Source organism: Vulpes vulpes, chromosome 13, assembly GCF_048418805.1.
Source record: "Vulpes vulpes isolate BD-2025 chromosome 13, VulVul3, whole genome shotgun sequence".
In the NCBI taxonomy this organism is placed as follows: domain Eukaryota; kingdom Metazoa; phylum Chordata; class Mammalia; order Carnivora; family Canidae; genus Vulpes; species Vulpes vulpes.
The window spans coordinates 1,471,168-1,877,003 of NC_132792.1; the positions used below are offsets into that span (position 1 = coordinate 1,471,168).

At 49.5% G+C, this 405,836-nt stretch overlaps 2 protein-coding genes and 3 long non-coding RNA genes across 48 annotated transcripts; 3 read left to right on the forward strand and 2 right to left on the reverse strand.

The window, feature by feature from the left end:
- Positions 1-8,382: 8,382 nt before the first annotated feature.
- Positions 8,383-59,101, reverse strand: DENND3 (DENN domain containing 3). 3 transcript variants are annotated; one of them, XM_072733809.1, is made up of 23 exons: positions 58,905-59,095; positions 52,173-52,425; positions 51,256-51,371; positions 48,905-49,047; positions 45,839-45,950; positions 41,430-41,549; positions 40,914-41,132; positions 37,576-37,691; positions 35,180-35,335; positions 33,672-33,768; positions 32,102-32,205; positions 31,594-31,787; positions 29,400-29,921; positions 25,919-26,178; positions 25,121-25,291; positions 24,053-24,182; positions 21,846-21,953; positions 18,879-19,018; positions 15,801-15,955; positions 14,464-14,597; positions 10,251-10,369; positions 10,035-10,172; positions 8,383-9,955 (listed from the first exon to the last, which is right to left on the reverse strand). In XM_072733809.1, the coding sequence occupies exons 1-23, from the start codon at positions 59,004-59,006 to the stop codon at positions 9,755-9,757; spliced, it is 3,810 nt and encodes a 1,269-aa protein (XP_072589910.1). In that variant the 5' UTR covers positions 59,007-59,095; the 3' UTR covers positions 8,383-9,754. The 3 variants fall into 3 exon arrangements, 2 of the variants coding, with proteins under 2 accessions (XP_072589910.1, XP_072589909.1); XM_072733808.1 differs by having other exon boundaries at positions 10,035-10,169; positions 58,905-59,093; XR_011996484.1 differs by lacking the exons at positions 8,383-9,955; positions 10,035-10,172; positions 10,251-10,369; ... (11 more) ...; positions 35,180-35,335; positions 37,576-37,691 and having other exon boundaries at positions 41,041-41,132; positions 51,260-51,371; positions 58,905-59,101.
- Positions 59,102-62,430: 3,329 nt separating this feature from the next.
- On the reverse strand, positions 62,431-71,224 carry LOC140595123 (uncharacterized). Its single transcript, XR_011996485.1, has 2 exons — positions 71,089-71,224; positions 62,431-70,135 (listed from the first exon to the last, which is right to left on the reverse strand). It is a non-coding gene; the product is annotated as an uncharacterized lncRNA (long non-coding RNA).
- A 32,677-nt stretch (positions 71,225-103,901) lies between these two features.
- LOC112909218 (uncharacterized) lies at positions 103,902-106,194 on the forward strand. Of its 2 annotated transcripts, none has more exons than XR_003233076.2 (4): positions 103,902-104,073; positions 104,410-104,703; positions 105,032-105,197; positions 105,606-106,194. It is a non-coding gene; the product is annotated as an uncharacterized lncRNA (long non-coding RNA). The 2 variants fall into 2 exon arrangements; XR_003233077.2 differs by having other exon boundaries at positions 104,426-104,703.
- Positions 106,195-124,439: 18,245 nt separating this feature from the next.
- Positions 124,440-128,782, forward strand: LOC112909205 (uncharacterized). Its single transcript, XR_003233064.2, has 3 exons — positions 124,440-124,658; positions 125,677-125,897; positions 128,597-128,782. It is a non-coding gene; the product is annotated as an uncharacterized lncRNA (long non-coding RNA).
- Positions 128,783-136,929: 8,147 nt separating this feature from the next.
- PTK2 (protein tyrosine kinase 2) lies at positions 136,930-399,202 on the forward strand. 41 transcript variants are annotated; one of them, XR_011996488.1, is made up of 36 exons: positions 136,949-137,085; positions 163,150-163,254; positions 192,476-192,793; positions 225,648-225,874; positions 236,341-236,507; positions 248,782-248,869; positions 260,232-260,311; positions 262,222-262,284; positions 276,529-276,583; positions 287,252-287,392; positions 287,923-288,000; positions 294,127-294,234; positions 295,807-295,924; positions 302,205-302,235; positions 305,015-305,067; positions 316,281-316,364; positions 317,349-317,366; positions 323,396-323,452; positions 324,866-324,886; positions 325,983-326,080; positions 335,071-335,155; positions 336,332-336,432; positions 338,084-338,199; positions 339,107-339,207; positions 342,354-342,443; positions 345,165-345,369; positions 359,344-359,455; positions 367,459-367,545; positions 370,891-371,028; positions 372,053-372,184; positions 384,096-384,158; positions 387,603-387,642; positions 387,979-391,412; positions 392,576-392,731; positions 393,971-394,051; positions 397,934-399,202. XR_011996488.1 is itself a non-coding variant. In XM_072733824.1 (36 exons), the coding sequence occupies exons 3-36, from the start codon at positions 192,694-192,696 to the stop codon at positions 398,144-398,146; spliced, it is 3,414 nt and encodes a 1,137-aa protein (XP_072589925.1). In that variant the 5' UTR covers positions 136,949-137,085; positions 163,150-163,254; positions 192,476-192,693; the 3' UTR covers positions 398,147-399,202. The 41 variants fall into 41 exon arrangements, 39 of the variants coding, with proteins under 39 accessions (XP_072589945.1, XP_072589925.1, XP_072589943.1 ...); XM_072733824.1 differs by having other exon boundaries at positions 387,979-388,085; XM_072733842.1 differs by lacking the exons at positions 316,281-316,364; positions 317,349-317,366 and adding an exon at positions 193,822-193,945 and having other exon boundaries at positions 387,979-388,085.
- Positions 399,203-405,836: the final 6,634 nt, after the last annotated feature.

A 405,836-nucleotide genomic window follows, 5' to 3' on the forward strand; every position in this document is an offset into this window, starting at 1 on the left:
ACTAATTTAATTTTTCTGGGTGATGCATGTTAGGATTTTCCTGGGAAGGGTGGGACACCTCAGGTAGGACATAGGTGGACAAAAACAATTTATTTGTAAAACAGTTAAACTCCTCAGGAGAGCTCCCGCCTCTGGCCTGTAGCTCAGTCTGGAGAACGCACTGGTGGTCATTACCCTCTCCACTGGTTCTTTTACATCATCGTGTTACTTGGTTTTTCCAACAAAATGGAGAAAAGGAGACTGTATTATAATTCTTAGATCGGGAAACTACTCTGAGAGGTACCAGAAGGTGGACACACGGTGTTCTATTCCAGGTCCTTAGAAATGATGGGAAACACACGCACACACACACACCCTCGGACAAGAGGAGGGATCCTGGAACGATGGAAACCCGACAATCAGGCTGACGACAACAGATCTGAAATGCTCACAGGGTACCTTTGCGCAGGGCGGGGCCGGAGGTTCCCTGCAGAGGGGGTTTGGGGCGTCACACATGCCCCATCCCTGCCTGGAGGGAGGTGAGGAAGCCCGTCCCATCGCAGCTTCTTGAATATCAGGCCCAGGAGGCTTTGGACTTGGCCGGGTCCACACAGTACAACGTCGGCAGAGCTCAAGCATCATCTCGATCGGAACACTACATCGGTAAAGTGTGTAATTCCAGATTGATCATGATTTGTTCAATTTCAATTTTTTTAAAAGATTTTATTTATTTATTCATGAGAGACAGAGAGAGAGAGAGAGGCAGAGACACAGGCAGAGGGAGAAGCAGGCGCCCTGTAGGGAGCCCGACGTGGGACTCGATTCCGGGTCTCCAGATCATGCCCTGGACTGAAGGTGGCGCTAAACCGCTGAGCCGCCCGGGCTGCCCTCATCCTTTTTTGTTATTGCTGGATTTGAACTTCTAAAATGTCGTTAAAGATTTTAATGTTTATGTTTATGAAGGGAAATGGTATCGTATTGTTTTGTTTTTCCTTGGTAATGTCAGGCTTTGGTCGCAAGGTACTATTGGTATCAAAAAATGAGATAGGGAAGCATTTACTCCTTACTTTTAGGAAAAAAAATTACTATATAACTTATGCTTTTTCCTTGTATGTTTAGAAGAGTTCATCAGTGAATTTTTTTAAAAATATTTACTTATGAATTTTAGAGAACCAGCGAGTTGGGGGGGGGAGGGCATGGAGCAGAGGGAGAGAGAGAATCCCAAGCAGGCTCCAGGCACAGCGTGAGCCCAACGCGGCCCGTCCCCTGACCCTGAGATCAAAATCAGGAGCTGGGCGCTCACCAGACGGAGCCACCCAGAGCCACCCAGACGTCCCCACTGGTGAATTCTTTGTGAAATTGTCTTTATGCAAAGGTTCTAAACCATGGGTTTAGAGGAGGGAGGAGAATAGAAATGAGGCTGTTGAGGCTGTTTCTTCTGGAATGAGCTTTGATAGTTTGTGCCTTTCAGATAGTGTTTCCGTTCCAGCCAGATGTCAACTTTATTGGCATCAAGTTCAAAATACTCCTTTATTATCTTTTTCAACAGCTGTTGGATCTGTAGTGATTTTTTGTTGTTGTTGTTCTGGTTTTTAATTGAGGTGAATTTACATATGGCGACAGGCAGTGTGCACGTCTGTGGGTTTTGACATACGCACCCTCCTCTCACAGTCTGTGTAGAACATCTTCACTCCAGAAGGTCCCCCCTTGAGGCCTTCTGATTCAATCCCATCCTACGTTTATGTTGATTAGATATTGGGCAACCACCGGTATGAACTCGGTCACCGTGGATTGGTTTTTGTCTGTTTGGGACTAAATATGAGTGGAAACAGAGTCTGTGGCCTTCCCGCCTGGCTGCCTTCACTCAGCTCCCTGCCTCTGAGTCGTGCACACTGCTATGTGCGTGGCCGGCCAGTGTCTTCTCCCTGACGTGGAGTGAGGACTCCACTGTGAGGACGCGCCACATCCGCTCTCTGGATGATGGTGTTGCCAATACACGGTTATTACAAATTAAGATGCTCTGAGCATACTCGGTTTTCATTCCTCTCAGGTGATAAACGAGGTGTGGGGGGCGCCGGGGGGGCTCAGTCGGTTAAGCATCCCACTCCTGATTTCGGGTCAGGTCATGATCTCAGGGTCATGAGATCGAGCCTCACATGGGGACCATCATTTTTTTTTTTTTTTTTTTGTATATTTAAAAACACGTTTGTCACTTTACTTGCAGTGAAATTATTTTACATCAGGAATACTGCTGACGACAAAACAATGCTCAGGGGCGCCTGGGTGGCTCAGTGGTTGGGCATCTGCCTTTGGCTCAGGTCATGGTCCCAGAGTCCTGGGATAGAGCCTCACATCGGGCTCCCTGCTCAGTCTGCTTCAGTGGGGAGTCTGCTTGGGGTTGTCTCTCTCTCCCTCTAAAATAAATAAATCTTAAAAAAAAAAAAAAAAAAAAAACAACCACCAAGTGGAATTAAGTAACTGGCAAGCAGTTCTCCCAAAGTGGTTATGCTGCTTTTATCCAGCAGTGGGCGACTGCTGTCTTGGTCGGTCCATTCCATTGGTTTCATATCCTCACCTATGTTCACTATCGTGACCCTTTAATATTAGCCATTCTAGGGACGATCAGATGGTATTTCATGGTGGTTTAATGTCTTTCCTAAATGACTATTTTAAGCATCTTTTCAAATTGGCCATCCATATACCTTCATCGGGAAAGTATCCTTTGCCCATTTTTTAATTGAGCTGTTTGTATTGATTTGTGGAAGCTCTTTATATATCATGGGTATAAGTCTTTGTCAGGTACAGCAGTGTAAATATTTACTCCCAGGTTTTTCTTGTTTTGTTTTGTTTTTTACTTTCTTAATGTATTTTAATGAGGTCCAATTTATCAATTTTTTCCTACTTAGCTATTATTGTGTTCTCTTTAGGACATCGTTATCTGTACCAAGGTTGCAAAGATATTCTATGCTTGCTTCTAGAACTTGTAGCTTTACATCTAGGTGAACCACCTTGAATTAAATTTTTTGAAGTGAGATTAAGGCTGAGCTTCTTCCTTTTTCCATATATTGGTCCAGTCGTTGCAGCACTATCTGTTGAAAAAAATTTTCCTTACTGAATTGTCCTGGAATCTTTGTTGAATCCCAGCTGACTATATGCTTATGTATCTAGATCCTACATTCTGTTCCATTGATCTATTTATGCCGAATCCCATGCTCTTACCCTGCTAATCACTGCAGCTCTAGGGGGAAGCTTTAAATCACATAGTGTCCGTTCTCTAGCTTTGATCTTTTCCAAGGTTATCTTGACTATTCAACTCTGCATTTCCATGTATATGTGCATGTGTGCGTGCGCGGCTATCACACTGTCCACATACTTTTTTTTTTTTTTAATTCATTCAGAGAGAGCGAGAGAGAGGCAGAGACACAGGCAGAGGGAGAAGCAGGCTCCATGCAGGAAGCCCGATGTGGGACTCGATCCCGGGTCTCCAGGATCACACCCCGGGCTGTAGGCGGCGCTAAACCGCTGCACCACCAGAGCTGCCCAACATACATATTTTTAAATTGTGCTGGGGGACACCTGGGTGGCTCAGTGGTTGAACATCTGCCTTCAGCTCAGGGCGTGATCCCGGGTCCCGCATCGGGCTCCTAATGTGATAGGCATTAAATCAGTACTTTGAAGACTAGGCTAGTGTTTGATTTTTAATAATTTTTTTAATCGCTGACTTACTGATATAGTTTTCCATATATTTGGGTAATTATCAAGTAATCTGAAACATTTGGCTGAAAAATACAACACTTTTGGTTTAAAAATTAGCATCAGTTGCCACAGTAATTCTTACACTATAACCAAAGACCAGTTTTTAAAAGGAAACACCTTTACCCAAACCTATTCCTGGGTTATTTTTGGTACTATTTTTTCTGTCTTACCTGGAAATAATTTACAAAAATAATTTACTGAAATTGGCACTAAAGAACAAAAGTGGAGAGGAGTCAGGAACAGGATAAGAAGAGGTATGATTGGGGACCCCTGGGTGGCTCAGCAGTCTAGCGCCACCTTCGGCCCAGGCCGTGACCCCACGGTTCCCGGATCAAATCCCGCATCAGGGAGCCTGCTTCTCCCTCTGCCTGTGTCTCTGCTTCTCTCTCTGTGTCTCTCATGAATGAATAAATAAAATTTAAACATAAATCGTATTGGGATTCGATTTAGAATTACATTGAATCTACTGGGTTGACTTGCAGAGAACTAACATCTTTGTAACTTGCAGAGAACTAACATCTTGATAATATTTCATCTAATCCATAAACCTAGTATATTTTTTCATTAGGCCTTTCAAAGTTTCCCTCAGCGGTGTTCCTGAGTTCTCAGTGTACAGGTCGAGCACATCTTTTTCATTAAATGTATTCCTCTTTGATATGCTTTTAATGCTCCTGAGTCCTACTGTTACACTTTACAATTGTTTCCTGTTAAAATACAGAAATGCAACGATGATCCTATATTGACCTTGTATCCCACAATCTTGCTGAATATGCTTGCTCTGGTACTTGCTTAAATAAATAGATTCTTTAGGATTTATGTAATCAGTAATGCTGGCGTGAATAAAGGTAGTTTGTCCTTCTAGTTCAATCTTTTCATTATTTATTGTTGCCTTCGTGCCGCGGCCAGGACCTGCAGCGTGGTCTTGAGTGGGGGGGTGAATGTGAGCCCCAGCGGGGAGCAGCCAGGGTACCGTGCACCAGGACTGTGGGTTCCTGGAGGTGCTCTGTGTCAGTGTGAGGAAGCTCCCTTCTCAGTTTGCCAGGATATTTATCTTGAACGATTATTTTATTGTTTTTTTCCGGCATCTGTGGAGGTAACTACTGTGGCTTTTCTCCTTTATTCTGTTAATGAGTGGAATTTGCGGGTTGATTTTCAAATGTTAATTAGCCTTGCATTCCTGGGACAAGCCCCACAGGGCCACAGTCTTATTCTTTTAAAATGTTGTGGGATTCAATTGGCTAATACTTTGGTCAGGAATTTCGCATCTATGTTCACAAAGGGAACCGATGTGTAATTTTATTATCCTGTAAGATCTTGGTCAGATTTTAGGACAGCATCATGCCCGTCTCCGAAAGGCTTCAGGAAGCGCGCTCTGTCCTCCTGAAAGACTTCTGTGATTCTCGTAATCCATCCCCAAGAGTTTGTTAGAACTCAGTAATGCAGTCCACAGGGCCTGGGGGTTTGTGTGGGAAGGTTTTTGACTAAAGTCAGTTTCCTTGACAGACGTAGAACTGTAAGACTTTCTATTTCTTTTTTTTTTTTTTTAAGATTTTATTTATTTATTCATGAGACACAGAGAGGCAGAGACACAGGCAGAGGGAGAAGCAGGCTCCATGCAGGGAGCCCGAGGTGGGACTCGATCCCAGGACCCTGGGATCACACCCCGAGCTGAAGGTGGTGCTAAACCGCTGAGCCACCCAGGGATCCCCAAGATTTTCTATTTCTTCTTGCATTGGTTTCATAAAGTTGTTTCCCAAGAAAACTGTACATTTCATCAAATTTATTATCATGAATTTGTCCACCTGCTGTTTTGATGTCTAGAAGATTTCAGCCTTTCTGTTTCTGATATTGGTAATTTGTGTTCGCCCCTTTTCTCTTGATTGCTTTTAGTAGAGTTTACCAATTACTTTACAGAACCAACTTTTGGCTTTGATTGCTTTCCATTTCATCGATTTTGGTCCTATCTTTATTATTTCCCTCCTTTACATATTTTGGATTAAATATACTTTTTTTATTTTTTAAAGATTTTATTTATTTATTCATGAGAGACACACACAGAGAGAGGCAGAGACAGAGGCAGAGGGAGAAGCAGGCTCCATGCAGGGAGCCCGACGTGAGACTCGATCCCGGGTCTCCAGGATCAGGCCCTGGGCTGAAGGCGGCGCTAAACCACTGGGCTACCCAGGCTGCCCTATACTGGAATTTTATTTTTTTTTAAGATTTTCTTTCTTTATTGAGACACACACACAGAGAGAGAGAGAGAGAGAGGCAGAGACACAGGCAGAGGGAGAAGCAGGCTCCATGCAGGGAGCCCGACGTGAGACTCGATCCCGGGTCTCCAGGATCGCGCCCTGGGCCGAAGGCGGGGCCAAACCGCTTCGCCACCTAGGCTGCCCCTAAATATGCTTTTATTTTCTTGTATTCTTATGATGGAAGTTTAATTTTAAACCCTTCTTCTAATAGAGGCATTTAAAGCAATAACTTTTCTTCTAATCACTGCTTTAAACTACATCCCACAAATTTTCTAGTTCACAATTTCCTTTTTGATATTTTTATTCGACCTATAAGTTATTTAGAAGCAATGTTTAATTTCCAACACTTTTATTGGGGATTTTGAGGTAATTATTGCTATTGATTGCTGATTTAAGTTTGGTGTAGCCTGTTCACACTCATTTTATGGCCCAGCACACAATCTGGCTTGATGTACACCCCACGGACACGTGGAAAGAAGGGGTATCCTGCTGTGGGGTGTAACGTTCTGTGACGCCGGGTCACGCTGGTGGACGGTGTTGAACCTTCTGTGTCATTGGTTTTTGTTTTCTGCTTCTATCAGTTACTGAGACAAGGGTGTGAAAATCTGCCGACGACCAGCGTGGGCTTGTGTTTCCTCCTAAGCTCTACCCTGCTGGCTTCAGGGACCTTGAATGTCTATCAGGCGCACATCCATAGAGGATTATTACGTCTTGTGAATTAACAACAGTCTCACCAGGAACTGACTTGCCTCTTTAGCGTGACTCACACCCGCCAGTGCCTCGAGTCGGGGTCTGCTCTGTCCGACCCAAACAGCGACGGCGCGACTGCGCCCAGGGCACGGTGTGCTCACTTCACCCCTGGGGCTGGTGTACACAACGTGCGTCTCCCGTAGATGTGTGTGTGTCTGCGTCTTCCCAGGACACCTGTCATTGTGTTTAGGGCCCGCCCTCACCCAGGATGGCCTCCTCTCCAGAACTCCGGGGCCACACCGCAGGCTCCGGGGTCAGGACTCGGACTTGCCTTTCCGAGGGCACTGCAGCCACGGTCACGGGTTTACAGGCTCTGAGTACGTTCACGAGCGCCCCGCGAAGCAGCCTGGCCCGCCTACTCTCCGGGCTGTTCCTGGGCCCAGCGGTCCAGGGCCCTTCTTAGTCACCAGCCCAGCCCAGGACTTCACGGGCAAGGCCTGGACCAGGGTCCCGGTCCTCAGGCCTCACCCCGGTCCTCGGGCCTCACCCTGGGCCTCGGGCCACCTCTGTTCCACGGCACAGAAACCCAGAGCTCTGGAGTCCTGCGCGTGCTCGGGGTCGCCCTAGAGCTGAGCAGTAGCAGCACAGTGAGAAACTAGTTTCCGAGTGTCTGAGCCTCTCCCCCCCAGGCGATCCCATGGCGTTGCCGCACGAAATCCAAACAATTCCGGGCAGCAGAGGCAGCGGGGCAACTCTGCCTGGCTTTCTATCCACGCCCTCCCCAGCCATGCAGAGAAAGCGCCCCTTTATCTTCCTAAGGAATCTTCTAGAAATAGAAGCCATGCACTTTTAATTCAGATGCTACAATCACATCTGATTGCAAGGTTGTCCTCTGAGAGCAGCTGATGCGTCCACATCTTCAGAAAGCAAATCCTAAAGACGGTACCAGGCGATCATCTGTGCGACTTCCGCAGTAACAGGAGCGGGGCGAGCTCTGGATTGGTGTTTTTTTTTTTTTTTTTTAAATTTTTATTTATTTATGATAGTCACACAGAGAGAGAGAGAGAGAGGGAGAGAGAGAGAGAGGCAGAGACACAGGCAGACGGAGAAGCAGGCTCCATGCACCAGGAGCCCGACGTGGGATTTGATCCCGGGTCTCCAGGATCGCGCCCTGGGCCAAAGGCAGGCGCCAAACCACTGCGCCACCCAGGGATCCCTGGATTGGTGTTGAGAGCCGAGCCCGCACCCCAAAGCTCGCTTTCTCGTCTCTTGTTTGAAGTACAGCTGCAGAGCTGAAATCATATTAAAGGAGACTGGCTTCTCGTTCAAGATAAACGCTTTTTTTTTCCGTACCAACTTAATCCAGGTTTCTGAAGCCAAGGGAGGGAAGGCACCGTCTGTCTAATGAATTCCAGCTCATCTGGGGCTTTCCCGTGACAAATCGTTCATCACGGAACCTCTTCAAAGCACAGAGGAAACACCAGAGGCATAAAGCGCCTTTCCACTCTAACCACCCCCGCTGGCCACTCTATCACCGTCAAGTAAGACCTTGGAAATAATCACCACGAATAAAGGGAACGAAAAGTGCGCATTAAAATAACCCGATGGGCGCTGAGAGGGCGTCAAGAGCAAACCCAGCATGTTCCCGTGTTACTCTGCAGCTCTCCCTCCCGCTAATGTGGGTAAAGTAAGAGACAGGAGAGCGTTTAATAAACAAAGGAGTTTATTATTGATGAGGTGAAAATACCTGGTTATGTGTGGACTGACATTAAATAATTTATGAGTATTTTTGACAGGATGGACTGTAGTTGTTCATGTGTTTACAAAAGCAGAATTCAACGTCTGTCCTTTGCTGCGGCGGAGTCCTCCTCCTGGAAGTCGGGGACACGCCCTCTGTAGGCACCTGAGGCCGCCGGGCTGTCCCCGGCACCGCACCCCCAGAACACCCCAACATCTGGGTCGGTGATCTGGACCTTGCAGATGCAGGCCAAGGTCTGGTCGAAGCTTTCATCTGGGGGTTCCAGGTGCTACTGAAGCTCGGCCCTGTCTCGGGGTGAGTGAGGTCTGGTGCGGCGTCTGTGTTCCGGCAGCCGCCCCCGTGCGGCTGAGCTCTGCTGGGTCCTTCGGGGACAGGCCGCAGGCCCACACGCTGCTGTGAGGCGGATGCTCCCTCCACATCCGGGAACTATGCCAAAGCCTTCCTCGGCTGGACACCGAGGGAGTGAATCTCAATATTGTAGTAAAAATGTGTAAGAGGTTCTTTTTTCTCCCAAATATTTACTTTAGCGAGTAGGATCGTCTTCAGTTCAATAACACAGCACCATCTAGGGAGACACACGGTGCACACAAGCTGCGGACGGTGGAAATGCCGGCCCTGTGAGCGGCAGTGACTTCTAGAACACTCGATTATACATTCTGCTATTTTAGGTGGAACTACAGATGAAACTGTGATCTTTGGTAGGAAAGTCTCCCTCGGTTTCTTCATCATAAAAACTTGTCATTAAAGGAAAAAAAAAACACAACACAGAGCTTGCCCCAGCTAGCCCAGCCCTGTCCCCTCCGCGGGCCCCTGCTCGGCATGGGCACAGCGAGAGGAGGCACAGATGTGTTCAAGCACAAAGTGGTCATTTAAACACACCTCCTCTCACGGCTTGGCTGGGAACGAGGTCAGCTTAAGGCTGTGGGTCGCCCCTAAACCCGACGCTTACTCTACTTGTGCTGAATGAAGTAGAGGAAACGCAAACCAGCGGCCTGAAGCTGGCAGGTCAGAGGTGGTGCTTTGGCTAAACCGTTCCCTGCCCTGGTGCTGGCCCCTGCTCGTGGGCTCCGGAAGGTTCTAGACAGCACGCACCGCAACTTCACAGCAACCTGACCCCGCTGCCTGCCTGCGAAGCACCAGCCCAAAACGCTGTGGGTACAGTTCAACTGGGACAGTAGAGAGCCGTGCAGCCACACCGCCCCTCGCCCCCCCCGGGGCCCCAACTGGCTCCCCGGCCCACCTTTTGGGGGAGCATGGGGGGGGGGGCAGGAGGGCGGGGCCCGCAGAGCACAGCCCCACTCGGCCCGTCTGCTCCCGTTTACTCGACCTTCCAGATGGCGATCTTCCCCTCGCCCCCGCCCGACCCGCTCAGCACGTATCTGTCCTCCGCCGAGCAGAGCGTTGTCACCCTGTCTATGTGGGCCACCAGCTCCTTGGCCACCGTCTTCCTCTCGGCGTCGATCACGTAGATTTTCCCCCTGGCCAGGCCCTGGGACAGGCCGGTGCCGCCTACCCAGATCTGCCAAGGACAAACGAGGGTGGTGGGGAAGGGAGGCCCCTGGAGGTGCGCTTGGGGACGCTGGGGGTGCTCGCCTTACCTGCTGCTTCACTCTGATCATGCAGCTGACCTCGGAGCAGTCCTGAAGGGGGACCCGGTGAGGGGGCCGCGTCAGGTCCGCCAGGCTCCAGATGTAGATGCTGGCCAGTCCGGCGCACGCCACCCAGAGCTGCTCCTGCTGAAACACAAGTCCCCGTGAGGCTGCTGGCGGCCACGGCACCCGAGCCGGCTCGGACGGCGCTGCTGGGACAGGTACCTGGGGGAGGAGCTGGAAACCCACGAAGGACGTGCTCATCTCCTTGAAGTTCTCGCCGACCTTCAGTTCTTGACAAAGGAGCCCGCTGGTCATCATGGCCACGATACTGGTCCCCGTGCCTGTAGACGGAAGGAGCCAGCGTGGGGGACGGGGACGCCCGGGCACAGGGATGAAGCAGTTGGAGCCGTTGTCCTGAGCCGGCGCTGGCCCAGGGCTCCCAGCGACCTCGGTGACCGTCAGCCCCACCCTCGCCCCTGACGGGGGCCACCGCCCGCAGCCCCACCGGGGACCCAGCGAGGGCCCGGGGAACCGTCTTGCCCGGTTTGGGATCTCCTCTCCCTGAAGCCACAGCCAGTCCTCCCGCGTCGGGGATGAAGGCGACTGTGCCACATGCCCCTCAGCGCTTCTGTTTTCTCTGAATCCCTCTAAGAAAATGTCTCATTGTGAACTAAGAGTCGCCACAGTGCCGGGGCTGCAGGTGTGGGGACAGTGGCGCGGGGTGGGAAGCCAGGCCGCGGGGCGGACCAGGGGCACGCTCAGGCCCGGGCCAGGTGTGCAGGGCTGTCTCCCTCCTGCGCTCCCTGCACGGGCCCCCTGCCCCCAGCTGAACCCACCCCGTGTGCCGGCATCGGGGAGACAGGAGGGGCCGGGAGGGCACAGGCCCACCTCTGGGAGCGCCAGCCGGATGCAGGGGGCAGCTCTGACCCGGGGACCTGGGGAGACACCAGTCAGAACCTGCCGCTCTGGCTTCCTGCGGCGGGTGAGCGGCCTACAGGTCCCCCTCTGGCCCCCGGCCACGCCACAGGGGCCCCTCGCCCACGGCCGCTGGGGTTTCAGTCCTGGACTGTGACAGCTGCCGGCCAGGTACACCTTCGTCCACTTGGGCGAACTGGTGAGGCCCTTGCGATGCTGCCACTGGTTCGGGAAACACAGGCCGCCCTGGGGAGAGTGTCCTGCCCCGGGACCCTCCTCAGCGCACCCGACACGCAGCCCCAGGAAGTGGCCCTGGCAGGAAGGGACGCAGGACAGGGCAGGGCTCGAGGGCGGGAGCCGCGGAGCAGGGCCACGGTGCCCCACGCGCGGCCCTCTGAGGACGATGGCACTTTGCCTCTCGCATCTCGCGGCCGTGAGCGAGCCCGCGCGAAGGCCTTAGTCTATCTCACTTTTCAAAGACCGACTCCAAGGGACCAGCCGTCCGGCGACAAAGCCTGGATTTGAACCTGTGTGCAGCCACCTGAAGGCCGCAGCCTGGGCCCAGGGGTGTGGGCCTGGGGGGGGCTCCCTCCTGGAAGGTGACCCGCACGCAGGCACGGGGCGCCCGAGGGAAGACACGGAGGACCGAGGCAGCGCTGCTGGACCAGAGCGGGGTCGCGGCCCCTCAGTCAGGCCCTGCCTCCGTGCACAGACGTCCTGCTCTGAGACCTGACCTGGTCCCCGCCTCTGCGCTGGGGACATCTGACCAAGGACCGGGGTTTCCGCTTGTTGCTCTCGTTCAGAAAGAGACTCATGACAACACTTCTCGGGCACCTGCTCTCGGTTTTCTGGAGAAACCCCACTTTTCTCGGGGTTGTTAAATAGGAAACTACTCAGTGTATGAAGTTAACTTAGAAAATAAACAGGGTTCTGTGCTCTGTCCTCTCCCTCACTGTATGCAACGGGCACCATCCCGCCGGACACACACACCTGACAGCCTGACCCCCCTCGAGACCGACCAAGCCTGAGGCACGTGGTCCTCGAAAGGCGGGAGGTAAACTCGCAACCTGCACACACTCCCAGGGCTTCCCCGAGGGCGCCCCCGGTTCTCACTGACGCTGCAGTCAGTGCCCCCTGCTTGAGGGTACGGTGTGGGGCTGCCAACGCGGCTGGAAAGAGGAAATACCCCAAAATGAGGGAGCCCACAAATGCACGTATGGATTCTCAGATCCTAGTCTGACTCCTAAACTGTATAAAGAGCAGAAAGCAGAGTTGTGGCTCCCCAAGCCAGAGAGGCTTCGTATAAAGCCCACGTGTTCCTGGAGGGTGATTACAGCCAGGACAGGTGTTACGTGCTCCAAGACTAAGGTCACAAGTGAAGTGCATTTACCCCACAAAAGCCTAAAACCAAGCCTCTGCACAGGGTTAAAATGACTGGCCAGTAAGTCATTTAATGACCATCTAGAACGAGCCCTAACGGTCTTTACAGAAGGACATGACCCAGTCTCTCCTTGCTGTGTCATCAACAACACCCCAGACACAATAAACTCCGTCGTGTCAAACGTGAGGGAATGACTAAAGCCCGACGGAAAGGGCAGTGCACACAAGCAGACCCACAGATGAGCCAGGACCCCGCAGAGAAGGGCTTTAGACCAAAACTACGAGTAAGTTAAAAAACTTACAGGAAGGGCAGCCCGGGTGGCTCAGCGGTTTAGCGCCACCTTCAGCCCAAGGCCTGATCCTGGGGTCCCGGGATCGAGTCCCACGTCAGGCTCCCTGCATGGAGCCTGCTTCTCCCTCTGCCTGTGTCTCTGCCCCTCTCTCTCTCTCTCTCTCTCTCATAAATAAATAAAATCTTAAAAAAAAAAAAAAAAAAAAAAACAAGAACCAGGAAGGTGCGGAGAGGATGGTGGACATGAAGAATGCAGGAGAGAAATCGGAAATTCTCGGGCTGAAATGAAAATCTGGACAGGTGCAGCTGCAGACAGGACACAGGAAGGAAGGAAGGGCCTTCACCAAGGTGAAGCAGAGGAGGAGGAGGAGGAAAAATTCTAGCCATGCCTGAGATCTCCCTGAGTATCAAATAGCCTCCTGTATATATTAGAATATCATTATATTATTTGTTTATATTATAATATTACATAATTCTAGAATAAATACGTATGCATTTATATGTACATACACACATGTATGTATATATATAATGAAAATCCCAGAAGATACAAAGGAAAAATGGATGACAAAAATACTAGGAGTGGGGCCCCTGGGTGGCTCAGAGGTTGAGGATCTGCCTTTGGCCCAGGGCGTGACCTCGGGGTCCTGGGATCAAGTCCCACATTGGGCTCCCTGCGTGGAGCCTGCTTCTCCCTCTGCCTGTATCTCTGCCTCTCTCTGTGTCTCTCATGAATAAATAAATAAAATCTTTAAAAAATTCTCTCCTGCCTTCTAGACTAACAGGAGGACAGGTGGGAGGGAGAAGGAGGTAAGGACGGTGGGCTCGTGCCCACAGCTGTTGTAACAGTGCTAGAGGGGGCTGAGCAGACTGACGCACAGACATTTCTGCAGACACGGGGACGGGACAGGACGGCCTCCAGGCCACCATGCGATGCTGCCGCACATGGCCACCCCGGTGCTGACGGCTAAAACCAGAACAGGTTTTGGTGAAATAGTGCGGCAGCTTCGGAGGAGAATCTGAGGGTGTCTCAGGGTGAACACGGGGTTAACCCCCGGATGACCACGGACCATGAGCTCTGAGTCCGCCGCAGCAGGAGCGAGTGCAGGCAACATCACGGATGCTCCTGAGCACGGGGGGCTCCCTGAACACCAAGGGCCCCTGCCGCGGGGGTCTGTGCAGGGAAGGTTCGGGAATGGGCAGCTCCCCCCCCCCCCCGGCCCCTGACGGGAGCAGCCTTCTGCTGAGATGGAGACGTGCCACGTCTGGGTCGGTGGCTGGTTATGTGGCGTGCACCTTGTCACCAGCCAACAAACACTCATGGCTGTGCACCTGACCCCAGTTAAATTCGCTTCCAGTTGAAAACCCTGCCTTCACGACCACCCCCTGGTGTCCGGCATGCGCCGGGGAAGTCAAGGTGCGGGCCACGCTCGTGCCCCAGGATGCTCAGAGATGCAGGACGTGCGCCACCAGGCATAGCCTCCACGCCTCCTGTCACACCCCGGGCAAATGCCTGGCCTGGGGCCCGTGGTGACGCAGCCCTGCCCCACCTGTGCACCGCTGGGGGACATGGGCCACACACCCCGTTACAGGGCCATGGCTGGAAGGGGCACGATGATTCCTGGGAGCATGAGGGCCAGGTTCACGCTCCCAGCAGGACCCAGCGAGCGCAGGAGGCCGTGGAGGAGGGGAGCCCCGGGGAGCTGAACACAGGAGGGGAGCGGGAGCCAGCGAGCACAGCAGGGGCTGGAAGGCTGGGAACGTGCTCAGCGGAGGGAACAGGCCGCCAGCTCCCGGGGAGCCTCTGCCGAGAGCAGGGCCCGGGTGGACACGAGGGCCGGGACTTACAGCACCACAGGCAGCCGTCATGCAGGCTGATGGACGAGAGCCCGCCGCCCGGCAGCTGGAACCTGCTGGTCACACGCAGGGTGCTCACGTTCCACGCCAGGACCGTCCCGTCCGCACTGCACGAGTACACCTTGCTGGTGGTGCAAACAGACAAGTGAGTCGGGCTTGGAAACACCTTAACCCAGATGAGCGTGACGCTGCTGCGACAGAAAGAGCCACAGCAGGGATGATAAGTGACGCCCAAGAAGGGCGATCCGTGCCACCAGAGAGCACGTGGGTCTGACGAGACCGACCCGGCAGAAGAAGACGGTGTCCCGGGGATGCCTGGCCTTGCCCCTCAGCGTCTGCCGCCGTCTGTGCAGAACCGTAACAGGGCCGCGGGGCCGAATCAAGCCCCGACCCAGGACGAGGCCCAGCAGGGCGCCGTCCCCGCCCAAGGTCACCATCAGTGCCCCGTGGGCCGCCCACGGCTGCAGGAGGGGGTGGGCGCTACCCGGGGTGGGGTTAACTTTCAGGTTAGCGCCTTATGTTCTGAGCCGGGCCTGACTGCAGACGATGGTGCCCCCAAACCCCGGGGATGAGGGGGCGGGGAGGGTTGACGGAGGGGACAGTGGAGCCGGGGGACCCGCGCCCCAGGCCAGGCTGCCTGCGTGAAGTTGGTGACCCGCATGGGTCATATGCTCGCTGAGCCTCCGCCCCCTTCACCAAAGGAGGGGACCCTCCTCGTTCTCGTGTCTCCCCTGGGCACCTCCCGGGTGCCAGGCCCTGTCCTGACTCGGAACACACAGCAGAGAGCAGAACAGACCGGGTGCCTGCCTTTGAGCGGACGTTCCTCTTACAGTGAAGACGGGGAAGGAAGCAAACATGCCTACGGACTGAACCGCAACCCCCAAAAAGGTACGCTGGAGTCCTCCCCGCCCAGGACCTCAGGATTGGGAGGAGGCCTCCACGGGGGCGCCCAAGTTCACGTGCACAGGGAGACCCTAACCCACATGACCGGCGTCCTTACAGGAAGGAAGTCTGGACACAGGAAGCGCCGTGTGGAGACACCACGGGAGTGAGGTGTCTGAAGCCACAGGTCTCGGGCGGAGCACGGACACCAAGGACAGGTGAGGAAGGCCACGTGCCACCTGCCACCGAGCACCAGGCTTTCCCCGGAGCTGGCCTACGGGACAGACCCACTGCTCTGTGCTCGGGACCAGAACGAACAGGAACATCCCCTGACTTGGCTCACGCAGGCCTGGCCCTGTCGGCAGGCGCCCACGGTGACGTCCCGCTAGGGCCCCCGACCCACCCGGGACCGAGCAGCCCCTTCTCCCGGCACAGCCCGGCCGTACCTGGGTGTTCCGTTCTGAGCAACGAGGTCCGTGACACTGGAGCGGTGGTCGGTGAGCTGCTTGTTGCAGGACATGCTGTGGATGTTGATGATGTAGATGACCGAGTCCTCCGAGCCGACCCACACCTGGTTCTGCTCTGCCATCACCATGCAGTTCTGATGGCAGGACAGGAAGAAACGGGAGGTCGTCACGTCCCGTGAAGCACAGCGGTCCTAACCCGAGTCCCTGCAGACGCGGCGCCTCTGCTCTGGGGGGACCCTGGGGGGACACGCGCCAGGCTGCTGGAGCCCCGGGCACACGCTGTCCACTGACCGGCACATAAACTCGTCGTGTGTTTACCACTCGACCTGGAAGGCCCGACAGCGCACGGCCGCGCAGCTCCCTGCTGGGGCCTCTCTCAGCAGCAGAAATCACCAGGAAAACGCAAAAAGGCAACAACCACTAAATAGGCCGTGAGGACACTTGTGTAAGGTATGAGCTGACACGGGGCAGCGGGGCCACAGCTGGTCGGACCTCCGCTGGGAGCGTGCGCTTCGACGGCCCGTCTCCCCGCGGTGACGGGGGTGCGCGGACGGCCCTGCACGCGCCGTTTGTTCAGTTACAGGTAACGGTCGAGCTGCAGAACTTGCCCGCGCCGAGTCTGCAAATAACCAGGACCGTTTGGGAGCTACATCAGAACCGCTCCGCAGCCGGGAGGGCTCCCGGGGACTCGGCTTGGCAAGGCCCGCCACCGACGGTCGCACGGAGGCTGTCGGCAACTCGACACCCAGGACAGCCAGGACCGAGACGCCGAGAGCGCCGGGCCCCGCACGGGAACGCATGGGGCGCAGCCGCATGCACCTGAGGGTCGCAGCGCGTGCAGCCGCGTCCCCGACGGGTGCTCCTGGCACCTTCCTTCCTGCCAGCTTCCCGCTGCCTCACTTTCTGGTTTATGAGCCACTTTCCCTTCTCCGTCCTCCCGACGTGCTACGCGGCCCTGGTAGCTGAACAAACGTCGGAGATTTTCAAACACGAGTGGATTTCAAAGAGTAAAGCCTGCGTCGTGTCGGCGGGGTGAGGAGCAGGTCTGCCGGCCGACAATCACGCGGGGGCGGCCGAGGGCTGCTCCTCGTCAGGTCAGGAGACAGAGCTTTGTAGAAATTGGAAGTTTATTTATTTATTTTCAAAGATTTTATTTATTTCAGAGAGAGCGTGCGCGCGAGCCAGGGGAGGGGCAGAGAGGGCAGCACAGCCCCGCTGAGCGGGGAGCCCGACGCGGCTCGACCCCAGGACCCTGAGATCACAACGCGAGTCACACGGACGCTTAACCCACTGAGCCCCCCAGGCGCCCTGAAAATCGAAAGTTTTAATTTTACCAATGAAATTTTTGCCGATGACCATTGCCGCAAGTTAGGAAAGGATGCTAGCTGACTAACTACCTTCACAGTCAGTCACTTGAAAACGCCCTCTCTGGGGCGCCTGGGGGCTCACTGGTTCAGCGTCTGCCTTCGGCTCGGGTGACGATCTCGGGGTCCCGGGCTCCCGGGCTCCCGTCCGCATCGGGCTCCCTGCTCGGTGGGGTGTCTGCTTCCCTCTGCCTCTGCCCCTCCCCCGGCTTGTGCTCACTCACGTGCACTGTGTCTCTCTCACACAAATAAAATCTTAAAAAAAAAAAAAGTTTACTTGTTTGGTATAAAAAAATACTGAAAGCAAAAAGCCCTTTCTTTTGAGGCATCTACCTGAGAACTGGTATGATTCTAGTAAAATGTCTTTCTTTAGCGGCCCAAAGATCGCTGAGATGAGCTACTTTGAACTTCCACTTTCAGAGGCGGCGGCGTTTTCCTGAGATAATGACCCGAGCGTCTCCTTGTCAAACAGTACAGGGAATCTCGGGGAGACGAGCACGAAGGTGTTTTCACACCCCCCCCCCCCGGGATAACTCCCTGCCCTCCCGACCCGTTGCCCGGCCTAGCTGGGGGCAGCAGAGGTCGCCGCACCACGCAGCCTTTGGATTTCCCGTTAGTCGGTTATGAGAAAATCTTTGAAACGCATACGACTAAGATTCAACCAGAAAAACATAAAATTTAGCACAAAAACAATTTCCTCCATTTCTCCTCGTGCTCGGTCTCAAGCATTATTAGACTGTAGTGAATACGGTATCTTGGGTCCTGTCACTTTGCCACCTGGGGCTGGCTGCGTGGACCCGGGGGCGGGCGGGGGGGTAATTCAGTGACCGCTTACTGCCTTGCTCACAGGACGCTCGCCGATCATGAGCCCAGCCCCCAGCAACACCTGCATCTGAATTCACGGTATTTCTGTTGTTCACAGCAGTTGTGGAAGCCCAGACTGTGCCCCAGGTTGCCACATTATTTTGAAAGGATGGAACGTGGCCACCCAACCTGATACCTGGTGGTGCTGACCACGGAGGCGCCGAACCCCCACGTCAACGGAGGCAGGAGGGCGTGAGGACTTCTAGCACCGCCTCTTGGGGCAGCAGCTGCTTTTCTAACCTCGGAGCAGTGGGGGGGGGCGGTCACTGAGCTGGACACCAGGCAGAGCCCTGGAGCAGCGGCGCCTCCCCACCTGCAAACTCCGGTGCCTGTGACATGTTCCCACCGTGCAGCTCGCCCCCCTGGCGGCTACAGGCCTCACACAGGACCTTGGGCCGAGGGGCGGGGGTGCTGTTCTGCACACGCTGATGTAATCAACTTCATTTAAATGAAAAAGTCATCAGTCTAAAAGCTCAAGCCTCCGTATCCTGCCCATACGGTTCAACCTGTTGCTGGTTTCCAACCCCAAATGCGTGAGGATAATGCGCGTGTCTGCCCGGGGCCAGAGATGTACGCGCGAGCTACGACCCTGCCCTCCGCGTCCCTGGAATCCAGCTTCAGATTCCAGGCTGCGGGTGGCAGGAGCCACCGTCTGGTCACATAAATAAGAACATTTAAAGGATGAGACAAGTTCAGATTTAGCTGAAAACCTCACGATGCCGTGGAACGACACGCATCCCGCTGCCGCGTACAGTGGACATTTCCATCCTTCCAGAATCCACAACCCGATGTGGGCAGTGGCCTCGTCCGCGGCCCTCCGCTTACTCACCAACTTGGAGGCGCCCACTTTGAAGCACTGCTGGTGAATCGTCCAAGAGGAAGCGTCAAACACGGTCACCTTGCCTTCGTCCAGGGCACACCATAACTTGGGGCGGGCGTCCTCCACTTTTTCTGCTGGGTCTAGATGCCCTGAGGAAGTAAGCAAGCCACACACGTTGTTGGAGGGAAACCCTCCGACGCGCAGCCCGACGGGCGCCCTTCCTCGGGCACCGCTGAGCACCTGCCGAGGGCCGGGCGCCAAGCTGGGTGCCGGGGACAGGAGGGGGAGCACATCCTGAACCACCGTGCCCCCGGGAGGGGACGAGCTGGCTTCAGTCGGAGGACCACACAGACGATGACTGCTGACCGGGGACCCGGCCAGGGCGGCTTTGTGGACCCGGGGTCTGGGGGATGGGTGAGCCTCGGGAAGACCAGCGCCCCCAGCAGAGCAGCAGAAGCAGGTGTGGGCCAGGGACAGAGGCCGGCGAGGAGGGTGGGGGCAGAGTGGGGCAGGAGCCCCCGAGCCGTCCCAGGGCACCCCCTCCAAGGGCGCACCAGACTTCCTCTTGCTCCACATCCGCACCCACACTCGGTGGTGACAGTCCTTCATTTTGGCCACCCTGACGGTGCGGATATTTGGGCTTTCGGACCGTGGCTGATTTGCGTTTCCCTGATGGCACATCGGGCTGACGGCCCTGACGGCCACGTGGAGGAGATCTTCGTGGCGAGCTGCTAGGTCCCTTGCTGTGTTTAATCTGGGTGGTGCTATTTTTGATCTGTAGCCATTCTGTACGCGTGCTGGACGCGAGCCCGCCTTGGTTCTGCTGTGCTGCCGGCACCCTCTCCAGGTCTGGGCCGACTCTGTTCACGCTCGGGAAAGTGTCTTTTTGAACAGATTGTATTAGTTACTTGAGCGAGCAAGACAGCAGGGGTGGTGTGTGTGTCAGGGGCGCGCAGGGGGAGAAGCAGCCTCCCCGCTGAGCAGGGAGCCCAACACGGGGCTCGATCCCAGGACCCCGGGATCATGACCTGGGCCGAAGGCAGATGCTTCACCCACTGAGGCACCCAGACGCCCCAAAAGTGTCTTCTTAAAGCCCGTAATCTCAATAGTCCAATCCACCAACCTCTTCCTTCGTGGCTCGTGCTGCTGTAGGCTTCCCCCTTCACCCCAAGGCCATGCTCCTCTACGTCAGCTACTAGAAGCTGGCCTGCTTTGGCCATTTATGTTTGTTCGTGGTTTCCATCGACTTGGAACTGACTGCGTGTGACCGGAGGTGCGACCAAGCTTCGCGTTTTCCATATGGATGCACGACGTCCCAACCGATGTCACAGGTGAGGACTGCCTTTCCCTCGAACCCCCACTCCGTCAGTCACCTCTGTCACAAGTCAAGGAAGCACAAAGGTGTCGATCTCTCTGGGACAGTCACTCCACTGGCTTCCTGGGCCTTGGGGACATACCGCCCTACACACTCCTCGAGCCCACCAGGCACTGGGATGCTTTGAGGCTGGGCTTCGGGGCCGGGGGCTGGCTCCTTATTGTTCGGGGAAGCCTTGGAGCCTGGAGCCACCATGAACGGGTTTACCAGCGCTCCCCTTCTCAGCAGGTCCTGAGCTCTCTGTCCCTCTCTCCCGTCAGCGCTGCCCAAAGCTCTGCTCCGTTCCTCAGGCACCACTGCCAGGGCTGGCAGACGCTCCACAGGACAAAGCGGTTCCATCGTTCTTCATGGCGGTTTTCCACGTTGGCCGTCCTAGATGTTCCCGGAGGGAAGTTGGTCAGAGCTACCTAGTCGGTCACGACAGGAGGCCCGGGGTCCAGGTAGCGTTCACGTACAGGAAACCAACTTAAGTCTAGAGATACTCATTTATCCAGACACCACGATGAAACCGCTCTGTGGTGTCGCAGCCAACGGGAGCCGTGACCGGATCAATCTGTACGTCTCCAGCGGAGTGGGGCCGCCTGTGCTGTCCTCCTTCACACTCGGTCTGTCACTGTGCGGGGTCTTCGGGACGATGGGTGAAGAGAGAAAATGCTCCCCTCCTGCTGGAACACGGCTTTGCCAGCAAGCTGCCCACGTGGGACCAGGTGGCCTGGGGCACAGCTGCGGAGTCAGGGGCACGAAGGGCACCCCATGGCGCTCACTGGCTCACCTCACGCCCCAGTGAGTTGAAGCAAAGCTCCCGACTGTAAGGTTCTTTTCTGCCCAGAACGAAGTCCTTTATTTTCCCCCTGGTGAGCCCTGCGAGCGACCTTCCCGCCGCAATTCTTTACAAGTCAGCCTTAAATAAAAGCATCTTGGTTCACGCTTAGACCCGCGGCCGCGCTCACTGTCTGTACTTCATCCTGCCGCAGCCTGGAGGGAGCCGGGAGGTCCGCGTGTGGGAGGAGGGACGCGCAGCCGCACCAGATGGACAGGAACCGTGTCGTCACTTGTCCAGATGTGCAAACCCACGCACCTACAATTCCTAAGACGAGATCCCGGGTGCAACCGCTTGTGGTAATAGGCCCAGGATAAATGCCCCCAAAGGACAGGGTACGAGTACGAGCACTTTCTAGACTATAAAGTGCTGTGCAATGTGAGGAACAGCTGGGTTGGAGCTGAGTCTCCATGGAACGTGTGCCCCATAGGAGTCCCTGCAGGCTCCCCCCGGCTCCGGCCTCCACGATGCAGGGTCTCCGTGGGCTCCCCCCGGCTCCGGCCTCCACGATGCGGGGTCTCCGTGGGCTCCCCCCGGCTCCGGCCTCCACGATGCGGGGTCTCCGTGGGCTCCCCCAGCTCTGGTCTTCACGAGGTAGAGTCTGCAAGTGGCTCCCCAGCTTCCGCTCCTCACTCAGGGCTCCGCCTCAACAAGCAGCAGCCCGCCTGGCCCCCACTGGCCGTACATCACGTCTGTCCCCTTCACGTGGGGACTGGCCTGGAACATAAACCCAAACTCCCCAAGCGCTGAAGAGAGCAGCAGGAAGCCAGCAGCCCCTCACCTGGAGTATACAGCAGGACGTCCACGGCGTGTGGGCAAGTCTCTCCCGCTGAGGGGTTTATCTTGTGCTTCAGGGTTTCCGAGGTCGTCCTGGGAACTGGCGTGGACACTGAAATGCAAGGCGCTGTTAGTGTCACGACCCGGGGACACCGGCATTCTCCCACAGCTGACGCCCCGCCTTCCCCAGGATGTTAGTTTTGGGGGAAGAGCCTCGTAGGCTTGAAACCAGACCCTACAGTGAGGCCTCCCGCCCTCGCAGTGTGTGCGGACGGCGGGCGAGTGGGACACGGCTCCCTCCTCAGCAGGAAGCTGTGTGGTCTGACCCGTCCACACTCGGCCGGACCTGAGACGCTCCTCAGTGACCAAATACTCTCAAGACAAAAGCGAGAGAACTCGCCCACGAGCGGTCTCCCAGCCTGGGCGCGTGGACGTGTCGGGCCACCGCTGCGGCTGCCGTGGGGACAGTGGGCAGCGTCCCTGGCCTCGCCCGCAGGTGCCTGCAGCGCCCTGCACAGCCACCACTGTCCCCAGCGTTCCCAAGTGGCTCCCCCAGGGATGGCGTGTGGGATTTCAGAGTTTCATTTTTAAACCTCCCATCCTGGGGGGCCCAGGGGCTACTGAGGCCGGGGAGCAGCGCTGTTCCCTCACAAGCTCTGCACACCAGAGAGCAGTTCCTGGTGGTCACAAGGGGTCAGGACACCGAGCCTAGGAGCCGGCCTTCGCCACACGGAACAGGGTGCACAGCGAGAGGAAGTGGGCGCGTGTCGGCTGCCACCACGGCGACAGTCGCCCGTTTACGATGGAGTCGGCTTGTGCGTAAGCTCCCGATGAAGACGAGGCGTGTGTGTGGACGGAGACAAACAACCGAACGGTGAGTGACACACGTGGCAAAGAGCAAAACGGGCCGAAGCGAATAAACCCGGAACTGAGATTCTGGAGCAACGTTTTGAGAACCCGAGTCTCCAGCTGTGCACCCGGGAGAGGTGACAGCCCGTTTGCAGCGGCATTGCTCACGACAGCCAAATGCTGCAACAGCCCAACCGGTCAGCCGACGACACATAAACAGGGGTCCACCCACACGACGGGCAGTATTCAGAGAGGAGTGACACGGGCCCCGGCGTCGGGGGCAGACCCGAAGCCCCGTCCCAAATGAAAGCAGCCACCCACGGGAGGACACGTGTTGTGGGATCCGTGTCTGTCAGCTGCCCAGACCAGGGAAATCCAGACAGGGTGGATCTGGGGGCCCGGGGGCTGGGGGCGGCTGCTAAATGCTACGGGGTTTCTTGCTGGGGTGATGAGGATGTTCTCAGGTTCGCTCTGCAGCTGCTGCCGCACAAGCGCGTGAATACGCCACCGTCATGAGCGCGGCACGTAAATTCTCTCCCGGTAAAGCCCTGATGTAAGGACCACGCACCCAAACAGGACTAGAGACCGTCTTAAACACACCCCTGTGTTCTTCGCCTGCGTGTCATGAACGTGACGCCGCTGGCTGACCCAGCGCAGGGCGAATGTGGCTCCGAAGGGAGGTGACAGGTGAACCGGCCTCTGTTTTTTTCTCCTTTATGCAAATTGCAAAACCGTTGGCTTTAGATCATTTAGAAGTTAAAATAGAGGGAAGTAGCTAAAATAATAAACTAATTCTTACCCATTCGCTATTTCCGAGACTTGAAAAATCCACCCCCCACTCCCGCCCCGTATGGCTCCCAGCACGTGAGAGCCAGATTCAAACCTACGCGCAGGTGACCTGAGAATTCCCGTCCGGGGAAAACTGAGCACACCGGGGGCCTCCACGCGGGCACCAGCGCGCACACCGGCCGCGCACAGGGGTCCTGCAAGCTGTCCTGGGGGCACGCTCCCGACTGCAGAGCTCCGCGAGCTCGCCGCCACCCGGAGCCACTCCGCAGCCGTCCGCGGACCCCGACTCCACTTAAGCAGCCAGCGGAGATCTGTTGCTGGCGACCAGGAAGCCCGACAAACAGCACCGAGCGTGCAGGGGGTGTCACTCAGACCTCAGACAGGCCCTGGCAGGCACAGGGCGCCCAGGGGCACGTTGGCGGGAACAGGAAAGCAGAACGGGTGCTACTCAAAAACAAACTTGAAAGCGTAAACGGGAAGAAGGGGGACGTTGCGGATGCGTTCTATGGTCAAGCAGATACAAGCCCGAGGGCGCGCTCGGGACACCACGGCCCCGTCACACGCTTCCCTTACTTTCGTTCTTCATCCTGTCGAAGTGAGACAACTTGGAGGCGGCGTAGATGGCAGCGGGCGACTGCAGCGTGCCGACCACGGCGTCCATCAGCAGGACGTGCGTCAGCGCCTGCTGGATGTACTGCGGGTCCTGCGGGGGAAGGGGCTCCTTTCAACACGGGCTCGGTGCGTCCCCGTTCAGGGCCACTGGGCAGGGTACACTCGGAGCTGGAACCGCTGTTGCCCATCGCGGTTGAACACTGGTCGGTCCAACCAGGGGCCGCGGGCGTGTGCCGCAAGGGGCCAGGCAGCTGATCCCCAGGCTCCGCGGACCTGTCACCCCTGTGGCAGCCACTCGCCCTGCGGCCAGGGCTCAGCAAGAGGCGCTGCGTGGCCCGTGGGCTTTAGTCTGTACGGGGTGGTGCTGAACAAAGCCGCGGCCGTAAAGTCAGAGCGTACCCGGCCTTGGATGGGGTGGCCGCCCTCGCAGTGGTGGTCTGGGCCCCGGGGCCTGGGGACGCCCCCCGCGTTGCCCCACGGACCATGGGCTGTGCCCCCTTCACGGCCCCTGCACTACCCCGTGTGAGCCCCCACCCACGCTCTGGTCGTGGCTTCGCTGTCCTGTCCTGCCACTTACACCGCACAGACGCCTCGCCCCAAGGAGCCTCCGTGCGTCCGTCCGTGGCGCCCCCTTCACGACCGTGAAATCTTAACTCTGTGCACTCAGAGCCATAGCACGGCCGAGTAAGCGAAGGCACACGGATCGCGAGGCTGTAAAGCTGCCTCGGGGAGGACGCCAACTGCCCCCTGCCACGACCCTGGTCCTGCGGAGCGTCGGAGGACTCGCCTGGAGCGGGGTGTGCCCAGGAGACCCAACTCAGACCTGAGTCCAGCCCCGTCCCTCCGCGGTGTCCCCAAGCGCCACCGGCCACCCGCTGGGTTACACAAACCACAGCGCCTCCGGGGCCGCTGGCAGCACCTCTAGCCCGACCCAGGCTCTCGGGACCAAGCCCGAGCCCCCCGAGCTCACGAGAGCCGCGTGGGAAGAGGGAGCCGCGGGTTGGGATGCGCAGGTGCCGCGTCCCGGACCTTGTGGTCATCGGCCAGCTTCTTCCCGGCCCACATCTCCTTCACCATCAGGTGCCACAGGTCACACTCCGTTTTCAGATTAGCTTCGAACACTTCCTTCTTGGACATCACTTTAATTTTTAGAGTCGGAATTCTCAGAAGCAGAAATGCGACCGTGGTGCTTCTCACTTCCTGGGGAGACACAACAAGTGGAGGCTGGTCAGTGCCACAGGCCCTGGCAGGGACTCGGGGTCTGCGATGGGAGGCGGCAGGCCCGAGGTTGGGCAGCAGCGGCCCGAGTCCCAGCCGCCCGTCCTCACCACGGCGGAGGGCCCCCATCATGGGAAGGCAGGCCCGGGAGGCAGGGGTGGAGCCGGCTGGCCAGGCTGCAGGCCCGGTCCTGGGCAGGAGGAAACGGACGGCCAGAGAGCGGGGCCTCCGTGCCACCCTGCTGTCGGCACAGGTCACAGCGGGTCGGGGACCCAGGCGCGTCCCCTAACCGGCGGGCCGTAGTGGCACCCGTTAGCTCATCAACACATCCCCACGGGGCGACGTCCGCGGGGCTCAAACAGGGTCCCTCTGCCTCCTGAGACGCCTCTCCCTGGAATTCCAGGACGGAGTCTGGGGTGGAGGACGGGGTGGGGGACCTGCCGGCCGCCCCCGCCCCCCCACCTCCCCTCCCCGAGCGTTCAGAGCTGGGCTAACTCGTGTAACCAGCCTGTTGAACGTGAGGCGTGAGGCGAGGACGCAGCAGCATCCCACCAGCATCCCAGGCAGGAGGGGCGGGGGGGGCGCCCCCAGGCAGCGGGCGGCGCTCACCTCGATGTTCCTGAAGGTGGAGATCTCCACGTAGCCCGGCCTCCCTTCCGTCAGGAGGAACAGGCGCTTCTGGGTCATGGCGATCTTGCCCACGCCGCGGTTGGTCTTCACGGAGCTGGACAGCTTGTACACGCACTCGTTCTTATCCAGATGCTCCGTCACCGACAGCGGCAGGCTCACCTCCTGGGCCTCCGCCTCGGCCTCCTTCCAGCAGTTGTAGAAATCCTTGAATGTTTCTGGGTCAATCTGTTTCTGGTGTCCTGGGTTTTGTAAAAAAAAAAAAAAAAAAAGATTTCTTACGGCCCCGGACACGGCGGCCAGCGGAGGACGGCCAGCTCCCCTGGACTGCGCTGCCCACACCGGCCAGCAGGTGGCGCCAGCACTCAGGCCCCCCCCCCCCCTCCCCCAGGGTGGCCACTCCCTCCGGGGGATGGGGACAGACCATGACCTGAGCCCAGCAGCCCCTGCAGCCCCTGGGTCACGCTTGTTACGGTGGCCATGCCCCGGGTCACCACTAGACCTGGTGGGAGGCATCCTGGGGCCACGAGGGGAGCAAGTCCTCAGATGATGCTGATGCTGAAGAGGCCAGCCCCTGGGTGGCCCTCCTACATCCCTGGATCGAGCCTTGCCTGAAGCCAGCCCTATCTCTGTATTCTTTGGCCACGTGAGCGAGTCTTACCACTTGTCACCAAGGCAACCTCAGCGGATACGACAACCTTTCTAAATGCCCAGTGGTCACGGGCTCTGGCACCAGAGACCTAGGTCCGAAAGCCAGCTCTGCTGGTTAGTGCTGTGACACCCAGGAAGCCGTGTAACCAACCTACATGCTGATCCGCAGAGCGCAGATGGGCCCCCGCCTCGCCCCCGCCTGCCGAGACGTCTGGCCGTTCTAACCCCACCTTGGCCAGGTTCCGCCTCGGCCCGCATCCTGACCGGCGTGTCCCTCTCCCTGCCCCCCTTACGTCCCACACGGCCTGGCCTTTGGAGCCGCCCGCCCCCACGGCCTGCCGCACCAGGCGCCAGAAGGCCCCAGATACAAGTAGGAGCTGCCGCTCTCTCGTTCTAACACTTCAGGGCTCCTCATCTACACGCGGCCCGAGTTCCCCAGGACTGAGCCCCTCATCCCTCCACACCCCACGTTCCAGTCATACCACGGAGACCCTGAAACAGACTCTACGTGCCTCTGCACACACTGGTCCAGAAAACTCCTACGCATCCTTCAAGACCCACATAAAACATTCCTGTGCTCCCTTCCCGGCCAAGCCAGTCGTCCTGGCCGGGCAGCTGCCAAGCCGCACACACGTTTCGGGCCGGCACTGCCACGCTGCACGACACATGCGCCACCCTACACGGATCCGTCTTGATCCTCCCGCCCCCTCAGGACGCCGACTGTTCACAGATCAGGAAACCGAGGCACAGGGAGGGAAGCCCTTGCGGGCAGGGTGAGTGTGGAGCCGAGCCCCGTGGCCAGGCGGATGCTGCGGTGTGCGGGGGGCTGTGCCTTCCTGCCGGTGCCGCGGGAGCCCCGTCCTCCCAGCCAGCCTCGCGGGAGGCCGACCTGAGAGGGACAGGCAGCCTGGGCCAGAGCCCTCCCGGGCGGCAGCGGAACCCAACGGCGCACATCCGAGAGCTCCTCGCGCCCATGGGGGCTCACTGGTCCCCAACTCTGCACAGAAACACCAACGGTTCCATCCCGCACCATCACCCCATCGCGCGGCAGAGGCGATGTCACCGCAGCCCCAGGCCCCGCGGCCACACAGCACACACCTGGCCCCGCAGCCGCACAAGCAGCCACTTCAGTCTGTCCCACGACGGGAGCATTGAGCTTCGACTCCTCTAATGCGCAGCTGTTAGGCCGGAACGTGCGTGAGGAGCTGCCCTGCAGCGGCTCGCACGTCCCAGCCCCAGGACCACTCCCTGGTGGCGTTTACGATGTGAAGGGGACCAAAGCGACAACGGGAGGTCAACGGCCCCGTCCGCGTCGCCCACGCCCACGGATGCCCTCGGGGCGTCCTCTGCGTCCCTGCTGGCACGAGCCCGGGAGTGCTGGGCACTGGCCACGTGTCCAGCCGTAAAACCACGTTCCCCAGGCGGCCACGTGCTGCAGGACACGCCTCTGGCCGCGGGAGCGGGACCAACCCTGCTCCTCCTGTGGGGGAACAGCGCTGTCCAGGGCCCTCGGCGTCTCGTGCCGCGGGGCAGCCGTCAGAGCACGGGTCTCTCGCTCCCCAGTTGCTGGACGCCGCCTCCCTCGGGCCTTCTGCCAACTGGCTGCCCCGCGTCCTCGTAAGGGCCCCACAAAGGGAAGGGGCAGGGTCTCCCCTGAGAGGCGTGTCACGGGGGGTCTGTGCTCCCCCTGCCTGGCTGCCCGGGGCCTGGCTGCCCGGGGCTCTCTGTCCCCCTGGACGCAGCTCATCCACCCACACTGTCCCCCCCACGGGTGCCCCCTGGGTGCCCGGCCCGACGAGCTCCACTGCGCCCTGCCCGGGCCAAGGCGGTGTCACATCTCCGTGGGGAGGTGACGGGGGGCCGGGCTGCCTGCACCTGGGTCAGACCGACGGCCTGGGGCCGTGGACAAGCCTCCACTGTGGGAGAAGCAGCACACGTGTGCATGAACAGGGGGCACGGCCGAGCCCAGGGGAGACGCTGCCAGGCCCACGTTCCACAGAGGACGCGTCTGCCGAGGACACAAGGTGGCCCCACTGTTCTAAGGAGAAGACGACGATCCTCAGACAGAAATGGACAGAAGACGCTGGGACGGCTCCCGGACGCTTGTCCAACCCACAGAACACAAGAGGCAGCACCCAGCGTGGCGCGGGGCGGCAGGAAGTGGGCGTCTTACAGGTGGTGCAGCCCCCGAGGGCGAGGGCAAGGGCAGCTCTCAGGATGGGGGCACCAGCCCCGGGGAGACCCGTCCACAGCCACCTGGGGAAGCAGCTGCGGCACAGGTCACCAAGGCCTCTGATGGGCCCCTGATGGCCAAACAGGCAAGCGCACTGTGCTCTGCCCCTGCCGTGCCCTCGGGAACCCGGCTCCATAAACCAGACGTGCAGGTGAGGGGTGAGACGTGATGCTGAAGGTCACCGAGGTGCACCGACACGGCAGGACACAAGTCCGCGTCACTCGAGACCACACAGACCTACGTACCACCTTCAGACACGCCCATTTAGCAAACACATAAGGACACGGTCGGAAGGGCGCGCTCGTGTTGGGGTCGGTGGTTCCCGAGGAGGGAGGGGTGGAAGGTCCCCAGGGGACCAGGTCACGAGGGACCACACGGCATTCTGGTCGTGCCGCTGGCTGCGCGGGAAGCGGTCCCAGTGCGGGAGGGACGGCACGCGGGGAGCGGGTGCCCCGGGGGCCATGGAGCCTACAGCGGCTTTGGGGTCTCTGGCCGCACTCCCCACACCCTCGGGCAGCCCCTCCGCGGACTGTTCCCCACGTACCGACACCCCACGGCGGGGCCACGGCTGCCTCTTACCCACGGTCAGCGCCTCGAACAGCCGGTGGATGGTGTTGGTGTCCTTCACGATGCCCGACTCCTGCACCCTCTTCACGAAGTCGTCCAGCTGCATGTGCTTCTTGGGCAGCTCGAAGTTCTTCACGCGGTCGTCCGGCTTGGGGGCCTCTCCGGGCTTGTCCACCACCTCGCTGATGAGCCGCCGCAGCTCAGGCACACGCTCGGCCTGGGTGCGCTGGGGGCCCGACAGGGACCCCACCGTCCTCCGAACGAGATCGGCAGGAAAGATCCTGATGTCCGTCTTGTACAGGCTCTGAAAGTCCAGCAGGGCGTCCAGCAGCTGCCCCTGCATCAGGTGCACGGCCCCGCGGAGGTAGTAATACCTCGCCAGGAGCACGGAGCTGTCGGGAGCCAGGAGCCCCATGGCCTTGCTCAGCAGGGCGACGCAGTCGGAGTAGTAGGCCTGCACGCACTGGCTCACCAGCGGGAAGTGGATCTCCGGGATCTTGAACGTGTAGGTCGACGGAGGAGTCACGTTCAGGACTAGAAGGGAAACGCACACCGTCAGCTGACCCTAAACCCCGCCGTGTCCCCGTCATCTAGTCTGGCTCGACGTTTCTGCGCCCGGGGGCCACGTGAGGCCAGAACCTCTGAGCCTCTTCCAGGAAGCTCCACGTGCCTTGAGCTGGACGACGGCCCCCCGAGCCCCCCACTTTGCTTCCACGGCACCCTAGGATAATCGTGTCTGCTAAGACATCAGTGCTAAATGGAAACATCCGGTAGTGAGTCTTCAGGGGAGGGTCACGTGTACAACCTAGGCCGGGGAGCACGGCCGGCCAGCGTGAAGCCCCGTACGCTGGCGGCTTTGTTTGGCTTGACGGCCACGCTGACACACGGCCACCACCGTGGACCCGCCTCATGAACGCGCATGCTGTGGCCCTGCTCGTCCCAGGTGCGGCGCTGCTACGTGCCGGAGCCGGCCAACCCAGCCGCGTCTCACGGATTCTGTCCATGTCACCTAAGGGCCCCCCCAGGAGGCCAGGGGGCCAGGCCAGGCCTGGAGGAGGGCCACCCCCCACCCCAGGGAGGTGGCATCACCGTGAAGCCTGGAAGGGCTGGGAGGCTGTGGATGAAGGTTCAGAGGGCGGAGAGGGCACAGCGCCCACCCACAGGGCAGTGAGACAGTGACAGGCACCCCTGGCTGGCAGGAGAGCAAGTACAGGCCCGGAGGCGAAGTCCCCGGCCCAGGGCACACGGCCTGCACGCGCCGTGGGGGGCCCAGACCCAGCAGGTGCTGCCTGGACGCCTGCTCTGACACGGGACCTTCGTCTAGAACACGCTGCCGCCCCTGAGGCCCCCTGGGTGTGCCTTCCTTAGGAGGCACCCCTGGGACCTGGTGCCTTGGCCCGGGCAGCGGCCACAGGGCCCCTGGCTCACGGCGCCTGGCCTTGCCCCCGGCCACTGCGGATGGAGCGCGACTCCTGAGGGTAGACACTTGAGGCACACGCGGCATGCGCTGCTGCAGCTTACGTGCAAACGAGACACGGGCATGCACACGTGCACATGTGCTGTGGAGCGGCTTCACGCCAAGGAAACTGTGCACACAGACCTGCCTCCGAGACGGAGCTGCAGCCCAGGACGGTGGTGACGGGCCCATGCCGTCCCTCCGCCTGCCGTCTGCCACCGGAGGGGGAGGGGGGCCTGGCCTCACCATCCCCGCTGTCTCTGCTGAAACGTGGCTCCCACACCCAAACCCCATCAGCAGCCCTGATGCTGCTTCCCCCCGGCAGGGCACCCACCCGACGCTCAGGCTCGGACTTCCTGCTGGGAGCGCGGCTCCCCGAGGGCCGGGGACACCAGGGCCTTTGTACCCCCGGGAGCCAGAGATGGCGTGGCGCCCACTGGGGCCTAACGGTCGTCGCGTCCACGTGTAAACGTGCATCTTGCACGTCCTTGCGTGTGCGCAGCCACCAAAACCCTGTAGAGCGCTGTCTACAGCAGCGTGACCGACGGTCGGAAAATGCAGGTAAGAAATCATTTTCCATAATGAACATAATTTGCAAAGTAAATACTCTAAAAATACTTCAAACAACTAAACTGCTAAAAAAAAAAAAACCCGCCCCACTCCCCTGCACTGAGACAGGCTCAGCCGCGGTCAGCGACATCGGAGCCGGGTGACGGGAGACAGCGCCCCGGACGGGGGCCGGTGTATCACCTACGCTCCCGCAGCCCGTGGAGTCGACTTTCCGCAGCGACGAGTTCCGGGCCAGCAGCTCGGGAACCGCTATGTCCTGCAGGTTGGGCATGCTGACCACCATCCGCCTGTGGACGGCGTGCAGGGCCGAGGATTTCCGCGAGGCCATTTTCTCAATGGTTGGTCTTCTTGGACTTGCCAGCATCCCGTTTAACCTGGGGTTAGAGAAAAGCAACACCTTAGAGATCCGAGTACGGCCGGAGACCACGTCCCAGCCCCTGAGCGTCCTCTCCGACGCGGCACCCGGAGCCAGATGTGGACACACTCAAGTGGAAAACAGGGCGGGAGCACCGTGTGGGTGTCCCCAGGCGCAGTGAGCGGCTGTGTCCCCACAGGGACGAGCCCAACGTGTTATATGTTGCTAAATGTGAGATTTTCTGGTCGAATGTATCATTCATCCACCCAAATAAATCCACACTCCTAGGGCGTCTGGGTCCCCAGAGTCCCGCGCCCCCATTGGTGGCAGCACCTGTCCTCCTCGGACTGCGTGTTGAGGTCCATCTGGGCGAAGGCGTCCATCCTCCTGCTGAGCCGGGCTTTAAGGAAAGCGTGAAACATGTAGGTGTCCAACACCTGAAACAGACCACGGGGGGCCAGTTACCGCTGCACTCTGCGGCCAGAGCGCCCACGCACTGTCCGGCCCCCACCCCCACCCCGGCCGCGGCCTCTCCTTGGACACAGGTTCCTAAGCCAGTAGCTGTCTTTACTGTACCCTCCACATCCTCCCCGAACACTCGGCATTTGAAAAATCACCAGAAGTTCAAAAGCTCAACCACCTTCCCCTGGTGACCACGAGGGCCACGGTGTCCTGTGGCCTCTGATCCCGGATCTCTGGGGACCATGGCCCCCTCCTCGCAGCAAACGCACAGGCTGGTGCACACCTGTGGCTCCCATGACCCAGCTGCTGGTTTCTCGAGGGAAAAGGCAACCCCAGCTGCCAGAGCTTGTCCCTACTCTACTCCCTGCTGCAGGCCAGCAGCCCGCGGGGGACAGGGCTCAGGCCCAAAGGCCACTGCCCAGCCGGGGGACAGGAAGGCTGCAGTGGTACAGGGCCCACGTGCAGAACAGCTGCAGCAGAAGGCAGGCAGGGAGCGATGGGAGGTGGCAGCTGTGGCTCGCAGGGACCGCTGGGGCACTGTCCATGTGCCCAGGGAGCAAGCAGGTGGACAGCGGGGAGCTCGGCTCCGTCAGCTGGAGCTGGGACCTGACGGCTGGGGTCCCCTCAACGGCAGAGGGTGGGGGGAGCATGGAGTCTGTCCAGCAAAGGTCAGAGGGCAGACCCGGAGGGTGCGGGCCGAGGGCCGGCCGGCCGACGTGAACGACTGCCGTGTGGCCCTGAGGCACGAGAGCCGCGGCTCCGCAGCAAGGCTCAGATGCCCCTCTGGCCACCAGCTGGACAGGGCGCCACCGAGGCAGGCAGCCCAGCTTCCCGCCTGGAGCCCGGGGCTGAGGCAGCTCTGCAGAGGGTTCTAGAAGCCAGCACGGGACGCCCTCCGCCTGGGCTGGGCGCTGCCCTGGACGGGGAAGCCCACGGAATGAGGCGGAGCAGGAGCGGGGCCAGGGACGCGCCGCAGGAGGCCTGCGCGGGGGAGCCCTGCTGGAGGGGGAGCCTGGCCCCCGGGGAGAGGCTGCTCGAACGCGGCGGCTCGAAACAGACGAGAACGGAAGCGTCCCATGTGCCGGTTAACACGTGGACAGAAACACAGGGCGGCCTGCCGCGCCGACGGAAAGGCCCCGCCTCGATCCCAAGGATGCGGCTCGAGGCGCACACGTCCCCCCGCCCCCCCCGGAACATCACCCGCGACACTTACAATGCGAGTGTCTCATGACACATGACACGTATGTTACACTCCAAGGAGCTGACCCCAAAACGGAGGGAGGGCCAAGGGGTCAGAAGGAACCGCACCACAACTAACTTTCCGGAAACACTAGTCCTTAATAAGATACTAACCGACGCCGAAGAAACTTACCTTGAACATCGTAAGGACAGAAAGGCCCGCGGGACAGAAGACGCGCACACGAGCCCACGCCCTCCTCACCTGCCTGTAGAACTGCTGGTCCCCCGGAGCTCTGGTTTTGAGAAACTCCTCGCTGTTAAACACCCTGTGTTCATAATTTAAGTGATTCTTCACTTCCCTGGTGAAGAGAAAGATGGTCGCAGGGCTGAGATATTTTTAAATACGGGAGAAAGTCGTCCGTCTCTGGCGACACACACGACAGGAAGTACACCCTCTGCCAGCCCGGGCCTGGACAAAGGGGACCCGGACCCCAGGGGGCTGGGGCTGGGCGCGCCCGCCTGCTGCTCTGGCTGCTCCGCGACTGGCTTTTCCGTCCCAGGAGGGACATCAGGGCTCTTCCCCGTCCAGACCCGACTTCCTCCCGCAGAGGACGCGGCCGCCACGAACGGTTCTCACTGTTCGCACACAGTGGGCTTGCGGGGGCGACCCCCCGGGGCAGGCGGACCCTCGGAGCGTGAACCCACGCGACCTGCCTCCAACGGGCTCACGGGCCACATTCCCTGCGTCGGACACTCAATGCTTTCCACTGTCAGGGGAAAACTATCGAAGGGACATAGAGTCTGATAATCTGTATTTTTGTATTGTCTGCTTCTTTACAAATTTGTCAAAGCTTACAAGGTCTTTAAAAAACAACAACCCCAAAAATAAAAAATAAAAAATAAAAATAAAAATAAAAAACAACCCTGGGACGCCTCGGGGGCTCAGTGGTTGAGCATCTGTCTTCGGCTCAGGGTGTGACCCCGGGGTCCCGGGTTCAAGTCCCGCATCGGGCTCCCCGCAGGGAGCCTGCTTCTCCCTCTGCCTGTGTCTCTGCCCCTCTCTCTGTGTCTCTCATGAATAAATAAGTAAAATATTTTAAAAAAAGAAAAAAAACCCAACCTTGTTCATAAAAGATTTCATTTCAAAAGGACAAAATAAAAATAACATATTAGCGTCCATACTGATTATACTGCCTGAGTGGTGGCAGCGTGACCTGCCTACGCTGCCCTGTCCCATGTTTCTCCTGGTAAGTTATTCGTTTTAGGGAAACATGTACATCTGGAGTCACTGAATAATCACGAAGAGCGTGCTCAAGTCTGCAGGCTCCGCTCTCAACCCGGCAGGTCCAGAGGCAAAGCGATCAAGGAGTGGGGAAAAAAATCCAGCCTGAAGGCTCTTTCGCTAAAAATAACCCTTCACAGACTTGCGATATAATCTAGGCACACACGTATCGTACACGCCTCGGACGACCACACACTCGGGCCAGAAATAGCCCAATCCCCGTGCTGCGCGGCTTCCCGGTGCGCCTGGCCGCCTCTGGCCCCCGGGATGGTGCGGGGGGCACGACAGAAATGAGGACAAAGAGCAAGACCATGTGATGGGGACAGATCCCAAGTGCTGCCATGGGAGGGTGGACTTCATTCCCGAAGTGACCAAGGGTCCCCAGCTGGAGCGATACCCCCACCCCTGCCCTGAGGCCGGAGGGGTGAGGATTCCAGCCGCATCCGCATGGGGCCAGCGGCACCTCCCACAGACACAGTCTCCGGTACCTGAAGATGCTGAAGAGCAGCTGCAAGGCCACTTGCTGCACTTGGCAGTTGAGCCTCCGCTGCCAGGCCCGCCGGCGGGCGCGCCCCTCGTTCAGGTCCGTGCTGGCACCCAGGTGGGCGAGGTCCAGCTCGTGGTGCAGCTGCAGGCTCTGGACCCTGGAAGGGACAGACGGATGCTGACCGCCGTGCACGCCGTGCTCCGGAGGCTGTGGGGGCTGGGGGAGAACCGGCCGGCCGGGGGCCGCCCTCCCAGGCGCAGGAACACTCAGGACTCTCAGAAGACAGGCGGGGCGGTCATAAACGCACAGCCCTGGAGAGTCGCCCCATACAAACAGCTCATCCGTGCACGACCCACAGAGGCCTCACCTGTGGCCATGCATGTTGCACCCAAGCTGCGCCCGCCAGGCGAGGGCACGCACTCCCCACCCCAGGAAGGCCACAGGGTTTCCTGCACCGGCTGCCTCCTGGCAGCAGCTTCCCACCACCACGCCCCGTCCGGGAGGATCGGATGCACCCGACGTCCTGTGTGTCGCTGCCCTCGCCACCCAGAGGGGCGTCCAACCACGCTGGCCTCCCTGGCACTTTGGAAACCAACCAGCAAGCATGTGGTTTACGTGCAAAATACACCAATGCACGCCCACCCCACCTGTGCCTCCGGGGCACCTCCTGCACGCCAGGCGCTGTGTGGGTGTGGACTGCGTGGTGACCACAGGCAAAGCTCCAGGATGGGCCTCACGTTCAGGTGGGAAGAAACAGAAGCGCACACCCCAGATAGGAGGTCGTGGGGAGGGGGAGGCGAGGAGGGTGTCAGAGACCAGGACAGCTGGAAGACAGCCTGGCTGGTGGCTGAAGAGGACCTCGGGCCTGAAAGGTGAGGAGCGGACGGACACGGACAGCCCTGAGCAGGTAGGGAGAGCCCAGCCGCCAGAGGCCCCACGGGAGGGCCCCAGGGGTCGGTGGGGCCGGTGAGCACCCTGGATTTGCCCACAGGTGACAAGAAGCCACTGCTGGACACAGGCGTCCCAGCCGCGCCAAGCCCGGCTGACCTGTTCAGGGCACCACCACCTGGAAGGGACGGAGGGCGCCGCGCGGAACGAGTCGGTACAGTGCCTGTGGCAGCGGTCCCCTCCCCGAGCCCTGTGCCGGGACAAGCCCTCTGCCGGAGGAGACAGAGGTCCCTCCTACCTGAGTGCTCAGCGAGTCTGCCCGTGAGAGTGGGGGTCCCCGTGCTGCCCCGGGAGGTCGGGGGCAGGGGTGACTGGGGGTGGGGTCTCTGGGGGGAAGGGCGCTGCTTCCTGTCCGGCCCCAGCAAAGGCCCCGGGGACAGCCGAGCACTCCAGGACCCGGGGGACACCGACCACCACGGCCCGGCACGGCCCTCCAGGTGTGCGTTAGCGCACGTGGCTGAGACCGAAGGACGAAGGACGGCGCATCCCACCCTCTGAGGGTCCAGCCGAGCAGAGATCCAAGCCGCTGTGTCTATTCTAGAATCCTGACGCCACCACCCAGACAAGGGCAAGAGCCCCACCCCCGGGGATGCTCCACCCATGCACAGCCGAGACCGCACCCGACACTAGCGCCCACCACGCTACAATGTCAGACTCTGACTCTGACTTGCTCATCAGAAGCTGAACTAGGTGGTTTACCTCCTAGGTTCTCACAGGGCGCTGCCCCACCAGGACGGCCAGACGCCCCCGCCCCCCCACGGGACCGCATCACCGTCCTGGCAGATGGTGAAGCTCCTCCACCCTCCCCAGAAGCAGCAGGTAAGAAAGTCCCCGCCTCCAGGACGGAGGCTGCAAAGCCTAATGTGGCCCTTCTGGGGAGAAGCCTGATGGAGGCCAAGGTGGGGGGGCGGGAGGGGGCAGAGTCGCAAAGACCATGCAAGCGAGGAGCAGCGAGGAGGCAGCCAGAGTGCTGAGGGGGGCGGGGGCAGGCGCCCTCCTGTGAGCTGCTCAGCAGGACACATACCTGCCAACCTGCCCTGTGTGGGGCATCCTTGGGGTCTGAACACATGTTTGAGGGGGGAAGGGAGGAAGGAGAGGAGAAGAAGGAGGGAGGGAAGGGGAAGGAGAAGGGAGAGAGGAAAGGGAGGAGAGAAGGGAGGGAGGGGGAAGGAGGGGAGGGGAGGAGGGAGGCAGGAGGTGGAGGAGCTCAAAGGCTCACAGGCACAGGGCAACACCACAGGGGCTGGGGTGGGGGCACTTGACCTCCTGGGACCACGACTCGACTCGTATGTGGACAGACGACTGTCATCCTAAGACGTTCACAGATGAGTCGCAAACCCTAAGACAGGAGCGCGGACCTCACAGAACCGCAGGAGGACGCTGGGGACGGGCAAGCGCAGGGCAAGCGCAGGGCAAGTGCAGAAGTGGGGCAGCAGGAGCCCCCCTTACCTCTGAATAAACGTCTGTGCCGCCAGCAGGGGGACGTCAGGGAGGTCGACGTCCTCGTCGTTAGAGCAGGTGATGGTCCCGTTATCGATGTTTATCAGGACCAGGCCGTCCGCCTCCTGTAAGTTGGTAAAGATTGGTGAGAGCCTGATTGGCGGACACCTGTGAAAACACAGGAAGACGCACCTGCGCTGCCCAAGGCAGCGTCGCCCCGGACAGAGTCCCCAAAAGGCCGTCCCTGCCACACGTGCAGCGCAGCCGCGAGCCGTGTTAACGAGCCGGGTGGCTCAGATCCGCCGGGTCTGGTCAGGATTCCACACGGGCCAGGCTCTCAGCTGCCCCGGTACACAGCCTGGCGGCCACTTCAGGGGTCCAGAACAGAAGGTTCCAGAACTCCACCCCTCCCGCGAGTGTGGCCGGGGCCCCGGGCTCGGTGAGCACGCACTTAGGATTTCTGACCTACGTGCCCAGGTTACTCGAACAGCCTGACGCGTGACGTGTGACAGACACTGAGGCCGCACCCGGCGGTCCCGGGAATGTGGCTGGGCCCCCGGCTCTCCCTCTGGGCACCAGCTCTGACGTGCTCCAGGCGGCACGGGAAGTGTGCACACGCCGTCTTCTGGCACAAACGCACGGCACTGACTGGGGAGGTGAGCCGGGCCGCACGCCTGTGAGCTGCAGCACGCGCGCTGTAGGACTGCATCCGGGCCCCGGGCCCCACGGAGGAAAACACAGGCTCTCCAGCCTGCAGCCAGTCCTGGAATCTTCCAGAACAGGTAAATCCCTGCACGGGCTTCCTTCACGACATCGGACGTGAGCTGTCAGGTGAACGTGCTGGCAAATTCCCCAGGGAAAGGACTGAAACAAGAGGGACTTTTCCCAAATGATGACAAGAGACACACGTTTTCAATGTCAGAGGATGGGTGGCGCGTTCTTCCTCGTTTGCAAGGCAGACTGGGAGACGCTTTCTTTCTGAACGGCCTTTCCCCAAAGTGTGTTTGTCACTTGGTGAGTCACTGGCTTTGGCAAGAAGGCGATGGAACCCGGCTCCTCCCCGGGATGGCCGGGCGGGTCAGGGCCCCTGGCACCTTCCCGGGCACCTTCCCGGGATCTGCTCTGAAACCCTCCAGGCCCTGCACAGCAGCTGGGCCGCAGCCAACGGGCGCCAAGGGCGGGAAGGCGGCGGGAAGGAGCGCCCGGCGTGTCCGCACACTCAGAACGGCCACAGCAGGAGGCGCCCCACCCTGAGCGACGCCGGGAAGCAGGTGCGAAGGTGCTCGGGTGTTAGTCCCCCGGGGAAACCACTGGGATCCACAGTAAGACGCCGCGCTCGCCGGGACGGCCAGCCCAGCAGGGACACACAGGGACGATGCTGGCGGGGAGGGGAGAATCGGAGCTGCCGGCGGCCCGAGGGCCAGCGTCTCCCGCGGTGTGGACCCGCAGTAAGGGAAAGCCCAGTCCACGCGGAGCCGCACGCCCACGCGTGCTCACGGCTGCACCGCTCACGGGGGCCAAACGTCCACACAACTCAGAGGTCCATCAACCGACGAATGGACAAACGAACCGTGCCACGGTCCCTCGACAGGATCCTGTGTCAGCAGAAGCACGGCTACGTGGCCGGTGGACGCGGACGAACCAAGAGGACGCTGCGCCGAGTGACGGCAGCCACGAGAGGTCGGCTGCCGCCACAGAACCACGTGGATGCAACGGGCAAAGCCACGGGGAGACCCAGGGCTGTGGGGCGGCCAGGGGCAGGCAGGGGGCAGCGCGGTGGACGCTGACGCACACGGGGCTTCTGTGTCGGGTGCCGGGAACGTCCGGTTAAGGGGCACAACTCTGCAAAGTCACGGAGAGCCGCCGAGGTGCACGTCGTAATCCGCTGAACTCCGTGGCCTACGTGTTTTCTGTGAACAGAGGCGTCTTATAAAAGCCAAACCCGCTGTGGCCGCTGACGGTCCCACGTTTCCGGCCCATCCACAAGGTCGCTCACCATCCGAACGCACGTCACGAAGCACTTACGGGAGGCCCGGTGCTGCACTAACGGCCCTTTGACCTTTGCCGCGACCGCGGGGCCGGGAGGCCGGCTCGCACACAGTGTTACAGGTTTGTGTCCGCGCTGTCCGCGGGTCTGGCGGCGCCACTTCCGAGGAGGAAGATGAAGAATCGTGGGCGGCAGGCAAGGCTTGCTGAGCCGCAGTAACAAGGCTGCCAGACGGGGAGGGGACCCCAGGGGCTGCCACTTTGCCATTCAAATCGGGGCCTTCACCAGCTCTTCCGGGAGCCGCCCTGAGCACGCCGAGCCGGGGCCCCTGTGCACTGGGACATCGTGTCCGTCAGGGCTTTGGTCGTGCACCCGCCTACCTGCCGTGTTGAGGGTCTTGTGGCGACATCCGGAGACGCGCTGCCTCAACCTGTGCCAGTGACCCAGGTCCTACAGCTCATTGTTTTGCATCAGGATATTTTGCGAAAGTCACTCCTGCAGAGGCTGCTACACAGGATGTGCCTGTGGTCTTGTCTGTGCGGCCGAGCAGGATGCTGGTGCAGTTGTCTTCGCCATCCCGGCTCCCCTTTTCTCCTGGGGGCCCCCGGCCCTCACTGCCTAAGCGTCCCATTACCCTCCAACACGGTCTTTTACGACCAGGACACATGAGGACCTAACGCTGCTGGTCTGGCACCGCGAGTAACTGGTCACCGCACGTGGCAAGGCCCACGCCCCCGCCAACGCTGAACGACACGCTGCGTGGAGAGGCATCTTCCAGCAGGAGGCCCACGGCATTCCTGAACAACAGAAGCTTCACCGGAGAAGCACAGGATCTGGAGCGGGGGCACCGGCTGCCGTGGCCTGTGGAGCCCTGTCATGTGCTGGCGGGTGCGGGGTGGCGCCTGCTCGGAGCCCTGCCCGGGAGGACGTGCCCGCTTCTGAGGCAAGCATGCCAAGGTTGACAAGGGCTGGCACCCCACGCGAGCCCACAAAACCAGAAAGTGGCCAAGGCCGGGCCGGAAAGTGGGCTCCACTGGCACCGACACCCACACTCTCCTCACGGAGCTGCAGGAAGCCCCGGGGAATTACGTGGACTGGAAGTGACACCAGGTCCCGGCACCCAGAGCACCACGGCCTCGAACACACCCAAAGGCAGCAGGGGGTGGTGGAGACGAGCGACAGCCCCGTGCACGTGTACATGTGCAAGGCACCCAGAGCACCAGCCCCAGGGCCGCAGTGGCCGCCCTCCCCCGGGGCCGGGGTGTGCAGCCCTCCCTCGTGGTCCTTTCAAAGCCACTTCCCACCAGTCCCCCCGGGAATCACGAGGACCCAACGTTCGAGCCGACGGTCGAGGCCTCACCTTGCTGACTTCTTCAAAGTAGTCAAGGTGGCAGCCCATGAGGAAGGACGTCGGCGCCATGACGAAATCCAGCATCTGGCCCGACAGGACGGGCACGAACGTGTGCTGCCACTGCAGGGGGTGCAGGTAGGCCATGAAGCACTCGGCGACCAGCGGCAGCAGCGCCCAGTTGGAGGAGAAGAACACGATCCGCTGCTCCGTGAGGAGGCACGTCAGGATCTGGGGGGAATCCACACCGTGTGCACACCTCCAGCCACGCGCCAGGCGCTCGACTCGCGTGTACGTGCGCCACCGGAACCAGATGGGGCCTGGGTCCACGGGATTCCCTGCTCCGTTTGCCAAAGCCAAAGCCCCTTTCACCCTCCGAAAAGCACGCGTCGTGAGCAGCGTGCACTCCCTGCACGCCTCTGCTTGGAGCGGGAAGCGCGGAGGCACGCCGTGGGACAGCGGCGACCACGGCTTGGACGCCCCCTAAGCCAGCCCGCCCGGGACGCCGCAGGGCCGAGGCACGCTTACCTGCAGCACCTTCTCAGGCCTGAAGCACAGCAAGGGCAGGTGGAGGTCCAAGTCGATGACCGGGCTCTCGGGGTCCGCGCGCGAGGGGAACACGATCTGGAGCGGCTTCATGTTAAATACCTGTGACGGACGGACGACCAAGGTCCACAGTGAGTTCAGGGAGCGGCTCCCAGCAGAGGCCGAAATGCACTGAAACTCTCCATTTAGGATACGTTTTTGAATACTCGCACTGTCGCCCCGTATGTCCCCGAAAAAAACAGCCTCGAGACACACGGCACTGCTGAGAAAAGCTCACGCGCGAATCAAGTTGGGAACGTCGTCGTCAGCCAGACCTCTCTAAGCTCTACTTAATTAGCAAAGCGCCCGTCGGCACAGATAAGCTGACACCCGGACGCCTGTCCCGACCAAGCACGTTCCGGTCAGCCTTCGCTACAACACGTACTGCGTGTTACGGATTCTCAGCATTTTCAACCTAACTGTCAAAGCTCCTTAAAGACATGGAATTCAAGACGCTGCTGAGAAAGATTTGTTTTTCCAAAGTGGGGGATCCCCGGGTGGCTCAGCAGTTTAGCACCTCCGTTCAGCCCAGGGCGTGATCCTGGAGACCCGGGATCGAGTCCCACGTCGGGCTCCCGGCATGGAGCCTGCTTCTCCCTCTGCCTGGGTCTCTGCCTCTCTCTCTCTCTCTCTGTGTCTCTCATGAATAAAATCTTTAAAAAAATTATATTTTTCCAAAGGATATTATTTTAAAATAACACTTCAAATTCAGCATCCGCAGACTGCCCCTTCTGTGGACGGAGGGGGACGGACAGGGGCCGTCCAGCTTGATGGCAAGTTCGCGGCTGACTGCGGGTGTCAGCCTCGTGGGGGGTGCCCAGGAGCAGCCCCGGAGCCCCACGGAAGAGCAGAACGGGGTGACCCAAGGGTGAGCAGCGCCGGGCAGAAACCACAGAGAGAAGCAGCGACTCTGAGGACAAAGACGCTCCCACCAGGAAACGTGTGGAAGGGGGAGAGACGCGGAGGACGGGGTGGGCAAGGTCCCGGGACAGATGCTCGCCATCCACGCCTCCTCACGTCATCACTGCTCTCCGGGCCCCCTCGTGTAAAAGAAACCTGACTGTGCCGGGGACGCATCTTGTCACCCCGGCCTGCCCTCTTGTCACCCACTGGCCCACGGGAGCCAGACTCGGCTGAGACCAGGTGGATTCGCTTGTGAGGACAACGACATCCCTTCTGTTTATGACAAAACAAGGTAGAGCGGAGTCAAACGCTCCAGCTGGTGATGAACCACCAGTAACTGTAAAGTTGATGAGAAAAACTCCCCTCGATGTTTCCACACAGTACACGTGTCAACCCGCTTCCCAACTACAGATAAAAACAAGACACAAACGCCGGTCACCCGCCCAGTGAGCCCACAGGACGCGTCGGCCGCGGCACCAGGGCCTCAGGTCCTTCACCCCACCTCGCAGGTGAAGGCTCTGAGCAGGGACACCCCTCAGGGGAACACGTCCCAATTCCAGCTTGACCGCGGCCCCAGGGAAACAACAGGGACCGCAGCACAGAAGAGTCAGGCCGAGTGGGAGGGAAACGCACATCTCGCCGTGCACACCCAGGAACGCCCAGGCCCCGAAACACGGACACTCAGACCCGCTGGCGGGCCCAGGATGTGGGGTGTCTGCTGCCCTCAGGCCGAGGTCCAGGCTGGGCGCTGCCTCCCCTGGCACAGACCAGAGACGAGCCACTGGCGCCCACACACTTGGCTCCCCAAGTCCCCACCTCCGGCCACACGGCCTCTGCATCGACATCCGTTTGCAGTGGGTTCTGGAAATTCCTGCCGAACCAGCTCCTGGGTCAGAGGAGGACCTTGGCCCCAGCCGGAAGCTCGCGTTTTCTCCAAAACACTCCCAAAGACGGGTGGGTCGGGGCCTCGTATCAACGGGGGCCCAGAACCAGTGAGGCCGCACAGGGGACGAGCGTGACGGCAAGCCTGACCCAGGCTCGGCTCCGTCGGACAAACGCACGAGAACCAAGCCGCAGGCCCCACTCTGTGAACACGACGGGCTAGGGAAACACGGCCCATCCGTTCACTCATGCACGGCTGCCGGAGCAGCAAGTGCAGGGCGGCCGTGGTAACGGGCCCGGATATGCAGCTCTGAACGGGGCCTCTGCCCTCATGCAGCTTGGAGGCCGATGGAGAAGATGGATGTTGAACAAACCACACACGTGTGCAAACCCCAACCACAGACCGTGCTGGGCTCTGCAGGAAGGGCAATGGGCACAGAGAGGCGGGGTGGGAGGTCACTCAGAGGCCGTCCCCAAGAACCTGACTTCTAGGAACAGCACGTGCAAGGGCCCTGGGGCAACACCAGCGAGGGACTGAGGGAAACCCAGTGAGGCTGGACAAGAGGAAGCTAGGGGGTGAGGACACAGAGGAGGACAGTGACTCGGGCCAGGGCCGCAGGATGGGCCGCAGGTACACAGCAAGAAGCCACTGTTGGTTCTAAGCACAAAAGGAGAGCCCAGTGTATAGACTTTAATAGTCTTTGCCGCCACTGTGCAAAGGACGAACTGAATGAAGGGTGAAGAGTGGACGTGGACAGACCAGCGGCTCCTCAACCCGCGCAGGTGGGAGACGCCGTGGCCCGGAGTGGGATAGTGGCCGTGGCCGTGGGCACCTGGAGACACGCCGGGAGCTGGGTGGTCACGGGTGAATGATGGATTGAATGCAGGCGTGAAGAGAAGAGGCGCCCAGAACGACCCCCATAAACCTTCCCACAGGGTGGTCAGAGTGGAAGAACCAAATATTGATGAATCCAGAATTCCAAGCCACAGAAAATTGGTCAGGGACCATGCGTGCGTTACTCATGTTCGAAGGCGGAACCATAACACACACGGTTGACCCTCAAACTGTCCTGAACTCCCTTCGGTTCACTGCTTAGCCGGTCCTTATACTTGCAGAGTGAACACGGCAAGAACGTACGCTTTGATGACTCTGCTGAACCATAAAAAAAATACCAATTATCCACATAATAAAGATGAGAGCCTCGCACAAAACAAGTACCGGATAAATGTCCCTGCAAAGGTTCTGGGGGTGGAACCGAGGTACCCGGCCAACCTGCTCTGTCTCCCGGCCTGGAATGCACGTGGCAGGAGTCCCCACCACCCACAGACTGTAGGCTGATTATTAAAAATATACATTTTGGGGCAGCCCAGGTGGCTCAGCGGTTTAGCGCCGCCTTCGGCCCTGGGTGTGATCCTGGAAACCCGGAATCAAGTCCCACGTCAGGCTCCCTGCATGGAGCCTGCTTCTCCCTCTGCCTGTGTCTCTGCCTCTCTCTCTCCCTGTGTCTCTCATGAATAAATAAATAAAATCTTAAAAAAAATATATATATATATATATATATATACACACATTTAAAGTTCGTAATCACACGTCTCCTAGGAAATAAAATTAATTTTCCAACTGTGAATAGTAATCCACACGTAGAGAACCCAGATCTCTATGATCTCCCAGGAGGGACTGCCTGGCACAGGGTGGACATTTATACTAATTTGACGGGTGCCTGTTGCAGAACAAGGAAGTGCCCAGTGGTTGCGTCAGTCTGGAAAACGCTGAGCCAGACAGGTGTCGTCACGGCTCAGCCGTCCGGCCTGTTACTCGGCCAAAGGGGAACGTGGGCCGCCTTCCTCCCACCGTCCTTGCCTGAAACCCTGGGGGGATGAAAGAGCCAGCAATGTGTCAGGATGCACGTGCCAGGGAACCCAGATCCGCGGAAGCGCCTGGCCACTCGTTCAACACGGTGGCACCGGGGAAAAAACAAAACAGGGCAGCCCGGGTGGCTCAGCGGTTTAGTGCCTGCCTTCTGCCCAGGGCGTGATCCTGGAGACCCAGGATCCATGCAGGGAGTCCCATGTCGGGCTCCCTGCATGGAGCCTGCTTCTCCCTCTGCCTATGTCTCTCTCTCTCTCTGTGTCTCTCCTGAATAAATAATAAATAAATAAAATCTTTAAAAAAAAGAAGGAGAAGAAGAAAAAAAATACGAAGCCAGGTACTTTTCATGAATCGCCCTGGACAGGACAAAACATGAACATATTTAATACAACACCCAATATTCCAGACTGATAAACCAAAGGGAAATTTGTAATTTAAGTAAATTCTCTGTGTTTTCTGCAGAGCGAGTAATGAACCTGTGTCTTAGGCGCTAAGGGGGCCGGCCCACCACCAGCTCCACGGCATTTATCATGGGCCGCCCGGCAAACTCCCCGTTAGAAACAGATGACTCTGTAAGGACCTTGAGAAGCATAACTTAAACATACTAGGACGTAAGAGAGAGCGTAAGACGTTAGAACCATCGTCGTCATGATACTCTATTTGCAAACACAAGACAAAAAAGTCCAGATTTAATTACCAAATGAAGCGGTCCAGGCGGCGGGCTAGGTATCAAGGACAGTTTTGCAGCAAAGTCTTTTATGTGATTGTCAACTTCAAAATCTTTACAGAGCTTCAGATGAGTCAATAAGCTAAAATAAAAAAAAAAAAAAATCAAATCAGAAAATAAGTGTGAGCATCCGTTTGTCATCCTTGGCATTTCTAATCCAAGCTGGAGTGTGTGCGGGCGGCGGCAGCTCCAGGGCCGGCAGAGGGCAGGGCGGGGCTGCCCGGGTTGGGGGTGGTCGGGGGGCTCGGGGGTGGGGGGCTGGTCACACGGCCCGGATTCCTGCCGTTTTCTGCATGTGTCGTACCTCAGCAGGGAGTAAACATCTCAGGGGTCCCCACACGCTATATTCTTACAATAATGTAAGCCAGAGAAAAGAAAAGGCCTTTGAGGAAATCCTAAGGAAGAGAAAATACATTTACAGGACTATCGCATTTGTCGAAGAAAATCCATGTGTACGCGGCACCTGCACAGTTCAAACCGCACTGTTCCAGGCACTGCTGCACGTGATTTATCTATTTATTTATTTTTTAAGAGATTTTATTTATTTATTCATGAGAGAGACAGAGGCACAGGCAGAAGGGGAAGCAGGCTCCATGCAGGGAGCCCGACGTGGGACTCGATCCCAGGTGTCCAGGATCCCACCCTGGGTCAAAGGCAGGCGTTGAACCGCTGAGCCACCCAGGCTGCCTGCTGCATGTGATTTAAATGCAGAACAGTGGGAAGCCTGGGGGGCTCAGCGGTTGAACATCTGCCTTTGACTCAGGGCGTGACCCTGGGGTCCCGGGATCAAGTCCTGCGGGGAGCCTGCTTCCCCCTCTGCCTGTGTCTCTGCCTCTCTCTGTGTCTCCCACGAATAAATAAATAAAATCTTAAAAATTAAATAAACGTACGACAGACCAGCGGCACCCGGGGGCAGTGGGGCTGGGAAGCGAGCACAGGGCACCTTGAGGGAACCTTGGGGGTGGTGACAGTGTTCTCTATCTTAACAGCAGTGATGGTGATGTGGAGTCTATATTCAGCAAAATTCAGCCAAGTGCCCCGAACACCTCGCTGCGGGGCCCTGGGGCGGGCCCGGCCTCGCCCACCACAGCAGGGCCTGCGCTTACGTTCTTACTCTAAGTAACAAATCATAGCTCTTCCTGGAGTGAGTCGGGGCGCCCAGGGTGGTGCACTGGGTTAAGCGTCCGACTCTGGATTTCGGCTCAGGTCATGACCTCAGGGTCATGAGATCGAGCTCCCAGCTCAGCGTGGCGACCGCCTGAGATTCTCTCTCCCTCTCCTTCTGCCCCTCCTCCTTGCGCGCTCTCTCTCTCAAAATAATCAATAAACACATCTTTAAAAATAGTAACAGCTCTTCGTGGAGTCAGCGTCATGATTTGGAGATAATTCAATGTTCCTCCATAGTTTATTTTTTTATTTTTTTATTCTTTTTTAATTTTTATTTATTTATGATAGTCACACACAGAGAGAGGCAGAGACACAGGCAGAGGGAGAAGCAGGCTCCATGCACCGGGAGCCCGACGTGGGATTCGATCCCGGGTCTCCAGGATCGCGCCCTGGGCCAAAGGCAGGCGCCAAACCGCTGTGCCACCCAGGGATCCCCCTCCATAGTCTATTTACTATAAAAGTAACAGTATCAAATTAAAGAAAAAAAAAAAAAAGACAGACTTTCCATAACCTAATTCCACAGACACCACCAGGTAGTCTCTCCCAATTTCGGTCCACACAGAGGCACGGTTGACCCGCTACCATCACAGCAGAAAAACAGATTTTAAAAATCTATGAATCCGTGTTTATAAACTGCCCTTTGGATTTCTGTCACTTGTTTTTCTCCGTATTTTATAGTTCCAGTCGTTCAGCAACGACCATCGAGAGCCGACCTCGGGAAGCATGGACACTGGACGCATATTTCAAGGCAATCGCAGGTTTGCCTCAGTGTCCAGGAGGACGGTATCTGCTGCCAGCGACACCGCGAAGGTCCCCTGCTGAACGAACAACATAACGAAGGCCAGGAAGGTACAGCAGGCGCCGCCCGAACCTGCCCCCCGGAGGAAGGGTGGGATCGCCATCCCCGCTTCCCGGAGGCGCACACTGCAGGTGGCTGGAGAAGGCATCTACCTTCAAGCGCTGAAGATGATCCACGAATTAATAAAAAGGGACCTGCCCTAATTTCTCCTGCCCGTGCCCGTTAACAAAGGCGCATACGCCCCACGCAGGCGGTCCTGGAAGGAGCCCGAGCGAGCTGCGCTCTGTTCTGCTCCACGAGGGGGTCCCTCTCTGCGGGGGTGAAATGCAGCCGAGACCCAAACTACGTGCAAGGACCCACCACGGTGTGAAAACTCAAACGCTGGGGTGCTGGGACCGGAGTCCCGAAGCTCGTGAGGCTGGCCGGGATGGATTCCTGCCCGTCGCCCCGCTGACCACGGTGTGAGAACCAAAATGACAGTCTTTGCAGAAGCCTGCAACTTGCCAGGGGTGGCGGGTGGGTATTATGACATTATGGGGAAACCTCTGTTGACCGCCTCTATCTTTAAGCAAACCACCGCGAATTCCGAGGCTACGATTTTGTGAGAATGAAAACAAGGCGGCGAGCGCGCGTGTGGCCGGGGATGGACCGCGTCCACAGGCCACCATCACCCCCGACGGCAGGCGGCCGGCCAGCGCGTTTGACCCAATGCTCTCTGGATTTTTCAAAACCTCTCAACGTGCTCAGGCTAAAAAAATGCTCAGTACCAGCATTAAGGCACTTGAAGATTCCACCCAAAAAAAAAAAAAAGAGGATTTGTTAACGGTCCGTGAACCCAACAGGAACGACGGCCGGGCGGCCTCCGCTAGCCGGGAGGAGCGCGCGTTCTCGTGGACGTCTTTGTTAAAAGAACCAGACAAACAACATCCTCCCTACTCATTTTACTTCCCACAGTTTGGCTTCCTCCTCTCGAGCCGGGCGACCTCCCCACACGCTACGGCCGCGGGAAGGATCTGGGCCAGGCCAGGGCGGGCCCCCACCACCCCCCCGCCCCCGGGCCCCGGGCTCACCAGGACAGGCAGTCCTTGAGGGCGTTGTAATAGGGCAGCTTGGAGACCACGCACACCGCAAAGGGCACGAAGCAGCCAGCCACGCCCGCGGTCGGCCAGGACGGCTCCCAGTGCGCCTTGCCGTTGTAGAAGCAGGACTCGTACTGGAGAGGAAACGACAGGCCCGGGTCACCTCCCGCCCGCCGGTCCCCGCGCTTTGACCCTCAGCGGTGGGAGCACCGCAGCAGCAGCGAGGGGGCAGGGGCCTGGCCAGCATCCTGCTCCCCGACAGCCCTCCGGCGTCCCTGCCAGGCCCCCCACGGTGCCTGCTGTCTGTGACCTGCGAGGTGGCGCAGACGCTGAGACGCGTCCCAGCCCGGGAGCAGCTCGCCACCTGGCAGGAAGGGGCGCGCGGTAAGAACATGGTAGACGCAGACGGGGCTTAGGAGGGAAGAGAACTGCAGCATCTGAGCGTGTGTGTGTGTGTGTGTGTGTGTGTGTGTGTGTGTGTCACAGCTGGAGGAGGCACGTGGAGCCGGGATTCCAGAAGCCACGTTGCTGGGAGCCACGGTCTGGCCCCAGTGCAGGGCTGTCGGGGTTTTTCAACAGGGACGGAAGCTGCGAGAACAGTGTCACACGGAGACGCCGCAGACAAGAGGGTCATGCAAGGCAGGTACAGGGAGGGCCCTGCAAGCGGTGGACACACCGTCTGTGTCGCCCCAATGCTGAATCTACACCCACTACTCTCAAATCAGCGTGCCAAGGGCACCCAGGCGGGTCACTGTCCTCTCTGTGCCACCGTTTGCTTCATCTGTCAAGGGGGGTGACACTGATAGCTCCCAACTGCGCTCGTTGTCGTGTGGGTGAAACAACCCCGCGGGAGGGTCACACCCGGCACTGGGCTGCGCACACGTGGGCGGCTGGCCTGGGACGGCCACATGCCGTCTGCACCCCGGGAGGGGCTCAGTCCACGGGAAGACGGGAGCGCGGGGCAGGGCCTGGGTGGTCACTGGACACACGGAGAGGGAGGGGAGGCTGGCATGTGGGGCCAGGGTCGCCCCGAAAACACTCAGGCGTGAGTAAACCCCATAGGATGTATTTAAGGTAAGCGCCTCTCCTAACGGTCGCTTCACAGATGAGCTCCCAGAGCACCTTCCTGAACGATCCAGCTGCTCATCGTGTCGCTGCTGGAAGTGCCGGCCAGGGAGGGCTGGGGCTCGGCTCCCCCCTCGTCTCCCACCCGTACCTAACCCAGCCGGGCAGGCCGTCAACGCCACGGCACGGCCTCGAGGGGGGCCTCCCTGAGCTGCCCGCCGCCTGCCCCGGGACCCTGGTCCAGACGCCGAGGTCGTGCACTCAGACGTCAGCGGAAGGCTGGGCTCCCCCGTATTTCTGAAGCCCGTCAGGCGTGTCCGTGCCACCCCACAGGTGTGAGGGGCCAGAGCCCGTCCAGTTGCACCTTACGCCCCCCGACACTCAGGGTGACAGCCGTGAGGATAACTGCCCCAGCCTCTGACGGCAGAGTGGGGAGGGAAGTCCGGGCAGCCACCTCCCCTCACCGTGGATTCACAGACGTCCCCGGATGAAGCACCAGGGCCCCTTCTGCTTCTGGAAACCCTGTGGGCGCCTCTTCAGGTGCGCGGGGGCCCGTGAGCTCCGCAGAGGCCGGCCAGCTCACACGAGGCCCTGCCCGGGTGGGTGAGGGCCGGGTCCCACTCGCGAGGCCCAAGCCTGTCACCCCACACAGAAGGCGAGGGGCGGAAACCCCCCGGGCCCCTGGCGGATGCGTGGGTGGGCAAGCCGGGGCGCACACACACCGCACGGTATGACCTGGCCATAAGGACGGAGGCTCCGCTACCCCACAGGACGAACTCTGAACGCGGCCCACGGAGCGGAGGCAGCCAGACACCGAGGCCGCCCGCAGGCTGGGCCACTGGCAGCGGGCGTCCAGCGCAGGCAATCAGTGGGGGCAGAAGGCAGACGAATGGGGCAGGGGGCCGGACTTTCAGGGTGACGCACGCCTCTGGACCAGACGTGGTGGGGGCACCTGACGCTAAAACGATTCCAATGGTGGTGGGTGTGACGTGCGTCCCCGCAAAAATAAAAAATACTGGGGTGCCTGCGTGGGTCAGTGGTTGAGCGTCTGCCTTCGGCTCAGGTTGTGATCTCAGGGTCCTGGGATCGAGTCCTTCGTCGGGCTCGCTGCTCAGCGGGGAGCCTGCTTCTCCCTCTCCCTCCGTCCCTCCCCCCAACTCATGCACGTTCTCTGTCTCTCTCTCAAATAAATAAATAAAATCTTAAAAAAAAAAAAAGCAAAAATAGTGAGAAATACTTAAACTGAATTCCAGAGGGAAATCGCGGCAGTCACGTACGTGCAGGGGTCGGTAGTACTGGGCAACCACGCCGTACGTCCTGTTCCCACAGACATCCGTCAGCACCAGAAAGTGGACACAGTCTTCCTTCGGTTCGGAGGCCACACACAGGCCCCCTGTGGACAGAGAGAGAAGAGGAGATGTCGTCAGGGCCCGCGGCACCCACCTCCGAGCCCAGGGGAGCCGCCCCAGGGCCTGGAGAACCTGTCCCCGCACGGCCAGCCAGGGCATGGGGACGGCCGGGTGCCATCAGCCCTGCGCCCCTCGATCCCTCCGCCGCCCGCTGTGCTCTGCAGGAAGGAACGTGAGGCAACCACAGACAAAGCCTTTGGGGTGCGCCCGGGGGAGGCAGTGCAGGGGTGTCCCGCTGTCCCCGGGTCATAACCTAGGACCAGGAGACGGCCCCCACTCCCGACGGAACCCCCAGGCAGGGAATGCCGGACGGGAAAGCAGGGGTTTTGCCATCAGCCACTTTGGTGCTTCTCAAGGACAAGGAAAGCACGAGGGCCGCCGCTGCCGGGACCGGGCCAGTCTGGGCTGCGGGGCCCCGGGGTGCGGTGGGGGAGCCGGGCCCAAGTGCGCTCCGCGGGAGATGCCGCAGGCTAACCTTGACCCACCTGCCAAACGGGACCGAACGTCGAGGGTGAGGGTCCTTGGGAAGCACATCCAGGAACCACGAGGCCCGGCCAGCCCGACAGCCCCTTGTCTGGGATGCAGTTTTCCAAACCAGGGGGGCTGCGCTATGTGGTCTACACACCCTGTAGCTCCCAAACCCCCAGGATTAAGAGAACCGAGTCCTGTGGCTGGACCTCAAGGCCGCGAGGGGGCACCAGCCCCCCAGGCTGTCACACTTTCCTGACTTGGTTTCTAGAAAGTGCCGTGGGTGCGGCTGGAGAGCAGAGCAGAGCAGAGGATACCTGGGAAGCAGAGCTGAGGCAGGGCGAGCAGGTCCACGCCGTTGGGGACAGTGACATCTTCGGGAGGGAGGCCCTTCCAGGGCTCGGATTTGGGCTTGTCCCTCTTCTTTCTGAACGAGCGCCTCCTGGTCTTGCTCAGGGTGGCACAGGGGGCGCCGGCCGTCTGACTGTCCTCCTTAGTGACGAAGGGAGGCACAAACACGGACAGAACCTCCGGTTCGAGAGGAGGGCCGCCCACCCCCTTCCTCTGGGCCTGAAGCAGAAAGGGACACGGTCACCCACGGCGCCCGCCTTCGCTCCCCGCACCTCCAACCGAGCCCGGCCTCGGCGTGTTCCCCTTCTGCCCACCCCCGGGTGCCCGATCCACACCTGCCAGGGGCCCCCACGGTCAGGACCGCACAGAGGTGGCCTCAGGGCCCCGGAGACCGTGCACCCAGGTGAGTCACACCATGGCGAGGGACTGGCTCTTCAGCTGCCCCGAGCCACACCACGCGACAGTCAGAGCCCGGGCCATGGGCCGCCTTGACTTCCAACCCGGCTCTGGCTCCACTAGGCCCCAGCGGCCAACATCGCCTCCTCGGGTGCCCTCCCAGGGGCTGGGGTCGCGGGTGGAGGGCCCAACCCCGACGTCCCACCGGAGGCCCCACGGGCCATTACGGTCTGGTGGGGCGGCCCATGTACTACGCAGCCCCGCGTGGATGGCTGCCGCCCCGCGCCCCACGCCAGCTGGGCCATTCGCCCAGGGGTCCTGTCACAGGCGATCTGGGGACACACACAGAGGGTGAGAGGTCTGCCAGCTGGAGAGGAGACACGAGCCCTTTCTCCCGCAACCAGACGGTCCCCCAGGACCTGTGCATCGGGGTCGTCCAGCCTGAACGCTTTTAAACTCTAACTGGGTGCCAGATTTTTAAAAGACCCTTTGCCTTTTCACTCCTTGCTCCCAAAGGATAGAAAGAGCAGGGCTCTGCCTCCGACCTCGGCTCTGGCTCCATGTGGCCGCGATGCCTGGGAGCTCGTTCTGGGGAGCAGAAGCCTGGCCAATCCTGAGCTGGGGGGGGGATGGGGGGTGTCCCCAGGCTGTGACCCAACGGCAGGTAGTCAGCTCCCAGGAGACAGAGAGCCTGTGGGAAGGGGGGAGGAAGCCAGGCCAGGTGGGCACCGGGTAGTCCAAGATCTGGGGGGGGGGGGGGGGGGGAGGGGGGACGACGACGACGACGGACACTCGGCATCAGGAAGGACCCCGGTTGTCACGAGAAGTGGAACTGTTGCCGGCAGGAAAGGAAGGGCAGGCATCACGGCTTCAGTAGGGCTTCAGGAGGAATGTGGGACCCCAGGGCATCTCCTCCTACCCTGGAGAGGATTCCTGCAAGGAACTGCGGCAGGAAGTACTCTCTAAACTCAAGAAGCTTATTTTTATGCTGATTGATTCACGAGAGAGACACAGAGAGGCCCGGGACCCCAGGGTCATGCCCTGAGCCAAAGGCAGATGCTCAACCGCTGAGCCACCCGGGCGCCCTATGTTGTATAATTTAAATTCAGGCAACAATTTCTTTATATTTGGAAAAAAAAAAAGTCTAATACCAGGAGGAACAACGATCAAACACGGGAAATCCATATTACTGGATTTTTGCATCCCGTGTATCAGGCACAAAAGGAATCCGTGTCTTGAGTTACAGAAAACCTTTCTAAAACCTTCCTATCAAAACCCACCAGTTCGGACCTACGTACCCATGAAAGTATGTGCGTCCACGCCTTCCTCACATAAAACACGACATCCGTGGAGGCTGGGCACGCTTTCCTGCAACCTCCCCTCTGCTCCGTCCCTCCGCCCTGACATCCAGGTGGCCAGGACAGACACCTCCCTCCTTGCAGGCTGTGCTCCCCCCTCCCCAAGTGCTGACTCCCTGCCCCATCGTCCTCAAGTGCCTGGCCGGGCCGGCAGTCTCCACACTCAGACACTCACGTGGTGTCTCCCTTGGGGATGGCGCCCAGAGTCCCGCTGCCAGCTCAGATCTCTTTCCAGTCCCAGACAGGCCACACCCAACTGCCTCCGACATACCTGACATACTCAGGTGGGTCCCTTAAACGTGCAGCTTCAAACATTAAGTTCGTGCTGATTTTCCTAAAACCTGAGCTTTCCACCCACATGCTCCCCTGATAAAGACAGTGCCCCTCGGGTCTCCAGAGCTGCCCTCGGGCCCCTGCTCCTCACTCCCATCTGCAAGCCCACCCTGCAGGGCCACTGGCCTCAGGAGGGCCTCTGAAGGCAGCCCCCCCGCCACCCCATCTGCACGTTTCCAAACCAAGCCCCCGCCCCACCTGTGGCTCAGAGGAGGTACAGATTCTCCACGGGCTGTTCCTTCAAGGTGTCTGCCCTGAATGGCATCGCCTCCTCCCGCTGGGCCCAGGGCGCCCACCTGCACCTCCACCCAGGCTCACACGGGGGGGGGGAGGGGATCCCCTTTTGAAAGAGCACACGTGACCTTGTCACCTGCCCCAACGGATAGTGGTTCCTGCCACCTGGCACCAGCTTTTGACCCCCGCAGACCCCTGGATGGGCCCAAACCAGGGTCACAGACCATCTGTCCCTCCACCAGAATGAAAACCGAGTCTTTCCGTACATCACTGTTATTACTGTGTATTCCACGTACGTGTCACACGTGTGCATGTGGCACAGGCAGGATGACGACCTGGACTGTACGCCTGAGCAGCAGGCCAGCCTGCTTCCAAAGCCAGGGTGTCCCCAAAGCCGTGCATGACTCACCCTCCCATTCTCCAGACACAAGTAGCCGTGGTTCAATGCGGTGCTCTCCCCTGTGGTGCTGGTCCCTGCCCATCCCTTGCCTGACATGTGCCCAGTCCCCTCCCCCATCCACTTCTTCATCTTCACCCTCACTGGAGGGGGACTTTCCTCCCCTGCAGCCAGGCCATCAGGCTCCTGACTCCTCACCTCCTGGAGCACCTCCGTCCTCCACCTCCCTCCACCTCCCCCCCCCCACCTCCTAGAGCACCTCCTTCCACCTCCACCCGCCCTGGCTCAGCACAGAAGATGGCTCTCGGTGGATGCTGCTCATCTATCTGCTCATCTACTCGGGATCTCTCAGAGCACAGTCTCTAGGGATACGGTCACCACGCTAAGGAATAAACTACCTCTCGCTTATCTGGAGCCACTTAAAGTGAAACGGCCGAGATTCAGCCAACCTGGCATTCAGCAGCTCTTCACACACCTGTTTTTCCTCTGAACGTATACCCTTGTCTTTTCTGATCGGATAAGCCATACAGTCTCATGTTTAAAAGCTAGCAACCTTATAGGAAGAATAAAAGAAATAAGAACAGAAAGGAGGACAGCCCGGATGGCTCGGCGGTTTAGCGCCGCCTTCACCCAGGGCGTGATCCTGGAGTCCCAGGATGGAGTCCCACGTCGGGCCCCCTGCGCGGAACCTGCTTCTCCCTCTGCCTGTGTCTCTGCCCCTCTCTCTCTGTGTGTCTCTCATGAATAAATAAATAAAATCTTAAAAAACAAAAAAAACAGAAAGGAAAGGTTCTCCCAGTTCCGTGAAAGGGTGGTTAACACCCCGTGCACAGTGTGAAATTCAGTCTTTTCCTTTCTTATCTATCAATGATTTTTCCCCTTTGATACAATCACCCTCTTTTAACGGTGCCACTAGCGTTTCCCCACCTAAGCCCACGGTGTGGCTGACTTCCGTGTCGCAGCTGGAGGTGCCACACGGGGACGACTGAGTAGTGTACCTGGCCCACCCCCTACGGAGGAGTGGCTGGTGTGCTCTCAGTTCTTCATCACACCCACACACTGAGCGAAGGCAGCAGCGAGCAGTCTCTGCCGTACATACGTGCACATGTCCGACTGTGTAACCAGAATAAATTCCTGAGAGCACAGGCCTGGATTCCAGATTGCAACTGCCCCTCCTCCCCTACGGCGCAAGATAAGGTCCGTTTCCACAGACTCGTGAGTCATTCCTGCTCGTCTCTCGCAGACACCGACTTGCTAACCCCTACACGGTAACAACCATTTCAGTCAAAAAACCAGAGCTAATAAAAAAGTAAGACACACCACACCCTAATTCATAGTGTCACAGATTTACTTCTGTGAGGTTGTAGAGTGGCACTCACACAGGACGGGCCATCATTTGTAAAACAAAACAGAAAACAATAGTTTTTTGTTTGTTTTTAGTGCTGTAGAACTGTGATGTCCAGCACAGGTAATAGCCATGTGGCTATTTAAATTGAATTTAATTAAAATTAAATGAAATCAGGGTACCTGGGTGGCTCAGTCAGTGAAGCGTCTGCCTTCGGCTCAGGTCATGACCTTGGGGTGCTGGGATCGAGTCCCACATCCGGCTCATTGCTCAGTGAGGAGTCTGCTTCTCCCTCTGCCCCTCACCCCACTCCCCCTGCCTGTGTGTTCTCTCTCTCTCTCTAATAAATAAATAAAATATTTAAAATAAATTTAATTTAATTTAATTTAAAAGCCAGTTCTACAGTAGCACTAGCCACTGGCTTCAAGCAGCTGGTAGCCACGCATGGCTAGTGGCTGCTGTACTGGATGGCACAGACGAACACTGGCGCCATCACTCAGAAAGTTCTGGTGGACAGTGCTGCTCTAGAAAGTGAAAGCCAGGATGCTCCCCGTTAAAAACCGCTACGATGCGCCTTCACACGCGAGAATCACAGTAGTGACCTACTCTATGGACAGTGCTCTTGGCGCTCTCCCACCACCCGGATGGGTTAGTGGCGGATCCTTCCACACCCCACCCCTACTTTCCACGGTAACCAGAGAGTGGAGGGAAATGTAACCAAGCACAGAAACTCACACGGGGACAGAGCTCTCTCTGTCACCGTCCTCACAAAACCAAACCCCCCAGTCTAAAAAATGAGATGAAAAGTTAGGACGCCTTAACCACCCTAACATTAAGTAGGATGGTTCTCATACCTCTGGGTGTGTTTTCAGCCATCACCAAGCAGAAATGCCTCAGGACAGAGACATGGTGATTTTAAAAGTTATTTAAAAAAAAAAAAAAAAAAGCCTAGGATGTTGGAAATAGAATTGCTATACAGTAAAAGTAGCCAAGTGAAGTCATGTGTTTGGTTAACTGTAACGTCAACATCACCCTTAAAGGACGCTCACTCCAGGAAGTTGGACCCATCCTGTAAGGCCGCCTTTTTCCCACTCCAAATATTTGCTCTCCACCCTTTGTGGAACCCCTAACTGAATCAGCGTGCAGGGGGGAAAAAAAGGATAATCATCAGAATGCAGAGTAGCAAACTGCCCCCCCTGGCCTGGGAAAGCCGCAGCCTGCTTGGGTCGGGAAAGCACCACCGTGCACATTCCAGCTGATTCATCCTACTCTCAGGACACATCTCACGTTGGGGCAACCAACACATGTGTTGAAATCACCCAAGAAGCAACTGAAACCAGGTCATTTCCTATGAGAAGAAAAAGGAGGAAATGCCATTTGGCAAACTAGAGGCAGGGAGACAACTCAGTTGATGAGAGACAGAGGTCAAAAAGATATGCAGACACCATGGGGGCTTGGGGAGGAAGGAAGGAGGAGGGAAATGCAGAAACCATCAAAATGGGCTTTGTATTGAAGTCAAGGAGATGGGGCACCTGGATGGCTCAGTCGGTAAAGTGTCTGCCTTCCGCTCAGGTCATGATCCCGGGGTCCAGGTCATGATCCCGGGATTCCGGGGTCAGGGTCCTGAGATGGAGCCTTGTCTCCAGCTCCCTGTTCATCGGAAAGTCTGCTTCTGCTTCTCCCTCTGCCCCATCCCCCCTGCATGTGAGCTCTCTTTCTCTCAAATAAATAAAATCTTACAAAAAAAAAAAAAAAAGAGTCAGAGACCACTGAGACGCTAAAAGAGATTTGTCCAGTTAATGTTAGCACCACGTAGCTTCTCCTGATGACCTCAACCCTTCAACACTGCAGCCCCAAATACTCAGGTGTCCTCCTGCACCTCTCCCTGCTGTGGTCCAGAACCAGAGGACCTGCCCAACATTCCGGGCGGCAGAGCCGGGAATCTTGGAGTACTCGGGGCATCGCCACTAATGAAAAATGCCACAAACAGGGTTCTATGGACGTCCCGGGCCAGGAGAAAAAGAGTGTCACAACCCAATTTAAAAAAAAAAAAAAAAAAAAAGCGTGGGTTGCAAAACCAAGAAAAAGTGAGGGCACAGGAAAGAAACACAGAAAATGAGAATGCCCCAAACTGCTGCTTTCCGGGAAAAGGGTTTGTCACTCTGGCCGCCAGGACACAGAGGGGGGGCGGGGACGATGCTTTTTCTGCAAAGGAGACAAACCGCTAGGCTTCATCGCAGGGCGGCCAAGCGCCGGGCACGTACCAGGGGCCCGCACACCCCAGCCCCAGACCCCAGCCCCACACCCCAGACCCCAGACCCCAGACCCCAGCCCCACACCCCACACCCCACACCCCAGCTCCAGACCCCACACCCCACACCCCAGCCCCAGACCCCAGCCCCACACCCCACACCCCAGACGCCGTCCGTGCCCGGAGCAGCGCCCGCCGCGCAGGGAGGAGCCGGGGTGAGGACGGAGCCCTCCGTCGGGGCCGCGACCCCAGGCGCCCCCGCCCCGCCCCGCCCAGGTGTGCGTCCCTAACGCCGCACCTGGACGGCCGCCCCGGGAGCCCGCGCTCCTCCCCAGGCTGCTCGCGGCGGCCCCGCCCCGCCTCAGTTTCCCCGCCCGCCCTTACCTGCTCGGGGCCGCGGAGGCTGTCCCGGGAGGGGCCCAGCAGCGCGCACAGCTCCAGCAGCCCCGAGGGCAGCGCCAGAGCCTGCGGCGCGGCCTCCGCCATGCCTGCTCGGCGGCCCGGCCCGCTGGGCGCACCCCGCTCGGCCGCCGACCCGGCCCGACCCGACCCGGCCCCGGCCCCAGCCCCGGCCCCGGCCCCGGTTCCGGCCCCGCGCCGCCTGGGCCAACACCGCGCGCCGCGCAGCCAGCCGCCGGGTCCGCGCAGAGCAGAGCGCGGGGCGGGGCGGGGCCTGCAGGGGGCGGGGCCTGCAGGGGCGGGGCCTGCCGAGCCTGAACGCGGCCTGGTAGGGCGGGACGATCTCTGGGGGCGTGGCCTCGCGGGGGCGGGGCCTGTTGAGCCTGAACGCGGCCTGGTGGGGGCGGGGCGATCCCTGGGGGCGTGGCCTCGCGGGGGCGGGGTCCGGGGGCGGCCGCGGGGCCCGGCGGGAGGGCGTCATTTCCGAACCTGCCCGCGGGTCCAGGCGCGTGCGCGGTGTGTGCGCGCGCTCAGCTCCCCCCCCCCCTCCCGCGGGCATCCCCCTCCCCAGGGAACGGAGGGAGGAAGGGGCGGGGTCCCCAGGTGGCAGGTGAGGGCGCCCAGCCTCCCGGGCGGAGGGCGTGGAGGCCACCTGCCCCCGGCGATCCCGGGCCCGCCCTCTGGGGCGTGGAGAGCCCCCCCCCCGCCCCCCCGGCTGCCCCGGCCTCCTGGAAGCTCCTCCTGGAAGCCCTCCTGGAAGCTCCTCCTGGAAACCCTCCTGGAAGCCCTCCTGGAAGCCCTCCTGGAAGCCCTCCTGGAAGCTCCTCCTGGAAGCCCTCCTGGAAGCCCTCCTGGAAGCTCCTCCTGGAAGCCCTCCTGGAAGCCCTCCTGGAAGCCCTCCTGGAAGCTCCTCCTGGAAGCTCCTCCTGGAAGCCCTCCTGGAAGCCCTCCTGGAAGCCCCTCCTGGAAGCCCTCCTGGAAGCTCCTCCTGGAAGCCCTCCTGGAAGCCCTCCTGGAAGCCCTCCTGGAAGCTCCTCCTGGAAGCCCTCCTGGAAGCCCTCCTGGAAGCCCCTCCTGGAAGCCCTCCTGGAAGCCCTCCTGGAAGCTCCTCCTGGAAGCTCCTCCTGGAAGCCCTCCTGGAAGCCCTCCTGGAAGCTCCTCCTGGAAGCTCCTCCTGGAAGCCCTCCTGGAAGCTCCTCCTGGAAGCTCCTCCTGGAAGCCCTCCTGGAAGCTCCTCCTGGAAGCCCTCCTGGAAGCCCTCCTGGAAGCTCCTCCTGGAAGCCCTCCTGGAAGCTCCTCCTGGAAGCCCTCTTGGAAGCCCTCCTGGAAGCCCTCCTGGAAGCTCCTCCTGGAAGCCCTCCTGGAAGCTCCTCCTGGAAGCTCCTCCTGGAAGCTCCTCCTGGAAGCCCCTCCTGGAAGCCCCTCCTGGAAGCTCCTCCTGGAAGCTCCTCCTGGAAGCTCCTCCTGGAAGCCCCTCCTGGAAGCCCCTCCTGGAAGCCCTCCTGGAAGCTCTCCGGCGCCCCGGACAAGGACCGCAGGAAAGGCTGCCGGGGAAGCCTAGAAAGATCCATTCCTGGTTAATAAATTGCACGGTGAACCTTGCTGGCCCTGTCCAGCAGGAGGTGGAGCGACCTTCAGCAGGAACCCCGGCGGGGTGGAGCCTGCGAGGGGCGGGGAGGAGCTGCGGGCCTGGCCTGACCCTGCTGGGGGGACCCCCGCCCAGCCCAGCCACAGGCGGGGCCCAGGAGCCTGGCCCCGGTGCAGTGCCCCCCCCTCGGCACTGCCTGCGCCCTGACCTCGCAGATCATCCCTTCCCCTCCCTGGACCCCAGCACATGCCTCTGTAAAACCAAGAGGGAACCGATTCCAAAGGAGCCCCTCTAGTTCTAATAATCTAGGATTCATTTTCTAAAAACCTCAAATGCTTGATAATGCTGTAAAGCATCCGTCATCAGCCTGGGAAGACGAGGAACGGAGCAATGTCACATCACACGGGGGATGGGGTGGGCCTGGCTTACTAAGTTACTTATTGCGTGTGGGTCACAGAGGCTCTCACGCAGGTCTGGAGGCCACCGGACATCCACGGATCTCATCAGTGAGCATCACGTGGAGTTACAGTCCCTGACTTAAAAAAAAAAGGACAGATTTTGCTCATATGAGGTTGTCCATGGTGTTTTCATTGTGGGTGGCCTCAGCACAGGGCAGAGTGGAGTCACCGTGGGCCCCCCCCCCTCCGTGCCCAGGAGAGGCTCACAGATGCAGGCTGGAGGCACGAGCCACTCAGGGAGGCAGCGAAGCCCTGGGCTGGGGGCACCTGGGCTGGGGCCTGGCTTCTGTGTGAGGAGCCAAGCTCCTCGGCGGGGCCCTGGGCGATTTCCTGTTTGTTCAAATAACGCGGGGTGTGGTCAGGATTGGAAGAGGTAAACACTTGGCAGCCGCCAGGAGATCCAGCGAGGCTCAGGCAGGAGCCCCGTCGCTTTTCCTCCCAGAGGTGGAAGGGTGGGTTTGAGGAAGGAACTCCAGGGAGAAACGGGTCCGGGCCTGGCCCTGGCCGTGCGTGGGACCGGGAGGTCCTGCTCCTCTGAGCCTCACCGTCATCCCCGAGAAGGGCCAGAAGGCCTCTGCAGAGGACTCCTGGCTCCATCCCCACTCTGTGCTGTCCAGGGAGTCCCAGGGCTCACGCTGCAGAGAGGTGCACAGCGCCTGCGGAGCACCCCATCCTCTAGAGAGCACTGGTGGGATGGGACACAGGAGTGCGGATAACCAGCAAAGGCACAGGGGGAAAAGCCGCTTAAGGGTCACCTAGAGGCGGACAGTGCGGTGAGGGAGAGGGGGAGTGTGTGGAGCCTGGCCCACAAGACCGGCAGCACAGGGTGTAGCCTGCCCCACACTGGGGTCAGGGAGGGGACAGCGGGCCGGCTGGAGAGCCCACTGGTGCCATGCCCGCTGCACAGCGGCTCTCGCTGCAAGCACCCCCCATGCTGAGGAACAGCCTTGCTGCTCTGTCTCACTCTCGGGATTACTGTAAAAAGCAAAGGAGAAAATAGATATGAAAATTGTGAGCCGTAAAGGATAGAGGCAAAAATAGGGGGATGGGTGCACCGTTGTGAGTGTGCTAGACAACGCCCAGCTGTCGACTTCGGGAAGGGTAATTTTACGTTGTGGAATTTCACCTCGATAAATTATTCTTTTAATTTAATTTTATTTATTTTAAATGTATTTATTTGTTTGTTTATTTATTTATTTATGAAAGACAGAGAAAGAGAGAGAGAGAGGCAGACACAGGCAGAGGGAGAAGCAGGCTCCATTTAGGGAGCCCGATGCAGGGCTTGATCCCAGGACTCCAGGGTCACACCCTGGGCTGAAGGCGCCTGCCTTAGAAGCTGGTTGCAAATTATTTGACTCTTACTTTTAAAACTGTAGTTCTTTGTGTGCGTGTGGCACATGTTCATGAAAAAATACATATAAGCAAAAGGAAAAAAACCGCACAGCACACAGCATAAGCAGTTAAGTTTGTTTTTAAAGATTTTATTTATTCAGGAGAGACACACAGAGAGAGAAGCAGGCTCCTTGCAGAGGGAGAAGCAGGCTCCTTGCAGGGAGCCTGATGTGAGACTCGATCCCAGGGCCCCGGGATCATGCCCTGAGCTGAAGGCAGATGCCCAACGGCTGAGCCACCCGGGTGCCCCAAACAGTTAAGTTTTTGATAAACAGCTGTATACACACATGCACGGGCGCACACACACATTTGGGATTTAGTCCTACGCCTGTGGGCTGGTACTAAACAGACTGCTTTGGAACGTGTTGTGTTTTTACTTTACAATATAGGATGAACACACTTTCACGCAGATGCGTGAAACCTTCCAGTGGAACAACAGACCTGAATACAAAATCTAGTGAGATGCTGGTAACAAGGAAAGGACCTAAAACAAAATTCCATCAGATGATTCGAAGCAAAACGAAGGTCAAGGGCACGTCAGAAAACGCTAACAAGAAAGAAAGCAGGGCCCGGATTTTAACTCCAGACAAAGAAAGAATTCAAGGCGCGGAGCACACGGGGGTGAGGACGGTGGAGGGAGTGTCCTGGCCTCCGATGTGGCATCACAAACTTGTTTCTTTTTCTTCTTATCTCTCCCCTAAGCCTTTGGGACTCAGCCATGTTCTTGTCCTTTCTCCAGGGCCCAAGTGCCCCAGGGAGTGTCCTCTTGCCGCCCCTGCAAGGCTGGGTCAGCCTCCAGCGAGGTTTCCCGAAAGCCCTGCTCAGGCCTCGGTTGCAGGTGGAGGACCTCCTTCTGCCTCCCCTGGCGCAGCTTCCAAAGGGCAGGCTGCCTCCGCCTGTGCCATTTCTCCGGGTTTCCTTCATTTTCTTCACCAGATGTTTGCCTATGCAGTATTTTTCCATTTATTCTTTTGTATAAATGGAAATTCTTCTGTATAAATTTTCCATCTATTCTTTTGAATAAATTAGTCCTGCTGGGATCCAGGGCAGTTCTCTCCCTCTTTCGTTGCTCCATGTATGTTGGGCCTGAGAGACGAAGATTCCCGAAAGGATCCGGGCCGCTTCTCTCCTCCATCAGCACAGAGCTGCGGTGCTACAACTGGTTTTTAAACACATAAATAATTTATTCCTCACAAAAATCCTGAGTTGAGGGCTAGCTGGCTTTGCATGTGAAAATATAAGCCAGGCTTTGCCTTTTCTTGGTAAAGTTTACATATCTGTAAACAAAGAAAAACATGAGTCTGAATAAACAGTTTTCTCCAGGAAGTGAGGAGGCCAACACGTCATGAGACCACGTTCACTACGCAGAAATCAGATACGAACACTTCCAGATGCGAGCTGTCTGAAGTCACCAGCTGGGAAGCCACTTCGCCTCCTGTGCCGCAGCGTCCTCGCTTGTGTTGGGATGTTTATTGAGCACCTACTATATGTCTGGCCTGTGATGATAGCTGGGATCACAGAGAATAAAATACAAGCCCTCCCCGGCCCTCACCCAGGGCAGCAAGCATGTACCCAGGGGGGAGAGGGAAGCAGGGGTGCAGTGGAGTCAGAGCGGTGTTCTGGGGAGGGGGAGGGGCTCTGGCAAGATGAGAAACCCCTGCGGCCCACCACGAAGGTGAAGAGGCATCTTCCAGGGAGAGAGGACCTGGAGAACATGGCAGGCCGGGCAGAGGGGACTGCAGGGCGTGCGCACAGCCCCACGAGCGAGTACGTGGGCCCTGCAGCCGAGGAGTGGGTGAGACAGGTCCGTGGAGCCCACTGCTCTGTGCTGGCCCCGGAACAGGGCCTCCTCGGGGAGGGAGGGAGACAGCTGGAGAGGGGGCAGGAGCCAGGTTGGGAAAGGCTCAGGTGCCAGGCTCAGGAGGCTGGCATCTGTCCTGCGGATGGTGGCAAGTGGCTGAGGACTTGGCCCAGGAAAGAAATGGGGCCAGGGAGATATTTGAGAAGGCTGCTCCGGGCTTCAGGGCAGAGGCAGGAAATGGAATGCCAGTGCTATGGTCTTCAGGAAGGGGCGTGAGGTGTCTGGCTGGGCAGTGGGTGCTGAGTGTGGAGGCCACAGACTGAGACACCCTCGGGAGGCAGGCTGGGCAGCATAGGCCGGAGGCCGGGGGCAGGCGTGAGTCCAGGCTCTCCTCTGTGGCCCCACAGGTGACGGCCCCGGTACCCCCGGCCCAGGATGGACGACACTGTCCTCTAGAGGCCTGTTCTGTCCTGCTGCTGGTCCGTCAGTTCCTGGAACAGGGACTGTAGATGAGATGGCCTCTGCTCGGTCCCTGGAGCTGCCACAGAGCTCAGCACAGAGAAGGCTCTCGCTCATAGGAAGATCTCAGAAGGACCAGGCGGCGGGGCAGAGGGGCCACAGAGGGACAGATGACCTTGACCGGCCTATGAACATCTCAAGAGGGCATCCTGCAGGTTGTGTGTGTGTGCGCGCGTGTACATGCACATGTGAGCCTCGGTGCATGGCTTCTGGCTTCACATGTGTGTGTGTGTGCACACGTGTGCCCTGGTGCATGGCTTCTGGCTTCGTGCATGTGTGTGTGTGCATACGTGTGCCCTAGTACATGGCTTCTGGCTTCATGCATGTGTGTGTGCACACGTGTGCCCTGGTGCATGGCTTCTGGCTTCGTGCATGTGTGTGTGCACACGTGTGCCCTGGTGCATGGCTTCTGGCTTCGTGCATGTGTGTGTGCACACGTGTGCCCTGGTGCATGGCTTCTGGCTTCGTGCATGTGTGTGTGTGCATACGTGTGCCCTGGTGCATGGCTTCTGGCTTCATGCATGTGTGTGTGTGCACACGTGTGCCCTGGTGCATGGCTTCTGGCTTCGTGCATGTGTGTGTGTGCATACGTGTGCCCTAGTACATGGCTTCTGGCTTCGTGCATGTGTGTGTGTGCATACGTGTGCCCTAGTACATGGCTTCTGGCTTCGTGCATGTGTGTGTGCACACGTGTGCCCTGGTGCATGGCTTCTGGCTTCGTGCATGTGTGTGTGCACACGTGTGCCCTGGTGCATGGCTTCTGGCTTCGTGCATGTGTGTGTGTGCATACGTGTGCCCTGGTGCATGGCTTCTGGCTTCATGCATGTGTGTGTGTGCACACGTGTGCCCTGGTACATGGCTTCTGGCTTCGTGCATGTGTGTGTGTGCACACGTGTGCCCTGGTGCATGGCTTCTGGCTTCGTGCATGTGTGTGTGTGCACACGTGTGCCCTGGTGCATGGCTTCTGGCTTCGTGCATGTGTGTGTGTGCATACGTGTGCCCTAGTACATGGCTTCTGGCTTCGTGCGTGCGCGTGTGTGTGTGCGGTGTGTATGCACATGGTTAGCAACTTGTGTACTGCAGCAGTTGGGGCTGGGCCCTTCTTCCCTGCCCTAGGGTGGGGAAGGACAGGGAGCTGTAGGAGAGCCAGGGTGCAGCTCCAACAGGTGGCACGCGGAACAGCTGCACAGCAGGCGAAGCCCAAGCCATCATCCGGCAAGACGGTGTCACAGCAAAGGGCACGGGGGCTGCTGGGTGTCACCGTAGCTACGCCTCAGGCGGGGCCACCTTGCCAAGCGCCTCTGGCCTGCCCAGACAGCCCGCTGCGGCCCTAAGCAGCTAGAACCCCACTGTCAGAAATAGTTTTCTCTTTAGAATATTCGTAAATAAGAGGAAGCCACATGTTGGTTAATGCTAACCGCTGGGTTCACTGGGAGACTGCGTAATCTCCGAGCTCAGCATCTCAAAGGGTTTTGAAGGGTGCATGGGGCCGCCCTTCACGCTGGCCACACGGCCGACAGGCCCTACCCCTGAGCGGTGGAGGACCGCGTGTGTGGGGCCGGGCCCGGGCCCTGTGTTCCTACGGGGATCCTCGGCACTCCTCAGGTCCAGCCGGGCTTCACCACCACGCAGTCAATGCTAAATTTTGTCCTTTGCAAAATGGAAGTAACAGTACTTCCCTCCCCTAAATGGCCACGTTCAGTTCTGCGTAGTGAACGTTTATTGAGTGTCTAGTGTGTGCGGGCGACTGTCGTGCCTGACAGTTCTGGGGCGGAGCGGGGCAGGATGCACAGGGTTGAAGTGGAACCTGCCCCGACACGGACCGAGCCCGGCGCTGGCAGGCTGGGGGACCCCAGGCAGGCCCTTTGCGCTGTGCACGTCAGTTCCCAGGGCCTAGCCCTACGTCTGGCACGGATTAATAGGTGCACAATGAGTATTTGAATAAGAGAATAAAGTCCCACTGCCCATTGGTTAGGGTCCAGCTGCACAGCAGGGATTCACCAACCTCGTATTGAGTGAAACAATAGGGTCACAGGAAAACACAGGCTCTGGCACCCGTTAGCAAGGGCCAAGCGTGGACAGAATGCACCTTGGTGGAGAAAAGTGTCGGGTGTTCAGGACGGGAGCGGCGGCCTCCTGAGTGTAGGGCGGGGGTGGCGGGGGCGGGGGCGGGAGCGCCCGCGGTACGACTGGGCATAGTCTTTGTAAATATGACCAAAGAGAAAGCCAACGGTCTCGTCTATTTCTGGAGCACCCTGTGTTTTAGACAATGCTGAGGGTACTTCCCCAGCTGCAGACACCACGCACCTGTCCAGACGCCAGGCCCCGAGACGGCCGGCGGGCTGAGACAATGGGGACAGAAGGTGACTTCCACAGGAAACAGGGAAGCCAGGCCTGCCCGACGGGTCGGTCGGCTGGCCGCTGGGTACTGGGGCGGGACAGAGGCGAGAACGGTCTGAACCCATCCAGACCAGGAATCAAGACAAGTAAAAATAGGCAGCTAACAGGAACCGGGTGGAAAGGAGGAAGTCAGGCAGTCACCTGCACTCGAGAGGGGCCCAAGGTGACTCAAGGTCATTTTCTTCTGCCCCTGCGGTTCCTGCTGCCCTTGGGTGCTCTTTCCTCTTTACTCCCTGATAAGTCTGGCTCACCTTTCATTGGTTCGGATACCACCACCTCCAGGAAGCCCTCCCGCACCCACCTCCTCGTTTTCCCCTATGGGGTTAGAGCGGCCCTGTGCACCCCAACACGCCTCTCACGCCTCATCACTGACCACGAGGCCCGTGTCCTCCGTGCCTGCCCTTGGGCTTCCCACCTGGGAGCCAGCCTGCACCCTGCACTTGCTCCTGGCTCCAGAGTTCGTTTCAGCCCCTCTCACACAGCACGTCCTAGAAGACAGGGTGCTGCCCAAATCCGTCCAGTGCGAAGGGCAGAAAGACCCCCGACAAGCTCATGCCCCACGCTTCACCGGCTACAAGAGGGGGTGAGCCACGCAGACGCCATGAGGCTGGTCTGAGGGTGAAGGTGGACACTCAGCAAAAGCCAGACGCCCCTGCTCCATGGTGCCCTGGACACGCCCCTCCTCAGGACCCTCCGCGGTGCTGCACAGCCCGGCCAGGGCGGACAGAGGTGAGGGGCTGGCCATGGCAATGACAGCGAAGTCTGCGGACGGCTCGCCCTGTCGGTGCTCAGTGCTCTGTGTACGTGCATGGACGCTCTCACCAACGGCCTCTGCGGCACTAGGTCAGTGGGCCACCCCCCTTGGTAGGTCAGGACCTGAGGCTCGGGCAGGTCAGCCGCCGACTGAAGAGTGGTCAGGGTGGGGATGCACACCTGGGTCAGCCCGAGACTCACCTGCTTCTCCGAGCGGGGCCGGAGCCTTCCCTGGCTGGACAGGCTCACCCCCGGACCCCTCTGCAGCTGGTTCTAGCATTTTCAGCTCCCTCACTGCAATATTCTATTAGCAGGATTTTCAGAACATTGGGCAAAGTCAATCAAGTCCGCAGCTCCCAGGACCACGAGGGTTCCAGGCTGTGGTCTCACGGTGCTTTGTAAATTCCAGCTGGGGCCTGCCTCCCCACACGTAGTGCATGTTGGCATAGACCCCGGGGTGGCTGGTGGCCTCCCTGTCGCCCCAGCACCCGGGGTGGGGCTTCCAGCTGGGTCCTGAAAGAAGCTCAGAGAGGACAGACCAAGGTCTTGGGGACTCAGAGGGGGGCCTCCAAGGCCAGCCTGGAAATACCACCTTCTCGATGAAAGCACATTCCCAAAAGAGGGGGGATGCATCCTCTAGGGCCTCTAAAGGAGCCTGTGGAGGCCAGTCCCGGCAGGGCAGGCTCTCTCCCACCGGCCAGGAGGGCCGTCCCGCTCCCGCCCGCAAAGAAGGGCTCAGAAGTGCTGGGCTTGCCCGGGCCCCCGCCGGGAGGTAGGGCTGGGAGGCCGCCCACAGCCTGGTCCCTTGGGCCAGCTCAGCTCAGAGCTGGGCTCTCTTGCCCCATCTCTGCCCCTCTTCACCTCCAAAGCCAAAGCCAGGCTGACCCCAAGGTCAAGGAGAAGCGAGGCCTGGAGGCCCCCGGCTGCCTGGCCCCATCCCTCCTCCCCCAGCTGCCCCTGACATTCCCAGGTGTGCCCTTACACGTGTGTGTTTGCCTCTTCACATGAGTGAGTGTGCACATGCGCGTGTGTGCACACCTGGGGAGGAGGACACAGAGCTATCTGGTGGGCAGTGGACTCTCTCGGTCCCCGAGGACCTGGGTCACCCTCCCCCATTCGCCCCTGACTCACGGAGACGTCCTTTTCAAGCCCTGGAGCCCTTCCAAGAGCTGTGCGCAGGTTCACGGAAGGAAGGAGCCACTCCCACTTCCCCCGATGCATCTAGGAACACTCCCGGGGAGGGTGGAGGCCACAGGCGCTGAGCAGGGGCTCCGAGGGAGACGCCCCACCCCACCCGGGGGGACCCAGGCCGCTGACACCGGCCTCGGATGAATCACATCCCATGGTCTGGGAGGGCCTGGCCCCGAGAGGTGCCCAGGGTGCATCTAGTTCAAAGCAACAGAGGCTTTGGGTCTCCGACGTTGTCAGTACCCGAAACACCGCCCTTGCCCCACAAGTATGTCCAGGAGCCATTTCCCACTCCCCCTGGGGGGTCAGACCCTGGAGAGTGGAGCTCCTCACCTGCCGCGGCCCTGGGCTGGGGAAGGGGCTGCAAGCAGGTGGTGCCTACCTGCTTCCCTTTCGGACGGTGCTGGAAACCCGGGAGAGGGGGCACGAGATCCTAGGGGCATCCTTGTGCGTCCCCCCCTCCCCGGAACTTGCCCAAGCCTTCACCTATGGCATCCCACACTGGCCCCCCTCCCCTCCTCTGCTCCTCTCTGGCCATGTTCCCCCGGACTGGCCACTCCTGGTTCTGACCTGGGCTTAGGGGTCCGGCCTCAGGGTCAGCACCATAACCTAGGTTCCTTGGACAATGGAACCAGCTTCCACCCTCCCAGGCAGCCCCTGCAGGTGGGGTGCACGGCATACTCTTGGGGTGCCCTCTGTGTCCCTCACCCTGGCACCGGATTGGGGACCAGGCCCAGCCTCCTGCAATGACCCCTGGGCCCCAGGACGTGTCCTCGAGCACGCTCAGCACCACCTGGTGCCTCTCCTTCCCCCAAACCTGTCCCCACAGAGCCCCCCCTCACCCCTGGCTCCCCCAGATGCCTGTCCCATAGGCAGCCAGTCTTGGGCCTGTAGGTGCCACTCCGGATGCTGCTCGCTGCTTTGCCCCAGGATGAGCCCCAGCCTCTCCCCCCACAGCTCTGTTTGTGCGTCAGCCCTGGGGCCCCAGAAGCAAACCTCAGATGGGAGTGTATCAGGGGGCAACTGAGAGAAATGGAGGGGGTCCGTCGGACTCGGAGCCGGAGTGAAGAGGGTCCCTCAGAGTTCACGTCCCCTGAGCCTCGGAATGTGACCTTGCCTGGAAATGGCACATTCAAGGATGTTAAGCTACGGCAGGACGAGATCATCCAGGGCTGGGGCGGGCCCTAAACCCGATGGGAGGACACGGGTGTTTTCTGTTTCTCCTGCACAGAGCTGGCCCGTATTTATGCGTCTCTGACAAGGGAATCTAGAGACAGATTCACCAATGTCCTGACAATGGCGTTAACTGAGCATCTACTGTATGCGTCGGGGGTACAGAGACCAGTCAGCCAGGTCCCCGCACCCCCGACCTCCGCAGGGTGTCAGGTCCCGCTCCAGGCCGCATCCCAGGCGGTGGGGAGGTGGGCCTCGGGCCCGGGGCTGGGGACGCTGCTCCGCAGGCTCACCCCTGAGTGCACTGGCAGAGGGGGGCGCTTGCTAAGCCCGGTGTCCCTCCTCCTCCTCAGAGACAAGCCGCTCAGCCCCTGACGGGCACAGAGCAGCTCGGCACTCGGAGCCAGCGGGGCGCGGTCTGGCCTACACGTCTCCCCGCCTGCATGACCGAGTGGCCGTCTCGTGCCACTGCCTGCGTCTAAGTCAAACAGGACGCTCCTCCCCAGGGTAGGCAGGGGGGACCCCGACACCATGGCACCCTGCCCCAGACATAGACACCGGAGGATCTAGAAAGAGGACCGTGGTTCGGTGTGTACCCTGGAGGTTTTCCTACAACCACTTTGAATCTGTTCTAATTAAACCGCTTTTGAAAGAACCGTAGGTGCAAGTGCCGGGTCAGCCGGGAACGCTGCTCTTTCCGACTCGCAGAGCTGTCTCTAGTCCGAAGTTCACTGCAGAGCACGGCTCCCCAACAGGCCACGTGCGTCTGGTGCCCTGACCCGTCCACCAGTCCGTCCAAGCCCCCGGCCGCTCAGGAGGCCGCCTCGCCGCTTCCCCACACTGTTGGGTGACGGCCAGTCCTGGGGCCCGGCCTTCCCGAAAGCATTTTGTTCTCACCCCGAGTTTTCCCGTCGGATCAGGACGTCGAAGGCCCCGCTCTCCCCGCGTCAGTGCTCCGGCTTAAACTTCCCGGCTCGTCCGTGCCCAGTAGATCCGACGGACACTCCGGTGAGGATTCTGTGGGGGAAAAACAAATCCAGCCGGAGAAGCGCAGAAACGACACGTGCCAGGAAGTTCTCGGCGTCTTTACAACTCGCAGACCTTAGCCGAGCCCTTTCTAAAATCCCGATATTTGAAGAGAGGGCGGCAGGTTGACGACAGTGCCATCCCTCAAGTCGCAGCACTATCGATGGGCTTTATCATCTGGTCTCCACCACGCTCCTCAAGATAAGGACGGGCGCCCATGACGCACCGCAGATCGCCGGGGCCTGGAGCTGGGCGGCGTCTTCCAGCTGCTGATTCCCGGAGCCGAGGCTACTGGATGCCCACCCCGTTCCAGGGTCTCTGGCCGTGCCCCTCCCACTGAGCCCCACCCCGCCCCAGCCCACCGCACCCCCCGCTCTGGGCCAGGACTCCCGTTAGACCTGCTTCATAAGCGTCAGGCTCAGAGGCGTCCCGAGGTGGGCCTGGGGCTGGGAGCCAAGGCCACACCGTGTGCCCGTTCGTCCTGAGAGGCCCAGGGAGCCTTCGGGGTCCAGCAGAGTGGAGCATTGATCCTCTGCTGCCAAAGCCGATACCCATCACTCCTCGGCATCCTAACTCCGGGCATCTTTGCTATCCTGGACTTCTAGCAGGTTCCCCTACCTACCTCCTATCCAGGGCTAGTGGCGGCCACCCCCAGGCTGCCCTCCATGCCCAGCCTGGCCCTCAGATCCGCAGCCTGGCCTGGTAGAGCCCTGTTCACCCCCAGCTGGGGCCTTGGCCTGACCTGGACTGCCCTTCTGAGCTGCCTGCCAGGCCCCCCACCCAGGAGCAGTTCCCTTGCTGGACAGCCGCTTGCTGGCAGGGGGTCCAGGCCTCACCACTGCCTCCCACTGCGGGAGGTGGGGCTCGGTGCAGACAGAGCTGAGCAGCAGGCTGGGGTGGCACCAGGGTCTGGCAAGGCCTCCCGGCTGCAATGCACACGATCGGATCGTCCTGCACCTCGATGGCTCCCTGGTGCCCTCCAGACCACCTGCAGCCCCCTGCACGGTGTTCTAGGCCCCGCACAGGCCGGCTTGGGCAGCTCAGCTCCTGCTCCCCGCACACCCACCTCCCACCCAGCTAGAAGAGGTTTGGCAGCGTCTTATCCTCCAGGCCCTTCTAGACCCTTCCATGCTGCTTTTCTTAACCATCTCCCCACTCAGCGAGCCTCCTCCCTGGAACTGGCCTGGCTGGCCTAGCAGGTGCTCCCTTGCCTATGCCGTATCCCACTTGTAACTAGAAGGAGTGACCCTGAGAACAGGGTGCTAAGTTCCTGGGGGCTCTCAGATGTGGAGCCAGACCATGGAGGTGCCGAGGTGAGCCAGGCAGGGTCTCCCCCTCCCCGGGAGGGGCTTAACTGCAGACCCAGCAGAGAGCCGCAGAAGCAGTGCGTCCAGAACAGGGCCCTACGTGAGGCCACCGGGTGCTGCTGGGCTGGGAGGAGCCACAGCGGGGAGGGGGGTGGGAAGGGAGAGGAGGGGAGGGCGTGTGAGCAGAGTTGGGCTGACCCTGGCCTGGTTTGCCCAGGAATCTTCCTGCACCGAGAGCCCTGCTCCCCAGGAACCCCTCCATCCAGAAGGTCCTAGTGGAGGCCCCTTCTGGGCTCAGAGGCAGGGACAGGCTGGGGACCCTGCAGTAGGTCACAAGCCAGTTCACTGAAATCCCCCAGTGAGCTCGGAGCTGGGTGCCCCCCTGATTCTACACACCCTCCCTGACCCCACTGAATGGTGAGCACCCCGCTGGGTGAGTTGAGGTGTGACCCCCCCCCCGGGACAGCGGGGTTGGGGCCTGGGTGGTGGTCTTGGGTGAATGAGTGAGTATGAGGCTTCTCTCTTGTCTTTCTAGCTGCTTCGCAAACAAAGGACAGAGCCCAGCTGGCCTCGCCCCCGCCCCTCCCCTAACGGACCCTGTCCTGGCCCTGCCTGCCCTCGCAGGACAGCAGCCCAGCAGCTCTGGGAAGCCTGGGGCAGCCCTCGGCCCAGAACCCCCAGCTCCCGTCCCACCTCTTCTCTGACCTCCTCCCTGGCTGCTCGCCCCCCCACCCCCCACTCCCCTGCACCTACCCCCCCCCCACCCGGCCTCGCTGAGGCTCTTCCTCCGCCCACTGGGCCGGCCCCCACCTGGGGGCTGTGCACCTGCTGTTCCCTCCGCCCAGAATCTGCCTGCGTCTCTCCCGCCCCCTCTGTCTTTACTCACAAGTCACCTGCTTGGTGAGATCTTCCAGGGTCACCAGATCCCAAGTGTCAACCTCCTCAGGGACACGCACTCCATGCCCCGTGTCCCTCCCCGCTGTCCAGATGCCAGCTCCTATCTGGTCCAGCTCAGAGGCCAGGGGTCCTTGCTCACAGCGGGTCCCCAGCACCCCTTCCCCGGGCCCGAAAAACACCCTCAGGGGGAATTTTCTGGATGGTGGCTGAAGGACCCGGGGCTGCCTTGCCCGGTGGCACTGACTGGAACCGGGTAGACCAGTCGTGGCGTGGGGACTCACCGGTCCCAGTGCTCTCCTGTGGCCCAAGAAAGTCCTCGGTCCGGGAGCCTCAAGGGTCAGCTCCAGGGCTGGGGGCGGGTAGAGGTCGAGGGGTCGTGGGCAGGCCTGAGAAGAGAGAGCCCGTGAGCCGGCCCAGCGTGGCCCCACTCGCTTGGCCACCACGTGTCCCAGGCCACCAGCCGCTGTTCCATCAGCCCTTTTCTCTCCATGGTGACAAATGTATACGTTTAGAATCAGCCTGTCGGGGATCCCCGGGTGGCTCAGCGGTTTAGCGCCTACCTTCGGCCCAGGGCTCAATCCTGGGGTCCTGGGATCGAGTCCCGCTTCGGGCTTCTTGCATGGAGCCTGCTTCTCCTCTGTCTGTGTCTCTGCCTCTCTCTCTCTTTCTCTCTGTCTCTCATGAATAAATAAATAAAATCTTTTAAAAAATAAAATTTTAAAAATTAAAAAAAAAGAATCAGCCTGCCGTACGTGGTTTCGACGACTCCAACTTTGGCAACATCGGGGGCGGCGGGCGGGAGCTGGTGTACACGGGCCTCTCTCGGCCGGGGAGGCGGTCTTGGCCCCGTGATGCCGCCGAGCGCCCTCCCAGCCCGGGGGCCCCCGAAAGGACACGGTGTGCGCTGCTCTCTCCTGCGGAACCCGATGAGGCCGCCGCGCTCAGGCTCGCTGTCCTGGGAGCTCCCACCCTGGGACACGGGCTGCCCAAGGTGGGTGACACGCAGCCCCTCCTTGCCTTGCCTCTGTGACACCCTCCGCACCGCCTTGGGCCTCCTTGCGCCGTTTGCTTTGGCTCGGGGGCCGCTGTGGGCAGGGGCTTCCTTCGTTCCTCTCCGTGCCAGCTTTGGGAAAAGAGGGTCATTTTAAAAAAATCTAATTTCATTTTTTTCTGATGTTCAGCTCCTTATACTTGATTAATGGTCACAGTTAATAAAGGGCCTTATCAACCCAAGGTTGAGGCAGGTACGTCGGAGACTCTTGGTCTCCCGATCTCCATTATCCCCTTCTTCCTTACTGACAGAACCTTTATATTGCTGGGGACGGCCACGTGCCCAGCTCAAAAGAATGATGTTTCCCAGCCCTTCTTGAAAATAGGAATAAGCGTGGAGCCATTACATGAGGCTTCCAGGAAAGCGCAGATGCACGATGCTCTTCCTTAGTCCTCCTTCCTGTTCCCCAGAGCTGGGATGTGATGGCTGGATCTCTAGCAGCCACTTCGTACCACCAGGTGATGGATGGGATGGCCGTGCAGAAGGATCAGAGGCACCTGGCCCTCTGATGACTATGGATTTTTCCAACATGAGACAAAACAAATGCTTGTCTTGCATAAACTGCCACTGTTAGAGGATTCCTATCACCTGTTGCCTAGTCTCAATGGCTATGGAAGGTCTAATCCTGACGTCCACTAAAAGCAGCGTTAAGCACCTGCTGTGGGCTGGTGCCCCGGCTGGGATCTGCACACACCCTGCCCCGGGAGTCCTCCCAGTGGCTCCGTGAGGCAGCTGTGAGCGTCCCTTTCATCGGGGAGGGGATTGAGATCAAAGAGAAGAGGACTTGCCACGCACCGAACCATGGTGTCCCTCCTGCTCCAGCCTAGACACCCCAGGGAGGAAACGTCTGATGGTGGAAACGGAGGCACACAACTGAGAAAGCTATTTGGGTAAGCTGAGTTTCCTGAGCCCCCAAACCACAGTACTGGGGCCTTGTCTGTTCACGGCGGTTACAAGTCATCTGAGCAGCGGCTGCTTGAACCCTTGGGGACTGAGCTCCCCCACCCTTGAAGGGGGCGGGATAGGGTGGGCCTGCCGTCAGCCGCGGAAACCCCTCCGCCAAGAGCCTCTGGGATTTTAGCAGTGTCCCCTCTGGGACCTGCACCTGTTTTGTCTGTTTGACCTCTCCGTCCCACAAAGGGAGCAAGCCCAGAAGGGCGAACCGAGCCCCTGTCCAGGCCGGGAGGGAAACTCTCCTGTAGTTCTAGAAACTTCTGGACCAGGCAGGAGCCCTGTGAAGTGAAAGAGGAAGTGTCCTTCTGTTTACCTCCCTCTGGTGACATCATGCTTCCTCGCTTTGTGCAGAACCTGCAGGCCTGCGGCCCGCCCGTCCCCGGGGAGCACCTCACTCAGCTGCTGCTCCGGAAGGGCACATACACAGCCCTTGGCTCTCCTGGAGACAGGAAACGCTTGCGTGGGGCTGGAGATCCTTCGGAGGGGTTTCTTTTCTCTCTGGAGGAGATCCGGCCGCCCCTGGGGACGGCTCGTTGACCAGCACATCCCACAGGGTGGGCCCCAGTGCAGGGGGAGGCGGCCAGGCTGGAGGGTACTGCAGACAAGTCTGGGGGCCCCCAAGGGCCCAGGAACCCCGGAAGGGAGGCCCAGACCCCAGCCTTGAATTTAGAAGCCAGGTGACCCCGGGCAAGTCACTTGCATCTTAGGAACGGCATTTCTGGGGATCCCTGGGTGGCACAGCGGTTTGGCGCCTGCCTTTGGCCCAGGGCGCGATCCTGGAGACCCGGGATCGAATCCCACGTCGGGCTCCCGGGGCATGGAGCCTGCTTCTCCCTCTGCCTGTGTCTTTGCCTCTCTCTCTCTCTCTCTTTCTTTCTCTCTCTCTCTCTCTCTCTCTCTGTGAATATCATAAATAAATAAAAATTAAAAAAAAAAGACTTTAAAAAAAAGGAACGGCATTTCTCATCAGGAGGGTGGGGACGAGGTGATCCTGGGGGGGCCCCTGGCCTTGCTGCATTGCCCCAGGCAGCTCGCGGCCTTGGTTTCTCCGTCTGTCAAATAAACAGGTCAGTTTGGACCAGAGAGAAACTGGGCAGCACGGACCTGGAGGCCCCTGGAAGGCCAGGACGCCCTCGCTGAATCCATAGTAAACAGCCCACACCTCTGCTCTGGCGTGCACGCGGCAGGCACACGCGGATGAGGCTCGCCGGGCAAGTGTGCGGGGCTGCGCGGCACTGGAGAGGCCGGGCGCCGAGTCCAACGGGCACACACTCACTCACCTGCCGGCCTGCGTGGGCGCGCGCCTCCTGCCACCAGGCCTGGGCCGGGGCTGAAGGTACCCCCCCGCCCCCCGCCCCGAAAGGCACCGTCTCCTCTCTCGGATCTCACATCCCCGCAGGTGGAGGCCAACCATCAAACAACACGTCAGTGAGATCGTTCCAGTTTGCATCAGAGGGTAGAGGGACCGAGGGAGCCGGAGCCTCGGCGATGACCCGGGCAGCCTGGCAGGGATCCAGAGAGGATTGTGCGGAGGGGGCGGCCGGGGCAGAGACGCTCGTCGTGTCCACTGTGGCTGGAGAGCGCGAGGGGAGGGAAGACTGGGACAGGAGAGGGGGCTGTGAGGATCAGGCCAGATGAGGCAGGGTCTTCCTAGTCAGGGTGAGGAGGCTGAGGTTCTTCGAAGTCCACTTGGCAGAAATAGGTGGTTTTCAAGCAGGACGTGGGTCGGGACGTGGCCTCTGACATTTCCTAACTCTGCACCAGGCTCTCCTCACCCTGTCTGTGCCTTAGTTTCCTCTTCTGTGGGATGGGACCCACACTACCAGCGGCTTCAGATGGTTTGGGCTGGTTGTGCGTTTACACGGTACCGAGCACAGGGTACGTGCTCAGTCAGTGTCCACACGGTGGGTTTCAAAACAATGACGGCAAGACCTTTGGCACTCGTCCCGCTGAGCGTGGGGCTGCGTGTCCCGTCCCCTGGAGTCTGGCCGTTTGGCGAGTCCTCCAACACTGTGCCGCGGAGGTCACGCCGCACGGCCCCCGAGGCCCGGTCACCAGAGCCCACGTACCTTCCGTCTGGTTTCCTCCGACGGCTCCTCTCCAGATGTTTCCCTTCGGGATGTTCCCTCTTGAGTCGTGGCTTCATGGTGAGGCCACCCGGCAGGCTCCAGATTCCTGTCCCCACTCAGCCCCGACTGGCAATGGCCCTGGCCTGTGAGTGAGGAAGCCTGCAGGTGGCCTCGGCCTCCTGGCCCTGAACTGTCTCCATCCCAGGTGTCACCCCAGCTGAGGCTGCAGCTGAGGCCCTGGGTGTCACGAAGCACAGACAAGCTGATCCCCCCCCGAAGCCCTGTCCAACTCCCAGCCCCAGAATCCACGAGCCCAGCAGCACGGGGGGCTGGTGCACAGCCACAGACGATGGGGAGGGTCCGCCACCGCCGTGACATCAGCTGTACCCGCCGCCTTCTCCTGGCACACGCTGTCCTCACCCCTTGGGACACCTGTGGGTCTTGTCTTCTCTAGCACTCATTTTGGTCTCTAACCATAGATAATCTAGGTTTGTGGTTTGAGAACCTGTTTTTTCCCCCCTCTTTTCTAAAGATTTTATTTATTTATTTGACAGATAGAGAGTGAGAGCACAGAGGGAGAAGGAGAAGCAGACTCCCCGCTCGCTTGGAGCCTGACGTGGAGCTTCAACCCAGGACCCTGAGGGCTGAAACCAAGAGTTGGACGCTTAACTGACTGAGCCACCCAGGCGCCCTGAGAACTTGTTTTTATTTATTTATTTATTTATTTATTTATTTATTTATTTATTAAAGATTTTATTTATTCATGAGAATAACAGAGAGAGAGAGAGAGAGAGAGAGAGGCAGAGACACAGGCAGAGGGGGAAGCAGGATCCATGTAGGGAGCCTGACGTGGGACTCGATCCCAGGTCTCCAGGATCACGCCCTGGGCCGAAGGCAGGTGCTAAACTCTGAGCCACCCAGGGATCCCCTAGAACTTGTTTTTAAAACAGAATTCTTGGGGCACCTGGGTGGCTCAGTGGTTGAGCGTCTGCCTTTGGCCCAGGGTGTGACCCTGGGGTCCTGGGATCGAGTCCCTCATCGGGCTTCCCGCAGGGAGGCTGCGTCTCCCTCTGCCTGTGTCTCTGCTTCTCTCTGTGTCTCTCATGAATAAATAAATACAATATTAAAAAAAAAAACAAAGTTCTTTGCTTCAAAAGAAATCTTAAGCAAATCCAAGCCGACCTGGGTGGTGACCCAGGGTGACCTTCCCCTGCTGCCCCCCACCCCTGGCACGGCACCCTGGGTGGCCTAGGAACTCGGGGCCCCGAGGGCGTGGGCCTCCCTGGTGTGGACGTGTGGGTCTCTCTGTGTCTCCCAAACGAGTGCGTGATTAGCAACCCGGGTCGTGGCCACAGCGGCAGCCGCCTTGGCTGGCCGACACCTCGTGGCGCATGTCACGCCAGCCTCTGGTTTGCAGCCTGTCTCGATGCCCCAGGACACAGCATGGACACGCCACGCACCCGTGCCGTCCTCTCCCCTACAAGGAACCGGCCTCCGGGGTCGTTGTGGGATCCCGTGAAGCGCTGTAGAGGGTAGCCTGAGCCCAGGCCTAAGTATGCAGCAGGTGCTCGAAAAGGACCGACCCAGGAAGGCTCGTAGGACATAGTCGGTGCTTCACAGTGATACGGGAGTCTCGTCTTCCTCGGAATCGGGACCCCCGAGTGCCGGTCTGGCTCTGTCCCCTGGCATGCCTCAGTTTCCCCACCAGAAATGAGGGGCCCGAGCTCGGTGCCCTGGGCGCCCCTCTGGCCGCACAGACAGGCCTTGCTGGCGCCGCGGCAGCCGGGGTCGGGCGCTCCCCCGGCCTCCGCTCAACTGCAGGCTGGCACTTCCCCCTCCAGCTGCGGCTTCCTCCTCGTCTGGCGAGCCTGGAGTCACGTGGTCTCACTGGGGGGCGGGGGGGTGTCTGTGACCATCCTGCCTCCTGACTCCGGCCACAGCCAAGGTCACGGGCCCCAGCCACGACGCCGCGCCGGCCCGCAGGTGACCCCGAGCTCGGGCACGAAACAGACCCTGTGGCCCAGGAGCCCCTCTGGCCTCTCACGCCCCGAATCCAGAGAAAGGAGAGGAGGAGCTTCAGGCAGAGGCTCCCGAGAAGTTCTGGGGTTTTTATTCAGCTCTACCTTGTTTATGGTTCTCTAAACCAGTGGTTCTCAACTGGGGAAATTTTGTCCTCAGGGGACATTTGATGATTTCTGGAAACATTTGATGCCACCACCGGGGGATCTAGCGGGAAGAGACCAGGGGATTACTGAAATCCTGCCAGGACAGGCCGCCGATGACAAAGACGCCTCCACCCTGGATTTCAACAGTGTCAAGGCTGAGAAGCCCGGGTCTAACCCAAATCCCGCCCACTGTGCAAGCCTCACCTCCTCCAGGAAGCCATCCTTGGTCTGCTGTCCCTGATTATTCCTCTTGGCCTTTAATCGGGTTTTCCAAAGTTTTTTGGGGTGACACAGCAGCACGCCTCTCCCGTGAGGGGAGCGGCATCTACCACCTTAAAAATCGTCTTTTATTTGTTTGCTTTTGTAGTGTAAGATCAAGCATCTACAGAGAAACACACAGGACGCGTGGAACAGCTTAGTGAAGGGTCGAGAAAGAAACCGGTTGGGCGCCTGGGTGGCTCCGTCGGTGAAGCAGCCGCCTTCGGGTCGGGTCCTGATCTCGGGGTCCCGGGATCGAGTCCCGCATCCGGCTCCCTGCTCAGCGGGGAGGAGTCTGCTTCTCCCTCTCCCTCTGCTGCTCCCCCTGCTTGTGAGGTCTCTCTCTCTCTCTCTCTCTCTCTCTCTTTCTCTCAAATGAATAAATAAAATATTTCTTAAAAATTTTGAAAAAGAAAGGAAACTGCCCCACCCCGCCGTGAGATGGGCCCCGTGACAGTCGTGCCCACTTGCCCTGACGCAAGTGCCGTGCTCCTCAGAGAGCCCCCCTGCGGGTTTTGCTGGACAGTGTCGCCTCCCGGGAGCCGTCTCCAGACCACATAGCTCAGCTGTGCCCTTTGGGAACACTTGAGTCTCTTCCTTTCCTTGCCAGTTTGGGGGTGATGGCCTGGCCCGCTCTCCCCCCGACCCCAGTGACCGGGAGGGGTCTTCACGGACACTGTGAATGCATGGATCGTGGTTGAAAGGTCCGATCAGGGGGATCCCTGGGTGGCGCAGCAGTTTGGCACCTGCCTTTGGCCCAGGGCACGATCCTGGAGACCCGGGATCGAATTCCACGTCGGGCTCCCGGTGCATGGAGCCTGCTTCTCCCTCTGCCTGTGTCTCTGCCTCTCTCTCTCTCTGTGTGACTATCATAAATAAATAAAAAATAAAAAAAAAAAGGAAGGTCCAATCAGGGACGCCTGGGTGGCTCAGGTCATGACCCCGGGGTCCCGGGATCGTGTCCCACATCGGGCTCCCTGAATGGAGCCTGCTTCTCCCTCTGCCTGTGTCTCTGCCTCTCTCTCTGTGTCTCTCATGAACAAATAAATAAAATATTTTTTAAAAGAAGAAAGAAAGTTCCAATCAGTTGCAAGTACTATCCTTTTTCGAGCTGAACTTGACCATCTTTGGCCAGTGGACGCCTCCGCAAGCTGGACCCAGACGGGCCGCTGGTCTGTGGCAGCTTCTTTCTTGCGCTGTGGCGGGTCCAGATGTTCTAAGGCTCATCTTGCCGCAAACCCGGAGTCAGTCATTTCTCCAAAAAGACTTGGTTTATTTTTGTAAGAAATTGCCTTTCAAGACCACAGCGTGGACTCCAGGGACACTGATTTATATTGCATTAGTTTTTTTTTTTTTTTTTTTAAGGCTTTTTTGGTGGACAGAGCTAGAAAAAAACATACCAGTTACTTTAAACTAGAAAGTGCCTTATGAGTTCAAACTGATACCTCCAACCCCAAATCCAGGCCTACGGCACTTTGACTTAAAGCCTTCTGTCTTATACCTGCTACCCCTTTTCTTCCACATTTATTATTTTCTTAAAGATTTTATTTATTCAGAGACACAGAGAGAGAGGCAGAGACACAGGCAGAGGGAGGAGCAGGCTCCATGCAGGGATCCCAACGTGGGACTCGATTCCAGGCATCCAGGATCATGGCCTGGGCCGAAGGCAGGCACCAAACCACTGAGCCACCCAGGGATCCCCTATGATCCCTGATCCTATACAATCCTCAGTCCTGTACAATCCCTGATCCTGTACAATCCTCAGTCTTGTACGATCCCTCATCCCGACAATCCTCGGTCCTGTATGATCCCTCATCCTGTAAGATCTTCTGTCCTCGCAGCTTCTCTTAGCCTTGGCCCTAGAGCTAACCTTCCTCCACGACTTCCCCTGGTTGCCTGAAGCTCATTCCCTAGACAGTTCCTTGGGACCCTCAGACCCCAGCGGGAACAGTCGCTGACTTCCTGCAGGCTGCTCCCTGCGTGCGCCTCTCCTGCTGGGAAGTCTGTTTGTTGGAGGGTTTGGTATTCGACTCACATGTGCTTTGTTGAGTGTCTTAAACCTGCTTCTCCACTTTCTTCTGGCAGAAAGCGTTGCCATTGAAAAGTCTGAACACAATAGAATTTTCATTCCTCTAAGTCCCTTGCTCTTTTCACCTAAATTCCTGAGAGATTTTTCTTCGTTTCTCTTTGAAGGATTTTACTAGAACATGTCTTGTGTTGGTCATTCTGGGTGAATATTCTCAAATACGTGGTGTGCGACCCGGGCCTCCTGCTACTCACACGTCGGGTCTTTGCCCACCGACCTCCGCCAGGCAAGGGTTAGCTTTCTCGGGAACACTCTTTACCTGCCTCTTGGTTTCCTTTTTTGATTTTAAGAACATTCCTCCCATTCACTGTTTTATTTCTCATAAGGCTTTATCTACTGGGTTCTTTCTAGTTTAGCCTTTATTTCCAAACTTGTTTTTAGCCTTTGCTGAATCCTGTTGCCTCGTATCTGGGTTTTTCTATTTCTGGTTGACACTGTTCTTTCCCCGGCTTTTACTCCGTCCATGACACCTGTCGGCTCCCCTTGGCATGAATGGGAGGTTACTTTTCTCCTTTTTCATTTCATGTGGATCATTTTCGGGTCCTGAAAACTGGAAGGTCAGCACTTTGATCCGGTTCGCGGTGTGTCTTTCTGGAGTGCGTTCACTGTCTCCCCAGGGTGTTGTTCGGCCTTTTATTCTCTCTTTTTAAATAATAACATCCGTGTGGGACTTTACCTCAGTACCTTTCTGTTGCTCATACTTGGCTGAAATTAGCTGGTTTCTGAGCTCTTAGGTGTCGCGGTCCAGGACGGCTTCTCTAATTCTCCGAGCCCGCCTCAGCCGGCCTCCAGGGAGATGCGTGGCTCGGAGTCTGAGCGTGGGGCTCGCTTTCTGAGATTTGCGGGCCGTGCTCCCCTGGAGCCCACCTTTGTCTGGCGCTGCTCTTTCTAGTCTCAGCCGTGTCCTGTTTGAGGGCTGTCCTGTAGTCAGGTCTCCCAGCTGCCCAGCCACGTCCTCCTTTTCCTCCCACGTGGATGTAGGCACCTGACATGCAGGTCGAGGGTCCTTTGGAAAGGCCTGGCCCGGCCAACGCACCCCCAGGCTGAGCCGCACCATGAAGGCGGGGCCGTGATGGAACCCCTGATGGGTTTAGGGAAACTGAGATCAAAGGGACCTGAGCCCCTTTCCTGGGAGAGCCTGAGGACTCAAAATTTATCCCCACCTACTTCTATTTTGGGGGTTCACTGGGACATCTTTAGCTGAGTCTCGTCATGAATGCTGTTCTTTGGTTTTGCTCTCCAACTGTTCTTTTAACATGGGGATTCGGGGGTATTTAAAACTCCGCTGCCCTCAGCACTGCCATCACCAGAGCCCTTGCAAGTCCTGTTCCTGTTTCATCTGCTCCTTCCTCCCAGTGACCCAGGAGGCAGGGATTAGCGACCAAGTGACAGGCCAGGGGGTGAGGCCTGCCGGAGGGCCCCCACCTGGCAGGTGGTCAAGTGGGATGTGTCTCGGAGATGACATCCTGGGGGGTGACAGCACCTGGCACCTGGTGAGCCACCAGGCATCCCTCAGTCACCGAGCACCTTCCATGCACCAGGTGCCGCATGTGGATGGGGGTGGGGGGGGCACCTCATTCTCCGGGAAGCCCAGGCTGTGCCCCCCAACGCCTGCTGATTCTGCACCCAGACACCTCGCTGGCCGGCCCCTGTCCCAAGAGGGGCCGCACCGCCACGCCCTGGATGACAATCTCGTGCAGTCTCCACCTTCACCCCACACCATCCCGTGTCCGTACAGCCAGAGCCCTCTGGGGTCCCCACCCAGGAGGACCAGGACCAGCCCCTGGGCGGGACCTTCTGGACCCTCTTGCCTGTCTTCCTGTCTGTCTCAGCGGCCACCTCAGAGCAGTGCTGTGTGAGGGCCCATATTCATGACATGGTAACCGCTTTGGGTTTCCCCTAGACTTCCTGCCACCTGCAGCACTTCCCGGATCTGGCCACAGCCTGGGGGAGTGTCTGAAGCTCCCGTCCCAGGGATGGGGTGATGGGGAAAGCAATCCACAGAGAAGGGGACAGCTGCCTGCAGGCCGCCAGGCTCACGGGAACACGGATGGGGGGCCTCTGCTGTCCCCTCCCAGGCCACCTCCCGCACAGCGAGGCCAGCCCACTTCCATGCCCAGCTGAGTCCCTGTGGTGACAGTGGGGCAGGGATGAGGAAACCCCAGAGAATTTGGGGGAAACTAAGGAGAGAGGGGCCTGGAGCGCTCTCCTGCACCTTCACTCCAGGAGACTCATGGACGGACATCTCTGCATCTCAGAGTATGAGGGTCCCAGTGGGGACGGGGGTAGGGGTGGAGGTGACCCGCAGGGACCTTGCATTGAACACAGAGTGCACGGCCATTCTCTCCACGGACCAGCACCCAGAGGTGGCAGAGAGGGGCCGATGCAGCAGCGTCAGGGCAGAGAGGTGACACCTTGGAGGCTCAGAGACCCCACATCCCTCCCCGACAGCTGGGAGCCCGGGACAGAGGGGCCGCCCTGGGGCACCGAGAATGAGCCCCACACTTGGGAACCAGCTGGCCACAGACCCATGTGGCACTGAGCGCCAGAGCGCACGGTGGGAGCTGATCAATGTTTGCAAAGCTGGAAATCCCACTAACTCAAGTGGGAGGCCACTCTACCTCGCAGATCAAGGAGCTGAGCAATCTGCTCGGGTCACCCAGCAAGACTGGCGATGCTGGGGTCTGACCCGGGATTCTCTGAGCCTGGAGCCCAGCCTGCCACCCCTTCCTCACGTGCCAGCCGAGTAGGCCTGAGCCCCGGCTCCCAGCTGGTCCAGAGGTAGCAGTACGGTCTGGACAGGCCTCAGGGGCCTCGAGGCCAAGAGGGGGTGCCAGCTGCTGCCAGGGAGGGCACCTGTCTGGCCAGGGAGGCCTGGGCCCTGGCTGGAGTGGGATTGAGGCCTGGGTGAGCGCCGCATGGCTCAGCAACCCAGAGTTTTCAGGGGGGAAGGATGTGCCCCGAGTCCTGCGGCACCACGGGCTTTCCCTCCCCTCCCGCTGGGCCCTCCACGCCACCCAGGCCCCGGAAGAGGAGGAGCCTCTCAAACCGGTTCCCCGGGGTCCGGCCTGGCCCTGGGCCCTGGCTGTCCACCCTCCTGAGTCGATCTGGCGTCCTGGGGGACAGGAGTAGGGCCTGGGGCTACCTGGGTCTCTCGTGCTCTAAATTCAAGCCCTGGCAGGCTGCCCGGGGCTGCTCATCGGCTCACGGAGCTCTGACTGTGCACCTGCCGTGTGGCCCGCGAGCAAGCTGAGGTGTGCCCCTGCCCTTGTGGGGCTGAGGCTCCGGGGGGAGACGGGCAACTGGCCAGATGGGGTGTTGTCAATGGCAGCAGCGCCCGATGCTGGCCTCAGTGCTCTGTGTGTAGCAAGTCGGGTAGAGGCCACCGTGCTCCTCGTGCAGGCACATTATTGTCTTTGTGGATGAGAGTCTGAGGCCCAGAAAAGTCGGGTAGCTTCCCAGGGTCCCCCAGCTGGTACACAGCTGTCCTGGACAACATGCTGTGTCGCCCCAAATTTCATGGTGACACCTTAACCCACTTTGGGGTCGTATTAAGAGGTGGGGAGTTAGGAGGGGATTAGGGCATGAGAGGGGAGCTGGCCTCTCTCCGCATGTGGGGGCACAGTGGGAAGATGGAACCAGGAGGGCGCGCCCAGAGCCCCACCCGGTGGCTCCCTGCTCTCGGGCTCCCCACCTCCACCCTGAGGATCCGTGTCCGTGGTGCTCATTACAGCAGCCCGAGCTGACTGAGCCGGGGCCACCCAGGCTGTGAACCTGGGAAGCCTGAACCCCAAGGTCATGACAAATACATGAAATAAATAGTATGTTAGGTGAGGATAAACGCAGAGCAGAAGAGTAAAGCGGCAGGGGAGGAGTGTGTGTGTGCACGTGTGTGTACAGGTGTGTGTACCGCTCTGTGTGCGTGTACACACTTACCTGCCTAAGTGAGCCTGTGGGTGCAGCATGCATGTGCACGTTTGTATCCGAGTGTGCAGGCATGTGTGTCACCGTGTGCATGTGTAACCACGTCTGCCTGCCTGGGGTCTGTGTGTGCATGTGTGTGTGTCACCGTGCGTGCGAGCACACACACGTGTCTGCATGAGCGTCTGGGCGTGTTGGGGGAGGTGGGGCCGGTCTTGTGTTGGAGCCGGCTGTGCAGCGCAAGCTCCCTCTTGACCTCGCCGGTTCCCGGGCCGCGGGCCGTGAGGCAGCCCTGTCCCCTGTGTCTGCGCCCCTCCCTGCACCCCGGGGCCTGGTGCAGGGCAGCCTACACGGGCAGCTGCCCCCCGCCCAGGGCTGGGAGGGCTGGGGGCCGGCAGGGAGGGCAGCGGTGCGGGCGAGGCCGGCAGCAGGGAGCCCTCGTGGGCACCTGCTGCCCACTGGGCACCGCGTGGGCCCTTAGCGCGTTGCCCTGAAGCCCCCCGAACCGGGAAACCTCATCATGCCCACGTGATGGAGGAGAACCCCGAGGCCAGCAGGAGCATCACGTGACCCGGGACCCGCCACCTGACTCAGAGGGGGCTCCCCAAGGGCATGCGGACCTGGGAGCCAGTCGCCTTTCTGCTGCAGCTCAGACGGATGGGCCCAGAGATGGCCCGTGCACTCACTCATTCATTCATCCGTCATTCGTTCATCCCCTAGGCCAGGCGGCCGGTGGTGCGCCGTGGGCCCCCGGGTGCCTTGCCCAGACGCAGGTCTCAGCTCTGCTTCTGCGGCCGAGGAGTGAAGGGCCCCAGCGCCTCCCTGGCAGGTGCAGCAGGATCGGGGCGGGGGGCCCTCCGCGGCCCCTGGGCTGCCCCCTGGGCACCCCTCCCGGCCTGCGCTCTCCCACTTGCCAGGCCATCTGCCCGGGGAAGACGAGCTGCTCTCCCAGAGCGAGCACAGGCCCGGGAAGCGTGTCCGCAGGTGGCACAGCTGTGAGACCCCAGGGCGGGGAGCCAGGCCCGGCCCCTCCGTGCTCACCTGGCGGTGGGGCCACTGCTCGGGCCATCCGGGCTTGTCCCGGCCGCGCGGCCCGGTGATCCCACGGGGAAACCCTCCGAACCCATCTCAACCACACGCATGCGGAGGTGCCCGGCGGCGTGTCCTCTCAAGATACGCTGCTCTAGACAGCCCCCGTGACGTGCTTTTCTTCCTTTAAAGATTTATTTATCGGGGCACCTGGGCGGCTCAGGGGGTGTAGCACTCGATTCTTGATTTGGGCTCAGGTCACGATCTCAGGTCGGGAGATGGAGCCCCGCGCCGGGCTCTGTGCTCAGCGTGGAGTCTGCTTGAGACTCCCCCTCTCCCTCTGCCCCTCCCTCACTCTGAAACAAATAAATATTTAAAAACACATAAACAGGGCAGCCCGGGTGGCTCAGCGGTTTAGCGCCGCCTTCGGCCCAGGGCATGATCCTGGAGACCCGGGATCGAGTCCCACGTCGGGCTCCCTGTGTGGAGCCTGCTTCTCCCTCTGCCTGTGTCTCTGCCTCTCTCTCTGGGTCTCTCATGCATAAGTAAATAACATCTTTAAAAAATAAAATAAAATAAAAACACATAAATAAAAAATAAGAGTTACTCGTATATATATTTTTTAAGATTTTATTTATTTATTCATGGGAGACACAGAGAGAGAGAGAGAGGAACAGACACAGGCAGAGGGAGAAGCAGGCTCCACGCAGGGAGCCCGACGTAGGACTCGATCCTGGGACCCCAGGATCACGCCCTGGGCCGAAGGCGGCGCTAAACCTCTGACCCACCTGGGTTGCCCTATTTTGTTCCTTTTTGTACCCCAGGCACATAGTAGGTACTTAGTAAATATATCCTAAATGAACAGATGAACAAAGGACAGGTGCTGCGGGGTGGCAGTGGGATTACAGCTGGTTTTTCTTCTTTTGCCTATTTAAAAAATATTTTTACAGAAATTACATAGAATTTTTAATGTGAAAAAAAGCCACAGAGATTTCAAAACCTCGTCACTGCACATCTGGTGTGGCCACTGGGAAGCAAAGGGGCTTTTGGGCAAAAGCAGCTCTGTGAGGCCTCTAGGTTCACCGTGGCCATGTGACATCTGCGTGTGGCCAAGATGCACATAGGGTTGGAAGGAACTAAGCCGTGGGGGCCTGGGGGCCTCCCTTCCTTTGCTCCTGTCCGCCGCTTATCACCCTGCTGTTCCAGGAAGGGAGACAGGGTTGTGGGGCACCAGGGGGGCAGGGCCCCAGGGCAGCTCACTTCCCTCCAGGAGCCTCGGTCTTCTCACCCGTGAAATGGGCGGGTGGCAGGGCCCTCGGGCAGTGGAGAGAAGTGACGGCTGCCATCCCTGGGGCTGGGCCCCTGCCATGTGCTCAGGGCACCTTCATTTCCTTCCCTTTTCTTGCCCTGCTGTTCCCAGGGTTAAGCAAGCTTTGCTGATACTTGTCACCGTCCATGGCAGAGGTGCCCGTGAAGGGCAGAGGAGCAGGGGCCAGGAGGGTCCTGGGCCAGGAGCAGGGCTGAGCCTGTAGCTCCTCTGTAAAGGGGCCGCAGCAGGGCCCACCTGCCTGGCAGGGCCCTGGAGCTGGCTCCCTCACCTGGTGGGTGGCTGTGCCCAGAGGACCCTCTGTCCCCAGCCCTCCCTCCTGCATGACCACAGCTCTGCCGCCAGCCTCTGCCCCGCCGCCTGCCTTTCTCTTGCACCCCACCTCCCGCAGGCCCCGAGCCGGCGCTGAGCAGAGCTGGGCCTCTACTCTTCTCTCTCAAAGACAAAACTCAAGGAGCTTGAGTCGCCCCAGTGAGTGTTTTGCTTCTCTTGCAGTTTGGTAGGAAGGGACAACGCGAGACTGGCCGAGGGAGCCGTGGGAGCCGTGGGAGCCGTGGGAGCCGTGGGGCACGTCCCTACACTCAGCTACTCGGCGCCCGACGTGCTGTTCATGGTGCCACTTGAATGCTGGCGGGCCCGCCGTGCACGGGGCTCGGGTGGGACCCCAGGGCGCCCCAGGGAAGCCCACCGAGCCCCGCCCGCTTCTGCGGGGACCAGGGAGCGTAGCTTGCCCGGTGGCGCAGAACCTGTGCGGCCTGTGTGTGCAGGTTTCCACTCCGCTGGTGAGAACCGCGCGCATTTGCATGTACAAGCCACAGAACGCAGACCGCGCAGTGTGGGTGAGTCCGCACGCAGCCGCTGAACACTTGCCTTGAACACTGCGTCCCACGATATGAAGGTGAACGTCAGAATTCAAAATGTTATCGCCGTTATTTTTTTTTAAGATTTTATTTATTTATTCATGAGAGACACAGAGAGAGAGGCAGAGACCCAGGCAGAGGGAGAAGCAGGCTCCACGCACGGGGCCCGATGTGAGACGCGATCCCGGGACCCCAGGATCCCGCCCTGGGCCGAAGGCAGTGCTGAACCGCTGAGCCCCCCGGGCTGCCCTGTTGTCACCATTATTAACTTTATCGGTGCTCTTTGCACAAACCGATGATGTGAAATTTCAACATTTGATGTTTCGCTACACACGACGTTAAGCAGCACGTTCGTAACACTGTGACAGGGGCGCCCGGACGGCTCCATCAGTGAAGCTCTGACTTCGGCTCAGGTCGTGATCCCCGGGTCCTGGGTTCAAATCCTGCCTGCTGCTCCCTGCTCAGCGGGGAGCCTGCATCTCCCTCTCCCCCCTGCTCGCCTCTCTCTGTCTCTCTCATATAAATAAATGCAATCCTTAAAAACACCACGACAAGTCAGAGGGGATGAGAGGGGCGGACAAGGACCCTCCGAGCACCCCCCCCCGCCGAGTTCAGGCAGGTGGCAGGAAGGATCAGCCTGACCTGGACTGTCACCCGATCAGACCACGGCGTCTGCGGTTATTCCTTCGGGCGGTCATGCGTTCCCTCGGCAGCAGGTACTGCCCGCCTTCGGGGCATCCCGGGACAGGGCCCCGAGGGGTCGAGGTCAACGTGGGGCCCGTGGAGGGCACTTGGGAGAGGCAGCAGCTTGCAGGGCGTAGGGCCTGACGAGGCTTCTGGGCGCTAGTGGGCAGGCCGCGCTCCTTCTCCTCCCCGGGCCTCAGTTTCCTTGCGGGAAAACTAAGTGCTTCGCCCCTGCTCTGACCACCCAGCTCCAGGCCTCGCCTCCCCAGACCCAACCCTGGAGGCCTCCCCGCCCTTCCTGCCGCGAGCTGTGCGCGCCCCCTGGCGGAGCGGGAGAGCGGGGCCCAGGCCGTCCCTCCCGCAGGAGAAAGCCGTCCCCGCGGTTGGTCCCTTCCCACTCCTCTGGGGCAGTAACTATGCAGCCTCTGTGGGGGGAAGCAGCGACCCCCTTCACGGCCCCAGGAGCACGTACCCTTTGACCCGGCCGCTCCGCCTCCAGGAATTTGTTTTTTTTTTTAAAGAATTTATTTATTCATGAGAGATGCAGAGAGAGAGGCAGAGACCCAGGCAGAGGGAGAAGCAGGCTCCCTGCGGGGAACCCCATGCGGGACTCGATCCTGGGACCCGCGGGGTCACGCTCTGAGCCAAAGGCAGACGCTCAGCCACTGAGCCACCCGGGTGCCCCCGCCAGGAATTTTTTTCTAAACCCATCCACCTGTTCGGAGATGGCGCGTGGACGTCCGAACGAGGTTACCCATTGAATAAATAAATAGTGTCAGATAAATACAAGGGAAATCGGGAATGCTGTGCAGCCGTGAGAAGTGATCCGGTTCCTTAGGAACCGACTCGGAGTGAAGGCGCTGAGCTGCCCTCTTAGCTTGGCGCCCAGCGGCACCCCCCGGATGAGGGTCGCTGCACGGGGGCCACCCTGCCGAGGTCGGTGCAGAGGGTCAGCTCTGTTCCAGCCCAGGGGAGGGAGGCAGGAGGGTAGGGCTTTCGTTCTCCTCGGCCCCAGTCACTGGCCAAGGACTGCTCTCGGGGGATGTGAATCCTCAGCCACTTCCGACTCCGCACAGGTAGACACGATGGTAACCCAAGGCCAGTCCCTCAAATACGAGCTTCAGATGCCGGCCTTTGAGATAGGAAGCACCCCAAAACCTAAGTGAAAGAGGGGTGCGCGCTCACTCCCAAAGCCTGAGGAGTTGCGGGCAGGGCGCCCACGCCATCTACTACAATCACGAAGGGGAGAAAAGCAAGTGCCGAGCAGTGTGCGTAGAGCGACCATCTGGGCCCCACAAAGACTGGAACTCGTGCATCATAATCGCTTGTCCCTGCGGAGCCCCGTGAGTCTGAGGGTCCCGGAAGCAGAGGAGACAGAGCAAATGACTTACTTTTCCTTGCCACTCTTCTGTACTTTCTTTTTAGAATTTTCACCACGCACAAATTGTACCTACTCAAAAAATAAAATTATATTGAAAACCAATCTTGCCATGGTGATGGATCAGAACACTTAACCTGGGCAGTCCCGGTGGCGCAGCCGTTTGGCGCCGCCTGCAGCCCAGGGCCTGATCCTGGAGACCTTGGATCGAGTCCCACGTCGGGCTCCCTGCGTGGAGCTTGCTTCTCCCTCTGCCTGTGTCTCTGCCTCTCTCTGTCTCTATGAATAAATAAATAAAATCTTAAAAAAAAAAAACAAAAAACGTTTAACTTTCTTAGGACGGCAACTCTCTCCAAGCTCATGTACAGACACTCCACGATCTCTACCAATGAGACCTCGGGGGATGGGACCTTGGACTCCCGGAGCCTGCTTTGTCTACACATGCAGAGAGTCAGAAGTGGCTGGGAATTCACATCTCCCTAGAGTCACCTTCCTGGCAGGAACTGACAAGCTGACCCCATATTTCATATGGAAATCAAAGGGATCCAGAAGACTTGAAACAATCTTGAAAAAAGAACAAAGTTCGGGAACTCACACTCTTCCTTTCGAAAGTCACTACGAGTTACGGTTGTCGGAGCCTGTGTGGGACTGGCATCAGGATGGATGAATAAATAGGTTGATGAAACAGAATTAAGCCCTCACATTTATGGTCAACAGATTTTTTATAAGGGTAGAAAGAGGGATCCCTGGGTGGCGCAGCGGTTTAGCGCCTGCCTTTGGCCCAGGGCGTGATCCTGGAGTCCCGGGATCAAGTCCTATATCGGGATCCCTGCATGGAGCCTGCTTCTCCCTCTGCCTGTGTCTCTGCCTCTCTCTCTCTCTCTGTGTGTGTGTCTCAATAAAGAAAGAAAATCTTAAAAAAAATAAAAATAAAAAAATAAAATTCCAGTATAGGGCAGCCTGGGTAGCCCAGCGGTTTAGCGCCGCCTTCAGCCCAGGGCCTGATCCTGGAGCCCCGGGATTGAGTCCTACATCAGGCTCCCTGCATGGAGCCTGCTTCTCCCTCTGCCTGTGTCTTTGCCTCTCTCTGTGTCTCTCATGAATAAATAAATAAAATCTTTAAAAAATAAAATAAAATTCCGGTGTAATGAACATACCGTGTTATATTAGTTTCAGATGTACAATTCAACAAGAATTTCTTCGCTTTTTAAAGCCGAATAATGCTCTGTTGGGTGTCGATATGCCGTATTTTGTTTACGAAGTCGTTGGTCCACGGACCCTTGGCTGCTCCCACCCCTCGGCTGTTGTGAATAAAGCTGCTACGATCGTAGGTGTACAAACATCTCTTCGAGTTCCTGCTCTTAAGTCGTTCGGGTGCCCACTCAGATGTGGGATTGCTGGATCACGTGGCTCGGGTCAGCCTCTGGAGACATCTCCCTCCTGTTTTCCACAGTGAAGCCTGAGGAGGCGGAGGCTCTCCCCAGATGCTCACGGGAGGAGGGGGACCGTTCACAGGCCACCTGCAGGGCTGAGGACCCTCGAGCATGAACCTGGGCATCGGCAGACCCCGGTGCACACCCCGCCCCTGCCGCTTGGGCCCAGTCTGCCCCCTTGGGGGGCTCCGGGGGTTCCAGGGAGCTGCTGTGTAGCCCAGCCGGGCCCATCCCCTCCCCACCAAGCACCGCGGACTTTGCGAAGTTTGAGGAAGGCCCTTCCGAAGTCCCCAGAGCAGAGAGTTTAAAACCAATCTGCCCACACGTGGCTCCCGGAAGCGGTATAAACGAGGTGATGAGATGAGACTGGAGGAGACCACGGTTCCCAGACCTCGTCTCCAGGAGCAAAGGGGGTGAATGTGAACAGATCCACAGATCACGCAACAAACGTTACCCTCGGCGGCAGTTGTCCGGCTGCACCATGCTGGCTTAGCTGGGGGCCGGCGGCGAAGACCTGGCTTAGCTGTTGGGGAGCCGGCAGTGAAGACCTGGCCCAAACCTCAGCTCGGCACCTGCCAGCTCGGTGCCCCTGAGGCGCTGGTGTGGCTTCATGAGCCAGTTTCCCACCTGTGACCCGAGCTGACGACAGCACCCACCTAGGGGCCTGGCGGGGTGGCGGGGGTGGGGGGTGGGGAGGGTGATGCAAACAGGCAAGAAGCCTGTGCCTGAGCCAGAGCTCCACCCACACGACCCCTCCAGCCTCCCAGCTGACCCCCACCCCACACCCCTGCCCCTTCTGCAGCACCCTACTTGCCCCTCCAGCATCTTCACCCGCCTGTTCCCTCTCCTTCACCTCCTGCCACACTGAGCCCCCCTCCCCACTTCCCAAATGTGAACGCATCAACTTTGCTTACCATCATGGGTCGAATCACGTCCCCCAAAAGATGTGTTCGAGTCCCCATCCCTGGTACCTGCCATCACAACCTTATTTGGATCCGGGATCTTTGCAGGTGGAAGCAAGTTCGGGTGAAGCCAGACTGGAACGGGGCAGGTCCTGCTCCCGCGACTGCCGTCCTTCTCAGAGGGAAATGTGGGGACAGACATGCACAGGAGGATATGGGAGGCTGGGGGCAGAGGTGGAGGGGGATCTACAAGCCAGGGACACAGCAAGTGTGCCCCTACCCCCAATATCCCCAACCTAACACGTACTGAGCCCTGCCTTAAAGTAAAATGTGTGAGGAGACCTCCGGGAAGGGACGATGCTTCCTCCCTGGAAGAGCTGTCTCTGAACAGGGTTCTGAGGGATGAGTAAGAGTTTGCCCACGGGCCTGGGACGCAGCAGCTTTGTGACAGTCGCTGAGTACGTTTGCTTAGTCAAGTATTCACTCAACAAGCATTTGTTTATGTATTTTTAAATATTTTATCTATTTATTCATGAGAGAAACAGAGAGGCAGAGACACAGGCAGACGGAGAAGCAGGCTCCCTGCGGGGAGCCCGACACAGGACTTGATCCCGGGACTTCGAGGTCACACCCTGAGCCCAAGGCAGGCGCTCAACCCCTGAGCCACCCAGGTGCCCTCGCAACAAGCATTTATTAAGTGAAAAGTGCGCTGACTTGTTCCCTGGAAGGCGCCTCACCCCCCCCAACAGGGGCCCAGGGCAGCACCTCACTGAGCTCTGGCGGGGCCCTCCCACTCCCAGGATCCCCCAGCAGCCCCCGCCCAGGCTCAGCTTGAGTTTCTGCCCAGCAAAGCTTGTGACTCGAGGGCGTCTTCCGGGGCGGACGAAGCCCAGGGCAGGAGGCCGCAGAGCCCCGGGTCAGGAGGGACCTCTGGGTGCTGGGAGCGCGGGCCAGGGGGTGCTGGTTCCAGGCCCGGGTGCCGCGCTGCCCCCGCAGTAACCAGCACCGGCCAGCAGGGGGCTCAGAGCGACCGCAGACCTGGGCGGGCGGCCTGTCCACCTGGCCTGTGCCCACCCGCCCCCAGCAGAGCCCCAGGCCGGGCAGGGACCCAGGGGACCGGGGTTTCTGCCTCCAGAGGGGGTCTCGCAGGGCTGCCAGGGATGCCGCCCCGGGGCCTCGGGGGTGGGGGGCAGGCCGCGCTCTGATGGTAAAGGCCGGGGGCTCGGTGCAGCTGCCCAGGCCCAGGCAGTGAAACTCATGGGGCGCTTCCTGCAGCTCGAGTTCCACGGGGGCAGTCCAGACACAGAGGCTCAGGAGCTTGGCTGAGGTCACACAGCAGGCACGCGGCGCACCTGGGGTGGGAACCCAGGCCCAGCGGGAACGCTCGCACTCTGCCTGGTGGAAGGTGTCCCCGGCTTCCTGATTAGGCGGGGAGGACGGATAAGGACAAGCCACCAGAGGGAAAGGAGAGGAAGGGAGTTCCTGCAGAGGGAACCGCGTGAGCGGAGGCCCAGAGGCGTGAGAGTGCAGACGAGCTTCACAGGAGGGCGGCTGCAGAAGGGAGCTGCTGTCCCGCTGAACGCAGGGGAGTAACGGGATCAGGTCTGTGCGTGGGACCTTCCCTGCGGCCGTGGGGTGGGGAAGGGTGGGGGGCTGGGTGGGACAGCAGTGAAGAGGCCGGTGCTGCCTCCTGGAGGGCACCGCTGAAGGCCCAGGACCCTCGGTCAGGCCCTTCTTGGTGACCAGAGACAGAAATCTGCAAAGGGCAGCTTAGCAAGAGGCTCCAGGCATGCCTCCTCCGTGGGTGGCCATGCTGCTGGGCCCCCCAAACCGAAGTCGGGGTGCAGGAAGCCATCAGGACCCTGTCCGTCTGTCCTGCCTGCTTGCCTCGGCTGCCTGGCCGCCTCCCTCCGCCTCTGCTGCACCCGTCCACGTGGCAGTGATGCGGCCCCTTCAACTCCCAATGCGAGTGTGAAGTCCCCGGAGGGAAGCCACCGGCCCAACCTGGGGCAGAGGCCCAGCCCAGACAGGCTCTGCTGTGTCCAGGGGCGGGGCTGCGCCAACGTGTGGCAGGTCACCGGGGACCCCTGTCCTCGTCTGTGTCCCCAGCACAGGAGCTCACGCAAGAGAGTTGCAAAGACCCTGGGCCCCCTGCTTCTGGCTCTCCTCCCCCAGGCCTATCCTCATGCCAGGAGTCCTGGGCCACCACGGCCCCCTGTCTAAACCTGTCCGGGCTGTGTCTGCCCACTGAGTCCCCCGGTGGTCACACTGCTCCCGGCAGTAACCCTCAAGAGCTGAGGTCGGCCCAGACTCCACACACAAGGCTTTTGGCGGGGAGGGGGTCTGGGTGCCCACCTGGCATCTGCACCCCTGTGTCAACCACACTCCCCACTTGCCCTGCCCTCCCAGAGTGGCCTGAGGATCCCAGCCAGAGGCAGGACTCGGGAGGCTGCTGACAACACGGGGGAGGAGGGGACAGGGTTCACCGGGGAACCTGGGGCTGCAGGGGAGGCTATGCACCAGGCCGGGGTGTCCAGGGGGGACGTGAAGCTGTGGAGAGGTGGGGCAGTATTGGGAGCTGGGGTGTCAGCACCTGGCTGCAGGCCGTTTCTCACTGAGTTTGTGCAGGGACTCCGTTGGGGTTTTTGCAGAATGCTGAATCAATTTTCTTTGCAAGATTAAAAGAAAAATCTAGGAAGGCAGGCAGGTAGCAGCAAAGAATCAATAATGGTGCTGTGTATTCTTTGCCACAGCTGGGGGGACAGGGCCCCCACCCCAAGACAGTGTGACCCCAGGGAGGTCGCCAGCCTGGAGGGAGGAGGGTAAAGGAGAGCAGATGCCCAGACGCTGCAGCGAGCAGGTCCTCGATGGGCCCAGGCCGAGGCCTGCCCTGACCCGGGACTGTATTGTTTCTGAGCCGTGAGTGGTCAGGACGGGGATGCAGTGCGGGTAAGGGGATGGTGGCTAAGGCCAGGTCACACGTAGCTGGCGGGGGGGGTGGGGGGGGCAGGCAACAGGGGGCAGCGGTGCACCCACCTGGAGGTCACAGGGAGAGGACACCGGACCACGGGCAGGGCGGTTTCCATTTGCAGCCCTGCCGGACGCAGAGGCCAGACCTAGAGTTTCTGGAAGGGCTCTGGCAAAGGGGCTGTGGGTGGGCGCGGAGCTGAGCTGAGAGCCTCCAAGGGAGGTGGCACCCCGGAAACGGACACCCCCAGGTCGCCTGGGCGACCCCACTTCCCATGAGAGACAGAGTGACGCTCGTCACCAGGCACATCGGAGGGGTCTCAGGCCTTGTGCTGCTGCTTCAGGCCATGTGCTCGCCGCTGGGGGTCTGGAGACGGCCGACGAAGGCCTTTCCGGGGGGCCGGGTGCCCGCCTGGCGTCTGCACCCCTGTGCCTGACAGCCTCCCCTGGGGGCGGCAGGCGGCCCCACCAGTGCAGGGGGAGCGGAGGAGGGGTCCCACCCGGGGTGGGGGGGGTGGGGGTGGGGGTGGGAAGGAGCGGGGAAGGTGCGCAGGTTCCCTCCAGGGTGGGGGACCGTTGTGACGGGCTGCTGCAGACACGCGGTCTAAAGCTCCCCTTGTGTCTGTCACTGTCCCCCGGAGGACCCCCGGCCAAGGTCAAGCAAGGTCAAGGTGCTGGGGGGGCGTGCTCCCTGCCCTCTCCAGCGTCTGGCGCCGCCTCGGACCCCCTCCCCCCAAGTCCTCCACCTTCGGCAGGTGGCTGTGCCTCAGTGACCCTGCCGTCTGCCTGTCCGCGGCGACTCCCACGCCGCTCCCCTCTCAGGACCGGGCGATCGCCTTCGGGGGCCCACCCGGATGGTCCAGGGTAATCCTTTCATTTCAGGGTCCTTCATGGAATCGCACCAGCAAAGTCTCTCCTGCAGAGAAGGTACCGTTCACAGGCTTCAGGGTGAGGCCCCGGGTAACCTCGGGGACCGGGGTCCGCGCACCTGCGTCCCCGCCTGTCATCGTTGATGGGCCGCAGCCCCTGCCCACGGAGCCCGGGCACAGCCGCAGAAGCCTCCTTAACCCACCATCAGGCGCCCTTACCAAGAGGTCGGGGTTGCTTCACAAGCAGAAACTGGGGTGCCTCCCCCACAGCAGGCGTCTGAAATCACTTGATTAGCCTGAACCCTGAGAGGACTCACTGGGCAAGTTTCCCGTGTTTTCTTCACCATATAAAGCATTTTAATACATTCTTTCAGCAAAGAGTTGTATGAACGTGGAGCTCCTATCCGTCCCGCTCCTGCGAGGAAAATGATCCGACCTGCGTCCTAGGGTCCTCTGCCAGGACGAGATCCACAGCGGGGTGGCGGTGGGGCCTGCAGGCCACTGGACTGAACCCGTCCTGTCCTGACGGCAGCTCGTCTCCTCTTCCCCGCCCGCCCCACGCCAGCCACGCTGGGGTGACCAGCTCCGCGCAGGAGCCCACTCAGAAGTGTCACCGCTCGCCCCCTCCTGGGCCCAGGCTGCTCCCCACCTGCATCGTCACCAAGGCTTCTCCCCACGGGGGAGGCCCCTGAGGGCAGCTCCACACCTGAGCAGGCTGGTGCAGACGCTCAGGGGAGTCATGTCCATGCGTCCGCCCCTGACCACTCGGCCAGGGGAGGAGCCGATGGGTAGATGCTGCTCCCGGAGACAGTACCCGGGAGCTGCCGGGGGATGGATCCCGGTGCTCACGGCGGTGGCCACCCCGTACCTGGGCATCAGCTCCTCCTCCGCCCCCGCTCCCTGAGATCAGACTGCTCGGGCGCTGAGAACGGCCAGCCCCGAACCCACTGCTCCAGGTTCCTGGGCTCGGAGGAATTCTGATCCATCTGAAACCAGAAGGAAGGATGACGGCAGTTTCCCGTTCAGAGCGAGGGCACGGGGTGGGCCTCCCTGCCGGAGCGCTGCTCAGAACTAGGGGACCCCGAGCATGTCAAACATGCGTGCCAGCTGCCGGTCGCTGTGTAACAAGCATCCCCCACCGGCAACCCTCCTGTCCTACCTCTCAGGGCCCGGGATCCACAGGCCCCTCACGCTGCTGCACTCAAGGTGGCAGCTCGGGCTGCGCCATCCAAAGGCTGGACGGGGCTGCTGCGCCCTGGGCCAGGCTGTCCCCTCACCTGGCTGTCCTCACCACGTGGGCCTCCCCATTGGCACACTCCAGCACCCTCGCAGCTGTGGTCGGGGAGCAGGACGGAAGCCACGTGCCTGTTGTGACTTGGTGCCGGAAGCCACTCATTTCCACCACACCCGTGGGTCACCCGGGTCGGCCTGCCCCGATGGGAGGACACTTCAGGGTGTGAGTCCCAGGGAGCGGGGTCACGGGAGGTCACCTTGGCTGCCACCATGGGACAGTGAAAGCCCTGTGACCCGGGTAGTCTGAACCAAATGAAACAAGGTGACTTTTGTGCAGCGCTCCGTTCCCCTGCGTAATCCCCGGAACTAAGTGGCCGTGGGCTCCCTCCTTCTCCCGCTGCTCTGCTGCTCCTCAGTCGACACCTCTGGGCAAGGACAGAGAGCACCCAGGCCCGGCCTGGTGTTCGCTGGCCCCGGGGCCTGCCGAGAAAGGGTCCCTCGGCCCCCCAACACCCCCGGGATCTCCAGGCCCTGGGCCGGGGAAGGCTGAGCAAAGAGGAGGGACATTCAGGGCACAGAAGGTGGCGCCTCCTGCCCACCCTCCTCTTGGAACCTCAATCAATCCTGGGAAGACCTCACCGAGAGCGCGTCTTCTCCTGGGGGTTACTCTCCTCCTTGGTTCTGTATGAAAATAGACATGTGATGCCTAGAAACCGTTTCAAAATCACTTGCTTATATTTTGGACTTTCGTTAATAAATGCCAAATATCATTATTTATTAAGTGCTTGTGACTTGTTCTATTTTTAAAAATGAGGCATTAGACGGGTGAGCCCTCGTAAGAAACCCAGCTGGAGCTGGACGGAGGTGACCAGGGGGGCAGCGACCTCTAGAGCCAGTGCAAATACCCTCAGAGAGGCCCAGCGGTGCGGTGCTCACGTCGCCTCGGGCAGGATGGGGACTTGGACCAGGTTGGCCTGAGCCCAAGCCCATGACTTGCCCCCACACTCCCTGGGCCACTGCCGCCTGGGAGGGGGACAATCTGCACACAGTACTGGCCCCGGATGCCACCGCAAATGTTCCCTGTGCTGTTGGGCCCCCAGCCCCAGCCTCCGGCCACTACTTTTGGGGCCCCCAACCTGCTGGCTCACACTCCCCTGGGCCTTGCAACTTGGCTCTCCCCGCGTGCTGTGACCTGGTTTGTCCTTCGCAGAGACTCCAGCCCAGCCCAGTCCATTTGGCCTGAACCGGTCGGTCCCCTCCAGATGATGGAGTCTGGAGACGGCCTTTGGCCCCACAAGGGTCAGAGACCCTTGGTCTGGAAGGCCTCAGCGCCGTTCCCAGTGGGTCCTGTCTATTCACTGAGCGCCTACTGTGTGCCAGATGCTGCGCTGGGCCCTGGGACAAGGGATGCCTCGTTCCTGCTCTCAGGGAAGTTTGAGCAGCAGAGGGGACGTGCGGAAAACCAGTGACTGCCCAAATACGTGGACACGTTGTTATAAGAGCCTCCTGGCGGGTCTCTGGGAGCTGCTCCTGAGGGGCCTACAGACATGGGGGTGGGGGGAGGGCTTTCCAAGGAGGTGACATTCAGGCTGAGATGGGAAGAACACCAAGGAGTCACTGAGGCACATAGCAAGGGGAACAAGAGTGCCAGCAAGGGGGCAGCAGTGCAAAGGCCCTGAGGTTCAAAGACTTGGCACAGTGGAGGGAATGGGAGAGGCCAACCAGGTTGACACCTGTGCCCTGACCTCGGTTCTCTGACCCCAGCCCATCCAGGGAAACCTGGAGGTAATAATCTTCAAAACTGGAGGTGCCTTGTAAGAAGGCAGGACCTCTGTGTGCTGGATGACCATCACTAGTGTTAACTGCAGTGTAGACAGGCAGTGGGGCGGCTGGAGGCTGGGTGCTGAGGCCAACCCTTCCTTTCTTGAGACTTAGGGCTGGTTTCCAGGTGGCAGGCAAAGCCCTCAGGGTCTAGGAGAGTGGGGCTCAGGGGTGGGTGCACGAGGGGGCCCTGGGACTGGGCTCCCACAGGCCATGCTTGCCCAGGAGCAGAGGAGAGTGTCCTGCAGGCCCCAGAAGCTGTGCCACCAACACACAGGACAGCTGTGGGCCTAGAGGCTGACCGGCAGACCCTGGGGGGGGGGGGGCTGTCCTATTGTCACTGTGGGGTAAGTGGGGCCCTGGACCAGGGGAGGGGCATCTGTGTGGGAGGGGCTGGGTGGGGGAGGGCAGGGACACCTGCTTCCACCCCAAGCCCCCGCCTCCCTAAATGAGCGAGGCCCAGGAAAGTTCTGGAGAGCAGAAGCTGGACCCTGGAGGCCCCACTGTGTGCTGCTCTGTGTCTGCCCAGCTCCTTGCTTGGCTCCATTGGGCTTCCATCCTGCTTCCACCCTGGCCTCCTTCTCCCGGTTTCCAAAGCTTCCAGGAAAGGGCAGGAGGAGGGAAGTGGTGGGGTGGGCCGGGAACTGCCTGTTCTTGGAGTTCCACTGGGACAACCAGAAACTGGGGCAGGGAGGCCCAGATGGAGGGGAAGAAGACTGAGCGGACTGAAGGGGAGGGGAGGGGAGGGGAGGGGAGGGGAGACCCGACACCCTGCAAGGGGCTGTTTGCACACTGCAGGGGGAGGGTTTGGTGCGAATGGCTGCCAGGAGGGGTGAGTGTGGGTGTGTGCAGCTGAGCGTATGAGCAGGAGTGTGTAAGGATAAGTGTGTGCTTGTGAGAGTGAGCGAGGGTCTGTGTGAGCGTGTGTGCAGCCGTGGGGGTGCCTGTGGTGACAGCTGAGAGAGCCCAGGAGGCCCAGAGACCAGGCCCCCACCCCACCCCCTGCAGGACTTTCCCAAGGTTCTGTCCTCAGCCTGAGAGCTGGCCCCCCCACTCCTGCCTCATCCCCATTCCTCCTGGGGCAGAGAGGGCCCGTCCCGCCTCGTGTGGGGGGACACCCCACGGGCCCAGTGCTGAAGCCACCCCCAGCAGCCCCGTGTGGTGCACCACCCCATTCCACGGATGAGGGCAACTGAGGCCCTGGCAGGGTGCGGCTCCAACGAGGGGGGGTCTCACCCATTGCCACCTCCTGCCTAGTGGCAGCGATGGAGCCAAGGCCAGAAGCAGGCCCAGGAAGGCCCAGAGGTGCCCGGCAGGACTTTCTGCAGGCCCTGGGTCCTGGGGGAGCCTGGGGGGACGGGCCGTGGCCGGCAAAACGGGGGACATGACCTTGTCCGGCCTGTGTGTGTGTGTGTGTGTGTGTGTGTGTGGCTGGGTGGAGCGGTGGGGAACGGGGACTCTGATCTCCTGGCTCAGTCCCCCTTCCTTTGCCGCTCCCCCCCCCCCCCCCCCCCCCCCCCGCCCCACTGACCCGCCATCACCCGAAACCCGACCCCAGCCCCTGATGGGACCCCTGATCACTGCTCCCCAGGACCTGGCTTCACCCTGGCCAGCTCCCCCACTCAGCCTGCCCAACGGGTTGTAGTGGGTCCAAGTGCCCCCCAAACTCGTGATCACCCAGAACCTCAGAATGTGACCCTATTTGGGAAAAGCGTCCTTGCAGGTGTCACTAGTTAAGATGAGGTCCTGTGGCGGCAGGGCGGTCCCTGTGCCCAGTGCCCAGTGTCCTTGTGAGGGGAGGGGCTCACGAGACACGGGTAGAGGCCCCGTGGACACTGAAGGATGAGGCCATGAGCCAGGGAGGCCTGGGGCCCCGGGAGCTGGAAGAGGCAGGGAGCATCCTCCCCAGAGCCTCAGAGGGAGCCCCGCTGTCCGAGCCTGAGCCTGGCCTCCACACTGCAGGAGGGTATGTCCTGATTTTTAAGCCAGTTTGTGGTCATTTGTTGCAGCAGCCTCAGGACACAGACACAGGGCTGTCTCCTCCTTCCCCGTCCCCTCCTCTGCTTTGGCTGAGTTCTGGAAACACCAAAGCCCCGGTACCTTGGCAGAGGACGGTTTGTGCAGCGGGGCGGCCGCAAGACCCCCACTCAAACCTCCAGCTACAGGTGGGCGCCAGGGCCCTGGCTCCCGGCTCCTGGCGTGGACCAGGCCCCACTGGGTGCTCCTGGGCAGTGACAGGGTGGGGAGGGCCCCCAGCACCTCAGATGGGCCACTTGGCTAGAGGACTCCCCAATGGCCTTGCCAAACCCAAAGGGACCACAGGGCCATCCAGGGATGCTCCCCAGCTCCCTCCCCGACCTCACAGACTCCCCTAGGATGGGGGGCCCTGGTCAGTCCTGCCAACACTGGGACGCTCTCCCCACACTGCAGATGACCACACTGAGGCTTGGAGCAGAGCAGCCTCTTGGGGATGGGGTGGGGTGGGGAGAACAAGATCCCTGCGGGGGGGGGGGGGGGGGGGCAGCTAAGCAGCTCCCTCTCTGGCAGCTCCCCCCAGCTGCACGCCTGGTTGCCATGGAGTCGGAGGAGAAGAAAGAGGAGCAGATTCCTGAGCCACATCCAAAAATACACACACACCACCCGCCCCTCCTTCCTCACTCCCTTTCTCCACCGTCAAAGCTCCCCTTTGTGTAGCCAGGGGCCGTGCGCTTCCTCCGGACAGCCTGGAACAGAGGAGGTCAAAGAGGCCCAGGGGCCAGGAAGTGAGTCAGGGGGACCCCGGCCTGGGCGACTTCCTGAACCAGGGGCTCGGGGCGGCCTTCCCACAGTGAGGGGCTGCCAGCCGCTCCCGGACCTCTTTCCTGCCTCCCGCCTGCGCCCCTGTGGCTGCCTCCACCTGCAAGGCCCTTCCAGCCCCGCTGGGAAACCTCCTCCTCCATCCGGCACCTGCCTCTGCCACTGCCTCCAGTGTGTCCTCCTGGGGCTTTGAGGTCCTGGGGCTGTGAACTGCTCCTTCCTCCCCAGGGTCCCCAGGGCCCAAACAGCCAGTTGCTCAGTAAATGCAGATGCAGGAAGGGAGTGGAGGGGGAGCCGGTGAGACGTGTAAGTCCACCTGGTTATCCTCCCACATTCACACTGAGCCCGGGGCCCTTAGTGCTGCTCTCCATGTGTCTTCCCAGCACACATCTCTGGGTCGAGAGTGGGTGCTCAGAGTGTGTGTGGGAGGAAAGGAGGAGGGAGGGAAGGAGGGACAGAAGGGGGAAGGAGGAGGAGAGGGAGGAAGGAAAGAGGGGAGGATAGAAGGAAAGGAGGGAAGGAAGAAGGGAGGGAGGAAGGCTGGGAGGGAAGGAAGGAGAGAAGGAGGGAGGGGGAGGGGAGGTAAAGAAGGAAGGAGGAAGAGAAGGAAGGGAGGGAGGGGAGAGGGGGGAGGAGGGAAGAAGAGAAGGGGGAAGGGGAGGGGGCGGAGGAGCAGCAGGCTGGGTGGGGCTCAGGAGCCTCCTGCACTCACCCTTGCAGCCTCTGGGGCCTGGGGGCTGGGGCAGGGCCTCTGAGCCAGGCACAGGGCAGGCTGGAGGTGGCATCAAGGTCAAGGCCTGGGGCACCCCCGTGACCCCACCAGGCAGGCGGGAGGCTGAGGGCTTAGAGGTGAGGACGGGTCAGGAGGCTGGTCCAGGAGCGACTGGGAGCAGCTTGGCTCAGGAGCCAGTGAGGAACCCAGCTGGGGATGCAGGGGCGCGGGGGTGGGGCTTGGGACAGGAGTCCCTGCGTTCCCTTGGGGCGCCCCCTGCACGCTGGGCCCCAGGTCCAAGCTGGGGGAAACCAGGCTCCCAAACTTCTCCTGAAAACAAGTACCCCTGGCAAGGGTGGCCTCTGCCCCTGTGGATGGGGAGGAGGGTGCCACAGGGATGGGGTGCAGGGAGGAGGGTGCTGCGGGGACCACTTGCTTCTCACAATTCTGTGATTATTTGAATTTTCATCAAGAGCACGTATCCTGTAGGTACTTGTTGAAGGAAAGAAGGTGAATATCCAACGACCCCAAGGCCTCTGCCTTCCCTGGAAACAGTTGGGACGAAGCCCCAGAAGCTGTCTCCCAGCGGCCCTCACCCCACCTGGGGAACGTGTCCCAGGAGCAGTCCTGCACCCGAGGTGGCCAAGCCTTTGTTCGTTTGCTCTTCCCTCCCCTGGCTGCTGCGTCGGGCCCACACCCCGAGAGCTGGAACAGGGAGACAGGCGCGAGGACCACCAGCCACCACACGGCTGAAGAATGTGCAGAAGGTGGGCCTGCGGGAGCAGTCAGGGAGGGCTTCGCCGAGGAGGTGACCTTTGAATGGGGCCTTGGAGAGTGAGTAGGAGTTTGTCCGAAGGCCGGTGGGTGGTGGGGGGACGTTCCAGGCAGCAGGGAGAGTGTGAGCTCCAACGTGGATGTGACCCAGACGCCAGGAGGGGTCCGGGACAGATGAAATATGGGTGCGGGGCTGGGGGGTTAGCAAGAGATCAGGCTGCGGGGGGGAAACCCAAATCGCAGAGGGCCTCGATGCCGGCTCAGGGGCTTGCAGGTGTTCCTTTGGGCCAATGGCGTTGGGCTCCGGGCTCTGATCCGCAGGTGGCGAGGGACAGCGCTCGGCTGGTTGTGACAGACTCCGGGGCTGGTGCCCGCTGCTGCGCCTGGAGGTCGGTGACGATGTGAGTGACCGGGTCAGGCTGAGTGCAGTGAGGACCAGGAGGACAAACGGCTCGGGGAGGACTGTGACCTGCCCCAGGCCTCCAAGGTCACTGTGACTCCACGGCCCCCCTCCGTCCTTCCCGAAGCCCCTTTACTCACGTACTCGTGGGCTTCCGGCGCCCGGCCTGCTGCCCTCGGGGACCCGAAGGTGCCGAGTCACCTTCCTGGGGCGGCTCCCCATGTCCCTCCCGGCTCTCCCTGTGCAGGATGGGGCATCCTCAGGGGCCCGGCCGCATGAGCCAGACCCACATTCATGTCCAGGCTGTCCGTGGAGGGGACAGGAGCCTCTCAGGCCAGCACGGGATCCTCTGAACCTTAGCGTCCCCACCTGCAGGCAGGGGCGAGGGTGAGGGTGAGGGTGGGGGGACCTCCAGCACGAGAGTCCGGGCTCGGGCGAGGTGCCAGGTGCAGAGCCAGGCCTGAGCGAAGCTCACTCCCTTCCTGCCGCCCACAGGTGCGCCCGGCTCCACGCGTCCTGCCTCGTCCTATTTGGAGCAGGGTCCCGGCCAGGTTTCCATGCGGAAGGCCCGTCTGCTGCCCGTTGGGGTATCCCCTATATACCATGGGGAAAAACCAAGCTGCTCTGCCTGGGGGGGGGGGTGTTGAAGGCGGTCCTGGGGAAGAGGCCCATTTGCCCTGTCACCCTGGATCCTGGGGACACGGTACAATCAGCGCAGCCAGGGCACAGAGCACTGTGGATAGAGTCCAGCAGCCGATATTCACAGGCTGGTAGGGAGAGACTCCCATGGACTCAAATCCGCATGTTCATGCCAGCGCGGGTGGGCCCATGAACTCACGTTTTATCATAAGTAGTCAGTCTATACAACAAAAATGGTAAAATATACCCTTGTGAAAAATCGTAATGATGACTTCAACCTCGTAACGTCCCACGGTTTCTTCTCTTAAACCTGGAGGGATATTTTATTGAAAATATCTTGTACGTAGGAACTCTTTATACGGACCCGGCAATTCCATTGGCTTCTCTTTCTTTTTCTTTTGTTAAATTCAAGTAACATTAAATAAAAATAGTATCCGATACATGATTCTTTATAAGTCTTTCCACCCATCTGTCCCTCACCCATCCTTCTGTTTGTGTATTTGTACCTAAGTCGCCCGAAACGATGTTCACCTAATGCCAATGGTTATTTCTGGCTGGTGGGATTGGGGCTGGCTTCTCACTTCCACTTTGGGGATTTTCAGCATGCTGTGAATTCTTGATAAGGAGCAGATATCCTTTCCTTTTTTTTTTTTTTTTTAACGTGATTTTTTTTTCCTTAAAAACTAAGATGGAGAGAAAGCATTCAGATCATTAACCAGAATTCATCCTGGAAACTGAGTACAGAAGACAGGGATGACTGCTGTAGGTTTCTCTTTTATTTCTAAAATCGAGGGGAAAAACTCTTTAACTTTTACAATGAGGGGGATAAAGAAATCATGGGGATTGTGACTCAAAAGCAGCCGGTAGAAAAGCATGGTGAGGGCAGCCCCGGTGGCACAGTGGTTTAGCGCTGCCTGCAGCCCGGGGTCTGATCCTGGAGACCTGGGATCGAGTCCCGTGTCAGGCTCCCTGCATGGAGCCTGCTTCTCCCTCTGCCTGTGTCTCTGCCTCTCTCTCTGTGTCTCTATGAATAAATAAATAAAATCTTAAAAAAAAAAAAAAAAAAGAAAAGCATGGTGAGGACTTACTCGTTTGACAAATATTCTTTGAACAACCCCCAATGCCAGGGTCCCACGTTTCCAGTCCTCTTAGAAGTTTGAGTTTTTAGCCATTGCGTCTATAAAATTTTTCTCTCACACTGTCCCTGTAATTATTCTAGCTGCCAGTAGGAGGCAGTAGGCACGCCAGGGTTCTGGGCTGCCTGGGCCCCGCTGCTCCGTCCAAGCCTGAGCTAAGACTTGAGTTCGAGCCTCCTGTTATTGATTTATAAGTTCTCATTGGCGGAATTTTTGTTATAGACATATGCGCATCCCCACATACACCCGTATATCTCCATCGGTATCTACACCTACAATCTGCAACATCTACATGCAAATTAGGTATGTTTAAGATTGGAAACCATCAAGGGTGCTCATCTACTCGTCTTCCTCAAATAAGCACTTCAGACACGAGCCAAACAAGAGATTAAAGCAAACAAACATGATGCGTCCGCACACGAGGTGGGGCGGCCCAGCGGTGAAGCAGCCTGGCTTTGGAAGCGAGCGGACAGGCGTCCAAATCCTGGAGTCATCGCTCCTCTGTTTCATCATCTTGGTCCAATTAGTTGAGCTCTTTTGGCCTCAGGGTTATTTATCTGCTGGGGGATCCAATGGAACCTGAACCGCAGGGTTGTCGTAAGAGTGGAGTGAAACGGGGGAGGCAGAGAAATGAGGATCTAGCAGTTGTTATTCCCACTGTCACTTCCACCTGGAAAACTCCTACTCATCCCTGAAGACCCGGCTCGAGGATGTCCTCCTCGGGAAAGCCGCCCGCTAACTCTCTATAGCAGCTATTAGTCACTGGCTCCTCTGTCCTTTTTTTTTTTTTTAAGATTTTATTTATTTATTCATGAGACACAGAGAGAAGGGCAGAGACACAGGCAGAGGGAGAAGCAGGCTCCATGCAGGGAGCCCGACGTGGGACTCGATCCTGGGTCCCCAGGATCATGGCCTGGGCTGACGGCGGCGCTAAACCGCTGAGCCACCCGGGCTGCCTGATTATTCTTGATTATTTTTATTTTTATTCTTGATTGGGATTCTTAGAATTTCTTGAATCTGCGGCCTGATGTCTTTTGTCAATTTGGAAACGCTCAGCCATTACGTCTCCAGTATTGCTCCTGGCCGGTCCTCTGCTCTCCTTCTAGGGCTGTTCTGTTTTCCGCCACGCCCCGCGTCTCTCTCCTGTTCTTTTCTATATTTCTCCATTCTGTCTTTTTCCCCATGCTTCTGTCTGAACATTTCCCACAAACCTAAATTCTAGCTCGCTAATCCTCTCTTCTGCGGTTTCCAGCCTCCTGTTCAACCATCTGTCGTCACTAGTTTTTAGCTATTAACACGTTTTGGTCCTATAGCTTCGACTTTGGTGTAAGTTCTCATTTTCTGAACTCCTCCACCCTGATACCTGTATGTCGGACATTTTTGTCACAGTTTCTAATCCAGTATTTGCAGCACCTGCAGGTTTGTTTCCACTGCCTGGATATTTCCTTCGGGTTCGGTCTGGGTTCGGGTTTTCTATCGTTGGCTCTGACGGTGCGCTTAGCCGCTTTTGCACTCGACGCCAGGCTTTGTGTTTGGAAGACCACAGAGGCTCTGGAGGACTTTAGCTTCCTCCGGGGAGGGTTTGGTGTTCCCTGCTGGCGGTAGGACTAGGGCAAGGCCACTTGGTCCCCCTCGGGACTCGGGGGAAGGTACGACTGGATGCAGGCTCTGTGGGGACGCGTCTCCCCCAGATTTCCCTTGACCTAGAACGCACCCCACAGGGGTCTTCGCCGCAAGCTGGGGTGTTGACCACGGCCTGGCAGCCCTGAATGGCCCAGAACTGCAATTGCCTTTTCCCGCAGCGCTCAGGGCTGCCAACAGTTCAGCTTGTCATCGGCCTCTGGGCAGCCACGCAGCAGCTGCTGGGTGCAGGCTCCCCGCCTCCCGCTCGCTTTCCTCGGGGTCTTGGAGCGCGGCCGCCTGGGTCCCCCTGAGCCCCAAACTCTGAGGCTGCAAAAGCCGCGGGGTTCGGCGTCCGGCCTCTGTGTGCCGCACCGTGATCAGCTTATGCCCAGGGGAAGGTGGAGGCCCCCTGGCCTCGGGGTGTCTCTGCTGCGCCAGGACGTGGCACCCCAATCCCTCGCGGCCTTCACTCCTCCGCAAAGCCCTCAGATTGATCTTCTTGCTGATTTTCTGCGGGCCCCGTAGGCGTCCTCTGCGGGAGGGCTGCGCCCGGGCCACTGCCCCATCCCCGCTGAGAGCAGAGGTGGGCGACGCAGCGAGGCCAGCGCCTGTGTCCCCGCCGGCCGGGCTGTGGGCACCGCGGGCGGGCACCGCGGCCTTCCTTCCGTCCGGGCCGACGTGAGCTTCTGGGGAGGGGTCCCCGGGCGCCAGGCGGGTGACAGGCGGGTGAGCGCTGCCCGTCGTGCCTGCAGGAGGCCTGCTGCACGGACGCTGGCCCGGGGAAGGACAGGGCGCTGGGCACCAAGGATGGGTGTTGGGGCCACGTGGCCGGGCCGCCGAGGGCCCCACGCTGTCGCGGACGCAGCCTGAACGATTCTGGAAACGGCCTCCCGCGGCTCGCTGGCCCCCCCCCCCCCGCCCACCCCGGGCAGCCGCTCGGCGGCCCAGCGTGCAAGCGCGTGTCTGGGCGTGCGGCCTGCACAGGAGCGTGCGCGGAGTAGGCGGCCCGGCCCTTCGGGGAACCGTGGCCAGGCGGGGCCTGTGCGCCCGCGGCCCTCCCCGCCGCTGCCGCTGCCGCTGCCGCTGCCTGAGACGGGTGGAGCGGGCCCCCGCGCCCGGGTCGCTGCCCCTGGTCCCCTCGCCCGCCCGGCCGTCCTGTCCCCCGCCTCGCTGTGGCTGGCGCCTCCTCCGGCTGCAAAGCCCCCAAAGACCCGGCTGCCGGGGGCGTACAAGCGGCGCCATCGCTCCGGAAACCCGTGGACACCGAGGAGCCGCCTGCGCACACGAGTCGGTCCCTGCTGACCCGCCCCGGTGCACGCGCGCCGCACGCATGCACCACACACACACACACACACACACACGCACGCCACAAGCTCCACAATGTACATCTCACACAAGCCTCACACATACCATGTGCAATCACACATGCATGCCGCACGCCACCACACCTCACACACTCCACGTACTTCACACCTCCCACCCATCGCACACACACACACACACACCACACCCCCCCCTACAGGCACCCACACACACGGGGGCATGACCATATCTCTTAAGCCAGAGCAACTTGAACTTCCCTTGGAAGCCGCCCAAACCAACCTTAACCGCAAGACAGTTCACGCTGGATGACATGGTGCTGATTTGAGAACTAGCCCGGCCTCGGCTTCTCTGGGTTGTTTTCTTTGGGCCAAACGCGGTGTCATCACAGCATATATTAGCCCCTGGAGCCCGGCTCCCTCCTCCGAGGCCCGACTATAGCTCAGCGCTGGCCCCTGCCCTGCCGCAGCCCGACTGTCTCAGCCCGTCCCTCTGCCAGGCCGTCCCTCTGCCCATCTCCCCTGTTTCTCTCCCTCTGTCTCTCTGTCTCTCCCTCTCTCTGTCTCTGTCTCGCTCTGTGCCCGGGGCCCAGCAGGAGCTCGAACACCAGGCCTGGCTCCGGCTGCTTCCTGGTGGGCATCTGGGCTGCGCCCCCGGCCACGCTGGCGGCCACGGTCCGTGTGCGGGCTCCCAGGCCTCGGGCCGACTGCGCCTGAGCGGCTGCCGTGCGCCAGGCCCTGGAGCGCAGACTGGCTGTGTCCTTCTGTCTGTGCGTCCGCCGTTCCGTCTTGCTCTCTGCTCGCTCTGGCGCTTCTCTCTCCGTACACGCGTTTCTCTCCAGCCTTGTCTCTGTCTCTGCGTCTCCCTCTCCTCCAGCGATCCCACTTCTGGGCGTTTATCGGAAAGAACTGAAAGCGGGGCCTGCGGGGGCATCTTCACGCCCAGGCTCCCAGGGGCGCTGTTCACCGTGGCCGGAAGGTGGGAGCGACCCCGGCGTCTGTGCGCCGATGCAGGTGACGGTGGGGCACGCGCACGCGGTACAGTAGTACCCAGCCCTGAGAAGGAAGGAAACCCTGAGAGCTGTTCCAACGCTGATGCACGTCGAGGGCCCTGTGGCCAGCGCAACGGGCCCGTCACAGGACAGCCGCGGCGTGACCCCGCTGCTCCCAGAGCCTGGCGTCGCGGAGCTCACAGTGGGGGCCAGGGAGCCGTGTGTAACGGGCACAGCGTCAGTCTGGGGGGAGGAGGGAGTTCTGGAGGCGGACGGGGTGACGGTTGCACGAGTGTGCGTGCTGCCTCGGAGCTGGGCGCCAGACGTGGCGAAGACGGTAGGCCTTGCGCTGCCTCCGTTCGGCTTCGGCCGTCCTGGGAACAACACGCGGCCCGTCTGTTATCTCCCAGCCTCTGAGGGCGTGGAGTTCAGGAAGGGCCGGCCGGCGGGTTCGGGGTGGTTCGGGGTGGCTCTGGGCGCTCCTGTGGGGTCTGGCCTGGGGTCTCCCACACGCCCTTATCTCCCGGAGTCATAGTCATCTCAGGGCCCCTAGGGAACGTTTGTGGCTGACCGGCTGCTGGCTGGCTGCTTCCAGAATGTTTGTGAGCGCGGGGCGCGGGGCCGGGGTCTCGGGGCGACGGCGAGCCTGGGAGCAGGCTGGAGCCCAGGCCCGATGCCAAGAAGGAAGTGCCAGACAATGGCCCCCAGGAGGCTGGCCCTCTCAGGGCCAGATTTTTTGTCTCAGGACAAAGGAGGCTTCCTCTGCAGGAAGTGATACCAAGGGAGGGCTTCCTGCAGCACAGGCTGGGGGGCGCAGGCTGGGGGGCGCAGGCCGCTCAGCACCCTTGCCCTTGCTTCCGGAGGCCGCGCGGTGGCTGCCTCCCAGGCCACGAAGGCCTCCCCCTCGTGCGTGAGGCCCTGACGCCCCGCTGAAGCGACTCCCCGTCCACAGTCCACAGCTGTGTGACCTTGAGGGCGCCCCCCGCCTCCCGCTCCGTAAGGGGGGACAGATGTTATTCAGCGGCCACTGCGCACGCAGGCTCCCGGCATGTCATGTCGTGCATGTCGTTGCAGACGGCCCACGCCCGGGCCTGCCCTCCCTGCGTCCTCACGAGCTGCGAGCTGCGGATCCCCGGCAGGGTTGTCGCAGGACCCTGATTAAGCCTGGCCCGCTCCCCTCACCCCCGAATCCGAATCCGCTAGGACACAGAGAGGCGGCAGGCAAGGACCAGAAAGTCACCTCCGTTGCTGGAAAGTGGAAATGAGAAGCTGATGGAGACGCTCTGAGTCAGAGCCAGAGGGCGTCTTGCTCTTCCTCCTGCGTTCCGTTGGACGTAACCAGGGAGGAGAGCCTGCCTCGGAGCCTGCCGCGGGGAGCCACAGGCCACCTGGGCCAGGAGGGGAGCCTGCTGGGGACTGGGGTGGGCTGGTTTGCACCCCCACAGTGGGGTTGCTTACCTCCATGGAACCTTCGGGATTGGGGTCCGGGGCAGGAGGAGGTGGCAACCAAGTCGGTCCCCGGGCGGTGCAGCAGAGCCCAGGGGTGTGCAGGTGTGCATGGGGCGCTTCTGCAGAGAAAGGCAAGGAGGGAGGACGCAGGCCGGGAGCTCCCCCACCCCCTGCCCAGCACCGCCCCCCCCCAGGGGGGCGAGCACAGGAGCTAGTGAGCTCGTGAGCTAGTCCCTCCTGGTGGAAGCTCAGGACAGGGGGCCTTCCCGGCCCCCTTCACTGCCATCGGGAATCCTCCACAGAGGTGCCCCGCAGATGCCCATCACCCTCTGCTGCAGCGAGAAAGAGGGGGGAGGCCACGGAGAGGAGCTGGGGAGTCCAGGAGGACGGGGAGGGGAGGGGAGGATGCAGGGCCAGAGGATGGGGGGCCCAAGACTGCAAGGGACAAGCCCCAGGGAGGGAGGGGAGAGGGGAGCAGAACTCAGCACTCGGAGGAGTGGCTAGAGTTCCTGCACAGCTGCTGCAGGGGGGGCGCTAGGCGGGCTCAGGAAGCACCCCAAGCTCTGGTGTCACAGCACAGACGGGAGAGAAGATCAGCGGGGAGCTCAGGCAGGCGGGGGCTGGGCCCCTGGATAGAGGCTGTCTGGGGGAGCCAGAGCCCCTCTGTTTCACTGCCTCACTTTGTCCTGGGCCCCCTGTCCACGATGCGGGGTCCCCACCACAGTGTCCCCAGGAAGACTCACTCACGCCCCAACCCCAGGTCCTGTAATCGTGACCTTATTTGGAAAAAGCCTTGGCAGATTAAGCGAAGGATCTCAGGATGAGGTCATCCTATTTGGGGTGAGTCCTACATCCAATGGCACATCCTACATCCAAAGTCCTACACTCCTCTACTTCTCACGTCTCACGAGGAGAGAGAGGACGCAGGGAGGGGCCACGCGAGAGGGAGGCAGAGGCTGGAGGGGTGCAGCCACTCACCAAGGACCGCCAGGAGCCTCCCAACACCAACACTGGGAGACGCAGGAAGATCGTCCCCCGGAGCCTGGGGAGGAAGCACTGGCCACACCTGGACTTTGGACTCTGGCCTCTGGGGCGATGGGGGAGGACAGTCCTGCCGTCCCAAGCCGCCCGGGTCACTTGCTCCTCCGGCAGCTTTGGGAAGGAGTAGTCCCCAGACAGCAAGGCCCACTCCCCGGTCACGACCAGCGAGCTGGGGACCCAGCCGGGCTCCTCAACTCCACACGCAGCTTCCTTCCCTGCACGTGTCGCTGCCTCTGGGGACATCCGGGAGCCCGGGAGCCCGCGGGGGACTGGGCTTGGACAGCACAGGAGAGGTGACCAACGCCAGCTGAGCTCTGCACTGGCCCTGGCAGCCGGGCGGGGACCAGGCCTTTCCTGGGCCGCCTCCTTCCGACCTGACCTGCCGTCTCAAGGGGAAGCAATCTCCGCGAAAGTGCGAAAGTGCGGTCTGCGGTCGCGGTCAGGGCAGAGGAAGTGGGGAAACGTGGCAGCAGCGCCTGCAACCCGGGGTGTCGCTGTCTGGCTCGCCCGTAAGGCTGTGTCCCTTAGCACCTAAGCTGCGACTTCACACCCCCGCCCCCCCCCAAACTAACAGCCGTGATGACATCACAGAAGCTTCAGGGTCCCCTCCCTCGCCCAGTCCACTTTCAAAGCACCTGGGCTTGTGTTCTTTGTCTTAAAGGGGACCCTTCCCCAAATTGTAAAGAAAAAATTGGGGTCCCACAAAGCCTGGATCGCTCCCTGCTAATGCCTGCTCACATGGAGCCCTGGTTTTCCGTCAAGTGACCACGCACTCAACCAACCTGAATCGTTGTGTCTAGGCCGTGGGCTCTGATCCTGCCCTCGGAGCTCGAGCTCAGGGGCGGGGAGGAGGACATAGAGCAAACTAGGAAGCAGTGAACCCGCTGCAGCAGGGGATGGGCCTGAGGAAGCCGCGGAGGGAACGGGTGACTAACAGCCCCGACTTACGACGGCTCAACCTACGAAGACCGGACCTTACGATGGTGCGAAAGCTGTATGCATTTGGCAGAAACCGTACTCGGGATTTTTTTTTTTTAAGATTTTTATTTCTTTATTCACGAGACACAGAGAGAGGCAGAGACACAGGCAGAGGGAGGAGCAGGCTCCATGCAGGGAGCCCGACACGGGACTCACGCCCTGGGCTGAAGGCAGGCGCTCAGCCACTGAGCCACTCAGGCGTCCCTTTACTTGGGATTTTGAATCTTGATTTTCCGGGGCTGGGGATGTGTGGTGGGATACTGTCCCAGTCCTCTCCGGTGATGCTGAGTAGTGGCCGTGGCCGCAGCTCCAGGCCCGTCACCCAGCGATCTCGAAGGTCACCGACCCACGCGACGGCAACTGTTCTGCACGCGCACAGCCCTTCTGTCACTGTCAGCAGGTATTCAATGAATCACATGAGACTGTTGACACTTTCTTACAGAACAGGCTTTGTGCTGCGTGGTGTTGCCACTCACCCGTGGGCTCCCGTGAGCGCTGTGGGCACGTTAAGGCCGGCGTGGTGCAGCCGTGGGGGTCGCACGTTGGGTGCCTTATGTGCATCTTGGACTTAACGATGTTTTCAACGTTGGGTGTGTTTATCGGCGCGTGACCCCGTGGTAAGTTGAGGAAGATCTATACTGGGAAGTCATCACAGCCTCCCCCAAGGAGACGACCTCCGATTTAGGTTTTTAAGGATGAGCAGGAGCGTGAGGGCAGACAAGGGGAGGGCGGGTGAGGCAGAGGGAACAGCACGGGCAAGGGTGTGGGACAGCTCAGGTCACCTGGGCACCCACAGGTGACAGCCTGCCGGGCCTGCAGGGCTGCTGGATGAAGGGCCTGGTCTGGGCTGAGGCTGGGCCCTCCAGGGATGTCAGCTTCCTGGGGCTGTCACCACTAAGTGCCACAGACTTGGCTTAAAAGGGCAGCAACGTATGGTCTCACTGTTTGGGAGGCCCCAAGCCTGCAATGCAGGTGTGGGCAGGGTCGGGCTCCCTTGGAAGGCTCTGGAGGGCGGTACTTCCTTGCCCCTTCCAGCCTCTGGCCGTGGTGGCCATACTCGGTGCCCCTTGCCTGCAGCTGCGTCCCACCAGGCTCTGCATCCGATGTCCCACGGAGCTCTCCCCGTGTATCTGGTCCTTGGCCCACCTTCCTACGAGCGCACCAGCCACCTTAGAGGAGGGTCCAGCCAACGAAGGAACCTGATGATGTCCACAGACACACTTTCCAAGTCGGGTCTCATTCCCAGGTACGTGGGGTCAGGGCTTCAGCAAATCTTTCTGGGGGGCACGACGCAAACAGCAGGACTCGCCACGACTGGATGGGCGACGTGGACTGAATTGTGGCCCCCTCCACGATTAGGTAGGCTGAAGCCCTAACCCTCCACATGACTGTATCGGACACAGAGCCCTTAGAGAGACCGTAAGGGTCAAGCTCTGACCCCGTAGGAACAGATGTCCTTCCAAGGAGGGGAAGAGACCCCAGAGCTCTCTCTCCCTGCCCTGGGTGGACACCGAGGGAGGGTGGCCGCCTGCAAGCCAGGAAGCGGCTCCCAGCAGACACTCAAGCTGCCAACCTTGATCTTGGATTTTCCAGCCTCCAGAAGAGTGAGAAATAAGTCTGTTGTTCAGGACCACGGGGTTGGGGCCCGGCGACAGGAGGCAGAGAGGAGTTGAGGAGACCCCCCCGCCCCCCGGGTCTGGAGGACGTGGCTGCGGCTGGATGGCCTGGCAGGAAACTGAGCTTCCAGAGATGAGCTGGGCACAGCCAAGGTCTCAGGGAGCGTGGAGTCAGCCGGGGAGGTGACCCAGCCTGCCGGGTGGCCATGAGCCTGCCAGGGGACATGGAGGCAGGGTAAGGAAGCCGCGTGAAGGGGCAGGGCAGGCCGCGGGCAGGGCCCAGCAGTGGAGCATGGACACCTGTCGCCCAGCCGTGCCCATGCAGCCCCTCTCCCGAGCTCCCGGCCCCCACGTCGGGCCACTGGCTCCAGCCCCTCCGCCACCGCTGACTCTACATCCTCAGCCAGTTTCCGGGCTTGTTCCCCACACGGCTCCTCCTCCCCTGTCACCCGCTCTTCTAACAGCCCCCATCCTGCACCCGCCCCCTTCTTAGAGCAGCCTCCCCCACCCTGTCCTGAGATGAGCTTTCACTTCCTGCCAGTGTCCTCTCAATGCCAGGGGGGCGGGGGGTGGGGGGATTAGGCAGCAGGTAGAAGAAAACTCTCCGTCTGTCTTGCCTCCAGAAGGCCCGAGCCTGTGATTCCGCCCCCTGGGTTCTGCTGTGGCCTTGGGCTCTTGGCTGTCGGGCCTCAGTTTCCTCGGGGACTCTGGCTGGCTGCCCTTATCCACTCTTGGTTCCCACTGGGCTCTCTTCTGGTTTCACACCACTCCTGACACCCCCCACCCTGACACTGGGCAGCTTCCAGGTAGGGCAGGGTGGCCCAGGAGGCATATTTGGATGCTTCTAGGCCTTTCGTTTCCAACGCCAGGGTCATTCTCAATCCCCTGCTCCAAAACCCCACATCTAATCGGTTTCCAGGTGCTGTGGATTGGTCCTCTAAGATGCTTCTTATGGGGCGCCTGGGGGGTTTGGTCGGTGAAGCATCTGCCTTCAGCTCAGGTCGTGATCCTGGGGTTCTGGGATCAAGTCCCGTGTCCAGCTCCCTGCTCACTGGGGAAGCTGCTTCTCCTTCTCCCTCTGCCCTCTGCCCTCTCCCCCCTCCCCCTTGTGCCCTGTCTCTCTTAACTAAATAAAATGTTAAAAAATAAAATAAATGCTTCTTCCATTTGGATCTTTCCTACTCTGGGGGTCCCGTTCCCAGTGGATGGGGTCGCAGTGCTTCAAATGCCACACATGGGCGAGTGGCTGCCTCTCTGGCGGTCTCTCGCCCACTCCACAGACCACACAAACCAGTCCGCAGAGCCTGCACCTTCTTCCCACTCTCGTCTCCGCTCACTCTGGCAGCTGGTGGCAGGACTCCGGCTTGGAGAAAGACCAAGGGAGAGGCCCCCGCATGGTGAGGGGGGTGTTCCTACACCTGGGCCGGCACCGCGGACTGTGGCAGAGCCATGTGTGAACGCAGGTGGGCACAGGGAGCTGGTGACCAGCGTTGGTGCAGGCCGCTGCTGCGGTGAAGGATGCCATCGCCACCCCCGCCACCCGGCTCTCACGCGCAGTGGGCTTGCTCCAGCCCGTAACACTGGGTGTCACAGGTCAGTGGTCGAGGCCGGACTTCAACCCTCCAACCCGACTGGCCCCTGCCCATGCGTGGCACCTGGTGCGAGAGCTCCCCAGGAGGCACATGAGAGAGCCAGCGCTCCGACCAGGGCACCAGTCGGGCTGCCTGGACCCCTGAGCGGAGGTTGAGAGCTCGTGCCCTGGAGCAGGCCTGCTGAGTTGCAGTCCCCTCTCCCCGCTCCCAGCAGCCGGGGGACCCTGGGCACTGACCATCGCTCAGCATCTTCTGTCACCCTGGTCCAGAAGGTGATCAGGGTGCCTCCTCCGAAGGTTGTTGCCGGGTGCATGAGATGATACACACGGAGGGCTCAGCACCACCCTAGCAGATGTCACACACTCCGTGGGAAAGCCATTACTGTCACTATCAGTAGGATGACAGGCAAGGCTAAGGAAACCCAAGCTCCAGAGGGTCGAATTGATCGGGCCTTGCTCCAGATGCACACAGACCTTTGCCTCTGCGGACAGTGGGCCTCCTAAAGATTGATGGGCGTTGGGGGGCGGGGGGGGGACAGACTCGCTCCGCTCACAAACGACCTAATTCCCACCACCGACTCTCCCTCGCCCGCCGGCTCAGACCTGTCCCTCTGGCTTCCCTTCCACGCGGTCACACCGGGACAGCAAAGTGCACGCATCACAGGGGCTTCGTGCGCACCCGCAGTTTATTCTTACGCCGCTTAACTGTCGCCTCTGCTCTGTGCAAAGCTGGGCCGAGGCGAGCACTCAGAAAAGGTGACATTTGGAGGCTTTGGCCTCGCAGATGGTTGGCTCTCCGGGTTGGCGAATTCCAGGCTGCCTTCCTCTGCTGCTGTCACGCAGTTGCGGTTGCCATGGCGTTTGTGTGCGTGCGCAAGAGGCTCCTGCATCTCGCCAGCTTCTGAACACTCATCCAGAGCCTCGGAGTGAGGTGGTGGGAAGACTGTGCGGAGAATCACGGAGGCTGCGGGGCGTGGGAGGGACTCAATCTGGCTCCGGCACCTTGCGCTGATGGAGGCTGGGGGAGAGGGAAGATGCCTCGGCTGCCTCCAAACCGGGACACGTGGATCGAGGCACAGTGTGCATTTGGGCAGGGGTGGCTGCAAGGCATGCTGGGACCTCGGCAGTGCGGCCAGTGGATCTGGGAGTCAGGTGGAGAGCCCCATGCCCTGCTCTCCGTGGGTTCACGCCTGCACTCCCTACCAGCCTGCTCCCCACACGGCAGTCGGGGGACAATTTTAAAGCGTAAATGGCATTGCATCAGTCCCCCACTCAGGGACCTCTTCTGTGGCCTCCAGGTACCTTCCAAATGGAATCCAAACTCCCTCCCAAGGCCACAGACAGCAGCTGGGGCATATAAGTGCAGCATCTACAAAGCTATGACCCACACCATCCGTTCCCAGAGTTGTGTCAGAGCCAGGAAGGCACGGCCCAGCATTCGCGGGCAATTTCCAGGCCTTAAAGTCCTTTTCCTGTATCTGTCACATACCAGGAAGGTGCCACAGTGCGCTTCCAAAAGTCCCCACTTCATCCGCACCCTCAGGCGCTGCCACACCGCTCACCCTCCCCCGCTCAGGGGGTGCTGGCTCCAAGCAGAGGCTGAGAATCCCGTGGGACGAGCCAATTGGCCTCCAGGCCAGGCTGTTGCCCTGACGGGAGGCAGAGGGGCCCCGGGGGAGCTGTCCCCTTCTGCTGGATCATTTTCTGGGTTGTTTTAAGATTTTATTTTATTTTTTTTTATGCGATCTCTATACCCAGTGTAGGGCTTGAACTCACAACCCTGAGATCAGGAGCCACATGCTCCGCCAACCGAGCCAGCCAGGCATCGTCTTGCTGGAACTTCTAAGCTCATGGCTTCTGTCTCTCGCCCTAGTTACGCAGGACAGCTATAGAATTCGTGATCCCAGTGCAAAATGAAAATGTGGCACTCCGGCCAGAGACGGAAGGTCTACCTCCCCTCTCTGTGGACCATCACCCCGATCATAGAGGACAGCGGCCTCCAAGGGATGTGACGTCGGCACAGGGACGTGTTTGGTATTTGGATCAGAGAGGGTGCTGTGGGCAGCCGCTACTATGCCCCACTTGCCAGGGGTGGAGGGCGGCAGCCCCAGGGTGGGTGCAGGAAGGGAGAGGCTGGACAGGACTCAGGACCCTAGGAGGCAGAGAGGCCGGGAGGTGACGGGGGTGGGGCCAAGTGTGAGCCAAGGCCCCCAGCCCCCCACCCAGTCTGCATCACTGTCCCTGGGCTTCACTCACAAAACCCGAAGATATAGTTATTAAGAATTTCAAGGGGCGCCTGAGTGGCTCAGTCGGTTAAGCATCCAGCTGTTGACTTTGGCTCAGGTCATGATTGAAGCGTCGTAAGATTGAGCCCCACGTCAGGCTTTGCGCTGGGTGTGGAGTTCACTTGAGATTTCTCTCTCTCCCTCTCCCCGGGTGCATGCATGCTCTCGCTCGCTCTCTCAAAAAAAGAAAAGAAAGAGAGAGAGAGAAAATCTCCAGATGGTGACAGCAGGACATTGAACCCCAATCATAGGTCCGTCTTCTAAGCACGGGGCCCTGTGTGACAGGAAGCCAGCTCTCCAGCCAGTCCCCTCCCCGACGGGCTGGGCCTGGGCTTAGCTGCTTGCCTCCTGTGACCAGGGCCTGCCCGAGCATCAGGGTGGCAGCTGCAGGCCAGTGTCCAGTCTCCAGAGGTGCACCCAGCAGTCTTTGTGAGGGCTCATTCAGCACGTCCTGGGAGGCGACACTGGTCACCAGAGAACACAAGGGAGTCTGTGGCCCTGATGGAAATATTTCTCCTGTCCCCGCCCCAGGCTGACCAGACTCCATTGCATGGCACAGGCCAGCTCCACGGGGCTGCACCCCACACACCCAGAGGAGCTGCCCGTGGCCGCAGCGTCAGCCCACCTTGGCGAGCGCTCCTTCACGCGCCAGCAGGCCCTTCGCCCCACACGGGGAGCCGCTGGGACCACAGCCGCTGAGAGCCGGAGCCGGGCCACCCCCAAAGCTGCAGGCCTGCAAAGCTGAGCCGCCCCCGCACCCACCGGGCCCGCTCCCCGCCCCGCCGGGTGCACAGCCCTCTTCCTGCCACACGCACCCTCACTAACTGTACATTAATTGTTCAAGAGAAAAGGAGCACGTGCCTGTGAGCAGCTGATGTGCTTCCCGGCGCGTTAGGACTTCCACGCATGCCTCCCTCAAGGCAGCCTCGGTCCCGCCGCCTTACACGGCCTGCCTGTCCTTTCCTCTTTCGGGATGTTTCTGTGCATTTATTAAATGCGTTCGCAGCGGCTGGTGTGTTTTGATATCCGGTTGGTGATTTCCGCCTGCAGGCGCAGAGCACCAGGGAGCCACCCCACGTGCGCCTCTGACCCGGCTTAGGCCTCACCCGCTGCTGCCGTGTCCAATCCACGATGGGAGGGTCGGCCCGACCCAGAGCTCCGGGAAACACAAATTCCTTATCTATTTCCTCCCAGCCGCCGCTTTGTCTTAAAATAGGCCTCGAAGCCTAATATGTTTTGCAGGTCCCAGTGCCTGGTGGACCGAATGAAGGGTACAGGGTGCGCTAGCAGAGGCTCCAAAGGGTGCCTGGCATTAAGAGCAGGGACGGGGGCAGGGGGCTGGGCCGCCTGAGTCCAAACCCTCACCCCTCCTGCCGCTACCTCTCCGGAGCTCAGGGTCACCCGTAAACTGGGGCTCCCGGTACCACCCCCAAGGCTGTTAGTGGGTTGGGATGGGCGAAGCTATTCACATATTTGCTGAATAAATGGCACTTGCCGCTTCCCTCCCGAGCTCTAGGCCAAGGAGGAAGCCCCTGGAGCTGCAAACTGCAGCTTGATTATGAACTTGAGGAGGCTTGACTCACAACCACTACCTTAAGCCCCGATGAGGATGCAACCAGGCTGGCCAGGGCCTGTCCTATAAGCTGCCCGTGTCGCGAGGCTGTGACCAGAAGGCAGGAGGGCTGGACCCCAGCCTGCTCAGGCCCGGCTGCCCAGAACCCACGCGGACAGGGGAGGCACAGAGAGGCCGGGCCCTCCTGCCCCTTCCCTCAAACACCCGGGCAGAGGCCAGGGGGACGATGGGAGTGTACGCATTATTGCACGTGACATCTGGTGCATGTTAGGTTCCTCCCTGCTCATGACAGTCTGACAAGCAAGTGTCACCATCCCTAATTTTTCAAACAAAGCAACTGGGACCCAAAAACATTAGGGGGGGGGGCTGGCTCAGTTGGAAGAGTGTGAGACTCTGGATCTCGGGGTTCTGAGTTGAAGCCACATGTTGGGGGTAGAGATGACTTAAATAAATACAACTTATAAAAAACAAAACAAAACCCGACACGTTAGGGACCTGTCCAGGGCCCCACAGCTAGGGAGCCGCCAAGCCGAGATGTAAGCCCAGCTACTTAGTGCTCTTTCCCCTTCACCATGGCAGCCGTGGTTCCCCCGGAGCAACTGGGAGATGTGGTCAGCTCTGGCTCTGGGAAGTGTTGGCAGCATTTGTTAGCTGCTCCTTCTCTTTGGAAGGGAACGTGCTTCAGTATTGCTGCGTGTCAAGGATACAGACACTACGGGTTCAGACGACAGTGTTTATCTGCCGCCTTGTGACTTAGGTGTGTCGGACTCCAGGCTGGGCAGGGGCGTCCTTGCAGGGCCCTGCCACTGGGCCCCTGAGAGAAGCAGCGGGGAGCTGAGGGAGCCGGTCCTCACCACGGAGCCCACCAGGCCCAGAGACCCAGGGGCCTTCTGCCTCCAAGATCGGGACACAGCATGACTGTCGCTGTTTTGAGGGGAGTCAGAGGAAGGATAGGGGCAAAGAGTCGGAGCCCTGAATCTGCCGGGTGACCAGCTCTGCACGGGGGCAGTGGCGGGAGGGGGCGGTTCTGATTAATTGAGCACGAGCCACAGAAATGGACTCTGGTTGACTTGAGCGTACAGGGAATGTACTGGATGGATGTAGATTAGCCCTCACAGTCCCGAGAGGACAATGGCCTGGGCAGGCCAGGAACTGGGGCGGCCCTGGGGGTCCAGGTGGGGATGGAAACAACAGGATGGATTAGAAAAGCTGTGGCCTGGGACAGCAACAGGAACTGGATTGGGTGGACGGGATGGGCAGAGGGAAGATGTGGGGAGGGGGTACAAAGAGGCCTGGGCTCCAGGGGAAAGGACAGCCTGCTGGGAGTGGGGGCTTCCATTTGGGGTACAGTGAGTTCAATGTGCCTGTTGGACCCCAGTTTCGAGTCTGGGCAGAGGCCTGGCCTGAGGTCCAGGTTTGCACTGGAAGAGTCAAGGTCCAAAGGGACAGCAGGGACCCTGCCACAAGGGGAGATGAGCCAGGCATGGGCTCACGCCCCAGGACCAGCCCCCGCTGCCCCCAAGGCCCTTCCTGTCCCCAGTGGGCACCCCCACAGTCTGTGCGGGCCTGCGGCGCTGCAGCAGCAGCTGCCCATGCTCTGCAGACCGGCGGGACTACCTGACCTCCGCTTCCCTGCCCTTCCACGGCACGCAGCCTGGCATTGCGCACGTAGTGGGTACTCCGTGAATACTTGCAGCTTGATTTATCGATTGGAAAGGGACAGCTGGACGCAGAAGGCGCTCCCCTGCTCAGGCCCCGAGGAGGAGCAGCAGGTAGCGTCCACGGCGGTGCACGGGGCCACTCTAAGTCGCACCTTCTGCCTCCTGACCCTTTAAGGCAAACGACTGTTCATCTGAACCAGAGTCCCCCGACTTGGCGCATCAGCGGAGAGAAAAGAAACACAGGATGACGCATCCCTCCAGCTCCCAAACTCTTATGTTCTCCCAAGAAATACAGACAAATCCACATATTTCAATACAGGCCGCCCCCTTGCTCTGAAGGAGGTGGACCCCAGGACGACAGGTACACACGGTTCTGGCCGGGTTTACATGGAACCCCTCCCTCCCGGGCGCCTCGGCCTGCCGTCGTCCTGGCGCAGCACCCTGCGTTCTGACGCTCCTGCCACGTCTGCGGCCTCGCCTCTCGCAGGTGCACCCGGGGCTCTGCTCCCATCTACATAAGGCCTCAGCTGGCTCATAACGCCAAGGACCTTGCAAACTGTTTGTCCTCGAAATCTGCCTGCTGCCACATGTCCTTTTCCTGGAGACGGTGGAACTTTCCTAAAGTGTTGTTTTGAAGCAGGCCAAATGATTTATTTATTGAGCACTCGCTGCTGGCTTTGCGATGTGTGTGAGGAACCAGGCCTCGTCCTTGCCCTCCGGAGCTCCCGGGGTGGGGGGGTACTGCTGGTGGCCTGTCCCAGACTAAATGTCACTCTGTGGTGAATTCACAGGACTTCAGAGCCCGCCTAAGTCCCTCCACAGGCCAGGCTGAGCGAGGCGAAGCACCAGAACAGTCAGCTTTTCCCCAGCTGTGTGGTCTTTCCCGAGAGGCAAGTGAGAAGCCACATGGGCTCTCCACTGGGAACCAGACAGCTGCCTCCCGCCGGGGCTGGCCGAGGTCCCAGCTCTTTTCCTGTCCCTGAGGCTTAGGTGGCATTTCCACCCAGCTGAGTCACCAGGGTTTTTTCCAGGTGGGGACGGTAATTACCAGCCCAGCAGAGCTCAGAGTTCCTTTGTTGCTCGTGGAGGCGGCCCTGGGCTGCCAATTTAGGAACGAGTCTCTCCCTGTAGGTGTGTCCTCAAAGCCCATTTACGGGACGCACAGAGAGTCCTGGTCACTCGACCCGACGCACGAGATGAATTCCCAACCGCAGATGTGCATTGAGAACGGGGACCACGGGCCTTTGCGGCCTCCCGCATCCGACCGGCAGGCGCTCTAGGTGCCCCCATCAGAGGAGCATCTCTGCAGGAGATGCAGCGTGAGCCCACTCCTCCTAACAGCCCCGTGAGGCAGGCTTTACTCACTGTAAAGACGAAGGGACTCAATGTAGGGAGCTCAGGTCACTTTGTTCCTCACCCTAAGGGGTTTACCGAGCAGGCAGGTCAAGAAAGACACCACAAAGCCAGAGGCTCAGAGGTAACACTCTGCACATAATCACGGGGAGAAAGGAGGACTTGGGGGTACCTTCATTCAGCCGTTCAACAAACCCTGGACTCAGCGTGAGGCAACCCCCATTCTCGGTTGGGTTCTGCCCAGGACTCCTGTGTCCCACACAGCCCTGATGCTGATTTGCTGATGCCCTGGGTGAGTCACTTCCCTGCCTCTGTTTCCCCCTTTGGGTGACCACACTGGCTTCCAACACTGTCAACAAGGATGCGGTGGGCAGGGGGAGGTGGCAGGCTCGGAGTATGAGTTCCCTGGGGAGGGGTGCAGGCCTCCCCCTGTGATTTATTTCTAGCTCTGAGGCTGGTGAACTCCTCCTAATCCCACTGCTGAAGTATGTGCAGTGCCTGTGGGTTGTCACATGCATTAATTATCCGCTGAAGGTTATAAACTGCCTCTTGCTTTGGCTCGATCCGTCTAAAGAAAAGGGCTTTATCACTGTCGCAGTTAAATGCGATCACACAGGGCTGGAGAATATGGAAAGGGGATCACTCAAGCCAAAGAATAAATGACGTTTCAGGAAAAGCAGAAGAAGTGGATACGGAGGCCAATGGGGATTTAAAGTGACAATACGTACAGTGACATAATTGGGGATTCTGGGGTGTTTGGGGCTGGAGAGAGGCAGGCACACAGGGAGCCAGACAACAGGCCCCGTGGCAGGGAGCAAAAGGTTTGATCCTGGGTGGTGTCCTAATCTCTCTGTGCCTCAGTCTTCTTGCTCATGGAATGGGACAGTAACCACATGGAACTTCAAAGTGATGATAAGAGGATACAGATCCCTGTGCCTGGGACCTAGCAGGGCTCAGAAACCACAGCTATTGTCAGTGAGGGTCACAGCAGAGGAAGCAAAAAGTGGATACGGAATTAATACGTGTGTAGGATGAGTTTCATTTTGTTGGACTAAAATGGAGCTTTGTTTTAAATGTCCCTGTCTCGGGTACCCGGTGGCCCAGTGGGTGAAGCATCTGCCTTCGGCTCAGGTCATGATTCCGGGGTCCTGGGATTGAGTTCTGCGTCAGGCTCCCTGCGCCGGGCTCCGTCTGCCTGTCACCCCCCTGCTGTGCTTTCTCTCTCTCTCTCTCCCTCCCTCTCTCTGTCAAATAAATAAATAAAATGTTTTAAAAATGTAAATAAATGTCCCTGTCTCATTTGTTTCCAGAACTACGCAGCACGTGGACAGACCGCCGTGTGATGGTGACTCTAACAGGCTCGGAGTGGGGGAGAGCCCTGACTTGCAGTGTTTGCCCGTTTCCACCGGGCGCATGTTCCCACCGCGGCCGATTTCAAGCTCCCAACGTGACGGGATTTAGCGCGGTCAGGAGGAGGGCTCAGCAGCTCGTCACGTCGTTTCCGTGGATTTCCGCGCTGCTGGTACAACAGGTGAGAGCGCAGATGACAGCAATACGTAGAAAAGTCATCAAATCCGCCCCCCCCAAAAAAAAAAGAAAAGAAAAGTCATCAGAAAGTGATGAGTTGGGATGCCTCAGGGGCTCAGTGGTGGGGCGTCTGCCTTGGGCTCAGGGCATGATCCTGGGGTCCCGGGATCGAGTCCTACATCAGGTACCCCGCAGGGAACCTGCCTCTCCCTCTGCCTGTGTCTCTGCTTCTCTCTCTGTGTCTCTCATGAGTAAATAAGTAAATAATTTTTCAAAAAAGAGAAAGTGATGAGTTGGGATGTTTATTACCTTTTTTTGTTTTGTTTTGTTTTGTTTTTAAAGATTTTATTCATTGGGCAGCCTGGGTGGCTCAGCAGTTTAGTGCTGCCTTCAGCCCAGGGCGTGATCCTGCAGACTTGGGATCGAGTCCTACATTGGGCTCCCTGTATGGAGCCTGCTTCTCCTTCTGCCTATGTCTCTGCCTCTCTGTCTTCCATGAATAAATGAATAAAACCTTTTTTTAAAGAAAGAGAAAGAGAGCGAGATAGAGAGAGAGAGAGATGGCACCTATAAGTGGAAGGGAGAGGGAGAAGTAGACTCCCCGCCGGGTGGGGACACCAAGGCAGGGCCCATCCTAGGACCCCGAGATCATAACTCTACCCGAAGGCAGAAGCTCAACCTACGGAGCCGCCCAGGTGCCCTTATTACCTTTGCTTTTGATATAATTTATTTAATTGTAGGGTTATGTGATTTGATTGTTACTGATGACTGTGTTTGGCAATCGGCTCCAGAGTCCTAGGAACCTCCCGGCTGGTAGGAGCTGCTTGGCGTTCGTAGTAATCACAGGGGCCCTGGGAAGGGGCAGAGCGGAGCCAGTGCGGCGTCTTCGGGCTCCCTTCCTACACCCCCCGGCACCGTGATCTGAAGCCCCCGGGGTGCTGGCCCCCCGGGCTCCTAGGTGGTGTCTCTGCCTGCGGAGCCCCTGGTGTCGGGTCTGGTATTCGGCAAGAGCTCAAGGTGTGGCCACCACTTTTCTTCAGCTCCGACCCCGCCTCCTTAACTATTCCTGCCTTGGTGGCACTGAGAGCATAGGAAAGTCTAGAAAGGGAAGAGGGAAGAAGTGGCAGGAGAGCCCACGGGAGAAGCTAGTGGAAGGCAGAGCTGGATCCAGAGGCTCTGGGCCCTTCTGAGATGGGGACTTTCTCCAGTAGGAGTCCCAGCGGGGTCCCCCGGGCTGCCTTCTGCGGCTCGCCCCACGCCAACCCCCTCCCCGCAGCAGGAGACTCTCAGCGGCCAGAGGATGGTGGGGATCCCCTCCTGCCCCACCAGGCTGAGCTTGGTCATGTGACCTAGAGTGGCCACCTGGGTGCACCTGTCTGGGAGCACGTGACTGCAACTCAAGCAAGTGGCAGGGAGATAAGATCTCTGCAGCAGAGCAGTGAGGTCATCGTTTGTCATTTCCCCTGCCCGGTCCCAGAGGGCCCCTGGGTCCTGCCCAGTGTTCATCCTGCTTCTCTAGCTTTGCTTTGGCTCACTGAGCCCCCTGGTATTTTTTTTGTGGCACATCCTCTGGGTGACCTTCTCAATTTCATCCATTTTTTAAAAAAAAGATTTTATTCATCTATTCATGAGAGAGAGAGAGGCAGAGAGACAGGCAGAGGGAGAAGCAGGCTCCCTGCAAGGAGCCCGACGTGGGACTCGATCCCGAGACTCCAGGATCACACCCTGGGCCAAAGGCAGGTGCTACACCACTGAGCCACCCAGGGATCCCTTATCCATTTTTTTTTTTTAAAGATGTGTAATTTGCTGGCCAAAAGAGTTCATTCCCCAGCCTTTCTCCAAGTTGGTGTGGCCATGAGGAGGTCCCTGCCAAAGGGATGTATGCACTAGTATTGGGTGGAACTTTCAGGAGAGTGTGCTGTTTGGTCGTCTCTCCCTCCTCCCTCCTTTCCTTGGAATGTAGAAGCAATGGCTGGAGCTCTAGCAGCCATTCTAGGCCATGAAATGATCTGAGGATGGAAGTCACATGCGGTGGAGCTGAAACAGAAAGAGCTGGGGCCTCTGTTGAGTTTATGGGGGGGGGGTCTTCAAATCAGTTCTCTTCTTCCAACCCCCGGACTTTGTTTGTATGACAGAATGAACCTCTGTGTGTTATCCCTTTTGCAGGAGGGTGTCTGCTAATCGCAGCTGAAGCTCTTCCTCCAAGTGTGCCTTCCAGTAAAATTCCTTTCTCTTATGATCACCAGGGTTAGTTTCCATTCTGGTAGCTTTGTAGCTGAGTCCTGACTGACTCACAGTCCATTTGTCCTTTCCCCCACAATCTCCAGCCTCACATCCTTGCCCCAAATGCCTTATCCACCTTATCAGTGACCCACCAGAGCCTGGTTCCTTCCCGAAAGACAGGTTCTCTTACACGCTGTCTATACTGTGTCCTCCCCTGGGATGTCCTTCCCTGACCTTGACTCCATCTAAGATCCCACACACACAAACAGCACCTCTGTGGCAGCATTGCTGGGATGGCTCCATGTCATAATTACCTGTTTATAGCTGTTCCCTCCAGACCTGGCAAGCTGGTGTTCAGCATGCTGTGCGGCACGTCCCAGGGGCTCAGCACAACAAGTGGTGTGAATGGGGGAGCAAATGTTGCAGACACGGGAGGTGGGTTACAGCTTTCTAATGAGACCCATCAATCTCTTCCCACAGACCTGCTGCCTACCTGGCTCTGTTTTTTGCTTGGAGATTTCTGTGTGTCATCTGGGCTGGTTTCCTGCGGCTCGATTCCGTGCCAAACACGAGCCTGATTTTGAATGGATGATGTCAGGCTTGAAGGTATTTTGGACGTTCACAACATCCCCAAGAGCAACAAAATAAATCAAGTGGTAGCGGATTATCACCCAAAGCAAAAAATAAATATCCGTGAGTCCATACTGATATAAATGATTGAATGAATTAACACACGGGGAAGGAGAGACAAATCTCCCATGCAAAAGAACTCCAAAGAATTTATGCAGACACTCTGTCCTCAGGGAGGGTGATTACGTCTCCCCACTCTCCAGGTGTGGGCTAGGCACAGTGAGTTTCTTCTAAAGCATACAGCCTGGAAGGGAGGGTGGGGAGAGAGGCTTTATGGTGGGGAAGGCTGGTGGGTGATCAAGGCCAGTATCAACGGTCCTGTGTCCTGTGTTGATGGTGCGAGTGATTGACGTGACGGCAATGGCTCTCTGTCTCTGGGGTCTTCCTCCCAATAAACCGCAGCCCTGGTCTAATCAGGAGAAAGCCATCCCAGGCACATTCCAGTAGCGGGTCTTGCTAAGAAGTACCCAACCAGCATTCTTCCAACCTGTCAAGGTCATCAAAAACAAGGAAAGTCTGAGGAATGGTCACAGCTAGAGAGGAGTCCAAGGACACGTGATGATGAAACACAGTGTGGGGTCCTGGATGGGGTCTGGATGGGCAGAGGAAAGATGTGAGGTTAAAACACGGGAGATCGGAATAAGCTAGGGACTTTAGTTAGTAACAACGCAGCAGTATTGGTTAATGAGTTGTAACAGATGCATCACGCTAATGTAAGATGTTAATACGAGGGGAAAGTGGGCCCAGGGTCTGCGGGAACTCTACACTGTTATCTCCATTTTTCTGTAAATTTAATACTGTTCCAAAAAATAAGGGCCATTAAAAAGAAGTATCATATACCCAAGACTTGGGAGAGAAATGACAGTAATAATTTCTATTATTGTTTTTTTAGAGGGGGGTAGGGGCAGAGGGAGAGAGAATCTTAAGTAGCTCCATGCCTGACACAGAGCCGTGTGTGGGGCTCGATCTCATGACCCTGAGATCACGACCTGAGCCGTAATCCAGTGTTGGAGGCTCAACCGACGAGCCACCCGGGTCCTCAATGATATCTATTATTAACTGATGTTATTATGTGTCCGTATTCTCTGTGCTTCTCCGGCTAACTGGGGGCAGCCAGATGGGGCGGACACAGCCTGGCCCAGGGAAGCCAAAGGAGACGTGGCAGCTGGCTCAGCCCCCAACAGTCCTGCGACGGGAACCCCCGGGAGGTTCTGAGCGCTCTCCCATCGCAGCACCTTGGCTCTGACGGCCTTTTCTCTCCGAGACAGCAGGGAGGAACATTCTGGGAGGGAGCCCACGGCCCAGGAGGGACAGCACCCTGCGGCCGTGACAAATGTGGGCAGGACATGCTCTGAAGGAAGAGCGGGGTCCTCAGGGGCCAGAGGAGGGGGGACCCCCGACATTCCAGCTGCCCATCACCCCTTGCCTTCCCTCTGGCACACACTCTGTGGGGTGTGATGTGCTTTGGGTGAGGCTAAGGCTACCTCTAGGTCCATGGCGGGCACGGGGCCTCCTCCTGGCTGAACAAGGCCAGGAGACTTTGTGGACACTTGGAGAAGAGGCAGACGCTCCCCAGAGGTTGCTGAGGGGATGAGATGACGCCACTTCGCCATCACAAGCAGAAAACGTGTGAGACTGGAGCCTAGCGCTTCGGGTTGGGGAGCGAGCATCCTCGAGAGGCCTCAACCAGCGAGGCTCCATGAGTGAGTGAGTCTACTACTTTATTTATTTATTTATTAAAGATGTTATTTATTTATTCATGAGAGACAGAGAGAGGCAGAGACCTAGGCAGAGGGAGAAGCAGGCTCCATGCAGGGAGCCCGATACGGGACTCGATCCCAGGACCCTGGAGTCATGCCCTGAGTTGAAGGCAGACGCTCAACTGCTGAGCCACCCAGACGTCCCTAGTACTTTTTTTTTTTTTTTAATAACAAAGTACGATCCAATGATTTTTAGTATATTCGGAGTGAATGCAACCATCACTGTGACCTCGGTTACCATGGTAATTGGAGCAGTTGCACATGGCAATTAAAGAGTATTTAGTGGGGGCGCCTGGGTGGCGAGGTTGGTTAAGTGTCCAACTCTTGGTTTCCGCTCAGGTCGTGATCTCGGGGTCACAGGATCCAGCCCTGAGTTGGGGCTCCGTGCTCAGCTCGGAGTCTGCTTAAGACTGTCTCTCCCTCTGCCCCTGCCCCAACCCCCTGCTCTTTCCCTCTAAAATAAATAAATAACTTATTTTTTATGAAGTACACTTTAAATTTTGTGATGCACAGTAGTCCCAACTGCTCTCACTGTGTGCACACGCGGGCAGAAGCAGCATACGTACACGTGGACAAGAAGCAGCACACGTGAAGGGCGACACCACGCTTGATATTGGTGGCTGCAGGGATAGTGAACACTAGGGGTGCCTGGCTGGCTTGGTCGGTAGAGCGTGTGAGTCTTGATGTTGGGGCTGTCAGTTTGAGCCCCATGACGGGCATAGAGATTACTCAAAATCTTTAAAAAAAAAAGACTACTAAAATGTATTTATATTTTATACAACTGTAATGAGTTACTGACAACGTAAAAACATTATGTTAAAAATATTTCAGTCTTCTCTAATTTTGACATAAAATTTTGATCTTCGTTGATGAATTAGCTTTCCGTTTGATAGAACATTTGAAGTAGAATCCACACAACAGAAACAAAATGATTGCCTTATAAACAAATGAAAATGTTATCAATTTTTTTATTGTTTACAATGCCTTTAATGCGTACTTTGGTGAAAGCACATTCAAATGTGTAACTCTGGATGCAGTCACATCTTACTTCTTTTTCTTTTTTTTTTTTTTTTAAGATTTTATTTATTTATTCATGAGAGACACACAGAGAGATAGAGACAGAGACACAGGCAGAGGAAGAAGTAGGCTCCATGCAGGGAGCCCGACTTGGGACTCGATCCCGGGACCCCGGGCTCACACCCTGGGCCAAAGTTTGCGCTGGGCTGCCCCACATAGTATTTCTGACTTCCCACACCAGTGCTGTTGATGGTGGTACTGGTCTGCACGCTGTTACTGGTCCACAGGCAGATAAGTCCAGGCATTAAGAGCTTAGAGACTTTCATAGCAATTTGACAGTCGTTTTATGTCCTTTAAATCTAATAATAAAAAATCAGGGCTTGTATTTCTGTATGTCTCTGCTTTAAAAAAAATCTCATTTGTTTCTAAAAATTCATTTTTATTGCCTTTTACAAAAATACCAGTCTAGAATAGAATGGAAGAAAAAAGAGCTGTCCCTTTTGGACAGGCAGTTTGGAAACCCTGCTCTAGGTCATCGAGAATGGGTGCAGGCTAAGGGCGCGATGGAGCAGAAACTTTGAAACCAGAACGCGGGAGAGAAAAAGCAAAGCTGATGAGATAGGACAGGTGGCAAGTCTTCACTGGCCGTCTGTTCACCTTGCAGATGCTGGAACGTGGGCAGCCCTCTGTGCTGAGCATGACCCCCCACAAAAGCTGCCAGGAGGACATTGCTTTAGTGGGGATTTAATACCGATCAAAGCAATGGAAATGACTTTTGTCCAGCCCACCATAGGAACGGGTCTGGGGGAGCCCCTGCGACTGCACCATCTTGGCCAAACCAGGATGTGCTGTCTGTTCACCCCAGGGAGAAGGCGAGGGACAGCCTCTCCTGGCGTTCTGGTCGCCCCCACTGCTGTGGGAGGCCAAGGAGCTCAGTCACTGAGAACACAACTTGGGAGCTACACAAGCTGGGTTCGAACCCTGTCTCTGCCACTTACTTTGCTGGGTAGACTGGAGCTGGGTAGTCATCACCTTCTGGCCTCAGTTTATCCATGTGGAAAATGCTCTTAATGGAACTCATGCAAGGAGTTGTGACAATTAAATGAGATAAGCAATGGTTTGGGGCAGAATTTCCCAGAGATTGTAGACCTTTTCTTTTCTAGAGGCTGGTGCGGGGCAGTAGCAGGTGCAGGGTATGTGGGTGCTCTGGAGGGGTGCTAATGGAGTCTTAGCTGTTTTCCAGACCAAAGGGGGGCATTTCAGGTTAGGAGGCTGGGGAGTTGTCCCCATCCTGGACCTGCTGAGCACGTACAGGGAAGGGGTTTCCCCTCTGTGTGCTGGGGGAGGGGTTGTGAGTACCGGGAAGTGGGTGTGCAGCCCAGACCTGGGGGCAGTATCCCTAAGAGAGCCCCATAGGTGGGCTCCTGTGTTCGCTGCTAGCCCCTTGGGCTGAGCCTTTGGATGGGGCCTGGAAGAGGTCCAGCTAGTGTCCTCTGTATCAAAGGGACCTGGAACACCATGGTGGGGCGAGGAGTGGGGAGATCTGTGAGAGCAGGAGTGGCCGGGGCATCCCCAGCACCAGCTGAGGATGGACCCACACCTGGGGCAAATTGTTCACATGTCCCCTCAAGAGAGGTCTGCCCACTGCGGGTACCACTGGGGGGACATGACCCCACCTCACCCCCCCTTGGAGGTGTTAATAGTCCCACAGTCCTACATCCCTACGTTAAATTCCCGTGGGGAAAAAAAAATAAAAAAACATAAATTCCCGTGGAAAGTGAAATTTCAAACATACAGTAAAACCTGCATAAATAGCCTAGTAATCCTGGAAGTCCAGAATGTTCCCTCTTGGGCAAGAAGCACATGGCGGTTGTGGCCCATCTTGCCCTTACACTGGCCAGACATTGAAGGAGGCGATCTGGCTTCTGGTCCCTCAAACTGTCCCTCCTTTGCCCTGCTTCCCCTTTGAGGGTCTTTCCCTTCCCTTCTGTTCTTGCAGCCTCCCCCTCTTCCTCTCCCCATTTTACAGATGAGGAAGTTGAGACTCAGAGAGGTAGAGTGGCCCTACCTAGGCCACCGAGGGAGCTGGGGTTTGCTCCGGGACAGACTCCTTTCTCTCTTCTGCAGCAGCGTGTCCCTCTTCCCTGACCAGTGTCTGGATTCAGGGCCAGCATGCCTGGGGGGCCATGTGGCACGCCCACATCTCCCAGAGGCACATGTTACTGGATCTACAAGTTCCCCAGTCACCAGTCTCCTGGATCCTTCTTTTTCTCATTCAGTTTCTCCGTGTGGGTCTGCAGGTTGGTCAGTGCCACGATGCGGGCAATAATTTGGGTTTCGGTATCTCCTCGGTGACATCAGCTTCGTACCATGCATCCTCCTTACGGTGCCTCCACCCCCAGCCTTAGAGTGTATTTCTGTTTCCACTATGAGCAAGTCCCTCCTTGGGACAAGCCCTCATCAGCCCAGGGAGGTGGAAGGATGCTTTTCAGGGGGGAAGTGCTCCCAGGGTCTGTGCAGCTGCTTGGCCAATACACAGGAAGCCCTTCCTGAATGCCTCCCCCGTAAGGTCAGTGCTCAGCCGGTCTGGCGCAGTGCAGGAAGGGGAGAAGCCACATGCTCTTGTGTGTTTTGTGTTTTGGAGTGTAGCAGAGGCCGCACAGGCAGAGGGAGGCGTGCATGCTTTGCAGCGGGAAAGACTGGCTTTGAGTTCCAGCCCTACTACCTGTCCCATGGCTTCCTTCTTTGTCACGGTTTTCTCAACAATGAAACGAGGACGATGTTGACATGTCCGTGCTGCAGGATTGCTGTGAGGTCTGGAGACCGTGGATACAGCATCTGACCCACACAGCCGAATAAAATCAGCTTTTGTTACCACCACGCTCCGGATGGTCCTTTGAATACCCCCTCCATGATCAAGATTAACAATGACCCGCACAGTCATGCCATCGCTAATCAATAACCCTTGTTGAGGGTACATTGTGCCAAGCACTCTGCTGAGTGTTTTCACAAGAATGGTTCATTTTCTCCCCACAACAACCTGATGTTGGTTCTCTATAAGTTCTATTAGCGATGAGCAATGACGTAATGCAACTTGCTCGGCCTCGGACCCCGGCGAACAGTTGTACTTGAGCCTGGGCCTGCTCCATTGTCATGGAGCCTGAACCTGAGCTCCTAGGCACCACCAAGTATGCTCAGGGGGCGGGGGGGGGGGGGGGGGGGGGGGGGAGGGGCCTCTGTTGGACAACCTGCTGCTCATTTCCTATGTCTACCTTTTCTCCTCTTTGTGTGTTTGCACCATTTCTTTCTCTCGTCCTTTCCGGATTCTCTGCTTTTATTTAGCAGAAGAATAATCAAAGCTGCCCTCAAGAGCCACAGTTTTGAATGCGCCCTGGCGAGGTTGAGGAAGTCCGACGTGCCAGTTACCTATGGCTGTGTAACTATGCCAGAATCCAGAGGCTTAAAACCACAAGTATTTCATTTGCTCATGATTCTCTGTTTGGCCAGTTTGGGCTGGTGCAGCTCCATAGTTGTGCTGGTCTCTCTGGGTCTCTGGTGGCCACGGCTGGCTGAACACTTGATTAGGGCTGGGTGGTCAGGCACAGCCTCACCCACGTGTCTGGCAGGTGGCAGGTGGCAGCTTTGCCAGCCAGGGTGGTTCCGTGCTCTTCCATGCGGCCTCCTCACCAGGCGTGCTTAGAAGGTGCTGAGAAAGCCTCACCATCTCCTGCAGCTTCGGCTCAGGAGTCACACAGCATCCGTGGGGACACATTTTACTGTGGCCAAAGCAAGTCACAAGACCCATCCACATTCAAGGGGTGAATGACTAGATCCCCTCTCTTGCGGGAAGCAGCGTCAAGGAGTTGGTGGCATTTTTGGTCCATCACACAAAGCACCCCCACTGGCTGCCTGCAAAGACACCCCCACTGTAATCCCCTCTGTCCCTTGGCTCCCTTCCCTCACTCCCACTCCCTGCTTCTACTTGAAAGATCAGTTTCACATCCCAGCACCCAAAGCTGCATCCAGTCTCTCCACAAGTATCTCATCATGTGCCAGGGACCCACAAGTGAACAAAGTCCCTGCTTTAATGAATCTCGCGCTCTGGGAGAGGGACATACAATAAAGAAATAAATGAGTACCCAGGGTAGGGCTGTGGACAATAGGCGCTTTGGAGAACAACAGAGCAGAGCAGGACGTGGGGGTGGGGAGTGTGTGTGAAAGCACCCAGGCTGGTGGGTGGTGCCTAGGACATACTGAGAGGTCACCAGGCATCGGAGGTGGTGGCCTGTAAGCCTGAACAAGTGAGGGAGTGACAAGTTCCAAGCAGGGGGAAGGGAGCTCCAGGTGGAGCCAAGGTGGTGCATACAAAGGCCCTGGGGCTCATTCACATTCAGAGACTCGCTTCCTCACCAACTTCGATGTCCTTGAAAAAAATAAACAACCGTCAATAACCGTAACACAGTTCATTAAAGAACCATAAAAACGAGTATAGTAGAGCTCTTGCTAAGTGAAATTGTGGTCTTTACCTGCTTCTGTCCTAAGCAGAGTCAGATTACAGCTTCTGAGCGCAGAACGCTTGGGCTACCTTTCTGGGCTTCATGGAGTTCACCTCTCAAAAGGCCTGTGAGCCCGACCTGCCCCCTGGCTTGACCTGCCCCCTGGCTTGCGGTGACGATCAAAGGGACACCAGAAAAAATGAAAGCTGCTCTGCTTCTGCTTTCACTTCCTACCGCAAGGTTGTCTTTTTTTTTTTTTTTTAAGAACACAAATCAGATATTACTTCCTGCCCGAAACCCTGCAAAGCTCCCTGCTGCCTGGAGAGCCTCGGCCGGCCCCGAGGCACCTGGCGCAGCCCCTGGGCGCGTGCATGCACCCTCTGCACCCCCCGCGCCCCGGGGCTCCAGCCGCCTTCGGGGGGCGGCCTCGGTGTAGCCCTGGTGCCCCCGCGAGCCTCAGTTTCCCCGTGCGCAGGGCCCAGGGCACCTAAGCGCTCGGGGTGGGCGAGGCCGCGGGGGTCCGGGCTGGAGCGCGGCGGGCCTGCGGGGTCAGCGCGGGTCTCCCCGAGGTCGGGCCCCCCCCCGCCCCGCTGCAGAGTGCCGCCGGGGGCCCCCCCGGGACGTCCTGCTCGGCGGGCCGCGCCTCCCTCCCGCGACCCCGCGACCCCGCGACCCCGCCCGCGCGCAGCCCCCAGCGGCCCCGGAGGTGGGAGCCGAGCCCCTACGGCGGGCTGGGCATGCGCGGGCCGCCGGGCGCATGCGCGGTCTCCCTCCCCCCGCCCCCCCCCCGCGCGGGCGGAAGCTCGGCTCCGGGACGCGGCGGGGCGCAGGCGCGCGCAGGGGCGGGGGCGCGCAGGCGCGGGGGCGCGCGCCTCACCGGTCGGCGCGCACGCGCGGCCCGCGCCGACGCAGCACGGCCCCGAGGGCGCAAGCCCGCCGCCGCCGCCGCCGCCGCCGCCGCCGCCGGGCCGGGACCGCTGTGCGCCCGCGGCGTGAGGCGTGGGAGGGAGCGCGGCGCCGCCTCGCCGAGGTCCGCCGTCGCCTCCCGGCGCCCCGCGCGGTCCGAGTGAGTGCGGGGCCGGGTCGGGCCGGGCCGGGCGGGCGGGCGGGCGGGGGCTGGGCAGGGCCGCGGCGCGCGGGCGGGGGCCGAGCGGGGCGACCAGCCGGTCCCGGCGGCGGATGCGGCGGATGCGGCCTCCCCGACCCCCCGACCCCGCGCGGCCCGGGAGCCCGAGAGCCCGAGGATGCGGGGAGGACGAGGGAGGGGCCCCGGGAGGACGGCGGCGCGGCGGACGGGGGCTGGGGGGAGGGGGCGGGGGAGGGGGCGGGTTCTGCGGGGCCTCGGGAGGGCCGGGGGGCCCGGGGGGCCGGGGCGCGGGGGGCCGGGGGGCCGCCTCCCGGGAGCGGGCCGCCAGCCTCAAAAACAAAAGGGGGGAGGAGGAGGAGGAGGAGGAGGAAGAGGGAAATCCTTGGGGACCCCGGGGGGGCGGCCGGGCCCGGCCCCAGGACCCGTCGGGGGCAGGGCGGGGCGGGCCTCGAACCGGGCCCGGCCCGCTCGCCTTCCGCCGCCGGCGCCCCGCTTAGGGCGTCCCCGCGCTGCTGTGGGCGACCGCCCGGGAGACCGGGTTGCCGACTGCGCCTCCCAAGTTTCCCCTCTGCCCGGCCCAGCCCGCGGCTCTGCTGCCGGCCTTGCTGTTCCTTTCTCTCTCTCTCTCGGTTTCTTTCTTTCTCAGGAGGACCGAGTGTGTGTTATTTGCTCTTTTTTTTTTTTTTTTTTTTTAATTGTAGGATTTAGCTTAACGCACTAAGGGTAGAAAGACGTTTTTTTTTTTTCTTGTCCCCTTTTTTTCTTCTTGAGTCATTTCAACAGTGTCTCATTCTTGCATACTTAGCCTGCAGCTGGGTTTTTGGCAGCGAGACTAAGATAATAGTAATATTGTAGTGATGATGGGAACTGGTTGAAATCCGTTCAAGCCGAAGGCGGTGTTCAGAATTTGGGGATCTGTGTGTGCCCAAGATGACCATCCCCGGGGGATTCTTGCATAAAATGTAAACATTTTCACGGTTGGAAAAACAGGCCGTTCGTCACTTGTTTGAAATGAAATGCCAGAGCCTCACCCTTCATATTTTATTTGAAGATCTGGTGGTGAAAATAGTCTTCTCTTGGGCACCGTCGGGCTGCGAACAGCTGGCCGCCAGTGGGCTCCTCTGAACACCTGAAAGGTGCGGGCGAAGTGGTGGAGAGATACATGATAATAAATTCGCAGTCTGCCTTATTTTTGCCGAGGTGCAACGTAGGGTAGCTTTTTCCTGCACCCTGCAACATTTAAACACAGGAAACTTGCAAAGAAAGTTTGTGTTGCAGCGTCTTTACCAAGTACATTGTTTTATATTTGTGGCTTTCCTTGGAAGGGGGAAGTACTACCGAGCCTACCGCTAGTGTCTTGAATACTTTTGTGTGCGAAGCGTCGTCGTGGTGTACTGATGTTGAAACAGCAAGTATTACGGATTCTCTAAGTAGTGTCTTCCCGGTGATTATCAAATCATCCAGCTTAGTCGTGAGAACTGGGGGGAAAAAAAAGATTGTTTAGAACACCTCGTTGTCTTTTAAAAGGTCCCAGACTCAACCGAAGATGTGAGTATGTGCAGTGAGTAGAAGGACCCGTAGAAGCACATTGTTCAGAGGTGATCATCAAGAAGCAAGTCCTTGGATAAAGACGTTGAATCCAAAACGTAGTAATTAGGGTTTGGGGCAAACAGTACTGGGGCAGAGCCCTAGGGGAGAGAGGACTGCAGCCTCTTTTCAGGCCTGCAGTCCCCTGAGGGTGAATTGTATTAGATTAGGAGCGAAGCCCCATGAGTGCAGCGGTGATGGTGTCTGGGGAAACCAGAAGTTAGGAACTGCAGTGAGGATCCTTATGTTTCTAACTTAAAACAGTTTCTTCAGCACTCCATGCTTACCGTTGGAAATTACAGAACTTAATGTCCCAATTCTTAAAATTGGAATTGGGTTCTTGAACAAATCACATAACTTTTCTCGCCAGGAAGTTGGAGAAATTGTTTAAATAACAAAATTGTGTTGTTAAAGATAGCCCCTTTAAAAAGATACTGATTAGTTCCCACAGAGAAAAATATTCTATAGTGTATTCCGTGTACCGTATATATTCTATAGTGTAGTAAAGAATAGTTTTGAAAATTATGGTTCTATTTTGGGTGTTAGTTTTGAGTTAGAGAAGTAGGATCTTCATATCTCTAAAGATTTTATGGAAAATATTTTTCCTGTATTTTTCAGAGTCTTGATTTTGAGAAAATATTTGTCTTAAGGGTAACACAACAAAAGATGAGATTCAAAGTCTTAGTACGTAAATCTTTAACTTTTGAAATGAAACATTTTCAGTTTAGACAGTTTTTCAGCTAAGATATTATTTTAAATTTCGATATAAAAAATAAATTTCGATATAATTGAAAGTACTATTATTTATATCATTTGTGAAATGAGGTGCTTTTTTTTTTGCTGGTAAATCAGTAAAGTTTAGTTTCTGTAGTAGAAACTTATTTAAGGACTTACTTTCATTACTGTATCTCTTTACTAAAATCCCTTAAATAGCAAAAAATTGATGTGGGGGTCTTTGAGAATTTTTACTGATGCCTATATAAATTATTTAAAGTGCAGAATTTAGAAACTTGGGCAAAGTAAATGATCTTATTGGACTCAATAGTAATAAACTCCAGGAAGTGTGTGAATGCAGTAAGCATTCAAGTACGAAGTTGCTTCTCTGTCCTTGGAAGGATTCTTGGTGGAGAAGGATGAGAGCAGCTCTAGCCCATGTTTGGGTGTACCTGTGTTTCACTGCCTCAGCCAGTTACATTAAGTTGTTTTTACCTGTCTTCTGAAAACCATGTTTAGTAGTGGATTATTTGAACCGTTGATGGCTTTTTCTCTCTACTAACATTTTGGCAAGGTTTTTTTTCCCCCCTTCATTTCATAACTACCAAAAGGCAACCTAGTGTAGGAGAAATGAAATTCCTATCTACCACTTTCTCGAATTAATTTCTAGGAATTGTGCCAAATCTTACCATTCAGAACTGCATAAATGTGTTTCTGATTATAAAGTAGTAGAACCCCCTCTCTTCCTATCTATAACAATTGCACTGCTTTTTTTTTGCCAGGCTCTTTGATGGAAATAAAATTCAGATAGGCATATGTGATTCAACTTTTACTTTATTTTTTTTTTTAATTTTTTTCAACTTTTACTTTAGATAGGATTTTTAGCAAATGGTGTTAGTTTTAGTTTGATTTGCATAAACACTAATGAAATGGTTTTTAGAGGAAAGTATGAAATAGATGTTTTCGCCTGAGTGGTAGTATTGCCACTTTTTAGCACTTGAAAGCCTCTGAGAAGAAAACTAGTAGCCTCATCACAAAGTTTACCTATTTTTCAGGACATGAAGGTATTTCCTTACAAACCTTGTATTTAATTAAAATAATCCTGCCCAGGGGATCCTTGGGTGGCTCAGCGGTTGAGCACCTGCCTTCAGCCCAGGGCGTGATCCTGGAGTCCTGGGATCGAGTCCCACGTCGGGCTCCTTGCATGGAGCCTGCTTCTCCCTCTGCTTCTCTCTCTGTGTCTTTCATGAATAAATAAATAAAATCTTTCAAAAAAAAAAATCCTGCCCAGATCTTATTGATACACACTGCTGTTTATCAGAACAAGAAAAATGACTAAAGTTTTACATGTGAATGTTATCCACTGATAGGGAAGAAATGTAACCTGTGTGGGTACTGTGTGTTGTTAGTAAGTGTCACTGCCTTTTTACCAATAAATTAAATCTGGTAGATAAAACGTTCCAGACCTGAGCTGATGGGTTTCATGCTTTATCTCCTTTACTCCTCGCAAGAACCGTAGAGTTATGCTATTTATATCCTCATTTTACAGATGGAACACTGGAAGTTTGGAGTTAAGAGGCGCTTGCCATGGGTCTCTTGGGCCACAAGGGGCAGATCCTGGGTTCGCCAGGTCTCCTGGACTTTGTGTAGTTTCCAGGGCTAGGGAAGCAGTAGTCTCACAGATCTTAACCCAGGCTTCTGAAGGGGGAGTGACTAGCATGCAAGTGTAATTACTATGTCTGGGAAAGTTTAAATAATTATATTTTCTATTTGAATCTGACACTTTCATATCATGAAGTTATGATCAGGCTGACATGGTATAGGTAAACATTTTAATGAGCATAAACCAAAATTGTTTAATTGTTTTTAATTAATTTAGAATTAGTTAAATGAAAGTATGTAATGCATGGTGCAGTGATTGATGGTTTTTATTTGTTAAAGGATGTGCTTTAATAAACCTCTACATTTACAGTTTTTTCATTGGTGACTTTTTTGGGGTGGTGGTATCAATGTTTATGAATATAGTTTTGTGGGAAGCAAGGAGTAATGTGAGGGAAAAGTAAATTGTACATTTCTCATACAGGTTTAATCCCCTTGTAGTAAATCCTAGAATTTATAATCTCTAACACATTGCTGCTCTATAAGCGTTTCTGAAGTGAATGTGCTCATTCTCACTGATTTAGAATTTTCCATCGTGCTTTTAAGCACTCTGTATTCCTTTATTTGGGGCCAGTGGACCAAAACCAAGGTTCAGAAGAACCTGAAAAGTTGTATCTTTGGGCTGTCTGTGCCTAGGATCTCCTTTCTGCCTCCATATTCTTTCTTAAAAGTCTTGCCATCTGGTGCTTTGGATTCTGCTGTGAATGGTAGGTGCTTGTTGGGTCTACTTGTGACCAAAGCACCATGTGTTTGTCTTTGATGGATTGAAGAAAGAGCTGAAATGGTTTTATACATTCCATATGGGTAGTGCATTGTGTGTCTTTTTATAGAATATATGCAGCACGAGGGCAGAGACTTTGTTTTACACACTATGGCATCCCCAGTGTCTGACACAAATAATATTTATTGAATGAAAGAATCTTAGGCTTATTAATTGTTGGAGAACTTACTGCATCAGTCAGCAATCTACTCTTTTGTTTGCCTTGGTAAAGAACCTTACTTAAAAACCAGTTAGGACTTGATACCAGGGAAAGTCTTGGATTATCTGTCTCTCTACCTTTGCTTTATATTAGATTACAAATTTCGTCAAATTTGAGCTGGGAAAAAAGGCATTTCTCTGTCCCTTTACAGTTTCAAATATTTTTTTCTAGAAATTGATTTTGTGGGAATTGGTCATGTGTTTGTTAGGACTCTGAAGACGTAGGAAGTTGCTCAAGGTGGCACAAAATGAGTGAGATTTATCAAAGATCCTTGAGGACTGACCTAGAAGCTCTAAGACATCTTTTACTAATCAGTTGGATTCATCATGTACTTTACAGGGGTTTTACATTATGCCCTGAAACGACTTTTTTTTATTTTATTTTAAAGATTTTATTTATTTATTCATGAAATACACATAGAGAGAGAGAGAGAGAGGCAGAGACAAGGCAGAGGGAGAAGCAGGCTCTATGCAGGGAACCTGACGCGGGACTTGATCCTGGGTCTCCAAGATCATGCTCTGGGCTGAAGGCAGCGCTAAACCACTGAACCACACAGGCTGTCCCCTGAAACTACTTTTAAAAATCTGTCTTCGGAACACGGTAGTGCCAGTTCTACGAAACGCCAGGTTTTGCCTTGATCTGCTGAGAGTGTCTTTTACTGTTACGTTCAGAGAGAACGTTTTGAGTGACAGATCACTTACCATCACTCAGGCAAGAAAAGTGAGTATTTGGGTAAGAAAAAAGTAGTTTGTCTTGCTTATTGTGAAGGGAAACACTTGAATACACACACACACACACACACACACGCACATGCAGTGCAGTTAACTGATTGTTGGTAGTGGATATCAAAGTACGGCTGCATCACTATCACTTGGAACTAGTTAGAAATGCGTGTGCTTGTGCCCCACCTCTGACCTCCTGAATCAGACTCTGGGGGTGGGGCCAGCCGTCTGTTTTAACAGGCTGTACAGGAGCCTTTGTTGCATGCTAATGTCTGTGAACCACTAGTTTAGAGTGTTTTAAGAGAAATGCAAGTCATAGCAGGCAAAAATCAGTTGTAAATGGCAGAGGTATGTGTATGGCTTCTGACCACTTAGATTTGCTAATGAGATTGCCGTCACTTCAGTACTCTTAAATATTTTTCAGGATTTTTAGAGTCTTGGGAAGACCTCACAACTAATTTTGTTTAGGGATTTTGAATATTTTATGCTGAGATCATTTAATGCTTTTAAATCTTGGTTTGTATTTTAAATAGTAATTTTGCATTGAAATAGCAATTTGTATGACCCCTGGACTTGTGGCTTTTGGCAAATAGCAGGAAAGTGTGTACTTGTGGGTGCTTAAGGCACATGTTCCCTGATGGTTTTGTTTTGGTGCTGAGAAATTGGCTTGCTTATACTAGAGTCAGGATGATTTCCAAGTCTTGGGGTGACTACTAAAGCAGTATTGTGTGAGTTGATACTTTGCCTAGCGTTAAAGTCGTATCTAAATTTAATAAATTTTTAAATAAGGTTTTATTTACTTATAAGAGACACACACACACAGAGGCAGAGACATAGGCAGAGGGAGAAGCAGGCTCCCTGCAGGGACCCCAATGTGGGACTCAATCCCAGGACCCCAGGGTCATGACCTGAGCCGAAAGCAGACACTCAACCGATGAGCCACCCAAGCGACCCTAAATTTAATACATTTTGTTTTGCCTTTGTCCTTTATTTTTTCCCTAAGAGCAGAGCTAGATAAAAGTGTACATAGATGGGATTGGTGTTGTGTCTACTTTCTACTGTCTTATGCAGAGTTGGATGCACCTGTTGGCAAATAGAGTATTGTCAGCTCAGGGACAAGGACTGTATTTTCCTGTGGTTATCTGTGGGTCCTTCACAGCTTCCTCCTACTAGGATAGGGGGTTGGCCCTCAGTAATTTGTTTAATGATTGAAGAAGAGTGTGTGTTCCTGCTGAGAGGGCTTTGTGGTCTTTAAGTATATGAAAGTTGTTACAAAGGTAGAGAAGGAGAATCAGGGATACACAGTGGATTTGAGTGTACTATAATCTCAACACGGGGTATAAAGGGTGTTCCCATGTACCTCCTCTGGCCTCCAACCAGGCTTGGATTTAATAGTGCAGCTCTGTGATGGAGAAAGTAAATAGGATGAGCTGGTGGGAAAAGTGATCTGTAACAGTTTCTTTCTCCTTACATTGGTCAAGTGAAGTTCAAGTTGTAGTTTACAGTCACAGACTGTAACCCCCATTAAATGTATGACAGGACGCCTGCCTGGGAGCAGCTTCTCAGTAACTGGCTCTCCTGTTGGTCTCCTCCACCCTGGGTGCTGCAGCCACCGACCCGCTTCACTCTGATTACTGCTTCAGCCCCTCTGGTATCACGGCAGTCTCCCCGCCCGGCCCCTTCTGGTGGTTTCTGTCCTGTTGCTGCCTTGTGGTTTAAATAGCCTTTTCCTGGTTACAGTGAGGTTGCACATCTTTTTATACATTTATTGGCCATTGGGATTCACTCTTTTGTGAAGTGTCCATATTTTACTATTAGGTTATTTTTCAATTGATTTGTAGACTTTGTATATTCAGCACACAGGTTCTTTGTTGGTTATGTATTTTGCTACTGTCTCTTCCTGTCGTATGCAGTTTCACTGACTCATTGTTTGTTTGTTTGGTTTTTTTTTTTTTTTAATGAATAGAAGTTCTTAAGTTTAATTAGTGCCGTTTATCAGTCTTTTTCTTTGTATACTTTTTGTGTCTTTCCCTGCCCTGAGGTCATGAACTGAGTCCTCATTTATTCTCTAAATGCTTTTAACCTTTAATTTTATGATTCTCTCTGAATTAGTTTTGGTATATGAAGGGATCTAGCTTCATTAACTTGTGGACATCTAGTTGCCCCAACACTGTTTATTGAAAAGAGCATCTTTTCCCCAACCTGCTGCAGTCCTACCTTTCTTGCAAATGGAAGGTCTGTGTATGTGCATCTGTTTTTGGACTCTCTTGGATTCTGCTGGTACTGCCCAGTTTAAGCTGCCTCGATTATTTTAGTTTTACAAGTCTTATCTTACTGTGAAACTCTTCCCAGTTGGTCCTTTTTAAGCATCTGTTGGCTACCCTTGACCCTTTGCAGATCTCTATCTGTTTTAGACTCACTTGTTAACTTCCAAAAAATTCCTTCCTGATGTTCTTGGATTGACATTGAATGTGATCAGTGTGTGGAGAGTCGTTTCTTGTTTTGAGTTATTACAAATAAAACCTTTGAATAATTTTGTTCAAGGCCTCATATGAACATAGACTTTTATTTTTCCCCGAATTGTTGGCTCTAGCACTGTAATGACTGGATCATGTGGTAGGTGTATGTTTGGTATTTTAAAGAAAGTGTCAAACTGTGTTCTAGAATGGCTGAACCATTTTACATTCCTCCTAGCCTTGTGTGGGAGTTCAGTCACTCTGGATCATTGGGACAATACTTGGTATAGTTTTAGTCTTTTAGCTTTTTGGCCATTCTAATTGGTGTGTAATGGTCTTTCGTTGTGGTTTTACTTTGTTTCCCAAATACCTAATAACGTTGAGAATCTTTCCATGTCTTTGGTGTTTACACCTTTTGCCTATTACATTTTTTTTTCTTCTTGATGGGTTCTTTATATATTCTGGATACAAGTCTTTATCAGATGCATGCTGTGCTCTTTCCTCATGCTGTGGCTTGTTTTTGCATTCTCTCTTTTTTTAAAGATTTATTTTAGAGAGAGAGTGCATGTGGGGTAGGGAGAGAAGGGGCAGAGAGTAGAGGGAGAAAGAGAGTCCTGAGCAGACACCATGCTGAGCACAGAACCTGATGCGGGGCCCTATCCCATGACCCTAAGATCATGACCTGAGCTGAAACCAAGAGTTGGATGCTGAATTATGTCACCCAAGCGCCCATGTTTTTGCATTTTCTTAACAGGGCCTTAAGGGCAGAAGTTATAAATTTTGATGAAGAATCATTTATCAATTTGTTGTTTTACGGACTGTGCTTTTTTGGTGTCATAGTTCAGAAATCATTGCCTAATTCTAGGTCACAATGATTTTCTCCTGTGTTTTCCTCCACCCCCCTCTAAAAGTTTCCAGTTTTACATTTAGGTCTGTGAGTCATTTTGATATATTTTTTATTTGTAGTGTGTGGAATATTATTTGTAGGACTTTTAATTTAATTCTGATTATTTGTAGGATTCTTGAGGCATAGAATGAAGATGTAGCCCCTTCCAGAGAGCTTTTTTTTTTTAATTGCTTCAGCCACCTTGGGGTCACCTTAAGCACCCTTTTTTTTTTTTTTTAAAGATTTATTTTTTATTTATTTATGGTAGAGAGAGAGAGAGAGAGGCAGAGACACAGGTAGAGGGAGAAGCAGGCTCCGTGCCAGGAGCCCGACACGGGACTCGATCCCAGAACTCCAGGATCGTGCCCTGGGCTAAAGGCAGGCGTGAAACCGCTGAGCCACCCAGGGATATCCGACCTTAAAGCACCTTAAAGGCTTGAGGTTTTTTGGACCACCCAATGCTGTAATTTTTCTGTAGAGATGATTTACTTCTGGTTTCTCTTATCTTGAGCTATGTAGCCTTTAGGGTCCTGCTTATTGAGGTAGGGTTTTTGGTTAGACACCCTGGGGGACCCAGCTTTTGATTCCTATTCCTCTTTCCCTACATTGTTGTAAAAATGAAAGTTAAAAATTTTCAAAATTAGCAAATGACTTCAAGGCAAAGGTAGATTCTGTTCTTGTTGATCTCTTTGGGTTCCTCATTTTACTTTAATTTTGGCCTGGTATTTCTTCATTTGTTTGTCAGTTTCTGGTTGATTTTTAAGATTTTTAAAGTATTCTGTCCATCTTTTTTAGGGTTTTTTTTGTTGTTGTTTTTTGTTTTGTTTTTTTCAGGGGAAGAGTTGAGCCAGATAACATAGCTTGTATTTAAGGAGCCAGGGAAAATTCTTTTTCATTTCACTTCGGTGTTTAGAGTCTAGACTTGGATCTGTGTCCAAGTTGTTGCTAGTTGTTGCTAGCCATGTATGGCTATTTAAATTGAAATTAAATAAAATTAAATGTTCTCTTTGACGGTCGCACTAGCCCTAATTCAGGTGCTCAGTATGCACGTGTGGCTGGTGGCTTCCACATTGGACAGTGAAGAGATGGGACATTTTTATCATCACAGAGCTTTCTGTTCCACAGTGCTGGTCCGACTCTTGAAAACCTCATCAGGGATTTGCAATGGTATTTGGGTACTTTGGAGAACCGCTAATACAGGTGTCCTTGCTGCCCCAAGTTTGACTTTTATGGGGTCTGCCTGCCTGGAGCTGCAACACTGGACAGGTGGTTGACCCCTCTTTGATAGGCTTATCACGGAGCCTGTCTATAGGTGCGGTTTGAGTTCTCAGACTGGTATAGGTGGGATCATGGGATACTCTAGTGCGCCGAGCAGAAAACCACCAAGTGGGGATCCCTGGGTGGTGCAGCGGTCTGGCGCCTGCCTTTGGCCCAGGGCGCGATCCTGGAGACCCGGGATCGAATCCCACGTCAGGCTCCCGGTGCATGGAGCCTGCTTCTCCCTCTGCCTGTGTCTCTGCCTCTCTCTCTCTCTCTCTCTCTGTGACTATCATAAAAAAAAAAAAAAAAAAAAAAAAAACCCACCAAGTGCTGATATTTAACTTATAAATATCTGCCTAGTGCTTAACTTTGGGTGTCTGTTTCATTTATGTCCTGTTTACAAAATAGCATTAACTAAAAAATTATCAAAGTAATATAAATACTATAAAGTGTAGTATCTGTGATCTTTGAGGCTCTGTGTGTAGTTCCTATGTGAGATGGTATACACATGTAAAATGCTAGTGCAGTTGACTCTTGAACAATGGTAGGATGCTAACCCTCCCCTCATACTTGAAAATCTTTAGTTAACACATATTTTGTATGTGTATTATATACTGTATTCTTATAAAAAGGTAAGCTAGAGGAAAGAGGATGTTAAGAAACTTATGGGAAAATACACTTACTGTGTGGCATGTATATAAAAAAATCTGTATGAGTGGACCTGGTTGTTCAAGAGTCAACAGTATTAAATACCCATTTTGTGTCTAAAGTAGTGTTAAGTCCCTGGGGGCCCAGGCAGGAGGGTAGTGATGTGGTCAGCATGCAATGTGATGCCCACAGTGATAGTGCTGTAGCAGAGTGCTCTGAGGACCTGGAGGGCATGTCCCCAGTCACGGTCAGGCTCAGAAGTCAGCAAACTTTCTCTGTTAAAGGTCGGATAGTAAATATTTCAGACTTTGCCGGCCACACAGGTCCTGTCACATAGCTTTTTTTTTTTTTTTTTTTTAAACAACCCTTTAAAAACGTAAAAACCTTTATTAGTCCAGAAACCTTACAAAAACGGGCAGTGGGACCAGGTGCTGTGACCTCTACAGGTCTGGCTGTCTGCAGGGATCTGTAGAAATTGAGTGGAAGGTGGGGATCAGGCAGGACCTTCCAGAGCACATGCCCCACGTAGAGATACAGGGCTGTGAGAGGCTGGGCTTTGTGCAACTGAATGTTTTTGCCAATGTTTAGGAGTACAGAAAGGGCTGGGTAGAGAAGGAGGTGGGGTTGATGCTGTCTGCAGGGTCACAGCCCTGTGTGGTTGGCTTTGACAGGAGCAGATTCATATGGCAGGCGGGTGGTTGCACTAGCACAAGGGTCAGTTGAGGCAGTGTTACAGTGAAGCACTTTAGGAGGGAGAGGAACTAAACCTTTGTCATTAAGGAAATGGCTGCCTGGTGTCTGTCGCTCAGCTAGTAAAGTGACGGGCAAAGTTCAGACGGTCCAATTTAACAGGCTGTGTTCTTTTAATTATACAATTACGTTGTACACACAAGTGAAGAAGGCCCTCATTAAGGGCATGACTGAGGAACTGCACAGAGGGTGATTTGAAGGCTGTTTCTGAGTCAGTCTCCAGGCTCTGACCAGGGGAGGGAAGAGGCATGACCGAGAGAAGGGGTGTCAAGAGCAATCCCAGGATGGCTCCCAGATTTCTCCCTTGGTGAAATCCACGAAGATCCTTTTGTTTCTAAGTGCCTACTGATCAGATTGTTGCTTAAGGAGGAAATTCTCTCTCCTAGGTCCATGAACCCCAGAAATGGTAAGCTGAATTGTGTGTGTGCGCGCGCGCATGAGTTGTTTTCCTGGGGTAAGTGCGCTTGGACTTTCATCGTATTATCAAAAGTAAGCCTAACCCCAAGGGAGGGGATGCACTCCTTGTTCAACTGTAGACTTCTGACACTCTGCACAGGTGTGAGGCTGTAAGGGAAGGTTAAGCATCTAAATCAAAGGACTTTAACTGTAATACATCTCAGACTGTTACATCAAGTACAGACACATGGAGCTGTCACCTAAGCCCACCTGTACCAACCAAACAGTGCCAACCAGCAACGGAGATGTCTCCCCTGGCCTCCCCTCCCCCTCCACAAGACAAAACAAGGGACAGTTTTGGTACTTAGAAGGTCAGCCAGATGTTTGGGACTCTGATTAGCATGGATGTTTCAGTATGCTGTTGTGCATTAGTTGCAGCTAAAGTTTATAAACTATTAGGCATATCTTAATAGTTGTATGGCTATGAGAGATAGACCAGTGTCCCTTTTAGTTGGCTCTGTCAGCTCCAAAAATGAGTGTAGTTTTTCTCTTTACTCAGAAGTGTGTTAATAGTTGTAAGACAGGGGCGCCTGGGTGGCTCAGTGGAACTCCTGGGTGGCTCAGTCCGTTAAGTATCTGCCTTCAGCTCATGATCCCCAGGTTCTGGGATCAAGCTCTGCCTCGGGCTCCCTGGTCAATGGGGAGCCTGCTTCTCCCTCTTCTCTGCCCCTCCACCTACTTGTATGAATGCGTGTGCTCTCTGTCTGTAAAATAAATGAATAAAATCTTAAAAAAAATAGTTGTAAGACAGTACCTAACTCATACTCTTATGGTTAGCTCTCCTGTGAACAGATGCAGGAGGAGCTGGGAAGCTGGTGGTTAATGTTCACACCAGGCAGGTTAATGTGGTATTCTGGAGTCTAAACTGGATTGGTTCATGTTTGACATCAAGATTATATGTAATTTAGGAATTACAGACTACAGATTATAAGCAGTCCCTGCAGAGATACGCTGTTTTGTGGTGAGATATGGCTGCCCTATGGAAGAGGAATCTTAGAGGGGCGAGTTTGGAAACGGGTTTATGTCTGAGAAAGTGTCCCTTTTCTTGAGAAAAACCATGACCTTAAGGGCCAAGTGTCATGAATGGCAAAGACATAAGAAATGATGGAACACAGTGATAGTGTAGACGTTAGAAGTGAAAAACCCTAGGCCGTTTACGATATCACCCCTAAGAGTTCAGGCTGGGGATGATTGTGATTCCAGTGTAGGCAAAAAGTTTGGGGAAAAAAAGGAAAAAAGCTTTGCTTATTGCATTGGAAAAAATACACTAGTTGTGTTCTAAGGAACTGACTGCGTAAAACAGGTAGCAAGAGTAACTTAGTTTAAATGCAGATGGTCTGCATATGAATTAATTTTTGACAGGTTACGAGTATTTGGTTAGCGAAGAGTTGATGTTTGATTTTCATCTTGAGTCTGCCCTTTCAGCCATTTCATTGGAAATTTTAAACTTTGCCACTGGGTATTTGCCTCCTTTATTCTTATTGTTTTAGGTAGTCTAGGATTTTAGAGGTTGATCTAAATTTAGGGATCATCTGGTCCAGAGCTCCCAGTTTAGAGATGAAGAAACAACCTGGAAAGGATAAATGGGTCCTTAATATTGACGGAGGAGAACTCTCTAGAGACTCTTAATTGTCTCGACTTTTAGCTCACTGGTGTTCTTTTCAGTAGATGAGAAGGGTGTGAAGACTGCTTATAAAACTCAAGTTTCCTATTAACTGTCAGGAGATTGAAAAAAATTGATATAGTTGTCGAATGGATAAGAAATGGATGCCATTGAATCTATCACCCAAACTATATCAAAGTAACATGTGGCTTGCATTCATTTGTTTCCACATTATCTTAGATATTTGAGAAATGACAAGACAAATTTCACACATTTACATATTCTGAGTTTTAGATGACTAGTAATGCCAGCTCTTCTCACTTATTTACCAAATTTAAGGCATTTTCATGAGGCACTCTTGACTCTTGAGCCTCTACCCTGATGGGGATTCATTAAAAAGAAGACAGTCCTGGGATGCCTGTCTGGCCCAGTTGGTGGAGCATGTGACTCTTGTTCTTGGTGTCGTGAGTTTGAGCCCCATGTTGTGTGTAGAGATTACTTAAATTAAAAAAAAACAAAAACAAAACTGTCAGTGTCTCAGGCAGCTTTTGGATATATCAGTGGTCCTGAAAGTAGTGTACATAAGAATCACCAAGGAGGGCAGCCTGAGTGGCTCAGTTGTTTGGTGCCGCCTTTGGCCCAGGGCCTGATCTTGGAGACCCGAGATCGAGTCCCATGTCAGGCTCCCTGCATGGAGCCTGCTTCTCCCTCTGTCTGTGTCTTTGCCCCCCCCATATCTCTCTTTCTCTGTGTCTCTCATGAATGAATAAATAAATAAAATCTTTAAAAAAAGAAAAAAGAATCACCAAGGAATGTATATTAGAAATGCAAACAAGGGCACTTGGGTGGCTTAGTTAAGTGTTCTACTCTTGCTTTCAGCTCAGGTCATGATCTCAGAGTCATGAGATCCAGCCTTGTGTTGGGCTCTATGGGCAGTGTTCAGTCTGCTTGGGATTCTCTCCCTCTCCTTCTGCCCTGCCCCATCCCTTCATTCTCTGGCTCTTTTTCTTTCTCAAATGAATGAATGAATGAAATGCAAATGCCTGGTATCATCCCACAGAGATGTTGGATTATCATTTCTGATGTAGAAGCTGGTCACCTGCATTTTAAACTAGCATCTCCTCATGCTGAAGAAACACTGCTGTAGTGTTGGTGAAAATGCATTATAAGTCATCAAGACCTGGAGTTGGGAGGCCCCCAAGACTACCTGCAGGTTCCATGGTTCCTTCTAGTCCACTAGAAGGACTGAAAAGCCATTAGACTCATGGTTATGGTTTATTACAGCTCAGAAATCAGCAAAGGAAAGGCACACAGGGCAAAGTCCAGGGAAGACCAAGCATGAGCTTTAGTTGTCCTCTCCCTGTCCTGACTTCTCTCAGCAGTGATGCTGTCAACTGGGGAAGCTTACTTGAGCCTTGGTGTCCGGGATATTTGCTGGGGGTTGTCCCACAGGCACTGCCTGCATGGCTAAGTTTAGTCTCCAGTCCCATTGGAGATCAGGCCAATGTTATGTGTAGCTCAAGGCTCCACCAGAAATCACGTTGTTAGTATAGACTGATGGGTGTGACTCAAGGCCTGCAGCTAAACAAAGACAGTCTTATCAGGCAGGAGATTCCAAGGGCTGGGAGGTGACTTCCCAGGAGCTGGGCAATGGCCAAATCTTTCCAGGGGCAAGCTGAATCCTTTACTGCATGAAGCTTAAGAAGTAAATTATTATTTGTCATTATTAGAGAATTCAAGAAATTATTGCTTTTAGGTAGAAGATATGTTGCAACCACATATAGTATAATTTGCCACAAAACTAAAATACCAGAATTTCTGCACACAAGTGAAGATGTTTCCAGAAGTGTGTCTTACTTGACACCTGTCGTAATGTTTTCATCAGGAATTTAAAGATCAGGAGTTAATGCCAGGAGATTCGTTTTTGGAATCAAAATTTTAAAATATTTCGACAGGTTGTAATAAAGTGCTAAAATCAACAAGGTAAAATTTATAAGGAATAAAGGTAAAATGGCAGACTTAGGTTAAAAAAAAGAAACAGCTGAGAAGTTAAAGATGTGTGAAATGTGCCTTAGCTGTACCTGTGTGCAGAAGATCTGGGAAAGTTGATTGAAAGGAATCGGCAGGCTTCTCTATGAAGGGGCAGATGGTAGATATTTTAGGTTTTGCAGACTAGTGGGCAAAATGATGGATGTTATGTAAGTACTTACATAACGCAAGACAACACTAATTTCTACGAAATTTTTATTGGCAGAATTCCAAATAATGATTGGATATGTATATATAATACAGGTCTACTAATAAGAATGGAATTCTTTTTCAAAAGGAGGAGGGTTGGATAACATTTTTTTTTTTTTTAAGATTTTATTTGTTACAGACCACGCGCACGTGAGAGAGCAAGCACAAGCAGGGGGAAGGGCAGCAGAGAAGGAGAAGCAGACTCTGCTGAGTGGGAAGCCTGATGCAGGGCTTGAATCCAGGACCCTGAGATTATGGCCTGAGCTAAAGGCAGAAGCTTCACCAGCTGAGCCACCCAGATACCCCCAGATAACATTTTTCTTAATGGGAGTTCAAAGTTAGTGTTCCCTATCATCATAGCCAGTTACAAATGCTCATCTCTTGGTGCTCATCTGCATGGAAATTTTACATGTCATCTTTGACAGTGTCTTTATGTTGGTAGGTGTTCTTGGATTATTGATACCATTTTGGAAGTGTCCGTATCATTTCAATTTAATGTATTCATTGTTTGGCAGATGTTTATAGAATTCCACTAGATTCTTTTTGGTGTTTGCCTTTCAGAGTATCATTCCAGTGCAGATGAATCTCTTCGAATTAATGGTTAGATGGAAGTGCCTCAGTTGCACTGTTAAGTGGGTTTTGAAATGCAGGAATTTCCACTGCATTGAGGTTTGAGAAATGCTGCTGGAACTGTAATTTGAACTCAGAAAACATGTCTGCTGTGGATTTGTGCGGGGACAGAAGTCCACTTCTCTCTTTAGGTTTTTATTTTTAAGTAACCTCTCTGCCTACCGTGGGGCTTGAGCTCGTAATCCTGAGATCAGAAGTCACACAGTCTGAGTCAGCCAGGCGCTGCCCTCTTTCTAACTTCTGGCAGCATGGGAAGTGAAGAGTGGCTGCATCTGATGTTACTTGTGATTATGATGTTTGCAGTCACTGAAGTGACTTCACTTCCGAAGTCCCTCATGTGAGCGCTGCTGTGCCTTGTACATTTATGTTGAGTTCATGAAGGAGTGTTAACAAGTATGAGCAAAAGCTAATTTCCAAAGTGATTCAGTGTTGGTAACAGAGACGACTGAAAGAGGGTCTTTTTGTTCAGAAAGATGTCAGTCTTGGCTCTGAGGTTGAAAAGTCGCAAGAAAGCCTTGCGTAAACCATGGAACTGCTGTGTGGCAGGCCAGGTCAGGCTGTTTGAATGAAGTTTGCTGTTGATGTTCTTGGCTAACACACGATGGGTTAGAATACTTTCCACAAAACACCTGCTGATGAATAATACATTGAATAACCATATTTTAAATGCTTTAAACAACTTACATTTTTATCATCTTTGTAAATTTTCCAGCTAACCCTTTCTCTGCTCTGCATATATTTTTACTGTCATCAGATTCCAGTCTAGGTTGTATTAGTGTTTTCTCAGTGACGTTGAAAGTCTTACGACCAGTTCTCCACCGACCGTTCTCAGAGGCCACTTCTTCAGTCCCATGGAGTCCTTGAACAAACAGCCGAGCAGTGTGGGTAACATCTGCTGGCTCAGCAGTGGCCAAGGAGACCCACTCTGTCCTTCGGCCCTTCCTTCACTGACTGTTGGTGTTAGTCCTGACGTCCTCCCCTCCCAGCAGCTGTTCTTTTCAACGACTTTACTTTTCCTCAAGATGATTCCTCCACTGTTCCGTCCAACCTTGTCATCCATGTAAAGGGAGGGACCGTTTTGGCTTTTGAACGGAGGAGTAGTGCCATCTGATTTAGGTTTGGTCTGTGCGCCGTGGCTAGTATGTGTGCTAGGGTGACGGGTGGGAGTGGGGAGGCCTGCTCTGTAGTGCTCTGGCCATTTGGGTGAGTCATGATGGTGGCTTGTGTCACAACAGTGTTGGTGAACATGATGGCAAGGGGACAGCGTCTGGGCCTGTGTTGTGGGCAGAACTGGATTTATTTTCTGACAAGCCTGGATGGGGAATGTGGGAGGAGGACAAGAGGCTGGGATGGTATCTGATGTTTCTCATCTCAGCAGTTGGAAGGCGGGTGTTGTCAGAGACAGAGATGATTGTGTGTAAGGGGGTTTGTGGAGGGGGCAGGTCAGTCAGTGCCTGAGCTTGGAGGTGTTGGATGTTTTATTCAGTTGTCTTCAGTGATGCTCCACTTCTCCAAGGGACCTAGAGGCGGGTCCCAGCATAGCATGCACCTGCCAGGGTTTGGTCAGGCAAACACTGGCCACTCTAGACTCGTAATACAGGAAATTATAGAACCTATCACTACCGTTGGGAGGGCTGGCAGGGTTAAAGAGAACAATATTTCTTTTCAATTTGCCAGTCTTACCTCTTAATTAATGAACTCCAACCCGGAGTTGTAGCCGGAAGAGGTTTTGGGACCTGGGGATCTGCCTTCTTGGGGGAGCGCAGGGGAAGGCAGAGGCAGTGGCTGTGGTGCGGAGTTGGCAGCCGTCAGTCCAGCACAACAGCTGGGCAGTGGGTCTGAACTGCAAGGTGCAAGTTTTAGTTCTGTTAGCGTGGAAAAGGCATTTGAAGTGAGCTTGCCTGGGAGGTCAGCATAGCTGAGAGGAGAAAGGACAGAGCCCTGGGGGACTCTGCAGGAAGAGGAGAGAGCATCTGGGCGGTGGGGGGGGGGGGGGGGATATTCAGGAGAAGGGTGAGGAGACCCGCTCTTGTTAGTTGTTGCTGGAAGGTTGAGACCTGAGCTGTGATGATTGGATTGAGTCCTGCAGAGGTCACTGGTAGTTTTAGAGGGAGAAGTTTCAGGGGGAGGGGAGGAAGGCAGAGCCAGTGGGTTTAAGAGATAAAAGGAAGAGAAGAATTTGTGATATTGAGTATGTTGTGTGTTTGCTTATTTGTAGAATTATTTGTACGGTAGCTGTCTTAAAGTAGTTGTGGGCTGATTCTGATATTTGTTTCCTTCTTGGTAGTGGCTTCTCCTGATTTCCTTCTCCCATAGGAATTAACATTTTTCGGGTTCTCCCTGTGCTGAATAAAGTTTGGGGTGTGTCCTCCACATTTAGGGTATTATGTTAGGAGACTCTCCATCATACTTAAATCTGCTGACTCAGTGGTGGTTTGAATTCCAGTCTTGCTTCCTTTTTTTTTTTTAAGATTTTATTTATTTATTCATGAAAGAGAAAGAGAGAGAGAGAGAGAGAGAGAGAGAGAGACAGAGAAGCAGGCTCCATGCAGGGTGCCCGATGTGGGACTCGATCCCCAGTCTCCAGGATCAGGCCCTGAGCCGAAGGCAGGCGCTAAACCGCTGAGCCACCCCGGGATCCCCTTGCTTCCTAATCCACCTGCTACAGTTTACTTTTCACAGTTGTCAAGTAGCTTCTGCAGCTATTCTGTCCAGCTTTTCTAGTTGCTCTTTCCAGGAGGGAACATTCTTACTCTTCTTTACCTACATCTGGGACTCTTTGCTTTGCAAACTGCTTCCAATTTCACAGGTGATCTCCAGTTTCACCCAGGCCATTGATACCCACATGACTGTGCCTCTTGATCAGTTACCGCTCCCAGTCCTTGCGGGAGATTTCTTTCTAAGAACTTCCTGAATTTGATTCATAGGTCCTTCTTTTGGTGTCTCCCTCAGGTAGACAAAATGATCCTTAGGTATACTATAATAGCCATTAGTTCTTTTGTGTACAATCGAAGGGTTGCCTAGTTTTGAATGTTAACTGTACTTGTTAATGTTAATTAATTGGAGTAGAATAGTGTTTCATATTTTTAAAGCTTTGCACAGTAGAATTTTCTGGGCATATTATTTACAGTGTAGAATAGAATGGAGATTAAGAGGATGGGTGTTGGACAAGTCTTGCTTTGAATCTCAGATTTGATCCTTGTTCCCTGCTTGTTGACCAGGTTACTTAAGCCTTAAATCTCTTTACTTATCTGTTAAGTAGAGATTATCATAACTCTTTTACAAATGTGATAGAACACAGTTCTTAGTACATGACTAGTTAGAGAAGGATCAGCCCGAGGTTCAGCAAATACAGTTCCTAGTGATGTTATTTCTGTTGTGGGAATTTAAAAGCTAATCTTAATCATTCCCTGCTGAGTTTGACCAGCATGTCTAAGAAGTTTGTATTCTCCATTTACTCTGCATACAGGACAGGCAATTTATTGTTGCTGTTGTTTCTAATATTATGTTTTCAGAAATTAGTAATATTGCCTCTTCTTTTCCCTTAATGTATTCACAATGTCAGTAGTTTACTACCAGTTGGATGGCAGACCTTGTACCATGTGCTGGCACCCAGATGAATGGGTGCAGTGACCTATGACCTATGAGCTGCTCCACTGTCCAGTATTAAAATATTTTTGGCTAGAAAATTATTTTGAAGCATGAAGATTTTATTTGTCCAGATAGTTCTCATAATCATGTTCACATTCTTTATGTATTTTTAGTTTTTCAGGAAGTTACTTCTGACCTGTGTTCTTCAGAGAGTACAGGTTACCACTTGCCTGAGTGCAGAAGTCATTGGTACGCTGAGCTGAGGCTAAGGGACATCTGTGTGAAGGGCTTGTATAGTTTGGACATTGGAGACTTTCACAAATAATTTAAATTGTTAGGATGTTATGCATTAAGAAATAGCGGGTTTGGGCTTTATTTGGCAGTTGGCATCAAGCGGACCATTTCTTTGCCAGGGGCTTGGCCTACACGGTTGATTGAAGCCAGATATTTTATAATTTGTCAATATGTCCTGTTGAATGTTACTCAACTTTAGAAAGAATTTTTCTGTTGTGTTTGCTTTGGAAAGCCCAGCTCATGTCCATTATTTTAACAGTAATAATATCTGGTTAACTTGGGAAGCCAGAATAGCATCATGATTCTAAGATAAGTTAGTGTTTGAATGCCTGATCTCTTTCTCTCGTTTGCTTTGTGACCTTGGAAAATTTCTTATTATTTTTTTTTTTTGACTTTGTTTTCTCATACGTAAAATGGGAAAAGAGTAATAGTAAGTTAGGGCCGTGAGGATTCAGGAGCTGGTGCTTATACAGCACTTGGGAGAGAGTGCTATGACACCACACCCTCTACAGATGGCAGGTTGTCACTGTTGTTGGTGTGAGTTAGAGGCGAGTGTCAGGGACTGTCCAGGTTGCACCATGCACTGAAATGAGAACATTGTAAGCAAAGTGGTGATGCAGAATATGTTACGAGGTCAGGAAACACAGATTCAGAGTGTGTTGTGACTGGTGGGAAATTGTCCTATGCATGTTAGAGGGGAAGAGGGTTCAGAGCAGCCTGAGCATCTTTGTGTATGTGTTTTAAAATGCACCCACTCAAACAAAAAAGGTAGAGTATCCATCTTACAAATATCTTCAAGGAGCTGACGATATATTTCCTTGTATAATGAGCCAAATTTAATTTTCTTTGGAGCAAAGGAATTTAAGCATTTTTATTATAGGGTTTGGGAAGTATCTAGTTTTCTGCCCTATTTGAGCTAATTCAAATTTTTATGCTTATATTTTAGCAATTCTGTAGCTAAAAAGCATAGATTGATATTCTCAATAAAGATAAAGTCATGGGATGAATAGGAGTGCTGGATGTGTCATGCCAGAAGCTGCCTGCTATTCTAATGGCAGGCATGCAATAGACCCAGTGTAGATAAAATTCAGTGTTGCCATTTGCTTGAATTCTTCTTAAAATACAAAGTAAAATGAGGAGTAATTATAAGTCACACAAAGCCAGTGCATACACTCATTTAGTCATCATTAGATCATTCACATTTCAGGTATATGTGTTCTGATTATGTGTCTTAGGTGTTTGCTACAGTGCACACTGTTGGTTATAGAGTGGTGAATGGAGACCGGACATGGGGAATAACTGGGTTGTCTTGCACTTAGCAAGGAGAATAAAGCCAGTTCTAGCAGACTTGCAAGATTTCCCTGAATGACATTTTCAGGTTTATACTCCTAACCGAAAAGAGGCAACAGACAAACAAACAGATAAAGACAATAGCAAAAGAGGGCTTCTAGAGAGCAAATGTTACTCACCTGCTAAAAAGCAAATGTTACTCACCTGCTGCAGCCACTAGGGCTTTTTGACGTTCACTTTGGTTTTATTTAATAGCGCTTAAATTATTTATCCGGGATCTAGGTGCGCTGAGGCTGCAGAGCTAAAAGAGCTTGTCGTCCCCAGAATCTTGCTGTTTGGGTTGGAGAAGACACTGGCAGGCCAAATTTGACTTCCACTCTAGTTTGTTGAACAGGAAGCTACATCACAGTAGTCCTTCGGGGCAGGGCTTTGTCTCTCTTGTCTGCTGCCATGTGTCCCAGGGCCTGGTTCAGATACCTGTGGCATGTGAAGGAGTACTGAGGGGGTACAGGAGAGAGGTGTCCCACCTGAGGAAAGGGCACGGCGCCCACCACATGTGTATTCATTTTAGCCCGGGAAGGAAGGTCCTGGTGTGAGAGAGGGCACAGGTGGTTCTGTAAACTGGAAATACCTTAATTTTTCTGCTTTGTAGGATTCATAGGAGATAGCATGAGAGACAGACTGGACTTGATCATTCAGGGCCTGACAGGTCATATAAGGGAGTTGGGATTTTGTCTTCTTCAAAAGTAATAATTCTAAAGTACTAGAAACTAGATGTCCTGATACCCAGGCCGGCACTCTTTTCATATGACACAATGCGTGTATAATTTCAAAAAAGTGTCATCAGGTCTTGGGTTGCATATCCATTGGTGATAGCTGGACTATTAAATTTCTATAAGCTTCTGGTGAACTTTTCATCTTTTGAGGAGAATGAGGATATAGGGTAAATATTTTTTCAGGTGTGAAAAAGTTTAAACTCTTTAAAAGCAAGCAAGGTCCATATGTCTTTGAATTCTAGTTCTCTAGAAGGATAGCAGGTATGTATAGTAGATACTCAGCACATGACTAAATGCAAAAACACTTCTGCTTTTGTGTATACTCTTTTTCTTTTTTAAAAAGATTTTAGTGATTTATTTGAGATAGCATGAATGACAGGGTAGGGGAAGGAGCAGAGGCAGAGGGAGAAGCAGACTCTGCTGAGCAGGGAGCCTGATATGGGGCTTGATCCCAGGACCCTGAGATCATGACCTAAGCCAAAGGCAGATGCTTAACTGACTGAGCCACCCAGGTGCCCCTTGTAGCAGGCATTGTACTGGATTCTGAAAGGTGAAAGGTGATACCTGGATGAGAAATGATCCTCCTCAAAAAGGTCTTTCCAGCAGAGGGAGAGAGAAGTCTTGATGAGAGTATATTGGTTATGGGTAAGTCCTGTGATAGAGGTGTGCACAGAGCAGTGTGACAGGTATTCATCTTTGTTCAATCCTCCACATTCTTAACTCTTTTCATACCTATTGTTTATTTTCCCCATGCTTTCCAGTATCCTCTTATTAATCTTTCTACATAGTCATATGGATTCATCTCTTCTTCACATTTTATTTCTGGCAGTTTCCTAGAGATCTCTGTTCTTTTCTGAGCTGCTTGCTCCTTAGGCCTTTTTATTTTTTTTAATTTTTTTAATTTTTATTTATTTATGATAGTCACACACAGAGAGAGAGGCATAGACATAGGCAGAGGGAGAAGCAGGCTCCATGCACCGGGAGCCCGACGTGGGACTCGATCCCGGGTCTCCAGGATCGCGCCCTGGGCCAAAGGCAGGCGCTAAACTGCTGCGCCACCCAGGGATCCCTCCTTAGGCCTTTTATTGTGTTGTCCCTGTATGTTCTTCTGTTCACATCCTTTGGCTTTTGTCCAGAGTTGGATTTTTTTGTTTGTGGTGACTCTTTGTCTGTCTTCACTGACTCTATTTTGGTGGAGTTAATCACTTTAAAAAGATGGTACAGTGTCTTTGAACAAGGTGAAGTCAGCCTTCAGCATTCCCTCCTCTTGAGCAATGCTATTCCAACTCCTAGTGCACAGCCACCATTCTGGAATCTCTCTTCATCATCATCCTGGGGATTCCCATATCCCTTTTTCATGGAAGCTTGTGCCTTGCTCATTTTTTATTGATGCTCATGTTTTGGTGGAGGACTTTCTCCAGTGACTTCTGACATAGGATGCTTAGGAGGCAAACTGGGACCATGTGATTGAAACGATTGATCATTTGGCTGGGTATAGAGTTCTATATTGGCTTTCATATTTGTTCATAAATTCAAAGATTGCTCCATCGCCTTCTTGTTTTCATGTTACTATTTTAGAATTCAGAAGCAATTCTAATTTATCCTTTGTATATAACTTTTTTTCTCTCCCATCTTTAGAAGCTTGTAGGAGTTTTAAAAATTGTCCAAATTTTTTGAAATGTCATGATGATATACTTTGTGTGGGTCGGTTTTCATCTACTCTTCTGCATATTCAGCGGGTCCCTTCTTTCTGGCAACTGGTATTTTTCAGTTCTGGGAATACTTTTTGGCATTATTGTGTTGAGGTTTTCTCCCTTTCGTTTCCTTATTTTGTCTTTCTGGAAGTCCTCTTATCCACAACTTGACTGCCCTGGATAGAAGTTGTAATTGTCTTAATATTTTTTTCTTCTCCTTTGCTCCTCTTCCTCTTCCTTTTTTTTTTTTATGGTCTTTTTATCCTACTTTCAGGGAGATGACTTCAATTTGATTTAACTTTCTTTAGTTTATTATTTCTGATTTCAGAAAGATTCTTTAGATTTCCAGGGGCTCTTTTTCTGTTCTTTCACAAGAGCATCCTGTTTTTGTTTATTGATTACAGTGTTGTCTTACCTCTAAATTTTTGATAGTTTGTATAGTCTCTGTTTCTTTCAGCTTGTTTCCTTCTTTCTTCTGTCTGACACATGGGGCTGTTTGACTTTTACAACAGGATATCCTGGGTGGGCCATTTGCTTGGGGTCCCTAGTGTTATTATCTTTAGGTCTGTCTTTTTGGGCTGATCAGATTCCCCAGAAATAGACTCCGTTTCTTTTCTGCAGAATTGGGACTTTGAAATCTGGGAACCGAGGGTGTGTGTGCATGCATGCGTGGTCTTAAAGGAGAGCTGGAGAATTCACCATTCACTGTATATACAGTCATTAAATCCATCTCTCTTTAGTGCAACGGGGCAGGGTGACTTTAGTCCATAGATGGCCTCTGCTTTTTCCAGGGAATGGACCCTGCCCCCTCTCCCCCCGCCCCCTGCCTTCTGTCAGAGTGAGGGGAGGGTCTCATGTAGTGCCTGAAATTGAGGTTCTAGTTTCAGCTTCTGTGGCCCTCCTCAACTCCTCTGTATTTAAGACTGCACCTTCTTTACCTCTGTCCTGTCTGCACTGATGCTGCCAGTTCTAGTCTTCTCGGACTGCTGTGCATGCAAAATTGGTTCTCAGTGTGTTCCACTACAGAATTAGAATCTGGCTTATTTGGACCTGCTGCCTAGTTTACTAGACTTCAATCTTTTACAGTTTCTGTTTCTTCCAAGTTTCTTCTTTTATTCTTTGTTTGGGTCTTAATCTTCCCTGTTAGAAGATTGTCCCAGAGCTTCCAAAATCTTGGCTTTTTCTCCTTTTAGTTCTCCCTGTGCTGTTTTAAATATATATTTTTAAAGATTTGATTGATTGATTGACTTGAGAGAGAGTGTGCATGTACACACAAGAGAGAGCATTTTTAAAACATAGTTTTAGTGGTAGGCACTGGAGTAGGTGTCTATATTCTGTCATTGTACCGTACACTTATTAGCTAACTTTACACCCTATTAATTTATGATTTTTTGATATGTTTTAATAGTTTTCAATTACTTCACCTGTATTTCTTAGCTAGAAGGTAAGTTTGAAGACAGGGAGGGACGTGGTGCCCTGTTTTTACCCCTCATCCCACATGTTACTCAGCAAGTGTGTATGGGAGGTGTTGGAACTGGCTGAGGTGGTGAGTTCAGTAGAGCTTTGAAAAAGTGAAAGGAAGGTGGTTTTAAACGTGCATGTTGTTGGGCAGTCTGGGTGGCTCAGTGGTTTAGCACCGCCTTTGGCCCAGGGCATCATCCTGGAGACCCCGGATCGGGTCCCACATCAGGCTCCCTGCATGGAGCCTGCTTCTCCCTCTGCCTGTCTCTCTCTCTCTCATGAATAAATAAATAAATACATCTTTAAAAAAATAAAACAATAAATGTGCATGTTGTCTCTCCTTGTCAGGTTTTCTGAGGACTATGGAAAGAGGAAAGAGAAATTAGGAGCATTTCCTTTAGACCAACGTTTGATGTTTGATTTCTTCACAGAGTTAGTGTGGCCTTCGGAACTGTGAGTATAATTCTCTTGCTACATTTGTGTGTCTTGGTTTTTTGTTTTGTTTTGGTTTTTCTTTCACCTTTCTTAGGGTTTCTTTGACATATTCTAGAAACAAATAAAAGCTGGTTGATTTTGCAGAGTAGGTGAGGGAAGAAATATTAGTTGTTTAGTGCCTTTTGTGTGGCTAGAGACAGACAGGATAACAGTAATGTCAGTGATTGTAGTAACGTTAGCAGCATATGCTCTAGAAGAATGCCTGGATATGGTAAACAGAGTTCTACAGTTACCCCAGGAGGAAGGTTACTCTTTGCCCCTGTTTCACATTTGCATAACTGAAACAGGTTAGAGGTTACTAAGTTAGTAAGTGGCAAAGCTGGGATTCAGACTCAGTCTGGCTTTGGAGTGTGTACTTTTTACTTGTGTCTTACTACTCTTAGGGGCTCTGGATTCGGATGTTGGCTTGGCTATTTATTTACTAACTCTTCACTAATGACTGAAACCTAGCTTTCTCTCCATGCTAACTCTACTGACTGCCTAAACTTAGCTCTCTCTTCTGACAAGGGTGCTGATAACAGGGCCGCTCTCCCAGGGTTGTGGTGAAAGTGCCATAAGAAATGCATAATGTGCTCAGTGGTCAGGTTAGCAATTGATAGTTGGTGGCATTTCCCCCACTTTAATGAGATGAAAAGTGAGCCCCCTAGATTGGGTTATTTATAATTTGTTAATTTGTAACATTGGCACTTGTGCTGCACTCCACAGTTGGGATGTTGTAGAACTGAGATTCTATCTCAGTTTGTCTTATTTTCAAAGACTGCTCTTTCTGGGAGGCCTGGTGGTAAATCGAGGATAGATAGTTGATAGAAGATTCATAAATCTCTCTTAGGGAATAAGCATTGGTAAACATTTTATTTTACCTCTATGTTGCTTTGGTAAAAGCCTCATTCAGAATTCAAGATAATTTATAATTATGTTGAATTTGACTTTGGCAGGTGTCTTTGTCTCATATGTCCAAGGGTCAGGGCCCTGGATTGTTTTTCCGTTTCCTTCTGGGGGTCAGTTCACTTTCCTCTTTGTTCTCCTTTTTTCTTTCTTTTTTTTTTTAAAGATATCTCTTCAAGGAGATAAACTTTTTTTTTAAATTTTATTTATTTATTCATAGAGACAGAGAGAGAGAGAGGGGCGGAGGAACAGGCAGAGGGAGAAGCAGGCTCCATGCAGGGAGCCCGATGTGGGACTCGATCCAGGGTCCCCAGGATCACACCCCAGGCTGCAGGCAGCGCTAAACCGCTGCGCCACCAGGGCTGCCCTCCTCTTTGTTCTTTCTCCCCTGAACCCACTTTTGTTTCTGCCAGGATTAGGTATTAGGGAAGGGAAATTATGCCATGCATTTTCAATTTCCAAGTAAGGCCTGGAAGTCTTGCTCCTTGTCTCTGATTCCTTCTACCCTTTCTTGGCTGTGAGAGGCACCTGCTCAGTGTGCTGTGCTCTGCCAGGTATGACTGTGCTACAGTTTGGAGAGGGCCGCACCTAGCTGTCTACATCTCTTGTCCCTTCCCACCCCCCTGTATATTTGATGTTTCTTCCTGTAACAGTGCGCTATACAAGTCTATTTCTATGTCTTTAAGGGCAAAGATTTTGTTATTTTTCATCTCTGCATGTTTTCTGCTCAACCCATAGGTCGTTTTCAGTAAATGCTGGTTGTAGGAGTATTTAATGCTTGCCACAAAATAAGTTCTTTTTTCTGAGTGGGTTCAAAGAAGAAGGAGAATATCAAACATAACTTTTCAGCAGCATTAGCTATTAAAAATATTTCATTGTGGTAGAGCACAAGTTTCTTTTTTTTTTTTTTTTTAATTTATTTATGATAGTCACACACAGAGAGAGAGAGGCAGAGACCTAGGCAAAGGAAGAAGCAGGCTCCATGCACCGGGAGCCCGACGTGGGACTCGATCCCAGGTCTCCAGGATCGCGCCCTGGGCCAAAGGCAGGCGCCAAACCACTGCGCCACCCAGGGATCCCCCACAAGTTTCATATTTAGCAGAAATTATACAAAGTATTTCTTCTTAATGGGATGTGCCATGGGTTGAAGGCCTCACAGGGCGTTGGGGGCCTGTTCATGGCTCTTTTGAACTTTGGGCACTGGGATGTAATCTACTGCTTCTAGTTTGGCACTCCCCTCTACCTGTTTGAAAATATGTAAACCCAGGAAAATAACCTTAAAACCAGTGTTCCTATAATTGTTTCCCCCAATTCTGGACAAATGGTGAGGTCACATGCATAAGCCTGGCTTTGTGCAGTAAACTTAATGATGTTCTGCTGAGATCTGGGTCCCTGGTTGTACCCGAGTGCCCTGGTCCACTTGAGCCCCTGTGGGAAAGATCAGGTTCTTGGTTCTTGCTTTGTTTTGAGGTGTTGCATTAGAAGCCAGAAACTCGGGGTGGAAGTGTTCTACAACCAGAATTTTAGGAAAGTGAAGAAATGTTTTGGAGGAGTTGAATTGCTGGAATATGTGTGGAGATTATTTTCAGGATTAATGGGGTGTGGGGAGGGAATAGACAGAGAGGAAGGCTGCCTGGAGACCCATCTGAAAAGCTCTCATTTTGTGGATGATAGCTTTTTAGCATCAGGGCAGCTGAGAACAATTGACATAGATTGAATGCTGAGGTTCTGGGGCTGTTTATCCAAAGAGTCACTAGGGTCAGGCAGTGCTGGCTGTTGGCTGCAGAGGGCAGCTGTCCCCTCAGTGTTCAGCTCCAAGATTCAACTGAAGTTTGAAAAGCTGGTGTGTTGGGAACAGACGTGGATTGGGGGTGGGGAAGAGTGGAGGGCAACTAGGAGACATTTCGGGAGGCTATTGTGGGAATCAGGTGAGCAGCAGAGGAGGCTTGGATGGGAGCAGGAAAGCTAGAGGTAATTGGGTCCTGGATGTATTTCGAAGGTAGAATCAGTAGGTTTTGCTGACAGATTGGGTGGAGGGGTGTGAGGACAAAGGGAGGAGTTGAGTTGACTATAAGGCTCTTGGCCTGGGCAACTAGACGGGGGGAAGGCTGTGGGTGGAACTTGGTTTAGAGGGGCAGATGGGGAGCTCACTTGTAAGCATTTTAAGTTTGCGATTCTGTTAGGGATCCAAGTAGAGATGTCATGTAGGCAGTTGTAAATAGGTATTTGGAGCTTGGAAGAGAAGTCTGAGCTGAAAGTGGCAGTGAAAAATGCATGACACCCTGTGATCACTGAAGGAGTAAGCACAGAGAAGACAAGCGAGCCTGAGCCTTGGGTCACTGGTGTCAAGCGCTCAAGGATGAACGTGAGCAGTGGTTGGCACAGAGCAAGTGTGAGGAAAACCAGAAGCGCTGGCATCATGGGAAGCAGGGAAGAAAGTTCCAGGAGGAGGATGTGATCAATTCTGTGTCAGGAAATGTCAAATGAAGATTGAAGTTTGGCCTTCGGGTTTGGCAACTTGAGGGCACTCGGAGCCATGTGGGAGAGTGGTCAGAATGAAAGCCCACCTCAGTGATGTGAAGGGGGAGAGAGTAGTGAGGTGGATTACATCCAGGTGACGTAGCTCCAGGGTGAACGGTCATCCTCACACTTACTTGCCATCTGGGTACTGAGCAACCCAGCCTAGCCAGGTCCCCGAGGTCCGTGGTGGCATGTTCATGGTGCAGGTAGGAGAGCTCAGGTTCAGAGCTTACAGCAGCTTTCTCGAGAATACGGAGCTGGCAGGCAGTGACGCCAGGGCTCAGGCCACGCATGCTGTCTTCAACTGCCCAGCCTCCTGAAGGTTTGGAGAGCCACTGTTGAAGGGGAAGAGGGAGTAGCGTGGTTGGAAAGTTGTAGGAAAACACTATGTCTTGCTTGAAGTGCTCCTATTATAGATTCTATTTCTCTTTCTTACTTAGAAATTCCACTTCTATCAGGTTGGTATACACATGTGTTCCAAAGTAAAATAGTGTTGAAAGGTTCATGCAGAACACAGTGGGCTCCTGGTCCTGCCCTCCACCATCCGCCTCCCAGAGGTGCCTTTAATCCTGTTCAGCTGTTTCTTTTAGCATTTATGTCCACAGTGCCCAGCAGTAACTGTGTAGAGGCAGGGTCATCTATGTGGCAGTTTTAGAAAAAGTTACGTTTTGAACTCCCACCATCCCCAGGTAGTTGTATCATCATTTTTGTTTAGATCCGTAAATTGGTTAATTGTTTCTGTTAACGTTACTCATGCTCACTATTGAGCATGTTAATGTAGTATGATTACATTTCCTTTTTGTTCAACTTTTTGTTTTCTTGTTTTCTTGAACTTAATAATTGCCACTTTTTTTTTCTGTTTGCTTGATATTCTTAAGATTTCTCACTCTCTGACAGCTCTATAAGTAAGGCCTCTTAATAATATTTTCCATATGCTCAAGCATATTACTTCTGTCTTCACCCCTAGAGATATTTGTTTTTTTGCATGCTGGACAAGTTGCTCTCCCGGCCCGCTAAAAATGGTACCAGGGTTGAGGTGCACAGGGCAGATCCTGCAGGAACGGGTGAGACCAGGTAGAGAATACTGATAGGAAAGACAGTGATGGGAAGCTCAGAGGGAGGGGAACAGTGTCCTCCTGAGGGAGCGAGTCTGGGATGGGTGAAGGGTTGGTGGTAGTTGAGGAAGGGCATTCTGGGTGGAGAAAGTGAGAATAAATAGAACTGGATGAGGTCGGTTACTTTTTGTTAACTTTTAAAAAGCCTGTATTGTGGCGCCTTGCTAGGCAGTACATGTTAACTTAGTTATGCACTTTTCCTTTAAGAACTTTAAGTAGGTTTACATGGGAGATCTGACGTTCAGATTTTAAACATTTGTTGTAAATTTTTTATTTTTATCAGACCCTGGGCTGAAGGCAGTGCTAAACCACTGAGCCACCCGGGCTGCCCTAAAGATTTTATTTTTTATTTATTTTTAAATTTTTATTTATTTACGATAGAGAGAGAGAGAGAGAGAGAGAGAGAGGCAGAGACATAGGCAGAGGGAGAAGCAGGCTCCATGCACCGGGAGCCTGATGTGGGATTTGATCCCGGGTCTCCAGGATCAGCGTGAGCCCTGAGCCAAAGGCAGGCGCTAAACCGCTGCACCACCCAGGGATCCCAAGATTTTATTTTTTAAGTAATCTTTATACCCAGTGTGGGGCTCAAACTTAACTCCAAGATCAAGTCTCATCTCTATGGACTGAGCCAGCCAGGTGCCCCTGGCATAAATTTTTAATGTTGTCTTAAAACCTGAGCATAGGATATATCAGGACACTTAAATCCAAGAGGTAATCTCAGACTGTTGATTTCATGTATTGGTTCATGGAAAAATCTTTATGGAACATCTATCACAGAGGCAGCCTAGCCAGTCATCATGCAGGAGTGAACACTGCAGCCCCAGCTACGGTTGTCAGGCAGGAGCAGGATGAGCAGCCACAGGACGTTTAAGAGGCTGCCTCAGGTCTAGCTAGTTTGGCAAGATGGTGTGCAGGAAGGCTGGACAAGGTGTCACGGAGGTGTGCAAACATAGCCCTCATCTCTGTGGCACAAGTATGGGAGCCCACGGGAAAATAAGCCCTCGGTAATGAGGGAGCACAGAACCAAAAGCGATTGGATTTGCTTCTTCTGAAAAGAAACGTCTCTCAGTTTGAATAAGAGATAAAGTCCGTAAATACCTTTCATGACTGCTAACTCCAGGGCACCTTTTATATAAGTATGCTCCACCTTTTATGTTGATGCCCGGCTGTTCTCATGGATGGTTGGGACCCCGTGTTTAGTTTGGTGGGTCTGCTGTGTACAAATGTGACCTGCTGTCGGAAACTTCCACTTTATCCTCAAAGCTTTGGGAAGAACTCCCTTTATCTGTTCAATATTAATCACATTTGTGATTCAGGAATTATACGTGAGGGAAGATATCAGAATTGTGATACCTGCCATTTATGTGTGTCATTCATCGTTTGTGTTTGAATTGTATTTAGCTTTTATAATAACGCGGTAGTGATTACTGCCCCCCTGCCATAGAGGACAGACTGGAACCAGGTGCCAGACAGTCTGCCTGAGGTTCCCTGGGGGAGGGGGGTGGTGGTGGCAGCAGGCTCTCATCTTCCTTTACATGAGAGCTGAGCCCTTATTCTTTTTTTTTTTTTTTTTTTAATTTTTATTTATTTATGATAGTCACAGAGAGAGAGAGAGGCAGAGACACAGGCAGAGGGAGAAGCAGGCTCCATGCACCGGGAGCCCGATGTGGTATTCGATCCCGGGTCTCCAGGATCGCGCCCTGGGCCAAAGGCAGGCGCCAAACCGCTGCGCCACCCAGGGATCCCTGAGCCCTTATTCTTAAGTGCCTATGGTACCCCTGTGTGTGTGGGCCCTGCCTGTGATAGGGAGGGGAGGGCTGCTGCCCACTGAGCGGTCTGCACACCCTTCCTCAATATTGTCACGTGTCAGCCACACCTTCACTAGGTAGGAATGCGTCGTCACTAGTTCTGCCAACCATTGCCCGTGTTCAGTCATTGGTGTTCCTGCTTATACTGAAGAAGGGTTGTAGTTTCTTCAAATAGTTGTAAAATAGGAAAATAAGTCTGTTCCAGACTCCAGAAGTTAGACAGGCAAGTTTTCTTACACTCTGAATAAGGGAGAGAGGGGAATGTTTCTTTCTACTTGCCTTGGCATAGCATATATATTTGGGTGGGGGCAAGCTGGGTGTCGGGAGTGGGGATGGCGAGGAAGCATTTTAGATTTATGTCTACTGCTCATGAATTCTAGATATTTAACAAAATATATCCACTCTTCTTCTTTGATAAACTGTCTATTAAAAAGGATAGGTGTCTCAGCAAAAAATTCAACTGAAAAAATGGCCGAAAGATTTGAATAGATATTTCATCCATTTCCTGTAGATAACAATAAGCACACAAAAAAGACACTCAGCATCATTAAGCGTTAGGGAAGTGCACATGACAGCCACAGTGAGGGAGCGCTTGAGTCCTGTGAGGAGGCCTCACAGTCACACAGAACAAGACAACAAAAGGTGATAGTGCCCAGGTGCAGGGATGTGGAGCAGATAGAGCTAGATCATCCTTTGCTGGTGGGGATGCAAAGGGTTATTATAACGTCTTAGAAAAATTGGCAGTTTCTTATAAACTTGAATATATACTTCTCATACAATCTAGCAGTCCTACATGGAGGCCTTTACCCAAGACAAATGAAAATTTATGTCTACACAAGGGCCTGTATGTGATTGTTTATAGCAGCTTTATTTATATTTACTTACAATGAAAAACAACTCAAACACCCATCAAATGGGACATGGGTGAACAGGGTGTGGAGCACCTATGTGGTGGGCTCCTGTTGAGCAGCAGAGAGGTGATGACTACTGACATCTTCAACAGAATCGACAAGTCTCCAGTGTTCTGTTATGGGCAGACACAGCTCTGTACAACTGTGGTTTCACCCTGATAACATTTGGTTGAAGACAAAAGTATGGGAACAAATCGGATCATTGGTTGCTGGGGGCTGAGGTGAGGAGAGAAGAGAATTGAGTACAGAAGGGCATGAGGGTACTTTGAGGGTGATGGAAGTAGTCTACGTCTTTCCTGTGATGGTGGTTATGCACCAGATGTGTTCGTCAGAACCCAGCAGCAGTGTTTGTGTGTAGATTTTACCTCAGATTGTAGCACAGACACTTTGTGAAAACATGTGTTCTTGGAGTCTTTGGTTGATTTTTTATATTATTCATGACCTGAAGGCTTTATCATGTTTTTGTATAACACGATTATATGTTATAGATGTTATGTAATTAGCATAAATAAAAGATGTTTGAAATGTTATTTTGAGATTCCTTCTATGTTGTTCAAGCTCTTGTAGCTGTGGAGAAAAATAGTTTTTACTAGCTTTAAAAATTAATGAAAAATGTTTCCTGTGATTCATGACAAACTTAATTATACAGTCTTCAGCTTTATCTTTAATCAGCTATAATTGTAGGGTACAATTATATTTTAAACCACTAGGTATAAGAATGTACACAGAAAATAATACAAGTTAGCTTCATTAAACTTCAGGCTTAATTGTGATTGTAAATCAAGTCTCCTTACAGTATCTAAGAGGATTGCTTGCTATTATTATGTGGTGCTTTGTGATGGCCTGCAGAGCAATTGTTTAGCATTTTTTCCTAATAAACTCTTCATAGGAAAGCCACAACAGTGGGCAGGGAGGGGGGGAATTCAAGTGGAAAGTTGTATGTGTGTTTAATTTTCATTTAAAAATAAAAATTTGACTTTAGAAAATAAGAAGGCCATTCATTTAAGTGAGGAGGTCTTCATTCTTGTGATCTGAGGATATTACAGTGTGTGCAGTAAGGTGCATTGTAATAGGACCCCCCTGACCCCCCCCCACCCCGCCACGAGCATTTTGGTGTTTCCTTATTGCACGTGCTGCTCTGGGTTCTTGGGGCTGGCGTCTCCATCGCCCATCACCTGTGAGTTTCTGTGTGCCCAGACCTGTGTGTCATGGCCCGGTACTCTAAGTGGTCATCACACAGGAAATCTGCACTAATGGCCTCCTTGACAGTTGTATTTGGGAACAAGAGAGAGTAGTAGGATTATTCTGCCTCACATTTTTATTGTCTGACTATGTCCCTGTGTTTTGCTGTGGGAATCTCTGTGTTAACTGTTTTTGAAGGTTTGGACCTGTCTAGGATGCTTCTTACCATTGGGGACATTTCCAGCTGCTGCCAGCCAGGTGGCAGTCCTGGTGCAGTTGTCATTGTGCAGCTGCAGGGGTCTGTGTGCATGCCGGTGTGAGCAGTATGTGCTGCTGTTGTGTCTTCGGACAGGTTACAGTGTGACTCACTGCAGTTGACAAGTTATATGTGCAGAACAGAACAAAAATAGACATGGAGGATGGAGTTTTAAAAATATTTAACTGTGTTTGTTTTCTCATAGTTTTCAAAGGAGTAGTGAACGGGTCTTCTTAAACAAAATGTACTGAAAGGTATTGAACTTAGTTTTATTTTTCTGGATGACTCAGGGACATCTCAGCCTGAACATCTGTCATTTTCAGTGTGTGGTAGCATCGCTTGTGCTTTTTTCCTCATCAGGCTGTGTGGTGGGCAGCCTCTGGAATCCCTTCCACTACCTTTTCTAATATGCTGCTCCTTGTTTTGTTTTTTGGTTTTTAATGAAACCATGTTTTCTTTTATGGAAAAAGCTGTCAGTAGTAGTATAGCCCACTTCCAAATACTCTTTACCTAGATTCATCCATTGTTAGCATTTTGTAACATTTGCCTGCATGCCCCCCCCCCCCCAACTTCTGGATGTAGATGCACACACACACGTTTATTTTTGAACTCTTAGTAAGTTGTGCACAATTCATGCCCTTCACTCTTGATACTTCAGTGAGTGTTTACTAAGAACAGACCTTTTTACATAACCAAATATATCAGTATAGTCCTTAAATTGGCAAAATTTCACATTGCCGCATTACCTAGTACATAGTCCAAGTTAACTGTTTTCCAGTTGCTCTCTTAATTACAGCAGTTTTCCCCCATACAGGATCCAATCTAGAATTACATGTGGTATTTATTGATGTCTCTGTGGTCTTTTTAGTCTGGATATGTTTCTCAGCCTCGGTCATGTCATTGACAGTTCTAAAGGACATAGACTACTTGTTTTGTAGGTCATTCTTCATTGGGATTCCTGTGGTGGTTTTTCATGGTTAAACCCAGATTATGCATCTTGGGGGCCAGGTCATCAGAGAAGTGATACCGTGCCTTTCTCAGGGCATCATATTGATTCTCATATCCGTTATATCCATCTCAGGATGGCACATGATGCCGGTTTGTTCTGTTATTGGTGAGGTTAACGCCTAGGAATTTGTGGAGCTGCAGATTCTTGGACCTTACTCCTGACCCGCTGAGTCAGAAACTTTGGGCTTGGGGCTAATGTTTTTAACAATCCCTAAAAATAATTTTGATGTATTCAAAAATTTGAGAATTCTTGATCTCAGGTGGTCAAGTTAGGATGGCATCTGCTTAGTGTCTGTATTCTAAAATTAGCATTTATCCTATGTAATTAATGAGTAATCTACAGGGAAATATTTGAGGCGGTGTGACCTTTCGAACTTTATAGTTTGGTCCCCCACTGATGATTCTTGCTTGAAATAGTCATTACTAGGTCTTGGTGCGTGGAGGTGCTGTTCCTTCTCACCTGTCAGCTGGCATTCTGCCCTAAGGAGAGTTTTCCCTCCTTTGTTCACTCGCTGGTACCTTACAGTGGCTTATAGCCCTTGACTCTGATTCCTCTTGATGCTGTAATACAGAATGCTCCCTGATTTAGCTTTCTGCAGGATCATCTCGTGTTTTTTGACATGTCCCTATTATTTTCTGAGCATTTCTTTCCTTTTGGCACAGTAGGGTACTCCCAGCATTCCTTGTTGTTTCTCTGCCCCGTCATGGAATCAGGTATTTTTCCAAGTATCCCTGGTTTCTGTTTAGTGGGGAATGGAGTTTAGAGATCCAGAACTCCAAGATCTGAGTTGTAGGGTGTGCTTATCACCACTAGGTGTTGTTGCTGCTTCCCATTGCTTGCTCTGTGTATACATGTGCATGCACACCTGTACTCAAGATGCAAAAATCCAGTTCTTAGGAGCTGATGAGGTCTCTGATCAGTTTTAGTGGCTTCCAGTTGATTCTTTTCTTTCCTTCGCCTTCCCTTGGGCCCCTGGGGAGCGGTCTCACATGTACCTTTGTACCTTGGTGGTCAGTCAGAGGTTGGAGTAGAAGGTATTTTCTGATTTGGGGATTTATCTTTGGGTGCTCTGCTTCTGGCATCCTTCTTCTAAATTTTGGTTGATCCATCAGGCCCCATCATTTCTCTCTTCTGAGATATCATACCAGTAAGACTTTTGGTTTTTGCCACTGGAGCTCACCCTGGGTCAGGAAACACGTTTAGTCAGGGGTGGGTAGCAAACTGGCAGATGTCACTGAGCAACTCTGTATTTCACGGGAGTGTTTTCACCTTTCCCGTGTGCCTCTGGCTTCCAGGGTTGTCCTGCGTGTGCATGGTTTCACTGTCTGCCAGGGATTTGGGCAGTGTACTTATATTCACATGCGGAGCTCAGCATTTTGCAGCCCTATTGTTTCCAAAATTTTCCTCTTGAATTTCTAGCTGTTCTGCTGTACAGTAAGATGGTACAGTAAGGCTTCAGTCCTGTCCTGCCAGAGGTGGGACTCACGGCATTGCCAGGCAGGAAGGTGACAGACACTGATAGTTTGTACCAGATGCAGGGCAGTTTTGACGGTAAATTCTTCTCAAGTTCTTGCCTGTCTTTGGTAATTTTCTAGTTCCTTCAGATAATTGATTTTAGTGAATGTGTCTGATTTTTTTTTTTTTTTTTTGTAAAGTGTCTGATTTTTACAATTATCTATGGGAGAAATTGCTCCATCATCCTCATGTAACCATTATGGAAGGTTCACGCTCCCTTTGTCTTTTTATTTTTTTCCCTCTGAATCCTAGTTTCATCTTTATTTTTGTATCCAGTGTTTCATTATGGTAATTTTCAAACAAGCAGCAAAGTTGCAAGAATTTATAGTTAATACCTAGAGACTCCTACACCCCTTGGATTCTACCTATAATGTGTTACGATTCTTGCTTTCTCACTTAAATAATTATCCATCAGTCTATACTGTAATCTTTTATTTTTAAGGGTATATTGCAAAGTAAATTGTGGATGCCAGTGTACTTCACCCTGTGTGTTTCTGCATGCTCGTGTTGTTTATGAGAGTTCATTATTTGTTTAGGGTGTTTTTCGTTTAGAGTAAAATTTATGTACCAGCTGCACTGAATTGTGGCAAATGCATCTACCTTTGCCTCCTAACACTTATCAAAACATAGGCCATTATCACTTGCCCCTGAAGGTTCCTTTGTGCCCTTTGTGCTCACAGTCCCTGCCCCAACTGCTGACCCCTGACCACTGTTTATCCTCAGCCCCCTCAGATCAGTTGTGCCTGCCCAGGGATTTCCTGTCAACAGAATCCTGTTGTGTGCATGGTGTGCGAGGCTTGTCTTAGTATAGTACTGCTGAGGTTCACCCATGTTGTTAGGCGTGTCTATAATTTGTCCTTTCTTAAATTATTATTTTTTTGAGAGGGAGTAGGAGACGGGTAGAGGGAGAGTATCTTCAGTAGGCTCCACACCCAGCACAAGGCTCAACGTGGGGCTCGATCCCACAAACCTGAGACCATGACCTGAGCCAAAACCAAGAGTTGCCTGTTCAGTGTCCTGAGCCCCCCAGGCACCCCCTTATTCCTTATAATTGCAGAACTGTACTTCATTGTAGGAGTCTATCATACCTTGTTTATCCATTCTTTTCTTGATAAACACCTTTATGGAAGAAGCGATTGCTAGGTGTGTAGAATTCTAGGTTGACAGTTTATTTCTTTCAGCATGCTATACCTAGCGTTCCATTATCTTCTGGTCTTTGTGCAGATTTCTGAAACTCGTTTTCTACAACTTCTTCATCTCTGATACTCTGGCTTGCAAATTTTGACCACTCAGCTTCCTAAGACTTGAAGCTTTCTCTCTTTAACCACCTGAGGCTGCTGTACTGTGCTTTGATTCCTTTCCTGTGCCCTGGGCCGTGGTTGCTCCCAGCTGGACAGATGGGGGACGATGGGCCTCACAGCCTGTGCTGTTCTGTCTCAAGATCTGAACAAAGTAGTGTCCTGGATTTTGACCATTTTTCTATTTGTTTACCATGGGGTTGGGCGTGTTTTCCATACTGGCTACTCTGTCTGCAGCGGCTGTCCCTGGGTCAGTGCTTTTTAATGGAAAACTGTTCCTGTGCTCTATTACTAAATTTTAAATTTTCTGGAAAGTATTATCACAGAAATTTACTTGCTTTAATGTGAATTTAGCTACTGATTTTACGATCTAGAAAATCTCAAGTAATTTCCATTTCGACAAAAAAGAATCTATATTTTGGCAAAACTTTCATTTGATTTATTTTGTTACTAAGCTGGCTTAAGATAATTGGTTTATTCTGCATTATATTTCATGGAAAGTAGCATTTCTTGCCTGGCTTACCAAATACTGTGCTGTTTGTCATGAGCATAACAGTTAATCCCAACTCCAGGCAAAAGCCTGTTTGTTCCAGTCTCTTGCCCACCCTGTTGGTGCTGTGTTAGTGTGTGTAAGCAGCAGGGATAGCTGGGTCTGGTTATGCGTGAACGTGAATAGAAGGAAATGTGGGAGGATTTATTCACTCATTCAGCACATAGTTGAGCTCCTGCAGTGACCCAGGCCCTGTACAGAGGTACTGTTCATTTTTCCTCTGATCTTTCAGATGATTGGATAGAGATTGTTTCTGGCTTTAGTCCTAGTTTTTGATACAAATTTTAGTAACTAAGTCTATCTCTTAAATATCTTGTGAAATTGAGATTATAATTAATAGTGCTAAGACTATGTATTAATCAAAATAATTTTTTATCATGTAAATCTTTTATGAAATGATATACCATAAAATGAGTGTGTATATACTGCATACTTTTTACCTACTAGTGATGGCTGCTTTGAAATAAAAAGCCCAGGAGAGGGCCACCTGGGTGGCACAGGGGTTGAGCATCTGCCTTCAGCTCAGGGCGTGATCCCAGGGTCCTGGGATTGAAGAGTTCCTCATCGGGCTCCCTGCAGGGAGCCTGCGTCTCCCTCTGCCTGTGTCTCTGCCTCTCTCTGTGTCTCTCATGAATAAATAGATAAAATCTTAAAAAAAAATAAAGCTCAGGAGAATAGTGAGTGTTTGGGTGTGCATATGACTTCTGTTCATAACCTCAGTGCTACATAGATTAGGGCCTTCAAGAATGAGGGACTGACTGTGATTTCTGGGCCCCGTGGCTAGACTAGTACTTGAAAATGGGGAAGGATTTGGGTACCTGAAAATGATAGTTTTGTTCTGGATCTGTGGTGTTGTTGGAGGTCTGCTTGTTGCATTTGTGTGGAAACTGTGGCTCCTACATTAATCATCTTTTGGTGGAGTGAAGGCAAATGAGACTCGGTTAGCCCTGGAGGTGAACTTTACCTGGGAGTTTAATAACTCTTGTGTGCTTCATTTTGTCATAAATCCTGATACAAGTTTCTTGAATGAAAAGTTCTGAATTAGTGAATATATAAGATTTTTAAAATTATAGTTTATTGCTTCTCTTGAATTTGACTTTTAAGCTTTACTGTAAACCTTTAGATTTATTAAAGGTTAGGATATACTTTTATCTATTAGGCAACGATGGTCATTTTCTGTTACACTGTATGCATCTGGAAGATTGTTCAGACAGTTGAAGAAAATGTGTCCCCTCACCTTTCTCCCCACCTTACTTTTATTCAAGTGAGAAGATGTGAAAGGGAAGGAAGGCAGTGTGTACCTTTTTATGCAAAAAAAAAAAAAAAAGTTGATAAATGGATTTTATCAAGAAGAGGAAGATTAAAAAGGCTGGTCAGATTTCTGCATGGCATTTACGCACTAATCATGATGGCTGTCTTCCTATTAGGACCTCTTGTGCCCGCTGCCAGGAGTCAATCCAGATGGCAGTGCAGAATTGTTTCCTTTGCTGCAGTTTGTGGACTTGGTGACCAGGCTTTCTGTCTACAGTGTGTGCTTGGGGGTCTGTGATAGGTGCACACGGAAGAGTGCGCTGTCTTCTCTGGGAACTGTGAGCCTGAGGCTGGGCTCAGCTGAGCCAGAGGATGTTAAAATGGGAGTGTACACAGTGTCGTGTAGATCATGTTGTACCAAGGATGGATTGTAGCTCTGAGGTCTCGTGTAAACAGCTGTCAATGTAGTGTGTAAGTTTTGGGACTGGGAATACGTAGTTAAATTTTCCATTAAACTCTGGTAGTGATGCTGTTATTTTTGTGTTCTCTTATTCTTGCTAGATTAATTCACGTTTCTAGTATTTACTTAAAAATGGCATTTGATTTCCACAAAAAGTTTGGGAAATATTGTTAGTAAATTCTTGTACTCAAAGGTGGTTCTTAGGCAGGAATTCAAGGATGCCAACGAAAGGAGTATGCCTTAAGCCACCTGTGATTCTATCCAGACTTTATATGTACTTACACCAAAAAACAAACATCCTTTCTCTCATAAATAATTTAAATGCAGTTTTTGTAGACAGATTCATTCATGACTTTATTTTTAGCAAAATGAGATGTGGCAACACTAAAGTCATAGCTGAACTAAATTATAGTTTCCCCAGGAAGTAAATATAAAAGTATGCAATAATGATTTTAAGAAGGAAATTTAAAGACTTTTAAAGTATTTTTGCAGTTCCTTGATCTTCTACCCCCAGTCATTTAATGGGAAGTAAAATAGATTTTTTAAAAAAATGTGCAAATTAGGTATATATATGTTTTGAATAACTCCTGTATTATAGGAGATCCACATTCCTCTCTGTTATAATTAGGTCTTACTGTTTTCCCCTAGGATCAGATTTTGAATGTGTTCAGTTATTGCTGCTTTTTTTTTTTTTAAGATTTTATTTATTTATTCATGAGAAACACAGAGAGGCAGAGATGCAAGCAGAGGGAGAAACAGGCTCCATGCAGGGAGCCTGATGTGGGACTCGATTCCTGGACCAGGGATCGTGCCCTAAGCCAAAGGCAGATGTTCAACTTCTGAGCCACCCAGGCATCCCATCAGTTGTTGCTGTTAATTCTTTCTATCTGTTGGTGATGTTTAGTTTTCTTATTTTTAGTAAACAATCTTATTATCCAAAAGATGCATGGAAAGACTGCATTCCAGAAGAGTAATAGTATTAAAATGGCTTTATTTAATTAACCAAAAGTTTTTTTTCTAAAAGATTATCTTTCTAGGAAGTTAAAAAAATATTCTCTAGAGTACCTTCTATTTTTAATGGATTGAAGGCTGCAATACAGGTACTTTTTTAGATTTCTCTAGAAAACTAGGTAATGTTTTTTTTTCTTTTTTTAAATTTTCTAATTTTCCCATTTTTAATTTTTTTGAAAGATTTTATTTATTCATGAGAGAGAGAGAGAGACAGAGACATAAGCAGAGGGAGAAGCGGCTAGCAGTCTAGCTAGCATCAATGTTGGGGGCAAGAATACTTGGTGTTGGCTTCATCTCCCCTCTTAGGGACAGGGACATTAACCATTTGTACAGAAGGTGTCCTGATTCTTCCACCTAGTGGCTTTTGCAGGCATTGATGGTGGTTGCCTGAGTACTTTGTATCAGAATTGCAGAACCAGTGATGATCTAGATGATTCTGCACCTTCTGTGCTTTTTTTTTTTGCTGGAGCTTTCTTGATTGTTATAACTATTTGGGTATCCTGAAACAGCACATACGGAAAATGTAGGATAAATATGTAATTCTTGTATTTACTAGTTTCAGATTAGTTTGTTGGCTAAGTGGCCCCTTAGCTAACAAACTCCAGTGGTGACTGATACAACTGAGAATTGTTTTTAGTATCGTAAGTGCGTAGATTTCAAGATGACCTATATATATATGTGTGTGTGTGTGTGTGTGTGTATATATACACGTATATGTTAATTTACTGCAGTCATTCTTTTTGATGGTCAGATCGCCCTTCGTAGATGTCTCCTATGGTCTTTGGAAATGGCTCCAGTAATTTTTTATAGTTTTCTTGTTTATGGACACTATAAAGTAATTCCAGGCTCATTTCGTACCCTTGTTGCCACAGACCTGAAATCAGCCATCCCTCTAAGGAGTCTTGATTCCTTTTAGTGGGAAATGGTATTTTGGGACTATAATCTGGATTCTTTGATAGGTAATGCTGGGATGTTATTGCTTCCAGGCTTTTTTAGAGTACAGAGATAGGAAGTATGTATTTTTTTTAGAAAGAGAAAATAAGTCATGAGTTTATCTTAGTACTTCCAACTTAAATTTTAGATTAAAATGGTTTATTTTTTTGATTTTATGTATCTCATTTCTCTTTTGCTTACAGTCTTGATTCTTAACACTAGCCTGTTCATGTCATTGCTTTGTCATTCGTGTGTGCGAAACTTGTGTGTCATTTCAGAATAATGGTGCCAAGACCTGTGAACACATTAGGACATGGCTTCTCTGCTTTATCTTGGTTTCATTTATATTATTATTAAAAACAGTGTTAGGTTTCCTTATAGCTCTTGTATTCCATAGGTCGTATCACACTTGGTATGTGCAGTCCAATTACAGCTCCTCTCTGAAGTTATACCAACACTTTGAAGGTTAGGCTTATTTCACTTTTGTTTTTGTAGGTGAGGGAGTATTGGGAGCTCACAAACACAACTGGTGGGAGTGTCCACTTTGGATAGTAGTTGGCAGCACTTACTAAAGTGGAACATGCACCTTGACCTGGTGGTTCCATTTCAGGTGGATACACAGCAGAAATGTATGCACATGTGTACCAGGAAATGAGTGATTTGTAATAGCCTCAAACTGGAAATAGCCTGCCGTTTGAGCATAGAACGAATAGAGAATTGTGGTACATTCACATGATGAAGTACTAGGAAGCTCCATACCACAGCATGGATGCTTTTCACAACATACTTTTTGAAAAATGGCTAAGCCCCAAAGAGAACATGTGATTTTCTTGTAAATTAAAAAAAAAAAAAGTGTGCTTTTGAATTTCGATATTCTAATGTCTTTGTGTGTACATTTCTCAGTGTGGCTCACCTTGACCACTTTATTTAATGCTGGTACCTGCATTTCCCTGCGTGGATACTTCTTATCCCTCCTACCCTGCTAAACTTAGTAATTTTTATTTTTATTTATTTATTTTTAGTAATTTTAAAAATAAATTGCTTGACAACATACTGTATAATTTAGTTATTTATGATTTTATTATTGTCTACCCTGATAGAATGTAAACTACATGAGGGCAGAAAAAAATTGTGTGTGTGTCTGTGTGAGAGAGGGAGATAGAGAGTTAGTGGCGGGTGGTTGAATATTGGTAGCTTGAAACCAAATACCGTGGGTGTATTTATACCATAGAAATCAGCAGATGCCACAGATCGGGGCTTCTCCATTCACTCCCCGCAGATCCAGTTGTTAAGTACTTACCAGTGTGTCCTGGTGTATATCTCTATTTTTGTACATACACTAAGGTATTCATGGTATCTGAACAGTGCCTGGCATATAAAAGGTGCTCACTAAGTTCTTAGGTGAATTTTATCATTGCAATTTTGAGGTGCGAATGGCAGAGACTCACACCAGCTAAAGTGAAAAAAGGAATATATCATTTTATATAATTTGGGATGTATTTAACAAATAAAAGCTACCAGCTGGTATCTGGAAATAAGTCTCTAGGAAGTCAATGAAGAAGAAGAAGTACCAGTAAATTCTAAAGGAACTGTGACTGCTGTGGAAAATAAATGATGTCTAATAATTCTTTGATCCGGCCTTGTTTAAAATGACAAGAAATTGAAAATCAACTCCTTATCCCCACACAAGCCCCACACCCATTGGTAGTCAATTCCTTGTTATTCCCAGCCCCAGGCAGCCACTGATCTGACTTACAGATTTGCCTGTTGTGCACATTGCATATAATTGGAATCATACATGCAGTACGTGGTCTCTTGTGTCCAGCATCTTGCTCAGGGTCCCATCCATGTTGTGGCAGGTGTCGGCACCGTTGCTTTTTATTGTGGATGATGCGTGGCAGTAAATACGCTGCGTTTGCCTCTAGGTGCCCAGCCTGCCAAGCCTTGTCTTGTTGCTGTGGCCGCTGTGTGTGTTCTGTGTGTGTGCAGAGCCTGGGTTCCCAGCCTCTGTCTCGTCCCCCGAATTGACAAATAGATGGCAAAGGTGAAAGCAGCCGTGCAAGCCCAGCCCAGCTTCTGGGCTCTTCATCCTTCGAAGCTCTCACAGCTTCTCCCGTTCCCACTGCCTCAGCGGCTCTCTGATGAGTGTGTTTCTGTGCTTTTCACAGGTTCCTGCTGCCAGGTGTTGCATTCTTCCTGGATTCAGAAATCTCACCTCTCTTTTTTTCATTTTGGTTTAGAGATTAATTTCTTGGCTTAAAAGAAGAGGGAAGGAGGAATCTGTTAATAAATAAGTCAGCCATTTACAAATGGTCTTGTCCCGCCGAGGTTTGTGTGGCTTGTGGGGTTGAGGTGTTGCTGCTTTCAGGCCTTTTGGACTAGAGTAAGAAGGAAAGAATGTATGATTTTTGCCATGTCATAGGACACGGCGATATCCAGAATCAAGTATTTATTTTGCTAACAGATTTTTAGGGCTTGCCTCCTTTATTTAAATTCAGACATTTATAAATCAAGGAGTTTGCTGGTCCATTGGAAAAAATTCATTGTAACTCTTTCAAGTAAGACAGATAAGGCTCTGACAGGAATTACTGTGGTTCTGGTCCTTGAAAAAGAAGCGTTAAATATCCTTTTTGTCCTCAGAAGAGAACTTCTAAAATTGAGTGATTGTATTTAACATGCTTTGGGCAGAAATGTTTCTAGTTTTACAAACTAGGGGATAAGGCCTGGGTGTGGGGAGCCTTGGGGTTGAGGTGGATGGAGCCCCTGGGAGAGAGTGGAATGTGGGGAGGGCCAGGATTTTGGTGAGGCATTGGTGGGGCCACTGAAAACCTCAGTAATCAAGTAATAGCTTGATGCAGTGTTTTCTTTGTTTTTTGTTTTGTTTTGTTTTAAACATTAATGCAAAAAAACAAAATCCACAATGAAGAAGATACCAAAATTTTAAGTAAAGTTAGGGTCAGTATTACTCATTTTCCTTTAGTAGCCTTGTGTGCTAATGTGCAGCATTGCTCCTTATTCTGTCTTTATTTCTGCGTAGAGTTTAATTTCCTCTTTTTTTTTTATTTTCTTAAGGTTAAAAACATAGACAATTGATGTTTTTACCTTTTAAATATAAGCACTTGAAATTTGAAATGTCCCTCTAAAAACTCTCAGCTGTGTTCTAAAGATTTTGATGTTCTAGTTTTATTATCACTGTGTTCTGAACATTTTCTCATTGCTTTTTTGATTTGTTATTTGATGCATGTGTTACTTAGAAAAGATTGTTTTCTTGGGAAATATTGGGGACTTCACTAGATACTGTTTCTTTAAAATAGTTACTTTTTATGTGTGCTTATTATTTTGAACAGAAATACACCTGGCACAAAATTCAAATTGGTGGGCAGGGGATCCTGAACCTCCCCTCTGTAACCTGATTTTCTTCCTGCTGAATTCTCTGTAGGGAAGAGTCATTGTTCATAATTCTGTAAATGTCTGTGGGTGATATGTGCATATACCAGGAAGCACATATGTGCATGTATTTTTCCTTTGCAATGAAATACCACAGTCTACATAATCTTCTATACTTTTTTTATTTTTAAAAATATATATCTTGGGGTGCCTGGGTGGCTCATTTAAGCGTCTGACTCTTGATTTTGGTCATGATCTCAGGGCCATGAGATGGAGCTCTGCATAGGGCTCCACTCTGATCATAGAGCCTGCTTGGGATTCTCTCTTCCTCTGCCTTCCACCTCCCAGCTCGTAAGTGCTCTTGCGTCCTCTCAAAAAACCCTTTGAGATATATATATATATATAAAATGTATAGATTGTGAAAATCTTTGCATTTTAGGAATGGGAGTTCACATTATTCTTTTATACTATGTGGGCTTTTTTCACTAATGAGTGTTTTCCATTGTCAGTGAAAAATTTTTGGCAAATACCTTTTCCCAGACTTTATTTGCTCATTTCTCTTCTACTAACATGTAGGCCATTCCTAGTTTTTCAGTATTAAACCTATGACTCATGTAAGCCTCAAACTGCCTTAAACCTTCAAGGGGATTATTAGAGGTTTCTTATACCAGTCTGGCAGGAGCTGGACTTGTGGGTGCAGTGACTTAAGTGCTTGTCTTTTCGTGGGCCCTGAACTCCTTAGGGACCAGAACTCTGTCCCTATTTTTGCAGATCCCCAGTGCTTAGTTCACCGTATCAATAGTGAATTGGAGTGAACAGTGAGCAGGAGATGCAGAATAGTGCACTAGTCATGCTGTACTCTCAAAGCCCTTTATACTTATAATACTTAATTCTCATGACAACTGTGGAAAGTGAGTGCTGTTTTGAACTTTAACTGATGGGAAAACCAAGTTCTACAGAGAAGTTTTTTAAAAAGTGCCCAGGGTCATGTATCTAGTATGTGGCCGGGTGGGGGGGATTCAGGGAATACTTGACAGTAAGCTTGGGTGGATGGCATCAGGCTCTCAGGCTGAGGGTGGTGGAAAGATGAATTGATTTGAGCTTTGGAGTCTCATGAGGCTTTGATTTTACAAAGTCCTATAGTAACCCCAAGTCCTTTACCCTCTCTCAGTCTCAGCTCTCTCTTTCTTGAAAATAGTGTTGCTAACCTTAAAAATAAAACTGCTAGTTATTTTATCAGCAAAAATGAGTTTATTCAGTAACAGCAAAAAATTAGAAACCCCGGCAACAAGCTAGGATAGAACTGTAGACAGAACAAAGGAGAGGACTGCTCTTTTATAGAGGAAAGGGGGTAGTTGGGAGGGAAGAGGATCCTTCCCTCTGCGGGGTAGTAAAGCAGTAACTTACTTGCCTGTGGGGTGCATCTCTCCGTTGTTGGGCCTGCAGTTGAGGAGGAGAGGTAGGGCTGAGGGCACCCCTGCTGGCCTGCAGACTCCATTCTAAGTGAGGGCTCCTTTTATCAGTCTTCACAATGTGTTGGTGATTATCTCAGAGTTCATGACGGGGTTAACTTTTTAAAAAAGCCACATGAAGCTCCCTTGAAGTATTGGACTAGATCATGTCCTCACTCAAGGATTGGTGATTGTCTTTGCCCTTTCCCACCTCTTGTTCTTAACATGTAGAGGCTTTTTCCTCATCTACAAAAGTAGACACGATTATATTCGTGTTTGTTGTAAAATAAATGAGAGATACTGCTTTAAAGTGGTTTTAACATTCTTTAAACATTTTTTGTGATAAAAAACACATAACATATTTGATCATTTTAACCATTTTTAAGTGTACAGTTCAGCAGCGTTACATTTATTCATGTTATTGGGAAACAGATCTCTAGAACTTTTTAATCTTGCGAATCTGAAACTCTGTCCCCATTGTTTGTTTCCTTCCTTCCTTCCTTTCAGATTTTATTTATTCATGACAGAGTGGGAGAGGGCAGAGAGAGAGAGAGAGAAGCAGCCTCCCCGAGGAGCAGGGAGCCCAATGTGGGAGTTGATTCCAAGACCCCAGGATCATGACCTGAGCCAAAGGCAGCTGATTAACTGACTGAGCCACCCAGGCACCCCTTTTCCCATTGTTCCCTGAGGTGATAGCACCATGGGTCACACCATTTTACATTCCCACCCATGGTGCACAAGGGTTCCAGCTTCTTGACATCCTGGCCAACACTTGTTATTTCCTGTTTCTCATTTAAAAAAAAAAAAAAAAAAAGGTAATCATCCTGATAGGTGTGGGGTTAGTTTTTAACATTTTTTGATGATAAAAAGTTTTAGGGAGAATTGGAAAAATAACTCTATAAATTAAAGGCTAAATTGGAATAATATCTGCTGATACCAGTGTGACAAAACCAAAAGCATAGAAGAGAGCCATTGACAAAGAAAACCCACCACTGTGTAGCTGTTTGAGAAGAGAAACCATCTTCTTCAGGGCTCTACTTAGCATCCGGCTAGGGGAAGGACCGGACGCGTACGATGCTGCTGATACTTCTGAAAATGGGCAATGTATGTGGTAGGGACCCATTTGCCAGCAGGGCCCAGTGCTGCCCTTGGGCCTTCCCGTGTAGCTGTGTGGGTGTCACTGCACAGCCTGACTGCCCTTGAGCCACGGCAGGTTCTCTCTGCCGCAGTCCTTCAAACAGAGCGCTTTGCTGCTCGATCCATCAAGTGAATGATCACACTGTAGGTAAACTAGATTTCCCCAGTGAAAAAGAGTCTATGATGACAAAATGATAAAAGTAAGTTGGCTGTGTATATGCATGTTCAGTAAAATAGAAGTTGGAAAGTTTATTCGATTGGTGTTAACATTAAAATAAATAACTACTTGATTATCTTTCGATATTTGTTATTTGGTTAATATAAGCCAAAAAAAACCCCACTCTGTTTTATAACACATATGGTTGGGTTGACAATTTTGGTGATTTTTTTGCCCAAGTTCTGTGTTACCATGCCTCTACTAGTATATTTAGAAAACTCAAGTGACATCTTCTTTCATATTTCAGGAGCCTTTTTTTTCTCTTTTAAATTTGGTGGCAAGTAACCTCCTACTGTTTCCTTCCCTCCCTCCCTCACTCCCTCCCTCCCTTCCTTCCTTGATTTTATTCATTCATTCATTCATTCATTCATTCATTCATTCATTCATTCATGAGAGACAAAGAGAGAGAAGCAGAGACACAGGCAGAGGGAGAGGCAGGCTCCCTGATGTGGGACTTGATCCCAGGAAGCTGAGATCATGACTTGAGCCAAAGGCAGATGCTCAACCCCTGAGCCATCAAACCGTCCCCTCCCAACAGTTTCTAAACCTAGATAATTTAGCTTTCATCTCCTCTGTGGCAAAATACATGTGAAATGTCTGTGTGGTGAAAATACTCCAGTTGAGTATTAACTGAATTGAGGATAAGTTCACAGTTTTCTGCCTCTTTAGAGTTGCAGTTTCTCTTCTATTTTATACATCTTGTATTTTATAGATTTCATGCTTAATTCATTGTTAGGTTTATTACTTGGTGATTGTGATGCATCTTCCTGGTCCCACCTACATGTCCAGCAGGTACACTGATGGCTAGTTATCCATCCACGGCCGGGGTCGGGATCACAGACTCCAGAGGACTGTCATGGGAGCCACAGAATTTGGTGAATCAGAGTGTTGTATGGGGATGAGAGCAGCCTGTCTGTCTCATATTCTTTGTGTGGTTTAGGCATCCTTTATAGGCCTTTGTAGGCTGAGTGAGGCCTGTTTCCGGGTTCTCTGGAAACCTTTGCAGTCTCCGGAGGTGGTGTCATTACAGGTGGTGACTAGGGTGTGTGCACTGGCAGGTGTCCCAGTGCTGGTGCCAGTTCTGCCACCGACCAGTTAGCTGTGACATCAAGCATGTTGCTTCATTTCTCGGTTCCTCAGTGTGCCTTTTTGTCACGTGTGGCTTGTGAAGTCGTTGGTCTTTGGAATTATTGATTGAGAAAGTGGGTGAAGGGCACCTGGTTGGCTCAGAGGTTGAGCATGTACCTTCAGCTCAGGTTGTGATCCTGGGGCCCTGAGATTGAATCCACATTAGGCTCCCTGTGGGGGAGCCTGCTTCTCCCTCTACCTATGTCTCTGCCTCTCTCTCTGTGTTGTGTCTCTCATGAATAAATTCAAAAAAAAAATCTTAAAAAAAAAAAAAGGAAAAAGAAAATAGGTGAAGTTCTACAGTAGTTAATGAAGGAGCACACTTTGGAGTCTGACTGCCCAAGCGTGATGTCCAGTTTTGCTATGCAGGAGGTCTGTGAACTCAGACAAGTTGCTCAGCTCTCCATGTTTCTGTTTGTCACCTGTTACACGGGGGTCATAGAATCTACCTCATGAAGTTGTTTATTAATACCTGAGTCCATATTTTTAAAGTATTTAGGATGGGGCTTGGCACAGAGTGAGCACTGACTTAGTATCCCCATTATATCGGTATCATAGTCTCGTTGTTACTAGTATTGCTGTTATGCTACTTGATGACTGGCATGTAGTCAGTACTCAGGCGATAGGTATTGCCATTGTCCTTGGACAGATGAACAGACAAATTCAGGATGGTGAAATGAGTCTTTCCTTGTCTCACAGGACTGGGGCTCCTGTGTATCTTCCAGATGCAAATGTAGTGCCTTCCTCAGTTTCCCCAGAGTTCCTTCAGAGTAACAGAAGGAGGAGGTATAGTAATTGTTAGACACTTTGCAAGGACAGCAAGTAATACCATCACCTTTTGGAGTATGTTGTATTTTGAGACCTATTATTTATTTGTCTTCAGAACACGATTCTATCCTTATCACTACATTTCTTTTGTCTTTATCAAGTCTTAATTTATGTTGATAGATTAAGATTTTTAGAAAAGTTATTTCTGTTTTCTGGTGGAAACAGTGAGGCACGTAGAAGTGATAATTCTGTGAGTCTTAATAGAATTAAATTTAGGATAGGATACCCAGCTTTTGGAAGTTAGGGTGTGTTGTAATGACCAGCTGCTAATTGGAGCCACTGTAGTATAACAGTGTTGATTTTATTTAAATCTGTAATTCTTGATTAACACAAACATAAAAGAAGTAAGAGAGGTAAATTTTGAATTCTGTATGTATAATATGAGTTACGGTTTTCTTTCACATTCTTCCTGTTAACTGACTTGACAGCGTTTACCATGGCTTTATTCTTCTAATTACTGCCTTTAAGTATTACTTAAGGCCAACGAATAAAACTGTATAGCTGTATTAGAAGTGTGAGAATCAGACTTGCATTTGTGTGATCTGCTTTTGGTGACATTTATATTTGGCTTCTTTCTTTGTAGTCCTTTCCAGTGACTTTCTCACCTACAGCCAGGTTTCTTTAGGGAAGTTGTATTAGCTGCACAGTATATGAAGGGTTTTGGAATTCCCTTTTCTGCTTCCTGATCCTGCTCATCACCTTGTTTGCTAGACTTCTAAGGACTTCTTTCTAGTCTCACACAATATTTTCATTTTTGTTCTACAGAAATTTGCAATGGAAGTTCTCATAGGAGTACCAGAATACAATTGTGTGACTTATTTTTCACGTGGGATGGGGAGAGGCAGTCCACATGGGTTTCCTAGATTTTATGTCAGTTTTTCTTTCTCCATTTTTTAAATATTCTTTTTATATATCTTGAAACTATATATTCATATAGTTTACTTCACGTGTTCAGTGAATACTTAATCAGGCCCCTGTGCTGAGTGGAGTTTCAGAGGTAAAGCAGTGCCTGAGATTGAGGCAGGCCATGCCATCAGTGAGCTTAGCGCCGAGTCCTGACATCTAGAACATCTAGATGCCTTTTCTGTGGTCGTGGCCTCTAAAAGAGAATAGAAATTCCCTCTGCCATCTCCTTGTTACCTGTAGGTTGTACATTCTGGATGTGCAGAATGTGGCCTGTACCTCTTACCACTTCAATAATAAGGCCTGTAAGATGATATATGTAAAATAGACCAGATTCCTTCCAACCATGGTGATTGGATTGTGGTGGGGGCAGCCTGACAATAAACATACTGTGTAAGTCAGTCACGTGGTATTGAGAAGGTGTAAGTGCCATGGGAAGTGAAGCAGGGAAAGGGCATGGGACAGGCCTGGTGTGGGCAGAGGACAGCAGGGAGGTCAGTGTGTTGAAGCCCAGGAAACCGGAGCCAGGCCACGGTGAGACAGAGGGTGTAGGTGGGAGGGGAGCCACATGCATAGGGCCTCACGGACTGGGCTGAGTACCTAAGCACTGGTCCTGGCAGAGTTGGGGAACTGTGGTGAGCTTTAGCAGAGGAGTGAAATGGTGTGATTGGCATCATGAAAGGGCTGGTGCGGCTGCTGGTTGGGAACAGAGCATAGGGTGGCAGGGCCGGTGGGGGCACCTACACCATCCGGATTTGTTTTAAAGGCAAGGATGTTGGGTTTTGCTAATGGATTGCTTTGAGGATAGAGACAGTCTGGAGTCCAGGATGGCTATGGATTGAGGTCCAAGAAAATAGTAGCATCTTTCTTGTAAATTTTAATTAGGAGTTTACCTGTGAAATAGGACTTCCCTGGATTGCTCTTAATTATTACTGATCCCATAGAATTTTCTAAAGAGACCATAGAACTTTTTAATAAATGACAGCCTTTATGTTAGCTTGTAGAGTTTCTTATTCAGAGCACATAAAGGGACTGCTCATCTTTTCACTTGCCCCACCATTAACTCTAGGCCTTTCCTGCTCTTTTCAGGAATTGGGAATCTAAGAGCATAATTGGTTTTTCCTGTTTAGCTGGAAGAAAACAGGAGTGATGCTGTCCAGAGTGGCCAGTCCTCGTGTAATCTCTCAGCGGTTTGACCTTAGGCCTGTGCCCCACCACCTGAACTGCACTCTCCTCTTTGGTATTTGTGGGGAATGAACTGCTTTGTTGGGGTTGTGTCAAGAGTGAAGGGTGATGGTTTTTCTCTTGGAGAGTGCTGAGCACAGTAGCTTTTCCTTTGCTTGGCACAGACCCTTCCTCTCCTGCCTGTCTGTTCTTCTCAGCAGCCTGATTGTTTCTCGGCTCTTGTGTGGCTGCTGCTTCCAGTGGGGCTCTGCTTGGTGGCCTGGAGGGGTCTTTGCTTCTTGGATCTTGTCATCTTTTCTACCGTCAGGACTTTGCACATGAGGAAGTGATACTTGGATATTGAGATAAACAGAAAGCTTGGTGGGGTGGGAGAGAAAGCTGCCACCCACTGGTTACTCTGCAGTTAGAGACTTGACTTTTCCTCTCCCTTATCTGTCCTCTCCTCCCCTCCTCTACTGCGTGGAGGCTCCAGGCACTGCCACCACTTGCTTGCACCAGCCTCTCTCTCTTCTGTGCAGGTGGTGCTGGGACATCTATTCAGTCCGGCTCAAAAACCCTTTCTGGGTGTGTGTGTATACGTGAAGACCCCTGGCTTCTTGGGTGACAGGTGGGCTCAGTGAAGCAGTGTCACTTCCTAGATATTTGACTCCATCTTTAATGCATCTTTAAAAGATGTGACAGCACTGTTTTTGCTTAGAAGATGTGAAAATTGGGTGTGATCAATATTTGGTATGTAGAATATTGTTGGCAGCTAGTAAAGGTAGCTTCTGTTTTTTAACTTTAGAGTCCTAAGTTCCAAGAGAGACTCATTGTTTGCTTGTGTTGTTGATACATCTATTATTTGAAGGTTCAAATTAAACCACAAGCCGTTCTCAGGGGCCTGTGTCAGACACCCGACTTGCTTGTGGGATGTGCTTGGATTTCTCCTAAGATGGCCTTTTTGTCCTGAGGGTCCTCAGTAATGGTGATCTATCCGCTTGTTTCTTCTGTTTCTTTCCTAGCTTGCTCGCCTGTGTTTTTCTGGAGCCTCTTTTCTTCCCAGTGTTGTCTGGGGTCAGAGTTCACTCTGGTGAATGATATGTTTTCGCCAGGGGCATCCAAGAGGTTATTCGAGCTCTGACTGCTATTAGGAGGCTGAATGTAACGCCTGGAGACAAAGCCATCATGGAGAGTAGTGTATCGGAAATGAAACTAGCTGTCCTGGGGCATCACGGGACACAGATAGGCCTCTTGTTCCCCTAGCCTTTTTCAGCTCTTGTTTTCACAAGTTAGTGAATTCATAAAGTCTTGGTCATGTTCACAGTTAAGTAGAGGACTTGATTTTTTTCTTAGTGTATGGGATTTACTACTAACAGAATTACCCACGTAATAGGATAGCTGAACTGGGTAGAGCCTGAATGCGTATTCCGTGTACTCAGACAACAGAGGCTGTAGGAGCCCAGTTTCTTACTGTCTTACTGCCAAAGTGGAAGTGTTTAAATAGCTAAATTTTATAGATGACCGTGACTATCTCTCGGTTTGAATGGAAAAAGTGTAACTAGCTCTGCATTTTTTAAAAAAGTTACTACTACAGATTGTTAGAGTGTCTTTTCTGTCCTTCAGTATAGGTTTAGTACTCACTTGTGTTTTCAAATTAAGAAATCGGGTATCTCGGATTCCTCAGTATTCCCTAAGCTAATTTTAATAGAATCTTGCAACTTCAAACTCTTGTTTTTATGTGTTTTCTAAATAGTTTTATAAATTTGCAAACTTACTTTGAAAAAGTAAGTCAATCTGAAAAAGATTTTTTACCTTTGAAATATCTGGGTTCCTGTAGACATAGTCTTTATAGACTTCTTAATGTTGATCAAGCTTTTTTCCCCCAATATTATTTACTTTTCATCAAGGCGGTTACCTTAAGGCTTAAGGTCAGAATTAGGCTGGTAATAGGCCCGAGGCATGACTTTGAAAACAAAAATAGTTGGAGGAGCCATCTACAGACATGATCTGGGTCAGACTTGATTTGCAGCGTACTCAATTTTAGAATCGCCTGTTGGTTTTGTGAGCAGAAGCCTGCCAGATGAATTGAGCAGAAGGGCGGGATTAGCATATTAATCAGGTCCTGGCTGCTGGCCTCTTTCCCCTCCCTCCCTCTCTCCTTCCCTGAATGAATCTAGGCACCCAGGCCGGTGGGGTCACATTACTAGCTGGTTTCATTCTGCTCAGGAGCTCAATCTAGCCAGGATGGTCTGTGTTTCAGATTGCGGAAGCAGGAGAAGATTCTGTAACTGAGAGGCATTCTGCGAGCTGCTGGAAAATATTACAGAAGGAGCACCTCCCAAATTTTGCTTCAAGCTCTGACAGAAGGAGCGCACAGGGGAAACTTAGTGTGGCTGTGGATCGAAGCGAACCCTGTGGGAGCGATGAACGGGGACTTGGTGCGCGGACGCCTGGCCTGATCTTGAGAGGCCTGAGTTTATGTTGCTGGAACTGGCGGGCCGAGAGGCCCTGAGACCAGCAGGTGCCGTCTGTATGGAGAAGAGCGGCTGTAGTCCATTTCCAATGTGTTGGGCTAAAGGTATACATAACTTAAAAATCTATTTGGTTTAAATTTTACTCAGACTCATGCTTTTGCACTAAAAAGGTAGATAAGAGTTTTTCAGACTTTATTTCACATAGATTTACAATTAAATTTAAAGAAAAGTAGAACTTGATGTAGTATAGGTTTGCAGCTCTTGCATAAAATGACTGACCTAGATAGCTTCTAGAAAAGTAAATACAAATATTTTTATGGAAGTTCATTTTAACTAAGTTATCTTTTTTTAAGCTTTGTCCTGTCTCTTATAGTTTTATGTTTTATTTTGTGTGTTTTAATTATGGCACCCATATCCGTTCTGTGATGTGGAAGTTTTTAAAGAATAAAGAGACTAATTTTATCTTAAATAGGACTGAGGGAAAAAAGTGATCTGGTTTTTCTTATTTCAAAAATTGGTTTTCTTTACTTACCATAAAGATTGTGTATTTAATTTGAAACTTTGTCTTATTGTAAGGTGGGCTTATCACTTAGGGTCAGTAATACTGTGAATAAACATTTTCTAGTTTAATGTTGTTAGGGTTTTTATTTGCATAAAAATATAAATATAAAATATATTTTCATTGTAACATTCAAGACAATGTTTGGAAAGCATGTTTACAAGTCACAAATGCTGTATAATCCATGTATGAATAAGACCAATAATTTATCTGCTTTTTTTAAAGTACTAGTGAATGTTATCCTTAGGAGATGAAATCCATAATAAAGAATTTAATACAAATATTTATTATTACTTTAAAGAATATACTCAAGTATCATGTTAACCAACTCAGGAAAGATTTTTAAAAGGAAGAAACCTGTGCGCTGGGTAATGACCTGCGGTATTATAAGTAGACCTTCATACTGATTCAGGTTAGTGTCTAGCTTAAAACTTCTAAAGCCGCCAGGACATTGAGGTGCTAGTGCCAGACCATAGTTTCTCTGTTAGATCACTTTTTGTTTACCAAGTTGTCAGCATTATCTAGTAATTCTTGTCTAGGCTTTTAAACATTTCTTTCTTTTGTTTTTTAAAGATTTTATTTTTAGGTAATCTCTACACCCAGCGTGGGGCTTGAACTCACAACCCTGATATCAAGAGAGTCACATGCTCCACCAACTGAGCCAGCACCCCTTTTAAACGTTTCTAAAACTTGTGAGGTTAGAACTCTTTTAATGTGATGCTCTCTTTCTCTGAACAAAGCACCTGTCACTTTATTTCCTGATTTAGGTATTTAAAGTAAAGATGTTGCTGAGTTAAATTCAAACTATTGATTTCTAAAGGGTGTTGGGGATGGGAACTTTTAAAAACTGTAATTTCTCACCTGAGGACTGCACAGTATAATTGAGCTTGACTAGTAATGAGTGCTCAGAGGCAGAGAGTTCTGTACTATACTTGTTGAAGATTTTGCCCTCCCCCAGACTTGTGGGGACCCATTATACAACGCCACCTCCATGGTGTGACAGCCCTCCATTAGCACTGATCCTTAGCAATAAGGCTCTGATTTCACTAAGTCTAGGTTAGATTCAAGCCTATGAATCCAGTAACAATGGGATATTAAATAATTGTTTCCTGGGTTTTTAAGTAATTCAAAGTGACTTTACAAATATGAACTTCAGAAGAAAAGAGAGACTGAGGTGTTTTTGCTCATTCCCTTCAACTGACGGAAGCAACTTATTTTTCCCATTATATTTGCTGACTGGCAGAGCAAGTGATTCTGGATCGTTCAAGAGGAGGTGTCTGACGACACTAAGGAGTTTGTCACCCTGTCCCCTTCTCAGGGCTGAGTACACTGCCTCCCCAGGGGGTACACAGTGTGCCAGCTTCTCAGCACACTTCTCTGTACCAGGCCAGGAAGGCAGGAAACTCTAGGTTTTATTCTGGTTAATTTTTGCTGTGTGATAAAGACAAAGATATTGATGTATAGGAATTGGCTGAATTGGTTATTTTCAAGTATAAAAGTTACTCCTTTTAGATAAAGACAAAATAAAGCCCTCAAGTCCGGAGACTGTTAATCTCTATTTGCAGTTAGGCATTTGAAACCCCACATTTGATTTTATCAGCCACATTAACCTCAAAAACAGCAGTGTCCCAATTTAAGAAGACACAAAATACTTAGTAGAACAGGCTAAAAATAATAGAACAGAGCTATATTTGTATACTTTGAACTGAAAACTTTAAGGTATCCTTAAGACCTCTGTGGCTGTCTCTGTGATACAGTTTATTGTACCGCAGAGTTAGGGTAAGGAAACCGCCCCCCCAGGTCACTCCCACAGCTGATAACATTTTCATGTATTTAAAATGACTTTGTTATGACATGTGTTGAACTACATCATGATTTCCTAGGCTTAATAAAGGCAGTTTTAATTCAGAGTGTGGAAGTAAATGTTTGCAGTGCTGTAGTGCTGTATTTGGTTGCAAGGTTATTGAATGCAGAAAGCCCTGTTTGGAAAGTTCATAGATGACATGAGTGTGCCCTTTATTTGTTTCGTCTCTCCGAGAGACTGGAAAGGATTCAAGAAGTGTCAGGACTGTGCGTGCCGATTTTTTTTCTAGATCTTTCAGTAGCAGATGGAGATTGAGTATACTAGTAATTGTTTATGTATGTGATTCTGGGTCCTGTGGTTGAAGTCATGCTTTTTTTGTATCGATATTTTAAACTCCCTCTCCCTCCCTCCATCCAGAGAGTTCTGTGTGCAGCCTGTCTTCACGTCTCTGTCTTGGATTCCAGTGGTCAGCTTGCACATACGTGCACATCTTGAGAGAGCTTCTTAATTGTTCTCCCTGAAATCTGTTCCTCCCCAAGTCCCCCCATCTTAGTTAACGTGCTGGACCCTCGTGCACTTAGTCGCTCATGCCTCAGGCCCAGGCCTCTGTGATGCTTCCTGCCGCATGGAAGGACTCCATCTCAGTACCCTTACCATCCTGGCTCCAGAACAGGTGTGGAGTTCCCCCCCCTCGCCCCCTCTCTGCAGCATCCACTCTGTGCCAGGAGACCTTCATCTCTCTCTGGGCTGTGGGAGTGGTTTCCTGTTGGATCTTCCTGTTTCCTCACGCCTCATCCTTCACACAGCTGCCGGAGTGAGTTTATAAAAACACGAATGTAGTGTTACTCTCCTAAAAACTCCCTGGTGGCTTCTTCTTGGATAAGATTGCAAATCCTTAACGTGGCCTGCAAGGCCTCACCTGATCTGGCCTCTCCCCACCATCTCCAGCTTCGGGCCTTTGGCCTCTGGCTCATCAGTAGTGCAGTTGTTTGGACATGGGAGCCCCTCAGACACCCAGAGCTCTTCCCTGTCAGGCCTCTGTGCCTCTTCCTCCCCTGCTTGGCCTGCTCCTCCTGGTCTCGCATGTCTGAGCCTAAAGCTTCTCTCAGCCCTGTCTGTGTAAACCACGTTCTCCCTGATGTTCCCTCCCTGAGCCTTGTTTGCTGGTTTTGCACAGCAGTGACCGGCATTAACCATTACATATCGTACCTGCTTGCTCTCTTGTCTTCTTTGCTGGGTAGTAAATGCAACATAGTCAGGGACAGCGTCAGGTTTTCTTCTGCTTGACAAGGTATTGGCAGAAATGAATATTCCCTTAATGAATGGATAAATTATAGACTTAACTAATCCACATGCTCGAAGAACAGTTGGGTGAGAGGAGTAGATTGGTGTTTGAGTCTCTTCCTGCAGCAGCGCACACACCGAATTCTAGCTCTCTCACCAGATGGGTCTCAGTCGGGCTCCCAGGGCCTGATCGCTTCCCTGGGAATTATCTCCCTGGGCCTCTGCCACTCCTCTGGGATCGTGGCCATCCGGTCTGACAGCTTGAGTTGCTAATTGACTTGTGGGGAAAACAGATTAGAAATATATTTATATGTAAGTGTGTGAATTTATTTTATAATTGTACTTATGTAAATAGTCTAGATATCTACCTTTACAGTAAAAGGTGTTAAATGCTTTCCAGAGAGTGACTAATTTATAAGAGTGCCCAGCATGAGGGAACCCCTTGTGCCCGGCACACACTAGGCCCTCAGTAAGAATGAACGCTGAGCTGAGTTCCAGTCTGTTCCCTGCTTGGCCCCCTCTCCACCGGCCTCTCCCCCCGGCTCTGCCTCTGATGGACTCCGCCAGGACACTGTGTGGTTAGTTCTCTGATAGGCCCCTGCCAGGTGGTGCCCCTTCATACCCCGTTAAGCTCGGCTGCTCCTTCTGCTTGGAACATTCATTCTTTTTATTTTTATTTTTTTTAAAGATTTTATTTATTTATTCATAGAGACACAGAGAGAGAGAGAGAGAGAGAGGCAGAGACACAGGCAGAGGGAGAAGCAGGCTCCATGCAGGGAGCCCGATGCGGGACTCGATCCAGGGTCTCCAGGATCACGCCCTGGGCTGCAGGTGGCGCTAAAACGCTGCGCCACCGGGGCTGCCCCATTCATTCTTTTTAAATGGGAAACCTTCAGGATTCTGCCCTAGGGCATGGCTGTGTGTGTGTGTGTGTGTGTGTGTGTACATACACGCATGTGTATGCGTGTGCGCGTGCGCCCATCTGTCCATCTGTCCCTCTCTGGACACCTGGTTGGGCTCGGGCATCTTTGTGCATCAGCTCTGCACACACTGGCATAGCTGGTAACTCATTCAACTTTGTTTATTTGCTTTTCTCATGTTCCTTGGTTGTAAACTTCCTTTGGGCCAGGTTCAAATGTTACTGCTTTTTGAGTCCATATGGTCTGGCATATTATCAGCACTCAGTGATTGTTGAGTGAAAAAGCCCCCCCAAAGTGGTGAAATCCGGGGCATTTTTCTTTTCTTTTTTTTTTCAGAATTTCACTAAAGTCCATGTTCAGTGTGCTTTATTAAAACACCTCTTCCAGCTAGTGCTTTTCCATCTATCATACTTAATATTTAGCCTCAATCTCATCCTTTATTACAAACAACTTACTACTTACCTTGCAACAAATGTTTACTAAGCACCTACTATATTCACGTACTATGGTAGGTGGTATTAAAGAAAGATTTAATGCCAGTGTCTCTACTCTCAGGCAGCTGAGAGTTTTGTAGAAAATGTACAGATGTTTTCCACTCTTCTATCATTATTCCAATAGCCAATTGTCCATTTGCCTTAGGTTAAGTAAAACCATTAATTTGTATGATGGTTTGACAATTTGTCAAAAAAGTGTGATATCTCCAGTAACTTTATAAAATAGGTACTAAATTACCTATACTTTATAGTTGAAGTTAAGGTAAGCAGTATACTTAACCTCCAGCTAGGAAGTGGGACGGGGCATTTTTCTAAAGGCAGTGCTGTTTGATGCCAGTGGAGAAGGTGGGGATTCTGAGGGCAAAGGCACTGAGAAGTGAACTGTGAAGTGTTTAGGGAAACCAGGATGGGCTTTCCTGCTGATGACGGCCAGAGGCTGCATTAAGGTTTGTGGAGAGGCGAGTAGGGAAGGCTTGCTCCTCCACCCCCTTTCTCTGAGGGGTGAGAGCGGGACTCTTGGAAGCCCTCTCTCTGCCCCTCAGGATCAGTGTCCCCACGTGGGGTCCCAGCCTTCTGGTCTTAGCCCTGCCCACCGACCTGGCCCTGCTCCATCCGCCGCTGCGGGCCTCCGCACACCTTGCCTGCTCCTGTGCCTCGCTGTCGCCTCGCCAGTGCCTTTCCCTCTCCCTGGGGGCCCCTGGAACCACTAGGGCCTTGTCGCCTAGATTCCTGGCAGTCGCTCCCCAGCACTAGGAGGCATCCAGGGCAGGGCGGGGAGGGTGGGGAGTGGTAGAGGACCGAACACGTCGTGGAGGCTGAGGCCACAGCAGGTGGGCAGTGCTTGGGCAAGGAGAGGAGCACAGCCTGGCCAGGGTGCTCTCCCCGCAGGGCTCCCCTTTGCTTCTGACGTCTTAGCCGAGGTCTTAGCCGAGAGGGGGCCGTGAGCCCCCCTTCAGGCCTGGTGGGAGTGTCGTTAACATCAACTCCTTCGCGGACAGAAATTATATGGGGGCTCGGGGGCTCTTATCATTTCTTTGTCTCCCAGGTCCTCTCCCTTTCCTCCTTGGAGAAGAGGCTGCCCGCTTCCCCGTGTTCTCCTCAGGGGCAGTCTGAGAGCTCTTCAGTTCACCACGGGCCTTCTCGCCAGCGCGGGGAGGCGTGTGCGCCAGCTTCTGTTGTCTGTCTGTCTGTCCCCCAGTCATTATATGAACCCGTGTCGTGTCCCCCCCCCCACCACCACCACCCTCATGCCCGCACTGCTGTCCCCATCTGTCCCCGGTGCCCGCTCCTGCTGGCCCTTTTCACCAGCTCACACGCTCTGGGGTGCACTGCTCCTGCTGTCCTGCTGTCCTGCTGTCCTGCTGTCCTGCGATGAAATGCACCCTCCCCCCCCCCATCCTCCACAGGAGAGGAACCGGTCAGTCCTGCTTATTGCTGCCCTCCCAGGGCCTCACACCTGCTGGACTCCTGTAGGGAGCACATGAGTGGATTAATGAATTCAGTCACCTTGTCTTCGTGCAGCGACAGAGGTTCAAAGCACTAGAGGCAGATGGGAAAGGTCGTGGAGGTTTTTGTGAAAATTAGAAAACTTCTTTCTAGTGCCTAAATGGTTAGTGACACGGTTTTTAAAATGGTGTTCACATGTCTTTGATTTCAGATTCATCTGTAATTGTTCAAGCTATTAAGAATTTATTGTAAATTTAACAGTTTTCTGTATTTCATAACTTTTATCAGTTTTCAGTTAAGGAGAAAAATTAACTTTAAAACAATTATCACTGAGTATTTTGGCTTTGTTTTTGAGTAATATTTGTATAAATTATATAGTGTTATTGACTGTAGTTCATAGAACTGGGTTTATGTACACGTGTATATTATCTTGAACAACTTCAGGTGATACATGCTTGCATCTTTTATACCTTTCTTCCTAGAAAGTTGTGGAAAATGAGTCCTATTTTATGTGTTTCATAGGAGTTTGATGTTGAAAACCAACCGGTGGTCACAGTATGTTGTTCCTTTGAGTGAAAAGACAAGCACACTGTTGGCTGCTTTCCTGTGCTCTGATGCTCTGGTGGGGGTGCTTTCGTGTAGCCTGTGTTGCACAGTCTTGTTGAGTCTTTGGGCTTGCGGGCAGGGTGGGTGCTTTGCCAGTGACAGCAGCTTCTAGAGCTGACGAACTTTAAGTTCTCTTCAGTTTTGACTGGGGCTGTGTCTAGTCTGTGCATCAGTTTGGGAGAACTGACCTGTGAACAGTATTGTCACTTCTGGTAGACCTGTCCAGGTCGCTCGGTCTGTGATCTCCCTTAGTCGATCTTAGTGTGGAGAGCTTCATGCTTTCCTGATGCTATTGTAAAGGACAGTTTTCTTTTTTTTTTAAAGATTTTATTTATTTATTCATCACACACACACACACACACACACACACACACACACACACACACACAGAGGCAGAGACACAGGAGGAGGGAAAAGCAGGCTCCATGCAGGGAGCCCGATGTGGGACTCGATCCCAGGACTCCAGGATCACGCCCTGGGCCAAAGGCAGGTGTTAAACCGCTGAGCCACCTGGGCTGCCCTAAAGGACAGTTTTTGACTTGTAGGGTTAGTTGTTCAATTCTTGGCTTAGTATGTAGAAGTAGATTATTTTGTTAGTTTATCTTGTGGCCTTACTAGTTCTGGAGGTTTACTTGAGCAAGTAGAAAATCCAAAGAAATCTTTCTTTTAAAAATAGATTTATTTATTTATTCATGAGAGACAGAGAGAGAGGCAGAGACATAGACAGAGGGAGAAGCAGGCTCCATGCAGGGAGCCTGATGTGGGACTTGATCCCAGGACCCTGGGGTCACGCCCTGGGCTGAAGGATGGCACCAAACCGCTGAGCTACCCAGGGATCCCCCAAAATCCAAAGAAATCTATAATCATGTAATCTGAAAATAACTTTTTCTTTCCAGTCTTTGTCTTTTATTTACTTTTTTAAAAATTGTTTAAAAGACTTTACTTATTCATGAGAGAGAGAGAGGCAGACACACAGGCAGAGAGTGCAGCAGACTCCATGCAGGCTCCATGCAGGGAGCCCGACGTGGGACTTGGTCCTGGGTCTCCAGGATCACACCCTGGGCTGAAAGCGTCCAGTCTTTGTCTTTTATTTCTCTGTCTTGCCCTCTCGCCTTGACTAGCACCTTCATTACAGTATTCTTGTCATACGCTAACCCCATGGAAGGAGTTTTCAGCGTTAAATAGCATTTAGTTCTAGTTTTGTCTTTGTTTTTTTAGATATCTTCTATTGAATGTAAAAATTTTCCTTTTAAGTCCTGGTTTTCTGAGAATTTTTCTTTTCTTTTCTTTTTTTTTTTAAATCATGAGAAGGGGGATCCCTGGGTGGCGCAGCGGTTTGGCGCCTGCCTTTGGCCCAGGGCGCGATCCTGGAGACCCGGGATCGAGTCCCACGTCGGGCTCCCGGTGCATGGAGCCTGCTTCTCCCTCTGCCTGTGTCTCTGCCTCTCTCTCTGTCTCTCTCTATGTGACTATCATAAATAAATAAAAATTAAATCATGAGACGGTATTGAATTTTGTCAAGTGTTTTTTTTTCTGTATCAATTTGATTGTAGAAATTTTGTTTTTTCTTTTTTTAAAATTTTCTGTTTTTTAAAATAATGGGTGGATTGCGTTTTGATTGTTGAATCAGCCTTGCATTCCTGAGGTAAATCCCACTTGATCATGATTTATTAACCTGTTTAGATATTGTTAGATCCAATATGCAATATTTTGTTGAGGAAATCTATTTGCATGAGGGATATCAATCTAATTTTTTTTCTTGTGACCTTTTTTTGTGGCACTTTTATATCAAGAACTGCCATTCTCATAAAAAAAGCTGGAGATGTCCTCTTATGTTTCCTTTTTGTTTTTAAAATATTTTATTTATTCATAGAGACAGAGAGAGAGGGGCAGAGACACAGGCAGAGGGAGAAGCAGGCTCCATACAGGAAGCCTGACGTGGGACTCGATCCCGGGTCTCCAGGATCACACCCCAGGCTGCGGGCGGCGCCACCGGGGCTGCCCTCCTCTTATGTTTCCATTGCATGACTGTGTATGTAAAGTTAGGAGGCACCAGTCTCTGGTGGCAGTACTAGGAGTCATAGTCCCATTTGGTGGCGCGGTATTTGTCACAAAGGGCCAGAAAGCAGCAGCAGCAGAAATGTTTTCTATCTTGTCTAGTAGTAGTCCAAGGATGGGGACGCACACATGCTTGTATGTGTTTGCTTATGTCAAAAGCCGTGGAGCTCAGCACTCAAGATTTGTGCATCTTACATGTTAGACTTTGGTGCAGAGCTAGTGGACCATAAGTGCAGCCCCCATGCAGCATTGCAGCTCTGAAGGTCTGGCATCATGCTCAGTTTGGAAAGAGATCATACACATCAACACAGTAACTTTAGCCTGGTCCCGAAAACCTGAGAACTGAGGGGAAAGACTATATACACAAAATCTGAAATAGGAGATTTAAAATGCTTAGAATACTGTCTTTTGATGACCAGACAGTATAGTTAACAGTTGTTTGTAGGTGGAAAATGTTCATGCTGTTCCCTAATATTACATATATAATAACGTGGTACCCCATTAAAGGAATTTGTTAGAAAAAATGCAGACAAAAACATATAACAAAAAAGAAGACAGCTTCCTAGAACCAGGGAGGAGGGAGGAGAATGGTGGGGAAGGATGGCCACCTTCCATCCTTTGAATGTTGAGGAAGGAGGCTGAGAGCGGCTGGAGCAGAGGATTTTGGTGATGAAGGACAACTCCTGCAGGGTCAGACTGGAAGAGTGCAGACAGGCACAGTCCTGATGTGTGGCTCTGCCGCCAGGAAGGTCTGAAGAGGTTAGTTGGTGGCTCATGCTCTAGGTGGAGACATTTAGACTGGAGCTGTGTTGTGACACCCCCATTGCTTAGTACTACTCCGGTTGTCTTTGTGTGGTGCTGTGAGAGGTGTCAAGGTGTTGGCAGAAGAAAAAGCCTCTAGCTGTCACTTCCACAGAGAGGGTTCCTCTAATTTTCAGACACCTTGCCTTTCAAACTCTATAGGTGATTTCTGTGTTCTACAAAATTTTATTTGGATTGCAGCTTGAGACTTTTTTACACATACTTTTGTTTAATGTTATGTATTCAGTTTAGGGGATGTGAATATAAATTTTCCTTATTTTATACTTGACAGAAAAATATTGTATTGATATATATTTATTTTTATATATTTGTATATATTTATAAATATAATTTTTATAAATATAACATATATTTGCATATATGTTTATATATATTTAATACAGATTTTATATATATATAGTCTGAATTAAAAAAAAACACAAAAACCAAAGAAAAAACCCAGGGCCTTGTAAACCAGGGTGAGGCCAGTATGTTGTATCTCCCCAAAGGTCTGTTTTGTTAACCTTCTTAAAAGTTTTTTAGAGAAGCAGAATACTGCTAGAATATCATATACTAACACTCCTTTTTTACTATGAAAATCTTACCATGTTGTAAAGTTGACCGAATCATTGAGAAGATAATACCAGACTGTTAGGTATTCTTTTTTGTTTTAACTTTTACGTGAGATCATGATGGAATGGTATACTGCTGGTGTATCTTCAGTTTAGAAAAATGCGTATTGTTTTTTTATAGGGCATGGTTTAGGGGAAAATTCTATGGAACACTTGTGCTTCATTTGGTCATTGGATTTAATTACACATTCCAAACATACCAGATGTTACCATAGTAGGAACAATAGTCTGTTTCTTCTTTTTTTTTTGACAGGATTCATAGAGCTTTGAAGGGTAACAGGAAAGATGCTTTTTAGAGCTATGATGGAACTTTTGAAGTATTAAATGGGCGGGGGGGAGTCGCATAGGATTTCCATTTAGAGAACAATCTTAGCATTTCCCTTTCATCGGCCTACAGAAATCAGGTTAACCCTTCTAACTACTTCTGCCATGAATTGGATGTTGACTTTGTCTCTAATATATCTTACTAATAAACACTCTACATTTGTGATCTCAACTAGCAGGGTAGGTATTACTACTTGTGCTCTACAAGACAAGGAACCTCTAGGAATTTAAGAGTTACGTAGTGGGGAGTGTGGGAGCCAGGCACAGTCCTTAACATTATTAAGCAGCGTGCACTCCTTCTCAATCAAGATCTTGCGCAGGGGGCAGCAGGGATGGCTCAGTGGTTTAGCGCCACCTTTGGCCCAGGGTGCGATCCTGGAGACCCAGGATTGAGTCCCACGTTGGGCTCCCTGTGTGGAGCCTGCTTCTCCCTCTGCCTGTGTCTCTGCCTTTCTCTCTGTGTCTCTCATGAATAAAATAATAAAATATTAAAAAAAAAATCTTGCTCAGAAGTCACTACCTGTGAACCTTTTGCTGAGACCTGTCTTCTGTAGAATTTCCAGCCTTCCTCAGAGGCTCAGGGATAAGATTGGGCTGTATTTCTGTGATTTAAGTGAAGTTTTTTTTTTTTTTTTTTTTTTTTGATTTAAGTGAAGTTTTAACTGTCCTGTAATCTCTAGGGTGTCTTGCCCATAGAAAGTAAGTTAATAGCTCAAGGTTGAGATACGTTAGGTAATCTGAGGGATGTGTCTAACCAGTGAAAGTAGTAACAGTTGAAATGCTATTGTAGTAAATTATTTTCCCCATTGTGGGTTGTTAAAAATTTTACTATGGAAATTGCATTCTCGCACTCAAAATTGGGGATTAAGTGAAGTTAGCCATGCTTTCTTTCTTTTTGGCTCCCAGAATCCTGTCAGGAGGCTTTCACTCGATCCTGGCAGGAGGTGGAAACATTCTTTTTTAAGGAGACTGGTCCAAGAGAAAAGGCCAACTCTGACATTTTGAGATCTCTAGCCAAGTGGCTGAATCTCTGCTCACCACACAGATTGCCAGATCACCCGCATGTACAGGGTTCCTCGACAGCTAGGTATTTAAAGACAGCCTCTGCAGGAGAGTAAAAATAAACAGGTGGCACGACATCAAACTGAAAAGTTTTTTTTTTTTAATTATTTATTTATGATAGTCATACAGAGAGAGAGAGAGGCAGAGACACAGGCAGAGGGAGAAGCAGGCTCCATGCACCGGGAGCCCGACGTGGGATTGGATCCCGGGTCTCCAGGATCGCGCCCTGGCCAAAGGCAGGCGCCAAACCGCTGTGCCACCCAGGGATCCCCAAACTGAAAAGTTTTTGCACAGCAATCAACAAGAGGGCAAAACGGGCAGCCTGCAGAATGGGAGACCCATTCATCTATCTGTTAAAGGATTAATATTTAAAATACATGAACAGCTCATACAACTCAATACCAAAAAAAAAAAAATCTGTTTAAAAAATGGGCAGAGGATCTGAGGATCTGAATAGATGCTGTTCCAAAGAAGACATCCAGATAGCCAACAGATACATGAAAATATGCTCAGCATCACTCAACATCAGGGAGATGCAAATCAAAACCACAGTAAGATATCACCTCACACCTGTCAGAATGGCTGTTATCAAAAAGATAAGAAAAAACAAGTATTCCTGAGGGTGTGGAGAAAAAGGAACCCTTGTGCACTGCTGTGGGAATATAGACTGGTACAGCCATTATGGAAAACTTTATGGAGATTCCTCAAAAAATTAAAAATAGAATTAGCCATATGATCCGGCAATTTCACTATGAGACATTTATCCAAAGAAAGTGAAAATACCAATTTGAAAAGATTTATGTGTGCTACAGCATTATTTCCAATAGCCAATACATGGAAACAACCTAAGTGTCCATTAATGAATGAATAGATAGAGAAGATGGTGTGTGTGTATGTGTGTGCGTGCATACACACACATATACATACATACATACAATGGAATATTATTTGGCCATTAAGATGAAATCTTGCCATTTTCAGGAACCTGGATGGATAGTGAGGGCATTATGCTACATTAATAAGACTAGTCTTTTAGAGAAAGACTAATTCTGTATGATCTTACTTAATGTGGAACCTAAAAAACAAAACAAATGAATAAACAAAGCTAGATCCAGAGAAAAGAACAGTGGGTTGCTAGATGGGGGTGGGGAGGTGAATGAAGAGGGTCGAGGTACAAAATTCCAGTTATATGTAAGTTGTGGGGATGCAGTGTACAGCATGGTCACTATAGTTAATAATATTAAAAGTTGCATGGAGAGTAAATCCTAGAAGTTCTCGTCACAAAAGAAAAATTTTCTTGTAACTTTGTATGGTGCCAGTTGCTAACTAGACTTATTGTAGTGATCATTTTGTAATATATACAAGTATGGAATCAATATGCCATACACCTAATACTAATGTGTTATATGCCAATTATATTTCAATAAGAAGAAAATAAAGCCTTTGCTTCCCAATTTGAGGCCAAAACAGAGAGAAAACAGTTTTGAGTAATAGAGATGAAACCACAAGCAGAAGGAAGCTAAAAGAAGATAAAACATTTAAATCTCAGAAGATCTCCAGAAAGCTAAGGGAAGATATTGCATCCATGAAAGACCAACAGAATCTATTTTTTTTTTCTTAAGATTTATTTATTTATTTGAGGGGCCAGGGAGGGGAAGAGGAAGAGAGAGACCCAAGCAGATTCCACTGCCAGATGCCTGATGTGGGGCTTGATCTGATGACCCCCTGAGATCACACGACCCCCTGAGATCAGACCTGAGCCAAAACTGAGAGTCACGTGCTTTAACCAACTGTACCACCCAGGCCCCCCAGAATACTTTTTTAAAGTACATTCAAAGAACAGGAAAATTAAAAGTACCAAAGCAGATAGAAACTCAGTAAAAGTAGTGAGAAGTAAGGTGGAAGATACCTCTCAGAACGTGTGCATAGGAAAGAAAATTGGGTAAGAAAATAAAGAAAATAGGATGATGAATTCAGGAGGCCCAACAGAAAGAGACAAAAGGATTAAATTATCAAAGACCTGATGGCAAGAACATTTTCTGGAAGCAAAGGATAGGGATTTTCGGATTGCAGATTCCTGAAGCCCTGTGGCTGCCTCTTGGGCCTCTCCCTCTCTGCCCTTTCATGGAGAGAAAGCCTCCCTTGTGGCACCTGTGCATCTGTGATATACTAACTGTGGAAGGGGCGAGGACTAGGCTGAAAGCTCTGCGGGGTAGGATTATACATATATTCACACATCTGTTTCATTGCCTAGCCTAGAATTTGGTGAAGTGTTTTTCGACTTAATCTAAGGGCGGTGTGGCACATTCCTTTGTCCATAGGGGACAAGCATGAATGGACGAATACATGAAGCATTGTGTCCACAGAAGAGCGTGTGGTAGCAATTCCAAATCCAGCTGGCCTTTAGTCCAGGACAGTGGGGCGTGGTAACAACAGATGATGGGCGAGTACCTGGTGACACTCCACTGTGTGTTGCCATGCAAGAGTGAAGCCTCTAATGATAGCATTTTCAAGAGAAGATGGGAACCCAGCAAACCCAGCTGTAGCAGGGCTTGGTGAGCAGGAGCATGGTCTTTTTTTTTTTCTTTAAATTTTTATTTATTTATGATAGTCACACGAGAGAGAGAGAGAGAGAGAGAGAGGCAGAGACACAGGCAGAGGGAGAAGCAGGCTTCATGCACCGGGAGCCCGACGTAGGATTCGATCCCGGGTCTCCAGGATCGCGCCCTGGGCCAAAGGCAGGCGCTAAACCGCTGCACCACCCAGGGATCCCCAGGAACATGGTCTTGAGGTAGACTGCCTGACCTTGAGTCTCATGTATTAGGCATGTGGCCTTGGGCAGGTCCCTTCTCTCTGTTTCCACATCTGGAAGGGGGGGGGGTAAGGTTATTATGAGGATTAAATTATTTCAAGTGCTTAGAATAGTCCTTGCATGATAATGCTGCATAAAAAATTACCTAAAGAAACCTCTGGAAGCCCTCAGTCTAGATACAGAGAAGCAGCTTTTACCATAAGGTGGTCCAAATCAATCTCTGCATATTAGGGAAATCATTATTTTTATTATGCACAGTAGTTTAACTCCATGTTGTCATTACGCTGTTTTGCTTTTGCATAGTGCTCCCCAAAGAGAACCCATGGAGATATTTTCCCAAAGGTAAACATACATCTCTTTCTGAGGAGTACAAAGACTCAGTTACAGCCGTGAAATTCTAGGGTTTTGTAAAAGGCTTTAAAGAGCCCCAGACAGAATAGCAGATGCCTCCTCTCCACCCCCAAACCAAGAGCAGATGGGGCCCACCAAGGCTTATTCCCCTTCCAAAAGTCCAGCTCCCTGCTCCTTGACTCCAGGCAGGAAGCATCTCCATTTGCACGAGTTCACGCATGTGGGCCTGTGTTGTTCCTGGTAGCAAATACCAAACTGAAGTGACTCTTCTACTTCTTGCTCATCCACATTCTGCAAACAGTGTCTGCCCCTCTTGTGTTCTATGTCTCTGTGGAATGGTGCCACTTTCCCACTCAGTTACCTGAGCAAGGAAGATGGCTGCTGACTTTCCTTTAATCTTACATGTCCACCTTAGTCAACCCCTGTCCTCTTTACTTTTATTTTTTTTTTAAAGATTTTATCTATTTATTCGTGAAAGGGAGAGAGGCAGAGACACAGGCAGAGGGAGAAGCAGGCTCCATGCCAGGAGCCCGATGTGGGACTCAATCCCGGGTCTCCAGGATCACGCCCTGGGCCGAAGGTGGCGCTAAACCGCTGAGCCACCCGGGCTGCCCTTGACTTTTTTTTTTTTTTAAAAAAGGTTTTATTTGAGAGCAAGAGACTGAGAGCAAGTGAGAGGGAGTACAAGCAGGATGAGAGGCAGAGGGAGAAGCCGACTCCAGCTCAGCGGAGAGCCCAGTGCAGGGCTTGATCCCAGGAGTCCAGGATCATGACCTGAGCCAAAGGCAGATGCTTATCTGACTAAACCACCCAGGTGCCCCCTCCCCCTTGACTTTTTTACTGCTCTTAAGTCTTTCCATTTCTTGGGTCATAGTTAGTGCTGTCAGAATTATAACAGAAGCTTTCTGATTGGTTTAAATGGGCTTACTTGCTGCCTAGGTGCATATCCTAACACCAGTCATGCTCCCCACTTGCGTCTGGAGCTGGGCCTTGTCTAGCCTCTCTGCTGTTTGAATGAAGGCCACGTTGGCCTTTGCATGGACTCCCTGGATCATTGGCCTACACCTGCAGCCGTGTCTTTTGGTGGATATACCCATTCTCAAGATCCCAGCTTGGAATTCATATTCTGTAAGAAGTTGACCGTGCCCTAAGTCTGGACAATACCGATTTTCCTGACATCACCCCCTAACACTTTTTCATGTACTTCTCTGTGATAGTCTTCCTAATGAGGGCCATAGGGGCAGGGACTGTCTCCTGTGCACTGCTCTATTACCAGTCTGTCTCTTTCCTAATACCAATCTCTCCTGATATCCTGATGCCCAGGAGAACACCTTCTATATAGTCTACTATAATGCTTTTTGGTTGGAGCGAGAGGATGAATTAGTGGGTTGGGAAGTAAATAAATAAATACACTAAAGAAAATTATAATATAACTTGATAGTTTTGATTCAGGTGTCCTAATGCTGTGGTTTCCAGACAAAACTTGCATAATGATCACATGGTGATTTTGTTAAAACACAGATTCTTCCTAAGTAATTTGTGGTGGGGCTCTTACAAGTTTAAAAAAAGAATTTTTAAATTTAAATTCAATTTGCCGATCTTACAAGCTCTTGATGATGCCTGTGCTGCTAGTCCGTGGACTATACTCTGAGTGGCAGGCGTCTAGTGTGGAAGTGGAAACACAGACGAGCCAGCACACATAGCTGTGTGATCTTGGGCAAATCATTTAGCCTCTCACTATCTGTGCCTACAGATGAGGCTGATACCAGGAGCTGCCATGTGGTGTGGGTTTGCAGGTGTTCGCTGCTGAATCATTGGCGTCAGCTTCCTCACTGTGTGTATATGTAGCGTGTTCTAGATCACGTGGTCTTTGTACACATGTTTATATTTAATCCCTGTGATACTTGTGTGAAGTGCAGTTCAAAACCTAGGTTAAATGTCTTGTCCTGTTAATAGGGTGTTTATAGAGCTGGATTTAAAGCCGCCCAAACTCCTATCTCAGCATCGTGATACCATAGCTACTCCTAATTTTTCTTTTTTCTTTTTCTTTTTAAAAAATTTTTTATTTATTTATGATAGTCACACACAGAGAGAGAGAGAGAGAGAGGCAGAGACATAGGCAGAGGGAGAAGCAGGCTCCATGCACCAGGAGCCTGACGTGGGATTCGATCCCGGGTCTCCAGGATCGCGCCCTGAGCCAAAGGCAGGCACTAAACCGCTGCGCCACCCAGGGATCCCTACTCCTAATTTTTCAAACTAAGTTTCTGGAGTTAGTTTTAAGAGACTAAAATGTTAAGATGATGATCCAAGCCCATTAAAAATACTAATTTTTTCTTTGTGAACCACTAGACAGGACTGTTTCTTTAAAAAAAGATTTTATTTATTTCATTTTTGAGAGAGAGTATGTGTGTGAGATTGCAAGCGAGGGGAGCAGCAGAGGGAGAAGGAGAAGCAGGAAGCCCAATATGAGGCTCAGTCCCGGACCCTGAGATCATGACCTGAGCCGAAGGCAGAGGCTTGACTGACTGAGCCACCCAGACATCCCAGTTAGGACTATTTTAATGAACTAATGAATTCAAATGCCCAGATGTTCAAGAGGAGCACCAAGGAGAATTTAGAGCTTTTTCTCTGCATGACTCCTGGCAAATTCTAGTTGCCCTGCCTCTCTGTTCTTCCTGAGCTCACCAGGCTCTGTTTGGGTTGCCCTCCCTGTGCTGCAGTCTAGAAACTGCCTCCTGGCAGAGAGCCAGGTCTCGTTTCCTCTGTCCCCCTCTTTCAGAGGTCATGGTTAGGTACTGCCTGTGTCAGGGTGTGAAAGCATTTGCTTCCTATGTTTTGTGCAGTTTTCTCGTGTTGGGGGAGTGGCGGCCAATCCAGACCCTGCTACTCCCTCATTTTTAGTTTTTCCCTGCTGTATGGTAGGCTTGTTGTGTACTTGTCAGGATTTGTGTCAGGATTAAATTAAATGAGATAATGTATATAACAGAACTGCTTAGGTAGTTAGCACATTGACAATATTCAGTAAAAGGCTTTTTATTTTTTATCTTGTAATACAAGATTCACTTTTGCCTTTTCTTTTTTAAGTAAACTCTACACCCACCGTGGGCCTTGAACTTTCAACCCTGAGATCGAGTCTCCTGCCCTACAGATTGAGCCAACCAGGTGCCTCAGTTTTGTCATATTTAATGAAGGCTAAGTATATACTCTCTTTGAGTAAAGTGGGATTTTAGTCATGTATTTAGTGAACATCTGCAGAATTGCCTGCCCTGGTTTCTAGTCAGTGCATCAGCTGTGTGGCTTTCATGTGCCACACGCGGGGCCAGTGGGAGGATCCTTGTCTGCCGGTGGGTCCGTGTCTTTGTTCTCTGTAGCAAAATGCCGGGAGTTCCTTATGATTCCTGTCTGCACCCCTGTTCTTTATACACTGTTGGACCGCCTCTCAGGCCACCCCCACCCCCGCCCCATCACTGCACCATGACCTGTCAGGGCACCAAGGTTCTTCCTCCTACCAAGTCGTCCGTTTGGCACGTGCTTCCTTGACTTGGTCTCTTAGCCTCTCCGTTTCCCTCCTAGCCCATCGGCTGTAGCTTCTTTGTTTCTTCTGGTAACGAGCAGCTTTCTGTCTTCTGTCTCTAAACATCACAGAGGGCTAGGCTCCGGTCTCACACCTCTTTCAAGTTGGAAAGTGCTTTCAGGGGAACAGACGTGACTCTTCGCCATCTGTAACCCTCCCAGGGCTCAGGGACTCTGCACAGGGCACAGTGCCTAGTGGGGCTCATTGGAGGGGAGCCAGGAGCCAGACTCAGGATTACTGAGAACAGGAGGTACTGAGGAAGTGGGGGCTGTGGAGTACGGCTGTGGAGCATGGCAAGGAGAACGTGGGCGCTTTGAGGTCAGGAGGAGGTTCAGGAGGAGCACCATGGCCCCCAGCTACAAGTGTGATTTTTCTACTCTTTGAAGGAATCTTACTGAGATAGTCTCTGTAAGGAAAATGTTTTGATGCTGTGTGCAGTATGGGACGTAGAAACTCAGCAGTGTTGACGGGCCGAAGGGATTAGTGTAGGTTTTCCACATGGATTTTGAACATCTACATTAAACTGTTTTCCTGTACATCTTTAAATATGTAGTTTAATTATAAAGTAATATTATAAAAAATACTTTAACCATGTTTTCTTTCATCTGGGAAATTTGCAGTTAATAAAGACATGTTCGAGAATGTATATCATGATTAATGTGCTCAGTAGAAGTGATGAGGAACCAGGCATGGACTTCCTCAGCCTGGCTTCAAAGGGACGGTCCTTACTGTGATTTCCAGGAGAGTGGCGGGTCTGCCGTGTGACACAGACATGCATCCAGCCTCCCTCCAGTCATCTACCCACTCCATCTAGCCGCACTTCCTCCACTTCTTTTCATGTTAGCTGTTAGCCATCATTGATTGAATGATAAATCTCTTCCTGCCTTCCTCTTCCCATTGCCAGTCAGTCCCCAGGGAGCTGCATTGGAAACCTCCTTTACAAGATGTGCCAGACCCACCAGGTTTCTCTGGCCTTTCCTCCTATATGTGTGATAATATGTGGCACATCCATCAGCATGTGCTTACTTTTAGTACGGGGACTATGGTAGTGCGTGTGTGTCCCTGTGTGAGTACTGAGTAAAGTGGACTGAGGATCTCGGGCAGAGAACATTGTTAGGTGGGGCTAAAGGGGCTCCTTGGTGTTTAGATGTACGGTGTACCTTAACTGAAAGGGCTTCAGGGTCACTCTGTCACAACCTGGCCACTGAGGAGCTTTGCGTCCTTGAATGTGCAGTGTCTTTCATCTTAGACTTTTATATCGGGATAACCAGGCAAGCACCATCCACCTCTAGCAGTTGTGGTGGAAATGAAATTAAACGAGGTGACCTGTGTCCTCCCATGCACCAGAAGTGGTAATATTAACTATTTGTGATGAGTCTTGGTACTGGGCAGACATTTGTCTACCTTGGGAGGACTGCTGGTCTTAGAGCTAGGGTCCAAGTATGAGTTTTAGGGGATCCATGAACTTTGCAATGACATACAAAATTTCGTGTATTTTAGTATGTATACATTTTTCTCTTGAAAATGTTTACATTTCTTAGTAAATTCTCAAATATCTCTGTCATCAGTATGTACATAGGTGCATATGTATGTCCATTTGTGCATAAAGAACTCCTTTCATAGAAAGTAGTAAATGAACGGTAATTTGGTATTTGCAAGCATCACTGAATTTACGTGTTTTGCAAAATAGCATGGTTATGTACAATTAGAAGAGAGGCCTAAGCAGAAATGTAAAAATCAAGAACAGCTGGCATTTATAAAATGTGGCCATCTGAATTGCTTTTTTGCTAGGTAGGTTGGTAACTGTGGCTCAGGCAATATATTTAGCAGTGCGCTTTGGTGTGGCATATTGCTTTTGGCCAATTGTTGTATAAGAGTCTTCTGACAAAAATTTTTGTTCTCATTTTGTTGAAACATAGCACATATACTGTAAAATGCACACATCCTGTGTAGGTTTAACTACTACCTTCCCTATCAGTGTTTACTTACCCTAGCAGCTTCCCTCATGTTCCTGGCAATCAGCATCCCTGAGGAGGTGACCCGCCTTGATCTCTGTCACCTTGACTCAGTTTTGCCTGTTTATGAGAATGTCCATTAGATTCATCCATGTTGTTGCATGTAGCACTTAATAATTTTTCATTGCTGTATGGTATTCCACTTAAGAATATACCACAGTTTCTTTTATTATTGATGGATGTTTGGGCTGTTCCAGTTTTGAACTATATGAATAGTACTGCTGTGAATACCACATGTGTCTTTTGGTGACTGTGCGCCTGTATTTCTCTTTGGTGTGTACTTAAGAGTGAAATGGTTGGTCGTAGCGTGAGGTGCTCTTCAGTTATATCAGAGGTCATTTCCAAGATGCTTGTATCAAATTACAGCCCAGCTACCAGTGTAGAAAAGCTCTACAAATTAAATTAAAATTTTGGTGCCATAGAAAAATTACACTTAAAAATTATAAAAATAGAAAATACAAATATAGATATAATATTAAAATGTAAATAGAAACAAATTTTAAAAATTGAGAAAATTCACATAGCAAAAATTTCACATAACCTGAAATTCTCCATGTGATTTTAAGTATACACACAAAGTTGCGTAACCATCAACACCACCCAGCTCTATCACCCCAAAGAGAAACCTAATATCCGTTGCCAGTCACTCCCCACCTTCTTTGCCGCAGCCTCTGGCAAGCACTTACCTACTTTCTGTCTCCCGGGATTTGCCTGTTCTGGAGTTGTCAAATAAATGGATCCCACGACATTCAGTCTTTCATCTGGCTTCTTTTACTTACCATCATCTTGTCAAGGTTTATCCATGTTGTAGTGGCACCAGTACCTTGTTCCTAGTTATGGCTGAATGCTCTTCTGGGCTGATGTATGGATAGGCCAGTTTGTTTCTCCATTCATATTATTAAATGTTACTCTTCTGTTAGAATAAAGAAGATGGAGATTATTAAGCATTATCTTTTACATTTGTGTCTTGATACGATCTGTGGTTGATTGGCTGCAACTTATCAAAGTTTACTTTGAGCATGTGGATGGCTGTCTGGGGAGGCAGCCTCAGTTACCTGCGGGTGCTCCTAGAAATGGCGCAATGTGTGTGACGTGCTTGTGTGTTGTGTGACTTTGGCTAGTGCCCTCCTGGAGGCCTTTCTTTAGTTAGGCCACTTCTGGGCCATTTTCCTTGTCATGGTTTCTCTAAACCCCCTTTTGATCCATTTCAGTTTCTTTTGTTGCTCTAGCTTTAATTGGATCTTAGTTCCATACAGTGGCTTTCTTAAAATGTTTACATACCTAGCTGCCCGACACAGAGGAAGATGCTAACACAGCAGTCACGAGGAACTGTGGAAACCCTCATTATGATGGTTTTCTAGTTGGTTCAGGCCTTAGAGAAAAAAGTCCTTTGGGTCAGGTTGGTCCCTCTTGGCTAACAAAGAGAATTCTTTTTTTCTTGGGTGATCCAAAAATTATTTTCCCTTTCCTAAATTATTTACCCAGCATACATATTGTAGAGTTTCCACCTTGGCTATCCAGTGAATAGTCGAGAATAACTATGGCATATAAGACTATGAGCTAATGAGTTTTTGCTGGTGAGGTGAGTCCTTAGAGCTTGTGCTGGTGCCATAGCTGCCTGTAACGTATGGATTCTGTGCTCTGGATTCGGAGCTTCTAGCCAGCATAGAAATTCTCACGCAAACTGATGAACCACAGGTTTTCAGACCCTTCCCAGCAAAATGTCACATCAGGCTATTGATAAATACAAGTAACTGAAGGTCATTTTGATCCCTTATGCAGGGGACAATCATCTGATTTCACAAAGAATAATTGAGTGGTTATGTTCTGAGAGGGTACAGATGTGTTACATGTGACACCTGGCTTTTAACAATTAGTCTGCACTTAAATTGGCCTGGGTGGGGAGTACAGGTACCTTGAGAGAAGTGAAGTAGATCCATGCTGGTGTCTGTGTAGTTTTCTGAGGAAGGCTGTCAGCCCAGACTGTTGGACTTCAGGCTCATGTTTTTTCCTGTTCCCCAGAGTCCCTGAGCTCTCTTGTGGTTCAAGGAAATACCAGTATCCTTGGTTAGTTACTGGGGCCTGGAGCCTAGTTTAAGTATCTTGGGGTTAATAATATTCTGGTATTGAAGGTAAAAGGAAATGTGATTCTCAGTTTGGGGATGAAATACAGTACCATTTGGGTTCATAGCTTCAGTTCTAAGGTCCTTGCTAGAAAGTTTTAGGGAGAGAGAGAATCACATGGACAGTTGGATAGATGATGTCCACTAATGTGCTTGTTGTGGAAAGATAGGAGGGCAGAGACGACTGGAGCTCAATGTAAGATAAAGATGTCTAACACCTATCACTTCTGGTAGGGCCAATTGGGTTATCTGATTTAAGTCCAAGCGGATTCATTAAATTGAACTGGAGGGATCCCTGGGTGGTGCAGCGGTTTGGCGCCTGCCTTTGGCCCAGGGCGCGATCCAGGAGACCCGGGATCGAATCCCAAGTCGGGCTCCCGGTGCATGGAGCCTGCTTCTCCCTCTGCCTATGTCTCTGCCTCTCTCTCTCTCTCTCTGTATGACTATCATAAATAAATAATTAAAAAAAATTTTTTTTTTAAATAAATTGAACTGGACACCTGTCTTCATGATACCGGGAATAGTAGAAACATGCCTGCTTGTTGTGTGGAGGACCTCCAGGATTCTTCTTTTACCTTTACAGGTGTTTGTACATGTTTCAGGCATCATCAGTGTGATTTTAAGACATGTCTCAGGGCAGCCCCAGCGGGTTAGCGCCGCCTTCAGCCCAGGGCGTGATCCTAGAGACCCGGGATCGAGCCCCCTGTCGGGCTCCCTGCATGGAGCCTGCTTCTCCCTCTGCCTGTGTCTCTGCCTCTCTCTCTCTCTCTCTCTCTCTCTGTGTCTGTCGTGAATAAATAAATAAAATCTTAAAAAAAAAAAGACATGTCTCAAATAAGATATTATTTCCCTCCCAATTTCTAATGAGAGATGTCTACAGAGAAAACCACCTTTGTTTTCATAGCATGCTGAATTCATACACAACCGTGAAGGCCTGTCTCCTGTTAGTATAGATTTGTAACTCGTAAGCTTTAACTGGGAGGGCATATGCCTGTTAGAGCTGTCAGTGCAGCCACTTCAGCACACAGAGGTGGCTTCCGTAACACAGGGATCAGAAGTTTAGGAAACCCAGAGGCACCTGGGTGGCTCAGATAGTTGAGTGTCTGACTCTTGGTTTCAGCTCAGGACGTAGTCTCATGGGTTGTGGGATTGAACCTTGCGATGAGCCCTGCATGCTGTGTAGCATTGGGCTCCACTCAGTAGGGAAGCTGCTTGAGATTCTTTCTCTCACTCTGTCCTCCACCCCACTCATAGACACGTGCTATCTCCCCTGCCTCAAATAAATCAATCTTTAAAAAATTTTTAAGAAATCCAGCACAGGATATACCTTAATTATTTTTAATATTCTAAATTGACAAAGCACTTATGTATTTTTTGAGCTTTTTTTTTTTCAAGTCCAAAAAACAAGAAGGGTTTTTGGCAGTGTTAGAAATATCCAATGTAGAAAGTTATTGTAATATTAAGAAAGGAAGAGATCCATTTTCCATGTGGATCCCGAGACAGAATCTCTTTATTTTCAGTCTTTAGCTAATTAGATGTATGGAAAAGATTATTTCTGATTATTTCTAGTTTTTCCTTGTTTCATAGAATAAGGAAACAGATCATGATGTTGGGCAGTGACCACCTTTACATTTCTGAGTTTACATATACACAAGTAAGGGGGTATCTGGGTGGCTCAGTGGTCGAGGGTCTGCTTTCAGCTCAGGTCATGATCCCAGGGTCCTGGGATTGAGTCCCCTATCAGGCTCCCCGCAGGGAACCTGCTTCTCCCTCTGCCTATGTCTCTGCCTCTCCCTCTGTGTCTCATGAACAAATAAAATCTTTAAAAAATGTATACACAAATAGAGGTGCGGGATGGCTTAATCAGTGAAGCATCTACCTTTGGCTCAGGTCATGCTCTGGGTCCTGGGATCGAGGCCCGTTTCTGTCTCCCTGCCCAGTGAGGAGTCTGCTTCTCCCTCCCCTCCTAAGTGTCTGCTCATGCTCTTTCTCTCTTTCAAATAAATAAAATCTTTAAATAAATACACACAAGTAGGTTATGATACACTTAATGCATTTAACTATAGATATAAAACCTGTTCATGTTAACAGCACTTTGTTAGTGTGGGTTTTATAAATAACAGATATGTTTAAATAGGCTGAATGTTAGTCTGTATGTAACTCAGCACAGTTGTATTCTTTATATTTGGCATTCTTCATTTCCTTAGGATTTTTTTAAGTCTCCAAAAATTATTTACCAATTACTTTCAAGGTCTCAATACTAGCAATCTTAGAAATTAATTTAAAGTTGATATTAAAGACTAATGTTCAATATTTTCATCAGAAATATGGCATTAAAATTTTTACAGTGATACCTCAAATAAAGTGATTTACATAATTTGCCCTATTATCTGAAATCCAAAATATGATCCGTTTAATAAAGATATTAGTTGAATTATTATTTAGGTAGTCCATGCTTTGCATGGTTCCAACATGCACAAATATTAATTTCTGTGGCTTGGTTAAGTAATACCAGTCCTCAACAGAATGGTTCAATTTTAGTTAACACATATAGCGACTAAGTAGTTGCATAAAGTACAAACTCAGCTTACAAATCACTACATAGATAACAGATGTGAAGTGTGACCACTCACGGTACCTCTTTCTCAGTGTGTTGGTGAGTGGCCACCAGGCATCTGTTACTCAGTTCATACACAGACAGCAAAGTGCATAGTCGTGATGCCTTGTTTGCTAGTGACGTTTTACTAAACTTCTGTGACATTTTACAAAAATGGATAATCATAGGAGGGAATTGGGCAGTAAAGGTGAAATGCAGAGTTGAAACAGGAAATGGTAACACTAAAAGTGAACTTGGACGAGCTGAGGACCTGTGAAGCTGGTGAGCAAGCAGCAGGAGCCACAGAGCCCTCACTTGCATGAAACAGCCGTAGGGACCAGTAGGCATAGTTGCATTCATTTGGCTAGTGGACCCGGAGTTATTTCAACTTTTAAAGCCTGTGCTTCATGAAGTTTAGACAGGCTCTAAATGCTATGGCTGGAGACAATGCAGTCCCAGGAATCCCAGCAGCATGGCAGGAAATAATGAAGAGTAGTAGTGTGTAGTGAGTGTGTGTTGTGGCAGAAACTTGCCACACCACATGGATCACTTTGCTCTGAGACAGTCACAGAAACAGCTGACTGTAGGAATGTTGACTTTGCTGCAGGGCCAGACTTTCTAGTTGTGTCATCAGAGGAGCTTCGTAAATAAAGGTGAACTTACTGACAGGTGAAGAAAACAGTTATGACAAAAAAGAGGATGTCCCGGAGGAGGTGATGTGACAAAGTTCCTATCAGAGGTGCTCTCAGAGATGGCCTATGACACTGAACAGACCAAGGATAAAATGTTAGATGCTGACCCAGAACTTTGAAAGGAGTATGGCAGTTTGCCAAGGTGCTGGAAAGATGCTCACTCTGTCTTTAGTCATTAGAGAGAGGTGAGGAAAAGGCAAGTGCTTTTCAAACCACTTCTGTCAAGTCATTGTATGGTTGTCTTACGCTCGTGTGCAAAGCGAAAACCACTGGTACTCGCTTTAGTTGGAACACATGTGATATTAGTTATCTGTTGCTGATAACAAGTCATCCTAGTGGCTTAAAATGGAATTATTTATTTTGTTTAGATCTGTGGTCTGGACAGGGCTCAGCAGGGACATCTGTTTCCATCTGTTTCCAGCCAGGGTGGCACAACCAGGAACCTGAGGGGCCACTTGCGGGATGGTGCTGCCACATGCTCAGAAGTTGATGCTGGTTGTCAGTGGGAAGACCAGCTCAGGCTTTGGTTCTTGGAGCTCAGTTCTTGGGCTTCTTGAATTTCTGGATAACATGGTGGTTGGATTTCATGAGCGAGCATCCCAAGAGAACCAAGGGAATCTAGTTTGCCTTTTAATACCTAGTGTGGGTTGTTTCTTAGGCTAGTCAAAAGCCTCCCCTCCCCTCCCCCGAGCTTCAAGGGGAAGGGACATAGCCTCCACCTGTTGGAGAGTCGGAGTCACACTGGAAGAAGAGCAATGGGAGCAGCAGGTACTATTAGAGCTACTTTTGGAAAATACAGGCTGTTACACAGTGATATTGTAACATTAAATATTTAAGTAATATTAGCTCTTTGTTAAGTAAATCAATATAGGAAATTTAGTAAATTCAGGTTAGACTTTTTATGAGAAGAGAAACTCAAGTCTTGTGTGAAAGAACAACATTTGGGAGAAGAAAGGTCTTTTTTTTTAGGACTTTATTTATTTATTCATGAGACAGAGCGGGGGGAGGGGCGGGGTAGAGACACAGGCAGAGGGAGAAGCAGGCTCCCTGAGGGGAGCCTGATGTGGGATTCGATCCCAGGACCCCAGATCACGACCTGAGCCAAGGGCAGATGCTCAACCCCAGCTGCCCCGAGAAGAAAGTTTTTACACCAGTCTAGTTTGTTTAAGGATTTACTATCAATAGAATCATCACCAACTTCTTAAAAATTCTCCAAACTTGTTTATGTTTTAATTTTTAAAAAAAACTTAGCTGTATCAGTTTGCATTCTTTGCTGCTTCTCTAATATTTTGGCAAGCATCTCAAGTTTTATTAAAGGGCCGGCATATTTCAAGGATGATCAGTTTGCTGTCTTGGTGGGATCTTAGTGTGTATAGTGAATATCATCTAGGGAACTTTGGAAGGTGTTTGTTTCCTCTCTCTTTCGTGCAGTTTTATGGAACATTTATATCAGACTGGGTGGGGAGGCTCAGTATGAACTCCAGTTTTCGTCAGCACCTTGTTCCTCACACCCTGACTTGGGATTGGCCTACTTCTTTCAAGAGAAGAAAAAGTGTCTGCCTTCCATGTTAAAGAGAGAGCCAAGGCTCTGATAGCGAGGTCAGCATCCCTGTTGCAGGGCTGCAGGCAGCCTGCGCCCCGGTGCAGGGCTGTGTGAGCCGGGGCAGTGTGCTGAGTGTCAGAGCCCCCTGCTGCCTGAGTGGCCCTGCGGCAGGCTGGCCTTGGTGCTGGAACTGTTGATAGTCTAGGACAGAATAAGTGTACACCTGGGGTGCACATCTGGCTAGAAACTTTGATAGTTTGGCAGTAGTTTTCTGTTAATTAATCTTGATGATAGAAGTTTTGTGCTTTTGTCTTTCATATTTAGATTTCATTTTCTTAGAAGTTCTTTTTCATTGTATTTTACACAGCTGTTGGTCTAGGACAGATTGGAAATTAAAACAGAATTGTCACCACAGATAGTTTCAGAGCTATGGATCTGTGCCATGTCAAGCCAGCTTCAGTTTTTAAAATCTTTTCATTTCCTCCTCTTTGACAGGTATTTGCGAAAGATACTTGGTGGTGCACACAGGTAGCAGCTGCCGATGGCTGATTAGTCTTGGCAAATTGTAAAAAGTAGAACTGGCCACAGATTATAGAGGACTACAGTTACAGAGCCCTGCAAAGCCCACCTCTCTGCGGTGAGGATGGTGGAGGGCTTGTTTCATTTATAGCCATAGAGAGTGGCAGCCCTGGTTGTACGGCGTTAGCCATGGGTTAAAAGCAAATAGAGAACCCCACAGACAACACAGGGAATTCTCTCAGTTGTTAGAAACACAACGTGTACCGAAAAGCATCGTTTGCGATTTCTCATTCCATTGTTGAGACCATCCCTCAAACTGACTGAACCAAAGTTTTGCGACTTTTTTGTGGTTTTGTGACTACTAAAGAGATGACAGAGATGCCAAGATCTCAGAATCTTCCAGACCAACAAAAACAAATGTGAATGCTATCAGAAGGGGAGGTGGGTGGTTCTCAACAGAATCTGATCCAGAACTGTCTACAAGAGTCAGGGAAGGCTTAGTGGTGGAAATATTGCCAATTTGAGAATTTATAATACAAATAGGATTTTGACAAGCAGATGAAAGCACGAAACTGGGAAAGAAAACCACATTCTGTCATGGAGAGCTGCTTCACTCTGGTAATGTTGTAGCAATGCTTTATCTTATAAAAAATGTCTTGGCCTACTTCTTGAAGACTTACAAAGGATTTTGCCATTAATTTTGGGCCACGGACGTGTATTTGCATAGTGTTTTTGGTTTGGCTTCTCCCCCCCGGCACACTCAGTAATACAGGTAGTGATTTTCACTGCTGGGATGTCAGTTCCTCTGAGCACTCCAGAGACACTGGGTTGCTTCTCAGGACACAGTTGGCACTGTATTAACTCATCCTTATTGCCCAGCTTGGGGAGCAAATGAGATTGCCGAAACAATCAGAAGTATCATTGATTATATTTGATCATCTAGTAATGTTGCTGAATTCATGTATTAATTCTAGCAGTTTTCCTATATAGTCTTACAGATTTTCTTCATACATAATCATGCAGCCTGGGAATAATGATATTTTTATTTCTTCCTTCCCAACTGTGTTTTATTTCTCTTTTTTGCTCAGGGAACCTAGTTGATAGGACTTCCAGAACAATATCAATTAGAAGCAGTACTTGTGGACACTCATGGACTCGCTTCTGTTCTTGGAGGCATGGCAGGGGCTCTTCCCACCAGTATTTAAGTTAGGTTAATGTAAATACTCATCATCAGTTCAAGGAGTTTCTTTCTGTTTTGTCTTTGCTAAGAGTTTTTATCGTGAGTAGTTGGTAAACTACCAGATTCTTTTTCTGCAAATATTAAGACAGCTATGGTTCTTCTCCTTTCTGAAATGTGGTCAGTTATATCAATTGCTTTTTTAAAAAAATTAAGACAGTTTTTTTTTTTCTAGAGCAGTTTTAGGTTCACAACAAAATTGAGGGGAAGGTACAGAGATTTCCCATCTGCCCCCTATTCTTTTTTTTTTGTAATTTTAAAGATTTTATTTATTTATTCATGAGAGACACACAGCAAGAGAGAGAGAGAGGGAGAGAGAGAGAGAGAGAGGCAGAGACTCAGGCAGAGGGAGAAGCAGGCTCCATGCAGGGAGCCCGATAATGGGACTCAATCTCAGGTGTCCAGGATCAGGCCCCGGGCTGAAGGCGGCACTAAACCGCTGAGCCACCCATGCTGCCCTCTGCCCCCTATTCTGATGCATGCACAGTCTTCTACATTATCAGCATCCCCAGCAGAGGGGTATGTGTGTTTATAACTGATGAACCTGTGCTGACACATCAGTATCACCTGAAGTCCATAGTTTACCTTAGGGTTCACTCTTGGTACATTTTGTGGTTTTGGACAGATGTATAGTGACATAATCTTTTCACTGCCCTAAAAATCGTTTGTGCTCCACCTTTTCATCCCTGTTCCCCAAACTCTGCATCCACTGAAATTTTTACTGTCTCTATGGTTTTGTCATTTCCAGAATGTTATATAGTTGGAATCACATAGTATGATCAACTTCTCTCACTTAGGAATACGCATTTAAGTTTCCTCCAAGTTCCTCCAAGCATTGTTTGGTAGCTCATTACTTTTTAGCACTAAATAATATTCCGTTGTCTGGATGGCCCACATTTTGTTTATCCATTCACTTCCTGAAGGGTGTCTTGGTGGCTTCCAAGCTTTGGCAGTATGAAGAAGGCTACAGTAAACATAGATTGCTTTTTGAATGTTAAACCAGCTTCACATGCCTCTATTGGAGCCCTCTTGGTCATAATTTAAATATTTTAAATTATTTTAAATATTGTGTGATTAAGTTTGCTGATGTCTTGTTAAGATTTTTGCACCTGTGTTTATAAGAAAGATTAATTTGTATGTTTTCTTGTATTTTCCTTGTCTGACTTTGTATCATTGTTTTGCTGGTCTCATAGGATAAGATGGGGAATATACTCTATTTGTTCAGTAGAAGAATTTCTGTAAGATTAATATTCTTCCTTAAATTATTGGAAAAATTCAGGTATTTCTTTGTGGGAAGAATTTTAATTATAGATTGACCATTTTTAACAGAGTAGGTCTATTTAGGCTTTTTATTTCTGGTTTTGGTTTTGTACAGCAATAGTTTATAATGGCTTAAGTTGTAGTTTGCAAAGAATTGTGTATACATCTTAGGGTACCTGGGTGGCTCAGTTGGTTAAGTGCCTGCCTTCGGCTCAGGTCATGATCCCAGGGTCCTGGGATGGAGCTCCACGCGGGGCTCCCTGGTCAGCGGGGAGCCTGCTTCTCCCTCTCCCTCTACTGCTCCCCCTATTTGTGCGTGTGCACACATGCTCTATGAAATAAATAAATAAATAAAATCTAAAAAAAAAAAGAATTGTGTATGCATCTTAACTTTCATGTTTATTGGCATAAAGTTGTTCATGATATTCTCTTATTACCATCTGATATTCTGTCATTACCTCCTATTATATTACTAACATTCTCTTATCAGTTCTGCTTGGTTTTTAATATTGTTCGTTTTTGTCTTTTTTCCTTGATTAGTCTTGCTAGAGGTCTATCAGTTGCATTATTCTTATTAAAAAAAAGTACTTGATTTTATTCAGCTTCTAAATTGTATAGTGAGATACGGATATTTAGATAATTAATTTCCAATCTTCATTTCTAATATATGCACTTCATTTCTAATATATAGCTTTTAGGGATGCCAGGCTGGCTCAGTAGGTGGAACGTGTGGAGCTCTCAATCTTGGGATTGTGAGGTCGAGCCCCAGGTTGGGTGTAGACTTTATTTAAAAATAAAGCCTTGAAAAAAAAAAAAGATTTTAATCTAATCATGTCTCTGCTTGCATGTAGTGTTGATCTTTCTTTTAATTGTATCATCGAATTCAGAATACTTTGAGTTTCTTTTTGGCTAATGGATTACTTGAAATATGTTGCTTAGTTTCCAAATAATTGGGGATTTTCTAGTTATTTTGTTGTTGTCCAGCTTTAGTGTTAGACACAGAATATATCCTAAATAATTTTTGTCCTTTGGTGTTTACTGAATCTCACTCTTTCATTTGGCACATGGTCAATTTCACTGATGCCTCATGTGCATAGTTAGTGGTATTTCCTTTGCTGAGGGGACTTGAACTTGAGTGTAGTGCTTTCTGTTAGATTGAGTTTGTCGGTCATGCTGTTCTTGTCTTGTTTACTGGGCCCAGGTGGACTCTGCCTGTCTTCAGCCTCACCTAGCTTCTAGAGGCTCCCTCTGGGCTTGGTTTCAAGATTGGTGACTGTCTTAGGGAACAACTAGCAGAGTGTGTGGCTGGGTTCTCCACCCCGTCCCTGCTCACCGGAGTCCTGAGGTCCCCGTGCTCATAACTTGGTCTCTCATTGCCAAAGGCTCAGCTGGTTTCTCTCTCATTGGTGGCTTTTTCTTGGATCTTCATGCTCTGGAAGGCCCAGAATTGGCAAATGCCCTTTGGGAAAAGGCAGCTGTTCAGTGTCTCTTCATGTCTCCATCTGTGTCCCCTGCTGTTCTGGTTGCCTCACAACATCCCGGACTCCAAACATTAGGCTGGTTTTTAATCTGACTTCTGAGTTTTCTCAATGGGAGTGTTAGTCTTGACCAAGCTATCCCCCCACATTCAAATGGAAGTCCTCATATTACACCGACAGACATTCGTTTGTTTATGCTTTCTGGTTTAGTTTTGTTTCCAGTCTCCTGCTGAGGGACTGGCTAAGTGGGAGGACTTGGTCTAAACTACATGGTTTTCATCACCAGTGCCTAGTATGTGTCATGACCACATTGAGTTTCATGTATGAAGAAAGAACTTGTGTCTCCTGTAAAAGTTTTCAAAAGAAGGAGCAAAATTAACATATTTGACTTTCCTGTAAGGTTTTTCCAGAGATTTTAAAGGCTGTGATTTTAAAAGGGGGGAGGATTAGATGACATTGTTTATAGATAACATGGTGAATTTTTGACAGAGCTGAAATAGGCCTCCTGGCCTTGTGATTTGTTAAAAAAATTTAACATATTTATTAGTGATGATGAATTAGATACTGCTCTGGGTGGGGAATACAGTGATTATCTTGGTAAGTCAGGTCTCAGTTCTGATGTTCACCTTCTGCACATGACATAACCATCGAGGAAGAATATAGAACAATGTGTTAATACAAGGATCAGTATGTCACATTTTCATAGATTTTAACCACATTTCATAGATGTCAGATATGGTACACTGACGATTTTTTTTTCTCTTCTAGAGTATGACAGATACATAGCATCTAGCAAAATAATGGCAGCTGCTTACCTCGACCCAAACTTGAATCACACACCGAATTCAAGTACCAAGACTCACCTGGGTGCCGGGGTGGAACGCTCCCCGGGGGCAATGGAGCGAGTGTTGAAGGTCTTTCATTATTTTGAAAACAGCAGTGAGCCAGCTACTTGGGCCAGTATTATCAGGCACGGAGACGCTACTGATGTCAGGGTAAGTACATTTTCCTAGCAGACATTCCTTCATGTGTATTTAGGTCAAAAAGGAACGTAGGTTAATGACATACCAAAAATAGATAAAAACTTTTATTACCACATTACAGTAGTGTTAACTTTTCCTTTATAATATTTATTCAGTTAATATGTGACTGACCAGAATTTTCATTGTAAAATCTCTTAGGAAAATAATAAGTGAATCATATGTCATTCATATAATGTTATTGACATTTCTCTCTCTCTCTTTTTTAAACTCTTTAGGATACAAGGGAACAAAGCAATTAAAATAACCTCTAATACTTAGGAAAGAAATTATTTTCTAGAAAGTGAATCTTGAAGGTATCTGCATGACTCCAAATTGGATAGATTCTTCAAAAATTGATTGGTTCTGTGTATCAGATGCTTGTCATGGTTCTGGGGATATGAGGGGTCCCTGCTTCTGCTTACTGTCTATTGGCGGGGAGACACCCATGGCCCTAGTTGCAGTGCAGAGCAGTGTGTGCTTCCCAAGGCCCTCCTGGTGGCGAGGAAGCCTGCGTGAGCAGTGTTGGGTGTAGGTGGTAGTCAGTGGGCGGTCAGAGAGCGAAGTGGCCGAGAATGGGGAAAGGCTCCTCATGGGCCACAGTTGCTGAGCGGGGAGGGTGCAAGGGTCACACTGTGGTTTTAGGAAACTGAGTGCAGGACATAAATTTTCAGCAAGTGTTTACTTTGGCCCAAGTGTTACAGAACCACTGCTCCTTCCTTCCCCTCTACCAACTCCATCTCAAGGGAGGATGGTGTCCAGTGCCAGGATGAACAGAGGTCTTTTTTCCCTCTTCTTCTTATAATAATGAATCTAATTAATCTATGTTTAACTTATATGCCTTAGTTATTTTTAAGCAAATTGAAGAGATTGGCAGAATTTAGATTGAAGAACACAGTGTTACATTTGAATTCTGCATAATTTCCCATTATCTCCATAATACTGCAATACTTACTGTTCAGATGGATTAACTATTCAAAGGCACATAATTCATTCAGAGTTTTAATATGTATTAACATCTATTCATGTGCTTTAATGGAAATATAGTAGTCTCTTTTTATAAAGCTTAATGGCTTTTTCTAGTTTTCCTATAGTTTTATTTTGTATTTAACCTTATAAACACAGTCACTCGGTAGAAAGGCCAACAGCCAGTGTTCTACCTTAATATTAATTGGAGGATTCATACTGGAGAGAAACCTTGCAAATGTAAAGTTTATGCGAAGGCTCTTAGTATATGTTCTAGTTTTTGTGAATTTCAGTTACAGTAAACGAGGCAGTTTCTTAAAGCATTGCAGCAGCCTTAATAAACTTCAGAGTATTTGTATGGGAGGGAAGCTTTTCAGAGATGTGAATTTGACAAGACGTTTAGCAAATATTCATGATTGATTATATCCAAAAACGCACCTTGGAAAGGCTCCACAACAAAAATGTTTTGGTATCAAATTTATTGCACACAAGAGGATCAATATCCAGGAGAAAACCAGTGATCACTGGGCATATGTCAAACCTTTAGCCAATGTTACAAATTTGCCAGACATGAAAACATTTATATCGTGAAGAACAATTTAAACCGGATTCATACACCTAAGTTATGAGAACCTATTTGCCGAACTTCTATGAAGATCAATACAAGCAAATCCATGCGACTGAGAACCAGGTGGTTTTATTTCATAGTAATTGATAAATGTTTAAAATTTAATAGCTCCCATCTGTTGATAATTTTCAGCTTGAGGCAAAGCACTCTCAATTGGCATTGGTTCACCACAGCTTTTCCTGTGATGGAAGGTGGGTCTTATTCATAACCCACTTTCGTTTAATGCTATAACATTTGAAAATGCAGTATTTTAATTATAAATTAATTACAATTTTTTGCACAACTGAACAAAATAGTCCCAAAGCAAATGTCCATGCACTCTTTCTCCCCAAGAAACACCAAACAGAGGAACATTACAGATACAGGGACTAGCATACATTGTTTAGGCAGGAGTAGTGGAAGGACCATGACAATGTTTGAGACCCATGGCCTACAGCAGGAAATGGGGTGGGAGTGAGTTAAGAGTGGAAGGTTAGGCACTTGGCAGAAACAAACAGACCATTTAATAATGGTAGCAAAGAGGAAGCCAGGCCACCCAGTTTCGGAAAAGAGATAGCTTACTGTTAATCCACAGTAACTGTATAACTAGATTCAGACCCTGCCTGATACAGTAGTGCGTGGAGCAGTTGAACACTAGGATGTAACTGGGCTCAACTGATGTTTTGTCAGTGTAAAAATACAAGGTTTCGAAGATTTAGTGTGAAAAAGAATGTAAAATATCTCATTAGTAACCTGTTAGGATTACCTGTTGTAAAGATAATATTCATGACACAGTGGGTTAAATAAAATATATTATTAAAGTTGAATTCCTCTGTTTTTTACTTTTTTTTTTTTTTTTAAATTTTAAAGTAACCTGCAGCTTGCCTTTTTATTTCTGGTAGACAGTTGTGCTCTGTAGAAAGTAATTATCAGAGAGACTGCTTGACTCAGAAGAATCAACACATTTGGAGGAGTTGAAAGATTTATTTTCCACAGGAAAATACTGGATTCTTCTTGTAATTCATTACAGAAGGCTTTTTTGTTCATGCTGCAGTTAATTTTACTCTTTTTACATACATGTGCTTATATCTTAATTGTTTGATTATTAAAAGGATTCATAGGATTCCACCATTTGTAGGCAAAGTGTACAAAGCAGCAACAGTACTCCTCTTTGAAGGGACCTGCGAGTCCCAGGTGGAGGCCTTACGGCCTCAGACACTCATAGGTCATGGCCACACCTGTGTAGGGGGAGGCCCAGAACTTTCTTGTGGGGGGATCTGTGAGATGGGCATGTAATAAGCACGTTCTGTCTACATCATCAGCCTCGACCTGTGTAACTGCCCAGGCACCACCAAAATTAGGGGCAAGTCATAATTTCTAAAAGTACTGGCAGGCTGGCGCATCCTGCCCCTAAATAAGCACGTTCTGTCTACATCATCAGCCTCGACCTGTATAACTGCCCAGGCACCACCAAAATTAGGGGCAAGTCATGATTTCTAAAAGTGCTGGCAGGCTGGCGCATCCTGCCCCGAAATAAGCAGCAGCCTATGAATGCAGACATCACTTACCTTGGGCGTAGCTTTGGCCTGCCCCAGGCAACCCTGGAGCTCAGTATGGGGTCAGCCCAGAAGAACCAAGGTTAACCCCTGCCGGACTATACTGAGTAAGGTTGGTCATCTAGGAACCTTGTAGTGGCACTTCAGAATAATAAGGGTGTACAGAAAATTCCAAATTCTACCAGAGGAATCCTCTACTTGGGAAAAAGAATGACATTTACATCAGACTTGTCATCAGCAATGCTGGGTGCAGGGTAGTACTAGAAGAGTATCTCCTCAGGGCTCAGGGAATTGAGTTGTACGTCAGAAGTCTTCCAGACAAACTACCAGTCATGGAGACATGGGAGGAAGGTTTCTGAGAGAAATAAAGATGTAGAACATAATACCACAGGCTCTCTTTGAGAAAATAATTAGGAGACATGATGGAGCAGAACAATGAGCCCAGCAAGAAGTGCTGTAGGGATGCAGGAGGCAGGTGGCCAGCACCGAGCAGCGGCCTGCACACAGCCCCCTGGTACCTGTCCTCTATCTTTATGGTCTCTTAAAGCCATGACCAGGGTTTAATCCAGCTCTGCCTTTTCCATATATGTCCCCCATTCTGATGGGTCTCCCTCTGACCTCGGGCCCTGGGTGCCACCCAGCTGCATCTGTCCTTCTGTCTGTATGCTTCTGATGCCAAAAGAAGTGTCTGTGTCAGGCACTAGAATCATCTGTTGCTCCTCCTATGCTTGTGCCTACATTCAGTACATTATCTAGTTCTGTCCACATGGTTTCCCAGATACATCTAGAATCCACTTACTTCATCTGACCTCTGCTGCTACACCTTCTTTGAGTCACATGGTCTCCTGACCTCCCACTGTCCCCCCGGGACCTTTCAGTCTGTTCACAGCCCAGCAACCAGGTGATCCTTTGAAATGAGAGCCAGAGCATATTACTCCTCAACTCAGAGCCTTCCTGTGGCCTCCTGTCTCCTTTAGGGTGAACATTCAGAAGCCCGTGACTCCCTCCTCTCCCTGCCCCACCCTGTGACCTCTGTCCTCCAGCTTGCTCCCTTTGACTTTCTGCTTCCTGGACTGTTTCTCTGACATGCCGGTCTTGTCATCAGTAATTTGCTCAGAACCTCCAGCAGCTCCCCATTTCTCTCAGAGGAAGGCCAGATTCCTTCGGCAGCCTGGGAGACCTACAGGACCTGGCTTCTTGTTGCCCATTCTTACCTTGTTTCCAGTGACTGCCTTCCCTCTCTTGGGCTCCTGGCCTAGGAGTGCTCCCTCTCCTCCTCCACCTTTCCTGTTGCCCATCACCCCATTTTGGTGATGATTTCTCCTATTGAGATTGTCTTGTCTCTTGGTTTGTTTACTCTTTTATTCTCTGCTTTCCTCCCCTAGACCATAAGCTCTCCTGGTATTGTCCCCAGCATCTTCAGGGCCTAGCAGGCACACAGTATGTACTTGACAGATCCCCATTTGAGTAACTACACGAAGTCCTAGATGAAGTGGAGTGTTCTGACAGAAATGTAAATTAGGAACGTTGGTTGCAGAAGTAGAAAGTAGTAGACTAATAACCATAAAAGAAGTTGAATCCATAATCAGAGATTACACCTATCGCAAACCGCACCTGGCCTGATACTTCTGTCAGACCTTCATTCCTACCTTCTTACTATTTTCCTTAAATCACAGGGCCTAGACCAATCCATTTCATACCCAGACACCAAATCTGAGCAAGTACCATATAATGCCACTGAAGACTAAGTAGCAGTTGAGTTGTTGGACAATATTGTTGTCCTGTTCAAAATATCTTCAGGTTTACTAACAGGCTCAGTGCCCTTTTCTGACTACAGAGCATACTACGAGGTTTCCGTGCTTGTCATGAGTTTGTGGAAGTTAGGAGCTCTGTGAACAGAGCTGTACTGTGCTAAGAATGGCTGGTGGCTATATGGGAAGGCATTCGGCAGGCAGTTTTCCCTGAGTTCAGCCACAGACGGTTGTGTGGAGGAGTTTGTGTGCAACAGTCCCATGGTCCCCAGTGTTTATTGTTAGGTATCATCACTGATGCCTTATGTGTATCTCAAATGTACACTTTTTCTCTCTGATAGAGGATCAAGTGAATGTGCACTTAAAATCTCAAACACTGATTACTGTGCAAATACTTTTAGTGCAAGAAAAGACTACAGAGATTTTAAACTGTGTCTTTAATGGAGGGAGAATATCATCCAGGAAGAAACTTGAAAGAAAAACCTTAAGGAAAAAAATAGGGTCAAAAGCAGTGTTAGAAAGAATATGAGACAGCAAAAACATGAGAAAGAATTCTCTGTCACTAAATCCTTAGAGATGGTGGCTGTGGAAGGCAGAATAATGTCCCCTGAGGAGATCCACATCCCAATGCAGAACCTGTGCATCTGTGACCTTCCATGGCAGAAGGGACTTTGAAGATGTGAGCAAGATTAAGATGACCTTGAGATGGGGGAGACTGGGAGCCACAGACCTTTTCTGGCTGTGGTCAGAGGGAGAAGACTGTGGAGGAAGGGTTGGATGCAGTGCTGCTGGCTTTGACGATACACAGAGGGACCTCTAGCAGGGGAAGAAGCCAGCCTAGAGCTTCCAGAAAGCAGCACATCCCTGCCAACACCTTACCTTGATTTTAGCTCGGTGAGACCCCTTTCATACTTGTGATCTTACGGAACTTAGAAGTATACATTTATGTTCTATTAAGTCTGTAAGTGTGTGGTGGTTTGTTATAGCAGCAATAGGGAGCAAAGACACATAGGTGTGCTTTGTCTCAGAGGACTTTGGGGCTGACTTCTCGGTGAGTGCTGAACCAAAGGAAGGGATGAATTACTGTTGGAGAGCAGGATTTGGATTTCCATACCTTGTTTGTGGTAACCGAATGACGGTAGGTTCCTCCTGTGCAGATGGGAGCAGAGGACAGTAAGAACTGTTGGTTTTCTTAAGGTGAAGAGCATCTGAAAGACACATAAAAATAACCAGTGGACATTTTAACAAACTGATCAGGAGTGATGACCGTATTTCTAATTCCTGGGAGGAAGTAAAGAAATGAGCATTGCAAACACATGTGATTGAGGTCTCTCTCATAGTAAAGAGACCTTGCCAGTCACTGTGAGAAGACATCTAGACACAGCAGATGTCTCTTGTGATTTTGTTGCCACCTGCCCCACAGACTGGCCGCTCTCATGCGTGTGTTCAGCATCAACTCCCTCCTTCTAGATGAAGGCTGCAGAGGATAAGGTTCGGTCTTATTCATCACATGTAGGCTAGATACACACGTATCTATTCACTGACCGGATGAGTGAATGGGCATTTATAAGTGAATGAGCATGAAGGAAAGGTTTGCAGGATTTCTTTCTACCAGTGGAAAGGTCATCATTTCTTCCCAGAGCATTGTCTAAAACATAAATTACCAAGTTAAACCAAGCAAAATCATAAAAAGAACTTTTAGGAACAAAATTACAGTGTCATCACAATAGTATATAATCAGGGAAATGTAAATTACAACAACAATGAAATGCCCCCCTCTTCTGTGGTCCATCACACAGATAAATACTTTAAGATGGATTTTATCCAGCATTGGCATGAGATGAAGGACAATCTCTAACATTATGTACCAAATATAATTGGTATAGTTTCCCTGGTGGCCATATTTACCAAAATGTCAGATTTTTAACTAGCTTTTGACCCAGCATGTCTGTGTCTAAGCAGTGCTGCTGCATATGTGTTATGTCAGCTAGAAGCTTGTTCATAGCAGGATTGCTTGCATTTCCACTTCCCTTTCTCTGCCAGAGCAAGGAAGCCAACAAGAAAATAACTGTCCTCCAGTAGTGGAATGGCTCTAGACGCTGTGTGCTGTGTTCCTGATAAGATAGAAGCATGGTCCACACACTGCCTCGCATCTTTTCATCCTCAAGAAGAAATCTTTTCTTGTGACTATCGCGTGTGAGAATTAATCAGGAAAATTATATATTTCCAAATTCAAGGATATGTAGATGAGTAAAGGGATATTTCAGAGTAGCTAAGTGTAGGTTTATATACTATAGAGTAGGATTGCTGTAAGACATTAAAGCCAGGATAAGAAATTTAAATTTAATTCAGCTGCTGTTAGTGGCATATTATAAATCCTTGTCCTGTTATCTCCCTAGATACCCTTTTCTAAATGTACATATTCCAGAAATACTATGTGCATACATTTCCCTGTGGTAGCAATGTCAGGGTTTTTTTTTTTTTTTTAAAGTATGCATTCCTTACTAAATATTTAGTTCTCCAAGTTATTTTTTCAGTTTTGCAGAACCAAATATGTATGTCCTGAGCATCAAATAGATAAGTCCTTGTATATTCATAATCTTGGCTTCCATTCATATTGAGTCAGCAGTGAGATTTACAGGAGTTCTAGACAAATGGGACAGGACACATTATGGAAGCATAATGAAAACGCAAAACATAAAGGGAAATGTCTCTGTGTTCATTGCTTTTAATTTTTTTAGTGGAAAGTGAAAGTTGCAAGCTTGATTAATTAGGAGGTCCTACAGGATGGGAACTCTGTTTACTTTTATTTTTTAAAGATTTAAAAAAAAAATTTATTCATGAGAGAAACACACAGAGAGAGAAGCAGAGACACAGGCAGAGGGAGAAGCAGGCTCCATGCAGGAGCCCGATGTGGGGCCCGATCCCGGATCTCCGGGATAACACCCTGGGCCAAAGGCAGACGCTCAACTACTGAGCCACCCAGGTGTCCCTATTTTTTTTTTAAATTTTATTTATTAGAGACAGAGAGAGAGAGAGAGAGAGAGAGAGAGAGACAGGCAGAGGGAGAAGCAGGCTCCATGCAGGAAGCCTGATGTGGGACTCGATCCCAGGTCTCCAGGATCATGCTCTGGGCTGAAGGCGGCGCTAAACTGCTGAGCCACCGGGGCTGCTCTGGGAACTCTGTTTAACAAAACCAAACATGAGGTCATTCTGGTGTCTTCAGGTAGTGTGATCAAGAGAATGGACTAGGGATCCCTGGGTGGCGCAGCGGTTTGGCGCCTGCCTTTGGCCCAGGGCGTGATCCTGGAGACCCGGGATCGAATCCCACATCAGGCTCCCGGTGCATGGAGCCTGCTTCTCCCTCTGCTTGTGTCTCTGCCTCTCTCTCTCTCTCTCTCTCTCTGTGACTATCATAAATTAAAAAAATAAAAATTAAAAAAAAAATGAATGGACTAAAATTATATCTATCCCATTAGGAGCCTACTTTTCCTCTGGGTTCCACAGCTCTGGACTAGGCCTCTGTACACTTGCCTCTCTGCAGGTGGGTGCCTGTGTGCCCATTCCTTGAGAGGTCATGAAGATAACCTTTACTCAGGGTCATTAGGGAAGGCATCCAGAAAGGGTGGGATTTCTCCCAGATTGTTGATGGCACATACAGTAGTAGTAAGAAACAGATTGTGCCCGAACGGTAGATCCTGCCAAGACAGACAGTTGGGTACAGATATGAATATGAACTGTGGCCCTAACAGGAGAGAGGTGGCTCTGGAATCTGTGCTAGCAGTGAGCTGCTGCAGAGTAAAGAGAAGATGTACTGAACCCAAGCTACAGTGAGGGCAGCTGGTGTCGGTGTACACTTGGTAGTGAATTGGCAGAGCTGGGACAGCAAGACAAAGTGCTTTTGTGGGAATTTGAAAGAGGCGCCAGCTTCTGTCCTCTGCAGCTCAGGGATTTGTGTGTTGGCAAGGAGAAGTTGTAGAAGTTGCCTCTGAGAGAATTACTAGAAATGGATGTCCCTTCCCCTAGGCAGATCCCCCACCCCAGAGCACACAATGTGAAGACTAGAGGGTGGGCTGGGTTTTGGCTCCCGCTGCCCCTTGGCTGGATGCCCTTGGGTAGACACAACCTGCAGAGTCCTTCATGGTGGCCCGGTTAGAAATTCTGGGCCTTGAATCCCAAAGCCAGGAAGGACATTTATGCCTATTCTGTAGGTGGCACACATCCTTCCTGTCCCACAGAGAACTCCTCTGTTCTATGTTCTATGGAGTGGCCTTTGACTCCTCCAGCCCAGTCCTTTGTCTGTGCTTTCTTCCTGATATTTACTCCCTCCCCCTCTACTCATCCATGCTTGATATACAACCTTTTCCTGGGATCCGGTACTCTGAAAGGGAGGCAGGCCACGTGCAGGTGCCACATGATGCCTTCAGTGTGGACACAATGGGTCCTTGACAGGTTTTGCATATATATATAGTACATGTTACTTATCTTTTCTCATGAGTAGGGATGGGAACATCCTTAATTGTATTACCAACAGCATCATGCCCTAGTACAGAAATACTTAGTGTGTGTAGGAACTTTTAAGATGTGTCTTACATTACAAGTAGTATTATTATACCTTCAGTCAATTGCTAATTTTTTAAAAAGTGATGATTTTCTTTAGCTGTCATTTTCATGTTAGTATCAGCATCATTAAAGATTAACTTATGAATGGCCTGAGGGATTAAGAAAATTGGAGTGGATTGTGATTAGCACACCCTCTTGTAAGGGCAGCAGGTGGTCTCTGTTATATTCCCATGTGAGTCGTCCATATGTGCTGCCCATTTAGAAACATACGTACATGTGACTTCCGTAGCCATGCAGGTACAGGTCAAGATTCAGGGCTGCCCTAGTCCTAGGATAAGCTTCATCTTTGTGCAGCAGCCTTCCCTGACTCCCTCCCTCAAAGGCCGCCTTCATCTCTGAACTCATGGGCACATGTCTTAGGAGCATTAGATTTGGGGGCTATTTTAGATTGCTGCATTGTAATCTATAGAGAGCACATAGCAGATTGGGTAGGCCCAACTGGAAGTAACTTCTCATATATCATCGATATTATCAGAAGCATGGCCTTCATAGTATGTTCCTAAGTATGTTTCTTAAGAAATGATACTAAGTTGCAGTCTGGTGTAGAACAATATGCTGTCCTGGGTTCAGAAAATGGAAGCCCCTCCTCAGGTCTAGTTCTCATCAAGTGACACCCAGAGGGTGGCTGGAATGCTTTGTCAGGTTTTGGGGATGATGCAGAGGTATAGCTGGCAGAAATGTATTTTAAGTATCCATGCTTTGTTTATCACTAAAGAAAAGGGAAGAGCTTCTTTTTTTTTTTTTCTAGAACTTTTCCTTGTTCATAAAAATAGTATTTGAGAAAAAGATTCCTGAGAAAAATTAAGTAATTTATTTAACTTGATACTCTTTTTACCAAAGATTTCTGATAACTAACTAAAAGAAATGAACATTGCATTAATTTTAGCCTACAATTTTTTTTTGTTTATAACAGTCATTTTTGTGGGGGGTATGTTTTAGGGCATCATTCAGAAGATAGTGGACAGTCACAAAGTAAAGCACGTGGCCTGCTATGGATTTCGCCTCAGTCACCTGCGGTCAGAGGAGGTTCACTGGCTCCATTTGGATATGGGTGTCTCCAATGTGAGGGAGAAGTATGAACTTGCACACCCACCAGAGGAGTGGAAGTAAGATTACATACCTACTTTGGTGTGACTCACCCTTGATTTGTTTTGCATATTAAATCACACACAAGAGGATGAATGTCTTTGCTTCATTTCATACTGATTGTAATTACGTCTCCTGTATAAATAAAATGGCTGGTAATGATTAACCAGTGATCTCTTCTAGACTTCAGTCTGTCTTTGTGGCACCAGCGACTGGACTGCTGGAGCTTCCGGTTGGGGTCTGTGGGGATGGCCTTTGGCTAGTCACACTTCTCTTGTCAGGACTACTTTGTGTCAACTTTGGCTCTAAGAGCTCAATTCCTGGTTCTTTTCCTTTCTGGCCTGTTAGCTTCCTTTTGTGCAGCAGGCCTTCCTGAGCGCCGAGGAGACCACACCTGCTTATGTCACTAATGTGCAGCAAGGCCTGCCCCATCGGGCCTGGTAACCTCTGGCTCACCCAAAAAAGAGTGAGTGTGTATTTGATGTTAGGTAGCCACTCGTCTGACCTTACCGAATCTGAAACAATTCAAGGTGAATTAAAAGAGTTCTCTATAATTGTCCTCTATCTGGTTCTCTCCGAATAATTGTTTCCACTGATAAGCAGAGTAACATGTTAGCAGGAAACTACAAGTAAAACACTTCCATGTGAGAGAAGGTAGGCCCCTTGCACCGGCGCCCTTGTGTTTGTAGCTGCAGCCACAGAGACAGAGGCGCTGTGGACTCTCAGTGGTGGGCACTCTCAGTCCAGCTGCCTAAATTGATCAGAGGAGACATTTGAAAAGAAAAACAAACATGTGAAGGTTAATAAATCTCTAGTTGAATACAGCCTTGTCCTAGTTTACAAGAAATATACTTGTATTTTCAGGTTGATCAAACAGCTGGAACTGACTGAACTACGGGGATATTCCATGATGACGTAGTTTGGTTGGGTTACACCAGTGGCTAGCAGAGGTTTGACCTCCAGCTATTTAGCCAGTCAATCAAATAAGTGCTTAAAAGTTAAGAATATTGAAAAGTTAATTAAAAATACCTGCAGGTATGTTTATTCAACACACTTCTTTATTTACATGGACATGTCAGAGGCACACTTCACTATGACAGTCTCCCTGTTGCTCAGTAAAACGTTTGTTGAATGTAGACCACTCAGTATACAAAGCTCTGTTTCTATTCTTTTAAGCCAATTTATTTTGCTTCATTTCAAGGAAACTTGAGCGGGCACTACCCTATTTTGTGGAGCCTGAACCCTCAGAAGTAAGACTGGGTGAGGTAGAACTTGGCCAAATGCAGGGCTGAGTCTGACGCTGACAGAGGGGGTGAACAGGACGCCCCTGTTGTCGTCACCACGGAGTGGGTCCACAGCCAGGTGCCAGGCCAGCTGTGTGCTCTTTATAATCTGTACATTTGCAGTGTGTAAAATGTGTATGTCACATAGCTCTCCCCAGTCTTATGAGGTAAGGTTGGAGGAAACGGGCAACAGACTTGATTTAAGTTCCTCTTACAGAGAGAACTCAGGACACAGCTTTGACTGGAATGTAGCTGACTTCATACTGCAGGCTTTTAAAATGAACATGCCCATCTCAGGAGGACTTCTGTAGTCTTAGCTCTGAGAGGAGCCTGGCGAGTAAGGTCAGTAAAGGTGCGTGGACAGTGGGGTGGAGGGGATGAGACAGGAAGTGGGGCTGGAGGCACAGGTGGTCCCTGTGGATGTTTCTGGGAGGGTCAGGCTTCATGCTGCCCCTCTGTGCATGCCGAAGGAGGCAGAACTTAAAGTGTCAGTAAGGAACAGGATGGTATTTTAAAAAAGAACCAAGTAGATTTGAAAAAGGTTCAAACACAAGTTCTAGAAACCACTGGATGGATGAAACAGGAAACCAGATATACCTGAAAAATTAGTTAAGCAGAAATGTGGATCTGAGACAATTTGCCCAAAAGAAAGCACATAGAGGTCAACATGTGGAGGGTGTAAAAGCACGTTGTGTAACATGAAGAATGAGAAAGTCAACCCATTTCTTGTAAGAGTTCTCAAAGAGAATAGAAAGAATGAAGAAAAGGAAATACTCCAAAGAAATAATGACTGAGAATTTCCTAGAAGTGGCGAATACCATGAGTACTTAGGTATAGGATTAACATAAAATCCCAAATAGGGTTAATGAAATAAATCTATACTTTGGTGGATTATAGTCAAATCATGTACAAAAGAAAAAGATGATGCTAAAAGAAACCAGGGAAAAATTCACAATTCTCCACAGTGGGAATATGTTCCAAGTGGTGAGAAAAAGTAATTGGCAACCTGTATTTGTTGTTCAGATTCAGTTACCATTCAGGAGCAGGTACTTTCCTCAGAGAGTTTACCACCAAAAGAAACTTCCACAAATATACTTTAGGAAAAGGAAAGTGATTTCTGAAGGAGGTTTCAGATTCAAGAAGGAATGCTAGGGAAAAAATTGGATAGATAAAAAGAAGCATTGGGTCTAAAAACAAATAATGATTAGAATGGATTTTTCATATTAAAAAAACAGAACCCAAATAGTGGGTGCATGTCAGAAGACAGCGCTCAGAATTAAAGTTGTCACCCATCTTTTAAAATTATATATAAAAAAATTAAAAATAAAATTGTATATTGGGACAGTCATGAAACATTAGAAATAGATTTTATAAGCTTAACAGGTGGGTGAATAGGTGTTGGGGGAAATGCAGCAATCAGAAGGAGGCAAGAAGTGGAGAAGGAAGGGATTGGAAAGCAGGACAAAGAGGAATCACAGACTAGACTTTGGAAATAAGCTCAAGCAGACTAACAGTAACTGGTTAGATTGTTAGGTGTGATTAAAAAATAGAGCCCAGCTGTTTTTTTATGACAGGTATCTTAAACAGTGATGTTGAAGACATTCTTATGTGACTTACAGGAAGAAACATTTTACCTTAAGATCCAGTACACACGCACGTGTATGTATCTCGGAACTGTTTACATATGTAAGCATATGTACTTCACATACTCTACGTATGTACTTCACAAAACCATACCCAGCCTCACTAGTACACTGAAGTCTAAACTTTTCATCCAGGGGCAATCAGTTCTGTTCAACTTCATTTAGATACATAGATGGTGGATGGATGGATAGATGGATGGACAGACAGATGGATAGAAGGATGGATGGATGGATACAGAGAGGGATAGATGGATGGATGGTTGGATGGAGAGATGGACAGAGATGGATGGTGGGTGGGTGAATGGATGGGTGGATGGAGATGAATGGATGGATAGATGGATGATGAGTGGATGGAGATGGATGGTGGGTGGGTGGATGGGTGGATAGATAGGTGCATAGAAGGATGTATGGATACATACAGAGGGAAGGATAGATGGATGGATGGATAGATGGATGGTGAGTGGGTGAATGGATGGATAGAAAGATGGATCGATAGATGGATACGTACAGAGGGAGGGATAGATGGTGGATGGATAGATGGATGGTGAGTGGGTGGATGGATGGATGGATGGATAGAAGGTGAATGGATGAAGAGATGGATGGTAGGTGGGTGGATGGATGGAAAAATGGATGGATACATACCGCAAGAGGGATGGATGGATAGATGGATGCTGGGTGGGTGGATGGATAGAAAGATGCAGAGGGGGGGATGAATGGATAGATAGAAACCATTTTCCTACCTACTAACCAGGGGGTGGGGTGGAGGGTGGGGAAAGGGGATTGGTCTTGCTTTATTAATATCCTATGAAAAAAGTTTCAAGACAGAAAAGTATTCTTAGGGATATGGAGGGTAACTACATGGTAATAAAAGGCTCATTTCACAAGAATTGATGAAGAATAGAAATAGATGGAACTATTTAACTTGTAAGTTCCTAAAGACATTTCTCAAAATATATAAAGCAAAATCAGTAATAAAAGAATAGAACTTACCTCTCCTAATAATTAAAAAGAAAACAAATAGTAAACAGTTTTTAAATTATGTTTTCCACTGTCCTTTTTAATGTGGAAATATAGAGTCAGTGCACATGGCTAGTGTGTTAATCAATTTGAAAACACATTCCTAAATAATTGATGGTTCAAAGTAAAACTGCCAGTTTGCTGAGGGTCTGGCTATGCTCCCTTGTTGTCCACCTCCCAGGGCTCTTCCCTTTCGCCCTCCAGTCCACCTCCTGTAGGAGCGAACGCTGTCAGTCATTTCTTACCTAATGACATTCTTCACTTCACCTCTTGCCTGCCCAGCTTTCCTACTTTACTGACCATTCACTGTCTTCTCTTGCTTAGCACTAAAATTTGGGGCTGCTCCAGTGACCTCTTCCTCTTTCTTCTCTCTGTAGACCTGCCTTTGGCATAAAATCACACTTTAATTGGACAGACACAGGGAACCAATAAACCAGTTATTGCCTGACCCAGACAAAAATCCTAAGAGCTGGTGGCTTGGGGGAGCAGTAGTAGGAGTGAGAAGCAGTTGTACAAAGATTTTTTTAAAAGGTAGAGCTCATAGGATTTGCTGAAGAGTCTAAAAATATATACATCCAATGAAATATGTCATACGTTCCTGTAGAAGCTTCCAGGGTTCCTCATCATCCCCGAAGCCAACTGCAGAGCTGCTGATCTTCCATCTCTTAGCCCCATCTCCTCTTGCTCTTACCCTCCTTCCTACGCGCTCCAGCAGCTTGCACTCTTTGACGTCTCCATGTTCTCCTTTCAGAGCTACCAGATCAGGATCTAATTTGATAGGATCTTCTCTGCTTTCAGCTTTCTTGCTTGGTCGATGGTACAGACTTTTATTGTTGAGAACTTTCCACTTGCTCCACCCTAATCATATGGTTCTCTTATTGGTTCTCGAACAAGCCAAGTATTTTGTACCTTGGAGTCCTTGTACTTGGTGGGACGCTGGTAGCTGTGCCCCCTCTTCTGTGTCCAGCATGGCTTGGACTCCCCATCATTTAGGGCAGGCGCTCCACTGTCACCTCTTCTGTGTTCTTCTCCCACTGTTCTATCCGTAGGGCTCACTGCCTACCCACCTGTTGACTCCCTCAGGGACTTGGTCTTATTCCCTGCTGTGTTACTGGTTTCTGGTTTGTTGTGCCTGGTACATAGTAGGCACCCAGTAAAAACTTAAGTGAAAACTGAATTAGCGTCAGTGAAAGTATAAATTAAGCCGAGAAGCAAAACACTATGATGGAATAATAACTTCTATTCCACTAGGGATGAACACCTGTAGTTTATGTTAATAACAGTGTTTCACACTAACACGTTGCTTACTATGTGGCAGACATTGTGCTTGCTTTATCAAACTGAATTCTTACCATAGTCTCATCAAGTGGGTGGATACTCACCTTTTAGCCATTTTACCTGTGAGAAACCTCAAGATAGACAGATGGGTGGGTGGAGGGTAGAAAGTGGAGTCTATGTGCTCAGCTCATTCCTCTTTCCTCCTGTGTAAATACAAGAAATGGAAGCATCTTCCAGCAGGCATCTTCTTAGTTAATAAGTGGTTTGTGAGGGCAGCTGCACTCCTGGCTTTAGTTTTGAGAACTAAGATCTTATTCAAATGGAAGTGCTAGGACTCATCAGAATAATTGGATGTTAATTTCCATTCTCAGGTTTTTGAACATGGATGTGTGTGTGTGTGTGCGTGCGCGCGCGCGCGCTTCTATAGGATCTGTTCATACTGTCCAATAATCCTGAGCTAGAAGCTTGCTTACCTAAGTCCTCAGCTCTACAAACACCTCTGTAAGCTAGCTTGCAGCACACAGTGTGATTGTAACTGTGTCAGGCAGCATGACCTTACAGAGGTGTCATTCTTGCCACTGGGGAAAGGAAGGGCTGGTTTGATAAATGGCTGTCCTTGTGGGAAGAATAACAAAAAAGTTAGATCCTAAAAAATAAAAATAAAAAAAATAAAAAATAAAAGTTAGATCCTACCTCAAATAATACACAGAAACCCACTTGAGGTGGATCAGGTGAGAAAAAAGTTTAATGGAAAATATAGTTGAATGTGTCTCTGGTCCTGGAGTAGGAAGATTTAGTCCCCCAAAATGTTCACTGTAAAAGGAAAGAACAGCAGGTTTGAGTTCATTAGAATTAAGAACTTCTGTATATCAAAAGTTGTATTTTTAAAAGTGGAAAAGCAAGTTGCAACTGAGATATTTGCAACATCTATAATGAACAGAAGATGGTGCTAAGAGTTCTTCTGATTGATATGAAAATTGCAGACAACTCAGTAAGTGGGCCAGAGACAGGAAGGTATTGTCCTAAAAGAGAAAACAAGTTTGACCAGTAATCATAGGCAGACACTGTCAGCCTCAGTAGCTATCAGGGAGATGGGAATCTAGACCATAAGATCCGTCTTCTACTCCCTCGTGCAAAAAGTCAGTTGTCGGCAGTATTGGTAGCTGGAGAGGTGAGGGATCAGACGGGGTGTTGCCTACATTGCTGGTGAGAAGGTAAATGGGTAAATCTATTTGGTGAACAGCTTGAAAATCGAGGCATTATACACTCTTCTACAATCCTGCAGTTCCACTTCAGATTTGTCCTTGAGAGACTCTTAGGTTTCTGTACCAGGCAAGAATATTATACACAAGTCAAAATGATTGAACTGTAGGGTTGTGCAGCGGTGGGGGTGAATCTTAGCTACGTAAGCTCATGTGACAAAACGGAGTCTCCCAGGATGGTGGTGTGAATACACTAAGTACCACTGAACTGTGCACTCTATAATGTTAATTTTTTTGTTATGTGAATTTTACCTCCATTAAAAAAAAAAAAAAGTAAGTCTCAGAAGATGATATAATGACAAACTTTTATAAAGTGAAGAAAAAACCCTAAAAAGATGTTGGGAACATATTAGTTGGGTAAGACAGTATGGCTCGTATAGGTAAAGGACCAGAGGGAAATCATTCAGAGCCTCTGCAGGAGGAGCAGCCTGCCCCCCAGTCTCCATCAGGCCCCCAGGGGTGTGTGCGGAGCCCTCAGGTTCTGATGCAGGCTCGGAAAGCCAGGCCCTTAGGAGACACATGCCCTGCTGCCTGCCTGGCCAGCCACCATACCATCCTAATCGATACTGTGGCCGGCGGTGTCCTGCAGCTCCGAGAGGTTTCTATCAGATTTCAGCTTTAAAGTTTTGCACTTAGATCTTTCTAGTGAACCAAATTTTGGTAATTAAATTTCGCTTATCTGAGTCAACCTATGTGGAGTGGTGTGTTTGGCTTGCAGGTGGGTTAGTCAGATATAGACAGTCAGAGCTGTGAGGGAAATGGCCCAGTCCTTTCTGATGTCGAACCCAGGGCTTGGAGAGCCAGGCCTGAGAGATGGCTCTTGGCCTTTGAGAAAGGATTGTGGGGCTTTGCAAGTGAAGAACCTCCTCGTTGTTACTAAGACGTGGTTCCCACCCCCCTGCTTCTTGCTGTTCTCTCACTGTCCTGCAGCAGCCCCTGGCTTTGTGAGGACACAGCTGTTTTCAGACCTCAGCAGGAGAAAAAGTCTTTCATAGAGAGGAAAGGTGTGCCATTTTTCAAAGATGGTAAATGAAAATGAATAATGATCGTTTCGGAAGCTTTCGATTATTTTTGATAGTTTCCTATGTTGCCTTGAACTGGCACTGCCTCTACATGTGCTTTCATTTGAAAGCAAGTCTTCCATTGTAATCCTGCATTCAACAAGAGATCTTTCAGGGGTTAAAGCAGAAAGACAACAAATAGAGGAGCGCTCTCACATTTGGAGATGAAACCTTTAAAATGAGGATGGACTTTTAATTTGCTGGTCTGTTACTTAAACATTTACTGGATGCTTCTGCCTCAGACGTGAGGAGCGGGAAGATAGGTGAGTTTCCAACAGTTTCTGGCGAGGCTGTCTGGCTGTGGACTGACTCTGGCCAGGCTGGTTGAAGAGCAGCTCTACTGGGTGTTGTGACCATGGTTATGGAACAGTCTAGTCTATGCCCGTGGAGATTTCTTTTTATTCTCTGTATGTATCAAAAGTTGCAAGAATAGTACACAGAAGCCCTGTGTATCCTTCACCTAGCTTCCCTAAAATGTTCAAGCTTTCATAAACATGGTACAGTAATTGAAACCAGGAACTTACATTGATACAGGATTGTTAACTGATGTACAGATGTTATACACATTTCCGCAGTCGTCCCGCTTAACATCCGTTCCCGCTTCAGGGTACCATGTGGCTTTTCACTGTGTCCTTAAGTCTTTGCTAATCTGAGACAGTTCCTCAGTCTGTTTATGTCCATCATGACCTTGACACTTTGGAAGAATACTGGCTGCTTATTTGTAACATGTCTTTCAATTTGGGTTGGTCTGGGTTTGTTTTCATGGATATATTGAGGTTATGTGTTGTTGGCAAGAATACTACAGCCAAACTGTTGAACCCATCACAGTGCATCTTATTGGGAAGTCTGTAATGATGGTGTGACTCCGTTTTACAGATGTTTTTAACTTGGATCATTTGGTTTAAGGTGGTGGCCAGGTTTCTCCACTGTAGAGTTACTGTTTTCTCCTTTATAATTAAGAAATACCTGCCTTGGGGGGGAGGGATATATTGAGACCTTGTAGATATTCCTGCTTCTCATTGTATTTTCACCTACTAATCTCTGTACCATTGATGATTCTTTCTTACAGCTATTACTGCTATAGTTTTTGCCTAATGATGAATTTCTTTTTCCATTCTTTTGAGGATTTTTAAGTGGAGTCTGTTGTAAGAAGGAGCAGTCCATACTATGTTATTTGTAAGGCCCATCAAGAAACAATATCTGTGTTGTTTCTGGAAATTGTACTTTATTTTACTACACACAGACTGGCTACCTGATCCTTCTCCGTATCAGGGTTAACAGGTTCTTTGTCCAAACACTTCCTACTCCTCCCTGCCGTTAGTTGGTTAGCTTTTGGGTATCTTGGTGCTCGTTCTTGGTAAGACTGAAGGGGTTAGTGTCGGTGGCTTTAATAGGAAGTTACTACTTAGGAGAAGCACAAGGATTATTTTATTTGGGGTATGTTATATTTAACTGCTATTCAGAAATCCATGGAATGGCATATAGCAGAATAGTGGAAGTGTGTTTCAAGATGAGGCCAGGCTCTTAGAAGAGTAGCACAAGGGTAAGGAGGATGGTGACTCTCATGGAAGAGGGGGCAGTGGGCATGTCAGCACTCATGGGCCAGTAGGCTGTGGGTGTTGGCTGCTGTGGTTTAAGGACTGAGCCAGGGTGATGGAAGGTGATTAAATCAGGCGACCTTGGGCAGTTTAGCAGCGCTATCGGGGACATACACTAGATTGTACGGATTGAAGCAGGGACCAGAATCCTTCTCATGATTGAAAAGCTTGCCTGCTTGCACACAAGATCAGTTCCTCTTCCCCTGTTTCTGAGCCATAGCATCTCTTGGTTTCATTCTTCTTTGCAGCATTTGTGCATGTGCTTGCAGAGGGATCCGTGTCTGCCTCTTTATCACCTGTAAGACCTGGGGCCACTTACCCAATTCCCTGAAACAATTTCCCCCGTCAGTGAAAACAGGGTGAGATATTACCCTCCTCATTACTTCTCAGCCAGGGCACTGCACTCGCCTCCGGCCCTCCTGCTTCTCCCCCGGGCCCTGTTGTCTGTCCTACACATTGTCGCCTTCCTAGTCTAAGAAATGTACATCTTGCGATGACACTGCCATGCTCATAGTGCTCCAAGCCCCGTAGTCATGACGTGCAGGGGCCTCTGGGATTTGCCACCTCCCGATCTCTCTCTCTCCCTGCAGTCCTTCCACTCAGTGCTTGCGCTCAGTGGGCTTGAGCTGCATTTACCTTCTCATTCCTCCTCTAGCCTCAGGACCGTCATCCATTCTCTTCCACCAATTTAGAACTCTTGTCCCTGCACATGATGGCATCATGACTCCTTTCCTCCCCTCGGATCTTCATTCAGATATCACTGAATCAGAGTGTCCTTCACTGGCTACCCCGCACAAAATAATACTTCATCACTTATCATGCCCCATTACCTTGCTTCTTTGTCTTTATCGTATTTCCTGCCACCTCATAGATATTTGTGTATTTGCTGTCTGACTCTCACCACAAATTGTATAGAAACTTCCGAAGGCCAGCTCTTGGCCTGTTCTATTCACTGATGTCTTCCCAGCCCCTGGAGCGCCCTGCCTAGGATGGAATTGGTGCTGGAAATCAGTATCTGTAGAGTAACTACTAATGTAGTAAGAAGCCGTGGAGCCCACAACAATTGTGTGCCAGTGAGTGTGCTTGGTGTTCTGCGCTCGCTCATTCATTGATTTCCACCAAGGACTTTGTGAAGACACCAAGGCAGAGGCGATGGCAGACTGTGGATGGCCATGGAGCCAGAAGCCACAGGAAGAAGCCTTCCTGCTTCTGTCAGGGCCATTGCCGACTAGAAGGAGGCTGTAGTCTCGTGCTTATCCCCATCTCTTCCAGGACCTGAGTAGTCATGAGGTGTCCGTTGAGGCCATTGTCAGCATCATCAGGGTGCTGGCTGGTCGCAGCAAGGATGTGCAGCCAGGCGGCCCAGTGTTTGGTCTGAGGTCTGTTTCCTTATCGTTACGTGCGATAGTGTCTGTAGCAAAAGCTTCCTGTGTCCTGTTTGATCCCGAATGTGCAGCCTTGGGACCAATTGCTGCTTCTTGCAGAGCACCATCTTCCTAGTCTGCTACATGTGAATCACTCCACTTCTGTTCTCTGGCTTAGGAGAAATAGTGCATGTAAAGTGCCTGGTAAGTCCTCAGTTCAGAATAAATGAACTCTAGCGTGCTTCTACAAATGACTGCCCCACATAGATAATCTGCGATAAATTATTGACCTCGTTCTGAGAGTAGAAGTAGAGGGGAACCTAATCATTTGGCAATTATGTATTTTAATAAAGATGGACACTTAAAAATCTTCACAGAACTTGTGTGTGTGTTTCTTGGATTTTTTCCACCTTTAGCTGAACCAAAGGAATTGTATTTACTACTTTGTTTACATGTCTTCCTTGTGAGCCTATTACATTTTTGTAAACATCAGTTAGTAAAACTTCAGAAAAAAATAGATCTTCCTATAACCTTTGGGTAGGCAAATATTTTATAAATAAGACACTAAAAGAATTTTCTAAAAAGGAAAAGAATAAATAGAGCTGCATAATATTATGAACTCTTTTCCTGAAAAAATAACATTAAAATAAAAACATTTTTAAAATATATTTTTTTAAAGATACCATTAAGAGAGTGAAAGGCAAGCCTTGTGGTAGCAGAAGATAGGAGTCTAATGATGGCCTCACACCCTGACCATGTGAGGAATGCCTACAGGTCAACTGGGGCTTGAGGAGGGGAGATCAACAACCCTTTAGAAAGAACAGATATTTCACGAAAGATTTCCAGAATGGCCAGTCATGAGATGAGAGTGCTCCCAGTCTCATCATCCATCAGGAAGTGCCAATCCAGTCCTTTTGACACTCAGTGGGGTAAATATCAGTGACTAGAAAGAAAGAGAAATGCTGGGCAGAGGTGAGGGTGGAGAGGATCCAGAACACCCCACGGTGGGGGGACTTTGAACTGGTGTGGCTTCTTCGGCTCATTGACGACGCATCTGCTAAAGCAGGTGTGTGTGTGTGTGTGTGTGTGTGTTTGCGTTCTGCTGATTCTACTCCTAGTCTGAGCCTCTGTGCCTAACAGAAGTGCTCACCAAAAGACCTGCACAGTAGAAGAGAGATACAGAGAGAGAGCCTTCTGGTGAAAATGTTTGTTTCGACTACTCTGGAAGCGTGGCTTCCTGAACAATTATTTTATGCTTAGAGGAAGAAGAATGTTTATAGCAGTATCTACATAACAACCAAAACCCACGAATAACACTAATGGCCCCTAGTCGTGATGTTGTATATCATGCAGTGCAGCATCTCCCTCTACGTGCAACCATCAGCTGCCAGATAGGCTGAATCTCACAAGCATGTCCGTGACTGAACAAAAGCCAGGCATGAAAGTACATTCTGTGTGATTCCATGCACATCAGGTCAGCCATCAGGCTTAGGGTGAAGAGGTGCTGCGCCTGCCCTGTGGTGGACAGTGAGTGCGAGGACTGGGTGCCTTCTGGGCTTCTTTCCTGCTCTGTCTCCCTGCTGGATCATTGAGCTCTAGACACTGAAACTTTGTGCTGAAAAGTTTGAAAATTTATGTTGAAAAACTGATTGTATTTTAGCTTATTTTTTTCAGTGGTATTTCAGAATAATTGGTTATGCCATATTTACGATAATGCTGTAATTGTAGACTGTGAATTGAGAAAATTATTTATTTCTAATTGTTCTATTTTTGTGAATTATTTTTTAGATACGAATTGAGAATTCGTTATTTGCCAAAAGGATTTCTAAACCAGTTTACTGAAGACAAGCCAACTCTGAATTTCTTCTATCAACAGGTATAGGAGGGTGCCTTAATATACTTTTTTCTTTGTTTCTTTGAATCCTGCTTACTGCATGGTTTTATTTTAGAATTAGATTAAACCTAACATTTAGGAGAATGTAGAACTGTCACAGTATGGCAGTGAGAGACCTCTAACCAATGAGAAATTTTGAATTTTTGACACTGTGAATTTTTGTATGCTTGGGCAAATCTTAAAAGATACTTCTTTTATGTGGAGACAGAAATCCTAAGTGACACAACCATTGCTTTATCTTTAATTCAAGTATAATTGCTATGCCCGAATACCAACAGATTGGTCAGATAGTGAATTTATTGTCAGAGCCAACTAATACTTATATAATCTCAAGAGCACTATGCATAATAAAGTTAAAATTGACTTTTTTTTTAACACTAACTTGCATTTTACCCCTTAAAAATATTAGCTAGGCAGTAAACATGTGTCATAAATGAACCAATACAATTTTATGGCCATATCCACTTGGCTTGTTGATTTTTTTTATTTATTTATTTATTTATTTATTTATTTATTATTCTTATTTATTTATTTATTTATTTTTGGCTTGTTAATTTTCATGAAGAGTGCCAGAAAAACAGGTCTGAGGAATAGCTGACATTTGCATGCATGTTCTGCGGCCAAATGCACTTGGTAATTCTTTGTTTTAATAAAAATATTTATTAAATATCTGCTGTGGGTCAAGGATGCAGAGGAAATAAATGAGATAGTATGCACCCTAAATTCCTGCCCTGGGTGAGGAACTCCTGTAAACTGGTACTTTGCACTTGGTCCTTTGCTGTTGGGAAGCACAGAGGATGTGGCCGTGCAGGAGGGTCTGCTAACCCTGTGGAGGTTCTCCTGGAAATTGTCATGTGAGGAGTCCCCAGCTTTGTAGATGAGAAAGAGTTGTACTTTAGGAAACATGGTGCACTTAAATCTGAGCTAAAAAGTTTGAGAAGCCAAGGGAGAGGAGATAGGGCCCACATTAGGAAAAGGGAAGGTTGCAGGTTTTCTCCTGCGGAGTATGGGGAGCTGTTTAGGGAATGCAGTTAGTGAATGTCATGATGAGAATTTTTGTTGTTAAATAAGACCACATTGATGTGATGGCAGCGTCCGTTATGGACTGATGGGTCTAAAGGCTGCGCGCAAGTTAGGAGACTCTCCAGCCATTGAGTCAAGAAAGGTGGGGGATAAAGGTCTAATTGTGGTAGTAAGCACATTCAGTGGTGGATTTGATAGGACCGGGAGACTGATCCAAATGGAGCAGGAAAATAAAGAGGTGGATTGCTTCAGTCCAGGTGCCTGCTGTCAAGGGAAGAGGTAGGCTAACTTCAGAAGGAAGGTGCTAAGAAGGTAGGTTGTTTTATTTCCCAATGTGAGAAAACTGGATATTCCTGCTTATAAGATCGAAGCTGTGTGAGCAGGAAGCCAAGGATACTGTTCCCAGATATTGGATCTATTTTCTTGACTAGGGGGTGGAAGTGCCATCAGAAATGTGAGGTGTTAGGTATGGAGCCTGGCAGGAACTTGGGAAAGTTTACCATGATTCAGAGGGAGTTTAGGTTTGGCAAAATGGAACGAGAAGTCATCTTTGGATTCCAGCTGAGATTGTTAGAGGCTCACTCATACTGCAGAAATGATTTCCGGTTAACAAATTTCTCATATGTGTTTCCCCAGCTCATCCTTAGTCATCTGATGGGCTTCGTGTTGAAGTGAAGGAGGGGACAGGAGAGTTTGGTTAACTGATATGTTTGCCTTGTGTTTCTCTCTCTTGTCGATGATCTTTATCACTCTTAGCATAATTTCTTTCAAAAAATCCGCCCCCCCTCCCCCCCGAGGAACTGTATGCTACTTTAGTGACATGAATTTCTGGAATTCATACTACAAGCCTCATTAGCTTGCAGTCCCCTCCCTTTCATAACTCCTAGGCTGACCTCACTGTCGGCCGCGTTCTTGTTGCTTCCACACAGCCGCCAGGTGTCCTAGTTTTTCCCTTTCTGGGACCTTGCTTCTGTCTCTGATTAAAAGCACTTCACATGCTTGTGTGGCCCTAGTTTTCTCTTACTCACAGGACATGTGTCACTGCGGCCTTTGTCACTCTGTTGAATAGAGGCAGGGAATGGGCAGCCTGCCACACACTCACTGTGCGTGTAACAGCTCTGCAAGCTTCCCTGGGCTTCACTGTCTCATCTACTAAAATAGACAGGTGTGAATACCTATCCCAGCTACGTGAGGTGGAACCGTCTGGCATACAGGTGCCCAGTCATGAGACTTCAGTCTGTGGGCAGCACCAGCCTCCTGAGGATTCAGCACTTAGCATCTGCACATCCATGACACCAGTGTGAGCTGCATGTTCTGGAAGGGTACTTACCCTTCCCTTCTTGTGTGCCTCCACCCCACCCTCTGCTTTCTCCTGTTACTGCACTTCTTCCTCAGCCTGACCCTTTTTCATCTTTTATAGTCATTCAGCCACATGGCACATTCTTAGAAAGTCTCGAAAATATTCTAAAACATCACTTAAAGTATCTTTATCCTAACAATCACTTTCATTTTGTGTACGATTTTATTATATTCTACCTCAAGTATTTTTATTTTAAAAGAAATACAAGTGCAGTCATGATACCGCCCCATGTCGATGGCTGATCCTACCAGTGTCTCAGGCCCCAGGGACTGGAAACAGGAAGGTAAAGGTGTGTGCAAACTACAAGGAGGAGGGAGAGAAGGAGGAGAGGACTGTTCTTGTCACAACCAATGAGTTGGCAGCTATGCTAAGAGCCATGAGTGTGTTCATATCCTTCAGGTTGGTATGTGGTACTGTTGGCAGTTTGGTACGAATAAAATGGTTGAATATTGGCAATTTAATATTCAAACTAATAATTCTGCTTCCAGGGATTTACATCCAGAGGTCTGTACGTACATGATGCTCATAGAAATAGTGCAATAACAAGAGGAATTGGAAGCATTGTGTCAGTAATCTCAGTAAAATGTTGGTTAAATAATTCTGCTCAGTATAAGATGTGTGCAGCTGTCCTGACGAGCGGAGTACGTCTCTGCTCCTGATGTGGAGGCATTGTGTTAAATGCTGGTGTTTAAAACGGGGCATGTATAAAACATATATAATGTAATTTTCACTTATGTGAAAGAATGCTTCTATTTTTATTTTCACCCTGACCTACCAAAGTTTGAAAATAGTATGATTTTTGCATTGCTGCTTTGACAAGTGCCTATATATTTATTTAATTTCTTGGGGTGACTGTAAAGTGCAGAATCCTGTTGCACGTGTGGAAATTCCAGAACTATGATAGGTGATCGTGTGCTCTGCTGCGCAGGCATTACCCAGCTTGGGAACAGGCTTAATTCCATCGTTAAGAAATCAGTTAGGAATTCAGAACTTTCTCCTATTTAAACACATGCGCATGTGCACACACACACACACACACACACACACACACACACAACCCTTCAGCAGCTTTTTATAGCCAAGATCTGTTTAACTGAGAACGGAACTGAGATATTTTGTAAGAACTTGAGTGCGGAAATTTTCACTGACTTCAGGGATAAGTTATTTAATAGAGGCTTCAGAGTTAAATGACACCCATTCTATACTTTTTATTAGCTTTACTACTTGATGAAAATGTGTAAGATACATATATGCGTATGTATATTTTTACTGAATTCTAAGCCATTATTATGGGGCTCAGAATTGGATGACCTTGATTCTTTTAAATTGTTAGTTTGGTAACGCCCGATACATGTATGCTTTTGTGAGCTGTAATGTTAGTACAGGGGTGAGTGCCCGTGATCTTATGGCCCAAATGAAGAGAACACGCCCAATATCTCGCGGTCCCTTGTCCTTGTCACATCCCCCCATCCTTTCACTCCATGCAGATGGCTGTGGTCCTGTGTGGCCAACATCCCCCTGCTTATTTCCTTTGCAAGTTGTCACATTTTACAGTGTGTGTGTGTTTGGTTCTAGCCTAGGGTAGAAGATGACCCAAGATCTCCTCTGAGCCCTCTGCATTCCCTCATCAGCCTGACTAGGGTTTGGTATTGTTTTGTTTATCACCCACCTCATCGAAGCATTCTAGAAGATTGGAAAAGAAAAATGTGTTATTTATCATTTTTCGTTGTTTTCAGTGAGCAGATTGGTTGGGACATTTGACTGACTATTGGTAGAAATGGAAGTTATAAAGTGATTTAAACATGTTTCCCATTTGGTTAATTTCTAGAATAATTTTGAATTGTGGTTAGAGCCCGTGGTTCATTTGATCCTAGTTGTTCAGGCTTGGTTTAGACTTGTTGCAGCACCTCACACCTACTGAGCTTTTTGCTTGAGGAGAATGTGTCTTCTGTGATTGTCGAGCACAGGGATGATGAACACCCACAAACTCAGGGTTGCCTGCGGTGTTGTTCAGGCCTCCTGTGTGGCTAGTATTCTTTTTCCTGCTTTGGGTACAAGTCAGGAGGGACCGTTTCCTCTCGGAACTTTGATATGTATTATTGCTGTTGAGAAGTTGGCCGCCATCCTGTCTTTGAAGGGATCCTTTCTCTCTGGGCGCTTTAAGGCCTTTTGTTCATCTTTAGTGTTTAGCAGTTATGTTACAAACTAGGTGTGAATTTCCACTCATTTTTTCCTGCTCGATCTCTTTTCATCAGTTCTGGAAATGTCTTTTGATAGTGACTCAGACAGACCTTGCCTTTTCTCCCTTCTTCGTGACTTGGCCTAAGGTCTCCGTGTGGGTCTGAGTCACAGCTTCTCAGGCTGCTCTAAGTGTGCATCCACTTCTTTCTCCTGTCTCGGCTTCTTGTTCCCTGGGATCTGTGATCCACGTAAATATGTCATATCACTGCCAGCTCTCCTTAGCTGCAACCACTTTGATGTGTAATGCATTTGCTGAGTTTTTATTTAGTGTTTTTTTTTAAGTTTTGTGCCCCTTTCCCATTTATGAAAATCTGCCAGGGCATCACTTATGGCTCTTATTGTTTTCTCATTTTTCTGCCTTTTATTTCTCTACCATTTTGTATAGAGGTAATGTCTTTTCTGAATCTGAATTATTACATCCGAAATTCTTGGTTTTGACATCTGTTGGTGCTGGCTTACACTGACTTTTAGTGATTTGTTTCCTTGTTTGTTTGTTAGGAACTGTTACTTTGTTGTAGATGTGGGCATCTTTAAGGTCTAGCTGGGGGACTAATAGACACTTTTGAGTGTTACCTCAAAATCTCTATTTTAGAAGAAAACATATTTTTATTATTTTGGCTCTTTTATCAGGGTAGAAATAAAAGAATTATGTTTAGATTTTCTCTGTCACCACTCTGATCCCATGAAACAGAGAGCACTTAAAATAAACTACCTTAATTTTATTATTTTGAAATTTCATCTATGCCCAGTATTCATTTTGTCCATCGTTTTGAATGGTGTCATGCAGAAAACAACATATCATGGATGTATTGAATGTCGGGTTACTGGTTGGAGATTATCTTGTGGAGGCACAGTTTCATTTAAAGATGTCCTAAATGTGACCAAAGTGAGGTGTTGCAAATGATTCACTAAGTGTTTTTGACCCCATTTTAGAATATTCTGAAAGATATTAATCAGCACACTCTAAAAATAAACTTGAATCTTGTTAAAAACCTTATTCATTGTAGAGCAGAGGTTATAAAACTAAATTTTGATGCTAAAGCTAATGGCTCATTAGAAAGCAAGGGAAGTATGTGTTACCTGGAAATCAAACTTTTCCCTTGCCACGTAACATTTTATTCTTCTTCTTTTTTTTTTTAAGATTTCATTTATTTATTCATGAGAGACACACACAGAGAGGCAGAGACACAGGCAGAGGAAGAAGCAGGCTCCATGCAGGGAGCCCGACGTGGAACTCAATCCTGGGTCTCCAGGATCACACCGGGGGCCGAAGGCGGCGCTAAACCGCTGGGCGCTAAACCGCTGGGCCACCGGGGCTGCCCATTTTGCTCCTCTTTATCTCTCTGAAATCTCCTTTGTATTTGATTGGCAACCTTTTGCAAATATGGTGGCCATTAGTTTGAAGAGCCATGCCCATGTTTGGTCAAGAAGTTGTCATATTAACTAAATTTGTATTGAGGCAGAACTTGTACAGAAATTATTTAGCACTCAAAATTTTCAGCTCTTGGGATGTGTGGGTCAGACATGGGGTTCCCATTGTTTTTTCCTACAAATATTTTAAGACTAAAATGACTATAGTTGACCCTTGAACAATGTGGGGATGAGGGGCACTGACCCCCGACACAACTTCTGACTCCCCCAGAACTTAATACTAATAGCCTAGTGTTGATCAGAAAGAAGCTTTACTAATAATATGAACAGTCAACACATATTTTGTATGTTGTATTATATACAATATTCTTACAGTAAAGCTAGAGATAAACATTATTAAGGAAATCATAAGAGAAAACATACGCATAGGACTGTACTGTGTTCATCAAAAAAATCCATGTATAAGTGGACCTACACAGTTCTAACACGTGTTATTCATGTGTCACCTGTATACCTGTCCACCCTGTCCTGAAAACATGGGCTGTAATGTAATTGTGACTTACTTGACAAAAGGAGTTCCGGTAGAGAGTTGAAAGAAGTTACCAAGGGCGGGGCTGGGGAATAGAATCTGAATGTGCCTGGTGAAATACTGAGGTAACAGGGCATGCACGGTTTCTTGTTCTGCGATTTTTATTCAGATTTGTTATTTTTATAAGTTTTTATTCAGGTAATTATATTATCAGAAATTGATTATTTGTATTTTCTTGGCTGTAAAGCTTTCTTCAGTTAAAACATTTTGAAATGGCAGGTCCAAGCGAGAAATTCTTTTAATACTTTATTGTTTTAATACCTGATATTTTCAGTATGGAAATTATCAGCTGTCCTTTTCTAGAAAAAAAGGTAAAATAAATATAGGTCTAAGTCTGACTTATACAAGGTCTGTTTTCTCTACTTATTTACTTGTACATATCTTCTTTTTTTCCCACTCCTGTATATTTTTGTTGATTCAAGAAACACTTATGTTATTGAGGGTGTAGGTAAACCCTGCATAGTTACTCTATTCAGCCCATATTTCTTGGTTATCCTTCTGTATGAAAGATTTTAGAAATGGGAAGGCATTATAAATTTGCTGTCAGTTCACTTCAGGGACTTCAACAGCCCCTCACAGTGTTAGGAATGTGGTTGTGGGGTCCCCAGAACCAGCTTCAGGCTCAGTCACTCACTAGGAGGATTTATAGAACTTGCATTGATTCTCTTGCAGTGTAAGAAGAATAAACCTCATGAATATAAATACAGTACTTGCCACAGAAAGAAGTCTGAAAATACCCTGTTTCTTCAAGTAGGAAACTTGACATCAGCTTGGACACAGATTAATTTGAAAAACCAACCACCGAGGGCACCTGAGTGGTTCAGTCGATTAAGTGCTGACTCTTGGTTTCGGCTCAGGTCCTGATCACAGGGTCGTGAGATCAAGGCTCACTTTGGGCTCCGTGCTCAGCATGGTATCTGCTTGAGATTCTCTCTCTCCTGCCCCCTCCCTGCTCGTGAGTTCTCTCATATACTCTTTCTCTCTAAAATAAATAAAATCTTTAAAAACAGACAAACCAAACATCAGCTTTCAGAGGTCTTTTCTTGGAAGACTGTTACACATGTGCTGGAGTTGGGGTCAGCGCACAGTAGTTGTCTCTGGTGTAAAGAGAGAATACATCATGACAGCAGTGGTCAGGCGGAGCAGACAGTGTGCAGGAAGCCATTACATCAGCCCCTGCGGGCAGCCGGGTGACAGGATGAGCTCCCTACCTGCCCTCTGTGTGGTCTTGCCTGTGAAAGACTTTGGAGACAATGTGGGCACAGACTGAAGCCTAACTTGTAGGGGTTGGTGGACTGGTGCTTGAGTGTTCACTCTTACAACACTCGGTGTGTGACTTTGGGTGAATTAATTTCTCTGGTCTTTATGTATAAAATGGGACTATTAACTTGAAGAGTTATTGTAAATATTTCAAAGAACATATGTGAAATAATTAGCACGGTGCCTGGGCCCTGTTATTACCTTCATTCTTTTTAGGCTTGTTCTAAGGCTTTAAATTGGAGGTGATAGTACTATCCAACTCACAGTGATGCTACAGGGATTACAGGAGATGTTCCATGTAAGTCTGCCTGCCAGGGTGCTCTCACACACATACACACACTTAAACGGTCAGTAAATTGCATTTATTTCACAAATGAAAGCAAAGAATTCTACTGGGAGTTAGTAGGAGATGAAAGGTAGTAAGAAATGTCTTATAAGAGAAATGAACACTGAGTATATAGAACCCTGAGTCCTGAAGAATGCCTGAGCACAGCATCACTGTGTGAACGTGCACAGTGGTTTCAGAAAACACCCTCTCCAGGGACCATTAGGGATCTCGGATGGGGTTCCTGTCTTTGCTCCTGCAGAGGCAAGCTGCTGTAGGACTTGCAGTAGGGATGTGGAGAGCTGAGGGTCTGTTGGGATGGCATCAGGTGGGGTCAGTCCACTCTGCAGAGCACATTGATCACTTCAGGCCATGGACACACATCTTTGAGAGCCAAGAGCAGTAGAGTGTTGCTCTAGGAAAACAACTCTCAGAGCTTTTTTCTTTTTTTAAAGATTTTATTTATTTATTCATGAGAGACAGAGACAGAGAGAGGCAGAGACACAGGCAGAGGAAGGAGCAGGCTTCCTGCGGGGAGCCCGATGGGGGACTCCATCCCAAGACCCTGGGATCATGCCCTGAGCTGAAGGCAGATGCTCAACCACTGAGCCACCCAGGCGTCCCAACTCTCAGAGCTTTTAAGTCCTGTTCATAAAGGGATTTTCTACAGAGATTGTCAAATTATAATTTTCTCTGTTTGCATTTTTGCAACTAATGTGATTTGATTTTGGTGAATGAAATAAACTGTGTGATTATGTTTTCCCACCTGTGAAAAATGCTTAAAAATTATAATAATTAATTTTTAAGTTAATTTTGTAATGATGAATTTTACTCAGCGTGTAATTGGTATTATGCTGTAGTTTTTTTGAGGTCTTCACCAAACCATAAACTAAGATTGACTGTTTCAGTTAGAATAATGGTGGTATTTCTCTAACTCATAGAAATACATGTCTTAATGTATCTTTTGTGGTTTTATTTTTGTGTGCAATAATAAACCTACTTAGGATGCAAAAACCTTGACGGGATGAGCCCTGGGTGTTATTCTGTATGTTGGTAAATTGAACACCAATAAAAATTAATTTATTTAAAATAGAAAAAAGGATGCAAAAACTTAGTTTTTAAATTTGGATTTATTTTTTGCTATATAGGAGAAAGGGCCGGTTGAAGTGTAAACAATAGAAATTATTGTTGCTTACTTACTTGGAAAATGATGTTTACAGAGGTACCCAAACCCCAATATGGAAACTTTATTTGTTTGTTTGCTCACTCATTCTGTCAATACATATTATTGACCACCTAGATCTAGGTACTAATGCAGAAAATAAGACAAAGGTTTTGAGAGGAAATCTGATGTTCAGATCAGAAATAGCAGATGGTTGCCTACTGGGCTAGGTGAGTGGTTATTGCTCCTCCTGTAAGAGGAATGAGTAGGTGAGTACAGTTCACATTGGGTTATAGATTTTTGGTATGTTACAAAGGATATTCCCATCTGAAAACTTTTATTTTCACCATAAGAAAGACATGTTTATTGACTGGAGGAAGTGTGAATCAATGTGTTGGAGTTCTTGCTAGACAAGCATTGTTGAGTTTCTGGACAGTTTCAGCCAGCCATTTGAGGTTTGCCATCATGAACTGAGGCAAAGTTTATATCGTCCTGTAGTTTCTCCAGTTGCTTAGCAGTAAACATGAAGAAGGAGGTAGGTGGTTTGTTTCAGTGGCACTGGTTTTGCCAGGCAGTTAAAAAAAAAGGGATAATGAGAGATTGGGAAGTTGAGGGTCTTTGCAAGGGAAGGTCATGATGATGACATGTATGATATAAGGCAGAGTATTTAATAGGGGAGTAGAAATATTTTGAGCAGGTGAGCTAACAGGCTAGAAGATAAGAGTTGAAGAGCATGATCTTTGGAATTTTTTTTCCAAGGCAGAGGTCAACACACTTTTTCTGTGAAGGGCCCAAAAGTCAGCATTTTAGAGTTGAGAATTAAGAGGCAAAATCAGGTGTTTTTGAAATACTTCTACAAGAGACAAGACATATTTCCACAAAATTTTTATTGGTGAAATTCATTATATTATAATTGAGTGTAGTTTTTTATAATACAGTTCTAATGAGAAGAGTGGGATTCTTTTTTGGGGGATTGATAACATTTCACTAACTGAGGTCCAGAATAGTGTTCCCTCTTGTCATATCAGTTGTAGATGTGGATCTCTTAACACTATAAGGAGATCTTATATATTTCATCTGAGGAAGTGTCTTCACACTGACAGGTGCTCTCAGGTCCTACTAGTGGTCCATCAATTACCTTAGTTGAGCATAATCATTACTCAGAAGGTGCTTATAGAATTCTTTTGGATTCTTCTCTCTCTCTCTCTCTCTCTCTTTTAAAGTACTTAACATATAGTGTATTACTAGTTTCCAAGGTAAAATTTAGTGATTTATCAGTTGCTTATAACACGCTGTGCTCATTCCAAGATTCTTCTCTTTATATTAGATTTTACACGTTATGACTTTGTAGATTAATCACTTAGAGGTGATGGTGAGGTGGAAGCATGTCAGTTGCAGGGGGTTTTGAAATGTGTAAATTTTCTTTGCTCTTGCCATTGGGGTCCAAAGAATGCTACTAGGACTGTAGTTTGAGTTCAGAAAATATATGTCCTGCAAATTTGCTTGAAAGTGGAGATCTGGGACGCCTGGGTGGCTCAGCGGTTGAGCGCCTGCCTTCGGCTCAGGGTGTGATCCTGGAATCCTGGGATCGAGTCTCACGTCGGGCTCCCTGCGTGGAGCCTGCTTCTCCCTCTGCCTGTGTCTCTGCCTCTGTGTGTGTGTGTGTGTGTCTCATGAATAAAAAGATAAAATATTTAAAAAAAAAGAAAGAAAATGGAGATCTTCCTCCTTGCTTTCACTTGTGACAGTGTGGGGAGGGTCTAAAGCAGCTTGTGATTCAGATGATGAGTTGCTTCTTAAAGTTTGCTCATGAATTAGATGAGTTCTTACTAAGAGCCTGCTTTCTTTCTTTAGCTGTTTTTGGTATTATTCATTTTTATATCTAGCATCTAGCATAATTATTGGCACAGTGTGTGTAATGTAAACGGCACCCTGGAAACCGTCATGGAATGAGTGACCCGACAATGTGCTCTTTTAAAGCAGTATTATTTCCCCTATTCCTTCTGATTGCAGGTGAAGAGTGACTACATGTCTGAGATAGCTGACCGCGTGGACCAGGACATTGCTTTGAAGCTGGGCTGTCTAGAAATACGGTAAGTTGGTAACTAGGCATGGAGGGCTTTGCTCATCAGTGGTTTCATTAGTTTTGGAAATTATTGAAGGATTTTCCTTTCCTCATAAAGATTTTTGTTAATAAAATATTGAATAAGATGCAAGTAAAAATTTGAGATTTTGAATTAGGTTGTCAGTGCTACTTTTAGAAATCTTAGGATCTCTTAAAATGAGATTTCATTGTATTTAGAATGGAGTGATTGGTGAGAGTGCACATATGTGAGCAGGTCTGAGGGCGCTCCCCAGTAATCTCCTGGGATGATGGAAGTGTGCTGTATCTGTGGGACCCCGGGTGCTAGCCACCAGCCACAGGTGGGTACTGAATAATTAAATGTGCTAGGGCACAGAATTTAAATGGAAACACAAATAGCCACAGATGGCTTGTGGTTTAAGGGAAATGGAAATCTGAGAATATAGTTCTTACTGCTGATAACATTTATCATCATGTATCATATATTATGCTACCATTTTAATTTTGAATAAAAGAATATTTTACCTTTTTCAGGTGTGATTTCAATTAAAATTTACTTTGGGCTGGTAGTTTAAGATAAATTGGTTAAATTAGCCAAAATTTGATTATGTGTTCTCAGAACAGTTAGTGAGAATTTCCTCCAAGGTCACTATTTTTTATATTATATAAGGCAGCTGTTATATACCAGTCCCTATAAGAACCCAAGGATGGTTAAGGTATAACTCTCAGCTCTTCACTGAAATTTGTGTTCAGCCTTAATTATGTTTCCCTCACTGGTCACTTTGTGTTCCTGTCCTGCTCCTGACCCTCACAGTTTTAGCATAGAAAGCATACTTGGTTGCTGCTCCTTTCTCACTGCAGATGGTGCTGTACTGGGTTATCTGGAGCAGGAGTCAAAAAGCATGAGCTATTGTGCAAGTGGCACGGTACCCGCCCCCCCCCCCCTTGGTTCTAGGTAACTTTTCTGCTCCTTCCCATTCTGGCCTCCCACGCTGTGTGCATCCTAATGCCCTGTGCCCTGTTCAGTGTCCCTGACTTCATTATGAGGTAATGCACTATAGGAAAAGCCTGACACAGTAGTCTTTCCCTTCAGCCCCCCCGCCCCAATAGAATGCAGGAAAACAAACTAAGTGACCCTTTTGGGGCCCTTTTGGAATTTTTCATCTAAATCTAGTACTTTCATTTTAAGTAGGCCAAAGAAAAAGGCAAATTTAAAAGGCAAACCTGGTATTTATGTTACTAGAGACAAGTTTGAAACAAGGTCTCATTCTCCTAAAACATTATTGAGGTGATGTATATCATCAGTGTGTCCCAAAGCACCCCAGCCAGAGCTTCCCCTTCTGCAAGTTACTATGTTTGTGCAGATAGAATCCTGCCCCCTGGTGGCAGGTACTGTAGAGCAAGGACCAGAAACAACTTGAACAGGTCATCTGGAGTTGAAACCGTACAGATCAGACTATGAACGTTCAGAGTGTGCAGGAGCCTGGCACATATCCTGCACGGCCTTCTCTGTTCTGTTACAGGTCTGTGCAGTTACGCTTGGTGACATGCGTGCCCCTGCAGGAGGGGGTTTGGTGCTCGCCTGGCCATGGCAGCAGTCTGCTGGCCTGCAGCTATCCTGCTCGTGTGAGCAGGATGAGCATAGCAGGCAGCAGTTGTACCTGGAGTCTCGTGTCTTGTCTTTACAAAGAGCCTTCCCTGCTTCACATTGAAAGAGAAAGCGAGATTATCCAGTAGGACAGAGCCTGTGTTACCTGATCTCTGCTTCACTGCGGTGTGGGAGTAATGCTGAGGGTCAGATTCGGTCTTTATTAATAGCATATATTAGGATGTCTGTGGCTGAGCCACAAAGTAGTTACCATATGGCAGCATAGACACTCCTCACACGTGTGTATAAATGTATGTGTTCCCTGGTTTTAGGCGGTCATACTGGGAGATGAGAGGCAACGCGCTGGAGAAGAAGTCTAACTATGAAGTGCTGGAGTAAGTATCGCACCCCTGAGCTGTATCACATACACCCGGAGATGAGCCCACCTGCAAATCCGAACTTTTGTTAGTTTACTTAAAGTTAAATTCAAAACCTGAAACACTACTGTTTCTAAAACAATTGTGTCTGGAAGAAGAAAAGTTTTTTTAAGCAAAGAATTCCTAATGACAGGAACTGTGTAAGCAGACGTTTCAATTTGTTGACAGATGTCTTAATAATGGTTGGTAATGTCTACGGCACGTCATCACAGACTTCTGTCTCTGTAGATTTAATCACATTGGGGTGAAGTTTTGCTTCTAGTTTGCATCGAATTCAGAATTGCTGGTTCAGTTATTATATAATCTCTATGCATTGTTGAAGGGTTTTTCACAGGTGGCGATATGTGAATTACTTGTTGCTCAGGTTATCAGGATATTTAGAATAACTGAAAATTTTTCAGATAATTCAGGAATAAAATTTTCAGGAATTAATTTGTGTATTAGATTGTCGTATTAGGTTGTATTAAATGCATCTAAGCCATGCTGGAGCTTATGTCTGGGTAGGCTAGAAGTTCTGTTCTTCATCTTTTTGATAATGAATGCAGCAAAAGAGAGTTGATATTTGAATATCAGCAAAGGTCCATTTTAATTTCATTAAAAATAGTATCACATCTGGCCAACATTTATTTTTTTCTGGCTGTATTATTACTAAAATCTTTGTGGTATTTGGGAGATGTAAGATAAGTTGGTAAAATAAAGTAAGAGGTTATCCATTACTACCCTGCTGTGATAACAACTTTAACTGGCTTCAGATTTTGCTTGAACTTTCTTAGAGCCCAGCTATAGCCATAGTATGAAAGTGTAGTGCCCCACCCATTGGGAGGCAAGATTTACAGGGGAGGTGTAGTCATTTAAACATAAAAGTAGAAATAACCAGTTTGCAAATTGGTTATGGTGCTGCAGGTACAACCATTTGGAATAATAACTGGTCATAAGAGATGCAAGTTATTTTTCATAACTGACATGAGCCTCCTTTGTGCCAGGTCGTGAGGGATGAGAGTGGCATCTGGGGAGAGGCCCTGAGAGCCAGCTCCACACCTGACTTCTGGATGTGACATGTTAGCATAGCCTAGTGTCTGGGGCCGCATGCAGCAGAGGACACTCGCCAGAGGCTGTGCCTGTGTTAATCTGAGTGTACCTATACATAGGCCCTTAGCAGATCGGCCAGGGCAAAAACAAGTTGGTTGGAGATGAATGAGATTAGCTAGGACATGTTAGCAGGTGGAATTATCTTGAGTATTCCCTGACCTTCAGTGGATGGTATAGAAGTAGTGAGACCCTTAATAACCTAAACAAGAAAATGGCTAGTGTTCACTGTGCCATAGATTTCTGTTTACAACTGTCACAGTCTTCAGACTCCTGGACTCTTAATGCTTAAAATACAGATCAGAATTAAGGGGCTCACTGAAGATCTCATCTGAGATGATGTTGAGCTTGTCCTGAATTCCAATGGAGGCTCAAGGAATAACAGGAATAGTTTTAACTATTTGGTTATTTGGTCGATTATCTATTCCTTGTGCTTTGATTTCTTTACTCGCTAGTTCACTTAACAGACATTACTGAGCATGTGCTGAGCCACTGGCAGCCTAGTGCTGCACTCTCAGAAATTAATAATACAAAACATTCTCCCTCCAGAAGCTTATAGCTAGCAAGGAGACTCAGATGAGTGAGCAGACCTGTAGAATAAGGTCCTAGGAGCTGAAGTGGGGGTGCCTGGAGCTTGTGTGTGTGGGGAGTGTGGTACTTGACGTCTGAGGTGGTTTCATTGGGAGATGCAACATGCCACATACTGTCTTGCCACATGCTGTCTTTGAGTCCCAAAGACAGCATGTGGGCAGGTGGGGATAGCTGGCCGGGAGGAGGGAAGAGACTTCGTGAAGGCACAAAAACACAGGAGGCCAGGTAACAGCTAGGAAACCACCTGTTGGTTGTGAGGGCCAGGTCACCAACACTCCAGTGAGCTCTGCAAAGGGCTGAGGTCCTTGACGCCATGGACTCCTGAGCCATGCAAACGAGGACCATGGTCTGTGGTTTAGAACTCCCATGTTATTAAGGAAGGTTAGAAAAGGGAAGTGAGGAAGCAGGGCACCACTGTGTCCTTCCTGCCCACTCAAGAAGGAGTGAGGCTGTGTCGTAGGCACCGTAGCACTGGCAGCAGGGTGGAGGTGGCTGGAGCCGAGGTCTGTCCTGGGCTGCTAGGGATGCTGCTCATAGGAAGGGTTTCTGTTTGAGGAGGAATCATGTGAACTATTACAGCATATTGATTTTCAGTTCTGAAGGAATATGCCTGTTTTTGAAATGAAAGGAAGGAGAAATGTGGGTTTATTTCATATGTTAAAAGATCACTCATATCAATAGCATTAAAATCTCCAGTGGTATCCAGGGCCTGGTTTCTAATGTCATTTGTCAGTAAAAGGAACCAGGGCTCCTTTAAGAAGTGCCTGATGCCAGAGAGAGGCAGGGAGGGGAAATAAATGCAGGCGGGGCCTGGGCATCTGGAGGTGCCAGGAGGGAGGAAGTGCTCTGCCCACGTGTCGCAAGAGCCAGCTGAGGTGCCTGAAGCTGAGTAGTCTGAGCTACAAAATGAGCGACAGTTTTAGATCATAACCCAGAGCATAAAGTAGACATCCGTGAGTCCATACTAATATAAACAATTGAATAAATAAATGAGAAGTGATAGGTCTCCCATACAGAAGAATTACAAGTAATTAATGTAGATATGACAACAAAGGGGGCAGAACACAAAATCCCACCTCAAAGAGTGGCCTGTACTTAGTGACTTGTACAGTGCAGTGCAGAAAGGGGTATGGGGAGAAAGTCGGCTGGCAGTGAGGAAACCTGCAGGCCCCACCTGAGCTGGATGCTCAAGGTCAGCATGAGCAGTGATGAGCCGTGTTGATGGCACGTGCCCCTGGTAGGATCTGTTGAGAAGGGCACTTCACCTCTCTTGGCTTCCTCCCCTAAACCTATAACCCCAGTCTCATCATGTGAAACAGATAATTCCCAGTTGAGAGGTATTATACAAAACAACAAACCAGTACACCTTCAAACTGTCAAGGTTGTCAAAAACAAGGAAAATCTGAGAAGCTGACACAGCCAAGAAGAGCCAAGAAGAGCCTTTAGACACTAACATGACAGTTAGTGTCATGATGATTAAGTTGGATTCTGAAACAAAAAAAATGATACAGAAAATAATGAAATCTGAATGAAGTACAGACTTTGTTAACAATAATAAATCGATGTTGATTAGGAGTTGCGGCTGGTGTGCCATTGGCAATGTGAGCTAGGAGCAGTAGCAACAGCTGGGCATGGGGTATCCGTGGGACTCTGTACTGTCTTTGCAACCTCTGTAAATCGGAGACTATTCTGCAGGAGTCTGTCTCCATGTAAAGGGAAATGATGAGGGAGTGGAGCTGAAAAGCCAGCAAGTAGATAAAGATGACGATCTCAAGAGGTCCAGTCCGAGGTGGACGGTTTGTGAAGTCCAAGGAGGACCAGGATTATTAATCACCTGGCAGTTAGTGGCAGGGTGCAGGAGCACCTGTTTGTGTCCTTCGGGTCACTGTGGAAGCCCGTCCTGTTTTAGGGACTGGGGAAGGATGGTGTGAACTGTATCCTGCCCTGTCTCTGCGAGGCTAGGAACTGTGGTGTCACAGGATGAAGTGAGCCAGGTGTACTGGAAATACTGTAAAAGGGCCAGAGTCACAGGACACCAGGGGCCCAAAAAATCTCCATGGATCATGCATTGACATGTTCGTAGCAGCAAGAACAGGCAGTTAAAAGAAGAAAAGGAAGAAGCAGGTATCCATCAAGGTGGGTTGGAGAGAGGAGTTTTCAGTTTAAGATCAGTTTGCAATGAGGGGCACCTGTCTGGCCGATGGTAGAGCTTGCAGCTCTTGATCTCAGGGCCTGTTTGAAATGAAAATTGAAGATTACACTGGAATCGGTGTAAACTGGGCTCCTTTCTAGAGATTACAGAAATTGAGACAACAGGACAGGAGGCAGGGGGCAGAGGACAGTCTGGGGCTCTGATGAGTGGGGGGTCAGTGAAGTGGAGAATGTGGGAATCACAATCCACAAGGGAGGGCCTGTGCTCGTATTGTGGGAGAAATGGGTGCAGCATGGTGTGCTCATCACGGGCCTTCTCAGAGGGTGAGGGTGTAAAGCTGAATTCTCTGTAATCTTGAGGCAGCTGTTGTGAATCCTTTTAGAGATATGCTTTGTGAATTAAGCAGAGATGCTAGAGAAGGAAAAGAGGGGTGGATTTAAGCGGCTTGTGTTCCAGGGTATGACCAGGCGGGGTTTCCCCTGCCCGCCCTCTGCCTCCTGCTAGGTTCTGCGTAGTTGTAGAAGTCGTGTGACTCTGCCCTCTGGCGGCAGGGTATCTGGGTGTGGGTCCTGGTTGCCCCATGGCTAGGGGTGTAAAGTGCGGGCGGGGCTGCTGCCTGCCTTGGTGTGTGGTTAGGGAGGTGGCCTGCCCGGAGAGCTGAACGTAGCACCAGGCCCTGAGTGAATGTCTGCCCATGATCTTTGCTGTGATCCGGATCCAGGGGACAGCTTGTCACTCTTGATGAAACCAAACTGTGTAGCGTCACTTCACAGTGTTACTAGAAAAAAGCATATAAAAGAATGTCAGAGTTTATCGGTTAACTTAATGTTGAGCCCTTTAAAATAGTTTTCATTTGTTTACAGAGGTCGTAATACAGTCTAGCTAGAGAAGATTGAAACGGAGTTGTCCAATAAGATAAAAGTCTTCAAATCCCAACAGTTAGTGTTAACCACCTTCCCAGTCTTACCGTCTTAGCAGATATTCTCCTAGGCCCCCTTTTTCCATGTTTTCGTACAACACAGTACAGAGCTTAACGTGAGAGTGGTGGCGCTGTATGTGCATCCTGCTTTTTTCCGGCAGCCTTATTCTGGAAAGAGGTTTCCACTCACTGGATGCACATCAGCACAGTAGTCCATCACATCCGTGTGTGATGCCACATTTAACCAGTCAGGACAATGACAGTACGAGGCAATGTCATCATGTTTTCTTGTTCGTTTTTGCCTGTTGACCTGCAGATAATAGCTTGTTTTATTTGCTTTAGCTTGATTACTGTTGATATCGAACACTTTCCCGTATGTGGGCCGTTTTATATTCCTTTTTAAAAATTAGCTATTTATTTTTTTTTATCAATTTTTACATGTATTTGTGTTTTTTCTTATTAATATTAAGAGGTTTTTGTCATATTAACTGTGTTTGTAGTATTTGTTCTGCACGTTCTTCCCAACTTGTCTTTGTCAACTGTGCTTATATGGCTTTTCATCATACAGGACATGTTCTTTTTTCTTGTTTTTTCTTTAATGTAGTAAAATCTGCCAGTTATTTTCACTTTGGTTTTGAGTTTCAAGACCTGATGTTTGTTCTGAAACTTTTGTTCTAAAAATCTTGTGTATTTAGGGGATCCCTGGGTGGCGCAGCGGTTTGGCGCCTGCCTTTGGCTCAGGGTGTGATCCTGGAGACCCAGGATCGAATCCCATGTCGGGCTCCTGGTGCATGGAGCCTGCTTCTCCCTCTGCCTGTGTCTCTGCCTCTCTCTCTCTCTCTCTCCCCCTCTCTGTGACTATCGTAAATAAATAATAAAAAAAAATTAAAAATAAAATAAAAATAAAAGTCTTGTGTATTTATTTCTATTTTTACATTTCCAAGTGTGCAGATATTTTTAAAAAGGTTTTCTTGGTAATGGTCCGTGTAATAACAGCTTCTTTGGCTTTCATGGAGACTGTCATTGCAGGCTTGTGTAAGATCATTTCCCTGCAGTAATTTATTATGAAAAAATTCAGACATACAGAAAGTTGAAAGAACCATGCAGGAAGCACACATGTATCTGCCACCTAGATTCTGCAGTTAATATTCTTCTGTGTTTCCTTTATGTGGACAGTTTTTATAAGTGGTTCAGTGTGATTTTAAAAATGTATTTTCTGCTCAAGCTGGTTAATGTCTGTCTTTCCTGGTATTTTGTCTCTTGACAACTCAGTAACTGAGAAGGCATGTGTCTCCCTCTGTGAGAGCAGCTGTGTCCGTATCCTCCTGTGGGTCAGTTCATGTTTGCTTTGTATTTGAAGCTTTTTCATATAAACACAAACAGAATGTTTTTATCTTCTTGGTTAATTGAATCTCATGTCGTTATTCAGTTACTCTCAGGGTGCCTAATCATACATACTTTCTTGTTTTGGGGGGACTTCTCGTCCTGAAGTCTGCTTTGCCTTCTTTAGGTTAGCATTGGCCTAACTTTCATTTCCTTTCTTTGTATCACTTCTTCTGTCCCTTTACTACTTTTCTTCTATTACTTCCCACCTCATTACATCTTTACACTTTTATAGTGTTTCTTGTAAGCATCATAGAGTCAGATTTCTTAAATCCAGAATGTCTTTCCTTTAACTGATGGCTTTAATATGTTCGTATTTATTAGAATAAATGATCTATTTGGACTGGCTTGTGTTGTCTTTATTTCTACTGTGTGTGTATGTGTGTGTGTGTGTGTGTGTGTGTGTGTGTGTGTATTCATTCCTTTTTTAAATGTTTATTTCTTAATGGGTTTTCTTATTCCAAATTTTCTTCCCTAATGATTTGGATATGTATAAACTACTTCTGTTCTTTTATTAGTTACCCTTACATTTTAACCTTCTATATTAACCAAATCTAGATCTTAAAGTTACCTTCACCCTTCTAGTAGTGCAAAGACCTTGGGACATCCTCACTCTCTGCATCTCCTTCCAACTTCTATGCCATTTCACTCATTATGTTAGTTCTGTCTTTGCTTAAACCACACGTTAGACATTATATGATCTCATGCAGACATTGCTGATTTGGCAGCATGTGTACCATTTTATCTCTTAAATGCTCTTGTGTCACCTAAGCGCACCCTTCCAGCATCCTTTTCCTTTCAAACACTGTATTTTCCCCACATTCAAAAGATAATGTTCAGTACAGCTGTTGACAGGTGTGCTGCCATTTCTCTGATTGCTCTTCCCTTTAAGATCTTAGCGTTGCTCTTCCAGTCTCACTCGTGTCTCAGGCTTGCGTTTCTTTGGTGACCCAGCTTGGAACAAGATGTGCTGCTTGGTTCTGTGGATTTGTGTTTTCATCTGGAAAGTATATGCCATCAGCTCTGGAATTGTCAACTAAATACATTTGGACTTTTGTAGCTCCTCATGTGGGGTTCATATTTTCCATCTCCGTTTCTCCCTGTGATGGTGTGTGTGTCTTCTAAGCCTCATTGGCTCATGTTTCATTTCACCATTGATACTTTTCAGTTCTGCAAGGTCATGTCTTGGGATATGATCTGCTCTTAGTTCCTAGTAACCTTTTGTTGCGTGCTTGTGCCTGTGATGGTGCCAGGAGTGTGTTAGTCTGCTGTTCCACTGACTCACTCAGGCCTCCACGTGGCTTGAATCAGAGACTGTTGGCCCGAAGTTGGGCATGTGGGGCTCCAGAGGGGCTTCTTGGAGATCCGAAGGGTGGATGGCACAACTGCAGCCTTCCTTGGGTCCGGACCCAGCGCCAGAACACTTGGTCCTTCAGACAGCATCCTGTCCAGAACCCCAGAGCAGGTGCCTGAGGCCAGCTGGCCCAGCACTCCTCAACCACAGTGCTCCTCCCCAGCGCTCTTCAACCCCAGCACTTAGGGCATGTTGGGCCAGGACTGCAGGCCTGCCTGTTTGTTACCCGGCTGCTCAAACTGACCCTGCTGGAGCCCAGGCTGGACCCAGCCTGTCTTTGGATGTCCATTTCCCTTCATTTTTAAGATATAGTATTTAATTCTTTTGTATGCATCTTTTCGTGGTAAAGTTCTGTTTCTGACATCTTGAAAGGTGGCTTTACTCCATGAACAATTCTTGACTCATCGTGGTATTTTCTCAGTACTTTAAAAATCTGTGAAGCTGCTCTTCCCATTCCATCTTCCCACACAGCTGTCAAGAAGGCTTTACACGTGATGCCTACTGAGAGGATCATCTAGCTCAGAGCAGACTCTGGCCATCCTGCCCCAGAGACCCGGCAGTCCAGATCCTACAGGGGCCTCGGCATTTCTCTCGGCATTTCTCTTTCCTTCTGAGGATTGCTGGTGACTTGGGGCCACTTGGAAGGATGTAGATTTTCTAGTACAGAAAAGAATTCAGCATGAATGCAGAATATCACATGTTTCCTCTGACTTTATTGTATGGTTCTTTTTCCCTTGGGGCGGCCTGGGTGGCCTGCCAGTAAGGAGATAAATTGTGAAATAATCCACAGGGTTGCTTAGTTTCTGTCTGAAAATTTAAAGACAATCTTGATTACAGCCTGATAAAGAATACCCCTTCCACTTTACCACGTTTCTAAATAAGTATTTTAAAATCATGCTGAAGATAACTGGGCCAGCTTCTACGAGTGGGGAAAGTAGTACATAGGAAGTTCTGTAGCTCTTTAAACTAACCAGACCTAGTCTTTCCCTGTCTTTCCCACTGTGGTAGAACCAGTGTGCCTTCTTTGTAGCCTAAGGGAAGATGCATGGCGGTGACACCCCCCCACAGCCCCACCCCGGCCCCAGAACCTGTCCTCCCAAGGACATGCTTCCAGGGAGTGGCATGCAGCTAGAGACCTGCACACCTTGATGAGCAGAGCCGAGGCGGGGGGGAGGGAGGCAGCCTCCACAGGAGGGCAGATCAGAGCTTTAAGAGAATTGTCTTGTCCTCAAGCATTGTGACAATGACAGATTTACCAGAATCAGCTAATAAATCAGCTGTGTTTCAATTATGGTTCCCACTGTGATCTTGTTGAAGGAAGGATTTCACATACCAGTGATTCTTCTTTGAACTACACAATTGTATCATGAAATTATTTTATGTGAACTACTTTGTTCTTCAGTTCTGCTCATTTCCTTATTAAAGTGGTTTGCTTTTTAAAGAAATTTGTTTTTAATCATCTTTGCATGTCATGTATTTTCTGCAGTTGTTTGTGTACTTGTATCTGTTCTCTGCTAGAATGTCAGCTTCCCTGAGGGAGGACCTCCCTCCCCCGACCCACCGCTATTCCCAGCACCTAACAGTGTTGGACATTCATTTGGTATTCATCCATTGGGATTTCTTGAATGAAAAAAAATTCATGAGTTAAAGTTAACAGAAGTTAATTATGATTTTGCATTGTTTTCATTTTTTCATTGTCTTCTGAATAGTAATCTCATGGTTTTTTTAGTTGCCTATGTTAAAGAAGATGCTGATGGGTTTGGCATGAATTGATAGTGGCTTAACTAAGACAAGGTCATTCTTCTTTCATACGAAGCAAGTCTTAGATGGACACTGCTCCTCATTAGCAGGGTGCCGGGCTTCTTTAATCTGGCCATTCCATCATCTATAGCAGCCACCTTATGACCTAGGATGGCTAGTGGACTTTACCATCACATTTGTATTCCAGCCTCACAGAGGAGGAAGAAGTGGACATCCTCTTTCTTTCTCTTCCTCGCAAGGACACAGGTGTATACATAGTGCTTTCCCTTAGAGGGACATGGACTGAGTCGTAGTCCTATGGCCACCCCTGGCTACAAGAGAGGAAGGAACACATACTTTTCCTGGCCAAAAGACAGCTTCTTATTACCAGTGAATTGCTATTCACTTATTCAGAAGTGAAAAATCTGTCCTGCATTTAGAGAATTTTCATATTTATCAGTCTTTAAGAGGTATTATAGAGGTTAAATATCTGTCGTATTTTTACACTAAAGATACTTGCGTCTGAGAGTTTTGGAGCAAGGATAAGATAGGGATGCTATATGAAAAATGCACATTTTAGTTGTATTTTAACATGGTTTTGGTTGCTTTTTTTGCCTGGATTTTAAATCTTTAAGGAATTATGTCCACAGAGTATAAGTACCCCAAGCTAACAGACAAAGTCAAGGTCTTCTTAGAAGTAGTGCCAAAGGGGAAATAAATTTATCTTTGACATAAGAATTTACTTATAATGAAGCTTATTTCATACCCAGGTCTCCCAAAGCCTGCTGTGTTAGGGATCTGTAGACTTGGATGCACCTGTGCAGGACAAGGCCACACGCTGGGCTACCTAGGCAGGAGCTGGTGCACTCTGGGGTATTCATCCTGGTGTGCAGGAGACCCTGGGTGTCAAGGAGATGCAGCAGGTGCTGAGGACAGCTGGTGAGGACAGGTGGCGAGGACTGCCACCTGCCAGGGGGAGGGAATGTGTCTTAGGGCCTAGACTGCTCTGGGTAGGGAGCTGGGTGTGGCGGGTGTGGCAGGTGGGCAGTCAGCCCTGACACCTGGAGACACAGAGCAGAACAAAGTCCTCGTTGGTCAGCAGTGGTTTCAGTATTTCCTGTGAAAGACGAGAAGTAAATTAAACATTAATTAAAAGGATTCTGGCTTAAAATTGATCACAACTATAAATTGAAACTCCAGAAACTCTAATGTCAACAAGCAGTCATATTGGCGTTGGAGCCTGGTGGTCTGACTGTACCTCTGCCAGTGGGTAGTTGAGCCTGTGTCTCCCCCGAGGAAAGGGGATTGTTCCACCCCAGTATCCAACATGGTGCTGGTGTGAGCAAGCAGATGAGGGCAGCCTTGCTTTCTCTGAGGCTTCACATCAAGATAATTTGAATTTTAGAAACTAAATGATAGACACCCTTTTCTGCTAATCCTTAGAGAATAAGTAGGAAGAGTAGCAATTGGAAGCTCCCTGCTGCACATGGATGGGCAGTGCCAGCTGAGGGCTTCTGTATGACTCCCAGCCCTGTCCTGTAAGATTGGCTGCATGGGATGCTCTCCTTCTGGCTCCAGGGCTTCGTCCCAGAGGTTCCAATGCTGCGTGGTATCCCATGGTCACTGTCCTAGCTGTGTAGCTGTACCCAGCATCCATCTATTCCACTCACCCCTTCACTTACCGAGGAGCCTTTGATCCAAGCCCCAAGCCCTGGAGAGTCAGGGTCCCTGATGTCCTGGATTCACTGCTGCAGCCCAGTGCAGCATCTTATAATGTTGGAGATGCCCTCTCTGCCCTGGCCAGCATGGCAACCACACTCACTATGTGAGGTCACTAAGCACCTGAAATGTAGCCGGCATGACAGGGAACTAGATTTTTAGATGAATTTTAACTAATTTAAGTCTATATTGCTTCACATGGCTCTGCAATGGACAGTATAGTTCTTACCTAATGTTAATATCTTGTCAGCTGTGTATGGGTTTGGAGGTTTCCTTTGGACTTATGTGGAAATCCAGCAACCTAATGCTTGAGTTTGGGAATTGCAGTTTGGCAGTATTCTAAAAGTTTCATGTAGCTAGTTTTTTGTCCAGTGAGTTTGCATGAATTTAGGATCTACCCCTTGACAATTATTTGTAAAGAATTGCCTATAATAAAAGCCAGTAGTTGTATTTTGTTGAAATGTATAAGTAGTATTTATTGTTTGATTCACATAATCTCACACTTGTGTAGAGTTTGGGCTCAGATGAATTTTAGGGCACAAGAAACTAAAAGCTCAACTGCTATGCAGCTTGTAGAGGCAGCCTCACATTGAAAGTGGGACAGGCTGCCTGTCCCCACTGGGTGTCCTAGGAGAGGGTTTAAATTTGAATGATTGTAATAGGCCCTCCCTAAAACTGTGAACGTAGTGCCTGAGCTGCTCCTCCAGGTTTCTGGGCGCCCTGCACCATGAAGCCTAAGGTAGATTGGCTTCTGGATTCAGTGAACTGAAATGTGTTGTTGTTGGATCTTTCTGATGATTTTGCTTGCTTTTGTCTCATTTCTAGTTTCTTACTTGCCAGGTGTCACATTTAAAAGAATTGTAACATACGGACAAATGTTACAAATCCATTGCTCAAAAGTGTTGGAAAAACTAAACTATATACTTGCCAGCATTAGTTGGCCTTACCTTTTTTTGTTTTGTTTTCTTTTCTCTCAGATGAAATTGTCTTCATCTTGGAAGTAAAAGTAACACCTAGAAACGGGCTTTATTTTCACCAGGAAGTATGCCCTCTCATTTTTCATGAAACATACAACCCTTTGGGTCCATCTTTAATTTCCCCATTTGTAACAGAATGAGTGTGATAAATTCTTTGCTATCCAATTGACTCTAAAAGTAGATGCATTACCTGGTTGGCTAGGGGTGACACTGGTTTCACGGTCAGGAAGAGGACATCCCCTGCCCTGGTCTTCCCCCTCAGCCAGAGACATTGGTGGCCAGCTGCCTCCTTGAAATCCCCACTAGGAGGCCACATACACTTTGCTTGCACCCACACATCTAAAACAGAACCCACCCCGGCTTCCCCTTCTCGATGCATGGAGTCCTTTCACATATGTCCAGTCACTGGGCACTCTTGACCTTGTGTCCACAGGTCTGAATCTCTTCCCTTCTCACTTCCTCTGCTGCCTACCCTTCCACCACCTCTTCCCTGAGCATCTGCCAGCCTTCCTCCTACCTGCTCTTTTATCCTCCCCCACCCCCACCGTGTATTCTGCTTGTGGCAGAAAAGGGTCATACCTCCCTGTGCTTAAACAGCAGGCAGTCAGGCGTGTGGACCAAATGCTCACCAGACAGGAGGGGCATCTACTGTATTTCTGGAGAAAAGAGTTGTAGGAACTTAACACGCTCTTTTTTCATCCTCAGCACCACTGTTGGAGTAGGAATTAGCATTCCCAGCTTACAAACAGCCTCAAGTTTATAGGTGTTTGGTTATAGTCAAATCCATCCTGTGGCCATGTGAAGATTCCAGCCCAGAGCTCTCTGTGTGAAAAGTGCCCGGAAAGGAACGTAGGGGAGAAAATACTCAGAAACAGTGCCTAAAGAGTCTAGACTTTTTCTCTTCACCTGCTTATTGTGCTACTTTCCATAGTGGTTAGCACCCAAACCCTTAAATACAAAGACCCTGTCTGTTTAGGAGGCAGCAAGAAAGGGAAGACCCTGGGGGGGACACTTCTCCTCCTTTGACACCCTGTAATCACTGTAGATGATGCAGATCTGAAAAGATATGGAAGGGAAGTCACAAAGTGAAGTAGTTAGAAAAATAAATGAAAAGCTAGGGTTATATGAACTAATTGGTAGATAGAACCAGGAAACAACATCATGGAAGTTGAGAAAGAATTTAGAAACATGTTGTGGACATGATAACAACGAAAAGGAAATGAGAACTGAGACCAGTTTTGGATTTAGCAAGTTTGTTGGCTTAGGTGCTAACTAGTAGATTATAGAATAGGGGATTGGAATGTTTGGATATTGGATCAACCATATAAACTGTGATTTCTGTAGTTTTATTTATAATGCCAGCTAACTTACTGCAATCATAGATAAAGAAGTCATCCCTTTTGTATTTTAAAATATTTCTTATTTAGCTTATACTTAATGTAATTCTGAAAGGATACCATTGTCTAGTTTTCTCCTTCTGGATCCTTTGATGTCCTCTGTTCCTTAATGTCTGCAGAGGCTGTTTCATTTTACTAGCACACGAGGGCCATCTAGTGGCCCCAACTCCTGGTGCACTCGGTACCAAGGAAAGAGAACGAGCTGGTCTTTTTGGTCTGTGCTCTTGGCCAGAGTGTTTTGACGCTTGTGATAGTAATGATCAATTCTGTAGCCTGATCTAAAGAAAATCACTGGGACTTATGACCTTTTCACACTTTTAGCTTTCTGACTTTAGGCAAGTCACCTAATTTCTCGCTTTTTGTTTGCTATGTGAAACTAAGATGATACATTTGGGTTAGGTGAATGAATCCCTTAGTCAAAAAAAGTTTACTTAAAAAAATAGTCTACTCTTAGAATTAATTCAAGTAATTTTAATGGTATATCCCAAACGTTTTCCTCCTCTGGCCAGTCTACTTTCTCTACAAATACAATGTCACCCAGTTGGAACTGGTATTTATAAGGCCAACTTTCAAACTGTGTTTACTCATACATTACCCTCTTGCCAAGAGGCACACTTTAGAAGGGTTTTTAACAGTGAGGGTTAAAACAGGAAAAAGATGTTCTACTGAAAGCAACTCATATTGATATTTTCTACTCATATCTAGAAAATGACTTGTCCCACCCCTTCCCTGACTGCTGGTAAATTGGAGCTTTATTATACTTCCTTCTTTCCTGAATAATAAGTGGAAGGATAAATAAATTGCATTTATGTTCTTGCAACAATGTCATTATATTAATTGATTTGGTGGTGTTATTTGTTAATACACTTCTTTTTATGTTTCAGAAAAGATGTTGGTTTGAAGCGATTTTTTCCTAGGAGTTTACTGGATTCTGTCAAGGTAATTAGAATCTGCTTTATTGTAATCAGATGACCACATTATGTAAATACCTCCCTATGGTATATGGTTTTCTCTCTTACATGTAAAAGTTACAATGTAAAAAAGCTGATAGTTATTTTGCTCCGGTTAATGGCAAGTAGATTTTTGCAGGCACAGCTTTCTCCCACAAAGCTATGGTTTCACTTGTTTATTACATGTGACGCTCAGCTAAGTACAACATTAAGAAACTTGAATGTACCCGAGGCTTTGTCACCTAGGTCTTTATGGTCTCAGGTATTTTGATACATGTAAGTGAAGAAGCAGTATGTAAACGGATCATAGTGGTAGCTGAATGTGTGTCTGTGCACACCTGTGCACGTATAAGTTGCATTGTAAAGATCTCTCTTCTCTTATTCCAACCATGTGGACACTCCTCCTCATTAGTAACTTTTGCAGAGCCTCATCTTCTCTCCCTCCCTGCAGAGGAAACCGCAGGGGAGGAACACCCAGGGGCTCTGAAGTGTTTCCAGCCAATCTAGAGCACATGCCAAGACGTTCAAGTGAGGGAGGGCTTTGGTCAGAATAGAGTCCGGCTGATACGAGCTTTCCCATTTATGAGCCCCATAGTCTTGGACTGTTTGTTATTTCCACAATGAAGAAAATAGCATTTTGTAGGGTTGATGTGAATATTTACAGATTGTTATATACGTTACTTACCATGGGATCTGTAACAATGCAGTTTATATATAATGGTGGCTGTTACTGCTCTTTTTTATCACCAAAGTGCTGTTCTGTACCAGAATAGTCACATGGAAGACCATCCAAGCAGGCTAAAATGTATGTTATGAGAGAATGTAACATTGGTCCAGAAAACTGGCTCTGAAGCCACACTGCCTTGGTGCAAATTTGACTTCATCACGGTGAATTACATGGAACTTTAGCCAAGTTACTTAATTTTACTGTATTTTAGTTTCCACATATGTAAAGTGGGGATGAAACCACTTTTTAACACTTGGGCTTCATACAAGGATTACAGATTCATAAAGCCTGAGAACAGTGAACACAGAACTCAGTATGTAGGGGCCCTGGGTGGCTCAGTCAATTAAGCATCTGTCTTAGGCTCAGGTCATGATTTCTGGGTCCTGGCATCAAGCCCTACATGGCACTCCCTGCTCAGGTGGGGAGCCTGCTTCTCCCTCTGCCTCTGCCCCTCCTCATCCCCCACCCCCACGTGCATGCTCTCTCTCTCACAAATAAAATCTTAAAAAAACCTCACTAGGTGTTATCTAATATTAAGAAAAGGAACACTGAGCTCATAATGATAAAATGCCAAGTCCATCAGTTTTAATTGCATTAAACTTTCTTTTCCTTTTTAAAGATTTTACTTATTTATTTGAGAGAGAGAGAGAGACAAAGAGCACAAGCAGTAGGGAGGGTCAGAGGGAGAGGGACAAGCCACTCACCTCTAAGCAGGAAGCCTGATGTAGGGCTTGATCCTAGGACCTTGGGATCATGACCTGAGCTGACGGCAGATGCTTCACCAACTGAGCCACCCAGGCACCCCTGCATTACTTCCTTCTACGCAAAAGTTTCTTGGCCATTGTGCTATTACTGTTCGCCGACTATGTCCCATTGCCTGTTATTAGGTCATAGTCTGGGTACACTTTACCAAATGCAATCTGTGACAAAGGCCCTGAGTCCAGGCATCTGGGTCTTGCTTGCTTGAACCTCACAAAGGAGGTAGTAATGGTCCTCCTTTTCTCACACAGCTTCTCAATGATCTAATGGGAAACGGATACAGAAGTGTTTGTTATAAAGTACTCTACAAATGTAATGAGCACAGTTACGAAGGGAGAAGTATACTCTTCTGTAATGTTTCAGGCTCTTTTTCTAGTGTGGCTATCCTGCTGTTTTATTTTCATTCACGTTACCTGATCTACTCACAAAAGGCTGGAGTGAATTGGTAGGGAGCTAGCTCTTGCAGTGCACTCCAAGCAGGTGATAAAGGCCAGGCACGGCAATGGATGGGACAGGTAGTTCACAGACCAGCTTTAAGTGAAGTTTGGAATGGTGGGAGGGTGGTGTAGCAGGAGAAATCCAGCGTGTTTGGAGTATGTGAGAATGGTGGAGTTGCGTCCTTCTGGAGGGTTATTAGGTGTGGGCTGGTGGTATTTCTGGGTTTGGGAGGATGGGAGACTCAGTTTGACCTGGAGAGCCGTGCTATGGTGCCAAGAAGGCCTAGGAGAATAGAGCCTCCAGTGAAGAGATGTCTTTGTGCATGAGTCTGCAATTTGCCGGTGGGTGGGGTGGGGAAGAGGCGTTCACACAAGTAGAAGACACAGTTCTTTAGCAAATTTACATTGTCACTGAACATAAAAGTGCACTAGCCAATGTGGAATTAAAAAGCAGGGAGGTATGTGGAAATGGCTGTGTCATGTCAGTAGTGTCTTAAGTGGCTCTCTGATGTGAGCCCCAAGGCCACTGCAGAGTTTCTGCAATCTCCTCAAAGCTGTATGCAGATAAGCAGTTGTCACAAGAGGTATGACTGCTGTCACTTGGGAACCCCAACAGATAACATTTAAAAAGGATGCTCAGACTCAAAACTGGGGGTGGGGGGCGCCGGGTACAGGTCACAAGTACCCTGGTGCAGGTATAGCCCAGGTGACCCGCAGCGTCTGAGGAGGTCTACAAGGGGACTGGTCTGAGCCTCCTGGTCCTCATTGCGAGCTCTCCCAGACCTGGGCTTGCTCGCCCTCTCATGGTCTCCTCAGCATGCCAGGTACAGACAGAAGGCAGAGGACTGCTCTCCTCTCTCAGGACTCTGCTCAGGGTCTTTACTTTATTTACTTTCTCAAATTCTGATTCACAGTTATTTCCATCTGCATTTTGTCTGTCCGCCTCCACTGTATTTTAAGATCTACGAGAGCACTGATAATGCCTGTTGCATTCTCCACCATGAGTGCTGTGTTTGGCCTGGTGCCTGGTAACTTGGTGACGTTAGGCAAACCTAACTCAGATGACAGAGTGGACAGCTTGAAGAGCAACTGGGAAGATGAGTCAATGTAGCAGGGAGCTGTGTAGGGAGGTGTGCTGTGGAAGGAAGACCCCTTTAGGAGAGCAGCACCGAGAGCCTGGTGTGCTTGCTGCTCCACGTCTGCCTCACTGAGCACAAGCCCCCTTCCCTGACTGGACTCGTCCCTTCAGGCCTCTTGCAGGCTGTCCCTCGGATCTGCCCCGATGATTGCCTTCCTGTCCTCACTGCTGCTGCCTCCAGTGTTGGGGCAGCACTTAGAAGGCATGAGGCCCCCATGGCCTTGTGTGTGGAGATTGGGAGTGGTGTGGGCTGGGACCTGCAGCAGCTCTCCCTGTGGGCTGCAGGTGTGATCATCGTGTGGATTTCGGAGTGTGAGCCCAGCAGCAGCCCAGAGGACAGGGTGGAAACAGGCAGAGCTGGGGTGGGGAAGGGCGGGATGTGCAGTGATCCGGCCTGGGCGCCGTGGCTTCCTCGGGAGCAAAAAGGAAGGCGCCGACTGTAGGGAACTTGAGAAAACTTCCTGAACCATAAAGAGCAGTTGTGTTTTGAGAAGTTCAGTCGCTGCTATTTTGTGACAAGCAGGGGAAAATAGAATTTTTAGCTGCTGCTTGGTGTAGGTATAGATTCAACTAGTGGTTCTCACGCAAGTTCAGCAGAACTCACTTCCCGCCTGCTCTCTACTGTAATTTTATAAACCAAGTAAAGTCTGTTTGGCTTCTTACATAGTTTAATCAGTAGTTCATTTCCATAGGCCAGCATTGTTTACCTTCTGCATAAAAATCCTCAGTGTTGCACTGATGGCCACCCAGATCCATGGCACCGTCCTCAGCAAGTGCCCGTGTGGCGTGGAACAGCTGCCGTACAACGTGCATTGTGTTTGCACAGTCCCTTCTTCAGAAGTATTGCTAACGAAACTTCAGCTAACACGAAATTTATCTCAGCTTCCTGTTTCATCCAGAACAGTCCTCTGGTGGCCAGATCCACGCATACTTGCTTTCCCGCACGTATGCTGTGTGGGTACATTTGTGTTTCCTCAGGCTGTTCCAGAGGCTCACACTGAAGGTTTGGGAGAGTACCTTGTTGTATTGGGTGGGACTTAAGTGAGCTCTGATGGATGACAGAACAGAGGAGGGGACATATGTACCTCAGTGACGAAGAATAATTACAAGATATTTTAAGTTTCTGTGTCTTTGATCTTAGTAGCAGCAGAGACACATCTATAACAACATTGTACCAGTAAAGTCAACAAATCTAAGCCAACCTGAGGAATGCTTTTCCGTGGTGACAAGAAGCTGTCCCAGCCGGAGGACACTGAGGACACATGAGGAAATGCAGTGTGAGGTCCAGCAACAATATAAGAGGGGCTTAGTGGACAGGGAGAGTAGATTGACGGATGGACAGATAATGAAGATGTGGTGTGTTACTCAGCCAGAAAAAGGAAAGAAGAAATCTTCCATTTGTGACAACATGGATGGACTTCAGGGCATTATGCTACGTGAAATAAGTCAGAAAATGACAAACACTCTATGATCTCACTTATAGAATATAAAAACAAACAAAAAACCTGAGCTCATAGGTACAGAGAAGATAATGATGGCGGGTGGTAGGTTAGTGAAATGGGTGAAGGTGGTCAAAGATACGGACTCCCAGTTATAAGTCACGGGGATGTCGCATACACGTAAATGTAGATAGTGATACTGCAGTGCGTACTTGAAAGTTGCCAAGAGAGTAATTCTTTAAAGTTCTCATCACCAGAAACTTGGTAACGATATGAGGTGATGGATGGTCACTAGGGTTACCGGGGTGATCATTTCACAATGTGTACAAATACCGAGTCACTGTGTTCTACACCTGAAACTAGCACAGTGTTTATGTCTGATGTGTCTCAGTTAAAAACACAGTCTGCATGCACTGCTAATACATCTATGTTTAGCATTTGGTGGGTGGGTGGATGAAAGGATTCAATTAATGTATTCTCCACCTATTCTTTTATTGCAGATTTTCTTGTGCATTATATTACATAACCTTTTCATCTGGGAAGCCCTGCAAGTTCATTGCTGCTAGCAGCATTTGATAAATATTAGGGTGACTAATGTAGAATTAACTTTTGTTATTCACAGTGGCTTAATAGAAGCGATTTCTGATGATCCAACCTAATAACACTGCTTCATTCTGAAGAAGTATCACATGCTGAGTAGTTTTCTCTGTAGAGGGATTGGTTTCAAATTGAACAGCATTCATAGATAGATGCCTTGTTTCCTAAATCCAGGCAAACACAAAGCGGGAGTTGAAACTATAAATAGGGACAGAATGCGAATGCACAGCAGTCTTGCCTGCTCCGACAGTTCTGGAAGTGTATTGACTAACATTCGGAGAGTCCAGGAGGTTAGATCTTGGGGGATTGTTTCCTCACTGACGCAGTAGGAAAGAACTGGTGCTGGCTCCAAGATCCTTCACATTAAAATGATTCCAGGGCTCCTATCAGACAGCAGGGATTTCTAGCTGTTGTCTGGCACTGGACACCGTAGCTTTGGAGCAACGTGGAAGTCCAGACAGTGGGAAAGTGGCGGCACTCCCCCCTGGCCAGGTGCCCTGGGAGTCGCCGGGAGCCAGAGGCTAGTCCTGAGTGGAGACTGGGGCCTGCTGGGGCCGCTTGAGCCCACGGACAGGCTGCCACTGTCATCCTGAGACTTCTGCCCAGACGAGCATGAGAGCAGTGTGCAGGCCAGCACATTCCCGCAGGTTTGGCTGCGGGAGGGAGATGCAGGAACCTGTGCCTCAGACTGTTGGTCAGTCAATACCGCACAGTAGGTGCCACTTTCAGACATTTCCCAGCTACTCGGAAATTCCCAGCAGGTGAATGCTGAGGTAGGGGGTCCATGGTCAAGTGTTGGGCATGGGGCTGAGGGCGGGGCAGGAGCACGGGGCCGATGGCTCCCATCCTGTCATAGAAGTGCCCACACTCTTTTGTGTTCCTTGGTCCTCAGGACACACTGTTGTGAACGTGAGTAGCAGAGTGAGCGGAGCGCTGAGGGTGTGAAGCCTGATGTGGGGGAGGGAGGGGGAGCAGGGCCTGGCCTGCATTTCTGCCTCGCATACTCAAGCGGGCCTGCTGCTGGTGGTCCAGGTGCAGAATAGGGAAGGGGAAGCAGGATGGGGAGCTGTCGTGGCTCGGGATCAGTGAGACGGGATCCACGGGGACTGTGAGGTGGTCTTAGGTTTTATTTTTTACACACATGCATATATTTATCTGTTACATGCAAATTATTTTTTTAGAACCAGCTTTGTAATGTTAGGAAAAAGACTGGAAAACAGGAGAGCTATGCACTAACATCACTGAAGTTGCTTTAATAAAGAGCCAATGCCAGTGAGGCTCCTGAGCACACTTGTGCCCCTCCCTCCTAATTTCAGGGCTCTCTTCTGCTGCAGCTCCAGGCTGCCATTGTCAGTGCTGCCCCGAGGGTGAAGGATAATGGAAGGGACAGTGTCCTTTCTTTTTTCTTGAAGCTGCTCATCTCTTTAAAATGTTTGTTGAGTGCCCAGTGTGTACTGCGTGCCCGGTGCTGGCCAGGCTCCTGCCCTAACCAGGAGTGGTTTAAATGCCAGGGTGGCATTTAAAAGGCCGACGGCCTCCAGGAGGCTGATGGCCTCCAGGAGGGGAAGCGATGCTCTCATCAAGAGCACAGATGCTGGCGCCAGGCTGCTTGGCCTTCAGTCCTGGCTCTGCCATGCAGCTCGGAGATTTGGGGTCTTTGTTGTCTTTGTGCCTCCCATTTCCTCATTTGTAAGATGCAGGTAATAGAAGAACCTCTCTCTGAGGGCGCTGCGAGATAGAGGGGGCTGGAGACGAGAGAGCAGCTGTGCCCTCCCTGAGCCTCCCTACATGGCCATGATGATGCGGCCCTGACTTGGCTGCCGAACCTGCTCGTCCACCCTGCTCTTCCTCCTGACCCCTGGGGCCTTGAGGCCTCTCATGCTCCACACTTGCAGAGTTAGATGATTCCGTTTCCTAAGTACCCAAGGGTTGAGGCTGCAGAGTGAAGTGATCCAATTCATGTTTTAAAAAGCGCCTGGCGACTGTGTAAGCTACGTAGATGGTAGCCCAGGCGGCTGTCGCAGGGGTTCAGGCAAGAGTGGGGCTGGTGTGGTGGAAAGCATTAGGGGACACGATATGCTTTTTGGAAAAGTACTTGCAGGGCTTCGTTGGGGGTGTAGTAGGTTTGAGGGGTTAGGGAAAAGAGCGGTCGGGGCTGCCACCTGGGTCTCTACCTTTAAGTGGCTGGGAGATTGGCCGAGCTGGGGTTGCCGAGCCTGGAGAGCAATCGTGAGTCCTCTTAGGGAACTGTCAGCTTTCAGATGTGTGAGACGTCCCATGGAAACCTCATGCGGGCAGGAGGATGCATGTGAGTCTGATGCTCAAGCCAGGACTTGAGCTGCTTGACTTAAAAGAGAGACTGTCTGTACCACTTCAGAGAGGAAGCTCATTTGGGTGACTCGTTTTTGAAAGCATTGCACGAATGAGCAGGTTCAAGTGGAGGATTGTCCAAGCAGCCAGTTGGGGATTGGATACAAGGCAGAGAATTGGCTTCTTTTCTGGACCTCTTTGACATGGTTTTCATCGTTGCGTGCCATTACTCATCTGTCCTGAGTTAAAGTGTTCCTCCTGGAGGCACAAATAACTATATCGACTGTTTATTAATGTTAATGAAAGTGATTTGTCACAGTGCTCTGGTTCCCATGCTCCATGGACACCATCCCTCGCAGCTGTTAGCGCAATCTAGTTTGCGGTGTCCTGCACTTGCAGGAAGAGTTGGAAGGCATTCTAGGGCTTTCTGTGCACTGGTTTCCTCCTTGGATGGGCTTGTGAGCACCTGGCAGCAGTATGCCCTGTCTCAGGCTATTGAAATCAAAGAAGTCAGAGCTTACATGCTAGGGAGTGAAGTGTCATTGGTTACAGGACAGACGGGATTTTATTTTCATTTTGTCTATTTAAGCACTGTTAGGCTAGAGTTGTGCTCTTCCTCGGTCTCCATGGCCAGTCCACATGCTCCTGGTAGACAGCCAGACCCAATAGGCCACAGGAATGTTTGCAAAGCCTGAAGTCAGAACAACTATTACGTTCCATCTCAGCCCATGATAGGAATGGCCTTTGCAGTCCCTTGGCCTATGGCTGGTGCTTAGATGGGCATTCCCCAAAATATGTTTCCCAGATTTTTCTTTACTGAGCATGCAAGGCTGACCATTGACGTGTGAACGTCTGATAGAGAAGCCTTGCTAACCTCAAGCCTGTTATACTTCTCTTCAGTTTAGATTATGTGATCTATGTCTGCAATTAATCCTCTTCAGAATACTTGCAGTTCCACACTGTCCTCCTCACCCGTCAGAGCCCCAGCTCTTGACCTGCTGACCTGGCTGTGGCCCTCTCTCCTTTCTCGCCTCCGTGTGATTGGTGGGAGCCATCTGTGAAGCTGTCAGCCACTGCACTCTGACAGTGCCGTCCCCAGCCCTGCCCTCTCCTAAGCTCCACATCTCTATGCAGCTGTCTGCTTGATGGTTCAGGTCCAAAGACGTAAGGGTCTCCCATGTCCAGAATTGGTGTGACTTTATTCTCACCAAGCCTGCCCCTTCTGTTTGCCCCTGTCCCATCCAGAAACCTCGTCCTGCTCAGGTGCTTGTTTTCCTCCCGTCCCATATAGTCATCCGAGTGTCCCAAAGTTGCCTGGCTGCCTGGCTCTCTCCTTCGCCACCACCTCAGGGCCTGTGCCACTGGTGTTTCTCAGGTGGCCTATTCCAGGAACCTGGCTGCTCTCTCTGCTTCTCACACTCTCCCCAACACCCTCTGTTCCAAGAGCAGCGCGAGCCTTTAAAATGAAGGTCACATGCCATTGGTCATATTCCAACACCTGCTCCCTCGGCTCTTTGAACCCTGTCCTTTGCCTCTCACACTGTTTTCTTCGTTCCCAGTAACCGTAGGCCACTGTGACTATGCCCGACTCTTTGACCATAGCTCCCAGCTGTCAGCTCACTCTGCAGTGTCCCAGATCCAGGAATCCCTTGACCACAGGGGGACTTGCAAGCCACTGCAGGTGGGTGGTCCCTTCCATGTGCCACTCCCCAGTGGGTCACTTCTTAGCTGCCTGAGCAGCCACAGCTCCCTGACCTGCAAAGATGAGCGTACTCTGTAGGATGAGGCCCTTCCACCCCCAGCCTTCTCCAGTTTGCTGGCTCTGAGTCCTGTCTGAGTATGCCTCACACTGAACTTCCAGTTGGGCCTCTGGTCTCCTCCAAGACCTCCACCTGCCACCCTGCTGCTCCCACAGGACTACCATTTCAGTTCATGTTAACACCGGCCTCTCAGTACATCTTGGTTCTGTTTTTCAGAATAAATCTATTTCTTACACCTTTCTGCTTCTATACTTGTGTAGGCTCTGCTCAGCTCTTGCCTAGATTACTTGGGCAGCCTCCTACTTGGTCTTTCCTGCTTCCTTCATGCTGTTCACAGCACAGCTGTGCCACTGTTCCTGTTGGTGCCTGCGTCAAATCACATCACTCTACACAAGGTACCCAAGGACTTTCTCTCTCCCCACAGTGAAAGCTGACTGGCTGGCTGGCTTCCCCAGCCCTCTTGCTCAGACCTTGTCATGCAGCCTTTGCCCACTGGCCTTCCCGGGCCTCCCCCTACACACTGTACACTATGGGCTTGCTGCCTGTGGGGCCCTTCCCTCCACCATCCAGATAGATGCTCATGGTACATAAATAGAACACTCAATTGTACAAAAAAGGCCTAAAGACCACCTGTGATCCCACTACACAGAAAAAGGGGCATAGTTGTTCCGTCTCCTTCTCTGTGTGTTGATGCGTGTGTGCGTCCCATCTCTGGTGCTCCCCTTTTGCTCCCCTTTTAAAGGCAGCCGTACTATATATACAGATTGCTTCACCATATTTTTCCACATAACACCATGATGATGGATTTTAACGTCAGTATGTTAGTTCCAAACCATAGTCTTTAGGGCCACGTACAACGTAGGCAGACACAGTATGATGCATGTAACCCAACTGCTACTATATATAGTTCTGCACTCAACCTCCTTGTTGCTGAGTCCTTGTGGAGTTCTTTCATCATTTCTAAAGAATAATGCCTTGGAATTTAATTTCTGGATCCAGAGTTGTAGTTTTTTTTAGAAGGTATTTTTATTTGTACTGCCAAATAGCCCTTCAGAAAGATGGTGGACTTACCCTCCTAACAGTGGGATATGTGAGGGCCTTCATATCTAAGCCTTAGGCAGCTCCCTGTTGTTTGCATAGCTAGTATGTGTTTTTTATTTAGTTTTTAATTTTTTTGGATAGTGTGTGTTATTTTAATGCCTAACTTTTTACTATATATTCTAGTAAATAAACTATTGCCTTATACATTTATATCTAAGAAATGAGTCTTTGAACCACTGAACTGTGTATTTAAAAAGGGTCAGGATGCTGTATATTATACCATGTGCATTATGTTATGGCTACTTAAGAAAGGAAATAAGGCTTTGACGAATAATGGCATTTCATAGTAATGTGAACATAGATGGGAGGTAAAGATACCTTCTTTGATGTTAGTTATTGTTGCTGTGTGGTGTCAACTCTAAAACGATTTTTGTGATTTTATCATGCAGGCCAAAACACTAAGAAAGCTGATCCAACAGACATTTAGACAGTTTGCCAACCTTAACAGAGAAGAAAGTATTCTGAAGTTCTTTGAGATCCTCTCCCCAGTATACAGATTTGATAAAGAATGTTTCAAGTGTGCTCTGGGGGTAAGTATGGGGACACGGGAGATGGTGGACTGGGCTTGATTTCTTTTGCTTTTTCTTAACCATGTATGTCTAAATTTCTGATTGAAATCTGATTTGTCACATTTTGAACAACATGAGAATGTTTGTCACTTTGCAGTGGGGAAAAAATGCAAAAAAAAAATGTATCAATGTGAGGATGAAATCTTTTTTAAAAGAATGCCTTTGATAAAAAAAAAAAAAGAATGCCTTTGTTGATAATTAGTTGTTGTTTTTTTTTTAACTCTAGCCCAATGATTTGTTAATTATTTGTTGTCTCTGGGCTAGTTTACCTATTCAAATCATCTTTCCAAGGAAACTGTTAGCTTTAGACCTACCAAGTACTGGGTCGGTGAAGTTACAGGTATTTTGTAGTACTTGGTTGGGTAGATGAATCACAAGCTAAGCCAGCCCCCACCCCCCTGCCTTGGTCTTTTCATATGTCCATGTTTTCATCTAAAATATTTTCTTTTTTCTTCTGGGACCTTTGTCATTACCTGTTTCACCTTCAAAAGTCAAGCTGGATTATTTCAGTGGAACTGGCAATCGGCCCAGAAGAAGGAATCAGTTACCTCACGGACAAAGGCTGCAACGTAAGTCTGCTTCGGCAATACCCCTCATGCGGGACCTGAGTGTAGACAAAGTGAATCATGCCCCTTCCCAGACTCTAGCCCCGACCTGAGAGGGGCCTCTGTCCTGAGTTCTGCGACATAGATTAACTCTTTAGTTAGTGCTGCAGAGTCAGCTGGATATTCACAGAGAAGAAGCAGGGAATTTTGACCCTGTCACACACTATGACAAAACCCATTCTAGATAGAGTATTGATCTACACATGGAAGATAAATGATAAGAATCGTAGAGGAAAACATAGGAGGATATCTTCATAAATTTGGGGTAGGCAGAGATTCCTTAACAAGATTTAAAAAGTGCTGACTCTACAAGACAATTCTGATAGAGTACATCGAAATCAAAAACTTCTTTTCTTCAAAGATAATAGAAAGACAAGCCAGGGACGCCTGGATGGCTCAGGGGTTGAGCGTCTGCCTTTGGCTCAGGGCGTGATCCTGGGGTCCTGGGATCGAGCCCTGCATTGGGCTCCCTGCAGGGAGTCTGCTTCTCCCACTGCCTGTGTCTCTGCCTCTCTCTCTGTGTCTCTCATGAATAAATAAATAAATAAATAAATAAATAAATAAATAAATAATCTTAAAAAACAAAAAAAGAAGAGAGAGAGAAGCCAGATGTTTGCATTGATATATTTGACAGTAGGTTCCTAAGCCAGGATATAGATTGGCAATAAATCAGTTAAGTAAAGGGCAGATGACCTAAAAGGATATCCAAATAGTCTATAGGTAAATGAGGAAGTGTTGAGCCTCGGAGTCATCAGATATGTGCTATTATGTATCTACTGCGATGGCTAAAATGAAAAGGAGCTGTAATACCAGGTGTTGGCAGGAATGCCCTGTTGGAGCTTTCCTCCACTGGTGGCAAGAGCAGCTGTGTGTGACCTCTTCAGCACAGTCTGTGGCATTATCTGTTTTCACGCCTTCGGATTTTTGTAGTCATAGCCTTTAGGCTTGATTTGTGGTCTCCTGTATTTTCTTACAATGTTTTCTTTGTCCTTTTTACATGTAAGTCTTTAGCCCATCTGGAATCTCCCTAGATTCCTCAGGTGAGGTCACAGGTAGGGCCCCCAGAATGTGGTCAAGGGGGGCAGGCTCTGGAGGACATGGCCGCAGTTTCCATCTTGACTCACTCTCCTGTTAGCCTCATAACTTTGAGTCCATCCCTCCACAGTTGGCTTGTGTTTCCTCATTGGTAAAATGGCCATAATAATTTCAGTTGGAACCTAACAGGGTTGGTAAGTGAATTAAATACTTTGACGAATTAGATCATGGCCTTGCACAAAGGAATCACGTAGAAGTTTGGGTGTCATCACTGTCATGTCATCACTGTTGTTGCTGCCCTGTTGCAGGTGAGCAGCCAGTGGTGTCAGCGAGGTTTATCAAGTCTTGTGCACCTCCGGGTCTTCCATTCTGTAACACGGGTCCTGTTGTCTCTTTCTGTGTCGACTCCATACAACTTGATGTGCGACAGCACAAAAATCTTATCTTTTCTTTTTAGTTTAGGTACTGTCGAAATGAGCACAATCTAGACTTGTCTTTTTAATGTTAACTTTATAAAGACGTTAAAGGATATTGAAAGTTACATTAATTTCGTCAGGTAAATTGGGGTCTTTTTATGATTTTATGTAAATCCTGAATATTTGAAGCAAGAATGGGAATTGGGTATTTTTCAGGGAAGGTAGCCCGGGTCTCGGTGACAGGCCTGCCAGACCCTTCCCGCCCCTCCTGCCCCTCCCACAGAGGCACAGCTGCTCAGGCTGTCCACTTCTCCTCGCCTTTCATAACTCGTGTTCCATCAGCATGTCCTCTGCCTCTCCGCATCTCCAGTTTGTCACTGTGGAGCCATATCTCAGTCTGTCTCATCATCTCTCCAATGACCTCAGTCCTGCACCTGTCCTCATGCCCCCGAGCGTCTCTGGGGGTTTGGCCCTGGCACACGTGTGGAGGGCTTGTCTGTCGTAGCGGCCCTTCGTGGGCGAGCTCAGAAATCGGGGTCACGGCAGGCCGTTCATGTTCCTCAGTGCCCATACGGATCTCGGCCAACCCCCTCTCCCAGTCCCGTTTGATTGTTTTAGTCTTTCTCCTGCTGTTCCCTTTGGGTGTTTCCTTACAACCTATGCTCGTTTACGTCGGAGGCCGTTTTCTCGTACAACTTTTAACATCTTACCAGTGTTGGTAGGTGGTGTCCTCCTTTCGTTGCATTTCTCTACAGCTTGAAGTGTTGTTTCTTTCATCATAGGATTATTTAGGAGGATGTAAAAGTAGCTCTGGGGGTTTGGGTCTCACTGTTATTTCTAATGCTACTGGCTGATGAGCAGAGAACAGGTTTTTTTATGTGTTAATTGTTGTGACTGTGTTCCAGTCTCCTTTATAGCCAAGCATGTGGTAGTTTTTTATTCATGTTCTATGGAAAAAATGTCTGTTTTCTCTGGGAGGCTATGAGGATCTCTGTCCTCTGAAGTGAAAGTTGCTGGTTGTGTGAAGTGGAAGGGAACTGGCACGGGGGCAGTTGGATAGAGCCCGGAAGGCCCTCCTGCTCCCCTTCTGCCTGCCACAGCCGCCCTCCCCGACTCCGTGCGTGAAGGCAGGCTTCTGGTAAGACCGCCCCTGGCTGTGCGCGGCCCCGTCTCCTCTTTCCTGCACAGCAAATGCTCCCAGTCTCCTGGGCCATTCCGTGAGCACAGAAAAATATGTAATTTCTCTCTCCCGAAAAATATCCTCCCTCGAGCACGTGGCTGGTTCTGCGGCCTCACCATTTCCTCCTTCCCTGCCCCAAACAGCATAGATACGGCGTTAGACAATACCCTCCGAGGCTTTCTCATGTTCCTTATCACATTTGTAACTACATACTTGTGTGATTGTTTATGTCTGGATTCATGTCCTCCTTGTCCACTGCTGTGTTCCTGGCACTTAGAGCCCAGCACCTCGTAAATTCTCAGAGGCCTTCGTTCACTCCCTCACACCCAGGGACAGCCCTACTTCCTTGTGGTGATGGTGGACAGGATGGGTGCCTGCCACTAGATCACTCTCAGGGGGCTTTTAGTCCGGTTGTGAGAGTGGATGTAAGAAAGAAGATAAGCAGCAGAAATAATCCGATCGGAGAGAGGGCCCCAGTAGGGTGGTGTGAGAGTGTCTGGTGTCCAGTTTAGAGTGGGGTCAGTGTTGGCCCCTCCCAACCTCGTCTTCTGTGTAACAGATACTTTTAAAGAGCCTTTTGCTAATTTGAAACAAACTCACAGAATATGCCATGCACATAAAATTTCATAAACTCTCTTTCAGTATGTCAGTGCACAGCACAGAGACAGGCAGACGTTACAGGCGAGTCAGAGCTTAGTACTTTGTATGTTCATCTGAGAGAGGACAACCGGAAGTAACCCCTTGCAAGTAGTATAGGAAAGTGACAAGAAGAAGGAGCCATGTGACTGACCTTGGGATCATGTCAGAATGAGGCAGAAACACAGTGTGGTTAAAAAAGGGAACACAATAATTTCCATGACTTAAATTTCTCATTGTGCTTTGGAAATAACTTTTTTCATTAACAGATGGCAATAATAGGAATACTTTAATATAATCATTCAGTGAGACTAATAATTGAGATGTCCCTCACTTCATGCATCAGCAGCTTAATCACATTTGACTCCTGGTCTGCTAGAAGGACCCTCATCTCGTCCGTTACAGATGTGTGTGCTCAGGGTCAGCAGCTCAAACACCAAACAAGTATTGCCCCCTGTAGTGTCGTTTCTGAAAATGGTGAGCAACTCAGCATCCAACAATAGCAAAGTCAGTATTCTCAAAATTACCCATAAGTTGCATTCCTGGAAAATTGAGTGCAGAGCATACTTTTTTAAAATAGACTTGGGTTCAGGACACCTGGGTAGCTCAGTGGTTGAGCGTCTGCCTTCGGCTCAGGTTGTGACCCCGGGGTCCTAGGATCGAGTCCAGCATTGGGGTCCCTGCAGGGAGCCTGCTTCTCCCTCTGCCTGTGTCTCTGCCTCTCTCTCTGTGTCTCTCATGAATAAATAAATAAAATCTTTTTTAAAAAAAACAGACTTGAGTTCTAGAATAGGATTTTTCACCAATATGAACACCAGGACAGTTGAACGCTGTTCAGTACCCAGGACAGTTTTCATTGTGAGGCAATTTCCTGTGCTTTATGTGACATCTCACAGCCCTGTCCCCATTTAAATTCCTCATTCTTCGGCCACCCCAAAACAACCCTCTGGAGCATGATTCTGCCCCTGTAAGACTAGAGTGCTTCCAATCAGGATGAGCTCATGATGAGAAATTAGGCCCAGGAGGCAGGCAGAGGGAGGACCATGTGGGTGTTTGCTTCCTTTTGCAGGCATCATACCTGTTTAACAGGGGACTGTCAGACCTGACTTACACTTTCAGGTACCTCCCTGGCTTCCAGGTAGGGGGAGGGGCAGAGATTAAGGGAGGCACAGATCAAGGGAAACAGCTGCAGGGTTGATGCTCTAAGCAGGATACCAAATGGCAATTGCACTAGAGTGGCAGCTGGGAAGGTGGAAGGAAAACACACAGACTCCGGGTGTGGAGCTGGGCTGGGTGTGGGCGAGGGAAACAGGGGCCGGTGATAATGCCTCCGTGTTTTGGCTCAGGAACAGGGTTGAACAGCAATGCTTGTTGCTGCACTGGGGAGGCCTGGGAGGAGCAGGTGTTGAGGGCGGATCCTGTGACTGTGCTGTTCACAGGCTGTCCCCGACGTCCGTGTGGGGGTGTTATGTGGGTGGTTGGATACGTGTCCCAGTTCAGGGGCTGGGTGGTATTTGCTGGGCCACCAGAGCTCAGGGCAAGGATGGGGCCCAGCACAGAGACCTGTGGCCCTTGATCACTTAGAGATGGAGTAGAGGGAGAAGCCACCGGAACTGCGGAAGACAGCCAGAGAGGTAGGAGGGAACCCCATGGGGGCAGATGACACAGAGGTGGAGAGGGGAGAGTGGGCATGGGGCCACTGTGTGCTGCTTGGAGGTCTCAGAACAGGAACGCAGAGGGCGTCCCTGTTTCCCATCTCAGTGCCTCACGGAGGACCCCTGTGCCTGAGGGCAAAGCTGTCAAGGGGTTTTCATGGGAAGGGAAGCTGGCTATGAGTCACTTTCTTTTTTTTTTTTTTTTTTTTAAGATTTTCTTTATTTATTAGCGAGAGCATCCACGCGTGCACAAACTAGGGCGGGGGCAGAGGGCAGAGGCAGAAGCAGACTCCGCTGAGCAGGGAGCCTGACGCAGGACTTGATCCCAGGACCCTGGGATCATGACCCGAGCTGAAGGCAGATGCTCAACCGCTGAGCCCCCCAGGTGTCCCTATGAGTCACTTTCTGAACAACGATTCCAGCTTAGTCCCGGTGGCAGATTCTGGGCTGAATGGAGCATTTGGTGGGAGAGGCCAGTCCTCCCCACGCTGTAATCAGGGTAACTGTTGTGAATAAATGTGGAGGAATCATCACAGCAAAGTGATCGTTGTCATGAAATGCTAGAAGGATAAGGGACAAATGGGCTTTTTTTTTTTTTTTTTTTTTTTTTGTCTTCATAAGAAGAAAAGAGTTTATTCTACTTGGAAAAATGAAGTCCCTTTTGGCTCATCTTCCTGGGAAGGGGCCTTTGGACACCTGCCAACTCCCTGGTGCCAGTGCACTCAGACTTGCCTCTAATTTAGGGAGCACTGGGAATGCTCCCAGGTCCCCCTCTCTGTGGGAGGGGGAGCAGGTTTCCATGCAGTTCTCCCCAAGGCCAGTGAGTGAGTCAAGTCAGGGACTTTCTTCTACTTCTTTCCTTCTCTGGTGCCAGTGATTCACTGGTCCAGCTCTGACAGGTGGCGTGCTCCTGGTTGGCCATCAGGAGCACAGAGCAGGCATGTCCCTGACCTCGAAGTGAGTAAACAGTTCCTGGTGGTTCCAGGACCACTCCAGAGGAGAAGGAAACCCCACCAGGGGCTGCATGGATGAGCAGCCTCTCCCCAGACGCAGTCACTGGGGGGAAGTCCTTGGAGAGTGCATTGGGGTGGGCACTGCGGGAATGTCACAGAGTACCTAGCAGGAGTCTTCATCTGGGGTCCAAAGTGGTTGCCTTTTCCCTCCGCAGCCCACACACCTGGCTGACTTCAATCAGGTGCAGACCATTCAGTATTCGAACAGCGAAGACAAGGACAGGAAAGGAATGCTGCAGTTGAAGATCGCCGGCGCCCCCGAGGTAAGAATGTGCTTTTCATGGGTTGTCAGAATCCCAGCTTTCTCTTATTACGTGGTGGGTGTTCTGTTTGAAGTAGTAATGAGTGTGTGCCCCCAAGAGTGGAGCAGGTGACAGGTGGAAAAGTCATTCAGGAACATTATTGTCAAGATGATTGAAGATTCTTGTGAACTACCAAGAACATCAGCTTCTTAGGATTAGGTAAATACACAGGTACCTTCAGTAAGTGGCATCATGTCCTAGACTGCTATACATGGCAGTCTCTGGGCCGGGTCACCGTGCTGGCAACAGGGCCATCGCAGCGGGGCTTCTGCTCTCCTGATGCTTAGCATAGGCGCCAAGAGCTACACGGTTCTCAGAACCCAGGGAAAGCAGTTCTTTGAGATACTTTGTTCCCGTTGTACAGCTGAGGAAGCCAAGTACAAGTGGCAGAGATGGGGTGCGTCCCAGAGCCCATGTTTTTAATCCTTACGTAGCATGGCACGGTCCAGACAGGGTGTCATTTGGCAAATATTGCATCAGGTGGCCCTCTGAAAGACAGGCAAAGAATACTCACGTGTTGAGGAATCCAAACAACTTGGCACGAGCGGTCATGGTTGTGGCACACAGCATGTTTTCAGACCTCTGTCATCTGTTCCGAGATGCATACAGGGCTCTTTGGTGGCAGCAGCCTTTTCTCAGATGGATTTATCTGCCACACTCCTCACTTGTTCTTTCTGCCTTGGAAGTGGTGGCATTTCTGAGGCTTTAGGAACTGCATTTGATTCTTGGAGGTGAATAAATGAAACCCTAAAATTTGGAGACTTTATTGCCAATTAAAATTTCCTGACAGTATCTCTGTAATATTCTTGTTCAGCCCCACCATTTTCAGACTCCTTCACACACACACACACACACACACACACACACACACACACCATAACAGGTAGCTGACTGCAGGGAAGGTGTGTTGTTTGTGGAGGAGGAGGTGAGGAATACTCAGGACAGCCCTGTGTCTGGAAGGAAGATACAGCTCTGATCATCTCCCAGATAATCTTTGATGATAAATCTTTAGTAAGTTTATCAAAATTGCAGGTTTGATAGTGAAAAGAGTGATTTCTGACCTCATAGGCCGAATATCCTGTGCATGTTAAAAATAATGACATTTTAGTAATTTTCTTTAATGTTAGAAAAATTATGATGGATAATTGATAAAAATTTACTCCATGTTTAGTTTCTAAAATAAGCCATACTTGAAATATACCGATTCTCTAAATTCTTCCCTTAATTAGATGTGCCAGAGGGGCCAGACATTCTGGAGGGAAATATTTTTTTCACCTCCTTTAGTTCTAGAAAGTGAATCTCAGTTTAAGTGATTTTTCTGTTTTTGTCTGGGTCGCCTTCTGTCACATATTCTAGGAATAACGTCCTTAAATATCAGACTTCCTTTTTCACACCAACCTTATGACAAATCTGTGTCGCTGTCACTCTTCTCTGTTTCCAAGGGTATCTAGAGATCTGATGTCATAGCGCAGCTGCCCCTTTGATGATTGCAGAGAACAATAACGCCTCTCTCTTGGTCTTTTCCCCTTTTAGCCTCTGACAGTGACAGCGCCGTCCCTAACCATCGCCGAGAATATGGCTGACTTGATAGATGGGTACTGCCGGCTGGTGAACGGGGCCACGCAGTCTTTTATCATCAGACCCCAGAAAGGTGAGGTCCTGCTTCTGCTTGAGCAGTCCCACTGGGAGCTGTTAGGCAAGCTCACTCCAACAGCCTCTGTTCCTTCTTTTAGGTGACTCTGAAGACCGACCAAGTAATTCAGGCCACTATGTCTGTGGTTGGTTTTCTGGGGAAGTGGGGTGATGTACAGCCTCTGAGCCAGGTTTGAATAGAAGAGCTTCAGGGAAACAGTGTTGGTGTTCAGGTGCTGGGTTTGAGCAACACACTGGGGTACTTTCTAGGCAACTGTCAGTGTTTGTAAATAAAATTTTCAGATTATGTTCTGGAGTGGGGTTTTTTTTCCTTTAGGTGTCCTTTGTATTTCTTGTTAAATAAAGTATCTTTCCTGTTTTTTCTGATAGATCTCAAAATCTTAGTGTAAAGAACAAAATTCTAAGTCATGATGTAAAATCAGTGATTAGAGTGAATAATTGTCCTAGAAACAAGCCTATATCACTTCGGAAGTGTTGTGGGTTCTTGCAAGTCCATAAGAAGGGTGGTTTCAGAAGATTTAGATTTCTGAAATAATCAAACAGAATGTTCCCAGCAAGATAACAGCATAGTGGTAGCAGGAAAAATCTGGGCTTTAGAAATTGTATCCGTTTGTGTATTGAAATCACAAGTGCCCGGTGCTGCCACCTGTAAATTGCTTGACCTTTCTGTGCCTCGGTTCTCTAGCTATAACGCTCAGTGGCACCTATCTTTTATGGTTTAGGGAGGATAAATGACTTCATATACATAGAAGGCTTAGAACTGTGTCTGGCATATACAGTGGCCACAAATGTTAGCATTGTTCCCATTGCTGCTGCTAGCTGCCCTGTGATCCTGACATACTACGTGAAGTTTGACTTTGTCCTTGTCTGTAGAAGACACAGTGAGTGGGTTCATAGTGGTGCCCACAAAGCAGCCAGCTCTGTGGCTGGTAGACATAGGATCCCTTGCAGCGCTCCCCTCCGTGACCAGGACGATAACAGAGAAGTGGTCCTGAGGGGCTGAGTGCTATGTGGCCAGGCAAGCGGTCTGAAGAGGAGATAGGAGAGCAGATGATGAAGTACCGGACTCCTGGTAGACATGCAGCAGAAAGCCCTGCCTGCCCAGCAGCCGAGTGTCTTGTGTTGACAGAGTGGTTGGAGGGAGCAGTCGGGAGGGGGGTGCACTGTGAAGCAGAGAGAACATTGGAACCTTTGTTTAAAAGTTAGGGTCATGATGTGCTCTGAAAACAGTAGCTGAAGCCACAGCCAGAGGCCAGTAAGTGTGGATTCTAGGATATGCCTAATCTAGGACTCCTCTTTTTAACACCATGATCACACCAGTGACCTGTTCATTTTTATTCTAAAATATAGTGTATATTTGTACTTATAGTAGCTTTCTTTGTGTGAAATACAGTAGTGAAGTTGCTTTTCAAAAGCTCTAAAGGCCACTCTCAGTAAAACTGGTACAGACGTAAACTCTTGATTTTTCATGTTCACCTTGCAAATATGATTTAAATGCTTTGGAGAAGTTTCTTTCCCTCAAGACAGTGTTTTGTCAAAGTGTTCAATGTTACATATTGCCCATCTCCTTTTTAGTAAATTATTTAAAAAATTTTATCCTAATTTACCAAATGTTTATCAGTTTGTCTGTACACACAAAAAAATAACATTCAGACATTAAGCATTAAATAAGCCAGCCGTTTCACTTTCAAAACTTAAACACCTTCCTGTGTTGGCTTTTAATTGGCTTTTTTTTTCTCCTTAGGGATAAACATTTTGATATCACATCTTGTGAACTGAGATGCATTACGTTCTCATGCATATGACAAGAGCACAAGTGAAAATGCTTCTCATAAAATCCTAGTAGGGCGCTGGCTCTCAGCAATTTTTTGTTGTCTTTACAGAATGAGATCCCAGAGTGGATAATTTACTTATTCTCAGTTGCAGCATATTCTTTTATTACACAGCTATTTTGTAATAGATAAGTTAGGATAGGATAGGATAAAGTTAGGATAGGATAAATTGCCTAATGGAAATATTACTTTAAATCAAATATTTTTGGGGATCCCTGGGTGGCGCAATGGTTTGGCGCTTGCCTTTGGCCCAGGGCGCGATCCTGGAGACCCGGGATCGAATCCCACATCAGGCTCCCGGTGCATGGAGCCTGTTTCTCCCTCTGCCTATGTCTCTGCCTCTCTCTCTGTCTCTCTGTGACTATCATAAGTAAATAAAAATTTAAAAAAAAAAATTTTAAATCAAATATTTTTAATGGATTATAGTCAGAAATATATGTGCACAAGAGTACATGGGCATGTTCAATTTCGATTTTTTTGAAATTTCTAATAAATGTAAAACACGTTTCTATAATCCAGTGCACCATTTTCCTGGCACTGTGCTTTTAATAACAGTTACACATGTACCCATATGTCTTCTCTAGATTACAAACTGTTTAACAGTAAGCAGCATGTACGTGTTCTTATGCGTACCAGAGGCACCAGTTCTAAGTGATCTGTAGGTTCTCCACGTGAGCTGTGAGTATGCTCACACACACCTGATTAGATCTGTGATCTATAACAGTAACCTTGCATTTATAAAGTGCTTTTAAAGGTGGTGTTTCCTGAGATGGAAAACATAGTAAGAGCCATAAGCAAGGGAGGTGAGTGGGGGACGGGGTAGCTGGGTGACGGGCACTGAGGAGAGCACTTGATGGGATGAGCACTGGGTGTTATACTATATGTTGGCAAATTGAATTTAAATAATAAATAGCCACAAGCAAGATGTCTTGAACTGAGTTCCACCAGAGTTGCTGAGTGGCCTTGGAGCCTTCTGTGGGGCCTCAGCTCACCTATGCCTTACCCACAAGCTCAGTGGCAGATTTTCAATTTTAGCAAAATTTTTCTCAGAGGAAAGAATTATGCAGATTAGTATAGGGTCATAATTTCTCATTCCTCAGGAGATTTCCTGTATGCAGTATGATGATAAGCCTGTGCCTATGAGGGAGCGGGTACATGCTTCTAAGACATCATGACCCACAGCGTACAAAGAACAGAAATGACAGATTTGGTTATGTAAATGAGAAAGCACTTCTCTCAGTAAAAGAAACATTTTTTAAAGCTGGGGTACAGGAGGGATACAGACAACAAAGAATTAAAATTCTTTTTTCTCACATGTTCTTCTAGCTCTTTAAGACAAGCCAGTATGAAAATAGGCTCCCCACAGAAGAGCAGACGTGCAAATGTCCCGCAAGCATTGGCCGCCAGCAATCATAGGTAGCATTTTGTGGTTGAGTTTGGTGAAGTGAGTGATCTTTCCTTCCTTTCTTGGAAGGGCTTGGAAGATAGGCTCTCACACTTTGTTGGTGTCTGTGTAAGTTGTCGGAGGCCAGCAGAGCGGTGGCGCCCTGCCTGTTGTCCCCCCTCCTAGAAATCCTCCTGCGGAACCAGACAGACACAGGATGTTCACTCTGCACTATTTGTAAGAGCTTCAAACCAGGACCAGCCTAGGCGTCCACACGGTGGGAAGTAATCACTAGTGAGGGAGCATGCACCCCTGAGGGAGTACTCCACGGCTGTGAAAAACCATGACGGGGCGCTCTTTTGTGCTGAAAGCCTACATGTGTGTACATACATATATATGTAGCTAAACCTGTGTGTGTGTGTTCGCACATGTAAAAGGAGTGTGGAAATGTGGGCAGCTAAGAGACCACCATGGAAAGGGAGTACTCCTGGGGAGGTGGAGATGTGTCTGAAGCAGAGGGGAGCCTTCGGCTTTTCCACTTCCTTTCCACGTTATGTGCTTTTAGGACTTAAGATTTGTTGCAAGGTATCTGCATTGTTTAATTTGAAAAACAGATTAAAACTTTTATCCTGAAGTTAAAAGTCAGATTAATAGGTTAATACAAAGGGATTTATTCCAGAAATAAGATACCTACTGTGGGAATGGTACAAGAAGTTGTATGGTAGGCATTCGGCTTATACCTTTAAAGGAATGTTAAGAATTAATACCTAGAATTGGGCCTTTTAGTTGGTGAGTACTGAGTTTTTATAACTCTGCTGCTGACTGTGTGTTGCCATTTTACTCAGTGATCTGTAACTCTCTTGCTTCCTGAAAATGTACTCTCCTAAGATCCTTCAGTTGTTAGTTCTTTTACAGCCTTCTTTCGGCTCCTGCCCAGCTGCTGGGAAGGCTCTTTATTTAGTGTTTATTAACTTATTTAGTGTTTATTAACTGATCTCTTTCTCTCCAAGGAAGCAGACATTGCAACAAAGAGTGCAGACAGCTAGTGGCCACACTAGTGTGTCACTTAAAGGCCGTTATTAACTGACAGTGGTGGGTGTGGGCAAGATGTGGACCTAGCATTCATGGGTGGTCAACTAATGATAGGATTTTCTAGTAACTCCACATTTGGGTATAGCTTGGCTTATTTTGCTTGAAATTTGGATGTCAAAAAGAGAGGAAATTTCAATGGAATTGCTGTAGTGCGTTGGGCATTATCCAGTAGTTGTATATATTCTGTGTTACTCACGCCTCACCACCGTCCCTGCAAATCAGGCAGTCTGATTTCTGTTTATAGGTCAATAAACAGTTGTTCAGAGTCACTCGTGTGGGGTCCAAGGCTGATTCAGTTCTTCATTTACCAAGTGGTGGTCTGTGAACTTTCTGAGCGCAGGGGACCCTGCTGAGTGTTAGAGACACCTGTGTGCAGGTTAAGTCTAACCTCCACGAGTCTGATACATGGAAGTGCCCTGTAATGAGGCAGAAGCACAGCAGGGCCAACCAGAGCCACCTGGGCTGCCACAGAAAGGGCTCCTTAGAGTTCAAATTGTGCTTGGATGGAGCTTTGGTTTTTAAAGAATATGTCATTTATTTATTTATTTTTAAGTTTTAGGTAGTAAATATACAATGCAGTGTTGGTTTCTGGAGTAGAATTCAGTGAGTTATCACTTCAATACCCAGTACTCATCACAAGTCTCCCCCCCGCCCCGCCTTGGTCCCCATCCCCCATCTAGCCCATCCCGCACCAAATTGAGCTTTGAGATATTGAGGAATGGTGCTTCTACTAGAAGGAAGAGCATCTTTCAAGGGTTGAAATGTGTGAAGGCAGCATGATGTGTTCAGGAAAATATGATGTGCAGCCACATAGGACCAGGGAACAGTAGAGAATGAGACTGGGGAGACAGGACACAAGTAACTTCTGGGGACAGGGAGCTCTTGGGGCTGAGTTCTAGGGCAAGTGCAAGGAGCAGGATTCTAGACAACAATTGTGACTGCAGTGGGTGACACCAGTGGGCTGCCTGGGAAGGCAGCAGAGAGATGGGTGGTGGGTGGGCAAACACCCCGAAGTGGGAGATGGGGTGGGGTTGTGTGCCTGCAGGAATGAAACAGTGCTCTGTGGGTTAAGCAGATGTGCTTAAATTTCATCTCAAAAGTCATTGACTCTTGATCTCAGGGTTGTGAATTCGAGCCCCACATTGGGTATAGAGATTACTTTAAAATCTTAAAAAAAAAAAAAGCCGATGAGCGACACTACAATTTTAAGCAAGGGAATGACTTGATGAGTTTGTACTGGGGGGAGATTATCCTCGTAGTGACTTTTAGCTCAGGGATGGATTAGAAGAGAGGATTAGTTAGGGGCCTGTTAGATTTAGACAGATGAAAGACATTGACCTGGGGGCTCTGAGCTTCCTTCGAAGCTACTTCTCAGAAGGAGGTGGGGACAGCGTGTCTCCCCCACCCACCCACCAAACCAAGTCCTACACTTTGCTGTGATGAGACCAACAGGAGCCAGTGCCCCGAGCGACAAGCCCATCGCCGTCCGAGTGGGAGGTGAACCCTCGGCTGCTCTGCTGCATCGATCCCTCTGCTTCCACACATCCCAAGGACTTGGTTTTCTTGTATTGGTGTTTCCTGGACAAGCTTTGATGTCACGAGTGAGCGTTTTTATCAAAGTACAAAATATCCGGTCCTTTGGTGTAAAGGAATGTTGACTTTGACCATAAGAGATCCTTCATCTTTCAGAGTTTCCTGGGAGAGATGTCTTTCACTAACTAGTTTGTCACCTTGGGGCTTTGTTGTGATTGGGCAGTACCTTTAAAACAACGCACACCCCCCGTCAGTTCATGTGGGTTGTAAATACTGAAACTGAACCGTGAAAGCCTAAGATACACAGTGTGATGACCTCCTTACTAAAGGGTTATTGCTGAAATCTGGACTCAGACTTACCCTCGTTCTCTGATTTCTACACATAACCTTTTCAAAAGAAATAGGGACCTCATCTCTCTCTCTCTCTTTTTCTCCAGAAGGTGAACGGGCTTTGCCATCGATACCAAAGTAAGTGCTACTTTGTGCATTTTGTTACTTTGTGCATTTTGTTACAGTGTTAGAAACTGTAAGGAAATCATCATGCTTTCTTTTCCATTTGCCTGAATAATCAAATTTCTGTGTACACGACTAAGGAAGTAGAAAATAAGTATTTCCAAAAAGAAGTCAAATCAATTGTAAATCATGTTACGTATTTAGTTTTAACCAAAAGTTTAAGGTGGGCAGCTGGAAGACTGTCCTAGTGATAGCACCAGGGAGACCTATTGGTAGTTTATAGTCAGCACTCACCTTTATAAGAACCTGAGAAGTGGTGCCATTCTGGCCATTTTATAAGTGAGAAAAGTAAACATAAGTTATTTATGTTTATGCCACAAATTTCATAGTATATGTGTTGATCTGTATGATTAAAAAGAATTGAACAGTGATGCCAGAAAAACTTAATAACTGCTCTGTTGTCAGGCAATGTGCTGAGGCCTGGGGATCTAATGAAAGTTAAAATTCAGAGATGTAGACATGTCGGTAACTAAGCATCACATCTGAGTGCTGAGTGCTTCCAGGTTGGAACAGAGTCTCCTGGCACCTGCAGGCATTTCTGCTGCTCTGCATGTAAATGCCAGCATCAGTGGGCCAGCCGGCCTGACCCCAGCCACTGGCCCCTGCAAACCGCTCCAGGCTTTCTTAATCATGACTCGCATTCATCTTCAGCTTTGTTGAACTTCTGAACTTCTTTTAGTTACTGGAGTAAACTGTCCTTTTTTCGCCTCTAGGCCATTGTAAATGCTGTTCCTTCACAGGCCCCACCCTTCCCCCAGCCTCCTTGACCTCGCTTAGCCCCTGGTCATCTTTCTAGGCTCATCCTGCATCACTTTCTCTAGAAACCTTCCATGCTCTCCTAGTCCTGGAGAGCAGCTCCGTGTGCTTTCCCATAATACTTTTTCCTTGCCAGAGTACTTACCACACTTTAAAAACCGCCTCTTTGTTGATCCACACCCCCATGGCCTTGTGGATGGCCAGGTTCATGTGGCATTATAGACCTGACCCTGGCGTCTATCTGGCATGTGGGAGGTGCACAGTAGCTGTGCAGGTGAGTGGAGGGATGGGTGAAAGCAACTTTCTTTCAGCTTTCAGGCAGTGTGTTTCACAAACTCAATAATATTTAGTAGATATTTATTAATGTCCCACATTAGGCCTGGAGCTAATGCCTAGAATATCTGCAACTGTAGAAAGTCCATAAGCGATGACTTTGAAGATTGAAATATGCAGAATCATAAACACAGATATAAAAGTAGATGAGGAAGGTAGTAGGGTAGAAACGGTAACATGCTAGAAACAGTGAATAAAAAAACAAACTTTAAAAGAGTGGCATTGCCACAAATCAGAGCAGCAGACACTGTGGCTGCTGTTGATTGGAGAGTGGTGAGATCCACGCAGTGGTGATCTGCAGCAGCACCCGGAGACACGGCGTGGGAGAGGAAGAGCCCACCATGTGGGCAGCACGACGTGGACGCAAACAGCCCGACCTGCTGTCGGGAGCCTGCATGCCGTCTTCCCACTGCATGTGCTGCAGAGAGTTGTCGGGAGTCACGTAGCTGAGGAGAAAACGGCAAAACAGATTTGTCACACTGCAGCTCTGGTTCAACTTCAGAGATCTCAGATAAAGTAGAGAACTCACTAAGAGGAACTCGGTCCCATGGCTTTATGCTGTGATCACTGATCATAGAGGGTGCACAGCTGCATACTGAATCTTCCCTGTTCTCAAGAGGAATCTACTCTTCAGTTCTCGTATTTCCTGGTGTCAGTTCTGTGTACTAGACCCATCTTCTGTTCAGTACTTCTAGAGCACATGCTTACGTATCTGGGAGAAGTTTTCTTCTATAAAAACATCAAAGTCCCTTTGGACTCTAAAGAGTCTGGGGTTCCTTTCCTTTCTCTCTGTTTTGTGCTTTCCAAAAATTTAAAACTGAACCATCATGGTATTTTTTAAATGTCACTGAGACTTTTGGCGAAAATTCTATGTAGGTAAATACGTAAAACACACCTGTTGTTGAGCCAGTGGGTTGTTTGTTTGTTTTTTGTTTTTGTTTTTTTCAGATTTTATGTATTTATTCATGAGCGACGCACAGAGAGAGGCAGAGATGTAGGCAGAGGGAGAAGCAGGCTCCCTCTGGGGAGCCCCATGTAGGACTCAGTCCCAGGACCCTGGGATCACTACCTGAGCCGAAGGCAGATGCTCAACCACTGAGCCACCCAGGCGACCCTTGTTGAGCTATTTAGTGAAACAAGTAATCAGATCATTAGGCTTACTTTTTTTTTTCAGTCTGTAAATAATAAAAATAGGTATTAATGTCCTGCCTGCTTTTTCAAATGCTCTAAATTTAAGAAGGATCAGTTATACTCCAGTTTTTCAAATTTTGTTTCAGAGTGGAAGTTTCAGTTCCAGGTGGTTCTTTACCCTCTGCCTTATATGTTTAGAGCAATCCCTTGCTGTATAGCATTGAAATGTAAAATTCAGTCTGACCCACATACCCACCGAGTGGTGGGTGGTACTTTAGGGCCAAAGCTCCTGTCACGAGTGGCTCTCAGAGCAGCTCAGAGGTCCTTCACTTGCCAGTCTTCATTCCCACTGTTAATACAGGAAAGCAGTCTGATTATTTTAAGTGCCTCAGGTTGTAAAGTTTAATCTTTTAAAAATCATCCTCTAAAGTGTGTGGGAAATGGCATGGTCCTAACTATAGGCACTTCCTGTCTGTAAGCACAGCGCTCACAGCTTTGCTCATCTCTGTTTCAGGCTGGCCAACAGCGAGAAGCAAGGCGTGCGGACACACGCGGTCTCCGTGTCAGGTGAGAGGCTCCACCTGGAAAGGCCCGGACAGTGGGCTGCCAGGCAGAAATGTTCACAGTGCTGTAGAAGGAGCGGGCTCTTACTTGTGATTGCTCTCTCTAGAACAGCTTAGGAAGCCAAGCAGTCTGACTACCCAAAGCTCCATAGTTTTAACATCATTAGATAGGTTTAAATATGGCTCACAGATTTGTAGATGAGACATGTGTAATACCAGATTACTTACAAGACTGTATGGAATTCCAAGTTATTTTTCAGTTGTAATGTCATGTTGATCATATTTAGAGTGAACATTTTTACTTTTGAACTTGCCATTATAATTTATCTTTGTAATTTAGAACATTAACAGTATATACTTTGTGTATGTATTGTTTTGAGTTCAGGAAATGCAAAATGTTTTTAAATGGTTTTTGTCTTTCACAATATCAAGTGGTGTTCAAATATTACTTTTTTAAGAGATACAGTTAAGATACTGGCACAAGCAGTATGGTAACTATTTTTTTTCTCTGGTGTCATGAGTACAGTGTGCTTTCCTTGGTATGTTTTCAAAAACTATGTGCCTTTTTCCCCCCATTTAAAATGTGGGAAATAGAGGAAAATGGGAACAGGAAGCATCTTCTGTGGCCCCAAGGTTGGTGTCTTTTACATGTACACACAGATATGCATGTGTGTGAACGCATACCACACACATATGCATGCATGTGCACATTCATATACACACATGCATACATGTGCATCAGTCTATTCTGGGCTCTGTGCTACCTTTCTACAGCAGTAGCTTCCTAATAGCTCCAGTGTCTGATAATCTGACTCAGAAGAAACCTAATTGCTATAGTTTGATTTCCCTTGAGTTAATTTTTCCTGAAATTTAGTTTTGTGCTTTTGCCTAGTTGATGACTATATTCTCTCTTAGTGTTCAGCAGACAAATGTGACTGCTTATTTTTTATTGTGCACAAACCCCGCAAGCATCTCTCAAGAAGTGTCCGTTCACACCTTTATACTTTATACGGCAAAGATGCTCTAGCGATGAGTGGTGTGACAGACGTCAGAGCACTGCAGTGCAAGGAATCAGGGACCGCTTCCTGACCAGGTGCAGGACGTTTTGGTACTCGAGCTTGTACGCTTGGCTGGCATTAGATGCCTGGTGGGCTGCGGGGTTACTGACGTGTTCTGCAATAGGAGTCCATCGTGAGGGTATGCTCCCTCCACCCATGGGCTCTCCTAACCGGATGGTGGCACCGAGGCACTACCTAGTGCTTGGCATTTGCCTTGTTGGGCCCATCCCTTGTTCAGGCCAGGTTTTGGGGCCTGAGAGATTGGGCAGATGTAAACCAGGCCCTCAAGGGGTTTCTAATCTTTTTGTTGGAGAGACAAAAGCCACCCTGTGGTGAAGGATCCTCTCTCTGAGCAGGCCTGGGGCGCCCCAGGACAGCCTGCTGTGTGCTGTGTAGGACAGGTGAGACTGGGGCCAGCTCTGTGCGACTTGCAGAGCTCCGTGGCACCATCCTGCGACCCACAGGTGGCTTCACAAGTGAGCCCTGGGGAGTGCCTCTCTGCGCCCAGGTCCCACACTGAGCAGAGTGCAGAGGTGCTCTGTTAGGTGCGTCGGGACTCTGCAGCTCACATGAAATAAAATTAGGTCCTCAGAGACCCGTCCCATCTTGCTCCTTCTCCTATTTCCGTAACTCTCTTCAAATTGGTGTCCTCACTGCTTTAGGCTTTGAACCTGAATTTTTAGCAGCTGATCATCCTTGATCATCTGGGTTTTATGTCTCCCTACCACCCATCCTTTACCATCCTGCTGTCACTGTTCTCCCTAGGGATCCTATAGCCAGCGATCCTATAGGATCCTATAGTGATCATATAGCTGACCCTCAGTCCCTTCTCCATGTTAATTAATTGGATTGCCATCCTATGTATATCATTTCAATAGGCAGCTCTCTGATCAGAGACTTTCAGTTACAAAGTTTAGGTTCCATAGCTCAGCCCTGAGAAGCCTACCCCCCCACCCCCACATACACACACACACACACACAGAGGCACTCAGCCTCAGAAAGAAGCAGGGACCTCTCCCCTTCCACCCATCTTCTTTCTTACTGTCCCTCAGCTTGCTTGAGCTATTCCTTCGGCTGGGACATTGTTGTCATCATCATGTGTTGAAGTCTTTCATTCTTACAATGACTCTGTTTCTTGCATGGCTGTCACTTTGGTGATTTACAGGTAAAGGAAAGCATTCCATGTTTGGGGGATATTTAGCAACACCAACAATGTTGACCCTTAGTCATCTCACCTACTACTTACTTCAGTGAATTGGGCTAACAGGTGTGGTTTATTTAAATCTTTCTCATCAAAAACAAACAAACAAACAAAAAAATCTTTCTCAAAGACTGTAACATAACATCTGGCCAGCCAGGAGCCTGCCTCACGCTTAATCTAGAAGCTGTTACATTGATACCTAGAAAACCAGTACTGTTGCTAAACCCTGAGAACGTGTCTTCGCCAGGCAGCGTGGAAACCCTGTACACACCATGTGGGTGTGATACTGGCACACCGAGGGACAGATCCAGCTGCCCTGAGCCCTGCAGACTCTATCTGCTGCCCCCACAGTGAGCCCATTCTCTTTCTCCCAGCTCCTGGGGTGAGGCTGCAGTCCAGTGGCTTGCCAGCCATGAGTGCATGCTTTCCTGTTAATGCTCCATCTCATTGAACCCCTTAGTGAGCCTTGTGAGATGAATATTATTCCAGTTTTGCATTTTCCACTTGGCAGCAAATACTATGTGCAGGCACTGATCTGGGTGCTGGGGTGTGAAAGTGAAAACAAGGCCCAGAGTTGACATTCTGTATAGGAAACAAACCAGAGACACTGGATTAAAACCAAGCAGGTAAATCAAGAGCAGTAAGGAGGAGACTATTTAAAATTGTGGTCAAGGGGTGCCTGGCTGGCTCAGTCAGTGGAGTGTGTGACTCTTGATTTTGGGTTCATAAGTTGGAGCCCTACATTGCAGGTAGAGATTTCTTTAATAAGTAATAAAATAAAGTTGTGGTCAAGAAAAGTATCTCTGAGCAGGTAACGTGCGGGCAGGTAACTGAGTGAAGTGAGAGATGGAGCTGTGCAGATGGGGAGTGCAGAGCCCCAGGCCCTGGAGCAGGAGCTTGGCCAATGCAGGCGGCAGCCAAAGTCACAGGGAACAGGGAGAGAGGCCAGGAGATGCAAAAGGCACAGCAGTCAAGACTTGGGATCTTGGCCCAGGTCCCACACGGCGAGGAGGTAACAGGCCTCTCCTTAGTGTCAGAATGGTTTCATGGAGTTGAAACCTTCACATGCCTTAGATGTGATCTGGTTCAGTCTCTACAACAACCTTACAGGGTCTTTTACATCCGCGTTTCACAGATCTAAGGGGAGAAATTCAGAAAGTAAACAAATGTGTTAGTGTCACATTTGACATTGCTGGAGCTAGGACTGGAACTCGGGTCATTATTGCTGCCTAGGCTAAACTGTCTTTCAGTGCCAGTCTAGAGGAGTTTCCCCCGAGTACAGATGAAACAGACTTGGAGGTGGAGAAAGTGGAACTTGTCTGACCGCCCTGTTTCTGAAAAGTTCTTACCTGCTCTTCAAGACCAGATTTAGATGTCACCACCTCCTAGAAGCCTTCCTGGACTACTCTAGGACTGCTCCTCATCTCAGAATATTCTAACCCAATGTGCATCTTTCTGTTATGGAAAGTCTTTTTTCTTTTTTTTTTTTTTTAATATTTTTTATTTATTCCTGAGAGACACACAAAGAGGGGCAGAGACACAAGCAGAGGGAGAAGCAGGCTCCCTGTGGGGAGCCTAATGTGGGACTTGACCCCGGGACTCCAGGATCACACCCTGAGCCAAAGGCAGACGCCCAACAGCTGAGCCACCCAGGCGTCCTTCTTTATTTTTTTTAAAGATTTTATGTATTTATTCATGAAAGACACACAGAGGCAGAGATATAGGCAGAGGGAGAAGCAGGTTCCCCACAGGGATCCTTGGACCCTAGGATCATGCCCTGAGCTGAAGGCAGACACTCAACTGCTGAGCCACCCAGGCGTCCTGTCATGGAATGTCTCTAGAGAGTCTCTACAAACCATCTTGTCCCCTGGACCATGCTCTATCATAAGGAAAGACATGTTCTATCTGTCTGCTTATTGACTGGGACACTAGTACTTAGTAACTATTAGGTGAGTCAAGGGATGCCTGAGCAAGGTTTGGAGACAGGCCGGGACTTAGGAATGCAGTTCCAGGAGCAGGAGCGGAAGGTAGAAAGGCAGGAACACTCAGAGCTTGCAGGGACATGAGAGTCATTGGGCTCTCGGATGATTGCCCGTAAGCTCATCAATGTGAATTGTTCTAGATGCTTTCTGTGGAGGTTTTGGGCAAAAGGCATGGAAGCTCACCAACAGGAAGAGTAGGCTCTAGATAACTTAAGACCATTTTCAACTCTTGACAGGTCCCTAGATGGGAAATAAAGCAGAATCCTGACTTCCAGGGGAGGTACGAGGCACTCATTTGTATTTTGTTCCAAAGTAAATGTCATTACTTGATCATTTTCATTAAGGTCACAGTTATAACCCATGTTGAATATATGAAAGTTTATGTTTGAAATCTAGACAAAGTTTCCCTACAAAAATAAATGTAACATTGAGAGATTTAAAGAATGACAGCACATTTCCCTGGGCACATTATTCTGAGGGCCTGAAGTAATTTTCTTAGCCTGATAAGTTTTTAGGAAATATGCATATTACAGAGCTCAGTTAGAACTCAGAACCAAGAGGCCTGTGCTTGCAGGGAGGGGTATGGCCTGCATCTGGGACAGGGCTTGAGGGGTGAGTGTGTGTGTGTGTGTGTGTGTGTGTAAAAATCCTTCAGGAACACAGATATTTCCAAGGAAGAGCAGTGAATAAAACTGTATTTTAAATGTTTTGAAGATATAAACTCTGTTTTTTTTGTTTGGTTGGTTTTTGTGTTTTAGGGTTTTTTGGTTTGTTTTTTAATAACCAAGCCATAGGGATGCCTGGGTGGCTCCGAGTTTCCGCGTCTGCCTTCGGCTCAGGGCATGATCCCAGGGTCCTGGGATCGAGTCCCACATTGGGCTCCCTACAGGAGAGCTGTCTGCTTCTCCCTCTGCCTGTGTCTCTGCCTCTCTCTGTGTATCTCATGAATAAATAAAATCTTTAAAACAAAACAAGCCATAAAACCTTAGTATGACCAGAAGTACAGGGCCACATGTGATGATGATGCTACCACATTATAAGCAGGGCTCCTGTTGAATGTTTGGATTATATGAAATAGGATCAGAGATGGTGAAACATCTTTCTCTTTTGTACCTCTGCCACGAAAACCAATGTAGTGACCTTTTTCTGTCAGAAATGTTTGGTTTGATGGTTTCTGCTGAGCGCTATATAATGGCATTTTTTCAGCATTTATTGCAATTTTAAAATTTTTAACTTCGTAACAGAGTCTTTTGGTTTAGTTGTTAATCATGCATCGTCAATATTTCCTTGACTACTTTGACATTTTTCAGGTCAGTGACTAAAAATTATTCTAAACTAAAATATATTTAACAAAATAAAGTTTTTTTTCCACCTACTTCATTATAAATTTTACAATTCACTTATATATGCAAAAGCAGTTTGCAAATTGTAAAGCTCTGTAAAATACAAGGTGGTATGTACATAGTCCATAGTAATTATTTCACTTTTCCTCTTTTTCCCATGGCTTCTGAAATATCAGGTCTGTGATTCATTGGTTACTGTGCTGTGGCCTTTAAACATAAGCAGGTATTTATATGTGAATAAGGCCCAGAGATGATGTGTGGCATGTTTTCGTGCGTTGTCTTATTTAAACCTCAGGACACTCTTCCTCATATTGTTCCCACTTTACAGGTAGGAAATTAAGACTCACAGTTGAGGTGGCTTGGCCTGGTTCACAGAGTAATAGAAAGCCTGATGAAAACTCATGTCATAGACTCCAGAACCCACTGTTTTTTTTATCATAGACCACACCAAATTGTTCAGAGGCTCAATGGTTTTCGTACGTAGAAGGGAGGACTGGTTTGGAAGAGTCTGAAGGCATGGCATTGTTTATTCCTCCATTTGTCAAGAACAGCATAGTCCTGACTCCTTTCTGACACTCTTCTGCTAAAATTCAAAAATCTGCCCTCTACTCAAGTTTGAAAGAGTTTCCTTTGTCTCGTTTACATGGTAGCTTCAGTTTTGATAGTGCTGTGATTTACAGGGTAGTCTCTGTCTATTGCTGAAAGCTTGGTTTTAACAGTAGCTTTTGGGAAAAATTTTCAGTGCCCTAATTTAGAGTATTGGCACCTAGTAGATACAAAGTTAATTTTTGTTAATTAAGCGCTCAGTGACATAATTTAATCAAATCACTGCTGATTATTTTTATGTGTAGGAAGTGTAAGCGTTGGATGTCATTGACTTAGTCCTAGTCCCTGGCTTACTGGAAATTCTGATTTCTACGATCACGATAGGGTTCTAAAATCAGTCTTACGTTAGGAGAGACTTTTAGCCATGGAGAGGTTCACAGTTGTGTCTCCCTGGGTATGGTCAGGACTGGCTGATGGCGCTGTGCGTGAATGGCCAGGGCACCCCACTGTGCTGGCTTCCTTCTACCGCCAGTAGTACTCCACTGCCAGTTGAACTCTCTTTGCCTCTGCTGAGATTTGGGCTCCTGAACCCTCTGCCTGTCCTCTCTGGATTCTAAAGGAATTGGGAAAAATACCCTGGAGCCTCATGGGTACTGAAATATCCGGTCATATTGCAACATAGTATCTGGAGCCAACCAGCCCTCAGCTACAGACAGGTAGAGACATCCCTGTGGCCCCCGTGCAGGGAGCAGAGTGAGAAAAAGCCCACCTGAGAGCAGAACAAGGAGTACGACAGCAAACTAAACAGGATATTCACTTTTCCAGTCTTTCCTGGCCACACACATCTGTTACCTTAGCCTGTGCACCTGTTTCCAGCATGGAGCATATGCCCACCTTCCCCCGATCACCTCCACATAGTCAGGGGCAATGTAGTGCTTTATCTGTTGAAGAGATTGTGTCACCTACGCTGCATCCCCACCCTCTGGGTCTAGCTGGGCACAACCCTGTGATCGATGCTGAAGCCCCTATATTTCTGTGTTCCCTAGGAGCTGCTCATTAGGATCCAGGGAAGTTTGGTCAGATTCAGGTGCAGTGATTTTGCTTTACAAGAATACACCGCCCACAGCTGGCTGTGTCTACATGACACTAAGACTGACCAGTAGATTTGGTTGTGTGTGACCCCCCATCATGAGGTTCCTGTGGGCATTACACCCAAGAGCCTCAGCGGCCACATGCCTGGATTATGTCAGGGGCCGCAGAGTGGCCACACGTGACTTGCGCTGTGCTTTCCGTTATTTAGCGCTTATACTTGTAAAGATAGCTTTTCCTGATCGGCTGTTCAGTTGCTCTGAGAAGATGAGAAAACTGCTTATTCCCTGTATTTTCTAGTTTTTAAAATGATGAGTTGCCTCGCTAACCAGATCTTGTGCCTCTGTGCTTTCAAGCATCAGTACAAATTTGTGGGGTTTTGGCATTGTCAGGGGCAGGGGGCTCCCACGACTGAGCCGGGTTGGATGGTTGCTAGGGCTGTTTCCCCCCACATATCATCGGCCCTGACCTGTACTGTCTGAGCAAAGAGGTGGGCCTGAGAAGCATGTCACAGGGACTGTTGTTTCACTTGTGCAGCTAAAGATGAGCGGGAAAGCGCTGATCCCCTCACACTGACCCCGGGTGTGCCAACTCCTTGAGCAGCCCTGTGTGTTCTCTCCCGCCCTCACCTGCATCTTCTCTGAGCCCCTGGTCGCCTCCCCTCCCCAGTGGTGGCCCCTGCCACCCTCGTAGTCACAGCCATGGCTTCCCCTCCGAGCCGTCGCCACACCTGGACTGGAGGTGAACCCAGTATCCATTGCTTCTTGTTACCCCTTCCAAACTGTCCTCCCTCAGAACAAGACTGTCCTGCATTTCTGGCACACGGCTACCCCCCCCCCCCCCCCCCCCCGCCCGGCGCCCTCCAAGTCCCAGATGATCTCCATGTTCGTGCTAGAGGATTCTTCCAACCACTGGCCCCTGCCGGTGGGGCTCTGGCCCTCTTCTTGTTGGCCTGAGAACGGAACTTGGCATAGAAGGCATTGTGGCCCCGTCATCCTGCTTCTGAAGATTGTGCTTCCCTGGCTTTTTGCCTTCCTTACTGCTACAACCCCAGTCTCCACGTGGGATGACCCCAGCTCTCAGTCTTCGGGCCTCTTCCCTGCCGGCAGTTGCCTCCTTGAGGATCTTACTGTTTCATGCCTTAATTATGCTGGCGACTCCCAAATTGTCATCTTAATCCCAGAAGCTTCCCTGAACTCTACTCTTGCAGCCAACTATCTCTTCAGCAGGTCCACTCTGAGGTCTCATGAGAATCTCATGCTTAACTGTGCTCGAAAGTGAACTCCTGGTCTCCCCACCAAGCACATACTCCTCAGTCTCTCCTCTTATTAAGTGGTGGTTCCTTCCTTCTTGCTGATCAGACCAGAGGCTTTGGGGTTGTTCTGATGCTGTGCTGCTTCTTCCTCTACATTCAGTTGATTGGCACATCCTAGGGGGCTCCGTCCTCTGAGTGTATTCAGTCCAAGCTTTCCACGCACCTGCCCTTGTTCAGACGCACATACTCCGTGCCTTGTTTCTTGCAGTAGCCTGGGCAGTTCTCCTTACACCCTGTTACAGCACCCCAGGAAACCTTTAAAGGCTAAGGCCAATCCTCTCACTTCCTTTTTCACCTGTGTCCACCCCACATCATTCACAGTGACAGCCAGAGCCCTGACATGGGCTCCCAAGTGTGTATCATCACACACACACACACACACACACACACACACGTGCGCATGCGCGCGCGCACACACACACACACCGACTCTTGCATCATCCTGCCTGACCTCCCTGCTCTTTGGCGTGTGGCCCAGGCTCCCTTCTGCAGAGGCAGTGCTCAGCTGCTGCTTCTTCTGCCCCGATGTTTGCACCGCCCTCTCCCTCTGCCCCTCAAGGCATTTTACAAGCAACTCCTTCCATATTTAAAGTTGCAGCCACACTAGAAAATAAATACTCCATGCCCACCTCTGCTCTGTTTTTCTCTATAGCTCTTAGTATTGACACACCAGGTAATTTACCTTTTTGTTTGTTTTCCCCCCATACTAGAATTTATAAACTGAATAAGGTAGGAGTCGGGGGACGTGTTTGCTGTAAACACAGCATCTATATACAGTGTGTCCTGCTCACGGTAGGTGTTCAACAAATGTAAAGTCATCGTCTTGAATAAAATAATTACCTACATAAATAGAAGAAGAGTCCTAATAGCATTTTTAATGATGTAGGGTAACCTTGGTATTACTGAAGAAAAGTTAAATTTTTTTGAAACTATTTGCCTTTTAAGTCAATATAAAGAGTACTCAGCTCTGTTTAGAAAGAAAATAAACAATAGAAAAATGGGACCAGCTAGCACTTAGGCAGTGGCTGCCCGGGGACAGGTGCCTGGGGAATCCCTTGGGCCTTCTCCACGGCTCCACTCAAGGAAGCCTCATTTTATAAATAAAACACAAACAAGCGCGGTTAACTTTTCCAAGGTCAAGGAATGAGTGGTGAAGCCAGCATCTCAATTCAAATACCTGTTCTTTGTATTTGTTATGTCTCCATAATTCCACACGTAGAAGATGGGTTTAAGAACAGTTAAAATGAAGCCTCTCATATTCTTTATCAAATTCACTATGTTTATATCCTGGCCCACTTACCTTTGTTCATTTTTTTCCCCCTTGAGCCATTTGAAAGCACTTGCCGACATGGTGGGTCCCTTTACTTAGAAATGCTCCAGTGTGTATTTTCTGAGACCAAAGATGTCATCTTACATGCTCATAACATAATTACAGAAATGAGAAAATGTACTCCTGATGGAATGCTGTCACCTTCCCCACGGTCCATGTTCCTGTCTCACCTGGGCACGTCCCTGCCCTCATCCCTGCCCTCCTCCTCGGCCCCAGGCCCGGGCTCCATCCAGCCTGACAGTGCATTCAGGCTTCGCACCAGGCCCCCGTTCTTCCCCGACAACCACGGGCAGCTGATGGGGGGAGATGCAACCCTTAGTAATGGGGCTGGGGTCCTGGCCCAGCATCTGAAATATCGCCACGTGCTATGTTTCCATTCCTCTTGCTTCTGTTCCTGACACGTTGATACCGTCTGTAAGTCTTCTGCCTTCGGTGGATCCGGGTCCCACTCTCCCTGGGTCTCACCTGAAGTACTGGCCTTTCTCGACGGGACCCCTGGGAAATGCAGTTGAGTGTTGCACGTCTCCTGCGTCTTCTGTGTCACATGTTCTCACCACTGCATCTTCAAGAGCCGTATGTGCCCTGTGCTGACCTCACCTTGACAGATGCCCACTGTTCCCCGTACCACACCATAATTGTTGCTTCTTGGGGCTGCTGTGCGGCGTGCTCCTGGCGGGCAAGGATGCAGCTCGTGTCCAGGGCAGAGGGGACTGGCTGTCACAGGAGTCTACAGTACGTGAGTGAGGCAGCAAGTGAGCAGACGACCCTAGTGAGTAGGGGGCTCTGCGGCCTGTGTGTTCAGACATCCCCATCACAGTTTTTATGTTTAGGTCATATATATAGGGTATACACTTAAGGTCTGAGAGCCTGTGTCTTTGCTGATGATTTGGGAAAAAGTGCTCGTAAGACTCTTTCGCAAATCGGGATCTGCTAGGTTCTGGCAATTTTTCTTTATGGCTGAATGTTCACAGGATCCTTGAATTATTTACTGGTCTTTGTTTATTGTCTTGTTTCGTTTTGTTTTAGTTTTGTTATTTGTAAAAATATCTGTGACACCTACACTTGGCTGGCTCTGCAGAGCTGGGAAACTCATGTGTCTGGCTGCAAGTTTCGATACCTAGTGCTAATCTTTGCTAAAAGAGGAACTTGTATTTTAAAATATTAATATGATTTTTAAAACTAAAGTCAATCATAGTAAGAGATAAAGTGTGCCAATAGTCAAATAAAAGCATCGCAATTTTGTATTTGCTTTTATACATCTGCCTTAAAATGTAACATAAGTTTTCTTTTGTATTTTTGTATGAAATAATGTGTTTCTATTTTTCTCTTTCTTCCTCTTGCCTCTTTATAAAGGAGTCAGTCCCTGCCAACATAAAGTTAAGAAAGCTAGGCGCTTTCTCCCTTTGGTCTTCTGTTCCCATGAGCCTTCTCCTACGGGTACTGCACTCGCTCGCGCCAGCTCTCACTAACCGCCGCGCCCTGGCAGCAGGCCTAACGGGACGCTTGTAGACTGTCCTGAGCAGAGTGTGCCTTAATTGGGTGTCAGCGTATGTGCTGTCTGCTGCTCAGCAGCCATACGGGGGCGACGGTTCATGTTGACCGTCTTTGGGCTGCTCTCCAAGAGAAGACTTGCCTGTTGGCTGGTTTTTAAATGCATGACAGGGCAAGGCGTGGCTTCCTGGTTTCGTTTATGGGGTCCTCATGTTCTACCTCAGGGGCCACCAGCAGGTACCTCGTTTTCCACTGCGGGTTTCCTAAAGTGGCATGCAGCTGAACAGAGAATGGTCAGAGTGAGCCCCAGGCTGTTTTTCATGCTTTGCTGGCAGATACTCAGGGATGCCTCAGAGCAGAGGCAGCCAGGCCACTTGGATCATTTTCTGGAAAGTGGAGATTATTTGTATCATCAGAATAGGAATTTCTCCAAACACTGCATAAATTTAAGTGGAAGCTTGACTTGTACAGCTTGTGTGCTGGGCCTGGCCTGTGGCTCCATGTAATTGGACCCCATGGCTCACTGGGGGAGGCTGGCCTTCACCAGACACATTAATGACTGGTTATCTTCATTTTTATCTGACAGGATGCTTCCCTTTGAGGGGATAAAGGCTATTTTTAGCATTTAACTGCGAGAGCCTATCAGATTAATTTTGCTCAGTATGGTAGAAACCAGCTTTACAGAACTTCTGTGGAACTTTGTATGACGTGTGGATAGCTGGAAACTCAGCATAATGCCCTTACACCAAGTAAACGCACTCACTACTGCAGTTGCTCTTTCATCTTTTGAATTAGACCTGGGGGGTGATTTTTTTGTTTTCCTTGTGCTTTGACTTACTTGTCTTTTTAATAGTGTGTCTCCTTCTCTCCCCTCCCTGCCCTCCTTCCTCCCCCACCCTCCCTTTCTTTGCATGCCACCTGGATCTGCAGATGAAATTAGTGGGGACGGTAATATTTATTTTCACGTTTGTGTTACTAATAGAGTTATTTAACCGTAAAAATGGTTTAGTATTTAATGAGAGGCAAAATGTGGTTTTGATCCAGAAAAGCACATATGAAAAAATAATGATGTGAACAAATGATCTCTTAAAAATTGTTTAGGGCTTTGCCAGTTTCTCTGTCATGTCTCAGTGGTAAATTTGGGTTGGGTATACACATAGTGAATTTTCTGGATTTCAGTATTAACACTTTAGATTTCTAGAACAATTGTCAAAAACAGTACTAGTCAATAAGATTAGTCGCACTTGAAAGCTTTAAATAATAGAAGTTCATAGAGCATTTCCCAAGGACTGTGTATATATACATACACATACATACATGTATATATATATCATAATTCTTAGCTTGAGAGTAGATAGCAGAAAGGAAGGAATGAAAAGTGATTTTTAAGAATCATACAAACTAGAGAAATATCTGCAACAGTGATAATGACTATTCTTCAAGCGGTCGAGTGTAGTACTTAAAAAACTAGAAATTTGAAAGTCAGGTATTGTGTTTTATGTTCTCCGCTTCATGTGCTGCCTGCATGGAACTTCATACTCTTTACACTAAACTCAAATTACAGGGAATAGCATTTTTCCTCATGATCACATGAGAGAGTGCTTTTACTGAAGGTTTCAGCTGTGTCATCTTCGTGGTAGGACTGATAACTCGAGTAGTGAAGGATCTTAACTAAACACGACTGAGAAAGCGTGTCTGTTCCAGGGACTGACAGCATGCAGATCCAGTCCTTGGTACTTACAGTTAGTTAGCAGTCACTGCTGGCGCGGAGCCCCCTGTGCACAGGCGCTTGGTGTGTGACTCCAGCATTGTCCTCTCTGCAGAGCCCAAGGGGGGCCTAAGGAGCACAGGCTCCAGCCTCATGCTCCCCCACTGCCCCATCATGTCACCAGCAGCCTGGTTGAAATTGCTTCATCTCATGTGTCTTCATCATAAAAGGCCTCAGCGGTTGTTGTGAGGATTACTGTAAAAGCATGAGAATTGGAACAAGTGTTTATAAACATGAGCTTATTCCCACATTCTATGTGATAAAATCATTTTCCCCACATTTGACTTTCCCAATTCTAGCAATCAGTTGGGGCAAGTATTTCTGCTCCCATTTTACAGATGAGTAAGCTGGACTTCAGGGCTTTAGTCACTTGGTCTAGGTCAGGAGGCCACACACTGAGGCCCATGGGCAAAATACAGCCTGCCTCTTTCCAATTGCCCCTGGAGCACAGGATTATTATTACTCTTTCTAATGATTGGGGGAAAATAAAAAAAAAGAATAGTGTTTGTGGCATCAGAACTGCATGAAATTCACATTTCAGGGTCCACAGGTAAGACTGTATTGCAGCACAGCCACAGCCATTGTGGTAGAGGGCTGCCTACCCGCTGGCCCACAGCAGCAGGGTTGGACAGTTGCAGCAGACACTGACCAGCGGAGTCTAAGAGACACGCTGTCTACCCTGGGACAGGGGAGAGCAGCCGACCCTGGGCTGGGTCATAGAGCCGTGGATACAAAAGAGCACAGAGGAGCCCTTCCCGGCTTCCAGGAGAGAACTCTTCCCTGCTTTCCGGGGCTCTGTGCTAGCGGCCCCTGTCCGTCATGCAGGTGGAACAGGAAGCCGGGCCATGGGCCAGCCCTGCTGAATTGCCCGAGTTGTCTTGTCCACAGAGATGTGGCTCTGTGGGATTGGTGTCCCGTTCTGACTTCCCGAGGGCAGCAGAGGGCGGCGGCCAGGGGAACGAGTTTTCAGAATTACAAGTGTCCAAGCCATGGCCCAAGCACCACAAGGGGAAAGGGGACCATTTTCCGCCAGGTGGTTGGAGGAGGTGCCCCTGAAGCACCCTGTCTACCCCCTCTCCCATGGTCGGTGAGCAGATGGTCTGCACTGGACAAATTTGTGAGCCTGAAGGCTCTTGTGCTGTTGCACCAACATGTGTGCCTTGGGCTCCAAAGGCGGCAGACAGCGTGACAGAGCATGAGGCTTGGACGCTGTGCAGCCGTGTCCTTGTTTTCAGTAGCAGCTTGACTCCACCTGTTCACCTTGCTCTAAGAGGAGAACTTCATTCTTTTCTCCCCTAAGTTCTGAGCTGTCACTGTCCTCTTTATGTGTCTTCCTCTCATTTTTATTTTACTACATATTGTGATACCCAGCCTTTCAAATTATTATGTTGTACAAGGTTTTAGGAGTCTCCATTTTTAAAAATGTTTGTTTTGAAATATTTAATTCATGGAAATAGTCTCCCAAATACACAGGTCCCCATCCTTTGAACATTCCTGGAGCCAAACTGTGCTCATGTTGGAAGGTGGGGAGAGATCCCCCAAATATCCTAGAGGAATATTCCATAGTTTCATAGCATAGGGTACATGGTCTCACAGAAGTCCCCAGGGGCTTTTTGGTGGAGCGTGCAACTCTTGATCTGGGGGTTGGAGTTCAAGTTCCACATTAGGTGTAGAGATTACTTTAAAAACTTTAAAAGATATATAAAAGTCCCTATAAATGTTGTGGAAGATAATAAAGGATGAGGCCCGGGACAGCACAGCCCAGGCTCTGTGCCTAAGCGCTGCTGTGAGTAGCAGCCTGCCACCGATTGGCTTTGGGACCTTGAGGAACTGACTTGTGCCCTGGGAGCCCCAGCCTCCTGTCTGTGAAGTGGGACGATGCTAGCAGTACCCCCTCCCTGGATCAGCGTTAACAGTTTCTAATAACGTCCGCGGTGTGGTGAGCTCAGGAATGCTGCCATCATCGTCAGTAGGCAGATCTGGCTTTCCTTATTGGTGCTCAGATCTTCAACTTGTTTCCTTTCTTTATGTTTGTTTTCCTTGTATCATTGTTTGGGGAGACCTGGCAATTTCAAGTCAGGCTCCAGTTTTTCAGGGGCCCTTAAATGCCTCTTGTATCAGTATCATATCCTGAAACGCTAAAAACCGGGTAAGGAAAATAGAACCAAGTCAATATCAAGCATTCTTGGGGAAATACGCCACGTATTACAACCTGAAAGCTCCTATGTAGAGATTACGATGAAACTTCTATAGGTCTGTGTGCCTTCAACAGCAGTGACTGTTCCTTAGGAACCAGCTCAGAGGCCACTAGTACCGTTCACTGCAGCGAAAAGTCTCTAGTCATGGTACAGCTCAGTACACATGTCTACACCTCGGTGTCAGCCTGAGTGATTCCCAGATAGCTTTCCAATCCAAAGAGAGGAAGGAATTACAGGCTCTTTTGTGATTGTGTCAATTAATTAAGGTATCTGCAACTTGATTTTTCCCAAATCAATTTTGTATGCTAGCCTGATGTATATCAGCCATTTAATTTTTATGGCTTCATAATATTTTCAGAGGTTAGTATTTCTAGTGAGGCTTTTCTAAAAAGAGACAGTCTCAGAAGCCATTGCAGTCAAACCAGGAGGGCCGACTGAGAGTCTCAGCAGTCAGGAACCCCTCTGCTGCCAGATTCTTCCCCGAGAGCACTCAGAAGAAGCAAAACCACACGGATCATCTATCATGCACAGGTCCACACCTCGACTTTGTATGTATCTCCTGTAATCCTCATAACAACCCTGCAAGGTGGATGTGTCCCCATTTTACACACAAGGGCACAGCTACAGCAGACAGGTGAGATGACCTCGCGGGGTGGAGCAGGGTATGTGCCCGTCCCGGGCGCTGCAGCTCCACCCCGTATGGTCTGCAGGACCCTGCATGGACCACATACTTCTTTGCCTCAGCTTTAGTCTGCTCACTGTGTGGTCGCAGTGAAGTCCTCTCTTCAGCAAGTACGTGCCTTACCCCTTCTGTGTGCCAGGCACCATGTTGGGTGCTGAGATGAGTGGAAGATGCACGAGGGCTCTGCTCCCCTGGGCTCTCTGTGTGGAGCGGGCAGACAGTTGACAAGGAACAAGAGGACTGCCAGCTGGTTGGTAGTGATGGCACTGAGGAAAGTAAGCCGGGCAGCATAACTAAGATTGGGGGGGGGTCGGGGGCAGGTTAGTTTGAGGCAGGTCTCTGGCTGGATGACGCTTCAGCTGACACCAGAATTGGCTGAGCCAGCATGAGCTCTACTGTGGGGTAAGTCCTGGGTGAGAGGCCTACTCTGATATCGTTGGCAGCTTTGTGCCCTTCTCCGTCAGGCAGGCAGTGACCCCCCAGCCACAAAAGGAATCATGACAAGGGGGTTGATGGATCTGTGACGTCTCCTTAGTAGAGCAAAGGGCCAGGTGCAAGGGTCCCTGAAACACTTCTGGTAATGGGGCAGCAAGGGAAGCAGAGGCTGGGGGTCTGGCACCCGTCACCACCCAGATCCTGCCACCCCCGGGGTCACCTATTGTGTTCGGCCTCTACAGGTGTGTGCTTTGTAGGAAGGCAGTGAGGGTAGAGCCTGTTGTTGGTGGAAATTCTGCCTTAGTTAGCTTCCTGAGGGAAGGGCACAAATCACAGAACAAGGAGGGAAAACAATCCCCAGATGCCATGTGTGTGACGTGTTGCTTCTTTTGTCTCAGCTACTCGTGTAGATTCCTCCCCTGCGTGGTCCTTTTTCTTAAAGTGCCTTAGAAGCTCCCTTCTGTCCCCAAATATCATCTCCCACTGTCCTTCATTAAGCCAGCCTACACAAAAGCAAAGCTGCAGGCCGAGGACATGCCAGCGCACTGAGAACAGGGTAAGAGGGAGCAGTAAAGAAAGAAAAGAATGTAAAGGTTCTTTAATCCTGTAAGTAGTGTTACTGGTAACATGTAAGAACCATACAGATTATCCACCTCTCAGTAGGATTTAGGAATAGTTTACATTTACTAAATGCTTTAAGGAGAATTGATTTATTGATGTTGCACTCTGCTAGCTGAATTTTTTTTTTTTTTTACTTTAATCACTTTTAATTAAGAACTGAATTCTTCCAGGAACTGTGAGGTCTGATCTCAGTCATTACCATAGCAATATGTGGAATGATTGATCTCCTAAAGAACGTAGACTGTGTGTATTCTCTCTTTTCTATAATTTTGATATCTGAATGAAGTAGTCATGGCAGCACAAAGGAAAGAACACTTAGTTTTTAGTTTCTCTGGGGTTAAAGGTAGATGCTTGGTCAGATTTTCTCTTTGAAGAGCTCTCCTCAAAGATAATTCAGGAAGTGCTGCCCCTCCTTCCCTGGCCCAGCAGCTTACATCCTCAGGCTGGAGCAGCTAAAGCTTTTCCTCTTTATAGAAAGAGGAAAATGGGCAAGGCTTAAGTCAGCATAATTGTTGTCCAAGTGAGGGCTGTTTCCTTCAGATGAGTTTTCCCCGTTGATACGGAGGTGGGTTTCTAAGTCACTGTATTACTGAGAGGAGTAGTAGAAGCACTGCAGCTCCTTGGCATCATCTCAAAGAAGCCTCCTTTTACTATGCCGCCTCTTCCCATTCCATTCTTTCTGCTAGACCTTTTACCCTTCTGACATTAGCCTGTACGCTTCAACTACCTGAGCGTAGCGTGACAGGAGATGCCTTCCTGGGTTCCTTCCACCCGGAACAAATGAAACATGTTACCCAGTTAGTCTCCTCAGCAGTCAGGCTATCACTTTTGTTTTCCAAGAGGCCAGCGTTCAGATTCTGCTGTAGAGTCTACTTGTGAATAATGTCAGATTCTCAGTTTTTGAGATACCAGTCTCATTTGGAGAGCTCCTGGGAGATGGCAGTGTGGCCTTAAACACGTATTTGGTGTAGTTGAGGGAGAGTTTTGCAGTTGGTACATAGTTGCTCCCTGTCTTTCCGTTCTGCACAAGGGCTTTCTGTGCCAGCTCTTTGCTCCCTGAGAAACAAGTCTGTGTGTTATAACAGACTGCACCATGATGTCACTTTATTTCCATAAATGACTCATGTGTGAGCAAAAATTGAGTAATAGTGTTTTAAGAATATGTCGGCATAGTAGGAGATTTAGGCAGATCATTTTGCCTTTTCTAATTATATTAAAGGCCAGGAGGTCAAATATTTAACCTTTTCCAACATATCTGCTTCCTTTCCTACAGAAACAGATGATTATGCTGAGATTATAGACGAAGAAGATACCTACACCATGCCGTCAAGTAAGTAGGCTTCTGGTTTTATTCTTCAGATTTGACAGTATTTAACTTTTCAATATCTCACATTTAAATTTTAGTTACTGTTTTCTTAGAACTCTCTTTAATAGCTCACTGAGTGCATGACAGAAATATTCTCTTCAACCTTTAGAATCCTATTTTGTATTTGGCTAGTTTCAGGTCAGAAGCCTAAAAGTTCAAGTATCTATAGTAAGTTCTGCTTAGTTACAGGTTTTCCGTAATCTTGTGTCCTGGCTCTAGGATGATACAATGGTTATTGATTACAGAATATCTTCTCTGTAGATGATTTTTTTGTTTAAAGTTAAATATATATACACACCTATATATTCACTTCAAAAAAATACTCATATTCACTTCATTGCATTTCAATTAATTGTGTTCCGCCAGCATTCTGCTTCTCTCTGTTGTGTGCTGCTTCTTGATTTCAGAGAACCTGGAAGCCAGATTCCATGTTGGAGGATACAGCCCCAGATCTTGAATTGGAGACACATTTGAAATTTCACTCACATTAAAGAAAATGTTTTAGGGGCACTTGGCTGGCTCAATCATTAGAGTGTGTGACTCTTGATCTCAGAGTTGCAAGTTCAGTCCCCACGTGTGGCATAGAATTTACTTTAAAATTTTTTTTTTTAATTTTAAAAAACATGGTTTTTTTTAAATTAAAAAAAAAAAAAAACAGTTAACTATATCGTTTAAAGAAGCTCAATTATGATCCTACCTTACAGCCCCAGAGGCCTTAATAATTTAATATCTGATGTCCTGATTTCAATAGAGCCATACATATTTGTAAAATAAATGTTTCAGGGACTTTATTTACCCTGTTTGAATTTTTAAAAAGATGCTATTTTAAAAGATGCTCTCATTTGGATTAATGGTACATGTTGAAGAGGCATTACCAACATCAGGCCTGCATTATCCCAGGTGCACTCTGAATCCCCTTATAAGAGCTCCTGTATTAGAGTGGTTCAAAACAGAAGGAAGAGCTGAAACATGCATTTTGACTTTCAGTAGCAACATGGAAAGATGTTTAAATTTAGGTTAGCCTTTGAGTCCCTTACACATTCCTACAGAGAATCCAAATTTGTATTTGTGTACTTACCATTCAGTGTTGAGTAGTAAGGTCCAGACCCCACAAAAATGAGTTCTCATGCAAGAATTTACGAAATGGAGATTAATAATCATTGTTGACATCACATCAAGTTAATATGAGGAGATTGAGAGTTTGCTTGTGTCTAGTCCTCTTTTTTTTTTTTTTTTTTTAAACTGATGTTTGTGGTTAAAATATGTAGCAAAGTAAATGTTGAAATGTACTCTCGGAATTTGTTGTTGTTAACCTAATTGCTATTAGTTATTTCTAAGCAAGGTCTTCAATTTTTTTCTCCCTTAATTGCAATACAGAAAGCTATGGAATAGATGAAGGTAACAGGATTCCTTTAAAATAACTGCATTTGCTTGCAATTGCAACCTATGGAATGATGTGGGATGTTTCAGTTTTCAGTAACTTTATCTTTAAACTACTTTCCATTGGTTTATTCATGCTGTTAAACCAATGGAACTACTAGCTAAAGTGATTTTAAAGAGGAAAAGAACTATCTAAAATTGGGTTGGGTTTTCTGTGCAGTTTATAATTTGATAAGCCAGGGGGGTGAGTTTTGAAATATTTGGCTATGCTTTTATTCCATTGGCAGCTACACTAATGGAATACACACAGTGTGGGTTGTGCAGACAGGCTTCCCTGCTGGAGAGAATAAAAAATACTAAGCAGTTAATTGGATTAGAACCAATTGACAAGGTTTCTAGTGGGTATCTTATTTCCACGTGCCTCAACAGCCTACTAAATAATTGGTTTTGTGTAAAATCACAATGACTTAATATATTAATTTGAGGCAAATGTTCTGAAAAATATAAAATATTCATAATTTATAATGTGATATGTTCAGCCTTGATTCCAAGTCACCTGATTTTGAAATTAGTTTTTAGAAGTGACCTCTTTAAACTCTTTTAGCTCCATGAATAATATAGATAGGATCGTCAGAAAGTGGAAAACTCTTAAACTTTTAAAACGTAAAGTTTCTCATGACAGTTTTTCTGTTGCCTCCCGATTTTCAAACTTCAGTTATTCATTAAATAATTGCTTTAAATAACTGTGATTTTTAGCCTTTCATATATTAATACCTAAACTAATAGCACTGATTACCTAAGCATATAATTTACTACTTGGAGAAACTATTTAGAAAACTATCAGACAGATATAAACTAAATCAACATTTAAAAAATGTGAAAAAAATCTACCTTTAATAGAACTCACATGGTTTTGGTAGTTCATGTGATGCTGTAACAGTTTATATAATTCCTTTTAAAACAGTGTTTAAGAGAATTCCACTCTATGTAAAGCATTTTCATAGAATGATGTGCCACCAGTGCAATTGGTACTCATGGATGATAATGAAATGAAATGTGTCAAGTGTCGTTTCTACATTTGGAATGTTGTACTTACATATATCCTGTTTTGCAGCCAGGGATTATGAGATTCAGAGAGAAAGAATCGAGCTTGGACGCTGCATCGGGGAAGGCCAGTTTGGAGATGTCCATCAAGGCGTTTATATGAGCCCAGTAAGTCCTCCACGGTGACCAGGATTTGGCATTCCTTTTTGACCCTTGCCTCTTGTTTGTCTTCATGAGTCCTCGGTTCTTTGCACATGTCTTTTACAAAGCTCGTCATACATATCAACCTACTTGGTATATTGAGAAACAGAAAAATGGCACACTTAGCTCTCAGAGGGCTGGGTCGGTCCATTGATTTTACTCTTCTTGCAGCCTCTCTCTTCATTGTAGATTCCACAATGATTGTCCATTGCATGGAGTTGACAGATGACCAGCATTGACAGCAGCTGGCCAGTATTCCCAGCTGGCCAGTATTCCCAAATTAATGTTCTCAAGGGAAGAACATTAATTTACCCCACACTATCCTCCAGAAGGGATCAACAAATTTTTAAAATTAAAAAAAATTTTTTTTAATTATTTCTTTAATAATAGTTTTATTGAGGTATAAATCACATACCATAAAATTTACTTTTTTAAAATGTACAATTGAGTGGTTTTTTAATATATTGATGGAGTTGTATATCCACCACCACAATCCACCCTAGCACATTTTCTTTGCCCCAGAAAGAAGAAAGAAAGAAAGAAAGAAAGAAAGAAAGAAAGAAAGAAAGAAAGAAAGAAAGAAAGAAAGAAAGAAACCCCCACATCCCTTAGCATTCACTCTCATTCCACCTTACCTCCAGCTCCTGGTAGCCACTCGTCTGCTTTCTGCTTCTGTAGATTAGCCTGTTCTGGACGTTTCATGTAAATGGGCTCATATGATATATGGCCTTTTGTGATGGACTTTCAGTTAACATGTTTTCAGGAGTAATCCATGTTGTAGTGTGTATCAGGGCTTCGATTCTTTTCATTGCTAAATAACATTCGATTGTATGGATAGACCACTTTTTGTCTGTTTTTCAGTTGATGGTCATTTGGGTTGTTACCATGTCTTAGCTGCTACAAATAATACCTCTGTGAACACTCTTGTACAGGTTTGTGTGTGAATAGCTTCCAGTTCTCTTGAGTAGATATCTGGGAGTGGAATTGCTGGGCCACATGGTAACTGCTCTTTGACTGACTGCTGAACTGTCTCCAGAGAAACTGTGACATTTCTATTCCTAGCAGCAGTGTATAAAGAGTGCCCATTTCTCTGCATCCCTACCAACACTGGTTATTGTATCTATTTTTATTAGATCAGTAATTTTAAAACATTTTAAAATAATAGTACAGAGGCACCTGGGTGGCTCAGTTGGCTAAATGTCCAACTTTTTTTTTTTTTAAGATTTTATTTATATTGGGACGCCTAGGTGGCTCAGTGGTTGAGCGCCCGCCTTCGGTCCAGGGTGTGATCCTGGAGTCCCAGGATCAAGTCCCACATAGGCCTCCCTACATGGAGCCTGCTTCTCTCTCTGCCTGTGTTTCTGCCTTTCTCTGTCTCTCTCTGTCTCTCGTGAATAAAATCTAAAACAAATAAAAAAGATTTTATTTATTCATGAGAGACACACAGAGAGAGGCAGAGACATAGGCAGAAGGAGAAGCAGGCTCCCCACAGGAACCCTGAACTCCGTCCCAGGACCATGGGATCACAACCTGAGCCAAAGGCAGATGCTCAACCACTGAGCTACACAGGTGCCCCTAACTGTTTAACTCTTGATTTTAGGTCTTGATCTCAGGGCTGTGGGTCCTAGCCCCACGTTGGGCCTCCATGCTAGGCGTGAAGCCTACTTTTAAAGAAAGAGAGAAAATAAGAGTACATACTCGCTCAAGAAACTTTTTAAAGAGGTGTACACAGATGGTGCTAATAAAGGTACACAGACTATCCCCATCTTAACGATGGTTGTATATAAGGGTGGTTCAGCTTAACAGTTTTTTTACTTTATGTGTTACATTTGGTATGTATATTATGCACACTTTCAACTTAGGATGTTTTCAACTTATGATGGGTTTATCAGGACGTAACTCCCATCTTCAGTCAATGAAGGTCTGTAGTAACACAGATGATTGACCTTTTGTGTGACCCCTGCTTTGGAAACTGCAAATGGCATTTTCCCCAGTAATTCCATACCTGTCAGTTTTTCATATCCTTTGTACATGCACAGGTGACATAGTGATTACTAGTTCCATTATTTTTGGAACTAGAGAGCTAAAAGAGTTTTTGTTTTGTTTTGTTTTTTGTTTTTGTCAGGAACAATGGACAATTGCCATCATGTCCCTAAACAAATGAGAGGTTTCATTTTTTTAAACTTCAGTTTTGAAAGCGAAAGCCTTTACCTTTTTTTTTTTTTTTGAGAGCCTTTACCTTTGTACTTACATACAACTCTGTCATTTATTATGTATTTCTAGCTGTTAACTCCTCTTCCAGTTGTTGTTGTTTTTTTTGGGGGGGGGGTTTGATGGGTTTTGTTTTGTTTTGTTTTGTTTTACAATATCTATATTATCTTCGTAATTCTCGTAACTTTGTTCTTTGAGGCAAAATGCAGTAGAAAGAGCCCTGGATCTAAAGTTACTCAAAGACCAACTAACTTTTTGACTTGGCTACACCCAGCTGAGATGTGGGGGAGGTGAAGTTTTCTGACTGAATTACTCCATTTGAACTCAGTCATCTCTGAGCTCCCTGCAGTCCATAGATTGTTGATCGGCAAACAGTCTGAAGTTGCCACAGTAGAGCGACTTACTAGGACCACACAGATAATGGCAGGGTTAGTGGGCTTTATTTCATGCTTTTTTTTTTTTTTTAAGATTTATTTATTTATTCATGAGAGACACAGACTGAGAAAGAGAGGCAGAGACCCAGGCAGAGGGAGAAGCAGGCTCCTCACAGGGAGCCTGATGCAGGACTCAATCCCAGATCCTTGGATCACGACCTGAGCCAAAGGCAGGTGCCCAACAGCTGAGCCACCCAGGCGTCCCTATTTCATGTGTTTTTAAAATAACTAATCCATTTTAGTTGTGAAAATACAAGAGAACAATTTTTTTTAATATCCATTGTCTAATGTTTATTAAATATTTGTTGAATGAATCCCAAACACAAGAAAAATACCAGGGTTCACACTTTTTTGTTGAGTATCTTCCTGATATATGTTGTACATGACTGTTTGTTTTTAATGTGGGTGTCTAATTTTATAGTGCAAAGAATTCCATTCATTCCTCTGGGCTCCTATTAGGTCCTTTTTCCGGGTTATGTTCTTTGTTCTATAAGATCAAGTAACATTTCATCAAGGATTTTTAATAATCAGTCAGACAACAGCTCAGCACACACATCACAGCTAGAAACCTGCCACTGGTTACTTTGAGACTCAAGTAATTATTTCAGCAACAATTTCTCAGTCATGTACCACATGACAGCGAAGTGGCTAAGATATAAGAATGAACAAAACAGGCACAATTTCTGCTCTCACAGAACTTAAATTTTCTCTGAGACAGAAAGGGACAGGCAAATATACCAGCTGTCGAGTGGGGAAGAAGTACTCTGTGGAAAAAGCATGAGTAAGAGGAGGTTGAGGTGCTCTCCCCATGAGGTGGTCAAAGGAGGCCTTCTGATAGGTGGTGACACAGGAGCAGAGCCCTAAAGCAAGAAGGGTGCAGTCTACAGAAGGCCAGTGTGGCCGCAGAGGTGTGCAGGGGGAGGACCACAAAAGGAGAGGAGATACAGTCGGGTAGACCATGCATGGGGACCTGAAGTTCATTTTAAGAGCCAGTGAACACAGAGTCTGTCAAGACATTCGTTCACACGCATTGTTGTCTTCATTTGGTGAGGTGATGGGGCTTCTTCCTTACTATTTGAGCATCTGTTGATCACCTGCACATTCTTCCATCAAATCTCTTTTAGGGATCCCTGGGTGGCGCAGCGGTTTGGCGCCTGCCTTTGGCCCAGGGCGCGATCCTGGAGACCCGGGATCGAATCCCACGTCGGGCTCCCGGTGCATGGAGCCTGCTTCTCCCTCTGCCTATGTCTCTGCCTCTCTCTCTCTCTCTCTGATGACTATCATAGATAAATAAAAATTTAAAAAAAAAAAAAAAAATCTCTTTTAAAATTAATCCCAGAATAGCCCTTCTCTGGATTTCTTAAAATCTTTTAAATGCCTCCTAGTTGTTAATAATTCAGAGCCTAATCATATCTTTTATGGAGACATAGTGGGCACCAGTGTGGTACTTTCATTGAACATTGAAAGACCTCTCTCCCGTAAATATTGCTTGTATTTTGAAGGTTTTTAAAAGCCATACCTTGAGCAATTACCTCGGTGTGTTTGAATTTGCCTCTTTTAAAAGGTGTTTTAGGAAAAATTAAAAAAGAAATGACTTTGCTCAGGTTCAGTCTTGCTTGCTTTGAATTGACTTCTCCCACATTCTGGTGTCTGTGATGAGCCCCTTGATAGTTCAGCACTCTCCAGGCTTCTGCTGCCCCATGTGGGGGCCAGTAGCCACAGGTCCTAATCCTCGGACTGATGGCGAGCCCCTTGCTCTGTTCAGGTGTGGCCCGTGTGGAATCAGGTTCAGCACCCGTTGGAAACTGTCAGTTTTTAGAGAGCAGTACTTTCTTTTTTTTTTAAGATTTTATTTTATTTATTCATGAGAGACACAGAGAGAGAGACAGAGACACAGGTAGAGGGAGAAGCAGGCTCCATGCAGCGAGCTTGACGCAGAACTCGATCCTGGGTCTCCAGGATCATGCCCTGGGCTGAAGGCAAGAGAGCAGTACTTTACACTTCTTCACGTTGTCTTGCATAAAGCACCATGTCCAGTATGTGAGCACAAATTCACAGGGTTGATGATGATTTCATGGTCTTACAAAATTTTCTATTGTTGCTACTCAGAATTCCTGTTAAAAAGGGCATTTGGGGGACACCTGGGTGGCTCAGCAGTTGGGCGCCTGTCTGTGGTTCAGGTTGTGATCCTGGGATCTCAGGATCTGGGATTGAGTCCCACATCGGGCTCCCTGCATGGAGCCTGCTTCTCCCTCTGCCCATGTGTCTGCCTCTGTCTCTCACTCTGTGTCTTTCATGAATAAATAAATAAATCTTTAAAAAAGGGGGGGGGCATTTTGTGTCATTTCTGGAGTATACCAGCTGGCCCTATATTTAGATGGAGGTAGAATCCATGGTCCTGGTCCTAAAGGAGTTTCCCATCTGGTTAAGGAAAACAAAGACTAACTCAAAGCAAAGCAGTTAGATCTTGGCGTGGCGTATGGCTAGCCATTCTAAGAAGGCCCTCAGATCAGACATTTAGCAGACAGTTTTTTGTGCTCCCGTTCACGTTCTGCACCAGCAGCGACTGTCCTGCAGGGACCAGGCTACCATTACGACCTGGAGTCCTGCATGCCGCCTCTGCAGCTTAAGAAAGGGGACCCAAGGGATCCCTGGGTGGCGCAGCGGTTTGGCGCCTGCCTTTGGCCCAGGGCGCGATCCTGGAGACCGGGGATCGAATCCCACGTCGGGCTCCCGGTGCATGGAGCCTGCTTCTCCCTCTGCCTGTGTCTCTGCCTCTCTCTCTATCTCTCTGTGACTATCATAAATAAATAAAAATTTAAAAAAAAAAAAAAAAAAAAGAAAGGGGACCCAAGTTTGTGTTATAATCATTTTGCTATTTATATTTCTTCTCTTGTTTGAAAATGTTTAATATTCTAGAATCATATGGTGTGCAATTAGCGTGAAATCTAAAATTAATGCAATTTAAGATATTTTTAAGATATGCCACAGCTGACTCATAAGTGGCATCTGCATTCAAAAGAAAGGTTTTATTTTAATAGCATCCATTAACCACAAATATGTATTGAGCACCTACTAGGAATTTGGTACTGTTGTAAGGCAAACTTTTTTGGCAAATAAGACAATAAGGTTACCTACTGTCTTGAAACTTCTATTTCAGTGAGTGAAAATAATAATGTAAGTGACAGTGTATGCTATGTGTATATTGGAATGAATACTAATAATGTGTAGAATAATGACATTCTAATAACCTGAGAAGCGGTGGTAATGTAAAGTGACTCAAGGAAAATTCTGTGCTTGGAGCTTGTGGTGAGGGTTGTGCAGAACAGCAGGGAGCTAGCCTGTGGGGCAGGCCGCTGGGCACTGTTTTAGACAGGACAGTTTGAACAAGGATCTCAGCACAGATTTCTGGGGGAGGAGCTGTCCAGTCAGGCAGAACAAGAAAGGCAGCTGCAGGAAGTGGTGTTGCAGCCTAGAAACTGAGGCTAGTGTGAGAGGTTTGGGTGAAGAGGGGCCCTGGGGGCCCACAGCAGAGGGCTGGGCTTTTACTCCAGGTGTGTTACTGGGGACAGGAGGTGGTGGTGGTGGCAGAGCCAGTGAGTGAGCCTACAGCAGTGGCGAGAGCTGGGCAGCAGGTTCCAGATGCACTCTGTAGGTGGGGAACACAGGTCTTGTTCCTGGATTGTTGGATCCATGGGAGCTGAGGGAAATTGAAGAATCAGAACTGGCCACTAGGTTGTTGACTTTGAGCGTCTCTGTGAATTCTGTGTCTTAAGTGAGGCGAAGAAGGCTAAGGAGGAAATGTGTCTGGTGGTGGGCATATGTGAGGGCTCCCCAGGAAAACAGAAGCCCTAGGCTGTGGGTGCCTTCAAAACCGATTTGTTAAGAATTGGCTCATGTGATCATGGAAGCTGACAATTCTCAGATCTACAGATGGCCAGCTGGAGACCCAGGAGAACTGATGGTTTCTTATTTCCAGTCTGAGTCTAAAGGCCTAAGACCCAACATAGCTAGTGTACTTGTACTCCAAGGGGTAGAAAAAAAACAAGACAAAACAAAACAATGTCCAGCTCAAAGGTAATTGGACAGGAGGAATTTCCTCTTATTTAGGAGAGGATCAGTTTTTTGTTCTACTCAGGCCTTCAGCTGATCAGATGAGGCCCACCACATTAAGGAGGGCAACTTGCTTCACTCAGTCTATCTATTTGCTTATTAAATCCATTCCAGAAACACTCAGAATATGCTTGACCAAGTATCTGGGCACCCTGTCGGCCCCATCCACTTGACACATAAGATGATCCATCATAGCGGGATATCAGGAGTTCTGTTTTGGTGTTACCAAGTTTAAAATAACTTTGCTACATCCTCATCAAAATAGGCATGGGTGGGCTGGATATCAGAGTCTGAGCTGAAAAGCAAAGTGAGGATGACAGAGAGAATTTGAAAGTTGGTGTAGAAGTAGGACTGGACACTCAGTGAGGTCACCTTGCATCGAGCTGGCCTGGGGATCCAGCTCTGGGATGTTCCAGCGCTGAGAAGACAGGAACCAATGTCTTGTCTTCCCAGTGTCCTCCTGGGTCGTGTTTTCTGCCTGAGGCTGCTACTTCCAGGAATAGTGACTCAGAACCCAATAGCAAGGACTCTTCCGAGGGAGCTTGGCAAATTAGGCTTTGTCAACACAGAGAATCTCGCATGGGCACCATTTCAGAGCCAGATCTTGTGATGAGCAGCCACTCCATGCCGAGCTACCACCACTCCCTGCTGCTTGTCACACGTACACACTGCCCCAGTCACTCTGGAGGTGAAGCTCTGTTGAAGAGGGGACATGCCACTTAACAGCAGGGTGACCTTGGGCAAGCAGCTAAACCTGTCCACCTCTGGCTGACCTGGCTGTGAAATAGGTAGCCTGGAGCCTTCTGTATCTTGTCAGGCTATCTTACAGACAACCTGTAGGCCCAGTGAGATAATTTATAAAATCTATTGAGAAAACTAAAGAAATCAAGATGACACAGCCTTCTTCTGGGGCCTTGAGGCTGGATGCTTCTCACACCTGTGTGATGGCACCTTCATCTGATATTGTCCCCTCTCGGGAGCCTCTGGTGAGGACCCGGAGCCTGAGGCAGGGTGGAGTTTGGGACACAGCAGCCATGGCCAGGAGACCTAAGGCAGGGCTTCTTAAACCCTTGTCCATTTGCCGTGTTCTCCTGCTTCTTTCTCTCCCATCCTGTCCTCTTTGTCTTTTTTGCACCTTACGAAAACATCCAATGTGAAGAATATGTGGTGCTGGCAGAGACAACGTAGGGCCAAGGATAAGATGAGCACTTAAGTTGCTAATTAAAATCATGTATGGTATTCCATTAAGCTTTGGAATGGCCTCGTTTCTTGTCTGTCTCAAGCTCTGTCTTTCGAACTTGTTCAAGAAAACATCATCTTCTTTGGCAGGCAGGAGCTGATGGTTTCTCTTGACCTTGCCTACCACCCTCTTAGCCTACTGTGTGTCTTCTCTTCTCACCTACTTCCTGCGCTGCAGGGTGTCCGGGTGCAGCACTCATGCCCCTGCCCCACTGAGGATCTCCTCCAGCTGGATCTGACCCTGAGCTCACTCTGATTCTCCTTCCTTTTTTTTTCCCCTGATTCTCCTTCCTGCTCTCCTGTGCCACACTGGTCCCTGCCATCTGATGCCCCTCACCCCACCCTGCCCTGCCTGCAACACCCCACACTTGTCCCAGCTGCATCCCATCACAACGCCTCCCCTCGGGTCCCGGAGCATCCGTGAACCTGGCTGTGCCCCTGGCCAGCTCTCAGCAGTCCCTCCCTCCCTCCTTTGTTTTTTTTGTTTGTTTGGTTGGTTGGTTGTTTTTTTTTTTTGTCCTGGTCTCTGCCTCGCACGTCTTGGCACACTCCTTCCTTGTCCACAGCGCTGTTACCTACTAACATACTCTGGGATTCACTGGTTTCTTGTGTGCATTGTTCTTAGCGGGAAGGTAACCTTGAGTAGAACAGGAAACTTTACTGCCTTTTTGTTCACTGGTGTATCCTGAGCACCTGAAAGGCCACCTGGCACATGGCAGAAAGTGAATGCTTGTGGAACAATGAGTGAATGAATTACCTATATTGTAACATGTCTGGACATTTTTTCTGGGGATTTTGTAGAGTATTTGACATGTTCCTCTCTTGAGATTTTCAGTTCTGATTCTGTCTGGCCCAGAATCCACAGAGTTGCCATACAAACAGCTTGTCATGAATGTGTCCATTGATTCATACAGAGCTCTTTTTGCATGTGTGTGTGATTCTGAAATTTCCCTAACACAGGAGAATCCAGCTTTGGCGGTTGCAATTAAAACATGTAAAAACTGTACTTCGGACAGCGTGAGAGAGAAATTCCTTCAAGAAGCCTGTAAGTTTCTAGAAATTTCTGTGGAACTCCATTTGACTTTTTATTTGTGAAATATAAGGTATCTTTGAAGAAGTAAGAAAAATAATATTCTGACTTGTATGTGACAACCACAGTTACTATCTTGCCTTGCAAATTAATACCTGTATCTGTAGGGGCATATATCCACATGTTCCAGGTAAGCTGTGATGTTTAGGGGTGTAAAGGTAGACAGATTTACTGTCCCTGATCCTTCGGTACCTGTAGTGTTGGACATCCTGGCACTGGAATTGGGCAGATGTAGAAAGGAGTCCAGCCTGGTTGCCACCAGGCCCTAGGGTTGGGGGTGAGCAGGACAGACACGGTCCCACTTGATGGAGCTCACAGACTGGGGAAGAGCCAGGACCACCACCAATGCCCTACTCCTGCTGCAGCACCAGCCCATTGGCTCTCCGTTCATACATCTAGGGATGACACTGCTGGGAGGGTCAAGGGTGGGTAGATGTCCTCTGCTGAGTGCACACTTGTGGAGAGCCAGGATTTCATCCTGTTTGTCTGTACACATCAGGCTCTTTCTACCTGCCCTCAGGCTAGGATGTTCTTGCTGCTTTCATAGGGCTTGTCCCTTCTCATCTAACCGTGTGCTTAAAGTAGTTTGACCTCAGGAGATGTCACAAGACCATGTTCTCTCCTTCCTAAGTATTTATAACTAAATAAACATGGCCTAGAAGTTGTTATTGCCCCTATCTAGGCTTTTAGCTCCATGGGCCTAGGGCTGCTCAGACTCTATGCCCAGCACTGGACTGAATCCATCAGAGGCACTTGGTAGACACTGGTTGTGTGAATGAATCTCGGTGTCCTTCATCACATGGACATCGGAAGAATGCCTCTATTTGAGGAAACACTTAGCACCCAACAGTCCAATAAATTAATAAGTCATAGAGTAAGTCATATTGACTTTATCAACATATTATAACTTTTATCAAAATACATATTATACTTTAATCAAAAAAAGCCTGTCTTTAATGCTGTTCCTGTATCTCTGTATCCTATATCCTAAGGAGATAAAGCCTGGCAATGACTTCTGTCTCAACTAGTTTATTTCTACAGAGCATCTAAGCCAAGAAACACAGCATACGTCAGCCACCCTTACCTAACACTCTATCAAAAGAATGACTGTGGACAACTGTTTTTCCCTAGTAACAATGCGTCAGTTTGACCACCCTCACATTGTGAAGTTGATTGGCGTCATCACGGAGAACCCCGTCTGGATAATCATGGAGCTGTGCACGCTTGGAGAGGTATCCTGACCCCCAGACCTGGCCCATTTGGGTGCACTGCCAGCCCATTTGTCACAGTGACAGTGAAACGATGGTCTCATGCTTGGCAGTTGTTCAGCCTACCTTGAGTGTTGGGTGTCCTTTGTTTAAGAAAGGGGAGTATGTGAAGGAAACCCTTGTGTTTTGGGTTCAGAGAATATAACATCTTCATCATTAAATTCCCAAGTAACGCCCCAACTCAGGGCCGGCAGCAGTAGTGACCAAGTGGTTCTTCTTTCCTCTCTGGTGCTATTGCCAAATGCTAGCCAAGGGCTCTGACAATGGAAGAATCACTCTTAATGAGGATTCATTACCTACATTTAGGTAAATCTGCAGTTCCTTATTCTGCTCAAGAAATCATCTTATGGTGTCTTCCTATCCAACTGATATTAGTCACAGTTTCTTTTGAAAATGTGAGTAACACATGTGGACTTTCTCCAGAACACAGAAATTCCTTACTTAGTGTGTCACCATCACCTGGAAATTTGTTAGAAGTCAGATTCTCGGGCCCCAGTGCAGGCCCGCCAGATCAGACCCTCGGCAGGGCACCTGCTCCCCGGGCCACTCTGTAGCCTGCCTGCTTGGGGATGAACACAAGTTGTTTTTCCTGGTGTCTGCATTTCACTTCCTGGTACTAAAACTCAGTAATTTAACCTGAGACATGACATACAGTCCTTCTCTTTTAAAGGGCACCAAACACGGTTTTGCTTTTCACTGAGACGAAGGGTTCCAGTTAGCGGGAGTCAGAGCAGTTTGGGTCCTTCCTTCTCTCTAGGACAGCCTCAGCCTCCCTTCCTCTGAAAGACCCTGCCTGCTGGCTCCCCACTGCTGTCTTCTGCTTTTGATAACCTAGTTTGCTGGATGAAATAACTTCAGCCCTCCATGGTGCCCCTTCTTCCTCTGCTCTACCTTTCCAAAAAAAGCAGTGTTTATGTATATTTTTTGTTTACAGTATTTTTCTGCTTTTGTTTTTGGAGAATTTGCTAATTTTTCTGGCTTAAACTCTTGCTCAGTCTTTCTCTTTTATGTATTTATTGATTTTGTAGAATTAGAGTTAAATTCATCTGTCTGCCTTCCTGTGCAATGCTAACATTTAGCTGAATTGATCATGACAGTAGCAATAAGGATTGAAAAGCTCCATGGGGTAAATCCCCCACAGTTTTCTGCACCCAAAACTTCCTGGAGGAAGGTGGGAGAACTTCTTGCCTCCCCTTCTTCCTCATCACCTTACCCTCAGGTCTGCCAGGAGTCCAGTGAGGTGAGGGACACAGCTACTGGCCATGCTTGTGTGCGAGGCTTGTGAGGGTGGTAACTCCATCTGTTTGTCCCCCCCAGCTCCTATCTAGCAGTAGCTCATACTTTTATTCATTTCCTGGTAGCATCTTTCTGTATTTTTTCAGAAATTTGTCTATAATCATGAAGATTTCAGTTTTATAATAGGATTCAAATAAAGAATGATTAACCATGATTTCTGAGCTGGTTTCATTCTACCCCTTTGTTTTAGGGGAGAATTGAAGCCCTTCTCATAAAAGTGTGCTGGGAAATGGGTAGTATTGTTGAATGTAGCTCATTTGCAGTTTGATTTCTGTTCTCTGTCACTAATTATTTTTTATCTTGGTCACTGTTCCAAAAGCTGAGGTCATTTCTGCAAGTAAGGAAGTACAGTTTGGATCTAGCATCTTTGATCCTGTATGCCTATCAGCTTAGTACAGCTCTCGCGTATCTGGAGAGCAAAAGATTTGTGCACAGGTAAGATCCAGTCATAAAGCTGGTAAGCTGCCCTCTGGGCAGGGGCTGTGGGGATGGGCAGTGATAGTGGAGGAACCGGAGGTGAGACTCTCACTGTGCCCCATGATTCTTTGTACCACTGGACTCTGCTGTACAGGGGCAGCACCAGAAAGTCACACCGCATCTGTGCTGGCCCAAGGAGGAACCATGGCCTGTTAGTACTCAAATTTAGGGGGTTTCCTCACATGGAGTTTGAAACATTAGTTTGCTTTCAGGCCTGTTCTCTCTTCCATAAATACTGTTGAGAGCCTCTTCACGGCACTAGAACAGCGAGCATGTGGACCTAAAGCGGATACCGTCCTGGGACATCCCTGGACCCCAGAAGGTCATGAGTGACATCTATTGGTGTTCTATGGAATTTCGGTTTCTCATCTGGGTCCCTAGTTTGAATGCAAGTGAAAGCCCTTACAGTTTGCCCACTACTTTGTTAACCTAGCACGGTAATAAATTACATCAGCAAAATCATTTGCAAGGGTTTAGATGATGACTTTGATTTTATGCAATTAGATGTCTTAGTAGCAGGAGGGTTACAGATCCCAGTCATGTATCACTGTCTGTCCATTAATGCAGTTGGTAATATAATTGTATGAAAAGTAATAATTCACTTTTTATTCATTATTTGAGAATATACTTTGCCATCATTCAAGATATTAATCATCATATTAATGAGTAAATGTCTGCCAAAAGGAATATATTTGAAGTAAAATCATAAAAGTGTCCTTTATTTTCAGTGTGTAATAAATATGCTTGCATTGCCTATAAGCTATTTTTCAAAGGACCTATCAGTATTTCTTTATGTAATGTAGATGAGTTTGTGGGTTTGTTTTCATTGTATTAAAATTTATTCTCCCGAATTCTTCCTTATCAGGGACATTGCTGCTCGGAATGTTCTGGTGTCCTCAAACGATTGCGTAAAACTAGGAGACTTTGGATTATCCCGATATATGGAAGACAGTACTTACTACAAAGGTAAGGAATCAGAACAACAAAGAGGCAATAAACTCAAAATCTTTAATGATTTTTATTTCTTAACAGGTGTGTCCTAATAAGCTCAGCTGGTTTTTGACAAAGGCATAAAATAAGTTCAGCAGAAGAAAGACAGCCTTTCAGTACATGGAACTGGAGCAGTCAGACATCCAGAGACAAAAAGTGGACCTCACCTCGACTCACCTCACGTTAACTCAGAGTGGATCATAAGCTTAATTATAAAACATAAAGCTTATAAAACTTTTAGGAAAAACATAGGAGTAAATCTTTAGGATCTAGGACTAGAAAAAGGGTCCTTTGACTTGACATGAAAAACACAATCCATAAAAGGAAACACTTGATAGATGGGACCTAATCAAAATGAAAACTTTGAGTTCGCAATAGACCCTGTTAAGAGAGTGGAAACACAAGGTGCAAACCTGGAGGATATTTGCCATGCACAGTGCCCATCCACAGCCATGAGCCATTCCACAAAGGACTAGTATCCACAGTGTAGGATGAGCTCTCAGAATTCAGCAGGGAAAACAGAATCCAGGAATACAGTGTGGACAAACGATGGGAAGAGGGGCTTCACTGAAAAGGCAGAGAAGCCTGGGCAGAGGCAGTCAGGGTCTCTACCCACTGGGGAGATGTAAACTCAGACTGCGATGAGTTACCATTGTACACTTGTCAAAATGGCTAAAATCTAAATAGTGATTGCCAAATGCTTGTGAGAATGTAAAACAGTACAGCCACTCTGAAAGAGTTTCTCAGATCCTTTAAAAATTAAATATGCAGGTACCATACAATCCAGCAGTTACACTCCTGTGTACTTCTCACAAAGAAATGGAAACTGACAGTCGCACAAAATGCGCATTTGAATTTCATTGCAACCTGCATTCCTGCATTTGAATGTTCATTGCAACCTTATTTCCAGTAGCCAAAAATTGAAATCAGCCCAGACATCCTTCAACTGGCAGACATAGTTAGACATCTTACAAAGAGGGACTGGGTGCCTCGACTTGGTGGAAGCAGTCGGACAGAAAAATCCCCAATCTACTAACTCCAGAGACTTTGATCAGTTGGTTTTAGAGCTGAAATCCAGCTCATGTGATATTTTGCCAATTTTGGAGTTGACTTGGTTCTTTGAATTATTACTGAAATAATTTATTTTTTAAATAAATATTTTTATTAACAAATGTTCACATTCCAAGTATTTCAGCTAAGGCTTGGATTACAGATCCACGTTATGCTCTTACTGTATTTTCTGATTCCTACTACCATTTTAGGAAGGCCAGTTTCTTTCTCCGTTTTTTAAAATTTTTATATTGTGGCAAAATGAGCCCAGATTTTACATGTAAAATGAGTTTCCTTCATTTTATACCATGGCTCATGACAGTTCTCTTTTCCCGTGCCTTCTGTCTATTACAACCTGAGACAGTTTTAACAGAGATTCTCTGTTATGTGAAAAGAAAATTCTTAGGTGGTTCATTCATTTTGGTCATTTAACTTAAAAATGGCCAGGCCAGCTTTCTACTATTTTAAAATACATTTCCTATCCAGCTCAAGCCCTGACAGGTCCAGGTTCTGGCCTCCCAGTAAAGAGCTGACCTCCGAAGAGCATGCTGGTCAAGGCTTCATATCGCATTGACAGCATTTAAAATGAGTAGTCGATCAATTCATGTATTTATTGTCATCTCAGATCAGTAAGTGCAGATTCCACTAGGCTTCAGGAAAACCATAAGATCCTGAAGGTTAGGGAGCTTTTATTCAGAACACAGGTGTAGAAAAGTTTGTTTGCAAGGAATTGAACAGAGGAAATGACGTCATTTGTCATGAAAGTGCTTGAAGTTAAGTGGAAGAAAAGAAATGACTCAGATGAAGTTGTCTCCTGATTAAGGTACTCAGAGGCACATGTTGCTCCTAGAAGGAAGTCCAGATCCTCAACAGGGCTGGCAGAGCACAGGCACCTCCTCGAACCAGGGCTCCCGCCCCTGTGGACTCCCACTCCCCCACACCCCTGCCGCCTTCTCTGCCACACCGCTCAGCCGTGGGCTTCCTCTGCTCCCAGGGCACCTGGCATTTACTCAGTGTCTCTGTCACACCCCGTTCCATATTCAAGTAGACATGTCTACCTATTAGAATTAGAATTCCTTGAGGAAAGGTATTCTGGGCCATTCGTCTTGTAACCCAGCAATTGAAGGAATGTTCAGTGGGTGGTGAATTGTTTCCTTTGTGGCACAGAAGGAAGGTGTGTGTCCTTCAAGAGAAGGATGATTTAGGCTCACCTAGGAGGTATACTTTTTCATTCTGTCGCATGTCCAGCTCTTCACATACCCATGAAGATATGGTTGTCAGTCCTCGTTACGTATTATGTGTTTGCGCCTTCACCTAGTCACTTAAAATTTGTAACTCCCAAAGTCATACTCACAGTGCTTTTGTAGTCATGTACGCACATGTAGGGAGCAGTGGAAAACTGGAGCCTGTCTCAGCGGGAAGATGGAGACGGGAGGGGGTGGCACAGGACAGTGAGCCCCTCTGGCTCTGGGCCAGGGCCTGGCCTTAAACCCCAGCTCGGGCGCCTGGCAGTGGGGCAGCCTCAGGCAAGTCACCTAACGTGTCTGAACCTCGTTTTCAGAAGGAAAAAAAACCTACCACGATTAGTTGTTTTCAGGGTTTAAGATTATGATCTTTGTGAGATATGTATGTGCATGCACACATCTCCCCTGGGAACAGTGGTTCGATGTTTAAAGACGTTCACTACCATAGACGAGAACCTACAGGGTGTCATCACCAGTGGCTCCAGCCAGCGGGTCAGGATCTGTTGGGGAGACTGCAGAGCTCCACATCACCAAGCTGCAGACTAAGAGCACCAGCTAAAGGGGCCCACTCTCACTCCCTGGTCCCCCGCCTCTCCGCACAGAGGAGGGCTTCAGTGTTTTATTTCCCTGCCACAGTCTAACCAGGTCTCTCCAGACAACCTCACCACACCAAGGAAACAAAAAGTAGTTCTTCCAAATAAACAGAAAGTCCAAGGAGTCAGATACTTGAAGCTTTTTATTTTGATACTAAAAATCTCAGCTAACTGTAACTGTTAGATCCTTGAGCAGATAACAAGGAAAATTCACTTTCTAAAATTAATCTTCTAGCTTCCAAAGGAAAATTGCCTATTAAGTGGATGGCTCCAGAGTCCATCAATTTTCGACGTTTTACCTCAGCTAGTGATGTATGGATGTTTGGTGAGTATTTTGAAAAGTTTTGTGTTTTTAAAGCATATTTCATATACTCTACAACAGACGTAGCGTTGGCTCTTTTCAGGGTATTAAGCTCATTTGCCTTCCCTTGCCAGACCACTCCTTCACAGACATCCTCTTGGTTCATTCGACAGCCACTGGGCGCCTGCAGAGCGCCAGCTCTAGGGTGGTCCTGTGAGGAGGTCCCACTGTCTGACCCTCCCTTCTCCATCCCTCTGTCCCCCTGTGCCATCTCTGCAGCCCTCCCTGGGAGCAGTCTTACCTCCTTCCTTCCATCTCTCCTCTCTCTCTCTGCCACCTCATTCGTTCCTTCTGTGTGGATGACCTTAAATGGTTGGCCTGTCCTCTGGTTCTGTTCTGGGTCCTCAGACCCAGAGTATCTATTGCTGTGCTTCCCTTGTTGTCCTAGAGTCCAACCGCCTCTGTCCTCTGTGGCTTCCCGCTTGCCCCAAGGCCGTCGCCCTCCTGCCACTCTGGGGGTTCTGGTGGTGCCTTCCCACTGCTGTGACAGGGGGGCCCTCACTCGTTCTGCACTGCTCACTTCGACTAATTCATCCAGATTTCAAACCACTCTTCCTTCTCGATCAAATGGTACTCCCCCGCCCCCCTTCTGCTGTAAGTCCTTCCACCTGGAACATGTTGTCCTAACACCCTCTTGTTTAGGTGAAATGCTGTCTGACCTTCGAGGTCACCTGAAATGTCTCCTCTTCCATGAAGCCTTATGTAGCCTGTGTGTCCTCCAGACGTACCCTCCCTTCTCTCTGTGTTCCTGCACTTTCTCTCCCTGTTATCACACTCACACATTGATCTTATGAACAGTCTTGCGTGTGTGTTTTCTCTGCTAGATTTTCATCTACTTCAGAGGAGATGCCCTGATGGGATTATGTACCTTCTTCCCCTATCATTAAAAAGACCTTCATATATCAAGTGTGTGTTCTTATTTTTTTTCTTCTGTTTATTTGCTGTTGGTTTTATCTAGTGCCCTAAATGATAACAAGTGAAGGAAGGAGCTTTTCACCAGAGCAGGAAATAGTGGCAGGAAATAGTGTGACACACTTTAGAAAGGGCTCCAAGGTCCGACAGACATGGCTTCACGTCCCAGGACCTCGCTTATCAGCCATGTGACCCAGAGAGCAAGTTCCTTACCCTGCCAAGGAAATTTCAGTTTTCAAAGGTTCTCGGATGCCTGTTTCTTCACATATTAGCTTCTCTAGAACTGGAGTGTGTTGTAAATCAGTGGCATCTTATGGTCGGTGTTAGTTGGGGGGGCGTGTCTTCCGTGGTTTCCTTGTCTACACTCGTGTGGACTTTGTTTTGTTCATCTTGCTCATCTGAATGGGTTTGGAAGCGCTCTTCAGTAAAATTATTCTAAGCAGTAACAAAGGACGGTGCCATAACTTAGTTGGCAATATTTTCCCCCATTTTTGGTCACATAAAAATAATAGTGTATTTCATAATAAGTGGCATCTTAGATTTGATAAAATACAGTATTTAAAGAAATGTAAGGTATAGGGATTAAGGATGACGTATATAAATTTCAAAGAGGGGTGCCAGAAGCATATTAAGGTCTCAAGAAATGACACCCGGCGTTGTTGTTTCTGATAACATTGTCAGAATTTCTGGTGAGAAATGCAGAAGTAAGGCATTATTTCTGTCATCCACTCTTCACTTTAAAATGACTAGAATTTGGAAAACATCAAAATGTCACTCACCTTGGTAGGATGCCGTGCCCCGCTGCCTTGGAGGCACGCCCCCTGTAAGTGCTGTGACTCGGTGTGCGGGTAGCAGAGGCCCCACAGGGTTCGCGGGGCGGGGGGGGGGGGGCGGCAGGCGGCGCTTACACAGAACAAGGAGCGTTCGCAGAGAAGATGAAAGGGGCACCAAGTGCAGAGGCTAGCAGTGTGCGGCGTGTTCGGGTTTGGCAGGGCCTCCAGAGCAGCCCCGGAGACGTGCAAAGCCACCTGCTGTCCCCACCAGCCCATGCTCCTGGTTTCCCGGCCAGAGCGTGTTGTCGTCATTCTCTGCCTTAGGCTCCGTTTGCTTGTTTACTGTTTCAGTGGGCTCTCGGGTGTTGTTCAGAGGACACCGAGAACGCGTCTGAGGGTAGAGTGTGAGTGAGGGGTGTGTGGGCAGGGCCGCTGCAGCCCAGGGAGTCCAGAGCTTGCCCATGGGGATAGGGACCCTGTGACCAACTCGTGCATGAGCCAGGTGATGGTGTCAGTGTGCACCCTAGCCACGCGCGGGCTGCCTTGTTCAAGGAGCCTGTGTATTCTAAAACTGTAAGGCTTAAATTGTAGCATTTTGTTAGGCCTCAGGTCCACTGCCGTGATCCTCAACAGGCTGGGCTGCGGTTGAGGGGGGCAGGGTAAAATTCATTCAGCCTGTTTTGAACTGGTTCGTTAAACCATGAAGGATCACTGTACCTGGTGGGCCGCTTTCTAATACAGAATTTTTAGAGAAGTAATCCTCCTAGAAAAACTTGGGAGTTTTTTGGATAATAACTTAATATTTCATTATTTGAATCACAGTACGTTAATATCGCTGTTCTTATTTATAACAGAGTTTATTGAATGCTGCTTTATTTAGCTGACGTGCCCAAAATCATACCACTGGTCCTCTCTTGCCAGCTCTGAAGTTCCTCCTGCCAGCTGGGCATCCTCCTCTTGCCAGCAAGCTCACGGCTTTGTTTTCATTCCCACTTCGCAGGTGTATGTATGTGGGAGATACTGATGCATGGTGTGAAGCCTTTTCAAGGAGTGAAGAACAATGATGTGATCGGTCGAATTGAGAATGGGGAGAGATTACCAATGCCTCCAAATTGCCCTCCTACCCTCTACAGCCTTATGACGAAATGCTGGGCTTATGACCCCAGCAGGCGGCCCCGGTTCACTGAGCTCAAAGCTCAGCTCAGGTAGGAGTGGGGGGAGCGAGGGCCGGGCTGGGGCAGGCTCACGCGGCTTCTCCTCCCATGCAGTCATAGTGTTTCCAGGCCATTCTATCAGGACGGCTAAGGCTGACCTATTCTCCAGCAGACATAATTACTTATTAATTGGTTTGCATTTATTTACAGCTTGCTAGAATCCTCAGGAGATTCTATCTTAAAGTCTTGTAAACTTCGAGTTATGATCACATCTCTCCTCCCCTAACTTCTGACTGACTTAGCATGGCTTACAGGACCCATAAGAATGGAGTCCCTAGTTGCCCCTCCAGTTCCATCTCCCACTCCTCCTCCATCTCCAGCGCGCTCCTAACTGCTTACACTTCTCCTGGCCTGGCCCACCCACTCTCACGTGCTGTTCGCTTGCCCGGAGATGCCGTCCCTCAGCTATGCCACCCACTAACCGCCCATTTGGTCTTCAGAATCCAGCTCAGATGTTATCTCCTTCAGGGGACTTCCCTTATGAGCCCTGCCCCCAAACAGCCACTCTTTGGCACTTTTTCTTGTGTTTGTCATCATCCAAACATCCACCTTACCATTTTATGGCTCCTGCTCTGTGCCAGGCACTGCCAGACCCAAACCTCTGGTAGCTCCTGGTCCCGCAGAGGGAGGGCCTGTCAGCTAAGCCCCGCACAGTGTCTGCACAGAGTTGACTGTGCCACCTGGCCGGGAGAATTTCTTGTGTGTGTGTCTGGGTCACCGCCAGGCCCTGAGCTCTTGATGGGCATCACGGTGTCTTACTTCCGTGGCCCCGGTGCAGGCATCTAATACATGCTCAGTAAATTGTTGTTGGATTGAAGTCTAGGTTGAGACTTAATACTGTGATAAATAAGGTATTTGAATGTGATACATATTCATAGGGAGCTTTATTGTAACCAACACCATAGTTTAATGTGTGCTGAATCACCTGTCTTCATACTTCCCTGATTTTATGTGGGATTTTTAAAATTTGGTGTATTTTCATCTTTTTTCATAGAAAATTACCAAATATCAGGGCCCAGAAGACCCTGGTGGCTCCTCGGGCCCATCCTTGTCCCCCAGAGCTTAAAGCCTGTCTACATGGCCTGTTGCCCAGTCTCATCTCCAGGCAACTCAGCTTACTAGACAAGACTCCTGGCAAGTGCATGTTTCACAGACGAATGAGGCTGATAGGGAGAGGGATACAAGATTCATCCGGCAGGGGATTATTGGCTAAGCACCTACTTTGTTCCAAATTAGGTTCTGTAGGTTCAACAGTGAACAAAATACAACCCTGCCCCCCAGAGTTTTCAGCCCAGTGGAGGAGACAGGTCAGCATTACTCACCACATGGTGAACAGCACACTGTGGAAGGGGGTCTTCTTTGGGTCCCATGCTGCACACCTGCCAGCCTAGCCCCGTCCTCTCAGGCCCCATCGGATAGCCCAGCTCTGCCTTCTGCGTGACAGCCCTTCAGGTATTTCTAGAAAGCTTTCTTCAAGCTAAACGCCAGTTTCTTGATTCTCATACAATTAATGAGACATGCTCTCACTTACTAGAGCTGGATTTTGAACGTCCTTTATTTCATGTTTTGCTCATACATTTTTTTGTTCTTCCTTGATCTTTCCCCAGAATTTGACAGATTCTATCCCTGAAATCCCCCCGCCCGACACCATTTCCATCCGCCTGCCTCCCCAACACCTACTCTTTCCCCCTGACCTGCTGCTCCTTTGCTGCCACTATGAGTATTGACCAGTCCATCCACCCCGGCCACCCTCCTTTCTCTCAGTGTGCTTCCTGGGCCATCTTCCGCTTCTGTCAGCTTCCATCCTGCCTCTCCTCACAAGGCCCAGAACCGCATTTGCGTTGCTACTGGGCATCGCATTCATCCTAAAGCAAGTCTGCTGCTTGGCCTCCCGGGCAGCCTGTCCCTCGCCTGCAGTAGGCTCCAGAAGTGCCTCCGTGTTCCTCTCCATTGGGGAGTGGGCAGGAATTCCTCACCACCCTGTCTTGTGACCCCTGCTCCTCCACCTGGACTGTCCCCTGCTCCTCCACCTGGACTGTCAATCTGGTGTAGCCCCTTAGTTGATCTTCAGAAACATCGCTGTGGATGAGCGGCTCCTTTGCTCCAACAGCCCTCAGTTGGGGGGGGGGGGTCCCTGTGACTCCCATGTTAGGTAGAGGCTTCCAGAGTAGACTGGAGATCCCTTCCATCGTGGCCTAATGGTGTGTTCCCACCCCTTTCTCACACTGTGGCCGTGCTAATGCCCTGGGCCTGGAATGCTTCCTTATCCTTCTGGGGAAGCCCCGTCCATCTTTCTTGGCTTCTCTCCCATGCCCACTCCTCCCGGCTCCACAGCCTGCGAGCCTCCGCCCTCAGAGTCTCCAGAGCAGTTTGTTCTTCTTGTGCTCAGCCTGCACTGCCCCAGGTGGCTGCACCTGCGTTCAGCCCGGTCCACAAACACTGTGAGCACCACTAGAGCTGAGCCTGGGGCCGGTCTCTGGGGCAAGAGGACTACAGCACCTTTCCTGCCCTCGAGGAGCTCACAGTCTAGTATGTCTCAGCCCTACTAGACTGAGGCTCCTTGAGGGCAGGGATCGTCATACTCGCCTCGGTGCTGCGTGCACCCACAGGCCAGGGACCTGTGCGCAGTGGGGTCACACAGCCGCTCGAGTTATGGCTTAGCGCGGGAAACCTCATGTCAGTGTTAATTGAAGGACTATTTCATTAGGTAAAGTAGTTCCAAAAACTATCTAGGTGAATTTTTAGAACTAAATATGATTTCATACACATACACATACATGAATGTATAATGTGTCTAGACTATGATTTATGGATCTCTTGTGCACAGTTAGCACAGCTCTTGGCCATTAATTTGTTTTGTGTTTTAATACGAAGTGGCGTTTGACTTTGCATTTTGAGTATGTATAATATGGCTGCCAAAGGGGCCAATAAAATATAACTTTATGATAGTTTACTCAGACATTTATATGTAACAGTGGGTCTTAATGATTAAACAGATTTTTCTATTGAGTTTTACAAAATTTTTACTCTATCGGAGATTGCTTAACAAAGGAATAAATTGCAGATAGTCTACCCCAGCTCAGTTACTAACGTTTCCCAGATCCTTCTCTCCATGTCTGCCTTAAAAGAAAATAATTTGAATGGTCTCAGATCACTGTGGGATCCCATGTATGTGTGTGTGTTACTCTAAGTTGAGAGAAGTGGCTCTGGGGATGCATCTTGTCCAGCAGCATCAGACAGTACTCAGGTCAGACTTCCGTCGGGGGAGCTCCATGACTCCAAGCACCTGTTCTCCTTAAATCCCACTTTCTTGTTCACAGATGTGATTCCACAGAGAAGGACAAGGAGGTCAGCTTGCGGGTGGTCTGGTAGCAAGTGTAAACACTGTGGGCTGCTCATCCTATATGACTGACAGGTTGTAAGGGTGCCACAAGTAGTTTTTGAATGAAATAAATCATTGAACCCCGGTTAATTCAGTCAATTCTTTGGTGGATTCTGTGCCAAGGAAACCACAATCAACAGCTTTAGTATTTGCCCTTTTGGAGCTTCTCCAGGGTGTTTGTGCCACCATAAAGTAAGGTTGTCTGTTTCATCTCAGTCTAGGGAAACAAGTTAATGTGTGATGTCATAAATCCTTTTTAGACTAATAAGGGAAATAAACAATAAAGTTTATCACCTTAAAGTTTTATACCATATTTTTTTAATTTTTTAAACTTTGTATTGACCTACAAAGATGTCAAAATATAAATATGCCAGAAAGTAAACAACTCATTGGACTGTCACAAATTGGGAACACCCATGTAAGCAGCATCCAGCATCAGAAAACAACACTGCCACCGTTCCTGAAACACATCAGATGCCCCTTTACAATGACTGTTCACCCTCTGAGGGTAACTGGTAACCATACATTGGTTTTGTCTGCTTTTGAACTTTACGTAAATGGGTATCACTCTTTGTTCACGGTTTATGTGGTTCAGCATTTAGTTTGAGATCATCTGTGGTATCAGATAATCACACCTCTTTCTCCTTGCTCTGTGCTGTTCCGTTTGTGAATATCCCATAGTTCATTCATCCTCCTGGTAGAAATTTAGACTCTTTCCAACTTGGAGCTGTCAAGGCCACTGCTGTGTCTTTTTGGTGGACATAGGTACAAGAATTGAAGTTGGGTTTGGATCCAGGAGTCAACAGGCATGCATCAGTAGGCCCTAGGTTTTCCAGAGTGTATATAACAGTACTGCTCCCAGCAGTGAACAAGAGCTCCAGCTGTTCTAACCATATTGGTTTTTAAACCTTTAGAAATTAGTCCTTGTTCTAAGCTCACTGTTTTCACATATGAAGGTTAGGTAAAAGAATATAAGTGATGAAGAATATCACAGTTCCCCTGAATGTTTCTGTTCTAAAGAAATTCTGTTCTAAAGAATGCCAAACTCAGAAATATCACTTTGGAAGGCACTCTGTGTGAGTTGGTCTCTGCTGCTGTGCTCTCAGGAAGACCTGTCAAGCCGATCCCGTCTTCCTTGACAGCCGGTCTCTCTGCCCTCTATAGATGGCTTTACTAGGTGTAACGTTGAGAACCAGGACTTACTACGTACCTTCTGTTGCTGGGCCTTGGGCCATGAACTTTCCCATGTCATTTCGCCTTAGTCTCACAGTCCTTGGAGATGAAGGTGGTATCCCCACCGTCCGTTCATAAAGGAGGAAACTGACACTCTGAGGTTAGGCTCATCTGAGGTCCCACAGCTGGAACTTGCAGTGAGCCCACCAGAGTCCAGGGCACACTCTGGGCCTTGACTTGAGACACAGCTAGATGTCCTGTGCTCCTTCTTGTGATTGGGACTGAGGAGCACATTGTTAATGCTTAGTTAAGAAGGGAAGAGAGGGAGATCCCTGGGTGGCTCAGCGGTTCAGTGCCTGCCTTTGGCACAAGGCGTGATCCTGGAGTCCCGGGATCGGGTCCCACGTCAGGCTCCTGGCATGGAGCCTGCTTCTCCCTCTCCCTCTGCCCACCCCACCCCCATGTCTATCATGAATAAATAAATAAAATTTTTTTTAAAAAGTGGGGGGGGGGGATCCCTGGGTGGCGCAGCGGTTTGGCGCCTGCCTTTGGCCCAGGGCGCCATCCTGGAGACTCGGGATCGAATCCCACATCGGGCTCCTGGTGCATGGAGCCTGCTTCTCCCTCTGCCTGTGTCTCTGCCTGTGTCTCTGCCTCTCTCTCTCTCTGTGACTATCATAAGTAAATAAAAATTAAAAAAAAAAAAAAAAAAAAAAAAGCATTACAAGGAATTCCTGAAGCTGGCTTTCTTAGGTTTGTTTTGAGTATCAAAACAGCGTGTTCAGGCTGGGGACTGCAGCATGGGCCTTGGGGGCAAGGGGTTGTTTGTTTGTCATTTTGAGTTAATATTGTCATGTTTGCTTTTTAACTTTATCAAGCAAAGCTGGCCTTTGAGAGATGCTTGGTTTGGAAGTAGCTTGGAGCGGCTGCAGTCACAGATTTAATTACACATTTTTCACACTACATCTCAACATCATACTCCGGTGAAGTTTCAGAGCTCCTCAGGACACACGCTGTGTTTCAGTTGGTCTATGAGGCCATCAGCACCTTTAGAGGAAGTGGGGGGTGGGGCGGGTAACCTGTGAAAGTACAGGCACAGACAGCACTTGAGTTGGGAGGAATTTAATCTGCTGTTCAGAGTTATGTGTGTTGTGTCATGAAGGTTACAGTTTAAAAAGAAATTTGAAAAGGCTGTGTGACCTTGGGCAAGTGACTTCACCTCCCTGTAAGAGCAGCGTCACACAGTCTGGTTTTCAGGGTTATGTGAAATGATATGGAATGCTTCCAGTTGCATGTATTGTAGCTTGGGCGAGGGGAGGCTCAAACGGCTCACACACCGTTAGTAGTAGTTACAACGAAGCTTTTCCTGAAGACCTGGAAGGGACCTGGCAGTCTTAGGGTACAGAGAAATTATCAGTTACTGTTAAAGAAAAATCTGGTTATTTGAATTCAAAAGTATTAGCTATCATTATCCAGATACCAAAATACAAAGGCATTTTATAGACACATTATAGAAACATGGATTTTCTTTTTAAAGATTTCATTTTTTTATTCATGAGAGACACAGAGAGAGAGGCAGAGACACAGGCAGAGGGAGAAGCAGGCCCCATGCAGGGAGCCCGATGTGGTACTCGATCCTAGGACTCCAGGATCACACCCCAGGCTGAAGGCAGGAGCCAAACCACCGAGCCACCCAGGGATCCCTGGAAACATGGATTTTAATTTTTTAATTTGTGAACAGCACTTTATACAAATCTTTTTAATCCTTTCTTATTCTTCATTTATCCTAATACATGGACTCTGAATTAAAAGTCCTAGGTTTGATTGATGATATGAGTTATTTGTGCTGCTTCTCTGTGTATTTTATTAAGTGATTTGTATTTGCTTCCAAAATTCCATTCAAAGGTGGTGTCTGAATTCCTTCTTAGTCATCATGCCAGTATTTTCCATCCACTTGCTAGCCTGTTGGGTCTAGATAATATCTAGAAGAGTAATCAGTTTCTCATTTAGTCCTATATACCTATTAAAAACATTCACAGCATCTGAGGGTGCCTGGCTGGAGCAGTCAGAAGAGCGTGCAATTCTTGATATTGGGGTCATGTTCACTGGGTGTAGACATTACTTAAATAAAGCTTTTAGAAACTTTTTTTAAAAAGATTTATTTATTTATTCATCAGAGAGGCAGAGACACAGGCAGAAGGAGAAGCAGGCTCCCCACGATGCAGGACTTGATCCCAGGACCCTGGGACCACGCCCAGAGCCCAAGGCAGACACTCAACCGCTAAGCCACCCAGGCATCCTGAAACTTTTTTTTTTTTTTTAAGATTTTATTTATTTATTTGACAGCACAAGTAGGCAGAGCGGCAGAGGGAAAGGGAGAAGCAGGCTACAGTGTGGGGCTTGATCCCAGGACACTGGGATCATGACCTGAGCTGAAAGCAGACACTTAACTGACTGAGCCATCCAGGTACTCCATTTTTAGAAACTTTAAATTAAAAATTATAAAAAAAAAAAATTCATGGCATCTGAACGTCAAGGGTTTTTTTGTTTTTCTGTGTTTTGTTGGTCCTTAGCCTTGCCAATAATTAAAAATAAAGAGTAAGTTGAAATTTAAAAGGAGGGGATCCCTGGGTGGCTTAGCGGTTTAGTACCACCTTCAGCCCAGGGTGTGATCCAGGAGTCCCAGGGTCGAGTCACACATCAGGCTCCCTGCATGGAGCCTGCTTCTCCCTCTGCCTGGGTCTCTGCTTCTCTCTCTCTCTCTTTCTCTGTATTTCTCATGAATAAATAAATGAAATCTTTTTAAAAAATTTTAAAGGGGGGATCCCTGGGTGGCTCAGCGGTTTAGCGCCTGCCTTTGGCCCAGGGCGCAATCCTGGAGTCCCGGGATCGAGTCCCGCGTCGGGCTCCCGGCATGGAGCCTGCCTCTCCCTCTGCCTGTGACTCTGCCTCTCTCTCTCTCTGTGTGACTATCATAAATAAATTTTAAAAATCTTTAAAAAAATGTTTTAAAGGAATTTAATATAACATTTACATTCTTCCCACTAGGGATTATGTCTTAACTGTTTATGTGGGGATCCTTCTGACCCGATGTTGGGTCCCACTCACACATAGGTGTTCTCGGCTTTTCCATGTGCATCTGTATGGTTATACCTCCACAGTTTGGTTTTGTGTGAACAGATTTCCAGGGAGATTTAAATATGCATTTCATAAAAATTAGTCCTTTGCACTTACATGGCTTTACACATCATTTTCACATGTATTACCTTCTTTGACTAAATAGCAATTCTTAAGAATGAGTTACTGCAAAAAAAAAAAAAAAAAAAAAAAAAAAAAAAAGAATGAGTTACTGCTCTTTTCACTGAAGGAGCCTTAGGCTCAGGAAAGTCCTATGACTCACCCTGGACCATGCAGCTGACAGGGGGCTGATCTCCGGCCCCGGGGCCCCTTACCCTGCCTCCAAGACCAGTGTTCATTCTCACCTGACAGCTCCCTGTATTTCTCCACGCACTGTTCTCCTCCTCTCACTTATCCTACCTATGAAGAGATGCCTCTGACCAGGTGAAGCTGACCTGTCAGTCGTATACTGTTTATGATCCGAGTGCCACTCTCAGAGTGCACTTGGAGACCCTCAGACTTAGCCTGGTAGCCACCAGAATCCCTTCTCCACAGTTCTGTTTCTGTGACCCATTTTGTTTTCTCTGTAGCTGTTCTTATTCCTCTTCACTGAATTTTGTCTCCACAGTCATTATCACTAAAAACATGAGGGGAGAGTGGAGTAGCAGCCATGGAGGTCTCATTTCCCCCTGGACAGCTAAGGGCCGGGGGCTGCACGTGGCTCCCGCTAGATGTCCAGTCACAGGGACAGGGAACTGTGGCTGGATGGAGGGGTGTAGGGAACAAACGGAGGAACACTGGCTTCATACCAGTTTCAGGTTAACATGTACCTCCAGGTGCGGCCGAGAGGGAAGCACAGTGCCATGTGCTCAGGCCGTCAGTGCTTGGCTGAGAGTGTGGCACTAGGAAGCCAGCAGCCTCTCTCCCACCCCGCCCCCACCCCTTTTCTCCCTCTGAGCCCCAGATCTGCATTTTAGCGATAACCTTTTGCATTATAATTTTAGTGATTGCTCTAGAGACTACAATATGCATGTTTAACTTTTCCCGTCTCCTTAGAGTGAATGACTATACCATGCTTACGATGTCGGGTTCTTGCAGCCAAGAAGGTCCATTTGCCACCACCTCAGTCCTTTATGATCTAGGTGTCATATAGGTTACATTCGTGTATGTTAGGGACTTCACAAAATAAAATTTTTCTGTGTGTTTTAAATAGTATTTTAAAGAAAGTAAAGAAATAGTCTTTTGTGTTTAACCCTGCACAGCGCTCTTTATTCTTTCCTAAAGAGGCTTCTTCTTTTCAGTTTCCCACCCACCCAGAGAACTTTTGAACATTTCCTGTGTTCATCTATCGGTGGTGAATTCCATTAGTTTTTTTGGGTTCTTGTCTGACAATTAAATGAACTTAATTTCACTGGAATAGAGTTCCCACTTGAGGGTGGTGCTGTATTTTTTCTTTCAGCACTTTAAAGCTCTTCTTCCACTGTCTCCTGACCTCTGTTATTTCTAATAAGCAGTCATTGGGCTTTCAAATCATTGTTCCTCTGTCCTTGCTTTGTCATTTTCTACTGGCTGCTTCCATCGTTTTCCCTTTGTCTTTCAATTTTAGCAGTTTTGCTAGAATGTACTGGGGTGTGGTTTTCTTTGTATTGACCATATCTGGGGTTCACAAACCCTCCTGAATCTGTAAATGTGTGTCTTTCACAGTTATCTGCTCAGGTATTTTTCTGCTCTGTTTTCTCTTTTCTAAAATTTCAGTTCCCTGTATGTTACGCCTTTTGACAGTGTCCTTCAGGTCCCAGGGACACTGTTCTTTTTCTGTTTTCCCCCAGTCTTTTTCTCAAGTCCTTCAGATGGGATCACTTTAATTGACTTGTCTTCAAGTTCCCTGTTTTGTCACCTCCATCCTACCAATCATCTGATCCTGCAGAGATTTTATTTCAGATACTGTATTTTTCATTTGTCTCTTTCTTATATTCTCTATTTCTTTGCTAACATTTCTTATCTTTACATTAATTATGAACAGACTTTCCTTTATGTCCTTGAATATAATAGCTCCTTCAAGTCCCTGCCTGCTAATTCCAACCTCTGGGCCATTTTTGGATTTGCCTTCCTTACATTGTTTTTTTCCTCGTGAGAATGGATCACGTTTTCATGTTTATTTGTATATCAAGTAATTTTAGATTATGTCCTGACATTGTGAATAATAGATTACAGAAAGTTACAGAAACTCTGGATTCAGTTATATTCCTCTGAAGAGTGGTTTGTTTGTTTTAGCAGGCAATTAGCTCAGCTGGTCTCAAATCACAGATTCTTTCCCCATGTTGGGGGCAGCAGCCCACATCTCAATTCAGTTCTCTTTGCCTTAGTTGGGCTACGGGGAGCTTGTCCTGTGTGTGCATGGTTCCAGGTTCAGCTAGAGATTTGGGTAGATTTTATAAGACTAGGGTCTGCTGTCTGACAAATGGCCATTAAAAAACGGGGACTCATCCAGGGCTCCTTACCCTCGTAGTGCCAGCACCCCCTCAGAGTCCGGCCGTTGTGAGTTGCTCTCCTGTGCTGCCACAAGGTTGCTCCTTATGTCCACAGTCAATAATTGCTATCTACAAGATGGTTTGTCACATAGTTGCTACACAAACTGGCCAGAATAGAAGTCACTATTTTTAAAGCAAGATTTTTAGTAGAAATCACTTTTTTAAATAATTTTGAGATGGGTATCACCACAACCAATCAGAAGTACATTATTTCTTGCAGTTTGAGATACATAGAAATGCAGTTTTGGTGCATTCATGAAACTAGATGCCTGCTTGTAAGAGAAAAAGAGCAGAGACGTCCGCTGTAACCCTGTGGTTATTTACATTTGCATTTAGCCACAGGTCAGCCACTTAGATACACCATCCGCGACTGCATCTCAAGGCTCCAGACTTGTTTTCTGCAAAGATATCAGGCGGGGTTTTTTTTGTGAAAAGGTCAGTTCCATTCCTTTGTGGTGAGGCAGTGTTGGGTAATTATAAGAGATCATGTTTCAAAACTGGTATTCCCGTGAACTTGCCAAAACGAGCTCTTTCCCTCTTGGCTTTTTTTCCCTTCCAATTTCTTGCTGCTCTTTTTCTGGATGTTTTCCAGATTTGCCTAAAAACCCAGGCTGATTTTGTGATGTTTAGGTGATCAGAGTCCAGTCTTTAAGAAACTGTTCTTCAAACAAAACGGATTTCTTATATTTAAAAGAAGAAATGGTTTGTAGTTTCAGAGAAAAGAACAGTAGTGCATCAGTCACAAGGGAAACACCACAGAAATGAGATCAACAAAATACCTTTCTTTCCCAGGGGGAAAAGGTCAGGTAAAAGTATGGAGCTAACTAATATTTACTTCAAAGTTTGACTGGTTTTTTTTCTCATACTTTATTTCTCACCCTAACAATGGGTAGGGTAGACAGGATTATTCTCATTTCTGAATGAGCCAACACATTGAAGTAGGCAAGGCAGCCTGCTGCCACAGACGGTGACGGAAGTGCAGCGTATAGCCTGTTGCCCCTCCTGCTCCCCCAGCTTGGACGACTCCGTTCTCAGCCACGCAGGCCCATTGCCCCGTTCTACTCTAGGCTGGTCGGGGTTGAAGGTTTGTTTTTGTATTTAGCTCAGTACTGGAAACGAGGAGCCTATTAGACCCCTTTCTTACTCTCCATGAAAATACCTTAGAAATGAAATCACATTGTGTCGCTCCAGAACGGAAATTTCATCAGACCTCTCCATGCTAGCTGGTGGAGGGCGTGAGACCAAGTCCCTGGAAGCGCTGCAGGCCAAGAGCACGTAGTCAGCAGCCCCGACACGCTCTGCGCCCTCGGACTCTCCATCGATTACTTTGAGGACTGTTTCTGTTGATGTGAGGGAAATAAGGGGAAAAAAAGAAACACTGCATAAAGTACTGCTTTCTTCCCTTTCACACGTCTCACCAGGTGGGACTGGTGGGTGAGCAGAGGCTGGATGACCACGTGTTCTCACGTCTGTGAAGCCCAAGCTTTGACTGGTTCATCTCCTTGGAAGTTAGACCTAGAAGCTGCCGTCCCAGGAGAAGCGATGGCGGCTCATTGCCAGCTCACATCAAGCAGCCAGACTCTTTCACATGGAATGTATTGCTACTAAAAATATTTGCAGTTTGGGAAAGTATGTTTAAATTTGACCTCCTTGACCCTCTGCACATTCTAGTTTATTGCTCTGGGTCCTGCAGCAGCTTTAAAGAGAAAATTTCAGAAATGTCTCCATGTGCACTCTTGCTCGGAATAGTCCTCCCATTGTGAAAATAGATCTTTTATGAGTTATTTATACTCTTGACCGCTCTGAGCAGCAAACGATGGTTTCTCAGAAGCATTTTGACTTATTACTTTCGGTATGAGAACCAAGTACTGAGATCAAAGTACCCCCTTCCCCATTACCAGTGGTCTGCCAGGGGCACGACTAGCGGGTTCGGTGAAAGAAAGATCCGCAGCGCATGTCGCGGGCACACACCGTGTATGGGCAGGGAAGCTGGGTTCACGCCGGACAGCGCCGACGCGTCCCGTCTGAACACCACAGGGCGCAGGAGTGGCGTCCGTGGTTACGCGGTGAAAGGGCTGCCGTGAGGGATTCGGACAGTAAGCGCAGTAGGTCGGACGGCAGGGGCAGGGACCGTGGGCGGAAGAACCAGGGAGGACGCAGCCTGAGAGGGTCTCCCACGGCAAGGGACCTCATGGGACCCTTTGGAGGTGTTCGTGGGGAACAGTAACCTTAAGATCGGGGTGGCCCATTTCATAAAACAACCCTGGTGAGATAAACTGCCTTCATGGGACCGATTTCAATCGTGGTTCCCACTTGGCCTTCCCAGAGCTTGCCTGTGTTTCAGGTGTTTGAAGAAGTTGAAAAAAAGAACAAACAGCTGCTTGTGGGGTTTTTTTTGTCTTGGTTTATATGGATATTTCATTTGTTAAAACTATAAGGTGTTTGGAAATTCAGATCCCGGGTCCGTGACTTATCTTGAGGGCCCCGAGTGAGAGCAGGGTGCGGAACAGCTGCTGAGCAGGGGCAGCTCCTGTCGCAGGCCCGAGAGCTCAGCACCCCGGGGCCGCCTCAGGAGGTGGCCCGCGGCCTTCCTGGACAGGGCGGGCAGCTCGGCGACGGCCCTCCCTGGCCCCTCGGCGGGTCGGCCCTGCTGGTCGTGGCTCACGCACCCGGCGGGCTCCGGCCTCCGGCCTCGGCACCGACGGCCCGCGGGTGTGGGAGTCTCTGGGCCCCGTCCGGGGGTCCGGGCCAGGTCCCCGCGGGGCTGGCCCGCGCCCCTTGCCAGTCGCGCACCGTCCCAGCGCCGGGGACCAAGGAAACCAAAATCATTGTCAGGAGGGAGTGGAATCGTGTGGCTGAGAGCTTCCTCCTGAGGCGCTCATGTCACCACGGAGCAGAACATTCCCGTGCCTTTAAAAGAAAAAAAAAGGGAAGAAAGAAACACCCTTCGGTCTGGGCCGTAGTAAATGGGAAGGGTTTGCTGACTCAGAGCCCGGGAGCCGGAGCCGGAGCCGGAGCCGGAGCCGCGCACTCAGCTCGAGTGGGAGGGGAGGCCGCGCGGCCGGCAGGCAGGAATGTCCCTCCGGAGCAGCTGAGCCGATTCCCAGATTAGAAGGGGCCGCGGCTGACCTCGCTCTTCCGCTGGCGGCGGCTCCCCCGAGGGGAGGCTCGGGAGCTGAATGAGCCGCGCTGCTCCCCAGGCCGCGCAGCGGTGAGGACCGGGCGGGGGGGCGGGGCCGGGGGGGGGGGGGGCCCGGTCGTCACCCCCGGGTGAGATGAAGCCCCGGGCAGCGGGAGGTTGGGGCGAGAGCAGTGAGCCGCGCCCGGAGGCCGTCGCCCGGCGCGCCGAGGCGGTCACAGGACGTGGGCGCCCGTGTGCGTGTGCGTGTGCGAGCCCGGCCCCGGACTGCTCGCCGGTGCCAGACGAAGCCGGCTTGGGATTTCTCAGGGCAGTTCTCTTTGGCTCCAAGTACCTTGGGAGTACAGACATCCCCCGCCCCGGCTCGTCTGTGGTTTTCCGCAAGCTCCCCTGGTCCTCCCAGCTGTCTTCTTACCTACGCTGTGCTGCAAACGGACTTGCCTTTGGCACTGAGGCTATTCTAGAGTCCTCCTGTGCAGTTAGAAACCTGATCCGCTCTCCCTTTCCTTATTGTTATCCTCCAGCTAGCCAGCTGGTGCTCCTCAGCTAAGCCGGGTGGGGTCTGGTGTGTGCTCGCTCCCTCTGGCTGTCAGCTCCCCTTAAACCATGTATTGTCTCTCTAGCACAATCCTGGAGGAGGAGAAGGTGCAGCAAGAAGAACGGATGAGGATGGAGTCCAGAAGACAGGTCACAGTATCCTGGGACTCCGGAGGGTCCGACGAAGCTCCACCCAAGGTAGCAAAGGCCCCTGCCCCAGTTTTGGCATCGCTCCTGCTAACTTTCCGGGTGGATGGTGTAAGCAGTGCTGTGTGTGGGAGGCAGCCAAGCATCAGGTGGTTCTAGGGGTAGACATAGCTCCTGTGCTCCTGCCCGTTTGCCCGGCGTGTTAACCCTCTCCTGCACTCATTCCTCAGTTTGCATTTCAGCTGTCTCAGCCTCAGCCGTTAGGTTAGCTGTGGTCCTCACAGGCTCTCCCTGAGCTCCCCACCCCCATCCTCAGACTTCAGAAGGAGTTTCCTTTGTTGGCTGTCAGGGACCTCGCTAAAGGATCGAGTCAGGATGAACACCGCAGCTGGACTAACAGCAGCCCCCTGAATGCTTTACTCTTGTTCTATTTCAAATTGAGTCACAGTGCACCCAACCCCACTCCTTTTGGGGTGGGTCTGGTTGAGAGCTTTGTGCATTCTCTGCCTGTCTGCCGTCCGTGGCTGGCTTCTAGGTATGGGAACTGGAGGCACGTTGCATTTGCATGTTAAGATCTGCTGGCAACATCCCCAGGCCTTGGCTGCCCACTGTCTCCACATCCTCAACCTCTGGGAGGTGGCCAGAACCTTTCCCTGTTGCTCAGCCACACTGTGGCTGGGGTTTGGGACATAGCTGGCCCTTAAACACTCATGAGATTAAGAATTTTTTATACCCTTTTGCATTTGACAGAGTGGTATTTTCACACAGTGGCTTACTTGTCATGAATAATCCAGTTTACAGCATTTTCTGGAATATAAATAGATAATAGACTTTACCTACTATTTAATGAGCTAAAAATATAGTAAGAAGCTGACAATTCTTTATCTGATTTTCTTTTTTGAAAAATAATCAGAAGTCGGGATCCCTGGGTGGCACAGCGGTTTGGCGCCTGCCTTTGGCCCAGGGTGCGATCCTGGAGACCCGGGATCAAGTCCCACATCGGGCTCCCGGTGCATGGAGCCTGCTTCTCCCTCTGCCTGTGTCTCTGCCTCTCTCTCTCTCTCTCTCTCTCTCTCTCTCTCTGTGTGTGTGTGTGTGTGACTATCATAAATAAATAAAAATTAAAAAAATAAATAATCAGAAGTCTGTTAGCACAAAGTACTATTTAAATATTATACCTATTTTTTTTTTACAAGGCCTGAAAGCTTGTATTTTCTTGGTTGATGTTTTCAACTGTGTAGTAGTAACTCACAGTAGTAGTCACACATTTAAGGTGACTAGATGTGACTGACGTAGTTCTTCAGAGTTTTAGAGGTGAAGGGTTCCCTAATCCAGCCTCCTGAACGGGTAGAAAAGCTGGGGCCCAGAGGAGGATAGCCACGCCACCTGTCAGCTGGTGTTTCTTCTGTGTCTCCTGGTTAACAACAACCGTAAACCCTTAGTTACCCACAGAAAAACTGAGAGCTCCCCGTCCCAACATGTAAGGCCCTCCCCTTTGTATATACACATTTGCCTGTTTCTTAACTTGGGGGGCAGCAGGACAACGGACAGGGCCTGGGAGGTGGGAGAGTCTCAAAGCTAGTTCCTTGGGCCTAGGGGCCAAGCGAGTCTCTTCACAGAGACTCTGATGACTGGGCGGTCCTTCTACCAACAGCCTCACTGTCCTCACTGTGAAGCAAGGATGTTAACATCCCTACGCCTCGGGGGTGTAGTGAAGGCCACGTGAGGTCCTGCATCTGCGGTGCTTGAGGGAGTCACGGAGGTGTCAGGTACTGCACACACTTGGTGATGAGCACCACACCTTGCAGCACTCCCCCTGAGCCCACAGAATTCAGGAACTTGGTCTGTCAGTGTTCTTCTGTATCTCAGTCGGTAGGATGTTTAAAATTTGGCTAAATTTTAGAAGCTGTAGTATGAGGTTAGATTTTTTCTGATTTAGAATACCAAAGGCATTTCTGTCTGGTTTTGAGAGGTTTTCAGAGTGCCTATTTTGAGGCTCTTCTCTATAATCAGAGATTGTTCTGCCCTTTAAAGTGGATCAGCAAACTATCACCCACTGCCTGTTTTTGTGATCAGAGTTTTATTGGAATGAATTGCATGTTTCATTTGTGTCTTGTCCCTGGCTGGCTTCAGCCTGCACAGGCAGGGTTGAGTAGTGTCACAGATTAAAATATTTGCTCTTTGACACCTGGAGGAAAAGGTTGACAACCCATGGATTAAAAGTTTCCATGGCTAGGAAACCATCTACACTAGTATAAATACACAGATGCTTGATGGCTATAAACAAATACGATAATTATTCAGTACCCTTGCCAGTCAGAATTGGGTCTGGATGAAGTTTTTCCCTTCTCCATGGTAATCCACAGATTCAGACTCTGCTTTTACATAAAGTTTTACTGTATTTGACCCATCTACAAGTGAGTCGCTTGTCTCCAGGATGCTAACCCGGCATTGCATCCTGGACTTTTCTCCACCCTATGAAGTGGGAGCTCTTGAGCCTTCTCCATTTATTTAGTTCTGACAGTGCTGTCTTTTCACAACAAATTCCACTTAAATTTCGTCAGTTTCTGTAGGATCTCGGACTTTTATAGATGAATGTTGTGTACTAATAAAACTTGTAATGTAAAAACTTGTAAAAAACGTAATTAGGTTTTTAAAGCGAAATATTTTTCTTCCCCCACATTCAAGATTTTAAATTAAAAGCTTAGTCTGCCTTGGGCTCAGGTCACAATGCCAGCCCCACATTCTGCTCCCTGCTCAGCGGGGAGTCTGCTTCTCACTCTCCCTCTGCTGCTTCCCCAGCTCATGCTCTCTCTTTCTCCAAAATAAATAAATAAATAAAATCTTTACCAAAAAAAACCAAAAAACTAAAAGCTTAGTTATACTTAATGGCAAAGGCATTATAACCACAAAGCTAATTATTAAAGATATGTTACCATTTTTTTTTATGATTTTATTTATTTATTCATGAGAAACACCCAGAGAGAGAGAGAGACAAAGACACACAGGCAGAGGGAGAAGCAGGCTCCCTGCAGGGAGCCCGATGTGGGACTCAATCCTGGGTCTCCAGGATCAGGCCCTGAGCCAAAGGCAGGCTCCAAATCACTGAGCCACCCAGGGATCCCACCAATTTCTTCATGGGTACTTAGTACTAGTTTTTTTCTCACAATAATAATCTTCAGAGAAATTTGTCCAAGAGGAGTGCAGCCCAGGGAGCCCCACTTTGGGTTCATTTCATTGCTGCAAGTTGTTCTGCACGTTCCCATCAGATCAGTGGAGAGCCTCGAGCTAAAAATAGCCTTTTCCGTGGTTTTTGAAATGTATTTCTTGGACCTCTGGGCCCCCGAGACCATTTCAGAAGGCCGTGAGAGCAAAACCGTTTCATAATAATGTCCACATGTCATTGGCCTTGTCCACTCTGCTGACATTTGCAGTCCCGTTGCAGACATAACAGTGGACAAAGCTATGATCACCTTGGCACATGCCAGGCCGTGCTGGTCACCACTCTATTCTTTACCACCGTGCTCACGCAAGAAAGAGATGCCAGCGTGCAGAAGAATGACCCGTTTACATAAACCACATCTTCTTTACCCACCATTTGCTTCAACGTGGATGGAACTGGAGGGTATTATGCTGAGTGAAATAAGTCAATCGGAGAAGGACAAACAGTGTATGTTCTCATTCATTTGGGGAATATGAATAATAGTGAAAGGGAATATAAAGGAAGGGAGAAGAAATGTTGGGAAATATCAGGAAGGGAGACAGAACATAAAGACTCCTAACTCGGGGAAACGAACTAGGGGTGGTGGAAGGGGAGGAGGGCGGGTGTTGGAGGGGAATGGGTGACGGGCACTGAGGGGGACACTTGACGGGATGAGCACTGGGTGTTTTTCTGTATGTTGGTAAATTGAACACCAATAAAAATTAATTAAAAAAAAAAAGAAGAATGACCCGGATGAAGCAGCCACAGGTCTTCTGTGGGAGGAAACAGCAAGTCAGGAAAGACACTTGCTGTGCAGCTGAGTAGTGGAACTAAACACTTTTCTCACAGAAAACCAGTTTTTCTTGAAAGTAGGGTGGGCAGACACTGTGGCTGTTCAGAGTTGTGCATTTGGCAGACATCCTCTCAAGAAGGAAAGAAACAAGACCGTGTCATCAGGGAAAGTAACTGATAGTGTTTGTTGCTGATGATAAAATTCAAGTTTCCAAGCAAAATTTAGAATTTCAAAAAACATCCATCACCATAACCTTGACAGCTTCCCAATTTGGAGGCTTTTCTGATGAGCTCAGAGTGATATTAACAAATGTGATTTCTTTGCATGTGGAGACTGAAACGGGTGGGCATTGCGAAGGTCCACATAAGTCAGTGACTCGTGTTTTCCAGATAATCACTGCAGGATGTCACAGAATCACACATGGGTAGACGATCCATTCACAGTACAAGACGGAGTCATGGGTCTTAACGTAACAGATAATGATAGATACGGTTTCAGATTCCACACTTTCAGAAACCAGCACTTTCTGCGTTGGGGTATAATGTCAGAAGCCATGCCCACAACAGTGCCAAGAAACTGTTAACGGACTCCTCCCCTACCCAGCTGCACGGCTGTGTGAGGCTGGATTTTCTTTGTGTGCCACAGCGAGACAGCACAGCAGACCGTGCAGAAGCCAGCGTGAGAGCCGACAACCTTCTCCCAGGCCCGCCATTAGAGGAATTTACATACACACATGCAACGGGTGCCACTCTGCTTGCTGATTTATTTAATTTTGAAAAATATTTTTTTAAACATGTAATTAGTTGTTATTTTTAAGTGTTTTAACTTTAATAGCATAAACATGGGTAGATACATTCCCGATAAACAAAAGCCCTTGGAGTCCTCAGTAATTTTTGAAAATATAAAGGGGTCTGGAAGATAAAGTGTTCAGAGTAGGTGCCTCAGAAGTGTTTCTCAGCCCTAACAGGAGGCAGTGCTCCTCTTCTGTAGGAAGCATTTATGATGTCCCACTGCTAGCTCTCAAGTAAAATACATAGGCAGTAAAATAACAACACTAATTTCAAAATGCCAGTTCTTCCAGGAGACCGCTGACTGTACAAGAAAGCTAAAACAGCATGCACCCCCCTGGGGGAGCCGCTCAGGTGGGATTACACCCCCAGGAGTGGTGAGGTGGCCAGGTGCTTGCTCCCGTGTGTGGACACACCACATCGGCAGCACCTGTAAACGCAGAGCCTATGGCCACAGCCGAGCACGAATTTCACTGGTCATGTGATGTGATTTTCTAGAATGACAGAAAATCTTGGTAAAGTTCAAACAAAGCAAATTAACATTGTCCTTCCATATACACGGGAGTTGTTATTGTAGGAGGTTCAGTGTCTGAGAAACTCTGCCAAGTGTTACCTGGGTTCAGATCATAGGACTTTGTTGTTGCTTTACCTCCATAGGGTTGAGCAAGGGTCTCAGGGGAGAGCGGGCCCTGTTGCTCTCACCTTGGGTGCCGGACGTGTGGTGCTCAGCAGCTGCGCCCTCTCAAATGGCCAATGTGCACTGAACTACGTGCTTTACATACAGTGTGATAATTTGAAGATCAATGTCCTTGGGACCCCTGGCCGGAGCGCCCCCACCTGATTCCCTTGGTCTAGGATGCCCTTGGTCTAGGATGTCTTGGTTTTTCCTCTCTTCCTCCTCACTCGACAGGACTTCAACAGCTCCATAGTTTGCTTTGTTAAGAAATATTACAATCCAGGTTTGTGTCTTTGAGAAGGAGGGAGCAACCCTGCTGAATCGTAGTACTTAGTAGGAATTGACACTTTTGGCCGCTCGCACGGAAGCCATCCGCAAAGCATGACATGTTGTTCTACCTTCATAAGAGCCCTGTCCCCAGCTCCCTGTTGAGAATGTGGAGGCAGAGCAGTGAGTCGCCCTGACCTCAAATGCTGGCCCTCTGGTCCCCAGCCTGCCCCCGCCTACCGTGCTGGCTCCCCGTTTGTGGAGAACACAGGCAGAGCTGTGTGATGGCACGTGTGCATTCACTAGTGCACAGCCACTAGTGAGCAGAATCTGGCTTTGTGGTGTTCTTTGTGCAATAGTTTTGTCTGCCACAGAACTTGTTTTCATCTTTTTACCTGTTGTTTTATCTTGAACCTTGTAAGCGCTCTCTTTGGCTACCCACCAAGTATTTGAGTCCCTCTGGGATGTTGTATGGAGATTTTGCCAGTTTTTGATCGATCCCTTTTTATTTTTTCCTTTATTATTTGTTGAGTCAAGGTGTGCTTGTCATAGAGTGGCATCACCACATAGCAGAGTTTGGAGTCAAGCAGATCTGCCAGGAGGCACTGTGCAGCCTGTTCACACTGCCTGACTTCTCTGAGCCCTGGTTTTATCCTCTTTAAAATAGGGTGATAATATTCTTGGGTGGCATTGGTCTTCAGATTGTCACACTGTACGTAAAGCACGTAGTTCAGTGCACATTGGCCATACTGAGTAAAAGTTTTTATTTTTGCCTGTGTTATTTACATGCCACCTCCAGAATCTAAGCTAGCGGACGCAACTATACAACTGTCAGATAGCTCTGTTTCCTGTCCTGATTCTTGGCTCTGCATCCTTCCATGCTTGGGCTCCGGGAGCCTTTCCCATACCACCATGGCAATGCGTACATGTTAACACATACCTGTGCCACGAGTGCTGCCACTCTATCAGAATAGAGATAGTCGAATTTTGTTGTTTTCCTTGACCTCTTTTAACCACTTGTTTAAATGAAACCTTTAAAAATACAAATCTGAAGGGTAGTCCCTTGGGCTTCCTGGAACGTACTTTGGAAATTGCCACCCTGAACACAGTAAAGTCTGTGACCCTTGGTGCCCCTTTCCTGTTTCCAGAGGTCTTGGGGATCCATCCTCATGCTTGGTTAAGTTTGGGGTGAAATGGGGCATCTGGGTTTCTCAGTGATTGAGCATCTGCCTTCGGCTCAGGGCATGATCCCAGGGTCCTGGGATCAAGTCCCACATTGGGCTCCCATCAGGGAGCCTGCTTCTCCCTCTGCCTATGTCTCTGCCTCCCTCTCCCTGTCTCTCATGATTGACTAAGTAAATAAAATATTTTTTTTAAAGTTTGGGGTGAATCGCATCTGGGCCACCAAAGTGTAGGCTGCATCTTCCACCCTCAAAGATTGAACAGCCCCACAGTAGCAGAGTTAGAGCAAGGACAGAGGTAGCTGCATCCATCAGAGTTTGAAGCAGGGCTTTCAGCAATGTTGCAGAGGACTTAGGTGTTACATTGGGTGGGAAAAATCAGGAGATTTCAGGAAATCGCCGTAGAAGACTCAAAGGATGGGTGGTGCTCCCCTAAGCTTGTTGAGATACAGTAGTTCTTTGTGTATTCTGGATATGACTCTCATACAGGATTTGCAAGTATTTTCTTCCATTCTGTGGGTTGTCTCTTTCTTGGCGGTGCCATTTGCGGCACAGAAGCTTTTAATTTGGATGATGTACAATTTATCTTTTTCTCTCTTATTGATTGAGCTTTTGGTTTCATATCTACAAAACCATTGCCTACCCAGGGTTACAAAGACTGGCCAGTTCTCTAAGAGTGTTTTTGTTTTGTTTTTTAAGATTTTATTTATTTATTCATGAGAGACACACAGAGAGAGGCAGAGACACAGGCAGAGGGAGAAGCAGGCTCCATTCAGGGAGCCCGATGTGGGACTCGATCCCGGGACTCCAGGATCACGCCCTGGGCTGAAGGCAGGCACTAAACTGCTGAGCCCCCCAGGGATCCCTCTAAGAGTTTTACAGTTTTACCTCTTACGTTTAGATCTGTGACCATTTTGAGTTCATCTGTGTGTGTATTGTGAGCTAGGGATCCAGCTTCATGTTTTCACATAGGAATACCCTGCTGTCTTTGATGTTTATGGGAGAGTGTCTCCTCCACTGAAGTGTCTGGACACTCTTTATCATTCTTTCCACCTAAAGTCTTTTGGAGAAATACCTTTTTCAGTAAAACATAAATTGAACAGAATTTTCAAATACTTATTCATATGCTCTGTTGATTTTTTCACAGCCCAGCAGACCCGGTTACCCTAGTCCAAGGTCCAGCGAAGGATTTTATCCCAGTCCACAGCACATGGTACAAACCAATCATTACCAGGTATGTGTGAGACATTCTTTTATTCTCCACGTTTGAGGGCGGAGAGGGACATTGTATGTATTTATACTCTTTATTTCTGTACTTAGGACTATGATTTGTCAAGCAGAAAGCTAAGAAAGTAACCCACTAAGTAATTGTCTAGGTAGATGTCATGTCACCAGCCCAGAGGGCTGTAGTCGGCCCCTCAGCCTTAAAGCAGCAGCTGGGAAGGTGCCCTGCCCCACATTCTCCACTCCATTCCTCTCCTCCCTTTGTGCAAGGTGTAGGGTGAACCTGGTGGCTCCTACTATACAGAAGTAGTAATGAACTGGACAGTTTTTCTGGAAGGCAAGAATAACATTCAAATTTACCTAAAAAACTAGACAAGATGCCTTATGGACAGATGTGGAAAGAGTGTCAAATACCTTCTTACAGGGAAATATCTTCTACAAGTTAGAAAAGAGGATCCTTGAAAGAAAAGGACTAGAAGCAAAGTCAGTAATGTTTCTGGTTTGGAGGGAAGAGTATTTGCTTTTTGGAGGCATAACTTACTTAAGGTGAAATGCTGAGATCTCAGTTCTGATGAAGGGCACAGCTGTGTCCCCCACACCACACCAGGGCAGAGAACATTTCTGTGACCCTGGAAGCTCCTCCCGGCAGCCACCTGCTGTCTGGGCACAACTGCTCTCTGACCATCAGCAATGATTGGCGTTGCGTGTTCTGGACTTCCAGATGAATGGATCAAATAGGGTCTACTCTTTCATGCTCAGCTGCTTTTACTGGTGTGATGTCTGTGCGTTGACATCCCAATGAGGGTGTCAGCAATTCACAACTTTTTAATGCTGAGAAGTATTGCACTGGGTGACCATACCACAGATCGTGTACCCATGGTAATGTGATCTGGATAATAGGCCAAATTACTTCTAGGAAATAAGATCACCTCATAATTTGTGTCGGCTGTGGCTCTTTTGTAGCTGTACTTTTTATATAACTGGCTGGTACTCCTAGCTGGCTGACAGGGTCAGTTGTGATATCAGCCTTGAATAGAAAGCACTCAACTGAAGAAGATAGCTCAAACACAACACAAGCAATGGGGAGTCCTTGAGTCTTTGTCCAGAGAGGAAGAAGCTAAAAGTTCCCTTCACTGCCATCTCCTTTCACATGTTTCTCCGGGAGCAAAAAGAGAGGCTCACTTACCATGCCTCCTTTGCAGGGTTGCTGAGGGTCAAATGAAAGCATTTTTATTCCTTTACATGCCTCTCAACTCTGATTTAAATCCAGGCCTCTTAGATCTGGATGGACAAGCACTTTGCTATTAGCATACGGTCCCAGGGAGAGTGCCGGCCCTTCCACACTGGAAAGGATGATGGTACTTTGGAACACTGGAATGGTGTCTGCAGCAGGCTCTTCACCTGCTTTACTGTCTCCAGTCCCACTGTACTAATTCTGAAGTGGGGCCCAAGAGCACCAGGCTGTTGACCAGCACCCGAGGTGATGCTGAGCCTGAGAGACCTGTCTAGGGAGACACTGTTGTGAGACACCCCCTTGCTCCAGGGAGGCGAGAATCACTGGGCAGCTCCTCAGCCAGCAGGCTGGCCGGGAGTACTCATGCCCTCTGCCTGGCACTGTCCTTGGCCCTGAGAGCATGAAGATGAGTGAGGTGCCCTCCCCCTTGAGGCAGGAGCTCACAGGACCCTCCTCTTGCTATAAGTCTAGGTTACTGGTTGCCTTGGGCTGTGGTTCATCCTTGGGGAGCCAGCACCCTGACCTAGGCTAGTGGTCAGAGCAGCGGGGGGTGTATGGATGGCCTGAGGAAGGAAGACAGGCACTGAGCAGGACTCGGACACCAGACTTGTTTAGAGTAAGTGTGACAGCTTCCGCTGATGCGGCAGAGAGAACACAGGCCTCCATGGGCCCTCCACAGCGGCCTGTGCCCCTTTTGCTACCTGGCTCTGGTACTTGTTCATCTGTGGCTCCCCCCACCCCAAGTGGAAACCCATGAGGACAGGGGCTTGTCTCTGCTTTAAGTGCCTACCACAGTGTGTAGAACAGAGTTAAGTTTCAGTGGATAAATTAAAACATTCTTATTTTCATCAAATGAGTGATTAAGTTCTCCCAGGCCCCAGGTTTCCTTATCTTGTAAATGAGAACAGCTACAGGGCATCACTTGGTGTTATGTCGTGTTCCTTCTTGGCTAAAATGCCCATCAGTCCTTTCACAGGGTTGGTGTGATACAGGATATTTTAAATCTCTTTGTTGGGCAAACTGCTAGAAGTTCTTTGGCAGTAATACGACCGAGAATGGTAGTGATATATCATTTTATGTTTAGTAGAATTTTTGTATTGAAGTACTTGCATTCAAGTAAACTGTGAGAACAATTTGTACATCTTACTTGAAAGTTCATTAGTTACATGTTGTCGGTATGCAATTTTGGTATAAATCAATGACCAGAGACCTAACAAATACACAAAGTCTTTGTTGAAGAATGTGTTGATGTATGGAAATACGGCTTTAGCTATCTCTTAACTCATTACAAAATTAACTGACCACCCGGCCATCCAGTACTAACCCAGTGAGTTATGGAAACAAATGCTGGTTCTGGCCTCTCGTAATCGAGGAAGAATGCCACATAAAGAAACTCCTCTCGTTTTCCCTCTGCCCTGGGATTTTTCTCCTTGTGCACCTGAAAGTCTTTTCTTTGCCATAATCATCATAGAACGCAATGCCTGTGTCTCTCATTGTCAGCCCTAGCTTGTTAGAGAAGAGGTGCTCTAGAGGAGCGCCCACAGAGCCACATTCATGGCTCCTATTGCTTTTGCATCAAGGATGCAGAGTAAATGATTTCTGATTTCCTGGTGTATATTTGCACTGCTTTTCTACATGGCCTTCATAGATTACCTTTCCTGAGGCTTTAGTTGAGAATCCATTTCCTTGCCTTTACCACCCTCCAGAGGCCACCTGCATCCCTTGGCCATGATCCACCACCACCCACCCCACCCCCCGAACCCACCTTCAGACCAGTGGTGCCATATCTCTGACCACTCTTCAGTAGCCATTTCCTCCCTACTCCCCTGCTGCTCCCGCTGGCACTGGTAAGGAACCTGCTTATTACATGAGGTCCATTGGGATAATCCAGGATCATCTCCCCATATCAAGACTCCTAATTTATAACTGCATATGTGAGGCCCCTTCCCGTGTAAGGTATCATAGCCACAGGCTCCGGGATCCAGACTTAGAGTCTCTGGGCATCATTGTTCTGTTTGCACAGTGTTTTTTGTCATCTTTATTGCTTCCTTGCACAAGGAAAGTAGAACTGTGCAGAAGCACGCTGTGTCAGAACCTGACCCTGCTGCGCCCCATTCACAGGTCTCTGGTTATCCTGCTTCACATGGGATCCCAGCCATGGCCGGCAGCATCTACCCAGGTCAGGCATCTCTTTTGGACCAGACGGATTCATGGAATCATAGACCACAGGAGATATCAATGTGGCAGCCCAACGTGGAGGTAAACTGGGTGTTCTTGGGCTTTTGTTTGTTAGCTGATGAAGCTTGGCCTAGAGTACCTTTTATTTCTGAATCCTAAGAGTTACTGATTTTGACGGCCTAATTTTAAGGTCAAAGCACTCCCATCTGCTCAAATTCCTCCTGGTTCTGTGAATCCTTTTTACTAAAAGAAAGAGACACCGCCGCCATCATTAGCCCACTCACCTGAACGGCAGCACTTCAGGCTGAATGTCATCAGCATGTGCACCAGCCGTGTCTCGGGAAGGAGCAGGGAGGCAGAGCCTCCCACTCTGTGGGCCATGTTAACTGTCATCAGATTTGCCTGGTAAACAAGAACCACTCCTGTGATAGTAAATGTTGATTCTTGGACTCCTGGAGGACCTGGAGTTGGCTGCTCATGCCCTTGCCCTTGCCTGCGCATGTTTGACAATTGCTTGGTGCTCCGTGGCATATGTGTACTAAGCCTAATCCAGATCATTTTCACTTCTTCACTGCAGCCAGCAATGTATTCTCTGCACATACCTTGGACTCTTTCTTTCTTTCTTTCTTTCTTTCTTTCTTTCTTTCTTTCTTTCTTTTTAAGATTCTTATCCATTCATTTGAGAGAGAGAGCACGTGCATGGGTGTGGGGAGGGACAGAGGGAGAGGGACAAGCAGACACCCTACTGAGCAGGGAGCCTGACACACGGGGATCGGGGCTCGATCCCAGGACCCTGAGATCATGACCTGAGCCGAAGTCAGACCCCAGCCAACTGAGCCACCCAGGTGCCCTGGACAATTTCCTTTAGAATAAATCCTGCAGGTGGAGCTGAATGACTTTGTACTTATTAAAGATGCATGGCAAGTGGTAACTTGGAACCTCCAGGAAAGTTGCTCCCATGAGCAGAGTATAAAAGACCCTCTTTCCACCATCCTCTATTTTGCTTTATTTACTTATTTATTTTCGGAAAAACACAGAAAACAGTAAGAGCATCCTAAATACACTCCTGAGAGCGAATGTGCTGTTTTATTTGCTCCCCTGCCAGGATTCTGCTGCGCTGGACCTGCGAGGGATTGGGCAGGTATTGCCGACCCACCTAATGGAAGAGCGGCTAATCCGGCAGCAGCAGGAAATGGAAGAAGATCAGCGCTGGCTGGAAAAAGAGGAGAGATTTCTGGTAATGGTGTTTCTGGTTAATTCTGGTAATTCGGATTTTTTCCAGTTGTGAAGCTCTGCCAGAGTACACTGTATCACGGATGATTGGAGGAGTTCATCTTTTTCAGAACAAGAGAGTTCCTTTTACATCTGGTCCCTAACACTTGCAGTAGTGGGTTATTTGCTTTTTTGGACTTTTTTCTGACCGGATATCCAAGGTTTTAGTAGTGGCATTACAGGCTCAGAGGTGTAAGTATTTCTTTGGTTTTCGCAGAAGCAGCTTCCCCTTAAGGGTCAGCTCACATGTAAGACCTTCTATCTTGCTCCTGCAGCACGTGTCACCAGATAGCTGAGAACCCATGGTCTGCCCTCCCGGCATTCCTCCTCTCATGGTCTGACGGGCGCAGGCCTCCTCCCACATGTATCTGGACGGCCCAAGTCTGCAGCCCCCTTGGAAGTCCTGCGGCAGAGGGGAAGTAGTAAGGCACAGCTATCTCCATGTGTCGCTTGACACAAAGGCCCTTTGGACTCATGGCCGAGCACTTCTGTGCCCTCGGCCTCAGGACCCACTCCCCAGTCAGCCCACACAGCTAGTTCTGTCTTCCTGGGGTAGCCTGAGAAGGATGGCTGCACAGAGCCAGGACTCCTACTATTTCCACACATTCTTGGTCAGTACCTTTCCCTGGGTAGTCCACAGCCGGTCCCTCATGCTCTGATTCAGTAAACATCCCCTGAAGCCACGTCTGTGTCAATCTGTATGCTGGGGAACTAGACACCGGTGAGGGTGGGGGATAGTTCTCAAAAGGCTTACAGTCTTCCGAGCAGAGAAGCGTTGAAACCAGCACTTACTGGTGATATGCCACAGTGGTTTCAGCCTTCATAAGTGGCTCTCATTTTTTTAAAACTGTAGTTTAAAATTAAAACACTCAGGCTGGGTGAGGTGTGTTTTCCCCATTGGTGAAGCCAGTGCCCCCAGCACAGTGGGCTGCCCTTAGCAAGCCTGCCATCCCAGTGCCCACAGGAACTGGGAGCATGCTGGGAGGCCTGCAGACGCCGCACACACCCCACACTCGGTTACTGCCAGTTGGCATACACCCTGGTCACAGATGCCCTTCACCACCAGATGTATTTCTCCTATATGGAGTCAGCTGGTCCACACAGCCACCCTAGAAAGAAAAGACAGGTCCAAAATCCTTTACCCAAAGTTCTTGAAGGTTTTATGTGCTTCAGAATTCAATATTTTTTACTTTAGAAGGATAGTGTAGTATAGCGCACATGCCATGGAGGTCCTGTTCCATTAGCACTAATCTTCATGCACAAAACCTTAATGTTCACATTCACAGGTATGAATGCAGACTTCACGTCAGTTCAGGTCAGGTTTTGTCTTGAAATTAACTCGCTTCAATTCCAAATTAAAATTAAAATAAATTTCCAGTCATTGGTGCTTGTTAAATTTTGGAAACCAGGATAAAGGAAGGTAACCCTGTTCCTGTATCACCCTCACTTTACAGCAGAGATTTCCTGAGGTCACCCAGCCAGCATGTAACAGAGCCCGAATTCAGCCCAGAGTCCTGCCGCAGGGTCTGTCCTGGCTGCTTTGCAGGGCTGCTCGGCACACACGAGGTGCAAGGCACCATCCTGCTGTGGGTACTTTGAACACTTACTCAACTTGCCAGGTGTTCTTCTTGCAGACATTTACAGCAAGGTACAGGAAATGTTGATAGGCACCATGAAGGATTTACTTTGGAACAGAAGTTTCAAACTATAAAAAATCTAAATGATTTACTTTGAAGCATATCATGATATAAGGCAAGCTGCCGACACTGGTGATTGTTTGCTGTAGTAATCTGAGCAGATCCATTTGGATCTGGAATGGGCTCCAAGAATGGCTGTTCCCTAGCACATCTTAGACTTTTGTCGGACAGCCTATTTTCCTGCATTGATACGGGATTGAAAAAGCCCATATTATGAATTCTCCAAATTCCGAACTGATGTACCTACATACCATTGTCTTGGGTATGACTGATGGCACGTGAACAAAGGGTTTTCTCAGGGTTACAGCGTGCTGGCCCATGCTGCTGTTCTGCCCTGCTCTGTGCACAGCAAGGGCAGATGATGAACCCTCAGGTGCTTGGAAGAGTCAGGGATGGTGCCAGAGTCCAGATATGTTGAGCCAAGGCTGAGAGATCCATTGGAATTTGCAAAGCAGACAAGTTCCGGAAACCCCACCAGGCAGAAGGAATGAGCATGACTAATGACATGGGTCATAAGACTGTTCTCAGAACTCCCCACCCACGCGAGATGTGACTATAGCCTGGGGAGTGGAAAGTAGCTTAATGAGTTCAACACCAACTCAGTCTTCTGAGTGGTTTCAGGTGTTCATATACAAGGCTCAGGACCTGGCTAGTTAGCTATTGGGCTTTCTCTTGTCACTGAGATCATTTAGAGACCATACACTGAACGAGCCCTAGAAGAGGGTACAGTAGGGTGAGCTTTTTTTTTTTTTTTAAGATTTTATTCATTTTTCATGAGAGACCGAGAGAAGCAGAGTCACAGGCAGAGGGAGAAGCAGGCTCCCTGTGGGGAGCCCAGTGCATGACTCCACCCCAGGACCCCGGGATCACGCCCTGAGCCAAAGGCAGATGCTCAACCACTGAGCCACCCAGGCACCCCTGGGCAAGCTTCAATAAATGGCTAAGTCTGTGTAACCCATACCCCCCACACAGGGCATTTCCAAGACTCCACATAGCTGCTTTTTTTTTTTTTTTTTTTAAGATTTTATTTATTTATTCATTAGAGACACAGGCAGAGGAAGAAGCAGGCTCCATACAGGCAGCCTGATGCGGGACTCGATCCTGGGACTCCAGGATCATGCCCTGAGCTGAAGGCAGGTGCTTAACCGCTGAGCCACCCAGGTGTCCCATGACTCAACATAGCTTCCAGGTTATGTGCAAAGGCCACTTACGAAGCTGTATAATATGCCCCCAGGGGTCTGTGGTACCCTTGGTGAGGATGTCTCCATAGCCCAGGAACTTCCCTGTGGTCTGTTCCCAGCATCTTTTATTACTCCTGTGCAGCTTTTAATGATTTTTTTTAAGTGTGTCTTACTTCCCTTGCTAAATTCCTGCCTATCCACTTAGAGCTTCCTGCTGCTGCTCTAATGGTATCATTTTCATTGAGCTCATTGGTTGTGCATTTTCCATGTGTGCATATGCATTTGATTTTTAGACACTTGTCTTGTATTTTCCAGTATCTATCACATGAACTCTGATTTCCGTGGGTTTTCTGTTGCTTTTAAAAGCATTTTTTCTTCATTTCAACATTTGTTACATACTTCGTATTTCTATTCTGAAGCGTCTCTTGCCAACTTTCATATTAAATAGTTCCTTGTCTGCTTTTATTTTTAAAGATGTTGTCTGTAATAGTTTTTCCATTAGGTATAATGCTGGCTCTATATTTCATATATATATATATATATATCACACACACACACGTATGTATTTTACATATATATATATTTTTTTCTTTTTAAGAAAAACCTGTAAAGACTTTGACATGATGATCAATGGGGTACATTTTGCTTGGGATTGGGCTAGCCTTGCATTCCAGAGTCAAGTCATGAGTGATCATTCTTTTAAGATCATGGCATAGGTCATTGGCATCCCATTAGAATTTCGTATTGCTGTCCTTAAATGAGAATGACTTACTTAGTCATTGTTGGCTTCAAGATCAAATCAGTACTAGTGTCATGGGGTGGAGAGTGGGGGGAGGTGGATAATCCCTAACCTATCTTTGGTTTGGGTGTTCGTCAGGTAGGCGTTGTAGGTAGTAGGGCTAAGAGCAAGTGTATAGTCAAGATGGGGGCCTGCTTCTAGCAGGAGTAGCAGGCAGAGATACAAAATCAAGGAGACTGGAGTAACATAAATGTCAGGTCATTGTTTCCTGCCAGAGCCACAGTGATATTTCTAAAATCTGATCCTGTTGCTCTCTGACCTAAAATCTGCCAGTGGCTACCATAAGATGACCACCAGGCCTATGAGCTGACTTTCTATCTTTCCTGTCCTCAAGATCCAGCTGTCCTCAGTCAGCCCCTGACTGTGAACAGAGAGGACTGGGCACAGGGTGGGAGGCCCAGCACACACAGCCTTTGGGGAAGGCCAAGCGGCTGAAATGACAAGCAGGCGTCACCCCAGGAACATTTGGGGAAGAGTGTTCCAGGAAGAGAGCCACCAAGCACAAGGACCTCAGGCTAGGCAGGAAGGAGCCAAGTGTATCTGAGCACAGAAGGGCCACGGCAGTGGCCAGAGTGCAGTGGATACAGAAGACAGACAGCGCAGGGTCCCTTAGGCCATTGCAGGCTGGGAGGACCAGGGGCGTGAGATGTGGTAGGAAAATAACAGACTATCTGTTGGCACTGAAGATGATCATTCCTGTCTTTGATTCTCGTTTGTTTGTTTGTTTTGTTTTTTTAAGATTTTTATTTATTTATTAGAGCAGGGGGAGGGACAAAGGCAGAGGGAATAAGAGAGGTAGACTCCTTGCTGAGCCAGGAGCCCGATGTGGGGCTTGATCCCAGGATCCTGAGATCATGACCTGAGCCAAAGACAGACGCTCAACCGACAGACCCACCCAGGCATCCCTGACTCTTTCTTTCAAGAAGGCATTACTAGAAAGAATCTAGATTCTGGGCTCAGCCAAATGAGAATTAAAACTCCTAGTTATTATGACACTATATAAATAGTTTAACCTCTATAGTTTTATTTATTAATCTGTTAATCTGTAAGATAATTACATTTTCTATAAAGTGTGGGTAATATGTTTCTCCCGGGGCTGGGTTGAGGATTAAATGTGTAGCATGTATACAGTGGGGGAAGTAGGGAATACACATGGATTTCTCCAAGGGCTTTCTCTCTCAGTTTGTTCTCCATGGCAGCTGTGAGAGCTGCATTGCTGAGACTCTAAAATCCTAGATCATATCCCACATATGACAAAGAGTTCCCAGAGGCCATCTCAGAATACCTTCTGGCCACTCCTGACCAGAAACTAATATAATAGATCAAGTGAGAGATTTAGCCACTTGCAAGGATTCTGCAAAGGAGAATTGCTTTTATTAGATTTGCTTATTATAAATAAACCTTAATTCCATTTTGCTGTTGCTGGAGCTCCCAAAAGTGGGTTATTTTTAGCACCAGCTAACAAGGACCCTGCTTTAACTGGACTTGCGTGTTCTCCCAGGATGTGGAGTCTCTGGGCAGGAGGCCGCCTTTTAGGCCAGGGCTCTCCACTGAAGGTCTCTCAAGCTGTCAGTGAGGAAGGTCGGTTTCTGGGTTTTTTTCCTAAACCATTATAGACCTGGTACCCTTGTAAAATAAAGTAAAAAGCAGTTATTAGAAAAATAAATTTTTAAGAAAATATATAAAATATGAGCCAAACTTGTTTATTTGAACTCTAACAGGTCTAAAAGTTACTATTTCACATTGCTCTATAAATTTTTTAAGTTGCTTATCTTCTGTTTCTGTCTCATCATGACCTGGTGACAAAACATCCCTGAGCCTCACTGGTCCTTGGACCATGCTGGGCAAAGCACTGCTACACCCTTCCATGGGGTAAGCTTGTGCACCCTGATAGAGGAGCTGTATTCTGGTTTGGAAAAATTAACTTCAGAGTTGCTTTGTCAGTAATATTGCCAAAGTTTTTTTCCAGTAGAGGTGAAAGAACAGCTGTTAATTGTAATCTTCTGTTGTTCGACTTCCATTACAGTGGTTTCTGTTGTTAAATATGGCTGGCTGCTACCTTTTCTTAAGTACTTTGGGGAGTCAGGACTCCTTCATGTCATCTCCACTCTGGTGCTTGCCCGAGGCCACACGGCCCTGACCTACAGCACTTGGTCCTTGTGGGGGACCCTCTCCCAGTCCAGCTCATGACCTCTGAGACGGCTCTGTGCTGGCGAACCCCATTACACGAGCTCTCCCACACGGGCCAGAGAGAGCCAGCAGCCTCGTGTGCACCCTCAGTCTGTTCAGAGGACCTTGCTTCATATTGGGGGCACTGCTTACAGACAGACTGACTTTGTTACTCATTTATTTTCCTTACAGTAGTCTTCTAACATGGCACTGTGCTAAAGACAGGATTTTAATTTTAAAATGAGAAAGTCCTGTCTATATAAAGCCTACTTTGTGTTCTGAAAAAGGAAATGAATGTTTGAGCTGCTCCTCCTCTCATACAAACGCAGCCAGCTGAATGAATGATGAGTGCCAGGACCGGGGGCCCCTGGGGGCAGGGACAGGGTGGGGAGACTGTCTCTGGCCCTTTGCTGCTGAGCCAGGCCATGGCCCTCCTGTGTTCCTTGCATATGCCACATTCTGGATTTGAAGACAGTGTGGCCCAGTTCAAGGAGAAGGGACTCCGAGTGGAAGCTTTCTAGAGCAACAGCACACGAGGGTTGAGACCACTGTTGTTTGCTGTGTCCCCAGAACCTGAAGCAGTGCCTTCAGCCCTCCCCCGCTGCCCATGGGGACACCATGCACATGCCGACACAGCACAGTGCTCACAGCAGGTTTCTTGCTCACACCTGGTTTCCAGTACCAGGAACTGGAAATAACCCACCTGCCCATTCCTACAGAACAGATACATTCATGGAGTGGAATACTGCATGACAGTAAAAATGGGCAAACCCCTCCACACATCCACAAGGGCGGGGCTTACAGAGATAATGTCCACAAAAGATGTTGGACATGGGACAGTGCATGTTATGCAGTCCACTTATGTGAGTCCTCTGAGGCTGGAGGTCAGAACTTCAGCCCCTCAGTGAGGCGAGGCAGGTCTAAGCTGGAGCCCACTGGGTGGGTGCAGTTATGAAAATGCATTAAGTTTTTACACTTAAGATTTGTGTACTTTACTGTATATGTCATACCTGAATTAACAAAGAAAGTGAGGGAAGGAGAAGGCATATGTGACAAGGGACATAATGAATAGCTTCAAACATAAGTTTCCTCTTAATTTTACTATCTTCAAATCTAGAGTAGTTTTTAAGAGGGAAACAGAAGAATTTGGTTTCCCGCGGGAGCAGAACCAGTAACAGAACCCCTTCTCTCCGACAGGCTGGCTCTGGCTCTCTCGAGTTCTCCGAGTTGGCACTCATCTCTCACTCAGACAGGCTATGGCGACCATGTGAGGAAAAACCTTAAATATTTCCATTCATAGAACACAAGGGGACTTTATATAGACAGGCTTTTTCATTTGAAAATTGAGATCCTGTCTTGGGGAAAGTCTAACATGAGGGAATTGCTGTGAAAAATAAGTTATTTCATATGGAAATATAAGTAGATAATTCATGTAAATATGTGAAACACAGCACCTAATTCTATAAGCAAACAATAAATGTCATTTGCTTTTGTTTAAGTAAAAAAGTAAATAAAGTTATTTCCTACAGTTAGGGGCGCCTTGCTGGCTCAGTCAGAAGAGAGTGTTTGATCTCTGGGTCGTGGGTTTGAGCCCCACATTAGGCATGGAGCTTCGTTAAATAAGTAAATAAACTTTAAAAATAGGGCAGCCCCAGTGGCTCAGGGGTTTAGCGCCACCTTCAGCCAAGGGCATGATCCTGGAGACCCGGGATCAAGTCCCACATCGGGCTCCCTGCATGGAGCCTGCTTCTCCCTCTGCCTGTGTCTCTGCCTGCCTCTCTCTCTCTCTCTCTCTCTCTCTCTCACACTGTGTGTGTGTATCTCTATGAATAAATAAATAAAATCTTTAAAATATATATATATATATTTCCTACAGTTAGAAGATACTGAATTTTTATTGCCTGGTTGAATGCACCTCATGTTGCTTCAAAGAATTACAGGCATAGCCTCATTTTATTGCACATCATGAGCATTGTGTTCTTTACGTACCAAAGGTTTGTGGCAAACCCTGTATTAAGCAAGTCTGTTGGTGCCATTTGTCCCACAGCACTTGCTCACTTCGTGTCTGTGTCATATTTTGGTAGTTCTCACAGTACTTCAGACTTTTTCATTATTACATTTGCGGAGATCTGTGATCAGTGATCTTTGAAGTTACCATTGTAATTGTTTTGTAGTCCCATAAGCAACAGCTATGTAAGATGGTGAACTTAATGAACATTGTGTGCTGACTGCTCCAGGGACTGGCCGTTGCCTCATCTCTCCGTCTCCTCAGGCAGCCCTTGTCACTGAGACACAACAATATTGAAATTAGGCCAGTTAATAACTGTACAATGACCCCTCAAGTACAACGAGAAGTCATACATCTCATTTAGGTCAAAAGCTAGAAATGACCAAGCTTAGTGAGAAGGCATGTGGAAAGCCCAGACGGGTGGAGAGCCAGCCCTCTTACACCACACGGCCACACTGTGAGCACACAGGAGACGTTCTTGAAGGAAATCACAAGTGCTTCTCTAGTGAACACACGAATGATAAGAAAACCAGCCTTATTGCCGATAGGAAGAAAGTCTTCCTGGTCTGGATAGAAGATCACACCAGGCACAGCATTTCCTTGAACCCAAGCCTAACCCAGAGCAGGGCCCTCACTCTCTTCAATTCCAGGAGGGCTGGGAGAGATGAGGAGCCTGCAGGGGAAAGCTGTAAGCTAGCAGAGGTTCTCGAGGTTGAAGGAGAGACGTGAGAAGTCGTCTCCAAACAGGCAGGTACAAGACAAACCAGCAGTGCTGACATCGGAGCTGCAGCCAGTTCTCCAGAAGATCAGGCTCAGATAATTACTGAAGGTGCTGCACTAAGCAACAGATTATGTACTGGAAGGAGGTGCCGTCTAGGACCGGCGGGGCTGGAGAGGAGAAGTCACTGCCTGGCTTTAAAGCTGCCGCTACAAGCCGACTCCCTTGTTAGGGGCTAATGAAGCTGGTGACCCTCAGGGAAGCCAGTGCTCACTGACCATTCTGAAAGTCCTAGAGCGCTCGGGAGTCCTGCTCAATCTACTCTGCCTAAGCTCTGTCAATGGAACAAGAAGAAAGCCTGGATGACCATCATCTGTTTACAGCGTGGTTTACTAAATATTTTAAGACCCCTCTTGAGACCTACTGCTCAGAAAAAAAAATTCCTTTTGAAATATGACATGTACCTGGTCACCCAGGAGCTCTGACGGAGATGGGCAAGAAGGTTTATGTTGTTTTCACGCCTGATTACACATATACACAGAATATCCATTCTGTAGCCAATGGATCAAGGAGTAGTTGTGACTGTCAAGTCTTACTGTTTAAGACCTACATTTCACAAGGTGATAGCTGCCATGAATAGAGATTCTTCTGATGGATCTGGGCAAAGTCAACTGAGAACCTTCTGGAAAGGATGCACTATTCTAGATGACATGAAGAACATTCATGATTCATGGGAAGAGGTCAAAATGTCAGCAGTAACAGGAGTTTGGAAGAAGTGGATCCAACCATCATGGATGATTGAGAGGTTCCGGACATCAGTGTAGGAAGTCCCCACCGATGTGGTGGCCACGGCAGGAGAACCAGAATCTGAAGTGGAGCCTATATGTGGGACTGCACTGCCACGATCTCATGCTGGAACTAAGGACGAGGCGGTACTGCTCAGGGAGGAGGAAAGAACGTACTTTTCCTGAGATGGAAGCTGCTCCTGGTGAGGATGCTGTGAAGACGGGAAGTGACACAAAGGATCTAGAACATTCCGTGACTCTAGTTGGTTGGTAAGGCAGCAGCAGGGTTTGAGAGAACTGACGCCAGTTTTGGAGGAAGTTCTGTGGGTGAAATACTATGAAAGAGCATCACATGCTACAGAGAGGCCGTTCAGTGAAAGGAAGAGGAAGAGTCCGTCGATGTGGTATTGTTTGGCAGTAAAATATCGTTTAATTCAAGTATGTACTTTGTGTTTTAGACCTAACGCTGCTGCAGGCTTAATAGGCTAGAATATGATGTAACCATGAATATGATGTAACCATGACTTTGATCGCCACTGGGAATCAAACATTCCTCTGACTCACCTTATTATGCTGTTGGCTTTGTTGCAGCGATGTGGAGCAAACCTGCGCTATCTCCAGGATGCGCCTGTAATTCTGCCTTCTAAGCTTTGGGTTCTTCATCTGTGAAATCTCTTTTCTACCTTGCATTTTTATGAAAGCATTCCTTGAGCAAGTATTTACACAATATATCATAGGTGCACATATTTAATCCTTAGAGTCACTGTATGAGGCAGCCAACCCCTTGACCAGCCGAGAAATGGGTTCGGAGAGGTTAAATGCCTTCTCCAAGGGGACACTGTTCACAGACAGCGATTCATTTCTTCCCTCCTGTGAATCCTGCTTTCTACCAAGTCATGGAGATAGTGGGGGAAGCTGACAGCCCATGGCCTCTGTCCTCATGGCGCCTGGCATCCAGTAAGAAGCAGCAGAAATGTTCTAACATTTAGGAAAGGAGGGTAGATTTATACAGTATTTTGTTTATTGCATTGGCTCGGTTTTAAATGGCAGTCAGTGGTGGTGGGGCCCAGAGAGAGCCTCCTGACAGAGGTAAATCCGGACAGTGCAGCAGTTGGGCAGCTTGTTGTATATACCCAGGATTTTTCAGATGTTCAAACCCTCTGACTCAGTAACTCCATCCTCAGAAATCTATTCCAGAGAAACTATCAGGGATTTAGTCAAATATTTGTATGCAAAGGTCTTCATCCGTAGTCTATTACACAATCAAAATTTTGAAGATGGCCCCACCATTCAGCAGACAGAACTATTCATTTTACTTGACACTCTTGTGGCACTGACTTTGCAGCATTAATTCATTTAATCCTCCCATCAAACCTAGGCTGTGGGTACCATAAGTGCTCCATTTTGGAGCTGAAGAAACTGAGGCCCAGGTCACACAGCTCAAAGGGGTTGGAGCCTCATCAGAACCCAGGCATTCTGACACCAGGGTCCATATGCCTCACTTTGGTTTCTGTTTCTGCTTATGACAGCCTTCATGGGGGGGGGGGATGTCATGCAGCTTTTTAAGCACAGTTTTTACCAATTTCTACTATATTATTGTTACTTAAAGGCTATAAAATTATATGGCATGGCTTCATTTTTGTAAATATACATTTATACGAAGAGAGAGACAAAGCTCCTTTTTTTCTTACCACCCCACCAGTGCTTATAGGTTCTGTGCTCGATGCTCAGCACTGGACCCTTGCAAGCGTAGGGCATACAAGTACAAATCAAACAGTGGGATGTTCTCTGTCAAATGAGGGAAGGAAGTAATCACTGCATGATTCCTGCCACATAGAGGATCTCTGTAAGATACAGCAGACTGGCAAAGACCAAGAAAGGAACAGTCCTCTCAGGAGAGGCCATGGGAAATGCACCCTGAGAAGGAGTCTGCGGCCAGAGTGCATGAGCAAAGGGGGAGGCAAGAATCACTGTGGTGTCAGGCAGGCAGGAGGCCCCCGGACAGACTGGCCTTCTACGACACCTTCTGCCAAGCTCGGCACGGTGATGGCATGGAACCTACTTTGCCTTCTTTGAGATTAGTGAAATTTACATATTCCTATCTACGTTAAATCCAGATTTATCCATACGGCTTCTGTATCGTGGATGCATTGGGTGGGGAAAGGGGGTGGTGTGTAATTGGACTATTTGCTGCTCTGGCAATACAGCCAAGTACACAGAAGCCTTCCTCTGCCAGGAAGCAGGAATGGGTACCTGCTCCTGGGGCGGAGAAGCGAATTACAGGCTTTCCTGGGTTGTGCGGGGCCGTGGTGCGCTCCTGATTGCCACGCACATGTGGCTTTGCTGAGGCAACTGACCTAGGTTTGTCATCACTGGGTTTGAGAATTTTTCTGAAACTTGGGAGCTTTCAACTTCTTTTATTTAGAGGATGATGGTGTCATATAAGGAAGGAACTTAATACAGAATATGTCTGCGATTTCCAGACCAAGAATGAAACTGTCTGGTTTTGTTTGCTTTAGAAACCTGATGTGCGGCTCTCTCGAGGCAGCATTGACAGGGAGGATGGAAGTCTCCAGGGCCCGGTAAGCAGCTGCCGAGTTTTCACCAGGATGTAGGCTGTCACTTTGTGTCATAAGTTAACCACGCTCGCTAATCTTTGCAGCATGGAACATGGGAATCCGTTCTTTAAGTAAAGTGAACATTTTGGCCGAGATCATTAGAAGCTACAATGCACAGCCCAGCATCGGATGCAGGTCCAGGTTTCTACCCCATTACACAGCTTCGTAGTAGCAGCGAGCCAAACTCTGCTCTACAGAAACATACAAACCTACTGTTGATGCACATAAGCTGTCTTTGCCACATTTTTCCACTCTTAGTGCATGGTTATAAGTTTCCACGGTCACAGGAAACTTGTCCAAACAAAATTTTTTTTCCATCTGTGTGTTGTAGAGGGGAAATGCCTGAAATTCTCTTTGAAGAGCTAGTTTCATGATTATTCCAGATATGTTTAAAGCCTGTTTGAAATATTCCCTAATCTTTTAAGGAGAAGAGTTTAAATCATCTTATTAAGATTTCCATCAGCACATGTCTGAGTAAAAGAAAAGCAGATTTCTCTAAACATGAAAGAGAAACCTGTGCCTGCCAGGTAACAGACCTACGGAGATAAAGCTCCACCCTAATAAGGCTTCTGGATTTACTTGTAGACACACATGCATGCATACATGAGACTGGGGCATCACCCAGCTCCAGGATGCACAGTACAGAATGAACAACTCTGATCTGTACTGTGAAATCCAGCTGCCCCCCCCCCCCCAAGATTTGGTCCCTGGAAGATGTGCTCAGTCACCAGCATGGGAAGATTTGGTATCTTCTGTCCAAATGTGCTGACGCAGTGGGCTGGCTCTGCAGATGGAATATGAGACATTGCTATTTCATGAGCATGACGTCACATCACCTGCCATTTAACATCTCCACACACACAGCTCCTTCCTTATTAACATTAAAAAATTAGCACATGACAGGTAGTCTGTCCTAAGTTGTTAAGACTGAGAATCGGCATGAAGGTAAACCCTATTTGAGGGACTGGCTGTTCACAACACCACTAATAGGGCATTTTATTACAAAAGGGAAATCTTTTGTGTTCCAGTATGTGGCAAATGGAAGTCCCCCCAGAAAGCATGTGGGACGGGGTGAATTAGACCTGGATAGAAGCATTTTTCAGAAACACTCTGTGGAGCCAATGACACAGGACAAGTCCTCTAGCCATCTTGTGTAGCCCAGGCCTAGGTGACAGTGGAAGTACTTAATACTGATGAGAAGATACTTAGTGCTACAGGGTGCTGTGCTGAGTGCTGTTCTCCTGCCACCTCCCCGAGACCTCAGCACTCCATCAAGTCAGGCCTGTTGCCATCCACACTCCACAAAGGAGTAAACTGAGGCTTGTAGAAAACTTGCTCAAGGTTACCCGTCGTAGTGCTAGACGCCAGACTGCACCAGCGAACATGATGGCTCCCTGCAAGGGATGTGGTTCAGGTTGTGGGTAGTTCCTTCTGGGAGGCCAGTAACACCTCGTGACCATTCCAGTTTTCCCTCTTCCATCCTTTGCTAAAGATAACAATCTGATTTGGCCCACTTCTTGGAATGCTCCAACTTAACGCTTTTGAAAATGCACCATGGCTTCAGGGAGAACGCTTTGGCTAGAAAATTGCAGATTTTAAGTAGGCATGAGCTAGTGGAAACTGACCCCATCCACTTGCATAAAAAGTAAAAACCATGTGGATTTCAAAATATATACAATATATACAAAATGATATACAAGTTGACCACACGTTCATTTTGTGACAACATCCCTGTCTTAGATGTATGTTATCAGCCTATTTGTTAACAAATTGGAAAACAACTCCCCAAACAGTTGAATGACTTCTCCAAGGCCCAGGGCCCATAGCTAGATACGCGGCAGACCCAGAACGCAGCCTGACCACACACTCATCTGTCAGACTTCTGGAAGCAGGCACTTTTCTGTGCCTTCCCTCCCAGAGCAACCTGTGGAATTGCCTGGCATGGTACATTATATGTACTTCTGCTGAAATAATCTAGGATGTTCTTAGAATAGAATTTTCTAGTTAATGGACCTTTCTTGCAACCTGGGTATCAACCAGAAAATTCTTTGTGCTCTAAGTCTTTTTTAAGTGTGTGTATTTTACTGCCTGGATCCGTGAATACAACACAGCTCACAGACTGTGTCTACTTTAGAGTTTGGACCATGTTTCCTGCTGTTTCCTGCCCTCACTCATCCTCCAGCTGCCCTGGCTGCTGTGCTGTTTGCCCCTACTAGGGGATCCCCTATCTCTGGGCCATTCGCCTCCCAAATTGCTTCATGGCTTCCCCCACCCAGTGTGCTCCACCCAGCGTGCTCCAAGGCCCCATTCTCAGGAGGCCTGAACTTCCCACTGAGACCTGCAGCATCCTCACTGCCTGCCCCACCCCCATCTCCCTTTTCCACGGGGCTTGGCAATATGCGTGAACCTGCTGTTACTGTCTCACTCCCTGTGTTACACTATCCGCTCCACAAGGGTAGGGCTTGTTTTGTGCCTAGAGCAAAGCAAATGTTCAATAACTGTCAAGTGTGGTAGGTTAACTGTGAAGTACTGCACAGACTCCGTTGTGGAGGAGCCCTTGTTCTTCACACTGTCCAGTTCTGAGGGCTTTGTGGGTATGAAACAGTATGTTGACGGTAGATGTGTTCCCGGCAGAGGAAGTTTTCACTGTGCACACTGCAGTTCTTGTATTTCACAGAGGTGGCTCTCTCTCCTTACAACTAAAAGTAAAGCACCTTTAAAATATGTATTTTTTAACTAGTTAAATTATTTCAAATAAGTCTCTTCAGAAGTAGAATGTAGTTCTAAAAAGACTTCTTTGCATTTAGTTATCCTAGGACAGGTTGTTTGCAGTGTGATGGCAGGGCTGGCCTTCAATGGAACAGTCTTCTGTCCTGGGGGTGGAAATTCTGGGCCTGTGGCTTGGTCCAGAACTGATGGCGCGGTAGCACCAAGTCCTGACACACAGGCTTCGGGTGACAATGACATGGGACACGGAATGTCTAGACACCCCAGTGCCATAGAGGAGACACCTCCCATCGTCTCTCTACCCCTTATACCTGTCCTTGTAAGAACATCTGGGCTGTGAGGCAGCTTCCTGAGCAGAAGGCCCAGACACTGGGAAGGCCTGGATTTCACAGTCCTGGAAGGTGAACTGAGGCCTCCATGGATGTCACTTTTTTTAAGGAAATTCTAAATTGGCTGTGATGACTCCCTCCCTGTCCATGTTCCCATACTCTCCTGTGCTTGCTCCCATAACAGCCCTTTCCCCACAGCCTGCTGGCATTTTTGCTTTTTCCAAGTCCCCCACCCCCAATTAGGCCTTGAACCCAGCACTTCACACAGTTGTACAAGCGGATGGAGGGTGATGGGGAGGCCATGCCCTTTAGTGTATGCTGGTGTGGTGATGGAGCTTTTCTTTTCCCGCAGACTGGAAACCAACACATATACCAGCCTGTGGGTAAACCAGGTAAGCGAAAAAATGATCTGTCAAGAAGTTTTTATAGTGTAGAGGGCCGGGTTGTAAATGTACATAGTTTCCTATTTTTGTAGTACTTCATGATCCTTTTAACAATTTTCCCTCTACGGATCAAACCAAGTATGATGTTTAGCAAATTCAGCTGATAACTAGACCATTGGAGAACAGAACTTACTGCTGTAATGCATCAGAAACGCCTCAGTAGGATGCCCTCTCCGAGATCAGTGTATGTTGTAGTAACATGGATCCATGCTCGGTGTTTATCTGGGTGTTTCTGTTCTGTGTCTTATTATGCATCACTTACTGGGACACCTTCCCTTTTACCAGATCCTGCAGCTCCGCCAAAGAAACCGCCACGGCCTGGAGCCCCTGGTCACCTGGGCAGCCTCGCCAGCCTCAGCAGCCCCGGGGACAGTTACAACGAGGGCGTCAAGGTGGGCATCTGAGCCCGAGCTCTGCTCAAGGCTCTGTGGAGCTTCTCGCTCCGGGTTAGTGGTCTTTACCATGATGTGGAGTCAGTGCTGAGAACGGAATGAGCAGAGTGGCACTGCCATGGGCTCCAGGCGTCCATTTGGTTGGGCTCTGATCCCCTCCAAGAGTCAGGAACAAGCTTGGCAGGAAGCCTGTCTTTTCCAGTTTTCTCTCACTTGGTGGAGTCTTGGGCCTCAGGCAGAGATAAGTTTTCTTCTTCACAGGCAGAATGTTTCTTTGGAATAAAGTGCTGGATGGCTTCTGGTTTAAAAAATTAATTAAACCAGGACACCTGAGGGAAGCAAGACCTTCTGTGGGCTGTCTCTTAAGTGTAGAGCCAGAACCGCGTGCATCTCAGGCCACACAGCCACTGCCTCTCCTTGGCTCGGGAGCCCTTCACGCACGCACGGCCTGCCCGGCTGCGTGTGAGTGGGGCCGTCGGGGTTCCTGACTGTCCCCCGCCCCCGGCCTCCACCAGGCCCTGCGGCGTTGGGCTCCAGGTCCCTTGGAAGCCACTCTCCTCCCCAAGAGAAGCAAAGCCAAGGGTTTTGGTTTTGGTTGGTTTTCCATCCTCTTTGTTCCCATTTAATGAGAGGCTCTCTACTTTGCATTAGAGATGAGTTACCTCTCAAAATGTATCTTTTTTCCCAGTTCTGATACAGCAGAGATATTTTAGAGATATTTTAATATCTCTAAAATCAGGGTGACATGTTAGTTTAATTGGCAGCTTTTTTTTTTTTCCTTAGAGGAACATAAAGAACAAGAACGCCTCCTGCAGTGGATGGGGTCTTAGAATCTAGTAACTCTGTTGCCAGTTAGGAGAAACACTTGTTTTCTGACTAACCTGGAATGCCCTACCGTACCAAGTGCTGGGACAGAGCTGTGCTCACATTAGCCTCAAGGGTTGCTGGTGGTAGGATTGTTTCCACCTTTCCCATGAGACAGCAAGGCTACAGAAATCAAAGGGCATTTTCAAGGTTACAGGCTCCCCAGCTGAGCCAGCACTTAGCCAGCGGGCTGATTCCTGGAGACAGGAGAGGTAGCCCTTGGCAGAGAAGACGCCATCTCCAGCCCAGAGGGGCGGTGAGCGGGGAGTGAACGGGCTGGCTCTGGCTAGACCCACCCACCTCCTATGGGACACAGTACAAGTCCCACTAGAGCCAGAGGCACCCTTGCTCTGAGGGCCGGCTCCTGGACCACGTGCTGGCAGGTGGTCAGCCCCTGGAACTCAGAGTGCTGGTCCTGGAGCTTGGCCCGGGGCTGGGCACCCAGCAGCTCCCCTAGCTTGGGATGGGGGCCTCCCCAGCACGCTGCTGGCACCACACGGGGTATTCTCTGAGGAGGAGTAAAGGGGGACACAGCTCTTCCTAATTTGGTTTCTTGACATAAATTTAAGAAGGGAAGAGGGAAAAATTAGGTTAATGAAGTTTGACGTTTACATGAGCCACAAGAACAAATTTTCTAAATGGCTTGTATTATAAGGAAAAATCTATTTTAGAGGTAGCAGATACCACCTAAGAATTCTGACATGTATTTGGCCTCCTGTTTGTAATAACATAAGTGAATATAATTGGAAAATACCCTTAAAGATGGTGTTAAGCAGGTCAGAATCATGATGGAAATAGCATGCTTAATTAAACATGTATCAAGTAAAGATTCCTTTTGTAAGAAGTGTGAAGTAGGGGTGCCTGGGTGACTCGGTTGGTTAAGCATCCGACTCTTGATCTCAGGGTTGTGAGTTCACCGGGCCTTGGGCTGGGTGTGGAGCCTGCTTTAAAAAAAAAATAAGCAAGTATGAAGTATGTCTCTAGCATCTTCCTTACCCATCTGTTCAGTCGAGGTTACTGAGTCCAGCCTAACAGAACAATACTGGTTAGCACTGAAATGCTTATCTCTAGCTGTCACTAACGGAATTCATCCAGGTAACGTTCAGTCAGAAACCCATCTTGCTCTCTCCTTGGTGGCTTTGTTACGATTCTGGATTCTCTGAGGCTTTTAGCACCCACCTGAGGTTGGAACTGTGTATTTCTCTGGGGGGTGGCACCTTATCCCAGCTGCCTGCCGAGGAACCCCCAAGTTGGCAGGCCCCAGAAAGTAGGAAACCAGTGACAATGATCTCTCCAAACTAAGCTTTGGCTTTGGGAGTGCTACTGTGAATGGTGGCTGGAGGCACCAGGGCACTGCTTCTGTGACCCACCTTGGTTGGGCACAGGGCAGATACAAAACAGAAGCTTTAAGTAGATTAGCATAAAGCAGCCTTTGCCTCCTGGAGTCTAGGATGGCGGCACCTCTCCCTGATGGAGCCCTGCCTGCAGCCCCTGTTCAGGAAGCTGTGCCTTTATGTTGATCCTGTCTGGTGGCACATTTTGCCATGTGAGTCACAGGGCCCCATGTGACTCTGAGTGCAGAAGGGAAGAGACAGGGATGTCCTCTCTTGAAGTGATGCAGTTAGGAATGATCTCCCTCTTTCTGATGCAGGGAAAACGCACTGTGGCAGGTTGGACCTTGAAATTTAATAAGATTCTACTGAACTCCTATACCAAAGGGTACACCTGTTTCAGACCCGTCTGAGGAGGGGTCAGGATGGCCACCTTTTCCCAATTTACATGGTCTTTTTACAGTAGCGTAGCCTTGGTGTAAGCTGTAGAAGAAAAAACATTAAATAAAACTTCTAAGTTTAAAATAAAGGAGCCTGAAACATAAGGCTTGGCTCAAAAGGATTTGTTGTTGGTTTTTTTAGGTTTTGTTTTTAAAATAAACTCCTGATGTCTTTACGCACAGCCCCAAGCCAGGGATCTTTATTATGGCGTCATGGCTCATGACAAAGCCTGTTTCCAAAGACGTGGGGGGCTGGGTGTGGGGAGCGAGGGTTGGACAGTCTCTCCTGACGGCCCAGAAGTCCGACAGGCCGTTCTCAGTGATGTCAGGTGCATTTCAGTGCCCTTTCTGAGGACCCCTAACGCTTTGCTTCTTGCATGGCTGCCAGGTTGTCCCTCTCGGGCTCTGTGTGTTGTTTTCTGCATTTACTTCATGAAAGCAAGCATGGCGTGTGGCAGGCCTCCTTACCGAGTGTGCGGGCACCCTGGACTGACGGCCCAGCCGTCGTGCGTGGATAACGGGGGAACCAAGGGCTCCTGGGCAGGCTTCAGACTCGCTTCTTTTGGTTCTGCTCATGTGTTTTTGTGGGGGGTTTGTCTGCCACCTTTATTAATATTGTTTTTCTTTTTTCCCTTTCTCTGATAAATTTCTCTAACTTTTCCTCACCTCCCGTTCAACAATAGCCATGGAGGGTAAGCACCTTGTGTCTGTGTGTCTGTCCTGCTTCTTCACACCTAGCACTTTGCATGTGACTCTGCAGCAGAAATCAGGAAGTCTGGGGAGGGCACTTTTGCTTGGCTTATCACCAAAACCAAAGTTTTTATTTGCCAGAGAGTGAGGCATACACACCTTTTCAGGGACTGGACTATTCCTGTCCGTGTCTGTCTCGAGCTAGACTTGAATTCCCGGGCTCCAGGTTCCCAGACAGAGTCGGCCCAAGGGTTCAGAATGGGCACCTAGAGGTTTAGACGGAGCGCTGGCAGCAGCCCCATCGGCAAACAGCTACTACTGTGTACTGCAGCTTAGTTATCTTAAAATACACACATACTGCCCTTTCTGTGCCTCGTGTTACCAATTTGAATGTTCAAATGCCGTTGGGAGACTTTCCTCAGGCCCTGCGCTCACCAGCCTCCAGTGCTCGGCTTCTCTGGGGTAATGGTCATCAGTGTCTCTGTGCCACTGGCTCTGGGGTGGGCATCTGCTCCTTCATGTCACCCTCACCACAATGGCCAGGTGAGGAGCCAAGGCCATGCCACTGGCAGGTGCATCCTGGGGCTCTTGGCGGCACCACCACGGCCCTCACTTGCACAGTGTGGTGCAGGCAGATGTGTCCACTTCACAAGACTTGTATCTCAGCTTGGTGTAGTCGTGAAGGGGTCACACACGTTTCCATGAGGTGGTTTGAAGGCAGCCACGCTGAGCCATACAGTTCGTACTGCAGAGGTCAGACTAAGCAGGAATTCTTCGAGTCTTAACATAGAATGCTTGACCCCCTAGCCAGCTTCCTGTGAAATCCTCAGAGAGGCGTAAAATACATGAATTCTTTGTCTTGGTGAATGATTCTGGGGGGTGTTGAATCACTACTCTGAAAGAATCTGGGGCTTTTAGTGTCATGTGTATGATTCCACTTCATTTCCTTTAACTGAGCTCAAAGTTATAAAAAATGATTGTCTCATTCACTCGTCACTTGGATGAATTACTTTACTGTCATCCTCAAATCGAGCTGTAGCCGCACAGACCAGAAAATCAATTGTGATCTGCTTTGATCTCTTTTAAAGACCCTCTCTAACCTAGCGCTGCCGTGGTGTGCCGCCACCTTGTGGGGCCTGGGGACATAACGGCTTCTGTGTTGCAGCTTCAGCCCCAGGAAATCAGCCCCCCGCCCACTGCCAACCTGGACCGGTCCAACGACAGGGTGTACGAGAATGTGACGGGCCTGGTGAAGGCTGTCATCGAAATGTCCAGCAAGATCCAGCCAGCCCCACCGGAGGAGTACGTTCCCATGGTGAAGGTAAAACCCAACCCTGCACCAGTGGGACATGTTCTTAGAACCGTGGAAGCCACGGTGCCCCTCAGAGTCAGACCCGGTGCTTCAGAAGTTGTGCGTGAAGGCCACACACAGTGACTGCGTTAAGTCAGACAGAACTGCTGTCCCTGACCCTGACACTGGGAGGGAACGTCCAGGAACCCCACAGCCTTTAACAGTCAGCATTCGCACATATGGTCTTGCGTGAAAAAAGTGAGCCACAAAATGGCATCACACAGGCTTATTGGTGTCACGCCACTTACGTGAAGTTTGACAGCGTACAGAGCAGTGCTGTGTGCAGCCTCCGGGGCACGCGGCTCTGCTGAGGAAGCACCAGCGCACGCAGGAGAGCACTTGACCTTCAGGTGGTGCCCCGGGGAAGGGGCCGTCGTGGAGAGGGACGTTCAGGGACTTACCTGTGCTGTTTTCTTCCACTGAGGGGTGGATGTATGGGTGCTCACTGAATCTTTTTTAATAAGGGTCAAAGACAAGAATGAAAATACCGTGCACTAGTCTAACCTTTCCAAGCTGCATTCAGGGGCTTGGTGTCCTGGAAGAAAGTGCCAGAACTGTGTGAGAGGCACGCCGGTGTTCGCAAGCTCAGAGGTGTTCTGCAGTTCAGAGTGCTATGAAGCTTTGCTCTGAGCCTGTATTTCTGGAACGTGTACTTGAACACACTTTTTTGGAGTGTGGTACAGTACGCAGAATGTAAAATTGACCGTCCTAGCCGTGGTTAAGCCTCCAGCGGGGTTACGTACATTCTCCTTGTTAGACACCTAATCCCCAAAACTCCTCTCACCTTGCAGCACAGACACTGTGTCCCCATTAGCAGCGCCCCGCCCCCGGCACCCCATCCACTCCCTGTCCCCATGACGTGGGGGCTCCAGGGCCCAGAGGAGAGGAGGGGCGCCGTGCCATATCTGTCCTTTGGTGACAGGCTCATCACGCAGGACAGTGGTCATCAGATGTGTCCACGCTGTGCAGGTGCAGAATGGCCTTCTTACTGATACTCCATCAGGGGCCACGTTCTGAGCCTTCGGGGATCTGAGCCTTGGGGGGAAACCCCTATTAACTTCAGATCAGGCTCAGTACTGAGGAAAAGAAATACAGAAATTTCCATAAAGTATTGAAAAGGAAACAAGCCCTGGAACTGGGAGGAGGCGCCGCTGCCGGTGAGGAAGCCCTTCATGTGTGTCCTGATATCCGTGTTGTCTTGTCTGCTAGGAAGTTGGCCTGGCCCTGCGGACGTTACTGGCCACTGTGGACGAGACCCTTCCGGTCCTGCCGGCCAGCACGCACCGAGAGGTAAGACACGGCTGTGCCCTCCTGTGCTGACCTTGCAGGCGGGACGCGCCCAGGGCTCCAGCCTGGCTGTGATGCTCCCTCCTGCTGTTCTGAGGTTGTAACCCTCCAGCCACGGAGGCTGGTGGGTCGTGGCTTGCCTGCCAGGAGCGGCCGTTCACCGGGGAGGCAGTGAGGAGCGGCCCCCTCTGGGGTTGCTTAGGTCCCGCTTGCCACTGCCAGCTGCCGAGCCAGGGGGGTCTGGGCCCCAAAGACAGGCGACTGTGGGGATAGCAGGGAGCATGGGTGCGGAGCTGGGCAAGGGCCAAATCTTTCAGCCCCGACTCAAGTAGAGGCCGAAGGACCAGAGAAATGAGCAGGAGAGGCAGCCTGCCCTTCTCTTCTCCCTTGCATTTTTCTGAAAAAAAAATTAGTTTGCAAATGACGCTTGTTTTCCACATAGAGCAGTGATTTTAAAAATGCCCTTTAAAGTAATACATGAGTTTTGAAATTTTTTTTAAAGACATTATTTTTTAAAAAAAATTTTTTAATAAAAAAAAATAAAGACATTATTTATTTATTCATGAGAGACACAGAAAGAGAGGCAGAGACACAGGCAAAGGGAGAAGCAGGCTCCATGCAGGGAGCCCGATGTGGGACTTGATCCCGGGTCTCCAGGATCATGCCCTGGGCTGAAGGCAGGTGCTAAACCGCTGAGCCACCTGGGCTGCCCCAAGGGTTTGTTTGTTTGTTTGCCCCGAGTTTTTTTTTTAAGGAATCAAAGTTCACCCAAAATACTGTCTCTTATCAATAATCTCATTTTTGCCATTTTTAGCCATTTCATATCATATGTTGACCAACAAATGAGCAGACATACCTGCATTGTTTTAGTAATGCTCCCCGACATGCCAGCCTACAGAGGTGCTCCCTGACCTCCTCCAGGGGTGCCTGCTGATCCAGGGGTGCTCCCCAGCCTCCCCCAAAGATGCTCCCTGACCTCCTCCAGGAATGCTCCCCGATCTCCTCCAGGGGGTGCTCCCAGACCTCCTCCAGGGGGTGCTCCCTAGCCTCCCCCAAAGATACTCCCTGACTTCCTCCAGGGGATGCTCCCTGACCGCCACGGGGTGCTCCCTAGCCTCCCCCAAAGATGCTCCCCAACCTCCTCCAGGGGGTGCTCCCTGACTCCTCCAGGGGTGCTCCCTAGCCTCCTCCAGGGGTACTTACCTCCTCCAGGGGTGCTCCCTGACCTCCTCCAGGAAGTGCTCCCTGACTCCTCCAAGGGGTGCTCCCTGACCTCCTCCAGGGGGTGCTCCCTGAGCTCCAGAGGTGTGCAGCCCGGGCCACACTTGCACATGCAGCTGTGTCCCTTGGAGTCCATGACTGTCCTGGCCCTGCTCGCCCTTCCCACTCGTCTTCCCTCCTGGCTCCTGCACCCACTTTTCTATTCTGTCTAGCCCCACAGCCCCCAGGGCTGTTCTCCTGTGTTTTCTTAGTTTCTGAAGTGATATCAAACTTAGAGAAGAGTTATAAGAACAGTGCAGAGAATTCCTGAATATCCTCGACCCAGTTTCACTGCCTTTTAACATTCCCCACGTTCTCTGTCTGTGTACACACGCAGTCTCCTTCTCTGAACCATTTGAGAACAGGTGGCATGTGGCACACTTCTTACCTTCCGTGTTTCCACTTGCATCTCCAGTCAGGAGGCTGTTCTCTCACCTGGAGGGTTTTGACTCCTGGGCCTCAGCACCCCTGCGAGGAGGAAGTTTCACCCTCTAGTTCAAGGCCAGCAGGGCTGTGTGTCCTGCCTGATGTCACGGCCAGTCTGCTTCCCGCTGGAACAGGTCCTCAGGCTTCACCTTGCTGCCGGCAACATTTTGGAAGAATATAGGCCAGTTACCTTAGACAGTATTTATACCTAAAGTGGAACTGAGGGATGTTCTGTAGAGATTGAGGTTTCCTCCTGACGAGACAGGCTCAGGGTCTCTCAGGACAGTGTGTCCGAGGCTGCTGGTGTCCCAGTGACGCCCGTCCTGAGGAAGCTGGCTCAGCTCCTAACTAAGCTTCTTTTGTAAAGGGTGTGCGTTCACCTGCAGGAAACCACTGAAACCATTCTCAAAAATGCCTATATGCCTAGAGTAATTTTATATTCCTTGCCAGTTAGGGCATTAGCTTCTTCATCTGCTTCATGGCAACTTTATTGGGTCTTCCACAGTGAGCAAGAATTTTGCCAAAAAATGATAGTTCCATATGCAAGAGGTGAGAAAATGGTGTCCTAACAAGTAAATGGTTGCTGATAAATCCTGAAATAATCTCTCCATCTCCCCTGATTCTTTTTTTTTTTAAGATTTATTTATTTATTTTTATTTATGATAGACACAGAGAGAGAGAGAGAGAGAGAGAGGCAGAGACACAGGAGTAGGGAGAAGCAGGCTCCATGCCGGGAGCCCAACGCGGGACTCCATCCTGGGACTCCAGGATCGCGCCCTGGGCCAAAGGCAGGCACCAAACCGCTGAGCCACCCAGGGATCCCCTCCCCTGATTCTTCTACACAACTTGCTCTCCTGTATATATTCTTAATTATTTTTTAAAAGAAGAGGCGGAGGGATCCCTGGGTGGCGCAGCGGTTTAGCGCCTGCCTTTGGCCGGGGGCGCGATCCTGGAGACTCGGGATCGAATCCCACGTCGGGCTCCCGGTGCATGGAACCTGCTTCTCCCTCTGCCTGTGTCTCTGCCTCTCTCTCTCTCTCTCTCTCTGTGACTATCATAAATAAATAAAAATTAAAAAGAAAAAAAAGAGGCGGAGCTTTCTTTGACTTTGCTTCCTTCTATCCCAGTCCCTCCTCCCACCCCCTGTGCTACCGAAGAGGGCAGCCCGTCCTGGGCCAGCTCACCCTCATTTCTCTACTACAGCCGCCCTGGGGGCCACCTGACTTCTCAGTGAGACCCCACTGGCTTCAGAGCCTTCCTCATTCACTGTCAAGTTCAGCAGGACCGAGGTGACTTGGCACGGCTTGTGAGGCCCTCCACAGAGGAAGCCAGCGTGTTTGTACAGTCCAGGCCAATTTCAGACAAATTCTCTGTGAAGTCTTCTGACCTTTCAGAGCAAATGGATCACTGTGTCTCTGTTGGAGGATTCATCCCAGTGGTTATAGGTAGTTGTAGGCAGACTTCTCCACCCTAGACTGAGCACAAGTGCGTGATCGACTCTTGCGTCCACACCACCACGTGCCTCTAGGTAAGTGCTTAGTGATCATTAGAAGATTGAGGGGTTAAGGCCTTACCGATTGAACGAACAGATGAGGGAGGTCCTGAGCCACCTGGACCAAGCGAGCCGCTTCCATAGGGCAGCTCCTTCCAGCACTGCTGCCCCTGCTCCCACCTCACAGCAGCACGGGAGCATCACGGTGGGACGTCCTTCAGCCACTTCATGCGCAGCAGAGGCAGGTCCTGAGACACAGTTGGGGTTGTAGAAAGAGCACTGACCTGCGAGTCCAGCCCAAGTGTTTGCATTGAACTGGAAGCCAGGAGCTGGACGACCTCAGCCAATCTCTTCCTGTCCCAGCTGTCCCCTCTGGTGGGGAGGGCTCTGGACTGGGTGGCCTCTGAGGTTCTACCAGACTGTGATTCTTCTATGATTGTTTCTTCTAAGAAGCAAAAGCCCTACTGGTCGCTGATTAATAGTCACTGAGGGCTTTTGTGGACGGAGCAGAGGCTGCTGGATGTGTGCACGCTCACACACACACCCATGGGCATTCTGTTGGCCAGTTTCCTGGAGGAAACCTTGGTCTTATACCCTGTTGTCCAGCGGGACAATTTGTTTAAGGGGAAGAAAGTTTCTTCTCCGGGAGGCAGCCAAGGATCAGTCCACGGAACGTGCCTCTCCTGACCTCTGTCTTGTCCTTCCAGATTGAGATGGCCCAGAAGCTGTTGAACTCCGACCTGGGTGAGCTCATCAACAAGATGAAGCTGGCCCAGCAGTACGTCATGACCAGTCTCCAGCAGGAGTACAAAAAGCAGATGCTGACCGCTGCTCACGCCCTGGCCGTGGATGCCAAAAACTTACTTGATGTCATTGACCAAGCGAGACTGCGGATGCTCGGACCAACGAGGCCACACTGAGGGGCCCTCCTTGAGGACATCGTCCCGCGTTCCACCAGCAGCGAGGGGCCCCGTGGTCCCCGGCCGCCGGCACTCACCGCGCCAACGGTTGTGACTGACAGCTGGTTGAAAATCTCTTTCATATAAGTTTAACCACATTTGATTTGAGTTCGTTTTTTTTTTTTTTGTTTCTTTTTTTTTTTTTTTTTTAAGTCATGGTGTTCAGAAAAGCCCTGGATCCAAAATGTGGCATTTTTCTGAGAATGAAAATTGTGAGAAGCTTTTAAGAATCCTGAAGAACAGACCACGTTCACGTGAGGGTGTGTTTCCGTGGAAATGGCCGAGGTGGCAGCGTGTGGATCCTGATCCAGCCCGGCCGCGTGTCAGGAGACGGGGGACGAGACAGAGAGTTCCGGGAAACCCCAAGGGCTGAGAATTCTCTGGCGAGCCGCAGGGTCATGGCCCAGACTGGAGTCTCTGTCGTGAGAACACTCTTGAGTTGCAATATTGCTGACACCACTTTACAAGAAAGAATATCAGAGCTATATTTTGAAGACTTGAGTCATTTCAGAAAAAAACAACCACCCTTTTGTCTTTCCTGCCTTTTCCTTTCCTGTTGGATATGTGAAGATTTGGTTGGAAGCTAGCTGTAGAACACACTAAAAACTTTGTCTTTTTTCACCAGAATAATGTGCCAGTTTTTTGTAGCGATGTTATTTCTCTTGGAAGCAGAAATGCTTTGTACCAGAGCACCTCCAGACTGCACTGAGAAGGGGCTCTGCAGCCATCCCTGTTTCCAGTTTTATATAATTTATAAAGAAAGATTAAAGCCATGTTGACTACCTTGCAGCCACTGGAGCTAACGAACCCTTCATTGCGTCTGTCTTCCCAGGAGAGAATTCAGCAAAGCAGAGAGATTTGGTTTTCTTTTGATGTGCAGTTACACCATCCATTCTGTTAAATAATTTTGAAAAATATACCCTCCCTTTAGTTTGTCGGGGGATATAAATTATTCTCAGGAAGAATATAATGAACTGTACAGTTACTTTGACCTATTAAAAAGGTGTTACCAGTAAAGTTCTTGGTGTAATATCCTTTCTTTTGGTTCCTTCAGACCGTTTACGATTGTTCAGGTGACTTGCCAGATAAAATACTGTACAGGAAAGTTCTCGATAACTACTGGTGTCTCTTCTTTCTCTGCCTTCGGACAAGTCAAGGATATTACCACAGCCGGATGGCTGACGAGTCAGCCCTGCTGTTCCCTCTGCAGCCGCCAGACCACCCGCTCCAGTCAGCGGAGGTCTCTGAGCACACAGCCCGGGCTCTGCAGGCAGGGACGAGCCGGAGCCGGCTCCTGGGGCAGGGAGGGGGGCGGATGTTCCCCAGACAAACATTCTCGCGGGGCCAGAGTCCGTTCCCCCGGTGCCTAGAGGACGTTTGCTTCCTCTGAGAAAGAGGCCAGGGGGTGTTACCCTGAGCTCCTCTCACTCTCGGTGTCCTGCAGCCTCTCAGGTCCCGGTCCCTCACCTCTGTGGGGGTGACCGTGACGATTAGCTAAGACCGGCCCAGGTAAGGGGTGACGCCTCCGCATCCCCCACAGAGGGGCTTGCTGTCGGGCCAGTGGCCCTGGGGAAGGGGGTCCAGCGGCCTCGAGTCAAGAGCCACTGCCTCAGACGGAGCGTCTACTTGAAGCTGGTACCTTTTGCCTCCTGATCGGACTCCTCCTCTAGTGTGGAGAACGGCAGATCGGTCTCCTGCATCCTGAGGCTCAAAAAGGTGTCAGCGCGTGAGCCGGGGGCCAGGCAACGGCGGCCCATGGTGCGCTGGCTCGGGGGCCCAAGGGACCGTGAGAAGGACCTCAGGTGACTCAGCCGTGTCATCCCGCGGATGATCCATGGGCAGCATGTCAAGGCCGGGCCGTGCTAGACGGGAACGGCGCTAAAGCAAGTGAACGTCCCCCTGTGCACAACCTCAACTCCTGTTTTTCTCCCACTGAGTATTTTTCTATATGACATGTTAATTGAAGAGTACTTTATTTTTTTAAAGATTTTATTTATTTGAGAGAGAGCGAGCAGTGGGAGAAGTAGATGCCCACGGAGCAGGGAGCCTGACGTGGGACTCGATCCCAGGACCCTGGGACCACGACCTGAGCTGAAGGCAGACACCCGGGACTGAGCCCCCCAGCACCCCCGAAGAGTACTTTAGGTGGAGTAAAGGCCACAGCCACGCGGAGCTTGCTGAAGTTTCACAGCACAACACACTCCGGTCACTGACACCTGGAATCAGAAACAGCATCGTGCTGGTGTCCCCGGTGGCCGCTTGCCCAGGAGGGCGGCCGGCCCCGTCTTCTGTCCACTTACTGAGACCTAGTCCACGCACGGTAAACCCAGGGGGGAGACCGCTGGGTGACCTTCGGCAGGTGCATCAGGCCTCCCGGGACCAGCACGGAGCCGGGGAGACGCTGGGCTCCCTCGGGACGCCCTGCCCCCCGCTGGCCCGATTCCCGCCCCAGCGCTAAACCTCGAACCGCCCGCACCCTCTCGGGGTATCCCGTGCATTTGTCACGTCCTCCGCAGCGTGGCTGGGTCACAGCCGGTTTCCCCGGGGGCACCTGCTGATGGCAGCACCTTGGAGCTGGTCTCGGCAGGACTGAAGCCGCTGTGGGCACGTCTGTGCGTAGCAAACCTTCCTGTTCCCCCGGGCAAACCGCGATTAGTGGCGTCTGTGGGATTTATGGTCAGTGTATGTGTAGCTTGATGAAGAACTGCCAGGCCGTTTCCGGAGGGCCGGTGCCCTGCCCTGCTCCGGCCAGCGCGGGCCAGACCTTCCCGGGGCCGCCCCGTCACCACCCCTGGTCCTCCTGCCCTCCCTGGCTTCAGACTCCGCGGCGGGCGCGTGTGCGGCCCCCTCCGCCCGTGTTTCCCAGGGGCCGGCGACGTTGAACCTTTCTGTGCCTGCGGCCTCTTCCTGAACCCTTCTGTGAAACATCTGCACAAATATTTTTGCCTTTTCTGAAATTGGGCTGTTCTGCGTTTCCGTTACTGAGCAGTAGGACTCCGTGACGTGTCCCGGATGCCGGCCTCCCATCAGACACCTGCCTGCGTTCTCCCGTCCTGGAGCAGGGCTGTTCACTGGCCCCCTCAGAGTCTCCAACCACCTTTCAGCGCCTCGATTCCGGATTTCCAGTTCGGGGTTCTTCGTCACAGCGGCCCCAGGACCCTCGTCCCACCTCTAAGTAGGTGGGACTTCAGCACCCCTCTTCCCCTTCAGCACCCCTCTCCTGAGAGCGAAGACATTTATTCCCATAAATACGGTACAGGTATCACACTCAGAAAATGTCACGTTGTCTCACAGGCCATCAGTCGTGTCCTTCATATCATTTTCCCCAAAATCCAAAATCCAGTCGAGGAGCAAGCTTTGCATTTAGCTGTGCTGTTTCCTTGGCGGCGCTGGTGTCCGGGAATTTTGCAAGCTCTTTGTCAAACACAGCGTCATTCGAAATTAAGTTACATACACGTACAATTAAATTCTATTTCACAGATGATGAACACACCCAAGTCCGCACTTCCTCGCCACGGTTCTGCATCTCGGTGCTCAGTCCTCGGGGTCGCATGTGTCGGCCTGACCATGTGCTCTGTGCGTCTCTTCTTGCAGCGGCGTCCCCTGACGTCACTGTGGCAGCGTGACACTGGCCGGCTGGGTTGGGGGGCATTTCTGCCATGGACATGGGCAAACGCTGCAACTCAGGGCTTCTCTTCCCCGGGGAACCTGTCGCTCAGCATTTGCCTGCGTGATGCCCTTTGAGGGCGGTCGGCGTGAAGGACGCAGGCCCGTGCTGGACGATGACCCGGTTTGGGTCATTGTTGGATTCAGGGCGGCGAGCGCGCATGGTGGGGATGTGGCAGTGGCTCTGCTGGTTCATCCCTCAACACCGAGGGTGGCGTGGCCGGTGGTGGTCTGGGTGTGCCCCGGAGACAGCGCGGCACCCCCGGGGACCCCGCTGGGCTGGCTTGTGTCCTGTTGCTACACAGGCCGGTGGCCCTGCAGCAGGGGGATGCCCGGCCACCCCCACTGCTGCAAGGACGGGCCTGGGGTGCTGCCTTCCCGTTTTGCCCCACTTCACACGTTTCCTGGGTGATGTGGAGGGCGGCCACCTGAGCAGCCTTCTCGTGGGCGCGTCTGTAAGGTGTGGCCTGCCCCTTCCACAAGGGGGTCCCTTCATGGGCCACCTCAGGCTGCCGCCACGGCCTCACAAATGCATCCCCATCAGCCCTGCTGGGCGGGCACAGGAAGGAAAGGCGGCAGCCAGAGCTGTCCTTGGAGCAAGGCCTCTGGAGCCTCCACCAGGGCCCCACAGATGGGGGTCCCGGCGGCAGCTCCTCCCCGAGCACGAGGGGAAGGGGGCCTCCTCAGTACCCACAAGGTCACAGAATTTAACTGCCTTTCTGAAAAACAGGAGTGCACGTCCGGGTGAGGGAAATCCTGCAGAACCTGCGGGAGGCAGGGGGGCTCCACACCCCCTTGGGCTCAGGTCATGATCCCGGTCCTGGGCTGGAGCCCCGCATCATCAGGCTCCCTGCGCCTCCCTCTGCTCCTCCTGCTCCTGCTCGCTTTTTCTCCTCTCAAATAAATACAATCTATAAAAACAACAAAAACCACAAAGCCGCTGAGTTTGATACAAGCTTAATGTCACTTCCTTTGAGAATTAACTCCTCTCTCTCGGCTTGAGATACTGAACGAGCGACCCCTGGCCTCATGGGAACCTGCGGGTGTACTTTTCATTGGAGGAAGTTCAGATGTCAATGAGAGAACGTTCTAGGTGAGATGGGGAAGTGCGCGCACAGACCTCGTCTCGTAACTTCCACCGGGAGGAACGCCCTTGGCCCGATCTCAGGACCTGAGGTCATGACCTTGTTCCGTGCAGGGCCGCAGAGGTGCGGGTGGTAGCCGCCCCTCTCTGGTTCCCTCCACTTGTCAGCGCGGAGCCCTTTTTCCGTCCACGGAGACAGATCCACGCTGATGTGACGGGAATCCCCGCGGGGATCCTCCGGGGCCCTCCACGGTGACAGCGCGTCCCTTCAGGGCGACGTCTACATTATCTGGAGTGGAGACTGGTCGTCACTCTCGAGGGAGATGCAGCAAAGAGCCATTTGAGGCATTTGAAACCCTCAGCCAGGGGAGGAAGGCGCTGTGCCCGCCGTAGAACTGGCAGCCTGTCTGGAGTGTGCAAGACCTGCTGTGCCTGTAGAGACGCTGGTCGCTGTCATTCGGGTTAGTGACGCACACGTGATGACACGAAGAGGCCTAAATACTTACTGCAGGTGAGGATAACCCACATCCCCTGGAGACGAAATGCAGCAGTTAGGACGTTTCGTTTACCTGTTTTTTTCATTTGTATTTGATTCTTGAAGGAAAACTAATTCAAAATAGTAGATTGACCGTGTTTTCACACTGAGAAAATGTATTGCTCACTTTTACTTACGCTGTGAGCAGGGGGAGGGAGGAGCAGAGGGAGAGAATCTCAAGCAGACTCTGCTGAGCAGTCTCCCCTCCCCCTGCCCCCGGTCCAGTCTCGATCTCACGACCCCAAGATCATGACCTGAGCTGAAACCAAGAGGCGGACATTTAACCGACTGACCACCCAGGTGCCCCTCTCCCAGGTGCCTTTCTGCACCGAGTAGCCTCACTGGGAACACTGTCCGTTTGCACGGCGCACGGCGGTGTGCATCTACTGACCAGGGTAACGTGTTTGACATGTTTGCACAAATGCTGTTGCAAGAGATACTCCTTAGGTTAGGGGCAAATTACCAGTAACTTCCTGCCTGTCACCAGGGATTATGCACTACGGCTGACTGTGACCAGGGGTTGTATACTGCAGCTGACCAGGAACGAGGGTTATACACTGCTGCTGACCCTGCACTGGGACTACGCGCTACAGCTGGGTGTGCACCAGGGATTGTGCATTAGAGCGCCCTGCACACCAGGAACTGTGCACTAGAGCTGAGTGTGCACCAAGGATGATGCTCTAGAGCTGAGTGTGCACCAGGGGTTGTACACTAGATGCCTGTGCGTGAGGATTCTGCACCACAGCGGGCTATGTGCCAGCCAGCCAGGAGAACAGTTTATTATATGTTAGGAATTCAAGACAATGGCAAATTATATGGCTTTTGATATGAACGTGGGGGTGAACAGCATGTCGCTGAGGTCTCAGGAAAATAAAGGATCACCAAGAAGACCCAGGGAAGCCCACAGTATGGGAGTCAGAGGACAGACAGACATACAAGCCTGTTGGGACTATGGGATGGAGGTAAGAGTCCCAGAAGCTGAAATGGGAGGCAGCAGCAAGGCCGCGGTGGGGCTGGCAGTGGTAGGACGGGCGATGTGGATGATAGATGAGCAGTGTGGTACTTGACGATTGACGGCACGCTGCAGCCAACAGCACTCGCGGTGCCAGCATCTCCTTGAACTCACCGCCCCCCAGGAAGAACGATTCTTATCCCCTTTCTACAGGTGGAGAAACTGAGGCACAGAGTTGTGCCCCAAGATCAATTACAAGACCAAGATGCCAATTTTAACCACTTCTCTTCAATCTAGTGCTGGAGTTCTAGCCACAGCAATAAGGCAAGAAAATAAAAGTCCCCAACATGGGAAAGGGAGAAGTAAAGCGATCTCTAGTGGCGCGTGACTGATCCCATACATAGAAAACCCTTTAAAACACACACACACACACACACACACACACACACAATCTTAAAGGGGATAAACAGGCACCTGGCTGGCTCACTTGGTAGAATGTGCAACTCTTGCTCTCAGGGTTGTAAGTTCAAGCCCCATGTTGGGTGGAGAGATTCCTTAAAACTAAACCTTTTTATTACTTTTTTAAAAAGGTAATAAATTCAGCAAATAAGTAAAGAAAACATGGTCTCCCCAAACAGTGGACCATGACTCAGGCACAAAAATAAATGGACCCCACACCACAGCATGGAGGACCCTTGAAAACATTACATCGTGGAAGAAACTGGACATAAAAGGCCACGTAACGTAATTCTGTGATGCTGTGATTTCTAGTAAATACGTATTCCTCCTCCATTGCAGTCCTGGCACGGAGCTCTTAAAACCCTTGGGATTTCCTAGGTGCACAGAGAGACAGAGGTGTCTTGTGTTATCCCCACAAGCCCCTTTCAACCACACCTGACTTTATGCTAATGAGGCGGCGTTTGGAAAGCCCCCAAGAGGGGGGTGGCCAGCTGCCAGGGGGCCAACAGCACGAGTAGAGAGTGGGGACTGTATCAGTTGTGTCTACACGGTGAAGCCTCCCAAGAAAGCCAGACAGAAAGGGTCCGAGAGCTCCTGGGCGGGTGCACGCATGGAGGTGCTGGGGGCGTGCAGGCTCCGCGCCCCTTCCCACGCGCCTGCCCCCCGCACCTCTTCCTTCGGGATGTTCCTCTATGATAAGCCAGCGCCCCAGTAGGTAAACCGTTTCCCTGAGTTCTGCGAGCCTCACCCGCAAACGGATAGAAGGCGAGGAGGGAGTCCGCATGGTCGGGGGTGGAAAGCGTAGGTGACCGCGTGAGGGGCATCTGCGGGGCGAGGGGGCGTCCTGGGGCTGAGCCCCTAACCTGCGCAGTCTGCCGCCGCCTCCAGGTAGGTGGTGTCAGAACCGAGGAGGACTGCAGGGCACTTGGTCGGTGCCACCGTTGTCTGGGGGAAA

What these genes read in the sequence shown, in the direction of transcription:
- DENND3 (XM_072733809.1), bottom strand. Translation starts at nt 59,006, where the DNA reads ATGGCGGAGGCCGCGCCGCAGGCTCTGGCGCTGCCCTCGGGGCTGCTG. An exon ending in AGTACTACCGACCCCTGCAC is followed by an intron (nt 49,048 to 51,255) that starts GTACGTGACTGC and finishes TTTCCTCTCCAG; the next exon opens with TACGAGTCCTGCTTCTACAA. An exon ending in ACGCAGTCCGAGGAGGACAG is followed by an intron (nt 31,788 to 32,101) that starts GTGCTGCCACCA and finishes CTCTAACCCCAG; the next exon opens with GTTAAACGGGATGCTGGCAA.
- PTK2 (XM_072733824.1), top strand. Translation starts at nt 192,694, where the DNA reads ATGTTGCTGGAACTGGCGGGCCGAGAGGCCCTGAGACCAGCAGGTGCC. An exon ending in TCCAATGTGTTGGGCTAAAG is followed by an intron (nt 192,794 to 225,647) that starts GTATACATAACT and finishes TTTCTCTTCTAG; the next exon opens with AGTATGACAGATACATAGCA. An exon ending in GAGCTCAAAGCTCAGCTCAG is followed by an intron (nt 345,370 to 359,343) that starts GTAGGAGTGGGG and finishes TTGTCTCTCTAG; the next exon opens with CACAATCCTGGAGGAGGAGA.